Here is a 407,135-nt window from a genome sequence, read left to right on the forward strand (position 1 = left end):
GAGAGAGACGCACAGAGCGGGCGAGAGAGAGACGCACAGAGCGGGCGAGAGAGAGACGCACAGAGCGGGCGAGAGAGAGAGACGCACAGAGCGGGCGAGAGAGAGAGACGCACAGAGCGGGCGAGAGAGAGAGACGCACAGAGCGGGCGAGAGAGAGAGAGAGAGAGAGAGAGACGCACAGAGCGGGCGAGAGAGAGAGGCGCAGAGAGCGGGCGAGAGAGAGAGAGAGAGAGACGCACAGAGCGGGCGAGAGAGAGAGAGGAGAGAGAGAGAGAGAGACGCACAGAGCGGGCGAGAGAGAGACGCACAGAGCGGGCGAGAGAGAGAGACGCACAGAGCGGGCGAGAGAGAGAGAGAGAGAGAGACGCACAGAGCGGGCGAGAGAGAGAGAGAGAGACGCACAGAGCGGGCGAGAGAGAGAGACGCACAGAGCGGGCGAGAGAGAGAGGCACAGAGTGGGCGAGAGAGAGAGGCACAGAGCGGGCGAGAGAGAGAGGCACAGAGCGGGCGAGAGAGAGAGAGAGAGAGACGCACAGAGCGGGCGAGAGAGAGAGAGAGAGACGCACAGAGCGGGCGAGAGAGAGAGACGCACAGAGCGGGCGAGAGAGAGAGAGAGAGAGAGAGAGAGAGAGACGCACAGAGCGGGCGAGAGAGAGACGCACAGAGCGGGCGAGAGAGAGAGAGAGAGAGACGCACAGAGCGGGCGAGAGAGAGAGGCACAGAGCGGGCGAGAGAGAGAGGCACAGAGCGGGCGAGAGAGAGAGCACAGAGCGGGCGAGAGAGAGAGGCACAGAGCGGGCGAGAGAGAGAGGCACAGAGCGGGCGAGAGAGAGAGGCACAGAGCGGGCGAGAGACGCACAGAGCGGGCGAGAGAGACACGCACAGAGCGGGCGAGAGAGAGACGCACAGAGCGGGCGAGAGAGAGACAGACGCACAGAGCGGGCGAGAGAGAGAGAGACGCACAGAGCGGGCGAGAGAGAGAGAGACGCACAGAGCGGGCGAGAGAGAGAGAGACGCACAGAGCGGGCGAGAGAGAGAGAGACGCACAGAGCGGGCGAGAGAGAGACGCACAGAGCGGGCGAGAGAGAGAGAGACGCACAGAGCGGGCGAGAGAGAGAGAGAGCCACAGAGCGGGCGAGAGAGAGACGCACAGAGCGGGCGAGAGAGAGACGCACAGAGCGGGCGAGAGAGAGACGCACAGAGCGGGCGAGAGAGAGACGCACAGAGCGGGCGAGAGAGAGACGCACAGAGCGGGCGAGAGAGAGACGCACAGAGCGGGCGAGAGAGAAAGACGCACAGAGCGGGCGAGAGAGAGAGAGAGAGACGCACAGAGCGGGCGAGAGAGAGACGCACAGAGCGGGCGAGAGAGAGAGACGCACAGAGCGGGCGAGAGAGAGAGAGAGAGACGCACAGAGCGGGCGAGAGAGAGAGAGAGAGAGACGCACAGAGCGGGCGAGAGAGACGCACAGAGCGGGCGAGAGAGAGAGAGAGAGACGCACAGAGCAGGCGAGAGAGAGAGAGAGAGAGACGCACAGAGCGGGCGAGAGAGACGCACAGAGCGGGCGAGAGAGAGAGAGAGAGACGCACAGAGCGGGCGAGAGAGAGAGAGAGAGACGCACAGAGCGGGCGAGAGAGAGAGACGCACAGAGCGGGCGAGAGAGAGAGAGACGCACAGAGCGGGCGAGAGAGAGACGCACAGAGCGGGCGAGAGAGAGAGAGAGAGACGCACAGAGCGGGCGAGAGACGCACAGAGCGGGCGAGAGAGAGACAGACGCACAGAGCGGGCGAGAGAGAGAGAGACGCACAGAGCGGGCGAGAGAGAGAGAGACGCACAGAGCGGGCGAGAGAGAGAGAGAGAGACGCACAGAGCGGGCGAGAGAGAGAGAGAGAGACGCACAGAGCGGGCGTGAGAGAGAGAGAGAGACGCACAGAGCGGGCGAGAGAGAGACGCACAGAGCGGGCGAGAGAGAGAGACGCACAGAGCGGGCGAGAGAGAGAGAGAGAGACGCACAGAGCGGGCGAGAGAGAGAGAGACGCACAGAGCGGGCGAGGAGAGAGAGGCACAGAGTGGGCGAGAGAGAGAGGCACAGAGCGGGCGAGAGAGAGAGAGAGAGACGCACAGAGCGGGCGAGAGAGAGAGAGAGAGACGCACAGAGCGGGCGAGAGAGAGAGACGCACAGAGCGGGCGAGAGAGAGAGAGAGAGACGCACAGAGCGGGCGAGAGAGAGACGCACAGAGCGGGCGAGAGAGAGAGAGAGACGCACAGAGCGGGCGAGAGAGACGCACAGAGCGGGCGAGAGAGAGAGAGACGCACAGAGCGGGCGAGAGAGAGAGACGCACAGAGCGGGCGAGAGAGAGAGAGACGCACAGAGCGGGCGAGAGAGAGACGCACAGAGCGGGCGAGAGAGGGAGAGACGCACAGAGCGGGCGAGAGAGAGACGCACAGAGCGGGCGAGAGAGAGACGCACAGAGCGGGCGAGAGAGAGAGACGCACAGAGCGGGCGAGAGAGAGAGAGACGCACAGAGCGGGCGAGAGAGAGACGCACAGAGCGGGCGAGAGAGAGACGCACAGAGCGGGCGAGAGAGAGACGCACAGAGCGGGCGAGAGAGAGACGCACAGAGCGGGCGAGAGAGAGACGCACAGAGCGGGCGAGAGAGAGACGCACAGCGGGCGAGAGAGAGACGCACAGAGCGGGCGAGAGAGAGACGCACAGAGCGGGCAGAGAGAGAGACGCACAGAGCGGGCAGAGAGAGAGAGAGAGAGAGACGCACAGAGCGGGCGAGAGACGCACAGAGCGGGCGAGAGAGAGAGAGAGAGAGAGAGAGACGCCCAGAGCGGGCGAGAGAGAGAGAGACGCACAGAGCGGGCGAGAGAGAGAGAGACGCACAGAGCGGGCGAGAGAGAGAGAGAGACGAACAGAGCGGGCGAGAGAGAGAGACGCATAGAGCGGGCGAGAGAGAGAGAGAGAGAGACGCACATAGCGGGCGAGAGAGAGACGCACAGAGCGGGCGAGAGAGAGAGACGCACAGAGCGGGCGAGAGAGAGAGAGAGAGACGCACAGAGCGGGCGAGAGAGAGAGAGAGAGAGAGAGAGACGCACAGAGCGGGCGAGAGAGAGAGAGAGAGAGAGAGAGAGAGAGACGCACAGAGCGGGCGAGAGACGCACAGAGCGGGCGAGAGAGAGAGAGAGAGACGCACAGAGCGGGCGGAGAGAGACGCACAGAGCGGGCGAGAGAGAGAGACGCACAGAGCGGGCGAGAGAGAGAGATAGACGCACAGAGCGGGCGAGAGAGAGAGAGAGACGCACAGAGCGGGCGAGAGAGAGAGAGAGACGCACAGAGCGGGAGAGAGAGAGAGATAGACGCACAGAGCGGGAGAGAGAGAGAGAGATAGACGCACAGAGCGGGAGAGAGAGAATGATAGACGCACAGAGCGGGCGAGAGAGAGAGATAGACGCACAGAGCGGGAGAGAGAGAGAGATAGACGCACAGAGCGGGCGAGAGAGAGACGCACAGAGCGGGCGAGAGAGAGACGCACAGAGCGGGCGAGAGAGAGAGACGCACAGAGCGGGCGAGAGAGAGAGAGACGCACAGAGCGGGCGAGAGAGAGAGATAGACGCACAGAGCGGGCGAGAGAGAGAGAGATAGACGCACAGAGCGGGCGAGAGAGAGAGAGAGACGCACAGAGCGGGCGAGAGAGAGATAGACGCACAGAGCGGCGAGAGAGAGAGAGAGACGCACAGAACGGGCGAGAGAGAGATAGACGCACAGAACGGGCGAGAGAGAGAGAGAGAGAGACGCACAGAGCGGGCGAGAGAGAGAGAGAGAGAGAGACGCACAGAGCGGGCGAGAGAGAGACGCACAGAGCGGGCGAGAGAGAGACGCACAGAGCGGGCGAGAGAGAGAGAGAGAGACGCACAGAGCGGGCGAGAGAGAGAGAGAGACGCACAGAGCGGGCGAGAGAGAGAGAGAGAGAGAGACGCACAGAGCGGGCGAGAGAGAGAGAGAGAGAGAGAGACGCACAGAGCGGGCGAGAGAGAGACGCACAGAGCGGGCGAGAGAGAGAGAGAGAGACGCACAGAGCGGGCGAGAGAGAGAGAGAGAGAGAGAGAGACGCACAGAGCGGGCGAGAGAGAGACGCACAGAGCGGCGAGAGAGAGAGAGAGAGACGCACAGAGCGGGCGAGAGAGAGAGACGCACAGAGCGGGCGAGAGAGAGAGAGAGAGAGAGAGACGCACAGAGCGGGCGAGAGAGAGAGAGAGAGAGAGACGCACAGAGCGGCGAGAGAGAGAGAGAGAGAGACGCACAGAGCGGGCGAGAGAGAGACGCACAGAGCGTGCGAGAGAGAGAGAGACGCACAGAGCGGGCGAGAGAGAGAGAGAGAGAGAGACGCACAGAGCGGGCGAGAGAGAGACGCACAGAGCGGGCGAGAGAGAGAGAGACGCACAGAGCGGGCGAGAGAGAGAGACGCACAGAGCGGGCGAGAGAGAGACGCACAGAGCGGGCGAGAGACGCACAGAGCGGGCGAGAGAGAGACGCACAGAGCGGGCGAGAGAGAGACGCACAGAGCGGGCGAGAGAGAGACGCACAGAGCGGGCGAGAGAGAGACGCACAGAGCGGGCGAGAGAGAGACGCACAGAGCGGGCGAGAGAGAGACGCACAGAGCGGGCGAGAGAGAGACGCACAGAGCGGGCGAGAGAGACGCACAGAGCGGGCGAAAGACAGATGCACAGAGCGGGCGAGAGAGAGAGAGACGAACAGAGCGGGCGAGAGAGAGAGACGCACAGAGCGGGCGAGAGAGAGAGACGCACAGAGCGGGCGAGAGAGAGACGCACAGAGCGGGCGAGAGAGACGCACAGAGCGGGCGAAAGACAGACGCACAGAGTGGGCGAGAGAGAGAGAGACGAACAGAGCGGGCGAGAGAGAGAGACGCACAGAGCGGGCGAGAGAGAGAGACGCACAGAGCGGGCGAGAGAGAGAGACGCACAGAGCGGGCGAGAGAGAGAGACGCACAGAGCGGGCGAGAGAGAGAGACGCACAGAGCGGGCGAGAGAGAGAGAGAGAGAGAGAGAGACGCACAGAGCGGGCGAGAGAAAGACAGACGCACAGAGCGGGCGAGAGAGAGAGAGACGAACAGAGCGGGCGAGAGAGAGAGAGAGAGACGAACAGAGCGGGCGAGAGAGAGAGAGACGAACAGAGCGGGCGAGAGAGAGAGACGCACAGAGCGGGCGAGAGAGAGAGAGAGACGAACAGAGCGGGCGAGAGAGAGAGAGAGACGCACAGAGCGGGCGAGAGAGAGAGAGACGCACAGAGCGGGCGAGAGAGAGACGCACAGAGCGGGCGAGAGAGAGAGAGACGAACAGAGCAGGCGAGAGAGAGAGAGAGACGCACAGAGCGGGCGAGAGAGAGAGACGCACAGAGCGGGCGAGAGAGAGAGACGCACAGAGCGGGCGAGAGAGAGACGCACAGAGCGGGCGAGAGAGAGAGACGCACAGAGCGGGCGAGAGAGAGAGACGCACAGAGCGGGCGAGAGAGAGAGACGCACAGAGCGGGCGAGAGAGAGAGACGCACAGAGCGGGCGAGAGAGAGAGACGCACAGAGCCGGCGAGAGAGAGAGAGAGAGAGAGACGCACAGAGCGGGCGAGAGAGAGAGACGCACAGAGCGGGCGAGAGAGAGACGCACAGAGCGGGCGAGAGAGAGAGAGAGAGACGCACAGAGCGGGCGAGAGAGAGAGAGAGAGACGCACAGAGCGGGCGAGAGAGAGAGAGAGACCCACAGAGCGGGCGAGAGAGAGAGAGAGACCCACAGAGCGGGCGAGAGAGAGAGAGAGACCCACAGAGCGGGCGAGAGAGAGAGAGAGACCCACAGAGCGGGCGAGAGAGAGAGAGAGAGACCCACAGAGCGGGCGAGAGAGAGAGAGAGACCCACAGAGCGGGCGAGAGAGAGAGAGAGAGACCCACAGAGCGGGCGAGAGAGAGAGAGAGAGACCCACAGAGCGGGCGAGAGAGAGAGAGAGAGACCCACAGAGCGGGCGAGAGAGAGAGAGAGAGAGAGACCCACAGAGCGGGCGAGAGAGAGAGAGAGAGACCCACAGAGCGGGCGAGAGAGAGAGAGAGAGACCCCACAGAGCGGGCGAGAGAGAGAGAGAGAGAGAGACCCACAGAGCGGCGAGAGAGAGAGGACCCACAGAGCGGGCGAGAGAGAGAGGCACAGAGCGGGCGAGAGAGAGGCACAGAGCGGGCGAGAGAGAGACCCACAGAGCGGGCGAGAGAGAGAGAGACGAACAGAGCGGGCGAGAGAGAGAGAGACGAACAGAGCGGGCGAGAGAGAGAGAGACGAACAGAGCGGGCGAGAGAGAGAGAGACGCACAGAGCGGGCGAGAGAGAGAGACGCACAGAGCGGGCGAGAGAGAGAGACGCACAGAGCGGGCGAGAGAGAGAGAGAGACGCACAGAGCGGGCGAGAGAGAGAGACGCACAGAGCGGGCGAGAGAGAGAGAGACGAACAGAGCAGGCGAGAGAGAGAGAGAGACGCACAGAGCGGGCGAGAGAGAGACGCACAGAGCGGGCGAGAGAGAGAGACGCACAGAGCGGGCGAGAGAGAGACGCACAGAGCGGGCGAGAGAGAGAGACGCACAGAGCGGGCGAGAGAGAGAGACGCACAGAGCGGGCGAGAGAGAGACGCACAGAGCGGGCGAGAGAGAGAGAGAGAGACGCACAGAGCGGGCGAGAGAGAGAGAGAGACGAACAGAGCGGGCGAGAGAGAGAGAGAGACGCACAGAGCGGGCAGAGAGAGAGACGCACAGAGCGGGCGAGAGAGAGAGACGCACAGAGCGGGCGAGAGAGAGACGCACAGAGCGGGCGAGAGAGAGAGACGCACAGAGCGGGCGAGAGAGAGAGACGCACAGAGCGGGCGAGAGAGAGACGCACAGAGCGGGCGAGAGAGAGAGAGAGAGAGACGCACAGAGCGGGCGAGAGAGAGAGAGAGAGACGCACAGAGCGGGCGAGAGAGAGAGAGAGACCCACAGAGCGGGCGAGAGAGAGAGAGAGACCCACAGAGCGGGCGAGAGAGAGAGAGAGACCCACAGAGCGGGCGAGAGAGAGAGAGAGACCCACAGAGCGGGCGAGAGAGAGAGAGAGACCCACAGAGCGGGCGAGAGAGAGAGAGAGACCCACAGAGCGGGCGAGAGAGAGAGAGACGCACAGAGCGGGCGAGAGAGAGAGACGCACAGAGCGGGCGAGAGAGAGAGAGAGACGAACAGAGCGGGCGAGAGAGAGAGAGAGACGCACAGAGCGGGCGAGAGAGAGAGACGCACAGAGCGGGCGAGAGAGAGAGAGACGAACAGAGCAGGCGAGAGAGAGAGAGAGACGCACAGAGCGGGGCGAGAGAGAGACGCACAGAGCGGGCGAGAGAGAGAGACGCACAGAGCGGGCGAGAGAGAGACGCACAGAGCGGGCGAGAGAGAGAGACGCACAGAGCGGGCGAGAGAGAGAGACGCACAGAGCGGGCGAGAGAGAGAGACGCACAGAGCGGGCGAGAGAGAGAGACGCACAGAGCGGGCGAGAGAGAGACGCACAGAGCGGGCGAGAGAGAGAGACGCACAGAGCCGGCGAGAGAGAGAGAGAGAGAGAGACGCACAGAGCGGGCGAGAGAGAGACGCACAGAGCGGGCGAGAGAGAGAGACGCACAGAGCGGGCGAGAGAGAGACGCACAGAGCGGGCGAGAGAGAGACGCACAGAGCGGGCGAGAGAGAGAGAGACGCACAGAGCGGGCGAGAGAGAGAGAGAGACCCACAGAGCGGGCGAGAGAGAGAGAGAGACCCACAGAGCGGGCGAGAGAGAGAGAGAGACCCACAGAGCGGGCGAGAGAGAGAGAGAGACCCACAGAGCGGGCGAGAGAGAGAGAGAGACCCACAGAGCGGGCGAGAGAGAGAGAGAGACCCACAGAGCGGGCGAGAGAGAGAGAGAGAGACCCACAGAGCGGGCGAGAGAGAGAGAGAGACCCACAGAGCGGGCGAGAGAGAGAGAGAGACCCACAGAGCGGGCGAGAGAGAGAGAGAGAGAGACCCACAGAGCGGGCGAGAGAGAGAGAGAGAGACCCACAGAGCGGGCGAGAGAGAGAGAGAGAGAGAGACCCACAGAGCGGGCGAGAGAGAGAGACCCACAGAGCGGGCGAGAGAGAGACACACAGAGCGGGCGAGAGAGAGACACACAGAGCGGGCGAGAGAGAGACACACAGAGCGGGCGAGAGAGAGACACACAGAGCGGGCGAGAGAGAGACACACAGAGCGGGCGAGAGAGAGACACACAGAGCGGGCGAGAGAGAGACACACAGAGCGGGCGAGAGAGAGACACACAGAGCGGGCGAGAGAGAGACACACAGAGCGGGCGAGAGAGAGACACACAGAGCGGGCGAGAGAGAGACACACAGAGCGGGCGAGAGAGAGACACACAGAGCGGGCGAGAGAGAGACACACAGAGCGGGCGAGAGAGAGACACACAGAGCGGGCGAGAGAGAGACACACAGAGCGGGCGAGAGAGAGACACACAGAGCGGGCGAGAGAGAGACACACAGAGCGGGCGAGAGAGAGACACACAGAGCGGGCGAGAGAGAGACACACAGAGCGGGCGAGAGAGAGACACACAGAGCGGGCGAGAGAGAGACACACAGAGCGGGCGAGAGAGAGACACACAGAGCGGGCGAGAGAGAGACACACAGAGCGGGCGAGAGAGAGACACACAGAGCGGGCGAGAGAGAGACACACAGAGCGGGCGAGAGAGAGACACACAGAGCGGGCGAGAGAGAGACACACAGAGCGGGCGAGAGAGAGACACACAGAGCGGGCGAGAGAGAGACACACAGAGCGGGCGAGAGAGAGACACACAGAGCGGGCGAGAGAGAGACACACAGAGCGGGCGAGAGAGAGACACACAGAGCGGGCGAGAGAGAGACACACAGAGCGGGCGAGAGAGAGACACACAGAGCGGGCGAGAGAGAGACACACAGAGCGGGCGAGAGAGAGACACACAGAGCGGGCGAGAGAGAGACACACAGAGCGGGCGAGAGAGAGACACACAGAGCGGGCGAGAGAGAGACACACAGAGCGGGCGAGAGAGAGACACACAGAGCGGGCGAGAGAGAGACACACAGAGCGGGCGAGAGAGAGACACACAGAGCGGGCGAGAGAGAGACACACAGAGCGGGCGAGAGAGAGACACACAGAGCGGGCGAGAGAGAGACACACAGAGCGGGCGAGAGAGAGACACACAGAGCGGGCGAGAGAGAGACACACAGAGCGGGCGAGAGAGAGACACACAGAGCGGGCGAGAGAGAGACACACAGAGCGGGCGAGAGAGAGACACACAGAGCGGGCGAGAGAGAGACACACAGAGCGGGCGAGAGAGAGACACACAGAGCGGGCGAGAGAGAGACACACAGAGCGGGCGAGAGAGAGACACACAGAGCGGGCGAGAGAGAGACACACAGAGCGGGCGAGAGAGAGACACACAGAGCGGGCGAGAGAGAGACACACAGAGCGGGCGAGAGAGAGACACACAGAGCGGGCGAGAGAGAGACACACAGAGCGGGCGAGAGAGAGACACACAGAGCGGGCGAGAGAGAGACACACAGAGCGGGCGAGAGAGAGACACACAGAGCGGGCGAGAGAGAGACACACAGAGCGGGCGAGAGAGAGACACACAGAGCGGGCGAGAGAGAGACACACAGAGCGGGCGAGAGAGAGACACACAGAGCGGGCGAGAGAGAGACACACAGAGCGGGCGAGAGAGAGACACACAGAGCGGGCGAGAGAGAGACACACAGAGCGGGCGAGAGAGAGACACACAGAGCGGGCGAGAGAGAGACACACAGAGCGGGCGAGAGAGAGACACACAGAGCGGGCGAGAGAGAGACACACAGAGCGGGCGAGAGAGAGACACACAGAGCGGGCGAGAGAGAGACACACAGAGCGGGCGAGAGAGAGACACACAGAGCGGGCGAGAGAGAGACACACAGAGCGGGCGAGAGAGAGACACACAGAGCGGGCGAGAGAGAGACACACAGAGCGGGCGAGAGAGAGACACACAGAGCGGGCGAGAGAGAGACACACAGAGCGGGCGAGAGAGAGACACACAGAGCGGGCGAGAGAGAGACACACAGAGCGGGCGAGAGAGAGACACAGAGCGAGGAGTATCAAAGGATATGGCGGTTCAATGTTGAGCAATGATTTAATTGAACGGCGGACCAGGCTCGGAGGGGCTGAAGGGCCTCCTGTTCCTATGTGACTGCCTTGGACCTGCGCTGTTACTGTGTTGCACATTTAGTGAGATGGTCGCACCTTTATTGACAGGCAGCTTGTTTGGCAAGGTGCTATACTTCCTCTTCTCCTCGAGGCTGTCCCTCCTCTGCATGTCACTGAGCATGTCTCCGTGTGACATGACGGCGAGGGCCTGCTCCTCCTCGTACTGGAGCCGTGGGAGGCTCACCAGCTTGGCTGACAGCAGGTACAGGAAAGCTGAATCGCTGTCCTTCTTCACACCGTACGAGCTGAGAGTTCTGTGATCAACCGCCAGGCACTGGCCGATAATCCAGCGCTGGACACTGGGGTGGAACCCAAAATCTCGGAACACCTAACACACAACAACAACAACAACTTGCTTTTATACCATGCCTTTCGGTGAGCTAAACGTCCCAAGGGACGAGAGAGGAACGATTATCAAACAGCAATCGACACCGAGCCACACAAGCAGATATGAGCACAGGTGACCAAAGTTCACAATGGGATTAGTTTGGGATTGATACAGGGCGATGGGGAGAGAGCGGGGCAGTGGGATTAGTTTGGGATTGATACAGGGCGATGGGGAGAGAGCGGGGCAGTGGGATTAGTTTGGGATTGATACAGGACTGTGGGGAGAGAGCGGGGCAGTGGGATTAGTTTGGGATTGATACAGGGCGCTGGGGAGAGAGTGGGGCAGTGGGATTAGTTTGGGATTGATACAGGGCGATGGGGAGAGAGCGGGGCAGTGGGATTAGTTTGGGATTGATACAGGGCGATGGGGAGAGAGCGGGACAGTGGGATTAGTTTGGGATTGATACAGGGCTGTGGGGAGAGAGTGGGGCAGTGGGATTAGTTTGGGATTGATACAGGGCGATGGGGAGAGAGCGGGACAGTGGGATTAGTTTGGGATTGATACAGGGCTGTGGGGAGAGAGTGGGGCAGTGGGATTAGTTTGGGATTGATACAGGGCGATGGGGAGAGAGCGGGGCAGTGGGATTAGTTTGGGATTGATACAGGGCTGTGGGGAGAGAGCGGGGCAGTGGGATTAGTTTGGGATTGATACAGGGCTATGGGGAGAGCGGGGCAGTGGGATTAGTTTGGGATTGATACAGGGGCTATGGGGAGAGAGCGGGGCAGTGGGATTAGTTTGGGATTGATGCATAAAATCAGAGGCATTTACGGCACAGGAGGCCGCCATTTGGCCCATGGTATCTGTGCCGGTCGAAAAAGAGCTATCCAGCCTAATCTCACTTTCCAGGGATACAGGGCTTGACAGTGTGGGGTAGTGACTCTAGGTGTGGTCTAACCAAGGCTTTGTACAGCTGCAGCATAACTTCTGCTCCCTTGTATTCTAGTCCTCAAGATATAAAGGCCAATATTCCATTCGCCTGTATGATTATTTTCTGTACCTGTCCATGATATTTTAATGATCGATGTACCTGGACCCCTCCCTCCCCCCGCCGCCCCCCCCCCCGCCCGCGCCCCCACCCCCTCCCCCCGCCGCCCCCCCCCCGCCCGCCCCCCCGCCCCCCCCCCGCCCCCGCCCCCACCCCCCCCCGGCCCCCCCGCCCCCCCCCCCACCGCCCCCCCCCCCCGCCCCGCCCCCCGCCCCCCCGCCCCCCCCACCGCCCCCCCCCGCCCCGCCCCCCGCCCCCCCCGCCCCGCCCCCCCCGCCCCGCCCCCAGTCTCTCTGGACATCCACTGTTGCCAGCTTTTCACCATTTAGAAAATACCCCGTTCTATCCTTTTTAGATCCAAAGTGGATGACTTCACATTTGCCGACATTGAAATCCAATTGCCAGAGTTTTGCTCATTCACTTCATCTATTAATATCTTTGTAATTTGATGCTTTTATCTACACTGCCTACAATGCCGCCTATCTTTGTGTCATCTGTACATTTGGATATGTGACTTTCTATTCCATCATTTAAGTTACTAATAAATACTGTGAATAGTTGAGGCCCAACACAGATCCCTGCGGGACACCACTAGTCACCACCTGCCAATTTGAGTACCTGTCCATTATCCCGACTCTATGTCCTGCCGCTCAGCCAACTTTCTCCTGAATTCTCGACTGGATTTAGTGACTATCTTATATTTATGGCCCCGAGATCTGATCTCCCCCACAACTTCACTATGTCTACCATAAAAAACCCTTTCATAATCTTAAAGACCTCTCTGGTCCAGGGATGAGAGGGTTGACTTATGAGGAAAGGTTGAGCAGGTTGGGCCGATACACATTGGAGTTCAGAAGAATGAGAGGTGATCTTATTGAAACATATAAGATAATGAGGGGGCTCGACAAGGTGGATGCAGAGAGGATATTTCCACTCAGAGGAAAGTAAAACTAGGGGACATGGTCTTAGAATAAGGGGCCGCCCATTAAAAACGGAGATGAGGAGAAATTTCTTCTCGGAGGGTTGTAAATCTGTGGAATTCTCTGCCCCAGAGAGCTGTGGAGGCTGGGTCATTGAATATATTTAAGGCGGAGATAGACAGATTTTTGAGCGATAAGGGAGTAAAGGGTTCTGGGGAGCGGGCAGGGAAGTGGAGCTGAGTCCATGATCAGATCAGCCATGATCTTATTGAATGGCGGAGCAGGCTCAAGGGGCCGAATGGCCGACTCCTGCTCCTATTTCTTATGTTCTTATCAGGACACCCCCTCAGCCTTCCCCTTTCCAGAGATAAGAATACCAGCCAGTTCAGTCTTTTCTGAGAGTTATAACCACTCAGTTCTGATACTATCCCTGTAAAAAAAAAATTGCACCTTCTCCAAGCCTGGTGCTTTATTTCCCCTAGCCGAGTGCAGGGCACTGAGGCCAAACCACAGCCCCCAACCGCTGCCTCGGACAGGAACAACTAACCCGGGGTGGAGTTCGAACCTGCGGCCTTGTGGGTTCCTGCGGCGAGCTGCATTCACCCTCGGGGTGTTCTACATACCACCACCTCATTAACAATCTGTTCTTCACCACCGACACCTCGATTACATAGAACCAGAGACGTTTACAACACGGAAGGAGGCCATTTCGGCCCATCGTGTCCGCACCAGCCGACCAAGAGCTGCCCAGCCTCATCCCACTTTCCTGCTCTGGGTCCGTAACCCTGTACGTTACAGCACTTCAGGTGCACATCCAAGTACTTTTTAAATGTGGTGAGGGTTTCTGCCTCTACCACCCTTTCAGACAATGAGTTCCAGACCCCCCCAACACCCTCTGGGTGAAGACATTTCCCTCAAAACCTCCTACCAATTGCTTTAAATCTATGCCCCCCTAGTTGTTGACCCCTCTGCCAAGAGAGACAGGTCCTTCCTATCCACTCTATCTAGGCCCCTCATAATTTTAAACACCTCAATCAGGTCTCCCCTCAACCTCCTCTGTTCCAAAGAAAACAACACCAGCCTATTCAATCTTTCCTCATAGCTAAAATTCTCCAGTCCAGGCAACATCCTCGTAAATCTCCTCTGCACCCTCTCCATGGTAATCACATCTTTCCTGTAATGTGGTGACCAGAACTGCACACAGTACTCCAGCTGTGGCCTAACTAGTGTTTTATACAGTTCAAGCATAACCTCCCTGCTCTTGTATTTTATGCATAAAAAGCATCGAGTTACCTGTTGCTTTAATGTGGAGACGGTTGCGTAGGGGAAGACCTTCATGACGATAGTGGCAGAAGAGCTGGCGTCCTCCACTCCAACTCTCACACTGAAGGGAAGGAAGAAGGGCAAACAAGCTTTAAACAGGACAGGACAGGACAGCCACCCACCTCACCCCAAACTGCAAGCAACCTTCCTGGCACTGCATAGCCGTCTGCATTCTCAGCCGCTTTCTCAACCAGTTTTCATGGAATGATACAGCACAGAACGTCATTCGGCCTATCGTGCCCGTGCCCTAAATCAGAACACTGACATCTGGTGGTATCGGCAACTCGAGATAGATGGAAACGATCAGATAATTGGGATTAAACCTCCTGAAGCTGCAAGTTGGGCATCTACGCAGCTTATTAAATCAAAACGCTTTTGAATCTTACAGCACAGAAGGAGGCCATTCGAAAGTGCAATCCAATTAGTCCCACTCCCCCTGCTCTTTCCCCAGAGCCCAGTAAATTTTTCCTCTTCAAGGATATATCCAATTCCCTTTTGAATATTAATAAATCTGCTTCCACCAGCCTTTCAAGCAGTGAATACCAGACCACAACTCGCTGACTGAAAATAATTCTCTTCATCTCCCCTTTGTTTTTTTTTTGCCAATCATCTTCAATCTGTGTACTCTGGTTATCGACCCTTCTCCCACAGGAAACTGTTCCTCCTTATTTACTCCATCAAAAACAAACATTCAAGATTTTGAATAACTCAGTTAAACTCAAACTCAATTGGAAAATATTAAAAGACACACTTGGATTTATATAGCGCCTTTCACGACCACTAGACGTCTCAAAGTGCTTTACAGCCAATGAAGTACTTTGAGTGTAGTCACTGTTGTAATGTGTGAAACACGGCAGCAAAATTGCGCGCAGCAAGCTCCCACAAAAAGCAATGTAATGACCAGATAAACTGCTTTTGTTATGCTGACTAAGGGATAAATCTCCCCGCTGTACAGCACTGCCCAGTCATCAAGATCCACGGTGCGGCCCTGGACAAAGTGGACCATTTCCCATACCTCGGGAGCCTCTTATCAACAAGAGCTGACACTGACGATGTTATTCAACACCGCCTCCAGCGCGCTAGTGCAGCCTTCAGCCGCCTGAGGAAAAGTGTGTTTGAGGACCAGGCCCTCAAAACTGCCACCAAGCTCATGGTCTACAGGGCTATAATAATACCTGCCCTCCTGTATGGCTAAGAGACATGGACCATGTACAGCAAATACCTTAAGTCGCTGGAGAAATACCACCAACGATGTCTCCGCAAGATCCTACAAATCCCCTGGGAGGACAGACGCACCAACGTTAGCGTCCTCGTCCAGGCCAACATCGAAGCACTGACCACACTTGATCAGCTCCGCTGGGCAGGCCATACTGTTCACATGCCAGACACGAGACTCCCAAACTCGGAACTCCTTCACGGCAAACGAGCCAAAGGTGGGCAGAGGAAACGTTACGGGGACACCCTCAAAGCCTCCCAGATAAAGTGCAACATCCCCACTGACACCTGGGAGTCCCTGGCCAAAGACCGCCCTAAGTGGAGGAAGTGCATCCGGGAGGGCGCTGAGCACCTCGAGTCTCATCGCCGAGAGCATGCAGAAATCAAGCGCAGGCAGCGGAAAGAGCGTGCGGCAAACCAGTCCCACCCACTACTTCCCTCAACGACTGTGACAGGGTCTGTGGCTCTCGTATTGGACTGTACAGTCACCTAAGGACTCATTTTTAGTGTGGAAGCAAGTCTTCCTCGATTCCGAGGGACTGCCTATGACGATAAGGGACAAAAATTGGCTAGGACACTGGGGATAACTCCTCAGTTCTTCTTCAAAATAGTGCCATGGGATCTTTTATGTCTACGTAACATCTGATCCGAAAAACGGCACCTTCGACAGTGCGACACTCCCTCAGCGCTGCACTGATGTGTTAGTCTGGATTTATGTGCTCAAGTCCCTGCAGTGGGACTTGAACCCACAACTTTCTGATGAGAGGGGAGTGTGCTACCCACTGAGCCACGGCCGACTTTGAGAGGCGCTATAGAAATGCCAGTTTTTTCCTTTTGATTGATGTGTGTTACACGATGAACCAGGAGGTACATTGTGAACTTGCAGTTACCTGATCTGCCGGTCGGGGTAGGCGCTCTCCTTCAGGCAGATTCCGACACATACTTTCTGCTGCGCAAGAGTCACAGCACACTCCGACGCCAAAGTGGAATCGCCCGCTTCTATCGCCTGGGCAAGTCGCAGAGTCAGATCTTCTACAACAAAAACAAACAAAACACATTTCACACGATGAATGAATCCAGGATCAAGATTCCCACTATCAACACTCCCAGGGAAGAGTAAAGCTCCCTCTACACATAAGAAATAGGAGCAGGAGTAGGCCATTAGGCCCCTCGAGCCTGCTCCGCCATTTAATACGATCATGGCTGATCTGATCATGGACTCAGCTCCACTTCCCTGCCCGCTCCCCATAACCCCTTATCGGTTAAGAAACTGTCTATCTCTGTCTTAAATTTATTCAATGTCCCAGCTTCCACAGCTCTCTGAGGCAGCGAATTCCAGAGATTTACAACCCTCAGAGAGAAGAAATTTCTCCTCATCTCCGTTTTAAATGGGCGGCCCCTTATTCTAAGATCGTGCCCTCTAGTTCTAGCCTCCCCCATCAGTGGAAACATCCTCTCTGCATCTTCCTTGTGAAGCCCCCTCATAATCTTATACGTTTCGATAAGATCACCTCTCATTCTTCCGAGTTCCAAGAGTTGAGGCCCAACCTACTCAACCTTTCCTCATAAGTCAACCCCCTCATCTCAGGAATCATCCTTGTGAACCTTCTCTGAACTGCCTCCAAAGTATATCCTTTCGTAAATATGGAAACCAAAGCTGCACGCAGTATTCCAGGTGTGGCCTCACCAATACCCTGTACAACTGTAGCAAGATTTTCCTGCTTTTATACTCCATCCCCTTTGCAATAAAGGCCAAGATTCCAATGGCCTTCCTGATCACTTGCTATACCTGCATTCTAAACCTTTTGTGTTTCATGGACAAGTACCCCCAGGTCCTGCTGTACTGCAGCACTTCGCAATCTTTCTCCATTTAAATAATAACTTGCTCTTTGATTTTTTTTCTGCCAAAGTGCATGACCTCACGCTTTCCAACATTATATTCCATCTGCCAAATTTTTGCCCACTCACTTAGCCTGTCTGTGTCCTTTTGCAGATTTTTTGTGTCCTCCTCACTCATTGCTTTTCCTCCCATCTTTGTATCGTCAGCAAACTTGGCTACGTTACACTCAGTCCCTTCATCCAAGTCGTTAATATAGATTGTAAATAGTTGGGGTCCCAGCACTGATCCCTGCGGCACCCCACTAGTTACTGATTGCCAACCCGAGAATTAACCATTTATCTTGACTCTCTGTTTTCTGTTCGTTAGCCAATCCTCTATCCATGCTAATATATTACCCCTACCCAGTGAACTTTTATCTTGTGCAGTAACCTTTTATGCGGCACCTTGTCAAATGCCTTCTGGAAATCCAAATACACCACATCCACTGGTTCCCCTTTATCCACCCTGTTCGTTACATCCTCAAAGAACTCCAGCAAATTTGTCAAACATGACTTCCCCTTCATAAATCCCCTTCATACTGCCCCATCAAACACTCCCAGAGCAGGTACAGTACAGGTTAGATACAGAGTAAAGCTCCCTATACACTGTCCCATCAAACACTCCCAGAGCAGGTACAGTACAGGTTAGATACAGAGTAAAGCTCCCTATACACTGTCCCATCAAACACTCCCAGGGCAGGTACAGCGTGCGGGTTAGATACAGAGTAAAGCTCCTTCTACACTGTCCCATCAAACACTCCCAGGGCAGGTACAGGGGGTTAGATACAGAGTAAAGCTCCTTCTACACTGTCCCATCAAACACTCTCAGAGCAGGTACAGCGCGGGATTAGATACAGAGTAAAATTCCCTCTACACTGTCCCATCAAACACTCCCAGGGCAGGTACAGTGCGGGTTAGATACAGAATAAAGTTCCCTCTAAACTGTTGTTTAATGGAAGAGCACTCAATATGACATTTCCATTACTTCACAGAGAGGCTGTAATATTTACAAAACACCTACACCCACTGTGGACCAGATCAAATGTATTTCGAATTCACGGCACCTGGAACCCATAAAAGAGGGAGTACGTTCATCGACACAATCTCCTCGGGATTCACAGGCAAATCCCAAAGTTGAAAAGACTGCGCAATAGTGAACTGCACCACGCAGTGCCTTTACAACGTTCTGCGCAGCGCAGTTACACCACAGCAAGAATTTTACCCTGCAACAGCAGGAGGCCATTCAACACTTCGAGCCTGGTCCATCAGTCAATTCGATCGTGGCTGAACTGTATCTCAACTCCGCCGACCCGCCTTGGTTCCGTATCCCTCAATACCCCGAACTTCAAAAATCGATCCATCTGAGTTTTAACATTTTCAACTGACCCGCAGCATCCACAGCTTTTTGGGGGCGTGTGTTGCAGATTTCTACTGCCCGTTTTGTGAAAATGTGCTTTCTGACATCACCGGATTGTGGTTAAAAAACCATCTGGTTCACCAACGTCCTTCAGGGAAGGAAATCTTACCAGTCTGGGCCTTTATGTGACTCGAGACCCACTGCGACGTGGTTGACTCTTAACTGCCCTCTGAAATGGGCTAGAAAGCCACTCAGATATACCAAACTGCTGCCAGAGAGTCACAGTGGAAGTACCTTCACCACACGGACTGCAGCAGTTGAAGGCGGCGGCTCACCATCACCTTCTCAAGGGCAATTAGGGATGGGCAATAAATACCGGCCTGGTCACATCCCAGGAACAATTTTTTTTTAAAGCGTTAACGGCCTGGCTCTAATTTTAAGTATATGCCGCCTAGTTCCACCAGAGAAAATCATCATAATCGTCATAGCCAGTCCCTCGGAATCGAGGAAGACTTGCTTCCACTCTAAAAATGAGTCCTTAGGTGACTGAACAGTCCAATACGAGAGCCACAGACTCTGTCACAGGAGAGACAGATAATCGTTGAAGTTAAGGGAGGGTGGGACTGGTTTGCTGCACGCTCTTTCCGCTGCCTGCGCTTGATTTCTGCATGCTCTCGGCGATGAGACTCGAGGTGCTCAGCGCCCTCCCGGATGTACTTCCTCCACTTAGAGTGGTCTTTGGCCAGGAACTCCCAGGTGTCAGTGGGGATGTCGCACTTTATCAAGGGAGGCTTTGAGGGTGTCCTTGTAACGTTTCCTCTACCCACCTTTGGCTCGTTTGCCGTGAAGGAGCTCTGAGTAGAGCGCTTGCTTTGTGATGCGAACAATGTGGCCTGCCCAGCGGTCTGGTCGAGTGTGGTCAGTGCTTCGATGCTGGAGATGTTGGCCTGGTCAAGGACGCTAACATAGGTGCGTTTGTCCTCCCAGGGAATTTGTGGGATCTTACGGAGACATTATTAGTGAGGGGAGAAAATAGTTTCTCTCCATCTACCGTATTCTTTAATCATCTTAAACACCTCAATTTGATCTGCTTAATCTCCATAATCTTGTAAACATAAGGGAATATAGGCCTAGTCTTTGCAACCTAGCCTCATTATTTAACCCTTTTTGCCCCGGTATCATTCTGGTGATCTGCGCTGCACCCCCTCCCAGGCCACTATATGCTTCCTGAGGTGCCGTGCCCAGAACTGAATGCAGTTAGTCCACCTGGGGTCTGACCAGAGCTTTACCTATTCTGCTGATGTCCATTCCTGACTTTGTGATGTCTGGCCCGGCTCTGGGAGGCTCGGCGCCCGCCCCGGGCCCCCCCTCAGTCACCGGCCGAGCGGGCTGTAACGAGGCCCCTGTTGACGCGCTGTGGTTCTGTTGACCAGTGGCAGAACTTGCTGCAGAAAGACAAAATCCATCAAAACTAAACACGGCAAACGTCTAACGTGGCTCATCGAGTAAATCAAAGTGTCAGCGGGTAGCACACACGCCTTGGAGTCACAAGGTCAAGAGTTCCAGTCCCATGCCTGAGACTTGAGCCCATAACCAAGGCCGACACTCCCAGTGCAGTACTGAGGGACTGCTGTACTGTCGGAAGGTCAGTACTGAGGGAGTGCTGCACTGTCGGAGGGGCAGTACTGAGGGAGCGCTGCACTGTCGGAGGGGCAGTACTGAGGAAGCGCCGCACTGTCGGAGGGGCAGTACTGAGGGAGCGCCGCACTGTCGGAGGGGCAGTACTGAGGGAGCGCTGCACTGTCAGAGGGGCAGTACTGAGGGAGCGCTGCAGTGTCGGAGGGGCAGTACTGAGGGAGCGCTGCACTGTCGGAGGGGCAGTACTGAGGGAGCGCTGCACTGTCGGAGGAGACGTTAAACCAAGGCCTCATCTGCCCTCTCAGATGGACATAAAAAATCCACGGCTTTATTTTGAAAAAGAGCAGGGGAGCTCTCCCAGTGTCCTGGCCAATATTTATCCCGCAACCTACATCACTAAAACAACATTGCTGTTTGTGGTACCTTGCTGTGTGCTACTGCGTTTCCTGCATTATAACAGTGACTACATTACAAAAGCCATACAGCCCCTCGAGCCTATTCCTCCATTCAATTAGATCATGGTCTGTCTGTATCTTAATTCCACCTACTGCTCTTGGTTCCCTATTCCTTAATACCCTTACCCAACAAAAATCTAGTAATTTCAGCCTTGAAATTTTCAATTGACCCGTAGCCTCAACAACTTTTTGGGGGAAGAGAGTTGCAGATTTTATCTACCCTTTGTGTGAAGAAATGCTTCCTGATATCTGTTTCCTCAACGGCCTGGCTCTAATTTTAAGGCTATGTACTCTTTCACTCTAATTTTAAGGATATGCCCCCTTGTTCTGGACTTCCCCATCAGACAAAATAATTTCTCTCTATCTATCCTATTGAATCCTTTAATCAGCTTCATTGTATCGCCCCTTAATCTTCTGTACTCGAGGAAATACAGGCAGAGTCTGTTCAACCTGTCCTCATAATTTAACCCTTTTAGCCCCAGTACCATTCTGGTGAATCTCTGCTGCACCCCATCCGCGGCCAATTTCCATCCAAGGAGGAATTTTCCCAGATTTTTTCCCCTAAATTGGCCTGGGTTTTTAATCTGGTTTTTGCCTCTCCCAGGAGATCACATGGCTCCGGTTGGGGTGGAGTGTAGAATGTTTCAGTATAAGGGGTGTCGCAGTTGTGTGGGGCAGACTGGTTGGGCTGGGTGCTCTAAACTTTCCGCCATTGTTTATAGATCTATATGTAACCTTTAGGGCTGCTGACCGAGGGCCGTGCGGCTCTTTGTCGGCCGACACGGACACGCTGGGCCGAAATGGCCTCCTTCTGCGCTGTAAATTTCTATGTTTCCTTCCTGAGGTGTGAAGTACAAAATAGTGGAAACAATTTCTCCTTATTTGCTCTACCGAAAGACCGTATAATTTGGGACAGTCCAGGATGACCATAAGACATGGTTAAGAGCTTAGAATGTACAAGCTAAGTTTGCATACTTTTAACAATCTAATCTCTTCACACTGTCGCTATTCCACTCCCCCCACACCTTATCCACCCTCACCCCCCTCTCCGCCACCTTACCTACCTTTCTCGACTTCTCTCAAAGAGCTGGTCATGATGGTTGACCACTTCTGAGCCTCCGTCTCATCCTCGAAGTGATAGGTCAGCTGGTCAGCAGGCTGGTTCCATGTACTGATTCCGTGGCAGGTTGCACTCTTGAATTCGTAGTTGATATCCTTCAAATTAAATTCGTAAAGGCTCTGCAAATAGGACAGAAACAGAGGCGTGAATTTTTGTTTAAAACTATAGGAATGAGAGATTTACTGCTCAAAGCCCAAACCTTCAAGGGCTCATTAGTTGAAGTCTCTGCTCCAAACTCCACCCCACCTGCCGTGTACCCATAGGGGAATCCCAGCCCAAGCACTAGCCCACATCTTAAGAATGTAAGAAATAGGAGCAGGAGTCGGCCATACAGCCCCTCGAGCCTGCTCCGCCATTTAATACGATCATGGCTGATCTGATCATGGACTCAGCTCCACTTCCCTGCCCGCTCCCCATAACCCTTGACTCCCTTATCGCTCAAAAATCTGTCTATCTCTGCCTTAAGTATATTCAATGACCCAGCCTCCACAGCTCTCTGGGGCAGAGAATTCCACAGATTTACAACCCTCTGAGAGAAGAAATTCCTCCTCATCTCCGTTTTAAATGGGCAGCCCTTTATTCTGAGACTTTGCCCCCTAGTTCTAGCCTCCCCCACGAGGGGAAACATCCTCTCTGCATCCACCCTATCCAGCCCCCTCCAATGAGTACAGGCCCAACCTGCTCAACCTTTCATGCTGCAAACGCTCACCAGCTCAGGCAGAATCTGCAGAGAGAGAAGCAGGGAGTAAATGTTCCTGGCCGATGACCGCTTGTCTGAAAACTGGAAGTTGTTGCAGACGAACAATTTAAGGCGGTACTGAGCCAGGGAAAGAATGAAGGAGGGGCCTGTGAATGTGTGGAGGGCAGGAGTACAATCCCTGCTTCTGTCAGACAGCAGGTGCTGGGAATGGAGGGTGGCTGCACCAGAGGCACTGGGAGTGGAGGAGTTCAGAAGAATGAGAGGTGATCTTATCGAAACGCGTAAGATTATGAGGCGGCTCGACTAGGTGGATGCAGAGAGGATGTTTCCACTGATGGGGGAGACTAGAACTAGGGGGCATGATCTTAGAATAAGGAGACGGCCATTTAAAACTGAGATGAGGAGGAATTTCTTCTCTCAGAGGGTTGTGGATCTGTGGCATTCACTGCCTCAGAAAGCTGTGGAAACCGGGTCATTGAATATATTTAAGACAGAATTAGACAGTTTCTTAAACTTTAAGGGGTTATGGGGAGCGGGCAGGGAAGTGGAGCTGAGTCCATGATCAGATCGGGGCCATGGTCTTATTAAATGGCAGAGCAGGCTCGAGGGGCCGTATGGCCTACTCCTGTTCCTATTTCTTATGTTCTTAAGGTGTGGGCTAGTGCTTGGAGTGGGATTCCCCTATGGGTACACGGCAGGTGGGGTGGGCTGTACCCCTGGGATTTACCCACCCTTTGCTATCCTGGTGTGACCATTCGCACCTCCTCAGGTGACTGCACTTCACAAAGCATTTCATTGACTGTCAAGCACTTTGCAATGTCCTGAGATCGTGAAAGGCTCTGTAGAAATGCAAAGTTCTTTCTTTCTCTAGACCCATCTTCTGTTTCGATACTTGTCTCATTATTATCTTCGTCACACCATCATCACTTCCATCATCATGTTGTCGGCAATTTAAGTGTATCTAAGGGTTAAGTCATGGCAGGACAGCTCGGTCACGTGATATGCTCCTCCTGTACCATGTGGGAACACGGGGACAACACCGGTGTCCCTGACGACTACATGTGCGGGAAGTGTGTCCACCTCCGGCTACTGACGGTCCGCGTTGCGGAGCTGGAGCTGAAGGTGGATTCACTCTGGAGCATCCACGATGCTGAGAATGACATGAATATCACGTGTAGCGAGTTGGTCTTACCGCAGGAGAAGGGTCCACAGCCAGCGAGGGAATGGAAGACCAGCAGGAAGAGTAGTGCAAGGAAGGTAGTGCAGGGGTCCCCTGTGGTCATCCCACTGCAAAACAGATACACTGCTTTGAGTGCTGTTGAGGGGGATGACTCATCAGGAGCGGGCAGCAGCAGCCAAGTTCATGGCACCGTGGCTGGCTCTGTTGCACAGGAGGGCAGGAAAAAGAGTGGGCGAGCGATAGTGATAGGGGATTCAATTGTAAGGGGAATAGATAGGCGTTTCTGCGGCCGCAACCGAGACTCCAGGATGGTATGTTGCCTCCCTGGTGCAAGGGTCAAGGATGTCTCGGAGCAGGTGCAGGACATTCTAAAAAGGGAGGGAGAACAGCCAGTTGTCGTGGTGCACGTTGGTACCAATGACATAGGTAAAAAAAGGGATGAGTTCCTACGAAATGAATTTAAGGAGCTAGGAGCTAAATTAAAAAGTAGGACCTCAAAAGTAGTAATCTCGGGATTGCTACCAGTGCCACGTGCTAGTCAGAGTAGGAATCGCAGGATAGCTCAGATGAATACGTGGCTTGAGCAATGGTGCAGCAGGGAGGGATTCAAATTCCTGGGGCATTGGAACCGGTTCTGGGGGAGGTGGGACCAGTACAATCCGGACAGTCTGCACCTGGGCAGAATCGGAACCAATGTCCTCGGGGGAGTGTTTGCTAGTGCTGTTGGGGAGGAGTTAAACTAATATTGCAGGGGGATGGGAACCAATGCAGGGAGATAGAGGGAAACAAAAAGGAGGCAAAAACAAAAGACAGAAAGGAGATGAGGAAAAGTGGAGGGCAGAGAAACCCAAGGCAAAGAACAAAAAGGGCCATTGTACAGCAAAATTCTAAAAGGACAGAGGGTGTTAAAAAAACAAGCCTAAAGGCTTTGTGTCTTAATGCAAGGAGTATCCGCAATAAGGTGGATGAATTAACTGTGCAAATAGATGTTAACAAATAAAAGGAAAAGGAGGTGGGGTAGCATTGCTGGTTAAGGAGGAGATTAAGGCAATAGTTAGGAAGGACATTAGCTTGGATGATGTGGAATCTATATGGGTAGAGCTGCAGAACACCAAAGGGCAAAAAATGTTAGTGGGAGTTGTGTACAGACCTCCAAACAGTAGTAGTGATGTTGGGGAGGGCATCAAACAGGAAATTAGGGATGCGTGCAATAAAGGTGCAGCAGTTATAATGGGTGACTTTAATATGCACATAGATTGGACTAACCAAACTGGAAGCAATACGGTGGAGGAGGATTTCTTGGAGTGCATAAGGGATGGCTTTTTAGACCAATATGTCGAGGAACCAACTAGGGGGGAGGCCATCTTAGACTGGGTGTTATGTAATGAGAGAGGATTAATTAGCAATCTCGTTGTGCGAGGCCCCTTGGGGAAGAGTGACCATAATATGGTGGAATTCTGCATTGGGATGGAGAATGAAACAGTTAATTCAGAGACCATGGTCCAGAACTTAAAGGCGGCTAACTTTGAAGGTATGAGGCGTGAATTGGCTGGGATGGATTGGCGAATGATACTTAAGGGGTTGACTGTGGATGGGCAATGGCAGACATTTAGAGACCGCATGGATGAACTACAACAATTGTACATTCCTGTCTGGCATAAAAATAAAAAAGGGAAGGTGGCTCAACCGTGGCTATCAAGGGAAATCAGGGATAGTATTAAAGCCAAGGAAGTGGCATACAAATTGGCCAGAAATAGCAGCGAACCTGGGGACTGGGAGAAATTTAGAACTCAGCAGAGGAGGACAAAGGGTTTGATTAGGGCAGGGAAAATGGAGCATGAGAAGAAGCTTGCAGGGAACATTAAGACGGATTGCAAAAGTTTCTATAGATATGTAAAGAGAAAAAGGTTAGTAAAGACAAACGTAGGTCCCCTGCAGTCAGAATCAGGGGAAGTCATAACGGGGAACAAAGAAATGGCGGACCAATTGAACAAGTACTTTGGTTCGGTATTCACGAAGGAGGACACGAACAACCTTCCGGTTATAAAAGGGGTCGGGGGGTCTAGTAAGGAGGAGGAACTGAGGGAAATCCTTATTAGTCGGGAAATTGTGTTGGGGAAATTGATGAGATTGAAGGCCGATAAATCCCCAGGGCCTGATGGACTGCATCCCAGAGTACTTAAGGAGGTGGCCTTGGAAATAGTGGATGCATTGACAGTCATTTTCCAACATTCCATTGACTCTGGATCAGTTCCTATGGAGTGGAGGGTAGCCAATGTAACCCCACTTTTTAAAAAAGGAGGGAGAGAGAAAACAGGGAATTATAGACCGGTCAGCCCGACATCGGTAGTGGGTAAAATGATGGAATCAATTATTAAGGATGTCATAGCAGTGCATTTGGAAAGAGGTGACATGATAGGTCCAAGTCAGCATGGATTTGTGAAAGGGAAATCATGCTTGACAAATCTTCTGGAATTTTTTGAGGATGTTTCCAGTAGAGTGGATAAGGGAGAACCAGTTGATGTGGTATATTTGGACTTTCAGAAGGCGTTCGACAAGGTCCCACACAAGAGATTGATGTGCAAAGTTAGAGCACATGGGATTGGGGGTAGTGTACTGACATGGATTGAGAACTGGTTGTCAGACAGGAAGCAAAGAGTAGGAGTAAATGGGTACTTTTCAGAATGACAGGCAGTGACTAGTGGGGTACCGCAAGGTTCTGTGCTGGGGCCCCAGCTGTTTACACTGTACATTAATAATTTAGATGAGGGGATTAAATGTAGTATCTCCAAATTTGCGGATGACACTAAGTGTGAGCTGCGAGGAGGATGCTGTGAGGCTGCAGAGCGACTTGGATAGGTTAGGTGAGTGGGCAAATGCATGGCAGATGAAGTATAATGTGGATAAATGTGAGGTTATCCACTTTGGTGGTAAAAACAGAGAGACAGACTATTATCTGAATGGTGACAGATTAGGAAAAGGGGAGGTGCAAAGAGACCTGGGTGTCATGGTACATCAGTCATTGAAGGTTGGCATGCAGGTGCAGCAGGCGGTTAAGAAAGCAAATGGCATGTTGGCCTTCATAGCAAGGGGATTTGAGTACAGGGGCAGGGAGGTGTTGGTACAGTTGTACAGGGCATTGGTGAGGCCACACCTGGAGTATTGTGTACAGTTTTGGTCTCCTAACCTGAGGAAGGACATTCTTGATATTGAGGGAGTGCAGCGAAGGTTCACCAGACTGATTCCCGGGATGGCGGGACTGACCTATCAAGAAAGACTGGATCAACTGGGCTTGTATTCACTGGAGTTCAGAAGAATGAGAGGGGACCTCATAGAAACATTTAAAATTCTGATAGGGTTAGACAGGTTAGATGCAGGAAGAATGTTCCCAATGTTGGGGAAGTCCAGAACCAGAGGTCACAGTCTAAGGATAAGGGGTAAGCCATTTAGGACCGAGATGCGGAGGAACTTCTTCACCCAGAGAGTGGTGAACCTGTGGAATTCTCTACCACAGAAAGTTGTTGAGGCCAATTCACTAAATATATTCAAAAAGGAGTTCGATGAGGTCCTTACTACTAGGGGGATCAAGGGGTATGGCGAGAAAGCAGGAATGGGGTACTGAAGTTGAATGTTCAGCCATGAACTCATTGAATGGCGGTGCAGGCTAGAAGGGCCGAATGGCCTACTCCTGCACCTATTTTCTATGTTTCTATGTTTCTATCATCTCCTGCTCTCCACCCATTCTGACCCCTCCGCTTGTTTCTCATTTTTCTGCCCAGGTACCTGCTTAGAAGCTGCTCATCTCCAACATCCTCCGCCTCTGATCAAAACTCATCGACCCGAAACCTTAATCTAATGTTTCTCTCTCCACTGGTGCAGCTGGACCTATTGAGTATTTCAAGAATCAACAGCATGTTTTGCCACAATAGCTGACCGTGTCTTCCATTGTAGTCAGTGATCCCCACTGCAGAGAGTACACCTGCACCATGATCCGATAGTGTCAGCACACTGCAACACTGAGGGAGCGCCACTCTGTCGGAGGGTCAGTACTGAGGGAGCGCCGCACTGTCAGAGGGTCAGTACTGAGGGAGCGCCGCACTGTCGGAGGGTCAGTACTGAGGGAGCGCCGCACTGTCGGAGGGGCAGTACTGAGGGAGCGCCGCACTTCGGAGGGGCAGTACTGAGGGAGCGCCGCACTGTCGGAGGGGCAGTACTGAGGGAGCGCCGCACTGTCGGAGGGGCAGTACTGAGGGAGCGCCGCACTGTCGGAGGGGCAGTACTGAGGGAGCGCCGCACTGTCGGAGGGGCAGTACTGAGGGAGGGCCGCACTGTCGGAGGGGCAGTACTGAGGGAGGGCCGCACTGTCGGAGGGGCAGTACTGAGGGAGCGCCGCACTGTCGGAGGGGCAGTACTGAGGGAGCGCCGCACTGTCGGAGGGGCAGTACTGAGGGAGGGCCGCACTGTCGGAGGATCAGCACTGAGGGAGCGCTGCACTGTCGGAGGTGCTGTGTTTCGGATGAGACGTTAAACCGAGGCCCCGTCTGCCTCTCAGGTGGATGCAAGAGGTCCCACAGCCACTATTTCGAGAAAGAGCAGGGAAGTTCTGCCCGGTGTCCTGGCCAATATTTATCCCTGAACAAACAATCACATTGCTGTTTGTGGGACCTTGCTGTGTGCTATTTGGCTGTCGCGTTTCCTACATTACAATTGTGATTCCTGAGATGGTGAAAGGTTCCAGGATGTAATTATGTAAGCTGGTGAATTCTATGCCTCAGTCAAGGGTATGAGAGTACTGTGCCCACTCGATGCCCCTTCGAACTCCCCTCCCCCATAAGGTAACGAGGCACGAATCACCCTCTGGTAACGCTTCACACGCGAGTCTTGAGGAGGCCAACGGGAAGTCACAGGCTAGCCTGGAAAAAGCAATCTTGGGCCAGTATCCAGACCCCTCTCTGACACACTTCCAGCAGAATGAAAGACAGACCTGCATCTCTATAGCGCCTTTCACAACCTCAGGAAATCCCAAAGCGCTTTACAGCTATTTTGAAGTATAGTCACTGTTGTAATGTGCTGGATATTAAGGGAATCAAGGGATATGGGGATAGTGCAGGCAAGTGGAGTTGAGGGTCGAAGATCAGCCATGATCTCACTGAAATGGCTCGAAGGGCCATATGGCCTACTCCTGATCCTAATTCTTATGTTCTTATTCTTATGGAATGTCAGAAAGCCCCAACATTTGTTAACTTGTTATGTGGAGACTAGCCTTCTGGTTACCGACCCATTTGCCACTGGAAAGTTTCTCCGACTTATTCTATCAAAACCCCCCATGATTTTAGAACACCTCTATTCAATCTCTCCCCTAACCTTCTCTGCTCTAAGAAGAACAACCCCAGCTTCTCTAGTCACCCAGTTTAGTGAGGCAGTTTGGGCTTCAACAATCCCACAACTTCATTGTCACTTTTACTGATAATTTTTTTTTAATTTAAAAAGTGAATTATAATTCATGGTGGGATCTGAACTCTGATTCTCTGGATTATTCGCCCAGGCCTCTGGGTTATGGGAGCAGTAACATAACCACGACCTGACCTTACCGTGTGAACACATTCAAACCGTAATTCTGAGAGCAATGAGTGAAATTCGACTCCATTTTTCCCCACTTCCTGCCCTCGGTGTGGCTGAGGTTTGATTCCCTCCTTCTTGTAGCCACATCCCTCAACTGGAATTCCCCACTCTGCAACTCCAGCCCTTGCAGAATCCATGGGTACGGGTTTTTTTTATATAGGGGATTTATTTTTTAATTCCCGTTATGTGAGATTACTAAGCAACACTGTTCAGGATTTGAAACCACAAACCAGGAGTTAGAAGTTCAAAGAAAGTGGAACCGCAGATTGTTCTTTCAGGGCTCTTGGACGTTCTTTTGTCAGCTGTGACTCAGTGGGCAGCACTCTCACCTCTGAGTTAGAAGGTTGTGGGTTCAAGTCCCACTCTAGGGACTCCAGCACACAAATCTAGGCTGACACTCCCAGTGCAGTCTGAGATGCCGTCTTTCGGATGAGACGCCGTCTTTCGGATGAGACGTTAAACCGAGGCCCTGTCTCTTCTCGCAAGTGGACACAAAAGATCCCACGGCATTATTTCGAAGAAGAATTATCCCTGGCGTTCTGGTCAATATTTATCCCTCAATCAACATAACAACAATAAAAAACAGATTATCTGGTAATTATCACATTGCTGTTTGTGGGAGCTTGCTGTGCGCAATTGGGCTGCCACGTTGCCCACATTACAACAGTGACTACACTCCAAAAGTACTTCATTGGCTGTAAAACGCTTTGAGATGTCCGGTGGTCGTGAAAGTCACTATAAACTGCAAGCCTTTCTTTTTATATCTCTGGTCTAAGAACATAGGAGGCCATTCAGCCCCTCCAGTCTGTTCCACCATTCAATTAAAACATGGCTGATTTGTATCTGAACTCAAGTACCCTGTATATATAAGCGCAAGTATTTCTTTCTTCATTCTTTCTCCATATACCTGCCGTTGCTCCATATCACAAGAACATAACATAAGAACATAAGAATTAGGAACAGGAGTAGGCCATCCAGCCCATTGAGCCTGCTCCGCCATTCAACAAGATCATGGCTGATCTGGCCGTGGACTCAGTTCCACTTACCCGCCCGCTCCCCATAACCCTTAATACCCTTGCCTGATCAAAATATATTCCTCTCATTTTTGACATTTTCAATTGTGCCCCAGCTTCAGCAGCTTTTTTGGGGCAAGAGAGTGTTCCAGATTTCCACTACCCAGTGGGTGGAGATGTGCTTCCTGACATCACTTTTGAGCAGCCTGGCTCTAATTTTAAGGTTATGCCCCCTTGTTCCGGACTGTCTGCTTCCTTCTGGTGGTGGGTCTTCTTGAACTGCTGAGGTTTCTGTAGAAGTTAATCTACATTAATGACTTGGAAGGAGGGACTGAGTGTAACGTAGCCAAGTTTGCTGACGATACAAAGATGGAAGGAACGGTAATGTATGAGGAGGACATAGAGGCTGCAGGAGGACAGACAGGCTAAGTGAGTGGGCAAGAATTTGGCAGATGGAGTATAATGTTGGAAAGTGTGAGGTCATGCACTTTAGCAGAAAAAATCAAAGAGCAAGTGATCAGGAAGGCCAATGGAATCTTGGCCTTGATTGCAAAGGGGATGGAGAATAAAACCAGGGATGTCTTACTACAGTTATACAGAGTTTTGGTGAGGCCACACCTAGAATACTGCATGCAGTTTTGGTTTCCATATTTACGAAAGGATATATTTGCTTTGGAGGCTGTTCAGAGAAGGTTCACTAGGTTGATTCCAGAGATGAGGGGGTTGACCGATGAGGAAAGGTTGAGTAGGTTGGGCCTCTACTCATTGGAATTCAGAAGAATGAGAGGTGATATTATAGAAACGTATAAGATTATGAGAGGGCTTGACAAGGTGGATGCAGAGAGGATATTTCCACTGATGGGGGAGACTAGAACTAGAGGGCATGATCTTAGAATACGGGGCCGCCCATTTAAAACTGAGATGTGGAGAAATTTCTTCTGAGATTTGTAAATCTGTGGAATTCGCTGCCTCAGAGAGCTGTGGAAGCTGGGACATTAAATGAATTTAAGACAGAAATGTGGCAGTGTGAGCTGCAAGGAGGATTCTATGAGGCTGCAGAGCGACTTGGATAGGTTAGGTGAGTGGGCAAATGCATGGCAGATGAAGTATAATGTGGATAAATGTGAGGTTATCCACTTTGGTGGTAAAAACAGAGAGACAGACTATTATCTGAATGGTGACAGATTAGGAAAAGGGCAGGTGCAAAGAGACCTGGGTGTCATGGTACATCAGTCATTGAAGGTTGGCATGCAGGTACAGCAGGCGGTTAAGAAAGCAAATGGCATGTTGGCCTTCATAGCGAGGGGATTTGAGTACAAGGGCAGGGAGGTGTTGCTACAATTGTACAGGGCCTTGGTGAGGCCACACCTGGAGTATTGTGTACAGTTTTGGTCTCCTAACTTGAGGAAGGACATTCTTGCTATTGAGGGAGTGCAGCGAAGATTCACCAGACTGATTCCCGGGATGGTGGGACTGACCGATCAAGAAAGATTGAATCAACTGGGCTTGTATTCACTGGAGTTCAGAAGAATGAGAGGGGACCTCATAGAAACGTTTAAAATTCTGACGGTTTAGACAGGCTAGATGCAGGAAGAATGTTCCCAATGTTGGGGGAAGTCCAGAACCAGGGGTCACAGTCGAAGGATAAGGGGTAAGCCATTTAGGACCGAGATGAGGAGAAACTTCTTCACCCAGAGAGTGGTGAACCTGTGGAATTCTCTAGCACAGAAAGTTGTTGAGGCCAATTCACTAAATATATTCAAAAAAGAGTTAGATGAAGTCCTTACTACTCGGGGGATCAAGGGGTATGGCGAGAAAGCTGGAAAGGGGTACTGAGGTTTCATGTTCAGCCATGAACTCACTGAATGGCAGTGCAGGCTAGAAGGGCCGAATGGCCTACTCCTGCACCTATTTTCTATGTTTCTATGATAAATATGTTCTGGGACACCAGGGATAACTGCCCAGCTCTTCTTCCAATAGTGCCATGGGATGTTTGATGTCTCATTCGAAAGATGGCAGTGCAGCCCTCCCCGAGTACTGCCCCTCCGACAGTGCGGCTCTCCCTCAGTACTGCCCCTCCGACAGTGCGGCACTCCCTCAGTACTGCCCCTCCGACAGTGCAGCATTCCCTCAGTACTGCCCCTCCGACAATGCAGCACTGCCCGCGGTGACCCTATGCAGAGGGGAACCTATGCAAGGACACAGAGGGGAATAAAATGGAGACAGAAGCAAAAAATAGAAAGGAGAAGAGTAAAAGTGGAGGGCAGAGAAACCTAAGGCAAAAAACAAAAAAGGGCCAATTTACAGCAGAATTCTAAAGGGTCAAAGTGTGTTAAAAAGACAAGCCTGAAGGCTCTGTGCCTCAATGCGAGGAGTATTGTGAATAAGGTGGATGAATTAACTGCGCAGATAGCAGTTAACGGGTATGGTGTGATTGGCATCACGGAGACATGGCTCCAGGGTGACCAAGGCTGGGAACTCAACATCCAGGGGTATTCAGCATTTAGGAAGGATAGACAGAGAGGAAAAGGAGACGGGGTGGCGTTGCTGGTTAAAGAGGAAATTAATGCAATAGTAAGGAAAGACATTGGCTTGAATGATGTAGAATCGGTATGGGTGGAGCTGCGGAATACCAAAGGGCAGAAAACGCTGGTGGGAGTTGTGTACAGGCCACCAAATAGTAGTAGCGGGGTTGGGGACAGCATCAAACAAGAAATAAGGGATGTGTGCAATAAGGGTACAGCAGTTATCATGGGCGACTTTAATTTACATATAGATTGGGCTAACCAAACTGGTAGCAATGCGGTGGAGGTGGATTTTCTGGAGTGTATTAGCGATGGTTTTCTTGACCAATATGGCGAGGAACCAACTCGAGAGCTGGCCATCCTAGACTGGGTGATGTGTAACTAGAAGGGACTAATTAGAAATCTTGTTGTGCGAGGCCCCTTGGGGAAGAGTGACCATAATATGGTAGAATTCTTTATTAAGATGGAGAGTGACACTTTGACGGTATGAGACGCGACTTGGCTAGAATAGACTGGCAAATGTTACTTAAAGGGTTGACGGTGGATAGGCAATGGCAAACATTTATAGATCACATGGATGAACTTCAACAGTTGTACATCCCTGTCTGGAGTAAAAATAAAACGGGGAAGATGGCTCAACCGTGGTTAACAAGGGAAATTAAGGATAGTGTTAGATCCAAGGAAGAGGCATATAAATTGGCCAGAAAAAGCAGCAAACCTGAGGACTGGGAGAAATTTAGAATTCAGCAGAGGAGGACAAAGGGTTTAATTAGGAGGGGGAAAATAGAGTACGAGAGGAAGCTTGCTGGGAACATAAAAACTGACTGCAAAAGCTTCTATAGATATGTGGAGAGAAAAAGATTAGTAAAGACAAACGTAGGTCCCTTGCAGTCAGACTCAGGTGAATTTATAATGGGGAACAAAGAAATGGCAGACCAATTGAACAAATACTTTGGTTCTGTCTTCACAAAGGTAGACACAAATAACCTTCCGGATGTACTAGGGGATCGAGGGTCTAGTGAGAAGCAGGAACTGAAGGATATCATTATTAGGCGGGAAATTGTATTGGGGAAATTGATGGGATTGAAGGCCGATAAATCCCTGGGGTCTGATTATCTGCATTCCAGGGTACTTAAGGAGGTGGCCCTAGAAATAGTGTATGCATTGGTGATCATTTTCCAACAGTCTATCGGCTCTGGATCAGTTCCTATGGACTGGAGGGTAGCTAATGTAACACCACTTTTTAAAAAAGGAGGGAGAGAGAAAACAGGGAATTATAGACCAGTTAGCCTGACATCAGTAGTGGGGAAAATGTTGGAGTCAATTATTAAGGATGAAATAGCAGCGCATTTGGAGAGCAGTGACAGGATCGGTCCAAGTCAGCATGGATTTGTGAAAGGGAAATCATGCTTGACAAATCTTCTGGAAATTTTTGAGGATGTAACTAGTAGAGTGGACAAGGGAGAACCAGTGGATGTGGTGTATTTGGACTTTCAAAAGGCATCTGACAAGGTCCCACATAAGAGATTGGTGTGCAAAATCAAAGCACATGGTATTGGGGGTAATGTACTGGCATGGATAAAGAATTGGTTGGCAGACAGGAAGCAGAGAGTCGAGATAAGCGGGTCCTTTTCAGAATGGGAGGCAGTGACTAGTGGAGTGCCACAGGGCTCAGTGCTGGGACCCCAGCTCTTTTCATTATACATTAATGAATTGGATGAAGGAATTGAGTGTAATATCTCCAAGTTTGCAGATGACACTAAACTGGGTGGTGGTGTGAGCTGTGAGGAGGATGCTAAGAGGCTGCAGGGTGATTTGGACAGGTTGGGTGAGTGGGCAAATGCATGGCAGATGCAGTATAATGTGGATAAATGTGAGGTTTTCCACTTTAGTGGCAGAAACACGAGGGCAGAGTATTATCTGAATGATGGCAGATTAGGAAAAGGGGAGGTGCAACGAGACCTGGGTGTCATGGTTCCTCAGTCATTGAAAGTTGGCATGCAGGTACAGCAGGCGGTGAAGGCAGCAAATGGTATGTTGGCCTTCATAGCTAGGGGATTTGAGTATAGGAGCAGGGAGGTCTTACTGCAGTTGTACAGGGCCTTGGTGAGGCCTCACCTGGAATATTGTGTTCAGTTTTGGTCTCCTAATCTGAGGAAGGATGTTCTTGCTATTGAGGGAGTGCAGCGAAGGTTCACCAGACTGATTCCAGGGATGGCCGGACTGTCATATGAGGAGAAACTGGATCAACTGGGCCTTTATTCACTGGAGTTTAGAAGGATGAGAGGGGATCTCATAGAAACGTATAAGATTCTGACGGGACGGGACAGGATAGATGCAGGAAGAATGTTCCTGATGTTGGGGAAGTCCAGAACCAGGGGACGTAGTCTAATGATAAGGGGTAAGCCATTTAGGACTGAGATGAGGAGAAACTTCTTCACTCAGAGAGTTGTTAACCTGTGGAATTCCCTACTGCAGAGAGTCGTTGATGCCAGTTCATTGGATATATTCAAGAGGGAGTTCGATGTGGCCCTTACGGCTAAAGGGATCAAGGGGTATGGAGAGAAAGTGGGAAAGGGGTACAGAGGTGTTTGATCAGCCATGATCTTATTGAATGGTGGTGCATGATCGAAGGGCCAAATGGCCTACTCCTGCACCTATTTTCTATGTTTCTATGACCCTCTGACAGCGCGGCACTCTCCCAGCACTCCCCCAGATACTGCCCTTCTGACAGTGCGGCGCTCCCTCAGCATTGCCCCTCTGACACACCCCCCAGCACCGCCCCTCCGACAGTACGGCACTCCCCCAGCACCGCCCCCCGACAATGCTGCGCTGCACTGTCCCTCCGACACTCCCCCAGCACTGCCCCTCCGGCGCCCTCCCCAGCACTGCCCCTCCGACAGTGCGGCACCCCCCCAGCACTGCCCCTCCGACACTCCCCCAGCACTGCCCCTCCGGCGCCCCCCCCAGCACTGCCCCTCCGACACTCCCCCAGCACTGCCCCTCCGGCACCCCCCCCAGCACTGCCCCTCCGACACTCCCCCAGCACTGCCCCTCCGGCGCCCCCCCCAGCACTGCCCCTCCGACACTCCCCCAGCACTGCCCCTCCGGCACCCCCCCCAGCACTGCCCCTCCGACACTCCCCCAGCACCGCCCCTCCGGCGCCCCCCCCAGCACTGCCCCTCCGACACTCCCCCAGCACTGCCCCTCCGGCACCCCCCCCAGCACTGCCCCTCCGACACTCCACCAGCACTGCCCCTCCGGCGCCCCCCCCAGCACTGCCCCTCCGACACTCCCCCAGCACTGCCCCTCCGGCACCCCCCCCAGCACTGCCCCTCCGACACTCCCCCAGCACCGCCCCTCCGGCGCCCCCCCCAGCACTGCCCCTCCGACACTCCCCCAGCACTGCCCCTCCGGCACCCCCCCCAGCACTGCCCCTCCGACACTCCCCCAGCACCGCCCCTCCGGCACCCCCCCCAGCACTGCCCCTCCGACACTCCCCCAGCACTGCCCCTCCGGCACCCCCCCCAGCACCGCCCCTCCGGCGCCCCCCCCAGCACTGCCCCTCCGGCACCCCCCCCAGCACTGCCCCTCCGACACTCCCCCAGCACTGCCCCTCCGGCGCCCCCCCAGCACCGCCCCTCTGACAGTGCGGCGCTCCCCCAGCACTGCCCCTCCGGCGCCCCCCCAGCACTGCCCCTCCGACACTCCACCAGCACTGCCCCTCCGGCACCCCCCCCCAGCACTGCCCCTCCGGCGCCCCCCCAGCACTGCCCCGCCGACACTCCCCCAGCACCGCCCCTCTGACAGTGCGGCGCCCCCCCAGCACTGCCCCTCCGGCGCCCCCCCAGCACTGCCCCTCCGGCGCCCCCCCAGCACTGCCCCTCCGGCGCCCCCCCAGCACCGCCCCTCTGACAGTGCGGCGCCCCCCCAGCACCGCCCCTCTGACAGTGCGGCGCCCCCCCAGCACTGCCCCGCCGACACTCCCCCAGCACCGCCCCTCTGACAGTGCGGCGCTCCCCCAGCACTGCCCGCGGTGAGCGGACGGCTGGTCCTTACCAAGCTCTTGCCGGGGCGGCTGTGGCGGACGCCAAGCCGGAACTCCCCGGGCCGCTCCATACTCAGCTGCAGGCGGAGGGCCGGGAGCTCCCCGCCGCTGGCCGCCGCCTCCCGCACCCGGCACGACATCAGCACCGTGGCCTGAGGCTGAGCCGCCGCTCCCAGGCCCCGCGTCTCGCTCGCCGCCATCGCCCCCAAAACCAGCCGCGCGGCGGACTCCTTTACCGGTGACACCCTGCCGCTAGCGGCCGCGGCCCGGGTGGCAACCGGGAGCTCAGACAGAAGGTCCTACCCGCCCGCCTGGACCCCCTGGCTGTGTAGCTAACTCAGTCCCAAAGTCTAGACTCAACCCTCCCAAGGAACTGTGCTTTCTTTTATTGCATGGTACAATTTAGGGACCAATAACCTGTGCAGCTTAAGAACACAAACATTAGGAGCAGGGATAGGCCATTCGGCCCCTCGATCCATTCAATAACATCATGGAGCAGGAGTCAGCCTCTGTTCCAAAGAAAGCAAAGCCAGCCGATCCAATCTTTCCTCATCGATCTACCACCACAACTCCACTTTCCCGCCAGATAGTCAAGGGGCTATAGGGCCAATCATTGCGTCATTGAATAAATTTAAGACAGAAACAGACAGTTTCTTAACCGATAAGGGAATCAGCATCATAGGTCCCTTGAAACGAGGATGACTTGCTTCCACGCCAAAAAAGGATGAGTTCACAGGTGTTTCAATGAAGGACCAAATATTCCAGATCCAGAACCACATCCTGAAAGGTGGAAGATGCCTGTGCGTGGATTGTTTTAACGTGGGTTGGCCGTTGCACACCAGCCACCACACGGGCTTGACAGAGCTAGGTCTAAGGGAATAAGGGGTTATGGGGAGCGGGCGGGGAAGTGGACCTGAGTCCATGATCAGATCAGCCATGATCGTATTAAATGGCGGAGCAGGCACGAGGGGCCGTATAGCCAACACATGCTCCTATTTGTTACGTTTTTATGGCTGATCAGAGAAATTTACAGCATGGAAGGAAGCCATTCGGCCCATTTGTCTGTGCCGGCCGACCAAGAGGCTATCCCGCCTAATCCCATTTTCCACCTCTAGGTCAGTAGCCCTGCAGGTTACAGCACGTCAGGTACTTTTTAAATGTGGTGAGGGTTCCTGCCTCTACCACCCTTTCAGGCAGTGAGCTCCAGACCCCCACCACCCTCTGGGTGAAGATATTTCCTCTCAAATCTCCTATAAACCTCTCCCCAATTACTTTAAATCTATACCCCCTGGTTGTTGACCCCTCTGCTATCCATTCCATCCAGGCCACTCATAAATTTATACACCTCAATCCGGTCCCCCTTCAACCTCTTCTGCTCCAAAAAAAACAAAGCCAGCCTATCCAATCTTTCCTCACAGATCTTCCGCCACAACTCCACTTTCCCGCCCAATCCCCATATCCCTTAATTCCGAGAGTCCCAAAATCTAACTACCTCAGCCTTGAATATAATCAATGACTCAGCATCCTTTGGGTAGAGAATGCCAATGATTCTCAACAATCTGAGTTAAGAAATTCCTCATCATCTCGGTCTTCAATGGCCAACCCTTTATCCTGAGACTATGCCCCCTAGTTCCAGACTCTCCAGCCAGGGGAAACATCCTCTATCCTGTTAATTCCCCTTCAGAAACTTTTATCTTTCAAATTTGGGTAAATCCAAGTGCCATCAGGAAAATTTCCTTTAGGCTAGATAACCGCAACCATTTTCTGGAAAAGGCGTGATCCATCCACACTGATATTTGAAACAAATTAAACCCAGAACATAAACTAAGGTCAATTATTCCAATTTTTGAAAATTCAATCTCGGGTCTTGGGCAACGCTTGCAAGGTCGGCATTTATTGCCTGTCCTTAGTTGCCCCTTCAGAAGGTCTGGCTTCTTCTTGAACCGCTGCAGATTTTCTCAGAGAAACATAAAGAAAAAGTTATTACCCAATTCACACTGGTCAAGGACTTGAAACTGATTGGTCCAGTCGGCTGCAGGACTATGACCATCGATCCCTTCCTGCATTAGCCATGGCATTAGAGAGATGCTTTAAGAAGAGTCATGTGGTTCTCCACAGGTTGGTATACATTGTTTACAATAAAAAAACATATGTTTATACAGTTTATTGCATTTTTACCCTTTTTACATAAGAACATAAGAAATAGGAGCAGGAGTAGGCCATTAGGCCCCTCAAGCTTGCTCCGCCATTCAATACGATCATGGCTGATCTGATCTTGGGCTCAGCTCCACTTCCCTGCCCCCTCCCCATAACCCTTTACTCCACAATCGCTCAAAAATCTATCTATCTCCACCTTAAATATATTCAATGACCCAGCCTCCACAGCTCTCTGGGGCAGAGAATTCCATAGATTTACATTCCTCTGAGAGAAAAAAATTTCTCCTCATCTCAGTTTTAAATGGGCAGCCCCTTATTCTAAGACTATGTCCCCTAGTTCTAGTTTCATTTATGAGTGAAAATATTCTCTCTGCATCCACCCTGTCGAGACCCCTCATTATCTTATATGTTTCAATAAGAACAACTCTCATTCTGCAGAACTCCAATGTGTATTGACCCAACCTACTCAACCTACCCTCATAAGTCAAACCCCTCATCTCCGGAATCAACCGAGTGAACCTTCTCTGAACTGCCTCCAATACAGGTATATCCTTCCTTAAAGTGCATCCTTTCTGCAGGAGGGGTCAAAACTAAAAATCATGGTTTAAAAACTAGTATTAAAAAACTCTACCTAAACGCACGCAGCATTCGAAATAAAGTAAATGAGTTGATGGCACAAATCATTACAAATGGGTATGATTTGGTGGCCATTACAGAAACGTGGTTGCAGGGTGGCCAAGACTGGGAATTAAACATACAGGGGTATCTGACGATTCGGAAAGATAGACAAGAAGGGAAAGGAGGTGGGGTAGCTCTGTTAATAATGGAAGATATCAGGGCAGTTGTGAGAGACGATATTGGCTCTAGTGAACAAAATGTTGAATCATTGTGGGTGGAGATTAGAGATAGTAAGAGGAAAAAGTCACTGGTGGGCTTAGTTTATAGGCCCCGAAATAATAACTTCACGGTGGGGCGGGCAATAATCAAGGGAATAATGGAGGCATGTGAAAAAGGAACGGCAGTAATCATGGGGGATTTTAACCTACATATCGATTGGTCAAATCAAATATCACGGGGTAGCCTTGAGGAGGAATTCATAGAATGCATAGGGGATTGTTTCTTAGAACAGTATGTTACAGAACCTACAAGGGAGCAAGCGATCTTAGATCTGATCCTGTGTAATGAGACAGGAAAAATAAACGATCTCCAAGTAAAAGATCCTCTCGGAATGAGTGATCACAGTATGGTTGAATTTGTAATACAGATTGAGGGTGAGGAAGTAGTGTCTCAAACGAGCGTACTATGCTTAAACAAAGGGGACTACAGTGGGATGAGGGCAGAGTAGGCTGAAGTAGACTGGAAACACAGACTAAACGGTGGCACAATTGAGGAACAGTGGAGGACTTTTAAGGAGCTCTTTCATAGTGCTCAACAAAAATATATTCCAGTGAAAAAGAAGGGCGGTAAGAGAAGGGATAACCAGCCGTGGATAACCAAGGAAATAAAGGCGAGTATCAAATTAAAAACCAATGCGTATAAGGTGGTCAAGGTTAGTGGGAAACTAGAAGATTAGGAAAATTTTAAACGACAGCAAAGAATGACTAAGAAAGCAATAAAGAAAGGAAAGATAGATTACGAAAGTAAACTTGCGCAAAACATAAAAACAGATAGTAAAAGCTTTTACCGATATATAAAACGGAAAAGAGTGACTGAAGTAAATGTTGGTCCCTTAGAAGATGAGAAGGGGGATTTAATAATGGGAAATGTGGAAATGGCTGAGACCTTAAACAATTATTTTGCTTCGGTCTTCACAGTGGAAGACACAAAAACCATGCCAAAAATTGCTGGTCATGGGAATGTGGGAAGGGAGGACCTTGAGACAATCACTATCACTATTGGGGGTAGTGCTGGACAGGCTAATGGGACTCAAGGTAGACAAGTCCCCTGGTCCTGATGAAATGCATCCCAGGGTATTAAAAGAGATGGTGGAAGTTATAGCAGATGCATTCGTTATAATCTACCAAAATTCTCTGGACTCTGGGGAGGTACCAGCGGATTGGAAAGCAGCTAATGTAACGCTTCTGTTTAAAAAAGGGGCAGGCAAAAGGCAGGTAACTATAGGCCGGTTAGTTTAACATCTGTAGTGGGGAAAATGCTTGAAGCTATCATTAAGGAAGAAATAGCGGGACATCTAGATAGGAATAGTGCAAGCAAGCAGACGCAACATGGATTCATGAAGGGGAAATCATGTTTAACTAATTTACTGGAATTCTTTGAGGATATAACGAGCATGGTAGATAGAGGTGTACCGATGGATGTGGTGTATTTAGAACAACAAAAGGCATTCGATAAGGTGCCACACAAAAGGTTACTGCAGAAGATAAAGGTACGTGGAGTCAGAGGAAATGTATTAGCATGGATAGAGAATTGGCTGGCTAACAGAAAGCCGAGAGTCGGGATAAATGGGTCCTTTTCGGGTTGGAAATCGGTGGTTAGTGGTGTGCCACAGAGATCGGTGCTGGGACCACAACTGTTTACAATATACATAGATGACCTGGAAGAGGGGACAGAGTGTAGTGTAACAAAATTTGCAGATGACACAAAGATTAGTGGGAAAGCGGGTTGTGTAGAGGACACAGAGAGGCTGCAAAGAGATTTAGATAGGTTAAGCGAATGGGCTAAGGTTTGGCAGATGGAATACAATATCGGAAAATGTGAGGTCACCCACCTTGGAAAAAAAAACAGTAAAAGGGAATATTATTTGAATGGGGAGAAATTACAACATGCTGAGGTGCAGAGGGACCTGGGGGGTCCTTGTGCATGAATCCCAAAAAGTTAGTTTGCAGGTGCATGAAGGCGAATGGAATGTTGGCCTTCATTGCGAGAGGGATGGAGTACAAAAGCAGGGAGGTCTTGCTGCAACTGCATAAGGTATTGGTGAGGCCGCACCTGCAGTACTGCGTGCAGTTTTGGTCACCTTACTTAAGGATATGCTGGCTTTGGAGGGGGTACGAGACGATTCACTAGGCTGATTCCGGAGATGAGGGGGTTACCTTATGATGATAGATTGAGTAGACTGGGTCTTTACTCGTTGGGAGTTCAGAAGGATGAGGGGTGATCTTATAGAAACATTTAAAATAATGAAAGGGATAGACAAGATAGAGGGAGAGAGGTTGTTTCCACTGGTCGGGGAGACTAAAACTAGGGGGCACAGCCTGAAAATACGGGGGAGCCAATTTAAAACCGAGTTGAGAAGGAATTTCTTCTCCCAGAGGGTTGTGAATCTGTGGAATTCTCTGCACAAGGAAGCAGTTGAGGCTAGCTCATTGAATGTATTCAAATCACAGATAGATAGATTTTTAACCAATAAGGGAATTAAGGGTTACGGGGAGCGGGCGGGTAAGTGGAGCTGAGTCCACGGCCAGATCAGCCATGCTCTTGTTGAGTGGCGGAGCAGGCTCGAGGGGCTAGATGGCCTACTCCTGTTCCTAATTCTTATGTTCTTATGAGATCAAAACTGCAAGCAGTACTCCAGGTGTGGCCTCACCAATACTCTGTACAGTTGTAGCAGGACTTCTCTTTTATTGGAAATAAAGGTAGAAAAGTGTGTTAATGAGAATTTGAGTGCTGACGAGCTGTGTCGGGGAGGGATGGAGGAAGATAATGACGAGAGGTGGTCTTTGTGATGGATAGGCTTTCGAGTCGGAAACTCGGCTCAGGGTCCAACAGGACACCAAGATTGGGAACAGTCCAGTTGAGCTTGAGGAGCGATGCAGTTGGCGGCGAGGATACGGAGTTTGGGCGGGGGCTGAAATCGACGGCTGCAGTCTTCCCAATGTTTTGCTGGAGGAAGTTGCAGCTCATTCGAGCCTTGGTGTGGGACATCTGTCTGGCCGCATGGACACAGGGCACGGGTTTGAAGGGATGCTACTTCCCCTGCACTTAGATGTGTAATACCGCTGTTGAAAACGGAGAATGCTCTCTGTGAAGGGTAACAGGTCAAGACGAATACTGGAGGAGTGAGAATAAATGAGTACTCGAGAGAGTTCAGTTAACTTCCTTCAAAGAGCACGGAGCACTGTTACACATCTTTGCCCTGTAAAATTTGATCACAGGTCACAGATTATCTAAAAGGGTCGAGGAGTCATAAGAACAGAAGAAATAGGAGAGGAGTCGGCCATTTGGCCCCTCGAGACTGCTCCGACATTCAATAAGATCATGGCAGATCTAATCTTGGCCTCAACTCCACTTTCCCGCCCGTTCTCCATGACCCTTGACTCCCTTATCGTCCTCTACAGCTCTCTGGCAGAGAATTCCACAGATTCACGACCCTCTGAGAGAAGAAATTCCTCCTCATCTCTGTCTTAAATGGGCGACCCTTTATTCTGAAACTATGCCCCTTAGTTCGAGATTTCCCCTGCAAGGGGAAACATCCTCACTGCAGCTGCCCTGTCGATCAATAAGATTACCTCTCATTCTTCGAAATATCTCCTTTTTGAATACATTTAGTGAATTGGCCTCAACAACTTTCTGTGGTGGAGAATTCCACAGGTTCACCACTCTCTGGGTGAAGAAGTTTCTCCTCATCTCGGTCCTAAATGGCTTACCCCTTATCCTTAGACTGTGACCTCTGGTTCTGGACTTCCCCAACATTGGGAACATTCTTTCTGCATCTAACCTGTCTAACCCATCAGAATTTTAAACGTTTCTATGAGATCCCCTCTCATTCTTCTGAACTCCAGTGAATACAAGCCCAGTTGGTCCAGTCTTTCTTGATATGTCAGTCCCGGATATGTCAGGGCAGAATCGGAACCAATGTCCTCGGGGGAGTGTTTGCTAGTGCTGTTGGGGAGGAGTTAAACTAAGATGGCAGGGGGATGGGAACCAATGCAGGGAGACAGAGGGAAACAAAAAGGAGGCAAAAGCAAAAGACAGAAAGGAGATGAGGAAAAGTGGAGGGCAGAGAAACCCAAGGCAAAGAACAAAAAGGGCCATTGTACAGCAAAATTCTAAAAGGACAGAGGGTGTTAAAAAAACAAGCCTGAAGGCTTTGTGTCTTAATGCAAGGAATATCCGCAATAAGGTGGATGAATTAACTGTGCAAATAGATGTTAACAAATATGATGTGATTGGGATTACGGAGATGTGGCTCCAGGATGATCAGGGCTGGGAACTCAACATCCAGTGGTATTCAACATTCAGGAAGGATAGAATAAAAGGAAAAGGAGGTGGGGTAGCATTGCTGGTTAAGGAGGAGATTAAGGCAATAGTTAGGAAGGACATTAGCTTGGATGATGTGGAATCTATATGGGTAGAGCTGCAGAACACCAAAGGGCAAAAAACGTTCGTGGGAGTTGTGTACAGACCTCCAAACAGTAGTAGTGATGTTGGGGAGGGCATCAAACATGAAATTAGGGATGCGTGCAATAAAGGTGCAGCAGTTATAATGGGTGACTTTAATATGCACATAGATTGGGCTAACCAAACTGGAAGCAATACGGTGGAGGAGGATTTCCTGGAGTGCATATGGGATGGCTTTTTAGACCAATATGTCGAGGAACCAACTAGGGGGGAGGCCATCTTAGACTGGGTGTTATGTAATGAGAGAGGATTAATTAGCAATCTCGTTGTGCGAGGCCCCTTGGGGAAGAGTGACCATAATATGGTGGAATTCTGCATTGGGATGGAGAATGAAACAGTTAATTCAGAGACCATGGTCCAGAACTTAAAGAAGGCTAACTTTGAAGGTATGAGGCGTGAATTAGCTGGGATGGATTGGCGAATGATACTTAAGGGGTTGACTGTGGATGGGCAATGGCAGACATTTAGAGACCGCATGGGGGATGAACTACAACAATTGTACATTCCTGTCTGGCATAAAAATAAAAAAGGGAAGGTGGCTCAACCGTGGCTATCAAGGGAAATCAGGGATAGTATTAAAGCCAAGGAAGTGGCATACAAATTGGCCAGAAATAGCAGCGAACCTGGGGACTGGGAGAAATTTAGAACTCAGCAGAGGAGGACAAAGGGTTTGATTAGGGCAGGGAAAATGGAGTATGAGAAGAAGCTTGCAGTGAACATTAAGACAGATTGCAAAACTTTCTATAGGTATGTAAAGAGAAAAAGGTTAGTAAAGACAAACGTAGGTCCCCTGCAGTCAGAATCAGGGGAAGTCATAACGGGGAACAAAGAAATGGCGGACCAATTGAACAAGTACTTTGGTTCGGTATTCACGAAGGAGGACACGAACAACCTTCCTGTTATAAAAGGGGTCGGGGGGTCGAGTAAGGAGGAGGAACTGAGGGGAATCCTTATTAGCCGGGAAATTGTGTTGGGGAAATTGATGGGATTGAAGGCCGATAAATCCCCAGGGCCTGATGGACTGCATCCCAGAGTACTTAAGGAGCCAATGTAACCCCACTTTTTAAAAAAGGAGGGAGAGAGAAATCAGGGAATTATAGACCGGTCAGCCTGACATCGGTAGTGGGTAAAATGATGGAATCAATTATTAAGGATGTCATAGCAGTGCATTTGGAAAGAGGTGACATGATACGTCCAAGTCAGCATTGATTTGTGAAAGGGAAATCATGCTTGACAAATCTTCTGGAATTTTTTGAGGATGTTTCCAGTAGAGTGGACAAGGGCGAACCAGTTGATGTGGTATATTTGGACTTTCAGAAGGCGTTCGACAAGGTCCCACACAAGAGATTGATGTGCAAAGTTAGAGCACATGGGATTGGGGATAGTGTACTGACATGGATTGAGAACTGGTTGTCAGACAGGAAGCAAAGAGTAGGAGTAAATGGGTACTTTTCAGAATGGCAGGCAGTGACTAGGGGGTACCGCAAGGTTCTGTGCTGGGGCCCCAGCTGTTTACACTGTACATTAATGATTTAGATGAGGGGATTAAATGTAGTATCTCCAAATTTGCGGATGACACTAAGTTGGGTGGCAGTGTGAGCTGCGAGGAGGATGCTGTGAGGCTGCAGAGCGACTTGGATAGGTTAGGTGAGTGGGCAAATGCATGGCAGATGAAGTATAATGTGGATAAATGTGAGGTTATCCACTTTGGTGGTAAAAATAGAGAGACAGACTATTATCTGAATGGTGACAGATTAGGAAAAGGGCAGGTGCAAAGAGACCTGGGTGTCATGGTACATCAGTCATTGAAGGTTGGCATGCAGGTACAGCAGGCGGTTAAGAAAGCAAATGGCATGTTGGCCTTCATAGCAAGGGGATTTGATCACAGGGGCAGGGAGGTGTTGCTACAGTTGTACAGGGCATTGGTGAGGCCACACCTGGAGTATTGTGTACAGTTTTGGTCTCCTAACCTGAGGAAGGACATTCTTGCTATTGAGGGAGTGCAGCGAAGGTTCACCAGACTGATTCCCGGGATGGCGGGACTGACCTATCAAGAAAGACTGGATCAACTGGGCTTGTATTCACTGGAGTTCAGAAGAATGAGAGGGGACCTCATAGAAACATTAAAAATTCTGACGGGGTTAGACAGGTTAGATGCAGGAAGAATGTTCCCAATGTTGGGGAAGTCCAGAACCAGAGGTCACAGTCTAAGGATAAGGGGTAAGCCATTTAGGACCGAGATGTGGAGGAACTTCTTCACCCAGAGAGTGGTGAACCTGTGGAATTCTCTACCACAGAAAGTTGTTGAGGCCAATTCACTAAATATATTCAAAAAGGAGTTAGATGAGGTCCTTACTACTAGGGGGATCAAGGGGTATGGCGAGAAAGCAGGAATGGGGTACTGAAGTTGAATGTTCAGCCATGAACTCATTGAACGGCGGTGCAGGCTAGAAGGGCCGAATGGCCTACTCCTGCACCTATTTTCTATGTTTCTATATTTCTATGTCCCGCCATCCCGGGAATCAGTCTGGTGAAACTTCGCTGCACTCCCTCAATAGCAAGAATGTCCTTCCTCAAGTTAGGAGACCAAAACTGTACACAATACTCCAGGTGTGGCCTCACTAAGGCCCTGTACAACTGTAGAAACACCTCCCTGACCCTGTACTCAAATCCCCTTGCTATGAAGACCAACATGCCATTTGCTTTCTTAACTGCCTGCTGTACCTGCATGCCAACCTTCAATGACTGATGTACCATGACACCCAGGTCTCGTTGCAGCTCCCCTTTTCCTAATCTGTCACCATTCAGATAATGGTCTGTCTCTCTGTTTTTACCACCAAAGTGGATAACCTCACATTTATCCACATTATACTTCATCTGCCATGCATTTGCCCACTCACCTAACCTATCCAAGTCACTCTGCAGCCTCATAGCATCCTCCTCGCAGCTCACACTGCCACCCAACTTCGTGTCATCCGCAAATTTGGAGATACTACTTTTAATCCCCTCGTCTAAATCATTAATGTACAATGTAAACAGCTGGGGCCCCAGCACAGAACCTTGCAGTACCTCACTAGTCACTGCCTGCCATTCTGAAAAGTACCCATTTACTCCTACTCTTTGCTTCCTGTCTGCCAACCAGTTCTCAATCCACGTCAGCACACTACCCCCAATCCCATGTGCTTTAACTTTGCACATTAATCTCTTGTGTGGGACCTTGTCGAAAGCCTTCTGAAAGTCCAATACACCACGTCAACTGGTTCTCCCTTGTCCACTCTACTGGAAACATCCTCACAAAATTCCAGAAGATTTGTCATGCATGATTTTCCTTTCACAAATCCATGCTGACTTGGACCTATCATGTCACTTCTTTCCAAATGCGCTGCTATGACATCCTTAATAATTGATTCCATCATTTTACCCACTACTGACGTCAGGCTGACTGGTCTATAATTCCCTGTTTACTCTCTCCCTCCTTTTTTAAAAAGTGGGATTACATTGGCTACCCTCCACTCCATAGGAACTGATCCAGAGTCTATGGAATGTTGGAAAATAACTGTCAATGCATCCGCTATTTCCAAGGCCACCTACTTAAGTACACTGGGATGCAGTCCATCAGGCCCTGGGGATTTATCGGCCTTCAATTCCATCAATTTCCCCAACACAATTTCCCGACTAATAAGGATTTCCCTCAGTTCCTCCTTCTTACTAGACCCTCTGACCCCTTTTATATCCGGAAGGTTGTTTGTGTCCTTCTTAGTGAATACCGAACCAAAGTACTTGTTCAATTGGTCTGCCATTTCTTTGTTCCCCGTTATGACTTCCTTTGATTCTGACTGCAGAGGACCTATGCTTGTCTTTACTAATTTTTTTCTCTTTACATATCTATAGAAACTTTTGCAATCCGTCTTAATGTTCCCTGCAAGCTTCCTCTCTTACTCTATTTTCCCTGCCCTAATCAAACCCTTTGTCCTCCTCTGATAAGTTCTAAATTTCTTCCAGTCCCTGGGTTCACTGCTATTTCTGGCCAATTTGTATGCCACTTCCTTGGCTTTAATACTATCCCTGATTTCCCTTGATAGCCACGGTTGAGCCACCTTCCCTTTTTTATTTTTACGCCAGACAGGGATGTACAATTGTTGCAGTTCATCCATGCGGTCTCTAAATGTCTGCCATTGCCCATCCACAGTCAACCTCTTAAGTATCATTCGCCAATCTATCCTAGCCAATTCACGCCTCATACCTTCAAAGTTACCATTCTTTAAGTTCTGGACCATGGTCTCTGAATTAACTGCTTCATTCTCCATCCTAATGCAGAACTCCACCATATTATGGTCACTCTTCCCCAAGGGGCCTCGCACAACGAGATTGCTAATTAATCCTCTCTCATAACACAACACCCAGTCTAAGATGGCCTCCCCCCTAGTTGGTACCTCGACATATTGGTCTCGAAAACCATCCCTTATGCACTCCAGGAAATCCTCCTCCACCGTATTGCTTCCAGTTTGGTTAGCCCAATCTATGTGCATATTAAAGTCACCCATTATAACTGCTGCACCTTTATTGCATGCACCCCTAATTTCCTGTTGATGCCCTCCCCTCCCCTACTACTGTTTGGAGGTCTGTACACAACTCCCACTAACGTTTTTTGCCCTTTGGTGTTCTGCAGCTCTACCCATATAGATTCCACATCATCCAAGCTAATGTCCTTCTTAACTATTGCATTAATCTCCTCTTTAACCAGCAATGCTACCCCACCTCCTTTTCCTTTTATTCTATCCTTCCTGAATGTTGAATACCCATGGATGTTAAGTTCCCAGCCCTGATCATCCTGGAGCCACGTCTCTGTAATCCCAATCGCATCATATCTGTTAACATCGATTTGCACAGTTAATTCCTCCACCTTATTACGGATACTCCTTGCATTAAGACATAAAGCCTTCAGGTGAGAACGGTTTACCGATCCCAGGTCAGACGAACGGATGATGAGGGTGAATCGTCTGATCCTTGAAGCCTGCGGTGACAATCCCTTCCTCGTGGGACATCTCTCGAGCTGACTGTTCAACCAAAGATTATTTCTTACATCCCAAAGAGATCAAATGGGTGGCACTAAGTTCATGTTTGGTTAAATTGTGTGTGATCTATAAAAAAGCTGGCCTTTACATACAATTTTACAGCATAGAAACAGGCCATTCGACCGAACAGGTAGTGCCAGTGTTTATGCCCCACTCGAGCCTCCGCACGCCGCACTTCATCTCACCCTATCAACATATCACTGGCCTTGATCAGCCAAATGCCAATTTTGTCCCTGCATTCTTCCTCATGTTCTTAGTGCACTTTACAGTAAATTGCCAGACTCCTTAGTTTACACAGTGCTACATTCCTCCACTGTGAAGCATATAATGGGTAGTTCCTCACTTCTTCAATTAAGTTAATACTTAACATCGTTTCTGTTGTGTAGGCATGCCTGTTCACTGTGTGTAAACACTGTCATGCAACATTGAATGTACCCTTGTACTGTACACACCTTACCGGTACACTAGATGGTGTTGTTGCTGGAGACGGCAGGTAACCCAGTATAAAAAGGAACACACGGCTTATTGTCAGCACTCAGGAGCTGCTAATAAAGGACTGCAGGTCTGCACAGTTTAAGTACCATACCCTGTCTCGTGGAGTCATGACTAAAGGTGCCTACATACACTACAACTGGCGACGGGAATATGGGATCACGAACTACACGCTCAACAGGTCTAACCTCAGCAACTTTCAGCAATTTACAGAGGGGGAAGATTGGGACACTTTTGTGGAAAGATTGGAACACTTCTTTATAGCCAACGACCTGGATGGGGACACACCGGCTACACTACCGAACAAACGCAGGGCCATCCTGCTTAGCAGTTGTGGGCCCACCATCTACGGTCTCGTCAGGGACTTACTAGCCCTGGAGAAGACAACCATCAAGAGCTATGAGCAATTTGTAACAATCATACAGGAACAACTAAAACCGAAAGAAAGCATCCTCACAGCCAGGCACCGGTTCTACACTTACCGGCGAACTGAGGACCAAGAAATTGCCAAGTATGCTGCACACTTAAGAAGACTAGCTGCAACGTGTGAGTTTGGCGACCACCTTAATAAAGCACTAAGGGACATATTTGTCATCGGAATCGGCCACGAAGGCCTCCTACACAAATTGCTCTCGGGTGACATCACGGTCACCCTGCAGAAAGCAATTCAAGTGAGCCAGGCCTACATGGTTTCGGCCAGCGACTCCAGGCAAATACAGACCCAGGACTCTAAACCGGCGAGCACAGTGCACCACATGGACAATTTTAAAGGCAGAAATGCTGCCCCGAGTCCCACAACCCTGAGTCCGCCACATGAGGCAAACCGGATGGCCCTGTGCTGGCGCTGTGGAGGAAACCACAGGGACCACCAGTGCAGCTACAAAGACGATACATGCAAAGGCTGCAAAGAAAAAGGATACCTTCAGAGAATGTGCAGAAAAGGCTGTACTCACTGTGTCTCGGATGAGTTGGCTAATCACCGGGGCTCCGACACAGATGAAGATGAAGCTGCTCTAACCCTGGGAGAGGAGTATGAAATCTTTAGCTGCTCCACCGGAAGTTCTCCGTGAATGATGGAAGTCCCAGTCTCCATGGAGATCGACACAGGGGCGAGCCAGTCTGTGATGAGCCAAAAGACCTTTGAAAAAATTTGGAGGAATCCTGCCATTCAACCAAAACTGTCTCCTGTCCAGGCAAAGCTGCTCACCTATACAAAAGGTAAAATCCAAATCGTTGGCAGTGTAGACGTCCAGGTCTCCCAGGGCGGCGTGTTGCACAAACTCCCCCTGTGGATTGTAGCCGGCGACGGTCCCACATTGCTGGGCAGGAATTGGATGAACCGGGTCTACATCGGGCGAAACATAGACACATAAAAACATAGAAAATAGGTGCAGGAGTAGGCCATTCGGCCCTTCGAGCCTGCACTGCCATTCAATGAGTTCATGGCTGAACATGAAACTTCAGTACCCCATTCCTGCTTTCTCGCCATACCCCTTGATCCCCCTAGTAGTAAGGACCTCATCTAACTCCTTTTTGAATATATTTAGTGAATTGGCCTCAACAACTTTCTGTGGTAGAGAATTCCACAGGTTCACCACTCTCTGGGTGAAGAAGTTTCTCCTCATCTCGGTCCTAAATGGCTTACCCCTTATCCTTAGACTGTGACCCCTGGTTCTGGACTTCCCCAACATTGGGAACATTCTTCCTGCATCTAACCTGTCTAACCCCATCAGAATTTTAAACGTTTCTATGAGAAACCCTCTCATTCTTCTGAACTCCAGTGAATACAAGCCCAGTTGATCCAGTCTTTCTTGATAGGTCAGTCCCGCCATCCCAGGAATCAGTCTGGTGAACCTTCGCTGCACTCCCTCAATAGCAAGAATGTCCTTCCTCAAGTTAGGAGACCAAAACTGTACACAATACTCCAGGTGTGGCCTCACCAAGGCCCTGTACAACTGTAGTAACATCTCCCTGCCCCTGTACTCAAATCCCCTCGCTATGAAGGCCAACATGCCATTTGCTTTCTTAACCGCCTGCTGTACCTGCATGCCAACCTTCAATGACTGATGTACCATGACACCCAGGTCTCGTTGCACCTCCCCTTTTCCTAATCTGTCACCATTCAGATAATAGTCTGTCTCTCTGTTTTCACCACCAAAGTGGATAACCTCACATTATCCACATTATACTTCAGCTGCCATGCATTTGCCCACTCACCTAACCTATCCAAGTCACTCTGCAGCCTCAAAGCATCATCCTCACAGCTCACACTGCCACCCAACTTCATGTCATCCACAAATTTGGAGATACTACATTTAATCCCCTCGTCTAAATCATGAAGTGGTGCTGTGGAAGGAAAAAGCACCACAGCCTGCCTGCAACAAGACCACAAAATGGCTGCAGCAGACCTGCATTCAAAATGACCTCCTCCATGCCATGAGTCAACATGGAGGAGCATCATGTGACATCGAGCGGCCAATCGGATTTGAAAGCTCCCTTAAGGAGACCGGTAACCAAAAAAATATAAAGGGGAAGTTCCAACTATTTGAGTACATGGACTTTAAAGCTAAAGATGCAATTAAAGGGTGCAAGTATGAAAATGTATGCAATGTGCCCATGAATTTTGATGCTGGTTTAACTAATGTGTCTAATGAGATGAATGCAGGTGTCAGTAAGGTTAAGAACAAGTTTATTATGCTTAACAATAATTATAGAGATTGTGAAATGCCTAATGTAACCATGTCTGTTGAAACCAGGACACCCAAAAGTGATGCAAGTGCTAGAATGTATAATGCAGGCTCGACTATGTGTGATCAGAGCCAAGGTGTCATGTATACTGGTAGGACACTGCCAAAGGACATTGGGTTCTACAGGGACCATGCTGATGCCAATGGAATCCCCCTGTGGGAGACCCCCAGGTTCAGCAGGCTACCTGACCATGTAGCCTGGACCTTTGGAACGAATGTGATGCCCCTTGCAGGACACACACAGGCAGTGGGAGCAGACCCACTACAGGGACAGTGGTCAATGGGCAGCCCAGCTACCACCAATGGCAACCGGCACCAGACCAGCCCTACAGCCCCTGGCCACCAGGGCCAACACCAGGAGCATGAGGCCGATACCCTCCAGCTTCCCTGGCAAACCCTGGGATGACTTTGACCCTCATCCCCATTGGTGGACAAGGAGCCCACCCAGTCTTGTGGCCCTGCCCACCACCCCACAACTATCCACATCACAGTGTATACACACCACCCACTGCTGCCGTGGCTACCTCCCCGAGGGATCCCACAACCACTTGGTTTGTGTGTGAGGGAGGGGAAACGTACGAGGCCCGCCACAAGCACAGCGGTCACACCTGGCAACCACACAACCCTCACCACAACCTCCCATAGCCCACCACTGATCACCTCCCCTGGTCATGACAACTAGGGTATGAAAAATGCTCAGGGGGGAGTATTGTTGTGTAGGCATGCCTGTTCACTGTGTGATGTCTGTAACACTGTCGTGCAACATTGATTGTACCCTTGTATTGTACACACCTTACCGGTACACTAGAGGATGCTGTTACTGGAGACCCAGGGGTTGCCTGCACACGGCAGGTAACCCAGTATAAAAAGGAACTCGCAGCTTGTTGTCAGCACTCAGGAGTTGCTAATAAAGGACTGCAGGTCTGCACCGTTCAAGTACTATACCCTGCCTCGTGGAGTCATTACTAAAGGTTCCTACATACACTACAGTTTCAGCCTGTTCTTGCCCCACAGAACTTATTTCTTCCTATCTCGACTCTATTTTTTCTCCCCTTGTCCACTCTCTTCCCACCTACATTCGCGACTCCTCCGACGCCCTCCATTACTTTCCAGTTTCCCAGCCTCAACTGTCTCCTTTTCACCATGGATGTCCAATCCCTCTATACCTCCATCCCCCTCCAGGATGGCCTGAGGACGCTCCACTTCTTCCTCGAGCAGAGGCCCAACCAGTCCCCATCCCCCACCATCCTCCTCCGCCTGGCTGAACGTGTTCTCACATTGAACAGCTTCTCCTTTAACTCCACTCACTTCCTCCAAATTAAAGGTGTTGCTATGGGAACCCGCATGGGTCCTAGCTATGCCTGCCTTTTCGTGGGATATGTGGAACATTCTTTGTTCCAGTCCTACTCCGGTTCCCTCCCTCACCTCTTTTTCCGGTATGTTGATGACTGTATCAGTGCTGTTTCTTGCTCTCGCCCTGAACTTGAAAATTTCATTCACTTTGCATCCAATTTCCACCCTTCCCCCACCTTCACATGGTCCATCTCCGACTCTCCCTTCCCTTCCTCGACTTCTCCGTTTCCATCTCTGGGGATAGGCTTTTGACCAGTTTCCACTATAAGCCCACTGACTCCCACAGCTACCTGGACTGCACTTCCTCCCACCCCGCATCCTGCAAGGACTCCATTCCATTCTCCCCGTTTCTCTGTCTCCGTCGCATCTGCTCTGACAATGCCACCTTTCACACTGACATGTGCCTCTGACATGTCTTCCTTTTCCTCAACAGTGGATTCCCCGCTGCATGGTTAACGTGGCGCTCGACCGTGTCCATTCTATTTCCCGCACCACTGCTCTCACCCCTTCCCCTCCCTCTCAGAGCTATGACAGGGTTCCCCTTATCCTCACCTTTCACCCCACTAGTCTCCACATTCAACGGATCATCCTCCGTCATTTCCTTCACCTCCAGCGTGATCCCACCACCAATCACATCTTCCCCTCCCCTCCCCTCTCAGCATTCCAAAGGGACCGCTCCCTCCGTGACACCCTGGTCCATTCCGCAGTCACCCCCAGCACCCCCTCCCCTTCCCACAGCACCTTTCTGTGCAAGTGCAGGAGATGCAACACCTTCCCTTTTACCTCCTCCCTTCCCACTATCCAGGGCCCCAAATACTCCTTCCAGGTGAACCAGAGATTTACTTGTACTTCTTTCAATTTAGTATAACTGTATTCGCTGCTCACGATGTGGTCTCCTCTACATTGGGGAGATCAAGCGAAGATTGGGTGACTGCTTTGTGGAACTCCTCCGTTCAGTCCACAAGTGTGACCCTGAGCTTCCAGTCGCCTGTCACTTTAATTCTCCACTCCATTCCCACTCTGACCTCTCTGTCCTCGGTCTCCTCCACTGTTCCAATGAAGCTCAACGCAAGCTCGAGGAACAACACCTCATCTTTCGTTTAGGCACTTTATAGCCTTCTGCACTCAACATCGAGTTCAAAAATTTCAGAGCGTAACCTCTGCCAATCTTTGGCTCCCTCCCCCGCACACCCCCCGCCCCCTCCCACCACCAGAGCGTGTTTCTGTCTATTTTTCTCCTCGTCTCTAATGGCAGTTGGACATTATCATGCCATTCATACCCTATCTCGGCCAATGTCTTTCTAACTCCTGGCATTAGCATTTGAATTTGGGCCATCATCTCTTTTGTCTCTCTAATCTCGCCTATCTTCCACCCTATCACAGACCTTCCCTTTTGTTCTTTCTTCCCCGCCCCCTTTCAGTGCAGGTTAAGAATCTGTTCTTTCCGAACATTCCCCAGTTCTGACTAAGGGTCATCGACCCCGAAACGTTAACTCTACTTCCTCTCCATAGCTGCTGCCTGACCTGCTGAGATTTCCAGCATTTTCTGTTTTTATAACACTCTAGACTGTTGTTTATGTGAGGAGTACTATATATTATGAATTCTTCTTTTAATCAAATAATTTTAAACTGTGAAAACACAAAAACAGCTTACCCATTGTACAAACAAAATATATGGGTCCCAGGCAACATAACTCATTTAAAGATCATGCAAATCCATCCACAAAAGGTTGTGGATTCAAGTCCCAATTCAGAGACTTGAGCACAAAAATCTAGGCTGACACTCACAGTGCAGTACTGAGGGAGCACAGCACTGTCAGAGGGGCAGTACTGAGGGAGTGCTGCACTGTCAGAGGGGCAATACTGAGGGAGTGATGCATTGTCGGAGGGACAGTACTGGGGGAATGCGGCACTGTCGGAGGGGTAGTACTGAGGGAATGCTGCACTGTCGGAGGGACAATACTGAGGATCCGCTGCACTGTCGGAGGGGCAGTACTGAGGCTCCGCCACACTTTGAATATTGTGTACAGTTTTAGTCTCCTAATCTGAGGAAGGATGTTCTTGCTATTGAGGGAGTGCAGTGAAGGTTCACCAGACTGGTTCCTGGGATGGCAGGACTGACATATGAAGAAAGACTGGATTGACTAGGCTTATAATCACTGGAATTTAGAAGAATGAGTGAGGTCTCATAGTAACGTATAAAATTCTGACGGGATTGGACAGGTTAGATGCAGGAAGAACGTTCCAGATGTTGGGGAAGTTCAGAACCAGGGTTCAGAGTCTAAGGATAAGGGGTAAGCCATTTAGGACCGAGATGAGGAGAAACTTCTTCGCTCAGAGAATTGTGAACCTGTGGAATTCTCTACCACAGAGAGTTGTTGATGCTAGTTCGTTAGATATATTCAAAAGGGAGTTCGATGTGGCCCTTACGGCTAAAGGGATCAAGGGGTATGGAAAGAAAGCAGGAAAGGGATACTGAGGTGAATGATCAGCCATGATCTTATTGAATGGCGGTGCAGGCTCAAAGGGCCGAATGGCCTACTCCTGCACCTATTTTCTATGTTCCTATTTTTCTATGTCGGAGGGGCAGTACTGAGGGAGTGCTGCACTGTCGGAGGGGCTGTAACGAGGGAGTGCTGCACTGTTGGAGGGGCAGTACTGAGGGAGTGCTGCACTGTCGGAGGGGCAGTACTGAGGGAGCGCTGCACTGTCGGAGGGGCAGTACTGAGGGAGTGCTGCACTGTCGGAGGGGCAGTACTGAGGGAGTGCTGCACTGTCGGAGGGGCAGTACTGAGGGAGTGCTGCACTGTCGGAGGGTCAGTAACGAGGGAGCGTTGCACTGTTGGAGGGGCAGGACTGAGGGAGCGCTGCACTGTCGGAGGGGCTGTAACGAGGGAGCGCTGCACTTTTGGAGGGGCAGTACTGAGGGAGTGCAGCACAGTCGGAGGGGCTGTAACGAGGCAGCGCTGCACTGTTGGAGGGGCAGGACTGAGGGAGCGCTGCACTGTCGGAGGGGCAGTACTGAGGGAGCACCGTACTGACAGAGGGGCTGTACCGTTGGAGTGCTGCACTGTCGGAGGGGCAGTAATAATAATAACTTTTATTTATATAGCGCCTTTAACATAGTAAAACGTCCCAAGGCGCTTCACAACAGTGTTACAGACAAACAGATACATTTGACACTGAGCCACAAAAGAAGAAATTAAGGCAGATGATCAAAAGCTTGTTTAAAGAGGTAGGTTTTAAGGAGCATCTTAAAGGAGGATAGAGAGGTAGAGAGGTGGAGAGGTTTAGGGAGGGAGTTCCAGAGCTTAGGGTCCAGGCAGCTGAAAGCACATCCACGATGGTTGAGCAGTTAGAATGAGGGATGTTCAAGTGCCCAGAATTTGAGGAGCGCAGATATCCTGTGGGGTTGTGAAGCTGAAGGAGATTACAGAGATAGGGAGGAGTAAGGCCATGGAGTGATCTAAATTTTGAAATTGAGGCGTTGTTTAACCGGGAGCCAATGTAGGTCAGAAAGCACAGGGTGATGGGTGATCGCGACTTGGTGCTGAGTTTTGGATGACCTTAAGTTTACGTAGTCTAGAAGGTGAGAGGCCGGCCAGGAGTGAGTTGGAGTAGTCAAGTCTAGAGGTAACAAAGGCATGGATGAGTATTTCAACAGCAGAAGAGCTGAGGCAGGGGCGGAGGCGGGTAATGTTACGGAGGTGGTTTTAGTTATGCCGTAGATATGTGGCTGGAAACTCATTTCAGGGTCAAATATGACACCTAGTTTGCAAACAGTTTTGTTCACCCTCAGATTGATGCTGGGGAGAGGGATGGAGTCAGTGGTTAGGAGATGCAGTTTGTGGCACGGAGCAAAGATAATGGCTTCAGTCTTCCCAATATTTAATTGGAGAAAATTTCTGCTCATCCAGTACTGGATGTCGGACAAGCAATCTGACAATTTAGATACCAAGCAGGGGTCGAGAGAAATGGTGGAGAGGTAGAGCTGGGTGTAGTCAGCATACATGTGGAAACTGACTCCGTGTTTTCGGATGATATCGCCAAAGGGCAGCATATAGATGAGAAATAAGAGGGGGCCAAGGACAGATCCTTGTGGGACACCAGAGGTAACGATGCGGGGCGGGAAGAGAAGCCATTGCTGGAGGTTTTCTGGCTATGATTAGATCGATAAGAATGGAACCAGGCGAGTGCAGTCCCACCCAGCTGGACATTGGTGGAGAGGTGTTGGAGGAGGATGGAGTGGTCAACTGTGTCAAAGGCTGCAGACAGGTCCAGGAGGATGAGGAGGGATAGTTTACATTTGTCACACTCACAAAAGATGTCACTTGTGACTTTGATGAGAGAAATTTCAGTACTGTGGCAGGGATGGAAACCAGATGGATGGAAAGATGGTCACGGATTTGGGAGGCAACATGTTCAAGGACTTTGGACAGGAAAGGGAGGTTGGAGATGGGGCGATAGCTATCAAGCAAAATGGGGTCAAGGGTTGATTTTTTTGAGGAGAGGGGTGATGACGGCAGATTTGAAGGAGAGGGGAACAGTACCTGAGGAGAGAACACCGTTAACAATGTGGGCTAACATGGGAGCCAAAAAAAGGAAGTTGGGTGGTCAGCAGTTTAGTGGGAATAGGGTCAAGGGAACAGGAAGTGGGTCTCATGGACAGGATGAGCTTGGAGAGATCAAGAGGGGAGATCAAGGAGAAACTAGAGAAAGATATGAGTTTAGGGCTAGGGCAGGTGGGAGCCTCAGATGATGAAGATTGGCCCTGTGGGCTCGGTGAAGGAAGGGAACTCGCAGAGGCAGCTGATCGGAAGGTGTCAATCTTTGAGACAAAGAAGTCCATGAGCTCCTCACACATTGTCAGAGATGAGGGTGGAGACAGGGGAGAGGGGTTTAAGGAGACGGTTAGCAGTAGAGAATAGTAACCGGGGTTATTTTTGTAATCCAGAATGATCCTGGAATAGTGAGCAGTTTTTGTAGACAAGAGTAGGAACCGATAATGTTTTATGTGTTCGAGCCAGATCTGGCGGTGAATGGCGAAACCAGTTGTTGCCACGTCCGTTCAAGTCTGCGGCCCTTGGACTTGAGGGAGCGATGATGAGGGCTGTACATAGAAACATAGATAGAAACATAGAAAATAGGTGCAGGAACAGGCCATTTGGCCCTTCGAGCCTGCACCGCCATTCAATAAGATCATGGCTGATCATTCAACCTTAGTATCCCTTTCCTGCTTTCTCTCCATACCCTCGATCCCTTTGGCCGTAAGGGCCATATCTAACGACCTCTTGAATATATCCAATGAACTGGCCTCAACAACTTTCTGCGGTAGAGAATTCCACAGGTTAACCACTCTCTGAGTGAAGATGTTTCTCCTCATCTGGGTCCTAAATGGCTTACCTCTTATTCTTAGACTGTGAGCATTGGTTCTGGAACTCCCCAGCAACGGGAACATTCTTCCTGCCTCTAAGCTGTCCAATCCCGTCAGAATTTTATATGTTTCTATGAGATCCCCTCTCATCCTTCTAAACTCCAGTGGATACAAGCCCAGTTGATCCAGTCTCTCCTCATATGTCAGTCCTGCCATCCCGGGAATCAATTTGGTGAACCTTCACTGTACTCCCTCAATAGCAAGAACGTCCTTCCTCAGATTAGGAGACCAAAGCTGAACACAATATTCCAGGTGTGGCCTCACCAAGGCTCTGTACAAGTGCAGTAAGACCTCCCTGCTCCAATACTCAAATCCTCTAGCTATGAAGGCCAACATACCATTTGCCTACTTCACCGCCTGCTGTACCTGCATGCCAAACTTCAATGACTGATGTACCATGACCCAGGTCTCGTTGCACCTCCCCTTTTCCTAATCTGTCACCATTCAGATAATATTCTGTCTTCCTGTTTTTGCCACCAAAGTGGATAACCGCACATTTATCATAGAAACATAGAAACATAGAAAATAGGTGCAGGAGTAGGCCATTCGGCCCTTCGAGCCTGAACCGCCATTCAATGAGTTCATGGCTGAACATGCAACTTCAGTACCCCATTCCTGCTTTCTCACCATACCCCTTGATCCCCCTAGTAGTAAGGACTACATCTAACTCCTTTTTGAATATATTTAGTGAATTGGCCTCAACAACTTTCTGTGGTAGAGAATTCCACAGGTTCACCACTCTCTGGGTGAAGAAGTTTCTCCTCATCTCGGTCCTAAATGGCTTACCACTTATCCTTAGACTGTGACCCCTGGTTCTGGACTTCCCCAACATTGGGAACATTCTTCCTGCATCTAACATGTCTAAACCCGTCAGAATTTTAAACATTTCTATGAGATCCCCTCTCATTCTTCTGAACTCCAGTGAATACAAGCCCAGTTGATCCAGTCTTTCTTGATATGTCAGTCCCGCCATCCCGGGAATCAGTCTGGTGAACCTTCGCTGCACTCCCTCAATAGCAAGAATGTCCTTCCTCAAGTTAGGGGACCAAAACTGTACACAATACTCCAGGTGTGGCCTCACCAAGGCCCTGTACAACTGTAGCAACACCTCCCTGCCCCTGTACTCAAATCCCCTTGCTATGAAGGCCAACATGCCATTTGCTTTCTTAACCGCCTGCTGTACCTGCATGCCAACCTTCAATGACTGATGTACCATGACACCCAGGTCTCGTTGCACCTCCCCTTTTCCTAATCTGTCACCATTCAGATAATAGTCTGTCTCTCTGTTTTTACCACCAAGCGGATAACCTCACATTTATCCACATTATACTTCATCTGCCATGCATTATCCCACTCACCTAACCTATCCAAGTCACTCTGCAGCCTCATAGCATTCTCCTCGCAGCTCACACTGCCACCCAACTTAGTGTCATCCGCAAATTTGGAGATACTACATTTAATCCCCTCGTCTAAATCATTAATGTACAATGTAAACAGCTGGGGCCCCAGCACAGAACCTTGTGGTACCCCACTAGTCATTGCCTGCCATTCTGAAAAGTACCCATTTACTCCTACTCTTTGCTTCCTGTCTGACAACCAGTTCTCAATCCATGTCAGCACACTACCCCCAATCCCATGTGCTTTAACTTTGCACATTAATCTCTTGTGTGGGACCTTGTCGAACGCCTTCTGAAAGTCCAAATATACCACATCAACTGGTTCTCCCTTGTCCACTCTACTGGAAACATCCTCAAAAAATTCCAGAAGATTTGTCAAGCATGATTTCCCTTTCACAAATCCATGCTGACTTGGACCTGTCATGTCACCTCTTTCCAAATGCGCTGCTATGACATCCTTAATAATTGATTCCATCATTTTACCGACTACTGATGTCAAGCTGATCGATCTATAATTTTTCTCTGTTTTCTCTCTCCCTCCTTTTTTAAAAAGTGGGGTTACATTGGCTACCCTCCACTCCATAAGAACTGATCCAGAATCTATGGAATGTTGGAAAATGACTGTCAATGCATCGCTATTTCCAAGGCCATCTCCTTAAGTACTCTGGGATGCAGTCCATCAGGCCCTGGGGATTTATCGGCATTCAATCCCATCAATTTCCCAAACACAAATTCCCGACTATAAGGATTTCCCTCAGTTCCTCCTTTTTACTAGACACTCTGACCCCTTTTATATCCGGAAGGTTGTTTATGTCCTCCTTAGTGAATACCAAACCAAAGTACTTGTTCAATTGGTCTGCCATTTCTTTGTTCCCCGTTATGACTTCCCCTGATTCTGACTGCAGGGGACCTACATTTGTCTTTACTAACCTTTTTCTCTTTACATATCTATAGAAGCTTTTGCAGTCCGTCTTAATGTTCCCTGCAAGCTTTCTCTCGTACTCTATTTTCCCTGCCCTAATCAACCCCTTTGTCCTCCTCTGCTGAGTTCTAAATTTCTCCCAGTCCCCAGGTTCACTGCTATTTCTGGCCAATTTGTATGCCACTTCCTTGGCTTTAATACTATCCCTGATTTCCCTTGATAGCCACGGTTGAGCCACCTTCCCTTTTTTATTTTTACGCCAGACAGGGATGTACAATTGTTGTAGTTCATCCATGCGGTCTCTAAATGTCTGCCATTGCCCATCCACAGTCAACCCCTTAAGTATCATTCGCCAATCTATCCTAGCCAATTCACGCCTCATACCTTCAAAGTTACCCTTCTTTAAGTTCTGGACCATGGTCTCTGAATTAACTGTTTCATTCTCCATCCTAATGCAGAATTCCACCATATTATGGTCACTCTTCCCCAAGGCGCCTCGCACAACGAGATTGGTAATTAATCCTCTCTCATTACACAACACCCAGTTTAAGATGGCCTCCCCCCTAGTTGGTTCCTCAACATATTGGTCGAGAAAACCATCCAGGAAATCCTCCTCCACCGTATTGCTTCCAGTTTGGTTCGCCCAATCTATATGCATATTAAAGTCACCCATGATAACTGCTGCACCTTTATTGCATGCACCCCTAATTTCCTGTTTGATGCCCTCCCCAACATCACTACTACTGTTTGGAGGTCTGTACACAACTCCCACTAACGTTTTTTGCCCTTTGGTGTTCTGCAGCTCTACCCATATAGATTCCACATCATCCAAGCTAATGTCCTTCCTAACTATTGCATTAATCTCCTCTTTAACCAGCAATGCTACCCCACCTCCTTTTCCTTTTATTCTATCCTTCCTGAATGTTGAATACCCATGGATGTTGAGTTCCCAGCCCTGATCCTCCTGGAGCCACGTCTCTGTAAACCCAATCACATCATATCCGTTAACATCTATTTGCAGTTAATTCATCCACCTTATTACGGATACTCCTTGCATTAAGACACAAAGCCTTCAGGCTTGTTTTTTTAATACCTTTTGTCCTTTTAGAATTATGATATGGTGTGGCCCTTTTTGTTTCTTGCTGAATTTAGTTTACTCGGCCTTCCACTGTTGCTTTTTACCTTTCTACCATCTGTTTCCGACTCCATATTACTTCACCCTATCTCGCTGCATAGGTTCCCATCCCCCTGCCATATTAGTTTAAACACTCCCGAACTGCATTATCAAATGTTATCCCTAGGACATCAGTTCCAGTCCTGCCCAAGTGCAGACCGTCCCTTTTGTACAGGTCCCACTTCCCCCAGAACTGGTTCCAATGCCCAGGAATTTGAATCCCTCCCTCTTGCACCACTGCTCAAGCCACTTATTTATTCTAACTATCCTGCTCCCTCTACTCTGATTAGCACGTGGCACTGGTAGCAATCCAGAGATTACTACCTTTGAGGTCCTATTTTTTAATTTAACTCCTAGCTCCCTAAATTCAGCTTGTTGGACCTCTTCCCGCTTCTTACCTATATTGTTGGTACCTACATGTACCACGACAACTGGCTGTTCACCCTCCCTCTCCAGAATGCTCTGCAACCGCTCCGAGACATCCTTGGCCCTTGCACCAGGGAGGCAACATACCATCCTGGAGTCTCGGTTGCGGCCACAGAAACTCCTATCTATTCCCCTCACTATAGCTCTCCACTCTTTTTCCCACCCTTCTGTGCAGCAGAGCCAGCCACGGTGCCATGAACTTGGCTGCTGCTGCCCTCCCCTGATGAGTCATCCTCCTCAACAGTACCCAAAGTGGTGTATCTGTTTTGCAGGGGGATGACCGCAGGGGACCCCTGCAGTACCTTCCTTGCACTGCTCTTCCTGCTGGTCTTCCATTCCCTAGCTGGCTGTGGACCTTTCACCTGCGGTAAGACCAACTCGCTACACGTGCTACTCACGTCATTCTCAGCATCATGGATGCTCCAGAGTAAATCCACCCTCAGCTCCAATTCCGCAACGCGGTCCGTCAGGAGCTGGAGGCGGATACACTTCCCATACACGTAGTCGTCAGAGACATCGGAAGTGTCCCTGAGTTCCCACATGGTACTGGAGGAGCATAACACGTGACCGAGCTCTCCTGTCATGACTTAACCCTTAGATTAACTTAAATTGGCAACAACAATGCTAAAGTTATAGAAGAGAAAAAAGAAAAACTACTCAGCAATCAACAGCCAATCACTTACCCCCTTGGCTGTGATGTCACCTTTCTGTTTCTTTCTACTTCTTTTTTGCCCTCTCCCTGTAGCCGCACCGCTTGACCTCTCGCCGACCCCGGACTCACGCCTCTCCACGCACCTCCCGACGCCTCTCGCAGCCTTTTGTAGGCCTCTCGCCGACCCCGGACTCACGTCTCTCCACGCATCTCCCGACGCCTCTCGCGACCTTTTGTAGGCCTCTTGCCGACCCCGGACTCACGTCTCTCCACGCACCTCCCGACGCCTCTCGCAGCCTTTTGTAGGCCTCTCGCCGACCCCGGACTCACGTCTCTCCACGCATCTCCCGACGCCTCTCGCGGCCTTTTGTAGGCCTCTCGCCGACCCCGGACTCATGGCTCTCCGACGCACCTCCCGACGCCTCTCGCGGCCTTTTGTAGGCCTCTCGCCGACCCCGGACTCACGTCTCTCCACGCACCTCCCGACGCCTCTCGCGGCCTTTTGTAGGCCTCTCGCCGACCCCGGACTCACGTCTCTCCGACGCACCTCCCGACGCCTCTCTCGGCCTTTTATCCACATTGTACTGCATCTGCCATGCATTTGCCCACTCACCTAACCTGTCCAAATCACCCTGGAGCCTCTTAGCATCCTCCTCACAGCTCACACCGCCACCCAGCAGTGTTATCTGCAAACTTGGAGATATTACTTTGAATTCCTTCATCTAAATCATTGATGTATATTGTAAAGAGCTGGGGTCCCAGCACTGAACCCTACAGCATCCTACTGGTCACTGCCTGACATTCTGAAAAAGGACCCATTTATTCCGACTCTCTGCTTCCTGTCTGCCAACCAGTTCTCTATCCGCGTCAGTACATTACCCCCAATACAATGTGCTTTAATTTTGCACACTAATCTCTTGTGTGGGACCTTGTCAAAAGCCTTTTGAAAGTCCAAATACACCACATCCACTGGTTCTCCCTTGTCCACGCTACTAGTTACATCCTCAAAAAATTCTAGGAGATTTGTAAAGCATGATTTCCCTTTCATAAATCCATGCTGACTAGGACCGATCCTGTCACTGCTTTCCAAATGCGCTGCTATTTCATCTTTAATAATTGATTCCAACATTTTCCCCACCACCGATGTCAGGCTAACTGGTCTATAATTCCCTGTTTTCTCTCTCCCTCCTTTTTTAAAAAGTGGTGTTACATTAGCTACCCTCCAGTCCATAGGAACTGATCCAGAGTCAATAGAATGTTGGAAAATGATCACCAATGCACTATTTCTAGGGCCACTTCCTTAAGTACTCTGGGATGCAGCCTATCAGGCCCTGGGGATTTATCGGCCTTTAATCCCATCAATTTTCCTAACACAATTTCCTGACTAATAAGGATTTCCTTCAGTTCCTCCTTTCCGCTGGACCCTCGAACCTCTAGTATTTCTGGAAGGTTATTTGTGTCTTCCTTAGTGAAGACAGATCCAAAGTATTTGTTCAATTGGTCTGCCATTTCTTTGTTCCCCATTATAAATTCACCTGATTGTGACTGCAAAGGACCTACGTTAGTCTTCACTAATCTTTTTCTCTTCACATATCGATAGAAGCTTTTGCAGTCAGTTTTTATGTTCCCTGCAAGCTTCCTCTCATACTCTATTTTCCCCCCTCCTAATTAAACCCTTTGTCCTCCTCTGCTGAATTCTAAATTTCTCCCAGTCCTCAGCTTTGCTGCTTTTTCTGGACAATTTATATGCCTCTTCCTTGGATTTAACACTATCCTTAATTTCCCTTGTTAGCCACGGTTGAGCTACCTTCCCTGTTTTATTTTTACTCCAGACAGGGATGTACAATTGTTGAAGTACCAGGGGGAACGGCCAGCATGGGAGAGAGTAATCATTTTACTACGTACTGGGGCATCAAAGGTGGTGGTGAGGATGTGGCTCAGCAAATCGGTGGCTGCAGAAATGTCATTCTTAAGAGAGGGCCAAAGGTTGGACAGTTTGGAGTTGATATGTGCGGTTGTAATAGAGTTTGGAGAGAGTTTATTCCAGGGGCAGATGCAGAAGGAAGTAGGTTTGGATTGGGGAAGGTGGATGTGAGTCGAGAGCGATACAAAGAAATAGTCAGAGATGGTTTTATCTTTAATTGATACAGTTGGAATAGCAAGGCCACGAGAGATTGCAAGGTCAGGGGGTGGCTGTGAACATAGGTTGAAGAATTTACATGGAGGGAGAGATTAAGGGAGGACAGGAGGGTAGTGAACTCAGAGGAGAGAGAGCATAATGAATTGAGATGGAGGTCGAAGTCACCGAGAATGAGAAGTCGCTCGGTGCAGAGGCTGAGGGAGGAAAGCAGTGAGGATACCTCGGTGATAAAATTTTTATTATATTTGGGTGGGCGGTAGAGAACGAGAATTTTGAATGAGAGCTTAGAGGGGTAGCAGAAGGCAAGATGTTCAAAAGATGAGAAAGTGCCGGAGCTGTGGGGGGACAGACCAAGGTATGATTTAGTGATGAGAGCTGTACCGGTCTGGGCAGGGCAAGTGCTGGAAGGTATCGAAGTGGGTCTTTCGAGCTGTTATAATTAAAGGATTAAGAATGCATCTCGGAACTAAAAAGGGTTTTTGTAGTGGTCAACCTTACAAGCTGTGTAACCTGAGGACAATCACAGGAGGCCAAACTGTTGAACCACAGGAGGCCCAGAGGGGCAGCTAAACAGGGCAAGGGGTCAAAAGTAACATGTTGGAGAAACTCCATTTGGTATGAGACAGAGGCGATTGATTGTGTGACGCAAAAGGGAATTCGTCAAGCATCAACTGTGCACGCGGGCTTTGGGCCAATTAAACGGCATAGGGGGGCCGTGCACGAGGCTGACATGCATCATTAAGTGTATAAAAGGTTGCTTGGTACATTGTATCATTGGAGAGGCCTGGCGAAAGACAACCAGCAGGCAGGCTCCCCACCGGTGCAAAATAAAGACTACTTGAATCTTGGAACCCAGACCTGGTGTTTATTTTAAATACTCCACTACAGATATAGCTGGGGGGAGGCTTCGATTAAAGGTAGTGTGTCGTTATCCCTCAGCCAAGTTTCCGTTCGTGGCATGATGTCGATGCAGTCATCCATGATAAGGTCATGGACAGCAAGGACCCTTTTTGAAAGTGAACGGACATTCTGTAAGGAGATTTTGAGATCATCCATGGCTGATCTACTGCCAGAATACACAGGGTCAGCGCTTGCAGGGATGAGTTGCACGGGGAGGAGATTTGCAAGATTAGCCTTCCCAGTGCAAGCTGGGCGGTAAGGTCGGTGAGAGTGTAGGATGGGACGGTTGGAGTTACTGCTTGTGAGGAGGCAGCAACGAGTGCCACAGTGGGCCCTTCGGAGAATGCCAAGAGAGGCACAGAGGGAAGCTGCAGGCTTGTCTAAAAGGGAGTCAAGTCTGGGATGGTGGCACGAGAGTAGGAAGGTTGTAGAGTAATGAAGTGTTGGCCTAGGGATTTTGGAGGATGGAGTATACAAGAGAGGATAGATGAGAGGCGGCATATCGATATTAGGAAATATAAAAAGATGTCAATGGCTCGGGTCTGAAGCGGCAGCCAAACTGTGCACACAAATAGACACAAGCGAGAAAACTAGAAAAAAAAAGTCATTCAAGTTACATGGTTAATACAATAAGGATTCTACAATACTACAAGCAGTAAATCAAGATTAATTATGTTAAATAAAATTAAATAATATATACAATAATTATAAATTAAGTTAAAATTAGAAAATCAGCAATTGAAGCAAAGTAAATTGGTTTTTAGCTGTCTTTAAAATTAATTCCCTGTCCAGTGATTTAATTAATATGGAATGAATTTGTTAATTAATTAGTACTGAGCGAGTGCCGTACTGTCAGAGGTGCCATCTTTCAGCTGAGACGTTAAACCGAGGCCTCGTCTGCTCTCTCAGGTGGATGTAAAATACCCCACGGCACTATTTTAAAGAAGAGTAGGGCAGAGTTCTCCCCGCTGTTCTGGCCAATATTTATCCCTCAATCAACATTACTAAAACAGATTATCTGGGTCATTATCACATTGCTGTTCGTGGGAGCTTGCTGTGCGCAAATTGGCTGCTGCGTTTCCTACATTACAACAGTGACTACACTTCAAAAGTACTTCATTGGCTGTAAAGCAGTTGGGACATCCTGAAGTCATGTTGGGTGCTATATAAATGCAAGTCTTTCCTTTTTTTGTTATTCCGTTATATCAGCAAGCCTACCCAGTGAGTAGCTGAGCCATTAGGTTAGTTATCTCCCAGGATTGAACCTTACTTTATGTTGGGTTAGCAGATCTCAGCAGTGGTAAGGATGTCCACACCACAGGGACAGGGAGAGGGAAGTTGGATAGGGTTCCTGTTCCTGGTTGCTATCCAGAAGCCCCTGTTGGAATCCGATGTTTGATGAGAAGGGGACCAGCTGTGGACTCCCCCGCACCACTCCTCCCCACCCCCAGGTCCCGCTGTACTGCAGCACTTTGCAATCTTTCTCCATTTAAATAATAACTTGATCTTTGATTTTATTTCTGCCAAAGTACATGACCTCACACTTTCCAACATTATACTGCATCTGCCAAATTTTTGCCCACTCACTTAGCCTCTCTATGTCCTTTTGCAGAGTTTTTGTGTCCTCCTCACACATTGCTTTTCTTCCCATCTTTGTATCGTCAACAAACTTGGCTACTTTACACTCAGTCCCTTCTTCCAAGTCGTTAATATAGATTGTAAATAGTTGGGGTCCCAGCACTGATCCCTGCGGCACCCCACTAGTTACTGGTTGCCAACCAGAGAATGAGCCATTTATCCCGACTCTCTGTTTTCTGTTAGTTAGCCAATTCTCTATCCATGCTAATATATTATCCCCAACCCCGTGAACTTTTATCTTGTGCAGTAACCTTTTATGTTGCACCTTGTCAAATGCCTTCTGGAAGCCCAAATACACCACATCCACCCTGTTCGTTACATCCTCAAAGAACTCCAGCAAATTTGTCAAACATGACTTCCCCTTCATAAATCCATGCTGACTCTGCCTGACTGAATGATGCTTTTCCAAATGTCCTGCTACTGCTTCTTTAATAATGGCCTCCAATATTTTCCCAAACACAGATGTTAGGCTAACTGGTCTATAGTTTCCTGCTTTTTGTCTGCCTCCTTTTTTAAGTAGGGGTGCTACATTTGCAGTTTTCCAATCTGCTGGGACTTCCCCAGAGTCCAGGGAATTTTGGTAAATTACAACCAATACATCCACAATCCCTGCCGCTACTTCTCTTAAGACCCTAGGATGCAAGCCATCGGGTCCAGGGGATTTATCTGCCTTTAGTCCCATTATCTTACTGAGTACCACCTCCTTAGTGATTGTGATTGTGTTAAGTTCCTCCCCCCTATAGCCCGTAGACTATCCACTGTCGGAATATTGTTAGTGTCCTCTACCGTAAAGACTGATACAAAATATTTGTTCAGAGTTTCTGCCATCTCCATGTTCCCCATTACTAATTTCCCGGTCTCGTCCTCTAAAGGACCAACATTTACTTTAGCCACCCTTTTCCTTTTTATATACCAAAAGAAACTCTTGCTATCTGTTTTTATATTTTGCGCTATTTTGTCCAGCAAATGTCCTCAAAACTTTTGCGCCTGATAAAAGCATGCGCACAGCCTACTTTTACAGGCGTAAGAGTCTTAAAACACACAAAAGCATATTAAAATAAAATTTAAAAAACACGTTTTATTGTTAAAAACCTTGCGCACTGCAGTAAGTTTATTTTTAACTATCATTTTAAAAACTTTCTTTAAAAATCGGAATTTTTTTTCGAAGACATTTATTAACTTTAATTTTAATTATTGTAATGTCTATGAGTTTGTAATGTTTGTAGCTCCACACTATGGATGTGGACGTATTGTGTACTGCAACTACAGAGATAATAATAAACAGAACCAGGGGGTTCCGGAGGCTTCCGAGAGAGCTGCCTGCCATGTTCGAAAACTGTGTGTGCTTGTGCTCTGTGAATATATCACATTTGGTGGTGAGATGTGATTTTTCGGATGATTTAAAGCTGAAATTTTGTTGGTGAAGGATTCAGCCAGCTGACAGAGAGACTTTGGAAGCTTCTGTCTTTGGAAATAGCTACAAAATCTGTGTGAACAGCTCGAAATTAAAATGGCACCCGCAGATATAATGGGACATTTGGGTCAATATAGACACAACCGGGAACTTTTTAAAGCGTATGTGGATTGGCTAGAAATGTATTTCACTACAAATAACATAATCGAAGTTCCAGGGAATGTAGTCCAGAATCAGGCGATATTGGAACGGAAGAGAGTGAGTTTCTTATCTGCAGCTAGACCTGAATTGTATGAAACCCTGGTAAATCTGCTTGTGCCTGATGAGCCAAAGGGCACAATGCTTAAAGAGATTTTATCGAAGCTGGAGTAGCACTATAACCCCAAACTGTTAGAAATTGCTGAAAGCTATCGTTTCGGTATACGAAATCAAAAGGCTGATGATGGTATCGGTGATTTCATTGTCGCATTAAAAAAGCTATCGATTCACTGTAATTACGTAAATTTTCAAAACCGAGCATTGCGGGATCGTTTTGTTTGTGGGGTGAAAAATGATGCAATCAGAAGAAAGTTATTTGACGATGGATGACTTGACTTTTGAGATTGCTTGTCAGACAGTGAGGTCGATGGGCATGGCCGGTTAATATTACCGAGAATTGCATAATAATTACGGTCATCAGTCAACCGAGGTGAATCGCCTGCAGGTTTAAAGTAAAAGACGGTGGGGACCCAAAGTCTCAGAAACTGGAAATTCTAACAGAGCGTCGAAGTCGTGCTATAGGTGCCTGGGACAACACATTGCTCAAAGTTGTCCATATGTGAAGGTAGAGTGTTTCTTCTGCAGAAAGACTGGGCATCTTGCAAAGGCATGCCGACTGAAGGGTAAACCAGTTTTCAAAGCCACGAGTCCAGCGTTTAAAGCTATGAGTAGAAATCCCCAGAGGCTACATAGCATGGAAGAACAACAACAGGACGTGGAGATGTTAGAGTTACATGTCATCAGGAGCACGAGGTTAACGGACAGCGATTCGGAAAGTATCAAAATCCACATAGATGTTGCGAGATTCAAGATACCAATGGAAATCGACACGGGTGCATCCGTGAGTGTAGTATCGGAGTCGCTATACCTCGACAAATTGTGTGATTTCCCATTGGAGAAATCCAAGATAGAGCTGCGAGGCTACTCGGGAGAGAACATTCTTGTGGTAGGTCGTATCACTGTACTGGTGAAATACAAGCATCAATTTCAGAACTTGCCTCTAATAGTAGTGAAAGGAGACATGCCGGCCTTACTAGGAAGAAATTGGTTGAGATCACTGAAGCTGGATTGGAGTAAGATTTTCCATGTGGAAACGAGATATGCATCAACAGATGATGTTATCAAGAAGTGTCCGAAGGTGTTCTGCGAAACGGCAGTCCAAGCCAAGGCTTCAAGGTGAGTATCAGGGTACAGAAGGATGCTAGATTGGTTTACTACAAGCCACGTTCTGTACCATATGCACTCAAAGAGAAAGTTGAGCAAGAACTCAAAAGACTAGAGACTGAGAACATTATTTTTAAGATTGACCAATGTAATTGGGCTACACCCATTGTTGTTGTACCTAAGTCCAATGGTAAGGTAAGATTGTGTGGTGATTATAAAGTAACCGTAAACCAGGTTTTAGAGGGTAATGTCCCCAATACATTGCCGAATATAGAAGATTTGTTAACAACACTGACAGGTGGTCAGATCTTCTCAAAACTAGATCTTATGAATGCCTACTTACAGCTTGAACTAGATGAGGAGTCCAAGTCATGTTTGACTCATCTAGGCCTATATCAATTTAATAGGCTATCATTTGGAGTGTCTTCCGCCCCAGCCATATTCCAAGGGGTGATGAACCAGATTTTGCAAGGTGGATAGAGGTGTACCGATGGATGTGGTGTATTTAGATTTCCAAAAGGCATTCGATAAGGTGCCACACAAAATGTCACTGCAGAAGATAAAGGTATGCGGAGTCAGAGGAAATGTATTATCATGGATAGAGAATTGGCTGGCTAACAGAAAGCAGAGAGTCGGGATAAATGGGTCCTTTTCGGGTTGGAAATCGGTGGTTAGTGGTGTGCCACAGAGATCGGTGCTGGGACCACAACTGTTTACAATATACATAGATGACCTGGAAGAGGGGACAGAGTGTAGTGTAACAAAAATTGCAGATGACACAAAGATTAGTGGGAAAGCGGGTTGTGTAGAGGACACAGAGAGGCTGCAAAGAGATTTAGATAGGTTAAGCGAATGGGCTAAGGTTTGGCAGATGGAAAACAATGTCGGAAAATGTGAGGTCATCCACCTTGGAAAAAAAAATAGTAAAAGGGAATATTATTTGAATGGGGAGAAATTACAACATGCTGCGGTGCAGAGGGACCTGGGAGTCCTTGTGCATGAAACTCTTTTAGGAGTCTACCTGCAAAACATAAACAATATTAAACTGTGCCACCCGACCTGGGTGACACTCCAGACATTTACAAGGCCCTTTTTTTCCCCCCCTTTTTTTTGTTTTTTTTTGTGTTTTTCTTTTTTTGGTTTTTTTTTTTGGGCACTAAAATCACAATTTTTCCCCAGTGCCCCCTATAAAAGGGAAGGGGACACTAAAAGCACCGGCAATTAAAACAAATTAACTTTAAAAACGTAAAATCAAATTAAAATTTGGTTGCCGGGCGTGATGATGCACTCCAGTCCCTCCGGTGCCCACCTCTCGCGGAAGGCCGCGAGCGTACCGGTGGACACCGCGTGCTCCATCTCCAAGGACACCCTGGACCGGATGTAAGAGCGGAAGAGAGGCAGGCAGTCAGGTTGAACGACCCCCTCGACCGCCCGCTGCCTGGACCGGCTGATGGCACCCTTGGCCGTGCCCAGGAGCAGTCCTACGAGGAGGCCTTCGGACCTACCCGCTCCCCTCCGCACAGGGTGCCCAAAGATCAGGAGAGTGGGACTGAAGTGCAGCCAGAATTTCAGGAGCAGCCCCTTCAAATAATGGAACAGGGGCTGCAACCTTGTGCACTCAATAAAAACATGGAACACGGACTCCTCCAGACCGCAGAAATTGCAGGCGGCCTGGGAGTCCGTGAACCGGCTTAAAAATTTGTTGCACGGCACTGCTCCGTGCACCACCCTCCAGGCCAAGTCCCCGATGAATAGTGGGAGGACCCCTGCGTAGAGTGCCCTCCATCGGGGACCCCCGCCTCCTCCGGACGGCAAGATGGTGCGCCATGGCGTGTCCGGACGGCCGGCGAGGATGGCAAAGTTGAGGGTGTGCAGGAGCAGCCCGTACAGGAAACCCCTCCGCGCGGAACTGAAAGGCACGGAGGGGATTTCCCCGAGGCGGCTCAAGTTGTGAGGCGCCGGCCCCCGAGGGAGGTTCCGGGGTTTGGCGCCGATGAGGAATTCCGTCCGGACGGGGGTCAGTTCGGACGGGATCTCACCACGTGCTTGAGCCTCCTCGATACACCTAACGGAGTCAGGGCCCAGAGCTGTTTTTAGCGACTCGATGGCATCGGCCGCGCGGCGGACGTTGGCAGAATTTAGGCGCCGCGCCAGCGTGACTGGCGCCATCCAGCCCGCTCCTCCGCCATCGAGCAGGTCCCTGACCCTGGTCACCTCACCAGCCACAGCCCTCTCTTCCGACCGCCACATGAAGCCTCGGCCGTGGAGGTACGGATTCCCGAGCAGCGGCTCCTGCAGGACGGCCGCCACTCCAGCCGGCGGAGAGCTGCGCTTGGTGGAGACTTTGTTCCAGACCCTGATGAGTTCCCTGTAAAAGACAGGCAGCTCCCGGAGGGCGGTCCTGGCACCCCCCAAGTTCACAAACAGGAGCTGCGTGTCATAATTGAGGTCGAGCTGCTGGCGGAAGAAATACCTCGCCAGAGCACACCACCTAGGAGGGGGCTCGACGTAAAGGTATCTCTGCAGGGTCTGAAGACGGAAAGTCGCGAGCTGGGCGCTGACGCACACCAACGACTGACCGCCCTCCTCAAGCGGGAGACTCAAGACCGCGACAGAGACCCAGTGCTTCCTGTTGTTCCAGAAGAAGTCCACCAGCTTCTTCTGTATCTTGGCGACAAACGCAGGGGGAGGGGTCAAAGTGACCAGCCGGTACCACAGCATTGCGGCCACCAGCTGGTTTATGACTAGCGCTCGACCCCTGTAGGACAGCACTCGGAGCAGTCCTGTCCAGCGCCCTAGGCGAGCGGCGACCTTGGCCTCCAGCTCCTGCCAGTTCGCCGGCCAGGCTTCCTCGTCGGGGCTAAGGTAGACTCCCAGATAGAGGAGATGGGTCGTGCTCCAGGCAAAAGGCCTGAGCTCCTCCGGCAGGGAGTCCACCCGCCACTGACCCACCAGGAGTCCGGAACATTTCTCCCAGTTGATCCTGGCGGAGGACGCGGCCGAGTAAATCTCCTGGCACTCACGCATCCTCCGCAGGTCAGCGGGATCCTCTACCGCGAGGAGCACGTCATCGGCGTAAGCCGAGAGGACGACCTCCACGCCCGGCCCTTGCAGAGCCAGTCCCGTCAACCTCGTCCGCAAGAGGCGCAGGAAAGGCTCCACGCAAACGGCGTATAACTGGCCGGACATGGGGCATCCCTGGCGCACCCCTCTCCTAAAGCGAAGGGGCGCCGTCAAGGACCCGTTAACCTTAATCAGACACTCCGCGGCGGCGTACAAAAGTCGGATCCGGGCGACGAAATGCGTCCCGAACCCGAAAGCGCGCAGAGTTCCGAGCAGATAGTCGTGATCCACCCTGTCGAACGCCTTCTCTTGGTCGAGGGATAGGAAGGCGACCGACAGACCAGCCTCCTGGGAGCAATGGATGAGGTCCCGGACCAGATGGATGTTGTCGTGGATCGTCCGGCCCGGGACCGTGTATGACTGGTCGGGGTGGATCATGTGGTCCAGCACGGCACCAAGGCGAGCAGACATCGCCCTGGCGAAGATTTTGTAGTCCGTGCTGAGGAGGGAGACCGGGCGCCAGTTCTTAAGGAGGCGGAGATCGCCCTTCTTAGGCAGCAGGACGATGACTGCCCTGCGCCAAGAGAGGGGCATCTCCCCGGTCGCCAGACTTTCCCCCAGGACCCGCGCGTAGTCGCTCCCCAGGACGTCCCAGAACGCCCTGTGGAACTCCACGGTCAGCCCGTCCAGCCCCGGGGATTTTCCCCTCGAGAGCCGGGCGAGGGCACCGGTCAGCTCCGCCAGGCTTAGCGGAGCTTCCAGATTTTCGGCGCCCTCCGGGCCGACCTTCGGCAGGTCCTCCCACAAAACTCTACGCGCTTCCTCGCTGGACGGATCCGGAGAGAACAGAGCCCCGTAATATTCACGGACCCTGTTGTTGACGCCCTCCGGATCCGAGACGAGAGAGCCGTCGTCGGCCAGCAGCGTCAAGAGCTGCTTACGGACACTCTGCCTTTTTTCCAGCGAGTAGAAGAAGGGGGAGCCGCGGTCCAGATCCCGCAGGAACCGGATCCGCGACCTCACGAACGCGCCTCGGGACCCGACGAGCTGCAGGTCCTTCAGCGCGGCCTTCTTCGCTTCGTACACCGTCCGCAGGGCCGGGTCCTGGACGACTTGACCGAGACGGGCTTCCAGGTCGAGCACCTCTTTTTCTAGGCGCCCGACTCTGGCCGCCCGCCTCTTGGTCGACCCCCTCGCGTACTCTTGACAGAAGACGCGGACGTGAGCCTTGCCCACGTCCCACCATAGCCTCAAGGAGGGGAAGCCCCCCTGCTTCCTTCTCCAGTCGGACCAGAATCGACGGAACGAGTCCTGGAACCGCACGTCCTCCAGCAGCCGGTTGTTAAAGTGCCAGTACGCGGACCCCGCCCTCGCGCGGAGCGAAGCGAGCTCCGCCCACACCAGGTGGTGGTCCGAACACGGCACCGGCCGCATGGAGGCCGCCGGGACGCAGGAAACGTACGCCCGAGACACGTAAAGGCGGTCGACTCTAGACCATCCAACTCCAGGCCTCACCCAAGTAAAGGCGCTGGAGTCGGGGTGGAGATTTCGCCAGACGTCCACCAAGTCGAAGGACCCGACCAGGTCCCTCAACTTCTCCATCGCCGTCATGCACTGCGGGGCACCGGAGCGGTCCCTCGCCTCGAGGGTGCAGTTAAAATCCCCCCCGAGGACAATGCAGTCGCCGACGTCGACGGAGCCAAGAAGAGCGGACACCTCTTCAAAGAAGCGCGTTTGCTGCGGGCCGGGATGAGGGGCGTACACGTTCACGAGATGGAGCGGCACGTCCCCCAGGCGAACCGTTACGTGCAGCAAGCGGCCTGGCACGGGCTCCTCGACCCCCAAGATCTCCGGCTGAAAATGTGGGCCCAGCAAGATGGCCACCCCACTAGAAATGGCGGTGAGGTGGCTCATGCGGACCTCTCCTTGCCATTCCAGGAGCCACGTGGCTTCGTCTCCCGGAACGGTGTGGGTTTCTTGCAGGAAGCACGCCGCATATTTCCCCTCCCGCAGGAGCGAAAAATTGTCAAATCTACGGCGTGCCCCTCTGCCGCCGTTGATGTTGAGGCTGGCTATGGTTATCTTCATGGCAAAAGCATAGTGCAACCTCTACCTTAACCTATTGTGGGGGAGGGAGCGGAGTCTTTTGTTGAACTCCGCTCCCTCCGCAGCCCAGCGAGGAGTCCCTCGAGCTCGCGCAGCTCAAGGTGCTGCTCCTTTGTCAAGGGCCCGCCCGCGGCCAAGGTTTTAACGGCGGCGCGGACGGACCCCTTGATCAGCTCCGGCTCGGACCATTTTTCCAGGGCCAGTCGGGCTTGGTCGCGGCGACCCCGGCTCTGGGCCAAAAAGTCCCGGAGTTCCTTTGCAGGAACGAGGAGGGCCTCAGCGGCGGCCGCGAGCAGATCCACCGCCTCCCTGGCGGTGGTCTCTAGGTCTTCACCCGCGTCCCCCACCGAGTCCCCGTCCTCCTCCGGGAGGTGGCCGCCAGCAGCCGGCCCATCGACCGCACAAGGTACGGCAAATGAACCGGCCGCTCCAACCGGCCCTGGCACTGCCCCGATCCCACCCCCAGGATCGTCGGCAGAGGAGTCCCCACTGGGCTCTTTTAAAAAAGGTGCTGGGTCGGGAAATGACAGCGGAAGGGGTTCCCCCTCCGCCCCAGGAACCGGAGAACAAGGAGAGACCCGGCCATAGGAAATCCCCAGGCCCTCCAAGTGCTCCAGCTCCAAAGTAAGGGGCGAGGGTGGGTGTTCCTCCCCCTCCCCGCTGCCACCCCCCGGCCCAGCATCTACAGTGTCATAATTATTTGTTTCATTCTCTGCCGGGTCGAGCAACTCCCGGGGGAAGTTGGGTAATAGCTGGGCGGGCTCAGGTTCGGCCTTTTCGGCCTCGCCCGCCTCAGTCCCCGGGACGCCCGGCCCGGCGGCTACGCATTCCTCCGCGGTCCCCACGCCCCCCACGACAGGCAGATCTTCCACTCCATCCCCGGGAGGCAGAGGCTGGGCAGCCTCAACTGTCTCACCCTCCCCGGGGAAAGACTCCTCGCGCCTGCAGCGCAATTTGGGGGCGCTGGTGGGGGACGCGGGACACGCGGCGGGCACCGACTCCTCCGCGGAGGGATGTTGTTCCCCCTCCGCGTCATTGGGGCGGTGCCTCTTTTTGTTCCTGGGGACGCGCGGAGTCAGGGAGACCTCCATGTCTGCCGAGGCCTCCCGCTCCGCCCCCCCCTTTTCCTTTTCTTGCCCGCGCCCGGGCCCCTCTGTGGTGTTGTTCAAGGGCTCGGGCACGGGCTCGGGGCACCCCGCGCTCGCCGGTGACGGGGTTGGGCTGAGCGCGGTGGTCAAATTATCCGGCGCACTGAGGGGACCCGCCTCTTGATGTTTTGTCTTCTTCCGCGCCTTCTTTCCGCTCGGACGCTCTCCCTCCCCCCCGCCGGAGGCCCTGAAAACAAAGGCCTCCGACGATGCCCGCGCACCCATGGCTCCCGGCACGCGGACGCAACTAGGGGGAGGGGTGGCGGCGGCGCCAGCCTTGGCCGCCTTCGGTGGTTTGGCGGCCTTGGAGGCGGGGCAGTTCTTGCGAACGTGCCCCACCTCCCTGCAGGCATGGCACCGCACGCCGTCCGACGTCCAGAAGACGCGGTAGGCAGTCCCCTCGTGCACCACATTAAAATGACCTTCCGTCGTCTCCTCCCGCGCCAGCCGGACAAAGAGCTGGCGGCGGAAGGAGAACACGTGGCGCAGGCTGTTCTCCCTGAGGCCGAGCGGTATGGGGTTGATCCCTGACCTTACCTCCCCCAGTTGTTGTAGGTGAGGGAGGAGGAGCTCAGCGGAAACAAAGGGCGGGACGTTTGAAACGATGACCCTCTGCGCGGTGGCCTCGAGAGGGTCCACCGGCAGGAACGTCCCGCCAACCGTGAGCCCCTTTTCAAGGGCCAGGGACACCGCCCGCTCCGACCCCAGGAAGAACACGGCCTTCCCAGACATCTTGGAGGCTGCGACAATGGCCGAGGGGCCGACTACCCCAGCCATCGCCCGCACGCACTCCTCAATGCTCATTGTGGGGTGAGTGTAGCTCTTGACCCCGTGTTTCCTGGTTATAAGTCTGAATGGTGGCAGGGCAGCGGGTGGCGCAGGAGGTGCCGTGGATGTGGACACCGCCTGCGCATACGTCCTTGCTGGCCCTGCCACCGGCGTGGATGGGGTCGCCATCACGGGGTCCCTTTAAGGGCTACACCCACCCCAAAGTCACAGGCCTTAATGGTCTTAATTAGGCCTCTTATCTAAAAGACTGAAGCAGAGGAGCTCTTAACGAGGTACCTCTCCCCTCGTTGACAATTGGGGAGAGGCCTTGCTCCCTCTGCTCAGTTGTCTTAATTGGTTTTGTTTTTTTTTTTTTTTTTTTTGTAAATTTGGAAGGAAGAGGCCTCAGAGAGAGAGGGGAGAAACAGAGTAGCAGAGAAAGAGAGAGGGGGGTGGGAAGGGGGGGGGGGACTGCGAGGGCAGGTCTCCCCTCGCAGCTGTGGGTGGGTGCACTCCCCAGATGGCAAAACACAAAAGTCTTTGGGGTGGTCTTCAGGTGGGGGGAGAAGATGTCTTCACCTGGGGTAGCTGGAGCCACCAGGCACTCCTAACGATCTTTAATTGGGTGTTTAAGAAAAACAACAATCTTCAGCCTGGTAGCTCCAGCTATCCCAGGCTAGGCAAATGTGGGGGGTGGGGGGGGTTCCAATTGTGGGGGGGGGCCTAGTTGTAAGCACGGCCCCCACGCACACTTCCACACACACACACACCCCCCGCGATGTTCCGGCCCTCAGTGGTCTTCTTTCCTCCCCCCACCGAAACAACAAAGTCTTTTGGGGAAATGCACCCACACCCACCTGTAGAGATAGTAGAGTCTCCCTCCTTCCACACTGGATGTTGTTGGTTTTTCCCCCTCTCTCCAACTCTTTGCAGAAATGATAAAGATGTTGAAAGTTTTCTGTTCTCCTCCTCTCCCTCTGGATAGAAGTTGGTGTGAAGCCCCTTCCTTCCTTCTCTTCCTGGGCTGGTCTCAGGGCTCTCCAGGCAGGAGCTCAAGTTGCTTGCTGCTCCTCTCACTGCTCACAGCTCCAACTGAGCAGGACACGCCTCCACTGCTTCACGATTGGTCCCTTGTGCATGAAACTCTTTTGAGTTTATCTGCGAAAACATAAAACATTAAAGAGTGCCACCCGACCTGGGTGACACTCCAGACATTTACAAGGCCCTTTTTTTCCCCCCTTTTTTTGTTTTTTTTTGTGTTTTTCTTTTTTTGGTTTTTTTTTTTGGGCACTAAAATCACAATTTTTCCCCAGTGCCCCCTATAAAAGGGAAGGGGACACTAAAAACACCGGCAATTAAAACAAATTAAACTTTAAAACGTAAAATCAAATTAAAATTTGGTTGCCGGGCGTGATGATGCACTCCAGTCCCTCCGGTGCCCACCTCTCGCGGAAGGCCGCGAGCGTACCGGTGGACACCGCGTGCTCCATCTCCAAGGACACCCTGGACCGGATGTAAGAGCGGAAGAGAGGCAGGCAGTCAGGTTGAACGACCCCCTCGACCGCCCGCTGCCTGGACCGGCTGATGGCACCCTTGGCCGTGCCCAGGAGCAGTCCTACGAGGAGGCCTTCGGACCTACCCGCTCCCCTCCGCACAGGGTGCCCAAAGATCAGGAGAGTGGGACTGAAGTGCAGCCAGAATTTCAGGAGCAGCCCCTTCAAATAGTGGAACAGGGGCTGCAACCTTGTGCACTCCATAAAAACATGGAACACGGACTCCTCCAGACCGCAGAAATTGCAGGCGGCCTGGGAGTCCGTGAACCGGCTTAAAAATTTGTTGCACGGCACTGCTCCGTGCACCACCCTCCAGGCCAAGTCCCCGATGAATAGTGGGAGGACCCCTGCGTAGAGTGCCCTCCATCGGGGACCCCCGCCTCCTCCGGACGGCAAGATGGTACGCCATGGCGTGTCCGGACGGCCGGCGAGGATGGCAAAGTTGAGGGTGTGCAGGAGCAGCCCGTACAGGAAACCCCTCCGCGCGGAACTGAAAGGCACGGAGGGGATTTCCCCGAGGCGGCTCAAGTTGTGAGGCGCCGGCCCCCGAGGGAGGTTCCGGGGTTTGGCGCCGATGAGGAATTCCGTCCGGACGGGGGTCAGTTCGGACGGGATCTCCCCACGTGCCTGAGCCTCCTCGATACACCTAACGGAGTCAGGGCCCAGAGCTGTTTTTAGCGACTCGATGGCATCGGCCGCGTGGCGGACGTTGGCAGAATTTAGGCGCCGCGCCAGCGTGACTGGCGCCATCCAGCCCGCTCCTCCGCCATCGAGCAGGTCCCTGACCCTGGTCACCTCACCAGCCACAGCCCTCTCTTCCGACCGCCACATAAAGCCTCGGCCGTGGAGGTACGGATTCCCGAGCAGCGGCTCCTGCAGGACGGCCGCCACTCCAGCCGGTGGAGAGCTGCGCTTGGTGGAGACTTTGTTCCAGACCCTGATGAGTTCCCTGTAAAAGACAGGCAGCTCCCGGAGGGCGGTCCTGGCACCCCCCAAGTTCACAAACAGGAGCTGCGTGTCATAATTGAGGTCGAGCTGCTGGCGGAAGAAATACCTCGCCAGAGCACACCACCTAGGAGGGGGCTCGACGTAAAGGTATCTCTGCAGGGTCTGAAGACGGAAAGTCGCGAGCTGGGCGCTGACGCACACCAACGACTGACCGCCCTCCTCAAGCGGGAGACTCAAGACCGCGGCAGAGACCCAGTGCTTCCTGTTGTTCCAGAAGAAGTCCACCAGCTTCTTCTGTATCTTGGCGACAAACGCAGGGGGAGGGGTCAAAGTGACCAGCCGGTACCACAGCATTGCGGCCACCAGCTGGTTTATGACTAGCGCTCGACCCCTGTAGGACAGCACTCGGAGCAGTCCTGTCCAGCGCCCTAGGCGAGCGGCGACCTTGGCCTCCAGCTCCTGCCAGTTCGCCGGCCAGGCTCCCTCGTCGGGGCTAAGGTAGACTCCCAGATAGAGGAGATGGGTCGTGCTCCAGGCAAAAGGCCTGAGCTCCTCCGGCAGGGAGTCCACCCGCCACTGACCCACCAGGAGTCCGGAACATTTCTCCCAGTTGATCCTGGCGGAGGACGCGGCCGAGTAAATCTCCTGGCACTCACGCATCCTCCGCAGGTCAGCGGGATCCTCTACCGCGAGGAGTCCCTTGTGCATGAATCCCAAAAAGTTAGTTTGCAGGTGCAGCAAGTAATCAGGAAGGCGAATTGAATGTTGGCCTTCATTGTGAGAGGGATGGAGTACAAAAGCAGGGAGGTCCTGCTGCAACTGTACAGGGTATTGGTAAGGCCGCACCTGGAGTACTGTGTGCAGTTTTGGACACCTTACTTAAGGAAGGATATACTGGCTTTGGAGGGGGTACAGAGACGAATCACTCGGCTGGATTCCGGAGATGAGGGGGTTACCTTATGATGATAGATTGAGTAGACTGGGTCTTTACTCCTTGGAGTTCAGAAGGATGAGGGGTGATCTTATCGAAACATTTAAAATAATGAAAGGGATAGACAAGATAGAGGCAAAGAGGTTGTTTCCACTCGAACTCAAAATACGGGGGAGCCAATTTAAAACCGAGTTGAGAAGGAATTTCTTCTCCCAGAGGGTTGTGAATCTGTGGAATTCTCTGCCCAAGGAAGCAGTTGAGGCTAGCTCATTGAATGTATTCAAATCACAGATAGATAGATTTTTAACCAATAAGGGAATTAAGGGTTATTGGGAGCGGGCGGGTAAGTGGAGCTAAGTCCATGGCCAGATCAGCCATGATCTTGTTGAATGTCGGAGCAGGCTCGAGGGGCTAGATGGCCTACTCCTGTTCCTAATTCTTATGTTCTTATGTTCTTATTGAAAGGGTAGTATGTTATTTAGATGACATACTAATTTCAGCACCAAATAGGCAAATTCATAATAACATATTGAATGAAGTCCTCAAATGGCTCGAGAAGCACAGAGTACGAGTGTCTGCTCGTAAATGTGAGTTATTTCAAAACTCAGTGAACTACTTAGGGTACAGAGTAGACAAAGATCGTTTACATCCAACCATGGGAAAGCTGGATGCAATCAGAAATGCACCCACTCCCAGGAATGTCACCGAACTTTGTTCTTTCTTGGGTCTTTTGAACTATTATGGGAAGTTCCTACCAAATTTGGCTACAGTATTACATCCACTGAATGAACTATTGAAAAATCAGGTCCATTGGAAGTGGTCAGAAGAATGCGACACAGCATTCAAGGAGTGTAAAAGCAAATTGTTAGAGAGCACCATGTTAGTTCACTATGACTTATCTAAGGAGAGTAAGCTCGCATGTGATGCCTCTCCGTTTTGAGTTGGGGCAGTGATCTCTCATATATCACATAGTGGGGAGGAGAGACCAATTGTTTTTGCTTCACGCACTCTCAGTGCCAGTGAGAGTAATTATGCACAAATCGAAAGGGAAGCTTTGGCATTAATTTTTGGGGTCAAGAATTTTCACAAATACTTGAATGGTTGTAAGTTTACCATCATTATGGATCATAAGCCCCGAACAGCAATCCTCCATCCAAAGTCCCCAGTTCCAACATTAGCTGCAGCCCGAATGCAGAGATGGGCTTTGATTTTGTTAGCATATACATATGATATTGAATACAGACGATCAGCTGATCACAGTAATGCTGATGCTATGTCTAGATTGCCTTCCCCATCATAGGTTACACCCGATAGGGAAGAAGTGTTTTATTTTTCATACACTGATGAACTACCAGTCACAGCTGAAGAGATTGGTAGAGCAACCAAACGTGACCCAGTGATGTCAAAGGTGTATGATTATATTGCAAATGGATGGCCAAACCAGGTAACAGACAAAGATATTCATCCATTCTTCATTCGTAGGAATGAATTATCAGTCGATGAAGATTGTATGATGTAGGGTGCAAGAGTGGTTAAACCAAATAGATCCAAGTCCAAATTATTAGGAGACCTCCATGACCAGCACTTGGGAATGTGCTTGATCAAGGGGTTTGCATGTAGTTATTTATGGTGGCCAGGTCTTGATAAAGATATGGAGTACATCGTGACTTAGTGTACGACATGTCAATCGGTAAGCAAGCAATCACCAGCAGTACCATTAAGCCATGGAAATGGCCTGCACCATCAGTACCTCACACGCTCCAATCACCGACCTGGACATTGGTGACATCTTTCACTGCCGTTGCTCTCCTGCTCCAGCACGTGCTGCTCACTGGAGTGGTATGCTGCCATGCTGCTCCTTCCGCTCCCCAGCCTGCTCCGATGGTGCTCACAGGCCGGGGGCCACGCAAACTGCTGGGCTAGGCTGCTACGCTGCTCCTTCCACTCCCCAGCCTGCTCCGATGGTGCTCACAGGCCGGGGGCCACGCAGACTGCTGGGCTAGGCTGCTACGCTGCTCCTTCCGCTCCCCGTACAGTGCACCATTCGAGGCAGGGTGGTATGGTGGAACCTTGGTATGTTCCACACCATTTTTGCTCGTGAACTGTGCAAATTCTTTTGAACAAAATTGTGGTCCATTATCCAAAACAATTTCTTCTGGGAGGCCAAATGAAGAAAATAAACTTCGCAAAATGTCGAATGTTTTACTTTTTGTTAGTTTCCACATTGGAAACACTTCAACCCACTTTGAATGGCTATCAATCACAATGAACAATTATTATCCTTCTAACTTTAAAAAAGGAGGGAGAGAGAAAACAGGGAATTATAGACCGGTCAGCCTGACATCGGTAGTGGGTAAAATGATGGAATCAATCATAGCAGTGCATTTGGAAAGAGGTGACATGATAGGTCCAAGTCAACATGGATTTGTGAAAGGGAAATCATGCTTGACAAATCTTCTGGAATTTTTTGAGGATGTTTCCAGTAGAGTGGACAAGGGAGAACAAGTTGATCTGGTATATTTGGACTTTCAGAAGGCTTTCGACAAGGTCCCACACAAGAGATTAATGTGCAAAGTTAAAGCACATGGGATTGGGGGTAGTGTGCTGACATGGATTGAGAACTGGTTGTCAGACAGGAAGCAAAGAGTAGGAGTAAATGGGGACTTTTCAGAATGGCAGGCAGTGACTAGTGGGGTACCGCAAGGTTCTGTGCTGGGGCCCCAGCTCTTTACACTGTACATTAATGATTTAGACGAGGGGATTAAATGTAGTATCTCCAAATTTGCGGATAAGTTGGGTGGCAGTGTGAGCTGCGAGGAGGATGCTATGAGGCTGCAGAGTGACTTGGATAGGTTAGGTGAGTGGGCAAATGCATGGCAGATGAAGTATAATGTGGATAAATGAGAGGTTATCCACTTTGGTGGTAAAAACAGAGAGACAGACTATTATCTGAATGGTGACAGATTAGGAAAAGGGGAGCTGCAACGAGCCCTGGGTGTCATGGTACATCAGTCATTGAAGGTTGGCATGCAGATACAGCAGGCGGTTAAGAAAGCAAATGGCATGTTGGCCTTCATAGCGAGGGGATTTGAGTACAGGGGCAGGGAGGTGTTGCTACAGTTGTACAGGGCCTTGGTGAGGCCACACCTGGAGTATTGTGTAGAGTTTTGGTCTTGTAACCTGAGGAAGGACATTCTTGCTATTGAGGGAGTGCAGCGAAGGTTCACCAGACTGATTCCCGGGATGGCGGGACTGACCTATCAAGAAAGACTGGATCAACTGGGCTTGTATTCACTGGAGTTCAGAAGAATGAGAGGGGACCTCATAGAAACGTTTAAAATTCTGATGGGGTTAGACAGGTTAGATGCAGGAAGAATGTTCCCAATGTTGGGGAAGTCCAGAACCAGGGGACACAGTCTAAGGATAAGGGGTAAGCCATTTAGGACCGAGATGAGGAGAAACTTCTTCACCCAGAGAGTGGTGAACCTGTTGAATTCTCTACCACAGAAAGTTGTTGAGGCCAATTCACTAAATATATTCAAAAAGGAGTTAGATGTAGTCCTTACTACTAGGGGGATCAAGGGGTATGGCGAGAAAGCAGGAATGGGGTACTGAAGTTGCATGTTCAGCTATGAACTCATTGAATGGCGGTGCAGGCTAGAAGGGCCGAATGGCCTACTCCTGCACCTATTTTCGATGTTTCTATGTTTCTATGTAACTCAGCAAAATCAATATGTAGCCTTTGCCACACCGTGGGAGCCATTTCCATGGCTGTAATGGTACTGGTGGTGGTTGCTTGCTTACCGATTGACATGTCGTACACTAACTCACGATGTATTCTATATCTTTATCAAGACCTGGCCACCATAAATAACTACGCGCAAAACTCTTGATCAAGCACATTCCCAGGTGCTGGTCATGGAGGTCTCCTAATAATTTGGACTTGAATTTATTTGGTATAACCACTCTTGCACCCCACATCATACAATCTTCATCGACTGATAATTCATTCCTACGAATGAAGAATGGATGAATATCTTTGTCTGTTACCTGGTTTGGCCATCCATTTACAATATAATCATACACCTTTGACATCACTGGGTCACGTTTGGTTGCTCTACCAATCTCTTCAGCTGTGACTGGCAGTTCATCAATGTATGAAAAATAAAACACCTGTGATGGGGAAGGCAATCTAAACATAGCATCAGCATTACTGTGATCAGATGATCATCTGTATTCAATATCATATGTATATGCTGACAAAATCAAAGCCCATCTCTGCATTCGGGCTGCGGCTAATGTTGGAACTGGGGAGGTCGGGGCGAAGGAGCGGCGAGAAATTGTAGAGGGACGTGACCGGAGCCCAGAAGAGGCGTGAGTTCGGGGCCCAGAAGAGGCGAGGGCCCAGGGGCAGCACGGGCCAGCCCACACTGCGATATGTGTGCGCGCTTGGTCTGTGCAGCAGAGCTGGTCTCCAGTCGTCTTGCAACTGGACCAAGACCTAGCTCTGTCAAGCCCGTGTGGTGGCTGGTGTGCAACGGTCACCACACGTTAAAAAAATCCACACACAGGCATCTTCCACCCTTCAAGATTTAGTTCAGTCCTGGAATTTTAGGTCCATCATTGAAACACCTGTGAACTTTTTGACGTGGAAGCAAGTCATCCTCGATTCGAGGGATTGCCTATGAGATGATGATGAGACAACTTGTAAAACGTGCCCTCATAAAACAAATGTTAGATCCAAGTCCAAAGAAACGACAGTTGTCATTGGATCACAAATTGGCTAATTTTTAAATTATATATCGTAATACTCCTCACACAACTACTGGTAGAGCACCAGCAGAGTTGTTTCTCAAATGATAGCCATGAACCAGATTCTCGTTGTTAAAACCAAATTTGGCACAGTCTGTAGAAGAGACACAATTAAGACAGAAAGAGAATCATGATAGAGGTGGAGTAAAAGAGAGAAGTGTGAAATTAAACCAGAAGGTGAGAGTGAAGAACCATCACCATAAATGGTTAAAGTGGTTACTAGAAAGAGTGGTCCTCGCACATATTTGGTCAAGATGTTTGATAATGGACAGGTTAGGTTTGTTCATATTGATCATATTTTACCTACAGACATGGAACGAGTTGAAGATGGGAATGATTCAATTATTTCTGACTCATCAGATAGTTTTGATATACCAGTAGCATATCCTACATCCAGTGTACTGGAAACAAATCCAAGAGAAAATCAGAATTTAAGTCTGAGTCCGAGTCAGGAAAATAAAGAGCCTGAAGTTAGAGTGAGTTCAAATGAAAATCAAGGAAATTCTTTGGAGGAAAACGTTCCTCAGGATGAGCCTCGAATGAGTCTAAATTCGATACCATGTTTGGAAGGTTCTGTTCGAGAGCGAAGGTATCCTCTTCAAAACAGAAAACAAGTGGTAAAGTTAAATTTGTAAATATGGAAAAAAGAATAAGTCTATATCCTGTGTTATGTTATGTATGATGTTTGTTATAATAACTTCTTCATTAAGGAGAGAGAAGTGTAATGTCTGTAAGCTTGTAATGTTTGTAGCTCCACACTGTGGATGTGGACGTATTGTGTACTGCAACTACAGAGTTAATAATAAACAGAACCAAGGGGTTCTGGAGGCTTCCGAGAGAGCTGCCTGCCATGTTAGAAAGCTGTGTGTGCTTGTGCTCTGTGAATATATCACAATTATGTGAGGTGTGTTTTTTATTTTTTATTATATGTGTTTAGTGTGTTTGTTTTCTTTTCACAATAATAGCAATGATACAGAGTTCCCATTGCTATTAATGAGAGAGCTGTGGAATACTTTACCTGATTGGCTGAGCAGTCACACGTGACTGCACCTTCTGCGTGGGAACCTGGAGGACGGGAGCGCGCTTCGCAGCGCGGGAAGAGAAGGCCTCCCCACCGGAATCCCACGCTCCTCCCGAACCACCAGGTACTTTCGTAAAAATTCTCCGGTTGGAGGCGTTCGACCGAAAGAAGCCTCCGACGGGAATTTCAGGGCCAAGATATTAAGAACAGATAGGGTAGATAGAGAGAAAGTACTTCCGCTGGTTGGGGATTCTAGGACTAGGGGGCATAGTCTAAACATTAGAGCCAGACCTTTCAGGAGTAAAATTAGGAAACACTTCTACACACAAAGGGTGGTAGAAGTTTGGAACTCTCTTCCGCAAACGGAATAAATTGTTAATTTGAAATTGGAGATTGATAGCTTTCTGTTAACCAAAGTTATTAAGGGATTTGGGGCAAAGGCGGGTAGATGGAGTTAGGTCACAGATCAGCCATGATCATACTGAATAGCAGAACATGCTCGATGGGCTGAATGGCCTCCTCCTGTTCCTATGTTCCTAAGTGAACAGAGGGCAGCCGTTCACGTTGATCCATAAAGGAAGGAATGAGGAGTTAGGAGACAAAGGGAAAGGAGGGGGAGAGAAGAGAAGGGGAGGGGAGGGATGAGCAGGGGGATTTCTCTCTATCACAATCTTTCGGGTCTACGTTTTGTCATCATTATGTTCAATGATCCTCTGACTTTCCCGTCCCCTTCAGCCTAACACACATCACAATACAAATCTTCCCACTCCGTTGAATAATGAGTTAGTGCACCATCTCCTACTGTAGTCATTCATTTCTCAGAAATATAGAACCCCTCATAAGAACATAAGAAATAGGAGCAGAAGTCGGCCATTTGGCCCAGCAAGCCTGCTCCGCCATTTAATAAGATCATGACTGATCTGATCATGGACTCAGCTCCACTTCCCTGCCCGATCCCTTTAGCCCTTTACTCCCTTATCGCTCAAAAATCTGTCTATCTCCGCCTTAAATATATTCAATGACCCAGCCTCCACAGCTTTCTGGGACAGAGAATTCCATAGATTTACAAACCTCTGAGAGAAGAAATTCCTCCTCATCTCAGTTTTAAATGGGTGGCCCTTTATTCTGAGATTATGGGCTAGAACCTCTGCTTTCTTTGCATGCTTAACGCCCACTTTACGCCCATTTTACTACTGAAATGACGTATAACGCCCATATAATCGCCCATTTTGGCACAAAATGGAAACTGGCAGGCATTTTTCAGAAACTTATCGGCGAGTATTACTTTCCCCATGTCAGGAAAAAATATTACCGCCCTTCCCACTTTTTTTGGGCGGAGTCATCAGAATGGGCGAATTCAATTCCGCCCACTTTTATTTGTCATAAAGAGCATATTTACCGAAACTAGCGGCCATGAGATCGCCCAGTGTCAATTTAACCACCTCGCACACATATCGGCCACAATATCGCTCACCCAAAATACCGCCCAGAAAATGTGGAACTAACCGGAACTAATCACAGCATTATGGACGCCATGTTCTAGATCACATGTCGTGTCCTTTAAAAGGCTGCTATGCGGAGTTTGGATGTACTCTGCAGATCGTTGGAGTTGATGTGAACATCTGTAAAAACATCTTGACCATATTGTGACCAATGGGAACATGAATAGGTGGTGTTCTGTTGGTGTTACGTATGCAACCCTATGTAACCACCACCAGAGGGCGTATCTGTTGGAGTCCCAAGGGATCCCAGCATCCCTTGGGAGCACTGTATATAAGCAGGCCTCCCATGCTGTACCAGCACTCTGGAGTTAGAATAAAGAGACTAAGGTCACACTTACTCATGTCTACAGTGCTCAGTTGCATTGCTTTACTCGAGACATAACAGTTGGGACATTCCTTGTTTGTGACTAATCGATGAAAAACAGAGAGCTACTGCAATGGGGCCTGTCCCTTCTCACCCTCTCTTGATGACTAATTACATGCAGTAGACTCGACATCGCCGAAGGAATGCTCCACTGCATTATGTACCCAATGTAAGACGTGACAGACAGATGAGGAGAACCAGACGTTGCAACCCCTGCAAGTACAAAGAGAAGCATTATTACCTCGACTTGCCCAACACTACTTGCCTTCGGAGACTGCGCTTCCACAAAGAGGTTATCACTGAGGTATGCCAGCTGATACGGCAGATCTGCAGCCTGCCAGCACCATCAGAACTGCACTGTCCGTCGAGGTCAAAGTCACTGCAGCACTGTCGTTCTACGCCTCAGGTTCTTTTCAGGCCACAGTTGGAGACATTTGCGGACTTTCTCAGCATGCCAAACATTGCTACATTGGACAGGTCACTGAAGCCCTGTATGCATGCAGGAGGGACTTGATCAGCTTCCCTATGACCAGGGAAGCACAGAGTGAGAGGGCTCTAGGATTCTCCAGAATTGCAAACTTCCCCAAGGTGCAGGGAGCAACAGACTGTACGCACATCACGATGTGGGCACCTTTTCAGGATGCTGAAGCTTTCAGGAACCACAAGGGATTCCACTCCCTGAATGTCCAATTGGTTGTCGACCACCAGCAAATTATACTGGCAGTGAATGCTCAATTTCCGGGCAGCATCCATAATGCTCACATCCTGCGTGAGAGCGCTGTCTCTGACTTGTTTAACAATCAGCCACTTGCAATATAGTGGAGAAAACCATTGGAGTGCTGAAGCAGCGCCTGGACCACTCAGGAGGCGAGCTCCAATACCATCCTGAGCAGGTGTGCTCCATGCTGCACATCTTAGCTATCAGGAGGGGACAAGAATTGCCTGATGACTCTGACAGTCCACATCACCAGAGAGAGGATGAGGAGGACAAGGAGGCGGACGCTAACATCGACCCAGACAAATCAGGCTGACGTTGAAGCCATGCCCCCACCCCCCTGCAGACCGCATGAAAGGGCCGGTGGTGGCATGATAGCTGCAAGAGCCTTACGTCAGGAGCTCATCAATGATCGCTTTGCCTGAAAGAACGCTGGTGTTATTTACAAGGCTGACATATTGCTGGGTGTGTAGGTCATACAGTAATGGTGGGCATCACCTTGGTGACAGTTAAAGTTTAAGTTAATTGAAGTTAAGTGTCATTATACCCTTTGATGTTAAGGAATCACCAGCGTGCAGCTATCTGAGCCAATGCACGACAAGGTTTTGTTAAATAAAAAACATTTAAACCGAACATTCGTCTGAAATCATAAGTATTTCTGTACAAACCAACCCTCCCCCCCCACCCCGCCCACCGCACCCCCACCCCCTCCGCTTCTCCTCCCCACCTCTATCACCTCTATGCCTTTCCCTTCCCCTCCTGACGCCAAGCCGCCAGGCCGAGGAGGTCCTCAGGCGATGCTTCATTGTGGGGGGTGACGGCTGAAGTGCTGCTTGGACGGATATGGGAGAGGATGGTCCCGAGGTGGGAACGTGCTCCGAGCCATAAGCAAGATGTTGCTGCTGGCTCTCATGTGTGGTGGGCAATGGGGGTGCGGCACCTTGGGGCGCAGTGCCGCGCTCCTGGACCACTGGGAGCCCTCTGCCACCAGTGTTCCTGGCTACCAGCTCCAGGGCCTCCTCCATCCCTTCCATGTTATATCTTATTTTTTGGACAAAAACTTGGTGCCAACTATGTTCTTGGAGCTTAGTAGGCTTTTTGCTGCTGGTGAATCTCCCTCATGCCTCCCACAACAACCAGACAAGCACACACCACACCCACACACGCCTTCAGTCTCTCTGAGCTCCTTCTCTCTCTGTCTCCTGTTCTGCGCATGTCATGATGACCTTGACCTCCTGAATAGCGGGAATCGAGCGATGCCATGCCATTGCTAAGGATGGCCACACTTTACGGCAGAAGGTCAAAAAAATTTAACTCTACCGCCCATTTGATATCGCTCGCGGTAACGCCCATTTTCAAAAATGGAAACTAGGTGTTTTGAGAATGGTCTAGAAACAGGCGATCTGAAAACCCTTTTTTAACGTCCACACCGGAAATAATGCTCATTTTTGGGCGATGAGCACAAAAGTGGAGGTTTTAGCTCTATGTCCCCGAGTTTTAGTTTCTCCTATGAGTGAAAATATCCTCTCTGCATCCACCTTGTCGAGCCCCCTCATTATCTTACATGTTTCGATAAGATCACCTCTCATTCTTCTGAACTCCAATGTGTACAGGCTCAACCTACTCAACCTAGCTTCATAAGTCAACCCCTCAACTCCGGAATCAACCTAGTGAATCTTCTCTGAACAGCCTCCAATGCAAGTATATCCTTCCTTAAATACTGTTATGTATTAATGCTTGGGGGTCACCAGACACCAGAGGGTGCCGCGGTCGGAGGTCATCAGGCTGTACGCATGTGGCATGTGTGCTTGGTCACCTGTATATAATCTGGGTGTCTTTGTCACGCTGGCACTCTTGGGCTGGAATAAAGATGGATCAGGTTGCACCTGAGTGAGTTTACAGTAAACAGACTCTTGAGTCATTACAATTGGTGATGAGGTAATTTAAGAACCTTCGCATGCACAATGGGCACTGTTGGAATCCTGGAGAGATTCGTGGAGTGCGAGGTTTGGGCTGATTTTGTCGACCGTCTGGATCAATACTTTGTGGCCAATGGCATGGAGGCAGAGGCCTACGCAGTTAAGTGCAGGGCAGTTCTCCTCACTGTTTGTGGTCTGAAAATTTATGGCCTCATGACGAATCTTCTCTCACCTGTACGTCTTGCAGAAAAGGGTACGAGGAATTCTGTACGTTGGTGGGTGACCATCTGAAGCCAAAAGAGGGGATCATCATATCACGCTACTGTTTCTACACACATGTTCGTGCTTAGGGCCAGGACGTGTCGGGATTTGTCGCAACATCCTGCTGAGCCATGTAAGTTCGGGAACATGCTGGAAGGCATACTGCGTGATGTCTTTGTGATAGGCATCAGCCATGATGTGATCCTCAGGAAGCTGTTGGCTGCAGAGATGCCCAGGCATGATGACGACGGATGATAATCTGAGGCAGATATCATCGAAAAGTCAGAGTTCCACAGCAAGTACTGTAAACAAGATGGCGTCGTCTTCGGGCAGAGTTGCTTACGCGAAACCTGCCACTGCTCAGAGCCCGCCAACTGGTTCGATCCAGATTTCACCCTGTTGGCATTGTAGGGGCAATCATCGGCCTCATCAGTGTCAATTTAGACAATACTCATGCAATGGATGTTCGAAAGTGGGGCATCTTCACAGGAGCAAGTGTGGTGCGGCTCACCATGTGGTTGATGAGGACCAGTTCGGTGATGGCCCAGATAGGCAACCCGAGGAGGAAGTGAATGGACTGTATTCGTTCCTGAGCAAGAGCCAGCCGATAGTCATTAATGTGAAGCTGAATGGCGTGCCTGTATCAATGGAGCTGGACACGGGTGCGAGCCAATCGATAATGAGCCAAAGGACATTCGACAAGCTGTGCGACACTAAGGCTGCAAAACTTACACTAAGGAACTCATACCGGTGCTCGGCATTGCAGCAATCAAAGTGTCATATGACGGTATGGTTCATGAGCTACCATTATGGTTCGTCCCAGGTAATGGTCCAATGCTGTTCGGCAGGAATTGGTTCCAGAAAATCAAGCTGAACAGGAATGATATCAAGATGTTGTCCTCGGTGGATGATACTTCGTGTGCTCAAGTATTGAAAAAGTTTCCTTCTTTGTTTGAATCGGGTATTGGTAATTTTACGGGAGCCAAGGTGCAGATTCATCTGGACTCCAATGCAAGGCCTGTCTATCACAAAGCTCGGTCTGTTCCGTACATGATGAGGGAGAAGGTTGAAATTGAGCTTGACAGACACCAGCGTGAAGGGATCATATCACCGGTCGAGTTTAACGAGTGGGTTAGTCCCATTGTTCCTGTGTTGAAGAGTGATGGCACTGTCAAGATTTGTGGAGACTACAAGGTTACGATGAACCGATTTTTGAAACAGGATCAGTATCTGTTACCGAGGGCTGATGACCTGTTCGCCATGCTAGCTGGTGGAAAGTTGTTCACGAAACTGGATCTGACGTCGGCCTATATGACTTAAGAGCTTGTCGACATTCTGAAGAAATTCACCTGCATCAACACCCATAAAGGACTGTTCGTCTACAACAGGTGTCCTTTTGGGATTCGTTCGGCTGCAGCCATATTTCAGAGGGATATGGAGAGTTTATTGAAGTCTGTTCCTAAACTATCGTGTTTCAAGAAGACATTCTGGTCGCGACACTGCTGAACATCTGAACAATCTTCAAGTCCTACAGCGTCTGGACAAAGTGGGACTCAGGCTGAAATGCTCGAAGTGTGTATGCATGGCATCTACAGTCGAATTGCTTGGGAGGAAGATTGCTGCTGATGGCATCAGGCCCACTGATTCGAAAACTGAGGCCATCAAAAATGCACCCAGGCCTCAGAATGTGACAGAGCTGCATTCGTTCTTTGGGCTACTCAACTACTTTGGTAATTTCTTACCCAGATTGAGCGCTTTACTAGAGCCACTGCATGTGTTACTAAGAAAAGGCAACAACTGGGTCTTGGGTGCGTCTCAAGATAGAGCCTTTGAGAAAGCCAAGAATCTGCTATGTTCAAACAAGTTGCTTGTTCATTATGATCCGTGTAAGCACCTTGTATTGGCCTGTGATGCTTCATCATATGGGGTTGGCTGCGTACTCCAACAAACAAATGACTCGGGCAAGCTACAACCTGTTGCGTATGCTTCGGGAAGTCTGACTAAAGCGGAAAGAGCTTACAGTATGGTAGAGAAAGAAGCTTTGGCCTGTGTGTATGGGGTAAAAGAAAATGCACCAGTACCTGTTTGGTCTTTGTTTTGAACTAGAAACGGATCACAAGCCGCTCATTTCATTGTTTGCGGAAAACGAAGGTATTAATACCAATGCATCGTCCCGCATTCAAAGGTGGGCACTGACATTGTCTGCCTATGATTACATCATCCATCATAGACCTGGTACTGAGAATTGTGCCAATGCACTGAGTCATCTGCCCTTACCCACAAATGAGCTGGGGACGCCTCAACTTGCAGATCTACTGTTAGTAATGGATGTTTTTGAGAGTGAAGGAACTCCTGTCACTGCTCAACAAGTTAGGATCTGGAGCAACCATGACCCTATTTTATCAGTTGTGAAACGGTGTGTACTCAGTGGTGATTGGTCTGCCATACCTATGGAGATGCGTGAGGAGACCAAACCTTACAACCGTCGCAAGGATGAGCTGTCCATTCAGTCAGACTGTTTACTGTGGGGTAATCGTATAATCATGCCCAAGAAAGGTAGAGAAAAATTTGTACGTGAACTTCATAGCACTCATCCTGGTATTGTCATGATGAAGTCCATTGCTAGGTCTCATTTATGGTGGCTTGGAATTGACTCTGATCTGGAATCATGTGTGCATCAGTGTAATACTTGCATGCAGCTAAGTAAAGTACCAGCGGAATCTCCGCTGAGTCTTTGTTCATGGCCATCCAAACCATGGTCGAGCATCCACATTGATTTTGTGGGCCCGTTCCTAGGAAAGATGTTTTTTGTCGTAGTAGATGCATATTCCAAGTGGATAGAGGGTGTTATTATGTCATCCAGCATGTCTACAGCTACCATTGAAAGCCTTCGTTTGCTACTCATGGTTTGCCTGACATTGTTGTGAGCGACAACAGATCTTGCTTCACAAGTCTTGAGTTCCAGGAGTTCATGAAACTCAATGGCATCAGACATGTGAGATCAGCTCCATTCAAGCCTGCTTCTAATGGTCAAGCAGAGCGCGCCGTTCAAACGATCAAGCAAAGTATGAAACGTGTAACTCAGGGCTCACTGTAGAGGCGGTTGTCATGTATATTGCTCAGTTACAGGTCAAGATCTCATACACTTACTGCGGTTCCTCCTGCTGAACTACTGATGAAGAGAAATCTCAAGACCAAGCTTTCTCTTGTTCATCCTGATTTGAATGATCGTGTTGAAAACAGACGTCAAAGTCAGCAATGGTGTCATGATTGTGTTGCCGTGTCACGTGACATCTCGGTCAACGATCCGGTTTATGTACTGAACTATAGTCAATGTCCAAAGTGGATCGCCAGCACTGTTACAGCCAAGGAGGGTAACAGAGTGTTTATTGTCGTGCTCAAGAATGGGCAAACATGCAGGAAACACCTTGACCAGGTTAAACTGCGGCACACGGATGAACTGGAACCGAGTGAGGAAGATGCAGTCAGTAACCAACCAACCATTGTTCATTCATCAGAGGACTCTGCTGACATTACTGACTCTGAACCTTCAGTCTCTGATGTGGTCATGACCACTCCCATCAGATTGGCTACTCAGCCCTCAGTCTCAACGGACTCAGAACGCTCGTCCAGAGCCAAAATTGAACTGAGATGATCAACTCGTGAGAGGAAAGCCCCAGACCATCTTAATTTGTAAAAAGACTGTTGTTAAGATATTAAAAGGGGATGTTGTTATGTATTAATGCTTGGGGATCACCAGACACCAGAGGGCGCCGCGGTCGGAGGTCATCGGGCTGTACGCATGTGGCATGTATGCTTGGTCTCCTGTATATAAGCTGGGTGTCTTTGACACGCTGGCACTCTTGGGCTGGAATAAAGATGGATCAGGTTGCATCTGAGTGAGTTTACAGTAACCAGACTCTTGAGTCATTACAAATACGGAGACCAAAACTGTACACAGTACTCCAGGTGTGGCCTCACCAATACCCTGTAGCAGGACTTCTCTGCTTTTATACTCTATCCCCCTTGCAATAAAGGCCAACATTCCATTTGCCTTCCTGATTACTTGCTGTACCTGCATACTAACCTTTTGTGTTTCATGCACAAGGACTCCCTCTGTCTTTCCGTTCTGCTGCAATGTTCAGACTTTTGAAACCAAAGTTTGGCATTTCCCAATCAGCACTTCCTTATTTACTTTGTTTGTTCAACCATGAACAACAACAACTTGTATTTATATCGCACCATTAATGTAGTACAATGTAGTATTATGTAGTAAAATGTCCCAAGGCATTTCACAGGAGCGATTATCAAACCCAATCTGACACCGAGCCACATTAGGAGATATTGGGACAGGTGATCAAAAGCTTGCTCACAAAGGTAGGTTTTAAGCAGCGTCTTAAGGGAGGAGAGAGAGGTTTAGGAAAATAGTTTCAGAGCTTAGGGCCCAGGCAGCTGAAGACAGCACTCCGCCAATTGGTATCGGGGATGCGCAAGAGGCCACAATTGGAGGAGCGCAGATCTCAGAGGGTTGTAGAGCTGGAGGAGGTTTTGGAGATAGGAGGCCATGGAGGGATTTGAAAACAAGGATGGGAATTTTAAAATCGAGGCATTGCCGGACCGGGAACCAATGTAGGTCAACGAGCATGGGGGTGATGGGTGACCCTCAAAACTGCCACCAAGCTCATGGTCTACAGGGCTGTAGTAATACCCGCCCTCCTGTATGGCTCAGAGACATGGACCATGTATAGTGGACACCTCAAGTTGCTGGAGAGATACCACCAACGCTGCTTCCTCAAGGTCCTACAAATCCCTTGTGAGGACAGACGCACCAACATCAGCGTCCTCGGCCAGGCCAACATCTCCAGCATTGAAGCACTGACCACACTTGATCAGCTCCGCTGGGCGGGACACATTGTTCGCATGCCTGACACAAGACTCCCAATTAAAGCACTCTACTCGGAACTTCTTCACGGCAAACGAGCCAAAGGTGGGCAGGGGAAATGTTGCAAGGACAACCTCAAATCCTCCCTGATAAAGTGCAACATCCCCACTGACACCTGGGAGTCCCTGGTCGAAGACCGCCCTAAGTGGAGGAACAGCATCCGGGAGGGCGCTGAGCACCTCGAGTCTCATTGTCGAGTGCATGCAGAAACCAAGCGCAGGCAGTGGAGAGAGCATGCGACAAACCTGTCCCACCCACCCTTTCCCTCAACGACTATCTGTCCCACCTGTGACAGAGTCTGTGGTTCTCGTATTGGACTGTTCCGCCACCTAAGGACTCATGTTAAGAGTGGAAGCAAGTCCTTCTCAATTCCGAGGAACTGCCTATGATGATGATGATGGGATGATGATGGGTGAACGGGACTTGGATGAGATCAAGTTTATGGAGGGTGGAAGATGGGAGACTCGCTAGCAGAGCAACAATGAAGCACTCCCTCAGTTCTGCATGAGAGAGTCAGCCTGGAGTCCCTGGAGTCGGGCTCGAACCCACAACCTTCTGACTCGGAGGCATAAGATTACATTGGATATACGGCACAGAAACAGGCCATTCGGCCAAACCAGTTCATGCCGGCATTTATGCTCCACTCGAGCCTCCTCCTGTCTTTCCTCATCTAAATCTATCCACATAACCCTCTATTTCATGCTCCCTCATATGCTTGTCAGGCCTCCTCTTAAATGTATCGATACTATTCGCTTCAACCACTCCCTGTGGCAGCGAGTTCCACATTGTCACCGCTCTCTGGGTAAAGAATTTTCTTCTGAATTCCCTATTGGATTTCTTGGTTGGGTATCATCAATAATCCCATCCGCTGGTTAAAAAAAGACCCTAAAACAAACCAATTGCACCGTGAAATATTAAAACACGTTACTGCATATTAAATACAATAACAATTGATGCTTGTGTAACATGCCTAATGTGATGAAACCTGCCAAGGCACTTTATAAGACGGGGGGTGGAGGGGATGGGGTTGGGAGTGGGGGGAGTCAGGGAGGGCAGAGAGGGAACTGAGGAATGAGAGTTGGGGGAAGGGTTGAAGGATGTTCCCACAAGGGAGGACAAGACCACAGAGGGCTTTGTAGAAAAGGATTTTGAAGTCAAGGAATTGAGTGATGAGAAGTCTGTGGAGTGCAGGAAAGATGGTGTTTTATATATATAGCGGCATAGCTAAAACCACCTTTTTCCACCTCCGTAACATTGCCCGCCTCCGCCCTTGCCTCAGTTCTGCTGCTGAAACCCTCATCCATGCCTTTGTTACCTCTAGACTTGGCCACTCCAACTCACTCCTGGCCAGCCTCCCACATTCCACACTACGTAAACTTGAAGTCATCCAAAACTCAGCAACCCGTGTACTAACCCGCACCAAGTCACGATCACCCAAAACCCCCTGTGCTTTCTGACCTACATTGGCTCCCAGTTAAACAATGCCTCGATTTCAAAATTCTCATCTTTGTTCACAAATCACTCCATGGCCTCGCCCCTCCCTATCTCTGTAATCTTTTTCAGCCTCACAACCCCACAAGATGTCTGCGCTCCTCTAATTCTGGCCTCTTGAACATCCTTGATTATAATCGCTCAACCATCAGTGGCCGTGCCTTCAGCTGCCTGGGCCCTAAGCTCTGGAACTCCCTCCCTAAACCTCTCCGCCTCTCTACCTCACTTTCCTCTTTTAAGACGCTGCTTAAAACCTACCTCATTAAACAAGCTTTTGATCATCTGCCTTAATTTCTTCTGTGGCTCAGTGTCAAATTTATCTGTTTGTCTGTAACACTGTTGTGAAGCGCCTTGGGACGTTTTACTACTTTAAAGGCATTATATAAATAAAAATTATTATATATATATATAAAGTGAGACTTACACAGAATTACATAGAATGTTTTTCAGACTGGAGGGAGGTATACATAGGCATTCCCCAGGGTTCAATACTAGGACCACTGCTGTATTTGATGTGCATGAATGGACTTGGACTTGGACACGATTGTAGCGTTCGACCCAGTACTGAATGCACTGTGGAATGGCTGCATGCTCAGAAGTGGAGCTGAGTCCATGATCAAATCAGCCATGATCTTATTGAATGGCGGAGCAGGCTCGAGGGGCCAATTGGCCGACTCCTGTTCCTATTTCTTATGTTCTTAGGTCTGACTGCAAGAGGTGGCAGAGTTCTGTGAGCAACTCCTTTGCAAAGCACAGGCGCCTCACAAACACTGCTCCTGCCTCAGGTTGAGGTGAGAGAATTTGCTCTCTGAAGACCCGAGGTGGGTAAGGCCTCCTACCGTGAGCCCGTCTTCCCCCTCCTCCTCCTTCTCCCTCTGCGCGCAGCTTGTCCTCTTCTTCGCTGCCTCTGCTCCGTCTCCCTGTCATGCTGCAGGTCAAAGGGGGATGGCAGCTCGAGCACCCATGACTGGGAGCAAGTGATCTGACCGGAACCCTTACATAAGAACATAAGAATTAGGAACAGGAGTAGGCCATCTAGCCCCTCGAGCCTGCTCCGCCATTCAACAAGATCATGGCTGATCTGGCCGTGGACTCAGCTCCACTTACCCGCCCGCTCCCCGTAACCCTTAATTCCCTTGAAGTCGGAGGCACTTGCAGCACCACTCCCTGTCACCTCACCCACTTCAAACAACTCTAGACATCTCAAAACACTTCCACAAACCCAAACAGACCCAGTAGAAATGAAAAATCAAGTTGCCTGAAAGTTGGTGCTGATCCCGTTAAATATCGTGGGTAGGGGAGGGGTCCTTCCTGCTGCTGAACGCGTGTTCTGTGCGAGGTTAAGAGAGGGTGAGAGCTCCTGCGATGATGCCGAAAATGGCAGGGCTGGCTGATTGACACTACAGTCTGCCTACTTACCACACCGCTAGCGCACGTTCCTAACCACTGGCCTACCGCCCTCACCAAGATGGCATCCGGTGCGACCTGCGCCAGAAGCCTGCACACGCTGCTCGGACACCATTTTGATCCCACCTCGGTCCCCGTCGCACCCAAACAACGGGCACTATGCAACCGGATTTCTAGGCTATAGAGTACAAAAGCTAGGGAGCTATGCTAAACCCCATATAAAGCACTAGTTCGGCCCCAGCTGGAGTACTGTGTCCAATTCTGGGCACCGCACTTTAGGAAGGCTTTGGAGAGAGTGCAGAGGGTATTTACGAAAATGGGCCAGGGATGAGGGATCACAGCTACGTGGAGAGACTGGAGAAGCTGGGGTTGTTCTCCTTGGAGCAGAGGCGGCTAAGAGGAGATTTGATCGAGGTGTTTAAAATCAGGAAGGGTTTAGATAGGGTAAATAAGGGGAAACTGTTCCCAATGGCTGAAAGGTCGATAGCCAGAGGACACAGAAAGGTGATTGGCAAAAGAACTAGAGGCAACATGAGGGGAAACTTTTTTTGCAGAACGAGTGGTAAGGGTTTGGAATGCATTGCCTGATAGGGTGGTAGCCTCCAAAGGGAATTAGATAAATATTTGAAGGAGAAAAAATTGCAGGGATATGGGGAAAAAGCGGAGGAGTGTGGGACTAACTGGATTGCTCTTGGGAAGAGCCAGCACAGACTTGATGGGCCGAATGGCCTCCTCCTGTGCAGTACTATTCTATGATTCTATGATTTATGGCCCCTAGATCTGCACAACAACAACAACTTTTATTTATATAGCGCCTTTAACGTAGTAGATCATCCCAAGGTGCTTCACAGCAGTGTTACAAGACAAAACAGATAAATTTGACATCGAGCCACATAAGAAGAAATTATGGCAGGTGACCAAAAGCTTGGTTAAAGAGGTAGGTTTTAAGGAATGTCTTAAAAAGAGGAAAGAGAGGTAGCGAGGCAGAGAGGTTTAGGGAGGGAGTTCCAGAGCTTGGGGCCCAAACAGCTGAAGGCACGGCCACCGATGGTTGAGCAGTTAAGTCATCCTCGACCCCGAGGGACTGCCTATGATGATGGTGACATAATGAGGGATGCTCAAGAGGGCAGAATTTGAGGAGCGCAGATATATTGTGGGGTTGTGAGGCTGAAATAGATTACAGAGATAGGGAGGGGCGAGGCCATGGAAGGGATTTGTGTGGAAACATCTTCTCTGAAATCATAGAAAAAGAAATATTCTGATGCAGAATGAGCTATGTTTACCCTATCAAACCCTTTCATGATCTTAAAGACCTCAGATCATCGCTTAGAAAAAAGAGCCCCAACCAGTTCAATCTGTCCTGAGGGCTTTAACGGCTCAGTTCTGCAGTGTTATATGAGTGGAAGCAAGTCTTCCTCGATTCCGAGGGGCTGCCTATGATGATGATATAGTAGGATTATTTTATGTGTGCTAAATAGAAAACTATCTATGGCAGATTAAATTCCAGTAAATTTGTAATGAAGGTATCACGTTTTTAACTTTAAAGTGACTTTAAGGATTTACATTCACAGTTTTAAGGCCACTGAATATGTTAATGATGGGGAGTACATTGCAACATTACAACAACCTGCATTTATTTAATGTCCCAAGGTGCTTCACAGGAGCGATTATCAAACAAAATTTGATACCGAGCCACATAAGGAGATATTAGGACAGATGACCAAAAGCTTGGTCAAAGAGGTAGTTTTTAAGGTTCGGCCTTAAAGGATGAGAGAGAGGCAGAGAGGAGGAGAGGTTTAGGGAGGGAATTCCAGAGCTGAGGGCCCAGGCAGCTGAAGGCACGGCCGCTGATGGTGGAGCGATGGAAATCGGGGACGCGCAAGAGAGCAGAATTAGAGGAGCGCAGAGATCTCGGGGGTGGAGGAGGTTACAGGGATAGGGAGGGGCGAGGCCATGGGAGGATTTAAAACAAGGATGAACATTTTAAATTGGAGGTGTTGCCGGACCGTGAGCCAATGTAGGTCAGCGAGTGCAGGGGTGATGGGTGAATGGGACTTGGTGTGAGTTAGGATATGGGCAGCAGAGCTTTGGATGTGCTCAAGTTTACAGAAGGTGTAAGGTGGGAGGCATGAATGAGGGTTTCAGCAGCAGATAAGCGAGGCAGGGGCAGTGTTGGGGTAAGAAATTAGTGGGTGCATAGCTTTAAGAAGTGAATGATGGGAAAAGATGTCAAGTAAGCTAAATGTAAGACACAAAGGCAGATGAAAAGAATGCCTTAGGCAAAAGGGGAAGATCCACAGGTACAGCCAGAGAAAAGCCTGTGGTGTGATCTGCACCGATTATGTGGAGAACCCAGCTGCCAAACGCATTACAATTAAATAAACGAGGCTGTTAGGAAAAGCTTGGCAGCAGAGACATGCACAGACAGGGAGATCAGATAACGCAACTCGTGATAAGAATGGGAGGGAGACTTTCACTGTGCAGAGAAACCAGCTAATAGACCCCTGATTACGGGGCCCACAAACCATCAAAGCGCATTCTTGTGTGATTAACTTAGGCACACGAAACCTCCCGGAACAAACACAATGTAAGCCCTGTATAACTGGTAGTAGAATTGTATTTGATTGAGAAGGTAGGAAGAGCGGTGGCCACTGGCAGCGTGGAGACGTACCACTGCAAGATACAGCGCGAGCTGATGCAGGAGGGCGACGGCAGCGAAGAGGGATATCACCAAGGTCCAGGTCGGTGATTGGAGTGTGGGCAGGTACAGCAGGAGCGGCGAGGTCGGGGCGAAGGAGCGGCGAGAGATTGTAGAGGGACATGATCGAAGCCCAGGAGAGGCGCGAATTTGGGGCCAGAAGAAACGAGGGCCCAGGGGCAGCACGGGCCAGCCCACACTGTGATATGTGTGCGCACTAGGTCCGTGCAGCAGAGCAGGTCTCCAGTCGACTTGGATAACCCTTGCCACTGGAACAAGACCTAGCTCTGTCAAGCCCATGTGGTGGCTGGTGTGCAACGACCATCCCACGTTAAAAAAATCCACGCACAGGCATCTTCCACCCTTCAACATGCAGTTCAGGACCTGGAATATTAGGTCCTTCATTGAAACACCTGTGAACTCATCCCTTTTGGTGTGGAAGCAAGTCATCCTTGCTTCGAGGGACTGCCTATGATGATGGGAGGAGACATCGAGAGCTCTCCCGGGCATGTAAGAAATAAAGACCTGATGTGAATTAAGACCTACCTGACTTGATTCATGAGAAGAACCAGAGGTAGTCTCGGTTGAAAAGCAACTGAGACAGTGCGGGTGCATTTCACCCGGACGAGGTCCGGTCTCTGACCTACTCCCTCAACAGGCAGAGACTTGAGATATTACAGAGGTGGAAGTAGACGTTCTTGATGATAGAGAAGATATGGGTTGGAAACTCAGCACTGGTTCTAATAGGACGCTGAAGTTGCGAACAGTCTGGTTCAGCCTAAGACAGTGGTTAGGGAGGGGGATGTTATCAACAGTTCCAAAAGTACTTACTTTAATTCATTCTCAAGATGTGGGTACTGCTGGCAAAGGCCAGCATTTATTGCCCATCCCTAGTTGCCCTTGAGAATTGGTGGTGAGCCGTCTTCTTGAACCGCTGCAGTCCGTGTGGTGCAGCTACTCCCACAGTGCTGTTAGGGAGGGAGCGCTGGAATTTTGATCCGACGACAATGAAGGAATGGTGCTATATGTCGAGGTAAGGATGGTGTGTGACTTGGAGGGGAATTTCCCATGCGCCTGCTGCCCTTGTCCTTCTAGGTGGTGGAGGTCGCAGGTTTGAGTGGTGTAGTTACAGCAGCCCTGTCAAGTTGCTGCTGTGCATCCCATAGATGGTACACACTGCAGCCATGGTGTGCCAGTGTTGGAGGGAGTCGATGTTTAAGCTAGTGAATGAGATACAGATCAAGCGGGCTGCTTTGCCCTGGATGGCGTTGAGGTTCTTAAGTATTGTTGGAGCTGCAATCATCCAGGCAAGTGGCAACCCTGATTTGTGCCTTGTAGGTGGTGCAGAGTAACTATAGCATTGGCTATAAAGCAATTTGGGACATCCTGAGATGATGAAAGGCTCGATATAAATGCAATATTTTTTTTCTTCAGTTAACTTTTTTGCCAACATCAAATCCAATCCACCACACTGGGGAATCCAGGCCTGGTTTTCACCACAGATAAAGACCTTCCGGATTGGAATAAAAACAGAAAATTGCTGGAAATCTCAGCGGGTCAGGCAGCATCTGTGGAGAGGAAGCGGAGTTAACGTTTCGGGGTCGATGATCCTTAGTCAGAACTGGGGAGTGTTCGAAAAGAACAGATTCTTAACCTGCACTGAAAGGGGGCGGGGAAGAAAGAACAAAAGGGAAGGTCTGTGATAGGGTGGAAGATAGGTGAGATTAGAGAGACAAAAGAGATGATGGGCCGAATTAAAATGGTAATGCCAGGACTTAGAAAAACATTAGTCAAGATAGGGTGTGAATGGCGGGATAATGACCAAGTGCCATTAGAGACAAGGAAAGAAAAAGAAATGGTCTTTAGGGGGGCGGGGGGGGCGGGAGGGAGCCAAATATGGGCAGAGGTTATGGTTTGAAATTGCTGAACTCGATGTTGAGTCCAGAAGGCTGTAAAGTGCCCAAACAAAAGATGTGGTTCAGTTCCTCGAGCTTGCGTTGAGCTTCGTTGGAACAGTGTAGGAGACCGAGGATGGAGAGGTCAGAGTGGGAATGGCGTGGGAGAATTAAAGTGACAGGCGTCCGGAACCTTCCGGATTGGATTCTTCTGCTCAAATCTCACTGCAGATCGGTCATATGTAAATTTCATGGTGTAATTGTTTAAAAATGACTAATTTGTATCCCGTATGAGAAACGAAAATCCCTGGCGAAGATGACCATTTGGTTAGGCCCCAACTGGAGTATTGTGGCCAATACTCTGGGCATCAATGTAACCCCACTTTTTAAAAAAAGGAGGGAGAGAGAAAACAGGGAATTATAGACCAGTCAGCCTGACATCGGTAGTGGGCAAATGATGGCATCAATTATTAAGGATGTCATAGCAGCGCATTTGGAAAGTGGTGACATAATAGGTACAAGTCAGCATGGATTTGTGAAAGGGAAAGCATGCTTGACAAATCTTCTAGAATTTTTTGAGGATATTTCCAGTAGAGTGGACAAGGGAGAACCAGTTGATGTGGTATATTTGGACTTTCAGAAGGCTTTCGACAAGGTCCCACACAAGAGATTAATGTGCAAAGTTAAAGCACATGAGATTGGGGGTAGTGTGCTGACGTGGATTGAGAACTGGTTGTCAGACAGGAAGCAAAGAGTAGGAGTAAATGGGTACTTTTCAGAATGGCAATCAGTGACTAGTGGGGTACCGCAAGGTTCTGTGCTGGGGCCCCAACTGTTTACATTGTACATTAATGAGTTAGATGAGGGGATTAAGTGTAGTATCTCCAAATTTGCGGATGACACTAAGTTGGGTGGCAGTGTGAGCTGCGAGGAGGATGCTATGAGGCTGCAGGGTGACTTGGATAGGTTAGGTGAGTGGGCAAATGCATGGCAGATGAAGTATAATGTGGATAAATGTGAGGTTATCCACTTTGGTGGTAAAAACAGAGAGACAGACTATTATCTGAATGGTGACAGATTAGGAAAAGGGGAGGTGCAGCGAGACCTGGGTGTCATGGTACATCAGTCATTGAAGGTTGGCATGCAGGTACAGCAGGCGGTTAAGAAAGCAAATGGCATGTTGGCCTTCATAGCAAGGGGATTTGAGTACAGGGGCAGGGAGGTGTTACTACAGTTGTACAGGGCCTTGGTGAGGCCACACCTGGAGTATTATGTACAGTTTTGGTCTGTTAACTTGAGGAAGGACATTCTTACTATTGAGGAAGTGCAACGAAGGTTCACCAGACTGATTCCCGGGATGGCGGGAATGACATATCAAGAAAGACTGGATTAACTGGGCTTGTATTCACTGGAGCTCAGAAGAATGATAGGGGATCTCATAGAAACGTTTAAAATTCTGACGGATTTAGACAGGTTAGATGCAGGAAGAATGTTCCCAATGTTGGGGAAGTCCAGAACCAGAGGTCACAGTCTAAGGATAAGGGGTAAGCCATTTAGGATCGAGATGAGGAGAAACTTCTTCACCCAGAGAGTGGTGAACCTGTGGAATTCTCTACCACAGAAAGTTGTTCAGGCCAATTCACTAAATATATTCAAAAAGGAGTTGGATGTCGTCCTTACTACTAGGGTGATCAAGGGGTATGGCGTTAAAGCAGGAATGGGGTACTGAAGTTGCATGTTCAGCCATGAACTCATTGAATGGCGGTGCAGGCTCGAAGGGCCGAATGGCCTACTCCTGCACATATTTTCTATGTTTCTATGTTTCTATCACACTGTAGGCGGGATGGTTCAACAACAACAACAACTTGCATTTATATAGTGCCTTTAACATAGTAAAACATCCCAAGGCGCTTCACAGGAGGGTTATAAAACAAAATCTGACACCGAGCCGCATAAGGAGAAATTAGGGCTGGTGACCAAAAGCTTGATCAAAGAGGTAGGTTTTAAGGAACTTTTTAAAGGAGGTAAAAAGGCGGTGAGGTCTAGGGAGGAAATTCCAGTGCTTAGCGCCTTGGCAGCTGAAGACATGGCGATTTTAATCAGAAATGCTCAAGACGGCAGAATTAAAGGAGTGCAAAGATCTAAGAGAGTTGTGGGGCTGGAGGAGGTTACAGAGACAGTGAGGGGCGAGTCCATGGAGGGATTGAGAATTTTAAAATCTAGGTGTTGCTTAACCAGGATCCAATGTAGGTCAGTGAGCACAGGGGCGATGGGTGAGCGGGACTTGGTGCAAGTTAGGACATGAGCAGCCGAGTTTTGGATGAGCTCATGTTTACCTAATCTGACGTTCTTGCTATTGAGGGAGTGCAGCGAAGGTTCACCAGACTGATTCCCGGGATGGCAGGACTGACTTATGAAGAAAGACTGGATTGACTAGGCTTATATTCACTGGAATTTAGAAAATGAGAGGGGATCTCAGAGAAACATATAAAATTCCGATGTGACTGGACAGGTTAGATGCAGGAAGAATGTTGGAGAAATCCAGAACCAGTGATCACAGTCTTAGGATAAGGGGTAAGCCATTTAGGAGCAAGATGAGGAGAAACTTCTTCACTCAGAAAATTGTGAACCTGTGGAATTCTCCACCACAGAAAGTTGTTGAGGCCAGTTTGTTAGATATATTCAAAAGGGAGTTAGATATAGCTCATTTCGGTGTCAAATATGAGACCAAGCCTCCGAGAGGGTGCCAAGGAGAATGGTTCCAGTTAATTGGAGAGACTGGAGAAGCTGGGGTTGTTCTCTTTGGAGCAGAGAAGGTTAAAGGAGATTTGATAGAGGCGTTCAAAATCATGAAAGGTTTTGATGGAGTAAATAAGGAGAATGTTTCCAGTGACGGAAGGGTGGATAACCAGAGGACACAGATTTAAGGTCATTGGCCATAGAACCAGAGAGGGAGGTGAGGAGAATTGTTGTGATCTGGAACGAAAGAGTGGTGGAAGCAGATGCAATAGTTACCTTCAAGAGGGAATTGGATATATACTTGAAGAGAAAAGGTTTTCAGGGCTATGGGGACAGGGCGAGGGAGTGGGACTAATAGGAGCGTTCTCTCACAGAGCCAGCACAGACACGGTGGGCCGAATGGCCTCTGATCCGCTCCTGGACGACAGCTTCACCAGGTATTCCCGCCCCCCACACAATGGAAATGACTGACAGCGCTGCCAGCCAATCAACAGCGAAAGAGCGTGGGCCGATTCATAATGAGTGGGGCGGGATCAGACCGATGAACCAATTGCCGCCTCGTGATTTGCATAATAAGATGCCGCGCGTGGGGGGTTAACGGATGACAAACGGTTGCGCTGCGCGTGAGCCATTCAAATGAGCCTTGCGCGAGCGTCATCCGCCCACTTTGACCGACGGCCCGTTCAGCCAATGGGCGTACAGACTACGCCCCTTTCCACTTGGAGCGACGGTTAGTTCAACCTATCAGAATCCACCCGCTCTTTGAGCGACGGCCATGTGGTCCAATAATGCGACAGCAGGAAGGCAGGTTTTGAGGCGATTGGGCAAACGATGGTGTGGGGCGGGGCCGATTGACATTTAAAAGAGAAGGGGGCGGGGTTAGGCGCTGGTAGTGGCGGCGGGTCTTTGTGTTGGGAGGACGCTTCTGATAGTCGGGTGACTGTAAATCCATTAACGGGGCGTGTTGGGGTGTTCGCGGAGAGGGCTGTGCGAGGGTGAATGTGTGAGCAAAGTCGGGCGGTGATGGTGCCCCGGGCCGCTCCCCGTCTCCCCGCCCAGGCCTCTTTATGCTGCCGCGCACCGCGCTCGCTTACGGTCCACCCGCGGCATTTGAGCGCCTGGACGGCGGCGGGCGCGTTACCCAGAGCCGGGGCTTCGAGTCGGCTCTCCTTGGCCTGAAGCGAGAGCGAAAGACGCACTTTTGTTAGCCAGGTAAGGAAGTGGGCAGTATTAATGGGTATCTCAGTAATATTGCTGTCAGGGGCAGTATTAATGGGGATCTCAGTAATATTGCTTTCAGGGTCAGTATTAACGGGGATCTCAGTAATATTGCTGTCGGGCAGTATTATTGGGGATCTCAGTAATATTACTGACGGGGGCAGTATTAATGGTGATCTCAGTAATATTACTGACGGGGGCAATATTAATGGGGATCTCAGTAACGTTACTGTCGGGGGAAGTATTGATGGGATCTCCGTAATATTACTGTCTGGGGCGGGATTAATGGGGATCTCAGTAATATTGCTGTCTGGGGCTGGATTAATGGGGATCCCAGTAATATTGCTGTCCAGGCTGGATTAATGGGGATCTCAGTAATGTTGTCTGGGGTGGGATTAATGGGGATCTCAGTAATATTGCTGTCTGGGGCTGGATTAATGGGGATCTCAGTAATATTGATGTCCAGGCTGTATTAATGGGGATCTCAGTAATAATGCTGTCCAGGCGGTATGAATGGGGATCTCTGTAATATTGCTGTCAGGGGCAGTATTAATGGGAATCTCAGTAATATTACACTTGGGCGGTATTAATGGGGATCTTGGTAATATTACACTCAGGCGGTATTAATGGGGATCTCAGTAATATTGTTGTCGGGGCAGTATTAATTTGGATCTCAGTAATATTACTGACGGGGGCAGTATTAATGGGGATCTGAGTAATACTGACGGGGGCAGTATTATTGGGGATCTCAGTAATATCACTGTTGGGGGTGGTATTAATGGGGATCTCAGTAATATTGCTGTCGAGCAGTATTAATGGGGATCTCAGTAATATTACTGTCGGGGCAGTATTAATTGGGTCTCAGTAATATTACAGTTGGCAATATAAATGAGTAATATTATTGAGACCCCATTAATATTGCCCCTGTGGGGTCTCAGTGATATTACTGTCAGGGGCAGTATTAAAAGTTTCTCTGGGGATATTACTTTATGTTGGACAGAAATCTGCAGCAATATAAGTTGTCAATGATGGGGATGGTTATTTCCAGAAGTTGCAGTAATATTACTGTCAGGGACTGAAACTAATATTACTGGGAGGGTCAGTATTAATGGAACTGTGTGAATATTGTTGTCAGGGACTGATAACTTGTAGTCAGTGATTGACATGGATATTAACAGGATTTGTTGTAATATTACTCCGTGTCAGGCAGTATTACCGGGAGCTGCAGTAATATTGCAGTCGATATCAGTCGGGATTACCGAGAGCTGCCATAATATTTACTGTCAGTGATGGGATGTTGATAGTAATGTTACTGCAGCTTCTATAAAAGTCAGTGATGATCAACATGGGTATAAAGAGGGGTAATTTTACTGTTGGGGGATGTGGCTATTAACACAAGCTGCAATAATGTTACTGTCGGTATAATAAAACAAGAAAATGTAAATGTTGGAAATCTGAAACTGAAACAGGAAACTATGGAAAGTAGTGCATGTGCAGAGAACAGATGAGTTAATGTTTCAGGACAGGTATTACTGTTCATGTCGAGGAATGCTAATATTAAGGGTGTGCAATCTTGTCTGTCTGGAGACAATGGTTAGAAATAGGAACTGTCAGTAATAGTTACTGTCATTTGGGGAGGGTAGAAAATTGGTGCAGGAGTAGGCCATTTGGCCCTTTGAGCCTGCACCACCATTCAATAAGATCATGGCTGATCATGCAACTTCAGTACCCCATTCCTGCTTTCTCTCCATACCCCTTGATTCCTTTAGCTGTAAGGGCCACATCTAGCTTCCCTTTTTAACAGGAACTGGCAGTTGAGGAAAATTAATATTTATTTCATGTTACTTCACATAATTATTGTTGGTGTTGGGGACATTATATTAAGCTGGACTTGGCAGTAATGCTGTCCCAATAAGAGCCTTAACCAGAGCTGGTAGAAATGCTTTCAGTGCGAGGGAATTAAAGGCAGTTGGTGGTAATTATATTGGTGAACAAGTGCTTTAATGGGAGCTGGTACTAGTGCTGTTGGGGAACAAGAACGTTAAATGGACGTGGTAGTAATTCTTTTGGGGAATACGAATATTAATGGCAGTTGAAAAAGTTATTGAGGATGATTATGGCATTAATAGTGGGCAGTAATAGTGGAGTCGGGGAATGCAAGCATTAGCAGGTACTGAATGCTGTCACAATGCAAGCATTGATGGGAGCTGATGGCAATGCTGCCGGGGGGGGAAATGTGTGAAGAGCTAGTAGTGACATTACTCGGAGAATGAGTTGTAGTAATGTAGCTACCCACGTCAAGGGATTAGTGTTGTCAGAAGCTGGTACTGTATGAAGATCATCAATAGTGACTAGTAATACTGTAATCGGTGATGGAAAGTAGATGCCAGTGCCAGAGAGTGTGGTATATTTACTGCACTCTATTTGAATGGAAGTCAGTATTAATATATATATGTGCATTCATTAATCTGCCACCTAAGGACTCTCTTTTTGAGTGGAAGCAAGTCTTCCTTGATTCCGAGGGACTGCCTATGATGATGATGATGAACTGAGGATTGTAAATTCAGTTGCTATTTGGATACACAGAATAATTTTTAATTAAGAAATGCATGTACAGGTTGAACCTCCCTTATCTGGATCCACTCCTTGTCCAGAGCCATTCCTGGTTACTGAGTGACGCATGTGCAGAACTCCGATATGAACAAATTGAAGTCTTTCCTCGCGGCCGACTCCCACAATCCACTGTTCCCCCCCCCCCGGGCGTCCATGATCTCTCTGCCGCACTCCTAGCCCCAAGCCAGCCAGCCCCGATATCCCCTTGCTCAGTACCTGTACCATCCAATTTAACGTGACCATCCCTTATCCAGGACAGGCCAGGTCCCGAGGGTTCCGGATAAGGAAGGTTCAACCTGTAATGTACCTGCTTGCTAAGCTGTTTAACTGGATGTCTGGATACTAGATGAAGTATGATGGTGTTCTATGTGATATTGTAGTCAGGTCCAGTAATATCACATGGTCACTGGGTATGTTAATTAAATTCATTTATAGGTTACACTTAATGGTGTAGTGGGGATATTGTGTGCTTATCATTTGACTGTATTATCACTGGTGGCATGCACTTTGCAGTTGATATCAGGACCCTTGATATACAACTTTTCATGGGTTTTCAAAGAAAATGGTAACTGCTCCAAGGGCAATAAAAGGTAGAGATTGAGGTAGTGCACCCCTAACTGCAAAGTTTAAAAAAAACCTTTTTTTATTTGAATTATGAAACACAAACCTGTAGAAGATTTTGAGCTGTTTAATAGGAGGATGTCATGTTGGTTACACATTTGTCACTAATTCTGAGCGGTGATAATTTTAAAGAGAAATTTTCTCTTGGGATTTGGTACCAATATGTTAAGTAATGCCAGAGGTCACCATGTGACTGTTCTGCATTGTTCTAACTCATTGTGTAAACTAATATTCAACTTGTCTGCCAGCATTTAAAAATCCATCATTAAATCAAATTCCTTTTTCCTGTTTGGACAGACTGTTCATGATTTTCCATCTAAAATACCCCACAAATTCACACAGATCAGTCATTGGACTTGTGTAGAAGGGGTAACAATTCAGTCAATGTACAGTATTAAAGAATAAGTTCTGATTGGAAATGGCTGCCCATGTGATGTAATATGTCAGAATCCTTCAATATTTTTCCTTCATGCTATTTTGGTAAGGAGGGAGGGAAAGTAGTTAGAACAGTGTACTTTCTTGCACGATATTTTATTTACAAGCAGCATTAAAGATCTCTTGGGGGCAAAACTAATTCGGTACCAACTCCAAGCACTTTAGCACACTATCATGTGTCTGGGCTCTTGGCTCTGTATTCTGGCAGCAAGAACTTCATGAAATGTTGATATGTTTATGCCCCAGACGCTTGCTCACTATCTCTAGTCTGTATGCTGACTTATTTTCCAGAATGTGAGGTGCTGACTTTCTCTAACTTCTGCTTTTAAATCTGGGAAGGTAGTTAGTGCTGCCTGAGATGATAGATAGATCTGAATCTGTCCTAACCTATGCTTCATCAACTTGAGAAGGAAGATAGGGAACCGGGATTGGACAGGTTAGATGCAGGAAGAATGTTCCCAATGTTGGGGAAGTCCAGAACCAGGGGTCACAGTCTAAGGATAAGGGGTAAGCCATTTAGGCCCGAGATGAGGAGAAACTTCTTCACTCGGGGTTGTAAACCTGTGGAATTCTCTATCACAGAAAGTTGTTGAGGCCAGTTCATTAGATATATTCAAAAGGGAGTTAGATGTGGCTCTTACAGCTAAAGGGATCAAGGGGTATGGAGAGAAAGCAGGAATGGGGTACTGAAGTTGCATGATCAGCCATGATCCTATTGAATGGTGGTGCAGGCTTGAAGGGCCAAATGGCCTACTCCTGCACCTATTTTCTATGTTTCTAAGGAAGAGAGAAAGTGTCAAGTTGGAGGATGGGAGATCGAATATTAGAACATTAGATAGATATTCGCCTCCACCATTTTTGATCTTGAGATATGTAACGTCAGATTGAACCTGTGTTCCTCAGTGTTGTACCAACTCTTACAGAGCGTGCTGCTCAGTTTGTTTACTTGTACTGACTACACAGTTGTTTACAGTTGAGAGCGGGGCTGTGCTGTGCTCAGGATAGAGGTATGAGCGGTGGAAATTTGAAATAACACTAAGTGCTGGATGTTTGCAGCAGCTTGATCAGCACCTGGAGAAACTGCATCTTAACCTCTGCTGATGCTCTTCCCCTTCCCCTTCCAGTTGCTGACCCACTGCATTTTGTTTCCATTTTAGGATTTACAGAAGATAGGAATAATTGTCACATTTTGGCTTTGCATCTGCCCTTTGCGTATCATTTTATTTTGATGTCACAAATAGCCTGTTGGCTGAGCTTGCGGTAACGTTCAAGCCGTTTCTGTTGCTCAGTGTGGGGAAGGGGGAAAGTGGTGTGGTCAGTGTATTGTGTGCCTGTATGATTCACCGTCTGGGCAGGGTGTGTCTAGTTGATTGTGTGATGGTTGGGGATGCTGAGATTCGAAGACCCTTGAATCCATACAAAGTTGATGCCAATTGTTTAAAATCTACTATTTGTAGATTCTTCCAAGTGCTTGTGTTCGTTCGCTCTCTCTCTCTCTCTCTCTCTCTCTCTCTCTCTCTCTCTCTCTCTCTCTCTCTCTCTCTCTCTCTCTCTCTCTCTCCTTTTTTCCCCACTCCCTCCTCTTTCTCAGTGGAGTTGCTAGACTTTTCTGTGCTATTGAAGAAAGCTGTATGGGCAGCTGAGGTACTTGTGTTTAGTTTTGCCCTGGTGTAATGTTCTTGTGCCGTGAAGGTCTCTGTTTCGGTACCAGTTTGTGGTGTTTGGCTGATCTTGGCCAACATGGGTTTTAAATGGAACAAGTTAGCCAGGGTCCCTGCTCCAAATCACTGTCCACTGCACATGTGATGGATGCCTGAGAGCATTCAGGATCTGGTGTGATGCCCTCAATGATCAAATAGCCTGCCTACATGCAAGGCCCTTCAAGTTCAACCTTCAATCTGTCTCAAAGTCATTAAAGCTTCTGCAGTTTTCTGACACAAAGCTGGGGCTTCGAGCATCAGCCTGGTGCTGTGGAACTTTACTATACTGCCAGTAATTCTTTATTGGAGCAAACACTGAGGAAGGTAGACTTCAGGAGGACATCGACGGCCTGGTGTAATGTGCAGACACATGGCAGATGAAATTCAGCGCAGAGAATTGAGGATTTTGATAGGCAGAATGTGCAGAGACAATACAAGCTAAATGATATGATTTTAAAGCGGTTGCACGAAGAGAGAGACCCGGGGCTGTTTGTGCACAAAGCTTTGAAGATGGCAGGATAAGTTAATAAAGTGTAAGGGATCCTGGGCTTTATTAAGTGAGGCATAATACAAAAACCAGGAGGTTTTGCTAAACCTTTATAAATACTTAAAACACTAGTTTGGCCGCAGCTGGAGGATTGTGTCCAATTCTGGGCACTGCACTTTAGGAAGGATGTGAGGGCTTTGGAGAAGATGCAGAAGAGATTTACTAGAATGGTTCCAGGGATGAGGGATTATAGTTACGTGAATAGACTGGAGAAGCTGGGGTGGTTCTCCTTTGAGCAGAGAAGGCTTAAAGGAGATTTGATCGAGGTGTTTAAAATCAAGAAGGATTTAACTGTTTCCAATGGTTATTGACACCAGCCAGAGGACACAGATTTAAGGTGATTGGCAAAAGAACCAGTCGTGACATGAGCAAACACTTTCTTACGCAGTGAGTGGTTAGGATTTGGAGTGTGCTGCCTGATAGTGGTGGATACAGATTCAATAGTGGCTTTCAAGAGTGAATTGGATAAATACTCTTGAGGAGTAAAAATTGTCGAGAAAGAGTGAGGGAGTGGGACTAACTGGATTGCTCTTGGAAAGAGCCAGTGCAGAATCGAAGGGCTGCTGGCTGCCTCCTGTGCTGCACTATTCTATGATTCTATTCTTTAAAAGTGGAGAGGTGACTGAAATTGAAGGAGAAAAATTGTATTACGACCATGTATTTTACATTTGTGCCAGTACATTCTTTAATTCAGATTGCTTCGCTCACTGGTGATACACATGGTACATGAGTACTTCATCCAAGTGGTCTGCTCTCTGCAGACCTGACCTGAACTTAGAAGGCCAAAATCTCTCGTGTTCTGGGTACATGGTAAATGGGAGCTGTGCTAACAGAATAGCTGTTTAAGATAGTGGGACATATGGGTGCAGGACATTCTGAAATGGGAGGGAGAACAGCCAGTTGTCGTGGTGCACATTGGTACCAACGACATAGGTAAAAAAAGGGATGAGGTCTTACGAAACGAATTTAAGGAGCTAGGAGCTAAATTTAAAAAGTAGGACCTCAAAAGTAGTAATCTCGGGATTGCTACCAGTGCCACGTGCTCGTCAGAGTAGGAATCGCAGGATAGCGCAGATGAATACGTGGCTTGAGCAGTGGTGCAGCAGGGAGGGATTCAAATTCCTGGGGCATTGGGACCGGTTCTGGGGGAGGTGGGACCAGTACAAACCGGACAGTCTGCACCTGGGCAGGACCGGAACCAATGTCCTAGGGGGAGTGTTTGCTAGTGCTGTTGGGGAGGATTTAAACTAATATGGCAGGGGGATGGGAAACAAAAAGGAGGCAAAAGCAAAAGACAGAAAGATGAGGAAAAGTGGAGGGCGGAGAAACCCAAGGCAAAGAACAAAAAGGGCCACTGAACAGCAAAATTCTAAAAGGACAAAGGGTGTTAAAAAAACAAGCCTGAAGGCTTTGTGTCTTAATGCAAGGAGTATCAGCAATAAGGTGGATGAATTAATTGTGCAAATAGATGTTAATAAATATGATGTGATTGGGATTACGGAGACGTGGCTCCAGGATGATCAGGGCTGCGAACTCAACATTCAGGGGTATTCAACATTCAGGAAGGATAGAATAAAAGGAAAAGGAGGTGGGGTAGCATTGTTGGTTAAAGAGGAGATTAATGCAATAGTTAGGAAAGACATTAGCTTGGATGATGTGGAATCTATATGGGTAGAGCTGCAGAACACCAAAGGGCAAAAAACGTTAGTAGGAGTTGTGTACAGACCTCCAAATAGTAATAGGGATGTTGGGGAGGGCATCAAACAGGATTAGGGGTGCATGCAATGAAGGTGTAGCAGTTATAATGGGTGACTTTAATATGCACATAGATTGGGCTAGCCAAACTGGAAGCAATACGGTGGAGGAGGATTTCCTGGAGTGCATAAGGGATGGTTTTCTAGACCAATATGTTGAGGAACCAACTAGGGGGGAGGCCATCTTAGACTGGGTGTTGTGTAATGAGAGAGGATTACTTAGCAATCTCATTGTGCGAGGCCCCTTGGGGAAGAGTGACCATAATATGGTGGAATTCTGCATTAGGATGGAGAATGAAACAGTAAATTCAGAGACCATGGTCCAGAACTTAAAGAAGGGTAACTTTGAAGGTATGAGGCATGAATTGGCTAGGATAGATTGGCGAATGATACTTGGGGGGTTGACTGTGGATGGGCAATGGCAGACATTTAGAGACCGCATGGATGAATTACAACAATTGTACATTCCTGTCTGGCGTAAAAATAAAAAAGGGACGGTGGCTCAACCGTGGCTATCTAGGGAAATCAGGGATAGTATTAAAGCCAAGGAAGTGGCATACAAATTGGCCAGAAATAGCAGCGAACCTGGGGACTGGGAGAAATTTAGAACTCAGCAAAGGAGGACAAAGGGTTTGATTAGGGCAGGGAAAATGGAGTACGAGAAGAAGCTTGCAGGGAACATTAAGGCGGATTGCAAAAGTTTCTATAGGTATGTAAAGAGAAAAAGGTTAGTAAAGACAAACGTAGGTCCCCTGCAGTCAGAATCAGGGGAAGTCATAACGGGGAACAAAGAAATGGCAGACCAATTGAACAAGTACTTTGGTTCGGTATTCACTAAGGAGGATACAAACAACCTTCCGGATATAAAAGGGGTCAGAGGGTCTAGTAAGGAGGGGGAACTGAAGGAAATCTTTATTAGTCGGGAAATTGTGTTGGGGAAATTGATGGGATTGAAGGCCGATAAATCCCCAGGGCCTGATGGACTGCATCCCAGAGTACTTAAGGAGGTGGCCTTGGAAATAGCGGATGCATTGACAGTCATTTTCCAACATTCCATTGACTCTGGATCAGTTCCTATGGAGTGGGGGGTAGCCAATGTAACCCCACTTTTTAAAAAAGGAGGGAGAGAGGAAACAGGGAATTATAGACCGGTCAGCCTGACCTCAGTAGTGGGTAAAATGATGGAATCAATTATTAAGGATGTCATAGCAACGCATTTGGGAAGAGATGACATGATGGGTCCAAGTCAGCATGGATTTGTGAAAGGGAAATCATGCTTGACAAATCTTCTGGAATTTTTTGAGGATGTTTCCAGTAGAGTAGACAAAGGAGAACCAGTTGATGTGGTATATTTGGACTTTCAGAAGGCTTTCGACAAGGTCCCACACAAGAGATTAATGTGCAAAGTTAAAGCACATGGGATTGGAGGTAGTGTGCTGACGTGGATTGAGAACTGGTTGTCAGACAGGAAGCAAAGAGTAGGAGTAAATGGGTACTTTTCAGAATGGCAGGCAGTGACTAGTGGGGTGCCGCAAGGTTCTGTGCTGGGGCCCCAGCTGTTTACATTGTACATTAATGATTTAGACGAGGGGATTAAATGCAGTATCTCCAAATTTGCGGATGACACTAAGTTGGGTGGCAGTGTGAGCTGCGAGGAGGATGCTATTAGGCTGCAGAGTGACTTGGATAGGTTAGGTGAGTGGGCAAATGCATGGCAGATGAAGTATAATGTGGATAAATGTGAGGTTATCCACTTTGGTGGTAAAAACAGAGAGACAGACTATTATCTGAACGGTGACAGATTAGGAAAAGGGAAGGTGCAACGAGACCTGGGTGTCATGGTACATCAGTCATTGAAGGTTAGCATGCAGGTACAGCAGGCGGTTAAAGCAAATGGCATGTTGGCCTTCATAGCGAGGGGATTTGAATACAGGGGCAGGGAGGTGTTGCTACAGTTGTACAGAGCCTTGGTGAGGCCACACCTGGAGTATTGTGTACAGTTTTGGTCTCCTAACTTGAGGAAGGACATTCTTGCTATTGAGGGAGTGTAGCGAAGATTCACCAGACTGATTCCCGGGATGGTGGGACTGACCTATCAAGAAAGACTGGATCAACTGGGCTTGTATTCACTGGAGTTCAGAAGAATGAGAGGGGACCTCATAGAAACGTTTAAAATTCTGACGGGTTTAGACAGGTTAGATGCAGGAAGAATGTTCCCAATGTTGGGGAAGTCCAGAACCAGGGGTCACAGTCTGAGGATAAGGGGTAAGCCATTTAGGACCGAGATGAGGAGAAACTTCTTCACCCAGAGAGTGGTGAACCTGTGGAATTCTCTACCACAGAAAGTTGTTGAGGCCAATTCACTAAATATATTCAAAAGGGAGTTAGATGAAGTCCTTACTACTAGGGGAATCAAGGGGTATGGTGAGAAAGCAGGAAGGGGGTACTGAAGTTTCATGTTCAGCCATGAACTCATTGAATGGCGGTGCAGGCTAGAAGGGCTGAATGGCCTGCTCCTGCACCTATTTTCTGTTTCTATGCCATGAGATTTCATTTGGGAATATCTGTCAATCCACCTGTGTTGTAAATAAATCCATATGAAAATTAATAAAATCCCTTCAGTTACTGTTGACACCAATCTGCACCAGTTCAACCTTCAATCTGTCTGTCAGTAACACTGCAGTTTTCTGGACATTAAAGCTGGGGCTTCTAGCATAAGCTGCTTTTAAGAGATGGAATTTGAGTGTGTGCATAAAATTAAAGCAAAGAAGTGATTTTGGTAGGAAGAATGAGGAGAGGCAATATAAATGAGAGGGCACAATTTTAAAGATGGTGCAGGAACAGAGACCTAGGGCTGTATGTACACAAATCTTTGAAGGTGGCAGGGCAAGTTGAAAATACTTTTTATATTTAAAAAAAAAAACATGGGTTCCTTGGCTTTGAGGCACAAGAGTACAAAAGCAAGGAAGTTATGTTTAACCTTTAAATCACTGATTAGGACTCAGCTGGACTACTGTTAAATTCTGAGCACCACACTTTAGGAAGTATATAAAGGCCTTGGAAAGGGTACTGGGCAGATGGTACATGGGATGCTGGACTTCAGTTGTGCTAAGCAAAGGTTAAAGGGAGATTTAAGAGGTGTTCAAAATCATGGCTGCTTTTAATAGTCAATAAGGAAAAACTGTTTCTAGTGGCAGGAGGGTTGGTAACCAGAGGACACAGATTTTAGGCAATCAGCAGAAGAAAGGGATTCCATAGTAACTTTCAAAAGACAATTGGATAAATACTTAAAGGAATAATGTGAGACTGGGGAAAGAGGCAGGTATCATTCTGGCCTCCTGTGCTGTAGAATTCTGAGATTCCCTGAGATCTCTGGTGGCCTTTAGTGAACACTAACAAGAGTGTGCCCTTGTAGTGTCAAATGGTTCAATCTGCTATTTGTCCCCATGAAGTGGCCATTCATCTATCCATGTTTCAGTCTGGTGATGCAGCCAGCAGCTTCTGTCCTTGGGTGGGTGGGGAGACATTTAAGAGCTAGCATTACAAGCTGGGTTGTTTGCTGTGTTGTAACAAGGCTGTGCTGCTGGTGTTTTTCACTTGATCTGGTATCACAATTTTTACACCCTATCATTGTGCTTTACTAAAATTGTAGTGATGTTTGATCCCTTTGCTTATCTTCAAAGAAGCTAAATTTATCCATATAATCAAATCTGGCTTTAATGATTGCATCGGATCACAAGAGTGAAATAAATGGGCACTGGTTTAGAAGGAGTGAGTCTTTTTCCTGCACTATTGGCTCAGTTCTGCAGAGTGTGGAGAGTACCTGGCAGTAACAAGTCAGAACTCTTGTTTTTGCTGCATTCAGCTCTCTCCAGCTGGGGAGCTCTAGCAGCTGTTCCTAGCTGACTGCATTTCTAATACACAAGTAAAATACTACTTGCGAAGTGCTGTGGGTTGCCAGCAGACTATCCCGAGATTGTAAAGCTATGCTCTTGGAATATTCCTGCATAGAAACATAGAAAATAGATGCAGGAGTAGGCCATTCGGCCCTTCGAGCCTGCACCGCCATTCAATAAGATCATAGCTGATCATTCCCTCCGTACCCCTTTCCTGTTTTCTCTTGATAACCTTTGATCCCCTTAGCTGTAAGGGCCATATCTAACTCCCTCTTGAATATATCCAATGAACTGGCATCGACAACTCTCTGCAGAAGGGAATTCCACAGGTTAACAACTCTCTGCATGAAGAAGTTTCTCCTCATCTCAGTCCTAAATGGCCTACCCCTTATCCTAAGACTATGTCCCCTGGTTCTGGACTTCCCCCAACATCGGGAACATTCTTCCTGCATCTAACCTGTCCAGTCCCGTCAGAATCTTATACATTTCTGAGATCCCCTCTCATCCTTCTAATCTCCAGTGAATAAAGGCCCAGTTGATCCAGTCTCTCATATGACACTCCAGCCATCCCTGGAATCAGTCTGGTGAACCTTTGCTGCACTCCCTCAATAGCAAGAATGTCCTTCCTCAGATTAGGAGACCAAAACTGAACACACTATTCCAGGTGAGGCCTCACTAAGGCCCTGTCCAACTGCAGTAAGACCTCCCTGCTCCTATACTCAAATTCCCCTAGCTATGAAGGCCAACATACCATTTGCCGCCTTCACTGCCTGCTGTACCTGCATGCAAACTTTCAATGACTGATGAACCATGACACCAAGTCTTGTTGCACCTCCCCATTTCCTAATCTGCTGCCATTCAGATAATCTGTCTTTGTGTTTTTGCCCCCAAAATGGATAACCTCACATTTATCCACATTATACTGCATCTGACATGCATTTGTCCACTCACTTAACTTGTCCAAGTCACCCTGCAGCCTCTTAGTGTCCTCCTCACAGCTCACTCTGCCACCCAGTTTAGTGTCATCTGCAAACTTGGAGATATTACACTCAATTCCTTCATCTAAATTGTTAATATATAATGTAAAGAGCTGGGGTCCCAGCACTGAGCCCTGCGGCACTCCACTTGTCACTGCCTGCCATTCTGAAAAGGACCTGTTTATCCCGACTCTCTGCTTCCTATCTGCCAACCAGTTCTCTGTCCACGTCAGTGCATTACCCCCAATACCATGCGCTTTGATTTTGCACACTAATCTCTTGTGCGGGACCTTTTGAAAGTCCAAATACATCACATCCATTGGTTCTCCCTTGTCCACTTGCTAGTTACATCCTCAAAAAAAACTTCCAGAAGATTCGTCAAGCATGATTTCCCTTTCATAAATCCACGCTGACTCGGACCGATCCTGTCACTGCTTTCCAAATGCGCTGCTATTTCATCCTTAATGATTGATTCCAACATTTTCCCCACTACCGATGTCGGGCTAACCGGTCTATAATTATCCATTTTCTCCACTTTTTTAAAAAAGTGGTGTTACATTAGCTATCCTCCAGTCCATAGGAACGGATCCAGAGTTGATAGACTGGTTGTAGTTATTTACAGTAATGTGAGGCATTATTATTGCAGGCCTTTGGATTACTAATGCAGTAACAGGACCACAGCACTGTTAGCCTAGCCTCCCTGCTTGCCTTTAAAGTGCCACACTTATAGCCTGTACCCAATCTCGATTAATGTGTTTCTGCAGAATTCTTCAAGTCTTGTGTTCCCTGCCAGCAGCTTGATTGGTGAGCAGGAGAAATGGTCTATTCTTTTTGAGTCGTTTAATGGGATGCATATGAGCTGTTGACAGTAACCCAGTAGCTTGAGCTGTACATGTGCTTGATTTTGGGAATTTAATTTAATGCTAAACTTGCTATTCCTGTCTCTTTCTCTTCCCCCCTCCATTTTATTGGTGGGCACAGCATCAAGTATCTGAGTCCTGGTTCACAGACCCATAGGTGGAGTAAGTCAAGTCTTCCAAGATGAAACTGTTGGAAAATACGAGCTTCGAGGCAATGAACTCTCAGCTTACCATAGAGACTGGTGACTCTCGCATTATAGGGCGGTGAGTTGTACCATAATCACTTTTTATATGATCATCCAGTCAAGGTCGACGACGACTTTTTGAGGTTTTTTAATTAGTTCATGGTTAAAGCACCACTGCTCTGTACACTGTCTAGGAAAGCTGAATCAATAACCAAACATTTTTCTGAATTAATGAAAAAATCTCATGGTTGTAATTGTATTTGACCATTACATTGGCCTAGAATTTCTGGCACATCTACATCGCAAGACATGATTTATGGTGCAAAACTCACAGGAAATCATGGCATGAGTAACTGCAGCAATTATTGACACCACTCTACTTCTGTGGGACTTTTGTGCTGTTTCCCTCACAGAAAAGTTGAACAAATTATCGTAGCTCCATCCCTACTAAAAGCAGTGGCGAGATCGGGTTTGCTGAATTGACGTCACTGTGATCACCACAGCCACTTAAACCGTTACTGAATGCAAAGCAACAGAAATTGTATGCCTGGGGTGAGGGGTTGCTGATGCTGAGCCTTAAACTACAAACCAAATTCAGATAGTTAACGCTGTACATTGTGAACGTGGTCATTGGTGATCTCAAATGTGTTGTTTCCATTTTGCTATCAAATTAGCAAGTTATAAATAACACTAGAATTACAGACTGCTTGAGCAACAGGACTAAGCCTCCAGTTTCTGTATTTGTACCTCAATAGGAAGGTGGGAGAGTCACTGGTCTAATGAACTAACCAGACAGATATTTTAAACGATCCTTAAGGTGAATCAGCTCTCTCAATTCGAATTTGTGCTTGTTTCTCACCATCAGTTCAACCGTTAAAGATCTGTTTCCTGGCCTCCGCAATAACGCATCGCAATGGGTTTGTACTTTGGTCGTTGCTTGCACCACTCCCAATGCAGCTATGGTCACTGCAGCTTATTCTAATCCATTCTCCAGCAGATTTTGAATTTAGTTCACCACTGGAGGAAGGTGCAACTTGTGCATTCATCCGATTGCAGCAGTAAAAGGCGGCGGCTCACCAACACCTTCGAGGGCAATAAATGCAGGCCTTGCTAGTGACGCCCACATCCTGTGAATAAATTTACTTAAAAAGATTTCCGTGCTACTCTGTCTTGTGGAGTTGCAGCATGTCCCCTGGATGGTCTCTGCAGTGTTTGGAGCCACATTTATACCCTGAAGTGGTGTGCTAATAAGGCATCTCTTTTGTTACAGATGCAGAAATGTAATACGGTTATTTAGTGTTTAATTATTTGAACGACCCTTCAAAATTACAGAAAAAGAAATTGAAGGGGAAAAAGAAACTCGAATGTTACAAATATAAAGGGTCAGTCAGTATCTGAAAGTGAAAAGGCTGGGTTACCATTTCAAATCTCCCCTCCACGTTTCTTGCATGTTAATGAATCTGATGTGGAGTGGTTGGATATTCTTCAATGAACAATGTACCATAACAGTCTTTATTGATAAAACTCATCTAGTTACATTTTTACATACCTGAGGCTATTGAAATGTGTGCAGAAAGAAAGTCCCCAATATTTCCACACTGGGTTCAGTTTACGTTGTGTTCATGCACATAGAGCAGCAATATCTTGCACTGAGGCACTATTCTAAGTTTTCAAAACCTCCCCTGGACATTCATGTTGTTGCCATCACTGAGTACCCCACTATCATAGAACCATAGAAATTGACAGCACGGAAGGAGGCCATTTCAGCCCATTGTGTCCACGCTGGCCGACCAAGAGCTATTCAGCCTAATCCCACTTTCCAACTCTTGGTCCACAGCCCTGAAGCTTACGGCACTTCAAGTGCACATCCAAGTATCTTTTAAATGTGGTGAGGGTTTCTCCCTCTACCACCCTTTTAGACCCCCACCACCCTCTGGGTGAAGAAGTTTCCCCTCAAATCCCCTCTAAACCTCCCCAAATTACTTTAAATTTATGCCCCCTGGTTGTTGACCCCTCTGCCAAGAGAAACAAATCCTTCCTATCCACTCTATCCAGGCCCCTCATAATTTTATACACCTCCCTCAGCCTCCTCTGTTCCATAGAAAACAGACCCAGCATCTCCAATCTTTCCTCATAGCCAAAATTTTCCAGTCCAGGCAACATTCTTGTAAATCTCCTCTGCACCCTTTCCAGTGCAATCTCATTTTTCCTGTAAGTCAACACCCTGGGGGTCACCATTGACCAGAAACTTAACTGGACCATAAATACTGTGGCTACTAGAGCAAGTCAGAAGCTGGGTATTCTGAGGCGAGTGTCTCTCCTCCTGACTCCCCAAAGCCATTCCACCAAATACGAGGCACAAGTCAGGAGTGTGATGGAATACTCTCCACTTGGCTGGATGAGTGCAGCGCCAACAGCATTCAAGAAACTCGACACCATTCAGGACAAAGCAGCCCGCTTGATCAGCACGCCCTCCACCACCGCAGTGTGGACCATCTACAAGATGCACTGCAGCAACCAAGGCTTCTTTGACAGTACCTCCCAAACCCACAGCCTCTACCGTCTAGAAGGACAAAGGGAGCAGGCGCATGGGAACACAATCACCTGCAAGTTCCCCTCCAAGTTACACACTCCTGACTTGGACACATAGCTCTGTTCCTTTGTCGTTGGGTCAAAATCCCAGAACTCCCTAACAGCACTGGGAGTTCCTTCACCACATGGACTGCAGTGGTTCTCATGATGTCTGGCCAACGTTCCCTCAGTCAATACTGATCATTCATCTCGCTGTTTGAATGTGGGGGAGAAATAAAGACACTTAAATTTGTCTACACAAGGCAGGTGCAGCAGGCAGTGAAGAAGGCAAATGGCATGTTGGCCTTCATAGCTAGGAGATTTGAGTATCGGAGCAGGGAGATCTTAATGCAGTTGTACAGGGCCTTGGTGAGGCCTCATCTGGAATATTGTGTTCAGTTTTGGTCTCCTAATCTGAGGAAAGAAGTTCTTGCTATTGAGGGAGTGCAGCGAAGGTTCAGCAGACTGATTCCAGGGATGGCTGGACTGACATATGAGGAGAGACTGGATCAACTGGCCTTTATACTCTGGAGATTAGAAGGATGAGAGGGGATCTCATAGAAACGTATGAGTGGGACGGGACAGCTTAGATGCGGGAAGAATGTTCCCGATGTTGGGGAAGTCCAGAACCAGGGGACACAGTCTTGGGATAAGGGGTAGGCCATTTAGGACTGAGATGAAGAGAAACTTCTTCACGGAGAGAGTTGTTAACCTGTGGCATTCCCTGCCGCAGAGAGTTGTTGATGCCAGTTCATTGGATATATTCAAGAGGGAGATATGCCCCTTATGGCTAAAGGGATCAAGGGGTATGGAGAGAAAGCAGGAAAGGGGTACTGAGGTGAATGATCAGCCATGATCTTATTCAATGGCGGTGCAGGCTCGAATGGCCTACTCCTGCACCTATTTTCTATGTTTGTATGTGAAGCTCTCTGCAACAGAAGGTGGAATAAGATGCTGTATAAATGGAAATACTGCTTTCTTTGGCTGTGTGGTTATTTAATGTGGTTTGTACATCAGTGGCAGTAGGAAACTGCTGTTTCCTCTTCAGATGCTCAGTATACTGTGAAACTATGTCTGAATAAGGTCACTCATTGCCTTCCTGTTGCATCCTCATTGCTGTTTCATGTGTGCATTTCAGCTGGGAGGGTGAAGTAAAAGGCTTGTATTTATATAGTGCCTTTCATGACCACTGGATGTCTCAAAGCACTTTATAGCCAATGAAGTACTTTTGTAGTGTAGTCACTGTTGTAATGTGGGAAATGCAGCAGCCACTTTGCACACAGCAAGCTCTCACAAATAGCAATGTGATAATGACCAGATAATCTGTTTTGTAAACAGGGATAAATATTGGCCAGGACACTGGGGATAACTCCCCTGCTCTTCTTCAAAATAGTCCCATGGGATCTTTTATGTCCACTTGAGGGAGCAGACGGGATCTCGGTTTAACGTCTCATCCGAAAGACACCATATTTGAACAAAGTAGATTTGAATAGCTCCAAATGGCAATGCTGTTTTAGACATGGGAACAAGATGAGACAACTTGGGCCTTCAGCATGTTCCATTCAATTAGATCGTGGCTGATTTGTATCTCAACTCTATTTACCCAACTGCTCCATATCCCTTGATACCCTTGCCCAACAAAAATCTATTGATCTCAGTCTTGCACATTTCAATTGTTCCCCTGCATCCACAATGTTTTTGGCGGAAGATTTCCACTACCCTTTGTGTAAAGAAGTGCTTCCTGATTTTGCTCTTAAATGGTCTAGCTCGAAGATGGTGACCCCTTGTTCTGGAGTCCTCCACCAGAGGCAATACTTTCCTTGTAGCTACCTGTGGAATCCCTTTATCATTCTGAACATCAAGTCACACGTTTCTGAGGCAGAGTCCTCCATTCAAGTGAACGAAGTTTAAATTTTTTCACCATTCACCAATTAACTTGGTACAATTGGCATCAATTCTACTGGCAAAAGAATCTGGAGATTATATATTTTTTTCACAGCAAGTTATGATCTGGGAGGGGGTGGGAGAAAGAAGAAGAAGAAGAAGAAGAAGAGGAGGAGGAGAAAAATATCAATCTCTATCATGACCAATACTAAAATATTCAATGATAAATTAGTTCCTCAAGTATCTGTGAGGTGGTTAGCGTTTAGTCATAGTGAAACTAAAAGCAAAATACTACAGGTGTTGGGAATCTGAAACTTATCGACAAAATGTTGTGAACACCCAGCAGAGCGGGCAGCATTTGTGGTAAAAGGAAAACAATGTGAACATTTCAGGTATATAGCCCCTTCGTCAGAACTCGATGACTGAGAAGGCTGCGGTTTGTTCCATGTTGCCAGTACTGCTTGTTCCATTGTTTTTGGTCATTCGGTCCTTGTTCAGTTTGTGACCTAATTATGTTGATATATTTATCAGGGTTTGTTTATACCCTGAATTTGTGGAAACTCTGATGGTCAGCCTTTTGTTCTGAATGTGGATGGCTTTGCGCCCTGCTGAGTCATGACCACTTGCAAACTAGAAGCTCAAAACACCGGCAAAAAAAAACATATGAGCTGGGGTGTGGTGTGGGGGGGGGGGGGGGGGAAAGGGAAGGAAAGTAGACTGAGATAGCTTGGGTATGGATTTAGTCATGGCGTAGGGATGATGTACAAAACAAGACCATTTAAATGTCACATTTTTTATGAATTTTGTGAGGCCCTGCCATGTGCAAGTTGGCTGCTGTTTACATGGTGATGACCACACTTCACAATTCATTGGTTGTGAAGGACCCACTGGATCTGAACGGGTTCATCATCATAGGCAGTCCCTCGGAATCGAAGAAGACTTGCTTCCACTCTAAAAATGAGTTCTTAAGTGACTATACAGTCCAATCCGAGAACCACAGTCCCTGTCGCAGGTGGGACAGACAGTTGTTGAGGGAAAGGGTGGGTGGGACTGGTTTGCCGCACGCTCTTTGCTGCTTGCGCCTGAACAGGTTATACCTGAAATGTTAACGTTTCTCCTTGCTCCGTAGATGCTGCCTCACCCACTAAGTGCCTTCAGCATATTCTGCTTTTTTTGGTTTGATTTACATCATATGCAGTGGTTTGCTTTTTGATTTGTTGGATATGAATTGATTTCAGATGTTTTGGGGTGTGCTGATTAAAACACTCTGCTAATTTTCTTTATCAGCTAATCAGACACTCAGTAGGTCAGGCAGAATCCATCAAGAAGACTCTGGTCAGGAAGGGTTTATATCAACAATATTGCTGATTTAACTCTCGAGGGAAAAGAGGGGGAGGAAAAGTTTAAAAAAAAATGACCACATACAAAGAAAGACTTGGATTTATAGTGCGCCTTTCATGACCACCGAATGTCTCAAAGTGCTTTAAAGCCAATGAAGTACTTTTGGAGTGTAGTCACTGCTGTAATGTGGGAAACATGGCAGCCAACTTGTGCACAGCAAGCTCTCAGATAACGGCAATGTGATAATGACCAGATAATTTTTTTAAATGTTGATTGAGGGGTAATTATTGGCCAGGACACCGGGGATAACTCCCCTGCTCTTCGAAATAGTAACGTGGGATCTTTTACGTCCACTTGAGAGAGGAGACGGAACCTTTCTTTAACGTCTCATCTGAAAGACTGCACCTCTGACATTGCAGCACTGCACTTGTCAGCCTAGATTATTTTTGGATTCTTGAACCCACAACCTTCTGACTCAGGGTGCTCCATCATCGTAGGCAGTCCCTCGGAATCAAGGAAGACTTGCTTCCACTCTTAACATGAGCTCTTAGGTGGCTGAACAGTCCAATACGAGAACCACAGTCTGTCACAGGTGGGACAGACAGTCATTGAGGGAAAGGGAACGTGGGACAGGTTTGCCGCACGCTCTTTCCGCTGCCTGCGCATGGTTTCTGCATGCTCTGTGATGAGACTCTAGGTGCTCAGCGCCCTCCCAGATGCACTTCCTCCACTTTGGCCAGGGACTCCCAGGTATCAGTGGGGATGTTGCATTTTATCAGGGAGGCTTTGAGGATGTCCTTGTAACTTTTCCGCTCCCCTCCTTTGGCTTGTTTGCTGTGAAGGAGGGTGCTACCCACTGACACAGGAAGAAAGAATTGCCTGTAAAGTGCTACAGTGCACAGGAGTCAGAAAATAGTTAGTGATATGCGCAGGAGAAAAAAGGAGGTATATCATGAAGGAAAAATAATTCTGTGAAAGACAGTGTGCAAAGAGCTAAAGGGGATTGGTAAGTGAATGAGAATCCTGAACAACTGCCAAATTACAGTCAAAACAAAGACAAAATCGACCTAAAACCAGTTGCTGAAGTGCTTTGATCTAGCTTAAAATATATTAAGATTAGACATTTTTCCCATTGGAGGGATGACTGAGCCTTGCTTCCAATAACTGTCTGCAAGATTAGTCAAATGCACATCTCGTGGATACTCCACAATCCACACATTAGTCGTTTTATGATTACAGCTCAGAAGGCCATGCAGCACCCCCTCATTACTGCAGCACCAGCTCTTCAAATCTACCTGTGTTTGGCTAGTCATTATTTTGGCCAGTACATCATAAAGGAAGCGTTCTCATAGCAACTTACCACCACCACTCCCAAAAACCTTTGAGGTTTTCACACACGGCTATAGAATCTGTGCCCATCCCCTGAAGGCAGCGAGTGTGTTTTGCTGAGTTTCATTGGTCCAGGTAGCTTGCTGCACCATTCTTCCAGTGCACTAATCGGGTGCTGTCATCCGGTTGCTTGACTGAGGCTTTTAGCTGGGTAAATGAACCATGTAGTGGACCATTCAATCCAAGTTACTCATTCACTGACTAACCAGGAAGTTGGAGTGATATTAAATGGTTACATTCCCAGAGTACTCCACACATTCTGGAAGATGGCTCAAAATTTACATTTAAGGATACCAGAATAACACTGGTTAATAATAGGTGATTGGGATGTAGCAGAGAATGTGTTTGAAAGCCAGGAAGTGGCGAGGCAGATGGAGCTTGGCCGAGTTCAGGGGTGGGGAATGTGGTAATTGAAGGAGCAGGGCATGAGTATTGGATCTGTTGACATGGAGGGGATGTGGCGCTCGAGGAGATCACTGGGGTAAGGTGGGCCAAGACCATGGAAGTTATTTGAAAGTTTGAGGTGTTGGAACATGGGAAGCCAGTGGAGCTTGAAAGACTGTTGGGAATGTGGGACTTGGAGCAGATGAGGACATGGGCTGGAGTGTTGGAGTTGTAACCTAGCTTCAGGCTGGCTAGCTAAAGGAATGTTGGGTCACAATGTGGTGTTGAAAGCATGTCCTCTGGTTTTGGAAGAGCCAACTGGGGGGCTGAAGAAAACATTTTTTGTTAAAAACAGATGTGGGGGGAACTGAAAGCAAGTTTGAGAAATGTGTCAAAGTTCTGTTCCTCCTGAGGCGTCAGCGGGGTAGTTGATTGAATCAAGGCATGATCGGGCGCATGTACTGCTGGGGGCTGAAGTGGGTGCCTTTGGTTTCGCTAGTAGTAACTTCTGGCTTGTCTGTCTTGTGTAGCCACAAACTTGGAGCAATAGAGAAGGCAGAGAAAGAGCTGTGTATCATCAGGCTATATGTGGGAGGACAAGACGAAACAGGGAAGAGAAGCAAGACCACTGGAATCTTTTTCAACTAGTCTTTAATGCAAAATGTATTTTGCATGTGGGGGTGTTGGATCACTGAGGTAGTTAAAGCCTCCATGGTTGTGTTAGGCTGTTCTTCAAAGTACCAAACAGTGTGACAGAGTACTTGTGTCTTTTTCTCTGCTCATTGGCTGAGTGACGCTGATTAGCATATACGTCACCCCGGCTTGTTGCTGAGTGAAGAGAGCGAGAGCGCTCCATAAATAGAACTGTTGAATTGTTGCTGGAGGCAGTCGTGGTCGGGTTGCACAATAGTAAGACACTAATTGGCACTTTGGCTTTCAACATTAAGGCCATGACAGTGTTTCTGTTTTGAGTATGATTTGACTTGCTATCCACTTTGGATTGAAGTTTTGAATTCTGCCAACCCATTGAACCCTGTGCAATTTCCCACCTTTATTAAAAACCACTGCATGAAGTCAGCATTAAGCAGTCTGATACGATTGCATTTCTGTAAGTTTCTACAGCATGTGTTGTCTCCCTTCTTGTGCTGGCTGCACACCTGAAATCTGCTGCTGCAGGCAGCTTGGCTGTTCCTGACTGACTCCCACGCTTTAGCAGCCTGATCATGTCCTTGACCAATGGCAGAGCACACTTTTTCTAGTAAACAACTAGATACAAAAGTAATACTGCGGATACTGGAATCTAAATGCAGAATATGCTGGAAATCTGTGGGTCAGGCAGCATTTGTGGAGAGAAATAGTTAACGTTTCGGGTCTGTGATCCTTCATCAGAACTGGAAAAGTTCGAGATGTAACATGATTCTCTTGCTTCCACTCAGTGAGTTCTTAGGTGGCTGAACAGTCCAATACGGGAATTACAGTCTCTGTCACAGGTGGGACAGACAGGGGTTGAAGGAAAGGGTGGGTGGTTTGCCGCACGCTCTTTCCGTTGCCTGCGCTTGCTTTCTGTATACTCGCGGCGACGAGACTCGAGGTGCTCAGTGCCCTCCCCGATGCTCTTCCTCCACTTAGGGCGGTCTTGGGCCAGGGTCTCCCAAGTGTCAGTGGGGATGTTGCACTTTATCAAGGTGGCTTTGAGGGTGTCCTTAAAACGTTTCCTCTGCTCACCTGGGCCTCGCTTGCCATGTAGGTGTTCTGAGTAGAGCGCTTGCATGGGGAGTCTTGTGTCAGGCACGCGAACAATGTGGCCCGCCCAACAGAGTTGATCGAGTGTGGTCAGTGCTTCAATGTTGGCCTGAGTGAGAACACTGACGTTGGTACGTCTATCCTCCCAGTGAATTTTTAGAATCTTGCGGAGACGGCGCTGGTGGTACTTCTCCAGCGATTTGAGGTGTCTGCTGTATATGGCCCACGTCTCAGCCATGTAGGAGGGCGGGTATCACTACTGCCCTGTAGACCATAAGCTTGGTGCCTGATTTGAGGTCCTGGTCTTCAAACACACATTTCCGAAGGCTGCGCTGGAGCACTGGAGGGTGTTGGACCTAGTCATCGATGTCTAGGCTGATAGTAGATTCCCGAGGTATGGGAAATGGTCCACGTTGTCCAAAGCCACGCCATGGATTTTGATGACCGGGGGGGGGGGGGGGGGGGGGGGTGCTGTGTGGCGGGGCCATGTTGGTGGAGGACCTTTGTCTTATGGGTGTTTAGTGTAAGGCACATGCTTTCGTACGCCTCGTTGAAGATGTTGACGATGGCTTGGCGTTCGGACTCTTGAGTATGCAGATGCAAGCGCGTCCGCATACTGTCGTTCGATGACTGACACAAGATGGGACAACCTTGGATCTAGCCTGGAGGAGATGACGGTTGAACAGGTTCCCATTGACTCTATAGTTTTAGTTCCACTCCAGCGGGGAGCTTGTTGAGAGTGAGATGGAGCATTGCAGCAAGGAAGATCAAGAAGCCCGATGACTCAGCTCAGCTTGATCCTGGTCTGGATGTGCAGTGGGTCTGTGGTGGATCCGTTGGTCGGCATCACAGCTTGCATGTCGTCATGGAGTAGGATGGTGACAAACTTTGGGGTGCAGCCGAAACGGAGGAGGACTCCCCATAATTCCTCACGGTAGACAGTGTCAACGGCCTTTAAGGTCAAAAAAGGTCATGTACAAGTGTTGGTGATGTTCCCTGCATTTCTCTTGCAGTTGTCACTGGGTGGATATCATGTCCGTTGTACCGAATCCGCACTGACTCTGGGAGGAGCTCCTCAGCCACAAGGAGAAGATGGTTGAGGAGGATTCTTGTGATGACTTTCCCAGTGGCTGATAGCGGGGAGGTTCCTCATTAGTTGCCGCAGTCGGACTTGTCCCCTTTTTTGAAGATGATCAGTATTCCGGTGTCTGAGATCTCCCAGCATGGGTTGCTGCTTTAAGTTCAGAAATGCCCTGTGCTCGCGGCTTATTAGCTCCTGGATCCCCTGATCATTCTCGTCAAACCATTCTTGGTGTTTTCTGGTTGAGTCTCTTCGCAGGCGCTAGTTCTGGAGGTCAGACCAGGCGCTGTGGGCACTCTATCTCGGTCATTGAGGATCGCCAGGTTGGCAGTGAGACGCTGGCTGTAGAGCTTTCGTAACTGGATCTTTGAGTGCCCTGCGTTGATTTTTCTGCGGCATTGTTTCTGTTGCCGTTACTGATTCCTGAAGTGCAGGGGCACTGGGCCTAAATTTCCCCATCCGGTTTCTTTGGCACACTTACCTGAGGTGTGACGACTTTCTGCTCCCAAAACGGCACTGAAAATGTAGCTCTGTATTTTCCCCGTTCCTTGGCGTGGCATGGCAAAAGCAGTTGGGCGCGGAGCTAGGGCCGTGCTGCTGAAACGGAGCCGGCAGCTGCACACATGCGCAGTGGAGTCTGTGCGCATGTGCAGTAGCTCTTCGCCCTCCCAGCGCGTCCTGGCTCCAGACCCGATGCTCGCTGCCCTTATCCCTGGCTGAAGGGACGACCCAATGTTCGCTGATTCTATCCCTGGCTGCACTGAGGGCTACAAGAAACAGGTTGGTGCAGGGAGACTTTTGATCGGTGTGGGGGTGGGGAGGGGGGTGGAGGAGGTGAATGGAAACATCGCTCGGCTTAATTTGTTTTAGGGAGATCCCTGTACAGATTTTTAAAAATGGTTGGAAAGGAGACCTGTAAAAATGTACAAAGTAATGAGTGACATGAAAAAAGCCCTGTACATGTAGCTTGAGTTGTTTAAACTACTGTGATTGTGTGTTTGCAGTAGTTCCTTTTATTTTCTTTTAATCTTTCCTTAAAACTTTAAGCCTTGGTGCTTTAGGTGCAGGTCTTCTCCGCTTCCTTTAGTTTTTTATTATTGAATGCTTTTTGTGCTTTGTAAATCTTGGTGCTTTAGAATGTACTAACCTGCGCTGATTTCTTAACTCTCCAAGGGTTTTCTGTGCGGCCACAAGTGGCCACATATGCTGGCCTAAATTAGTTTGGAGCAACTATTAGCTGTCCAAACTGGCTTAAATGGTCAAAACAGGTGTATGTGGCTGATAACGCCCCATTTTGAAGAAAAAAACAAAACTAAAAAAATTCCTAACTAACTCTCTCACACTGGCGCAAATTAAATATGCAGAATGGGGATTTTTAAGATGCTCCCGAAAAATCAAGTTGCTCAAAAAAAACCAGAGCAACTCCTGGGGAAATTTGGGCCCACTGAAAGGGAGAGGGAAGATCTGTGATAGGGTGGAAGGCAGGGTAGATTAAGAGACACAAGGGATGATGGGCAAAAATGAGATGGTAATGGCATGTTAGGAAATGAAAGATGAGTCTAGATAGGGTGAGAATGGCAGAATCATCACCAGCTGTCATGGGGAAGAAAAGAAAGGGAGGGTTTTTTAAAAAGGTGAAAAAAATAGACTATGTTGAGTCCAGAAAGCTGTAAAGCGCCTAAACGAAAGATGAGGTGCTGTTCCTCGAGCTTGTGTTGAGCTTCATTGGAACAGTATAGGAGGCCGAGGACTGAGTGGGAGTGGAGCAGAGAACTAAATTGACAGGCGACCAGAAACTTGGGGTCACGCTTATGAACTGAACGTAGGTGTTCTGCAAAGCGGTCACCCAATCATGACTCCGTACCACTCGGTGATGCCTTTATTCCCCCAGACATTTCAGCTTCTCCTCCCCCACACCCCCTTTTTCTCTTCCCCTCCCTCCCCACCTCCTCCATTCTTAAAATTCCATTTGTGCCAAGATTGGAACTTGGGATCACGTACGAAATGCCACTGTTTTCTAAATCACATTGCATAGATGTTCGGACAACTTAATGGCCTCTTTTTTACTTTCTGTTGAACTGCACTGCTCCCGCTGGGATGCATTATGTTCAAGTGTTTTAACATCGCCTAGCATTTTAAAAATAAATCAGGACATTTTTGAAAGGTCACTGCTGGGGGAATATATTGCAATAACAAGAAAGTAGGAACATTCTGTCCCTTTCCACCTGCGTGCTGCAGCCTCTGACCGAGGACGTGTAGATGCTTGTTGATGGGCTCTTGCCAAATGCAGCTGTAGTTCTGACTTCCCTTCATGCTCAGCCTCACCTGAAATGTGCTGCTGTTTTAATCATGCCATCAACTATCCTGACCATTGAGGTGACATGTATGAAGCAGTGAATGAAAGATTGGGTTGCAGTATGAAGGTGTGCCAATTGGCTGTACCTTGGCTGCAGTTGTTCAAAATAAAGCTTATTTATAGTGCTGCTTGGCATGCTTGCTGCGGGTTGATTTCGTTGTAGGCTTGTGATTATTAAAATCCTACTTTTAACCCTTTGAGAACCATAGCAGTGCTTCTGCACCAGGAAATGAGGTTAGATTGCTGTACCTTTTCAGCACTCTGTTCTAAGTGAAGGGATAGAATTTCATAGTGTAGAACATACAGGATGAAAGCAGCAAACATTAACTGGGTAATACAGGTTGAACCCCTCATCTGGTGATGTGGAGTATTACAAAGATACTTGACACAAGTCTGTTTTGGAGAAAAGAATCATTTATTAAGTACTCGATCGAGGGAGAGACAGCTTCTATACGAGTTCAGTAACTCGGTGACCCAAACCAGCTGTTCTCTTCGAACAATCGTCGGGTTACTGTTTTTATACAGTCAAAATACATACAAAATCATGAAGTTCCATGTGGAGGCTTTCCATTTGTTTCCCTGCTGCGTCACAAAATTTTCACCTACCTACTATGATTAATTGGTTAATACAATTATATTGACAGCACGCTTCGTTACCTCCCCTGTGCGCCTTTTATCTGATAAGTTACATGCCACATCATTCTCAGGTCTGCGAACTCTACTCTTGGTCGAACTGCTTTCAACCAGTTGAGATGTTCTTCAATCGTCTTTTGTTTCCCGTAATCTCTTACCACCCCATGTGACCTAGCATTGGAGTGTATTTTTCCCAACTGTCTGGTTTATACTGTGATAAGATGAGCGTTCTAATTTATCATTTTCCCTGTGTTTGTAGCATGTATTTAATCTTTTCTCTCAGCCTTGCTTTTGGTTTTTAACTTTACTTAATTAGGTTCCCTCTACTTAAAATTTTTTTTTTCTACATCTGGCACCACCCCTCATCCGGAACCATTCCTGGGTGGCGCACGCGCAGAACGCGACCGTCAAAATCGTACTCACCAATATAATCTTTCTCCTCAATTGGCTGCCTCCTCCTCGTCACCCTACTGGAACTCCTGCAACCACAGTCCACGGGCCGGCCACTCCTTCCCATAACACTTCCTCCGGGGGGGGGGGGGTCAGGCTGACTCTCTGGGGCCTGCCAACTCTTTGAAGCCCCCTGCACATTGGTTGGCTGGACTGACTGTCAGTCAATCAGCACGCACACAGACTTACTCAGCAACAGCACTTAAAGGCACAGTCCATCCAAACATGTGTCCACCCCATATCTGGCAAAATCCCTCCTTCAGGACAGACCAGGTCCCGAGGATGCCGGATAAGGGAGGTTCAACCTGTATAGTGGTGAGGTGATACCAAGATTCTAGGGGAAAACCCTCCCTAAACCTCGCCACATCTCTACCTCTCCTCCTTTTAAGATGCTCTTTAAAACCCAGCTCTTTAACCAAGTTTTTGGTCATCTGTAATTTCTTCTTTTGTGGTTCAATGTCAAATTTATCTGTTTTGTCTTGTGTCTACTGTGAAGCGCTGTGGGATGTTTTGCTACATTAAAGGTGCTATATAAATAAAAATTGTTGTTGAAAGCTTGGGAGGTGAAGGTGTGGTGGTTGTGTAAATGGACTAGTAATCCAGATGCCTGGATTAATCAAGAGAACACGAGTCAAATCCCGTATGGCAGCTTGAGAATGTTTGAGTAACAACAAAAAATCTGGAATAAAAAAACCTAGTATCATTTACAAGTGACCATGAGAGGGGAGCGACCTGTCAACAGCCCAGCGGGAGATCGAGAGCCAGCGGCAGTTGGTGAGAGGGGAGCGACCTGTCAAAAGCCCAGCGGCAGTTGGTGAGAGGGGAGCGACCCATCAAAAGCCCAGCGGGAGATCGAGAGCCAGCGGCAGTTGGTGAGAGGGGAGCGACCTGTCAAAAGCCCAGCGGGAGATCGAGAGCCAGCGTACCGGTGCAGCTACAGCGGGAGAGAAAGCAAAATAGAAGTAGAAAGTAATCAAAAAGTGACGTCACAGCCAATGTGGTAAGTGATTGGTGAGTAGCTTTTCTTTTCTTTTTTATATCAGTAAGTGAACTGCAACATTGTTATTACCAATTTAAGTGTATCTAAGGTTAAGGCATGGCAGGAGAGCTCGGTCACGTGATATGCTCCTCCTGTACCATGTGGGAACTCGGGGACACTTCCGGTGTCCCTGGGCGCTACGTGTGTGGGAAGTGTATCCGCCTCGAGCTCTTGACGGTCCGCGTTGCAGAATTGGAGCTGAGGGTGGATTCACTCTGGAGCATCCACGATGCTGAGAATGACGTGAGTATCACGTGTAGTGAGTTGGTCTTACCGCAGGAGAAGGGTCCACAGCCAGATAGGGAATGGAAGACCAGCAGGAAGAGCAGTGCAAGAAAGATAGTGCAGGGGTCCCCTGTGGTCATCCCCCTGCAAAACAGATACACTGCTTTGAGTACTGTTGGGGAGGATGACTCATCAGGGGAGGGCAGCAGCAGCCAAGTTCATGGCACCGTAGGTGGCTCTGCTGCAAAGGAGGGCAGGAAAAAGAGTGGGAGCGCGATAGTGATAGGGGATTCGATGGTGAGGGGAATAGATAGGCGTTTCTGCGGACGCAACCGAGACTCCAGGATGGTATGTTGCCTCCCTGGTGCAAGGGTCAAGGATGTCTCGGAGCGGGTGCAGGACATTCTGAAATGGGAGGGAGAACAGCCAGTTGTCGTGGTGCACATTGGTACCAACGACATAGGTAAAAAAAAAAGGGATGAGGTCCTACGAAAAGAATTTAAGGAGCTAGGAGCTAAATTAAAAAGTAGGACCTCAAAAGTAGTAACCTCGGGATTGCTACCAGTGCCACGTGCTAGTCAGAGTAGGAATCGCAGGATAGCGCAGATGAATACATGGCTTGAGCAGTGGTGCAGCAGGGAGGGATTCAAATTCTTGGGGCATTGGAACCGGTTCTGGGGGAGGTGGGACCAGTACAAAGCGGACGGTCTGCAACTGGGCAGGTCCAGAACCAATGTCCTAGGGGGAGTGTTTGCTAGTGCTGTTGGGGAGGAGTTAAACTAATATTGCAGGGGGATGGGAACCTATGCAGGGAGACAGAGGGAGACAAAAATGAGGCAAAAGCAAAAGACAGAAAGGAGATGAGGAAAAGTGGAGGGCAGAGAAACCCAAGGCAAAGAACAAAAAGGGCCACTGTACAGCAAAATTCTAGAAGGGCAAAGGGTGTTAAAAAAGCAAGCCTGAAGGTTTTGTGTCTTAATGCAAGGAGTATCCGCAATAAGGTGGATGAATTAACTGTGTGCAAATAGATGTTAACAAATATGATGTGATTGTGATTACGGAGACGTGGCTCCAGGATGATCAGGGCTGGGAACTCAACATCCAGGGGTATTCAACATTCAGGAAGGATAGAATAAAAGGAAAAGGAGGTGGGGTAGCATTGCTGGTTAAAGAGGAGATTAATGCAATAGTTAGGAAAGACATTAGCTTGGATGATGTGGAATCTATATGGGTAGAGCTGCAGAACACTAAAGGGCAAAAATCGTTAGTGGGAGTTGTGTACAGACCTCCAAACAGTAGTAGTGATGTTGGGGAGGGCATCAAACAGGAAATTAGGCGTGCATGCAATAAAGGTGCAGCAGTTATAATGGGTGACTTTAATATGCACATAGATTGGGCTAGCCAAACTGGAAGCAATACGGTGGAGGAGGATTTCCTGGAATGCATAAGGGATGGTTTTCTAGACCAATATGTCGAGGAACCAACTAGGGGGGAGGCCATCTTAGACTGGGTGTTGTGTAATGAGAGGATTAATTAGCAATCTCATTGTGTGAGGCCCCTTGGGGAAGAGTGACCATAATATGGTGGAATTCTGCATTAGGATGGAGAATGAAACAGTTAATTCAGAGACCATGGTCCAGAACTTAAAGAAGGGTAACTTTGAAGGTATGAGGCATGAATTGGCTAAGATAGATTGGCTAATGATACTTAAGGGGTTGACTGTGGATGGGCAATGGCAGACATTTAGAGACCGCATGGATGAATTACAACAATTGTACATTCCTGTCTGGCGTAAAAATAAAAAAGGGAAGGTGGCTCAACCGTGGCTATCAAGGGAAATCAGGGATAGTATTAAAGCCAAGGAAATGGCATACAAATTGGCCAGAAATAGCAGCGAACCTGGGGACTGGGAGAAATTTAGAACTCCGCAGAGGAGGACAAAGGGTTTGATTAGGGCAGGGAAAATGGAGTACGAGAAGAAGCTTGCAGGGAACATTAAGGCGGATTGCAAAAGTTTCTATAGGTATGTAAAGAGAAAAAGGTTAGTAAAGACAAACGTAGGTCCCCTGCAGTCAGAATCAGGGGAAGTCATAACGGGGAACAAAGAAATGGCAGACCAATTGAACAAGTACTTTGGTTCGGTATTCACTAAGGAGGACACAAACAACCTTCCGGATATAAGTGGTCAGAGGGTCTATTAAGGAGGAGGAACTGAGGGAAATCTTTATTAGTCGGGAAATTGTGTTGGGGAAATTGATGGGATTGAAGGCCGATAAATCCCCAGGGCCTGATGGACTGCATCCCAGAGTACTTAAGGAGGTGGCCATGGAAATAGCGGATGCATTGACAGTCATTTTCCAACATTCCATTGACTCTGGATCAGTTCCTATCGAGTCGAGGGTAGCCAATGTAATCCCACTTTTTAAAAAAGGAGGGAGAGAGAAAGCAGGGAATTATAGACCGGTCAGCCTGACCTCAGTAGTGGGTAAAATGATGGAATCAATTATTAAGGATGTCATAGCAGTGCATTTGGAAAATGGTGACATGATAGGTCCAAGTCAGCATGGATTTGTGAAAGGGAGATCATGCTTGACAAATCTTCTGGAATTTTTTGAGGATGTTTCCAATAAAGTGGACAAAGGAGTACCAGTTGATGTGGTATATTTGGACTTTCAGAAGGCTTTCGACAAGGTCCCACACAGGAGATTAATGTGCAAAGTTAAAGCACATGGGATTGGGGGTAGTGTGCTGATGTGGATTGAGAACTGGTTGTCAGACAGGAAGCAAAGAGTAGGAGTAAATGGGTACTTTTCGGAATGGCAGGCAGTGACTAGTGGGGTACCGCAGGGTTCTGTGCTGGGGCCCCAGCTGTTTACATTGTACATTAATGATTTAGACGAGGGGATTAAATGTAGTATCTCCAAATTTGCGGATGACACTAAGTTGGGTGGCAGTGTGAGCTGCGAGGAGGATGCTATGAGGCTGCAGAGTGACTTGGATAGGTTAGGTGAGTGGGCAGATGAAGTATAATGTGGATAAATGTGAGGTTATACACTTTGGTGGTAAAAACAGAGACAGACTATTATCTGAATGGTGACAGATTAGGAAAAGGGAAGGTGCAACGAGACCTGGGTGTCATGGTACACCAGTCATTGAAGGTTGGCATGCAGGTACAGCAGGCGGTTAAGAAAGCAAATGGCATGTTGGCCTTCATAGCGAGGGGATTTGAGTACAGGGGCAGGGAGGTGTTGCTACAGTTGTACAGGGCCTTGGTGAGGCCACACCTGGAGTATTGTGTACAGTTTTGGTCTCCTAACTTGAGGAAGGACATTCTTGCTATTGAGGGAGTGCAGCGAAGATTCACCAGACTGATTCCCGGGATGGTGGGACTGACCTATCAAGAAAGACTGGATCAACTGGGCTTGTATTCACTGGAGTTCAGAAGAGTGAGAGGGGACCTCATAGAAACGTTTAAAATTCTGAAGGGTTTGGACAGGTTGGATGCAGGAAGAATGTTCCCAATGTTGGGGAAGTCCAGAACCAGGGGTCACAGTCGAAGGATAAGGGGTAAGCCATTTAGGACCGAGATAAGGAGAAACTTCTTCACCCAGAGAGTGGTGAACCTGTGGAATTCTCTACCACAGGAAGTAGTTGAGGCTAATTCACTAAATATATTCAAAAGGGAGTTAGATGAAGTCCTTACTACTCAGGGGATCAAGGGGTATGGCGTGAAAGCAGGAAGTGGGTACTGAAGTTTCATGTTCAGCCATGAACTCATTGAATGGCGGTGCAGGCTAGAAGGGCTGAATGGCCTGCTCTTGCACCTATTTTCTATGTTTCTATGAAACTGTCACGTTATCATAAAAGCCCAACTAGGTCACTGGTTTCCTTTAGGGAAGGAAACTTGCTGTCCTTACCTGGTCAAGGCCTACATGTGAGTCCAGTCCCACACCAACATGGTTGACTCAAGTGGCCCAGCAAGACACACTGTTGTATCAAACTACTACGAGCGGTTCAATGAGGTCGACTACCACCTTATGGGCAATAAAAATGAATGCCAGGCTTGCCAGTGATGTCCACACCCTGCAAATTGGGGGTGAGGAAGGGGAAACGAGGGTAACACTTTTAGGTCCTGGGATGGTTTGAATAGCTGATTTTCTTGATTTCAATAGTGGGGATATAGGGACGAGAAATCCAATGACACACTCTGCTTCGGAGGAAGGAAGACCATTCAGCAGTACTTGGATTTGATTAAAATGGAGGGAGGATAGCTGCCTGTCGGATTGGCTGTTTCTTGGAATATGAGGTCTTGTAGCCCCCTGAACTATAGAAGTGTTCCAAATTTTGTGTCAAAGTTCTGTCTCTTTCTGGTGGTGTATTTATAGTTCCACAGATCCCTGTTTAAGTTGTGTCTGTTTTGGAAAGCTGAAAAGGCACTTCAGCTCGAGTATGAAAGTGTTCTTGGCAGGGACATGGGGGAGGCTAGGTATGAACATTCAGTGAAGGTCATTCAGTATTGGTGTATGTTTGTGCTTCCAATGAAGTCTGACAAATGGCACGTATTTCAGTTTCTAGGTCATGAATTTCACAGTTGCTGTATGTGGTTGACTTCAGACAGGGTTGTTGTCTTGCAGCCCTGTGCAGTGAGTTTCAAGTTTTTTTTGCAGAGAAGTCTGCAACAGGGTGAAGTGGTCCTTGCCTGTCGAGCAGTGATTGGTTAATGCAGTGTGCTGGGGCACCAAGTGACAATGTCATTGACTGGTGTGACTTGCCCACATCTCTACCAATTTCAACTGGGCAAGTACCTGGACTCTGCTTTCCCACTCCTCGGAGAGGATGGAAAATCAAGATAACAAAATGGCTAGTTGCTTCATAGCAACAATCTAAAGAATGAAAAAGCTGGAACTCATCTGCCTAGAGTTGAAAGATAGAAACTTTGAACTGTGGAATGTACAGAAGACCTTGTTGGACCTTACTGCCCTTACCCTAGAAGACTAGAACAATATCTCTTCCGCGTGGCAGATAGCCGACCTTGCAAAAGCACTATAAACCAGCGAGTCTTTATTAACCAACTTGTTTACAATTGAAGTTGCTTCTGGATTGGTTAAAGATGACCTCATGATATACATTTACCAAACTCTGAGAAGCAGGGTTGTAGGAAGGTCCACTCACCATTTGGTTCATATTTTGCTCCAGTGCTACTAGTCACCAGAATGATTTGTCATCTGAAAGTTCAATGGTGCCTTCTGCAAGGCCTGGGCCATTTGTGGCCTGCCTCCTATTCAGCTCTGAGCATGGGTAGACTTGCTACTGCTTGTATGTCTTGTTTGATATGCACTGTCCATTCAGTAGTAAAGTGTCTCAAAGCACTTCACATCCAATGAATTACCTTTGAAGTGTAGTCCTAGAATGTTCTGGCCATTAAGTTTCTGCCATTCTTTTTTTTTTTCATATGCCACCATGTCTATTCCCATTCACTGCTCACTCCCTATAACCTTTTTAATATTCCCCCTCAAGCAACGATCCAATTCCCTTTTAAAAGAACTAACGGGCTCTGCTTCAGTAGTTTGTGGCAGAATATGCCACATTCCAACCACCATCTGTGGCAGATGTTAAATTTATTCCCTCGTTACCATTTCAATGATCTGTTTCTGTTGGCAACATGGTTATTAATCTGCACGATCCCACAAATGGGATCTTTGTACTTGCCTGAACAGGCAGACCGGGCCTTCGGTCTCGTCTAAAAGATGCTGTAACATTTCCATTTCTAATACCTGCTCCTGTAGCGGTTTCCTTTATCACCCGAGGGCTGCTTCACACTGAAAGGACAATTCCTGGCAATCTGGGTAATGGTGATTGATTTGATTCTGAGTCAGACTACTGCCTAACAAGTCATGCCTGGAGCTCTGGTTATGGCTCTCTGAACAATTTCAGTTGTCAATAGTTAATGGGTTCCTATGGTACAAGAATCCAAGGGAAACTTGCAGCAGGGAAGAAATGCAAAGAAAATATTGAGGGTGATTCCACCTGTTCCAAGGCATATTCCTAGGCATCTTAATGGAGTTCACTGAACAGTCCTCAAGTTAACATGGCACTGTCTAGATGCAAGTATAGCACACACTGCATTTGACACAGTTCCTAACAACTGTTCTGGATGTACATGAGTCTCTTCCTGCCCCCCCCCTGACTTTGGTACCTCTATCTTCACTATCCTCCTCCTCTGTTCCTTTCCTTCTTTCACAATCCAATCCCCTCTTGATTTGGGGAGGGTCAGTGTTGTGTGTACAGGATCCATGTTCATTGAAGAATGATGACCTGACCAGAAAATCTTTGCTGTTTGTTTGTATCATGTCTCCACATAAAACTGTTTAATCTGGCAGCACCGATGGTCTCTGCAAATATCTCTTTATTTCTAATATGCATTTTACTTGCATGCAAGTCATCCAAAAGTCAGTTTGGTTTGTTTTGAATTGAATGCTGGTGGGCATCAGTCACTATTTTGGACTAAATAGCACTGTTCAAGACCCTCGACGCACTGTGATGGAATCTAAACAGCATCTGGTGCTGTATAAACTTGTCTGTATTTAGTCAACGGGTGGTGCCATCAAACATATGTAAAATCAAACACTTAACCCTTACTTTTAGTCATCAGTAGTTTTGCTAACCCACTGTAAAGATAATCCATGGACACCATCCATTTACACAGCTGAGCTCTGCTATTAGCCCACGCTCTGTTTATTCAGCTGAACAGTGTGAATAACAACTTGTATTTACACTGACTTCAACAGCAACTTCAACGTAGTAAACCATCCCAAGCTGCTTCACAGGAGCGTTCTAAAACAAAATTGGGCACCGAGCCACGTGAGATATTAGGGCAGATAAGGGGGGTAGAGAGAGAGAGAGAGAGAGACCCAGTGAGACCATACAGATATCGACAGCTCAGTTGCAAGCGGGTTGCCGCACCAGGTGACGTCCCCCCCCCCCCCCCCCAAAAGAAACAATGACTCCCAGTGGCAGTTCAACGTTGAACCGATCGCTCCTGTCCGACTGTTATATTCAGAATACAAGAGGCTCCATTACAACAGCTGGTAGGCCATCTGTAATCATCTGCCGATTTATTTGACAAGTGTTCAGGCAGCACGAGTAGGCTTTGGTTCAGTTCTAATTGACTTTGTGCTTAATGTCATCTTTTGACTGAATCTGCTAAAAGCACAACCTGTGCGCTGCTGCCCTGCTGTTCAGATTGCCCCAGAACCTGAAGCCCAAGTAGAAGAGAGCATCTTCCCGAGGGAAGTGGTTGTGAGCAGGATGTTCCCACAGCAATGACGTTGGGATTCCAAGCTGGGCGATGCGGGGGACGTTCAGAAAGTGGGACCATGTGACTGTCGGTGGCGGAGTGGGGGAAATGACACACGCTGGTGTTGGGTGACCAGGGGATAGGTTGAAGCAGAATTCTGGAGGTGATCCTGGAGTTTGGGAGAATAGAGGTGGTGGAGGTAGAAGTGTAGCTGGCATTTTTAGGTAGTTTTAGTGAAGGGAAGTGCTTATTTTCAAGGAGAATTCTGATTGAGGTGTTCAGTCATAATCCCACAGAACCTTACAGCGCAGAAGGAATCCATTTCGGCTCCTCATGTCCGCGCCGGCTGATGAGCCGCACGGCCCTCGGTCAACAGCCCTGAAGGTTGCACATAAACTTATGAACAATGACGGAAAGGCAAAGAGCACCCAGCCCAACCATTGGCTCCTCAGCCAATCATGTACACCAAATGTATGTAACTGGTTCCTCTGAGCAAGAATACTATTGCAACAACACATCATGATAGGGTAAAACTAACCTGTCTCTCCATGTTCTCCGTCCCTGCGCACGTTCCAAAGGTAAGGAGACACAAGGACTTGAAGTTGATGGCGAGATCTTGGTTGGTACCGAGACGTGAGGGGGCACTTGGTATTTGGGCCCTAGTGTAGATTAGGATAGGGTCTGTGGCATTGCGGCACATTAAACCTCTGTAGTACATCAGCAGAGAAGGAGTTGTGTCCAGCTGCCACAGCCAGGAAGCCATGTGCATCAGGATAAACACCCCCATAGCTATGGAGAGATGGGAACGCCTGGAAAGGATGAAGCTGGTACACTTATCAAAAAAAGACAAGCTGATGTTAGTCTTTGCCAAAAGAGGGTCACTGAATTTCAGCCCCCCCCCCCCCTGCAGAATGCCCCATGCCATCTGATGGAGGGGTATTGGAGGAACCTGCCTTTTTGCTGCACCATGTGAATAATGGGCTGCAAGATGCTGAGTAAATCCCCCAGTTAAAGCCGTTTGCCCAGAATGATCTTGTGTTTGTGATCAGATTGTTCAGCAATGCGAGTAGAACTTGGACCAAAAATGGACTTGATTCAAGCAGTCGAAGGTAGGCTGCGATTCCGTTCCTCCGACAGCATCAAGAAAGCAGTCCCATGAGCAAAATAGGTCCCACAAGCAAAATAGGCCCCACGGCTCTCACCTTTGCTGGCGTCATAAGACTGGTGCTAGTTGTGGTTTACCAAAATCTGGAGAAACTGAGGGGGGTGAGAAATGCTTTATGGGCACTATCTTATGGGCCTCCAAGAATATGGGGAATCCAACCAATATTGGTCTCCATTTGGTAAAGGAAGATAATCCTGGTTTGTTCGTCCTCTCCTATAGGTAATGGATGTGAGTGCTGGATTTACAGCTGTAAATTACTAAAATAGGGCATCATGTAGCCCTCCTGAGCAGGTTCTGAGTGTAATTCTACTCCTGCAGTGTAATCACAACAGGCATAAAAATATATGTATAGCAGACTATAAATGGCAGTGTTCAGCTGCAATTATCTGACACAATGGAATTCTCGTCTGTCTGTGTGCCTTCCTTCAAAAGCCTGCTCAAAACCAAAACCCCATATTTTCTGTCACCACCCTAATTTCTTTCCCATATCCTGCTCTGACTTGCTGTCGAAGCATGTTGATGTTTTTGTCACATGAAGGTTGGTGTTGGGTGTCTGGCTGTGTTTTTGCAGGCTGGCTCACTAGAGGTATAAGCATATAAACAATTTGCACGCATTGTTCACGGTGAGCTGTGTTCATGTTGCAGGAAACCATCCCTATCATATGAGCCCAGACAGAGTGGTGACATTGAGCTGCGTTGATCTATTTTCATTCTGTTTGGAAGCTGCATGTGTGTCCTATTTTAATACTTTGCAATGTCTTCCATTATGCTTTACCAAAATTCTGCTGACAACTGCTGTCAAAAATTCAGTGAATGTATCTTAGTGGATTTTTAAAAACTTGTCTTTGGACTGGATTTATTTCCCACCCCAGTGACTGAGGCATGAACTTGAGCATAATCTGTAACTTCTGAGTGGTGTTGTCCCCAGCTTCTTGAGCCTATTGAGACTGGGCATTGCCCCCAGCTGCTTCTGTTCGCCTGGTAAAGACTGAAAAGGGATGGCTGTATAAGGGAGGAAAATGGAGAATGCTTAAAGCTTGTCACTGTATCGTTGTTTTTTCTTTCTCCCTAAAGGATAGAGAGCTATTCCTGTAAAATGGCAGGGGATGACAAGCAGATGTTTAAACAGTTCTGTCAGGATGGACAGCCCCATGTCTTGGAAGCCCTTTCCCCACCTCAGACTACAGGAATTAGTCCAAACAGGTAAGTCAAATCTTCCTTGGAAAAGAGAACCCATTCTAAAAATGACTCATTGTATTTATTGTACACAAGATGCGTATTGTTTAGCCTACAGTCAGTTGAGTGGTCACTGACTTCCCCCCCCCCCCCCCCCCTCCTGCTCTTCAGATAGAGAAGCTGGGGAAAGTGAGTCCAGTCTGGTGCACCAGTGTGTCCTACACAGAGCCATCTGTTTGTCACCAGCTTTAGCTGCCAGAGATTTTGGCACGGTGACACACTCTCAGTTCTCAAACTTTTTCAACCTTCCAATTCTTTCTTTCCCCCTCGCCTCCTCCTAAGTTAACAGTCTGGGTGGTCAGAGTGCTCATGTCCTACTCATGGACCTAGTGCAATGGCAAAGTGCATCACTGTTTGAGACCGTCCATTTGAAACTTGACACCTTGCCTAAGTTTATTAATGTTAGGTGTCAAAGTTTATCTTGGAGTTCATGATTGGACTCTCGGCTCCTTATTTTCCGTATCAAAGATTTGTGGAGAGTCCATATCTGTGTTAAGGTAACTAACTCTTGCTGTCTGTCCTTCATTTTAGGTTGAGCAAGAGCCAGAGTGGGGATGAAGGCGAGGGACCGCTCTGTGACAAGTGTAGCCGCAAGACGCTCTTCTATCTGATTGCTACACTCAATGCATCGTTCCGGCCAGATTATGACTTCAGCACTGCTAAAAGTCATGAGTTCAGCAAAGAGCCCAGTTTGAACTGGGTAAGTGGATGCAGCAGCATTAATTATGGAATCGTTGGTTTGAAAATTATAGAAGTAACCAAAGATTAGCAACTTTGGGTATGGTTGGGTGAACTATTGCATGTGTTGAAATGTGTTTTTTGGGCCGCGGTGGGGGGGCGGCGGCAGCATCTGACCCTTGAACTTTGACCATTACTAAGTTTATATGGTCTACCCAGTACTGAGCTGCATTATTGCCAGAAACTGGTCAGGAGTGGCTAAATTGGTCATGATCTTGGACCTGCTGGTATCATAAATGCTCCAGTGGGTCTTCACCATCGCTCCAGTGGCACAGTCGCTTCAATTTACTGAACTAGTCCAGTGGACTTGACGACACCAGAAAATAATTGGACCCCAAAGAAATCTATATTGGTCCTGGTGGTGATTGTCACTGATCTAGATGGGGCCAGAGGAACAGATGTCTGCTAGGACATTGAGTCACTTGCCCAGTGTTTATGGGGACTATTTCCATGTAACCTCAGTTTTAAATGAATCCTGAGCCCTGTGTTTAATCTGTTCAGGTGATGAATGCTGTGAACACCAGCCTGTTTTCTGCAGTTGGAGAGGAGTTTAACACACTGAAGCCCCAGCTTTGGAATGCTGTTGATGAAGAGATCTGTCTCTCCGAGTGTGACATCTACAGGTAACCTGAAAATGAAAATTAAATTCGCACCAACTTTCAAAAAATGCCAATATTCTTCCCTTTGTGTGGCTCAGTTGGTAGCACTTTTACCTGTCCGAAGGTCCAGGTACTTGACGACCAAATCTAGGCCGACTCAGTGCTGCATTGTCTTCTGGGTGACCCAAACTGAGACATGCTTTACCTGAATATAAAAGAGCATATTACACTCTTCAAAGAAGAGCAAGAGTTTCTCCTGGTGATCCTGTTCAACATTTATCCCTCTAAGACCACCTGATGCAGAATAACTCTATGTTGTTACTGTTTGTGGGATTTTGCTGTGTGCAAATTGGCTGCCACATAAGTGACTACACATCAAACATAATTCATTGACTTGTGATGTGCTTTGAGACATCTTGAAGATGTGAAATGTGCTTATGTAAATTAATGTTTGCTCAAACTATCTGGATTTTTAAAATCTATTTTCTAATTGCTATTCTACTATCCTGTACACTGGAATAAGGTGTGTGCTCGAATTAACTCAATCCCCTACACCAGTGTAAAACTTGGTGAACATTTGGATTGGAAATAGTTTATACAATGTCAGTGGGTGGAGCATTACAACAGAACAAATCCAGATGGAGGAGGAAAGAATACTAGTATATTTATAGTTCCTTGTGTCCTGACATCCCAAAATGATTTACATAGAATTAAGCGCTGGTGTAGAACAAGATACTATCAACTTAGCTCGGTTGATAGTGCACTCGCCTCCGAGATTTGGTTTTGATTTTCATATTTACGAAAGGATATACTTGCTGTGGAGGCAGTTCAGAGAAGGTTCACTAGGTTGATTCCGGGGATGAGGGGATTGACTTGAGAAAAGGTTGAGTACTCATTGGAATTCAGAAGAATGAGAGGTGATCTTATCGAAACATAAGATTATGAGGAGGCTTGACGAGGTGGATGCAGGGAGGATGTTTCCACTGATAGGAGAGACTAGAACTAGAGGGCATAATCTTAGAGTAAGGGGCCGCCCATTTAAAACTGAGATGAGGAGGAATTTCCTCTGAGGGTTGTAAATCTGGAATTCGCTGCCTGAGCTGTGGAAGCTGGGACTGAATAAATTTAAGACAGAAATAGACAGTTTCTTAAACGATAAGGGAATAGGGGTTATGGGGCGCGGACAGGGAAGTGGATCAGCCATGATATTGAATGGTGGAGCAGGCTCGAGGGGCCGTATGGCCTACTACTCCTCCTATTTCTTATGTTCTTAAGGTCGTGGGTTCAAGGAAGTTGAACACAATTTAAGCCAAAGTTCAGTGCAGTATTATTGTCGGATGTCCTTCGGATGAGATGATGCAGGAAGTTCCATCAGCCTATTCTGTTTCAGTTGTGTAGGATCTTATGTCCAACATTCTTCCCTCAGCTTGCACTACTAAAGCAGATTAATTGGCCATTCATATAGCTGTTTATGGGACCATGCTGTGTGCAAAAATGTCTGTCTCACTCACCTAATGTGGCAACAGTGGCTGCTCTTCAAAGCAGCGTATGTAAAAGTGTAATCTTCTGAGAAGTGTGATAAGACACTAAAAATTATTTACATTTGTTCTGGCATGTGGGCATCACTAACCAGGCCAGCATTAATTGCCTGTCCCTAATTGCCCCCGGAGAAAGTGCTGGTGAGCCGCCTTGAACCGCTGCAGTCCGTGTGGTGAAGGTGGTCCCACAGTGCTGTTGGGGAAGGAGTTCCAGGAATTTGACCCAGCAACGATGAAGGAACGGCGATATATTTCCATTGGAGGTTAACTCAGCAAGTCTTTGCATGCTGCAGGGTTTGATTTGTGATTATGTAAACACTTTAATCCAGTTTATTCTGGCCTGCAGTTGCCCTTGTAGTTAGATTATGATGATACAAATGAGTCTAGTCCCATTAAACACACTGAAGCTCCATACAGTGGCAGGGACCAGCAACTGCACTTTGTTGCTGCATGATTGTGCAATCGGAGGTGGTCCATTAAGTAGAAGTTGATGGGGTTGGTTTTCTAAATGGAGGAGTCAAATCGGTGGAAGGCCGAGATAGTGATCTTGTGAATTGAGCTGGAAACTCTCAGCAGACCTGTCAGCATCTACTGGTGGGACCTCTGTCAGACTAATCCAGGGCCCCAAATACTCCTTCCAGGTGAAACAGCGATTTACTTGTACTTCCAATTTACTATACTGTATTCGCTGCTCATGGTGTGGTCTCCTCTACATTGGGGAGACCAAACACAAATTGGGTGACCGCTTTGCCAAACACCTCCGTTCAGTCCGTAATTGTGACCCCGAGTTTCCTGTTGCTTTAATTCTCCACTCCCATTCTGATATCCATGGCCTCGGCCTCCTACACAGTTCCAATGAAGCTCGACGCAAGAACATAACATAAGAATTAGGAACAGGAGTAGGCCATCTAGCCCCTCGAGCCTGCTCCACCATTCAACTAGATCATGGCTGATCTGGCCGTGGACTCCGCTCCACTTAATCACCTGTTCCCCGTAACCCTTAATTCCCTTATTGGTTAAAAATCTATCTATCTGTGACTTGAATACATTCAATGAGCTAGCCTCAACTGCTTCCTTGGGCAGTGAATTCCACAGATTCACAACCCTCTGGGAGAAGAAATTCCTTCTCAACTCTGTTTTAAATTGGCTCCTCCGTATTTTGAGGCTGTGCCCCCTAGTTCTAGTCTCCCCGACCAGTGGAAACAACCTCTCTCTCTATCTTGTCTATCCCTTTCATTATTTTAAATGTTTCTATAAGATCACCCCTCATCCTTAACTCCAACGAGTAAAGACCCAGTCTACTCAATCTACCATCATAAGGTAACCCCCTCATCTCCGGAATCAGCCTAGTGAATCGTCTCTGTAACCCCTCCAAAGCCAGTATATCCTTCCTTAAGTAAGATGACCAAAACTGCACGCAGTACTCCAGGTGCGGCCTCACCAATACCCTGTACAGTTGCAGCAGGACCTCCCTGCTTTTGTACTCCATCCCTCGCAATGAAGGCGAACATTCCACTCTGCTTCCTGATTACCTGCAAACTAACGTTTCGGATTCATGCACAAGGACCCCTAGGTCCCAACCGCAGCATGTTGTAATTTCTCCCCATTCAAATAATATTCCCTTTTACTGTTTGTTTTTTTTTTCCCCAAGGTGGATGACCTCACATTTTCCGACATTGTATTCCATCTGCCAAACCTTGGCCCATTCGCTTAACCTATCTAAATCTCTTTGCAGCCTCTGACCTCTACACAACCCGTTTCCCACTAATTGGGATTACAGAGACGTGGCTCCAGGATGATCAGGGCTGGGAACTCAACATCCATGGGTATTCAACATTCAGGAAGGATAGAATAAAAGGAAAAGGAGGTGGGGTAGCATTGCTGGTTAAAGAGGAGATTAATGCAATAGTTAGGAAGGACATTAGCTTGGATGATGTGGGATCTATATGGGTAGAGCTGCAGAACACCAAAGGGCAAAAAACATTAGTGGGAGTTGTGTACAGACCTCCAAACAGTAGTAGTGATGTTGGGGATGGCTTCAAACAGGAAATTAGGGGTGCATGCAATAAGGGTGCAGCAGTTATCATGGGTGACTTTAATATGCACATAGATTGGGCTAACCAAACTGGAAGCAATACAGTGGAGGAGGATTTCCTGGAGTGCATAAGGGATGGTTTTCTCGACCAATATGTCGAGGAACCAACTAGGGGGGAGGCCATCTTAGACTGGGTGTTGTGTAATGAGAGAGGATTAATTAGCAATCTCGTTGTGTGAGGCCCCTTGGTGAAGAGTGACCATAATATGGTGGAATTCTGCATTAGGATGGAGAATGAAACAGTTAATTCAGAGACCATGGTCCAGAACTTGAAGGGTAACTTTGAAGGTAGGAGGCGTGAATTGGCTAGGATAGATTGGTGAATGATACTGAAGGGGTTGACTGTGGATGGGCAATGGCAGACATTTAGAGACCGCATGGATGAACTACAACAATTGTACATTCCTGTCTGGTGTAAAAAAAAAAGGGAAGGTGGCTCAACCGTGGCTATCAAGGGAAATCAGGGATAGTATTAAAGCCAAGGAAGTGGCATACAAATTGGCCAGAAATAGCAGCGAACCTGGGGACTGGGAGAAATTTAGAACTCGGCAGAGGAGGACAAAGGGTTTGATTAGGGCAGGGAAAATGGAGTACGAGAAGAAGCTTGCAGGGAACATTAAGGCGGATTGCAAAAGTTTCTAAAGGTTAGTAAAGACAAACGTAGGTCCCCTGCAGTCAATCAGGGGAAATCATAACGGGGAACAAAGAAATGGCGGACCAATTGAACAAGTACTTTGGTTCAGTATTCACTAAGGAGGACACAAACAACCTTCCGGATATAAAAGGGGTCAGAGGGTCTAGTAAGGAGGAACTGAGGGAAATCCTTATTAGTCGGGAAATTGTGTTGGGGAAATTGATGTAATTGAAGGCCGATAAATCCCCAGGGCCTGATGGACTGCATCCCAGAGTACTTAAGGAGATGGCCTTGGAAATAGCGGATGCATTGACAGTCATTTTCCAACATTCCATTGACTCTGGATCAGTTCCTATGGAGTAGAGGGTAGCCAATGTAACCCCACTTTTTAAAAAAGGAGGGAGAGAAAACAGGGAATTATAGACCAGTCAGCCTGACCTCAGTAGTGGGTAAAATGATGGAATCAATTATTAAGGATGTCATAGCAGCGCATTTGGAAAGAGGTGATATGATAGGTCCAAGTCAGCATGGATTTGTGAAAGGGAAATCATGCTTGACAAATCTTGAATTTTTTGAGGATGTTTCCAGTAGAGTGGACAAGGGAGAACCAGTTGATGTGGTATATTTGGACTTTCAGAAGGCTTTCGACAAGGTCCCACACAAGAGATTAATGTGCAAAGTTAAAGCACATGGGATTGGGGGTAGTGTGCTGACATAGATTGAGAACTGGTTGTCAGACAGGAAGCAAAGAGTAGGAGTAAATGGGTACTTTTCAGAATGGCAGGCAGTGGTTCTGTGCTGGGGCCCCAGCTGTTTACATTGTACATTAATGATTTAGACAAGGGGATTAAATGTAGTATCTCCAAATTTGCGGATGACACTAAGTTGGGTGGCAGTGTGAGCTGCGAGGAGGATGCTATGAGGCTGCAGAGTGACTTGGATAGGTTAGGTGAGTGGGCAAATGCATGGCAGATGAAGTATAATGTGGATAAATGTGAGGTTATCCACTTTGGTGGTAAAAACAGAGACAGACTATTATCTGAATGGTGACAGATTAGGAAAAGGGGAGGTGCAACGAGACCTGGGTGTCATGGTACATCAGTCATTGAAGGTTGGCATGCAGGTCCAGCAGGTGGTACCAGGTGAAAGCAAATGGCATGTTGGCCTTCATAGCGAGGGGATTTGAGTACAGGGGCAGAGAGGTGTTGCTACAGTTGTACAGGACCTTGGTGAGGCCACACCTGGAGTATTGTGTACAGTTTTGGTCTCTTAACCTGAGGAAGGACATTCTTGCTATTGAGGGAGTGCAGCAAAGGTTCACCAGACTGATTCCTGGGATGGTGGGACTGACCTATCAAGACTGGATCAACTGGGCTTGTATTCACTGGCGTTCAGAAGAATGAGAGGGGACCTCATAGAAACGTTTAAAATTCTGATGGGTTTAGACAGGTTAGATGCAGAAAGAATGTTCCCATGTTGGGGAAGTCCAGAACCAGGAGTCACAGTCGAAGGATAAGGGGTAAGCCATTTAGGACAGAGATGAGGAGAAAATTCTTCACCCAGAGAGTGGTGAACCTGTGGAATTCTCTACCACAGAAAGTTGTTGAGGCCAGTTCACTAAATATATTCAAAAAGGAGTTAGATGAAGTCCTTACTACTAGGGGCGGGGGATCAAGGGGTATGGCGAGAAAGCAGGAATGGGGTACTGAAGTTGCATGTTAAGCCATGAACTCATTGAATGGTGGTGCAGGCTAGAAGGGCCGAATGGCCTACTCCTGCACCTATTTTCTATGTTTTCTTAATCTTTGTGTCATCTGAAAATTTTGTTACACTACACTCTGTCCCCTCTTCCAGGTCATCTATGTATATTGTAAACAGTTGTGGTCCCAGCACCGATCCCTGTGGCACACCACTAACCACCGATTTCCAACCTGAAAAGGACCCAAGCTCAAGGAACAGCACCTCATCTTTTGTTTAGGCACTTTACAGCCTTCTGGACTCAACATTGAGTTCACACCCTAACCTCTGCTCACATTTTGCTCCTATGTATTTTTTCTCTGTTTCCAATGGCAGCTGATAATTATCCTGCCATTCACACCCTATCTAAACTAATTTTTTTCTAACTTCTGCTATTACCATCTCAAGTCAACCCATCATCCCTTTTTGTCTCAAGTATCTCCTGACTTTCACCCTATCACAGATCTTCCCTTTTATATTGTCCTCCCCTCCCCCTTTCAGTGCTCCTTAACAATTTGTTCATTTCAAACATTCGCCAGTTCTGACGAAGGGTCCCAGACCCGAAATGTTAACTCTACTTCTCTCCAGAGATGCTGTCTGACCCACTGAGATTTCCAGCATTTGCTGTTTTTATAACCTATCTTTCTCTTCCCTTTTCAGGTGCTGGATGAACTATGTATTTCCATTTGTTAATTAATGTTTGTGCTGGGTTCCAGTAATTGCTTCATCGGAAGCTCACGAATTACTTCCTGCAAGCACTTGCTCAAACCTGCAAAGAACTCTCGCATCTGCCAAGATTCACACAATACTAGTCATAACTGTGCTGCTATTGCAATCCTTTTTAAGCGAACTTTTTTTTAATGCTATAATATGTCAACTTCTATAGCACCTTTCACAGCATCAGGACATCCCAAAGTGATTTACACCAATTACTTACTTTTGAAGTGCAGGCACTGTTGTAATGTAGTTTGAAGTTTAACGGTCAGAACCATATACACACTCCTGTGACTTAGAAACATGGAAAATAGGTGCAGGAGTAGGCCATTCGGCCTTCGAGCCTGCAACACCATTCAATATGATCATGACTGATCATGCAACTTCAGTACCCCATTCCTGCTTTCTCTCCATGCCCCTTGACCCCCTTAGCTGTAAAGGCCACATCTAACTCCCTTTTGAATATATTGAACGAGCTGGCCTCAACAACTTTCTGTGATAGAGAATTCCACAGTTTGAGTGAAGAAGTTTCTCCTCATCTCTGTCCTAAATGGCTTACCCCTTATCCTTAGACTGTGACCACTGGTTGTGGACTTCCCCAGCATCGGGAACATTCTTCCTGCGTCTAACCTGTCCAATCCTGTCAGAATTTTATGTTTGAGATCCCCCCTCATTCTTCTGAACTTCAGTGAATATAAGCCTAGTCGATCCAGTCTTTCTTCAGTCAGTCCTGCCATCTCAGGAATGTCTGGTGAACCTTTGCTGCACTCCCTCAATAGCAAGTATGCCCTTCCTCAGATTAGGAGACCAAAATTGAACACAATATTCCAGATGAGGCCTCACTACGGCCCTGTACAACGCCCTGTACAACTGCAGTAAGACCTCCCTGCTCCTATACTCAAATCCTCTCTCTTCAAGGCCAACATGCCATTTGCCACCTTCACCACATTTATATCAAACTCGCTCCACAATCTTGATGCGCTCCTCTTGCTGATTTACTGCCTTGTTCCTCCCTATCTCGAACATCCTCCAGCCCTACAACCCTCCTGAGATCTCTGCACTCCTCCAATTCTGACCTCTTGCGCATCCCTGATTTTCATCGCTGCTCCATCGGTGGTCGAGCCTTCAGCTGCTGACGGCCCTCAGCTCAGGAATTCCCTCCTTAAACCTCTCTGCCTCTCCTTTTAAGACTCTCCTTGCTGCTACCTCTGCCTTGATATCTTGTTATAGAAACAGAAATTTACAGCGCAGGAGGCCATTTTGGCCCATCGTGCCCGCCTTGTCCGACAAAGCCGCACGGCCTTTGGTCAGCAGCCCTGAACGTTGCATTAAAAACCTATGAACAATGGCGGAAAGGTAACCCAGTCCAACCAGTCTGCCTCACACAACTGCGACACCCCTTATACTGAAACATTGTACACTTCCACCTCAACTGGAGCCATGTGATCTCCTTATGTGGCATGGTGTCAAATTTTGTTAACGCTCCTGTGAAGCACCTTGGGACGTTTTGCTATGTTAAAGGTGCGATTAGAAATGCAAGTTGTTCTGCACACAATACATATTGTAGAACTAAAAGTTTTGATTACCACTCCTGGCCCTATAACTTCAGACCAATCATTCCTCTGTGCTGAATGTTTCACGTCTTTTCTGAATTAAAAATAAAAAGCAACTAGGGTTTAGTGAAGGAAAATGTGTAAATTATCTGTCCTTCCTGCATTATGTCTTGTGCAAATATTCCGAATTTACAGCAAACTGACACTGGCCAGTGGTGGAGGTTCAGATGATTGAGGCCGCTTTACATTGCAGCTGGACAAACGCTCTTCCTGTTTAAGGTGCACTGTCTGTCTCACTTCTGCCTAGCCTCTGAGTGCTGCTGAACCTGTGTAAAACAACATCACCTGCACAGGCCACAGTTTGATGCGTTTCCTGACCCAGTCAAAGCGTGTGTCCAGGTTTGAGTCCCAATTTGTGCTGAATGGACTGAACTCTGCTCAGGCATCTGTTGGGACATTCCAGTTGGAAGAGAAGTTAGAATTCCTGTGACTCCTGCAAACAAGAACACCATTGAGGCCTGTAGCTGTATTGCCCTGCAGTCAAATAGGCTGCCAATATTCAGTGTGTTTGGCTTTTGTTTTGGCTGTGCATCCTCTCAGTAATATTCGTGATCCTAAAGGGTATCGGCAAGATAAACAAAACTTGTTTAACACTGTCACTTCTGCTACAAAGGGGTATAGTGTCAAACTTGGAGTAAAAAGATAGTTTGAATTTCACTGATTTGTGCAGATGGTGGTGGGTGTGTGGGCTGGGAGGCAGTGGGGCTAATTGTATCAGGTAACTCCAGAGTTGGATTATAAACCCCGGAGTAAAGTCTTGAGGGATTATATTGAGATTTGATCATTTCTCGACACTGGGACCAGGCAGCTGGACCATTCTGGTCCTGTACATTCACTATAGGGTGGGCAGAGCCTGTGTAACCGTACCCCAATAAAGGCAGTGTCTCCAGAAGAAAAGTTAATGCAACATAATCGATTGGGGCTCTTGAACATGTAGATGGTGTGTGTGAGACACCTACAACGTGAGCCTCTAATGCAGTGAACTTTGGCTGTGGACTCTATCGTTATCAGAACGTTGGCATTTATTTTTATGCTCTTAATTTATTAAGTCATTTTAATAATGTGTGGAATTGTTTATTCCCAGCTACAATCCTGATCTGGACTCTGACCCATACGGCGAGGAGGGCAGCCTCTGGTCTTTTAACTATTTCTTCTATAACAAGAGACTGAAAAGGATAGTGTTCTTCACGTGCCGCTCAGTCAGGTGAGATTTACCTTTTAATGTGTTGTCCAGTTACTTATTCCACGTCTGACGGGTGAGGCAAGCTGTAGAGGCAGAATTGTACATGAGTGAAAATCACTTGAGCATAACTGACGTGATGCAAGCACTTTAGGGACTATACAAGGGCAGGGTGTCCCTGCAACTCGACACCTGTATAGACTCTGCCCATTCTTTTATCCTCTCTGCTTTATCAGACTTGAAAGCTTCACCTGAGTCTGGAGGATGGAAAAAGGCTGCTCCCTGATCCAACGATCAATCCTGCAGACCAGAAACTTGCTGAACCTATTGTGGTTTGGGTGGGATTGGGGGCAGAATGGAGGCTATGGAGAAGGCTTGGAATTATATGCTTCACACTTGCTCATGCATGCGCACACATGTTGTGGGATCTCATTTTTCTTGTGTACGAGTAAGGCCAAGATTGTATGTAGTCAATGGCTTTGACACACTGGCCCTTAGCTATAAAAGCTTGGACATCACTACCAGGGTGTCCAAACAGAGGCTAAACATCATCCAGTGATTGGAAGATAGGAGAGTGCAGTGCCTCAGGTCATTCTCGTGCAACCCTGTTCCCTTGGGCAAGTTGCCTGCTTGATATGTTAGTCTGAACACTGCAGCGGCTGAAGAGATGAGAATTGGAGAGGGGAGAGCAGCGTTACTGGTCTAATGTTCATCTTGTTAAATTCAAGCTGGTTCTTGGTGAAAGTCTAGTCCTGGATAGAACTCCTTGGGGCTTTGAGAGATGCTGAGAGCACGGCAGCGCCATCTAACTTTGCCTCCTTGATTTGCAGTGGGTACTTGTACAGTCAGGGCACTGAGATTAGCAACAACTTTGACATGGATCTGGAAGATGAAGACCTCCTTAGTCTGGATGATGAGGATGAGGATGAAGAAGCAGAAGCCATCGAGGAGGCCAGGTTTGTCCTTGTGCTATGAGTTGTTAAATAAAGTGGGTATTTGTTCACCCTTTCAATACCACATATCCAGCCTTCCGTGTGAACTTTACAATGTTTTCCTGGCCTATTATGGTTGTTGGAAGATGAGGGATAATTTCCATACTGCGAATGTGTATTGTTATCAAATCGGGAGATATATATATAATGGATGGCTGATTTTGATAGTGGCCGTTTTACACTATTGCCCAAACTCAAAATTTCCCCTCACCAGAAATGGAGGGCTTCACAGAGCATAGTCCTGTCTTCACTCTGCTTTCCAGATGGTGATCGGGAGCCTTGGCTAACTATCTCTCCTCTAACCTAGCGATGGAGAGGCTGATTGTAGTCCCTGCACTGCTGCCTTGAGTCAAAGCTGGGTCCTGCTGTCTATATGGCCAGTTACCTACAGGCTTTTACCATTTGTGCTGTTGGCAAGCTTGGAAGCTAACCACATTTGTTTTTAGACATTTTGGTTCAGTCTTTTTGTGTCTACTCATTACTAGCAGATGAGTAGGTGGCTGGTTTCCTACACTGTATAACCCAGCATTAGTTGTGGGACCCTCTTTGCTGCTCTGTGCTCAGTTAGTTGATCTCGCCTGAGACGGTGGCACCATAGTTGGCCTCTGGTGCTGGGGAGAAACCTCAGATTGGTTCAGATCACTGTGTCCAGCGAACGTCTGCTCCAAAATCCAAACATCTGACTGTATAATGAGGACAGGATTGGGCCACCACAATCTCCAATTCTGCTGACATTTGTTATCTGGGCTCTCAAATGAGGGATGGCTTTTGGGTGAGGTACTAGGAAGGCATGTGTATAACTGTACCTCAGGCGGGAGTCAGCATATTCAAGATAGGAGAGGAAATTAATGAGAAGGAGTATTAAGGTATTTAAAAAAAAAAAAAATCTAGGATAGAGCAGTGACTAAAGTGCACTAACTGTTTCTTCTATCCTCAGGTACCAGGCAGTGTGTGTCTAAGCAGCGAGCAGATCATTATCTCTTCAGCATCTCTGCTTCCTATAACCTTCAAACTGACTGCTGTTGTATGAAGCTGAAGGTGACAGACCAGCACTTTCCTCATTCTTAATCTCAGGCATTAAAACTTTGTTTTGACTTCGGTGCGGACCTGTTGCGAGACTCAGACTTCCGAACGGGCTGCACCAGGAGCTTTGAGCAAGCCTTTGGTTTTAAAATGGTTGCCTCCAGTCCCTTGACCCAGGATTACCCGAGTGGATGAGTCATCGTACGTGTGTTTTTATTTTTGACTCCATTGCTGACATTCGCCTCTTGTTGCACGGACCTGTGTGTTGCGAAGCATGTTTAGGAAGCCAAGTGAACAGACTCTGGTCTTCTGCAAGCAGCAAGGAGGAGCACACCAGAGTACTCCATGGATCAGGGTCAGTTTTGCACTTGCAAGATCACAGCTGTCATCAAGATCTGTGTTTTTGGACATAACTGGTGAGCACCAGCGCACCATCAACCTGGTGTTTCCCACGAAGCGCGCCCCCCCCCCCCCCCCCCCCCCCCCCCCCCCCCGAGCACCTGGTGGGTTGTGATGCTGGTTTCTCGCTGGCATGTAAAGTGGCTGATTGCAATGGACTGGATCAGGTTTCACACCCAAGGACAACTGATTAATTGTCTCCTCGTTTTGCTTTTAAAGTGGTTGCGCTCTCTGCTCCCGTGTGTGAAGCTCATTTTACCCCCCCCTCCCCTATTTTGAAGGGAGACTGTAAAGCTATCCAGATGGGTCTCCTTAGTCTGCAGACTAGTTGACGATTTGATTTACTTTGCCTCCGTTCCGGTTCTAAACTGGAGCTCGCAATATGGCAGAGCCCTTCAGTCTCATCCTGTAAAGTCCTTTTTTAAAAGTTAATTTTTTTTTTGGTTTACAAAAAAAATAAAAGTTGTTGTATAATCTTAAATCCTTTTTTTAATGTGTTACCAAAATATATTCTTTGCAGCAATTCTTAAGGCAAAGCTTTAGTTTTGAAAGCAGAATCTGAGTTGGAGTTGAGGGCTGGGCCTTGCAGTCTGCGTTGAAGCTCTGTCTGTAGTACAGGGGGTGAAGGAGTGTTTCCACTGGATCGCATGTCACCAGGCTAATAGTTTCAAGATTGTCTTGGAGCACTTAATCATTGATTCCAATTCACGCAGTGTCCTGTTTCTCCCATTGCTGCAATGAATTCCCACTTCAGCCAGGAGTCTCCATTTGGAACTGGACAGCATTGAGGGATGAGGCTGTCATGTCTTTCATTTTAATGGCTATTCCACTGGTCTGGCTCTTTCTATCCCCCTGCTGTGTTGCTATCATCTATTGCGTCACCCCTTCAGGATGCATCTACTCCAGATCTCTAGCTTTTCCAGACTTCGTGTACATGTGGCCTCGCTCTCCCCTGTGTTTGTCGCCTCTTGTGTGTCCACTGTGATGTCTTGGCCCTATTGCAGCATAATCCTGTCTGATGCATGCAGTTTGATTGCATTTCAATTAGCTGGGATTATCCCCAATACAGTATTGAAATACAGCGAGGGTAGAGTTTCAGGGCAGAAGGATAAGAGTGCATATTCCTGAGGTGGTTGTCAATATGTTCAAACTGAAATGTTGTAGTACACTGAGTTGAGATACTTCACTTGTTTCCACTTTGATCACTGGGAGGTACAATCCTATGCATCCATTGGATAGTTGAGATTTAAATGCAGGTTTGACTGTTCTTTATCCTTCGAACACATCCCTACTACAGCCCCCACCACCCCCCCCCCTTGTTATGATCATGCCTGAAATGGTACTCCACATTTCTGAGCGGTGATCTAATCATTAAGCTGATAAAGAACTGGACAGCTGGCCAAAGGTTGGTGGGTTGGGCAGGTGACAGCCACCTGGGTGGGAGTCAAGTTGCTTATCCCATGGTGTATCTAGGTATTGCTGCAGCGTTGCATTATGTAGCAGTGAATGCTTCCTCCACCGCCCATTCACGCTTGAAATCATTCACAAGTACTCCCTCTGAGGACACCAACCTCAAATAGAATCTGAATGCAAGCAGAAAAGGTGCCCAGCACAACAGAGTGTATGGTTGCACCAGTCAGTTAGCGCTGTGTGATTACCATTTGTTGACTTGGGTGCTGTTCTTCTATCGTTGCTTGTCCTCTACGTTGCTTTGCCTATCTGAGCTTTGCTGACATTAAGGAACTGGGCAGCCTGCATCCCAGATGCACTAATTGAACTCATCACCATTTTGGAAACTTTGCACTTTTTGTTTTGTATGTCTGGTTCATGAAACGTATAATATTTCCACAAGACTATTGGGATCCAGTGCTTTCTTACCGAGTATTGAATAGAACCATGGAAACCAGGGACAGAATCCTTAAGTGAAGTGCCAGAGTTGGGTTTGTTTAATATCTTTATTATAAATGAATCACCAGCTTGTCCGTTTTGGCTTCTTTCAACTGCGGCAAAGGAAATGAGGACTAGATGCACCACGTGAGCATTCGACTGAATGATTCTGGTGTTTGGGTAAAGTGGACTTCCACTTCCTTGGATTAGTGATGGGAAGTTGTGTTTGACTCTTGTGTGCTGCACAGATCTCCCCTAAGCTAACTTTCCAATGCGAGACAACTTTTTTAAACCAAAAATAGATAGGGTTGCTGTACAAGTGATTTTACTTTTGTGTATTGGGGTTCATTCTGTCAGAGGCCAGTACCAGGGTTAATGCATCAGAATTGCGTGATGAAAGGAGACCATGGTCCATCTTGCTCACTTTCTACAATCCCGGTAGTCGCATGACTAATGCTAGCAATCCATCTCAATGAGTGAGTCTAGGATAGACCCAGACATGAAACCCCCAGTACTGGAGAACTTTGGGTACTGTGGGTCCAACATGACCTGTTCCTCCCACGTGCCCTGAGGTGGGAAGTGAACCAGAAGGGGCCACAGATGCTAGAAATGTGAGGGGATTTAAACTTTAATCAATCAGGTTCTTCTACATTACTCTTTTGGGTAACTCTGCACACTGGCTGCATTATTGCACCACTCTAACATGGCTTTTGAACCCTCAAAGTAAGTTATGAGATTAGCTAGCACAGGTTAGAAACATAGAAAATAGGTGCTGGAGTAGGCCATTCGGCCCTTCGAGCCTACACCACCATTCAATAAGACCATTCACCTCAGTACCCCTTTCCTGCTTTTTGTCCATACCTTGATTCCTTTAGCCGTAAGGGCCATATCTAACTCCCTCTTGAATATATCCAATGAACTGGCATCAACAACTCTGCGGTAGAGAATTTCACAGGTTAACAACTCTGAGTGAAGAAGTTTCTCCTCATCTCAGTCCTAAATGGCTTACCCCTTATCCTTAGACTGTGTCCCCTGATTCTGGACTTCCCCAACATTGGGAACATTCTTGCATTTAACCTGTTCAGTCCCATCAGAATTTTATGTTTCTGAGATTCCCTCTCATCCTTCTAAACTCCAGTGAATTAAAGCCCAGTCGAATCAGTCTCTCCTCATATGACAGTCCAGCCATCCTGGGAATCAGTCTGGTGAACCTTCACTGCACTCCCTCAATAGCAAGAATGTCCTTCCTCAGATTAGGAGACCAAAACTGAACACAATATACCAAGTGAGGCTTCACCAAGGCCCTTTAGCCGTAAGGGCCGTATCTAACTCCCTTTTGAATATATCTAACGAACTGGCCTCAACAACTTTCTATGGTAGAGAATTCCACAGGTTCACAATTCTGAGTGAAAAAGTTTCTCCTCATGTTGGTCCTAAGTGGCTTGCCCCTTATCCTTAGATTGTGACCCCTGGTTCATTAAATGTTAGCTGAGTTCTGACACATTCTGGAGGAATGAATACAAGGATGGGAATCCAAACTCCCAAATGGTCCTTGCAGCTTGAGGAGTTGCCTTGCATCCAATTGCCACCCGAGGGTGTTGGCCTTGACTCTGTTGGAAAGCCCTCTTGCCTTCAGGGACTTGGGCACATAATCTAAGCTGTCAATCCAGTGCAGTGCTGAGAGCCAAGGTGCCATCTACCCTCTTGGGAGGATTTAAAAGATCCCATGGCACTACTTGAAAATAAGGGCACTCTCCTGGTTTCTTGGCCAAAATTTACCTCTCGACTAACATCACCAAAATCAGTTATCTAGTCATTTACCTCCGTGCGGGACCTTGCTGTGCACAAACTAACTGTCACAATTCCCTACTCATCATCATCATGGGTAGTCCCTCGAAACGAGGATGACTTGCTTCATCGCCAAAAAAAGATGAGTTCACAGGGGTTTCAATGAAGGACCTAATATTCCAGGTCCCGAACTACATCCTCAAGGGTGGAAGATGCCTGTGTGTGGATTTTTTTGTGTGGTGGCCGTTGCACACCAGGCACCACACGGGCTTGACAGAGCTCGGTCTTGGTCTAGTGGCAAGGGTTATCCAAGACGACTGGTGACCAGCTCTGCTGCACGGACCAAGTGCGTGCACACATTGCAGTGTGGGCTGGCCCGTGCTGCCCCTGGCCCCGAACTCGTGCCTCTCCTGGGCCCCTATCACATCCCTCTACAGTCTCTCGCCGCTCCTTCGCCCCGACCTCGCCGCTCCTGCTGTGTCTGCCCATGCTCCAATCACAGACCTGGACCTTGATGACGTCACTCTTCACTGCATTCGCCCTCCTGCGCTGCTCCCTGTAGTAGTACGTCTCCACACTGCTCCCGAGGCCTGTGCGCCACTCCTTTTATAGCCCTGACCTGCCACTGCATTCCCTACATTACCACAGTGACTACAGTTTTTTTTTAAATGTACTTCATTGGCTTCCCACTTAGATCAGAAATAGAATGAACTCCTTCATCATGTGTTCTGCTAATGGCACTTGACTCCACTAAGATGTGGATCATGGGTGGTGATGCTCTCCAAACACTCTGGTTCACTTGCTTTAAAATGTGGTTAGGATGGGCCAGAGGATCGGGTTTGGGAGGAAACCATTAAAGCATAGTTTATTTCTCAAACCATGTTGCAATCATAGACTCTTACAGCACAGAGGGAGGCATTTTAGTCCATTGTGCCAGTGCTTTGAACGAGCTGTCCCATTCACCCCACTCCCCATCTCTTTCCCCATCGCCCTGCAAATGTTGCAATTATAAATCACAAGTGTTTTTGTCTCTGGCCTGTTGGTATTCCATTGTCAACTCTGGTCTCTCTCTGCTCAGCAATACACCACAAGCCAGTGAGTAAACTGGCCCTAGTTCTCTGCCGCTCGGAACCACTCGGGGTTCGCTAGTTAGAATGAAGAATTTGATTCAATCCTCCCAGAAAACTAACCGTCTCTGGTGTTTCTTGCCTGTTTCTTGAGCGAGTCCAGCACCCAGAGTCTTACCACCCTTCCTTATTTGTTCGTTACTCAGTTTCCTTCAGGTGCCTTCCCTGTAGCAATAGGGCCGAGCTCATCAGTTCAGCAGAAACACATGTCCCGCTCCTCCAGTGTGTAGTTGGTTCTATTAAAATGCTTGTATGTAGGCTTTATACACCTCCCCCGCCCCCAAAACGATGGAGTCTCCACCCTACTTAGAACACAATTAGCCAACTCTGCTATTTTTAAATTTTATTTTTTTGTTCACTGGATGGGCATTGCTGGCAAGGCCAGTATTTATTACCCATCCCTAATTGCCCTTGAGAAGGAGGTGAGGGCCACCATTTCAGAGGGCAGTTAAGAGTCACCCACATTGCTGTGGGTCTGGAGTCACATGTAGGCCCAGACCGGGTAAGCACGGCAGATTTCCTTCCCTAAAGGACAGTCTTGAACCAGATGGGTTTTTACGACAATCCAGTTTCACGGTCAATATTACTGATGCGAGCTTTTTATTCCAGATTTATTTAATTAACTGAATTTGAACTCGTGTTTCCAGATCATTAGTCCAAGCCTCTGGATTACTAGTCCAGTGACACAACCGCTATGCTACCGTACCTGGTAACATATTATCTTACTTCAGTACCAACACCTGTAATGCGATACAAGCTACAAGTAGGATTGAATTTTGGTTTTGCTGGGCATTTTTGTGTTTGTTTATGAGGAAAATGCAAAATCGCCAGCTTCCAAGCTTTGAGCTCCCCACATCAAGCCTAACTGCTCAACCCTAAACCATATTGGCTTATGTAAGGCTGCATAGACTCATAGCCTGGCTTGCAAAACCCAGCGACCACCTGTTTGACCATTTGGGAGTGATTGAACGGGCTAGAAGCAACCAATTCTGCGGTGAGGGGGCCAGTATTACACGAATGGTCAATGAATCCCCTCGCCCAGCCCTTACTCCTATGCCTTCACTATCAGCGTAAGAATACTGGTTCCCTCGCAGTCTTGCCGTTGGATCACAGAACAGTGGGATGTGCAGTTAAATACGCTTTGTGTTAGCTAATAGGTGTTCAAAATAATGAAACGGTTTGAGAGTAAACAAGGTGAAACTATTTCCACTGGCAGGAGGCTCCGTAACCACAAGACGCAGATTATAATAATTGGCAAAAAAAGCGGTGGTGGGGGGGGGGGGGGGAAAAGAAGAGAGATGAGAATATTTTTACGCTGTGAGTCGTGATCTGGAATGCGCTGCCTGAAAGGGCAGTGGAAACAGATTCAATAATTTTCAAAAGGGAATTGAATCTCAACTTGAAAAAGTTGCATGATAGTCTTTGAGCGAGCCGGCAAAATGGGCCAAATGGTGACGACCTGTGCTCTGTGATTCTATTATAAGTGGGTTCACATCTCAGTCTGATTGATGGGGGTCTTGTAATCTTTGACAGACAGTGAACACAATGCACCAATTCATTTTATTAAAGGATGGGAGACTGTGTTTCTTTATCTCCAACTGCACTGATTATTTAAGGGCTGTGTCACTTGCTCCATGCATATAACTTTAAAAAGAATATATATATTTTGTTGATGTTTTCTTTCCCTGTTTTACTCTGGTCTTAATATAATCTTTTCTCAACACAACAAATAAAACCTGGGTTGCTTGCCAAAATGGGGATGGTGGTTGTGTGTTTTAATTCTGATTTAAATATCTCCATTTTTTTTTAAAAAAGCATACGGGATCCTGTGCTTTATTAATAGAGGAGTTGAGTACATAAGGAAGTCATGCTAAATCTTTATAAATCACTGGTTAGACGTCAGCTAAAGTAGTGTGTTCAATTCTAGGCATTGCACTTTAGGAAGGATGTCAAGACTATAAGAGAGGGTGCAGAGGAGATTTACTAGACTAATACCAGTGATGAGTGACTTCAGTTAGTTGGAGAAGCTGGGCTTAGCCTGCTCTACTCTAAGGAGGACAAGGAGAGATTTGATAGATGTGTTCAAAGTTAAGAAGGGTTTTGATCAGAGTAAATAGATACTTTCCACTGGCAGGAGGATTGGCAAGCAGTGGACACAGATTTAAAATAACTGGCCAAAAAGTTAGGGGGGGGGAATGAGAATTTTTTTTTTTTATATACAGTGTTATGAGCTGAAATGCACTGCCTGAAATGGCGGTGGAAGCTGAGTCAATAGTAACATTCAAAAGGGAATTAGATGAATACTTAAAAGGGGAAACATTTGCCAAGGCTGTGGGGAAAGAGTGGGGGAGTGGGGCTAAGTGGTTAGGCCCTTCAAAGAGCCAGCACAGCCATGATACGTTAAATGGCCTCTTCCTGTGCTCTGATTGCTGATGTCTTTCTCTCACTCTTGTTGCTTGCTGCCTGGATCCTGCATCGCCGTCTCTTGTACTCGTCCAGCCAGTGGATGAGAGCAAAGGAATGACCTAGCAGGGTTGTGTACCGTTTTTCTGGAAAATCACCAATCTAGTGGAACTGCCGCAGTAGCAATGTTTTCGTTTATATCTGAAGTGCTATAGATGAGATTATACTTGAATCAATTATGGACACCAAACTTCAGGTGGGATATATTGGCCTTGGAAAGGGTAGATTCACCAGAATGATACTGGGGTTTAAAGAAAGAACTTGGATTTATATAGCACCTATCACAATCTCCGCGTATCCCACCGCACCAAAGCAATTAAGTACTTTTGAAATGTATCCATTATTGTAATGTCGGAAACATGCAGCCGATTTGTGCGCACAAGATGCCATAAGCAGCAATGTGATGATGACCAGATAATCTGATTTAGGTGTTGGTTGAGGGATAAATATTGACCAGGACATTGGGAGAACAGCTCGTCTTTGAAATTGTCATGGAATCTTTTGCATCCATCTGAGGCCAGACAGGGATTTGGTTTAATGTCTCATCTGAAAGATGACATCTCCAGCAGGGCAGCACTCCCTCAGTGCTGCACTGCAAGTGTCAGCCTAGATTTTGTGGTCAAGTCTCTATAGCGGGGCACTCTGGATACGGTGCCTAACTAGCATACCTCAATTGGGGATTGAGTTTAAGGATTTCATAATCTCTCTAACTGAGCAACATCACCTCCAGGCCACACACCATCCTGACTTGGCGAGGTTCTTCATTGTCACTGGTTCAATATTCGTGGAATTCACTACCCAACACCATGGTGGGATTTCCATAAGGCCGACAGCCATTCAAAAAGGTCCACCATCCTCTCGGGGCAACTAGAGACGGGCAATAAAAGCGACCTTGCTAGAACCTCACAGCTGGAGAACAATTTTTTTAAGTGGTCGGTATAGTCCATTTTCTATTAGGCTCTAGTTCAGTAGATGGTTTTGCACATGGTTCTTCACACCATATGTATTGACCAGTCAAGTGTCAACCATATCTCGCCTCTTGAGTCAGAAGGTTGTGGGTTCAAATCCTACTCCAGGGACTTGAGCACATTATCTATGCTGCCACTCCCAGTACAGTACCGAAGGGATGCTGTCTTTTGGATGCGATATTAAACTGCCCTCGCAGGTGTGCGTAAAAGATCCTATGGCACTATTTGAAGAAGAGCAAGGGTGTTCTCTCCGGTGTCCTGGCCAATATTTGTCCCTCAACCAACACATAAAGCAAGTGATCTGGTCATTTATCACATTGCTTTTTGTGGCTCTGCGCAAATTGGCTGCCGCATTTCCTACATTACAACAGTGACTACACTTGAAAAGAACTTCATATGCTGTAAAGCGCATTGAGACGTCCTGAGATCGTGAAAGGCACTGTAGAAATGCAACTTTTGTCTTTTTCTTTTCCTATTGCATCGTCGTCTCTCCCTGCTCACAAGTTCAGGAAACACTTCTGTTCCACTGCCCACTCACCGCTGCCTTCGATTCCGTAAGCATTTGCCATGCCGTTCAATCAAGCCAGCACCTCAGCAAGTCAACCGTGCACCAGTCAAGCAAGCAATCGAAGAGGAGACTGAGCAACAGTGCACACAGCGGCTTACCCAGGACATAATTCGAAACGAAAGGGCATTTATTTAAAGACTTGAATAGGATTTCCTGGTCAATACAGGATACTTTGGATGAGGACAGAAATCCATGTTTAAAAATGAAATCACAGAATAATGCAGCACATTGCTGTTCCCCACTACTCTTCTAAAGTTCGAGCACTGATTGAGAAGAACACAGGGTATAAAGAACAAAGGTCTGGAAAGTCATAAACCACAGAGGAGTCCATTTGGCCTAATGTGCCTGTGCCAGCTCTTTGAAAAAGCAGTCCAATTAGCCCCATTCCCCAAAGCCCGCTAGTTTTTTTTCCCTTTAAGTATCAAATTGCCTTTTGCAAGTTACTATTGAATTTGCTTCCACCAGGCGGTGAATTCCAGATCGCAACAACTCGCTGTGTAAAAAAAAATCTCATTTCCCTCATGGCTTATTTGCCAATTATTTTAAATCTGTGTCCTCTGCCACTGGAAACAGTCTCTCCTTATTTACTCGATCGAAATCCCTCAGAATTTTGAACACCTCTATTAAATCTCCCCGTAACCTTCTCTGCTCTTAAGGAGAATAACCCCAGTTTCTTCAGTCCCTGCATATAACTGAAATCCCTCATCCCTGGTACCATTCTGAAGGCCTTGACATCCATTTTTGTCCCAGTAATAGGATTGGAAACCAGACCTCAGTGAAATTTAAAAAAATGTAGACTCCTACTGGGATACAGTTTTCTATGGACACCAGAAACATTAAGTCTTCAGTGTATTATCTGGTTATAGAAACATAGAAAATAGGTGCAGGAGTAGGCCATTCGGCCCTTCTAGCCTGCACCGCCATTCAATGAGTTCATGGCTGAACATGCAACTTCAGTACCCCATTCCTGCTTTCTCGCCATACCCCTTGATCCCCCTAGTAGTAAGGACTTCATCTAACTCCCTTTTGAATATATTCAGTGAACTGGCCTCAACAACTTCCTGTGGTAGAGAATTCCACAGGTTCACCACTCTCTGGGTGAAGAGGTTTCTCCTCATCTTGGTCCTAAATGGCTTACCCCTTATCCTTCGACTGTGACCCCTGGTTCTGGACATCCCCAACATTGGGAACATTCTTCCTGCATCTAACCTGTCTAAACCCATCAGAATTTTAAATGTTTCTATGAGGTCCCCTCTCATTCTTCTGAACTCCAGTGAATACAAGCACAGTTGATCCAGTCTTTCTTGATAGGTCAGTCCCGCCATCCCGGGAATCAGTCTGGTGAACCTTCGCTGCACTCCCTCAATAGCAAGAATGTCATTCCTCAGGTTAGGAGACCAAACTGTACACAATACTCCAGGTGTGGCCTCACCAAGGCCCTGTACAACTGTAGCAACACCTCCCTGCCCCTGCACTCAAATCCCCTCGCTATGAAGGCCAACATGCCATTTGCTTTCTTAACTGCCTGCTGTACCTGCATGCCAACCTTCAATGACTGATGTACCATGACACCCAGGTCTCATTGCACCTCCCCTTTTCCTAATCTGTCACCATTCAGATAATAGTCTGTCTCTCTGTTTTTACCACCAAAGTGGATAACTTCACATTTATCCACATTATACTTCATCTGCCATTCATTTGCCCACTCACCTAACATATCCAAGTCACTCTGCAGCCTCATAGCATCCTCCTCACAGCTCACACTGCCACCCAACTTAGTGTCATCCGCAAATTTGGAGATACTACATTTAATCCCCTCGTCTAAATCATTAATGTACAGTTTAAACAGCTGGGGCCCCAGCACAGAACCTTGCGGCACCCCACTAGTCATTGCCTGCCATTCTGAAAAGTCCCCATTTACTCCTACTCTTTGCTTCCTGTCTGACAACCAGTTCTCAATCCACGTCAGCACACTACCTCCAATCCCATGTGCTTTAACTTTGCACATTAATCTCTTGTGTGGGACCTTGTCGAAAGCCTTCTGAAATTCCAAATACACCACATCAACTGGTCCCTTGTCCACTCTACTGGAAACATCCTCAAAAAATTCCAGAAGATTTGTCAAGCATGATTTCCCTTTCACAAATCCATGCTGACTTGGACCTATCATGTCACCTCTTTCCAAATGCGCTGCTATGACATCCTTAATAATTGATTCCATCATTTTACCCACTACCGATGTCAGGCTGACCGGTTTATAATTCCCTGTTTTCTCTCTCCCTCCTTTTTTAAAAAGTGGGGTTACATTGGCTACCCTCCACTCCATGGGAACTGATCCAGAGTCAATGGAATGTTGGAAAATGACTGTCAATGCATCCGCTATTTCCAAGGCCACCTCCTTAAGTACTCTGGGATGCAGTCCATCAGGCCCTGGGGATTTATCGGCCTTCAATCCTATCAATTTCCCCAACACAACTTCCCGACTAACAAGGATTTCCCTCAGTTCCTCCTCCTTACTCGACCCTCTGACCCCTTTTATATCCGGAAGGTTGTTTGTGTCCTCCTCAGTGAATACCGAACCAAAGTACTTGTTCAATTGGTCCGCCATTTCTCTGTTCCCCGTTATGACTTCCCCTGATTCTGACTGCAGGGGACCTACGTTTGTCTTTACTAACCTTTTTCTCTTTACATATCTATAGAAACTTTTGCAATCCGTCTTAATGTTCCCTGCAAGCTTCTTCTCGTACTCCATTATCCCTTCCCTAATCAAACCCTTTGTCCTCCTCTGCTGAGTTCTAAATTTCTCCCAGTCCCCGGGTTCGCTGCTATTTCTGGCCAATTTGTATGCCACTTCCTTGGCTTTAATACTATCCCTGATTTCCCTTGATAGCCACGGTTGAGCCACCTTCCCTTTTTTATTTTTACGCCAGACAGGAATGTACAATTGTTGTAGTTCATCCATGTGGTCTCTAAATGTCTGCCATTGCCCATCCACAGTCAACCCCTTAAGTATCATTTGCCAATCTATCCTAGCCAATTCACGCCTCATACCTTCAAAGTTACCCTTCTTTAAGTTCTGGACCATGGCCTCTGAATTAACTGTTTCATTCTCCATCCTAATGCAGAATTCCACCATATTATCGTCACTCTTCCCCAAGGGGCCTCGCACAACGAGATTGCTAATTAATCCTCTCTCATTACACAACACCCAGTCTAAGATGGCCTCCCCCCTAGTTGGTTCCTCGACATATTGGTCTAGAAAACCATCCCTTATGCACTCCAGGAAATCCTCCTCCACCGTATTGCTTCCAGTTTGGCTAGCCCAATCTATGTGCATATTAAAGTCACCCATTATAACTGCTGCACCTTTATTGCACGCACCCCTAATTTCCTGTTTGATGCCCTCCCCAACATCACTACTACTGTTTGGAGGTCTGTACACAACTCCCACTAACATTTTTTGCCCTTTGGTGTTCTGCAGCTCTACCCATATAGATTCCACATCATCCAAGCTAATGTCCTTCTTAACTATTGCATTAATCTCTTCTTTCACCAGCAATGCTACCCCACCTCCTTTTCCTTTTATTCTATCCTTCCTGAATGTTGAATACCCCTAGATGTTGAGTTCCCAGCCCTGATCATCCTGGAGCCACGTCTCTGAATTCCCAATCACATCATATTTGTTAACATATATTTGCACAGTTAATTCATAGAAACATAGAAAATAGGTGCAGGAGCAGGCCATTCAGCCCTTCTAGCCTGCACCGCCATTCAATGAGTTCATGGCTGAACATGAAACTTCAGTACCCACTTCCTGCTTTCACGCCATACCGCTTGATCCCCCGAGTAGTAAGGACTTCATCTAACTCCCTTTTGAATATATTTAGTGAATTGGCCTCAACTACTTCCTGTGGTAGAGAATTCCACAGGTTCACCACTCTCTGGGTGAAGAAGTTTCTCCTTATCTCGGTCCTAAATGGCTTACCCCTTATCCTTAGACTGTGACCCCTGGTTCTGGACTTCCCCAACATTGGGAACATTCTTCCTGCATCCAACCTGTCCAAACCCGTCAGAATTTTAAACGTTTCTATGAGGTCCCCTCTCACTCTTCTGAACTCCAGTGAATACAAGCCCAGTTGATCCAGTCTTTCTTGATAGGTCAGTCCCACCATCCCGGGAATCAGTCTGGTGAATCTTCGCTGCACTCCCTCAATAGCAAGTATGTCCTTCCTCAAGTTAGGAGACCAAAACTGTACACAATACTCCAGGTGTGGCCTCACCAAGGCCCTGTACAACTGTAGCAACACCTCCCTGCCCCTGTACTCAAATCCCCTCGCTATGAAGGCCAACATGCCATTTGCTTTCTTAACCGCCTGCTGTACCTGCATGCCAACCTTCAATGACTGATGTACCATGACACCCAGGTCTCGTTGCACCTTCCCTTTTCCTAATCTGTCACCATTCAGATAATAGTCTGTCTCTCTGTTTTTACCACCAAAATGGATAACCTCACATTTATCCACATTATACTTCATCTGCCACGCATTTGCCCACTCACCTAACCTATCCAAGTCACTCTGTAGCCTCATAGCATCCTCCTCGCAGCTCACACTGCCACCCAACTTTGTGTCATCCGCAAATTTGGAGATACTACATTTAATCCCCTCGTCTAAATCATTAATGTACAATGTAAACAGCTGGGGCCCCAGCACAGAACCCTGCGGTACCCCACTAGTCACTGCCTGCCATTCCGAAAAGTACCCATTTACTCCTACTCTTTGCTTCCTGTCTGACAACCAGTTCTCAATCCACGTCAGCACACTACCCCCAATCCCATGTGCTTTAACTTTGCACATTAATCTCCTGTGTGGGACCTTGTCGAAAGCCTTCTGAAAGTCCAAATATACCACATCAACTGGTACTCCTTTGTCCACTTTATTGGAATCATCCTCAAAAAATTCCAGAAGATTTGTCAAGCATGATCTCCCTTTCACAAATCCATGCTGACTTGGACCTATCATGTCACCATTTTCCAAATGCGCTGCTATGACATCCTTAATAATTGATTCCATCATTTTACCCACTACTGAGGTCAGGCTGACCGGTCTATAATTCCCTGCTTTCTCTCTCCCTCCTTTTTTAAAAAGTGGGGTTACATTGGCTACCCTCCACTCGATAGGAACTGATCCAGAGTCAATGGAATGTTGGAAAATGACTGTCAATGCATCCGCTATTTCCAAGGCCACCTCCTTAAGTACTCTGGGATGCAGTCCATCAGGCCCTGGGGATTTATCGGCCTTCAATCCCATCAATTTCCCCAACACAATTTCCCGACTAATAAAGATTTCCCTCAGTTCCTCCTCCTTAATAGACCCTCTGACCACTTTTATATCCGGAAGGTTGTTTGTGTCCTCCTTAGTGAATACTGAACCAAAGTACTTGTTCAATTGGTCTGCCATTTCTTTGTTCCCCGTTATGACTTCCCCTGATTCTGACTGCAGGGGACCTACGTTTGTCTTTACTAACCTTTTTCTCTTTACATACCTATAGAAACTTTTGCAATCCGCCTTAATGTTCCCTGCAAGCTTCTTCTCGTACTCCATTTTCCCTGCCCTAATCAAACCCTTTGTCCTCCTCTGCTGAGTTCTAAATTTCTCCCAGTCCCCAGGTTCGCTGCTATTTCTGGCCAATTTGTATGCCATTTCCTTGGCTTTAATACTATCCCTGATTTCCCTAGATAGCCACGGTTGAGCCACCTTCCCTTTTTTATTTTTACGCCAGACAGGAATGTACAATTGTTGTAATTCATCCATGCGGTCTCTAAATGTCTGCCATTGCCCATCCACAGTCAACCCCTTAAGTATCATTAGCCAATCTATCTTAGCCAATTCATGCCTCATACCTTCAAAGTTACCCTTCTTTAAGTTCTGGACCATGGTCTCTGAATTAACTGTTTCATTCTCCATCCTAATGCAGAATTCCACCATATTATGGTCACTCTTCCCCAAGGGGCCTCGCACAATGAGATTGCTAATTAATCCTCTCTCATTACACAACACCCAGTCTAAGATGGCCTCCCCCCTAGTTGGTTCCTCGACATATTGGTCTAGAAAACCATCCCTTATGCATTCCAGGAAATCCTCCTCCACCGTATTGCTTCCAGTTTGGCTAGCCCAATCTATGTGCATATTAAAGTCACCCATTATAACTGCTGCACCTTTATTGCATGCACTCCTAATTTCCTGTTTGATGCCCTCCCCAACATCACTACTACTGTTTGGAGGTCTGTACACAACTCCCACTAACGATTTTTGCCCTTTAGTGTTCTGCAGCTCTACCCATATAGATTCCACATCATCCAAGCTAATGTCTTTTCTAACTATTGCATTAATCTCCTCTTTAACCAGCAATGCTACCCCACCTCCTTTTCCTTTTATTCTATCCTTCCTGAATGTTGAATACCCCTGGATGTTGAGTTCCCAGCCCTGATCATCCTGGAGCCACGTCTCCGTAATCCCAATCACATCATATTTGTTAACATCTATTTGCACAGTTAATTCATCCACCTTATTGCGGATACTCCTTGCATTAAGACACAAAGCCTTCAGGCTTGTTTTTTTTTAACACCCTTTGTCCTTTTAGAATTTTGCTGTACAGTGGCCCTTTTTGTTCTTTGCCTTGGGTTTCTCTGCCCTCCACTTTTCCTCATCTCCTTTCTGTCTTCTGCTTTTGTCTCCTTTTTGTTTCCCTCTGTCTCCCTGCATTGGTTCCCATCCCCCTGCCATATTAGTTTAACTCCTCCCCAACAGCACTAGCAAACACTCCCCCTAGGACATTATTTAACAGTGGCGTGCATCACAGCCAGGCCCAGACGCTGACATTTTATTGTAGTGGTCACTCGATAGCGATCAGGAATAATTTTCCTCCTTTTTTCCCCTCCAAGTGGTAGAACCGTACAGCACCGAAGGAGCCCATTCGGCCCATCGTGTCTGTGCCGGCTCTTTGAAAGAGCGATCCAGTTAGTCCCACTCCCCCCTGCTCTTTCCCCATATAGCCCTTGCAAGTTTTTTTTTCTGTTCAATATTTAAAAAAAATTAGTATTCAACATTATATCATATTCCCTGAATCAATATTTGAAAAATAAAAATGAAGGAGCAATGTGGTAATCATATGCTGTTCATTGAATACACATCAATGATGGTGGATTACGGAAAATACTCAAAACATAACCCCTGTGCCCATTAGTTATCGGACTGGCATCACTCGATAGTGACTAGAAACTAGCCAGGCCTGACCAGGGCTATTTATAGGTGTTCAACTACAATTTAAACTTTCATTATTATTAGAGGCTGGGTTGTTTTCCCAGGGTCTGTCTCGGGATGGAACAGCACCGGCACAGTCTGGGCTGCACCTCATTCAAAAAATAAAATGAAATAAAGACTGACTATTTTTTTTTAAACAAAGCAGCCAGCTCGATCCAGCTTTAAATTGTCCCGGTCGCCTAGCAACCGTCACCCGGGCGGCGAGGCCACAGCGCGGGAGAGGCGGCCAGGGTTAGCGGCAGGTTAGGGGCTAGTTACTGAGGTTAACCGGCCAACCGGCTAGTTAATAACCGGCCAGTGGGCAATTGTACTGAAAGGCCGGGCACTAGTTACTGAGAGACTAGTTACTGAGGGACTGAGAGATTAGGGACCAGTCACAGAGATTAGGGAGTAGTTAATTAGGGACTGAGAGATTAGGGACTAGTTACTGCTAGACTGAGACTAGTTACTGAGGGACTGAGAGATTAGGGAGTAGTTAATTACGGACTGAGATATTGGGGACTAGTTAATGGGGACTGAGAGATTAGGGACTAGTTAATGAGGGACTGAGAGATTAGGGACGAGTTAATGGGGGACTGAGTGACTAGTTACTGAGAGACTGGGACTAGGCAATGATTAATGAGAGACTAGGGACTAGTTATTGAGAGACTAGGCCATGTTTAGCGAGAGACTATGGATTAATTATTAATCTTTAATATTGGTTGTTGAGAGGCAATGGACTGGATATACTGAGATATTTAAATTCGCTATTAACTGGTTAAACACTAGTTATTGTACACTAGGCACAGGTTAGTGTAAAGATAAGGATTAGTGACTAACCAGGTAAACACTATATATAGAACTAGGGAACAGCTAGTGAGATATTAGGGGATTTTACTCACCTATTAAGCACTAGTTATTAAGAGAGCATGCACTGGTTAGTTAAAGATTAAGAATGTGTTACTACCTAGTTAAAAATGAATATGGAAAGATTATGGACTGATTTCTGAGAGATTTGACATTGGTTACTAACCAATTAATGACTAGTTATTGAGAGATTAAATACTGGTTAATGAAACATTACTGAGAAGATGAAGGATTGATTGGTTAATGACAGTGCTATATTAAGATATTACAGACCAGTTATTTAGAGATTAGGGACAGGTTAGCGAGAGATTAGGGATAAAGTACGAACTGGATAAATTTGAGAGATTAGGGAGTAGTTAATAACTAGTTAATGACTAATTATTAGGAGACGAGGGCTGGTTAATGAGAAGTTATTGAGAAGGATGATAGATGATTGGTCAATGTCTGGTTCGTGAGAAGTTAGCAATAGATTAGAAATAGTTTTTTGAGAAGCTAATAAGTAACTGGTGTTTTTTTAATAGTTAGTCAAAAGTATTGGCTAGTTTTGAGAGGTTTGGACCGTTTAATAAGTTTTAGGATTAGTTGCTAACCAGTTAAAGAATAGTTACTGTGATGTGACAGGCTGGTTATTGAGACACTACAAAGAAGGTAGGTTGGGGATTGATTGGTGTTTATTAGTGAAAAGATATTGAGGGGTTAAGGGACTGACTCGAGAGGGTAAGTGGAGCTGGAGGGGTTGATGAGCAGTTGGGGTCCACTCGTTCCTCCTTCAATCTCTCCGTTCCTTTCTCCTTCTGTTATTTTTCGTTCCTCCGATTCAGGATAAGGAGCGACACATGCAGAATCTGGCTTACAAAATGTGACGCCGGTTCTCCTTAAAAATGACCAGAAACCAAGACTGGCGATTCCCTTAGGTGGCTCCGTCGCTCTCACCTCAGAGTCAGCAGGTTATGAGTTTGAGGCCCCTGAGTACAAAATCCAGGCCGACACTCCCAGTGCTGTACTGAGGGAGTGCTGCACTGTCGGAGGGGCTGTACTGAGGGAGTGCTGCACTGTCGGAGGGGCAGTACTGAGAGGGAGCACTGCACTGTCGGAGGGGCAGTACTGAGGGAGCGCTGCATTGTCGGAGGAGCAGTACTGAGGGAGTGCTGCACTGTCGGAGGAGCAGTACTGAGGGAGTGCTGCACTGTCAGAGGGACAGTACTGAGGGAGTGCTGCACTGACGGAGGGGCAGTACTGAGAGGAAGCACTGCACTGTCGGAGGGGCAGTACTAAGGGAGCGCTGCATTGTCGGAGGAGCAGTACTGGGGGAGTGCTGCACTGTCGGAGGAGCAGTACTGGGGGAGTGCTGCACTGTCAGAGGGACCATACTGAGGGAGTGCTGCACTGTCGGAGGGGCAGTACTGAGGGAGTGCTGCACTGTCGGAGGGGCAGTACTGAGGGAGCGTTGCACTGTCGGAGGGTCAGTACTGAGGGAGCGCTGCACTGTCAGAGGGTCAGTACTGAGGGAGCGCTGCACTGTCGGAGGGTCAGTACTGAGGGAGCCCTGCACTGTCAGAGGGTCAGTACTGAGGGAGCGCTGCACTGTCAGAGGGTCAGTACTGAGGGAGCGCTGCACTGTCGGAGGGTCAGTACTGAGGGAGCGCTGCACTGTCGGCGGGTCAGTACTGAGGGAGCCCTGCACTGTCAGAGGGTCAGTACTGAGGGAGCGCTGCACTGTCGGAGGGTCAGTACTGAGGGAGCGTTGCACTGTCGGAGGGTCAGTACTGAGGGAGCGCTGCACTGTCGGAGGGTCAGTACTGAGGGAGCGCTGCACTGTCGGAGGGTCAGTACTGAGGGAGCGCTGCACTGTCGGAGGGTCAGTACTGAGGGAGCGCTGCACTGTCGGAGGGGCAGTACTGAGGGAGCGCTGCACTGTCGGAGGGGCAGTACTGAGGGAGCGCTGCACTGTCGGAGGGGCAGTACTGAGTTTTCATTTTGTTGACGAAATAACCATTTGGACGAGGGGCTGCAGTCCGAGGCGGACAAGTCATATGGGGAGTCGGGGGTGTGGGGGGCGGAATTTCCCCAGCGAACCCGTGCATATTCCCAAAACGCTGTGTTTATCACCCCCTTCCCGCGAGAATCCTGCACCCTTTTGGAGTAGCCACAGCACCCCTGGCTGCAGTACTCGGAGACCCTCTGTATCTCGAACCCAGTGTTTAGGAAGTTATGCTACAGCTATGCAGAGCCTGGAACAAGGGGGCATAACCTTAAAATCAGAGCCAGTCTATTCAGGAGAGACCACTCCTGGAGTACTGTGAATGGTTCAGAGGGATATATTGGCTTTGGAAGGAGTCTAGAATGTTACCGGGGCTCCAAGGGTTTGATTATGAGGAGGGATTACACAAACCAGGCTTGTATTCCCTGGAATATAGAAAGAAAGATGTGCATTTATATAGTGCCTTTCACGACCACCGGACGTCTCAAAGCGTTTATAGCCAATTAAGTACTTTTGGAGTGTAGTCGTTGTTGTAATGTGGGAAACGCGGCAGCCAATTTGCACACAGCAAGCTCCCACAAACAGCAATGTGATAACGACCAGATAATCTGTTTTTGTTATAGAAGGTTTTTCTATAGAAGGTTAAGGGGTGATCTGATTGAGGGATTTAAGGATTTTGAAAGGAATTGACAGGGGAAAATAGAGAGAAACCTTTTCTGCTGGTGGGGGGGGAGTCTGGAACAAGGGGACATAACCTTAAAATCAAAGGAGATTTCCCCAGCGAACCCGTGCATATTCCCAAAACGCTGTGTTTATCACCCCCTTCCCGCGAGAATCCTGCACCCTTTTGGAGTAGCCACAGCACCCCTGGCTGCAGTACTCGGAGACCCTCTGTATATCGAACCCAGTGTTTAAGAAGTTATGCTACAGCTATGCAGAGCCTGGAACAAGGGGAGAGGTTAGGATACACTTCTTCACGCAAAGGCTGGTCGGAGTGTGGAACTCTCTCCCACAAAAGGGCAGTAGATGCCAGCTCACTTAATGTTAAATCTGAGAGCAATAGGTTTTTGCTAACCAAGGGTATTAAGAGGACAGGAAGCCAGAGCAGGTGGGTAGATGGAGTTAGGTCACAGATGAGCTGTGATCCGATTGAATGGCGGAACAGGCTCGAGGGGCTGAATGGCCTCCTCCTGTTCCGATGTTCCTTGCCGTGATAGGAGAGTCATGAGGCTCTGGGTCATTCTTAGCTTATTCAAACTACAGTGAGCTGGTGATATGAAGCGGGTTTGAGGACTGACATATGAAGAAAGACTGGATCGACTAGGCTTATATTCACTGGAATTTAGAAGAATGAGAGGGGATCTCGTAGAAACATATAAAATTCTGACGGTACTGGACAGGTTAGATGCAGGAAGAATGTTCCCGATGTTGGGGAAGTCCTGAACCAGGGGTCACAGTCTAAGGATAAGGGGTAAGCCATTTAGGATCGAGATGAGGAGAAACTTCTTCACCCAGAGAGTGGTGAACCTGTGGAATTCTCTACCACAGAAAGTTGTTGAGGCCAATTCGCTAAATATATTCAAAAAGGAGTTAGTTATGGCCCTTACGGCTAAAGGGATCAAGGGGTATGGAGAGAAAGCAGGAATGAGGTACTAAAGTTGCATGATCAGCCATGATCATATTGAATGGAGGTGCAGGCTCGAAGGGCCGAATGGCCGACTTTTGCACATATTTTCTGTGTTTCTATGTTTCTAATCCAACCCGAGCGACGTGTGAAATTATCTAAAACTCAGCAATCACCTTCCAGGCTCAGAACTCACTTTCCCCCAGATATCTTTCCCCTGGTTGAGGACACAGGACCAAACGCTGAAATTGACTTCATTCTGCAGCGAGTAGATGGTGGATTTAAGGTGTTCTCACGTTAATGCACTAATCGGCGGGCACCATGGAATCTGTGGAGATGTTGAAGCAGGAGGGTGAGTCTGTTAATCGGTCAGTTCTGTGTCCAGGAGCCAAGGCCAGAAAGACCCGACTGGCCATTTCATTAGATCCCTCAGTCTCACACACCTCAGAGTCAGCAGGTCATGGGTTTGAGGCCCACTCTAGACAACTGAGCACCAAATGCAGGCTGACAGTCTCACTGCAGTACTGAGGGAGCGCTGCACTGTCGGAGGGGCAGTACTGAGGGAGCGCTGCACTGTCGGAGGGGCAGTACTGAGGGAGCGCTGCACTGTCGGAGGGGCAGTACTGAGGGAGCGCTGCACTGTCGGAGGGGCAGTACTGAGGGAGCGCTGCACTGTCGGAGGGGCAGTACTGAGGGAGTGCTGCACTGTCGGAGGGGCAGTACTGAGGGAGCGCCGCACTGTTGGAGGGGCAGTACTGAGGGAGCGCCGCACTGTCGGAGGGGCAGTACTGAGGGAGCGCAGCACTGTCGGAGGGGCAGTACTGAGGGAGTTCTGCACTGTAGGAGGGGCAGTACTGAGGGAGTGCTGCACTGTCGAGGGGCAGTACTGAGGGAGCACCGCACTGTCGGATGGGCAGTACTGAGGGAACACTGCACTGTCGGGGGGCCAGTACTGAGGCTCCGCTGTACTGTCGGAGGGGCAGTACTGAGGGAGCACTGCACTGTAGGAGGGGCAGTACTGAGGGAGCGCTGCACTGTCGGAGGGGCAGTACTGAGGGAGTGTTGCACTGTCGGAGGGGCAGTACTGAGGGAGTGCTGCACTGTCAGAGGGGCAGTACTGAGGGAGTGCCGCACTGTCGGAGGGGCAGTACTGAGGGAGCGCTGCACTGTCGGAGGGGCAGTACTGAGGGAGCACTGCACTGTCGGAGGGGCAGTACTGAGGGAGCACTGCACTGTAGGAGAGGCAGTACTGAGGGAGCGCAGCACTGTCGGAGGGGCAGTACTGAGGGAGTTCTGCACTGTAGGAGGGGCAGTACTGAGGGAGTGCTGCACTGTCGAGGGGCAGTACTGAGGGAGCACCGCACTGTCGGATGGGCAGTACTGAGGGAACACTGCACTGTTGGGGGGCCAGTACTGAGGCTCCGCTGTACTGTCGGAGGGGCAGTACTGAGGGAGCACTGCACTGTAGGAGGGGCAGTACTGAGGGAGCGCTGCACTGTCGGAGGGGCAGTACTGAGGGAGTGTTGCACTGTCGGAGGGGCAGTACTGAGGGAGTGCTGCACTGTCGGAGGGGCAGTACTGAGGGAGTGCTGCACTGTCGGAGGGGCAGTACTGAGGGAGTGCTGCACTGTCAGAGGGGCAGTACTGAGGGAGTGCCGCACTGTCGGAGGGGCAGTACTGAGGGAGCGCTGCACTGTCGGAGGGGCAGTACTGAGGGAGCACTGCACTGTCGGAGGGGCAGTACTGAGGGAGCACTGCACTGTAGGAGAGGCAGTACTGTGACAAAGGTAAACTATCCCTCTTCGTCCTCCTGGACCTGTCTGCAGCCTTTGACACGGTTGACCACTCCATCCTCCTCCAACGCCTCTCCACCATTGTCCAGCTGGGTGGGACTGCACTCGCCTGGTTCCATTCTTATCGATCTCATCGTAGACAGAGAATCACCTGCAACGGCTTCTCTCCCCGTCCCCGCATCGTTACCTCTGGTGTCCCCCAAGGATCTGTCCTTGGCCCCCTCCTATTTCTCATCTACATGCTGCCCCTTGGTGACATCATCCGGAAACACAGCGTCAGTTTCCAGATGTACGCTGAGACACCCAGCTCTACCTCACCACCACTTCTCTCCACCCCTCCACTAAATTGTCAGACTGTTTGTCCGACATCTAGTTCTGGATGAGCAGAAATTTTCTCCAATTGAATATTGGAAAGACTGAAGCCATTGTTTTCGGTCCCCACCACAATCCGGTCCCTAACCACTGACTCCATCCCTCTCCCCAACTTCTGTCTGAGGCTGGACCAGACTGTTCGCAACCCTGACCCTGAAATGAGGCTTTGACCACATATCCGCAGCATAACTAAGACCGCCTATTTCCACCTCCGTAACATCGCCCATCTCCGCCCTTGCCTCAACTCATTCGCTGCTGAAACCCTCATCCATGTCTTTGTTACCTCTAGACTTGACTATTCCAAAGCACTCCTGGCTGGCCTCCCACATTTTACCCTGCGTAAACTAGAGATGATCCAAAACTTGGCTGCCCCGTGTCCTAACTCGCACCAAGTCCCGCTCACCCATCATCCCTGTGCTCGCTGACCTACATTGGCTCCCGGTTAAGCAACGCCTCGATTTCAAAATTCTCATCCTTATTTTCAAATCCCTCCATGGCCTCGCCCCTCCCTATCTCTGTAATTGCCTCCAGCTCCACAACCCCCCGAGATATCTGCACTCCTCTAATTTTGCCCTCTTCAGCATCCCTGATTATAATCGCTCGACCATTGGTGGCCATGCCTTCTGTTGCCTGGGCCCCAAGCTCTGGAACTCCCTCCCTAAACCTCTCCGCCTCTCCACCTCGCTTTGACCACCGGTGCCAATTTCTACTTATGTGGCATAGTGTCAAATTTTTAACACTCCTGTGAAGCGCCTTGGGACATTTCACTATGTTAAAGATGCTCTATAAATACAAGTTGTTGTTGTAGTGCAGCAACATGGCGTTGAGGTAGAAGATCAGCCATGATCTTATTGAATGGCGGAGCAGGCTCGAGGGGCCGAATGGCCTACTCCCGCTCCTATTTCTTATGTTCTTAATTCTTTTTACACAGCGAGTTGTAAGGGCGGTGGGAGCAGATTCAATAGTAACATTCAAGAGGGAGTTGGATAAACACTTGAAGAGGAAAATATGTGCAGGGCTATGGGGGAGGGGTACGAGAGTGGGAATAATTGGAGAGCTCTTTCAAAGAACCGGCACGGGCATGATGGGCTGAACGGCCTCTTTCTGTGCTGTATCATTCTATGATTCTAGGTGAAAGGACAGGCCCAACTGGTCAGGCAGCATCTGTAAAGAAAGGTAAAAATTTGCCCAACCTTAGTTGCCCTTGAGAAGATGGTGATGGGCCGTCTAATTGAGGGGCCTGCTAGGCAGTTAAGAGTCAACCACATTGCTGTGGGTCTGGAGTCACATGTAGGCCAGACCGGGTAAGGACGGCAGATTTCCTTCCCTAATGGACGGTAGTGAACCAGATGGGACAGTGTGTAACTGTTCTACATTACAATAGTGACGACATTTCATTGGCTATGAAGCGCTTTGGGTTGGCCTGAGGTGGTGAAAGAGATACAAACACTTTCTCTTCCTCCAACTCACTGAGGTGCTCAATTCTCTGCCAAATTGTCTCTTAAAGATAGCTTTTACGTTTTTAAAACTTTCCTGTAATCTCTTTTCAAGGCTTGGACAATCTCGGCCAATCGGCCCAACATCTGACAATGCCAAAGACGACTGGAGACCAGGAGAGTATAGAGGAGAAAGCTCGCCGGATGTGGGCCACTCTGAGAGAGGTGGTTCATAACTCGATAGAAAAGGTACAGTGTGGTCGCTGACTTTTCATAGAACGTGTGTGGTGCAGTCACCGTCCTTTTAACTCTGAGATGCGGGTTCAAACCCACCACAGACCCATCGTCTGTCTGTTCGTGAAATGGAGGCATAGAGTACAAAAAAGCAAGGAAGTTATTGCTCAACCTTTATAAATCACTGGTTCGGCCCCAGCTGGAGTATCGTGGCCCATTCTGGGCAGCGCACTTGAGGAAAGATGTCAGGGCCTTGGAGAGGGTGCAGGGGAGATTTACTGGAATGTTACCAGGGATGAGGGACTTCAGTTATGTGGAGCGACTGGAGAAGCTGGGCTTATTAGGAAAAGGGGAGGTGCAACGAGACCTGGGTGTCATGGTACATCAGGTCATTGAAAGTTGGCAAGCAGGTACAGCAGGCGGTGAAGAAGGCAAATGGTATGTTGGCCTTCATAGCTAGGGGATTTGAGTAGAGGAGCAGGGAGGTCTTACTGCAGTTGGACAGGGCCTTAGTGAGGCCTCACCTGGAATATTGTGTTCAGTTTTGGTCTCCTAATCTGAGGAAGGACGTTCTTGCTATTGAGGGAGTGCAGCGAAGGTTCACCAGACTGATTGCCGGGATGACAGGACTGATATATGAGGGGAGACTGAATCAACTGGGCTTATATTCACTGGAGTTTAGAAGGATGAGAGGGGATCTCATAGAAACATATAAATTCTGACGGGACGGACAGGTTAGATGCAGAAAGAATGTTCCCGATGTTGGGGAAGTCCACAGTCTAAGGATAAGGGGTAGGCCATTTAGGACCGACATGAGGAGACATGAGAGTTGTTAACCTGTGGAATTCCCTGCTGCAGAGAGTTGTTGATGCCAGTTCATTGGATATATTCAAGAGGGAGTTAGATATGGCCCTTTCGGCTAAAGGGATCAAGGGGTATGGAGAGAAAGCAGGAAAGGGGTACTGAGGTGAATGATCAGCCATGATCTGATTGAATGGTGGTGCAGGCTCGAAGGGCTGAATGGCCTACTCCTGCACCTATTTTCTATGTTCTCCTGAGAGCAGAGAAGGTTAAGAGGAGATTTGATAGAGATGTGCAAAATCATGAAGGGTTTTTATAGGGTAAATAAGGAACAACTGTTTCCAGTGGCAGAAGGAACATGAACCAGAGGACACGGATTTAAAGTGTTTGGGAAAAGAACCAGAGAGGAGATTTTTGAACGTATTTTTTTAAGCAGCGAGTTGTTGTGATCTGGAATGCGATGGCTGGACGGGCGGTGGGAGCAGATTGAAGAATAACTTTCAAAAGGGAATTGGATAACTACTTGAAGGGGAGATATTTGCCGGGCTATGGGAAAGAGCAGGGGATGGGACTGATTGGAGCGCTCTGTCAAAGAGCCGGCACAGGCATGATGGGCCGAATGGCCTCCTTCTGTGCTGTAAGTAAATGAATTACTCAGTCTCAGTCTCCAGTGAGTTAGAGTCTCGCGAGCACTGAGCCAAGGCATAAAACTGTCCCCAAATCCGCAATATCACTCAGTCAGCCAGTGTTGCCGGAGGGTGAGACTTAGACATATCCCAAAGTTTCTACGGGACCCGCAAAGGCATCGGAAAAGCAAGTTTCAGCGCACAATGCGCATGCGCTGAAAACCGGCTTTTCCGATCTGTCAAGCTGGAGCCTGACAGATCCTCCGTATCTCAGGAGCGAGGACATGTGCAAGGGCAAGATTACAGTATTTACCCATATCTTGCCCGGCAAATGTCCTCAAAATTCTTGCGCCTGATAAAAATTCTTGCTACTGTTACAGGCGCAAGAGTCTAAAAACATACAAAAATATAATTTAATTAAATTTAAAAAACACATTATTTTTAGAAACCCTGCCCACCATGTTACATTTATTTTTAACCATAATTAAAAAAACGTTTTAAAAACTCAGATATTTATTAACTTTAATTTCCATTAATTTTAATTATGTGAGGTGTATTTTTATTTTTTATTTCATGTGTTCAGTGTCTTTTTTTCTCATTAATAGCAATGACTTGTCGATACGGAGTTCCCATTGCTATTAATGAGAAAGCTGTGGAATACTTTACCTGATTGGCTGATCACTCACATGCACCTTCTGCGTGGGAACCTGGAGGACGGGAGCGCGCTTCGCAGCGCGGGAAGAGAAGGCCTCCCCACCGGAATCCCACGCTCCTCCCGGAACACCAGCTACTTTCGTAAAAATGTTTCAGGTCGGAGGCATCCGCCCGCGTGAAGCCTCCGACCGCAATTTCTGGGCCATTGTCGTCACGTTCACGGTAACAGTCCACCGAACACTCAGCCAGTGGCTCGGGAGGGAGGGTAGCACCCTCACCTCTGAGTCAGAAGGTTGTGGGTTCAATTCCTACTCCAGACACTCGAGCCCATAAACCAGCCCGACACTCCCAGTCATCATCATGGGCGGTCCCTCGAACGAGGATGACTTGCTTCCACAAGAGTTCACAGATTTTTCAATGAAGGACCCGGGATTCCAGTCCTGAACTCCAATTGAAGGGGTGTGCGTGGATTTTTTAACGTGTGGTGACCATTGCACACCAGCCACCACACGGGCTCGACAGAGCTAGGTCTTGGTCCAGTGGCAAGGGCTAACTAGGACGACTGGAGACCTGCTCTGCTGCATGGACCTAGTGTGGGCTGGTCCGTGCTGCCTCTGGACCCTCAGGGCTCTTGGCCCAATACCCTCATTCGCTGCACCTCCGCCACGATCTCTCGCCGCTCCTCCTCCACAAATGACCCACTGCTTACAGCATGATATTGGCTCTCAGTCCCTTGTGTGAGTACTGACGCTGGCAGTCATAATATAAGAACATAAGAATTAGGAACAGGAGTAGGCCATCTAGCCCCTCGAGCCTGCTCCGCCATTCAACAAGATCATGGCTGATCTGGCCGTGGACTCAGCTCCACTTACCCGCCCGCTCCCTGTAACCCTTAATTCCCTTATTAGTTAAAAATCTATCTATCTGTGACTTGAATACATTAAATGAGCTAGCCTCAACTGCTTCCTTGGGCAGAGAATTCCACAGATTCCCAACCCTCTGGGAGAAGAAATTCCTTCTCAACTTGGCTTTAAATTGGCTTCCCCGTATTTTGAGGCTGTGCCCCTTAGTTCTAGTCTCCCCGACCAGTGGAAACAACCTCTCTGCCTCTATCTTGTCTATCCCTTTCATTATTTTAAATGTTTCTATAAGATCACCCCTCATCCTTCTGAACACCAATGAGTAAAGACCCAGTCTACTCAATCTATCATCATAAGGTAATCCCCTCATCTCCGGAATCAGCCTAGTGAATCGTCTCTGTACTCCCTCCAAAGCTAGTATATCCTTCCTTAAATAAGGTGACCAAAACTGCACGCAGTACTCCAGGTGCGGCCTCACCAATACCCTGTACAGTTGCAGCTGGACCTCCCTGCTTTTGTACTCCATCCCTCTCGCAATGAAGGCCAACATTCCATTCGCCTTCCTGATTACCTGCTTCACCTGCAAACTAACTTTTTGGGATTCATGCACAAGGACCCCCAGGTCCCTCTGCACCGCAGCATGTTGTAATTTCTCCCCATTCAAATAATATTCCCTTTTACTGTTTTTTTTCCCCCCAAGGTGGATGACCTCACACTTTCCGACATTGTCACACTTTCCGACATTGACAGTCACTGGGCTTTCTCATTACTGTTCACTGTGTGGGAGCGGGGGTTTCAGCCCGAGCTTTGAGTACACTCCCAGTACAGTAGTGAGGGAGCGCTGCACTGTCGGAGGTGCCGTCTTTCGGATGATGTTAAATCAAGGCCCAGTCTGCTCACTCCGGTGGATGTAAAAGATCCCACGGCACTATTTTGATCAGGATCAAGGGAGTTTTCCCCAGTGTCCTGGGACAATATGTATCCCTCCACCAACATCACTAAAACAGATTATCTGGTCATTTACCTACATTACATTTTATTACAACAGTGACTACTCTTCAAATACTTCATTGCCTGTAAAGCACGTTGGAATGTCCTGAGGTTACAAAAGGCGCTATAGAAATGCATGTTCTTTCTTTCTAACTAAGATACTAACTTTGTTACTAAGATTAATGTTATACTGTCCTTATCTTGTACAAGGTTATCACCTACTGTATAACATTAAACAGGGATAGAGTGGTCTCCAGGACTAGTTTGGATCGCCATGGGGGGGGGGGGGGCGGCGCGGTGGGGGGGTGGGGGGGTCGGAGAGGGATTTTACAACTTTTTATCCCCCTACCCTAATTGGCCTGGGTTTTTTTTATTTGGTGTTTAGCCTCTCCCAGGAGATCACATGGTTTTTGGGTGGCGGGGAGAGTATATATTGTGGTACACAAGGTATCACAATTGTGTGGCACAGGCTGGATGGACCAGAAGGTCTTTAGCTGTGCATCATCGGCAAGATCCTACAAATCCCCTGGGAGGACAGATGCACCAACGTCAGTGTCTTCGACCAGGCCAACACCCCCAGCATTGAAGCACTGACCACACTTGATCAGCTCCGCTGGGCAGGTCACATTGTCTGCATGCCAGACACGAGACTCCCAAAGCAAGTGCTCTACTCGGAGCTCCTTCATTGCAAGCGAGCCCCAGGCAGGCAGAGGAAATGTTTCAAGGACACCCTCAAAGCCTCCCTGATAAAGTGCAACATCCCCACTGACACCTGGTAGTCCCTGGCCAAAGACCGCCCTAAGTGGAGGAAGTGCATCCAGGAGGGCACTGAGCACCTCGAGTCTCCTCGCCGAGAGCATGCAGAAACCAAGCACAGGCAGCGGAAGGAGCGTGCAGCAAACCTGTCCCACCCACCTCTTCCCTCAACAACTATCTGTCCCACCTGTGACAGAGTCTGTGGTTCTCATATTGGACTGTTCAGCCACCGAAGAGCTCATTTTAAGAGTGGAAGCAAGTCTTCCTTGATTCCGAGGGACTGCCTGTGATGATGACACAAGGTATCACAATTGTGTGGGACAAGCTGGATGTACCAGAGGGTCTTTAGCTGTGCATCATTCTTTGTATGTTATAGGGTGCCAACGCTTTCACGCTGTCCGAAGGTTGATAACGTCCACGTGTTATATTAAGGGGTATGGAGCGTTACGGTGTTTATTGAATGCTGTCTCTCTGCGACACCATCCGAAAAAACAGCGTCCGTTTCCACATGTACGCTGATGACACCCAGCTCGACTTCACCAGCACCTCCAGTGTCAGCTGTGGCTTAGTGGGTCGTACTCTCGCCTCTGAGTCAGTGGGTTCAAGTCCCACTCTGATTTGTCACACCACTTGTCCGACATCCAGTCCGAGATAGAAACATAGAAAATAGGTGCAGGAGTAAGCCATTCGGCCCTTCGAGCCTGCACCACCATTCAATATGATCATGGCTGATCATGCAACTTCAGTACCCCATTCCTGTTTCTTTCCATACCCCTTGATCCCTTTAGCCGTAAGGGTCACATCTAACTCCCTTTTGAATATATCTAACGAACTGGCCTCAACAACTTTCTGTGGTAGAGAATTCCACAGGTTCACAATTCTCTGAGTGAAGACGTTTCTCCTCATCTCGGTCCTAAATGGCTTACCCCTTATCCTTAGACCGTGACCTCGGTTCTGGACTTTCCCAACATCGGGAACATTCTTCCGGCATCTAACCTGGAAGTCCCATCATAATTGTATATGTTTCTATGAGATCCCCTCTCATTTTTCTAAATTCCAGTGATCCAGTCGATCCAATCTTTCTTCATATGTCAGTCCTGCCATCCCGGGAATCAGTCTGGTGAACCTTCGCTGCACTCACTCAATAGCAAGAACATCCTTCCTCAGATTAGGAGACCAAAACTGAACACAATATTCTAGGTGAGGCCTCACTAAGGCCCTGTACAACTGCAGTAAGACCTCCCTGCTCCTATACTCAAAATCCCCTCGCTATGAAGGTCAACATACTATTTGTCGCCTTCACCACCTGCTGTACCAACTTTCAATGACTGATGTACCATGACACCCGGGTCTCGTTGAACAGAAATTTCCTCCAATTAAGTATTGGGAAGATCCGAAGCTCTGTTCCCTAGCCGCTGACTCCATCCCTCTCCCTGACATCTGTCTGAGGCTGTTCTCAACCTTGGTGTCATATTTGACACCGGAATAAGCTTCCAACCACTTATCCGCGCCATCACCAAGATATTTCCACCTTCATCCGATCGGCTGCCTCTGCCACTTCTCTTCCTTCAGTATTTGGCAAGTACAAAACAACGTGTTCAGTTGCTCTTGCATTATCAATAGTTGGAAATAGAAGCAAGAAATGCAAAAAAAAATGCAGAGGTATTCTGTATATAAAAAATATTGTTAGCATTCTACAAAAATGGTGCAGTGGTTATTTAATATACAGATAATTATTTTTATAGTTATATTATGGCCCACTGGGCCAAACTTCCTCTAAGGTGCCCCCCACCCATCCCCACTGTCCTAGCCTTGAATTTGCATCTTTCTCCATTTTCTGTCCTATCTCCCCTCAGGCCCTCTCAGAGCTCATCTTGTGCATGAGACCCACTCCCTCGATCCTATTCCCACTAAACTGCTGACCATCCAACTTCCCTTCCTATGTCAGCTGTGTCCGGGGGGGGGGGGGAGGGGGGATGGGTTAAAGGGCAGTGAAATCTAGGGGTACAGATAAAGAAATCATTAAAAGTGACACAGGTTAATAAGGCAAAACAAATCACGAGGGTTCATTTCTAGAGAAATGGAATTGAAAAGCATAGAAGTTAGGTTAAATTTATATAGACCACACAATGCGTGCGTGCACAATTCTGGTCGCCATATTATTCTTCACTGGAGAAGGTGTAAAAATGATTTACTAGAATGATGCCAGAACTGAGAGGTTATACCAGTCAGGAAAGACTGAACTGGCTGGGGCTTTTTTTCTCCAGAACAGGGAAGACTGAAGGATCGTTAAAGGTTTGATAGGGTTGGATGTAGAGAAGATGTTTCCACTTGTGTGAGGAGACCACAAATATAACTTAAATCACTAATAAATCCAATGGGGAATTCAGGAGAAACTTCTTTACCCAGAGAGTGGTGAGAATGTGGAACTTGCTACCACAGCGAGTGATTGCAGCGAATTGCACAGAAGCATTTAAGGGATGGCTAGATAATCAGAGTGATTATTTGCACTAGTTTTTTCTGTGTCCTTCTGCGCATGCCGCATTCGACTCTGTCCCTCTTTGCGCATGGGCGCTCGATTAGGCTGCGCATGCGCAGTGCGATGCACGAGGAAACATGAAGTGGGGCCGTACCACGATACGCGCGGAGTTCACTGCCGCTGGAGCTGCTCCGAGCTTTTGCATTATCTGCAGGATTTTTGCCAAGAATATCGCTGTGATTATCAAACATTTTATCGGCCTTCAGTGGGAGAGAAAATATCGGAGGTGGGAGGGAGAGAGAGACTAGGGGGGGGATAGAGAGAGAGAGAGACTGGGGTGGGTTAGAGAGAGACCGGGGGAGGGAGAGGGAGAGACTGGAGGGGGGGGGGGAGAGGGACAGGGGAGGGAGGGAGAGAGAGAGAGAGAGACTGGGAGGGGGAGAGAGACTGATGGGGTGGGAGAGGGGGGGAGAGGGACATGGGGGAGAGAGAGAAACTGGGGGGGAGAGAGACTGGGGGGGGGGAGAGAGAGAGACTGGGGGGGAGGAAGAGAGCGACAGAGACTGGGTGAGAGAGAGAGAGAGAGAGACTGGGGGAGAGGGAAAGCGACTGGGGGGAGAGAGAGAGATCTGGGGGAGAGAGAGAGCGACAAAGACTGCGGGAGAGAGAGAGAGGGAGAGAGACTGGAGAAGAAAGAGAGAGAGAAAGAGAGAGACTGGGGGAGGGAGCGATGGACTGGGGGGAATAGAGAGAAAGACTGGGGGGAGGGAGAGAGAGAGAGACTGGGAGGAGAGAGAGCGAGACTGTAGGAGTGAGAGGGAATGCAGGATAGGAAATCGAAGGGGAGAGAGGGAACTCAGGGAAGATAGATCATGTTCTTCCAATCCTACCCCCTTTACACCCACACCTGATTTCTCGGAAAGCTCAGTCCGTGTGTGACAAGGGACATCGTTGGAATGGATGAAATCCGGAAGTCAGGAACTTGGGCTGGGGGGTGGGAGTCAGGAACATGGGTTGGGGGATGGGGCATGAATTTGGATGGGGAAGGGGGAGCTCTCTGCTGTCTGGAATCAGCAGTCAGAATGGCTCGAATTACACTTTGCAAAGTCACTGAAAACCTGGGCTGGGTGGTTCTAATCACACATTCCAGATAGAACATAAGAACATAAGAATTAGGAACAGGAGTAGGCCATCTAGCCCCTCGAGCCTGCTCCGCCATTCAACAAGAGCATGGCTGATCTGGCCGTGGACTCAGCTCCACTTACCCGCCCGCTCCCCATAACCCTTAATTCCCTTATTAGTTAAAAATCTATCTATCTGTGATTGAATACATTCAATGAGCTAGCCTCAACTGCTTCCTTGGGCAGAGAATTCCACAGAATCACAACCCTCTGGGAGAAGAAATTCCTTCTCAACTCGGTTTTAAATTAGCTCCCTCGTATTTTGAGGCTGTGCCCCCTAGTTCTAGTCTCCCCGACCAGTGGAAACAACCTCTCTGCCTCTATCTTGTCTATCCCTTTCATTATTTTAAATGTTGGGTGTGTCTTATCCTGCAACGGGACCAATCAGATCATGTGATCAAGGGGACCCAATCAGAGCATTTCTCTGTTGCAAATAACCATGTCCCTAGTTAAACACATACGGGTGAAAGGAATAGAAGGATATGCTGATGGCGTTAGATGAACTAGAAAGAACAACTTGCATTAATATAGCGCCTTTCACAACCACCGGACGTCTCAAAGGGCTTTACAGGCAATGAAGTACTTTTTGGAGTGTAGTCACTGTTGTGGGAAACGCGGCAGCCAATTTGTGCACAGCAAGCTCCCACAACTAGCAATGTGATAATGACCAGATAATTTGTTTTTGTTACATTGATTGAGAGATAAATATTGGCCAGGACACCGGGGATAACTTCCCTGCTCTTCTTCAAAATAGTGCCATGGGATCTTAAACATAGGCTTTTACCTAGCATTTAAGAACACAAGAACATAAGAAATAGAAGCAGGAGTAGGCCATACGGCCCCTCAAGCCTGCTCCGCCATTTAATAAGATCATGGCTGATCCGATCATGGACTCAGCTCCACTTTCCTGCCCGCTCCCCATAACCCCTTATTCTCTTATCGGTTAAGAAACTGTCTATCTCTGTCTTAAATTTATTCAATGTCCTGGCTTCCACAGCTCTCTGAGGCAGCGAATTCCACAGATTTACAATCCTCTGAGAGAAGAAATTCCTCCTCATCTCAGTTTTAAATGGGCGGCCCCTTATTCTAAGATCATGCCCTCGAGTTCTAGTCTTCCCCCATCAGTGGAAACATCCTCTCTGCATCCACCTTGTCAAGCCCCCTCATAATCTTATACGTTTCAATAAGATCACCTCTCATTCTTCTGAATTCCAATTAGAGGCCCAACCTCCTCAACCTTTCCTCATAAGTCATTTCAGGGGAAGCTCGATGAACACATGAGGGAGAAAGGAATAGAAGGATGTGTTGATGGGGTGAGATGAAGTGCGGTCGGACGAGGCTCGTGTGGAGCATAAACCCTGCCATGGACCTGGCACGGAATGGCTGCACATTCTATATCATCATCATCATAGGCAGTCCTTCGGAATCGAGGGAGACTTGCTTCCACTCTAAAAATGAGTCCTTAGGTGACTGAACAGTCCAATACGAGCGCCACAGTCTCTGTCACAGGTGGGACAGACAGTGGTTGAGGGAAGGGGTGGGTGGGACTGGTTTGCCGCATGCTCCTTCCGCTGCCTGCGCTTGTTTTCTGCACGCTGTCGGTGACGGGACTCGAGGCGCTCAGCGCCCTCCCGGATGCATTCTATCTAGCTCGGTGCCAGTTGTGGTGCGACTCTTTGACTCTCCGTCTTCCCCTTTGTGCTGACCCCCGCAGATCAAGAGGTCCGATTGGAAGCCGCTGGAGCTGGAGCACGGAATCCAGCACGTGCAGCGGGTAATGTTCAAGAAGGCCATCCACCAGGTGATGTGCAAGGCGGCCACCAACGAGGTCATCTGCATGGTGTCCAAGACGGAGGTCTGCGTCTACCACTGCGACGGGCGCAAGAAGCAGGATTTCCGGCTGCGCGAGCCGCTGGAGGGGCTGGTGTGTGCCCGACAGATCAACCGCTACGTGGCCTGGACCGACTATCCCCAGCTCAAGGTGCTGAACCTCGACTTCCAGACCATCTCCAGCCAGCGGTCCAGGCAGGACATCACCTGCTGCCTGTACAACGAGGACCTGAACGAGATCGTCACGGCGGGGACCGGCTACGTCTCCTCCTGGCACTTCTACTTCGGGTGCCGGGACCTGATGTGCGACGTCACCGTCTCCGAGGGGCTGACGCCAAGCGACGTCTTCACCGAGCTGGCGCTGGAGCGCTCCCGGGTCTTGGCGGCGGGGCTGCCGCGCACCCAGCGCTGCTACGCGGTGTGTGGGACGGGCATCGCCGTCATCGACCTGCCCACGGCTACCCTGCTCACGTATGAGAAAAACCTGCACGACAGGTAACTCTACCCCACCCCCACCCCGCCCCCGGGCCAAACCGCTCTGCATCTCACATCACCCTCTGCAGTATCTGCACTGCTATTCCCGTGGTGTACATAAGAAATAGGAGCAGGAGTAGGTCATACGGCCCCTCGAGCCTGCTCCGCCATTCAATACGATCATGGCTGATCCGACCATGGGCTCAGCTTCACTTCCCTGCCCGCTCCCCATAACCACTTATTCCCTTATTGTTTAAGAAACTGTCTATTTCTATCTTAAATATATTCAATGTCCCAGCTTCCACAGCTCTCTGAGGCAGCGAATTCCACAGATTTACAACCCTCTGAGAGAAGAAATTCCTCCTCCTCTCAGTTTTAAAAGGGCGGCCCCTTATTCTAAGATCATGCCCTCTCGTTCTAGTCTCCCCCATCAGTGGAAACATCCTCTCTGCATCCACCTTGTCGAGCCCCCTCATAATCTTATACGTTTCGATAAGAACACTTCTCATTCTTAATTCACAGAAACATAGAAACATAGAAAATAGGTGCAGGAGTAGGCCATTCGGCCCTTCTAGCCTGCACCGCCATTCAATGAGTTCATGGCTGAACATGCAACTTCAATACCCCCTTCCTGCTTTCTCACCATACCCCTTGATCCCCCTAGTAGTAAGGACTTCATCTAACTCCCTTTTGAATATATTTAGTGAATTGGCCTCAACAACTTTCTGTGGTAGAGAATTCCACAGGCTCACCACTCTCTGGGTGAAGAAGTTTCTCCTCATCTCGGTCCTAAATGGCTTACCCCTTATCCTTAGACTGTGACCCCTGGTTCTGGACTTCCCCAACATTGGGAACATTCTTCCTGCATCTAACCTGTCTAAACCCGTCAGAATTTTAAACGTTTCTATGAGGTCCCCTCTCGTTCTTCTGAACTCCAGTGAATACAAGCCCAGTTGATCCAATCTTTCTTGATACGTCAGTCCCACCATCCCGGGAATCAGTCTGGTGAACCTTCGCTGCACTCCCTCAATAGCAAGAATGTCCTTCCTCAAGTTAGGAGACCAAAACTGTACACAATACTCCAGGTGTGGACTCACCAAGGCCCTGTACAACTGTAGCAACACCTCCCTGCCCCTGTACTCAAATCCCCTTGCTATGAAGGCCAACATGCCATTTGCTTTCTTAATCGCCTGCTGTACCTGCATGCCAACCTTCAATGACTGATGTACCATGACACCCAGGTCTCATTGCAGCTCCCCTTTTCCTAATCTGTCACCATTCAGATAATAGTCTGTCTCTCTGTTTTTACCACCAAAGTGGATAACCTCACATTTATCCACATTATACTTCATCTGCCATGCATTTGCCCACTCACCTAACCTATCCAAGTCGCTCTGCAGCCTCATAGCATCCTCCTCGCAGCTCACACTGCCACCCAACTTAGTGTCATCCGCAAATTTGGAGATACTACATTTAATCCCCTTGTCTAAATCATTAATGTACAGTGTAAACAGCTGGGGCCCCAGCACAGAACCTTGTGGTACCCCACTGCGGTACTCCAATGAGTAGAGGCCCAACCTCAACCTTTCCTCATGAATCAACCCCCTCATCTCCGGAATCAACCAGTGAACCTTCTCTGAACTGCCTCCAAAGCAAGTATATCCTTTCGTAAATATGGAAACCAAAAATGTACGCAGTACGCAGTATCTAGGTGTGGCCTCACCAATACTCTGTATAACTATAACAAGACTTCCCTGCTTTTATACGCCATCCCCTTTGCAATAAGTGCCAAGATTCCATTGGCCTTCCTGATCACCGTTTTTAAAAACTCTCTCTCTAGACAAGGCCGACATTTATTGCCCGTCCCTAATTGCCCCTTGAGAAGGTGGTGGTGAGCCGCCTTGAACCGCTGCAGTCCGTGTGGTGAAGGTGCTCCCACAGAGCTGTTGGGAGGGAGTTCCAGGATTGTGACCCAGCGACGATGAAGGAACGGCCGATATATTTCCAAGTCAGGATGGTGTGTGACTGGGAGGGGAACGTGGAGGTGGTGGTGTTCCCATGGGCCTGCTGCCCTTGTCCTTCTAGGTGGTAGAGGTCACGGGTTTGGGAGGTGCTGCCGAAGAAGCCTTGGCGAGTTGCTGCAGTGCATCTTGTAGATGGTACACACTGCAGCCAGGGGGCGCCGGTGGTGGAGGGAGTGAATGTTGAAGGTGGTGGATGGGGTGCCGATCAAGTGGCCTGCTTTGTCCTGGATGGTGACGAGCTTCTCGAGTGTTGGAGCAACACTCTTTTATCCCACTCTTCATCTGACCTGAAGTCGAGATCCCAGACAGTGAGATCCCAGACAGCAAAATCCCAGACAGCGACATCGCAGACAGACAGCGAGATCCCAGACAGCAAAATCCCAGACAGCGAGATCCCAGACAGACAGCGAGATCCCAGACAGACAGCGAGATCCCAGACAGTGAGATCCCAGACAGACAGTGAGATCCCAGACAGTGAGATCCCAGACAGACAGTGAGATCCCAGACAGTGAGATCCCAGACAGACAGTGAGATCCCAGACAGTGGGATCCCAGACAGAGGGATCCCAGACAGACAGTGAGATCCCAGACAGCGGGATCCCAGACAGTGAGATCCCAGACAGACAGCGGGATCCCAGACAGTGAGATCCCAGACAGACAGTGAGATCCCAGACAGACAGTGAGATCCCAGACAGACAGTGAGATCCCAGACAGTGAGATCCCAGACAGCGAGATCCCAGACAGTGAGATCCCAGACAGTGAGATCCCAGACAGTGAGATCCCAGACAGTGAGATCCCAGACAGCGAGATCCCAGACAGTGAGATCCCAGACAGACAGCGAGATCCCAGACAGTGATATCCCAGACAGACCGTGAGATCCCAGACAGTGAGATCCCAGACAGTGAGATCCCAGACAGTGAGATCCCAGATAGCAAAATCCCAGACAGTGAGATCCCAGACAGCAAGATCCCAAACAGACAGCGAGATCCCGGACAGTGAGATCACAGACAGTGAGATCACAGACAGACAGCGAGAACGCAGACAGACAGCGAGAACGCAGACAGACTGTGGGAACCTAGACAGCGAGATCCCAGACAGTGAGATCCCAGACAGCAAGATCCCAGACAGACAGACAGTGAGATCCCAGACAGACAAATAGCAAGATCCCAGGCAGCGAGATCCCAAACAGACCGTGAGATCCCAGACAGACCGTGAGATCCCAGACAAACAGCGAGATCCCAGACAGACAGAGAGATCCCAAACAGTCAGCAAGATCCCAGGCAGCGAGATCCCAAACAGACAGCGAGATCCCAGACAGACCGTGAGATCCCAGACAAACAGCGAGATCCCAGACAGACAGAGAGATCCCAAACAGTCAGCAAGATCCCAGGCAGCGAGATCCCAAACAGACAGTGAGATCCCAGACAGACAGTGAGATCCCAGACAGCAAGATCCCAGACAGACAAATAGCGAGATCCCAGACAGAGATCCCAGCCAGCTGCCAGGAGCGTTTTGGCCGTCAGGGGGTGCTAAGACTGCCCAGTCAGCGCAAGATCCCAGAATAAGTCCATCCTACATTCTCTCCCACCTCGCCCATTGCTGCATCTATTTCTGTATCCACGGGGAATCAAGGGATGTGGAGTTGAGGTCGAAGATATGCCATGATCTCACTGAATGGCTCGAGGGGCCGAATGTCCTACTCCCGCTCCTAATTCTTATGTTCTTCTGAAGGTAGATAAGTAAATGAGGGAGAAAGGAATGGAAGGATGTGTTGATGGAGTGAGGTGAAGAGGGGCGGGAGGAGGCTCATGTGGACTAGAAATGCTGACATAGACCAGTTGGGCCAAATGGTTAGTTTCTGTGCTATATGTTCGACATAATTCTATGCATCCAAGATCTCAGCTGTGGCTCAGTGGGTAGTAGCTCTGAATCGAGTTCAAACACCACTCGAGAACATCATCCACGCTGACACCTCCAGTGCTGTACTGAGGGAATGCTGCACTATCGGAGGGGCAGTACTGAGAGAACACTGCACTGTGGGAGTGGCAGTACCGAGGGAGTGCTGCACTGTCGGGGGGGCAGTACTGAGAGAACACTGCACTGTTGGAGGGGCAGTACTGAGGGAATGCTGCACTATCGGAGGGGCAGTACTGAGGGAGCGCTGCACTATCGGAGGGGCAGTACTGAGAGAACACTGCACTATCAGAGGGGCAGTACTGAGAGAACACTGCACTGTTGGAGGGGCAGTACTGAGGGAGCGCCGCACTGTCGGGGTGGGCAGTACTGAGAGAACTGCACTGTTGGAGGGGCAGTACTGAGGGAGTGCTGCACTGTCGGGGGGCAGTATTGAGGGAGTGCTGCACTGTCAGAGGGGCAGTATTGAGGGAGTGCTGCACTGTCAGAGGGGCAGTACTGAGGGAGGGCTGCACTGTCGGAGGGGCAGTACTGAGGGAGGGCTGCACTGTCGGAGGGGCGGTACTGAGGGAGTGCTGCACTGTTGGAGGGGCAGTACTGAGGGAGTGCTGCACTGTCGGAGGGGCAGTACTGAGGGAGTGCTGCACTGTCGGAGGGGCAGTACTGAGGGAGTGCTGCACTGTCGGAGGGGCAGTACTGAGGGAGTGCTGCACTGTCGGAGGGGCAGTACTGAGGGAGTGCTGCACTGTCGGAGGGGCAGTACTGAGGGAGTGCTGCACTGTCGGAGGTTCAGTACTGAGGGAGTGCTGCACTGTCGGAGGGGCAGTACTGAGGGAGTGCTGCACTGTCGGAGGGACAGTACTGAGGGAGCATTGCCCTGTCGGAGGGTCAATACTCAGTGAGCACTGCATTGTTGAAGGGGCCTTCTTTCGATGGGACCTTCAAAACCTAAGTTTGTTCTCACTAGTTGCTGTTTCCTGGTTTATCTTGTCTTTTAATATTGCTTTCAGTCGGTGGTGCGCTGAACTACAGGATTTGGTCGGTCCGCTGGGGATGCTCAGTGAGATTAAAAAGGTCTGATCACAAAATGGAGTCTGGGTCTGGCTGGATAGCAGTGAGTTATCAGGCTACATCCATGGAGCTCAAGAGTACTCGATCTACGTGTATCCTTGGTGCTGCCACCTTCTTGAAGACCCTGAATTCATGAACCTCATGCCCTTTCAGGAAGGAAATCTGGTGTCCTTACCCGGTCTGGCGTATATAAAACCCAGAGTAGTTTTGTAGCATAGATAGGGAGAAACTCATTTCAGTGTCAGGAGGGTCGGTAACCAGAGGACACAGATTTAAGGTAATTGGCAAAAGGACCAGGGGAGAGATGAGAATATTTTTATGCACGAATTTTTAGAGGGATTGATAGGGTAGATGCTGAGAGTTTGTTTCCCCAGCTGGAGAGGCTAGAATTAGGGGCTTAGTCTCAGGATAAGGGGTCGGCCATTTGGATCTGAGACGAGGAGAATTTTTTTCACTCAGAGGGTTGTGAATCTTTGCAATCCTCTAGCCCAGAGAGTTGTGGCTGCTCCATCGTTGAGTATATGGTTGAGAGGAGATTTGATAGAGGTGTTCAAAATCATGAGGGGCCTAGACAGAGTAGATAGAGAGAAACTGTTCCCACTGGCAGAAGAGCAAAAACCAGAGGACACCGATTCAAGATGATTGGCAAAAGAACCAAAGGCGACATGCGGAAAAACCTTTTTACACAGCGAGTGGTTAGGATCTGGAATGCACTGCCTGAAAGGGTGGTGGAGGTAGACTCAATCATGGCTTTCAAAAGGAAATTGGATAAGTACTGTTGTGTATAGAACTCCACGAGGCTGAGTATTGTGAGCTAAACTTAGTGTGACCGTAGTCTTCTTTATTACAACTCCAGAGTGCCTACACAACATGGTAGCCAACCTTTTATACTGGCCCTGCACGTGTGTGCAGGTGACCATTAGGACTCCAACAGTCGCGCCCTCTGGTGGCAAGTATTACATGGTTACATACATAACAGGTACCCGAAAGAAAAAAATTGCAGGGCTACAGGGAAAGGGAAGAGGAGTGGTACTAGTTGAAGTGCTCTTGCAGAAAGCCGGCACGGGCTCGACGGGTTGAATGGCCTTCTGTGCTAACATAAGAATTAGGAACAGGAGTAGGCCATTCGGCCCCTCGAGCCTGCTCCGCCATTCAACAAGATCATGGCTGATCTGGCCGTGGACTCAGCTCCACTTACCCGCCCGCTCCCCATAACCCTTAATTCCCTTATTGGTTAAAAATCTATCTATCAGTAACAATTCTATGATATTCAAGGCTGCGATAGATAGATTTTTGGACTCTAGGAGAATCAAGGGATTGGGAGATCGTGCAGGAAAGTGAAGTTGAGGTCGAAGATCAGCAATGCTCTTATTGAATGATGAAGCAGGTTCGAGGGGCAGAATGGTCTACTCCTGATTCTTATGTTCCTATGTAATCACAGCCTGAAAGATAGAAGCAGATTCAATAATAACTTTCGAAAGGGAATTGGATAAATACTTGGAGGGGAAAGATTGCAGGGATAATGGGGAAAGAGCAGGGGGAGTGGGATTAATTGGAGCGCACTTTCAAAGAGCCGGCAAAGGCATGATGGGCCGAATGGCCTTCTTCTGTGCTGAAGGATGCTATGATATGTGACTCCAATCACACACCAATGTGGTTGACTCTTAACTGCCCTCTGAAGTGGCTGAACAAGTCTGTTTGTTGTATCAAAACCGCTACAAAGCAACACTGTGGGAGTACCTTCACCACACGGACTTCAGCGGTTCAAGAAGGTGGCTCACCATCACCTTCTCAAGGGCAATTTTGGACAGGCAATAAATGCCAACCTTGCCAGTGACGTCTCAAAGAAAGAATAAATCTAAAATCTGCACAACTGAGCGTGGTCTCTGATTATTCTGTAGTGTGTGTCTCTGTCTGGACTGCCTCCTATTGACAAACTCTTTCTAATATTCCCATCAGGAAAATCACAGGGATCACCCTCTTCGAAGCACTGAGGTGTGTGGTCACTTCCTCCAGGGATGGGAACATCAAAATATGGGATGAAAGTTGGAACCTACAGATGGTGTTTGTTGGACACAGAGGTGAGTGGGGACCCAGTCAGGTTCCTGATCATAGAAAGGTATGCAAGGTTTCTGAATAAATGACCTAACCAATGGGGCAACATGTTAGACCAATGGGGCAACATGCGGTTGATGTGGTGTACATGGATTTCCAAAAGGCGTTTGATAAAGTGCCACATAACAGGCTTGCCAGCAAAGTTGAAGCCCACGGAATAAAAAGGACAGTGGCAGCATGGATACGGAATTGTCTAAGTGACAGGAAACAGAGAGTAGTGGTGAACGGTTCTTTATTGGACTGAAGGAAAGTATACAGTGGTGTTCCCCAGGGGTTGGGTCCAGGACCACTGGTTTGCTTGATATATATTAATGACTTGGACTTGGGTGTACAGGGCACTATTTCAATATCTGCAGATGACACAAAACTTGGAAGTATAGTGAACAATGAGGAGGATAGTGATAGACTTCAAGAAGACATAGACAGGCTGGCAGACAGCCACCAGAGGGCTCATCCCCAGGAGTCCCAAGGGATCCCATAATCCCTTGGGAGCACAGGTATTTAAGGAGGCCTCACAGGTTGGAGAGGCACTCTGGAGACCTGCAATAAAAAACTACGGTCACACTTTACTTTGAGCTCACAGTGTTCAGTCTGACGCTTTCTCCATACACAACACTTTTTTACGCAGCGAGTGGTTAGGATCTGGAATGCACTGCCTGAAAGGGTGGTGGAGGCAGATTCAATCGTGGCTTTCAAAAGGGAATTGGATAAGTACCTGAGGAAAGGATTTGCAGGGCTATGGGGAAAGGGCAGGGGAGTGGGACTGGCTGAGGTGCTCTTGCAGAGAGCCGGCACGGGCTCGACGGGCCGAATGGCCTTTTATTGTGCTGTAACCGTTCTATGATTCCATGTTTCTGTGAAACCACCCACCCTCACAATACCCTGCCTCCGCGAGCCAACAGACTCTTCGTTACCTGATTGGGTGTTTCTTATCTGTCAGCAAAATGGCCATTTTTTTTCCATCTCCAATATTCCTATATCTAATAAACAAATGTGTTTGACGAAAATGGAAAAAAATACATAACATTTCTTTAATGGCCCTCTGATTTTAATCATAAGTTGCCTGCAGCAGTGATGTAATACAACAACAACAACTTGCATTTATATAACCGAGAGTCACTGTAGGTCAGCGAGCACAGGGGGTGATGGACAAACGGGACTTGGTGTGAGTTAGGACAGGGGGCAGCAAGCACAGGGGGTGATGGGTGAACAGGACTCGGTGCAGGTTAGGACACGGGTCACTGAGCACAGGGGGTGATGGGTGAACGGGACTCGGTGCGGGTTAGGACACGGGTCACTGAGCACAGGGGGTGATGGGTGAACGGGACTCGGTGCGGGTTAGGACACGGGTCACTGAGCACAGGGGGTGATGGGTGAACGGGACTCGGTTGCGGGTTAGGACATGGGTCAGTGAGCACAGGGGGTGATGGGTGAACAGGACTCGGTGCGGGTTAGGACATGGGTCAGTGAGCACAGGGGGTGATGGGTGAACAGGACTCGGTGCGGGTTAGGACATGGGTCAGTGAGCACAGGGGGTGATGGGTGAGCGGGACTCGGTGCGGGTTAAGACACGGGTCAGTGAGCACAGGGGATGATGGGTGTACAGGACTCGGTGCGGGTTAGGACACGGGTCACTGAGCACAGGGGATGATGGGTGTACAGGACTCGGTGCGGGTTAGGACATGGGTCAGTGAGCACAGGGGGTGATGGGTGAACGGGATTCGGTGCGAGTTAGGACACGGGGCAGTGAGCACAGGGGGTGATTGGTGAGCGGGACTCGGTGCGAGTGAGGACACGGGGCACCGGAGGTGATGGGTGAATGGGACATAGTGCGAGTTAGGACACGGGGCACGGGGGATGATGTGTGAACGGGACTTGGTGCGAGTTAGGACACGGGGCACAGGGGGTGATGGGTGAACGGGACGGTGCGGGTTAGGACACGGGGCAGCAGAGTTTTGGATGAGCTGAAGTTTATGTAGGGTGGAAGATGGGAGGCCGGCCTGGAGAACATTGTAATAGACGAGTCTGGTGGTAACGAAAGCATGAACGAGGGCTTTAGCGACTCTCTGTAACCTCCTTCAGTCCTGCAACCCTCCGAGATCACAACGCTTCTCCAAATCCCAAGGACGTTTTACTAGGTTAAAGGCGTTCTGTGAATCACAGTGGCGATTATCAAACAAAACCTGATGCCGAATCACATAAGGAGATACAAGGACAGGAGAGAGGCGGTGAGGTTTAGGCAGGGAATTCCAGGTCTTGGGTCCTTGGCAGCTGATGGCATGGCCGTCAAAGGTGGAGCGATGAAACTCGGAGAGATGTGCATGGAGCCAGGAGGAGTGCAGAAATCCGTGGTCCTAAACTCTTGAATTCCCTCCCTAAACCTCTCCGCCTTTCTATCTCTCTCTCTTCTCCTTAAAAGAAAGGCTCCTTAAAACCTACCTCTTTGACCAAGCATTTGGTGACCTGTGCTAACATCTCCTCGTGTGGCTCGGTGTCAAATTTTGTTTGATGATCGCTCCCGGAAAGCGCCTTGGGATGTTTTACTATGTGAAAGGTGCTATATAAATGCAAACTGTTCTTGCTGAAATGATGTCCCGATTAGCACACGTCATATGTGAACTCCCCCGCTTTTGTGCCTTTGTTTCTGCAGGTCCCATCACCGCACTCGCTAGCTATCCCCACGGTCCCTATCTCCTCTCTGCCTCCGAGGATGGGACCATGCGGGCGTGGAGCCTGGAGTTGGCGGACCAAGTGGACGAGATCCGGATGGGGGTGACGGTCAGTCGGCTGGGGACGGAGCTCGGGCACGACAGTTTCTTCTCCTACGCCAACCAGCAGCTGGACCTGTGGACCATCGTGCACCTGTACAAGCGGCACACCACCATCGGCTACCCTGTGACGGCCTTGAAGGTGGGGAACATCGGCTGGGCCAGCCACTTCCCCGTGCGGGCGGCCTGCTCCGGCGCCGACGGAACGGCGCGGCTGGTCTCCCCGGACACCGGCAACGTCATCGCCAGCCTGCTGCTGGAGCACGGGCGGCAGGTGGCGGACCTGGAGTACTGCCTGCCCCGCGAGGCCTTGCTGGTCCTGACCGACCAGGGCGACCTCCTGAAGGCCAACTCCCTCACCAACCCCATGCGGGTGCTGATGGAGGTGCCGGGGAGCAGCCAAGTGTCGCGGATGTGCTGCTTCTGCGTCTACGCACTCATGGCCAACCTGGAGATGACCCACACCCGGTGGCAGCAAGCGGTGGCTGGAGGCAGCGAGGAAAAGATCAGGAGCGTCGCCGAGAAGGACAGTGACCGGTGAGAAGGAAGGAACTCACATTTGTATCGTGCCTTTCACCACCCTCAGAACATCCCAAAGCGCTTTACAGCCAATGAAGTACTGCCCCTCCGACAGTGCAGCGCTCTCTCAGTACTGCCCCTCCGACAGTGCGGCACTCCCTCAGTACTGCCCCTCCCTCAGTACTGCCCCTCCGACAGTGCAGCGCTCTCTCAGTACTGCCCCGCCGACAGTGCGGCACTCCCTCAGTACTGCCCCTCCGACAGTGCAGCACTCCCTCAGTACTGCCCCGCCGACAGTGCGGCACTCCCTCAGTACTGCCCTTCCCTCAGTACTGACCCTCCGACAGTGCAGCGCTCTCTCAGTACTGCCCCTCCGACAGTGCGGCACTCCCTCAGTACTGCCCCTCCGACAGTGCAGCACTCCCTCAGTACTGCCCCTCCGACAGTACAGCGCTCCCTCAGTACTGCCCCTCCGACAGTGCAGCACTCCCTCAGTACTGCCCCTCTGACAGTGCAGCACTCCCTCAGTACTGCCCCTCCGACAGTGCAGCACTCCCTCAGTACTGCCCCGCCGACAGTGCGGCACTCCCTCAGTACTGCACCTCCGACAGTGCAGCACTCCCCCAGTACTATCCCTCCGACAGTGCAGCACTCCCTCAGTACTTCCCTTCCAACAGTGCATCTCTCTCCCTCAGTACTGCCTCTCTGACAGTGCATCTCTCCCTCAGTACTGTCCTTCCGACAGTGCAGCACTCCCTCGGTACTGACGCTCTGATAGTGAAGCGCTCCCCCAATACTGCCCTTCCAACAGTGCAGCGCTCTCTCAATACTGCCCCTCCCACGGTGCAGCACTCCCTTATCATCATCACCAATATCAGTGTCCTCGTCCAGGCCAACATCCCCAGCATTGAAGCACTGACCACACTTGATCAGCTCCACTGGGCAGGCCACATTGTCCGCATGCCAGACACGAGACACCCAAAGCAAGCGCTCTACTCGGAACTCCTTCATGGCAAACAAGCCAAAGGTGGGCACAGGAAACATTACAAGGACACCCTCAAAGCCTCCCTGATAAAGTGTAACATCCCCACTGACACCTGGGAGTCCCTGGCCCAAGACTGCCCTAAGTGGAGGAAGTGCATCTGGGAGGGCGCTGAGCACCTCGAGTCTCATCGCCGAGAGCATGCAGAAATCAAGCTCAGGCAGCGGAAGGAACGTGCGGCAAACCTGTCCCACCCTCCCCTTCCCTCAACCACTATCTGTCCCACCTGTGACAGAGGCTGTGGCTCTCGTATTGGACTGTTCAGCCACCAAAGAATTCACTTCAGGAATGGAAGCAAGTCTTCCTCGATTCCGAGCGACTGCCTATGATGATGATGATGATGATGCAGCGTTCCCTCAGTACTGCCCCTCCGACAGCGCAGCACTCCCTCAGTACTGCCCCTCTGACAGCGCAGCACTCCCTCAGTACTGCCCCTCCGACAGCGCAGCACTCCCTCTGTACTGCCCCTCTGACAGTGCAGCGCTCCCTCAGTACTGCCCCTCCGACAGTGCAGCACTCCCTCAGTACTACCCCTCCATCAGTGCAGCGCTCCCTCAGTACTGCCCCTCCATCAGTGCAGTGCTCCCTCAGTACTGGCATTCCCATGGTGCAGCATTCCCTCAGTACTGCCCCTCCGACAGAGCGGCAGTCCTTCTGTACTGCCCCTCTGACAGTGCGGCACTCCCTCAGTACTGCCTCTTCAACAGTGCAGCACTCCCTCAGTACTACCCCTCCATCAGTGCAGCGCTCCCTCAGTACTGCCCCTCCATCAGTGCAGTGCTCCCTCAGTACTGGCATTCCCACGGTGCAGCACTCCCTCAGTACTGCCCCTCTGACAGTGCAGCGCTCCTTCAGTACTGCCCTTCCGACAGTGCAGCGCTCCCTCAGTACTGCCCCTCTGATAGTGCAGCACTCCCTCAGTACTGCCCCTCCGACAGTGCAGCGCTCCCTCAGTACTGCCCCTCCGACAGTGCAGCACTCCTTCAGTACTGGCATTCCCATGGTGCAGCATTCCCTCAGTACTGCCCCTCCGATAGTGCAGCGCTCCCTCAGTACTGCCCTCCGACAGAGCGGCAGTCCTTCTGTACTGCCCCTCTGACAGTGCGGCACTCCCTCAGTACTGCCTCTTCAACAGTGCAGCACTCCCTCAGTACTACCCCTCCATCAGTGCAGCGCTCCCTCAGTACTGCCCCTCCATCAGTGCAGTGCTCCCTCAGTACTGGCATTCCCACGGTGCAGCACTCCCTCAGTACTGCCCCTCTGACAGTGCAGCGCTCCTTCAGTACTGCCCTTCCGACAGTGCAGTGCTCCCTCAGTACTGCCCCTCTGATAGTGCAGCACTCCCTCAGTACTGCCCCTCCGACAGTGCGGCGCTCCCTCAGTACTGACCCTCCAACAGTGCGGCACTCCCTCAGTACTGCCCCTCCGACAGTGCAGCGCTCCCTCAGTACTGACCCGCCAACAGTGCAGCACTCCCTCAGTACTGCCCCTCCAACAGTACAGCATTCCCTCAGTACTGCCCCTCCGACAGTGCAGCACTCCCTCAGTACTGCCCCTCCGACAGTGCAGCACTCCCTCAGTACTGCCCCTCCAACAGTAAAGCACTCCCTCAGTACTGCCCCTCCGACAGTGCAGCACTCCCTCAGTACTGCCCCTCCGACAGTGCAGCACTCATTCAGTACTGTTCTGGAGTGTCAACCTGGGTTAGGGGCTCAAGTCTCTGGAGTGCGGCCCATGACCATATGATTCGGAGGTGAGAGAACTACTGACTGAAGCACGGCTGACACTGGGTGAAAATCTATCGATCTGAAGTCGTAGCTCACATGACCATCTGGTTGAGTGCGGCAGAGTTCAGGAGTCAGCGCTCAATGGCTGAGGTAGCGGTGCTTGGAGTGCATCTGCTGCTGGCAGTGTTAGGGTGGGTCATGGGCCATGGCGCAGGCAGCAGATGAGAAATGGACTTTGTAGTTAACTCTGCCAAATCCTGAAAATCCCCTGGGAGGACAGACACACCAACATCAGTGTCCTCGACCAGGCCAACATTCCCAGCATTGAAGCACTGACCACACTCGACCAGCTCCGTTGGGCGGGCCACATAGTTCGCATGCCAGACTCGAGACTCCCAAAGCAAGCACTCTACTCGGAACTCGAGGCAAACGAGCCAAAGGTGGGCAGAGGAAACGCTACAGGGGCACCCTCAAAGCCTCCCTGATAAAGTGTAACATCCCCACTGACACCTGGGAGTCCCTGGCCAAAGACCGCCCTAAGTGGAGGAAGTGCATCCGGGAGGGCGCTGAGCACCTCGAGTCTCATCGCCGAGAGCATGCAGAAACCAAGCTCAGGCAGCGGCAAACCTGTTCCACCCACCCCTTCCCTCAACCACTATCTACCCCACCTATGACAGGGACTGTGGCTCCCGTATTGGACTGTTCAGCCACCTAAGGGCTCATTCTAAGAGTGGAAGCAAGTCTTCCTCCACTCCGAGGGCCTGCCTATGATGATGGTGGTTGGATTGAGTTGTGGACTCTCTGGTAATGGTATCTATGTCCGTGTCTCTTGTTTTGAAGCTTGCTGCTGATCACTGGCCATCTGAATGGATTCCTGTCGGTGCTGGACTGGAGCTCGGGCAAAACTCAGTCCCAAGTGCAAGCGCACGAGTCAGGCAAAGTGTTAGCCGTGGTGGCAGAACCCGAGAACCAATACCTCATATCGTCAGGTAAGTGGTGATCATTACAGCACAAAGGTGAAATACTGCGGATGCTGGGAAATCTGAAATAAATACAGATTCACAGCAATGTGGTTAACTCTTAACCACCCTCTGAAATGGCCCAGCGAGCCACTCAGTTGTAACCAACCGCTACAGAAAACAATAATAAGAATGAAACCGGACGGACCACCCGGCATCGGCTACAGACACGACAACTGCACACCCAGCCCAGTTAACCCGGCAAAGTCCTCCTCACTAACCTCTGGGGACTTGGCCCAAAATTGGGAGAGCTGTCCCACAGACTAGTCAAGCAACAGCCTTGACATAGTCATACTCTCAGAATCAGACCTTTCAACCAATATCCCCGACTCCTCCATCACCATCTCTGGTTATGTCCTGTCCCACCGTCAGGACAGACCCACCCGAGGTGGCGGCTCAGAGGTATACAGTCGGGAGGGAGTGGCCCTGGGAGTCCTCAACATTGACTCCAGACCCCATGAAGTCTCATGGCTTCAGGTCAATTCATGGGCAAGGAAACCTCCTGCTGATTACCACCTACCGCCCTCCCTCAGCTGATGAATCAGTATCCTCCATGTTGAACACCACGTGGAAAAAGCACTGAGGGTAGCAAGGGCACAGAATGTACTCTGGGTGGGGGACTTCAATGTCCATCATCAAGGGTGGCTCGGTAGCACCACTACTGACCGAGCTGACTGAGTCCTGAAGGACATAGCTGCCGGACTGGGCCTGCAGCAGGTGGTGACAGAACCAACACAGGGGAAAAACCTACTTGACCTCGGCCTTACCTGTCGCAGATGGATCTGTCCATGACAACATTGGTAGCAGTGATCGCCGCACGGTGCTTGTGCAGACAAAGCCCTGTCTTCACACTGAGGACACCCTCCATTGTGTTGTGTGGCATTACCACCGTGCTAAATGGGATAGATTCAGAACAGATCTCGCTGCTCAAAACTGTGCATCCATGAGGCGCTGTGGGCCATCAGCAGCAGCAGAATTGTATTCCACCACAATCTGTAACCTCGTGGCCTGGCATATCCCACACTCTAGCATTACCATCATGCCAGGGGACCAACCTTGCTATTGAGGGAGTACAGCGAAGTTTCACCAGACTGATTCCCGGGATGGCAGGACTAACATGAAGAAAGACTGGATCGAGCAGACAGCGGAAAGAGCGTGCAGCAAACCCACCCTTTCCCTCAACGACTATCTGTCCCACCTGTGACAGGGACTGTGGTTCTCATATTGGACTGTACAGCCACCAAAGAACTCACTTCAAGAGTGGAAGCAAGTCTTCCTCGATTTCGAGGGACTGCCTATGATGATGATGATGATGATGGTCCTATATGAAATAGACAGTGATGTTTTATCACTGGCTTCACACTGCGATGGAAACCTGTTGCTAATCACTTCACTTTCGTTTTCATAAGATACGCTAAGTGCTCCAAAGCCAACATCCTCTGCGAGAGAGGGATTCGTGTGAAGGACTGGGAGAGAGAAAGAAAGAAGTGAAGGAGGGAAAGTGGGAGAAAAGTGGAGGACTAGCAATAGACAGACAGAAGTAAAAGAGAAGCAGAAATGAAGGAGGGAGGAAGAGAATGAAGAACGAGATGCATGAAGGAGAAGAGACTGAAGGGAAATAGGAGACAGAAAAACAGGAGTGAAGGGAAAGAGATAAACAGAAATAAAGGAGGAGAGAGACAGAGTGTAGGACAGAGAGAAAGAAAAGTGAGAGAGACAGAGTAGGACAGAAAGAGGGACAGAGAGAGAGAGAGTGTAGGACAGAGAGAGAGAGAGTGTAGGACAGAGAGTGAGACAGAGTGTAGGACAGAGAGAGAGAGACAGTGTAGGACAGAGAGAGAGACAGAGTGTAGGACAGAGAGAGAGAGACAGAGTGTAGGACAGAGAGAGAGAGACAGTGTAGGACAGAGAGAGAGAGTGTAGGACAGAGAGAGAGAGAGACAGAGTGTAGGACAGAGAGAGAGAGAGTGTAGGACAGAGAGAGAGAGTGTAGGACAGAGAGAGAGAGAGAGAGAGTGTAGGACAGAGAGTGAGACAGAGTGTAGGACAGAGAGTGAGACAGAGTGTAGGACAGAGAGAGAGAGAGAGACAGAGTGTAGGACAGAAATAGAGAGAGAGAGAGTGTAGGACAGAGAGAGAGAGAGTGTAGGACAGAGAGAGAGAGAGAGACAGAGTGTAGGACAGAGAGTAAGACAGAGTGTAGGACAGAGAAAGAGAGAGAGAGAGAGTGTAGGACAGAGAGTAAGACAGAGTGTAGGACAGAGAAAGAGAGAGAGACAGAGTGTAGGACAGAGAGAGAGAGACAGAGTGTAGGACAGAGAGAGAGAGAGAGACAGAGTGTAGGACAGAGAGTGAGACAGAGTGTAGGACAGAGAGAGAGAGAGACAGAGTGTAGGATAGAGAGAGAGAGAGTGAGACAGAGTGTAGGACAGAGAGTGAGACAGAGTGTAGGACAGAGAGAGAGAGAGAGAAAGAGACAGAGTGTAGGACAGAGAGAGAGTGAGTGTAGGACAGAGAGAGAGAGACAGAGTGTAGGACAGAGAGAGAGAGTGTAGGACAGAGAGAGAGAGAGAGAGACAGAGTGTAGGACGGAGAGAGAGAGAGAGTGTAGGACAGAGAGTGAGACAGAGTGTAGGACAGAGAGAGAGAGAGAGAGAGTGTAGGACACAGAGTGAGACAGAGTGTAGGACAGGGCGAGAGAGAGAGAGAGACAGAGTGTAGGACAGAGAGAGAGAGAGTGTAGGACAGAGAGAGAGAGAAACAGAGTGTAGGACAGAGAGTGAGACAGAGTGTAGGACAGGGAGAGAGAGAGAGAGAGAGACAGAGTGTAGGACAGAGAGTGAGACAGAGTGTAGGACAGAGAGAGAGAGAGACAGAGACAGATGAGTGTAGGACAGAGAGTGAGACAGAGTGTAGGACAGAGAGAGAGAGAGAGAGTGTAGAACAGAGAGTGAGACAGAGTGTAGGACAGAGAGAGTGAGACAGAGAGAGAGAGACAAAGAGTAGGACAGAGAGAGAGAGAGAGAGAGAGTGTAGGTCAGAGAGTGAGACAGAGTGTAGGTCAGAGAGTGAGACAGAGTGTAGGACAGAGAGAGAGAGAGACAGAGTGTAGGACAGAGAGAGTGAGACAGAGAGAGAGAGAGAAAGAGTGCAGGACAGAGAGAGAGAGAGACAGAGTGTAGAACAGAGAGAGAGAGACAGAATGTAGGACAGACAGAGAGAGAGAGAGACAGAGTGTAGGACGGAGAGAGAGAGAGAGTGTAGGACAGAGAGTGAGACAGAGTGTAGGACAGAGAGAGAGGGAGAGAGAGAGAGAGAGAGAGAGTGTAGGACAGAGCGTGAGACAGAGTGTAGGACAGGGAGAGAGAGAGAGAGAGAGAGAGAGACAGAGTGTAGGACAGAGAGAGAGAGAGAGTGTAGGACAGAGAGAGAGAGAAACAAAGTGTAGGACAGAGAGTGAGACAGAGTGTAGGACAGGGAGAGAGAGAGAGAGAGAGAGAGAGAGACAGAGTGTAGGACAGCGAGAGAGAGTGTAGGACAGAGAGAGAGAGAGACAGAGTGTAGGACAGAGACAGATGAGTGTAGGACAGAGAGTGAGACAGAGTGTAGGACAGAGAGAGAGAGAGAGAGACAGAGTGTAGGACAGAGAGAGAGAGAGACAGAGAGAGACAGAGTGTAGGACAGAGAGAGAGAGAGAGAGAGTGTAGGTCAGAGAGTGAGACAGAGTGTAGGACAGAGAGAGAGACAGAGTGTAGGACAGAGAGAGTGAGACAGAGAGAGAGAGAGAAAGAGTGTAGGACAGAGAGAGAGAGAGAGAGCGTGTAGGTCAGAGAGTGAGACAGAGTGTAGGTCAGAGAGTGAGACAGAGTGTAGGACAGAGAGAGAGAGAGAGAGACAGAGTGTAGGACAGAGAGAGTGAGACAGAGAGAGAGAGAGAAAGAGTGTAGGACAGAGAGAGAGAGAGACAGAGTGTAGAACAGAGAGAGAGAGACAGAGTGTAGGACAGAGAGAGAGAGAGAGAGACAGAGTGTAGGACGGAGAGAGAGAGAGAGTGTAGGACAGAGAGTGAGACAGAGTGTAGGACAGAGAGAGAGAGAGAGAGAGAGTGTAGGACAGAGAGTGAGACAGAGTGTAGGACAGGGAGAGAGAGAGAGAGAGAGAGACAGAGTGTAGGACAGAGAGAGAGAGAGACAGAGTGTAGAACAGAGAGAGAGAGACAGAGTGTAGGTCAGAGAGTGAGACAGAGTGTAGGACAGAGAGAGAGAGAGACAGAGTGTAGGACAGAGAGAGTGAGACAGAGAGAGAGAGAGAAAGAGTGTAGGACAGAGAGTGAGACAGAGTGTAGGACAGGGAGAGAGAGAGAGAGAGAGACAGAGTACAGGACAGAGAGTGAGACAGAGTGTAGGACAGAGAGAGAGAGTGTAGGACAGAGAGAGAGAGAGAGACAGAGTGTAGGACAGAGACAGATGAGTGTAGGACAGAGAGTGAGACAGAGTGTAGGACAGAGAGAGAGAGAGACAGAGTGTAGAACAGAGAGAGAGAGAGAGAGAGAGACAGAGTGTAGGACAGAGAGAGAGAGAGACAGAGTGTAGAACAGAGAGAGAGAGACAGAGTGTAGGACAGAGAGAGAGAGAGAGAGAGAGAGAGAGTGTAGGACAGAGAGTGAGACAGAGTGTAGGACAGGGAGAGAGAGAGAGAGAGACAGAGTGTAGGACAGAGAGTGAGAGTGTAGGACAGAGAGAGAGAGAGACAGAGTGTAGGACAGAGACAGATGAGTGTAGGACAGAGAGAGAGAGAGACAGAGTGTAGGACAGAGAGAGAGAGAGACAGAGTGTAGAACAGAGAGAGAGAGACAGAGTGTAGGACGGAGAGAGAGAGAGAGTGTAGGACAGAGAGTGAGACAGAGTGTAGGACAGAGAGAGAGAGAGAGAGAGAGAGAGAGTGTAGGACAGAGAGTGAGACAGAGTGTAGGACAGGGAGAGAGAGAGAGAGAGACAGAGTGTAGGACAGAGAGTGAGAGTGTAGGACAGAGAGAGAGAGAGACAGAGTGTAGGACAGAGACAGATGAGTGTAGGACAGAGAGAGAGAGAGAGAGAGAGACAGAGTGTAGGACAGAGAGAGAGAGAGACAGAGTGTAGAACAGAGAGAGAGAGACAGAGTGTAGGACAGAGAGAGAGAGAGAGAGAGAGTGTAGGTCAGAGAGTGAGACAGAGTGTAGGACAGAGAGAGAGAGAGACAGAGTGTAGGACAGAGAGAGTGAGACAGAGAGAGAGAGAGAAAGAGTGTAGGACAGAGAGAGAGAGAAACAGAGTGTAGGACAGAGAGTGAGACAGAGTGTAGGACAGGGAGAGAGAGAGAGAGAGAGAGACAGAGTATAGGACAGAGAGTGAGACAGAGTGTAGGACAGAGAGAGAGAGTGTAGGACAGAGAGAGAGAGAGAGAGTGTAGGACAGAGAGTGAGACAGAGTGTAGGACAGAGAGAGAGTGAGTGTAGGACAGAGAGAGAGAGACAGAGTGTAGGACAGAGAGAGAGAGAGACAGAGTGTAGGACAGATGAGTGTAGGACAGAGAGTGAGACAGAGTGTAGGACAGAGAGAGAGAGAGAGAGAGAGTGTAGGTCAGAGAGTGAGACAGAGTGTAGGTCAGAGAGTGAGACAGAGTGTAGGACAGAGAGAGAGAGAGACAGAGTGTAGGACAGAGAGAGTGAGACAGAGAGAGAGAGAGAAAGAGTGTAGGACAGAGAGAGAGAGAGACAGAGTGTAGAACAGAGAGAGAGAGACAGAGTGTAGGACAGACAGAGAGAGAGAGAGACAGAGTGTAGGACAGAGAGAGAGAGAGTGTAGGACAGAGAGTGAGACAGAGTGTAGGACAGAGAGAGAGGGAGAGAGAGAGAGAGAGAGAGTGTAGGACAGAGCGTGAGACAGAGTGTAGGACAGGGAGAGAGAGAGAGAGAGAGAGAGAGACAGAGTGTAGGACAGAGAGAGAGAGAGTGTAGGACAGAGAGAGAGAGAAACAGAGTGTAGGACAGAGAGTGAGACAGAGTGTAGGACAGGGAGAGAGAGAGAGAGAGAGAGAGAGACAGAGTGTAGGACAGAGAGAGAGAGTGTAGGACAGAGAGAGAGAGAGACAGAGTGTAGGACAGAGACAGATGAGTGTAGGACAGAGAGTGAGACAGAGTGTAGGACAGAGAGAGAGAGAGAGAGACAGAGTGTAGGACAGAGAGAGAGAGAGACAGAGAGAGACAGAGTGTAGGACAGAGAGAGAGTGAGACAGAGTGTAGGTCAGAGAGTGAGACAGAGTGTAGGACAGAGAGAGAGACAGAGTGTAGGACAGAGAGAGTGAGACAGAGAGAGAGAGAGAAAGAGTGTAGGACAGAGAGAGAGAGAGAGAGCGTGTAGGTCAGAGAGTGAGACAGAGTGTAGGTCAGAGAGTGAGACAGAGTGTAGGACAGAGAGAGAGAGAGAGACAGAGTGTAGGACAGAGAGAGAGAGAGACAGAGTGTAGAACAGAGAGAGAGAGACAGAGTGTAGGACAGAGAGAGAGAGAGACAGAGTGTCGGACGGAGAGAGAGAGAGAGTGTAGGACAGAGAGTGAGACAGAGTGTAGGACAGAGAGAGAGAGAGAGAGAGAGAGAGAGTGTAGGACAGAGAGTGAGACAGAGTGTAGGACAGGGGAGAGAGAGAGAGAGAGAGAGACAGAGTGTAGGACAGAGAGAGAGAGAGAGAGAGACAGAGTGTAGAACAGAGAGAGAGAGACAGAGTGTAGGTCAGAGAGTGAGACAGAGTGTAGGACAGAGAGAGAGAGAGACAGAGTGTAGGACAGAGAGAGTGAGACAGAGAGAGAGAGAGAAAGAGTGTAGGACAGAGAGAGAGAGAAACAGAGTGTAGGACAGAGAGTGAGACAGAGTGTAGGACAGGGAGAGAGAGAGAGAGAGAGAGACAAAGTATAGGACAGAGAGTGAGACAGAGTGTAGGACAGAGAGAGAGAGTGTAGGACAGAGAGAGAGAGTGAGACAGAGTGTAGGACAGAGAGAGAGAGAGAGAGACAGAGTGTAGGACGGAGAGAGAGAGAGAGAGAGAGACAGAGTGTAGGACAGAGAGAGAGAGAGACAGAGTGTAGAACAGAGAGAGAGAGACAGAGTGTAGGACAGAGAGAGAGAGAGAGTGTAGGTCAGAGAGTGAGACAGAGTGTAGGACAGAGAGAGAGACAGAGTGTAGGACAGAGAGAGTGAGACAGAGAGAGAGAGAGAAAGAGTGTAGGACAGAGAGAGAGAGCGTGTAGGTCAGAGAGTGAGACAGAGTGTAGGTCAGAGAGTGAGACAGAGTGTAGGACAGAGAGAGAGAGAGACAGAGTGTAGAACAGAGAGAGAGAGACAGAGTGTAGGACAGAGAGAGAGAGAGAGAGACAGAGTGTAGGACGGAGAGAGAGAGAGAGTGTAGGACAGAGAGTGAGACAGAGTGTAGGACAGAGAGAGAGAGAGAGAGAGAGAGAGTGTAGGACAGAGAGTGAGACAGAGTGTAGGACAGGGGGAGAGAGAGAGAGAGAGAGAGACAGAGTGTAGGACAGAGAGAGAGAGAGACAGAGTGTAGAACAGAGAGAGAGAGACAGAGTGTAGGTCAGAGAGTGAGACAGAGTGTAGGACAGAGAGAGAGAGAGACAGAGTGTAGGACAGAGAGAGTGAGACAGAGATAGAGAGAGAAAGAGTGTAGGACAGAGAGAGAGAGAAACAGAGTGTAGGACAGAGAGTGAGACAGAGTGTAGGACAGGGAGAGAGAGAGAGAGAGAGAGACAGAGTATAGGACAGAGAGTGAGACAGAGTGTAGGACAGAGAGAGAGAGTGTAGGACAGAGAGAGAGAGAGAGACAGAGTGTAGGACAGAGACAGATGAGTGTAGGACAGAGAGTGAGACAGAGTGTAGGACAGAGAGAGAGAGAGAGAGAGAGAGACAGAGTGTAGGACAGAGAGAGAGAGAGAGTGTAGGACAGAGAGTGAGACAGAGTGTAGGACAGAGAGAGGGAGAGAGAGAGAGAGAGAGAGTGTAGGACAGAGCGTGAGACAGAGTGTAGGACAGGGAGAGAGAGAGAGAGAGAGAGAGAGACAGAGTGTAGGACAGAGAGAGAGAGAGTGTAGGACAGAGAGAGAGAGAAACAGAGTGTAGGACAGAGAGTGAGACAGAGTGTAGGACAGGGAGAGAGAGAGAGAGAGAGACAGAGTGTAGGACAGAGAGTGAGACAGAGTGTAGGACAGAGAGAGAGAGAGACAGAGACAGATGAGTGTAGGACAGAGACAGATGAGTGTAGGACAGAGAGTGAGACAGAGTGTAGGACAGAGAGAGAGAGAGAGAGACAGAGTGTAGGACAGAGAGAGAGAGAGACAGAGAGAGACAGAGTGTAGGACAGAGAGAGAGAGAGAGAGAGTGTAGGTCAGAGAGTGAGACAGAGTGTAGGACAGAGAGAGAGACAGAGTGTAGGACAGAGAGAGTGAGACAGAGAGAGAGAGAGAAAGAGTGTAGGACAGAGAGAGAGAGAGAGAGCGTGTAGGTCAGAGAGTGAGACAGAGTGTAGGTCAGAGAGTGAGACAGAGTGTAGGACAGAGAGAGAGAGAGAGACAGAGTGTAGGACAGAGAGAGAGAGAGACAGAGTGTAGAACAGAGAGAGAGAGACAGAGTGTAGGACAGAGAGAAAGAGAGACAGAGTGTAGGACGGAGAGAGAGAGAGAGTGTAGGACAGAGAGTGAGACAGAGTGTAGGACAGAGAGAGAGAGAGTGAGACAGAGTGTAGGACAGAGAGTGAGACAGAGTGTAGGACAGGGGGAGAGAGAGAGAGAGAGAGAGACAGAGTGTAGGACAGAGAGAGAGAGAGACAGAGTGTAGAACAGAGAGAGAGAGACAGAGTGTAGGTCAGAGAGTGAGACAGAGTGTAGGACAGAGAGAGAGAGAGACAGAGTGTAGGACAGAGAGAGTGAGACAGAGAGAGAGAGAGAAAGAGTGTAGGACAGAGAGAGAGAGAAACAGAGTGTAGGACAGAGAGTGAGACAGAGTGTAGGACAGGGAGAGAGAGAGAGAGAGAGAGACAGAGTATAGGACAGAGAGTGAGACAGAGTGTAGGACAGAGAGAGAGAGTGTAGGACAGAGAGAGAGAGAGAGACAGAGTGTAGGACAGAGACAGATGAGTGTAGGACAGAGAGTGAGACAGAGTGTAGGACAGAGAGAGAGAGAGAGACAGAGTGTAGGACGGAGAGAGAGAGAGAGAGAGAGACAGAGTGTAGGACAGAGAGAGAGAGAGAGAGAGTGTAGGTCAGAGAGTGAGACAGAGTGTAGGACAGAGAGAGAGACAGAGTGTAGGACAGAGAGAGTGAGACAGAGAGAGAGAGAGAAAGAGTGTAGGACAGAGAGAGAGAGAGAGAGCGTGTAGGTCAGAGAGTGAGACAGAGTGTAGGTCAGAGAGTGAGACAGAGTGTAGGACAGAGAGAGAGAGAGAGACAGAGTGTAGGACAGAGAGAGAGAGAGACAGAGTGTAGAACAGAGAGAGAGACAGAGTGTAGGACAGAGAGAGAGAGAGAGAGACAGAGTGTAGGACGGAGAGAGAGAGAGAGTGTAGGACAGAGAGTGAGACAGAGTGTAGGACAGAGAGAGAGAGAGAGAGAGAGAGAGTGTAGGACAGAGAGTGAGACAGAGTGTAGGACAGGGGAGAGAGAGAGAGAGAGAGAGACAGAGTGTAGGACAGAGAGAGAGAGAGACAGAGTGTAGAACAGAGAGAGAGAGACAGAGTGTAGGTCAGAGAGTGAGACAGAGTGTAGGACAGAGAGAGAGAGAGACAGAGTGTAGGACAGAGAGAGTGAGACAGAGAGAGAGAGAGAAAGAGTGTAGGACAGAGAGAGAGAGAAACAGAGTGTAGGACAGAGAGTGAGACAGAGTGTAGGACAGAGAGAGAGAGAGTGTAGGACAGAGAGAGAGAGAGAGACAGAGTGTAGGACAGAGACAGATGAGTGTAGGACAGAGAGTGAGACAGAGTGTAGGACAGAGAGAGAGAGAGAGAGACAGAGTGTAGGACGGAGAGAGAGAGAGAGTGTAGGTCAGAGAGTGAGACAGAGTGTAGGACAGAGAGAGAGAGAGACAGAGTGTAGGACAGAGAGAGTGAGACAGAGAGAGAGAGACAGAGTGTAGGACAGAGAGAGAGAGAGAGAGACAGAGTGTAGGACGGAGAGAGAGAGAGAGTGTAGGACAGAGAGTGAGACAGAGTGTAGGACAGAGAGAGAGAGAGAGAGAGAGAGAGTGTAGGACAGAGAGTGAGACAGAGTGTAGGACAGGGGGAGAGAGAGAGAGAGAGAGAGACAGAGTGTAGGACAGAGAGAGAGAGAGACAGAGTGTAGAACAGAGAGAGAGAGACAGAGTGTAGGTCAGAGAGTGAGACAGAGTGTAGGACAGAGAGAGAGAGAGACAGAGTGTAGGACAGAGAGAGTGAGAAACAGAGTGTAGGACAGAGAGTGAGACAGAGTGTAGGACAGAGAGAGAGAGTGTAGGACAGAGAGAGAGAGAGAGACAGAGTGTAGGACAGAGACAGATGAGTGTAGGACAGAGAATGAGACAGAGTGTAGGACAGAGAGAGAGAGAGTGTAGGACAGAGAGAGAGAGAGAGACAGAGTGTAGGACAGAGACAGATGAGTGTAGGACAGAGAGTGAGACAGAGTGTAGGACAGAGAGAGAGAGAGACAGAGTGTAGAACAGAGAGAGAGAGACAGAGTGTAGGACGGAGAGAGAGAGAGAGTGTAGGACAGAGAGTGAGACAGAGTGTAGGACAGAGAGAGAGAGAGAGAGAGAGTGTAGGACAGTGAGTGAGACAGAGTGTAGGACAGGGAGAGAGAGAGAGAGAGACAGAGTGTAGGACAGAGAGTGAGAGTGTAGGACAGAGAGAGAGAGAGACAGAGTGTAGGACAGAGACAGATGAGTGTAGGACAGAGAGAGAGAGAGACAGAGTGTAGGACAGAGAGAGAGAGAGACAGAGTGTAGAACAGAGAGAGAGAGACAGAGTGTAGGACGGAGAGAGAGAGAGAGTGTAGGACAGAGAGTGAGACAGAGTGTAGGACAGAGAGAGAGAGAGAGAGAGAGTGTAGGACAGTGAGTGAGACAGAGTGTAGGACAGGGAGAGAGAGAGAGAGAGACAGAGTGTAGGACAGAGAGTGAGAGTGTAGGACAGAGAGAGAGAGAGACAGAGTGTAGGACAGAGACAGATGAGTGTAGGACAGAGAGAGAGAGAGACAGAGTGTAGGACAGAGAGAGAGAGAGACAGAGTGTAGAACAGAGAGAGAGAGACAGAGTGTAGGACAGAGAGAGAGAGAGAGAGAGTGTAGGTCAGAGAGTGAGACAGAGTGTAGGACAGAGAGAGAGAGAGACAGAGTGTAGGACAGAGAGAGTGAGACAGAGAGAGAGAGAGAAAGAGTGTAGGACAGAGAGAGAGAGAAACAGAGTGTAGGACAGAGAGTGAGACAGAGTGTAGGACAGGGAGAGAGAGAGAGAGAGAGAGAGAGACAGAGTATAGGACAGAGAGTGAGACAGAGTGTAGGACAGAGAGAGAGAGTGTAGGACAGAGAGAGAGAGAGAGACAGAGTGTAGGACAGAGACAGATGAGTGTAGGACAGAGAGTGAGACAGAGTGTAGGACAGAGAGAGAGAGAGAGAGAGAGACAGAGTGTAGGACAGAGAGAGAGAGAGACAGAGTGTAGAACAGAGAGAGAGAGAGAGAGAGTGTAGTTCAGAGAGTGAGACAGAGTGTAGGACAGAGAGAGAGAGAGACAGAGTGCAGGACAGAGAGAGTGAGACAGAGAGAGAGAGAGAAAGAGTGTAGGACAGAGAGAGAGAGAGAGAGAGAGAGTGTAGGTCAGAGAGTGAGACAGAGTGTAGGTCAGAGAGTGAGACAGAGTGTAGGACAGAGAGAGAGAGAGACAGAGTGTAGAACAGAGAGAGAGAGACAGAGTGTAGGACAGAGAGAGAGAGAGAGAGACAGAGTGTAGGACGGAGAGAGAGAGAGAGTGTAGGACAGAGAGTGAGACAGAATGTAGGACAGAGAGAGAGAGAGAGAGAGAGTGTAGGACAGAGAGTGAGACAGAGTGTAGAACAGGGAGAGAGAGAGAGAGAGAGACAGAGTGTAGGACAGAGAGTGAGACAGAGTGTAGGACAGAGAGAGAGAGTGTAGGACAGAGAGAGAGAGAGACAGAGTGTAGGACAGAGACAGATGAGTGTAGGACAGAGAGTGAGACAGAGTGTAGGACAGAGAGAGAGAGAGAGAGAGACAGAGTGTAGGACAGAGAGAGAGAGAGACAGAGTGTAGAACAGAGAGAGAGAGACAGAGTGTAGGACAGAGCGAGAGAGAGAGAGAGTGTAGGTCAGAGAGTGAGACAGAGTGTAGGACAGAGAGAGAGAGACAGAGTGTAGGACAGAGAGAGTGAGACAGAGAGAGAGAGAGAGAGTGTAGGACAGAGAGAGAGAGAGAGTGTAGATCAGAGAGTGAGACAGAGTGTAGGTCAGAGAGTGAGACAGAGTGTAGGACAGAGAGAGAGAGAGACAGAGTGTAGGACAGAGAGAGTGAGACAGAGAGAGAGAGAGAGAAAGAGTGTAGGACAGAGAGAGAGAGAGACAGAGTGTAGAACAGAGAGAGACAGAGTATAGGACAGAGAGAGAGAGAGAGAGACAGAGTGTAGGACAGAGAGAGAGAGAGAGTGTAGGACAGAGAGTGAGACAGAGTGTAGGACAGGGAGAGAGAGAGAGAGAGACAGAGTGTAGGACAGAGAGAGAGAGAGTGTAGAACAGAGAGAGAGAGAAACAGAGTGTAGGACAGAGAGTGAGACAGAGTGTAGGACAGGGAGAGAGAGAGAGAGAGAGACAGAGTGTAGGACAGAGAGTGAGATAGAGTGTAGGACAGAGAGAGAGAGAGAGAGAGAGACAGAGTGTAGGACAGAGAGAGAGAGAGACAGAGTGTAGAACAGAGAGAGAGAGACAGAGTGTAGGACAGAGAGAGAGAGAGAGACAGAGTGTAGGACAGAGAGTGAGACAGAGTGTAGGACAAAGAGAGAGAGAGACAGAGTGTAGGATAGAGAGAGAGAGAGTGAGACAGAGTGTAGGACAGAGAGTGAGACAGAGTGTAGGACAGAGAGAGAGAGAGAGAGAGAGACAGAGTGTAGGACAGAGAGAGAGAGAGTGTAGGACAGAGAGAGAGAGAGACAGAGTGTAGGACGGAGAGAGAGAGAGAGTGTAGGACAGAGAGTGAGACAGAGTGTCGGACAGGGAGAGAGAGAGAGAGAGACAGAGTGTAGGACAGAGAGAGAGACAGAGTGTAGGACAGAGAGAGAGTGAGTGTAGGACAGAGAGAGAGAGACAGAGTGTAGGACAGAGAGAGTGTAGGACAGAGAGAGAGAGAGAGAGACAGAGTGTAGGACGGAGAGAGAGAGAGTGTGTAGGACAGAGAGTGAGACAGAGTGTAGGACAGAGAGAGAGAGAGAGAGAGACAGAGTGTAGGACAGAGAGAGAGAGAGTGTAGGACAGAGAGAGAGAGAAACAGAGTGTAGGACAGAGAGTGAGACAGAGTGTAGGACAGGGAGAGAGAGAGAGAGAGAGACAGAGTGTAGGACAGAGAGTGAGACAGAGTGTAGGACAGAGAGAGAGAGTGTAGGACAGAGAGAGAGAGTGTAGGACAGAGAGAGAGAGAGACAGTGTAGGACAGAGACAGATGAGTGTAGGACAGAGAGTGAGACAGAGTGTAGGACAGAGAGAGAGAGAGAGAGACAGAGTGTAGGACAGAGAGAGAGAGAGACAGAGTGTAGAACAGAGAGAGAGAGACAGAGTGTAGGACAGAGAGAGAGAGAGAGAGAGTGTAGGTCAGAGAGTGAGACAGAGTGTAGGACAGAGAGAGAGAGAGACAGAGTGTAGGACAGAGAGAGTGAGACCGAGAGAGAGAGAGAAAGAGTGTAGGACAGAGAGAGAGAGAGAGAGTGTAGGTCAGAGAGTGAGACAGAGTGTAGGTCAGAGAGTGAGACAGTGTAGGACAGAGAGAGAGAGAGACAGAGTGTAGGACAGAGAGAGTGAGACAGAGAGAGAGAGAGAAAGAGTGTAGGACAGAGAGAGAGAGAGACAGAGTGTAGAACAGAGAGAGAGAGACAGAGTGTAGGACAGAGAGAGAGAGAGAGAGACAGAGTGTAGGACGGAGAGAGAGAGAGAGTGTAGGACAGAGAGTGAGACAGAGTGTAGGACAGAGAGAGAGAGAGAGAGTGTAGGACAGAGAGTGAGACAGAGTGTAGGACAGGGAGAGAGAGAGAGAGAGAGACAGAGTGTAGGACAGAGAGAGAGAGAGAGAGTGTAGGACAGAGAGAGAGAGAAACAGAGTGTAGGACAGAGAGTGAGACAGAGTGTAGGACAGGGAGAGAGAGAGAGAGAGAGACAGAGTGTAGGACAGAGAGAGAGAGTGTAGGACAGAGAGAGAGAGAGACAGAGTGTAGGACAGAGACAGATGAGTGTAGGACAGAGAGTGAGACAGATGTAGGACAGAGAGAGAGAGAGAGAGAGAGACAGAGTGTAGGACAGAGAGAGAGAGAGACAGAGTGTAGAACAGAGAGAGAGAGACAGAGTGTAGGACAGAGAGAGAGAGAGACAGAGTGTAGGACGGAGAGAGAGAGAGAGTGTAGGACAGAGAGTGAGACAGAGTGTAGGACAGAGAGAGAGGGAGAGAGAGAGAGAGTGTAGGACAGAGCGTGAGACAGAGTGTAGGACAGGGAGAGAGAGAGAGAGAGAGAGAGAGAGAGACAGAGTGTAGGACAGAGAGAGAGAGTGTAGGACAGAGAGAGAGAGAAACAGAGTGTAGGACAGAGTGTGAGACAGAGTGTAGGACAGGGAGAGAGAGAGAGAGAGAGAGAGAGACAGAGTGTAGGACAGAGAGTGAGACAGAGTGTAGGACAGAGAGAGAGTGTGTAGGACAGAGAGAGAGAGACAGAGTGTAGGACATAGACAGATGAGTGTAGGACAGAGAGTGAGACAGAGTGTAGGACAGAGAGAGAGAGAGAGAGACAGAGTGTAGGACAGAGAGAGAGAGAGACAGAGAGAGACAGAGTGTAGGACAGAGAGAGAGAGAGAGAGAGTGTAGGTCAGAGACTGAGACAGAGTGTAGGACAGAGAGAGAGAGAGACAGAGTGTAGGACAGAGAGAGTGAGACAGAGAGAGAGAGAGAAAGAGTGTAGGACAGAGAGAGAGAGAGAGAGCGTGTAGGTCAGAGAGTGAGACAGAGTGTAGGTCAGAGAGTGAGACAGAGTGTAGGACAGAGAGAGAGAGAGAAAGAGTGTAGGACAGAGAGAGAGAGAGACAGAGTGTAGGACAGAGAGAGTGAGAGAGAGAGAGAGAGAGAAAGAGTGTAGGACAGAGAGAGAGAGAGAGTGTAGGTCAGAGAGTGAGACAGAGTGTAGGTCAGAGAGTGAGACAGAGTGTAGGACAGAGAGAGAGAGAGACAGAGTGTAGGACAGAGAGAGTGAGACAGAGAGAGAGAGAGAAAGAGTGTAGGACAGAGAGAGAGAGAGAGTGTAGGACAGAGAGTGAGACAGAGTGTAGGACAGAAAGAGAGAGAGAGAGAGAGTGTAGGACAGAGAGTGAGACAGAGTGTAGGACAGGGAGAGAGAGAGAGAGAGAGACAGAGTGTAGGACAGAGAGTGAGACAGAGTGTAGGACAGAGAGCGAGAGAGAGAGAGAGAGAGACAGAGTGTAGAACAGAGAGAGAGAGAAACAGAGTGTAGGACAGAGAGTGAGACAGAGTGTAGGACAGGGAGAGAGAGAGAGAGAGAGAGAGAGACAGAGTGTAGGACAGAGAGTGAGACAGAGTGTAGGACAGAGAGAGAGAGAGAGAGAGAGACAGAGTGTAGGACAGAGAGAGAGAGAGACAGAGTGTAGAACAGAGAGAGAGAGACAGAGTGTAGGACAGAGAGAGAGAGAGAGAGAGTGTAGGTCAGAGAGTGAGACAGAGTGTAGGACAGAGAGAGAGAGAGAGAGAGAGTGTAGGACAAAGAGTGAGACAGAGTGTAGGACAGGGAGAGAGAGAGAGAGAGAGACAGAGTGTAGGACAGAGAGTGAGACAGAGTGTAAGACAGAGAGAGAGAGAGAGAGAGAGAGAGACAGAGTGTAGAACAGAGAGAGAGAGAAACAGAGTGTAGGACAGAGAGTGAGACAGAGTGTAGGACAGGGAGAGAGAGAGAGAGAGAGAGACAGAGTGTAGGACAGAGAGTGAGACAGAGTGTAGGACAGAGAGAGAGAGAGAGAGAGACAGAGTGTAGGACAGAGAGAGAGAGAGACAGAGTGTAGAACAGAGAGAGAGAGACAGAGTGTAGGACAGAGAGAGAGAGAGAGAGAGTGTAGGTCAGAGAGTGAGACAGAGTGTAGGACAGAGAGAGAGAGAGAGAGAGAGTGTAGGACAGAGAGTGAGACAGAGTGTAGGACAGGGAGAGAGAGAGAGAGAGAGAGACAGAGTGTAGGACAGAGAGTGAGACAGAGTGTAGGACAGAGAGAGAGAGAGAGAGAGAGAGAGACAGAGTGTAGAACAGAGAGAGAGAGAAACAGAGTGTAGGACAGAGAGTGAGACAGAGTGTAGGACAGGGAGAGAGAGAGAGAGAGAGAGAGACAGAGTGTAGGACAGAGAGTGAGACAGAGTGTAGGACAGAGAGAGAGAGAGAGAGAGAGAGACAGAGTGTAGGACAGAAGGAGAGAGAGACAGAGTGTAGAACAGAGAGAGAGACAGAGTGTAGGACAGAGAGAGAGAGAGACAGAGTGTAGGACAGAGAGAGTGAGACAGAGAGAGAGAGAGAAAGAGTGTAGGACAGAGAGAGAGAGAGACAGAGTGTAGGACAGAGAGAGAGAGAGAGAGAGACAGAGTGTAGAACAGAGAGAGAGAGAGAGAGACAGAGTGTAGGACGGAGAGAGAGAGAGAGTGTAGGACAGAGAGTGAGACAGAGTGTAGGACAGAGAGAGAGAGAGAGAGAGAGTGTAGGACAGAGAGTGAGACAGAGTGTAGGACAGGGAGAGAGAGAGAGAGAGAGAGACAGAGTGTAGGACGGAGAGAGAGAGAGAGTGTAGGACAGAGAGTGAGACGGAGTGTAGGACAGAGAGTGAGACAGAGTGTAGGACACAGAGAGAGAGAGACAGAATGTAGGACAGAGAGAGTGAGACAGAGAGAGAGAGAGAAAGAGTGTAGGACAGAGAGAGAGAGAGATTGAGTGTAGGTCAGAGAGTGAGACAGTGTAGGACAGAGAGAGAGAGAGACAGAGTGTAGGACAGAGAGAGAGAGACAGAGTGTAGGACAGAGAGAGAGAGAGAGAGAGAGACAGAGTGTAGGACGGAGAGAGAGAGAGAGTGTAGGACAGAGAGTGAGACGGAGTGTAGGACAGAGAGTGAGACAGAGTGTAGGACAGAGAGAGAGAGAGACAGAGTGTAGGACAGAGAGAGTGAGACAGAGAGAGAGAGAGAAAGAGTGTAGGACAGAGAGAGAGAGAGACAGAGTGTAGAACAGAGAGAGAGAGAGAGAGACAGAGTGTAGGACGGAGAGAGAGAGAGAGTGTAGGACAGAGAGTGAGACAGAGTGTAGGACAGAGAGAGAGAGAGAGAGAGAGTGTAGGACAGAGAGTGAGACAGAGTGTAGGACAGGGAGAGAGAGAGAGAGAGACAGAGTGTAGGACAGAGAGAGAGAGTGTAGGACAGAGAGAGAGAAACAGAGTGTAGGACAGAGAGTGAGACAGAGTGTGGGACAGGGAGAGAGAGAGAGAGAGAGACAGAGTGTAGGACAGAGAGTGAGACAGGGTGTAGGACAGAGAGAGAGAGTGTAGGACAGAGAGAGAGAGAGACAGAGTGTAGGACAGAGACAGATGAGTGTAGGACAGAGATTGAGACAGAGTGTAGGACAGAGAGAGAGAGAGAGAGAGAGACAGAGTGTCGGACAGAGAGAGAGAGAGAGAGACAGAGTGTAGAACAGAGAGAGAGAGACAGAGTGTAGGACAGAGAGAGAGAGAGAGAGAGTGTAGGTCAGAGAGTGAGACAGAGTGTAGGACAGAGAGAGAGAGAGAGAGAGACAGAGTGTAGGACAGAGAGAGTGAGACAGAGAGAGAGAGAGAAAGAGTGTAGGACAGAGAGAGAGAGAGAGAGAGAGTGTAGGTCAGAGAGTGAGACAGAGTGTAGGTCAGAGAGTGAGACAGAGTGTAGGACAGAGAGAGAGAGAGACAGAGTGTAGGACAGAGAGAGTGAGACAGAGAGAGAGAGAGAAAGAGTGTAGGACAGAGAGAGAGAGAGAGACAGAGTGCAGAACAGAGAGAGAGAGACAGAGTGTAGGACAGAGAGTGAGAGAGAGTGTAGGACAGAGAGTGAGACAGAGTGTCGGACAGAGAGTGAGACAGAGTAGGACAGAGAGTGACATTTTGTTGTTGGGCCCTAGTGAGTGAGAAATAGTTTCTTGAACTTGGCCAACAGAACCAGAGATCCATTGAGCTAAAATGTTCTATAACTCAACAGAATAAGCTAACCTTTGCTACCAGAAAATGCTGGAAATCTCAGCGGGCCAGGCAGCATCTGTGGAGAGAGAAACAGAGTTAATGTTTCAGGTCTGTGACCCCCAGAGACTCAAAACGTTAACTCTCTTTCTCTCCACAGATGCTGCCTGACCCGCTGAGATTTCCAGCATTTCCTATTTTTATTCCAGATTCCAGCATCCGCAGTATTTTGCTTTGGTAACCTTTACTAGCAGTGTTTACTCACCAGTGATTAAACAACTCCCAATAACACGCGACAGCAAACAGTGGACCTTGTGCTTGCAAATGTAAGCAAACTATTTACTCCTTTGCCCCTGGAGGATTCACCAAACATAAGAACATAAGAAATAGGAGCAGGAGTAGGCCATTAGGCCCCTTGATCCTGCTCCGCCATTCAATAAGATCATGACTGATCCGATCATGGACCCAGCTCCGCTTTCCTGCCCGCTCCCATAACCCTTTACTCCCTTATCGCTCAAAAATCTGTCTATCGCCACCTTAAATATATTCAATGACCCAGCCTCCACAGCTCTCTGGGGCAGAGAATTCCATAGATTTACAACCCTCTGAGAGAAGAAATTCCTCCTCATCTCGGTTTTAAATGGGTGTCCCCTTATTCTGAGACTATGGTCCCTAGTTTTAGTTTCCCCTATGAGTAGAAATACTCACTTAGGAAGGCAAATGGTATGTTGTCCTTCATTGCAAGAGGATTTGAGTACAGGAGCAAGGATGTCTTCCTACAGTTATAGAGGACCTTGGTGAGACCACACCGGGAGTATTGTGTGCCGTTTTGGTCTCCTTACCTAAGAAAGGATATACTTGCCTTAGAGGGAGTGCAGTGAAGGTTCACCAGACTGATTCCTGGGATGGCAGGACTGTTGTATGAGGAGAGATTGGGTCGACTAGGTCTGTATTCACTGGAGTTTAGAAGAATGAGAGGGGATCTCATTGAAACGTATAAAATTCTGACTGGGTTGGACAGACTGGATGCGGGGAGGATGTTTCCTCTGGCTGGGAAGTCTAGAAACAAGGGGTCACAGTCTCAGGATACGGGGTAGGAAATTTAGGACCGAGAGGAGGAGAAATGTTCTCACTCAGAGGGTGGTGAACCTGTGTAATTCTCTACCACAGAAGGCTGTGGAGGCCAAGTCACTGAATATACTTAAGAGGGAGATAGATAGATTTCTAGACACAAAAGGGATCAAGGGGTGTGGGAAAAAAACGGGAATATGGTGTTGAGTTAGAGGATCAGCCATGATCATATTGAATGGCGGTGTAAACTCGAAGGGCCGAATGGCCTACTACTGCTCCTATTTTCTATGTTTCGAACCCCTGGGAGCGGGGAGGGTTAAGTGGGTGGGTCGGGCGAGGACCAGCATTGGCCACCATGGCAGTTATGCCGTCCACGGTTGTATACCCTGCACCAACTAACCCGTTGCAGGCCGACGGGGGAAGAACGGGCGCCAGGATGAGGCACAGGGGACGGTAAGGGGGTGGCTGGTTTTGATGGGCGCCCACACACCCGTACCCCAGCAACAACAAAGACTGGCAGGGGTGGGGGTGGTTGGAAGCGGTTCATAGTTTATCAAAAATGTCCCGATGAGTTGACAGGCATACATCCCGTTACAGGTGAGGACAACGCGGTGAAGGTGTGGCGCGTTTTCCCGTTCGCCCAGGAGTCGCTCAGCCTCTTGATGAGTTTCTACGGCGCCCATCCCCCCACCCACCTGTGCGTCCTGAAGAACATGTTCGTGGTGGCGCTCCAGAATCCCGCCTGTGCCGTCCACACAATTGTAATGTACGACTTGAGGAAAAAGATTCGCAAAGACCATCATCCGGCCAATGACCACAAGCACGAGATCACAGGTGAGAGACATTACGGTGGACCCACTCCCAAACTAGTGGGTCATTGGGAGGGTTAAAATACAGAGTAAAGCTCCCATCAAATACTCCCAGGGCAGGTACAGGGGGTAAGAGACAGAGTAAAGCTCTTTCTACACTGTCCCATCAAACACTCCCAGGGCAGGTACAGCATGGGTTAGATACAGAGTAAAGCTCCCTCTACACTGTCCCATCAAACACGCCCAGGGCAGGTACAGCAAGGGTTAGATACAGAGTAAAGCTCCCTCTACACTGTCCCATCAAACACTCCCAGGGCAGGTACAGCACAGGTTAGATACAGAGTAAAGCTCGCTCTACACTGTCCCATCAAACACTCCCAGGGCAGGAACAGCACGGGTTAGAGACAGAGTAAAGCTCCCTCTACACTGTCCCATCAAACACTCCCAGGGCAGGTACAGCACGGGTTAGAGACAGAGTAAAGCTCGCTCTACAGTGTCCCATCAAACACTCCCAGGACAGGTACAGCACGGGGTTAGATGCAGAGTAAAGCTCCCTCTACACTATCCCATCAAACACTCCCAGGGCAGGTACAGCACGGGGTTAGTTACAGAAACATAGAAAATAGGTGCAGGAGTAGGCCATTCTGCCCTTCGAGCCTGCACCACCATTCAATAAGATCATGGCTGATCATTCACCTCAGTACCTTTTTCCTGCTTTCTCTCCATACCCCATGATCCCTTTAGCCGTAAGGGCCATATCTAACTCCCTCTTGAATATATCCAATGAACTTGCATGAACATCTCTCTGCGACAGGGAATTCCACAGGTTAACAACTCTCTGATTGAAGAAGTTTCTCCTCATCTCAGTCCTAAATGGCCTACCCTTTATCCTTAGACTGTGTCCCCTGATTCTGGACTTCCCCAACATCGAGAACATTCTTCCCGCATCCAACCTGTCCCGTCCCGTCAGAATCTTATATGTTTCTATGAGATCCCCTCTCATCCTTCTAAACTCTAGTGTATAAAGACCCAGTCGATCCAGTCTCTCCTCATATGTCAGTCCAACCATCCCTGGAATCAGTCTGGTGAACCTTTGCTCCAATCCCTCAATAGCAAGAACGTCCTTCCTCAGATTAGGAGACCAAAACTGAACACAATATTCCAGGTGAGGCCTCACTAAGGCCCTGTACAACTGCAGTAAAACCTCCCTGCTCCTATACTCAAATCCCCGAGCTATGAAGGCCAACATACCATTTGCCTTCTTCACCGCCTGCTTAACCTGCATGCCACCTTTCAATGACTGATGAACCATGACACCCAGGCCTCGATGCACCTCCCCTTTTCCTAATCTGCCGCCATTCAGATAATATTCTGCCCTGAGTTTTTGCCCCCAAAGTGGATAACACCACATTTATCCACATTATACTGCATCTGCCATGCATTTGCCCACTCGCCTAACCTGTCCAAGTCACCCTGCAGCCTCTTAGCGTCCTCCTCACAGCTCACACCACCACCCAGTTTAGTGTCATCTGCAAACTTGGAGATATTATACTCAATTCCTTCATCTAAATCATTAATGTATATTGTAAAGAGCTGGGGTGCCAGCATTGAGCCCTGTGGCACCCCACTAGTCGCTGCCTGCCATTCTGAAAAGGACCTGTTTATCCCGACTCTCTGCTTCCTGTCTGCCAACCAGTTCTCTATCCACGCCAGTACATTACCCCCAATACCATGTGCTTTGATTTTGCACACCAATCTCTTGTGTGGGACCTTGTCAAAAGCCTTTTGAAAGTCCAAATACACCACATCCACTGGTTCTCCCTTGTCCACTCTGCTAGTTACATCCTCAAAAAATTCCAGAAGATTTGTCAAGCATGATTTCCCTTTCATAAATCCATGCTGACTTGGACCGATCCTGTCACTGCTTTCCAAATTCTCTGCTTTTTCATCTTTAATAATTGATTCCAACATTTTCCCCACCACTGATGTCAGGCTAACCGGTCTATCTGTCCAGTCCATAGGAACTGATCCAGAGTCGATAGACTGTTGGAAAATGATCTCCAATGCATCCACTATTTCTATGGACACTTCCTTAAGTACTTTGGGATGCAGACTATCAGGCCCTGGGGATTTATCGGCCTTCAATCCCACCAATTTCCCTAACACAATTTCCCGCCTAATAAGGATATCCTTCAGTTCCTCCTTCTCACTTGACCCTCGGTCCTCTAGTACTTCCGGAAGGTTATTTGTGACTTCCTTCGTGAAGACAGAACCAAAGTATTTGTTCAATTGGTCTGCCATTTCTTTGTTCCCCATTATAAATTCACCTGAATCTGACTGCAAGGGACCTACGTTTGTCTTCACTAATCTTTTTCTCTTCACATATCTATAGAAGCTTTTGTGTCAGTTTTTATGTTCCCGGCAAGCTTCCTCTCATATTCTCTTTCCCCCCTCCTAATTAAACCCTTTGTCCTCCTCTCCTGAATTGTAAATTTCTCCCAGTCCTCAGATTTGCTGCTTTTTCTGGCCAATTTATATGCCTCTTCCTTGGATTTAACACTATCCTTAATTTCCCTTGTTAGCCATGGTTGAACCACCTTCCCCATTTTATTTTTACTCCAGACAGGGATGTACAATTGTTGAAGTTCATCCATGTGATCTATAAATGTTTGCCATTGCCTATCCACCGTCAACCCTTTAAGTATAATTTGCCAGTCTGTTCTAGCCACTTCACGCCTTATACCATCAAAGTTACCTTTCCTTAAGTTCAGGACCCTTGTCTCTGAATTAACTGTGTCACTCTCCATCTTAATAAAGAATTCTACCATATTATGGTCACTCTTCCCCAAGGGGCCTCGCACAACAATAATTGCTAATTAGTCCTTTCTCATTACACATCACCCAGTCTAGGATGGCCAGCCCTCTAGTTGGTTCCTGAATGTTGAATACCCTTGGATGTTGAGTTCCCAACCTTGGTCACTCTTGAGCCATGTCTCCGTGATTCCAATTATATCATATTCATTAATTGCTACCTGTGCAGTTAATTCGTCCACCTTATACTCCGAATACTCGCATTGAGGCACAGAGCCTTCAGGCTTGTCTTTTTAACACACTTTGCCCTTTTAGAATTTTGCTGTAATGTGGCCCTTTTTGATTTTTGCCTTGGGTTTCTCTGCCCTCCACTTTTACTTTTCTTCTTTCTATCTTTTGCTTCTGCCCCCATTCTACTTCCCTCTGTCTCCCTGCATAGGTTCCCATCCCCCTGCCATATTAGTTTAACCCCTCCCAAACAGCACTAGCGAGCACTCCCCCTAGGACATTGGTTCCAGTCCTGCCCAGGTGCACACCATGCGGATTGTACTGGTCCCACCTCCCCCAGAACCGGTTCCAATGTCCCAGGAATTTCAATCTCCCCACTCCCCACTCCTCAAGCCACGTATTCATCTGAACTATCCTGCAATTCCTACTCTGACTAGCACGTGGCACTGGTAGCAATCCTGAGATTACTACCTTTGAGGTGCTACTTTTAAATTTAACTCCAAGCTCCCTAAATTCATCTTGTAGGACCTCATCCCGTTTTTTACCTACATCGTTGGTACCTATATGCACCACAACAACTGGCTGTTCACACTCCCGCTCCAAAATGTCCTGCAACCGCTCCGAGACATCCTTGACCCTTGCACCAGGAAGGCAACATACCATCCTGGAGTCTCGATTGCGGCCGCAGAAACGTCTTGTCTATTCCCCTTACAATAGAACCCCCTACCACTATAGCTCTCCCACTCTTTTTCCTACCCTCCTGTGCAGCAGAGCCACCCACGGTGCCATGGACTTGGCTGCTGCTGCCTTCCCCTGATGAGTCATACCCCCCAACAATATCCAAAACGGTGTATCTGTTTTGGAGGGGGATGACCGCAAAGGACCTCTGCACTACCTTCCACTGCTCTTCCTGTTGGTCATCCATTCCTTTTCTGTCTGTGTAACCCTTACCTGCGGTCTGACCAACTTACTAAACGTGCTATTCACGATATCCTCAGCATCGCGGATGCTCCAGAGTGAATCCGCCCGCAGCTCCAGTGCCGCAGTGCGGTCTGTCAGGAGCTGCAGCAGGACACACCTCCCACACATGTAGTCGTCAGGGACACTGGAAGCGTCCCTGAGTTTCCAAATAGTACAGGAGGAGCATAACACGTGTCCAAGCTCTCCTGCCATGACTTAACCCCTAGATTAACTCAATTTGGTAACAACAATGATAAAGGTTACCTACTGATAAGGAAAAGAAAAGAAAAATTACTCACCAATCACCAGCCAATTACTTACCCCCTTGGCTGTGACGTTACCTTTCGATTTCTTTCTACTTCTTTGTTTACCTTCTGCCTCTGCTGCAGCTGCACCCGCTGGCTGCTCGAACTCCCGCCTCCCGCTCGAACTCCCCGGATTCCCGACAGCTGACCTTTATAGGCCGCTGGCTGCTCGAACTCCCGCCTCCCGCTCGAACTCCCCGGACTCCCGACAGCTGACCTTTATAGGCCGCTGGCTGCTCGAACTCCCGCCTCCCGCTCGAACTCCCCGGACTCCCGACTGCTGACCTTTACAGGCCGCTGGCTGCTCGAACTCCCGCCTCCCGCTCGAACTCCCCGGACTCCCGACAGCTGACCTTTATAGGCCGCTGGCTGCTCTAACTCCCGCCTCCCGCTCGAACTCCCCGGACTTCCGACTGCTGACCTTTACAGGCCGCTGGCTGCTCGAACTCCCGCCTCCCGCTCGAACTCCCCGGACTCCCGACTTTACAGAATAAAGTTCCCTCTACACTGTCCCAGCAAAGATTCCCCAGGGAGGTACGGCGTGAGTAAAATACTGATGCCCTTTTAGGGAAGGAAATCTGCCGTCCTTATCCGGTCTGGGCCTACATGTGACTCCAGTCCCACACCAACATGGCCGACTCTTAACTGCCCTCCGGAGTGGCCTAGCAAGGCATTCAGTTGTATCACATTCTGGGCAAATGTGACGGGCAATAAATGCGGGCCTTGGCAGCGACGCCCACATCTCGAGAGTGATGGGGAAAAGATTGAATTGAAACAACAGGAACTTGCATTAATTCACAAGAAATGGCAACAGATTAATTCTGCGCCTCCCCCCCCCCACCTCCCCCATCGGCTGTGGAGCAGATCTGAATGGCAGAGCATTCCCGAGGGGCTGAATGTGCTCCTCCTGTTCCTGTGTTCCTCAACTGCTGCCATTGTAGCTGTGGCAGAGTTGGAGCTGATGCTAGAGTCCGGACCCAGCACGTGGGTTTGCTGTGCGGGTTGGTGGCAGGTGGGAGGTTGCGTTTAGCTATGATGCTGCAGCCATCATGAGGTGTGGGGTGGGCTTGGTCTTTTCCTGCCCGTCAGTTTTGTATGTGTTTGTGTGTCTGAGTAGCGAAGTAGGAAGACGGCTCCTCAGCAGGAGTCACGAATGCCACCAACACCAGCCCCCCATGTCCCCGCCCCACCCCGAGCTTCTCGTCCCCTAACCTGCTGCAAACTCTTTGTGTGTGTGCGTGTCCCAGATTTGTCCGTTCCCTAACCTGCTGCAAACTCTTTGTGTTTCCCCCAGATCTGTCCGCCAGTCCAGAGCTGAAGATCTTTGCTTCGGCCAGCAGAGACAGGACCGTGAAATTCTGGGACCGCAAGAACCAGCTGCTGAGGTGAGGAGAAAGCACGCGATGGGATCGTACTGTGGGCTGTGTCTGTGACTGTAGTCAGTGACTGTAGTCCTGTGTCGATACACCAATGATGAGTTTGAGGCGCGGAGTCAAACACCTTGCCCATTTATTAATATACTCACAGACAGCACTCTATGAGAATCGTAGCATCATAGAAATATACGGCATAGAAGGAGGCCATTTCAGCCCATCGTGTCCACGCCGGCCGAACAAGAGCGATCCAGTCTAATCCCCCTTTCCAGCTCTTGCTCCGTAACCCTGCAGGTTGCGGCACTTTGAGTGCACATCCAAGTACTTGGTTAGGTCACAGCTGGAGTACTGCGTGCAGTTCTGGTCGCCGTGTTATAGGAAGGACGTGATTGCACTAGAGAGGGTGCAGAGGAGATTTAGTAGGATGCTGCCTGGAATGGCGAACCTTAGTTATGAGGACAGATTGGATAGTCTGGGTTTGTTCTCATCGGAACAGAGGAGGTTGAGTGGAGACCTCATTGAGGGGTACAAAATATTGAGGGCCTAGACATAGTGGATAGTAAGGGTCCAATTCCATTGGTGGAGAGGGCTATTACGAGGGGGCATAGGTTTAAGGTGGATGGTGGAAGGTTTAGAGGGGATTTGAGGGGGGGGCTTCTTTACGCAGAGGGTTGTGGGGATCTGGAACTCGCTGCCTGGAAGAGTGGTGGATGCAGAAACGCTCACCACTTTTAAGAGATGCAGGGTTACGGACCTAGAGCTGGTAATTGGGATTAGACTGAATGACCTTTTGTTGGACAGAGCAGATATAATGGTAAGTACTCCAGGGAATAGAATACGGCCAGGGTGATCTCCTGCACTAGTTTCGATCGCCTGGATGGGTCGGAGAGGAATTTTCCCAAATTTTTTCTCCCTAAATTGGCCTGGGTTTTTATCTGGTTTTTGCCTCTCCCAGGAGATCACATGGCTCCGGTTGGGGTGGAGTGTAGAATGTTTCAGTATAAGGGGTGTCGCAGTTGTGTGGGGCAGACTGGTTGGGCTGGGTGCTCTTTACCTTTCTGCCATTGTTCATAGGTTTATTTATAATCTTCAGGGCTGCTGACCGAGGGCCGTGCGGCTCTTTGTCGGCCGGTGCGGACACGATGGGCCAAAATGGCCTCTTTCTGCGCTGTAAATTTCTATGTTTCTATGTTTCTACTGTTTAAATGCGGTGAGGATTTCTGCCTCTACCACCCTTTCAGGCAGTGGGTTCCAGACCCTGGGGTTTCGTTGTAGAAGAATGCACCCTCACTGCTAGTTGAACTCAACCTTCTCTCCTCTGTTTTTCTCTGGTCCTTCCTCTGTTCCTTCTTCTAACATAGGGCTACGATCTCATGCCATGGATGATCAAAGGGACCTGGGGGGTATGGATACACAAATCACTAAAAGTAGTAACGCAGGTTAGCAAGGTCATAACGAAAGCAAACAACGCACTTGGGTTCATTTCTAGAGGGATAGAATTGAAAAGCAGAGAAGTTATACTAAACTTATACAGAACCTTGTGAGACCACACTTGGAGCACTGTGAAATGTTCTGATCTCCATATTATAAAAAAGGATATCGAGGCACTGGAGAGAGTGCAAAGAAGATTTACAAGGATGACACCAGAACTGAGAGGTTGTAACTATCAGGAAAGACTGAACTGGCTGGGGCTCTTTTCTCTAGAAAAGAGAAGGCTTTGGAATGATCTTTGGTTCACCAGACTGATTCCCGGGATGGCTGGACTGTCTTGTGAGGAGAGATTGGATCAACTGGGCCTTTATTCACTGGAGTTTAGAAGGATGAGAGGGGATCTCATAGAAACGTATAAGATTCTGACGGGACTGGACAGGTTAGATGCGGGAAGAATGTTCCCGATGTTGGGGAAGTCCAGAACCAGGGGACATAGTCTTAGAACATAAGAACATAAGAATTAGGAACAGGAGTAGGCCAGCTAGCCCCTCGAGCCTGCTCCGCCATTCAACAAGATCATGGCTGATCTGGCCGTGGACTCAGCTCCACTTACCCTCCCGCTCCCCGTAACCCTTAATTTCCTTATTGGTTAAAAATCTATCTATCTGTGATTTGAATATATTCAATGAGCTAGCCTCAACTGCTTCCTTGGGCAGAGAATTCCACAGATTCACAACCCTCCGAGAAGAAATTCCTTCTCAACTCGGTTTTAAATTGGCTCCCCCGTATTTTGAGGCTGTGCCCCCTAGTTCTAGTCTCCCCGACCAGTGGAAACAAACTCTCTGCCTCTATCTTGTCGATCCCTTTCATTATTTTAAATGTTTCTATAAGATCACCCCTCATCCTTCTGAACTCCAACGAGTAAAGACCCAGTCTACTCAATCTATCATCATAAGGTAACCCTCTCATCTCCGGAATCAGCTTAGTGAATCGTCTCTGTACCCCCTCCAAAGCTAGTATATCCTTCCTTAAGTAAGGTGACCAAAACTGCACGCAGTACTCCAGGTGCGGCCTCACCAATACCCTGTACAGTTGCAGCAGGACCTCCCTGCTTTTGTACTCCATCCCTCTCGCAATGAAGGCCAACATTCCATTCGCCTTCCTGATTACCTGCTTCACCTGCAAACTAACTTTTTTGGATTCATGCACAAGGACCCCCAGGTCCCTCTGCATCTCAGCATGTTGTAATTTCTCCCCATTCAAATAATATTCCCTTTTACTGTTTTTTTTTCCAAGGTGGATGACCTCACATTTTCCGACATTGTATTCCATCCGCCAAACCTTAGCCCATTCGCTTAATCTATCTAAATCTCTTTGCAGCCTCTCTGTGTCCTCTACACAACCTGCTTTCCCACTAATCTTTGTGTCATCTGCAAATTTTGTTACACTACACTCTGTCCCCTCTTCCAGGTCATCTATGTATATTGTAAACAGTTGTGGTCCTAGCACCGATCCCTGTGGCACACCACTAACCACCGATTTCCAACCTGAAAAGGACCCATTTATCCCGACTCTCTGCTTTCTGTTAGCCAGCCAATTCTCGATCCATGCTTATTATATTTCCTCTGACTCTGCGTATCTTTATCTTCTGCAATAACCTTTTGTGTGGCACCTTATCGAATGCCTTTTGGAAATCTAAATACACCACATCCATCGGTATACCTCTATCCACCATGCTCGTTATATCCTCAAAGAATTCCAGTAAATTAGTTAAACATGATTTCCCCTTCATGAATCCATGTTGCGTCTGCTTGATTGCACTATTCCTATCTAGATGTCCCGCTATTTCTTCCTTAATGATAGTTTCAAGCATTTTCCCCACTACAGATGTTCAACTAACCGGCCTATAAGTTACCTGTCTTTTGTCTGCCCCCTTTTTTAAACAGAGGCGTTACATTAGCTGCTTTCCAATCCACTGGTACCTCCCCAGAGTCCAGAGAATTTTGGTAGATTATAACGAATGCATCTGCTATAACTGCCGCCATCTCTTTGTGAATTTCATCAGGACCAGGGGACTTGTCTACCTTGAGTCCCATTAGCCTGTCCAGCACTAGCTCCCTAGTGATAGTGATTGTCTCAAGGTCCTCCCTTCCCACATTCCCGTGACCAGCAATTTTTGGCGTGCTTTTTGTATCTTCCACTGTGAAGACTGGAGAAAAATAATTGTTTAAGGTCTCAGCCATTTCCACATTTTCCATTATTAAATCCCCCTTCTCATCTTCTAAAGGACCAACATTTACTTTAGTCACTCTTTTCCGTTTTATATATCGTTAAAAGCTTTTACTATCTGTTTTTATGTTTTGCGCAAATTTACTTTCGTAATCTATCTTTCCTTTCCTTAGGATAAGGGGCAGGCCATTTAGGACTGAAATGAGGAGAAACTTCTTCACTCAGAGAGTTGTTAACCTGTGGAATTCTCTGTCACAGAGAGTTGTTGAGGCCAATTCATTGGGTATATTCAAGAGGCAGTTAGATGTGGCCCTTACGGCTAAAGGGATCAAGGGGTATGGAGAGAAAGCAGCAAAGGGGTACTGAGGGAATGATCAGCCATGATCTTTTTCAATGGTGGTGCAGGCTCGAAAGGCCGAATGGCCCACTCCTGCACCTATTTTCTATGTTTCTATGTTTAAGATTGTGAAAGGGTTTGATGGGGTAGATGCAGAGAAGATGTTTCCATATTCGGGTGAGACCAGAACTAGGGGCCATCAATAATAAATCCAATGGGGAATTCAGGAGAAACTTCTTCACCCAGAGAGTGGTGTGAATGTGGAACTCGCTGCCACAGGGAGTGGTTGAGATGATTAGAATAGATGCATTTAAGGGGAGACTAGATAAGTACATGAGGGAGAAAGTAATAGAGGGATGTGTTGATGGGGTGAGATGGAGAGGGTGGGAGGAGGCTTGTGTGGAGCATAAACCCCAGCACGGAGCGGTTGGACCGAATGGCCTAATTCTGTGCTTAAATTCTATGTAATCCTATATAATTTATACTGTTTCTAAGCACTTGTTCTGTAGATAATTCTGTAACCCTTTACACACTTTCAATACTAGCCCTATCAGTGTGTTCCAGGCCAACAAAACATTTATCTCTCTATTCTGACGTCCCTGGTTCAGAGGCTGGTGTCCAGGGATAACAAGACGTAGAATGTATTTTCATGGTTAGTTACTGATAACGTAATCTCTTTAAATGTAAACAACGTGAGGTCTAGCCCAGGAGCAGACGTCTGTACAGACACTGTTAATTACACCAACGGGGTTAGTTTCTTAAATTAGATTCCTGATGTAAAAATGAAACTGAATATAATTCCTCAATCAATCCCTATAGCAGCTGTTATGTATTTAACCCTTGGCATCCTGTATCACACCACCACCAGAGGTCCTACCTGTTGGAGTCCCAAGGGATCCCAGCATCCCTTGGGAGCACGGTATATAAGCAGGCCACCCACGAGGTACCTGCACTCTGGAGTCTTAGAAAAGGAGCTAAGGTCACACTTGCTCATTGTACACAGTACTCAGTTCCATCCTTTATTATGAGCTTATCAATTGGCAACGAGATAACGAACAACCGCGTGAAAATGCAAAGAACAGTTGGTATTCTGGAGAAGTTTTCAGAAGTGGACGATTGGGAAGCCTTCGTGGAGAGACTTGACCAATACTTCGTGGCCAACGAGCTGGAAGTAGACGAGAACGCTGCCCAATGAAGGGCGATCCTCCTAACTATCTGTGGGGCAACAACCTATGGCCTCATGGAGAATCTTCTAGCTCCGGTAAAACCAACAACCAAATCCTATGAAGAATTGAGTACGCTGGTCCGGGAGCACCTAAATCCTAAGGAAAGCGTTTTGATGGCGAGGTATCGGTTCTACACGTGTCAACAGTCGGAGGGCCAGGAAGTGGCGAGCTACGTCGCCGAACTTAGGCGCCTCGCAGGACATTGCGAATTTGATGGATTCCCAGAACAAATGCTGAGAGACTTTTTTGTGCTTGGCATTGGCCATGAGGTAATCCTTCGCAAACTATTGGCTGTTGAAACTCTGAATCTGAGCAAAGCCATAACGATAGCCCAGGCATTTATGTCCACCAGAGACAACGCCAAATAGATTTTTGCATCATAAAGAGGTTTCGGCCAGTACTGTGCACAAAGTAACCTTGTTTTTGAGCAGGAATATACAGGGCAGAACGTACACGCCGGCAGCTGCACGACTTCAGATGACCCAGAGTCCGCCATCAATCGTTAATGTGAGGCAGTTAATACCCCGTTGGCGTTGTGGAGGTGATCGTCGGGCCCATCAATGCCGCTTCAAGCACTATGCGTGCAACGGCTGCAGGACAATGGGACCCCTCCAGCGAATGTCCAGACGAGCTGCAAACCACCACGTTGCAGAGGAAGAGTGGTGGATGCAGAAGCCTTCACCATTTTTAAGAGATGGTTGGATGGGCACAACCTGCAGTGTTACGGACCTAGAATTGGTAATTGGGATTAGACTGGATGACCTTTTGTTGGACGGCACAGACATAATGATATGTACTGCAGGGAATAGAATACGGCTCGGATGATCTCCTGGACTAGGCCTGGATGGGTCGGAGAGGAATTTTCCCAAATTTTTTCTCCCTAAATTGGCCTGGGTTTTTATCTGGTTTTTGCCTCTCCCAGGAGATCACATGGCTCCGGTTTGGGTGGAGTGCAAAATGTTTCAGTATAAGGGGGTCGCAGTTGTGTGAGGCGGACTGGTTGGGCTGGGTGCTCTTTACCTTTCCGCCGTTGTTCATTGGTCTAAATGTAACCTTTAGGGCTGCTGACCGAGGGCCATGTGGCTCTTTGTCGGCCGGCATGGACACGATGGGCCAAAGTGGGCTCCTTCTGCGCTGTAAATTTCTATGTTTCTATGTTTCTACTGTTTAAATACGGTGAGGGTTTCTGCCTCTACCACACTTTCAGGCAGTGGGTTCCAGACCCCGAGGTTTCGTTGTAGAAGAATGCACCCTCATTACTAGTTGAACTCAACCTTCTCTCCTCTGTTTTTCTCTAGCCCTTCCTCTGTTCCTTCTTCTAACATAGGGCTACGATCTCATACCATGGATGATCAGAGGGACCTGGGGGGTACGGATACACAAATCACTAAAAGTAGCAATGCAGGTTAGCAAGGTCATAACAAAAGCAAACAAAGCACTTGGTTTCATTTCTAGAGGGATAGAATTGAAAAGCAGAGAAGTTATACTAAACTTATACAGGACCTTGGTGAGGCCACACTTGGAGCACTGTGAAAAGTTCTGATCTCCATATTATAAAAAAGGATATCGAGGCACTGGAGAGGGTGCAAAGAAGGTTTACAAGGATGACACCAGAACTGAGAGGTTGTAACTATCAGGAAAGACTGAACTGGCTGGGGCTCCTTTCTCTAGAAAAGAGAAGACTTTGGAATGATCTTTAAGATTATGAAGGGGTTTGATAGGGTAAATGTAGAGAAGATGTTTCCATATTCGGGTGAGACCAGTATTAGGGGCCATCAATGTCAGATAGTCACTAATAAATCTATGGGGAATTCAGGAGAAACTTCTTCACCCAGAGTGGTGAGAATGTGGAACTCGCTGTCACAGAGAGTGGTTGAGACGATTAGAATAGATGCATTTAAGGGGAGGCTAGATAAATACATGAGGGAGAAAGTAATAAAAGGATGTTGTCATGTTTGTAACCTCACATAACTGTAACCTTTATGTAACAGCACTGTACACTGTATACACCTGAGTAATGCACACCTTGACCACAGGGGGTGAACTTGTGGGAGACACTCCTCACCTGATCATCCAGGTATGTAAAGGGAGGTCCCACGCAGGGTCAGCACTTCTTGGTCCTGGGAATAAAGGTTCAGGACACGTAGTGACCTTGTCTGCAGTACATGCCTCGTGTGATTCTATAGTAAGGTGTAAGGACACTACATTTGGCGATGAGAAACGGGAATCAACGACCCATGAGGATGGCCACCGGTAGCACAGAGGAACGGTACTGTGTTGGTGAGGACTGGGACGATTTCGTTGAGAGGCTCCAGCAGAGCTTTGTCATGAAGGACTGGCTGGGAGAGGAAGCGGCTGGCAAACGAAGGGCGCATCTACTGACTAGCTGTGGATCCAAGACGTATGCGCTGATGAAAGACCTGCTCACACCCGAGAAGCCGGCGGACAAGTCCTTTGAAGAGCTCAGCCAACTGATCGGTGAGCACCTCAAACCGGCGAGCAGTATACACATGGCCCGACACCGATTCTATACACACCGGCGTCAGGAGGGACAAAGCATATTGGACTTCGTTGAGGACCTTCGGCGTTTGGCCAGCCTCTGTAAGTTCACAGACGCCTGCAGGGGGGAGATGTTAAGGGATTTTTTCATTGAGGGCATTGGTCTTGCCGAGATTTTCAGGAAGCTTATTGAGACCAAGGACTTGACTTTGGAAAGGGCAACACTGATAGCTCAGACCTTCATGGCAGGGGAAGTGGAGACCAAGATAATTTACGCACGCAGCCCTGGTTCCAACGTGGCGAGGGAGTTAACATTGTAAACGAGACACAGAACCCCGCAAGCAGGCAAGGGCAATTCGACAACGTCCAGGTAGCAACAAGCTCAAGGGTGGGCCAGCAACAGAGACAATGGCAGGGGGATCGGCAATTCATGCCATCACAAGGGACAATGCGTCCCGGGGTGGGACCATTGACACTCAGCAACAGAGTGCTCAGGAGTAATCAAAGAGACAATCAGAGAGGAATGCCTGTTAACAGTTCCTTTGTTCACAACAATCTCAGCTCCTGCTGGAGGTGCGGTGGCAGACATGCTGCGAAAACCTGTAGGTTTCAGCAATTTATCTGCAGAAACTGTAACTTCAGTGGACATCTGGCCAGAACGTGCAGAAAGCCCGCAGCGAGGCTAGTTTACAAGGCAGAGGAACCAGATGAGGGGTCTGCAAGGCAGGGTGATGCTTGGGGCAAAGCTATGGACGCTGAAGTCCAGCGGGTTCATGTGGCAGACGTCCACAGCTCGTATACCAAAACGTCACCTATGATGATGAAAATTCTATTAAATGGCATCCTGGTACGCATGGAGCTGGACACGGGAGCCAGCCAGTGACTTGTGAGTGCCCAACAATTTGAAAAACTAAGGCCACGCAAAGCTAACAGGCCCAAACTGGAACGCATTGACACGCAGTTACGGACGTACACCAGAGAGATCATCCCAGTACTAGGCAGTGCAAACTTGGTGGTCACACACAATGGATCAGAGAACCGGCTGCCACTCTGGACTGTCCCGGGGAATGGTCCCGCGCTCTTGGGGAGGAGCTGGCTAGCCGAGATGAACTGGAAATGGGGGGATGTGCATGCCATTTCATCTGTGGAGCGAAGTTCATGCTCATAGGTCCTACAGAAATTCGAGCCACTTTTTCAACCAGGTGTCGGGACCTTTAAGGGCACCAAAGTAGTGATCCGCATCACCCCGGACGCCAGACCAGTGCACCACAAAGCCAGAGCCGTGCCATATGTGATGCGGGAGAGAATTGAGAGTGAGTTGGACAGGCTGCTAAGAGAGGGCATAATATCGCCTGTTGAATTCAGTGACTGGGCAAGCCCCATCGTTCCTGTCCTTAAAGCGGATGGCTCGGTCAGGATTTGTGGCGACTATAAGGCCACCATCAACCGAGTGTCACTACAGGACCAATACCCGCTTCCGAGAGCGGAGGACCTTTTTGCCACGCTGGCAGGTGGCAAGCTGTTCACCAAGTTGGACCTCACTTCAGCCTACATGACTCAGGAACTGGCTGAAGAATCCAAGCTTCTGATCACCATCACTACGCACAAGGGGCTATTCGTTTACAACAGGTGTCCGTTTGGCATTCGTTCAGCGGCCGCCATCTTCCAGAGGAACATGGAAAGCTTGCTTAAATCCATCCCTGGAACAATCGTATTCCAAGATGACATCCTTATCATGGGTCGAGACACTGAGGAACACCTCCACAACCTGGAGGAGGTGCTACGCCGACTGGACCGGGTAGGCTTGCGACTAAAGAAGTCCAAGTGTGTGTTTTTGGCCCCAGAGGTCGAGTTTTTGGGCAGGAGGGTTGCTGCAGACGGGATCTGGCCTACCGAATCAAAAACGGAGGTGATCCGTCGTGCGCCCAGGCCCGGCAACACATCGGAGTTGCGGTAATTTCTGGGACTATTAAACTACTTCGGGAACTTTCTGCCGAACTTAAGCACATTGCTGGAGCCACTGCATGTGCTCCTGCGTAAGGATTGTGAATGGTTTTGGGGGGACTGTCAAGAATGGGCTTTCAATCGGACACGGAATCTGCTTTGTTCTAACAAGCTGTTGACCTTATACAACCTCTGTAAGAAACTGGTTTTAATATGTAATGCATCATCCTATGGGGTTGGGTGTGTGTTGCAGCAGAGTAATGATGAGGGCCAACTCCAACCTGTGGCTTATGCCTCCAGGTCGCTCTCCCAGGCTGAACGGGGATATGGGATGGTTGAAAAGGAAGCACTCGCATGTGTCTACGGGGTGAAGGGTGCAGGCTCGAAGGGCCGAATGGCCTACTCCTGCACCTATTTTCTATGTTTCTATGTTAAAAGATGCACCAGTACCTTTTCAGCAGAAGGTTCGAGTTAGAAATGGACCACAAACCGTTAACATCCGTCTTGTCCGACAGCAAGGCTGTCAATGCCAATGCGTCAGCTCGCATACAGCGGTGGGCCCTCACGCTGGCTGCGTATGACTACACCATACGGCACCGGCCAGGCACCGAAAATTGCACTGACGAGCTCAGCAGGTTCCCACTGACCACCACCGAGGGGGCGTCGGAGCAAAGCGCGGAGATGGTCATGGCCTTTGAGGCTTTCGACACCACAGGCTCCCCCATCACAGCCCGCAAGATCAAAATCTGGACAACAGAGATCCCCTCCTATCCCTGATAAAGAAATGTGTCCTGACTGGGGATTGGGCGCCCGTACATGGAGCACGCCCCGAGGAGGTCAGACCGTTTCACAGACGGATGGATGAACTCTCCATCCAAGCCGACTGCCTGTTATGGGACAGCTGGGTAGTCATGCCCCAGAAAGGAAGGGAAGCATTCATCAGGGAACTCCACAGTGAGCACTCGGGCATCGTGCTAATGAAGGCCATTGCCCGGTCACATGTACCGTGGCCAGGAATTGACTCAGACCTGGAACACTGGGTTGGTTCTCAGGTGCACGACGTGTGCCCAGCTGGGAAATGCCCCCAGGGAGGCCCCACTCAGCCCGTGGCCCTGGCCCACCAGGCCATGGTCACGTATTCACGTAGACTACGCGGGCCCATTCATGGGAAAAATGTTCCTGATTGTTGTCGATGCATACTCGAAATGGATCGAGTGCATCATATTGAACTCGTGCACGACATCCACCACCGTGGAAAGTCTGCGTACGGTCTTTGCGACCCACGGCTTGCCGGACATTCTGGTTAGCGATAATGGCCCGTGTTTCACTAGCTATGAATTCCAGGAGTTTATGTCGGGCAATGGTATCAAACACGTCAGGACAGCACCGTTCAAGCCGGCTTCCAATGGCCAGGTGGAACGTGCGGTCCAAATCATAAAACAGGGCATGGTCCGGATTCAAAGACCCTCCCTTCAGTACCGCCTATCGCGCCTCCTGCTGGTCTATAGGTCCCGTCCGCATTCGCTCACAGGAGTCCCGCCTGCGGAACTACTCATGAAACGCACGCTTAATACGCAGCTGTCCCTCATTCACCCAGACCTGTCAGACATTGTTGAGGGCAAGCGCCAGTCCCAAATCGAGTGCCGTGATCGCAACTCAGTGGGGAGATGCATAGAAATCGATGGCCCTGTATTCGTTCTCAATCATGCTTTGGGACCCAAGTGGCTTGAGGGTACTGTAATTGGCAAAGAGGGGAACTGGGTCATAGTGGTCAGACTTAACAATGGGCAGATATGCTGCAAACATCTGGACCAAGTAAAGAAAAGGTTCAGCATGGACACTGAGGAACCTGAGGAAGATCATGAGATGTCACCCACACCACTGCCAGAGAACGAGCAACAAGGACATTCACCAGCATGTACAGTCCCTGCGGCCAGCCCGGACAGGCCAGAATCACCACAGGTGACAGAGACGCATGCCAAGGCTCAACCACCAGAGCCTCAACTGCGGTGCTCCACGAGAGAGCGTCGACCACCTGAAAGACTCAATCTTTGACCCAAAGATGTTGGGGGGAGGTGATGTCATGTTTGTAACCTTCACTTAACTGTAACTTTTATGTAACAACACTGTACACGTATACACCTGAGTAATGCACACCTTGACCACGGGGTGAACTTGTGGGAGACACTCCTCACCTGGTCATCTAGGTATATAAAGGGAGGTCCCACACAGGGTCAGCACTTCTTGGTCCTGGGAATAAAGGTTCAGGTCACGTAGTGACCTTGTCTGCAGTACATGCCTCATGTGATTCTATAGTAAGGTGTAAGGACACTGCAAATGTGTTGATGGGGTGAGATGGAGAGGGATGGGAGGAGGCTGGTGTGGAGCATAAACCCCGGCACAGACCCGTTGGGCTGAATGGTCTGTTTCTGTGCTGTACATGCTGTGTAATCCTATATAATTTATACTGTTTCTATGCACTTGTTCTATAGATAATTCTGTAACCCTTTACCCATTTTCAGTACTAGTCCTAACAGTGTGTTCCAGGCCAGCAAAACATTTATCTCTCTATTCTGACGACCCTGGTTCAGAGGCTGTCCAGGGATAACAAGACGTAGAATGTATTTTCATGGTTAGTTACAGATAATGTAATCTCTTTAAATGTAAACAACGTGAGGTCTAGCCCAGAACCAGTCGTCTGTTAATTACACCGACGGGGTTAGATTTTAAAATTAGATTCCTGATATAAAAATGAAACTGATCATAATTCCTCAATCAATCCCTACAACAGTGACAGCGGAGAGTTCCTGGCTGGACATGGGGCTTATTGAAGAGGCAGTGGTCAGCTGGCCCTAACTTTGAGTTTTAAAAGCCCTCCCCTGTAGCATTGCAGTCCGCACTGCTGAAAACAGTCATGGGGAATCACTTATAGAATCAGTGAATGATATAGCACAGGAGGAGGCCATTCAGCCCATCGTGCCTGTACTGGCTCTTTGAAAGATCTGTCCAATTAGTCCCACTTCGCCAATGCTCTTTTCCCATAGCCCTGCAAAATTGTTCCTTTTTAGTATTTATCCAATTCCCGTTTAAAAGTTACTATTGAATCTGCTCCCACCGCCCTTTCAGACAGCGTGTTCCAGATCACATAGAAACATAGAAAATAGGTGCAGGAGTAGGCCATTCGGCCCTTCGAGCCTGCACCACCATTCAATGAGTTCGTGGCTGAACATGTAACTTCAGTACCCCATTCCTGCTTTCTCGCCATACCCCTTGATCCCCCTAGTAGTAAGAACTATATCTAACTCCTTTTTGAATATATTTAGTGAATTCGCCTCAACAACTTTCTGTGGTGGAGAATTCCACAGGTTCACCACTCTGGGTGAAGGAAGTTTCTCCTCATCTCGGTCCTAAATGGCTTACCCCTTATCCTTAGACTGTGACCCCTGGTTCTGGACTTCCCCAACATTGGGAACATTCTTCCTGCATCTAATCTGTCTAAACCCGTCAGAATTTTAAACGTTTCTATGAGATCCCCTCTTATTCTTCTGAACTCCAGTGAATACAAGCCCATTTGATCCAGTCTTTCTTGATATGTCAGTCCCGCCATCCCGGGAATCAGTCTGGTGAACCTTCGCTGCACTCCCTCAATAGCAAGAATGTCCTTCCTCAAGTTAGGAGACCAAAACTGTACACAATACTCCAGGTGTAGCCTCACCAAGGCCCTGTACAACTGTAGCAACACCTCCCTGCCCCTGTACTCAAATCCCCTCGCTATGATGGCCAACATGCCATTTGCTTTCTTAACCGCCTGTTGTACCTGCATGCCAACCTTCAATGACTGATGTACCATGACACCCAGGTCTTGTTGCACCTTCCCTTTTCCTAATCTGTTACCATTCAGATAATAGTCTGTCTCTCTGTTTTTACCACCAAAGTGGATAACCTCATATTTATCCACATTATACTTCATCTGCCATGCATTTGCCCACTCACCTAACCTATCCAAGTCACTCTGCAGCCTTATAGCATCCTCCTCGCAGCTCACACTGCCACCCAACTTAGTGTCATCCGCAAATTTGGAGATACTACATTTAATCCCCTCGTCTAAATCATTAATGTACAATGTAAACAGCTGGGGCCCCAGCACAGAACCTTGCGGTACCCCACTAGTCACTGCCTGCCATTCTGAAAAGTACCTATTTACTCCTACTCTTTGCTTCCTGTCTGCCAACCAGTTCTCAATCCACATCAGTACACTACCCCCAATCCCATGTGCTTTAACTTTGCACATTAATCTCTTGTGTGGGACCTTGTCGAAAGCCTTCTGAAAGTCCAGATACACCACATCAACTGGTTCTCCCTTGTCCACTCTACTGGAAACATCCTCAAAAAATTCCAGAAGATTTGTCAAGCATGATTTCCCTTTCACAAATCCATGCTGACTTGGACCTATCATGTCACCTCTTTCCAAATGCACTGCTATGACATCCTTAATAATTGATTCCATCATTTTACCCACTACCGATGTCAGGCTGACCGGTCTATAATTCCCTGTTTTCTCTCTCCCTCCTTTTTTAAAAAGTGGGGTTACATTGGCTACCCTCCACTCCATAGAAACTGATCCAGAGTCTATGGAATGTTGGAAAATGACTGCCAATGTATCCGCTATTTCCAAGGCCACCTCCTTAAGTACTCTGGGATGCAGTCCATCAGATCCTGGGGATTTATCGGCCTTCAATCCCATCAATTTCCACAACACAATTTCCCAACTAATAAGGATTTCCCTCAGTTCCTCCCTCTTACTAGACCCTCTGACCCCTTTTATATCCGGAAGGTTATTTGTGTCCTCCTTAGTGAACACAATAATTCATAGAAACATAGAAACATAGAAAATAGGTGCAGGAGTAGGCCATTCAGCCTTTCAAGCCTGCACCACCTTTCAATAAGATCATGGCTGATCATTCCCTCTGTACCCCTTTCCTGCTTTCTTTCCATACCCCTTGATCCCCTTAGCCGTAAGGGCCATATCTAACTCCCTCTTGAATATATCCAATGAACTGGCATCAACAACTCTCTGCGGCAGGGAATTCCACAGGTTAACAACTCTCTGAGTGAATAAATTTCTCCTCATCTCAGTCCTAAATGGCCTACCCCTTATCCTAAGACTGTGTCCCCTGGTTCTGGATTTCCCCATCATCGGAAACATTCTTCCCACATCTAACCTGTCCAGTCCCATCAGAATCTTGTAAGTTTCTATGAGATCCCCTCTCATCCTTCTAAACTCCAGTGTATAAAGGCCCAGTTGATCCAATCTCTCCTCATATGTCAGTTCCGCCATCCCAGGAATCAGTCTGGTGAGCCTTCGCTACATTCCCTGAATAGCAAGAACGTCCTTCCTCAGATTAAGAGACCAAAACTGAACACTATATTCCAGGTGAGGCCTCATCAAGGCCCTGTACAACTGCGGTAAGACCTCCCTGCTCCTATACTCAAATCCCCTAGCTATGAAGCCCAACATACCATTCTTCACTGCCTGCTGTACCTGCATGCCAACTTTCAATGACTGATGAACCATGACACGCAGGTCTCGTTGCACCTCCCCCTTTCCTAATCTGCCTTCGTGTTTTTGCCCCCAAAGTGGATAACCTCACATTTATCTACATTATACTGCATCTGCCATGCATTTGCCCACTCACCTAACTTGTCCAAGTCACCCTGCAGCCTTTTAGCGTCCTCCTCACAGCTCACACCGCCACCCAGTTTAGTGTTGTCTACAAACTTGGAGATATTACATCCAATTCCTTCATCTAAATCATTAATGTATATTGTAAATAGCTGGGGTCCCAGCACTGAGCCCTGCGGCACTCCACTAGTCACTGTCTGCCATTCTGAAAAGGACCTGTTTACCCCGACATTAAAAAATGTCCACTTCTTCCTTCTGGCTTTTTTCCAATTATCTTAAAACTGCATCCTCTGGTTACTGACCCTCCTGCCACTGGAAACAGTTTCTCTCTATCTATTCTGAACAAGTTGGATCCAGAATTGGCTCAGAGGCAGGATGCAAAGAGTAATAGTTGATGGGTGTTTTTGTGACTGGAAGGCTGTATCCATTGGAGTTCGGCAGGGCTCAGTGCTGGGTCCCTTGCTTTTTGTATATATCAGTGATCTAGACTTGAATGTTGGGGGTATGATTAAGAAGTTTGCAGATGATACAAAAATAGGCTGTGTGGTTGATAATGAAGAAGAAAGCTGCGGACTGTATTGAACATATCAACTGGTCAGGTGGGCAGAACAGTGGCAAATGGAATTTAATCCAGAGAAGTGTGAGGTAATGCATTTGGGGTGGGCTAACAAGGCAAGGGAATACACATTAAATGGTAGGACACTGAGAAGTGTAGAGGACAAAGCGACCTGGGAGTGCATGCCCACAGACCCCTGAAGGTAGCAGGCCAGGTAAATAAGGTGGTTAAGAAGGCATACGGAATGCTTGCCTTTATTAGCCGAGGCATAGAATATCAGAGCAGGGAGGTTATGCTTGAACTGTATAAAACACAGGTTAGGCCACAGCTGGAGTACTGCGTGCAGTTCTGCTTACTTCATTACAGGAAGGATGTGATTGCATTGGAGAGGGTACAGAGGAGATTTATGAGGATGTTGCCGGGAGTGGAGAATCTTAGCAATGAGGAAAGATTGGATAGGTTGGGTTTGTTTTCTTTGGAACAGGGGAGGCTAAGGGGAGAACTCATTGAGATGTATAAAATTATGAGGGGCCTAGATATAGTGGGTAGAAAGGGCATATTTCCCTTAGCAGAGGGGTCAACAACCAGGGGGCATAAATTTATAGTAATTGGTTTAGAGGGGATTTGAGGGGAAATTTCTTCACGCAGAGGGTTGTGGGGGTCTGGAAAGCACTGCCTGAAAGGGTGGTCGAGGCAGACACCCTCACCATATTAAAAACGTACTTGGATGTGCGTCTCAAGTGCCGTAACCTGCAGGACTACGGATCTGGAGCTGAAAAGTGGGATGAGGCTGGATAGCCTCTTGTTGGCTGGTGCGGACACGATGGGCCGAAATGGCCTCCTTCCGTGCTGTAAATTTCTGTTCAAAAAGCAAACAGGATCTTTGGCTTTATTAATAGAGGAATAGAGTACAAAATCAAGCCAGTTATGCCAAACCTTTGTAAATCACTGGTTAGGCCTCAGCTGGAATATTGTGGCCCATTGTGGACACCACACTGTAGGAAGGATGTCAAGGCCTTGGAGAGGGTGCAGAGGAGATTTACTAGAATGTGGAGAGACTGGAGAAGCTGGGCTTGTTCTCCTTAGAGAAGAGAAGGTGGGGCCAAAATTCAGGTGCACCAAAAAGCTGTGAGTTTTGGAGTGGCACTGACTGCTGGATCTCTTGGTGTGGTGAGTAGATCCATTTTCAGGACTTTGACAGTTTTTCAAAGTCCTACAGAAAATGGATCATAATGGGGCGGGCCTTAGACTTAAAGCCAGCCTGACTGGCTGAAAGTGGGTCGCTTGGGGCCTCCGCCACTGTCAATCAGCGGTGGAGTCGTGGTGACGTCACAGCGGGTGTGGGTCATCACGCTCTGTCCCCTCCGTTACAGGGGAGAGAATCGATCATTATTTAACTTTGGCCACTGGGCCACCAGGGAGGTGTTATGTATTGAATAAAGAGTCTGACCAGATACTGTGAGCTCAAAGTAAAGTGTGACCGCAGTCCTTTATTACAGATCTCCAGAATGCCTCTCCAACCTGTGAGGCTTCCTTATATACAGGTGCTCCCAAGGGATTGTAGGATCCCTTAGGACTCCAGGGGATGAGCCATCCAGTGGTTAAACAAGGTATTTACAGGTTTACATATATAACAACACACCTCCCCCCCCCCCCACCAAAGTCAATAGTATAACTATTTACAAGGTGAGTCGATCTGGGGCCTTCCTTTCCCTGGTTGATCGTCTCGGTGCAAATGCTGGTTTTGGTGAGTCATTTGTTGGGCCCTTGCTGGGTGCTGTGCAGCTGGCCTTGCTGGGCTGCTGGGGGTGATGGGTTCTGCTTCGTGGCCAACCGCTGGATCGGTTGCCACTGGTGTGTGTGTTGGAGGGTCAAAAAAGGTAGAGTCGATTGTGGGTTGCTCTGAATAGTCTGTGAATCTGAGTTTGGTTTGGTCCAAGTGTTTCCTGTAGGTGAGTCCATTTGAAAGTTTGACCAGAAACATCCTACTCCCCCCTTTGGGGACGAGAGTGCCGGGAAGCCACTTGGGACCTTGTCCATAGTTCAACACAAATACAGGATCATTAATCTCGATTTCGCGTGACACATTTGCGCAATCATGACATGTATTCTGTTGAAGCTGCCTGCTCTCTACCTGTTTGTGTAGATCAGGGTGGACTAACGAGAGCCCTGTCTTAAATGCCCTTTTCATGAGCAGTTCAGCTGGAGAAACCCCAGTTGTAAAGTCCTGTCCCCTCAGTACAGATGCACACGAGGCATGTGGTGAAGTCAAGGTCACTCTGGACCTGCACCTTTATTTCACAGCTCTGGAATGCTGCACTTGCCTGAGACCTGTGCTTATATACCTGTCTCTTGCAAGTGCACCCCTGGTTACAGGTCATATCTTATTACAGTCATGTATAGCATGTTATATAATAATGTAAGTTCCATGACATCACCCTCCCCCAAGGTCTTATTGTCTTTATAGGTTCAGTCTCTCAGGTGGTCTACACTCTCGCGTGGAGCATCTGAGTTGTGGTTCAGTTGTTTGCCTTGGTGTCTGTTTTTCTTTGGGTGTGGTTGCTGGTATCTCGCCTGGGCTGTCTGTTTCGATTGGTGTGATTGTTGTTGACTCGCCTGGGCTGTCTGTTGGGATTGCCCTTTTCTCAGGTTGTTCCCTCTGTCTGTCCACCAGGTGTGGTGCGAGTTCCACATTGTAGTCTGCCTCTGGTTCCGCAGTGTTGTTGGTAAATCTGCTTTTGACTTGGTCTACATGCCTCCGGCAGGTTTTGCCATTGTCCATTTGTACTACCAGTAGCCTGTTTCCTTCCTTGCCCGTTACTGTCCCTGCAAGCCATTTGGGACCCCTGCCATAGTTTAGTACAAACACTTTGTCCCCTATCTCATTCCATCTCCCCCTCGAATTTCTGTCATGGTACTCAGTCAGCTTACGGCGCTTTGCCTCAACGATTTCGTGCATGGCTGGGAGGATTAATGAGAGCCTTGTTTTTAAAGTCCTTTTCATCAACAGTTGCGTGGGGGGAATCCCAGTCAATGAATGCGGACGAGATCTGTATGCCAGATTCGTACGGATCCATCAAGCTTCATGACTGGGATGATGGGACTAGCCCAGTCGCTAAATTCCACAGGTGATATAGTGCCTTCCCGCAGAAGCCTGTCTAGTTCGTGTTCAGTCTTTTCCCTCATCACATAGGGTACAGCTCTGGCCTTGTGATGGATCGGTCTAGCATCCTGTGTGATGTAGATTTTGACTTTGGCCCCTTTGAAAGTGCTCACACCTGGCTGAAAGAGATATTCAAATCGCTTTATAACTGTTGAGCAGGAGGTCCGTTCCTCTAATGACATGGCATGGACATCATCCCATTTCCAGTTTAGTTTTGCCAGCCAGCTTCTCCCCAGCAGTGCTGGGGGGTCTCCGGGGACAATCCACAGGGGAAGTCGGTTCACTGTCCCTTTGTGTGTGACAGAGAGCATGGCGCTGCCGAGGACTGGTACGATTTCTTTGGTATAGGTCCTTAGTTTGGTGTCGACCCTTGTGAGTTTTGGTCTGTCTCTTTTATGCGGCCACAGTTGTTCAAATTGTTGAGCGCCCATGAGAGATTGACTCGCTCCCGTATCCAACTCCATGTTGACAGGTATCCTGTTGAGTAGGACCCTCATCATTATAGGAGGCGTCCTGTTGTAGGAGCAGCGGCCATTGATCGTGTTGACCCACTGTACATCGGTGTCCCGGGTACTGTCCTCACCATCTTCTGGTCCGCTTTCCGACCCTTCCGATTCGTATACCAGCCGAGCTGCCGTTTTTTTGCACATGCAGGCCAAATGCCCTGTATATTCACAGTTCCTGCAAACAGCCTGCTGAAATCGACATCCCCTTGACGAGTGCCCACCCCCACACCTCCAGCACAGACCACTTCCATTGTTTCCAAAGAATGAGCTGCGTCTGGCTGATCTCTCTTCAGCTTCTCTCAGTTTGCAGTTGATTGCTCGCATTGTGGGTTGATGAGGTGTGAACGGCCGTTCCTGTGGCCCTTGATGGCTTCTGGCACCACTGCCTGCTGTCGAGAGCCTGCTCTCCCGCCTTTGTCTTTGTGTGGGGGTAGCAGCTTGTTTCATGCTGTGAACTCCTTGTTCCGATATTTCGTTAGTTGTCGTACCTGCATTGTAAATCAACCTCGTTTCTTCTTCCTATGCCAAGAATGTCTGTGCAACCAGTGCTGCTGCCTCTAAGGTCAGGTTCTTGGTCTCTATGAGCTTTCGGAATATGCCTGCATGGCCTATTCCTTCATTGAAAAAGTCTCTCAGCATTTCTCTCCTCAGTTCATTGGAGCTCTGGCCCACACAGCGTCTGTTGTTGTAGAACCTGTGTCTGGCCATGTGTAGGCTGCTCGCTGGCTTCAGGTGGTCTCTTACCAGTGTGCTCAATTCTTCAAACGACTTGCTTGCTAGTTTCTCGGGTGCCAGCAGATACTTCATTAAAGCGTATGTTTTCAAGCCACAGCTGGTCAAGAGATGGGCTCTTCTCTTGTCTGCTTTGTCGTCTCCTAACCAGTCTTTGGTTACAAAGCTTTGCTGGAGCCTTTGTATAAAGTCCTCCCAATTGTCTCCTGCATTGTACTTTTCATCTGATCCGTTGTTCGCCATTCTGTGGATTCTGTAATCCCGTAACTCGTCGCCACTGTAAAGTCTTGTCCCCTCAGTACAGATTCACACGAGGCATGTAGTGAAGTCAAGGTCACTCTGGACCTGCACCTTTATTTCACAGCTCTGGAATGCTGCACTTGCCTGAGACCTGTCCTTATATACCTATCTATTGCAAGTGCACCCCTGGTGGTAAGGTATGCTGGTGGTTACAGGTCATATCTTATTACAGTCATGTATAGCATGTTAGGATACAGTTATATATAATAATGTAAGATACATAACACTAAATGAGCGAGTGGGATCTTGTACGGTAACTGAGCAAGACTCGGGATAGGTGAGTCTGCAGTGATCCTTCAGTTACCCTCTTCAAGCTCTGTTTGATTGTTTGCACTGCTCTCTCTGCCTGACCATTGGACGCAGGTTTAAACAGGGCAGATGTGACATGTTTGATCCCATTACGGGTCATGAACTCTTTGAACTCGGCACTGGTGAAGCACGGCCCATTGTCACTCACAAGGACGTCAGGCAGGCCATGCGTGGCAAACACGGCCCGCAGGCTTTCAATGGTGACAGTGGGCGTGCTTGCCAACATTATCTCACATTCAATCCATTTGGAGTACGCATCTACAACCACTAAGAACATTTTACCCAAGAACGGGCCTGCATAGTCGACATGGACCCTAGACCACGGTTTGGAGGGCCAAGACCATAAACTTAGTGGCGCCTCAATGTGTGCATTGCTTAACTGTGAACATAGAAACATAGAAAATAGGTGCAGGAGTAGGCCATTCGGCCCTTCGAGCCTGCACCGCCATTCAATAAGATCATGGCTGATCATTCCTTCAGTACCCCTTTCCTGCTTTCTCTCCATACCCCTTGATCCCCTTAACCGTGAGAGCCATATCTAACTCCCTCTTGACCATCTTCTTCCTGTGGCTGAGGAGCTCCTCCCGGAGCCACAGTGCAGATTTCGTCCACTACGGGGTACAACGAACATGATTTTTACAGCGCGACAGCTGTAAGAAAAATGCAGGGACAGCACCAACCCTTGTACATGGCCTTCTTTGACCTTATAAAGGCCTTTGACACTGTCAACCGCGAGGGACCATGGAGCATCCTCCTCAGTTTCGGCTGCCCCCAAAGGTTCGTCACCATCCTCCACGACGACATGCAGGCCGTGATCCTGACCAACGGATCCATCACAGACCCAATTCATGTCTGGACCGGGGTCAAGCAGCACGTGTGTTACATTTGTGCACGCAGGACTCTAAGTCTGCATCGATACCGGGCCACCACACGTGGGATCTGGCGATCGCTTTCATCATTACAATGCCTGGGTGGGTACTGTGGAGATGACTGATGAAGGTGTCCCTGCCCTTTTTTGGTACCACTACCCGATTACCCCACAGGAGGCAGTCTGCCTGTATAGACATTTCATCTTTGCGCCGCTGGTACAGCTTTATTTCTTCCTGCATTTCTAACGGGACACTAGACCAACTCCCGTGGAGCACACAGTTTTTTACTAAGGACAATAAGGGGTCCTGACTCGTCCAGGTTCTAACCTGTCGGGCAGTAACAGGTGATTGCTCACTCTCGAATGCTTCCATTACCATGACTAAATCTGCGGGCTGTGCCATTTCCACCCCGGTGGTGGGCAATGGCAGCTTACTGAGAGCATCGGCAAAGTTTTCTGTGCCTGGCCTGTGGCAAATGGCGTAGTTGTATGCGGACAACGTGAGCGCCCATCTCTGGATGCGGGCCGATGCATTCGTATTTATCCCCTTACTTTCAGAAAAGAGGGATATCAGTGGCTTATGGTCGGTTTCCATTTCAAATTTGAGCCCAAACAGATATTGATGCATTTTCTTTACCCCATAGACACACGCTAACACTTCTTTTTTGATCATGCTGTAGGCCCTCTCAGCCTTAGACAGACTTCTGGATGCATAGGCAATCGGTTGCAATTTCCCAGAGTCATTAGCTTGTTGCAATACACACCCGACACTGTATGACGACGCATCACATGTTAGTACCAAATGCTTACATGGATCATACAACACAAGCAATTTGTTTGAGCATAACAGCTTTCTAGCTTTTACAAAGGAATTTTCTTGGCTTTTACCCCATACCCATTCATCTCCTTTACGCAGTAAAGTGTGCAGTGGTTCTAACAGAGTGCTAAGACTCGGTAAGAAGTTAACAAAGTAGTTCAGGAGTCCTAGAAACGACCGCAGCTCCATCACATTCTGTGGTCTCGGTGCGTTCTGATTGCCTCCTTCTTCGAATTGATGGGCCTGATGCCATCCGCCGCGATTCTTCTCCCCAGGAACTCCACTTCAGGCACCAGAACAACACACTTTGAGCGTTTTAACCTGAGCCCCACGCGATTCAGCCGACTAAGAACCTCCTCCAGGTTCTGCAGATGCTCAACGGTGTCCCGACCTGTAACCAAGATGTCGTCCTGGAAGACCACGGTGTGTGGGACTGACTTCAGTAAGCTTTCCAAATTTCTCTGGAATATCGCCACGGCGAATCGAATCCCACACGGGCATCTGTTGTAAATGAAGAGACCTTTGTGCGTGTTGTTGCAGGTGAGGCCCGTCGATGATTCCTCCAGCTCCTGCGTCATGTTGTCCGAGGTCAAGTCTAGCTTTGTGAACGTTTTTTCTCCCACCAGCGTCGCAAATAGGTCATCTGCCTTTGGTACCGGGTATTGATCCTGCAGGGCGAAACAATTGACAGTTACTTTGTAATCACCACAGATTCTGACGGTGCCGTCTCCCTTGAGGACTGGAACAATCGGACTGGCCCACTCGCCTTGTGATGAATGGGTCGCGCCCCCGGAATCAGGTGGATCTGCACTTTGGCTCCTTGGAACTTCCCGATGCCTGGTTCGAACAGCGAGGGGAACTTGTTTAGGACCTGGGCACATGAAGTGTCGTTGACGGATGAGAGCGCTCAGACGTCGTCCCAGTTCCAGCGTATCTTTCCCAGCCAGCTCCTGCCGAGCAGTGTGGGGCCATCGCCCGGTACCATCCAGAGTGGTAACTTGTGCACCGCTCCATCATAGGAGACCTTTAGAGTAGCACTGCCAATTACGGGAATCAGTTCCTTTGTGTACGTCCTCAGTTTAGTACGAATGGGAGTCAGGACTGGCCTTGAGGCCTTGCTGCACCACAATTTATTGAAAATCTTTTTGCTCATTATGGACTGGCTCGCGCCCGTGCCCAGCTCCATTGACACCGGGAGTCCATTTAATTCAACCTTCAGCATTATCGGGGGATACTTTGTGGTAAATGTGTGCACCCCATATACCTTTACCTCCTCGGTCTGAGGCTCTATTTCGTCGTGAACCACCATGGATTTGCCCTCCTCTGCAACATGGTGGTTTGCAGGATTAGCAGGATTTGTAGCTCGCCTGCACATACTTTGGAGGCATCACATTGTTCCACAGTCCTTGCAAATGTATCCTTTAAAGCAGCATGAATGGAAACGATGATCACCCCCGCAGTGCCAACAAGGTGTTAATGGCCTTGCATTCACCACCCTTGATGGTGGATTCTGAGACACCTGTGGATGTGCGGCTGCAGGCATGTGAGGCCTGCCCTGTACATTACGATTCGAAAACAACATTACTTTGTTCACAGTACTTGCAGCAGCACTCGTGTGCTGAGAGATTTGTTTGGTATTGTCACTGGTGGCGATGAACGCCTGGGCTATCGCTATGGCTTTACTCAAGGTTGGGGTCTCTACAGTCAAAAGTTTGCGAAGTATTACTTCATGGCGAATACCAAGTACAAAGAAATCCCTGAGCATGTGCTCCAAGTGTCCTTCAATTTCGCAATGTCCTGCAAAGCGTCTTAGCTCAGCGATGTAGCTCGCCACTTCCTGATCTTCAGACCTCTTGTATGTGTAGAACCGTTACCTCGCCATCAGAACGCTTTCCTTCGGGTTTTTCATGAGGCCATACGTTGGTGCCCCGCAAACGGTGAGGAGGATCGCCCTTCGTTTGGCAGTGGTCGCTTCTCCTTCCAGCTCGTTGGCCGCGAAGTATTGGTCGAGTCGCTCCACGAAGGTTTCCCAGTCATCTCCCTCTGAAAATTTCTCCAGGATGCCAACTGTTCTCTGCATTGTTGTGGTGGGGTTCGGCATCTGTATCTCGTCGCCAGTTGTTATGTATTGAATAAAGAGTCTGACCAGATACTGTGAACTCAAAGTAATGTGTGACTGAAGTCCTTTATTACAGGTCTCCAGAGTGTCTCTCAAGCCTGTGAGGCCTCCTAATGTACAGGTGCTCCCAAGGGATTGTGGGATCTCTTGGGACTCCAGGGGATGAGCCCTCTGGTGGTTAAAGAAGGTATTTACAGGTTTACATATACAACAGGAGGGTTTCGGCCAGGCCAGCGGCCTGGCACCCAAGAGAGGGTGCCACGCTGCGTGTTGGCGGCCTGGCCGAACCCGGGGGGCAGTATTTTGCCGGCTGATCAGCAAGTCGGCTGGCAAAAATGTTTGCATTGCGGCCGCGGCAGTGGGCCCTCCCCTTTAAGGGTGGCTGCGCTGCTGGGCCGCACTCAGTGCGGAGATGATGCACCGACAGATAAACCAGCCGGGCGCACCGCACGGTGGGGGATCGAAGGAATTAGGTGTATTGTGTTCCTAACACAGATGAGACTGCACACAGTGAGGTTGAAGTAACAGTGACCTCAGTCTTTATTAAGTCACTCCAGAGTGAGGAACAGGCCTTAGGGGCCGGCTTATATACAGTGCTCCCAAGGGATGCTGTGATCCCTTGGGACTTCAGGGGATGCGCTCCCTGGTGGCGGAACATGGGAGTGCATGCTTTACAGATGCACAACATCACTCCCCCCCCAAAGTCAAAGTGAAAACTATTTACAAGGTGAGGCGATCGGGAGCCTTTCTTTCCCTGGTGGACCACCTCGGTACAAATGTCTGTTCTGGTGTGTTGGCTGTGCCCTCGCTGGGCTGGCGTGTTGTTGGCCCTGCAGGGCGGCTGGGTGAGCCTGGCCTTGCTGGGCTGTTGGGTGTGATGGGTTCGATTTCCTGGTCCGGGGTGGTGTCGTTGATCCTTTGGGTGTGTGTCGTGGGCTCGAAAAAGGTGGTGTCTGCTGTGGGTTGTTCAGGGCAGTCTGTGAACCGCAGCCTCGTTTGGTCCAGGTGCTTTCTGAAAATTTGTCCATTGTCTAGTTTGACTACAAACACCCTACTCCCTTCTTTAGCTATCACCGTGCCCACGATCCACTTGGGACCATGTCCATAGTTTAGCACACACACAGAGTCATTCAGATCAATTTCCCGTGACACAGTGGCGCGACCATCGTTTACATTTTGTTGCTGCCGCCTGCTCTCTACCTGATCATGCAGGTTGGGGTGAACCAGCGAGAGTCTGGTTTTAAGTGTCCTTTTCATGAGTAGCTCAGCCGGGGGCACCCCTGTGAGTGAGTGGGGTCTCGTGCGGTAGCTGAGCAGTACTCGGGACAGGCGGGTTTGGAGTGAGCCTTCTGTGACTCGTTTAAGACTCTGTTTGATTGTTTGTACTGTCCGCTCTGCCTGCCCATTGGAGGCTGGTTTAAACGGGGCCGAGGTGACATGTTTGATCCCATTGCGGGTCATGAATTCTTTAAATTCGGCACTGGTGAAACATGCCCCGTTGTCACTGACCAGTATGTCAGGCAGGCCGTGGGTGGCAAACATAGCCCTCAGGCTTTCAATGGTGGCGGTGACGGTGCTTCCCGACATTATTTCACATTCAATCCATTTTGAAAAGCATTCACCACCACCAGGAACATTTTACTGAGAAACGGGCCTGCATAGTCGACATGGATCCTTGACCATGGTCTGGAGGGCCAGGACCACAAACTTAGTGGTGCCTCTCTGGGCGCGTTGCTCAACTGAACACACATGCGGCATTGCCGTACACAGGACTCTAAGTCAGAGTCGATACCGGGCCACCGGGACAGCAGAGGATCTTGGCTGGTCACAGTTTGCTGCATCTTTGCGTTGGATTCGTTTACTCGTCGCCAGTTATTGTATTCCGAACAGAGATGAGACTGCACACAGTGAGGTTGAAGTAACAGTGACCTCAGTCTTTATTAAGACACTCTAGAGTGAGGAACAGGCCTCAGGGGCCGGCTTATATACAGTGCTCCCAAGGGATGCTGAGATCTCTTGGGACTTCAGGGGATGCGCTCCCTGGTGGCGGAACATGGGAGTGCATGCTTTACACATACACAACAAGATGAACATCGATGGGTAAGTAGTTGTAATGCTTTTTTATTGCTTTCATTAGGGGTGCAACCAATTGGATGGGATGGGGTCCAGGCCGAAAAATCCCAGACCTGAATTTAGGTCGGGTTGGCCTGTTGACCCCAAACCGGCGACCATTCAATTTTTATGAATGGCCGCTGCAAACATAAGAACATAAGAAACAGGAGCAGGAGTCGGCCATTTGGCCCCTCGAGCCTGCATCGCCATTTTATATGATCATGGCTGATCTGATCATGGACAGCTCCACTACCCTGCCCGCTTCGCATAACCCTTTACTCCCTTAGCGCTCAAAAATCTGTCTATCTCCGCCTTAAATATATTCAATGACCCAGCCTCCACAGCTCTCTGGGGCAGAGAATTCCACAGATTTACTACCCTCTGAGAAAAGAACTTCCTCCTCATCTCAGTTTTAAATGGGCGACCCCTTATTCTGAGACTATGTCCCCTAGTTTTAGTTTCCTCTATGAGTGGAAATATCCTCTCTGCATCCACCTTGTCGAGCCCCCTCGTTATCTTATAAGTTTCAATAAGATCGCCTCTCATTCTTCTGAACTCCAATGTATATAGGCCCAACCTACTCAACCTATCCTCATAAGTCAACCCCCTCATCTCCGTAATCAACCTAGTGAACCTTCTCTGAACAGCCTCCAATGCAAGTATATTCTACCTTAAATACGGAGACCAAAACATAGAAACATAGAAAATAGGTGCAGGAGTAGACCATTCAGCTATTCGAGCCTGCACCATCATTCAATAAGATCATGACTGATCATTCACCTCAGTACCTCTTTCCTGCTTTCTCTCCATAGCCCTTGATCCCTTTTAGCCATAAACGCCTTATCTAACTCCCTCTTGAATATATCCAATGAACTGGCATCAACAACTCTCTGCATGTAGGGAATTCCACAGGTTAACAACTCTCTGAGTGAATAAGTTTCTCCTCATCTCAGTCCTAAATGGCTTACCCCTTATCCTTAGACTATGTCCCCTGGTTCTGGACTTCCCCAATATCGAGAACATTCTTCCTGTATCTAACATGTCCCGTCCCGTCAGAATTTTATATGTTTCGATCAGTTCTCCTCTCATCCTTCTAAACTCCAGTGAATACAGGCCCAGTCCCTCCTCATATGTTAGTCCTGCCATCCCAGGAATCAGTTTGGTGAACCTTCGCTGCACTCCCTCAATAGCAAGAATGTCCTTCCTCAGATTAGGAGACCAAAACTGAACACAATATTCCAGGTGAGGTCTCAATAAGGCCCTGTACAACTGCAGTAAGACCTCCCTGCTCCTATACTCAAATCCCCTAGCTATGAAGGCCAACATACCATTTGCCTTCTTCACCGCCTGCTGAACCTGCATGCCAAATTTCAGTGACTGATGTACCATGACACCCAGGTCTCGCTGCACCTCCCCTTTTCCTAATATGCCGCCATTCAGATAATATTCTGCCTTCGTGTTTTTGCCACCAAAATGGATAACCTCACACTTATCCATATTATACTGCATCTGCCATGCATTTGCCCACTCACCTAACCTGTCCAAGTCACCCTGCAGCCTTTTAGCGTCTTCCTCACAGCTCACACTGCCACCCAGTTTAGTGTCATCTGCAAACTTGGAGATATTACACTCTATTCCCTCATCCAAATCATTAATGTATATTGTAAATAGCTGGGGTCCCAGCACTGAGCCCTGCAGTACCCCACTAGTCACTGCCTGCCATTCTGAAAAGGACCCGTTTATCCCGATTCTCTGCTTCCTGTCTGCCAAACACTTCTCTAACCACGTCAGTACATTACCCCCAATACCATGTGCTTTGATTTTGCACACCAATCTCTTGTGTGGGACCTTGTCAAAAGCCTTTTGAAAGTCCAAATACACCACATCCACTGGTTCCCCCTTGTCCACTCTACTAGTTACATCCTCAAAAAATTCTAGATTTGTCAAGCATGATTTTCCTTTCATAAATCCATGCTGACTTGGGCCGATCACATCACTGCTTTCCAAATGTGCTGCTATTTCATCTTTAATAATTGATTCCAACATTTTCCCCACTACCGATGTCAGGCTAACCGGTGTATAATTACCCGTTTTCTCTCTCCCTCCTTTCTTAAAAAGTGGTGTTACATTAGCTACCCTGCAGTCCATAGGAACCGATCCAGAGTCGATAGACTGTTGGAAAATGATCACCAATGCATCCACTATTTCTAGGGCTACTTCCTTAAGTACTCTGGGATGCAGACTATCAGGCCCGGGGATTTATCGGCCTTGAATCCCATCAATTTCTCTAACACCATTTCTCGCCTAATAAGGATATCCTTCAGTTCCTCCTTCTCACTAGACCCTCAGTCCCCTAGTATTTCCGGAAGGTTATTTGTGTCTTCCTTCGTGAAGACAGAACCAAAATATTTGTTTAACTGGTCCGCCATTTCTTTGTTCCCCATTATAAATTCATCTGAATCTAACTGCAAGAGACCTACGTTTGTTTTTACTAATCTTTTTCTTTTCACATATCTATAGAAGCTTTTGCAGTCAGTTTTTATGTTCCCAGCAAGCTTTCTCTTATCCTCTATTTTCCCCCTCCTAATTAAATCCTTTGTCCTCCTCTGCTGTATTACAAATTTCTCCCAGTTCTCAGGTTTGCAGCTTTTTCTGGCCAATTTATACGCCTCTTCCTTGGATTTAACACTATCCTTAATTTCCCTTGTTAGGCACAGTTGAGCCACCTTCCCAGTTTTATTTTTTACTTCAGACGGAGATGTACAATTGTTGAAGTTCATCCATGTGATCTTTAAATGTTTGCCATTGCCTATCCACCGTCAACCCTTTAAGTATCACTCGCCAGTCTGTTCTAGCCAATTCACGTCTCATACCATCAAAGTTACCTTAAGTTCAGGACCCTAGTTTCTGAATTAACTTTGTCACTCTCCATCTTAATAAAGAATTCTACCATATTATGGTCACTCTTCCCCAAGGGGTCTCGCACACAAGATTGTTAATTAGTCCTTTCTCATTGCACATCACCCAGTCTAGGATGGCCAGCCCTCTAGTTGGTTCCTCGACATATTGGTCTAGAAAACCATCCCTAATACACTCCAGGAAATCCTCCTCCACTGCATTGCTACCAGTTTGGTTAGCCCAATCTATATGTAGATTAAAGTCACCCATGATAATTGCTGTACCTTTATTGCACGCATCCTTTATTTCTTGTTTGATTCTGTCCCCAACCTCACTACTACTGTTTGGAGGTCTGTACACAACTCCCACTAGAGTTTTCTGCCCTTTGGTATTCCATAGCTCCACCCATACTGATTCTACATCCAGGCTAATGTCCTTCCTTACTATTACATTCATTTCCTCTTTAACCAGCAACGCCACCCCGCCTCCTTTTCCTTTCACTCTATCCTTCCTAAATGTTGAATACCCCTGGATGTTGAGTTCCCAGCCTGGCTCACCCTGGAGCCATGTCTCCGTGTTGTCAATTACTTTAAATCCGTTAACTGCTATCTTCGTAGTTAATTCGTCCATCTTATTCCGAATACTACTCTCATTGAGGCACAGAGCCTTGAGGCTTGTCTTTTTAACACACTTTGCACCTTTAGAATTTTGCCGTAATTTGGCCCTTTTTGCTTTTTGCCTTGGGTTTCTCTGCCCTCCACTTTTACTTTTCTTCTTTCTATCTTTTGTTTCTGTCTCCATTCTACTTCCCTCTGACTCCCTGCCTAGGTTCCCATCCCCCTGCCATATTAGTTTAACCCCTCCCCAACAGCACTAGCAAACTCTCCCCCTAGGACATTGGTTCCGGTCCTGCCCATGTGCAGACCGTCCGGTTTGTACTGGTCCCACCTCCCCCAGAACCGGTTCCAATGTCCCAGGAATTTGAATCCCTCCCTTCTGCACCATCCTCAAGCCAGGTATTCATCTGAGCTATCCTGCAATTCCTACTCTGACTAGCACGTGGCACTGGTAGCAATCCTGAGATTACTACTTTTGAGGTCCTACTTTTTAATTTAGTTCCTAGCTCCCTACATTCATCTTGTAGGACCTCATCCTGTTTTTTACCTATATCGTTGGTACCTATATGCACCACGACAACTGGGTGTTTACCCTCCCTCTTCAAAATGTCGTGCACCCACTCCGAGACATCCTTGACCCTTGCACCAGGGAGGCAACATACCATCCTGGAGTCTCGGTTGCGGCCGCAGAAACATCTATCTGAGAACATAAGAACATAAGAATTAGGAACAGGAGTAGGCCATCTAGCCCCTCGAGCCTGCTCCGTCATTCAACAAGATCATGGCTGATCTGGCCGTGGACTCTGCTCCACTTGCCCGCCCGCTCCCCATAACCTTTAATTCCCTTATTGGTTAAAAATCTATCTCTCAGTGATTTGAATACATTAAATGAGCTAGCCTCAACTGCTTCCTTGGGCAGAGAATTCCACAGATTCAGAACCCTCTGGGAGAAGAAATTCCTTCTCAACTCGGTTTTAAATTGGCTCCCCTGTATTTTGAGGCTGTGCCCCCTAGTTCTAATCTCCACGACCAGTGGAAACAACCTCTCTGCCTCTATCTTGTCTATCCCTTTCATTATTTTAAATGTTTCTATAAGATCACCCCTCATCCTTCTGAACTCCAACGAGTAAAGACCCAGTCTACTCAATCTATCATCATAAGGTAACCCCCTCATCTCCGGAATCAGCCTAGTGAATCGTCTCTGCACCCCCTCAAAAGCTAGTATATCCTTCCTTAAGTAAGGTGACCAAAACTGCACGCAGTACTCCAGGTGCGGCCTCACCAATACCCTGTATAGTTGCAGCAGGACCTCCCTGCTTTTGTACTCCATCCCTCTCGCAATGAAGGCCAACATTCCATTCGCCTTCCTGATTACCTGCTGCACCTGCAAACTAACTTTTTGGGATTCATGCACAAGGACCCCCAGGTCCCTCTGCACCGCAGCATGTTGTAATTTTTCCCCATTCAAATAATATTCCCTTTTACTGTTTTTTTTCCTAAGGTGGATGACCTCACATTTTCCAACATTGTATTCCATCTGCCAAACCTTAGCCCATTCGCTTAACCTATCTAAATCTCTTTACAGCCTCTCTGTGTCCTCTACACAACCCGCTTTCCCACTAATCTTTGTGTCATCTGCAAATGTTGTTACACTACACTCTGTCCCCTCTTCCAGGTCATCTATGTATATTGTAAACAGTTGTGGTCCCAGCACCGATCCCTGTGGCACACCACTAACCACCGATTGCCAACCTGAAAAGGACCCATTTATCCCGACTCTCTGCTTTCTGTTAGTTAGCCAATTCTCGATCCATGCTAATACATTTCCTCTGACTCCGCGTACCTTTATCTTCTGCAGTAACCTTTTGTGTGGCACCTTATCGAATGCCTTTTGGGGAAATCCAAATACACCACATCTATCGGTACACCTCTATCCACCATGCTCTTTATATCCTCAAATAATTCCAGTAAATTAGTTAAACATGATTTCCCCTTCATGAATCCATGTTGCGTCTGCTTGATTGCACTATTCCTAACTAGATGTCCTGCTATTTCTTCCTTAATGATAGTTTCAAGCATTTTCCCCACTACAGATGTTAAACTAACCGGCCTATAATTACCTACCTTTTGTCTGCCCCCTTTTTTAAACAGAGGCGATACATTAGTTGCTTTCCAATCCGATGGTACCTCCCCAGAGTCCAGAGAATTTTGGTAGATTATAACGAATGCATCTGCTATAACTTCCGCCATCTCTTTTAATACCCTGGGATGCATTTCATCAGGACCTGGGGACTTGTCTACCTTGAGTCCTATTAGCCTGTCCAGCACTACCTCCTTAGTGATAGTGATTGTCTCAAGGTCCTCCCTTCCCACATTCCTGTGACCAGCAATTTCTGGCATGGTTTTTGTGTCTTCCACTGTGAAGACCGAAGCAAAATAATTGTTTAAGGTCTCAGCCATTTCCACATTTCCCATTATTAAATCCCCCTTCTCATCTTCTAAGGGACCAACATTTACGTTAGTCACTCTTTTCCCTTTTATATATCGGTAAAAGCTTTATTATCTGCTTTTATGTTTTGCGCAAGTTTACTTTCATAATCTATCTTTCCTTTCTTTATTGCTTTCTTAGTCATGCTTTGCTGTCGTTTAAAATGTTCCCAATCTTCTAGTTTCCCACTAACCTTGGCCACCTTATACGCATTGGTTTTTAATTTGATACTCTCCTTTATTTCCTTGGTTATCCACGGCTGGTTATCCCTTCTCTTACCGCCCTTCTTTTTCACTGGAATATATTTTTGTTGAGCACTATGAAAGAGCTCCTTAAAAGTCCTCCACTGTTCCTCAATTGTGCCACTGTTTAGTCTGTGTTGGATTCTATTCCCCTTACAATAGAATGCCCTATCACTATAGCTCTCCCACTCTTTTTCCTGCTCTCCTGTGCAGCAGAGCCACCCACGGTGCCATGAACTTGGCTGCTGCTGCTCTCCCCTGATGAGTCACCCCCCCTCAACAGTACCCAAAGCGGTGTATCTGTTTTGCAGGGGGATGGCCACAGGGGACCCCTGCACTACCTTCCTTGCACTGCTCTTCCTGTTGGGCACCCATCCCCTATCTGGCTGTGTACCCTTTACCTGCGGTGTGGCCAACTCACTAAACGTGCTATTCACGTCATTCTCAGCATCGTGGATGCTCCAGAGTGAATCCACCTGCAGCTCCAGTGCTGCAACGCGGTCTGTCAGGAGCTGCAGGCGGATGCACTTCCTGCAAATGTAGTCGTCAGGGACACTGGAAGCGTCCCTGACTTCCCACATAGCACAGGAGGAGCATAACATGTGTCCCAACTCTCCTGCCATGACTTAACCCCTAGATTAACTTAATTTAGCAACAACAATGCTAAAAGGTTACTTACTGATAAAGAAAAGAAAAAGAAAAACTACTTACCAATCACCAGCCAATCACTTACCCCCTTGGCTGTGACGTCACCTTTCGATTTCTTTCTACTTCTTTTTTTCCTCCTCGCTGCAGCTGCACCGGCTGGGAGGCAAAAACTGCACGCAGTACTCCAGGTGTGGCCTCACCAATACCCTGTACAGTTGTAGCAGGACCTCTTTGCTTTTATACTCTATCCCCCTTGCAATAAAGGCGAATATTCCATTTGCCTTCCTGATCACTTGCTGTACCTGCATACTAACCTTTTGTGTTTCATGCACAAGGACTCCCAGGTCCCACTGTACTGCTGCACTTTGCATTAACAGGTCTCTTTGTGTTGTGTATCTGTAAAGCATGCACTCCCATGTTCTGCCACCAGGGTACTCATCCCCTGAAGTCTCAAGGGATCCCAACATCCCTTGGGAGCACTGTATATAAGCCGGCCCCTAAGGCCTGTTCCTCACTCTGGAGTGTCTTAATAAAGACTGAGGTCACTGTTACTTTAACCTCCCTGTGTGCAGTCTCATCTGCGTTAGGAACACAATAACTGGCGACGAGAATACGAATCCAACGCAAAGATGCAACAAACTGGGCATCCTGGAGAAGTTCTCGGAGGGTGAGGACTGGGAAGCCTATGTCGAACGGCTAGACCAGTACTTTGTAGCCAACGAGCTGGATGGAGAAGGAAGCGCTGAAAAAAGGAGAGCGGTCGTCCTCACAGTCTGCGGGGCACCGACCTACAGCCTCATGAAGAATCTTCTGGCTCCAGTGAAACCCACAGATAAGTCGTATGAGGAGCTGTGTACACTGGTTCGTGAGCATCTTAACCCGAGGGAGAGTGTGCTGATGGCGAGGTATCGGTTCTACACGTGCCAGCGATCTGAAGGTCAGGAAGTGGCGAGCTACGTCGCCGAGCTAAGACGACTTGCAGGACAATGTGAGTTTGATGGCTACGTGGAGCAAATGCTCAGAGACTTTTTTATACTGGGCATTGGCCACGAGACCATCCTATGAAAACTTTTGACTGTAGAGACACCGACCCTCAGTAAGGCCATTGCGATAGCACAGGCGTTTATGTCCACCAGTGATAACACCAAACAAATCTCTCAGCACACAAGTGCTAGCAATGTTCACAAATTAACTGGAACTGTGTTTGCGAGCAGAAATGTACAGGGCAGAACCCACGAGTCTGCAAATAGCAGGCCTCAGGTGATCCAGATGACTCAGAGTCCCCAACAAAGGATGAATGCAAGGCAATACACATTTTATTGGCGTTGTGGAGGCTTCCATTCAGCCTATTTATGCCGCTTCAAAGGGTATGTTTGCAAGAGCTGTGGAACAATGGGGCACCTCCAACGAGCTTGCAAATGAGCTGCAAGCTCTGCAAAACTTGCTAACCACCACGTGGCAGAGGAAGATCGGTCCATGGTGGATCAAAGCAATTTCGGGCCTCAGAGAGAGGAGGCAGATGCTGAAGTACATAGGGTGCACGCATTTTCGATGAAATGTCCACCTATAATGCTAAACGTAAAATTGAATGACTTACCCGTAGCCATGGAACTGGACACTGGCTAAAAAGATGTTTGAGAGACTGTGGTGCAACAAGGCATTCAGACCAGCCCTGAGCCCCATCCACACGAAACTGAGAATGTACACCAAAGAGCTTATCACTGTCCTGGGCAGCGACATGGTCAAGGTCACCTACGAGGGCACAGTGCACGAACTGCCACTCTGGATTGTCCCGGGTGATGGCACCACATTGTTTGGAAGGAGCTGGCTGGGCAAAATCCGCTGGAACTGGGATGACATCCAAGTGCTATCACATGTCGATGAGGCTTCATGTACCCAGGTTCTTAACAAATTTCCTTCCCTTTTTGAGTCAGGCATTGGAAACTTTTGCAGGGTGAAGGTGCGGATTCACTTGGTCCCAGAGGCATGACCCATTCACCACAAGGCACGAGCGGTACCTCACATGATGAGGGAGAGAGTGGAAATCGAGCTGGACAAGTTGCAACGCGAGGGCATCATCTCCCCAGTGGATTTCAGCGAGTGGGCCAGCCCGATTGTTCCAGTACTCAAAAGTGATGGCACGGTCAGGATTTGCGGCGAATATAAAGAAACTATTAATCATTTCTCGCTACAGGACCAATACCCGCTACCTAAGGCAGACGACCTATTTGCGACGCTGGCAGGAGGCAAGACATTCACCAAGCTCGACCTGACTTCGGCCTACATGACGCAGGAGCTGGAGGAGTCTTCGAAGGGCCTCACCTGCATCAACACGCACAAGGGACTGTTCTTCTACAACAGATACCCATTTGGAATTTGGTCGGCTGCAGCGATCCTCCAGAGAAACATGGAAAGCCTACTCAAGTCGGTACCACACACGGTGGGGTTATCCGGTGGACGACATATTGGTCACGGGTCGGGACACTGCCGAGCACCTACAAAACCTGGAGGAGGTCCTCCAGCGACTGGATTGCATAGGGCTGCGGCTGAAGAGGTCGAAATGCGTCTTCATGGAAACAGAAGTGGCGTTTTTGGGGAGAAAGATTGCGGCGGATTGCATTCGGCCCACAGACGCCAAGACACAGGCTATCAGGAACGCACCCAGGCCACAGAACATCACAGAGCTGCGGTCGTTCCTGGGACTCCTCAACTATTTTGGTAACTTCCTACCGGGGTTAAGCACCCTCTTAGAGCCCCTACATGTGTTATTGCGTAAAGGTGAGAACTGGGTAGTGGGAAAAACCAATAATTGCTTTTGAGAAAGCCAGAAACATTTTATGCTCCAATAAGCTGCTTATATTGTATAACCCGTGTAAAAGACTTGTGCTAGCATGTGACGCGTCATCGTACGGAGTCGGGTGTGTATTACAACAAGCTAACGTTGCGGGGAAGTTGCAACCTGTCGCCTATGCTTCCAGGAGCTTGTCTAAGGCCGAGAGGGCCTACAGCATGATTGAGAAAGAGGCATTAGCGTGTGTGTTCGGGGTAAAGAAAATGCATCAGTACCTGTTTGGCCTCAAATTTGAGCTGGAAACCGATCACAAGCCCCTCACATCACTGTTCGCTGAAAACAAGGGGATAACTACTAATGCCTCAGCCCGCATACAAAGGTGGGCACTCGCGCTATCAGCGTATAACTAAACCATCCGCCACTGGCCAGGCACCGAGAACTGTGCGGATGCTCTCAGTCGGCTACCATTGCCCACCACGGGGGTGGAAATGGCACAGCCTGCAAACTTGTTGATGGTCATGGAAGCATTTGAAAATGATAAATCACCTGTCACGGCCCACCAGGTTAGGACTTGGACCAGCTAAGATCCTCTGCTGTCCCTAGTAACAAACTGTGTACTGCATGGGAGCTGGGCCAGCATCCCCGTTGAAATGCAAGAACCGATCAAGCCGTTCCAGCGGCGAAAGGACGAGCTGTCCATTCAGGCAGACTGCCTGTTGTGGGGTAACCGCGTAGTGCTACCAAAAAAGGGCAGGGAGATGTTCATCTCGGATCTCCACAGCACACACCCGGGTATAGTAATGATGAAAGCGATAGCCAGATCCCACGTGTGATGGCCCGGTATCGACTCTGACTTAGAGTCCTGTGTACGGCAATGCAGCATGTGTGCTCAGTTGAGCAACGTGCCCAGAGAGGCACCACTAAGTTTGTGGTCCTGGCCCTCCAGACCATGGTCGAGGATCCATGTCGACTATGTGGGCCCGTGTCTCAGTAAAATGTTCCTGGTGGTGGTGGATGCTTTTTCAAAATGGATTGAATGTGAAATAATGTCGGGAAGCACCGCCACCGCCACCATTGAAAGCCTGAGGGCCATGTTTGCCACCCACGGCCTGCCTGACATACTGGTCAGTGACAACGGGCCACGTTTCACCAGTGCCGAATTTAAAGAATTCATGACCCGCAATGGGATCAAACATGTCACCTCGGCCCCATTTAAACCAGGCAGAGTGGGCAGTACAAACCATCAAACAGATCATTAAACGAGTCACAGAAGGCTCACTCCAAACCCGCCTGTCCCAAGTACTGCTCAGCCACCGCACGAGACCCCACTCGCTCACAGGGGTGCCCCCGGCTGAGCTACTCATGAAAAGGACACTTAAAACCAGACTCTCACTGGTTCACCCCAACCTGCATGATCAGGTAGAGAGCAGGTGGCAGCAACAAAATGTAAACGATGGTCGCGCCACTGTGTCACGGGAAATTGATCTGAATGACCCTGTGTATGTGCTAAACTATGGACATGGTCCCAAGTGGATCGAGGGCACGGTGATAGCTAAAGAAGGGAGTAGGGTGTTTGTAGTCAAACTAGACAATGGACAAATTTTCAGAAAGCACCTGAACCAAACGAGGCTGCGGTTCACAGACTGCCCTGAACAACCCACAGCAGACACCACCTTTTTCGAGCCCACAACACACACCCAAAGGATCAACGACACCATCCCGGACCAGGAAATCGAACCCATCACGTCCAACAGCCCAGCAAGGCCAGGCTCACCCAGCCGCCCTGCAGGGCCAACAACAGGGAAAGAAAGGCTCCCGACCGTCTCACCTTGTAAATAGTTTTCACTTCGACTTTGGTGGGGGAGTGATGCTGTGTATCTGTAAAGCATGCACTCCCATATTCCGCCACCAGGGAGCGCATCCCCTGAAGTCCCAAGGGATCCCAGCATCCCTTGGGAGCACTGTATATAAGCCGGCCCCTTAGGCCTGTTCCTCACTCTGGAGTGTCTTAATAAAGATTGAGGTCACTGTTACTTTAACCTCCCTGTGTGCAGTCTCATCTGTGTTAGGAACACGATACTTTGACACTCTTAGTTTCGGCCCCAGTGTAATATATTTGCTTCATGGGCTCTTTGCTTAAGAATTCATAGCAACACGTTGGTTTATTAACAAAGGTTTAACAATCACGCCACACATTACTGGTTCATCCACCAGGCTCACAACCACCTGCCCCATCGTGGATGACCTCGACCCAACTGGCTGGGGTTTTATTGAGTCTCGTGACCATCACGTGACTGGCTAAGCCACTCACAATGCAACAGCGCCACAAACCTGTGAGCATGCTCACCAGTGCAGACATTACAGAAGGTTAAGTGCAGATTTGATCAAAATTTGTTCAAAGTAATGAAGGGTTTTGCTAGAGTAAATAAGGAGACTGTTTCCAGTGGCGGAAGTGTCGGTAACCAGATTGAAGGTGATTGGCAAAAGAACCAGAGGCAAGATGAGGAAGCAACGAGTGGCTCTGATCTGGAAATCACCGCCTGAAAGGGCAGGGGAAGCAGATTCAGGAGTAACTATCACAAGGGAATTGGAGCAATACTTGAACAACAACAACAACTTGTATTTATATAGCGTCTTTAATGTCCCAAGGTGCTTCACAGGAGTATTACGAGATTAAAAAGTTTGAAGAGAAATATTTGCAGGGCTATGGGGAAAGAGTGGGGGGGCAGGGGGAGGGTTCTAATTGGCGAGCTCTTTCCACAAACCGGCACAGACACAACGAGCCGAATGGCTTCCTTCTGTGCTTCTATCAAAACACAACTTATATCGGCCAGAACGGGATAATCATTATCCATTTGCATTAACGTCAATTTCAAAGTTGCCAGCTGTAATGTCTCAATAGCTGCGATAGTTCCGGGCAGAAGCAGCTGTGTTTACGCACTGGTCCATATCTGGTTACGGTGCACCGACTGCAAGACCAAATCTAAGTCCGTTAGCACCTGATTCATATTACTTTCATGTATTTGAACCCTTCTAATCCCATAAAATGGTGAATATAAGGGGGGGGGTTACATAGAAACATAGAAAATAGGTGCAGGAGTAGGCCATTCGGCCCTTCTAGCCTGCACCGCCATTCAATGAGTTCATGGCTGAACATTCAACTTCAGTACCCCATTCCTGCTTTCTCGCCATACCCCTTGATCCCCCTAGTAGTAAGGACCTCATCTAACTCCTTTTTGAATATATTTAGTGAATTGGCCTCAACAACTTTCTGTGGTAGAGAATTCCACAGGTTCACCACTCTCTGGGTGAAGAAGTTCCTCCGCATCTCGGTCCTAAATGGCTTACCCCTTATCCTTAGACTGTGACCTCTGGTTCTGGACTTCCCCAACATTGGGAACATTCTTCCTGCATCTAACCTGTCTAACCCCGTCAGAATTTTATATGTTTCTATGAGGTCCCCTCTCATTCTTCTGAACTCCAGTGAATACAAGCCCAGTTGATCCAGTCTTTCTTGATAGGTCAGTCCCGCCATCCCGGGAATCAGTCTGGTGAACCTTCGCTGCACTCCCTCAATAGCAAGAATGTCCTTCCTCAGGTTAGGAGACCAAAACTGTACACAATACTCCAGGTGTGGCCTCACCAATGCCCTGTACAACTGTAGCAACACCTCCCTGCCCCTGTACTCAAATCCCCTTGCTATGAAGGCCAACATGCCATTTGCTTTCTTAACCGCCTGCTGCACCTGCATGCCAACCTTCAATGACGGATGTACCATGACACCCAGGTCTCTTTGCACCTCCCCTTTTCCTAATCTGTCACCATTCAGATAATAGTCTGTCTCTCTGTTTTTACCACCAAAGTGGATAACCTCACATTTATCCACATTATACTTCATCTGCCATGTATTTGCCCACTCACCTAGTTCTGACCACTGACTGCTGTTTAAATAAAGGTGCAGGTCAGCGTGGAGCTGAGAACAACTGGGGAAAAGATCACTACGCAGAAGGACCATTCTTGTACAGTAGGGTACATGTCATGTGTGTACTTTTGGGATCACTAGCCACTAGATGGCATCACTGTTGGAGGCCATTGGGCTGCACGCATATGTGTGCAGCCCAAGTATAAAAGGCCAGTCATTTGTATATTAGTCACTTTGGGCCTTAATAAAGCAGAGCCAAGGTCATACCTCTTGGAGTAAACAGTACTCAGTCTAACAGTTATTGCATACACAACAGTACAGTAACAGCACTACCCCGTTATACGTGCATTGGAGGCAGTTCAGAGAAGGTTCACTCAGTTGATTCCTGAGATGAGAGGGTTGTCTTATGAAGAAAGGTTGAACAGGTTGGGCCTGTACTCATTGGAGTTTAAAAGAATGAGAGGTGATCTTATTGAAACATATAAGATGCTGAGGGGGCTCAACAGGGTAGATGCAGAGAGAATGTTTCCCCTTGTGGGGGAAATCCAGAACTAAGAGGCATAGTTTCAGAATAAGGGGTCGCCCATTTAAGATGGGGGTGAGATGGAATTTCTTCTCTCAGAGGGTGGTAAAGCTTTGGAATTCTCTACCCCAGAGAGCGGTGGAGGCTGGGTCATTGAATATATTTAAGGTGGGGATAGACAGGTTTGTGAACGATAAGGGAATCAAGGGTTATGGGGAGTGGGCGGGGAAGTGGAGCTGAGCCCATGATCAGATCAGCCATCATCATAGGCAGTCCCTCGAGATCGAGGAAGACTTGCTTCCACTCTAAAATTGAGTTCTCAGGTGACTGAACAGTCCAATACGGGAATTACAGACCATGTCACAAGTGGGACAGACAGTTGTTGAAGGAAAGGGTGAGTGGGGAGACTGGTTTGCCGCACGCTCCTTCCGCTGCCTGTGCTTGATTTCTGCATGCTCTTGGCGACGAGACTCGAGATGCTCAGTGGCCTCCCGGATGCTCTTCCTCCACTTAGGGTGGTCTTTGGCCAGGAACTCCCAGGTGTCAGTGGGGCTGTTGCATTTTATCAGGGAGGCTTTGAGGGTGTCCTTGAAACGTTTCCTCTGCCCACCTGGGGCTCGCCTGCCGTGTAGGAGTTCTGAGTAGAGCGCTTGCTTTGAGAGTCTTGTGTCAGGCATGCGGACAATGTGGCCCTTCCAACAGCGCTGGTCGAGTGTAGTCAGTGCTTCAATGCTGGGAACGTTGGCCTGATCGAGGACGCTAACGTTGGTGCGTCTGTCCTCCCAGGGGATTTGCAGGATCTTGCGGAGACATCGTTGGTATTTCTCCAGCGATTTGAGGTGTCTACTGTATATGGTCCATGTCTCTGAGCCATACAGGAGGGCGGGTATTACTACAGCCCTGTAGACCATGAGGGCCTGGTCTTCAAACACTCATTTCCTCAGGTGGCCGAAGGCTGCTCTGACGCACTGAAGATGGTGTTGGACCTCATCGTCAGTGTCTGCTTTTGCTGATAATAGGCTCCCGAGGTATGGAAAGTGGTCCACGTTGTCCAGGGCCGCGCCGTGGATCTTGATGACTGGGGGGCAGTGCTGTGTGGTGAGGACAGGTTGGTGGAGGACCTTTGTCTTACGGATGTTTAGTGTAAGGCCCATGCTTTCGTACGTCTCAGTGAAGATGTTGACTATATCCTGGAGTTCAGCCTCAGTATGTGCGCAGACGCAGGCGTCGTCCGCGTACTGTAGTTCGACGACAGAGGTTGGGGGTGATCTTGAACCTGGCCTGGAGGCGACGAAGGTTGAACAGATTCCCACTGGTTCTGTAGTTTAGTTCCACTCCAGCGGGGAGTTTGATGAGTGTCAGGTGGAGCATGGCAGCGAGGAAGATTGAAAAGAGGGTTGGGGCGATGACTCAGCCCTGCTTGAACCCGGTTCGGACATGGATTGGGTCTGTGATGGATCCGTTGGTAAGGATCTCGACCTGCATGTCGTCGTGGAACAGGCGGAGAATGGTGACAAACTTTTGGGGGCATCCGAAATGGAGGACACGACATAGACCCTCGCGGTTGACAGTGTCAAAGGCCGTTGTAAGATCGATCAAGGCCATGTATAAGGGCTGGTGCTGCTCACTGCATTTTTCTTGCCGCTGTCGTGCTGCAAAAATCATGTCCGTTGTGTCCCGTAGGGGCCGAAATCTGCACTGTGACTCCAGGAGGAGTTCCTCGGTCACAGGGAGAAGATGATTGAGGAGGACTCTAGCGACAACTTTCCCAGTGGCTGATAACAGGGAGATTCCCCTGTCGTTGCAGCAGTCAGACTTGTCCCCTTTTTTAATGATGGTCACGATCACGGCACCTCTGAGATCTCCCGTACATTATGGATTTTAATATTTTATTATTCTTTTTCTTTCCCAATTCAAATGATACTTCTCAGTCTGCGGGTGAGTTGTGTACTCGAGTAGGAATCCACAAGTCCCGTTACATTTAAACACTCAGCTCCTGTCCATGTCTTTCACAGAATCGTCCACCTGAAAGCTGTCGCTGACAATATAGCGTTCTGCAACGACGAGGGCGACCTGCTGCTGGGGATCGAGCGGGACCTGTATCACATGGGCAGCATCGAGTACCTGACCCAGCCATACCTACTCCGGGTATGTGTAGGGCAGAGTCTGTGTGTGTGGGTCGGTGTGGGTGTATGGGTCAGTGTGTGTGTCAGTGTGCGTGTGGGTGTATGGGTCAGTGTGTGTGGGTCAGTGTGTGTGTGGGTGTATGTGTGTGTGTGTGTGTGTGTGTGGGTCAGTGTGTGTGTGGGTGTATGTGTGTGGGTCAGTGTGTGTGTGTCTGTGAGTGTGTGTGTGGGTCAGTGTGTGTGGGTCAGTGTGTGTGTGGGGGTCAGTGTGTGAGTGTGTGTGTGGGTCAGTGTGTGTGTGTGAGTGTGTCAGTGTGTGTGTGTGTGTGTGGGTCGGTGTGTGTGTGTGGGTCAGTGTGTGAGTGTGTGTGTGTGTGTGTGTGTGTGGGTCAACGTGTGCGTGTGTGTATGTGTGTGGGTCAGTGTGTGTGGGTCAGTGTGTGTGTGTGGGTCAGTGTGTGAGTGTGTGTGTGTGTGGGTCAGTGTGTGTGTGGGTCAGTGTGTGAGTATGTGTGTGTGGGTCAGTGTGTGTGTGTGGGTCAGTGTGTGAGTGTGCATGAGTGTGTGTATGGGTCGGTGTGTGTGGGTCAGGGTGTGTGTGAGTGTGTGGGTGTGTGTGAGTGTATGGGTGTGTGTATGTGGGTCGGTGTGCGTGGGTCGGTGTGTGTGGGCCGGTATGTGTGTGTGTGTGTGTGTGCGTGTGGGTCAGTGTGCGTGTGGGTCAGTGTGCGTGTGGGTCAGTGTGTGTGTGTGTGTGTGTGTCGGTGTGTGTGTGTGTCTGGGTCAGTGTGTGTGTCTGTGAGAGTGTGTTTGAGTGAGTGAGTGAGTGAGTGTGCATGTGAGTGTCTGTGAGTGTGAGTGTGTGTGTGTGTGTGTCTGTGTGTGTGTGTGTCTGTGAGTGTGTATGTGTGTGTGGATCAGTGTGTGTGTGTGGGTCAGTGTGTGTGGGTGTGTGTGTGAGTGTTGTGAGTGTGTGTGTGTGGGTGTGTGTGTGTGAGTGTGTGTGTGTGTGTGTGTGTGAGTGTGTATGTGTGTGAGAGTGTGTATGTGTGTGTGTGATTGTGTGTGTGTGTGTGTGTGTGTCAGTGTTTGGGTCAGTGTGTGTATGTGTGTGAGTGTGTGTGTGTGTGGATGAGTGTGTGGGTCAGTGTGTGTGTGTGTGTGTGGGTGTGTATGTCTGTTTGTGTGGGTGAGTGTGGGTAGTATTTGGGTCAGTGTTTGTGTCTGTTTGTGTGGGTGAGTGTGTGGGGGTGAGTGTGTGGGTAGTATTTGGGTCAGTGTGTGTGTCTGTTTGTGTGTGATATGTGTGTGTAAAGCTCCCTCTACACTGTCCCATCAAACACTCCCAGGGCAGGTACAGCACAGGTTAGATACAGAGTAAAGCTCCCTCTACACTGTCCCATCAAACACTCCCAGGGCAGGTACAGCACGGGGTTAGATACAGAGTAAAGCTCCTTCTACACTGTCCCATCAAACACTCCCAGGGTAGGTACAGCATGGGTTAGATACAGAGTAAAGCTCCCTCTACACTGTCCCATCAAACACTCCCAGGGTAGGTACAGCACAGGTTAGATACAGAGTAAAGCTCCCTCTACACTGTCCCATCAAACACTCCCAGGGCAGGTACAGCACGGGGTTAGATACAGAGTAAAGCTCCTTCTACACTGTCCCATCAAACACTCCCAGGGTAGGTACAGCATGGGTTAGATACAGAGTAAAGCTCCCTCTACACTGTCCCATCAAACACTCCCAGGGTAGGTACAGCACAGGTTAGATACAGAGTAAAGCTCCCTCTACACTGTCCCATCAAACACTCCCAGGGCAGGTACAGGGGGTTAGATACAGAGTAAAGCTCCCTCTACACTGTCCCATCAAACACTCCCAGGGTAGGTACAGGGGGTTAGATACAGAGTAAAGCTCCCTCTACACTGTCCCATCAAACACTCCCAGGGCAGGTACAGGGGGTTATATACAGAGTAAAGCTCCCTCTACACTGTCCCATCAAACACTCCCAGGGCAGGTACAGCACGGGTTAGATACAGAGTAAAGCTCCCTCTACACTGTCCCATCAAACACTCCCTGAGTCGTGTACTCAATATGCTGTGTACATGAGAGTCATGTGACTAATACTTCTTTAATTTCTGGTTAGATAGCATGTCGGGATCACTTAGATCCGGTGTCTGATGGTCCCGTTCCCATTTCCAGGACTGTTCTAAATTCCCTATCAGTTGAAGATCGTCAGCGTTTGAGTCGATCCTATTCATCCAAGTACAGGTAGGAGAGGGATGTAATAGACAGGCTGTGAACCATACCAGGGCACTGACTGAATGGCAGTGTCGTGGTTATGTTGCTGGATTAGTAATCCAGACACCGGGACTAATAATCCAAAAAATGTAAATTCAAATCCCACCACAGCATTGTAAGTGCACCCATCCAGGAGAGTATTCCAGTACACTCCTGACTTGTGCCTTGTAGATGGTGGCAAGGCTTTGGGGAGTCAGGAGGGGAGACACTCGCCACAGAATACCCAGCGACTGATCCGCTCTTGTTGGCGCAGTATTTACGTGGCTGGTCCAGTACAGTTTAGTAAAAGGTAAAGTACGGTTTAGCAAATAGTAAGCGGGTAGTAAGAGGAGGGGTGGGGCCGATTAGGGACCAAAAAGACCTGTGCATGGAGACAGAGGGTATGGCTGAGGGACTCAATGGGTCCTTTGCATCTGTCTTCACCAAGGAAGAGGATGCTGCCACAGACAAGGAGGAGATGGAGGAGTCACTGATAGGATAGAAATTGATAAAGAAGAGGTATTGGAAAGGCTGGCTGTACTTAAAGTAGATAAATCACCAGGAGCGGATGGGATGCATCCCAGGATGCTGAGGGAACTGAGGGCGGAAATCGCGGAGGTACTGGGCATAATATTCCAATCCTCCTTAGATACAGGGGTGGTACCAGAGGGCTGGAGAATTGCAAATGTTACACCATTGTTCAAAAAAGGGTGTAAGGATAAACCCAGCCACTACAGGCCAGTCAGTTTAACCTCAGTAGTGGGGAAACTTTCCGAAACAGTGATTAGGGACAGAATTAACAATCACTTGGATAGAGGTGGATTAATTAAGGAAAGCCAGCACGGATTGTAAAAGGCAAATCGTGTTTAACCAACTTGATCGAGTTTTTTGATGAGGTAACAGAGCGTTGATGAGGATAATGTGGTTGATGTGGTGTACATGGATTTCCAAAAGGTGTTAGATAAAGTGCCACATAACAGGCTTGTCAGCAAAGTTGAAGCCCACGGAATAAAAGGGACAGTGTCAGCATGGATACGGAATTGTCTAAGTGACAGGAAACAGAGAGTAGTGGTGAACGGTTGTTTTTCGGACTGGATGAAGGTATACAGTGGTGTTCCCCAGGGGTCGGTACTGGGACCACTGCTTTTCTTAATATATATTACTGACTTGGACTTGGGTGTACAGGGCACTATTTCAAAATGTGCAGATGACACAAAACGTGATGAAACGAGATGAAGTAGTGATTGCACTAGAGAGGCTACAGAGGAGATTTACGAGGATGCTGCCTGGAATGGAGAATCTTAGTTATGAGGACAGATTGGATAGGCTAGGTTTGGACTCTTGGGAACAGAGGAGGTTGAGAGGAGACCTCATTGAGGTGTATAAAATTTTAAGGGGCCTGGATAGAGTGAATAGCAAGGGCCTATTTCTCTTGGTCGAGGGGTCAATCACGAGGGGGCATAGGTTTAAGATGGTTGGTGGTAGGTTTAGAGGGGATTTGAGGGGAGGCTCCTTCACGCAGAGGGTTCTGGGGGTCTAGAACTCACTGGTGGTGTACATGAGACTAATGCCGCTCTCTTTAACTCAGTAAGCTTCAGGGTGGATCGTTTGGAGGTAAGCTGCTTTACTAAGGTGCATGCTGGGTGGGACAAGTGGTGATAATTGAGCAGGCTTACTGCACCTCTCCCTCAGTACTGCCCCTCCGACAGTGCAGCACTCCCTCAGTACTGCCCCTCTGACAGTGCAGTGCTCCCTCAGTACTGCCCCTCCGACAGTGCAGTGCTCCCTCAGTACTGCCCCTCTGACAGTGCAGTGCTCCCTCAGTACTGCCCCTCTGACAGTGCAGTGCTCCCTCAGTACTGCCCCTCTAACAGTGCAGTACTCCCTCAGTACTGCCCCTCTGACAGTGCAGTGCTCCCTCAGTACTGCCCCTCCGACAGTGCAGCACTCCCTCAGTACTGCCCCTCCGACAGTGCAGCACTCCCTCAGTACTGCCCCTCGACAGTGCAGCACTCCCTCAGTACTGCCCCTCCGACAGTGTAGCGCTCCCTCAGTACTGCCCCTCCGACAGTGCAGCGCTACCTCAGTACTGCCCCTCCGACAGTGCGGCGCTCCCTCAGTACTGCCCCTCCGACAGTGCGGCGCTCCCTCAGTACTGCCCCTCTGACGGTGCAGCACTCCCTCAGTACTGCCCCTCCGACGGTGCAGCACTCCCTCAGTACTGCCCCTCCGACAGTGCAGCACTCCCTCAGTACTGCCTCTCCGACAGTGCAGCGCTCCCTCAGTACTGCCCCTCTGACGGTGCGGTGCTCTCTCAGTACTGCCCCTCCGACAGTGCAGCGCTCTCTCAGTACTGCCCCTCCGACAGTGCAGCACTCCCTCAGCACTGCCCCTCTGACGGTGCGGCGCTCTCTCAGTATTGCCCCTCCGACAGTGCAGCACTCCCTCAGTACTGCCCCTCTGACGGTGCAGCACTCCCTCAGTACTGCCCCTCCGACGGTGCAGCACTCCCTCAGTAGTGCCCCTCCGACAGTGCAGCGCTCCCTCAGTACTGCCCCTCCGACAGTGCAGCACTCCCTCAGTACTGCCCCTCCGACAGTGCAGCACTCCCTCAGTACTGCCCCTCCGACGGTGCAGCACTCCCTCAGTACTGCCCCTCCGATAGTGCAGCACTCCCTCAGTACTGCCCCTCCGACGGTGCAGCACTCCCTCAGTACTGCCCCTCCGACAGTGCAGCACTCCCTCAGTACTGCCCCTCCGACAGTGCAGCACTCCCTCAGTACTGCCCCTCCGACAGTGCAGCCCTCCCTCAGTACTGCCCCTCTGACAGTGCAGCACTCCCTCAGCACTGCCCCTCTGACAGTGCAGCACTCCCTCAGCACTGCCCCTCTGATGGTGCGGCGCTCTCTCAGCACTGCCCCTCTGACAGTGCAGCACTCCCTCAGTACTGCCCTCTGATGGTGCGGCGCTCTCTCAGCACTGCCCCTCTGATGGTGCGGCGCTCTCTCAGTACTGCACTGGGAGTGTCGGCCTGGATCATGGACTTGAGTATCTGGAGTGGGGACTTGAACGCACAACCCTCTGACTTGGAGGTGAGAGTGCTACCCACTGAGCTAGGGCAGGCGAGGGAATATTTTAAACAGAGCAAACCTTGAACAGAAAATTGGCATTTTACATTGAGATGAAACCAATAAGGAAAATAAAGGAACAATGCCTTCCTTCTTTGGCTGCCAGAATCCTCACTCCACTTGTGACGTCCATGGGGGATTTTAATGTTCCATTTCTGTTTCCGATCTTTAGTCTGGAACATTCCCTAATCGTGTCGGAGGAACTGGATGAAGATACCCTGAAAAAGCAGGAACAATTGAAGGAGGTAAATAAGAACAGAACAAATAGGAACAGGAGAAGGCCATGTGGCCCCTCGAGCTCTTGAGGGCTCAGAGATTCCAAATCATTGTTGAAAGATCTGGAAAGGTGCGGAGGAAAGTTGTTTCCACTCGGAGCTGTCGGGATCTGGAAGGCTCCGCCCGAAAAGGTGCTGGGAGCTGATTCCAGAAATCATTTTAAAAGGGAGTTGGGCAGGTTTGGGAGGATGAGGAACTTCCAGAGTTACCAACACAGAGCCCGGGGGGGCGCGGGGGTCGGACCAAGCACGATCGCTCCACCAAAGAGTCGTCACAGGGTGCGACAGGCCCAATGGCCTCCTTCTGTGCTGTAAGTTTCTATGATTCGATATGTTGCAAGAAGCCCGAGATGTGGAGATCAGGGCCCGTGCCGTCTGGTGGTCCAGATTTATGGGTAACAGTGGTTCTGTTACAGGACGAGAAATCCAGAGAGCAGGGGTTCAAATCCAATTGTGGGATGTTTTGTTAAAAAGCCGGGATCAGTAAAAATGACCACGAAGCTGTCGTTTTGTCGTACATACCCAGCTGGTTCACTGGTTACCTTTCGGGGAAGGAAACCTGCCGACCTTGCCCAATCTGGTTGACGTTTAACTGCTATCTGAAGTGGCCCTGGGAGACACTGATTTCTATCAAACAGGTCCAAGAAGGCCCATCACCACCTGCTCCGGGCAACTGGGCAGAAGATCTTCGCCCGTTCCTATTGAAAATATTCTCACAATGTGGGCGTTGCTGGCCAGGCCCATTTATTGCCCTTCACTAATTGCCCGGTGAGAAGGTGGTGGTGAGCTGCCTTGAACCGCTGCAGTCCCGTGTGGTGAAGGTGCTCCCACAGTGCTGTTAGGGAGGGAATTCCAGGATTGTGACCCAGCGACGATGAAGGAATGTCAGCATGGTGTGTGACTTGGAGGGGGACTTGCTCGCGGTGCTGTTCCCGAGAACCTGCTGCCTTTCTTACTGTTGTTCGTGCTGTCTGATCACCTCTGTCCTCTCCTTCCCCCCCCCCCCCCCCCGATCCCCGACTCCAGGCCTACGCCTTGCTGGCTGCGAGGGAGCAGGAAATCCTCCTGATCCAGCGCGGGGAGCTCAAGAGCAAGAGGAAGCCTCCACGCACAAAGGAGATCCAGGAGGAGGGCTTCAGAAGATACATGCAGCTGTTCTATGTCGAGACTCCCAGGATCAAGGTCAGCATCAGGCCACATCCCACTCACTGCCACCCCCTCGGGAACAGGGGGGCACAGTACCCCGGGGGGGTGCACAGTATCTCGGGATGGGGGGGTGCACAGTACCCAGGGGGGAGGGGCACAGTATCCCAGGGGGGGGGGATACAGTACCCCGGGGGGGGGCACAGTATCCCGGGGGGGGCACAGTATCCCGGGGGGCACAGTATCCCGGGGGGGGGGGCACAGTATCCCGGGGGGCACAGTATCCCGAATGGGCACAGTATCCCGGGGGAGGGGCACAGTATCCCGGAACTGGGGGGCACAGTATCCCGGGGAGGGGGGGGGGGGCACAGTATCCCGGGGGGCACAGTATCCTGGGGGAGGGGCACAGTATCCCGGAACTGGGGGGTACAGTATCCCGGAGGGGGGGGGCACAGTATCCTGGAACTGGGGGGCACGTACCCCAGAACTGGGGGGGGGCACAGTATTCCGGGGGGGGGGGGTGCACAGTATCCCGGAAGTGGGAGGCACATACCCCAGAACAGGGGGATACAGTATCCCGGGGGGGCAGGGGGCGGGGGGCACAGTATCCCGGAACAAGGGGGGGGGCACAGTGGATAAATGGGTCATTTTCAGGTTGGCGGGCTGTAACTAGTGGGGTGCTGCAGGGATCGGTGCTGGGGCCTCAACTATTTACAATCTATATTTCTGACCTGGATGAAGGGGCCGAGTACAATGTAGCCAAGTTTTCTGACGATATAAAGCTGGATGGGAAAGTAAGATGTGAAGAACATAAGAATTAGGAACAGGAGTAGGCCATCTAGCCCCTCGAGCCTGCTCCGCCATTCAATAAGATCATGGCTGATCTGGCCGTGGACTCAGCTCCACTTACCCGCCCGCTCCCCATAACCCTTAATTCCCTTATTGGTTAAAAATCTATCTATCTGTGATTTGAATACATTATATGAGCTAGCCTCAAGTGCTTCCTTGGGCAGAGAATTCCACAGATTCACAACCCTCTGGGAGAAGAAATTCCTTCTCAACTCGGTTTTAAATTGGCTCCCCGGTATTTTGAGGCTGTGCCCCCCAGTTCTAGTCTCCCCGACCAGTGGAAACAACCTCTCCGCCTCTATCTTGTCTATCCCTTTCATTATTTTAAATGTTTCTATAAGATCACCCCTCATCCTTCTGAACTCCAACGAGTAAAGACCCAGTCTACTCAATCTATCATCATAAGGTAACCCCCTCATCTCCGGAATCAGCCTAGTGAATCGTCTCTGCACCCCCTCCAAAGCTAGTATATCCTTCCTTAAGTAAGGTGACCAAAACTGCACGCAGTACTCCAGGTGCGGCCTCACCAATATCCTGTACAGTTGCAGCAGGACCTCCCTGCTTTTGTACTCCATCCCTCTCGCAATGAAGGCCAACATTCCATTCGCCTTCCTGCTTACCTGCTGCACCTGCAAACTAACTTTTTGGGATTCATGCACAAGGACCCCCAGGTCCCTCTGCATCGCAGCATGTTGTAATTTCTCCCCACTCAAATAATATTCCCTTTTATTGTTTTTTTTCCCAAGGTGGATGACCTCACACTTTCCGACATTGTATTCCATCTGTCAAACCTGAGCCCATTCGCTTAACCTATCTAAATCTCTTTGCAGCCTCTCTGTGTCCTCTACACAACCCGCTTTCCCACTAATCTTTGTGTCATCTGCAAATTTTGTTACACTACACTCTGAACCCTCTTCCAGGTCATCTATGTATATTGTAAACAGTTGTGGTCCCAGCACCGATTCCTGTAGCACACCACTAACCACCGATTTCCAACCCAAAAAGGACCCATTTATCCCGACTCTCTGCTTTCTGTTAGCCAGCCAATTCTCGATCCATGCTAATACATTTCCTCTGACTCCACGTACCTTTATCTTCTGCAGTAACCTTTTGTGTGGCACCTTATCGAATGCCTTTTGAAAATCTAAATACACCACATCCATCGGTACACCTCTATCCACCATGCTCGTTATATCCTCAAAGAATTCCAGTAAATTAGTTAAACATGATTTCCCCTTCATGAATCCATGCTGCGTCTGCTTGATTGCACTATTCCTATCTAGATGTCCCGCTATTTCTTCCTTAATGATAGTTTCAAGCATTTTCCCCACTACAGATGTTAAACTAACCGGCCTATAGGTACCTGCCTTTTTTCTGCTCCCTTTTTTAAACAGAGCCGTTACATTAGCTGCTTTCCAATCCGATGGTACCTCCCCAGAGTCCAGAGAATTTTGGTAGATTATAACGAATGCTATAACTTCCGCCATCTCTTTTAATACCCTGGGATGCATTTCATCAGGACCAGGGGACTTGTCTACCTTGAGTCCCATTAGCCTGTCCAGCACTACCCCCCCTAGTGACAGTGATTGTCTCAAGGTCCTCCCTTCCCACATTCCTGTGACCAGCAATTTTTGACATGGTTTTTGTGTCTTCCACTGTGAAGACCGAAGCAAAATAATTGTTTAAGGTCTCAGCCATTTCCACATTTCCCATTATTAAATCCCCCTTCTCTTCTTCTAAGGGACCAACATTTACTTTAGTCACTCTTTTCCGTTTTATATATCTGGAAAAGTTTTTACTATCTGTTTTTATGTTTTGCGCAAGTTTATCTTCGTAATCTATCTTTCCTTTCTTTATTGCTTTCTTAGTCATGCTTTGCTGTCGTTTAAAATGTTCCCAATCTTCTAGTTCCCCACTAACCTTGGCCACCTTATACGCATTGGTTTTTAATTTGATACTCTCCTTTATTTCCTTGGTTATCCACGGCTGGTTATCCCTTCTCTTACCGCCCTTCTTTTTCACTGGAATATATTTTTGTTGAGCACTATGAAAGATCTCCTTAAAAGTCCTCCACTGTTCCTCAATTGTGCCACCGTTTAGTCCTTGTTTCCAGTCTACTTTAGCCAACTCTGCCCTCATCCCACTGTAGTCCCCTTTGTTTAAGCATAGTACGCTCGTTTGAGACACTACTTCCTCACCCTCAATCTGTATTACAAATTCAACCATACTGTGATCACTCATTCCGAGAGGATCTTTTACTAGATCGTTTATTATTCCTGTCTCATTACACAGGACCAGATTTAAGATAGCTTGCTTCCTTGTAGGTTCTGTAACAACAGGACCTGAACTTTCAAAATGGCGGCCATTCCACGAAAAATTGGCGGCCATCGCATTCTGCAGCGTGGCCACCAACTTCCGGCGGTAACAGGCCTTATGGGAAGGGGCAATCTCGGCCCTCAAAGAGTCTGCAAAGGGATATAAACAGGCCAAGTGAGTGGGCATTAAGATGGAAGATGGAGTATAATGTGGGGGAGTGTAAGTGTGTTCACTTTGGTCGGAAAAATAGAATAACTGAACATGATTTAAATGGTGAGAAACCATTAAATGTTGTTCAGAGGGATTTGGGTGTCCTAGTACAGAGTTAGCGCGCAGGTACAGCAAGTAATTGGGAGGACAAATGGCATGCTGTCCTTTATTGCTCGAGGGTTGGAGTACAAGAGTAGGGAAGTCCTGCTACAATTGTACAGGGTCTTGGTGAGACCACACCTGGAGTGCTGTGCACAGTTTTGGTCTCCTTACTTGCCTTAGAGGCAGTGTAACGAAGGTTCACCAGACTGATTCCTGGGATGAGAGGGTTGTCCTATGAGGAGAGATTGAGTAGATTGGCCCTAACTTTCTGGAGATTAGAAGAATGAGAGATGATCTCATTGAAACGTACCAGATTCTGAGGGTGATTGACAGGGTAGATGCTGAGAGGTTGTTTCCCCCGGGCTGGAAAGTCTAGAACCAGGGGCATAGTCTCAGGATAAGTAGTCACATATTTAGGATTTCTTCACTCAGAGGGTGGTGAATCTTTGGAATTCTCTACCCCAGAGGGCTGGGGATGCTCAGTCGTTGAGTATATTCAAGGCTGAGATTGATAGATTTTTGGACTAAAAGGGAATCGAGGGATATGGGGATCAGGCGGGAAAGTGGAGTTGAGGTAGAAGATCAGCCATGATCTTATTGAATGGCGGAGCAGGCTCGAGGGGTCGTGTGGCCTATTCCTGCTCCTATTTCTTATGTTTCTATGTTCTTATGGGATGGGGTCGAGAGAGAGATGCAAAGGGAAGCTGGAAATCTGAAATAAAACCAGAAATCTTAACAAGGCGGGATTGGTATGAGAAAATATGGATTAACATTTGGTGGGAGAAAATGTTCATCCCTTTCTCTCTCTCGCTCTGTGCCTCTGTCTCCCTTTCTCTCTCTCTCTCTGTGTCTTTGTCTCCCTTTCTCTCTCTCTCTCTGTGTCTCTGCCTCCCTTTCTCTCTCTCCTCTCTTTCTCTGTCTCTCTTTCTCTCTCTCTCTCTGTGTCTCTGTCTCCCTTTCTCTCTCTCTCTCTGTGTCTCTGTCTCCCTTTCTCTCTCTCTCTCTCTGTCTCTGTCTCCCTTTCTCTCTCTCTCTCCTCTCTTTTTCTGTCTTTCTTTCTCTCTCACTGTTATTCCACCATTCTCGGTGCCTTTCTCGCTGTCTCTGTCTCTACTTGCGCTGTCTCTCCTTTTCCCTGTCTCTCTCCCTCTTTTTCTCTTTCCCCCGTATTTCTCTCAGGTGCTGTGGAATCCGGGGCTCAATTGGAGCTTTCAGGACCGAGCTGGATAGACTTTGGTTGGGTCAGGGTATTAAGGGATGTGAAGCAGAGGCGGGTAAATGGAGCTGAGGTACAGATCAGCCACGATCTGATTGAATGACGGAGCAGGCTCGAGGGGCTGAATGGACCTCCTCCTGTCCCATGACTGACTTGCTGCACATTTATGGTCGATGTAAATTGTAGAATAGTGATTCCCTCTCGCGAGCTTACTTGAGAAATCCCACATGCTCCTGAAGAGGGAATGAGATGCCCCAGGTTACAGAGACTGTGGCCCCGCTAGTCACAGGGCCGGGCGTGGGGGAGCGTAGGGAAATCGCAGAAAGACTGGGACACGAAGTGCCCTGCCAAACTTGACGTGGATTGTCCCCGGCAGTCGGGAGGGGAAAGGTTGGGGATTGGAGGGGAAATTAGGAGGGGAGCAGGCTTGGGGAGGGAGAGAGGGGCAATCGGGAGGGGAAAGGACAGGGATTGGGGCTTGGGGATGGGGGTTGCTGTTATCGCGCCGGGGGGAGTGGGGGGGGGGAGACCGAGGCCACGATCGGCAGGAGGGGGAGGCCGAAGGTTTCCTTGGGGGTTGGGCACTCCTGCAATGCTGGCCCTTCCCCTGTGGATCCGGCAGTTCCCGCCTCCCTTTCACAGCCGCGTTCCTCGAGCCCTGGGAAACCCGCTCCGGGGCCCAGTATAAATACACGAATGAGACGTCTGGCCTCGCGAGGTGGCTGACAACACGCACACCTTGCTGGACTGGAGTAAAGCGCGCAGTGGTGTTCCCCGGGGATCGGTGTTGGGACCACTGCTCTCTGGGATATATTACTGACCTGGACTTGGGTATGGAGGGCAGCATTTCAATGTTTGCAGATGCCACCAAACTCAGAAATGAAGTGAACACTGATGGGAGGGTTTGTAACAGGGGACAGAGACAGGCTGGTGAAATGGGCAAACACGCGGCAGATGCAGTTTAATGCAGAGAAGTGTGTGCGAAGCGATTCATTTTGTTCGGAAGAATGAGGAGAGGCAATATAAACTAAATGGTACCATTTTAAAGGGGGTGCAGGATCAGAGAGAGCTGGCACAACTCAAATCTTGAGTTGAGTTGAGCAAGTTGAGAAGGCTTGACGTCAAAGTGTCTGAGATCCTGGGCTTTATTAATAAAGGATTAGAGGACAAAAGCAAGGAGGTTATGATGAACCTTTATAAAACACTGGTTAGTTCCCAGCTGGAGTATTGTGTTCAATTCTGGGCACACCGCACTTTAGGAAGGATGTGAAGGCCTTGGAGAGGGAGTAGAGGAGATTGACGAGAATGGTTCCGGGGATGAGAGACTTCAGTTACGTGAAGACCGGACTTGTTCTCCTTAGAGCAGAGAAGGTTAAGGAGATTTGAGAGAGGTGTTCAATATCATGGGGGTGGGTTTTGATAGAGTAAATAAGAAGCAACTGTTTGCAATGGCGCTCGGTAACCGTAGGGCACAGACTTAAGGTGATTGGCGAAAGAACCAGAGGTGAGGAAACAGCGAGTTGCTGGGATCTGGAGTGCGCTGAACTGAAAGGGCGGTGGAAACAGGTTCAATAGTAACTTTCAAAAGGGAATTGGATAACTACCTGAAAAGGAAAAATTTACAGGGTTACGTACGGGGAAAGAGCTGGGGAATGGGACTAATGGAGAGCTCTTTCAGAGGGCCGGCACGGGCACGATGGGCCGAATGGCCACCCTCTGTGCTGCTAGATTCTATGGGGCTGAAATTGCGTATTGCTCCGGTTGGGGGCAGTAACCTTTCCAGGGCTGGTGCAGAATTCCCGCCCCGGAAGCAAAATTGGGCTTCCCACCCCTGACAGGAAGTGGAGCGCGCTGTCACATGCTCCACTTCCTCTTGGGGGGAGGAGGCGCTACACGGACGAACCTCAGAGCGCTACGCGGCCTCTCCACGCAGCGTTCCACGAGCTCCCCCCCCCCCCCGCTCCCCCTTCCTCCGTTAAAGGGCAGGGACACCGTGAGCCGTGGCACACCCCCCCTCGAAACCGGCAGGGGAAAGGCGGCCAAACCAAATATGGCGGCGCGCACCTCGCCTTTCGGTGCGGCCCCGCGGGCGGAGTGCGGCCCGGTCCCACGACCCGCTGCGGCCAGCCTCACGGATCTCCTCGCACGACGAAGTCGCCATTGCCGGAGCGGCAGCGGCCCGGGGCGGGGCCAGCGGGAAACGCGGCACTATCGGTTTCCCGCCTCCGCTAACTCCCGCGCAATTCAGCGGGAGCCGGCTGCATGTGTGTGTGTGTCCCCCACCCTCCAGGCGAAAATACTTTCGCGCCCCGTCAGCGCCCATCATCATCATCATGATCACAGGCAGTCCCTCGAGCCGAGGATGACTTGATTCCACGCCAAAAAGGTGTTTCAATGAAGGACCTAATATAGGGTGGAAGATGCCTGTGCGTGGATTTTTTTAACGTGGGCTGACCGTTGCACACCAGCCACCACACGGGCTTGACAGAGCTCGGTCTTGGTCCAGTGGCAAGGGTTAACCAGGATGACTGGAGACCAGCTCTGCTGCACGGACCTAGTGCGTGCGCATATCGCAGTGTGGGCTGGGCCCGTGCTACCCCTGGGCCCTCGCCTCTCTGGGCCCCGAACTCTCGCTTCTCCTGGGCCCTGATCACATCCCTCTACAATCTCTCTCCGCCCCGATCTCGCCGCTCCTGCTGTACCTGCCCACGCTCCAATCACCGACCTGAATCCTGGTGACGTCCGATCCAGTCGCCCCCTTCGCTGCCGTTGCTCCCCTGCTCCAACACGTGCTGCTCCCTGGAGTGGTACGCCTTCACGCTGCTCCTTCCGCCCCCCCCCCGACCTGCTCCGATGGTGCTCGCAGGCTGGGGGCTGCGTAAATACTATTATCAGTGTTAATGGCAGGCACACAGCAGAGGAATTTCACCCCCTATGTCTCTATCAGGACGACCTGTGGCAGAGCCAGTGGGCTTGATAGTAATTTCACTCCCCCCTACCCCTCCCCCCCCCGGCTGGTTACAACCATTCCAGCCCCGATCTGGTCAGCGGAATATTAAACTGCACCCAGCGAGGGGCATAGCGGGTATTAACTTTCCCGTTTGCCTGCAGCAATCGCCGCCTTCTCTTCTTTCATACGTGATGTGTTTTTTTTCCAAGATTCCCGAGCACAAGATTTTCAACCCTGATGAGATGCTGATTGACCCAACGTATCGCACCGAGTATCCGTATAAATGTGCGGACATCAGCAAAGGATTCTTCCCTCCCCTGGCTCTGCCCGAACCCTGGGACGAAGTCAGCGACGAGGAGAAAATGGTGAGTGCCCGTCTCGGATCAGTGCATCCGATCGTGTGTCCGTTTGGGTTTTAGCATTACCCGCTCTGCCCCGCCCCACCACTCCCCCACGAGGTCAGGGCCCAGGTTGAAAGGGCAAATGGTCTCAGTGTATCAGCCATGGCTCAGTGGACAATAACAACTTGTATTTATATAGCGCCTTTAACATAGTGAAACGTCCCCAAGGTGCTTCACAGGAGGAGTATTACGTGATAAAAAATTTGACACCGAGCTGCATAAGGAGAAATTAGGGCAGGTGACCAAACGCTTGGTCAAAGAGGTAGGTCTTAAGGAGCGTCTTGAAGAAGCAAAGAGAGGTAGAGAGGCGGAGAGGTTTAGGGAGGGAGTTCCAGAGCTTGGGGCCCAGGCAGCTGAAGGCACGGCCACCGATGGTCGAGCGATTATAATCAGGGATGCTCAGGAGGGCAGAATTAGAGGAGCGCAAGATCTCGGGGGGGGGTTGTGGGGCTGGAAGGGATTACAGAGATAGGGAGGGGCGGGGCCATGGAGAGATTTTAAACTAAGGATGAGAATTTTGAAATCGAGACGTTGCTTAACCGGGAGCCAATGTAGGCCAGCGAGCACAGGGGTGAGTGGGACTCGGTGCGAGTTAGGACGTAGGCGGCCGTGTTTTGGATGACCTCAAGTTTCGTAGGGTAGAATGTGGAAGGCCAGGAGTACGGTGGAATAGTCAAGTCTAGAGGTAACAAAGGCATGAATGAGGGTTTCAGCAGCGGAAGAGCTGAGGCAGGGGCGGAGACAGGCGATGTTATGCTCACTTATCTGATTCAGACTCACTTGATTGAATTTTTCGAGGAGGTAACCAGGAGGGTCGATGAGGGCAGTGTGTATATGGAATTCAGCAAGGCTTTTGATAAGGTTCCACATGGCAGACTGAACACGAAGGATCCAGGGTAAAGTGGCAAGTTGGATCCAAAATTGGCTCAGAGGCAGGAAGCAAAGGGTAATGATTGATGGATGTTTTTGTGACTGGAAGGATGTTTCCAGTGGGGTTCCGCAGGGCTCAGTACTGGGTCCCTTGCTCTTTGTGGTATATATCAATGATCTAGACTTGAATATAGGGGGAACGATTAATAAGTTTGCAGACGATACTAAAATCGGCTGTGTGATAATGAAGAAGAAAGCTGCGGACTGCAGGAAGATATCACCTGGTCAGGTGGGCAGAACAGTGGCAAATGGAATTCAATCCGGAGAAGTGTGAAGTAATGCATTTGGGGAGGGCTAACAAGGAAAGGGAATACACATTAAATGGTAGGACACTGGGAAGTGTAGAGGAACAAAGGGACCTGGGAGTGCTTGTCCACAGATCCCTGAAGGTAGCAGGCCAGGTGGATAAGGTGGTTAAGAAGGTATACGGAATGCTTGCCTTTATTAATCGAGGCATAGAATACAAGAGCAGGGAGGTTATGCTTGAACTGTATAAAACATTGGTTAGGCCACAGCTGGAGTACTGCGTGCAGTTCTGGTCACCACATTACAGGAAAGATGTGATTGCACTGGAGAGGGTGCAGAGGAGATTTACGAGGATGTTGCCTGGACTGGAGAATTTTAGCTATGAGGAAAGATTGGATAGGCTGGGGTTGTTTTCTTTGGAACAGAGGAGGCTGAGGGGAGAGCTGATTGAGGTGTATGAAATTATGTGGGGCCTGGATAGAGTGGATAGGAAGGACCTATTTCCCTTGGCAGAGGGGTCAATGACCAGGGGGCATAGGTTTAAAGTAATTGGTAGGTGTAGAGGGGAAATTCCTTCACCTAGAGAGTGGTGGGGGTCTGGAACTCACTAGACAGAGATGAAATGGCGCCCTAACCTGCCAGATTCTCTGTTCATCTCCGACTGATTTCTCTGTCCGGCAGGCCAGGGGCTTGCCCAGCGGAGCAGAAGTGCCCTTCATCCCCGTGTCCCTGGACGGATACATCCCCAATTCCATATTCCTGCGCCTGCTCTGGCCCCTGGAGCCCTGGGGAATACACGACGAGTCGGAGACCCAGTTGAAAGTGGAGCCGGTGTCCGAGGTGAAAGCGGAGTCTAAACCAGAGACCAAGTTGAAGATGAGGCCGTCTACTGAACTAGAGGTACTGTCACAGCACACCCTGCCCTCCCGGAGTGGGGAGGAGCAGGGCGAGAGATGCATGAGGGGGAGCGGGAAGGGGAGGGGAGGTGGGGGGAGAGGGAGGGGGAGGGGAGGAGACAGATTTTTGAACAATAAAGACCTGAAGGATTATGGGGAGCAGGCAGGGAAGTGGACCTGAGCCCATGATCAGATCAGCCATGATCGTATTGAATGGCGGAGCAGGCTCCAGGAGCCGTATGGCCGACGACTGCTCCTATTTCTTATGTTCTTATGTAGACGGGGTGGGGAGCAGTGTGGGAGGAGGTGTGTGGAGGGGGAGACGAGGGAGGGAAGGGGAGGAGAGGGGGTAGAGGGAGGGGACGGGGGTGGGGGAGGGAGGGGAGGAGAGGGGACGGGGTGGAGGGAGGAAAGGGGGAGAGAATTCGAGGGATGGGAGGGAGAAGAGTACTGTGGGTGGGAGGCGAGAGGAAGAGAGAGGGAGAGGGATGGGAAGATGTGGGGGAGGGAGTGGGATGGGAGGGAGTGAGGAAGGGGCGGAGAGGGGACGGAGGGACGAGAGGGAGGAGAGGTGGTGGGGGAGGGAGGGGGCAAGGGGAGAGGAGTTGAGGGATGGGAGGGTGTGGGGGAGGGAGAGCAATGGGAGAGGGGAGGGGGAGGGGAGGGGAGGAGAGGGAGGGAGGAAGGGGGAGAGGAGGTGTACAGACCTGGTCCTTCAAATTCAAGCCTGGGCCCTGCTGCTTCACATGGTGGAATAGCCCTTGGCCTGGGCCAAGACCTGGCCAGTGGTCTAACCTAATCAGTAAGAGTTGCTGTCTAACAGTTTACAGAGTTCAGACTCGTGGAACAGACAACTCAAGTGACGGAGATCTCGTTTCCTTTCAGGGTAACCTTTACTTAACAATCAACAAACGAGCAGTAACCATCCAATAGCAGACACTCTACCCTGTCAAACGGGCTGGCCAACAGTTTATTCACCCTACACTCAAGCAATTTTAAGCAAAAACTCACACGTAACTAACACCAGCGTTGGCCAGTAATAGTCCTTGGCATTGTCTGCTCTTAATGAGTCCTTGTGTTCGGGAGCCACATTTTCCCTGGAAATCCTAGAGACCCCTGGGAAATCCTGAAGATCCCTGGATATTCCTAGAGACCCCTGGGTAATCCTCGAGACTCCTGGAGATCCCTGGATAATCCTAGAGACTCCTGGGTAATCCTAGAGACCCCTGGGTAATTCTAGAGACCCCTGGGTAATCCCAGAGACCCCTGGGCAATCCTGGAGACCCCTGGGTAATCCTGGAGACCCCTGGGTAATCCCAGTGACCCCTGGGCAATCCCAGAGATCCCTGGGTAATCCTAGAGATCCCTGGGAAATCCTAGAGACCCCTGGGTAATCCTAGAGATCCCTGGGTAATCCCAGTGACCCCTGGGTAATCCTAGAGATCCCTGAGTAATCCTAGAGATCCCTGGGCAATCCCAGAGATCCCTGAGTAATCCTAGAGACCCCTGGGCAATCCCAGAGATCCCTGAGAAATCCTAGAGACCCCTGGGTAATCCTAGAGATCCCTGAGTAATCCTAGAGATCCCTGAGTAATCCTAGAGATCCCTGAGTAATCCTAGAGACTCCTGGATAATCCTAGAGACCCCTGGGTAATTCTAGAGACCCCTGGGTAATCCCAGAGACCCCTGGGCAATCCTGGAGACCCCTGGGTAATCCTGGAGACCCCTGGGTAATCCCAGTGACCCCTGGGCAATCCCAGAGATCCCTGGGTAATCCTAGAGATCCCTGGGAAATTCTAGAGACCCCTGGGTAATCCTAGAGATCCCTGGGTAATCCCAGTGACCCCTGGGTAATCCTAGAGATCCCTGAGTAATCCTAGAGATCCCTGGGTAATCCTAGAGATCCCTGAGTAATCCTAGAGATCCCTGAGTAATCCTAGAGATCCCCGGGCAATCCCAGAGATCCCTGAGTAATCCTAGAGACCCCTGGGCAATCCCAGAGATCCCTGAGAAATCCTAGCGACCCCTGGGTAATCCTAAAGATCCCTGAGTAATCCTAGAGATCCCTGGGCAATCCCAGAGATCCCTGAGTAATCCTAGAGATCCCTGAGTAATCCTAGAGACCCCATGGTAATCCCAGAGACCCCTGGGTAATCCTAGAGATCCCTGAGTAATCCTAGAGATCCCTGGGTAATCCTAGAGACCCCTGGGCAATCCTAGAGATCCCTGAGTAATCCTAGAGATCCCTGGGTAATCCTAGAGATCCCTGAGTAATCCTAGAGATCCCTGGGCAATCCTAGAGATTTCTGAGTAATCCTAGAGATCCCTGGGCAATCCTAGAGACCCCTGGGCAATCCTAGAGACCCCTGGGCAATCCTGGAGTGTTGGCACTCCCCAGGTCGGCCCAAACGCTTGCTGTGTGTATTTCGAAGAGGTCGCTGAATAGTCGCTAACGATTCTCCCTCCCCCCCACCCCCCCCCCCCCTGCCGGTGTCCCGTCGCGGAGATTCCTAACCTCTGACCTGCTTCAGCCCTCAGGTACATCGAGTGAGCTTTCCAGCAGCTTCCTGGAGAAACTGGAAAGAGTGATGGAGAAGGAGCGTCTGAAAGCGAAGGAGCTGTCAGAGGGTGAAAGCCAGGAGCCCAAATCTTCGGTACGCTTCCCGCCCTTTGTCTGTATCGCTATCACCCCGCGCTCTCCCGCCAGATCACCTTTACCTTCCAATTCCTGCAACATTGACCAGTAAATTACTGCACTGTGTATATCCCTCGCAATCGAGGAAGACTTGCTTCCACTCCAAAAGTGAGTTCTTAGTTGACTGAACAGTTCCAATACGGGAATTACAGTCTGTCACAGGTGAGACAGACAGTGGTTGAGGGAAGGGGAGGGTGGGACTGGTTTGCCGCACGCTCCTTCCGCTGCCTGCGCTTGGTTTCTGCACGCTCTCGGTGACGAGACACGAGGTGCTCAGCGCCCTCCAGGATGCACTTCCTCCACTTAGGCCGGTCTTTGGCCTAAGGTGTCGGTGGGGATGTTGCACTTTATTAGGGAGGCTTTGAGGGTATCCTTGTAATGTTTCCTATGCCCACCTGGGGCTCGCTTGCCGTGTAGGAGTTCCGAGTAGAGCGCTTGCTTTGGGAGTCTTGTGTCAGGCATGCAGACAATGTGGCCTGCCCAGCGGAGCTGGTCGAGTGTGGTCAGTTGAGTGCGGACACCTCAAATTACTGGAGAAATACCACCAATAATGCCCCCGCAAGATCCGTACAGTAAGGATAAATGCCCTGTTATGTTCAGGATAAATCTACAGGACTATATCACAAGCTCAAACTGTTGTGTCCTTGGTCCCTTTATTCAGACTCCAGAGTGAGGAAGCAGCATGGTGAGTCACCTTTTATACCTGCTTGCCCCAGGGTGCACAGGTGACCCTTTGGTCTCCCACAGGTGTGCCCCCTAGTGGCAAGTCTTACATTTTGGTAAAGTTTACATACATACATAACATCACTCCCCCCCCCTAAAGTCTTATGTACAAGTTATTTGCAAGTTGAGGTGATCTGGCGCCCTGTGTCCCCGGGTCGATCGCCTGGGTTGAAGTCCTGACGTGGTGGGTTCATCGGTTCATCCTCGTGGTTGACGGCGAGGTCGATTGTGTTAGTGGGTCGCTGGGGGTCAGGTCCTTTCACAGTGGTTCCTGGTTATCTGTAGTTCGCAGTTTGGTCTGGTCCAAGTGCTTTACGTGTTAGCCCAGTACACGGGTTCACAATCAAACGTTTTCATCACACACACTCCATTCCCTCCCTTGGCTAATGCAGTGCTAGCGGCCTAATGGGGCCCTGAACATGGTCTACATCACTTATTCTGATGTTACGTGGAGAGGCCGTGCGATTATGGTGCATTCTCTGCTGAAGGCATACAGAAGGCTCGGTTCTGAGTGATTCTGTCTGGTGACTGTGTAGCGCCCGGGATAGCCAGGTCTGTAGGGAGTCTACCGGGACACGCATGGTGCTTGGTTTAGTGATTGGGCTGCCAGCTCCGGACTATTGTCGCTGACCCTGAGGTCTAGCAAGCCCAGGATAGCCGCAATGGCCTTGAGACTTTGGGTAGTGGCGGGAGGCCTGGTGGTCCCCGTGGACCTTGGGCCGTAGTATGGGGGCCCCGGACCACCGACTGTGTGTCGCTGCCCTGCCTTACTTTGCAACGTTGGGATGGGTTTATCGTCTCTGCGACGGATAAGTTGCAACATCCCGTCTAGCAGTTCACCTTTGGCCGGCGGTAACGTGGGATCCTGGCTGGTCCAGGTCCGAAACTGGGGGGCCGTTACGGTTGACCTCTCGCTTTCTATCACTTCCACGACCGCGAGTGGGTCTGCAGGCTGTGCCGTTTCCACCCCGGGGATGGGCAACGGTGGCCAACTGAGAGCATTAGTGCCGTTCTCAGTGCCTGGCCCGTGGCGGATCATGTTACAGTGCACAGACAGTGGTGGACATTTTCCAAACAACACATCGATAATGGTGCCTCTACTCTCCCAAACTTGTGGGATGAGCAGCTTGTCTGACTCGAGCCACATATTGGGACACTCTTTGGTACGTCTCCTTAGTCCCGTGAACACAGGCTGCTGCCTTGGTTAACTTATTGGATACATGTTCAATCGTTTGGGGATCACCCGCTACTTTGGCTTGCTGCACAACACTCCCGACCCCGTGCGGTAACATCTCACTTGTTACAAATACTTTATCAGATACATATACAACCGGTTGGTGTTCACCCGCTACTTTGGCTTGTTGTAAGGTCCCCCCAACCCCATATAATGGTACGTCATTGCTCGCGAAAGATTGCTTACATGGGTTACGCAGTGCAAACAATTTATTGGAACCTAATGGGTTCCTGGCCTTCTCAGCGGTCGCCCCTTACCTTTGCCCCAAACCCAGTCGTCTTCCTTGCTGGGCGACACATTCCTCCGTTCCGTTGCGGCGACCTCCCGTAGTCTGGACACTCTCTCGTCCCGTGGTCTGGACACTCTCTCGTCCCGTGGTCTGGACACTCTCTCGTCCCGTGGTCTGGACACTCTCTCGTCCCGTGGTCTGGACACTCTCTCGTCCCGTGGTCTGGACACTCTCTCGTCACGTGGTCTGGACACTCTCTCGTCCCGTGGTCTGGACACTCTCTCGTCCCGTGGTCTGGACACTCTCTCGTCCCGTGGTCTGGACACTCTCGTCCCGTGGTCTGGACAATCTCTCGTCCCGTGGTCTGGACACTCTCTCGTCCCGTGGTCTGGACACTCTCCCGTCCCGTGGTCTGGACACTCTCTCGTCCCATGGTCTGGACACTCTCTCGTCCCGTGGTCTGGACACTCTCTCGTCCCGTGGTCTGGACACTCTCTCGTCCCGTGGTCTGGACACTCTCTCGTCCCGTGGTCTGGACACACTCTCGTCCCGTGGTCTGGACACTCTCTCGTCCCGTGGTCTGGACACTCTCTCGTCCCGTGGTCTGGACACTCTCTCGTCCCGTGGTCTGGACACTCTCTCGTCACGTGGTCTGGACACTCTCTCGTCCCGTGGTCTAGACACACTCTCTCGTCCCGTGGTCTGGACACTCTCTCGTCCCGTGGTCTGGACACTCTCTCGTCCCGTGGTCTGGACACTCTCTCGTCCCGTGGTCTGGACACCTTCTCGTCCCGTGATCTGGACACTCTCTCGTCCCGTGGTCTAGACACACTCTCTCGTCCCGTGGTCTGGACACTCTCTCGTCCCGTGGTCTGGACACTCTCTCGTCCCGTGGTCTGGACACTCTCTCGTCCCGTGGTCTAGACATACTCTCTCGTCCCGTGGTCTGGACACTCTCTCGTCCCGTGGTCTGGACACCTTCTCGTCCCGTGGTCTGGACACTCTCTCGTCCCGTGGTCTGGACACTCTCTCGTCCCGTGGTCTGGACACTCTCTCGTCCCGTGGTCTGGACACCTTCTCGTCCCGTGGTCTGGACACTCTCTCGTCCCGTGGTCTGGACACACTCTCGTCCCGTGGTCTGGACACTGTCTCGTCCCGTGGTCTGGACACTCTCTCGTCCCGTGGTCTGGACACCTTCTCGTCCCGTGGTCTGGACACACTCTCGTCCCGTGGTCTGGACACTCTCTCGTCCCGTGGTCTGGACACTCTCTCGTCCCGTGGTCTGGACACTCTCTCGTCCCGTGGTCTGGACACCTTCTCGTCCCGTGGTCTGGACACTCTCTCGTCCCGTGGTCTGGACACACTCTCGTCCCGTGGTCTGGACACTGTCTCGTCCCGTGGTCTGGACACACTCTCGTCCCGTGGTCTGGACACTGTCTCGTCCCGTGGTCTGGACACTCTCTCGTCCCGTGGTCTGGACACTCTCTCGTCCCGTGGTCTGGACACCTTCTCGTCCTGTGGTCTGGACACTCTCTCGTCCCGTGGTCTGGACACACTCTCGTCCCGTGGTCTGGACACTCTCTCGTCCCGTGGTCTGGACACTCTCTCGTCCCGTGGTCTGGACACACTCTCGTCCCGTGGTCTGGACACACTCTCGTCCCGTGGTCTGGACACTCTCTCGTCCCGTGGTCTGGACACTCTCTCGTCCCGTGGTCTGGACACACTCTCGTCCCGTGGTCTGGACACTCTCTCGTCCCGTGGTCTGGACACTCTCTCGTCCCGTGGTCTGGACACACTCTCGTCCCGTGGTCTGGACACACTCCCGTCCCGTGGTCTGGACACTCTCTCGTCCCGTGGTCTGGACACACTCCCGTCCCGTGGTCTGGACACACTCTCGTCCCGTGGTCTGGACACACTCTCGTCCCGTGGTCTGGACACACTCTCGTCCCGTGGTCTGGACACTCTCTCGTCCGTGTCCGTGATGCCGACTGCCGCGATCTTCCTCCCCGGGGATTTTGCCTCTGGCGTCAGGAAGACACATTCGGATCGTTTCGGCCGGAGTCCCACTCGGGTCGACCTGGAGCCTCTTCCATCGTCGCGAAGAGGTCGTCGGCTTTGGGTGGTGGGTACCGAGCCTGTACCGCTGCTCGGTTGAACTTTACCTCCTCGTGGTCGTGATGAGCGGCCTGTGCCTCGGGGATCTGCACTTCGATGCCTGGTTCAGCTGAAGGTGGGGGTTTGTTCAGCCTTTGGGAAAGGGAGGCCTCGTTCTCAGGAGAAGGTACACGGAGGTCTTCCCAGTTCCATCGAATCTTCCCCATCCACCTCCTGCCAAGCAGCATTGGCCCATCACCTGAAACAATCCACAGAGGTAAATCGTGCACCGCTCCCTCATGGGATACTCTTATGTCCACACTACCAATAACTGGTATCAGTTCCCTGTTGTAGGTGCACAGCTTTGCCTGAATCGGGATCAGCTTGGGTCGTTGTGCTCTGTGCCCCACAGCCTCTCGAATGCCTTCTGACTCATAACTGATTGACTCGCCCCTGTGTCTAGTTCCATGGAGACTGGAGTGCCGTTAAGTTCAACTTTTAACATTATCGGAGGGCTTTTGGTGGTGAAGGTGTGTATCCCATATACTTCCTCTTCATTCTCAGGTTGAGTTGCCTCTCCTCGTTCAGCATGATCCGCGTCCTCTCCTGACTCTGCCACGTGGTGAGTCAGAGATAGTTTGCACATTCGCTGGAGGTGCCCCATTGTTCCACAGCCCTTGTACACATAGGGCTTGAATCTCCATTGATGAGCTCTATGGCTGCCCCCGCAGCGCCAACATGGGGCTAATGGATATGCATTCACGCCCCACGGCGGACTCTGAGTCACTCTAGGCTTAGGTCTGGCCGCTGCAATCGGGTGGGCCCTGCCCTGTGCTGTTCTGCCTGCTGCAAACATTATTTTATGCACAGTACTTGCCGGTGAGCTTCGATTCTGTGAAGATATCTGTTTCGTGTTATCGCTCGTGGATATGAAGGCCTGGGCTATTGTGATGGCCTTGCTCAGATCTAGGGATTCGACAGACATCGGTTTGCGAAGGATGACCTCGTGACCAATTCCAAGCACGAAAAAGTCCCGCAACCTTTCCCCCAAGGATCCGGCAAAGTCGCACTGCCCCACAAGGTGTCTTAGGTCGGTGACAAAACTCACCACGTTCTGGCCCTCGGAGCGATGGTGCGTGTAAAAGCGATACCTGGCCATCAGGATGCTCTCCTTTGGCTTGGTGTTCTCTAACCAGCGTGCACAGCTCTGTGTAAGACTTTTCCGTTGGTTTGACCAGTGCCAGCAGATTTTTGAGGAGGCCATATATCGAAGACCCACACACGGTGAGGAGAATCGCCCTGCGGTTGGTCGCCGTCTCAGCCTTGTCCAATTCGTTGTCACAAAGTACTGGTCGAGGTGCTCAATGAAGGCTTCCCAATCATCAGCCTCAACAAATCTCTCAAGAATACCAATGGCAGCCATTACCGCGTGAAAGTTCTTGATCCGTTACTCGTCGCCAGTTTGTTATGTTCAGAATAAATCCACAGGACTGTACCACAAGCTCAAACTGTTGTGACCTTGGTCTCTTTATTCAGACTCCAGAGTGGAGAAGCAGTATGGTGAATCACCTTTTATACCTGCTTGCCCCAGGGTGCACAGGTGACCCTTAGGTCTCCAACAGGTGTGCCCCCTAGTGGCAAGTCTTACATTTTGGTGAGGTTTACATACATACATAACAATATCCTCTGTGACTCTCAGTGTATTTTCCCTTGTATGTCATTCTGGATTCCTCTCAGTAGCTCTGTCTGTGTATCACTCGCTCTCTGTGTGTGTCTGTCTCTGTGTGCCTCTATCTGCTTGTGTGCTATCCTATCTCCCCGTGTCTCTTTGTCTCCCCAATTGTCTGTCTGTCTCACCGTGTCTCTTTGTCTCCCCAATTGTCTGTCTGTCTGTCTCTCCGTGTCTCCTTGTCTCCCCAGTTGTCTGTCTGTCTGTCTCCCGTGTCTCTCTGTCTCCCCAGTTGTCTGTCTGTGTCCCCGAGTCTCCCTATTGTCTGTCTGTCTGTCTGTGCCTCTCTATCCCGAAGATAAAGTACAGTTTTAGACATCGAGCATCTGTGAGCTGGAAATCTGGGTTAACATTTTGTGAAGTTTTGAATGTAGAGCATTGTGTGAACAAAGTTAAAATCATGGGGTTAAAATTAAAGTTTGGAGGGGGAGCGAAAGGGCCAACCCGTTACACACCCTGCTTGAATCGCAGATCCTCTACCATCCATTTTGCACCCCCACTGAAGTTGAATTTTAATCTCCATATTTCATATAAATCACATTTATACTCTGCAGACAACTGCAGTTGTGCTGAAGCCCTGCCGATGGCGCTGTGGAGCTATTAGACTCAGCAGTGCCACCAGTGGGATCCACATGGTATTGCAAGCCTGATTTCCCATTGAAAACCACAAACCCTTCTCCCATTCATTCAGCATGGATAGAACTGGATGTTATTCCTTTTGCCAAGTGGTATAAAATTTAACATCTGTATGCCAAGGTGAGATGAACCTCGACAAGAACCTGGGTTGAAAGTCTTCTCACTCTGTCGGTTTACATTGTATATCATCATCATCATAGGTAGTCCCTCGGAATCGAGGAAGACTTGCTTCCACTCTAAAGATAAGTCCTTAGGTGACTGAACAGTCCAATACGAGAACCACAGTCCCTGTCACAGGTGGGACAGACAGTGGTTGAGGGAAAGGGAGAGTGGGACAGGTTTGCCGCACGCTCCTTCTGCTGCCTGCACTTGATTTCTGCATGCTCTCGGCGATGAGACTCGAGGTGCTCAGCGCCCTCCCGGATGCACTTCCTCCACTTAGGGCGGTCTTTGGCCAGGGACTCCCAGGTGTCAGTGGGGATGTTGCACTTTATCAGGGAGGCTTTGAGGGTGTCCTTGTAACATTTCCTCTGCCCACCTTTGGCTCGTTTGCTGTGTAGGAGTTCCGAGTAGAGCGCTTGCTTTGGGAGTCTCGTGTCTGGCATGCGGACAATGTGGCCTGCCCAGTGGAGCTGCCCAGCAGAGCTACAGTACGTGGACGATGCCTGCTTCTGCGCACACACAGAGGCTGAACTCCAGGACATAGTCGACGTATTTAGCATGGGCGTACGACAGCATGGGCCTTACGCTAAACATCCGTAAGACAAAGGTCCTCCACCAGCCTGTCCTCACCACACAGCACTGCCCCCCAGTCATCAAGATCCAGGGCGCAACACTGGACACCATGGACCACTTCCCTTATCTCGGGAGCCTCCTATCAACAAGTGCAGGCATTGACGACGCGATCCAACACCGCCTCCAGTGTACCAGTGCAGCCTTCGGCCACCTGAGGAACAGTGTGTTTGAAGACCAGGCCCTCAAAACTGTCATCAAGCTCATGGTCTACAGGGCTTTAGTAATACCCGCCCTCCTGTATGACTCAGAAACATGGACCACGTACAGTAGACACCTCAAGTTGCTGGAGAAATACCACCAACGATGTCTCCGCAAGATCCTACAAATCCCCAAGGAGGATAGACGCACCAACGTTAGCGTCCTCGATCAGGCCAACATCCCCAGCATTGAAGCACTGACCACTCTGTATCTAACCCCATGCTGTACCTGCCCTGGGAGTGTGTTTGATGGGACAGTGTGGAGGGAGCTTTACTCTGTATCTAACCCTGTGCTGTACCTGCCCTGGGAGTGTTTGATGGGACAGTGTAGAGGGAGCTTTACTCTGTATTTAACCCGTGCTGTACCTGCCCTGGGAGTGTTTGATGGGACAGTGTAGAGGGAGCTTTACTCTGTATCTAACCCGTGCTGTACCTCCCCTGGGAGTGTTTGATGGGACAGTGTAGAGGGAGCTTTACTCTGTATCTAACCCGTGCTGTACCTGCCCTGGGAGTGTTTGATGGGGCAGTGTACAGGGAGCTTTACTCTGTATCTAACCCGTGCTGTACCTGCCCTAGGAGTGTTTGATGGGACAGTGTAGAGGGAGCTTTACTCTGTATCTAACCGGTGCTGTACCTGCCCTGGGAGTGTTTGATGGGACAGTGTAGAGGGAGCTTTTCTCTGTATCTAACCCGTGCTGTATCTGACCTGGGAGTGTTTGATGGGACAATGTAGAGGGAGCTTTACTCTGTATCTAACCCGTGCTGTACCTGCCCTGGGAGTGTTTGGTAGGACAGTGTAGTGGGAGCTTTACTCTGTATCTAACCCATGCTGTACCTGCCCTGGGAGTGTTTGATGGGACAGTGTAGAGGGAGCTTTACTCTGTATCTAACCCGTGCTGTACCTGCCCTGGGAGTGTTTGATGGGACAGTGTAGAGGGAGCTTTACTCTGTATCTAACTCCGTGCTGTACCTGCCCTGGGAGTGTTTGATGGGGCAGTGGAGAGGGTGCTTTACTCTGTATCTAACCTGTGCTGTACCTGCCCTGGGAGTGTTTGATGGGACAGTGTAGAGGGAGCTTTATTCGGTATCTAACCCCGTGCTGTACCTGCCCTGGGAGTGTTTGATGGGACAGTGTAGAGGGAGCTTTACTCTGTATCTAACCCATGCTGTACCTGCCCTGGGAGTGTTTGATGGGACAGTGTAGAGGGAGCTTTACTCTGTATCTAACCCCGTGCTGTACCTGCCCTGGGAGTGTTTGATGGGACAGTGTAGAGGGAGCTTTACTCTGTATCTAACCCCGTGCTGTACCTGCCCTGGGAGTGTTTGATGGGACAGTGTAGAGGGAGCTTTACTCTGTATCTAACCTGTTCTGTACCTGCCCTGGGAGTGTTTGATGGGACAGTGTAGAGGGAGCTTTACTCTGTATCTAACCCGTGCTGTACCTGCCCTGGGAGTGTTTGATGGGACAGTGTAGAGGGAGCTTTACTCTGTATCTAACCCCGTGCTGTACCTGCCCTGGGAGTGTTTGATGGGACATTGTAGAGGGAGCTTTACTCTGTATCTAACCCGTGCTGTACCTGCCTTGGGAGTGTTTGATGGGACAGTGTAGAGGGAGCTTTACTCTGCATCTAACCCGTGCTGTACCTGCCCTGGGAGTGTTTGATGGGACAGTGTACAGGGAGCTTTACTCTGCATCTAACCCGTGCTGTACCTGCCTTGGGAGTGTTTGATGGGACAGTGAATTGTTGAACATGATTATTTCCACAGGGAGAAAAGGAGCAGAAATCCTCAAAACGTGGTTCAGCGCCCACTGCACTCCTTCGCAGGACATCGGTGCGAGTGACAGAAGTCGACCCTTCACCTCCTCTCCCGAAGCCTGCCGAGCAATTCAAGAAAAGCGTTTGGTTCAATGACCTCTTCCCCACTGCCGATGCCGGTGTAAGTATTTAGCACAGCAAACATTCCGTCAATGGTCTGCTCCTTGGGATATGTGTGTGTGTTCGATGTCTGGGTGTGAGTCAGTGGGTATCTGTGCCTCAGTTACAGGTGAGGCTGGCCTATTGTCCAGGTGGGACTGAATTTTTAGTCTCGATGAATGTTGTTGCAACTAACAATTGGAGATTTAATTGGACTTTCAGAGACCCACAAAACATCTGCGATCAAATTAGTATCTTTATTGCAACAGTACTTGTTTAGATTGTTATCATCTTCTTCGTCTATAGAATCAACGCTGACATCATCCCTCCCTCTCTCCCTCCCTGTCTCTCTCTCTCCCTCCCTCTCTCCCTCACTGTCTCTCTCTCTCCCTCCCTCTCTCCCTCACTGTCTCTCTCCCTCCCTCTCTCCCTCCCCTCTATTTCTCTCTCCCTCCCTCTCTCTCTCCTACCCTCTCTCTCTCCTACCCTCTATCTCTCTCTCTCCCTCCCTCTCACTCCCTCCCACCCTCACCCTCCGTCTCTCTCTCTCTCTCCCTTCCCTCTCCCTCCGTCTCTCTCACTCCCCTCTCCCTCTCTTCCTCCCCCCTCCTACCATCTCCTTCCCTCTCCCTCTGTCTCTCTCTCTCTCTCTCTCTCTTACTCCCTTTCTCCCCCTCGCTCCCTCTCTCACTCTCCCTCTTCCACCCAGCCTCTCCCTCCCTCCCTCTCCCTCTCACCGTCTCCTTCCCTCTCCCTCTGTCTCTGTCTCTGTCTCTCTCTCTCTCTCTCTCTCTCCCTCCCTCCCTCCCTCCCTCTCCTACCCTCTCTCTCCGGATTGCAGCTGGAACATTGTGTTCAATTCTGGGCACCCTGCTTTAGGAAGCATTGGAGAGGGTGCAGTGGAGAGTTACCGGAATGGTACCAGGGATGAGGGTGGTGGGGGTCTGGAACTCACTGCCTGAAAGGGTGGTAGAGGCAGAAACCCTCACCACATTTAAAAAGTACCTGGATGTGCACCTGAAGTGCCGTAACCTGCAGGGCTACAGACCCAGAGCGGGAAAGTGGGATTAGGCTGGGTAGCTCTTTGTCGGCCGGCGTGGACACGATGGGCCGAAATGGCCTCCTTCCGTGCTGTAAATTTCTACGATTCTATGATGAGGGACTTTAATGATATGGAGAGACTGGAGAAACAGGGGTTGTTCCTCTGAGAGCACAGAAGGGGAAGGGGAGATTTGATCGCGGTGTTCCAAATCAGGGTTAATGGGTCAGGACGGGAAAGCTGCTTGTTGGGAGGCACCTAAGCCGAGCATGGTGACGGGGCATTCACCCTGATGCTCGGAGGAGCTGACCCAGCTGAGAACGGGCCCCTCAGTCCAGTTGGTGCGCGACTCCTCCTCCGGCTTGTCCGCTCGAGACCCTCTGCTGGGAGACGGGCCGTTCCTGCTCTGACCGTCGAACTTTCTTTCCCCCTCCCCCCCTCCACACAACGCAGACCTTTCCGGCCGGCCTGGACGACGAGACGCTGGCGGAAATGATCATCCGCCATCTGCCCACGGCCAGATACGGAACGAAAGAGGGGATCGCCAAGGCTCTGGTCACACTGCTGACGTCCCGGCCCCCCGACACCACCAAGTTGGCGCACGAGGCCCTAATCGCCGCTCTCAATGGGTCCAACCCCCCGAGACAGGAGGTAGGATTCCTCGCAGGTCGGTTAGCAATAAACGTTGGGGCGGGGGTGGGGCCAGAAACTACCCGGCAATATCAGTTGCTAAGGGCCTCGACTCCCCTCGTTGCTAAGGCCCTGCCTCTCCTCTTATTGCTAAGGGCCTCGACTCCCCTCGTTGCTAAGGCCCTGCCTCTCCTCTTGTTGCTAAGGGCCTCGACTCCCCTTGTTGTTAAACATAGAAAATAGGTGCAGGAGTAGGCCATTCGGCCCTTCGAGCCTGCACCACCATTCAATAGGATCATGGCTGATCATTCACCTCAGTATCCCTTTCCTGCTTTCCCTCTGTACCCCTTGATCCCCTTAGCCTTAAGGGCTATATCTAACTCCCTCTTGAATATATCCAATAAACTGGCATCAACAACTCTCTGCGGTAGGGAATTCCACAGAGTAACAACTCTCTGAGTGAAGAAGTTTCTCCGCATCTCGGTCCTAAATGGCTTACCCCTTATCCTTAGGCTGTATCCCCTGGTTCTGGACTTCCCCAACATCGGAAACATTCTAATCGCATCTAACCTGTCCAGTCCCATCAGAATCTTGTATGAATCTGATATGCCCTGCCTCTCCTCTAGTTGCTAAAGGCCTCAACTCCCTTTGTAGCTAAGGCCTGCCTCTCCCTTCATTGCTAAGGCAATGACTCTCTCCTCGTTGCTAAGGCAATGACTCTCCCCTCGTTGCTAATGGCGTGCCTCTCCCTTCGTTGCTAAGGGCCTGCCTCTCCCCTCGTTGCTCAGGGCCTGCCCTACCCTCCAGGGACACCCAGGCGCGAAGCAGGCAGTCGGGCCAAATGGCCCCCTCGACCGCCTGCTACCCGGACCTGTTGCTGGCCACTTTGGCCAGGCCCAGGAGCAGTCCTATGAGGAGGCCCTCTAACCTGCTCACTCCCAAGTTTGCTGATGATACAAAGATGGGTGGGAAAGCAAATTGTGAGGAGGACACAAAAAATCTGCAAAGAAATATATAGTCAGGCTGAGTGAGTGGGCTTAAATTTGGCACATGGAGTATAATGTGGGAAAGTGTGAGGTTATCCACTTCGGCAGAAAGAATAGAAAAGCAAATTATATTTAAATGGAGAAAAATTACAGAATGCTGCAGTACAGAGGGACCTGGGGGTCCTTGTGCATGAAACACAACAAGTTAGTATGCAGGTACAGCAAGTGATCAGGAAGGCAAATGGAATGTTGGCCTTTATTGCAAGGGGGATAGAGTATAAAAGCAGAGCAGTCCTGCTACAACTGTACAGGGTATTGGTGAGACCACATATTGCGTATGCAATAACTCATTGGGCTTAGTACCGTGAACTCAATCAGGTGCGACCTGACTCTACTTTATTAGCTCTCAAAGTGAGAATTAAACATGGAGGCTGCACGTGTGTGTCTGTGGCCCAATGATCTCCGACGATCGCTCCCCCTGGTGGCAGGTAAACCCAGGCTAACATACATTACATCATTCCCCCCCAAGATCTTGGTATCAGTCCTATTTACAAATTGAGACGGTCCGGGGCTTCCCACTCCCTAGTTGATCGTCTCAGTTCAATTCCAGATCTGGGTGAGCTCTCCGAATCATTCATGACTTGAGGCTGGGCAGCCGATCTAATGGGAGTGACAGTGTCCATGTCGGGGATTGAAGGTCCAGATTCATTGACAACAGCAGGGTCTCTGATGGCTGAATATGAATCGGTTGGTCATTGATGGTGTCTTCTTCAAGCTGTTCCGATTCGCCTGTGTGCTGCAATTTCATCTGATCAATGTGCCTCCTGCATGTTTGCCCATTAGTGAGCCTGACAATAAGCACCCTGTTACCCCACTTGGGACCTTGACCATAATTTAGCACATACACAGGATCATTAATAGAGATGTCACGTGACACGGCAGTGCGATCATGATACCACTGCTGATGTTGACATCTGTTTTCGACGTGATCGTTAAGATTAGGGTGGACAAGCGAGAGCCTGGCCTTGAGGCCTCTCTTGGTCAACAGTTCAGCAGGGGGACCCCGGTAAGCGTGTGGGGTCTTGGCCTGTAACTAAGCAGTATGCGTGACAAGCGAGTCTGCAAAGAGCCGTGAGTTACGCGTTTCAGACTCTGCTTGTTGGTTTATGAAACACTCATAATAAAGAATGAAACAGAGTACTGTGTACAATGAGTAAGTGTGACCTTAGCTTCTTTAATAAGACTCCAGAGTGCAGATACCTCGTGGGTGGCCTGCTTATATACCGTGCTCCCAAGGGATGCTGGGATCCCTTGGGACTGCAACATGTAGGCCCTCTGGTGTGGTGTGGTACAGGTTACCAAGGGTTAAATACATAACATCACTCCCTCGTAAAGTTAATAGTACACTTATTTACAGGGTGAGACGACCTGGGGCTTTTCGCTCCCTTGTCGATTGTCTCGGTACAAATGCGGGTGTGGGTGAGTTGGTTGGTTCTTCACTGGGCTGCTGGGGATGGTGAGTGAGTTCGGCTTTGTGCTCAACCATGATGTCGGTTGCCACATGTGTGTGTGTTGTTTGTAGCTGTTGATGAACCTCAATTTGATTTGGTCCAAATGTTTTCTGTACGTTAGTCCATTGGCCAATTTGACCTGAAACACCCTACTCCCTTCGTTGGCTATGACCGTGCCAGCGAGCCAATTGGAGGCCATGTCCATAATTGAGTACAAACACAGGATCATTGACCGCAATATCGCGTGACAAATTTGTGCGGTCATGGTACATACTTTGTTGATGCCGCCTGCCCTCCACGTGATCATGGAGTTCAGGATGGAAAAGAGAGAGCCTTGCTTTGAGCGCCCTTTTCATCAGCAGCTCGGCTGGGGGAACCCCAGTGAGCGAGTGGGGTCTGGTGCGGTAGCTGAGCAGCACTCGGGACAACCGGGTCTGCAGGGAGCCTTCCGACACACGTTTCAAGCTTTGCTTGGTGGTCTGAACTGCCCGTTCTGCCTAGCCATTGGATGTGGGCTTGGACGGGGCAGATGTGACATGCTTGATCCCGTTGTGGGTCATGAATTCCTTGAATTCAGCACTGGTGAAACACGGCCCATTGTCGCTGACTAGGACGTCGGGCAGGCCGTGTGTGGCAAACATGGCTCGTAGGCTTTCGATAGTGGCCGTGGACGTGCTTACAGACATTATTACACACTCAATCCATTTTGAATAAGCATCCACAACAACCAAGAACATTTTGCCTAGAAATAGGCCCACATACTCTACGTGGATCTTTGACCACAAACTTAGCGGTGCCTCTCTGGGTGCATTGCTTAGCTGAGAGCAAGTGTTGCACTGGCGCACACATGACTCTAAATCTGAGTCGATGCCGGGCCACCACACATGGGATCTGGCTATGGCTTTCATCATTACAATGCCTGGGTGGGTGCTGTGTAGGTCACAAATGAACGTTTCTTTGCCTTTCTTGGGCAAGACCACACAATTATCCCACAGACAGTCCGCCTGCAGGGATGTGGAACGGCTTAATCGCCTCCTGCATCTCCGCTGGGACACTGGACCAGCTCCCATGGAGGACACAGTTTTTTTTACCAGGGACAGTAAAGGATCCTGGCTGGTCCAGGTTCTGATCTGACGGGCCGTAACAGGTGACTTTTCGTTTTCGAATGCATCCATCACCATGAGCAAGTCTGCAGGCTGTGCCATTTCCACCCCGGTGGTGGGCAATGGTAGCTGACTGAGAGAATCAGCGCAGTTCTCTGTGCCCGGTCTGTGGCGGATTACATAGTTGTATGCCGACAGCGTGAGTGCCCATCTTTGGATGCGGGCAAAGGCATTTGCTCTCAGAGAACAGCAATATGAGCAGCTTGTGGTCAGTTTCAAGCTCAAACTTGAGACCAAACAAGTACTGGTGCACTTTTTTCACCCCATAAACGCACGCCAGAACCTTTTTTTCAATCATGTTGTAGGCTCTTTTGGCCTTGGAGAGACTCCTGGACGCATAAGTGACCGGTTGCAAAATCACAGATTCGTTAACTTGTTGTAACACACACCCGACCCCATATGACGACGCATCGCAAGCTAGCACTAATCGTTTACATGGGTTATACAGGACAAGCAGTTTGTTTGAACATAACAGATTTCTGGCTTTCTCAAAGGCAGCCTCTTGTGATTTCCCCCATACCCAGTCGTCTCCCTTGCGCAGTAGCACATGTAGGGGTTCTAGCAAGGTGCTTAACCCAGGTAGGAAATTACTGAAATAGTTGAGGAATCCCAGGAACGACCGCAGCTCCATCACCTTCTGTGGTCTCGGCGTGTTCTTGATGGCCTCCGTCTTGGCGTCGGTGGGTCTAATGCCGTCTGCTCCGATTCTTCTTCCCAAGAACTCGACCTCCGGCACCAGAAAAACACACTTCGAGCGTTTCAACCTGAGTCCCACGCGATCCAACTGACTAAGAACCTCTTCCAGATTCTTCAAGTGCTCAATGGTGTCCCGACCTGTAACCAGTATGTCGTCCTGAAAAACCACAGTGCGAGGAACCGACTTTAGCAGGCTCTCCATGTTCCGTTGGAAGATTGCCGCGGCCGACCGAATCCCGAACGGGCATCTGTTATAGATGAACAGACTTGTGTACGTGTTGATGCAGGTGAGGCCTTTCGAAGATTCCTCCACCTCCTGCGTCATGTAGGCCGAGGTCAGGTCCAGCTTGGTGAACGTCTTCCCTCCAGCCAGGGTCGCAAATAGGTCGTCTGCCTTGGGTAGCGGGTACTGGTCCTGCAGCGAAAAACGGTTAATCGTTACTTTATAGTCCCCACAAATTCTGACCGTGCCGTCACCTTTAAGTACCGGGACAATTGGACTGGCTCACTCGTTGAATTCCACCAGCGCGATGATGCCTTCTCGCTGCAGCTGTCCAGCTCAATTTCCACTTTCTCACGCATCATATCCGATATCGCCCGTGCCTTGTGGTGGATGGATCGCGTACCAGGAACCAAATGGATCTGCACTTTCGCCCCCGAGAAGCTTCCAATGCCTGGCTCGCACAACGATGGAAACCTGCTCAGAACCTGGGCACATGAGGCGTCGTCAACGGACGAAAGCGCTCGGATATCGTCCCAATTCCGGCGGATTTTTCCCAGCCAGTTTCTACCAAACAATGTGGGGCCATCCCCTGGCATGATCCACAGCGGGAGTTCATGCACTGCTCCATCATAGGAGACTTTGACTTCTGCACTGCCAATTACAGGGATCAGTTCCTTGGTGTAAGTTCTTGAATGGGGTTGAGCTTGGGCCAGTGTGCCTTGTTGCACACAGCCTGTAGAAGGCCTTTTTGCTCATAATGGACTGACTCGCACCCGTGTCCAGTTCCATGGATACTGGAATTCCGTTCAGTTCAACTTTTAACATTATTGGTGGACATTTCGTGGTGAAGGTGGTACCCCGAACACTTCTGCCTCCTCGGTACGACTCTCCAATTCAGCCTGATCCACAGTGGATCGATCTTCCTCTGCAGCGTGGTAGTTTGCAGTTCGCCTGCACATTCGCTGGAGGGGTCCCATTGTTCTGCAGCCGTTGCACCCATAGTGCTTGAAGCGGCATTGATGAGCCCGAAGATCACCTCCACAACGATTGATGGCGGACTCTGGGTCATCTGAGGTCATGCAGCAGCCGGCGTCTATGTTCTGCCATATGCATTCCTGCTCAAAAACGACGTTACTTTGTGCACAGTACTGGCCAAAACCTCTTTATTCTGCAAAATTTGTTTGGTGTTGTCGCTGGTGGACATAAATTCCTGGGCTATAGTTAAGGCTTTGCTTAGATTTGGAGTTTCAACAGTCAACAGTTTGCGAAGGATTACCTCATGGCCAGTGCCAAGCACAAAAAAGTCTCTCAGCATTTGCTCAAGGAATCCCTCAAATTCGCAATGTCCTGCGAGGTGCCTAAGTTCGGCGACGTAGCTCGCCACTTCCTGGCCCTCCGACTGTTGACACGTGCAGAACCGATACCTCGCCATCAAAACACTTTCTTTAGGATTTAGATGCTCCCGGACCAGCGTACACAATTCTTCATAGGATTTAGTTGTTGGTTTTACCGGAGCTAGAAGATTCTTCATGAGGCCATAGGTTGTTGCCCCACAGACAGTAAGGAAGATCGCCCTTCATTTGGCAGTGTTCTCGTCCCCTTCCAGCTCATTGGCCACGAAGTATTGGTCAAGTCTCTCCACGAAGGCCTTCCAATCGTCCCCTTCTGAGAACTTCTCCAGGATACTAACTGTTCTTTGCATTTTCGCTTGGTTGTTCGTTATCTCGTCGCCATTTGATAAGCTCAGAATAAAGGATGAAACAGAGCACTGAGAACAATGAGTAAGTGTGACCTTAGCTCCTTTAATAAGACTCCAGAGTGCAGGTACCTCATGGGTGGCCTGCTTATATACCGTGCTCCCAAGGGATGCTGGGATCCCTTGGGACTCCAACAGGTAGGCCCTCTGGTGGTGGTGTGATACAGGTTGGCAAGGGTTACATACATAACAGTTTGGATGGCCCGCTCCGCTTGACCATTGGACGTGGGTTTGAATGGTGCTGACCTTACATGCTTGATACCATTGAGTTTCATAAACTCTTGAAACTCCAAACTCGTGAAACACGATCCGTTGTCGCTCACAACGATGTTGGGCAGACCATGAGTGGCGAACATGGCACGAAGGCTCTCAATGGTGGCTGTGGATGTGCTGGATAACATGATTACACATTCTATCCATTTGGAATACGCATCCACCACCACCAAAAACATTTTGCCTAGGAAAGGACCCGTAAGTCGATGTGGATCCTCGACCATGGTTTGGAGGGCCACGACCACAGACTTAGAGGAGATTCCACTGTTGCGTTGCTTAACTACATGCAAGTGTTGCACTGATGCACACATGACTCCAAATCAGAGTCAATGCCAGGCCACCAAACGTGAGACCTGGCAATGGTCTTCATCATCACAATACTGGCTGGGTACTGTGTAAATCCCGTACAAATCTCTCCCTGCCTTTCTTGGGCACAACAACACGATGACTCCATAGCAAACAATCAGATTGAATGGATAGTTTGTCTTTGCGACGGTTGTAAGTTTTGGTCTCATCACACACTTCCCTGGGAATGGCCGACCAATCACCACTAAGGACACAACGTTTTCCAACCGATAAGATCGGATCCTGGCTGGTCCAGGTCCTAACTTGTTGATTGGTGACAGGCGACCCTTCACTCTCAAAGGCATCCATGACCAACAGTAGGTCTGCGGGCTGTAGCATTTCCACCTCCGGCGTGGGCAACGGTAAACAGCTCAATGCATCGGCACAATTCTCGGTGCCAGGTCTATGGCAACGACATAATCATAGGCAGATAATGTCAGCGCCCACCTCTGGATGTGAGACGACGCGTTGATATTGATACCTTTATGCTCTGAAAACAAAGATATGAACGGCTTATGATAGATTTCAAGTTCGAAACGAAGCCCAAACAGATACTGGTGCATCTTTTTAACGCCATATACACAGACTAAAGCTTCTTTCTCTACCATGCCATAGACTCGTTCCGCTTTAGACATGCTTCTTGACGCATACGCAACAGGTTGTAGTTTGCCCAACTCATTGGATTGTTGGAGCACGCAACCAACCCCATGTGATGAAGCGTCACAGGCCAATACTCAACGCTTGCACAGGTCATAATGTACCAGCAATTTGTTGGAACAAAGCAGATTTCTAGCCTCCTCGAAGGCCCTGTTTGAGATACACCCCAATCCCAGTTGTCACCTTTTCTGAGCGGCATGTGCAGTGGCTCTAATAATGTGCTGAATTTAGGTAAGAAATTACCGAAGTAGTTGAGAAGACCAAGGAACGAACATTCTGGGGTCTGGGTGCATTTTTGATGGCCTCTGTTTTCGATTCCGTAGGCCTGCAGCAATCTTCCTTCCCAGGAATTCGACTTCCAGTGCCATAAAGATGCACTTTGAATGTTTCAGCCTGAGCCCCACTTTATCCAGACCACGTAGAACCTCTTCCAGGTTGTGCAGGTGTTCGGCAGTGTCACAACCTGTGACCAGAATGTCGTCTTGGAACAGCACGGTTCTAGGGACGGACTTCAGTAAATTCTCCATGTTTCTCTGAAATATGGCTGCAGCCGAGCGAATTCCGAAGGGACACCTGTTGTAAATGAACAGCCCTTTATGCGTATTGATGCACGTAAGTTTCTTTGACAATTTGACAAGCTCCGTCAGATCCAATTTGGTGAACGACTTTCCCCCGGCTAGCGTTGCAAACAGGTCGTCAGCCTTTGGTAATGGATACTGATCCTGTTTCGAAACTCAGTTGATCGTAACCTTGTAGTCTCCATAAATCCTGACAGTGCCATCACTCTTCAGCACAGGAACAATGGGACTAGCCCACTCGTTAAATTCAAATGACCCCTTCACGTTGGAGTCTGTCCAGTTCGATTTCGACCTTCTCCCTCATGTACAGGACGGATCTTGCATCCGAGTCCAGGTGGATCTGCACCTTGGCTCCCATGAAGTTGCCGATACCCGGTTCAAACAGCGAGGGAAATTTGCTCAGCACTTGAGTACATAAAGCGTCATGCACCGATGACAAAGCTTTAATATTGTTCCAGTTCCACTTTATTTTTTCGAGCCAATTCCTGCCGAACTGCGTTGGACCGTTGCCTGGAACGATCCACAGCAATAGATCATGAACCGCCCCATCGTACGACACCTTGACTGCTGCACTGCCAATCACTGGTATAAGCTCTTTGGTGCAGGTACGCAATTTTGCATTTTCCGGACTCAGCTTGGGTTTCACGGCCTTGGTGTCCCACAGCTTTTCGAAAGTCCTCTGGCTCATAATTGACTGACTCGCACCCGTGTCTAATTCCATAGATACCGGCATATAGAAACATAGAAACATGTGGGTGCAGGAGTAAGTAAAAGATCCTCTCGGAATGAGTGATCACAGTATGGTTGAATTTGTAATACAGATTGAGGGTGAGGAAGTAGTGTCTCAAACGAGCGTACTATGCTTAAACAAAGGGGACTACAGTGGGATGAGGGCAGAGTTGGCTAAAGTAAACTGGGAACAGAGACTAAACAGTGGCACAATTGAGGGAACAGTGGAGGACTTTTAAGGAGCTCTTTCATAGTGCTCAACAAAAATATATTCCAGTGAAAAAGAAGGGCGGTAAGAGAAGGGATAACCAGCCGTGGATAACCAAGGAAATAAAGGAGAGTATCAAATTAAAAACCAATGAGTATAAGGTGGCCAAGGTTAGTGGGAAACAAGAAGATTGGGAAAATTTTAAACGACAGCAAAGAATGACTAAGAAAGCAATAAAGAAAGGAAAGATAGATTACGAAAGTAAACTTGCGCAAAACGTAAAAACAGATAGTAAAAACTTTTACCGACATATAAAACGGAAGAGAGTGACTAAAGTAAATGTTGGTCCCTTAGAAGATGAGAAGGGGGATTTAATAATGGAAAATGTGGAAATGGCTGAGACCTTAAACAATTATTTTGCTTCGGTCTTCACAGTGGAAGACACAAAAACCATGCCAGAAATTGCTGGTCACAGGAATGTGGGAAGGGAGGACCTTGAGACAATCACTATCACTAAGGAGGTAGTGCTGGACAGGCTAATAGGACTCAAGGTAGACAAGTCCCCAGGTCCTGATGAAATGCATCCCAGGGTATTAAAAGAGATGGCGGAAGTTATAGTAGATGCATTTGTTATAATCTACCAAAATTCTCTGGACTCTGGGGAGGTACCATCGGATTGGAAAGCAGCTAATGTAACGCCTCTGTTTAAAAAAGAGAACAGATAAAAGGCAGGTAACTATAGGCCGGTTAGTTTAACATCTGTAGTGGGGAAAATGTTTGAAGCTATCATTAAGGAAGAAATAGCGGGACATCTAGATAGGAATAGTGCAATCAAGCAGACGCAACATGGATTCATGAGGGGGAAATCATGTTTAACTAATTTACTGGAATTCTTTGAGGATATAACGAGCATGGTGGATAGAGGTGTACCGATGGATGTGGTGTATTTAGATTTCCAAAAGGCATTCGATAAGGTGCCACACAAAAGGTTACTGCAGAAGATAAAGGTACGCGGAGTCAGAGGAAATGTATTAGCATGGATCGAGAATTGGCTGGCTAACTGAAAGCAGAGAGTCGGGATAAATGGGTCCTTTTCGGGTTGGAAATCGGTGGTTAGTGGTGTGCCACAGGGATCGGTGCTGGGACCACAACTGTTTACAATATACATAGATGACCTGGAAGAGGGGACAGAGTTTAGTGTAACAAAATTTGCAGATGACACAAAGATTAGTGGGAAAGCGGGTTGTGTAAAGGACACAAAGAGGCTGCAAAAAGATTTAGATAGGTTAAGCGAATGGGCTAAGGTTTGGCAGATGGTATACAATGTCGGAAAATGTGAGGTCATCCACCTTGGAAAAAAAACAGTACAAGGGAATATTATTTGAATGGGGAGAAATTACAACATCCTGCGGTGCAGAGGGACCTGGGAGTCCTTGTGCATGAATCCCAAAAAGTTAGTTTGCAGGTGCAGCAGGTAATCAGGAAGCCGAATGGAATGTTGGCCTTCATTGCGAGAGGGATGGAGTACAAAAGCAGGGAGGTCCTGCTGCAACTGTACAGGGTATTGGTGAGGCCGCACCTGGAGTACTGCGTGCAGTTTTGGTCACCTTATTTAAGGAAGGTTATACTAGCTTTGGAGGGGGTACAGAGACGATTCACAAGGCTGATTCCGGAGATGAGGGGGTTACCTTATGATGATAGATTAAATAGACTGGGTCTTTACTCGTTGGAGTTCAGAAGGGTGAGGGGTAATCTTATAGAAACATTTAAAATAATGAAAGGGATAGACAAGATAGAGGCAGAGAGGTTGTTTCCACTGGTCGGGGAGACTAGAACTAGGGGGCACAGCCTCAAAATACGGGGGAGCCAATTTAAAACCGAGTTGAGAAGGAATTTCTTCTCCCAGAGGGTTGTGAATCTGTGGAATTCTCTGCCCAAGGAAGTAGTTGAGGCTAGCTCATTGAATTATTCAAATCACAGATAGATAGATTTTTAACCATTAAGGGTTACGGGGAGCGGGCGGGTAAGTGGAGCTGAGTCCACGGCCAGATCAGCCATGATCCTATTGAATGGGGGCTCGAGGGGCTAGATGGCCTACTCCTGTTCCTGATTCTTATGTTCTTATGTTCTTAGGAGTAGGTCATTCGGCCCTTCGAGCTGTAAGGACCACATCTAACTCCCTTTTGAATATATCTAACGAACTGGCCTCAACAACTTTCTATGGTAGAGAATTCCACAGGTTCACAACTCTCTGAGTGAAGAAGTTTCTCCTCATCTCGGTCCTAAATGGCTTACCCCTTAACCTTAGACTGTGACCCCTGGTTCTGGACTTCCCCAACATCGGGAACATTCTTCCTGCATCTAACCTGTCCAATCCCGTCAGAATTTTATATATTTCTATAAGATCCCCTCTCATTCTTCTAAATTCCAGTGAATATAAGCCTAGTCAATCCAGTCTTCATTCATATGTCAGTCCTGCCATCCCGGGAATCAGTCTGGTGAACCTTCTTCAGATTAGGAGACCAAAACTGAACACAATATTCCAGGTGAGGCCTCACCAAGGCCCTGTACAACTGCAGTAAGATCTCCCTGCTCCTATACTCAAATCCTCTCGCTATGAAGGCTCACATGCCATTTGCCTTCTTCACCGCCTGCTGTACCTGCATGGCAACTTTCAATGACTGATGTACCATTGTTGCACCTCCCCTTTTCTTTATCTGTCATCATTCAGATAATATTCTGCCTTCTTGTTTTTGCCACAAAAGTGGATAACCTTACATTTATCCACATTATACTGCATCTGCCATGCATTTGCCCATTCACCTAACCTGTCCAAGTCAACGTGCAACCTCTTAGCGTCCCCCTCACAGCTCACACCGCCACCCAGCTTAGTGTCATCCGCAAACTTGGAGATATTACATTCAATTCCTTCGTCTAAATCATTAATGTATATTGTAAATAGCCGGGATCCTAGTACTGGACCTTGTGGTACCCCACTAGTCACTGCCTGCCATTCTGAAAAGAACCCGTTTATCCATACTCTTATCTTCCTGTCAGCCAACCAGTTCTCTATCCACGTCAATACATTACCCCCAATACCATGAGCTTTAATTTTGCACACTAATCTCTTGTGTGGGACCTTGTCAAAAGCCTTTTGAAAGTCCAAATGCAACACATCTACTGGTTCTCCCTTGTCCACTCTGCTAATTACAGAGTCAAAACATTCTAGAAGATTTGTCAAGCATAATTTCCCTTTCATAAATCCATGCTGACTTGGACCAAACCTGTCACTGCTTTCCAAATGCGCTGCTATTACATCTTTAATAATTGATTCCAACATTTTCCCCACTACCAATCTATAATTCCCTGTTTTCTCTCCCTCCTTTTTTAAAAAGTGGTGTTACATTAGCTACCCTCCAATTCATAGGAACTGATCCAGAGTTGATAGACTGTTGGAAAATGACCACCAATGCATCCACTATTTCTAGGGCCACTTCCTTAAGTACTCTGGGATGCAGCCTATCAGGCCCTGGGGATTTATCGGCCTTCAATCCCATCAATTTCCCTAACACAATTTCCTGACCAATAAGGATTTCCTTCAGTTCCTCCTTCTCGCTAGACCCTCAGTCCCCTAGTATTTCCAGAAGGCTATATGCGTCTTCCTTAGTGAAAACAGAACCAAAGTATTTGTTCAATTGGTCTGCCATTTCTTTGTTCCCCATTATAAATTCACCTGATTGTCTTCACTAATCTTTTTCTCTTCACATATATATAGAAGCTTTTGCAGTCAGTTTTTATGTTCCCTGCAAGCTTACTCTCATACTCCATTTTCCCCCTCCTAATTAAACCCTTTGTCCTCCTCTGCCGTTCAATTTTACTTCAATCATTATTGGTTGGTTCTTTGTCAGGAACGAATGTACACTGTACACTTCCTCCCCGGGTATCTCGGGTTGTATTGGCGGATCTGTTCCGGATCGGTCATCATCATCCACGTGGTGTGTCGCAGCACGCTTGCTGAGTTGCGGACACATCCGCTGAAGGTGCCCCATTTTCGCACAGCCTCTACAAATATACTGCCTGAAACAGCACTGATGAGGCCGATGACTGCCCCCACAATACCAACAGGGTGAAATCGGATTCATGCCCAATGGCGGACTTCAATGACAGGTTTCGCAAACACAGTTGGGTAGGCCCTGCCAGGTGCAGCTCTGCCAACCGACGACACAATCTGGTGCACAGTACTTGCCGTGGAGTTCCGACTTTGCAATGATATTTGCTTTGTACTATTGACTGTGGTCAGGCAAACCTGGGCGATCGTGATGGCCCTGCTCAGTTCCAGCGTCTCCGCAGCCAGCAACTTCCGCAGGATTATGCCGATTGCAGAGATTTCGCGCAGCATGTCTTCCAACGCGGTTCCAAACTTACACGGCCCAGAAAGATGTCTCAGGTCGGCAACAAATTCTGCCACGTCCTGGCCCTCTGAACGAACACGCTGGTGAAAGCGATATCTCGAGATAATGATGCCTTCTTTAGGTTTGAGATGGTCCTGAATCAGAGCATACAATTCCTCATAGGTCTTTTCCATTGGACGTGCAGGTGAGAGCAGGTTCTTTATGAGGCCATAGATTTTTGGACCACAAACCGCGAGGAAAACCGCCCTGCGCCTAACTGCGTCAGCATCTTCATCCATCTTGTTGGCCACGAAGTACTGGTCGAGGCAATCTGTAAAATTGCCAGTCTTCTCCCTCCACGAATCGCTCCAGGATTCCAACGGTGCTCATTTTGTTCTGTGTGTGAAAGTTCGTGTTGTGCCTCGTCGCCAAATGTTGCGTATGCAATAACTCAACAGGCTTAGTACCGTGAACTCAATCAGGTGCAACCTGACTCTACTTTATTAGTTCTCAAAGTGAGGATTAAACATGGAGGCTTTCTTTATATACAAGGGCTGCACGTGTGTGTGTGTGTGTGTGTGTGGCCCAATGACCTCCGACGCTCACGCCCCCTGGTGGCGGGTAAACCCAGGCATACAAACATTACACCACACCTAGAATAATGCGTACAGTTTTGATCTCCGTATTTAAGGAAGGATATACTTGCACTGGAGGCAGTTCAGAGAAGGTTCACTAGGTTGATTCCGGAGACGAGGGGGTTGACTTATGAAGATAGGTTGAGTAGGTTGGGCCTCTACTCACTGGAGTTCAGAAGAATGAGAGGTGATCTTATCGAAAAATACAAGATAATGAGGGACCGCAACAAGATGGATGCAGAGAGGATATTTCCACTCATAGGGGAAACTAAAACTAGGGGACACAGTCTCAGAATACGGGGCCGCCCATTTAAAAGTGAGATGAGGAGGAATTTCTTCTCTACGAGGGTTGTAAATCTGTGGAATTCTCTGCCCCAGAGAGTTGTGGAGGCTGGGTCATTGAATATATTTAAGGTGGAGATAGTCAGATTTTTGAGCGATAAGGGAGTAAAGGGTTATGCGGAGCGGGCAGGGAAGTGGAACTGGGTCCATGATCAGATCAGCCATGATCTTATTAAATGGCGGAGCAGGCTCAAGGGGCCAGGTGGCTTACTCCTATTTCTTATGTTCTTATCACAACATAGACACCCTACCCGAAACCACGTGATCTCCTGGGATAGGCAAAAAAACAGATAAAATCTTCAGGCCAGTTTGAGAAAAAGAAATCTGGGAAATTCCTCTCCGACACTGTTAGGCGATTGAAATTAGTCCAGGAGATCACTCTGGCCCTGAATTCCCTGAAGTATCTATCTTCAGGTCAGGGAGAGGCGACCCTATTCTGTCTTTCCCTCCACACACACAGGCTGACTAACCCCACCCTCCCCGGCCCCCGCGAGTGTTTAATTTCAGATTTCCAGCACCGTGTTTTACTTCCTGTAACTTTGGAAGGCTATATTTCCGTGGCGGTTTCTGTAACGATTGCTGTTTGTGTGTGAGCGTAGATCCAAGAGGAGCGAGACTTTATCCTTACGGCGCTGTGGGCGCTGAAGGAGTTAATGCCGGACGCACTGGAGCTGCTGGTGGAACTCATGGCCCAGTTCCTGCAGTGTGACATCATCCTCAGGTTCGTGACCTTTCAACTCATGGCACTGACATTGCACAAAAATTATATATATAGTTATTTATTTGTTCCTGGGATGTGGGCAAGGCCAGCATTTATTGCCCATCCCTAATTGCCCCTTGAGAAGGTGGTGGTGAACCGCCTTCTTGAACCGCTGCAGTCCGTGTGGCGAAGGTGCTCCCACAGTGCTGTTAGGGAGGGAGTTCCAGGATGGTGTGCGACTTGGAGGGGAACGTGGAGGTGGTGGTGTTCCCATGCACCTGCTGCCCTTGTCCTTCTAGGGGGTAGAGGTCGCGGGTTTGGGAGGTGCTGCCAAAGAAGCCTTGGCGAGTTGCTGCAGTGCATCTTGTAGATGGTACACACTGCAGCCACGGTGCGCCGGTGGTGGAGGGAGTGAGTGTTGAAGGTGGTGGATGGGGTGTCAATCAAGTGGCTGCTTTGTCCTGGATGGTGTCGAGCTTCTTGAGTGTTGTTGGAGCTGCACTCATCCAGGCAAGTGGAGAGTATTCCATCACACTCCTGACTTGTAGTTGGTGGAGAGGCTTTGGGGATCAGGAGTTGAGTCACTCGGTGCAGAATGTCCAACTAATATTGGTCAATTGCATCATCAGTGTCCAACCCCTCTCTGAATATTATCAACCAAAATCTGACACCGAGCCACCTGATTAAAAGTTTGGTCAAAGAGGGAGGTTTTAAGGAGCCTCTCAAAGGAGGAGAGGTAGCGGCGGAGAGGTTTAAAGAGGGAATTACAGAGCTCAGGGCTCAGGCAGCTGAAGGTACGGCCGCCAATGGTGGAGTGATGAAAATTGGGGATGTACAGGAGGCCAGAATTGGAGATCTTCTCGGGGGGATTTGTGAGGCTGGAGGAGATTACAGAGATAGGGAGGGGCGAGGGCCATGGAGGGATTTGAAAACAAGGATGAGAATTTTGAAATCGAGGCGTTGCTTAACCGGGAGCCAATGTAGGTCAGCGAGCACAGGAGTGATGGGTGAGCAGGACATGGTGCAAGTTAGGACACGGGGCAGCGAGCACAGGGGGTGATGGGTAAACGGGACTCGGTGCGAGTTAGCACACGGGGCAGTGAGCACAGGGGTGATGGATGAACGGGACTTGGTGCGAGTTAGGACACAGGGCAGCGAGCACAGAGGTGATGGGTGAGTGGGACTTGGTGTGAGTTAGGATATGGGGCAGTGAGCACAGGGGTGATGGGTGAGCGGGACTTTGTGCGAGTCAGGACACGGGGCAACGAGCACAGGGGTGATGGGTGAGTGGGACTTAGTGCGAGTCAGGACACGGGGCAACGAGCACAGGGGGTGATGGGTGAGCGGGACTTGGTGTGAGTTAGGACATGGGGCAGCGAGCACAGGGGTGATGGGTGAGCGGGACTTAGTGCGAGTCAGGACACGGGGCAACGAGCACAGGGCATGATGGGTGAGCGGGACTTGGTGCGAGTTAGGACACGGGGCAGTGAGCACAGGGGTGATGGGTGAGTGGGACTTAGTGCGAGTTAGGACACGGGCAGCCGAGTTTTGGACGACCTCTGGTCTACGTAGGGTAGAATGTGGGAGGCCAGCCAGGAGTACGGTCAGAGGTAACAAAGGCATGGATGAGGTTTTCAGCAGCGGATGAGCTGAGGCAAGGGCTGAGTCAGGCAAATCAGAGCTGACAGAGTTGACCATCAGCCAGCATTGTCCCGCCCCTCACCCTCGGACATGTTGTTTTCCAGGAACACCATCAAGCTCCTTCTGGATGATATTGGGCTGCAGGATCCACACGACTTGTTTGAGAAGGAGCTGAACTCGTGGGCCACCTCTGACGGGACCCAAGTCCCAAACAAAGAAAAGCTTTGGAATTTAAGCCGCGACTGGTTGAGAAAATGGATTCGCATATTCAAGGTACCGAATGACTAAGTTGGCCAGTGAACTATCAATCAGTTGTAAGTGGGTCACTGATTAGTGTTAATTATTGGAACGTTGGGAGCGAGACCGAAGTGCTCAACGGAGCAAATTGCACATCAGAGTAAGGACATGCAAAGGGGAATGTGGTGAGAGTGGGAATTAGGTGCAATATAATGTAAACCAAGGGATAACATTAAATAAGTAAATAAAGAATCAGTTAATTAATTAAATCTAAGGGATAAAATGAACTAAATGGAGTATACCAACATTAACTGAATCCGAGTTGCATTTAATAATGGTAGCATTATGGTTATGTCACTGGACCAGTAATCCAGAGTCCCGGACTAATAATCCGGGGACATGAGTTCAAATCCCACCACGGCAGCTGGGGAATTTAAATTCAGCTAATTAAAGAAATCTGGAATAAAAAGCTCGTCTCAGTAATGGTGACAATGAAACTATCGGATTGGTTCACTAATATCCTTTAGGGAAGGAAATCTGCCGTCCTTACCCGGTCTGGCCGATATGTGACTCCAGACCCACAGCAATGTGGTTGACTCTTAACTGCCCTCTGAGATGGCCCAACGAGCCCCTCAGTTGTAGCAAACCTCTACAGGAAACAATAATAAGAATAACACCAGATGGATTACCCAGCACCGAACACAGACACACCCAGCCCAGTCGACTCTGCCAAGTCCTCTTCACTAACCTCTGGGGACATGTGCAAAAATTGGGAGAGCTGTCCCACAGACTAGTCAAGCAACAACCTTTCAGCTAATCAAACCTTTCAGCCAATGTCCCAGACTCCTCCATCACCATCCCTGGGTATGTCCTCTCCCACCGGCAGGACAGACCCACCAGGGGTGGCGGCTCAGTGATATACAGTCGGGCGGGAGTGGCCCTGGGAGTCCTCAACATTGATTCCGGACCCCAGGAAGTCAGGTCAAGCATGGGCAAGGAAACCTACTGATTACCACCTACTGATTACCACCTACTGATTACCACCTACTGCCCTCCCTCAGGAGGGAGACAGAAAGCAGGAAGCTATCGACCAGTTAGCCTAACATCTGTGGTTGGGAAAATGTTGGAGTCCATTATTAAAGAAGCAATAGCAGGACATTTGGAAAAGCAAAATTCAGTCAGGCAGAGTCAGCATGGATTTATGAAAGGGAAGTCATGTTTGACAAATTTGCTGGAGTTCCTTGAGGATGTAACAAACAGGGTGGATAAAGGGGAACCAGTGGATGTGGTGTATTTGGACTTCCAGAAGGCATTTGACAAGATGCCACATAAAAGGTTATTGCACAAGATAAAAGTTCACAGGGTTGGGGGTAATATATTAGCATGGATAGAGGCTTGGCTAACTAACAGAAAACAGAGAGTCGGGATAAATGGTTCATTCTCTGGTTGGCAATCAGTAACTAGTGGGGTGCCGCAGGGATCAGTGCTGGGACCCCAACTATTTACAATCTATATAAACGACTTGGAAGAAGGGACTGAGTGTAACGCAGCCAAGTTTGCTGACGATACAAAGATGGGAGGAAAAGCAATGTGTGAGGAGGAAATAAAATATCTGCAAAAGAATATAGACAGGCTACGTGAGTGGGCAAAAAATTGCCGGATGGAGTATAATGTTGGAAAGTGTGAGGTCATGCACTTGGGCAGAAAGCAAGTTATTATTTAAATGGAGAAAGGTTGCAAAGTGCTGCAGTACAGCGGGACCTGGGGGTACTTGTGCATGAAACACAAAAGGATAGTATGTAGGTACAGCAAGTGATCAGGAAGGCCAATGGTATCTTGGCCTTTATTGCAAAGGGGATGGAGTATAAAAGCAGGGAAGTCTTGCTACAGCTATATAAGGTATTGGTGAGGCCACACCTGGAATACTGTGTACAGTTTTGGTTTCCATATTTACGAAAGGATATACTTGCTTTGGAGGCAGTTCAGAGAAGGTTCACTCGGTTGATTCCGGGGATGAGGGGGTTGACTTATGAGGAAAAGTTGAGTAGGTTGGGCGTCTTCTCATTGGAATTCAGAAGAATGAGAGGTGATCTTATCGAAATGTATAAGATTATGAGAGGGCTTGACAAGGTGGATGCAGAGAGGATGTTTCTACTGATGGGGGAGACTAGAACTAGGGGCCGCCCATTTAAAACAGAGATGAGGAGAAATTTCTTCTCTCATAGGGTTGTTAATCTGTTAATTCACTGCCTCAGAGAGCTGTGGAAGCTGGGACATTGAATAAATTTAAGACAGAAATAGATAGTTTCTTAAACGATAAGGGGATAAGGGCTTATGGGGAGCGGGCAGGGAAGTGGAGCTGAGTCTATGATCAGATCAGCCATGATCTTATTAAATGGCGGAGCAGGCTCGAGGGGCCGTATGGCCTACTCCTGCTCCTATTTCTTATGTTCTTATGTTCTTAGCTGATGAATCAATACTCCTCCATGTTGAACACCACGTGGAAGAAGCACTGAGGGTAGCAAGGGCACAGAATGTACTCTGGGTGGGGACTTCAATGTCCATCACCACGAGTGGCTCGGTAGCACCACTACTGACCGAGCTGGCCGAGTCCTGAAGGACATAGCTGCCAGACTGGGCCTGCAGCAGGTGGTGAGAGAACCAACACGAGAGAAAAACCTACTTGACCTCATCCTCCCCAATCTACCTGTCACAGATGCATCTGTCCATGACAACATTAGTAGCAGTGACCACCACACAATCCTTGTGGAGACGAGGTCCCATCTTCACACTGAGGACACCCTCCATTGTGTTGTGTGGCACCAGTACCGTGCTAAATGGGGTAGATTCAGAACAGATCCAGCAGCTCAAAACTAGGCATCCATGAGGCACTGTGGGCCATCAGCAGCAGCAGAATTGTATTCCACCGCAATCTGTAACCTCATGGCCAGGCATATCCCTCACTCTACCATTACCATCAAGCCAGGACTAACCCTGGTTCAATGAGGAATGCAGAAGAGCATGCCAGGAGCAGCACCAGACGTACCTAAAAATGAGGTGCCAACCTGGGGAAGCTGCAACACAGGACTACATGCATGGTGAACGGCAGAAGCAGCATGCTATAAACAGAGCTAAGTGATCCCACAATCAACGGCTTTGCATTCCTGCCACATCCAGTCGTGAATGGTGTTAGACAATTAAACATCTAACGGGAGGAGGAGGCTCCATGAACATCCCCATCGTGAGTGCAAAAGACAAGACATAAGAACATAAGAAATAGGAGCAGGAGCCTGCTCCGCCATTCAATAGGATCGTGGCTGATCTGATCTTGGACTCAGCTCCACTTCCCTGCCCTCCCCTCATAACCCTTCACTCCCTTATCGCTCAAAAATCTATCTATCTCCGCCTTAAATATATTCAATGACCCAGCATCCACAGCTCTCTGGGGCAAAGAATTCCACAGATTTACGACCCTTTGAGAGAAGAAATTCTTCCTAATTTCTGTTTTAAATGGGCGACCCCTTATTCAGAAACGATGCCCCCTAGTTCCAGATTACCCATGAGGGGAAACATCCTCTCTGCATCTACTCTGTCAAGCCCCCTCAGAATTTTATACGTTTCAATAAGATTACCTCTCAGTCTTCGAAACTCCAATGAGTATAGGCCCAACATGCTCAACCTTTCTTCATATGACAACCCCTTCATCTCAGGAATCAACCTCGTAAACCTTCTCTAAATTGACTGCAATGCAAGTATATCACTCCTTAAATAAGGAGACCAAAACTGTACAAAATATTAGACAAAATAAACATAGAGAGGAATATTAAGGGGCTTAGCAGCTTTGAAAGTGGATAAATCCCTAGGCCCGGATGAAATGTATCCCAGGCTGTTAATAGAAGCAAAAGAGGAAATAGCAGAGGCTCTGACCATCATTTTCCAATCCTCTCTGGCTGCAGGTATGGTGCCAGAGGACTGCTAATGTGATACCTTTGTCTAAAAAGGGAGAAAGGGAGAGACCGAGTAATTACAGGCCAGTCAGCCTAACCTCGGTGGTGGGAAAATTATTGGAAAAAATCCTGAGGGACAGGAAAAATCTTCATTTGGAAAGACATGGATTAATCAAGGACAGTCAGCATGGATTTGTCAAGGGAAGGTCGTGTCTGACTAACTTGATTGAATTTTTCGAGGAGGTAACCAGTAGGGTCGATGAGGGCAGTGCGTATGATGTAGTGTATATGGATTTTAGTAAAGCTTTTGATAAGGTCCCACATGGCAGACTGGTCACGAAAGTAAAAGCCCATGGGATCGAAGGTCAAAGTGGCAAGTTGGATCCAAAGTTGGCTCAGAGGCAGGAAGCAAAGGGTAATGGTTGATGGGTGTTTTTGTGACTGGAGGGCTGTATCCAGTGGGGTTACATAAGAACATAAGAATTAGGAACAGGAGTAGGCCATCTAGCCCCTCGAGCCTGCTCCGCCATTCAACAAGATCATGGCTGATCTGGCCGTGGACTCAGCTCCACTTACCCGCCTGCTCCCCATAACCCTTAATTCCCTTATTGGTTAAAAATCTATCTATCTGTGACTTGAATACATTCAATGAGCTAGCCTCAACTGCTTGCTTGGGCAGAGAATTCCACAGATTCACAACCCTCTGGGAGAAGAAATTCCTTCTCAACTCGGTTTTAAATTGGCTCCCCCGTATTTTGAGGCTGTGCCCCCTAGTTCTAGTCTCCCCGACCAGTGGAAACAACTGCTCTGCCTCTATCTTGTCTATCCCTTTCATTATTTTAAATGTTTCTATAAGATCACCCCTCATCCTTCTGAACTCCAACGAGTAAAGACCCAGTCTACTCAATCTATCATCAGTCGAGGAGGCGGGAGCTCGGAGCAGCGCGAGTCCGGGGTCGGCGAGAGGCCTATAAAGGCCAGCGGGAGTCGAGCAGTTCGAGCAGTCAGTCGAGGAGGCGGGAGCTCGGAGCAGCGCGAGTCCGGGGTCGGCGAGAGGCCTATAAAGGCCAGCGGGAGTCGAGCAGTTCGAGCAGTCAGTCGAGGAGGCGGGAGCTCGGAGCAGCGCGAGTCCGGGGTCGGCGAGAGGCCTATAAAGGCCAGCGGGAGTCGGGTAGTTCGAGCAGTCAGTCGAGGAGGCGGGAGCTCGGAGCAGCGCGAGTCCGGGGTCGGCGAGAGGCCTATAAAGGCCAGCGGGAGTCGAGTAGTTTGAGCAGTCAGTCGAGGAGGCGGGAGCTCGGAGCAGCGTGAGTCCGGGGTCGGCGAGAGGCGTACCGGTTCAGCTACAGGGAGAAGGCAAAGAAAGAAACAAAGGTGACGTCACAGCCTAGGGGGTAAGTGATTGGCTGGTGATTGGTGAGTAGTTTTTCTTTTTCTTCTTATATTAGTCAGTAACTTTTAACATTGTTGTTGCCAATTTAAGTGTATCTAAGGGTTAAGTCATGGCAGGAGAGCTCGGTCGGGTGTTATGCTCCTCCTGTACCATGTGGGAACTCAGGGACACTTCCGGTGTCCCTGACGACTACGTGTGCAGGAAGTGTGTCCACCTCCGGCTCCTGACGGTCCGCGTTACGGAATTGGAGCTGAGGGTGGATTCACTCTGGAGCATCCACGATGCTGAGAATGACGTGAGTATCACGTGTAGTGAGTTGGTCTTACCGCAGGGAAAGGGTCCACAGCCAGATAGGGAATGGAAGACCAGCAGGAAGAGTAGTGCAAGGAAGGTAGTGCAGGGGTCCCCCGTGGTCATCCCCCTGCAAAACAGATACACCGTTTTGAGTACTGTTGAGGGGGATGACTCATCAGAGGAGGGCAGCAGCAGCCAAGTTCATGGCACCGTGGCTGGCTCTGCTGCACAGGAGGGCAGGAAAAAGAGTGGGAGAGCGATAGTGATAGGGGATTCAATGGTGAGGGGAATAGATAGGCGTTTCTGCGGCCGCGACCGAGACTCCAGGATGGTATGTTGCCTCCCTGGTGCAAGGGTCAAGGATGTCTCGGAGCGGGTGCAGGACATTCTGAAATGGGAGGGAGAACAGCCAGTTGTCGTAGTGCACATTGATACCAACGACATAGGTAAAAAAAGGGATGAGGTCCTATGAAACGAATTTAAGGAGCTAGGAGCTAAATTAAAAAGTAGGACCTCAAAAGTAGTAATCTCGGGATTGCTACCAGTGCCACGTGACAGTCAGAGTAGGAATCGCAGGATAGCGCAGATGAATACGTGGCTTGAGCAGTGGTGCAGCAGGGAGGGATTCAAATTCCTGGGGCATTGGGACCGGTTCTGGGGAGGTGGGACCAGTACAAACCGGACGGTCTGCACCTGGGCAGGACCGGAACCAATGTCCGAGGGGGAGTGTTTGCTAGTGCTGTTGGGGAGGGTTTAAACTAATATGGCAGGGGGATGGGAACCAATGCAGGGAGACAGAGGGAAACAAAAAGGAGGCAAAAGCAAAAGACAGAAAGGAGATGAGGAAAAGTGGAGGGCAGAGAAACCCAAGGCAAAGAACAAAAAGGGCCACTGTACAGCAAAATTCTAAAAGGACAAAGGGTGTTAAAAAAACAAGCCTGAAGGCTTTGTGTCTTAATGCAAGGAGTATCCGCAATAAGGTGGATGAATTAATTGTGCAAATAGATGTTAACAAATATGATGTGATTGGGATTACGGAGACGTGGCTCCAGGATGATCAGGGCTGGGAACTCAACATTCAGGGATATTCAACATTCAGGAAGGATAGAATAAAAGGAAAAGGAGGTGGGGTAGCATTGCTGGTTAAAGAGGAGATTAATGCAATAGTTAGGAAAGACATTAGCTTGGATGATGTGGAATCTATATGGGTAGAGTTGCAGAACACCAAAGGGCAAAAAACGTTAGTAGGAGTTGTGTACAGACCTCCAAACAGTAATAGGGATGTTGGGGAGGGCATCAAACTGGAAATTAGGGGTGCATGCAATAAAGGTGTAGCAGTTATAATGGGTGACTTTAATATGCACATAGATTGGGCTAGCCAAACTGGAAGCAATACGGTGGAGGAGGATTTCCTGGAATGCATAAGGGATGGTTTTCTAGACCAATATGTTGAGGAACCAACTAGGGGGGAGGCCATCTTAGACTGGGTGTTGTGTAATGAGAGAGGATTAATTAGCAATCTCATTGTGCGAGGCCCCTTGGGGAAGAGTGACCATAATATGGTGGAATTCTGCATTAGGATGGAGAATGAAACAGTAAATTCAGAGACCATGGTCCAGAACTTAAAGAAGGGTAACTTTGAAGGTATGAGGCGTGAATTGGCTAGGATAGATTGGCGAATGATACTTAGGGGGTTGACTGTGGATGGGCAATGGCAGACATTTAGAGACCGCATGGATGAATTACAACAATTGTACATTCCTGTCTGGCGTAAAAATAAAAAAGGGAAGGTGGCTCAACCGTGGCTATCTAGGGAAATCAGGGATAGTATTAAAGCCAAGTAAGTGGCATACAAATTGGCCAGAAATAGCAGCGAACCTGGGGACTGGGAGAAATTTAGAACTCAGCAGAGGAGGACAAAGGGTTTGATTAAGGCAGGGAAAATGGAGTACGAGAAGAAGCTTGCAGGGAACATTAAGGCGGATTGCAAAAGTTTCTATAGGTATGTAAAGAGAAAAAGGTTAGTAAAGACAAACGTAGGTCCCCTGCAGTCAGAATCAGGGGAAGTCATAACGGGGAACAAAGAAATGGCAGACCAATTGAACAAGTACTTTGGTTCGGTATTCACTAAGGAGGATACAAACAACCTTCCGGATATAAAAGGGGTCAGAGGGTCTAGTAAGAAGGAGGAACTGAGGGAAATCTTTATTAGTCGGGAAATTGTGTTGGGGAAATTGATGGGATTGAAGGCCGATAAATCCCCAGGGCCTGATGGACTGCATCCCAGAGTACTTAAGGAGGAGGCCTTGGAAATAGCGGATGCATTGACAGTCATTTTCCAACATTCCATTGACTCTGGATCAGTTCCTATGGAGTGGAGGGTAGCCAATGTAACCCCACTTTTTAAAAAAGGAGGGAGAGAGAAAACAGGGAATTATAGACCGGTCAGCCTGACCTCAGTAGTGGGTAAAATGATGGAATCAATTATTAAGGATGTCATAGCAGTGCATCTGGAAAATGGTGACATGATAGGTCCAAGTCTGCATGGATTTGTGAAAGGGAAATCATGCTTGACAAATCTTCTGGAATTTTTTGAGGATGTTTCCAGTAAAGTGGACAAAGGAGAACCAGTTGGACTTTCAGAAGGCTTTCGACAAGGTCCCACACAAGAGATTAATGTGCAAAGTTAAAGCACATGGGATTGGGGGTAGTGTGCTGACGTGGATTGAGAACTGGTTGTCAGACAGGAAGCAAAGAGCAGGAGTAAACGGGTACTTTTCAGAATGGCAGGCAGTGACTAGTGGGGTGCCGCAAGGTTCTGTGCTGGGGCCCCAGCTGTTTACATTGTACATTAATGATTTAGACGAGGGGATTAAATACAGTATCTCCAAATTTGCGGATGACACTAAGTTGGGTGGCAGTGTGAGCTGCGAGGAGGATGCTATGAGGCTGCAGAGTGACTTGGATAGGTTAGGTGAGTGGGCAAATGCATGGCAGATGAAGTATAATGTGGATAAATGAGGTTATCCACTTTGGTGGTAAAAACAGAGAGACAGACTATTATCTGAATGGTGACAGATTAGGAAAAGGGAAGGTGCAACGAGACCTGGGTGTCATGGTACATCAGTCATTGAAGGTTAGCATGCAGGTACAGCAGGCGGTTAAGAAAGCAAATGGCATGTTGGCCTTCATAGCGAGGGGATTTGAATACAGGAGCAGGGAGGTGTTGCTGCAGTTGTACAGGGCCTTGGTGAGGCCACACCTGGAGTATTGTGTACAGTTTTGGTCTCCTAACTTGAGGAAGGACATTCTTGCTATTGAGGGAGTGCAGCGAAGATTCACCAGACTGATTCCCGGGATGGCGGGACTGACCTATCAAGAAAGACTGGATCAACTGGGCTTGTATTCACTGGAGTTCAGAAGAATGAGAGGGGACCTCATGGAAACGTTTAAAATTCTGACGGGTTTAGACAGGTTAGATGGAGGAAGAATGTTCCCAATGTTGGGGAAGTCCAGAACAAGGGGTCACAGTCTGAGGATAAGGGGTAAGCCATTTAGGACCGAGATCAGGAGAAACTTCTTCACCCAGAGAGTGGTGAACCTGTGGAATTCTCTACCACAGAAAGTAGTTGAGGCCAATTCACTAAATATATTCAAAAGGGAGTTAGATGAAGTCCTTACTACTCGGGGGATCAAGGGTTATGGCGAGAAAGCAGGAATGGGGTACTGAAGTTTCATGTTCAGCCATGAACTCATTGAATGGCGGTGCAGGCTAGAAGGGCTGAATGGCCTGCTCCTGCACCTATTTTCTATATTTCTATGTTTCTATAAGGTAACCCCCTCATCTCCGGAATCAGCCTTGTGAATCGTCTCTGTACCCCCTCCAAAGCTAGTATATCCTTCCTTAAGTAAGGTGACCAAAACTGCACGCAGTACTCCAGGTGCGGCCTCACCAATACCCTGTACAGTTGCAGAAGGACCTCCCTGCTTTTGTACTCCATCCCTCTCACAATGAAGGCCAACATTCCATTCGCCTTCCTGATTATCTGCTGCACCTGCAAACTAACTTTTTGGGATTCATGCACAAGGACCCCCAGGTCCCTCTGCACCTCAGCATGTTGTAATTTCTCCCCATTCAAATAATATTCCCTTTTATTGTTTTCTTTCCCAAGGTGGATGACCTCACACTTTCCGACATTGTATTCCATCTGCCAAACCTTAGCCCATTCGCTTAACCTATCTAAATCTCTTTGCAGCCTCTCTGTGTCATCTACACAACCCACTTTCCCACTAATCTTTGTGTCATCTGCAAATTTTGTTACACTACACTGTGTCCCCTCTTCCAGGTCGTCTATGTATATTGTAAACAGTTGTGGTCCCAGCACCGATCCCTGTGGCACACCACTAACCACCGATTTCCAACCCGAAAAGGACCCATTTATCCCGACTCTCTGCTTTCTGTTAGCCAGTCAATTCTCTATCCATGCTAATACATTTCCTCTGACTCCGCGTACCTTTATCTTCTGCAGTAACCTTTTGTGTGGCACCTTATCGAATGCCTTTTGGAAATCTAAATACACCACATCCATCGGTACACCTCTATCCACCATGCTCGTTATATCCTCAAAGAGTTCCAGTAAATTAGTTAAACATGATTTCCCCTTCACACAGGGCTCAGTACTGGGTCTCTTGCTGTTTGTGGTATATATCAATGACTTGGACTTGAATGTTGGGGGTATGATTAAGAAGTTTGCGGATGACACTAAAATTGGTTGTGAGGCTGATAATGAAAAAGAAAGCTGCGGACTGCAGGAAGATATCAATGTACTGGTCAGGTGGGCAGAACAGTGGCAAATGGAATTCAATCCGAAGTGTGAGGTAATGCATTTGGGGAGGGCTAACAATACAAGGGAATACACATTAAATGGTACGACACTGAAAAGTGTAGAGGAACAAAGGGACCTTAGAGTGCAGGTCCACAGATCCTTAAAGGTAGCAGGCCAAGTAGATAAGGTGGTTAAGAAGGCATATGTCTATATTAGTCGAGACATGGAATACAAGGGCAAGGAGGTTATGCTTGAACTGTATAAAACACTGGTTGGAGTACTGTGTGCAGTTCTGGTCACCACATTACAGGAAATATGTGATTTGCACTGGAAAGGGTGCAGAGGAGATTTACAAGAATGTTGCCTGGACTGGAGAATTTTGGCTATGAGGAAAGATTGGAGATGCTGGGTCTGTTTTCTTTGAAACAGAGGAGGCTAAGAGGAGACCTGATTGAGGTGTATAAAATTATGAGGGGCCTGGATATAATGGATAGGAAAGGCCTGTTTCCCTTGACAGAGGGGTCAACAACCAGGGGGCATAGATTTAAAGTAATTGGGGGGAGGTTTAGAGGAGATATGAGGGGAAATTTCTTCACCCAGAGGGTGGTGGGGGTCTGGAACTCACTGCCTGAAAGGGTGGTAGAGGCAGAAACCCTCAGCACATTTAAAAAGTACCTGGATGTGCACCTGAAGTGCCGTAACCTGCAGGGCTACAGACCAAGAGCTGGAAAGTGGGATTAGGCTGGATAGCTCTTGGTCAGCCGGCACAGACACGATGGGCCAAAATGGCCTCCTTCCGTGCTGTAAATTTCTATTATTCCGGGTGTGGTCTCACCAATACCCTGTACAGTTGTAGCAGGACTTCTCTGCTTTTATACTCTATCCCCCTTTGCAATAAAGGCCAACATTCCATTTGCCTTCCTGATTACTTGCTGTACCTGCATACTAACCTTTTGCGTTTCATGTACAAGGACCCCCAGGTCCCTCTGTACCGCAGCATTTTGTAATCTCTCTGCATTTAAATAATAATTTGCTTTTTTATTTTTCCTACCAAAGTGGATAACCTTACGTTTCCCACATTATACTCCATCTGCCAAATTTTTGCCCACTTACTTAGCCTGTTTATATCCCTTTGCAGATTCTATGCGTCCTCACAACTTGCTTTCCCACCCATCTTTGTATCATTAGCAAATTTGGCTACATTACACTCGGTCCCTTCATCCAAGTCATTAATATAGATTGTAAATAGTTGAGGCCCCAGCACTGATCCCTGTGGCACCCCACTAGTTACAGTTTACTAACCTGAAAATGACCCATTTATCCCAACTCTCTGTTTTCTGGTTGTTAGCTAATCCTCTATCCATGCTAATATATTATCTCCAACCCTGTGAGCTCTTATCTTGCGTAGTAACCTTTTATGTGGCACCTTATCGAATGCCTTCTGGAAATCCAAATACACCACATCCACTGGTTCCCCTTTATCCACCTTGCTCGTTACATCCTCAAAAAATGCAGCAAATTTGTCAAACATGATTTCCCTTTCATAAAACCATGCTGACTCTGCTTGACGGCATTATGATTTTCCAAATGTCCTGCTACTGTTTCCTTAATAATGGATTCCAGCATTTTCCCAATGACAGATGTTAGGCTTTTTTTGTGCCTCCTTCCTTAAATATGGGCGTTACATTTGCGGTTTTCCAATCCTGGGACCTCTCCAGAATCCAGGGAATTTTGGTAGATTCATCATAGGCAGTCCCTCGGAATCGAGGAAGACTTGCTTCCACTCCTGAAGTGAGTTCTTTGGTGGCTGAACAGTCCAATACGAGAGCCACAGACTCGGTCACAGGTCGGACAGACAGTCGTTGAGGGAAGGGATGGGTGGGACTGGTTTGCCGCATGCTCTTTCCGCTGCCTGCGCTTGATTTCTGCATGCTCTCGGCGACGGGACTCGAGGTGCTCAGCGCCCTCCCGGATGCACTTCCTCCACTTAGGGTGGTCTTTGGCCAGGGATTCCCAGGTGTCAGTGGGGATGTCGCTCTTTATCAGGGAGGCTTTGAGAGTGTCCTTGTAATGTTACCGCTGCCCACCTGGGGCTCGTTTGCCGTGAAGGAGCTCCGCATAGAGCGCTTGCTTTGGGAGTCTCATGTCTGGCATGCGAATTATGTGGCCTGCCCAACGAAGCTGATTGAGTGTGGTCAGTGCTTCAACGCTGTGTATGTTAGCCTGGATGAGGACACTGATGTTGGTGCGCCTGTCCTCCCAGGGGATTTGCAGGATCTTGCAGAGACATCGTTGGTGATTACAGCCAATGCATCCACTATCTCTGCAGTTACTTCTTTTAAGACCCTAGGATGCAGGCCATCAGGTCCAGGGGACTTGTCCACCTTTAGTCCCATTAGTTTGCCTAGTACTTTTTCTCTAGTGATAGTGATTGCTTTAAGTTCCCCTACCCCAATAGCCCCTTGATTATCAATTATTGGGATGCTTTTAGTGTCTTCTAACATGAAGACCGATATTTGTTCAGTCTCTGCCATTTCCATGTTCCCTATTCTTAATTCCCCGGTCTCATCCTCTAAGGGACCAACATTTACTTTAGCTACTTTCTTCCTTTTTATATACCTGTAGAAGCTCTCAATGTCTGTGTTATGTATAAATGCTTGAGGGTCACCAGACACCAGAGGGACCACAGTTGGAGGTCATCGGGCTGTACGCATGTGGCATGTGTGCTTGGTCACCTGTATATAATCTGGGTGTCTTTGTCACGCTGGCACTCTTGGGCAGGAATAAAGATGGATCAGGTTGCACCTGAGTGAGTTTACAGTAACCAGACTCTTGAGTCAATACAATTGGCGACGAGGTAATTTAAGAACCTTCGCATGCACAATGGGCACTGTTGGAATCCTGGAGAGATTCGTGGAGGGCAAGGATTGGTCGGATTTTGATCAGTATTTTGTGGCCAGTGGCATGGAGGCAGAGGCCTACGCAGTTAAGCACAGGGCAGTACTCCTCACCGTTTGTGGTCCGAAAATTTACGGCCTCATGAAGAATCTTCTTTCGCCTGTACGTCCGGCGGAAAAAGGGTACGAGGAATTGTGTACGTTGGTGGGTAGACAAGAAGCCAGAAGAGGGGATCATCATATCACGCTACCATTTCTACATGCATGTTCGTGCTGAGGGCCAGGACGTGTCGGGATGTGTCACCGACCTGTGACATCCTGCTGAGCCGTGTAAGTTCGGGAACACGCTGGAAGTCATGCTGCGTGATGTCTTCGTGATAGGCATCAGCCATGATATGATCCTCAGGAAGCTGTTGGCTGCAGAGACACTGGATTTGAAAAAGGCCATCGCCACTGCCCAGGCATGCATGACAACGGATGATAATCTGAGGCAGATATCAACGACGAGTCGGAGTTCCACGGCAAGTACTGTAAACAAGATGGCGTTGCTTTCGGGCAGAACTGCTTACGCAAAATCTGCTGCTGCTCAGAGCCCGGCAACTGGTTCGAACCAGATTTCATCCTGCTGGCGTTATGGGGACAATCATCGGTCTCATCAGTGTCGGTTTAGACATTACTCATGCAATGGATGTTCGAAAGTGGGGCATCTTCACAGGATGTGTCCACAACGGAGCAAGCGTGGTGTGGCTCACCACGTGGTTGATGAGGACTAGTTCAGTCAAGGCCCAGATACACAACCCGAGGAGGGAGTGAATGGACTGTTTTTGTTTCTGAGCAAGAGCCACCCGATAGTCGTTAATGTGAAGCTGAACGACGTGCCTGTATCGATGGAGCTGGACACGGGTGTGAGCGAGTCAATAACGAGCCAAAGGACATTCGACAAGCTGTGGGACACTAAGGCTGCGAAACCGAAACTGAGTCCAGTCAATGCCAGATTGCGTACTTACACCAAGGAACTCATACCGATGCTCGGCAGTGCAGCAATCGAGGTGTCATATGACGGTGTGGTTCATGAGCTACCATTATGGATCATCTCAGGTAATGGTCCAACGCTGTCCGGCAGGAATTGGCTCGAGAAAATCAAGCTGAACTGGAATGATGTCAAAATATTGTCCTCGGTGGATGAACTGGGCATTGGTAATTTTATGGGAACCAAGGTGCGGATTCACCTGGACTCCAATGCAAGGCCTGTCTATCACAAAGCTCGGTCTGTTCCGTACATGATGAGGGAGAAGGTTGAAATTGAGCTTGACAGACACCAGCATGAAGGGATCATATCACCGGTCGAGTTTAACGAGTGGGCTAGTCCCATTGTTCCTGTGTTGAAGAGTGATGGCACTGTCAGGATTTGTGGAGACTACCAGGTTATGATTAACCGATTTTCGAAATAGGATCAGTATCCGTTACCGAGGGCTGATGACCTGTTCGCCATGCTAGCTGATGGAAAGTCGTTCACTAAACTGGATCTGACATCGGCCTATATGACCCAGGAGCTTGTCGACACTTCGAAGAAACTCACCTGCATCAACACCCATAAAGGACTGTCTGTCTACATCAGGTGTCCTTTTGGGATTCGTTCGGCTGCAGCCATATTTCAGAGGGATATGGAGAGTTTACTGAAGTCTGTTCCTAGAACTGGCGTGTTTCAAGATGACATTCTGGTCACAGGTCGCGACACTGCTGAACATCTGAACAATCTTGAAGAAGTCCTACAGCGTCTGGACAAAGTGGGACTCAGGCTGAAATGCTCGAAGTGTGTATGCATGGCACCTGAAGTCGAATTGCTTGGGAGGAAGATTGCTGCTGATGGCATCAGGCCCACTGATTCAAAAACCGAGGCCATCAAAAATGCACCCAGGCCTCAGAATGTGACAGAGCTGCATTCGTTCCTTGGGCTACTCAACTACTTTGATAATTTCTTACCCAGATTGAGCGCTTTACTAGAGCCACTGCATGTGTTACTAAGAAAAGGCTACATCTGGGTTTGGGTGCATCTCAAGATAGAGACTTTGAGAAAGTCAAGAATCTGCTATGTTCAAACAAGTTGCTTGTTCATTATGATCCGTGTAAGCACCTTGTATTGGCCTGTGATGTTTCATCATATGGGGTTGGCTGCGTACTCCAACAAACAAATGACTCGGGCAAGCTACAACCTGTTGCGTATGCTTCGAGAAGTCTGTCTAAAGCGGAAAGAGCTTACAGTATGGTAGAGAAAGAAGCTTTGGCCTGTGTGTATGGGGTAAAAGAAAATGCACCAGTACCTGTTTGGTCTTTGTTTTGAGCTAGAAACGGATCACAAGCCGCTCATTTCATTGTTTGCGGAAAACGAAGGTATTAATACCAATGCATCGTCCCGCATTCAAAGGTGGGCACTGACATTGTCTGCCTATGATTACATCATCCATCATAGACCTGGTACTGAGAATTGTGCCGATGCACTGAGTCATCTGCCCTTACCCACAAATGAGCTGGAGACGCCTCAACCTGCAGATCTACTGTTAGTAATGGATGTTTTTGAGAGTGAAGGAACTCCTGTCACTGCTCAACAAGTTAGGATCTGGACCAGCCATGACCCTATTTTATCGGTTGTGAAACGGTGTGTACTCAGTGGTGATTGGTCTGCCATACCTATGGAGATGCGTGAGGAGACCAAACCTTACAACCGTCGCAAGGATGAGCTGTCCATTCAGTCAGACTGTTTACTGTGGGGTAATCGTATAATCATGCCCAAGAAAGGTAGATACAAATTTGTATGTGAACTTCATAGCACTCATCCTGGTATTGTCATGATGAAGTCCATTGCTAGGTCTCATGTATGGTGGCCTGGAATTGACTCTGATCTGGAATCATGTGTGCATCAGTGCAATACTTGCATGCAGCTCTGCTGAGTCTTTGGTCATGGCCATCCAAACCATGGTCGAGCATCCACATTGATTTTGTGAGCCCGTTCCTAGGAAAGATGTTTTTTGTCGTAGTAGATGCATATTCCAAGTGGATAGAGGGTGTCATTATGTCATCCAGCATGTCTACAGCTACCATTGAAAGCCTTCGTTTGCTACTCATGGTTTGCCTGACATTGTTGTGAGCGACAACAGATCTTGCTTCACAAGTCTTGAGTTCCAGGAGTTCATGAAACTCAAAGGCATCAGACATGTGAGATCAGCTCCATTCAAGCCTGCTTCTAATGGTCAAGCAGAGCGCGTCGTTCAAACGATCAAGCAAAGTATGAAACGTGTAACTCAGGGCTCACTGCAGAGACAGTTGTCATGTATATTGCTCAGTTACAGGTCAACTCGTGAGAGGAAAGTCCCAGGCCATCGTAATTTGTTACTTATTACTTCTTATCTCCACCCAAACTGATTCTACATCTTGATCTTCTGAGCCAGTATCATTTCTCACTACTGCACTGATCTCATCCTTGGTTAATGGAGCTACCCCACCTCCTTTTCCTTTCTGCCAATCATTCCGAAATGGCAAATACCCCTGGATGTTCAGTTCCCAGCCTTGGTCACCTTGCAACCATGTCTCTGTAATGGCTATCAGATCATGCAAAGAGATTTAGATAGGTTAAGCGAATGGGCTAAGGTTTGGCAGATGGAATACAATTTCGGAAAATGTGAGGTCATTCACCTTGCAGAAAAAAAACAGTAAAAGGGAATATTATTTGAATGGGGAGAAATTACAACATGCTGCGGTGCAGAGGGACCTGGGGGTCCTTGTGCATGAATCCCAAAAAGTTAGTTTGCAGGTGCAGCAGGTAATCAGGAAGGCAAATGGAATGTTGGCCTTCATTGCGAGAGGGATGGAGTACAAAAGCAGGGAGGTCCTGCTGCAACTGTATAGGGTATTGGTGAGGCTGCACCTGGAGTACTGCGCGCAGTTTTGGTCACCTTACTTAAGGAAGGATATACTAGCTTTGGAGGGGGTACAGAGATGATTCACTCGGCTGATTCCGGAGATGAGGGGGTTACCTTATGATGATAGATTGAGTAGACTGGGTTTTTACTCGTTGGAGTTCAGAAGGATGAGGGGTGATCTTATAGAAACATTTAAAATAATGAAAGGGATACACAAGATAGAGGCGGAGAGGTTGTTTCCACTGGTCGGGGAGACTAGAACTAGGGGGCACAGCCTCAAAATACGGGGGAGCCAATTTAAAACCGCATTGAGAAGGAATTTCTTCTCCCAGAGGGTTGTGAATCTGTGGAATTCTCTGCCCAGGGAAGCAGTTGAGGCTAGCTCATTGAATGTATTTAAATCACAGATAGATAGATTTTTAACCATTAAGGGAATTAAGGGTTATGGGGAGCGGGCGGGTAAGTGGAGCTGAGTCCACGGCCAGATCAGCCATGATCTTTTTGAATGGCGGAGCAGGCTCGAGGGGCTAGATGGCCTACTCCTATTCCTAATTCTTATGTTCTTATACAAACATAGAAAATAGGTGCAGGAGTAGGTCATTTGGCCCTTCGAGCCTGCGCTGCCATTCAATATGATCACGGCTGATCATGCAACTTTAGTACCCCACTCCCGCCTTCTCTCCATACCCCTGATCCCCTTAGCCGTAAAGGCCACATCTAACTCCCTCTTGAATATATCCAATGAACTGGTAGAGAATTCCACAGGTTCACCAATCTCTGAGTGAAAAGTTTCCCCTCATCTCGGTCCTAAATGGCTTACCCCTTATCCTTAGACTGTGACCCCCTGGTTCTGGACTTCCCCAACATCGGGAACATTCTTCTTGCACTAACCTGTCCAGTCCCGTCATATATTTTATATGTTTCTATGAGATCCCCTCTCATTCTTCTAAATTCCAGTGAGTATAAGTTTAGCCGATCCAGTCTTTCTTCATGTGTCAATCCTGCCATCCCGGGAATTAGTCTGGTGAACCTTCGCTACACTCCCTCAATGACGAGCACATCCTTCCTCAGATTAGAAGACCAAAGCTGCACACAATACTCAAGGTGTGGTCTCACCAAGGCCCTGTACAACTGCAGTAACACCTCCCTGCTCCTATACTCAAATCCCCTCGCTATGAAGGCCAACATGCCATTTGCTTTCTTTACTGCCTGTTGTACCTGCATGCCAACCTTCAGTAATTGATGTACCATGACACCCAGGTCTCGTTGCATCTCACCTTTTACTAATCTGTCACCATTCAGATAATATTCTGCCTTCCTATTTTTGTCACCACAGTGGATAACCTCACATTTATCCACATTATACTGCATCTGCTATGCATTTGCCCATTCACCAAACATGTCCAAGTCATCCTGCAGCCTCTTAGCATCCTCCTCACAGCTCACACTGCCAACCAGCTTAGTGTCATCTGCAAACTTGGAGATATTACGTTCAATTCCTTCGTCTAAATCATTAATGTATATTGTAAATAGCTGGGGTCCCAGCATTGAACCTTGCGGCATCCCACTAGTCACTGCCTGCCATTCTGAAAAGGAACGGTTTATTCCCACTCTTTGCTTCCTGTCTGCCAACCAGTTCTCTATCCACGTCAGTACATTACCCCCAATACCATGTGCCTTCATTTTGCATACTAATCTCTTGTGTGGGACCTTGTCAAAAGCCTTTTGAAAGTCCAAATACATCACATCCACTGGTTCTCCCTTATCCACTCTACTAGTTATATCCTCAAAAACTTTAGAAGATTTGTCAAGCATGATTTCCCCTTCATAAATCCATGCTGACTTGGACCGATCCTATCACTGCTTTCCAAATGTGCTGCTATTACATCTTTAATAATTGATTCCAGCATTTTCCCCACCACCGATGTCAGGCTGACCGGTCTATAATTCCCTGTTTTGTCTCTCCCTCCTTTTTTAAAACGTGGGGTTACATTAGCTACCCTCCAATCCATCGGTACTGATCCAGAGTCCATGAAATTTTGGAAAATGACCACCAATGCATCTACTATTTCTAGGACCACTTCCTTAAGTACTCTGGGATGCAGACTATCAGGCCCTGGGGATTTATCGGTGCCATCAGTTTCCCTAACACCATTTCCTGACTAATAAGGATTTCCTTCAGTTCTGGCCAATTCACGCCTCAAACCATCGAAGTTTCCTTTCTTTAAGTTCAGGACCCTAGTCTCTGAATTAACTGTGCTACTCTCCAACATAATGAAGAATTCTACCATATTATGGTCACTCTTCCCCAACCAGATTCTAATTCATCCTTTCTCATTACACATCACCCAGTCTAGGATGGCCAGCTCTCTAGTTGGTTCCTAGACATATTGGTCTAGAAAACCATCCCTTATACACTCCAGGAAATCCTCCTCCACCGCATTGCTACCAGTTTGGTTAGCCCAATCAATATGTAGGTTAAAGTCACCCATGATAACTGCTGGACCCTTATTGCACGAGTCCCTAATTTCCTGTTTGATGCCATCCCCAACCTCACTACTACTGTTTGGTGGTCTGTGTACAACTCCCACTAGCGTTTTCTGCCTTTTGGTGTTTCGCTGCTCTACCCATATAGGGCCCAAGTTTCCGCCCTCTAAAAATGCGCCGACTTTCTGGAATAAAAAGGGTGCTGAAAACTTATCTTGTGATTCTGCGAGCTCCTCGGGATGTCTTCGTGCTCAGCGTGGCACAGCACAGGGGTCAGGGGCGGAGCCGGGACCTCTGCACATGCACGCTAGAGTGTGCGCGCATGTGCAGTAGCTCCAGGCCCCCGAGGCTGCGTGGGAGGAGCCCGAAGCACACTGGCCCTAGCCCTGGCCAAATGGGCTCCCTGGGCGAAGATCGGGACTCGTTCAGCTCCCCCACCACTCCCTCCCTCCCATTCAGTTCTTCCCTCTCTCCCGTTCAGCCTACCCTCCCTCCCTCCTGTTCGGCCCATCCCCCTCCTCCTCCTCTCCCCCCCTCCCTCCACATTGTCGGCGGGGCCCGCCCGGCATCTCGCTGGTGGTGGGCCCCTCCCGAAGTCCTCCGGCAGCCCGGCTTCCATGTCGGCGGCGGGGACCATTCAGCCTCCCCCCCCCCCCCCCACCCCTCCCATTGAGCCCTTTCCCCTCCCCGCCCTCCCTCCTCTCCCCAATCCCTCCCCTCCCCCCTCTCTCCCTTCCCCTCTGATCCTGCCGTCCTCCTCTCCCCCCTCCTCTCTCCCCCAATCCCTCCTCCCTCCCCTCCCCCCTCTCTCCCTTCCCCTCTGATCCCGCCCTCCTCCTCTCCCTCCACTCCTCTCTCCCCCCTTCCCCCCCTCTCCTCTACTCCCTTCCCCCCCTCTCCTCTACTCCCTTCCACCCCTCTCCTCTACCCCCCATCCTCCCTCCTTCCCCTCCTCCTCTCACCCCCCCCCCCCCCATTACATCAATATCCCAATTGCATCAAACCCATTTATTTTTATTTGTGCCATCAACTCATCTATCTTGTTACGAATGCTGCGTGCATTCAGATAAAGCACTTTTAATTTTGCCTTTTTACCATTTTTCCCCACTCTGACCTCACTTTATGATGCACTCTTGTGTATACTCTCTGTCCCTTCCTCTCACACTCTGGTTATTATTACCCCTAATGCTGCCCTGCACTTTTGCCTTCTTTGACTATTTAAATTTCCCCTCACCGGATCCCTCCTCCCCCACTGTTTAGTTTAAAGCCCTATCTACAGCCCTAGTTAATCGATTCGCCAGGACACTGGTCCCAGCCTGGTTCAAGTGAAGCTCGCCCCGAAGGAACAGCTCCCTTTTATCCCAGCAGTGCCGAGTGGATGATCCATAGCGGCATCCTCCTGAGGTCCCCATCATCACAGAAGTCAGTCTTCAGCCAATTTGATTCAAACCTTACATAGAACACACAGCACAGAATCAGGCCATTGGGCCCAACAGGTCCGTGCCGGGGTTTATGCTCGGAAACCAGCCTCCTCCCATCCCTCTCCATCTCACCCCATCAACACATCCTTCTATTCCTTACTCCCCTCGTGTCTATCTAGCATCACGTTAAATGCATCTGCTTCTGTTTGTTGCATTCAGAGCACCTTAATAAGGTGCAAACTCGTATGTAAACACTGGCCGAAATGAACTGAGTTCTTAAGATGCTACAACTCTGAAATTGACCTTAGTGAAAGTGGTTTTGACTTTTTAGGAACACAGGAGCAGGAGGAGGCCATTCAGCCCCTCGAGCCTGTTCCATCAGTCAATGAGATCGTGGCTGATCTGTGACTTAACTCCATATTGGCCGATATTAGCGAGTGGTCATTTTAAATGTGGACCTCCTTCTTCTGTTCAGTGGTGGTGACTGTTATAACAATTAGTTGAGTATATTCAAGGCTGAGATTTTTGGACTCTTGGGGAATCAAGAGATATGGGAAATCAGGTGGGAAAGTGGAATTGAGGTCAAAGATCAGTCATAAAGAAAGAAGGAAAGACTTGCATTTATATAGCGCCTTTCACGACCAACTAATATCCCAAAGCACTTCATAGACAATGAAGTACATTTGAAGTGAGGTCACTGTTGTAATGTGGGAAACGCGGCAGACAATTTGCGCACAGCAAGCTCCCACAGACAGCCATGTGATTATGACCAGATAATCTGTTTTTGTTCTGTTGATTGAGGGATAAATATTGGCCCCAGGGCACCTGGGATAACCCCCTTGCTCCTCTTCGAAATAGTGCCACGGGATCTTTTACGTCCACTTTGAGAACGCAGACGGGGCCTCGGTTTAATGTCTCATCCGAAAGACATCACCTCCAACAATATAGCACTCCCTCAGCACTGCACTGGAGTGTCAGCCTGGATTTTTGTGCTCAAGTCCCGATATTATTGAAGGGCAGAGCAGGCTTGAGGTACTGCATGGCCTGCTCCTGATTCTTAACCTACTCTGCCCTGAAAAAGAATGTAAGGGGAGATTTAATAGAGGTGTTCAAAATCATGAACAGTTTAGATAGAGTAAACAGGGAGAAACTGTTTCCAATGGCAGGAGAGTCGGTAATCATAGGGCACAGATTTATGGTAATTGGAAAAGAACCAGAGGGAAATTCTTTTTCCACAGCGAGTTGTATCAATCTGAACAGGAGGTGGGAGCAGATTCAATAGCAACTTTCAAAATGGAATTGGATAAATACTTGCAGAGGAAGATTTAAGGTTTGGTGCCTCTGCGGAAGCAGTGGGACTAATTGGAGAGCTCTACCAGAGAGCCCGTACAGGCACGATGGGCCGAATGGCCTCCTCCTGTCTCTATCACTCAATAATTCCAGATCCCTCAAACCTTCTCACCATATTCCACAATCCCTTCACTCTCCGAAAAGCATCTAATGGTCTTGAACCTCTGTTGCCCCACTCAACTTCCCTGGTAACAGACCAAAGCTCTATATCCTCTTGGGTGAAAAAGTTCCGAATGTTAAACTTCTGCCCTCCTTGGATTAGGACCCTCACAGACCCCCTCTGTTTCCCCAGAGCCGCATTTCCTGGACATTGACCCTTGACCTGCAGCATTTGTTGCCCCAGAAATCTTCTGCGGCCTCGCGGTTTGCACTCGTGCTCGACCAATCGGCGTCAGTGTGAATGATAGGAGGGGCCTCTCCCAGGGGGAGGGGCTCGGGGAATATACACCACACCTATACTCCCAGCCCGATAGGCAGCTGAAGAGAGGGGCTCAAGGAACACAATTTAACCCCGATTGCCCCCCTCCCTCACACTCCGAGAGTTGTGAAGGGGGGAGCACAGATTTCCCCATCTCCCCCTCCCCACCCACTGCTCAGATAACCGAGGGGGATGGGGGCAGATGGCCCCATCTCCCCTGTCTACCATTGCCTTAAATATATTCAATGACCCAGCCTCCACAGCTCTCTGGGGCAGAGAATTCCACAGATTTACAACCCCGAGAGAAGAAATTCCTCCTCATCTCAGTTTTAAATGGGCGGCCCCTTATTCTGAGACTATGTCCCCTAGTTTTAGTTTCCCCTGAGTGGAAATATCCTCTCTGCATCCACCTTGTCGAGCCCCCTTATTATCTTATAAGTTTCGATAAGATCACCTCTCATTCTTCTGAACTCCAATGAAGACAGGTACAACCTACTCAACCTTTCTTCATAAGTGAACCCCATCATCTCAGGAATCAACCAAGTGAACCTTCTCTGAACTGCCTCCAATGCAAGTATATCCTTCCTTAAATAAGGAGACCAAAACTGTCCACAGTACTCTAGGTGTGGCCTCACCAATACCCTGTACAGTTGTAGCAGGACTTCTCTGCTTTTATACGCTATCCCCCTTGCAATAAAGGCCAACATTCCATTTGCCTTCCTGATCACCTGCTGTACCTGCATACTAACTTTTTGTGTTTCATGCACAAGGACCCCCAGATCCCTCTGTACTGCAGCATTCTGTAATTTTTCTCCATTTAAATAATAATTTGCTTTTTTATTTTGTCTGCCAAAGTGGATAATCTCGCACTTTCCCACATTATACTCTATCTGTCAAATGTTTGTCCACTTACTTAACTGTCTATATCCCTTTGCAGATTTTTTGTGTCCTCCTAACAACTTACTTTCCCACCCATCTTTGAATCATCAGCAAACTTGGCTACATTACACTCGGTCCCTTCATCCAAATCATTAATATAGATTGTAAATAGTTGAGGCCCCAGCACCGATCCCCCACTAGTTACTGTTTTCCAACTGGAAAATGACCATTTATCCTGACTCTCTGATCTCTATTAGTTAGCCAATCCTCTATCCATGCTAATATATTACCCCCCAACCCCGTGAACTTTTATCTTGTGCAGTAACCTTTTATGTGGCATCTTGTCAAATGCCTTATGGAAGTCCAAATACACCACATTCACTGGTTCCCCTTTATCCACCCTGTTTGTTACATCCTCAAAGAACTCCAGCAAATTTGTCAAACATGACTACCCCTTCATAAATCCATGCTGACTCTGCCTGACGGAATTTTGTTTTTCCAAATGTCCTGCTACTGCTTCTTTAATAATGGACTCTAGCATTTTTCCAACCATAGATGTTAGGCTAACTGGTCTATAGTTTCCTGCTTTCTGTCTGCTTCCTTTTTTAAATTGGGGCGTTACATTTGCGGCTTTGCAATCTGCTGGGACCTCCCCAGAATCCAGGGAATTTTGGTAGATTACAACCAACGCATCCACTATCTCTACATCCGCTTCTTTTGAGACCCTAGGATGCAGGCCATCAGGTCCAGGGGACACGTCCACCTTCAGTCCCATTATTTTCCCAAGTACTTTTTCTTTAGTGATAGTGATTGTTTTAAGTTCCTCCCTCCCTGTAGCCCCTTGATTATCCATTATTGGGATGTTTTTAGTGTCTTCTACTGTGAAGACCGATATAAATTATTTGTTTAACGTCTCTGCCATTTTCCTGTTCCCCATTATTAATTCCCCAGTCTCATCCTCTAAGGGACCAATTTTACTTTAGCCACTCTCTTCCTTTTTGTATACCTATAGAAACTCTTACTATCTGTTTTTTCCTGCTTGTTTACATTCATAATCTATTTTCCCTCTCTATTTTTTTTTGTTGTTCTTTGCTGGTTGTTAAATCCTGTGGCCTCCCTCTATTCCTGGCCACTTTGTATGTTCTTGTTTTCAATTTGATACCATCCTTTGTTTCCTTGGTTAGCCACGGATGGTTATCCTTTCTCTTAAAATCTTTCCAATCAAGGTGGGGGGGGTCACAGGTTATATAACGGGAGAGAGGGGGCTGTCACAGGTTACACCACTACCCCTCCCTGCTCCGATATATAACGGGGGAGGGAGGGGGGTCACAGATTTAAAAATGGGGGAGGGAGGGGGGGTCACAGATTATCCCATCTCCCCTCCCCCGCTCCGAGATACATCGCTACCCCTCCCTCAGGTATCAGCAGAATGAGAAGGCAGCTGGCTGGAGTTTGGGAGCTGAGGACAAGTGGTTTATTGTGAATATTAAACGGAAAAATACATCCGGGACAGGAGGGGCGAATCTGATCAAATTATCAGGGGGCTTGGGGGGTGGGGGGGGGGGAATGTTGAATGAAGTGCCGAAAGAGTCGGTGTGTGAGCACTAACCCTGTCCTCCTCCCCTCAGAATCACGTCCGCTCAGCCCTGAAGTCATTGAAACAGGGAAAGACACTGAAAGCCTCGGTTCCCGTTCCGCTCCGCACCACTCCCAGTGTGAGCCCCGTGGATAACGTTAGTATCGTGGTGTGGTGAGGGGAGGGGTTCTCGGGGTGACTCCCCCACACCCCCACCTGCTTCACATCACACACCCAGGGCTCCCCGAGCCCCTTTAACCTCCGGCCCCAACCGTGGGGTTCAGGTGGGGGTTAGGTGTCGGGGGCTGGGTATTGGGGTTCTGGTGGGGATGGGAATCAGGGTGAAGGGAGGTTGGGGTTCAGGTGAAGTGGGGGGCGGGGAGAGGGTCAGGTGAAGGTGGGGCTGGGAGTCGGGGGCTGGGTATTGGGGTTCAGGTGGGGGCTGGGTATTGGGGTTCAGGTATTGGGTTGAGGTGAAGGTGAGCCCAGGAGTCGGGGTTTGGGTATTGGGTTCAGGTATTGGGGTTCAGATGAGTCCCAGAGTCGGGGTTTGGGTATTGGGGTTCAGGTGACGGTGAGTCCAGGAAGTGAGGGCTGGATATTGGGGTTCAGGTGAAGGTGAGCCCGGGAGTCTGGGGCTGGATATTGGGGTTCAGGTGAGCCTGGGGCTGGATATTGGGTTCAGGTGAGCCTGAGGCTGGATATTGGGGTCCAGGTGAAGGTGAGCCTGGGGCTGGATATTGAGGTTCAGGTGAGCCTGGGAGTCTGGGGCTGGATATTGGGATTCAGGTGAGCCTGGGCGTCTGGGGCTGGATATTGGGGTTCAGGTGAGCCTGGGCGTCTGGGGCTGGATATTGGGGTTCAGGTGAGCCTGGGCGTCTGGGGCTGGATATTGGGGTTCAGATGAAGGCGAGCCCATGAGTCTGGGGCTGGGTATTGGGAGTGGGCCGTCGGTCTATTTACTGTTGGAGTCCTGTGTGCACAGGATATTCCAAAGGAAAAGGGTTGGCTGTTGGAGAGAAACACAAATGTCTTTAAAAAAAAAAGTATTTTTGAAACAGATGAACAGCTTATCCAACAAACCAACGGCCATGAAGGTTACCCGCCCAGTGAAGCGCACCGCGTCGCCAATGGTGCGCCCGATCGAGGCAGTGAACTACTTCTGTGAGCTGGAGCTGGACAAGATGCTGAAGGTGCTGATGATGGCTGAGAAAGCTGAGGAAGCGAGACAGAAGGACACAGTCCTCGTCCTGCCCAAGATCCAGAGGTCAGCTCCCCACTGGGGGGTGGGGAGGGGTCAATGGGCCGAGACTCAGCGAGGGGGAAGGCGGGCGAGGTGCAGTGCAGGCCACAGGCCGGGCCTACCCCACCTGTGGTCGAGGCACATCGATTTGGTGCATCACAAGATCCCGTGGGAAATGCCGCGGACTTTTGTGTGTGGCTGGAACGCCTTGTTACGCAGCTGCAGATATTGTCTGTGGCCGGGATATCGGGCCCGTCGGAAAACCCAGGCCAGCTCCTCTGTTAACAGGAATGGACCACTGCTGTCTATCCAGCGTGGATCCATTCTCGGGATATGGGTGTCGCTGGCAAGGCCGGCATTTATTGCCCGTCCCGAGTTGCCCTGGGAGGGGGCCGCCTTCTGGAACCGCTGCAGTTCTTCTTAGTGGTTTGATACATCTCAGGGACTCGCCAGGCCATTTCAGGGGGCAGTTATAGTCAACCATGATGGTGTGGGACTGGAGTCACATGTAGGCCCAGACCAGGTAAGGACGGCAGGTAGCTAATGTAACACCACTTTTTAAGAAAGGACGGCAAGAGAAAGCGGGTAATTATAGACTGGTTAGCCTGACATCAGTGGTGGGGAAAATGTTGGAATCAATTATTAAAGATGAAATAGCAGCGCATTTGGAAAGCAGTGACAGGATCGGTCCAAGTCAGCATGGATTTATGAAGGGGAAATCATGCTTGACAAATCTTCTGGAATTTTTTGAGGATGTAACTGGTAGAATGGACAAGGGAGAACCAGTGGATGTGGTGTATTTGGACTTTCAAAAGGCTTTTGACAAGGTCCCACACAAGAGATTGGTGTATAAAATCAAAGCACATGGTATTGGGGGTAATGTACTGACGTGGATAGAGAACTGGTTGGCAGACAGGAAGCAGAGAGTTGGGATAAACGGATCCTTTTCAAAATGGTAGGCAGTGACTAGTGGAGTGCCGCAGGGCTCAGTGCTGGGACCCTAGCTATTTACAATATACATCAATGATTTAGATGAAGGAATTGAGTGTAATATCTCCAAGTTTGCAGATGATGTGAGCTGTGAGGAGGATGCTAAAAGGCTGCAGGGTGACTTGGACAGGTTAGGTGAGTGGGCAAACGCATGGCAGATGTAGTATAATGTGGATAAATGTGAGGTTATCCACTTTGGTGGCAAAAACACGAAGGCAGAATATTATCTGAATGGTGACAGATTAGGAAAAGGGGAGGTGCAACGAGACCTGGGTGTCATGGTACATCAGTCATTAAAGGTTTGCTTGCAGGTACAGTAGGCGGTGAAGAAGGCAAATGGTATGTTGACCTTCATAGCTAGGGGATTTGAGTATAGGAGCAGGGAGGTCTTACTGCAGTTGTTCAGGGCCTTGGTGAGGCCTCACCTGGAATATTGTGTTCAGTTTTGGTCTCCTAATCTGAGGAAGGACGTTCTTGCTATTGAGGGAGTGCAGCGAAGGTTCACCAGACTGATTCCCGGAATGGTTGAACTGACATATGAGGAGGGATTGGATCGACTGGGCCTGTATTCACTGGAGTTTAGAAGGATGAGAGGGGATCTCATAGAAACATATAAAATTCTGACGGGACGGGACAGGTTAGATGCAGGAAGAATGTTCCCGATGTTGGGGAAGTCCAGAACCAGTGGACATAGTCTTAGGATAAGGGGTAAGCCATTTAGGACTGAGATGAGGAGAAACTTCTTCACTCAGAGAGTTGTTAACCTGTGGAATTCCCTACCGCAGAGAGTTGTTGATGCCAGTTCATTGGATATATTCAAGGGGGAGTTAGATATGGCCCTTACGGCTAAAGGGATCAAGGGGTATGGAGAGAAAGCAGGAAAGGGGTTCTGAGGTGAATGATCAGCCATGATCTTATCGAATCGTGGTGCAGGCTCGAAGGGCCGAATGGCCTACTCCTGCACCTATTTTCTATGTTTCCTTAAAGGACATTCGTGAACCAGTTGTTTTTTTACGACTATTCCGACAGCTTCATTGTCACTTTTATTGATCCCTGCCTTTCATTTCCAGAAAGTTGCCCCCCCCCGCAGTCCATTGCAGACAGGACTAGCGTTTCAGCTGGCGCAGAACCAGTGGACACGGCCTGTGTGTGAGGGGGAGGGTGTAAATTCAATACTAATCTGCAGAGAAAAAAGGTCGTCCCAAAGCCTGTCACGGCCAATGAATGACTTTGGGACGTGTTGTCTGTCAGTGTTGCTCCACAAACAGCAATGTGATAATGACCAGACCTTCTGTTTTTAGTGATGTTAGTTGAGGGATAAATATTGGCCGGGACATCGGGGAGAACCCGTTGCTTTTCTTCGAAATATTAGCCATGGAATTTTTTTAAGTCCACCTCAGGGCACATAAGGGCCTTTATTTAACATCTCATCTGAAGGAGAGCTTCTCTGCCGGTGCGGCCATCCCTCAGTACTCTCTCTCCGACGCTCCCTCAGTACTGTCCCTCCGACAGTGCAGCGCTCCCTCAGTACTGCCCCTCCGACAGTGCGGCACTCCCTCAGTACTGCCCCTCCGACAGTGCAGCACTCCCTCAGTACTGTCCCTCTGACAGTGCAGCGCTCCCTCAGTACTGCCCCTCCGACAGTGCGGCGCTCCCTCAGTACTGCCCCTCCCTCAGTACTGCCCCTCCGACAGTGCGGCACTCCCTCAGTACTGCCCCTCCGACAGTGCAGCACTCCCTCAGTACTGTCCCTCTGACAGTGCAGCGCTCCCTCAGTACTGCCCCTCCGACAGTGCAGCACTCCCTCAGTCCTGCCCCTCCGACACTGCAGCACTCCCTCAGTACTGCCCCTCCGACACTGCAGCACTCCCACAGTACTGCCCCTCCGACACTGCAGCACTCCCTCAGTACTGCCCCTCCGACAGTGCAGCACTCCCTCAGTACTGCCCCTCCGACAGTGCAGCACTCCCTCAGTACTGCACTGGGAGTGTTGCCATGAATTTAATGCTCAAGTTTGTGGAATGGGACTTGAACCCACGACCGACTGAGCAACGGCAGGCAAGAGGGACTGTCTTGCCGATGTTTATGCTCCACGAGCCTACTGCCACCCTACTTTACCTCACCCTTTCAACAAAACCTTCCTTTCTCTTTCATGTACTTATCGAGCTTCATGCTACGATTTTTCCCTCAAATGCATCTATACTATAATTGGCAGCGAGTTCCACATTCTCAGCACTCTCTGGGTAAAGCTGTTTCTCCTGAGGTCTACCTTATCAAATCCCTTCATAATTTTGAAGACCTTTATCGGCACACCCCTCACCCTTCCCTGTTTGAGTGCAAAGCACCCCAGCCTGTTCAATATTGCGTGATGGTTCTAACCACTCAGTTGCGGTATTGTAAAGAGTGATTAATGGCGGGACAATGATTCCTTGTTGGTGGTAGAGAAGCTCGGATTCAGTCGTGAGACTAACCCACGCTGGGGTTTAGGACCGTCTTAAACCGTGCACTAAATACATTTTTGTTCCGTCTGTAGCCAGCATGCCATCCTGAGACTGGGGGAGACCAGAAACGCAATGACTGAGAAGCAGAGTGAAAGTAAGTCGCGAGTCTGCCAGAAACGGTACATCAGTAATAACAGGACCAGGAAACTCCTGGGCATTCCGAGCAGGTTGGTCAGTAACTGAGAGAGAAAGGCAAGCTAACACTGGGCACCAAACCAGAGGAACCCCACGGCAGCAAAAGGCCGCCTGGCCCATTCAGCCCCTCCTATCCTGAATGCTTGTATGAACATTCTATCATAGAACACCTTATAGAATCATAGAAAAATTACAACACGGAAGGAGGCCATTTCGGCCCATTGTGTCCCACTTTCCAGCTCTAGGTCCGTAGTCCTGCAGGTTATGGCACTTCAGGTGCACATCCAAGTACTTTTTAAATGTGGCGAGGGTTTCTGCCTCTACCAACCCTTCAGGCAGTGAGTTCCAGACCCTCACCATCCTCTGGCTGAAGGAATTTCCCTCAAATCCCCTCTAATCCTTCTACTAACTACTTTAAATCTATACCCCCCGGTTATTGACCCCTCTGCTAAGGGAAACAGGTCCTTCCTAGCCACTCTATCCAGGCCCCACATAATTTTATACACCTCAATAAGGCCTACCCTCAGCCTCCTCTTCCAAAGAAAACAAACCCAGCCTATCCAATCTTTCCTCATAGCTAAAGTTTTCCAGTCCTAGCAACATCCTCTGCACCCTCTCCAGTACAATCATGTCCTTCCTGTAATGTGGTGACCAGAACTGCACGCAGTACTCCAGCTGTGGCCTAACCAGTGTTTTATACAGTTTCAGCATAACCCCCCCACTGCTCTTGTATTCTGTGCCTCGGCTAATAAAGGCAAGCATTCCGTGTGCCTTCTTAACCACCTGGCCTGCTACCTTTAAGGATCTGTGGACCTGCACTCCAAGGTCCCTTTGTTCCTCTTCACCCCTCAGTATACTACCATTTAATGTATATTCCCTTGCCTTGTTAGCCCTCCCCAAATGCATTACCTCACACTTCTCTGGGTTGAACTCCATTTGTCACTGTTCTGCCCACCTGACCTTTCCCCAACAGGTAGCATCACCTTTTGTCAGCATAGAAAAGCTGGGAGGTTTCTGTTGGTGATGGTGGTAAACGGAATGGGTAAGTGGCAAATATGGGGGCAAATATTTTAATATGTTCTTGTAACATTCCTTTGTTCAGAGAACCATTTGGTCCATCGGGCCTTTGAAAGAGCTCTCCAATTCCTCGCACTTCCCTTCCCTTTCCCCAAAGCCCTGCAAACATTTCCTTGCTGTTTTAACAGAGGTTAACCCACAGTTCCATTTGTGTTAAAATAATGGGCAGAGGTTGTTACCCAAACACCCTGTGTACTTCTGCTAATCTCGAACAATACCACATCCTAGGCTGAAGTTCCTTTCCCTAATCTACCAAAATTCTCTGGATTCTGGACAGGTCCCAGCAGATTGGAAAACCGCAAATGTAACACCCCTATTTAAAAAAGGAGGCAGACAGAAAGCAGGAAACTATAGACCAGTTGGCCTAACATCTGTCGTTGGGAAAATGTTGGAGTCCATTATTAAGGAAGCAGTAGCAGGACATTGAAAAAGCATAATTCAATCAAGCAGATTCAGCATGGTTTTATGAAAGGGAAATCATGTTTGACAAATTTGCTGGAGTTCTTTGAGGATGTAACGAGCAGGGTGGATAAGGTATATTTGGACTTCCAGAAGGCATTCTATAAGGTGGCACATAAAAGATAAAAGTTCACGGGGTTGGGGTAATATATTAGCATGGATAAAGGATTGGCTAACTGACAGAAAACAGAGAGTCGGGATAAAGGGGTAATTTTCCGGTTGGTAAATTGTAACTACTGGGGTGCCACAGGGATCGGTGCTGGGTCCCCAACTATTTACAATCTATATTAATTAACTTGGATGAAGGGACCGAGTGTAATGTCGCCAAATTTGCTGATGATACAAAGATGGGTGGGAAAGCAAATTGTGAGGAGGACACAAAAAATCTGCAAAGAGAAACAGGCAGGCTAAGTGAGTGGGTAACAATGTGGCAAATGGAGTATAATGTGGGAAACTGTGAGGTTATCTCCTTTGGCATAAAAAATAGAAAAGCAAATTATAATTTAAATGGAGAAAAATTGCAAAGTGCTAAAGAACAGAGGGTCCTGGGGGTCCTTGTACATGAAACACAAATAGTTAGTATGCAGGTACAACAAGTGATCAGGAAGGCAAATGGAATGTTGGCCTTTATTGCAAGGGGGATAGAGTATAAAAGCAGGGAAGTCCCGCTACAACTGTACAGAGTATTGGTGAGGCCACACCTGGAGTACTGTGTACAGTTTTGGTCTCCTTATTTAAGGAAGGATATACTTGCATTGGAGGCTGTTCAGAGAAGGTTCACGAGGTTGATTCCGGAGATGAGGGGGTTGACTTATGAAGAAAGGTTAAGTAGGTTGGGCCTATACTCATTGGAGTTCAAAGAATGAGAGGTGATCTTATCTAAACATAAGATAATGAGGGGGCTCGACAAGGTGGATGCAGAGAGAATATTTCCACATAGGGGAAACTAAAACTAGGGGACATAGTCTCAGAATAAAACTGAGATGAGGAGGAATTTCTTCTCTCAGAGGGTTGTAAATCTATTGAATTCTCTGCCCCAGAGAGCTGTGGAGGCTGGGTCATTGAATATATTTAAGGCTGAGATAGACAGATTTTTGAGTAAGGAAGTAAAGGGTTATGGGGAGCGGGCAGGGAAGTGGAGCTGAGTCCATGATCAGATCAGCCATGATCTTATTGAATGGTGGAGCAGGCTCGAGGGGCCGTATGACCTACTCCTGCTCCTATTTCTTATGTTCTTATCCTGGTTCCCAATAAATAAAGCAGAAGCAATCCGGTTATCACCCGTGTAACCATGGATACGGAGCCAGCCTGGGGCTCAGTGCGAGCATTCCCCAATCTCTGGGTCTGAAGGTGCCGGGTTCGAATCCCGTTCCGGACAGTCCCGGCGAGCGGAGCCATGGCTCTGAATTCTGGGTCGACATCCAGCAGGATGCTCGCGTCCGGTGGGTGTGGGCGAGTCCCGCCAACGTTCCCACTGCCGGCCCCGCGCGGTCCAGGATCTGCTTTTTCAATGTTAAATCGTGCACACGTGCGAAACTGTGAATGGGCCGTGCAGCCCAAAAAATACATGAAGAGGGAACATCGCCCTCCCCCCACCTTCATCGTATGGGCTGTGGGAACCCATAAACTGTCCCACTGTATAGGACTGACCCCTATCGGCTGGGGTATGGATGGGCATGGCCATGAAGGTTGATTTTGCGACCTGTCTGACCATTAATCACCTGGCAAGTCCTTCCACCATTCACAGTTCCCCAAGGGCAGAGTGTGGAGGCACAGAAACCACAGATCCCAGTTGTGGACACCTTTCACACCCACAGATACCATTGCACCTCTGGTATTTTCCATCTCACACCCCTGCTCCTTTTCCCCTCTCTGCCTGGCTGACGATAATTCTCATTCTCCGTTTGTTCCGCAGAGTCCCACCTGCCGCCCATCTTGTCGGGACCCCCGCCCTTGGGCATCGGCCGGGCCATCAAACTCGTGCTGCCCAAAGTCAACCTCAGCCCGTTCCCCTCCGCCATCGACCGGTACCCGCTCCAGCCCGTCTTCATCATGCTGCGACAGTCTGGACAGAAATACTTCATCCTCGAGCACTCGTACGTAGCGGACTGCACCTGACCCACTGCCTCTCCCGGCAGGCGGGGGGGGGGGAAACGCGTGAGTTCGAGCCGAGGAAACAGCGACAGCCATTTTACAAACTGCAAAACCCTGCTCAGACTACTCACACCAGGCCCATTTTCACATGTACCCTAATAAATGATTAAATATTATGGTTCAAGAAGCCGAATGACTCACTGCGAGTTCAGGGTGTCTGAGCTACAAACTCCTGACTCTTATCTGTCAGCTTCCCACCCACCCAGTATCCCCACCATGATACTCTCAGCTCCCCCCCCCCCCGTCCCACACACACACACACAGCCGGATCTGTACAAGGAAGCACAGATTGTCCGCCCTGTGGCGCGTGACTCCCGACAACGTTTGCGGGGATGGAGGGAATGTTTGGATAAAGTGTTAACCTCTCCCCCCTTTTCAATAGATGCGTGTGGGGCAGGGGTGAAGAACATAAGAAATAGGATCAGGAGTCGACCATTCGGCCCCTTGGCTGATCTTCTACCTTAACTCCACCTTCCTGCACTATCCCCATATCCCTTGATTCCCTTAATATCCAAAAATCTATCAATTGCTATCTTGAATATACTCAAGGACTGAGCCTCCAGAGCCCCCTGGGGTAGAGAATTCCAAAGATTCACCACCCTCTCAGTGAAGAAGTTTCTCATCATCTCAGCCCTAAATGGCAGACCTCTTATTCTGAGACTGTGACCCCTGGTTCTAGACTCCCCAGCCAGGGGAAACATCCTGTCTGCATCTGCCCTGTCAAGCCATGTAAGAATGTTGTATCTTTCAATGAGATCACCTTTCATTCTTCCAAACTCGAGTCTACTCAATCTACTCGATCTCTGGTCATAGGACAATCCCCCCCATCCCAGGAATCAGTCTGGTGACCCTTCGTTACACTCCCTCTATGGCAAGTGTCGGTGATTGAGCAGCTGACCTTTCACCCCCCTCCTATTGCGGGGACTGATAACACACACACCCTGCTCCTGTAACGAGGACTCTGTGTTATAGCCGGGATCTTGCACTTACCTGAACAGGACACTGAAAAACCTCAAAACTCCAGTATCACCATGTGGAGTCCTTGGAATGAAATTGCTTTGCCTGCCACTTCAATAGCAGAGTTTTTCCATTTAAAACAAATGCATGCATTGCACTAAACCTTCACAAAATCACTGGTTCGGCCCCAGCTGGGATATTATAACCAAGTCTGGGCACTGCACTTTAGGCAGGATGTTGGGGCCTTGGGGAGGATGCAGAGGAGATTTACTGGACTGGTCCCAGGGATGAGGGACTTCAGTAATGTGGAGAGACTGGAGAAGCTGGGGTTGTTCTCCTGAGAGCAGAGTAGGTTAAGGGGGATTTGATAATGTTTCAAAAGAATGAGGGGTTTTGATAAGAGTAAATAAAGAGAAACGGTTTCCAGTGGGGGGGGGAGGTCAGTAATCAGAGGGCACAGATTTAAGGTAATTAGAAAATAAATATGGTGAGGAATTTAGGAGAATTATAATTTTTTTTTAATGCAAGTTATGATCTGGCTGCCTGAAGAAGCGATGGAAGCCGATTCAATGGCAACATTCAAAAGGGAATTGGATACTTGAAAAGGCTCTGGGGAAGAGGGGAGTGGGACTAATTGGATCGCTCTATCAAAGACCCAGCACAATGGGCCAAATGGCCTCCTGTGCTGTAAGAGTATGATGGGAGCCACCTATACAATACTGGAGATCTTCACACTGCAATAAGTGGAGCTCTCGAGACGAGTGATGTTACGGAGGTGGAAATAGGCGGTCTTAGTTATGCCGCAAAAATGCGGTCAGCAGCTCATTTCAGGGTCAGATATGACACAGGTTGTGAACAGTGTGGTTCAGCCTCAGACAGGAGTTGGGGAGAGGGATGGAGGCAGTGGCTAGGGAACTGAGTTTGTGGCGGGGACCGAAAATAATGGCTTCGGTCTTCCCAATATTCAATTGGAGATAATTTCTGCTCATCCAGAACTGGATGTGGGACAAGCAGTCTGACAAGTCAGACCGCGGAGGGGTGGAGAGAAGTGGGGGTGAGGTAGAGCTGGGTGTCTCAGCGTACATGTGGAAACTGACGCTGTGTTTCCGGATGATGTTACCAAGGGGCAGCATGTAGATGAGAAATAGGAGGGGGCCACGGACAGATCCTTGGGGGACACCAGAGGTAACGATGCGGGGACGGGGAGAGAAGCCATTGCAGGTGATTCTCTGTCTACGATGAGATAGATAAGAATGGAACCAGGCGAGTGCAGTCCCACCCAGCTGGACGATGGTGGAGAGGTGTTGGAGGAGGATGGAGTGGTCAAAGGCTGCAGACAGGTCCAGGAGGACGAGGAGGGATAGTTTACCTTTGTCACACTCACAAAGGATGTCACTTGTGACTTTGATGAGAGCTATTTCAGTACTGTGGCAAGGACGGAAACCAGATTGAAGGGATTCAAACACAGAACTACGGGAAAGGCACGGATTTGAGAGACGACAAAACGTTCAAGGACTTTGAAGGGAAAAGGGAGTTTGAAGATGGGGCGGTAGTTTGCAAGGACGGAGGGATCGAGGGTTGATTTTTTGAGGAGGGGTGATGACGGCCGATTTGAAGGAGAGGTGTCAGTATCTGAGGAGAGAGAACGGTTAACAATGTCGACTAACATGGGAGCCAAAAAAGGAAGTTTGGTGGTCAGCAGTTTGGTGGGAATAGGGTCAAGGGAACAGGAAGTGGAACTCGGGGACAAGGTGAGCTAGGAGAGGGCGTGAGCGGAGATAAACTGGAGAAAGATGAGAGTTCAGGGCTAGGGCATGGGGGAACCTTAGAGGAAGTTTGGCCTGGTGGGCTCGGGGAAAGGAAGGAAAGAGGCAGCTGATTGTCTTGTTGTCAGACGTGAGGGTGGAGGAGACAGGGGGAGAGGGGTTTAAGAAGACGGTTACTAGTGGAGAATAGAAGCTGTGAATACAGAATGACACAAGGAGAACTTTATATTGTGGTGTTGTGGGACTGGAGCCTAAGTCAGTGAGCACAGGGGTGACGGGTGAGTCAGTGAGCACAGGGGTGACGGGTGAGTCAGTGAGCACAGGGGTGACGGGTGAGTCAGTGAGCACAGGGGTGACGGGTCAGTCAGTGAGCACAGGGGTGACGGGTCAGTCAGTGAGCACAGGGGTGACGGGTCAGTCAGTGAGCACAGGGGTGACGGGTCAGTCAGTGAGCACAGGGGTGACGGGTCAGTCAGTGAGCACAGGGGTGACGGGTCAGTCAGTGAGCACAGGGGTGACGGGTCAGTCAGTGAGCACAGGGGTGACGGGTGAGTCAGTGAGCACAGGGGTGACGGGTCAGTGAGCACAGGGGTGACGGGTGAGTCAGTGAGCACAGGGGTGACGGGTGAGTCAGTGAGCACAGGGGTGACGGGTGAGTCAGTGAGCACAGGGGTGACGGGTGAGTCAGTGAGCACAGGGGTGACGGGTGAGCACAGGGGTGACGGGTGAGCCAGTGAGCACAGGGGTGACGGGTGAGCCAGTGAGCACAGGGGTGACGGGTGAGCACAGGGGTGACGGGTGAGTCAGTGAGCACAGGGGTGACGGGTGAGTCAGTGAGCACAGGGGTGACGGGTGAGTCAGTGAGCACAGGGGTGACGGGTGAGCCAGGGAGCACAGGGGTGATGGGTGAGCACAGGGGTGACGGGTGAGTCAGTGAGCACAGGGGTGATGGGTGAGCACAGGGGTGACGGGTGAGTCAGTGAGCACAGGGGTGACGGGTGAGTCAGTGAGCACAGGGGTGACGGGTGAGTCAGTGAGCACAGGGGTGACGGGTGAGTCAGTGAGCACAGGGGTGACGGGTGATGGGTGAGCACAGGGGTGACGGGTGAGTCAGGGATTACAGGGGTGACGGGTGAGTCAGTGAGCACAGGGGTGACGGGTGAGTCAGTGAGCACAGGGGTGACGGGTGAGTCAGTGAGCACAGGGGTGACGGGTGAGTCAGTGAGCACAGGGGTGACGGGTGAGTCAGTGAGCACAGGGGTGATGGGTGAGCACAGGGGTGACGGGTGAGTCAGTGAGCACAGGGGTGACGGGTGAGTCAGTGAGCACAGGGGTGATGGGTGAGCACAGGGGTGACGGGTGAGCCAGTGAGCACAGGGGTGACGGGTGAGCACAGGGGTGACGGGTGAGTCAGTGAGCACAGGGGTGACGGGTGAGTCAGTGAGCACAGGGGTGACGGGTGAGCACAGGGGTGACGGGTGAGTCAGTGAGCACAGGGGTGACGGGTGAGTCAGTGAGCACAGGGGTGACGGGTGAGTCAGTGAGCACAGGGGTGACGGGTGATGGGTGAGCACAGGGGTGACGGGTGAGTCAGGGATTACAGGGGTGACGGGTGAGTCAGTGAGCACAGGGGTGACGGGTGAGTCAGTGAGCACAGGGGTGACGGGTGAGTCAGTGAGCACAGGGGTGACGGGTGAGTCAGTGAGCACAGGGGTGACGGGTGAGTCAGTGAGCACAGGGGTGACGGGTGAGTCAGTGAGCACAGGGGTGACGGGTGAGTCAGTGAGCACAGGGGTGACGGGTGAGTCAGTGAGCACAGGGGTGACGGGTGAGTCAGTGAGCACAGGGGTGACGGGTGAGTCAGTGAGCACAGGGGTGACGGGTGAGTCAGTGAGCACAGGGGTGACGGGTGAGTCAGTGAGCACAGGGGTGACGGGTGAGTCAGTGAGCACAGGGGTGACGGGTGAGTCAGTGAGCACAGGGGTGACGGGTGAGTCAGTGAGCACAGGGGTGACGGGTGAGTCAGTGAGCACAGGGGTGACGGGTGAGTCAGTGAGCACAGGGGTGACGGGTGAGCCAGTGAGCACAGGGGTGACGGGTGAGCCAGTGAGCACAGGGGTGATGGGTGAGCACAGGGGTGACGGGTGAGTCAGTGAGCACAGGGGTGACGGGTGAGCCAGGGAGCACAGGGGTGACGGGTGAGCACAGGGGTGACGGGTGAGCACAGGGGTGACGGGTGAGCCAGTGAGCACAGGGGTGACGGGTGAGTCAGTGAGCACAGGGGTGACGGGTGAGTCAGTGAGCACAGGGGTGACGGGTGAGTCAGTGAGCACAGGGGTGACGGGTGAGTCAGTGAGCACAGGGGTGACGGGTGAGTCAGTGAGCACAGGGGTGATGGGTGAGCACAGGGGTGACGGGTGAGTCAGGGATTACAGGGGTGACGCGTGAGTCAGTGAGCACAGGGGTGACGGGTGAGTCAGTGAGCACAGGGGTGACGGGTGAGTCAGTGAGCACAGGGGTGACGGGTGAGTCAGTGAGCACAGGGGTGACGGGTGAGTCAGTGAGCACAGGGGTGACGGGTGAGTCAGTGAGCACAGGGGTGACGGGTGAGTCAGTGAGCACAGGGGTGACTGGTGAGTCAGTGAGCACAGGGGTGACGGGTGAGTCAGTGAGCACAGGGGTGACGGGTGAGTCAGTGAGCACAGGGGTGACGGGTGAGTCAGTGAGCACAGGGGTGACGGGTGAGCCAGTGAGCACAGGGGTGATGGGTGAGCACAGGGGTGACGGGTGAGTCAGTGAGCACAGGGGTGACGGGTGACCCAGGGAGCACAGGGGTGACGGGTGAGCACAGGGGTGACGGGTGAGCCAGTGAGCACAGGGGTGACGGGTGAGCACAGGGGTGACGGGTGAGTCAGTGAGCACAGGGGTGACGGGTGAGTCAGTGAGCACAGGGGTGACGGGTGAGCCAGTGAGCACAGGGGTGACGGGTGAGCACAGGGGTGACGGGTGAGTCAGTGAGCACAGGGGTGACGGGTGAGCCAGTGAGCACAGGGGTGATGGGTGAGCACAGGGGTGACGGGTGAGTCAGTGAGCACAGGGGTGACGGGTGAGTCAGTGAGCACAGGGGTGACGGGTGAGTCAGTGAGCACAGGGGTGACGGGTGAGCACAGGGGTGACGGGTGAGTCAGTGAGCACAGGGGTGACGGGTGAGCACAGGGGTGACGGGTGAGTCAGTGAGCACAGGGGTGACGGGTGAGTCAGTGAGCACAGGGGTGACGGGTGAGTCAGTGAGCACAGGGGTGACGGGTGAGTCAGTGAGCACAGGGGTGATGGGTGAGCACAGGGGTGACGGGTGAGCCAGTGAGCACAGGGGTGACGGGTGAGCACAGGGGTGACGGGTGAGTCAGTGAGCACAGGGGTGACGGGTGAGTCAGTGAGCACAGGGGTGACGGGTGAGCCAGTGAGCACAGGGGTGATGGGTGAGCACAGGGGTGACGGGTGAGTCAGTGAGCACAGGGGTGACGGGTGAGTCAGTGAGCACAGGGGTGACGGGTGATGGGTGAGTCAGTGAGCACAGGGGTGACGGGTGAGCACAGGGGTGACGGGTGAGCCAGTGAGCACAGGGGTGACGGGTGAGCCAGTGAGCACAGGGGTGACGGGTGAGCACAGGGGTGACGGTTGAGTCAGTGAGCACAGGGGTGACGGGTGAGTCAGTGAGCAGGGGTGACGGGTGAGTCAGTGAGCACAGGGGTGACGGGTGAGCCAGGGAGCACAGGGGTGATGGGTGAGCACAGGGGTGACGGGTGAGTCAGTGAGCACAGGGGTGACGGGTGAGTCAGTGAGCACAGGGGTGACGGGTGAGTCAGTGAGCACAGGGGTGACGGGTGAGTCAGTGAGCACAGGGGTGACGGGTGAGTCAGGGATTACAGGGGTGACGGGTGAGTCAGTGAGCACAGGGGTGACGGGTGAGTCAGTGAGCACAGGGGTGACGGGTGAGTCAGTGAGCACAGGGGTGACGGGTGAGTCAGTGAGCACAGGGGTGACGGGTGAGTCAGTGAGCACAGGGGTGACGGGTGAGCCAGGGAGCACAGGGGTGATGGGTGAGCACAGGGGTGACGGGTGAGTCAGTGAGCACAGGGGTGATGGGTGAGCACAGGGGTGACGGGTGAGCCAGTGAGCACAGGGGTGACGGGTGAGCACAGGGGTGACGGGTGAGTCAGTGAGCACAGGGGTGACGGGTGAGTCAGTGAGCACAGGGGTGACGGGTGAGCACAGGGGTGACGGGTGAGTCAGTGAGCACAGGGGTGACGGGTGAGTCAGTGAGCACAGGGGTGACGGGTGAGTCAGTGAGCACAGGGGTGACGGGTGATGGGTGAGCACAGGGGTGACGGGTGAGTCAGGGATTACAGGGGTGACGGGTGAGTCAGTGAGCACAGGGGTGACGGGTGAGTCAGTGAGCACAGGGGTGACGGGTGAGTCAGTGAGCACAGGGGTGACGGGTGAGTCAGTGAGCACAGGGGTGACGGGTGAGTCAGTGAGCACAGGGGTGACGGGTGAGTCAGTGAGCACAGGGGTGACGGGTGAGTCAGTGAGCACAGGGGTGACGGGTGAGTCAGTGAGCACAGGGGTGACGGGTGAGTCAGTGAGCACAGGGGTGACGGGTGAGTCAGTGAGCACAGGGGTGACGGGTGAGTCAGTGAGCACAGGGGTGACGGGTGAGTCAGTGAGCACAGGGGTGACGGGTGAGTCAGTGAGCACAGGGGTGACGGGTGAGTCAGTGAGCACAGGGGTGACGGGTGAGTCAGTGAGCACAGGGGTGACGGGTGAGTCAGTGAGCACAGGGGTGACGGGTGAGTCAGTGAGCACAGGGGTGACGGGTGAGTCAGTGAGCACAGGGGTGACGGGTGAGCCAGTGAGCACAGGGGTGACGGGTGAGCCAGTGAGCACAGGGGTGATGGGTGAGCACAGGGGTGACGGGTGAGTCAGTGAGCACAGGGGTGACGGGTGAGCCAGGGAGCACAGGGGTGACGGGTGAGCACAGGGGTGACGGGTGAGCACAGGGGTGACGGGTGAGCCAGTGAGCACAGGGGTGACGGGTGAGTCAGTGAGCACAGGGGTGACGGGTGAGTCAGTGAGCACAGGGGTGACGGGTGAGTCAGTGAGCACAGGGGTGACGGGTGAGTCAGTGAGCACAGGGGTGACGGGTGAGCCAGGGAGCACAGGGGTGACGGGTGAGCACAGGGGTGACGGGTGAGCACAGGGGTGACGGGTGAGCCAGTGAGCACAGGGGTGACGGGTGAGTCAGTGAGCACAGGGGTGACGGGTGAGTCAGTGAGCACAGGGGTGACGGGTGAGTCAGTGAGCACAGGGGTGACGGGTGAGTCAGTGAGCACAGGGGTGACGGGTGAGTCAGTGAGCACAGGGGTGATGGGTGAGCACAGGGGTGACGGGTGAGTCAGGGATTACAGGGGTGACGGGTGAGTCAGTGAGCACAGGGGTGACGGGTGAGTCAGTGAGCACAGGGGTGACGGGTGAGTCAGTGAGCACAGGGGTGACGGGTGAGTCAGTGAGCACAGGGGTGACGGGTGAGTCAGTGAGCACAGGGGTGACGGGTGAGTCAGTGAGCACAGGGGTGACTGGTGAGTCAGTGAGCACAGGGGTGACGGGTGAGTCAGTGAGCACAGGGGTGACGGGTGAGTCAGTGAGCACAGGGGTGACGGGTGAGTCAGTGAGCACAGGGGTGACGGGTGAGCCAGTGAGCACAGGGGTGATGGGTGAGCACAGGGGTGACGGGTGAGTCAGTGAGCACAGGGGTGACGGGTGACCCAGGGAGCACAGGGGTGACGGGTGAGCACAGGGGTGACGGGTGAGCCAGTGAGCACAGGGGTGACGGGTGAGCACAGGGGTGACGGGTGAGTCAGTGAGCACAGGGGTGACGGGTGAGTCAGTGAGCACAGGGGTGACGGGTGAGCCAGTGAGCACAGGGGTGACGGGTGAGCACAGGGGTGACGGGTGAGTCAGTGAGCACAGGGGTGACGGGTGAGCCAGTGAGCACAGGGGTGATGGGTGAGCACAGGGGTGACGGGTGAGTCAGTGAGCACAGGGGTGACGGGTGAGTCAGTGAGCACAGGGGTGACGGGTGAGTCAGTGAGCACAGGGGTGACGGGTGAGTCAGTGAGCGCAGGGGTGACGGGTGATGGGTGAGCGCAGGGGTGACGGGTGAGTCAGGGATTACAGGGGTGACGGGTGAGTCAGTGAGCACAGGGGTGACGGGTGAGTCAGTGAGCACAGGGGTGACGGGTGAGTCAGTGAGCACAGGGGTGACGGGTGAGTCAGTGAGCACAGGGGTGACGGGTGAGTCAGTGAGCACAGGGGTGACGGGTGAGTCAGTGAGCACAGGGGTGACGGGTGAGTCAGTGAGCACAGGGGTGACGGGTGAGTCAGTGAGCACAGGGGTGACGGGTGAGCACAGGGGTGACGGGTGAGTCAGTGAGCACAGGGGTGACGGGTGAGCACAGGGGTGACGGGTGAGTCAGTGAGCACAGGGGTGACGGGTGAGTCAGTGAGCACAGGGGTGACGGGTGAGTCAGTGAGCACAGGGGTGACGGGTGAGTCAGTGAGCACAGGGGTGATGGGTGAGCACAGGGGTGACGGGTGAGCCAGTGAGCACAGGGGTGACGGGTGAGCACAGGGGTGACGGGTGAGTCAGTGAGCACAGGGGTGACGGGTGAGTCAGTGAGCACAGGGGTGACGGGTGAGCCAGTGAGCACAGGGGTGATGGGTGAGCACAGGGGTGACGGGTGAGTCAGTGAGCACAGGGGTGACGGGTGAGTCAGTGAGCACAGGGGTGACGGGTGATGGGTGAGTCAGTGAGCACAGGGGTGACGGGTGAGCACAGGGGTGACGGGTGAGCCAGTGAGCACAGGGGTGACGGGTGAGCCAGTGAGCACAGGGGTGACGGGTGAGCACAGGGGTGACGGTTGAGTCAGTGAGCACAGGGGTGACGGGTGAGTCAGTGAGCAGGGGTGACGGGTGAGTCAGTGAGCACAGGGGTGACGGGTGAGTCAGTGAGCACAGGGGTGACGGGTGATGGGTGAGCACAGGGGTGACGGGTGAGTCAGGGATTACAGGGGTGACGGGTGAGTCAGTGAGCACAGGGGTGACGGGTGAGTCAGTGAGCACAGGGGTGAAGGGTGAGTCAGTGAGCACAGGGGTGACGGGTGAGTCAGTGAGCACAGGGGTGACGGGTGAGTCAGTGAGCACAGGGGTGACGGGTGAGCCAGGGAGCACAGGGGTGATGGGTGAGCACAGGGGTGACGGGTGAGTCAGTGAGCACAGGGGTGACGGGTGAGTCAGTGAGCACAGGGGTGATGGGTGAGCACAGGGGTGACGGGTGAGCCAGTGAGCACAGGGGTGACGGGTGAGCACAGGGGTGACGGGTGAGTCAGTGAGCACAGGGGTGACGGGTGAGTCAGTGAGCACAGGGGTGACGGGTGAGCACAGGGGTGACGGGTGAGTCAGTGAGCACAGGGGTGACGGGTGAGTCAGTGAGCACAGGGGTGACGGGTGAGTCAGTGAGCACAGGGGTGACGGGTGATGGGTGAGCACAGGGGTGACGGGTGAGTCAGGGATTACAGGGGTGACGGGTGAGTCAGTGAGCACAGGGGTGACGGGTGAGTCAGTGAGCACAGGGGTGACGGGTGAGTCAGTGAGCACAGGGGTGACGGGTGAGTCAGTGAGCACAGGGGTGACGGGTGAGTCAGTGAGCACAGGGGTGACGGGTGAGTCAGTGAGCACAGGGGTGACGGGTGAGTCAGTGAGCACAGGGGTGACGGGTGAGTCAGTGAGCACAGGGGTGACGGGTGAGTCAGTGAGCACAGGGGTGACGGGTGAGTCAGTGAGCACAGGGGTGACGGGTGAGTCAGTGAGCACAGGGGTGACGGGTGAGTCAGTGAGCACAGGGGTGACGGGTGAGTCAGTGAGCACAGGGGTGACGGGTGAGTCAGTGAGCACAGGGGTGACGGGTGAGTCAGTGAGCACAGGGGTGACGGGTGAGCCAGTGAGCACAGGGGTGACGGGTGAGCCAGTGAGCACAGGGGTGATGGGTGAGCACAGGGGTGACGGGTGAGTCAGTGAGCACAGGGGTGACGGGTGAGCCAGGGAGCACAGGGGTGACGGGTGAGCACAGGGGTGACGGGTGAGCCAGTGAGCACAGGGGTGACGGGTGAGTCAGTGAGCACAGGGGTGACGGGTGAGTCAGTGAGCACAGGGGTGACGGGTGAGTCAGTGAGCACAGGGGTGACGGGTGAGTCAGTGAGCACAGGGGTGACGGGTGAGTCAGTGAGCACAGGGGTGATGGGTGAGCACAGGGGTGACGGGTGAGTCAGGGATTACAGGGGTGACGGGTGAGTCAGTGAGCACAGGGGTGACGGGTGAGTCAGTGAGCACAGGGGTGACGGGTGAGTCAGTGAGCACAGGGGTGACGGGTGAGTCAGTGAGCACAGGGGTGACGGGTGAGTCAGTGAGCACAGGGGTGACGGGTGAGTCAGTGAGCACAGGGGTGACGGGTGAGTCAGTGAGCACAGGGGTGACTGGTGAGTCAGTGAGCACAGGGGTGACGGGTGAGTCAGTGAGCACAGGGGTGACGGGTGAGTCAGTGAGCACAGGGGTGACGGGTGAGTCAGTGAGCACAGGGGTGACGGGTGAGCCAGTGAGCACAGGGGTGATGGGTGAGCACAGGGGTGACGGGTGAGTCAGTGAGCACAGGGGTGACGGGTGACCCAGGGAGCACAGGGGTGACGGGTGAGCACAGGGGTGACGGGTGAGCCAGTGAGCACAGGGGTGACGGGTGAGCACAGGGGTGACGGGTGAGTCAGTGAGCACAGGGGTGACGGGTGAGTCAGTGAGCACAGGGGTGACGGGTGAGCCAGTGAGCACAGGCGTGACGGGTGAGCACAGGGGTGACGGGTGAGTCAGTGAGCACAGGGGTGACGGGTGAGCCAGTGAGCACAGGGGTGATGGGCGAGCACAGGGGTGACGGGTGAGTCAGTGAGCACAGGGGTGACGGGTGAGTCAGTGAGCACAGGGGTGACGGGTGAGTCAGTGAGCACAGGGGTGACGGGTGAGTCAGTGAGCACAGGGGTGACGGGTGATGGGTGAGCACAGGGGTGACGGGTGAGTCAGGGATTACAGGGGTGACGGGTGAGTCAGTGAGCACAGGGGTGACGGGTGAGTCAGTGAGCACAGGGGTGACGGGTGAGTCAGTGAGCACAGGGGTGACGGGTGAGTCAGTGAGCACAGGGGTGACGGGTGAGTCAGTGAGCACAGGGGTGACGGGTGAGTCAGTGAGCACAGGGGTGACGGGTGAGTCAGTGAGCACAGAGGTGACGGGTGAGCACAGGGGTGACGGGTGAGTCAGTGAGCACAGGGGTGACGGGTGAGCACAGGGGTGACGGGTGAGTCAGTGAGCACAGGGGTGACGGGTGAGTCAGTGAGCACAGGGGTGACGGGTGAGTCAGTGAGCACAGGGGTGATGGGTGAGCACAGGGGTGACGGGTGAGCCAGTGAGCACAGGGGTGACGGGTGAGCACAGGGGTGACGGGTGAGTCAGTGAGCACAGGGGTGACGGGTGAGTCAGTGAGCACAGGGGTGACGGGTGAGCCAGTGAGCACAGGGGTGATGGGTGAGCACAGGGGTGACGGGTGAGTCAGTGAGCACAGGGGTGACGGGTGAGTCAGTGAGCACAGGGGTGACGGGTGAGTCAGTGAGCACAGGGGTGACGGGTGAGTCAGTGAGCACAGGGGTGACGGGTGAGTCAGTGAGCACAGGGGTGACGGGTGAGTCAGTGAGCACAGGGGTGACGGGTGAGTCAGTGAGCACAGGGGTGACGGGTGAGTCAGGGATTACAGGGGTGACGGGTGAGTCAGTGAGCACAGGGGTGACGGGTGAGTCAGTGAGCACAGGGGTGACGGGTGAGTCAGTGAGCACAGGGGTGACGGGTGAGTCAGTGAGCACAGGGGTGACGGGTGAGTCAGGGATTACAGGGGTGACGGGTGAGTCAGTGAGCACAGGGGTGACGGGTGAGTCAGTGAGCACAGGGGTGACGGGTGAGCCAGTGAGCACAGGGGTGACGGGTGAGTCAGTGAGCACAGGGGTGACGGGTGAGTCAGTGAGCACAGGGGTGACGGGTGAGTCAGTGAGCACAGGGGTGACGGGTGAGTCAGTGAGCACAGGGGTGACGGGTGAGTCAGTGAGCACAGGGGTGACGGGTGATGGGTGAGCACAGGGGTGACGGGTGAGTCAGGGATTACAGGGGTGACGGGTGAGTCAGTGAGCACAGGGGTGACGGGTGAGTCAGTGAGCACAGGGGTGACGGGTGAGTCAGTGAGCACAGGGGTGACGGGTGAGTCCAGGGGTGACGGGTGAGTCAGTGAGCACAGGGGTGACGGGTGAGTCAGTGAGCACAGGGGTGACGGGTGAGTCAGTGAGCACAGGGGTGACGGGTGAGTCAGTGAGCACAGGGGTGACGGGTGAGTCAGTGAGCACATGGGTGACGGGTGAGTCAGTGAGCACAGGGGTGACGGGTGAGTCAGTGAGCACAGGGGTGACGGGTGAGTCAGTGAGCACAGGGGTGACGGGTGAGCACAGGGGTGACGGGTGAGTCAGTGAGCACAGGGGTGATGGGTGAGCACAGGGGTGACGGGTGAGTCAGGGATTACAGGGGTGACGGGTGAGTCAGTGAGCACAGGGGTGACGGGTGAGTCAGTGAGCACAGGGGTGACGGGTGATGGGTGAGCACAGGGGTGACGGGTGAGTCAGGGATTACAGGGGTGACGGGTGAGTCAGTGAGCACAGGGGTGACGGGTGAGTCAGTGAGCACAGGGGTGACGGGTGAGTCAGTGAGCACAGGGGTGACGGGTGAGTCAGTGAGCACAGGGGTGACGGGTGAGTCAGTGAGCACAGGGGTGACGGGTGAGCCAGTGAGCACAGGGGTGATGGGTGAGCACAGGGGTGACGGGTGAGTCAGTGAGCACAGGGGTGACGGGTGAGTCAGTGAGCACAGGAGTGACGGGTGAGTCAGTGAGCACAGGGGTGACGGGTGAGTCAGTGAGCACAGGGGTGACGGGTGAGTCAGTGACCACAGGGGTGACGGGTGATGGGTGAGCACAGGGGTGACGGGTGAGTCAGGGATTACAGGGGTGACGGGTGAGTCAGTGAGCACAGGGGTGACGGGTGAGTTAGTGAGCACAGGGGTGACGGGTGAGTCAGTGAGCACAGGGGTGACGGGTGAGTCAGTGAGCACAGGGGTGACGGGTGAGTCAGTGAGCACAGGGGTGACGGGTGAGTCAGTGAGCACATGGGTGACGGGTGAGTCAGTGAGCACATGGGTGACGGGTGAGTCAGTGAGCACAGGGGTGACGGGTGAGCACAGGGGTGACGGGTGAGTCAGTGAGCACAGGGGTGACGGGTGAGTCAGTGAGCACAGGGGTGATGGGTGAGCCAGGGATCACAGGGGTGATGGGTGAGCACAGGGGTGATGGGTGGGACTTGGTGCGGGTTTTGGATGAGCTGAAGTTTATGGCGGGGTGGGGGGGGGGGGCGGAGGATTGGGAAACAGTCTAAAACAGGAGCTCATGGTCTACAGGTCTGTAGTAATACCCACCCCTCCTGTATGGCTCAGAAACATGGACCATATACAGTAGACTGGAGAAATACCACCAACGATGTCGGCGCTAGATCCTACAAATCCCCTGGGAGGACAGACACACCAACGTTAGTGTCCTCGACCAGGCCAACATCCCCAGCATTGAAGCACTGACCACACTTGATCAGCTCCGCTGGGCAGGCCACATAGTTCGCATGCCAGACACGAGACTCCCAAAGCAAAACTTGGAATTCACGGCAAACAAGCCAAAGGTGGGCAGAGGAAACATTACAAGGACACCCTGAAAACCTCCCTGATAAAGTGCAAATTCCCCACCGACACCTGGGAGCCCCTGGCCAAAGACCGCCCTAAGTGGAGGAAGTGCATCCGGGAGGGCGCTGAGCACCTCGAGTCTCGTCGCCGAGAGCATGCAGAAATCAAGCGCAGGCAGCGGAAGGAGCGTGCGGCAAACCAGTCCCACCCACCCCTTCCCTCAACCACTGTCTGTCCCACCTGTGACAGGGACTGTGGTTCTCGTATTGGACTGTTCAGCCACCTAAGAACTCATGTTAAGAGTGGAAGCAAGTCTTCCTCGATTCCGAGGGACTGCCTGTGATGATGATGAAAACAGGTGCAGGCATCACTTGGAGGTGTATCAGCAATCGGTTCAAGTCTGACTCCTCGTCATCCCCAAAACCTCCCCAGGGTAGTTCAAGATTTAAAAAACTGAGAAGTAACTGGCTTTCTCTCTCTCGTACAGTTCGATTTGTTGCTGCTTTGTGTGAACAATTACACGCTGCGTGTGATGGACATTCGCAGAAACTTCTATATAAATAAGACATGAGGTAGCTCAGCCTACACAAGACTCTTTATCTCAGGATCATGGGTTCATGACCCACATCAGGTGTCACAGGTTAACAAGGCCATAAAAAAGCAAACCTAGGCACTGGGGTTCATTGTTCAAGGGCTCGAACCGGAATGTAGGGAGGTCATGTTAAACTTGTGGTGAGACCTGGAGCACTGTGAACAGTTCAGGTCTCTATATCATAAAATGGATGTAAATGCTCTGGAGAAGCTGTAAAATAGGTTCACAAGAATGGTACCAGACCTGAGACATATAACTATCAAAAACAGAACAGGCTGGGGCTCTTTTGGCTAGAAAAGAGAAGGCCGAGAGGTAATGAAAGGGTTCGATAGGGTAGACATGTGTGGTGGAGACCAATTCTAGGGGCCATCAATAGTCACTAATACAATGGGGAATTCAGGAGAAACTTCTTTACCCAGAGAGGTGAGAATGTGGAACTCGCTGCCACAGGGAGGGGTTGAGGTGAATAGCACGGATGTATTTAAGGGGAGGCTGGATGAACACATGAGGGAGTACGGAATGGAAGGATGTGTTGATGGGGTGAGGTGAAGAGGGTGCAAGGAGACTGGTGTGGAGCATAAACCCCGGCACCGACCTGAGGGGCCCAATGTTTCTGTGCTGCAGGCTCGCTGTGATTCGATTTTGTTCCGAGTAATGTGAAGGCCCGAGAAGGAATGGCAGTAATAAGTGAGATGGGTGGGAGTCGGGTCGTGTCAGTATCAGCATCCAATCAACACTCGCCGATTTCAACTCAAAACCGGCAACTCCTGCAAACTGCATTGGCAATTCCTTCCTCCCGGAGGGTATCGGGAAACAGGGAGCCTGCTCACAACTCCTTCCCTATCAGAATATATTACATTTATTTATTTTTCTTTCTTTGAAAATAATTAAGACAAATCATTTTGTGCTCATCAGGCGACTGATATCAGTGGTGGTGATCGGAACATTTCCCCTCATTCTGGATACAGTTCATCAAACACTCCCAGGGGAGGTACAGCACGGGGTTAGATACAGAGTAAAGCTCCCTCGACACTGTCCCATCAAACACTCCCAGGGCAGATACAGCACGGGTTAGATACAGAGTAAAGCTCCCTCTACACTGTCCCATCAAACACTCCCAGGGCAGGTACAGCATGGGGTTAGATACAGAGTAAAGCTCCCTTTAAACTGCCCCATCAAACACTCCCAGGGCAGGTACAGGGGGTTAGATACAGAGTAAAGCTCCCTCTACACTGCCCCATCAAACACTCCCAGGGCAGGTACAGCATGGGGTTAGATAGAGTAAAGCTCCCTCTACACTGCCCCATCAAACACTCCCAGGGCAGGTACAGGGGGTTAGATACAGAGTAAAGCTCCCTCTACACTATCCCATCAAACACTCCCATTGCAGGTACAGCACGGGTTAGATACAGAGTAAAGCTCCCTCTACACTGTCCCATCAAACACTCCCAGGGCAGGTACAGCACGGGTTCGATACAGAGTAAAGCTCCCTCTACACTATCCCATCAAACACTCCCATTGCAGGTACAGCACGGGTTAGATACAGAGTAAAGCTCCCTCTACACTGTCCCATCAAACACTCTCAGGGCAGGTACAGGGGGTTAGATACAGAGTAAAGCTCCCTCTACACTGCCCCATCAAACACTCCCAGGGCAGGTACAGCACGGGTTAGATACAGAGTAAAGCTCCCTCTACACTGTCCCATCAAACATTCCCAGGGCAGGTACAGGGGGTTAGATACAGAGTAAAGCTCCCTCTACACTGTCCCATCAAACACTCCCAGGGCAGCACTGGTTAGATCGGGGGTAAATCCTGCGCTGGACTCTGCCCCAACTACGTGCCACTGAAGAATGTGTTATTTGTGTGTTTGTTACACCAGCCATCTTGTTGGTGAATTGCAGAGTTTATGCTTCGACAGTTACACACAAGGCTGTAGAGTTAGACGGCCAACGACAACAGGCAGAGGGTGATGGGTCGCCTCAGTGCGAACACAGATCGCAGGGGACTCAGCGCTCGGACTGGGCCTCGGGCAGCCTGGGCTCAAGTGTGTGTGTGGAATGTTGTCCTGAGCTGCCGGTGTGTCCCAGGGAGTGGGGCAGCTCCTGCTGGTGAAGACGCGGTGCTGGCTCTGTGAATCAGGGTTCTTGCTCCACACGCTATCGGGAGTGGTCGCGGGGCCCGTGCTGCACATCCAGCTCCAGGGCGCAAACGGTGCTGGCTGCCTTTGAAGCTTTTGCTGCGATGTGGAGCCTTGGATCCGGCCCGGCCTCCCGAGAGAAGGACTAGCTGCCAGCTTCGCTGGGTGCTGAAGTCATTGGCTGGAGGGCAGGGACCCCCAAGCCCTCCAATCAGGCGCCAACCATCTTGTTGTGTTGGTGTTGGCAGTGTTGAGCAGGCTGGTGTTGAGCAGGGCGGGGCGCGCGGTGGGTTTTAGATAAACGAGGGCTGTGCCCCCTGGACACACAAACGAGGAAAGCCTGGGGATTCGAAGAGCGGAAGGGTGAGACCAGGTGAGGGAGCTGAGAGTCGGAGCTCCCAGAGCGCAGTGAAATCCTTGCTCCCCAGGCCCCGCTAGCGGCCGATCGCTCTCCCCCAGTACCCGCGTGGTGACGGACACGTGGCCGGTGCTGGAGACTCCCGCCGCCTCACATCACCTTGCAGCACCTCCTGGACTTGTCGATCGGAGCCTCCTCCAGCGGTGCCTTGAACTTGATGAGCGGGGGATCCCCACTGGCCGCAGTGAAGAAGACGGAGTTGGGCTCGAGCGGGGCGGGGGTGGAGGGAGGGGTGGCGGGCGGGGCCGGGGTCGGTGGGGCCGGGGTCGGCGGGGCAGTGCCGACGGCCTCCTCGCTCACCGAGTACTCCTCGCCGGGGAGCTGCTTGTGGAGCTTGGCGGCTGCCCGCTGCCGTTTCAGCTCTGCCAGCGTGTGGTGGGACTTGTCCTTGCTCAGGTCGGGTGCTGGCTCCTCTTGGGTGGCCAGCTGGTAGGACACGCTCCGGTCCAGCCTCCTGGCGTCCTGCTCCGAAGCCGCTTCCGACGGGGGCCCCCCGGAGGTGGGAACCACCGAACCGTTTCTCATGGCCGCACTGTCGCTCGCCCACTTGCCCTCGCTCGCTTCCCCGTCTCCCTTGGACGCGGCGTTCTGCAAATGAAAACAATCAGGACAGGCGTGACTTCGCGGACTAACCAAGGCAGCCGGTTCACACGGTGAGGACATTTTAGAACGTCTCCTACCCACTACCCTCCTGCTGTCACACCGGGGAGTCGCTTGCCAATCACGGAGAAAGCAGAACAAAGGCGGAGGGCTAGGGATAGACCCGGGGAGAGGAATGTGCTGGAGCTGGGCAGACAAGTGGCCGACGTTGTTAAAAGACAGACTTGCATCTATATAGCGCATTTCACCACCTCAGGACGTCGCAAAGCGCTTTACAGCCAATGAAGTACTTCTGAAGTGTAATCACTGTTGTAATGTGGGAAACGCGGCAGCCAATTTGCGCACAGCAAGCTCCCACAAACAGCAATGAGATAATGACCAGATAATCTGTTTCAGTGATGATGGGGGATTAATATTGGGCAGACGGTTTAATATCTCATTGAAAGATAGCACTGGAGTGTCAGCCCTGGATTATGGGCTTGGGTCTCTGGAGTGAGACTTGAACCCATGACCTTCTGACTCAAAGGGGAGACAGAGTGCTATCCACTGAGCCACGGCTGACAACTTTAACATAAGGGTCGGAGAAGGGAAGGTTTTGTCTGATACCGAGGGCTCAATGCCACAGAAAGCCGAGGAGAAAGTGCAAGGATGAAATTAAAAAGGAAATTAGGAAAGCAAAGAGAGCATGAAAAAATATTGGTAAGGAAAATCAAGGAAAACCCAAAGATGTTTTATAAATACATAAAGAGCAAAGAGGATAACCAAGGAAAGAGTGAGCCTATTAGAGACCACAAAGGTAATCTGTGTGGAGGCAGAAGATGTGGGTATTGTTCTTAATGAATACTTTGTGTCTGTCTTTGCAAGAGACGGGCGATGCAGCCACTGTAGTTAAGGAGGAGGAGTGTGAAATATTAGATGAGATGAACACAGAGGAAGTATTAAGGGGTTTAGCAGCTTTGAAAGTAGATAAATTGCGAGGCCCGGATGCACTGTATCCCAGGCCATTAAGAAAAGGGAGAAAAAAATCACCATCATTTTCAAGTCCTCTCTGTCTACAGGTGTGGTGCCAGAGGACTGGAGGACTGCTAACATAGTACAGTTGTTTAAGAAGGGAGCAAGGGAGAGACCGAGTAATTACAGGCCTGTCAGCCTAACCTCGGTGGTGGGAAAATTATTGGAAAAAATCCTGAGGAACAGGATAAATCTTCATTTAGAAAGATACGGATTAATCAAGGGCAGTCAGCATGGATATGTTAAGGGAAGATCGTGTCTGACTAACTTGATTGAATTTTTCGAGGAGGTAACCAGGAGGGTCGATGAGGGCAGTGCGTATGATGTAGTGTATATGGATTTTAACAAGGCATTTGATAAGGTCCCACATGGCAGACTGGTCACGAAGGTTAAAGCCCATGGGCTCCAGGGCAAAGTGGCAAGTTGGATCCAAAGTTGGCTCAGAGGCAGAAAGCAAAGGGCAATGGTTGATGGATGTTTTTGTAACTGGAAGGATGTTTCCAGTGGGGTTCCACAGGGCTCAGTACTGGGTCCCTTGCTTTTTGTGGTATATATCATGATTTAGACTTGAATGTTGGGGGTATGATTAAGAAGTTTGCAGATGACACTAAAATAGGTTGTGTGGTTGATAATGAAGAAGAAAGCTGTGGACTGCAGGAAGATGTCAATCTACTGGTCAGGTGGGCAGAACAGTGGCAAATGGAATTCAATCCAGAGAAGTGTGAGGTAATACATTTGGGGAGGGCTAACAAGGCGAGGGAATACACATTAAATGGTAGGACACTGAGAATGATTTTCTTCTGTCCGAGGGTTGTAAATCTGTGGAATTCTCTGCCCCAGAGAGCTGTGGAGGCTGGGTCATTGAATATATTTAAGGTAGAGCTGGACAGATTTTTGAGTAAGGAAGTAAAGGGTTATGGGGAGTGGGCAGGGAAGTGGAGCTGAGTCCATGATCAGATCAGTTTTGATCTTATTGAATGGCGGAGCAGGCTCGAGGGGCCAAATGGCCGACTCCTGCTCCTATTTCTGTTCTTATGTTAAGTGTAGAGGAACAAATGGACCTTGAAGTGCAGATTCACAGATTCCTGAAGGTAACAGGACAGGTATAATACACAAGTTAGGCCACAGCTGGAGTACTGCGTGCAGTTCTGGTCACCACATTACAGGAAAGATGTGATTGTACTGGAGAGGGTGCAGAGGAGATTTACGAGGATGTTGCCAGAACTGGAGAATTTTAGCGATGAGGAAAGATTGGATAGGCTGGGTTTGTTTTCTTTGGAACAGAGGAGGCTGAGGAGAGACCTGATTGAGGTGTGTAAAATTATGAGGGGCCTGGATAGAGTGGATAGGAAGGACCTGTTTCCCTTATTAGAAAGGTTAATAATCAGGGGGAATAGATTTAAAGTAATTGGGGGGAGGTTTAGAGGGGATTTGAGGGGAAATGTCTTCACCCAGAGGATGGTGGGGTCCGGAACTCACTGCCTGAAAGGGTGGTAGAGGCAGAAACCCTCACCACATTTAAAAAGTACTTGGATGTGCACCTGAAGTGCAGTAACCTGCAGGGCTACAGACCGAGAGCTGGAAAGTGGGATTAGGCTGGGTAGCTCTTGGTCGGTCGGCGCGGACACGATGGGCCGAATGGCCTCCTTCCGTGCTGTAAATCTCTGGGATTGAGAGAGAGGTGGAGTGCTCTTACCAATCCGCACTGCTTGAGCTCGGAGTCCGTCTGTACGTCCTCGTCCTCTTCGTCCTGCATCTCGGGGTCGCTGTCCTTGCTGCCGACATGCTGCCAGACAATGGCCTCCTCCTCGTGCTCCTTGCGGTACATATTGTTCCGCTCCGTCACGCTAACCTTACGCACAACCTTCCTGCAATGGGAGAGGACAACCACAGTCAGGGTATTAACACACCGGGGAAAAGTCTGATCGTTTTCACAAGCTGCGTTCTGTGCAGCCCCAGTGAGTGAGGAGTGACCTGGTGCGATGCTGAACTCTGCAGACTGGAGGGCAGTGTGTGCCGAGGGAGCAGATCTCAGCCCGCAGCTATAGGGTGCTACAACTGGCCCCTGGGCCCCCCGGCTGGGGAATCAGACCGGGACTGCTCAGCCCCCGGGGGTTTGTAATCTAGTAACGGGGGGGGTACCCCCCCCCCCCAGACCCACACATCCCCCTCTCCCCTCACCCCCCACACTCCCCCCTGACCCACAGCACCCCCCCCAGACCCACAGCGCACCCCCCAGACACACACACCCACCCCTCCCCCCCCAGACCCACAACCTCCCCCCAGACACCCCCTCCCCCCACACCCACCCATCCAGATCCACCCCTCCCCCCCAGATCCACCCCCACACCCCCCCCCCTCCCTCCCTCCCCTCTCCCCTCCCTCCCCCCCCTCCCCACACACCACCCCCTGCAGAGCTACCCCTACACCCAGACCCACACTCACCACCCCCCCAGACCCACACACACCCCCCCCCCCAGACCTACACCCCAGACCCACACACACCTCCCCCACCCCCAGACCCACCCACACACACCACCCCCCCCAGACCCACACACACCTCCCCCCCCCCCAGACCCACACACACCTCCACCCCCCAGACCCACACACACCTCCCCCACCCAGACCCACACACACCTTCCCCCCCCGGACCCACACACACCTCCCTCCCCAGACCCACACACACACCTCCCCCCCACAGACCCACACACACACCTCCCCCCCCCAGACCCACACACACACCTCCCCCCCCCAGACCCACACACACCTCCCCCCCCAGACCCACACACACCTCCCCCACCCAGACCCACACACACCTCCCCCCCCAGACCCACACACACCTTCCCCCCCCGGACCCACACACACCTCCCCCCCCCAGACCCACACACACCTTCCCCCCCCGGACCCACACACACCTCCCCCCCCCAGACCCACACACACACCTCCCCCCCCCAGACCCACACACACACCTCCCCCCCCCAGACCCACACACACCTCCCCCCCCCAGACCCACACACACCTCCCCCCCCCAGACCCACACACACCTCCCCCCCCCAGACCCACACACACCCCCCCCCAGACCCACACACACCCTCTCTCCCAGACCCACACACACCCTCTCTCCCAGACCCTCACACACCCCCCCCTCCCAGACCCACACACACCTCCCCCCCCCAGACCCACACACACCTCCCCCCCCCAGACCCACACACACCCCCCCCCAGACCCTCACACACCCCCCCCTCCCAGACCCACACACACCTCCCCCCCCCAGACCCACACCCCCCCCCCCCCAGACCCACCCCCCCCCCCCCCCCAGACCCACACACACCCCCCCCACCTGCCCCAGACCCACACACACCCCCCCCCACCTGCCCCAGACCCACACACACCCCCCCCACCTGCCCCAGACCCACACACACCCCCCCACCTGCCCCAGACCCACACACACCCCCCCCACCTGCCCCAGACCCACACACACCCCCCCCACCTGCCCCAGACCCACACTCCACCCCCCCCCCAGACCCACACTCCACCCCCCCCAGACCCACACACACCCCCCCCGACCCACACATCCCCACCCCCAGACCTACACATCCCCCCCCAGACCTACACATCCCCCCCCAGACCCACCCCCCCACCAGACCCACACTCACCCCCCCCAGACCCACACCCCCCCTCCAACCCCCCAGACCCACACTCCCCCCCCCCCCCCAGACCCACACTCCCCCCCCCCCCCCCCAGACCCACACTCCCCCCCCCCCCCCCAGACCCACACTCCCCCCCCCCCCCCCCCAGACCCACACTCCACCCCCCCCCAGACCCACACTCACCCCCTGCTCCCCGTGCTGGAGGTGCGCCGTTGCAAGGCTGTCTTGTGCCTGTCGTGCGATTTCATGATTGCGTCCCGCTTGTGTTTCAGCTCCAGCATCTTCCCCCGGACCTCCTCATCCCCGCACACATCTGTAACGGAATGGCCCAGTGAGAAACACACACACCAATGTGGCCAACATGCCAATGTGAGTCAAGCAGCAACCGCCTGATACACAACTGAAGAAGTCTTGGCCAATATTCCTCAATCACCACAAACCAAGGCAAGACAACTGGCCGTTGCTGTATGTGGGATCTTGCTGCATGCAAAATTGCCAGTGTGTTTGACGGTGTAACAGTATTTCCTGAGGTGTAAAGTGCGTGCTAAAATACTTTCTAGATACAACTTCTCATTCACAGCCGTGGCTGAGTTGGTAGTATCCTTGCCTCGGAGTCAAGAGGTTGTGGGTTCAAATCCCACTCCAGGAGTCCTGGGACATCAAGGCTGACATGCCTAGTGTAGCACTGAGGGAGCACAGCACTGTTGGAGAGGCAGTACTGAGGGAGCGCTGCACTGTCGGAGGGGCAGTACTGAGGGAGCGCTGCACTGTCGGAGGGGCAGTACTGAGGGAGCGCTGCACTGTCGGAGGGGCAGTACTGAGGGAGCGCTGCACTGTCGGAGGGGCAGTACTGAGGGAGCGCTGCACTGTCGGAGGGGCAGTACTGAGGGAGAGCTGCACTGTCAGAGGGGCAGTACTGAGGGAGCGCCGCACTGTCGGAGGGGCAGTACTGAGGGAGCACCGCACTGTCGGAGGGGCAGTACTGAGGGAGTGATGCACTGTCGGAGGGGCAGTACTGAGGGAGTGCTGCACTGTCGGAGGGGCAGTACTGAGGGAGTGCTGCACTGTCGGAGGGGCAGTACTGAGGGAGTGCTGCACTGTCGGAGGGGGCAGTACTGAGGGAGTGCTGCACTGTCGGAGGGGCAGTACTGAGGGAGTGCTGCACTGTTGGAGGGGCAGTACTGAGGGAGTGCTGCACTGTTGGAGGGGCAGTACTGAGGGAGTGCTGCACTGTCAGAGGTGCTGTCTTTCGGATGTGACATTAAACCAAGGCCCGTCTGCTCTCTCAGGTGGACATAAAAGATCTCGCAGCACTATTTCAAAGAGTAGGGGAGTTATCCCCGATGTCCTAGAAAATATTTATCCCTTAATCAACATCAGTAAAAAAGATTATCTGGTCATTATCACATTGCTGTTTGTGGGAGCTTGCTGTGCGCAAATTGGCTGCCGCATTTCCCACATTACAACAGTGATTACACTTTAGAAAGTCATCATCATAGGCGGTCCCTTGTATCGAGGATGACTTGCTTCCACGCCAAAAACATGGAAACAGGTGTTTCAATGAACAAAAGTACTGAATTGTCGAGCACTTTGGGGCGTCAGGTGGTCGGGAAATGCATTGTGTAAATGCAAGCCTTTCTGTTCCTGTCAGAAACCCCAGCACTGACTCACACCACATGATGTAGGTCGGTGAAACGTCCGATCGGAGCAAATACTGTCAAAGCTGGGGTATCCTTTCCCCACCCCTGTGCCTCAGCTGGTAAATCCCTTGTGTGGTGAGTTAGAGAGACCGCAAGGGTCCCAGGCTCCATCGGCCGAGTTAGCTGACTTCACCGAGAGGGCGCTGGGTGGTGTCGAAGAACCCATTTTACATTCCATTTTGTAACAGGAAGCTTTTACGGCATCTGCTGCCAAGAACATTTTGGAACGTGTCCAAAGCGGCAGAGACAGACGTCCAGGTCTCCGCGGCTGGTACAGCTGGAGTCGTCTGTTCTTTGTGTAGCCTCAGTCCTGGTGGATAAGCTTATCTGTGTGATTGCCTTATGGCCACCGTACGCGCAGGGGAGTGAAGGCTGTTGGCTCTCGCCGGCTGATAACACGGAGACAACAAGCCTCTGCGCGATGAGCTGGGGTAAAGTGCATGGAACGCAGGACACAGGGTAACAGTGCAGCTGAGGAATAAAAATAATAAATCACAGAATCATACTGCAATGAATGAGGCCGATTGGCCCATCGTGTGTCAGCCGTGGCTCAGTGGGTCGCACTCTCGCCTTGGAGCCACTCCAGGGACTTGAACATAAATAAAATCCAGCCTGACACTCTAGTGCATGCTGAGGGAACGCAGCACTGTCGGAGATGGTGTCTTTCGGTTAAACCCAGGCCCCGTCTGCTCTCTCAGGTGGACGTAAAAGATCCCACGGCAGTTTTTTGAAGAAGAGCAGGGGAGTTATCCCCAGTGTCCTGGGGCCAATACTTATCCCTCAATCAACATAACAAACCCCCCCGCCAGATAATCTGGTCATTATCACAGTTGCTGTTTGTGAGAGCTTGCTGTGCGCAAATTGGCTGCCACATTTCCCACATTACAACACTGACTACACTCCAAAAGTACTTCATTGGCTGTAAAACGCTTTGGGACGTCTGGTGGTTGTAAAAGGCGCTATATAAATCAAAGTCTTTCTTTCCTTGAAAGAGCTATCTGATTTTTTTTTAAAAAGAAACAAAAAACAGACTTTATCTATAGCAGCTTTCACCAAAGCGCTTTACAGCCAATGAAGTATTTTTGAGGACTCTGACTACAGACGAGTCAAAACGCGGTTTTCTGGAGGGATGAGTTAAGCTTGGTGTGTTACGGTAGCAGATCCACAGGAGGATGCCTTTGTTGTAGCGTCAATGTGTAAAGCACCAGGGGCTGTGTGTACTCTGTCCTCAGGGGATTCCTGCTTTGTGGCCGCTCCCCGCAAACACCCGATGGGTCTCCCCGGTCCGAGTATATAGATGCATTGCTGATGTTATGCTGCTGTGCGAGCTTGCTCCAGTGTGCTAGTCTGCATTGGACGGAAGGACAAGCTACCCAGCTGGGCAATGCTGCCCCTTGCTCCGCTCCAGCCAACGTGACAGGGTAATGTTATTAGGGGGCAGGACTGGCTTCCAGACAGTAAGTGAAAGGAATCTGTTCAAACAGGATAGCCTTTCCTGCCTCCTAAAGACTGGTCCCAGCAAAAACTCCTGGGAGAGCACATTGGAGTACTCTGCCACCCTCCCCCTCCCCCACCGCCGTGACCCAGCTCCCCTTCCCCCCCGCTGTGACCCAGCTCCCCCACCCCACCCCCTCCCCCACCACTCCGTTGGGACCCAGCTCCCCTCCCCCACCACTCCGTTGGGACCCAGCTCACCACACCCCCCCCCCCCCCCCGCTGTGACCCAGCTCCCCTTACAACGATCTTGTACTTCCTGCTCTCATGTGGAAATGAGGAGTTGAACTCGCGAGGAACCACGTCCCAGCACTCAGTGGTGTAGCATTCTCATGTCTGGACTGTGAGCAGGAAGTCACCGAGCAGGCACTGAACATGTCGGGACCGGGCTGGGCTGCGGCCTGACTGGAGAATTCTGGTGACGCTGCGAAGTGATTGGGAGAAGCCGCACATGGTGCGTGCCAGGATGTCCACAGGGGTCTCTGACAAAGTACTGCAGGAGGAACCGTTTTACATAGTGCGGTCACAGAGGGTACACGGATGGGTAACAATTGTATAAACGGAAGTGAAAGGTAGTTGTAAGGGGACCTCGGGGGTTTAGGGGGCAAGAGGGTGTCCCAGGGGTCTGTGCTGGGAACTTTCCTGCTCCTGGTCTACAGAAATGAATTACAATCTTGGAGCAAAGCAGTTCAATTCACAGACGCCACCAAGTTGGGGGAGACTAGATTGAGAGGAGTAAGAACTGTAAGAACAAGGATTCGTCTCAGAGAAAACAATGTTTCAACTAAAGGCCAGAACCACTGAAACTGTAGAATCATGTTAATATTGTTGGAACACGATAAGATAATAGATAACGACGGTCAGATAACGATGGTCAGATAACGACGGTCAGATAACGACGGTCAGATAACGACGGTCAGATAACGATGGTCAGATAACGATGGTCAGGACACGAGGATCAGATAACGACGGTCAGATAACGAGGGTCAGATAACGAGGGTCAGATAACGAGGGTCAGATAACGACGGTCAGATAACGAGGGTCAGATACGATGGTCAGATAACGAGGGTCAGATAACGATGGTCAGGACACGAGGATCAGATAACGACGGTCAGATAACGACGGTCAGATAACGATGGTCAGGACACGAGGATCAGATAACGACGGTCAGATAACGATGGTCAGATAACGACGGTCAGGACACGAGGATCAGATAACGATGGTCAGATAACGAGGGTCAGATAACGAGGGTCAGATAACGAGGGTCAGGACACGAGGATCAGATAACGAGGATCAGATAACGAGGGTCAGATAACGAGGGTCAGGACACGAGGATCAGATAACGACGGTCAGATAACGATGGTCAGATAACGACGGTCAGGACACGAGGATCAGATAACGATGGTCAGATAACGACGGTCAGATAACGAGGATCAGATAACGGTGGTCAGATAATGAGGATCAGATAACGATGGTCAGATAACGACGGTCAGGACACGATGGTCAGATAACGAGGATCAGATAACGGTGGTCAGATAACGAGGATCAGATAACGATGGTCAGATAACGATGGTCAGGACACGAGGGTCAGATAACGACGGTCAGATAACGACGGTCAGATAACGACGGTCAGGACACGAGGATCAGATAACGACGGTCAGATAACGACGGTCAGGACACGAGGGTCAGATAACGACGGTCAGATAACGATGGTCAGGACACGAGGGTCAGATAACGACGGTCAGATAACGACGGTCAGATAACGACGGTCAGGACACGAGGATCAGATAACGACGGTCAGATAACGACGGTCAGGACACGAGGGTCAGATAACGACGGTCAGATAACGATGGTCAGGACACGAGGGTCAGATAACGAGGGTCAGATAACGACGGTCAGGACACGAGGATCAGATAACGACGGTCAGATAACGACGGTCAGATAACGATGGTCAGATAACGATGGTCAGATAACGACGGTCAGATAACAACGGTCAGATAACAACGGTCAGATAACAACGGTCAGATAACGACGGTCAGATAACGATGGTCAAGACAGAATCACGGACAATGTTGCAGGAGCTGCAGAATTACCAGCTCACTCAGTCATCATTAAAGCGGAACAGGGGAATAAACATACTCCAATGGTCGCATTTCCTGAATAATCTGAGCTGCCGCTGACAGTACGAAGGAGATGAGCTCAGAAGGGGAGGGAGGAGATTGAAAAGGCATTGATGCAGCGTAGCAAATGGCTCGGTGCCGAGAACCGTCAGCAAGCAACGTCGCCGTACAAGAAATGGAAGGCCTGAATCGTACTCGAGTCGTAAGCATCAACCCTTCGACTGTATACGCTTGTCGTTTGAATACTGCGAGCAGTTTTGGTCTCCGTATTTACGAAAGGATATATTTGCTTTGGAGGCAGTTCAGAGAAGGTTCACTCGGTTGATTCCGGGGATGAGGGAGTTGACTTATGAGGAAAGGTTGAGGAGGTTGGGCCTCAACTCATTGGGATTCAGAAGAATGAGAGGTGATCTTATCAAAACGTGTAAGATTATGAGGGGGCTTGACAAGGTGGATGCAGAGAGGATGTTTCCACTGATGGGGGAGACTAGAACTAGGGGGCATGATCTTAGAATAAGGGGCCGCCCATTTAAAACTGAGATGAGGGGAAATTTCTTCTCTCAGAGGGTTGTAAATCTGTGGAATTCACTGCCTCAGAGAGCTGTGGAAGCTGGGACAGTGAATGGATTTAAGGTGGAGACAGACCGTGTCTTAAACGATAAGGGGTTATGGGGAGCGGGCGGGGAAGTGGGCCCGAGTCCATGATCAGATCGGCCATGATGGTATTAAATGGCTGAGCAGGCCCGAGGGGCCTTGCTTCTATTTCTTATGTTGATAACAGAATGGAACGGCTGGTTTGAATACAGGTCGATCTCGGTTGATGCCTCACCTCAGGGTCTGGCGAACACACAGGAGACCTTGCACAGTCTGAATCTTAGTGTTGATGGGCTTTGGACCTGGGCTGATCAGTGGCAAGTGACGTTCAATGCAGATGCAAGGTACAGCACACTGCAAGTCAGGATAGGAAGCATGTGGGTGGAGTGGGGGAAGATGGAGGCTCAGAGACACCATGGGCTGTTTGCTGTCCGCTATGTCTAAGCAGAGTGGGGTGGTATTAACACAGAGCAGAATACTGTGTTACATCCCAATAGATTCTACCTAGAGTGTCGTACTGAGGGTATATGACATGTTGCCAGGTGTAAATATAATGTGACAAGTGCTTCACAAGTGCCTCATACCTATTGGAGTCTCGTCCAGGAAGGATCTGGCATTCAGACTGGCTCCGTGGCCCACCAGAAGTTCCACCATATGAACCTGCAGGGGTGAGAGGCGTTTGTCACTAAAACCGTGTAATTACAGCATGGGCCACACTGCTTCGCCCGGCCGAGAGAGTCGCTCCCGTCACACCAACGTTCCTCACAGGGACGGTGCTGTGCTTCCCAGGATTGTGTCCCACCAGCAACATGGCTGTGGCCGGAGTCAATCTCTACACGGACACGGGTCTCGCAGATGTGACCCACACTACCCCCTGGGGTCACAGCAGGACCTGGCCACCAGTGACCTAGTCACAGATTTAACACGGGCCCAGATACATTTGATCATGTGGCACTAACACCAGGAAACAAAAATCCCTCAGCACCCACACTGCTACCAAGTACATCACAGCCATCTACCACTCCCCCCGAAACTAGGGGCTTTAATCTAAACAAAGGAAACTGTGGAGGTGTGAGGGGCGAGCTGGCTAAGGTAGATTGGAAAACTACATTAAAAGGTATGACGGTAGACAAGAAATGATTAGCATTTAAAGAATTAATTTACAATACATTCCTTTAAGGCACAAAAACCCCTCGGGAAAAGTGGTCCAGCTGTGGCTAACGAGAGAAGTTAAAAATAGTGTCAGATCAAAGGAAGAGGCTTAAAATGTGGCCAAAAAGAGCAGTAAGCCCGAGGATTGGGAGGATTCTAGAACTCAGTGAAGGAGGACCAAGAAATTGATAAAGAAAGGGAAAATAGAATGAGAGTAAACTAGCGAAAGAAATAAAAACACAGACTGTAAAAGTTTCTATAGGTATGTAAAAAGGCAAAGATTAGCGAAAGTAAATGTGGGTCCCTGACAGGCTGAGACAGGAGAAATTATACTGGGGAATAAGGAAATGCAGAGAAATTAAAACAAATACTTTGTCAATTTTCACGGAAGACGGCGCAAAAACCTCCCGGAAATAGTGAGAATGAGGAACTGAATGAAATGAATATTAGTAAAAAAACATAGTACTGGAGAAATGAAAGGGACTGAAGCCGATAAATCCCCTGGACCTGATGGCCTACATCCTAGGGTTTTGAAAGAGGTGGCTATAGAGATAGTGGATGCATTGGTTGTCATCTCCCAAAATTCCATAGATTCTAGAACGGTTCCCGCGGATTGGAAGGTAGTTAATGTAACCCCACTATTTAAGAAAGGAGGGAGAGAGAAAACGTGGAACTACAGACCAGTTAGCCTGACATCAGTCGCAGGGAAAAGGCGAGAATCTATTATTAAGGATGTGGTAACAGGGCACTCAGAAAATAATAATAGGATTAGGCAGAATCAACACGGATTTATGAAAGGGAAATCATGTTTGACAAATCTGAGGTTGTAAGCAGCAGAATAGATAAGGGGGAACCAGTGGGTGTGGTGTATTTGGATTTTCAGAAGGCATTCGATAAGGTGCCACACAAGAGGTTATGAAACAAAATTAGGGCCATGGGATTGGGGGTAATATACTAACACGATTGAGGATTGGTTTACGGAAGGAAAACAGAGAGTAGGAATAAACGGATCATTTTCGGGTTGGTCGGCTGTAACTAGTGGGGTACCGCAAGGATCAGTGCTTGGGTCTCAGCTATTCACAATCTATATCAATGATTTGGATGAGGCAACAAAATGTAACGTATCTGAGTTTGCTGATGTTACAAAGCTAGGTGGGAATAGAAGTTGTGAGGATGCAGCAAAGAGACTTTAAGGGGATATAGACTGGAGGACCAGGATAAGGTTAAGTGAGTGGGCAAGAACATGGCATATGGAATATAATGTGGAGAAATATGAAGTTATCCACGTTGGTCGGAAAAATAGAAAAGCAGAGAATTTTTTTAAATGGAGAGATTTGGAAATGTTGGTGTTCAGAGGGACCCTGGGCATCCTTGTACACCAATCACTGAACGTTAACAAGCAATTGTGGAGGCCCATTTGTTGCGTATATTCAGGTCAGAGATCGATAGATATTTGGATATTAAGGGAATGAAGGGATATGGCGATGGTGCAGGAAGGTGGAGTTACGATCGATGATCAGCCATGATCTTATTGAATGGCCGACTCCTGCTCCTATTTCTTATATGTACCTCATTATAGGAGATGCACTACCCTCATACCCTCCTCACATCCGAATCCCCCCCGTTACATACCCTCTCCACACCCAAATTCCCTCCGTTACATACCCTCCCCACACCTGAATCCCCATTACATACCCTCCCACACCCGAACCCCCGTTACATACCTTCCCACACCCAATCCCCCCGTTACATATCCTCCCACACCTGAACACCCCATTACATACCCTCCCACACCTGAACCCCCCCGTTACATACCCTCCTCACATCCGAATCCCCCCGTTACATACCCTCCCCACACCCGAATCCCACATTACATACCCTCCACACACCCGAATCCCCCCCGTTACATACTCTCCCCACACCCGAATCCCCATTACATACCCTCCCACACCCAAACCCCCACCTCCGTTACATACCCTCCCCACACCCGAATCCCGCATTACATACCCTCCCACAGCTGAACCCCCACCCCTGTTACATACCCTCCCCACACCCGAATCCCCCATTACATACCCTCCCACACCCGATCCCCCCGTTACATATCCTCCCACACCTGAACACCCCATTACATACCCTCCCACACCTGAACCCCCCCATTACATACCCTCTCCACACCCGAATCCCACATTACATACCCTTCACACACGCGAATCCCCCCCGTTACATACCCTTCCCCACACCCGAATCCCCATTACATACCCTCCCACACCAAAACCCCCACCTCCATTACATACCCTCCCACACCCGAACCCCCACCTCCGTTACATACCCTCCCCACACCCGAATCCCCCATTACATACCCTCCCACAGCTGAACCCCCACCCCCGTTACATACCCTCCCCACACCCGAATCCCCCATTACATACCCTCCCACAACTGAACCCCCACCCCCGTTACATACCCTCCCCACACCCGAATCCCCCATTACATACCCTCCCACACCTGAACCCGCGTTACATATCTTCCCACACCCGATCCCCCCATTACACACCCTCCCACACCCGAACCCACCCCCGTTACATACCCACCCCACACCTGAACCCCCCATTACATGTCCTCCCCACACCCGAACCCCCGTTACATACCCTCCCCACACCTGAACCCCCCATTACATACTCTCCCCACACCCAAACCCCCCCATTACAGACCTTCCCACAGCCGAACCGCCCCATTACATATCTTCCCACACCCGATCCCCCCGTTACATACCCTCCCACACCCGAACCCACCCATCCCCCCCCCCGTTACATACCTTCCCACACCCGATCCCCCCCATTACATACCTTCCCACACCCAATCCCCCTCATTACATACTCTCCACACATCCGATCTCCCCCATTACATACTCTCCACACATCCGATCCCCCCATTACATACCCTCCCACACCCGAATCCCCCATTACATACCCCCCACAGCTGAACCCCCACCTCCGTTACATACCCTCCCCACACCCGAATCCCCCATTACATACCCTCCCACACCCGAACCCCCGTTACATACCTTCCCACACCTGATCCCCCCGTTACATATCCTCCCATACCTGAACACCCCATTACATACCCTCCCACACCTGAACCCCCCCATTACATACCCTCCCCACACCCGAATCCCACATTACATACCCTCCACACACCCGAATCCCCCCCCGTTACATACCCTCCCCACACCCGAATCCCCATTACATACCCGAACCCCCACCTCCGTTACATACCCTCCCCACACCCGAATCCCCCATTACATATCCTCCCACAGCTGAACCCCCACCCCCGTTACATACCCTCCCCACACCCGAATCCCCCAATACATACCCTCCCACACCTGAACCCCCGTTACATACCTTCCCACACCCGATCCCCCCATTACACACTCTCCCATACCCGAACCCACCCCCCCCGTTACATACCCACCCCACACATGAACCCCCCATTACATACCCTCCCCACACCCAAACCCCCCGTTACATACCCTCCCCACACCTGAACCCCCCCATTACAGACCTTCCCACAGCCGAACCGCCCCATTACATATCTTCCCACACCCGATCCCCCCCCGTTACATACCCTCCCACACCTGAACCCACCCAATCCCCCCCATTACATACCCACCCTACACCTGAACCCCCCATTACATACCCTCCCCACACTTGAACCCCCCCCATTACATACCCTCCCCACACCTGAACCCCCCATTACATACTCTTCCCCACACCTGAACCCCCCATTACATACTCTCCCCATACCCGATCCCCCTCATTACATACCCTCCCACACCCGAACCCCCATTACATACCTTCCCACACCCGATCCCCCCATTACATACCCTCCCCATCCGAATCCTCTATTACATACCCTCCCACACCTGAACCCCCCCCATTACATATCCTCCCCACATCCGAATCCCCCATTACATACCCTCCCCATCTGAACTCCCCATTACATACCCTCCCACACCTGAACCCCCCCATTACATACCCTGCCCACACCCGAATCCCCATTACATACCCTCCCACACCCGAATCCCCATTACATACCCTCCCACACCCGATCCCCCCCCATTACATACCCTTCCACGCCCGATCCCCCCCGTTACATACCCTCCCACACCCGAATCCCCATTACATACCCTCCCACCCCCGAACCCCCCCCGTTACACACCATCCCATAAGGTGCTGTAATGAAGCAATGTTAACGCACTTTTGCCCCTCAATGCACTGACCTGTCCCCAACATGCTGCGGCGTGCAGTGGTTCCCAGCCATCGCCATCCTTCAGGTCCACCTTCGCTTTGTGCCCCAGCAGGAGCTCGGCAGCTTCTGTGTAGCCATTCGCTGCCGTAATGTGGAGCTGGTCAGTAGGAGAGAAAGAGGACCTTATGTGTTGTGGTACATCTATAGCTCATTGAAATACATTATATCCGAGCACATTTCCTCTGATAAAGCCTTCATTTTGGTTCTTTTTGTCACACAGATCAATCTTGTACATTATAAATTCTTATGTCCACAATTAGTTATAACCATCCTGTGTAAAAACCAGTCATTGAACACACTGCTCACTGGGCAACCTTTCTCCATAACTTACTCAAAATACTTGCTGAAAACTTTAGATTTAATTTTAACCCCCACCCCCTCTCGTCCAAAGTATGATTTTATAAAAAAATTCAACTGATCATATCTTTCACAACATGATTACACTGATCTGCTGTACTGGGTTTGTTGTGTACTGTAAATGTGTCATTAAAGTTATTTCTTGGCCTCCCTCCAAAGCCCAGGGCTGGGTGGGTTACGTTGTCCGGGGATGTGACCCGAGGAGTTGAATTTGGATTGTGTGGTCTGAGCATGTGCAGTGTGACTGATGTCCCGGGAGACACGAGGAGCAGTCAGCTGTACAGATGGAATACCTTCCCCTCAGCTTCCAGAATTGGTGCTCCATTGTTTCCCAAGAAAAGCTGGAGAGCAACTTTCAAAAGCTTTATTTACATCGGATTGCATGGGATATACGACACAGAAACAGGCCATTCGGCCCAACCAGTCCATGCTGGCGTTTATGCTCCTCCCGTCTTTCCTCATCTAACTCTATCAGCATAACCCTCTATTCCCTTCTCCCTCATATACTTGTCCAGCCCTCCCCTTGAATCCATCCGTGCTATTCACCTCAACCACTCCCTGTGGCAGCGAGTTCCACATTCTCACCACTCTCTGGGTAAAGAAGTTTCTCCTGAATTCCCTCTTGGTGACTATCTTATATTGATGGCCTCTAGTTATGATCTTCCCCCACAAGTGGAAACATTCTCTCTCTATCCACTCTATCAAAACCTTTCAGCATTTTAAAGACCTCTATTAGGTCACCCCCTCAGCCTTCCCTTTTCAGGAGGAAAGAGACCCAGCCTGTTCATCCTTTCCTGATATGTATACCCTCGCATTCCTGGTATCATCCTTGTAAATCTTCTCTGCTCCCTCTCCAGTGCCTCTATATCCTTTTTATAATATGGCGACCAGAATTGTACGCAGTTCTCCAAGTGTGGTCTAACCAAGGTTCGAGACCGGTTTAGCATAACTTCCCTACTTTTCAATTCTATCCCTCTACAAATAACCCCCAGTGCTTGGTTTGCTGTTTTATGCCCTTGCTAACCTGTGTCGCAACTTTTAGTGATTTATGTATTTGTATTCCGAGATTTAGGTACTTGGAACAAACAAAGGTTGTTTGTATGCGCATGAGAGAGAAAAGTGACAGTGCATTGATTTTTGTGTGTTCTTTGTGTTCTAGAAACTTCAGAATTTGTATTAAACTGAGAGAAGGCGAGAGTGGGAGAAAGGGGGGCGAGAGAGAGGGGGGGGCGAGAGAGAGAGAGAGAGAGGGGGTGCGAGAGAGAGAGGGGGGGGCAAGAGAGAGATGGGGGGGACGATAGAGAGAGGGGGGGGCCAGAGAAAGAGAAGGGGGGGCGAGAGAGAGAGAGCGGGGGGGCGAGAGAGGGAGTGGGGCGAGGGGGGGGGGGTCGAGAGAGAGAGAGAGAGAGAGAGAGGGGGGGCGAGAGAGGGAGTGGGGCGAGAGAGGGGGGTGTCGAGAGAGAGAGAGAAAGAATATTTCTCTTTATGCTATGCTAGTTTAGAAACCAGTAGAGGAACTTTGAAGCCAACATTTGTGTGTCTTGTTGATAGTAGGAACAGGTAAAAGCTAACTGCTTAAATCTGTGAGATAGAGATTTTAATTACTCACACCTATGAATTATTCAGAAAGTGCGCTCAGGATAGAGAGAATGCGTTTGTGTTAGAGGGGGAAGTGAAAGAGAATGTGTTCAGGGTAGAGAGAGAGAGAGAGAGAGAGAGAGTGTGTTAGGGGAGAGTGTGTACTGTGTACATTTGCAGAGGTAAGATTTTCCTCGGGCACTTGCCCCTGAAATGGCCTCCCATTTTTCTCCGTACTCCCCTCGACAATGCCTTCCTGTCCTGTGTCCCACCAGAGATCTGGAGCTCGGTGCCTGGGGAGTTCCAGCGCGGAGCACACATCGTGCCAGTCCATGACCATTTTTGCTATTTTGCGCAGCATATTGTGATGTTACTGCTCATCACCTGGCCTCCCATCCTCCAGCTCGTCGAAAAACTCTGCTCCCCGCGTCCCATCATATACCACATATCCGCCCTCACTGACCTGCTGGGGCTGCCAGTACCCCACTCCAATTTAATATTCTTGCCCTGGTCTTCACATAAAGTTTACATGGTCTTCACTCGGTTGATTCTGGAGATGAGGGGGTTGACTTATGAAGGTAGGTTGGGCCTGTACACATTGGAGCTCAGAAGAATGAGAGGTGATCTTATCAAATGGTAACTGGCACCTTCACTGGCACTAGGTTCTGGTATGAGACAGGGTCCGATTTGCTGAAGGAAACTTGATAGAGGTTGCACTCTGCTGCAAACACATCAGCACACATCTGCCCCCAAATCAGGATCATGATAACCACTCTTTCGTTGTAGAACTGAAGGGTGTTCTCCGCATACAGTGGTGTTACAAGCTGGCAGATCATCTACAGCGGTTTCTCACTCTCTTATAAGGTTATGAGAGGACTTGACAAGGTGGATGCAGAGAGGATGCTTCCATTGTTGGGGGAGACTAGAACTAGGGGGCATGATCTTAGAATAAGGGGCCGCCCATTTAAAACTGAGATGAGGAGGAATTTCTTCTCTCTGAGGGTTGTAAATCTGTGGAATTCTCTGCCCAGAGAGCTGTGAAGGCTGGGTCATTGAATATATTTAAGGTGGAGATGGACAGATTTTTGAGCGATAAGGGAGTAAAGGGTTATGGGGAGCGGGCAGGGAAGTGGAGCTGAGCCCATGATCAGATCAGCCATGGTCTTATTGAATGGCGGAGCAGGCTCGAGGGGCCGAATGGCCTACTCCTGCTCCTATTTCTTCTTATAGCTTCACGACCTTACACCACCCATTTCCAAAACTGAAATCCCCTCCCCTCCCCAAACTCTCCCTTCCTCCCACCATTGGTGGACCATGCAGTGAAGAAGTCTTGCAGAAATTATATAGGGCCTTGGTGAGACCACACCTTAAGTTCTGGTGCACAGTTTGGAGTTTAGAAGAATGAGACATGACTCCATTGAAAGATATAACATTCTGAAGGGGCTTGACAGGGTAGATGCTGGGAGGATGTTTCCCCTGGCTGGGCAGTAGCTGGGAGAGATGTGAACTTCCCTCAGAAACTAGTTTTGCATGATTGCAAATGATTTTTTTTTTTAATCACATTAGGTTTCCAGACCCCACATTTTTTTTGTCCACCAAAATATGTCACCTGGTTACAAACCCTCCCCTCTTCATCCTCAACTCTGCGCCCTTTCCTCATCCTGTGACGTTATATTGCTTGGAATCCAGAAAACTTGGTCACAGTCTCGGGACAAGGGGTCGGACATTTGGGACTGAGATGAGGAGAAATTTCTTCACTCAGATGTTGGTGAATCTTTGGAATTCTCTGCCCCAGAGGGCCGTGGAGGCTCAGTGGTTGAGTATATTCAAGACAGAGGTTGATAGATTTTGGGATATTAAGGGAATCAAGGGATATGGAGATAGTGTGTGGAAAGGTGGAGTTGAGATCGAAGATCAGCCATATCATCATAGGTTGTCCCTCGAAATCCTTCCACTCTAAAAGTGAGTTCTCAGGTGACTGAACAGTCCAATACGAGAGCCACAGTCTCTGTCACAGGTGGGGCAGACAGTGGTTGAGGGAAAGGGTGGGTGGGGAGTCTGGTTTGCCGCACGCTCCTTCCGCTGCCTGCGTTTGGTTTCTGCAAGCTCTCGGCGATGAGACTCGAGGTGCTCAGCGCCCTCCCGGATGTACTTCCTCCACTTAGGGTGGTCTTTGGCCAGGGATTCCCAGGTGTTGGTGGGGATGTTGCACTTTATCAGGAAGATCAGCCATGATCTTACTGAATGGCGGAGCAGGGCCGAATGTTCTTGTCTGCCTCCAGCAGACTGGGCCCCACTCTTCGGGATTCCTTCCCCACACCCTTTGTTGCTCTTTGACCAAGCTTTTCCTCGCCAGTCCCAACCATCGCTTACGTGGCTCTGCAAACAATTTCTGATTAAGTTCCTGTGGGACGTTTTTCCTGCGTTAAAGGTGCTGTATAAATTCAAGTTGTGCTTAAGACCCTCCTTTAAAACTCACCCCTTCGATCAATCTATTGATCGCGGACGGCGCCTGCGTCTGTGCACATGCAGAGGCTGAACTCCAAGTCATAGTCAACGCATTTACCGAGGCGAATGAAAGCATGGGCTTAAAATCTGTAAGACAAAGGTCCTCCACCAGCCTGTCCCCGCTGCACAGCATTGCCCCCCCCCCGGTCATCAAGATCCATAGTCCGGCCATCAAGATCCACAGTCCGGCCTGGACAACGTGGACCATTTCCCAAACCTAGGGAGCATAGAAAATAGGTGCAGGAGTAGGCCATTCGGCCCTTCGAGCCTGCACCGCCATTCAATAAGATCATGGCTGATCATTCCCTCAGTAGCCCTTTCCTGCTTTCTCTCCATACCCCTTGATCCCTTTAGCCTCTTGAATATATCCAATGAACTGGCATCAACAACTCTCTGCGGCAGAGAATTCCACAGGTTAACAACTCTCTGAGTGAAGACGTTTTCTCCTCATCCCAGTCCTAAATGGCTCACCCCTTATCCTTAAACTGTGTCCCCTGGTTCTGGACTTCCCCAACATCGGGAACAATCTTCCTGCATCTAACCTGTCCAATCCCGTCAGTATTTTATATGTTTCTATGAGATCCCCTCTCATTTTTCTAAACTCCAGTGAATACAGGCCCAGTTGATCCAGTCTCTCCTCATATGTCAGTCCTGCCAATCAGTCTGGTGAACCTTCGCTGCACTCCCTCAATAGCAGGAACGTCCTTCCTCAGATTAGGAGACCAAAACTGAACACAATATTCAAGGTGAGGCCTCACCAAGACCCTGTACAACTGCAATAAGACCTCCTTGCTCCCTAGCTATGAAGGCCAACATACCATTTGCCTTCTTCACCGCCTGCTGTACCTGCATGCCAACTTTCAGTGACTGATGAACCATGACACCCAGGTCTCGTTGCACCTCCCCTTTTCCTAATCTTCCGCCATTCAGATAATATTCTGCCTTCGTGTTTTTGCCCCAAAGTGGATAATCTCACATTTATCCACATTATACTGCATCTGCCATGCATTTGCCCACTCACCTAACCTGTCCAAGTCGCCTTACAGCCTCTTAGCGTCCTCCTCACAGCTCACACCACCACCCAACTTAGTGTCATCTGCAAACTTGGAGATATTACACTCAATTCCTTCATCTAAATCATTAATGTATATTGTAAATAGCTGGGGTCCCAGCACTGAGCCCTGCGGCACCCCACTAGTCACTGCCTGCCATTCTGAAAAGGACCCGTTTATCCCAACTCTCTGCTTCCTGTCTGCCAACCAGTTCTCTATCCACATCAATACATTACCCCCAATACCATGTGCTTTGATTTTGCACACAAATCTCTTGTGTGGGACCTTGTCAAAAGCCTTTTGAAAGTCCAATACACCACATCCACTGGTTCTCCCATGTCCACTCTACTAGTTACATCCTCAAAATATTCTAGAAGATTTGTCAAGCATGATTTCCCTTTCATAAATCCATGCTGACTTGGACCGATCCTGTCACTGCTTTCCAAATGTGCTGTTATTTCATCTTTAATAATTGATTCCAATTTTCCCCACCACTGATGTCAGGCTAACCGGTCTATAATTACCTGTTTTCTCTCCCCCTCCTTTCTTAAAAAGTGGTGTTACATTAGCTACCCTCCAGTCCATAGGAACTGAGCCGCTTATCAACAAGGGCAGACACTGACGACGAGATCCAACACCGCCTCCAGTGTACCAGTGCAGCCTTCGGCCACCTGAGGAAAAGAGTGTTCGAAGACCAGACCCTCAAAATCTGCCACCAAGCTCATGGTCTACAGGGCTGTAGTAATAACCGCCCCTCCTGTATGGCTCATTTTTGGAGTGGAAGCAAGTATTCCTCAATTCTGAGGGACTGCCTATGATGATGATCGCCCCTCCCAACCTCTCCTTTGGCTCGCTGTTTGTTTTCTCACCCCACTCCGTGAAATGCCGTGGGATATTTTCCTACACTGTGAATGCAAGTGGCATTTGTCCGTTTTGACTGGACAGGTAACAGTAACGACAATCAAAGTATTTCCCTTTTCCACACTTAGGAAATGAACACTTTTCCACGGACTGGGCTCTGCCTGAAGGTTGCAACTCGGATTTTCAGCCTGCGCTCAGTCTGCTGATCTCTGAAGTGGCAGCAGTTCTGATGCCTGGGCCCCGGCCTCAGCACCGGTGAGCCGGGGGATAGGGAGAATCGTCCAGGGTACTGCTCCTGATCCCGACCCAGCAACTGCCGCTGGGATGTGCGCCTGTACACACGTTGGACACGGACAGGATAGAGTTTGGCTGTGGAACTGCCTGCCTGGGCTTACACACACACACACAGGATGGGGATATGGCAGGATAGTGCTCTCCTAATCCAGAGAGCACAAGTTCAAATTCCACCATGGTAGTCTGGGAATTTGAATCAAGTTTCGATAAATATACCTGGAATAAAAAGCCACCATCAGTGGAAGTAAGCATGAAGTGTCAGACTGTTGTACAAACCTATCTGGGTCACGAATCTTCTTTAGGGAATGAAACCTACCATCCTTGCCTGGTCTGGGCCTATAAATGACTTCAGGAACTGGAGCACAAAAAAATCTAGGCTGACCCTCCAGGGCAGTGCTGAAGGAGTGCTGCACTGCCAGGTGAGACGTTAAACCGAAGTCCCGTCTGCTCTCTCAGGTGAATGTAAAAGATCCCATGGCACTATTTTGAAGAAGAGCAGGGGAGTTATCCCCGGTGTCCTGGGGCCACTATTTATCCCTCAATCAACATAACAAAAAACAGATTATCTGGTCCTTATCACATTGCTGCTTGTGGGATCTTGCTGTGCGCAAATTGGCTGCCGACTTTCCCACATTACAACAGTGACTACATTCCAAAAGTATTTCATTGGCCGTAAAGCGCTGGAAGACATCAGTGGTTATGAAAGTAAGGCTCTATATAAATGCAAGTCTTTCTTTTCAGTCCCACACCAATGTGGTTGACTCTTCTCTGCCCGCTGATGTCACTCAGTTGTACCAAAACTGCTACAAAGATTAATAAGCTCCCTACCCAAAGCACTGTGGGAGTACCTTCACCATACAGAGTGCAGCAATCCAAGGAGGCTCACCTCCACCTTCTCAACGGCAACTAGGGATGGCCAAAAAACGCTGGGCTTACCAGAATGAATGGCCACATTGCCAAGGTACTGGAGAACTGAACCCCGGAAAGAAACAGCACCTTTAAATGACTTATACAACCACCACACGAAAAGCGCTTTACAGCCAATGAAGTAATTTGTCAAGTGTAGTCACCGTTACAGCCAATTTGCGCACAGCAAGCTCCCACAAACAGCAATGTGGAGGCGATGGTGTTGATGTGCACATTTCAGAGACAGCAGGATCATACCAGAGCAGTGCCGAGGTCATTCTGGTTATTCAGGTCTGCGTCTGTCTCCACCAGCCGTCTGATGTCCTCAATCATCCACCTCTCTGTGGCCACTCGAGATTCGTCAATTTTTTCCTGAGTGATACCTGGAAGAAGTTAAAACAATTCAGTCAGTTTACAAAAATTACAGGCTCCATCATAATGAGCAAGGCACCAGTGGAGAGTTAAAGCTGGCCAATCATCATTAGAGTCTGCTCCCTCAACGGGCCAGTTAGTTAATGTCAGCAAGTAAACCGAGCCGCAATGGTCAGAGAAACCCAGGCTGGACCTCCTGGGCGAGATGAGCTGTCACAGATTCTGCATCCAGTCGAGAACATAAGACATAGGAGCAGGAGTAGGCCACATGGCCCCTCGAGCCTGCTCCGCCCTTTAATACCATCATGGCTGATCCGATCATGGTCTCAGGTCCACTTCCCCGCCCGCTCCCCATAACCCCTTATCGGTTAAGAAACTGTCTATTTCTGTCTTAAATTTATTCAATGACCCGGCTTCCACAGCTCTCTGAGGCAGCAAATTCCACAGGTTTACAACGGGCTGTTTGTCCTGGATGGCATTGGGCTTCTTGGGTGTTGTGGCAGCTGGAGACATCCAGTGGCAAGTGGAGAGTATTCCATCACACTGCTGACTTGCAAGAGGTAGAGTGGATTTGGGGAGTTAGGTGAGTCACTAGCCGCAGAATACCCAATCTCTGACTTAAGGACATAAGAAATAGGAGCAGAAGGCTGCTCCGCCATTCAATAAGATCATGGCTGATCCGATCATGGACTCGGCTCCACTTCCCCGCCCGCTCCCCATAACCCTTTACTTCCTTATCGCTCAAAAATCTGTCTATCTCCGTCTTAAATATATTCAATGACCCAGCCTCCACAGCTCTCTGGGGCAGAGAATTCCATAGATTTACAACCCTCAAAGAAATTTCTCCTCATCTCAGTTTTAAATGACTTGCTCTTGTAGCCACAGTATTTATGTGGCTGGTCCAGTTGGGTTTCTGGTCAATAGTGACCCCCAAGATGTTGATGGCGGGGGATTAAACGATGGTAATCCCTTTGAATGTCAAGGGGAGGTGGTTAGACTCTCTTGTTGGAGATGGTCATTGTGTGATAAGAATGTGACTTACCAATTATCAGCCCAAGCCTGGATGTTGTCCAGATCTTGAACATGGACTGCTTCATTGTGTGAGGAGTGGCAAGTGGAACTGCCAACATCTGCAATCATCAGCGAACATCTCCACTTCTGACCTAATAACAGAAGAAGCTGTCCCAGGAAACTCCTGGGATTGAGATGATTGAACTATGCCGAGTTATCCCGGCGTTGAAGGCGGCAAATGGCATGTTGGCCTTCATAGCGAGAGGATTTGAGTATAGGAGCAGGGAGGTCTTACTGCAATTGTACAGGGCCTTGGTGAGACCACACCTTGAGTGTTGTGTACAGTTTTGGTCACCTAATCTGAGGAAGGATGTTCTTGCTATTGAGGGAGTGCAGCGAAGGTTCACCAGACTGATTCCCGGGATGGCAGGACTGACATATGAAGAAAGACTGGATCGACTAGGCTTATATTCACTGGAATTTAGAAGAATGAGAGGGGATCTCATAGAAATATATAAAATTCTGACGGGTTTAGACAGGTTAGATGCAGGAAGAATGTTCCCGATGTTGGGGAAGTCCAGAACCAGGGGTCACAGTCTAAGGATAAGGGGTAAACCATTTAGGACCGAGATGAGGAGAAACTTCTTCACCCAGAGAGTGGTGAACCTGTGGAATTCTCTAAATTCTCTACCACAGAAAGTTGTTGAGGCCAGTTTGTTAGCTATATTCAAAAGGGAGTTAGATGTGGCCCTTACGACTAAAGGGATCAGGGGGTATGGAGAGAAAGCAGGAATGGGGTACTGAAGTTGCATGATCAGCCATGATCATATTGAATGGTGGTGCAGGCTCAAAGGGCCAAATGGCCTACTCCTGCACCTATTTTCTATGTTTCTATGTTCACACGGTCCGTGCTGAGTTAGTTAATCTCAGAAGGCTGGCAATGTGATAATGACCAGATTATTGGTTTTCGTGATGTTGACTGAGGGATAAACATTGGCCCAGGACACCGGGGATAACTCCCCTGCTCTTCTTCCAGTAGTGCCGTGGGATCTTTTAACTCCACCTGAGGGGCCAGACGGGGCCTCGGTTTGATGTCTCACCTGAAAGACGGCACCTCCAACAGTGCAGCACTCCCTCAGTCTAGTTTATGTGCTCAAGTCTCTGTAGGGGCTTGAACTCATGACCTTCTGAGTTAGAGGCAAGAGTGCTGCCTGCTGAGCCAGGGCGAGTCCTAGCGATAAGATTCATGCACGAGCATCACTTGGGGGAGGCACTGGAGAGCTGCCAGCAATGTGTGACTGTACCCCAAGCAACAGCCAGCTGTGCAAATAAAAATAGTTTAACGCACGCACCCTGTTGGGCCATTGCATTCTCGATGTAGTCCAAGGTGACATCATCCTCACACAAATCGTAAGGCATGTTCCCATCAGCATTCACAGCCATGAGGTTAGCACCACTGAAAGAGAGAAGGAAATGACCATTAGAACTCAGTTCGTGTCACACAGGGAAATCCCCCGACCATGTAGCCCCAACAAAACCCTCACACACTTCACTGTGCAGTGTTTAGTGTTAGTCGTTCCTGAAATGTGGGTGTCGCTGGCAAGGTCGGTATTTATTGCCCGTCCCTACCTGCCCGTGAGAAGGTGGTGGTGAGCCGTCTTGTATCGCTGCAGTCCGTGTGGTGAAGGTGCTCCCACAGTGCTGTTAGGGAGGGAGTTCCAGGATTGTGACCCAGCGACGATGAAGGAATGGCCGATATATTTCCAAGTCAGGATGGTGTGTGACTGGGAGGGGAACGTGGAGGTGGTGGTGTTCCCCTGGGCCTGCTGCCCTTGTCATTCTAGGTGGTAGAGGTTACGGGTTTGGGAGGTGCTGCTGCAGAAGCCTTGGCGAGTTGGGCAGCCAATGTAGCAAGCGACCTCCTTCACAGGTTCTACATTCAGCCCTCTGCCCCTGGGCCTGGGGGAGGAGGGCGGGGGGACAGAGTGAAAATGAGCCTTTCTATTGCTATCCAGTGACACCTACTGCAAAATGCTGAGACATGAGGCAAGGAGAGGTCTGGACTCAGTTGTAATACCACGGTGAAACAGCTCCCCGCTGGCACAAGATGGCCAATCACGTCAAGGCGCTGGAGGGCAGCCAAAGCCCACGGGACTGTGACAGAACCTTCCGGACAAAATCACACAGCGGCGTGGCGATGTGAGGCGCTGAATGTCGCCGCCCCCCACCCCGTTCCACCCCACCCTCCTCTCCTCCCCCTCCACCCCACCCTCCTCTCCTCCCCCTCCCACCCCACCCTCCTCTCCTCCTCCCCACCCACCTCCCTCTCCTCCACCCCACCCTCCTCTCTTCCCCAGCCCCACCTCACCCTCCTCTCCTCCTCCCCACCCCACCCCACCCTCCTCCCCACCCACCTCCCTCTCCTCCTCCCCCCTCCACCCCACCCTCCTCTCCTCCCCACCCCCACCCCACCCTCCTCCACCCCACACCCCACCCTCCTCTCCTCCTCCCTCTCCTCCCCCCCACCCCACCCTCCTCCCCACCCTCCTCTCCTCCCTCCTCTCCTCCTCCCCACCCTCCTCTCCTCCCCCCCCACCCCACCCCCCTCCCCCCCCCCACCCCACTCTTCTCTCCTCCTCCCCACCCCACCCTCCTCTCCTCCTCCCCACCCCACCCTCCTCTCCTCCCCCCCCCACCCCACCCTCCTCTCCTCCCCCCCCACCCCACCCTCCTCTCCTCCCCCCCCTCCTCTCCTCCCCCCCCTCCTCTCCTCCCCCCCCACCCCACCCCCCTCCCCCACCCCACCCCCCTCCCCCACCCCACCCCCCTCCCCCACCCCACCCCCCTCCCCCACCCCACCCCCCTCCCCCACCCCACTCTCCTCTCCTCCTCCCCCCACCCTCCTCTCCTCCTCCCCACCCCACCCTCCTCTCCTCCCCCCCCACCCCACCCTCCTCTCCTCCTCCCCACCCC

At 49.7% G+C, this 407,135-nt stretch overlaps 4 protein-coding genes across 8 annotated transcripts in view; 2 read left to right on the forward strand and 2 right to left on the reverse strand.

The window, feature by feature from the left end:
- shrprbck1r (sharpin and rbck1 related) overlaps window positions 1–36,899 on the reverse strand; it is a 115,604-nt gene extending 78,705 nt beyond the window's left edge. Inside the window, exons 1-6 of the mRNA XM_070881908.1 lie at window positions 36,678–36,899; window positions 21,523–21,697; window positions 19,655–19,810; window positions 16,021–16,162; window positions 13,886–13,976; window positions 10,336–10,627 (exon numbers count right to left, since the gene is read on the reverse strand). Coding sequence (XP_070738009.1) covers window positions 10,336–10,627; window positions 13,886–13,976; window positions 16,021–16,162; window positions 19,655–19,810; window positions 21,523–21,697; window positions 36,678–36,866 — 1,045 coding nt within the window. The 5' untranslated portion in view covers window positions 36,867–36,899. The remainder of the gene's footprint in view (window positions 1–10,335; window positions 10,628–13,885; window positions 13,977–16,020; window positions 16,163–19,654; window positions 19,811–21,522; window positions 21,698–36,677) is intronic.
- Window positions 36,900–108,555: 71,656 nt separating this feature from the next.
- LOC139264782 (repressor of RNA polymerase III transcription MAF1 homolog) lies at window positions 108,556–160,590 on the forward strand. Of its 2 annotated transcripts, XM_070881912.1 has the most exons (8): window positions 108,556–108,865; window positions 122,396–122,538; window positions 147,092–147,220; window positions 147,785–147,953; window positions 148,493–148,614; window positions 158,006–158,125; window positions 158,932–159,057; window positions 160,031–160,590. In XM_070881912.1, exons 2-8 carry the CDS (start codon window positions 122,456–122,458, stop codon window positions 160,050–160,052), a joined length of 771 nt encoding a protein of 256 aa, XP_070738013.1. In that variant the 5' UTR covers window positions 108,556–108,865; window positions 122,396–122,455; the 3' UTR covers window positions 160,053–160,590. The 2 variants fall into 2 exon arrangements, with proteins under 2 accessions (XP_070738013.1, XP_070738014.1); XM_070881913.1 differs by lacking the exon at window positions 122,396–122,538.
- A 16,255-nt stretch (window positions 160,591–176,845) lies between these two features.
- wdr97 (WD repeat domain 97) lies at window positions 176,846–360,910 on the forward strand. 4 transcript variants are annotated; one of them, XM_070881917.1, is made up of 23 exons: window positions 176,846–178,132; window positions 184,806–184,939; window positions 194,986–195,596; window positions 202,543–202,664; window positions 205,349–206,003; window positions 209,595–209,743; window positions 229,942–230,178; window positions 235,752–235,842; window positions 278,806–278,938; window positions 281,066–281,190; window positions 284,500–284,572; window positions 285,629–285,784; window positions 293,598–293,753; window positions 295,647–295,865; window positions 298,393–298,515; window positions 307,961–308,131; window positions 309,602–309,799; window positions 324,871–324,992; window positions 326,717–326,885; window positions 352,304–352,408; window positions 353,313–353,518; window positions 357,018–357,079; window positions 360,572–360,910. In XM_070881917.1, the coding sequence occupies exons 2-23, from the start codon at window positions 184,844–184,846 to the stop codon at window positions 360,772–360,774; spliced, it is 4,182 nt and encodes a 1,393-aa protein (XP_070738018.1). In that variant the 5' UTR covers window positions 176,846–178,132; window positions 184,806–184,843; the 3' UTR covers window positions 360,775–360,910. The 4 variants fall into 4 exon arrangements, with proteins under 4 accessions (XP_070738018.1, XP_070738015.1, XP_070738017.1 ...); XM_070881914.1 differs by lacking the exon at window positions 176,846–178,132 and adding an exon at window positions 181,320–181,441; XM_070881916.1 differs by lacking the exon at window positions 176,846–178,132 and adding an exon at window positions 181,320–181,441 and having other exon boundaries at window positions 352,304–352,390.
- A 15,120-nt stretch (window positions 360,911–376,030) lies between these two features.
- Window positions 376,031–407,135, reverse strand: part of ppp1r16a (protein phosphatase 1, regulatory subunit 16A) — a 47,834-nt gene continuing 16,729 nt past the window's right edge. The window contains exons 4-10 of the mRNA XM_070881919.1: window positions 405,515–405,618; window positions 403,038–403,162; window positions 395,195–395,320; window positions 390,351–390,426; window positions 384,042–384,171; window positions 381,905–382,076; window positions 376,031–379,185 (exon numbers count right to left, since the gene is read on the reverse strand). Coding sequence (XP_070738020.1) covers window positions 378,688–379,185; window positions 381,905–382,076; window positions 384,042–384,171; window positions 390,351–390,426; window positions 395,195–395,320; window positions 403,038–403,162; window positions 405,515–405,618 — 1,231 coding nt within the window. The 3' untranslated portion in view covers window positions 376,031–378,687. The remainder of the gene's footprint in view (window positions 379,186–381,904; window positions 382,077–384,041; window positions 384,172–390,350; window positions 390,427–395,194; window positions 395,321–403,037; window positions 403,163–405,514; window positions 405,619–407,135) is intronic.

Source organism: Pristiophorus japonicus, chromosome 5, assembly GCF_044704955.1.
Source record: "Pristiophorus japonicus isolate sPriJap1 chromosome 5, sPriJap1.hap1, whole genome shotgun sequence".
Lineage (NCBI taxonomy): Eukaryota > Metazoa > Chordata > Chondrichthyes > Pristiophoridae > Pristiophorus > Pristiophorus japonicus.

Excerpts from the sequence above, each read along its gene's own strand:
- wdr97 (XM_070881914.1), top strand. The coding sequence starts at position 181,411 with ATGGAATCTGTGGAGATGTTGAAGCAGGAGG. Across the intron at positions 308,132-309,601 it reads TCCCCACTGCCGATGCCGGT|ACCTTTCCGGCCGGCCTGGA; the intron begins GTAAGTATTTAG and ends CACACAACGCAG. Across the intron at positions 309,800-324,870 it reads CCAACCCCCCGAGACAGGAG|ATCCAAGAGGAGCGAGACTT; the intron begins GTAGGATTCCTC and ends GTGTGAGCGTAG.
- LOC139264782 (XM_070881912.1), top strand. The coding sequence starts at position 122,456 with ATGAAACTGTTGGAAAATACGAGCTTCGAGGCAATGAACTCTCAGCTT. Across the intron at positions 147,221-147,784 it reads ACAGGAATTAGTCCAAACAG|GTTGAGCAAGAGCCAGAGTG; the intron begins GTAAGTCAAATC and ends CCTTCATTTTAG. Across the intron at positions 147,954-148,492 it reads AAGAGCCCAGTTTGAACTGG|GTGATGAATGCTGTGAACAC; the intron begins GTAAGTGGATGC and ends TAATCTGTTCAG.